The sequence below is a fragment of the Pelodiscus sinensis genome, chromosome 31 (assembly GCF_049634645.1).
Source record: "Pelodiscus sinensis isolate JC-2024 chromosome 31, ASM4963464v1, whole genome shotgun sequence".
Lineage (NCBI taxonomy): Eukaryota > Metazoa > Chordata > Testudines > Trionychidae > Pelodiscus > Pelodiscus sinensis.
The window spans coordinates 446,816-1,006,997 of NC_134741.1; the positions used below are offsets into that span (position 1 = coordinate 446,816).

Consider the following 560,182-nt stretch of genomic DNA (forward strand, 5'->3'; position numbering starts at 1 on the left):
ATTAAATTTTGAAGAAGAGGCTTCCCGGATGAATCTATACACTTTTTATATATATATAAACACTCATTCAATCATTCATCCATTCATTCTAGTTCTGTGTATTTGTTATAGTTACCAGCTTGGAAGTTGCTTGTGACAGAATACTGACCAGGTATTCGGTACACAAGTGATGGTAATGAGGAGCGAAGTCCTGATCAGATGCTCATCTGAAGCTCCTGGTAGGCTGGCAGCAGAACCTTGGACTCTGACTCCATAGTCTTTTAGTCCAGTTCTTATAGGAATTTCTTCCTATACCAGTCTATGGGAATTGGTGCATAATGCTGATGTCTTCAGGGTGGATGCCAGGTGCTCGTCAGTGACCTCATAGGGTGGACCTCCAGTACTTGGTTTCCTCCACTTGACACCTTTTGGTTGCACTGGCACCTGACACCTTCTTCAGCCCTTTGTTGCTGCATTCTCAGGCTGGCACCTCTCAAAACCATTCTTTCATCGTCCAAGCACTCTCTCTCTCTTACATACATTCCCTAATTAATGTTTCCCATACAGTATTTTGTATAACAACAACTTTACATATACAAGAGTTGTAGTTACAAAAAAAATTCAGGATTAATTGCTTCACAATGCTTTGAAGAAAACGGGCAAATGCCCTTAGTCAATTACAGGGCTTGGCTCCCAGAGCAGAGTTAGTGGCTTGACAATGCATTGTTACAGTGTATCGCTGCAATGTCAATTTCAAGCAGCCCCTTGCAAAAGCTTGAGCATGCCCAGGGACACAGAGAGGGGAGCTGTTTCTGGCTACATAGGATTATATTCTTAACAGTTCTAAGTTACATGACGTAATATTACATTCCTAATAAATTATATTCTAAAGAGGCGATAATAATAAATCCAAACATTTAACAATCTTAACAAATAATAATAATAATAATAATTCTAAATACTTTAAGTTGTGGGGAACAAATTATGGGGAGTCACTTCCACTTGGGGGAAACATTTTTAATACATTAATATGTTATCCCTACAAGGCCTGAAAAGCACACAGACAGTAGCTACCATGATCCTGGTTCCCCTAGCAACCACATCCCAAAGAGGCCTCACTTTGATAAGATCTGGCTGGTACTAGCCAGGCTGTGCAGGTTCTCTCACTGTCTCCTGTAATTTCAGATAAATAAGCTTGGATCCCAAGGACTATGCCAATGCAAAGAAATAATCATCTTGCAATACACACATCACAAACAAGTTACCATCAACATGTCCATTTTGTTTATGTTGGCTTCTTTAGCTTGTTAGGAATAACTTTGTGTTATTGATAACACGTCTAATTGGCAACGGACGGAGATCCTGTGTAATCTTTGTAGTTCATTGGCTTATGTGCTCATTATGCCTTGCTGCTAGAACCTATGAAATTGCTTCCCCTCCGTCCATCTGTTGCCTATATAATCTAATGTTTGTTTTGGTTAAGTTAGTGCTCACCAGGTTAACTCCCTGGTGGGTACTCCACGAGCTGTGTGAACCAATAAATCCTCTGGTTGTTTTCACCTGCACCCAGTGTGTCCGTGGATTATTCCCTACAGTTTGGGGGCTCGTCCAGGATCCGGGGTTGTGAGCTGATTGGGGATCGGAGGCGAATACCCAAAGAGAGGTGAGTACATTTATTTGCCACCTCATTAGGCCAGGGTTTGAAGTCTCTCATTCTCTTCAGACACATCCTGGATCTGTTCCCGTTTGAGGCATGAGACACCTGGACGTGTGTGAACCAAGCATAAGAGGCAGGCCTGAAAGGGGAGGGAGGAAACTGTGTGGAGATCAGCATGAGAGGGCAGTATACTGTTTGAGCTAGAGGGGCTGTTACAAATGGACTGGATAAACCCCCAGAGAGTTATTGAGCCATATGTTAAGCTCAGAATTGACTGGGTACACAAAGCGGCAGGCAGTACGAACCGGTGGTCCACTCCCTCATTGCATGTAACATTGCATGACCTGATGGAAGCCTCACAGCAGGTGCATGACGTATACACCCTCGAATAGTACAGATCCCCAACCTAGCCAGCCATGGGAGGGTGCCTGAAGGCACAAGTATCATGCGGTATAAGCTGCATATGGAATTGAAGGAGGGAAAGGCTGACCCATGGTCGTGCCTTTCAGCACACAACACCCAAGGGGCATCATTCATCCCCTGGTGGGAATGGCAAAGCTGTGTGCAGAGAAAAGGGAGGGAGAGATTCCCAAGATTCCTAGGTGTGGGGGGTGTCAATGGCTGTGACATCCAAGGGAGGACAGCTGTGTGCAACCTTCATAAAAACTCAAAACCCCAATGCTTGATCGGGGGCTCATGCCCACGAATCAAGATTGGAAAAGAGAGAAGAAAAGAAAAAAAGAGAAACTAAACAAATATAAGAAAAGAAGGAAGGAGTGAGGGCTAAGCGAAACAGAAGCCATGACATTGCAGGGGGGGGGCGCTAGCCCACAGAAACATCTAGACTACAAACAAGCACCAGAGAAGGATTTGATCAAGTGGGGAACTGAAAAGGAAAGTGAAAACACCAACAAGGTAGTAATAGCATTGGTAAAAACCCTCACATTAAAAAAAGAAGAAATTAAAGTCCTGAGGGATGAGACTGAAGCTCATAAGAGCAAAAATCCGCCCTGCAGTGAGGAACGTAACTTACAAGCAGCTGCAGCGCCTCTGTGCCAAAGGAACGCACTAGGAGAGGAAAGGATTTCTCAGCTGGCGCAACCATACCAGCTGCACCGCCTTTCCCAAACTTAGAGGGGAATTCGGCAAACATCACCCCCTTCACCCCTCTCTATGTTCAGCCCCATACGAGCCATTGCCATACATCACTGAAGATAGAGAGGAGACATGGAAAATAACTGAAAGGGATCAGCTCTTCCCTTTGGAAAAACAGGCTCTAGTAACAAATCTGCCAGATCCAAAGTGAAACACCGAGTCTTGGAATAAGCTTACCAGCTTAGGGGAAGTGTTCCTCCAAATTCTGAAGGAAGGGGTGTGAGCAGACCTCAAGCTGTATTGCCCCTAGGCAAATGTTTGGAAATGCATACACAGACATAATGAAGTGGGCTACCGATTTACAGAACAGGAAGGGAAAGAAAGTGTCAATCAACACTATAGAGGCAGAGGCCACAATCCATCCAGTTCAGGCTACTCTCTCCTATACCTACGGGAAGCCGGGGCAAATAACACGGGACTGTGGGCACAAAAGGAAGCCCAAACTTTGTACCAACTGCAAAAAGACTGGCCGCACTAGAAAAGAATGCTTCCACCCCGGCGGGGGTAAGGCAGGACAATGGCTGAGCAAGAATATCCCTAGCACACAGGGGACACAGAACCACATGCAGGAGCAGGAGAAAGTTGCCAAGCAACTCTAGGAGATTCTTGAGCTCCGTGCTAGCAAATCATGTTCCGTAACACATGAACCGGGGGATAGGGGCTAGCCAGGCAAATGATTAATAATCAGTCAAACCTTCCCCTCATACACCATTATATTTGGCTCAATGGAGTGAGAGGAGGTAACCTAAAAGCCACCCTAACTAAGCCAGCGAGTGGGAATTGAATTTGAAGATGCAGTCATCATTGGCCCCTGACAAGGAGACACAGTTGGCGACTTAGATCTCCTTATCGAGTTTGAGGAAGTAGTTAACCCCAGAGCCAGCATAGAATGAACTATTTCAGAAAACCCTGCAAACTTTGAAGTAAATTGACAACATTTATAATCCCTTAATTTCACTGCAAAAACAAAAACACCCCAGACTCTGCTGCAGCATGGATGTTATGAAAACCCTGTAGTAAGACGTTTAAATTATTAATAGCTGACTGCAATAACAAATATTTGGATTTACTTAATAAAGGGAACCACAAGCTGTGAGGGCAAATTGAAAGAAAAAAAACCAAACATGGTCATAACATAATGTGTTCTGTGTTCTGTCCAACTTTGTCTTGTGTGTCTTAATTGTGATACATATTGCAAATGTTGTTGTGTGTAGAATATTGTTGTTTTAATGAAAGGATATTTTAAGTAAAGCAGAAGCATGAATTTAAACAAAACAAAATTAATAATTGGGCCCAATCAATTGGCAACTCTAAATTTTAGTGAATGGATAATAGTATAGTAATTTTTTAAGCTAGGAGAATGTTAACAATATCTCCACAGGTGACCACAAGGAACTGGAAGGAAGCAAGCAGTGCACCACCTGAAAAGAAGGACTGGGCATGGGGTACCAGCCCCCTCCCCGCCAGATTGGCTTTGCTTTAACAGCCACATGAATGAAATATTTAGCTTTTGTAAAACTTGCACACCAACCGTAAAAGTGGTTTGGCCAGAGATAATAAGAAATCTGTAAGTGAAACAACACGGGCAAGTGGGACATCAACATATTTAAGTAAAGATTTCCATCACATTGATGCCCACAACAATGAGGAAACTAGTAACCTCACCATTGCAATAACAGCCATTTGCCCTGCTACCTATTGGTGCCAGATGCCTGACGCCTGAAAAGGCCTCACAAATACCTGGTAAGAATTATGGAATTGCATGGGTTCCCATTAACAATCAAACATCTGTGAACCATGCTGTGGTCCCGTAAGAGAAACAGGGACTCCAGTCAATGTAAACTGCCTTCAAGTCACATACAGAGAAATAAACAAACACCAAGCTGGTCCAAATGAATGGTACCTACCCAGACAGACCACTCCATTGAACTAAATGGAAGGCCCTCCCCCTCTACATATGCATCCGTGTGCATAACAGTCCCTCGCTGGGCAACCCTGACCATTCACAAGACTTGGCTCTACCGTACTTCGGCAATGACGGGTAACCTAACATGGGATCTTCGGTGGCATGGAGGAAGTAAGTACCTAGAGGAGGGTTTACTGGCCCTGCAGGCAGAGATTGAGGAGTTGGTGGCCGGTGCCCAAAGGCAATTTGGTATTGGCCGTCTGAGGTACACACTCACAGGGAAAACGATGGACCATGCCAAAACACCTTACTCTGAGGCACTCAACCAGGAAGTAGAGGTCAAATCTATAATCACGGGCAGTGCCTTTACTGGTGACAAAATACCTTGGGGATGGATTTGAGTAGTGTTTTGCCAACTTATATGTCAAGTTTCAATTATAACGTATAATAGTGCTGGTGCTGTAACAGTGCTTCCAAAGTAAATTAAAACCCCTGAAATTGTTGTATTTAACCTGGTGGGTTAAAGAACCCTAAGGTCGAGAGGAGGGAACTGTAGGGGCAAACTGAGACAGTCCATGATATCTTGCTGAGAAATTAGAACTCAAATCCTAAATTATTAGGCCAGGCCTGGGAAGCACACAGACAGTAGCTACCGTGACCGTGGTTCCCCTAGCAACCACATTCCAAGAGGGCCTCACTTTGATAAGGCTGGTACCAAACAACTCTGCAGGATTGTTTTTCACTGTCTTCTTTATTCCTAGAAAATAAGCCTGGGTCCCAAAGACTGTGCTAACCCAAGGCAATATCACTCCCGCAGTAAACACATTATATTTCCGTCTGAAAGAGTTACCACCAACCTGTCTCTGTTTATGTTGGCTCATTTTGCTTGTTAGGAATAATTACCTGTATTATTGATAAGATGTTTAATTGGTGATGGGCGGTGATCCTGTGTAACCTTGTAGTCCATTGGCTTATGTGCTCATATTTCCACCGCTAGACCTATCAAATCACTTCCCCTCTGCCGCCTATATAATCTAATGTTTGGTTTGGTTAAGTTAGTGCTCACCAGGTTAACCCCTTGTGCGTACTCCACCAGCTGTGTAAACCAATAAATCCTCTGCTTGTTTTCACCTGAACCCAGTGTGCCTGGAATTATTCCCTACACCCCCAACACAGGACAAGCTGTGGGAGGAGAGAGAACTCCAAAGGCTGCTCTAAAGCAGCCCCCTTATATCCTCTGCCTCAGAGAAAGCAGCAGCGGCAGGAACGGTGGAGCTCAGGCCTCCTGAAGTGGAGAAAGGGGGGGCAATAGACCCCCCAAAGAGATGAGAGGGGGGCTCCCCTCACCTAGAAGAAGGGCAGGAAAGACCCCCCACACCTTCAATAGCTAGAAACGCAGGTGGAACAGGGGGCCTGGCCTAGAATGTAAGGGTAGCCAGGGCCTGCGGGACACAAAAAGGCATGCCCCTCCCAAAAAGGAGAGAGGAGGGGTGTAGGAGAATGTGCAGCACCTCTAGAGCAGGGGGCTACCACGGCCTCATGGAAGGTCTACAAAATCCTATAGATCCACAAAATCCACTAACTCTGGAACCCCAGGAAAGTAAATCTGGCCTATGGGAAGCCCTGAACCTCAGTCCTCCCTGTCTCTTCCGCTTACCCTATGAATGCTAGAAGAGTGAGGTATCTCAGTTGGGGGACATATCTTTGAGGGCTGGGGGTTTCGAGAGGAGTTTTTTGCTTCTCACTTGTGAGTTCTCCAACTGATTTTTCTGTGGGTTAGTGGCCTCCAATGCAAAAAGGGTTTCCCACCCTGCAATAAATAAAAACATTGATTTTTTTTGTATCTATTGGTGTGGCGTAGTGGGGGTGCTGTTTGCTCTGTGACCCGGGCTCCCCCTGAACTGTGATGTGAGATTCTCACTGACTCTCCCAAATGTGTATTAACCCAGACACCCAGGCTCAGCCTCCCAGGGAGGGAGACAAAGGAAGGAGGGCAGAGACCAACCCCTGTCTGGGAGGCAGGGTGGAAGAGAGTTTTAATCTCTGTCTGGAATTATGGAGGAGGCAGCCTAGGGAAGAGGCTGGAATTTAGTGGCCCAGTCTCCCCCAATCAAGGGGGGCTGAGGCGTCCTAGGCCTGCCCTGTACCCAGATTACATCTATGCCGTGCTGTATCCTGGACAAGCAATAAACTCCCTCTATTCTACTGGCTGGCAGAGTCTGTTCATGGCAGGAGTTGGGGAAACCTCAACACGCCGCCACAATTGGACATAAATATTTTACTTAATGTAAAATAAAGTTTGATCAACTAACATAAGAAAATTAAAAGGTTTAATCTCTTTAATAATTTAAATACAAATGTCCAGATGCAGCCCTAGCAAAATGGCTTGACTAATTATGTAATTATCAGTGAGTTTCCATTAGCAACAGTAGTCTACAGAAGGTTAGGAGAGGGCAGGGCTATGATGGGCCAGGCCAGGTCTGGGCACCACTAAGGGAATCCACTCAGGGCAAATTGCTCAAAATCAGGACTGGTTACAGCCCTTGACTGGAGACCTTTCCGAAATAGGCCACAAACCAGTCACACCGAGCACTTCAGCTACCAGTCCAGCCCGCAGGAAGCCTCATGAGCAAAACCCCTCAGATACCCCAGCTCTTCCAGTGCCACAATCAGCCCTGGGCTTACACACAAGTGAAGGGTTACAGAGCCCAATCTTTCCAACCCCGAACAGATCCACCCAGTTCCAAGGAACCAGCCATGACTCCCTGGTCAATTAGATTCTAAAAGTATAAAAGGTTTATTAATAAAAGAAAGAAAAGGTTGAGAGTAAGGTTGTTAAGGAGAATACATTATATACATCAGTCAGCAAGTTCTTGATGCAGGATCTTAGTGGAGATGTTACAAACTGCTAGCATAAAATTCTTTGGCGTACATTCTATGTCAGGATAGGTCAGCAATCCTTCCCGTTTCTCTGTCCTTAGCAAGGCTGCATCTGGGATAAATAGCAAGACTATAGACAAAATGGAGTCCCCCTCATGGCATTTGATATTCATTTCTGGTATCTCCCAAGCTGGAACTATTCACATGGTCAAGTGACCTGACTCTTTCATATACCAGCAGCCATTGTGCCCTGGCTTCTTTGCAGCTTTCCACACGCATTCCTCAGGTGTGTATTGGCCAACCTGAGAGCCATTGTCCTTGGAGCCGTACTGATAAGAATAGTCACTCATTGGACGTTTCTTCCTCATGACAAGCAGTCCATACACAGTATCAGCAGAGCCCACATTCATAACTCCCCATACAAACTCCAAACAAGTACATGAATACCATACACAGACTCAGCACAATATTAGCTTTCATTTGACACCTCGCATGGCCCACTTTCTACCAAATTAGGGGCAAACTGTTCCCTGTGATCACAGCAGTGATCTGCATGCTCACCTTAAAATCCAATAATGTGACAGGGGCCTCAAGAAAGGGTTGGGGTCTTGAGGAAGGATCTAGGATACAGAAGCAGGCAGGTGTCTAGCCAGGGGAAAGGTGCAGAGTGTGGCCAGGAGAGAGGGTGCAAGAAAAAAGGAGGGTGTCAAAGCAAGCTGGGGGTGTTAGCTGCTGGGGGAAAGGGAATTGAGGAGATTGGGAGAGGGTGTCTGGGGATGACAGCAAATATTACCTGGCTTTGGGTCCCCTTGCAGCAACTTCTTCAGCCAAAGCGTCCTGGTCACCCCAGAGGAAGGTTGCAGCAGCCACACAGACCAGGACCGGCCATGGACACCGGAGGTACCACTGCTGCACCCATTCAGTCCAGGCCCAGAGGTGCTGCTGATGTTGCAGCCATACAGCCCAGGACAAGCCCCAGAGGCACCCCTGACATGGCCATGTGGCCTGGGAGGCCAGCAGTGCAGTGGCAGCAGTGCCTCTACTGCCAGCCTTAGGTTGTGTGGCAAAGACTCAGCCTAGCACTGCCTCCTCTCTAGCGGCTACACAGCACGAAGAGGGGGTGGGGCTAAGCTCCTTCCTTCTCAGCACATGCTCATTTGGAGGTGGGGCCTCACATTGCCTTGTGGACAGGATCAAAGCCTTAGGTAGGCTGGATTCTGCCAACAGAGAAAATTTTGCTCACCACCACTATAGGGTTTCTCACCTGTGTGGGTTCAACTATATGCAACAAAGCTTGAACTCTCGCTATAGCAGTTCCCAAAGTCAGAGCAGTTGAAGGATTTCTCTCTTGTGAGAGTTCTCTTATGGATAACAAGGTGTGACCTCTGACGGCAGCATTTCCTAAAGTCAGAACAACTGAAGGGTTTCTCCCATGTGGATTTTCCTATGTCTAACAAGGTTTGAGCTCTGACTGAAGCTTTTTCCACAGTCAGAGCAGCTGAAGGGTTTCTCTCCTGTGTGGACTCTCCTATGGCTAACAAGCTGTGACCTCCAACTGAAGCTTTTCCCACACTCAAAGCAGCTGAAGGGTCTCTCTCCTGTGTGGGCTCTCCTATGGCTAACAAGATGTGACCTCCAACTGAAGCTTTTCCCACACTCAGAGCAGCTGAAGGGTCTCTCTCCTGTGTGGTCTCTCTTATGGCTAACAAGCTGTGACCTCCAACTGAAGCTTTTCCCACACTCAGAGCAGCTGAAGGGTTTCTCTCCCGTGTGGGCTCTTCCATGGCTAACAAGGTTTGACCTCTGACTGAAGCTTTTCCCACAGTCAGAGCAGCTGAAGGGTTTTTCTCCTGTGTGTGCTCTCTTATGGGTAACAAGGAGTGACCTTCGACTGAAGCTTTTCCCACAGTCAGAGCAGCTGAAGGGTTTCTTTCCTGTTTGAGCCCTTTCATGTTTAATAAGAGTTGCGCAGTCACTGGAAGCACAAGGATGTTGATGGGGGATTTTCTTTTGAACAGTTTTGTTGTTTGTTTTCAACCTTCTGCTCCTGTGTCTGGATTTATCCTGTTCTGCTCTTGGATGGTTTTCTTGATGCCTCTGTAGGCTATGCTGACTCTCACAAGTCTCTCCTTGCTCAGGACTCTGAGAAACATGCCCTTCAGATATTCCCACTAACACCCCACATGCAGCCATTCGCTTAGGTCCTTCCTCCTGAAGACTCCTCTCATTGTTGTCATTCAGCATCCCATCACCTGCTGGGATAGAGAGAGAAACCACACAGGAGACATTCCCTGGGCTGAGCTAAAAGACAAATTCTGAATGGTGAACAGAAAATGGGGGACACACTCAAAGAAAAGCTGGAAAGATTCAATAATCATGAGCTGAGTTCACCCTGCTCCCCGTAAGTCTTTCCCCATCCAGCACTCTCAGACTGGAGTTGAAAACAGGCTGAAGAGCCAGTCAGACTTGATGAAAACACACAACCAACATCTGCTATGAGATCACAGAAATTGGTTTGAGTCAGTTTAGCTGATTTCTCACCTGTGCAGGTGTCACTAATGATCTCCCCTTCCTCACAGCCTTGGAGATCTGGGATCTGCAGCTCTTCCCTTTGCTCCACCCAGGAGAGCAGATGAGCGTTGGAGACTGGAGATCCTATTCCGGGAACAATTAACCAAGTGCTGATCTTGTTCATTAAGGTCTGTGCCATTCCTGCTTCCAAAGCCAGGATCTAAGTCGCCTACCCAGAGAGGCTCCTTCCTCACCTTCCACAGACTGGTCTCTGGCTAGTACAAGATCCCAGGACACACTAATTTCCCCCTGCCCCACTACCACGTTGGGAATAGCCCAGCTGACTCCCATTGGGAACTGAGTGCTCTGCTGCACTCTCCAGGATACAACTCAGTCTCCCTTAGGGCCTGTTCCATACTTGGGCAGGACAGGAACACACTGCTCATAAGGGGAGAGCTCCAGGACTTTTAGGACTGACAGACACCCCTAGCCAGGACTCATATTTGAGCTGTCACGTGAGGTCACTAGGGCTGGGAGGGAAAGCATCCAGCAGAGCTCTAGAGCCCTATGGCAGTGGTTTCCAACCTTTTTATACCCAAGATCACTTTTTAAATCTCAGAACAGGCGAAGATCTACCACCCCGCCCCTTCCTTGAAGCCCCGCCCTCTCTATTCTCTTTCTGTCCATCTCTTGCTACTCCCAGCCCTTACTTACACACTCTGATAAACAGGTTTTTAAATTACGCGATATATAAAATAAAATTAAAATCATGTGTTTATAATTATGAAATAAATGGTCTGTTTTTTATTCCTGCTATTTAAATCTAAAATGAAACATTTATAATTATACATTTTGTGGGGACAGAGTTCTGCGGCTGGTGGCAGGGGAGAGGGAACAGGGTGCTGGGAGGGCAGAGGATAGGGTTCTGCAAGGGGACAGAGTGCCAGTGGGGACAGGTTTCTACAGCTGGGGACAGAGTTAAGGGAGTGGGGACAGGAATAGGGACAGAGTTCTGTAGCTGGGGACAGGAGAATGGGGACAGAGTTCTGTGGCTAGGGACAGGGGAGTGGGGACAGTGTTCTGTAGCTGGGGAGTGGGGGCTGGGGAGTGGGGTGTCAGTGGAGGCAGAAAGTCCCCTGCATCTGCCTCCTCCCGGGATTCCCCCCCCAGAGGGAAACCAGCACGTGCCTGCCCCAGGGCCGATCCTCCCCCCACCGCACAGGGAAGCCCCACGCATGCGCACCTGCCCCAGGAACGACCCTCCCCACCGCGTAGGGAAGCCCCTCAAGTGCTTGCCTTGGTGCCAAGCCCCCCACCCCGGTGCAGGGAAACCCCACGTGTGCCTGCCCCGGGGCCAACACCCTCTCCCCCGCACGCGCGCTGAGAAACCCTGCGCACGCCTCCCATGGGGCTGACTCACCCCTCCTGTGCGGTGCAGGGAGCCGATGCTCCCTCCCGCAGTACACCCGACAGAGCTAGCGCACTTCCGGAATCGCTGAAAGTGACACTAAGCTGCGGGACTTTTGTCCATCCCCTGGAAACCGACACTACCTCCATTTTCACTTGAGGTAGGTAGTGGGGCTTCTCAGGGGTGGGTGGGAAATGGGAGTGGGGCAGACAGGACGCCTCGCGATCAACCAGTCGATCGCAATCGACCTGTTGGTGACCACGGCCCTATGGGCTCTGCCCACAGAGCTCTTCGCTTGGGGCTGGATTTGCCCTGCTCTTGGACTCAGATGCTCTATTTGAGCCAGAAGGAGGCAGGGGAATTTTCTGATTAGGAAAATGTATCCTTGGCTGGCCACTTCAGGCCCTGCCTATGCTCCATATCCTGATCCTGACTGACTGTGCGTTGGTGAGCCCTGTCAGCTGCCCACAACAGCTGTCAGTCCTACAGACAGCCAGGGCAGTGCCGGGCTGTTCCTGTGACCAGCCAATGTGCAGACAGGCTAGGCTGCTTCTCGTTGATGCTCCCACAGCTCAGCTCCCTTTCTGCAGCCTTGCTTCTACTCTGCCAGCAGCAGCCGCTCTCCTCGTGGCCAGTCAGGCCTGCCCTTTGGTGACCCTCTAGCTTACACAGAATCTACCAGAGGCAGGGAAGGATTACTGGGGCAGATACTGCTGATACTGAGGGTTTGGGCAATGAGGGACCCTGAACCAAACCCAACCCAGCTGCTCCAGAGCCCACCCAGCTTCTGTTACACAAACGGACAGGAATCCTCACCCAGCCAGCTCACAGCCTCATAATTCTCCTGCATCACATCCCTGTAGAGGGCTCTCTGGCCCGGGTCCAGCAGAGCCCATTCCTCCTCAGAGAAATACACAGCCACCTCCTCGAAGCTCACCGGCTCCGCCAGAGCCATTTCCTGTCCCTGGCTCTGCAGGCCAGAAGCTGAGCTGGAGTCAGACATGGGTGTTCTGCAGCCTGGCAGGGGGAGAAGGGGAATTGGAGACATTTCAAAAAGGGCTTTAATCCTTTCCACACCCAATTCTGCCCAGACTCTTACCCATCAAATATTTGTGCCTCCTCTTTAGCCTGAAATTCTGTGGCTGCAGCTTTCAGTTATTGACTCTCACTGAACTATATCCCTAGAGCGGGGTGGGCAATTCATTTTGATGGGGGGGGGGCACTCCAAGATTTTGGAAAGTGGTTGAGAGCTGCACTCTTCCAAGACATTAAGCAGGAAATACAGGGTATGGGATGAACACTGGGAGAAGAAGGGAGCGTTGGGGGAGGGTTTGGGATGCAGGAGGAAAAGAGGGGTCTGGGAAGGAGTTTGGTTAAGGAGGCAGATGTGATCTGGGGCACTAGATTAGCCAACTACTTATGAGATATTTAAAGTAAAGTTAATTTAGAGAAGCGGCTGAATGGACAAATAAGGGGCTGAGGGTTTCTGACCATGAAGAGCTTCCTGCATACTTGGATGTATGGGAGAAAAATCAAATAACTCCAATTGTGTCTAAAGGGGGGACTGTTCAGGAAATAAAAACTCTCTAAAAGAAAACTGCTGTAAGGGTTAAAAGTTTTCCAGGCCTCTCTCCCTGTAACAGAGAGAAATCAAATTAACTCTAATCAAGACCCTTACAATGCCTATCTCAAGTTCATGAAGACTCCTAGTCTGTCATAATTTGTCATGTAAACTCTCTCATATGCCTTTGTTCTGTAAAACTTACTTCTAGTACTCCCGGTGTGAACAGAAACATCTCAGAGTACTTCTGCTGAGACTTTAATATGTTAAAGAAAAACAATCAACAACTACTGTCTGAACATACTGTATAAAAAATCCCTGAAACTGTCTCTCAGGGCTGGCTGCTAACTCTGGTACCGGTCAGCCTGCATGCATGAATAATAAAGTTTTCCTTCTAGGTTTCTCTCCTGCCTCACTGCTTTGACCTCCAGCCTCGGACCCTTCTGGGGGCTCTGTACCCCAGGGGAGCGAGATTTCCCCCACAATTTGGTGTCAGAAGTGGGATGGCTTGGAACTCCAGTTGGAAAGGCTGATGACGGGGAATGGGAACGGACTACAGCGTGCATCTGGAGGGTAAGGGATCCATTTAAAATCCCCCAGTCCGCCTTCCTGTTCTCGTGACCAGCTGGACCGGCTGGTGTAAGAGTCATCTTTTGCTCCAAAATTTTTGTTAAGAGGCTTGAGGGAGATTTAAAATGAAAACACTGGGTATAGCCAAATAGGGGTTGAATTTTGTTGTTGTGTTGCTGACTGATTGGTAGCGAGTCCAAGCGCTTGGTTTTGAGTGAGTGAAGTCCGAAATGGGACCGTAGCCGCACCGGTGCTGGCAGTGTCACTAAACAGCTGCTAAAAGCAAGGGTGGTTTCCCCCAGCACATAAGGAGTGTGAGTGAAGCTGACAGTTTGTGTGGACTCCCGCACTATCCTTGGAGAGGGTCGTGTTGCTGGACACCTGTGCTATCCTTGGAGAGGGTAGTACTGTTGGGCTCCTGCGCTGTCCTTGGACAGGACAGTGCTAACATGGATGAGATTGCTCCCTCAAGTTTGTCTCCGACTGAGGGGAAAGGTTTCTCACAGCCTGGGACTCCCTTGTCTCGGATCATCAGTCAGCTAGGTATTGCCTGCAGGTTTGAAACTAAGGAGACTTAAGAAATTATTAAGCATTTGGAATGGCTATACTCAGGGGAATTCCCAGAATAAATGGCAACTAGAGCTTTGACTTACAAAAGCTTGCTTATCTTAGAGTTTTCCTCGAGGAAAAACATCCTAACCAGATGAAATATTGGTGCCTCTGGGAGGATGTAGCAGTAAGAAAAAAAAATCTGAGCATTATGGCTATCCAAAAAAATTCTATTGAAAAGCTGCAGCAAAAATTGGCTACTCTAAAAAAACAGCTTGATTCCCCAGATGTGCCATCTGCACCCCCACCCCGCTTTGGACCCTTGTCAGCTGAACATTCTTTCCTGTTACCTCCCTGTTCTCCTGTAAACCTTGTTGTATAAATTGGGTGCAAACCTTCTCTGTAAAGAAGAAGGGATATTTGTTAACCTTTCCCCCTATCAGGCTCCAAATTTGATGGCATTACTACTCTCAGAGGAATCTGATAAAACCTCAGGACATACACCCCTCCTGAACATCTCAGATGTCCCAAAGACATTGTGGGCAGCCCATGTGAATGAAGTGGGGTTGCTAGCCTCTGCAACACCAGTGCAAATAACATACAGACACAACAAGCCTTTCCCAATAGGTACCCCTGTATCTATTGTCTAGGAAGGCACAAGACGGCATTAAGCCTGGAATCTCTTCCCTCCTTGAACAAGGGATACTTGTTTATACAACTTCACCATGTAATACACCTATACTACCTGTAAAAAAGCAAATCTATGGATTTGTAGAAGACCTAAGAGCCATTAATAAGTTTGTAACCCCTAGATTTCCAGTAGTACCTAACCCTGTTACTATTCTATCCTCTATTCCTCCCACTTCTAAATGATTTTCTGTAATAGATTTATGTTCTGCCTTCTTTTCTATTCCAGTGCATAAGAATTCCCAATTTCTCTTTGCCTTTTCCTTTCAGGGTCATCAATTAACCTGGACATGTTTTCCCCAAAGTTATTGTAAAAGCCCTACTCTGATTTCTCAGTTTTTAAAAAGCTGACCTTAATTCTATCTCTCTTCCCTGCAGTTCTGTGTTGGTTCCGTATGTTAATAATGTGCTAATTGCTAGTAAAACTGAGAAAGAATGTAAGACTAATACTCTGCATGTGTTAAAGTGTCTTGCTAAAAAGGGTCACAAGGCTTCCAAAGCCAAATTGCAGTTTGTAAAACAAAGAGTTCAGTACTTGGGACATTTACTTTCAGGAGATGGCCGCCAGTTAACACCTAAGTGAATCTCACAAGTTCTTTCCATTCCTCACCCTTTCACCAAAGTCAGGTACACAAATTTCTGGGTACTGCAAAATATTGCAGACAATGGATTCCTAATTTTTCTGAACTCACCAGACCCCTTACTATTCTACTCTTAGACTCAGCTCCTGAGTCCCCAAAATGTGGTCCCCAAAATGTGAATCTGCTTTCCTTTCCCTTAAAACTCTTCTCTCACAGCCCCCCACTCTGGGCTTATCTAATTATAGCATAGTATAGTAAAACCTTTACTCTGTTTTGTCATGAACAGGATGGAATTGCAGCTGGAGTTCTCTGTCAACCCTTTGAACCCACACCTCGTCCAGTAGCTTATTTTTCTGCAACACTGGACTCAGTAGCCCGTGGGTTCCCACCTTGCCTGAAGGCAGTTGCAGCTACTGTTAAATTACTTGAAAAAGCCCAACCTGTCACATTAGGTCACAGCATTATCTTACAGGTCCCTCATGCTGTGTCTGCTCTCTTACAGCGACACCGCACCCAGCACCTGTCTGTTCAGAGGCAAAACCGGTATAAGAATGTTATCCTCTCTTCCCCAAATGTGGTAATTCAAAGATGTAATGTACTTAACCCAGCTACTCTTTCTCCTTTACCCTCTGATTGTGAAGCACATACCCATAACTGTGAAAAATTGCTTAAGCACTGTGTGAAGCCTCGCCAAAATTTGTCTAATCAACTGCTGAAAAATGCAGATCTTGTACTGTATACTGATGGCTCATGTAAAAAAAATTCAGTTGGTAAACTAGAGGCTGGATATGCAGTGGTCTCAGATAATAATGTTTTAGAGGCCTTTTCTCTTCCAAAAATCAAATCAGCTCAGGCTGCTGAGCTCATCGCTTTAATTTGTGCTTGCCTTTTAGCTTCCAGACAGTCTGCTGCCATTTATACTGACTCAAAGTATGCTTTCTCTGTCTGTCATGCCACAAGACAAATTTGGAAACAACGAGGTTTCCTTACCTCTTCTGGCTCCCCTATCTCTCATGGTCCCCTTATCCCCCAACTCCTTGATGCCACTCAGCTACCCACATCCCTCTCTATTACCCATTGCCTGGCCCACACAGGTGCCACTGATCCTGTTTCTCTGGGTAATGGAGTGCTAATGCAGTGGCACATGAACCTCTGGCTCCCTTTCAAATTCTGGTCTCTCTTTCTCTCCCTGTTTCTTTGCAGGACCTAATAAAACTACAGCAAGCTGCTCAACCTGCAAAGAAAAACCTTTGGGAAAAAGCAGGCTGCTCCTTATCCCCAGCTGGAACAATGGTTGCACCTGATGGCTGCCCAGTCGCCCCAAGATCTCTCACACAGCAGCTTGCTCAGGTGTCTCATCAAATAACACACATGAGCAAAAGGGGGGTGGCCTCACAGATCCCAAAACAATGGTACGGCCCAGGCATGCACCTAGAAGCTGCAAGGGTATCTAATTCATGTGTAATTTGTAAGCAGTTTAATGTTGCAGAAGGCCCACAGGCTAGCAGCCACACACAAAAAAAAACAACATAAAATAACAGTTAGAAAAGCTTGCACCTGCAGGTGAAGGAAGCCCTCTCAGTACCTACTGATGTACCATGCCACAACATCCAACCAGGCGACTACGTGTTCGTAAAGGAACATCGCAGAAAGAATTGCCTGGCAGCCTGGTGGGAAGAACAGTTCCAATTGCTGCTCGTCACCCACACAGCAGTAAAGGTAAAGAAGTGCCCCTCGTGGATCCACACAAGTCATGTATGCCGAACTGCAGATACAACAAAGCTAATTAACCCAGGACCCCTCCCCGGAGAAATCACCTGAGGACGAGGTTCAGCGGACCAAGGCGGCAAACTCTCAAACCAGACTGTTACCAAACCAGCCTCCACCAAAAGCTTTGAGGTACAACCTGAGAGGTAGGACTGTGCCAAAAAAGACCTACAGGTGAGCCTGGCGCCCTGTAGCTCTCACAAAGGGAAATCCTTTCCAGTATTAAGTAAACTAAGAAACTACGAAATCTCGAAAAGTGCCTGCAAAGGCAAGCCAAACAATACTAACTAATTAAGCTTAGTTAAAAAAACTGCTTTGCTAGGTGCTAGCTAATTACTATATTATTATTATTATCCTTTCTACTTTAAAAATTTAAAATACTATAATAGAGTAAGAATTGTTTTCCCTCTTTAGTAGTCAAAGTACCCATAGTATATAACTTTCCCCACCCTTATTGGGAAGCCTTGCAGAAGGTTGGGTCCCTCACCAATACAAGTAACTGTTGAATATGTAAACAGCTTATCAAAGGTTTTAAAAGCCTTTTACACTGTGCCAGGAGTACATAGTCATGGGGGAAACAGGCAAATTTGGCATAAAAATCTAATTGCCTCAGGGATTCCCCTTACTCAAGCATTACATCCATCAAGGATTATGTTTCCATTGTGTTTTAAAAGCAAAATTGGCACTGGTAAAAAATCTGGGGTAAATCCCAAAAAACACCTGCTATCGTAAAGTATGGTTAAATCCAGGAAATAAGCAGTGGGTCATTTACCCAACTAATAAAAAAAAACCTCCCTCTTAAATAAAAATTCATCCTAGCCAAAAAAAAAAAAAAAAAAAAAAAAAAAAAACCTAAAAATGTCCAAAATAAACTTTTAAGTAATACTCCAATAGGAGTATTAAAGGGGGGAATTGTGGGAGAAAAATCAAATAACTCCAATTGTGTCTAAAGGGGGGACTGTGCAGGAAATAAAAACTCTCTAAAAGAAAACTGCTGTAAGGGTTAAAAGTTTTCCAGGCCTCTCTCCCTGTAACAGAGAGAAATCAAATTAACTCGAATCAAAACCCTTACAATGCCTATCTCAAGTTCATAAAGATTCCTAGTCTGTCACAATTTGTCATGTAAACTCTCTCATGTGCCTTTGTTCTGTAAAACTAGAGCGGGGTGGGCAATTCATTTTGATGGGGAGGAGGGGCACTCCAAGATTTTGGAAAGTGGTTGAGAGCTGCACTCTTCCAAGACATTAAGTAGGAAATACAGGGTATGGGATGAACACTGGGAGAAGAAGGGAGCGTTGGGGGAGGGTTTGGGATGCAGGAGGAAAAGAGGGGTCTGGGAAGGAGTTTGGTTAAGGAGGCAGATGTGATCTGGGGCACTAGATTAGCCAACTACTTATAAGATATTTAAAGTAAAGTTAATTTAGAGAAGCGGCTGAATGGACAAATAAGGGGCTGAGGGTTTCTGACCATGAAGAGCTTCTTGCATACTTGGATGTGTGGGAGAAAAATCAAATAACTCCAATTGTGTCTAAAGGGGGGACTGTTCAGGAAATAAAAACTCTCTAAAACAAAACTGCTGTAAGGGTTAAAAGTTTTCCAGGCCCCTCTCCCTGTAACAGAGAGAAATCAAATTAACTCTAATCAAGACCCTTACAATGCCTATCTCAAGTTCATGAAGACTCCTAGTCTGTCACAATTTGTCATGTAAACTCTCTCATGTGCCTTTGTTCTGTAAAACTTACTTCTAGCACTCCTGGTGTGAACAGAAACGTCTCAGAGTACTTCTGCTGAGACTTTAATATGTTAAAGAAAAACAATCAACAACTACTGTCTGAACATACTGTATAAAAAATCCCTGAAACTGTCTCTCAGGGCTGGCTGCTAACTCTGCATGCATGCATAATAAAGTTTTCCTTCTAGGTTTCTCTCCTGCCTCACTGCTTTGACCTCCAGCCTCAGACCCTTCTGGGGGCTCTGTACCCCAGGGGAGCGAGATTTCCCCCACAGATGCAGGAAGAGAACAAAGAGTTTGGGTATGTGGAGTGGGGGGCAGGAGTGGGGGGCAGAGGATTAGGTTGGGGTGCCAGAGGCAAGCTGTGGCCAGGAGACTTACCTGAGTGACTCCCGGCCATCAGCCAAGCACCTCCTGAGGCAGGGTAGGTGCCTGCCCAACCCTCACACAGGCTGCAGAGTCATGTGGGTGTGTGAATAACTATGAGCCGAAGGGGAGGGGGCACGGTGCTTCCTTTCTGGCCAGAAACCAGCCAATGAGATTGTCCTGGGGGTGGAAGCAGTGCCTGTAGCCTTCCCCCTTCACCTCCGGGATCACCTTTGCTTTCTGAGTGGCTTGGAGGTGGGAAGTAGCCCATTGCTAGCCAAACATCAGTGGGCCGGATCAAATGGCCTGGCGACCTGGATGCGGCCCATGGGCTGTATTTTGCTCAGGCCTGCACTAGAACGAAGAGCCCTTGCGTATCCAGCAGTTTCTCACCATGAACAAACTGATACCGTGGAAGCCAGTCAGCTCTCAGCCTTTCAGCCTATTTGTTTGAAACCAACCCCGTATTGAAACTGAGCAGTGAAATCTGAGCCTGAAGGTGCCGCCCCTTGTGTGCTTTAACTTCATCCCTTTAGCATCACACCTTGTAGATCAGTGTTTCTCAAGTGTCTGCAGGTCCCCATGAAGTGCCCTGTGGGGGTCCTCACTGATCAGTGGCTGAGATTTAGGGCTGTGTGCACCATGGTCGCTGGGTTTGGTTGGTAACTTTAATGACAAGCCCATGAAGATGTTTTCACTGGAATTTTCTGATTTAAAGAATCTCCTGAAAACTCACAGGGATTTTCCTCTTGGTCTCTCCAGTGCAGAGGGGAGAGTGTCTGGAAGGGAAAGGGATAAGAGAGGTGAGATTCCAGGCTCTCCTATTTATAATAATGTCCCCATTCTGAACTCTGCTTTTCACTTGTATCAGAAACTAGACAGATACACACACAAGTGTTTAGTATGAAAAGGTCTGAAACCTTCCGTGTCCTCTCTCGCTTGGGCACCTCCCAGCAATGGAGCCAACATCTCTGCAGCCTCATCCCCACCCCAGGAGACACAAACTGAAAGTGAGATTTACTTTTCCCTCCTCATCCCCTCTCACATGGTTTCTCTCAGTCACTTACCACCTCTTGTCATAACCTAAAGCTGCACTGGGGGAAGACGTTGCCATGACATTAACTTTACCTATTTTGATCCCCTGACAACAATGGGAGGCTCAGAGTTTGCAAACCCCTGGCTCTATTTGCAAGCAGTTGGGTCTATCCGCCCAGTGCCTCTAAGGAGAGCAGCATGATGGGGCCGTCATTCTCCACATGGGAATGGAGGCAAGGGAAGGTTGGCTTCAGAGGCGAGATTCAATAGTTTCTAATAGTTAAACAACTTTCCCCTACTCCATCCCTTCTAGGTACCTTTGAATCCCCTCAGAGTCTCTGACAGCACAATTGTTTTCTGGGAGAAAGCATTGACTTGTTCTTCCAGTTCTGGGGAACTCACCTCTGGCGGCTGGAACTGCCCCGTCTCACACCTGCACAGAAACAATTCCATGTGATTCTATTTCATTTACAGATGATAAGTTCTGGCTAGTGAGTCTCGCTCTAACAGGCCTGGAGTTAGAATTCCTTCAATTCTCCCAGCCTGAGAGTAGGAGCAACACAGTCCATGGCTGTGCAACCTTCCCCCAAAAGGTCCCATTGCTGTTCTTCACCTCTGGCCCGGAAAGACCAGTTGGGGACAAAAGTGGAATTGAGTCTCAATGGCCAATTCACTCTTTGGCCTACAGGTGATGAGGGACAGGAGGTTCCCCAGGTGAAGGGCTGCAGGAATCTGCCCACTAGGAACCAGACTGAGACACCAGCTTTTCCCTTCCCTGCTGCTTCCACACAGATCTCCAAACAGCCCTCGGGTGGGACAGACTCTGGGTCCCTGTTGCCCTGGGCTGAATGTGCCCAGTAGTGACAGACCCATATTCCAGCTCCACAGTCCTGAGGCAGCCAGTCCCCAGGGAGGTGACTGTGACCCTGAATGGGGAATTCCAGAGTCTGCTGTGCAAGGGTGAGCGCCTCAGAATTAAGTGAGTCAGACACATTTCTATCCAACATCTGGCTGTAGAGCCCTGGGGAGATATGGTGCTTACATCAGTTCCAAGCTCTTTCCCGGCGCTGTGCAGTATGACAGGAGTGTGAGCCACCTACCTGCTCAAGCTGTTTCTGACATCCTAGAGAAAAGAGACAGAAAAGAATCTCAGCTGCACTGGACACACACAGGGAAGGCATTTTGCAAATATGAGGAAGAGACGCCCTGACTGGGCCCCAGGGCCATAGATTCCGTGAGCTAATGGGGCTTTGCCATCTCTAATAGGTCTGTGTCTGTGACTCTGCAAAGCACAACAGTGACTCGCATGGCAGCAATGCACACGCCGAGTTACACCCAGATCTGATGGCTGGACCCCAGCGCTTGTTATTCAGGAGCCTCTCTTCCCTGTGTGGGGAGCGAGGATGTTTCTCCCTCAGTCTCACCTGCAGGAATTCACTCGCTGGCTTCTGACATGTCCCCTCCAGCTCACTGATCCGCTTGCTGAGACAAGAAATCTGTGTGGAGAGTTTCCCAACAGTGTCAGTCTGGAGCCTCCTAATCTCCTCGTCCAGCTTCTCCAGCTGGGCCAGCAGGAGTCGCTCTTGTTCCTCCAGGAACTGCCGCAGCTGCTGAAACTCGGCCACAATCTTCAATCTCTTGGTTTGTGCCTCTTTCTGTATGAAAACAGGGAAAGGGCTGGTCAGGGGCATGGATGGAGCCCGGGGCCCTTTCATGGGGAGATAAGTGCGCACCAAGGACAAATTCTTGGAAAACCCTAAAATTTATGACATTTGACTCTATTCTGTGGATATTAGGCAGAGGCGTCTCTCTCAGCATCTCCTTTGGCCCATATCCCTCTGAAAGGGATGTCCCCATGTCTGCCATGGGCAGCATCTTCTGTTTTTTATGGGCACTAGCAATTCAGACCCAGAGCAGGAGGAGGCACGACTCAGCAGCAACCTGACAGAGAAACCCAGGGAGAAAAAGGAACAAAGTGAGTAGACTCAGCAGACAGCTCTTCACAGGGACGTTCAATTCCCTTGGGGAGGATTTCTGGGAAAATGTCCAGTTCTTGTGACTAACTCATCCTCTTACATTGAAGCTCAGGGCCTGTCTTCACATTGATCTAACCCAGCAATCCATGATCCAGGAGAAACATAAGCAAGCCCAAACTCACAAAGGAAAAGTCAGTGGACGTAATATACCTTGATTTTAACAAAGCTTTTGATACAGTCTTCCATAATATTCTTTCCAGGAAGTTAAGGGAGTATGGACAGAATAAATGGACTGCAAGGCAGATAGAAAGCTGGCTAGACTATCAGGCCAAATGGGTAGTGATCAACGGCTCGATGTCAGGTTGGCGGCCACTTTCTAGCAGAGTGCTCCAAGGATCAGTTCTAGGGCCAGTTTTGTTCAACATCTTTATTAATGACCTGAATGGGGGGATGGACTGACCCTCAGCAAGTCTGCAGATGACATTAAGCTAGGGAGAAGGTAGATATGCTGGAGGATGGGGATAGGATACAGAGTGACCTAGACAGATTAGGAGATTGGGACAAAAGAAATCAGACGAGGTTCAATAAGACAAGTGTAGAGTCCTTCACTTGGGATGGAAGAATCCCAAGCATTGTTACAGGCTGGGCACCAAATGGCTAAGTAGCAGTTCTACAGTGGTTAAGAAGCTGGATATGAGTCAACAGTGTGCTCGTGCAGCCAAGAAAGCTAATGGCATATTAGATTATATTAGGAGCATTGCCATCAGATCTAGACAAGTAACTATTCCCATTTATTCGGCTCTGGTGAGGCCACATCTGGAGTATTGTGTCCAGTTCTGGGACCTCCACTATAGAAAGAATGTGGATGCATTGGAGAGGGTCCAGGGAGGGCAACCAAAATAATGAGGGGGCTGGAGCACATGACCTATGAGGAAAGACTGAGAGATTTGAGTTTGTTTAGTCTGCAGAAGACTGAGGGGGGACTTGATAGCAGCCTGCAACTTCCTGAAGGGAGGTTGCAAAGAGGATGGAGAGAGGCTGTTCTCAGTAGTGACGGATGGCAGAACCAGGAGCAATGGTCTCAAGTTGTAGTGGGAGAGTCTAGGTTGGATATTAGGGAAAACTATTTCACAAGGAGGGTGGTGAAGCACTGGAATGAGTTCCCTAGGGAGGTGGTGGAATCTCCATCCCTAGAGGATTTTAAGTCTCGGCTTGACAAAGCCCTGGCTTAGTTGATTTACTTGTGATTGGTCCTGCCTTGGGCAGGAGGCTGGACTTGATGATCTCCTGAGGTCTCTTCCACCTCTCTGATTCTAAGACCATACAGGACTTGACTTCATAACACAGCCTTGCCACTGCCAGTCCCTACCGGTCCATAACCACAGGCACTTACCAGACACTCCTGGCTTTTCCCCTCTGCTGTCTCTTTCCATCCCAGCAGCTTTTCTCTCTCTTTCCTCAGACTCTTCAAGTGGGCCTCCAATTTTTCCTGAAAACAGAAATAAGCACCAGGGCAAACCCCATGAGATTTTGGGAGCCCATTTGTCTGCCTTTAAGCAGCACAGACCCATTTTTGTGGAGCTCTGTTCCTGTCTGGTAGGCACAAAGCCTTGGACGTGGCTTTGTCCCTAGAGAAAGAGACAGCAGATGCAGCAGGATGCCTGTGAGGGTGGGGGACAGATTGGTGGTGGCACCTTTGTAAAGAATGATGCCAGTGGGCATTAGGAAGGCAAAAAGGGTTAAAAATACCGATCATGTAACCGACTACAATTTAATCAGTTAAAATCTTTTTAACCTGCTGAAGTCAGGGCCGGTAGCAGACGTGGGCTCTCCTGAGGTTGGGGCTCTCTCGTGAGGTCTGCCAGGGATGGCCACAAGGGCTGCCAGCCAACGGGGACTCTCAGCAGCTGCAGACTAATGTTAGCTGCCAGGAGCAAGTGAGCACTGCCAGGTACGGTGGAGAGTTTATCTGGTAACTGGCACCGATAAGCATTATCTCATCAGTTAATCAGATTGACCTCTTGCTACAACCCAGTCAAACTCCAGTGGTGACTGGCATGGCCCTGCACTGCCTGGAGCCCTGCTGTACAGCCCAGTGACCTCCTTTAGCACTGGCTGCAGCATCTGAGTTTAAACCCTCATGGAGCAACTCAGGAGTTCAGCATCCTCTCCCTGCTGGGCATGCGGCCTCTAGCGAGCCATCTTTCCCTTCTAAGGGACACACTTCATCATTATTCACTGATGCTCAGAGGCGGAGGAAGTGTCGCCTGGTGGTTAGTGTAGCTGTGGACTGAGCCTGGAGAGACCACTGTTTGGGCTAAACTCTATCACTGATGGGCTTGGTGATCAGAGCAACTTGCTGCTCCGTTTCCCTTCCTATTGTTTGTCTAACGAGACTGCGACCTGCTCAGGGCAGGGATTGTCACTTGATGGGTGTTGTGCAGGGCCCAGATGCCATTGCAGGTCTACAAAGCAAATGACAAATGTTTACTGCTTCTCATCCAATCAGTAACTGCTTGTAAACTCTTCTTCTCCAGTCCCAAGGCAGCTCACTCCCATAGACTGGCCTGCAGCTCCTGTGATCTAAACTTCTCTGATTGTTAACATCTTCCCTCGTCACATTACCGAATTGGAGGGAAGCAGCCAGATCGCTGCTGCACCCCTAGGTGGGGGTGTTGGCCCCAGAAATTGGTATAAAAGGGAGCCATGTGGGGTATTGAATGGGAGCTTATTGTTTGTTGATCTTATGTACGCTATTTATGTGAGTATATAATGTCCATGTGTGTAGGTAGGAATCTGTAATCTGTGTGGAAGCTGAATATTTCTCTGAATGTGGTTAAGCATTGCTATGGACAGGCTGAGTAGCGAAGCCCTGTGGAACAATGGCTCTCAATGGGCTATGGACACACCCAAAGAATGGGGGCTGTCATCTGAGAGCAGCCAGCAGGGAACATAGAGATTGGCCTCTGACCAGGTGACTTGCTGCATACAAGAAGAGGCCAGGAAGGAGGTATAAAGAGGCCATGTGGTCGATGCCATTTTTGTTCTCAGCTCAGCACTTCATCCCGGAGGCAGCATTGCAGGGATCGAAGAGCCCGGAAGACCTGTGAACCCATCCTGATCTTAGGATGTGCAATAAGAACTTTTAAACCAGCAGCTGCAACATCTTTGCTAGAGACTGCATCGAGAACTGGGAGATTCGGTGCATGTAACGTACTGTACTTTAATAACCTTACTCTCATGCTTTTCTTTCTTATGTTAATAAACCTTTAGTTGTTAGATGCTAAAGGATTGGCCCAGCGTGATTTGTGGGTAAGGTCCAGAGGGTAAATTGACCAGGGATCTGTGGCTGGTTTCTTGGAACCGGACAGAACTTGTTCGGGGTAGGTGGGATTGGGTGCTAGGACCCCCCCCCCCCCCACCTGTGTATAGGCCTGGGGTCATCTGGGGCATGGATATTGCTGGGGTGTCGGAGGGGTTTTGCTCGGGAGGCTTCAGGCAGGTTGCTGAAGCGCTCTGTGGGACTGGTTAGTGGCCTGTTTGGAGAGGTCACCAGTCTGGGGGCTGTAAGGAGCCCCAGATTTGAGCAATTCACTCTGAGCGGACGCCCTCAGCTGTGCCCAGACACGGCCCGGTCCATCACACTCGTACAAAAACCCTTCCTGTCACCAGAGAAGGCTGGGTCTCACAATTCAGAGTCTCAAAGAAATGTTTCCCACATTGGGTCTCTGTAAAGACTTGATATAAGTTGCCACACAGCCAGAACATTTCATTTTTCTTGTACCATGAAGGCTTTACAGAGCCATGTCACACCTGTGTCAGGGAACAGTCGGTGAAATTAGTCTGTAATTAAAATCCAACGTTATTTCCCATTACACTGGACAGAAACTCTGTATCTTGTACTCCTGGGCAGCTTCCTTTATTTGCAGCACCGTGGGAGCCTGGGATCTGTCACACATCACACAGATGGGAGTTTGAGCCTCTTCAGTGAACAGCTTCAGAGACTCCTGGGCTGTGTCTAGACTGGCCAGTTTTTCTGGAAAATCTGCCGCTTTTCCAGAAAAACTTGCCAGCTGTCTACACTGGCCACTTGAATTTCTGCAAAAGCACTGACTTCCTACTGTAAGAAATCAGTGCTTTTTGCAGAAATACTATGCGGCTCCCGTTTGGGCAAAAGTCCCTTTCGCGCAAACCTTTTGTGCAAAAGGGCCAGTGTAGACAGCTGAGATTTGTTTTCCGCAAAAAAGCCCCGATCGCGAAAATGGCGATTGGGGCTTTTTTGCGGAAAAGCGCATCTAGATTGGTCACGGACGCTTTTCCACAAAAAGTGCTTTTGCAGAAAAGCGTCTGTGCCAATCTAGATGCGCTTTTCCGAAAATGCTTTTAATGGAAAACTTTTCCATTAAAAGCATTTCCGGAAAATCATGCCAGTCTAGACGTAGCCCTGGTGCTCCCCACATACCCCGTCCGATCTTGCTCTCTTTGCTGCCTGGAAACTCAGCCGCTTGGTTAGTTCTACCACGTTTACCAGCTCTCTGTTAGACTGGAGGGGTCCCTGCTGCGGAGTGTCTCTGCATGGAGGGCTGAGGCAATCCTGGTGGACATTGTGCCCACACTCCAGAGTGACAGGGGCTGTGAAATCCTCCAGACAGACAGGACGCGTTACTTCTTCCCAGGGACTTTCCACAGGGCTCTCTGCAGCCATGACTGACCCTGGACTGGAGATCAGGGGGAGTTCAGTTTCCTGAGCTTATCAATGTAGGGGCAGGTCCGGAGAGTGTGTCCGTGAGGGACCAGCACTGATGATAAAAAAAAGTCAAAATTAAAAATCAACCCCCCCCAAAAAACTTTGCTCACCCCCTGCCCCCGCCAGGGCCTCCATTTGGTGCCTCAGCCACCTGCCCCAGCCAGAATCGCATCTCTGAGCCATTCACGCCAGGGCCCCTCCTCATCCTGTGTTGAAATCCCTCCCCCGCACTCTGCAGCCCCCTCTCACAACACTTTTGCCCACCGCCGGCCCGCACAAGCTCTCAGCGCCCCCCCCCCCCCCCCAGTGTGAGCGTCTGGAAGCACCAACAGCCAGACACAGACGGGCCGACGGGCCCTGCGCAGAACGTGCAACATTCAGCCACCGAGGGGGCAGCAGCGAGCGGCCTGAGGCCCCTCCCCCAACTCCCACAGGCCCCCCCGCCTGAGCCTGTGTGACCCCTCCCACAGACACACACACCCACTGAGGCTCTGCCCTACAACCCCTCCGCCGGGACCCAGCAGCGGCCGCTCCACAGACTACGCAGGGTGGGAGGAGGAGGCGGGTCAGGAGCGAGGGGTGGGGCCCCCAGCAGCCGTCAGGCCCGCCCGCGAAACTCGCGCATGCGCAGCGCGGGGTTCTCCCAGCCGCCAGGAGCAGCGGCAGCCAATGAGGTGCCGCGAAGGGAAACAAACAAACCAACAGCCCCGCTCCCAGGGCCCCCCCCAGCATTAACCTCCCGGCCCCGCCCACCTAGCTCCGCTCCCCGCTCCCCCGAAGCAGCGCGGCGAGTAACGGCATCAAGAACTGCCTGAGGGCGCATGCGCAGTGACCGCAGCAAAGTTCGGTGCCTCCTTCTACTCACAGAGTCAGACGCTGCTGCAGGCCGCCGCGGGGTGGGCAGGGCCTGAGTAGAGGCGGGGAGTGATGGGCGGGGAAGCACGAAAACCTGTCCCCCACCGTACGGAATGGAGGGGCCCAATGAGATAGCGCATGCGCAGATCAGTGACTCTGCTAGGAGTCCAGCGCCAGGGCTTAGGTCAGACCGGGAACTTCCTGGCCACGCCCCAGTCATGCTCACCCAGCCCCGCCACTTCACACCCCCCGCCGGCCCCTCTTCCCGGCAAGTCCCTGGCTGCTCCGCCTGGCGCCCCCGGCTCCTCGTGCTGCATCTCCCGGGCTGCCCCCCCCCGGGGCCATGGAGCTGCGGGGCGATGGGTCCAGCTCCTCTGGGTTCTTGTGGAGTCGGATTGACCCACCCCTGGGTTGTAGGAACTGCCCCCCCACCGCAAACCCCCACCCCATAATTCTGTCGGACTTTTGCTGCTGGGGGCTGTTATCACACCTGCTCCCGCCCCCCCTCCGCTTGCTGCTTCTCCTGTTCCCGACAGCGTGCTGGGAGCCGGGACATTGCCACCCCAGTGCGGCCCCTCTCCCCACTGACTGGCCCAGGGACACAGGCTGGGATGGGGGGGTGGGGATCTGTCAGTTTCCCCTCTTGCCTCTCTCCAGGTTTTCCTGCAGGGCTGGGTGGTCCTGGTGGCTGGAACATTCCCATTCCCAGCCCCATGTGCTGCTGCCCTTCCCCCCCATCTGTCACCAGCCCCTAGGGCAGGGGGTGCAGTGTTCCCATGGATACGGGATACGCCTCTCACAATCAGCGACCTCTGCCTTTGCCCATCCCCCTTGGGGGCCCCAGAACAGGAGGCCAATGCCCCCCCCCCCCACTGTTGAATGTGGACAGGTCTGGCCTGGCCTCTTTCTCCCCAGACTCCCCTGCCCCTCCCCGTTCCCCCTGGACTCTGCCCCACACCCTGGCCAGAAGCTGGAGCCCTGCCCAGAGAGGAGAAGCCCTGGGGTGCCAATGCAGCTGGGGCCATCACAGGACCATCCCCCTAGAGGGGGGGCCTCAAAAGCTGCCCCTGACTAATGGGCCAGCCGTAGCAGCCTCTGCCCACGGCACATGGAGGGCCCATGGATCCCACCACTGCCCAGACAGCTCTTACTGTGACGTGAATGGGGCAGTTAGGGGGAGCCTCAGACTTTCCACCTGCCTTAGGTGGGGGTGGGGGTGGGGGTGGGGACATGGGCTGGGGCTGCTCATGGGTCCCCCACCAGTGTTCCCTGTAAGCTGAGCACTTGGGCAGCCACTCAGGAGAGATTCGGGTGCTGCCCAGCTGATTAGCAAAGCCCCCACAGCCAGCAGCCTGTGTTTCTATGGGTGGTGCACATCTGCGCCTGCCTTGGTGCACATAACAGCATTTATTCCACACAGATATGGAAACAAATTTGAGAGAACCCTCCCCCACCTACCCTGTCAGTACAGCCTGAGTGACAGACAGCCTACTCCCTCCCCAAGCCCTATAACATTCTGGTTTCTGCCCGTCACAAAGGAGCGTTTGCCCCAAGTCATTGGCACCACCCAGCTGAAAGCAAATCCAGCACCTGCAGCCAGTTCTATGACATGAATGACTTACTGGCCAAGAGAAGAGAACGAGAGAAACTCACAGGGCGAACGCAGCAGCCAGTCACGCACCCACACACACAGTGCACTCCTGCCTGGCCCAGGGAACAGAGGTGCCTCTGGTGAGCCAGCTCGGTGTGTCCTGTACCATCAGCCCACCAGCTGCAGATCAGGGGCGGATATAGGGCAGGGCGAACGGGGCGGCCGCCCCGGGCCCCGTGCTTCAGAAAGCCCCGCGCATGCGCCGTGGCAAAGGGGGGGCCCCGCAGAATTATGCTTCCCAGGGCCCCGCAAAACGGTCATCTGCCCTTGCTGCAGATTCTTCAGTTTGTGCCTAACCCGCCCCCCACCACCATCCCCCTCCCTCTCTGCCCCACCCCCAGCATCTAAGCCTGGGAGAGAGAAAGTTCTTTCTGCCCTGGCTTGTCCTTTCCTTCCCCAGAGCTCACACTGATAAGAGGGTTTGGGGCTCGGCTCCTCTTCAAGGGCACAAGGAGGAGGGGAGCAGCCAACAGATTCTTTTTCCCACAGTGTTCCACGGTGGCTTGTCTGGTGTCTCAAGCTTCCTGTGCCAGGCAGGAGATACCCTTCTCTTCTCCCCCCCCCACCGCCCCGAACACACCAGGGTCTCACACTTGGCTCTGCTCCTTTCCTGGCCTTGGGCTGCTCCCAGTGTCACAACAAACCCTCGACCAGCCCCTGAGCAACACTGAACCATCACCCAGTGCCACAGGCACAGCGAGTCCCAGGGGGTCAGCACCTGCAGCAACCCCCAGCATTTCCCAGAGTCCAGCCTCTGCCCCGGTCTCTGCCAGTCCAATGCCTGTTTTAATCACATACACATCCCGGGGAGCCAGCTGGCTGCTGGCCTGACAAATGCCAGTGCCCAGGAGGTCTGGGGCCTGGGCACAAGCTGGCACCAGGATGGGCAGGGTCACCCAGGCCTACATGTCTATGGTGAGCAGTTGTGCAATGCATACTGCACACTGACCGTCATGGGGAGCCATATCACATTGCTGGATGGGCTCTTGAATACCTGGGGTGTGAGATCCTTGTCCACTCCTGTGCCTGTATGGTGGGGGACTGAGCCAGGGTCTCCCTAGCTGAGGGGCAGAAGTTAGAAGGGGTGAAAGAGGGGAGCTCTGAGGGGATGGGGGCAGGGCAAGGGGGGGAGGGATGAGGGAGGCATGTGTCCAGTTTGGGACTGGAAGCCCCTGGCCCAGGCTCCTGGAGATGCCAGGCAGCACCACTGGCCCAGGTTGTCGAACATCCGGTTTGCAGCTCCACAGGCTCCCTGCTAGCCCCTGCGCAGCCCGTGGGGAAGCCCCTGAGTCGGCATATCCGGCTATTAGCATTGGAGCAACTGGAGGGGCGGGCATCAGCTGGGCCAGGGCAGGACAAGAACTGCTCTTGGGCAGCACAGTGAGCAGGGCTGGCCACTGACCAGGCTCCCTAACCCTAACCCGAGCCCCTTCCCTTCTGCCCCCCCTCACACCCAGTTCCTCCAGAGCCTGGCTGGAACAGCTGCCCCACTGGCAGCCCTGCTGCTTGGCATGGTGCAGTCATGGGGTCAAGGGCAGGGGAGTCCTCAGGTGTGGAGAGCAGATAGGGGCTGGATGAGGGGCCTCGGGTGCAGGGGGCAGGAGAGAGGGATGGGCCAGAGGGGCTGTGTCTACATTGGCATGATCTTGCGCAAATACTCTTTAACGCAAGAGTTCTTGCGTTAAAGTATTTGTGCAAGAGAGCGTATACACTAGCATGGGCCTTTGCACAAGAGATGTGCTTTTGCACAAGAGCATCCGTGCCACTGTAGACACTCTCTTGCGCAAGAAAGCTCCGAAGGCCATTTTAGCCATGGATAAGAGGGTTGCCTGCAAGCAAGAAATTCATGTTGCCTGTCTACACTGGCCTCTTGTGCAAGAACAGTTGCACAAGAGGGCTTATTCCTGAGCGGGAGCATCATAGTTCCTGCGCAAGAAGCACTGATTTCACACATTAGAACGTCAGTGTTCTTGCACAAGAACTCCCCACCAGTGTAGACAGGCAGCATGTTTTTGCGCAAAAGCGGCTGCTTTGGCGCAAGATCATGCCAATGTAGACACAGCCAGGATGTCTGGCTCAGGGAAGGGGAGGTGTCACAGCTTCTCCCAGGCTTCCCTCAATTTATTGTTCCCAGCGTGGTATATCATTTGGGAGACACATTAATGTGGCTTGGGGTTTTTTTTGGTGGGGGGGAGGGAGGGAAGAAGTGTCTCTCAACTATGTTTTCAACAACAGGGTTTCATGTTGATAAGCTGAATTTCACAAAACTGAAGACATCCCAGACAGAGATAACAGCCGTGAATACATTGTAGCAAAACACCAACATTGAGTCTGCCACTTGCAGAACCTAGTTTCATTTATAGATGTGGTACAGGAAGAATTAAATGACCCCTAACAAAAGATGGCCAAGTCCACTTTTGCCAGATGCTAAGCACTATGAAATAAAACGGAACACTCAGCAATTGAAGCAAAAATGGTGGAAGCAGAATGCAAGCCACAATTCATTTGGCCAAGCAAGAAAAGATGGAACTCTGTGTTCATGGCTGTGGAGAGAATTTGGTGCATACTGAATGAACAAGGAGAAGGGACCATGAGAAATGTGTTCCCAGAACTCCAAATTAGCATGTAAGAAGCAGTTCTTTGCTTTATACTTTTCTTTTTGTTAAAAAAACAATCCCTGATCATTCTGTATTTTTATCAACATTATGTATTGACTGTTAGACAGACTGAATCCAGCAGGGCTGGTTTTATTGACAGAATATGCCATGGTTGTGGGCCCAGTGCTAAAGGCACTAAATGTTCTCCAAGCACAGATAAGCACAGTAATAGAATGGATGCTGCGTAAATTATACCAGCTTCAGGGGATAGCTGAGTTAGTCTGTACAGGATAAACTTTAAAAAAAACCAATAGTCTGGTAGCACATTATATATTAACAAAACATATATGTGGTATCACGAGCTATTGTGGGCACAGTCCACTTCTTCAGATGACCGGAGTTTTGAGTATAGGATGTGCAGAGACAAAATAAATAGGTCTGTACATCCTACACTCAAACCTCCGGTCATCTGAAGAAGTGGGGTGTGCCCATGAAAGCTCATGATACCATCTATATGTTTTGTTGTCTATAAAGTGCTACCAGACCATTTGTTGTTTTTTAAGTTTAAATTATACTTGATGGCTGTGTCTAGACTGGCAAGTTTTTCTGCAAAAGCAGCCGCTTTTGTTGAAAAACTTGCCAGCTGTCTACACTGGCCACTTGAATTTGCGCAAGAACACTGACGATCTAATGTATGATTGTCAGTGTTCTTGCGCAAATACTATGCTGCTCCCATTCGGGCAAAAGCCCTCTTGCGCAAATGTATTTGCGCAAGAGGGCCAGTGTAGACAGCTCAGGACTGCTTTGTGCAAAAAAGCCCCGATGGCTAAAATGGCAATCGGGGCTTTCTTGCGCAAAACTGCGTCTGGATTGACACGGACGCTTTTTAGCAAAAAGTGCTTTTGCGCAAAAGCGTCCGTGCCAATCTAGACGCTCTTTTCCGCAAATGCTTTTAACAGAAAAACTTTTCCGTTAAAAGCATTTGCAGAAAATCATGCCAGCCTAGACATAGTCAATGGTTTCAAACTGCAAAGGAACAAGATGCCCTCTTGAGGACACTGGTAGATGGACTCCAGTGTGCCATTCAGAAATGTTTTGGTGAAATAATTGAGGACCTGGAGCTAATAAGAGCTGACATCTTGATGCCAAATGTTAGGACCACTTGGAACAAGCATGAAACTGGGATTAGAAAAGGTAAGAGACTACAGGCAGTCCCCGGGTTACGTACAAGATAGGGACTGTAGGTTTGTTCTTAAGTTGAATCTGTATGTAAGTCAGAACTGGCGTCAGCCGCTGCTGAAACTGATCAGTTTCAACAGCGGCTGAATCTGGATGCCAGTTCTGACTTACATACAGATTCAACTTAAGAAACCCAGGCGTCCCCACGTCAGCTGCTGCTGAAACTGATCAGCGGCTGATTCCAGGAAGCCTGGGGCAGAGCAACTCTGCCTCCAGCTTCCAGTAGTCAGCCGCTGGTCAGTTTCAGCAGCGGCTGACTTGGGGACGCCTGGGGCAGAGCAGCTGGGGTGCTGCTGGGTTGCTCCAGTAGCGCGGCTTCTCGGCACTATTGGAGCAACCCAGCAGCACCCCAGCTGCTCTGCCCCAGGTGTCCTGATTCAGCCGCTGCTGAAACTGACCAGCAGCGGCAGAATCAGGACGCCTGGGGCAGAGCAGCTGGGGTGCTGCCGGGTTGGTCCGGAGCGGCGCTGCGGGACCAACCTGGCAGCCCCCAGCTGCTCTACCACAGGGGTAGGCAAGAAAAGCCTGGTCTGCGGGGGGGGGGGGGGGGGGGGGCACTAGCTGCACCCCCCCCCAGCAGACCAGGGAGACGGGGGTGGCGGGACCGCCCAAGTCCTCCACGGCTTTGCTCCATCTCCCTGGTGTGCTGACCTGGGAGACGCGGAGCAAAGCCGCAGAGCATGCGGGCAGCGGGACAGTCCAGGCACGCCGCGGCTGTCCCACTGCTGGCGTGCTCCGAGGCTTTGCTCCCCATCTCCCTGGTCTGCTGGTCGGGAGACGGGGAGCAAAGCCTTGGAGCACGCCCGCAGGGGGACAGCTCAAGCGCGCCCGGGCTGTCCTGCTGGGGGCGTGCTCCAAGGCTTTGCTCCCCGTCTCCCTGCAGACCAGGGAGACGGGGAGCAGCTTTTCTCGCCCCGGAGGACGGGAGCGGCGGACCGCGGCGCATCTGGGCATCCCGCCGCTCCTGTTCTCCGGGGCGAGAAAAGCCCCGTTTGTAACTGCGGATCCAATGTAAGTTGGATCCACATAACTCGGGGACTGCCTGTATGTCATTTTAGACAAATGAAACTGCAAAGAAGCTTGATGGGTCTTTGGCCTCATTAGGAGAGACCATGGATCTGCTGCACTCTTTTTGTAGAATTAGGGAGCTGTGCACCAGGGCCAATAGACCTCTGTCTCCATCAGCTGCCTGTGAGAGATTCTTCCGTATGATGGACACATATTTTTTCATAGAAGAGCAAGGATTGGTACATTTGGAAAAAAATGCTCCTATAGTTGAACAAACATTTTGGAAATTAATCATTACAATGGAAAAATGCACACCGTGAATGTGGACAAAATAAATACATTTCTGTAATCTGACTTGTATTTAATTTGGTCCCTCTTCTTCTTTATAAATGAAGGCAATGAGTATCGTTAAATTCCAGCATTGAAAAATGTATAGTATAGGTGTGCATATAATATAGAATTATATTATAAGTGTTTATATAGAGTGTGTGTGTGTTAATACCACCTGCAAGAACTCGGACGGTTAAGCATAGGGTTCCATAGGACAACCAATTTTTACCTGTGCATACTTAAGTACAAGTAAGATATGATACCTACACCCCACCATCAACTTCAGCCTGGACCTTTCTACACGAGAGATCCATTTACAACCATAGTACAAATCAACAATGGAATACTAGACACCACTCTCTACAGAAAACCCACTGACTCATACAGTTACCTACATGCTTCCAGCTCCCATCCAGAACATACAATACGATCTATCATGTATAGCCAAGCCCTTCGATACAACCGCATCTGGTCTAATCCCACTGACAGAGACCAGAAACTTCAGGATCTCTACCAAGCATTTATAAACCTCAACTACCCACCCGGAGAAATAAAAAAGCAAATTGAAAGAGCCGGACGAATACCTAGAAACCATCTACTTCAAGACAGACCCAAGAAAACCAACAATAGAACACCACTTGTCATCACCTACAACCCCCAACTTATACCTGTCCAACACATTATCAATAAACTACAGCCTATACTGGAACAGGACACTAAACTCCAAGGCTGTGTCTACACTGGCCAGTTATTCCGGAAAATCAGCCGCTTTTCCGGAATAACTTGCCAGCTGTCTACACTGGCCCCTTGAATTTCCGGAAAAGCACTGACAATCTATTGTAAAATCATCAGTGCTTTTCCGGAAAAACTATGCTGCTCCCGTTCGGGCAAAAGTCCTTTTCCGGAAAACTGTTCCGGAAAAGGGCCAGTGTAGACAGCACAGATTTCTTTTCCGCAAAAAAGCCCCGATCGCGAAAATGACGATCGGGGCTTTTTTGCGGAAAAGCACGTCTACATTGGCACGGATGCTTTTCCGGAAAAGCATCCTGCCAATGTAGACGCGCTTTTTCCGGAAATACTTATAACAGAAAACTGTTCCGTTTTAAGCATTTCCGGAAAAGGATGCCAGTGTAGACGTAGCCCAAGAGGCTCTGGGAGACAGACCCATAGTCTCCTATAGAAAACCACCTAACCTCAAGATGATTCTTACCAACAACCACAGGACATACCACACTAATACCAACCCTGGTACCTTCCCTTGCAACAAACCCTGTTGCCAGCTTTGTCCACATATTCACTCCGCTGATACCATTATTGGACCTAACCAAGTGAGTTATAAGATCAAGACCACATATTCCTGCGCATCCAGAAATATAATTATGCTATCATGTGCCAAAAGTGTCCGTCTGCTATGTACGTTGGACAAACGTCTCAGACACTTCGCCAAAGGATCAATGCCCACAAAACAGATATTAGACAGGATCACAAAGAAAAAACAGTTTCTTGCCATTTCAACCAGAAAGGACACTGTCTCAACGACTTAATTACCTGCATCCTGCTTCAAAAGCCTTTTAAAACTGCACTTGAAAGGGAATCCTCTGAACTGTCATTCATGCTAAAATTCAACACTTTGCATGGGGGTCTTAACAAAGACTCTAGTTATCTTACTCTAGTTATCTTCTTCACACAGCGTGTAGTCAACCTGTGGAACTCCTTGCCAGAGGAAGCTGTGAAGGCTAGGACTATAATAGAGTTTAAAGAGAAGCTAGATAATTTCATGGAGGTTATGTCCATAAAAGGCAATTAGCCAGGGGATAAAATGGTGTCCTTGGCCTCTGTTTGTTAGAGGCTGGAGAGGGATGGCAGGAGACAAATCGCTTGATCATTGTCTTCGGTCCACCCTCTCTGGGGCACCTGGTGCTGGCCACTGTCAGTAGACAGGCTACTGAGCTAGATGGACCTTTGGTCTAACGCAGTACGGCCATTCTTATGTTCTTATGTACCCATTACAAAGATAGCTTCCCCAATTATCACCTCTAATATCATTAGCTCACAGACATTTACCTCCCCCCCCCCCCCCCCGCATCCCCCTTCTGTTCTGCAATGTGATTTGTCCTTTTCATGTTTGTTCTTTTTTTTTTAATTGTGTCCTTTGGTATATATGGTTGTGACTATTTTCTTCCACTTTTTGATCTGAGGAAGTGGGTCTGGCCCACGAAAGCTCATCATCTAATAAACCATCTTGTTAGTCTTTAAAGTGCTACATTGTCCTGTTTTTTGCCCCTTGGGAAAGGCTTTTAACGCGCACTTTGCAAAACTCACAGCGGTGGGCACAGACCGGCAAGGGCGGCACGAGAACCGCTGCGCACGCGCAGTGCCCAGATACGCGCTCACAGCGGTACAATCTCTCAGGTGACCAACCAGAAGCGCTGGGCGAAGCGAGACTGGCCCACGTGGGCGTCTCCCGGTCCCGCCCCCGCAACAAAGGGCCGGTCCCAGGGCCCCGCGCGCGCACCCGCCTCAGCCTCCCCCGGCCCCTGCGAAGCCACGAGGGGCCCAGAGCGAACCCTGCAACCCCAGCGGCGCGCGCCGGCCCCGCCCACCTCGGGACACTCCAACCCACGTGCGGCCCAGCTCGGGACACCCCCCTCCCTTCAGGTCGGAGTCCGGCAGTGAGATTCCCCCCCCCCCCCGTGTTGTTACATGCGCTGCAAATCGGGCGGGCGGCCCGGGCTCCGAGAGGCGGAAGTAGCCCGGTGATTCCCCCCCCCTCCTCCGAGGGGGGCGTGTCCAGGCGGCTCCGAGTCTGAGCTAAGACTTACCGCAAGGGTCGGCCCGGTTTCACTGACCTGCTGCGCATGCGCAGTGTGACGGCGCCACCCCCATTCTGCTTCGCCGCTGTCACTCCCGGCCCTGCTCGTGCCCCGCCCATCCCGCTGCGGCCCGCTACTAGGGGAAGGTAGCGGAGCTCGTTGTGGTTGCTGCGCATGCGCCGCGCTCCCTGGGCCACGCGCCGTTGGGGCCCGTTATTCGCTGGGGGAGGGGAAGTCGCGGTGGCCGCATCCCGGCGTCAGGGAGCTGTGGGGGGGAGGGGCCGTGACCCGCCGTCTTGAGCTGGTGAGTCCTGCTCTGGGTATCGGGGCCGGCCCGGCACTGCCCCCCCCCCCTTCGCCTCTGCGGTCGCGTCACAAACATTCAGCCCCGCGCGCTTTAAGCGCCTCCTGATGCGAGGGGGGGGGGTCTGGCATGAGGGGCGCAGAGACGGGGGGGGTCTGGCTGGGGCAAGGTCCTCGGGGGTCCAGGGGAGGCCCTGGCGGGGGCAGTGTGTGAGCGAAGCTTTGGGGGATTTTTTTTAGTTTTAAATTTTGATTTTTTGTATCTTCAGTGCTGGTGCCTCAGACGGCCGCCCCCGGACCCGCCCCCCCATTGCTGAGCTCCAGGAAGTGACACGTCCCCTGTCCCCCAGCCCAGAGGCAGCCATGGCTGCAGAGAGCCCCGTGGAAAGTGTCTGGGAGGAAGCGGCGCGTCCCATCTGTCTGGAGGATTTCACAGCCCCTGTCACTCTGGAGCGTGGGCACAATTTCTGCCAGGCCCCCCTCAGCCCGCAGGGCAGAGACACTGAGCAGCAGGGACCCCTCCGGTCCAACCAGCAGCTGGCAAACTTGGTGGAACTAGCCAAGCCGCTGAGTTTCCAGGCAGCAAAGAGAGCAACATGGGGCAGGGTGTGTGGGGAGCACCAGGAGGCTCCGAAGCTGTTCTGCAAAGAGGATCAAACTCCCATCTGTGTGGTGCGTGACAGATCCCAAGCTCGCATGGTGGTGCCCTTTCAGGAAGCTGCTCAGGTGTACAAGGTACAGAGTTGCTGTCCAGTGTGATGGGAAATAACATTGGCTTTTAATTACAGGCTAATTTCACTGACTGTTACTGGGCACAGGTGTGACACGGCTCCTTAAAGCCTTCATGGTACAAGAGATGCTGTAAAAAGTAAATGCTCTGGCTTTGTGGCAACTTACGTCAAGTCTTTACAAATACCTGATGTGGGAAATGTTTCTTTGAGGCTCTAAGTCCTGAAACCCAACCCTCACTGGTGACAGGAGGGGTGCTTGTACAAGTTAAAGTGTTAACAATCAGAGCAGTTTAGACTGCAGGAGGTACAGGCCACTCTGTCAGTGACCTGTCTTGGGATTGAAGAAGAGGAGGTTACAAGCTGTTTCTGATTGGATGAACAGGAACAATAATCTGTCATTTGCCTTATAGATCCATAATGGAATCTGGGACCTGCACAACACCTAGCAAGGGAAAGTCCCTGCTCTGAGCAGGTCACAGTCCAGTTAGACAAACTGTGGGAAAGGAAGGTGGGGCAGCAAGTTGTTCATAGTCACCAAACACATCAGGGATAGCATTTAGTCCTGAACCCTGGTTCAACTATTAGACTACACTGCTCCCTGCCCCTCAGCATCACTGAACAGTGATGAAGTGTGGCCCTTTAAGAGAGAAAGATGCCTTGATAAAACCCTAGGCCCAGCAGGGAGAAGAGGTTTCCCACTGGGATGCTGAACTTATGGGGGTTAAACTCCGATGCATGAATTGGCAGTAGAGGAGGTTGCTGGGCTGGATGCTGTGTGGGGCCCATAGCAGGGCTTCAGGAAGTGCAGGTACATGCCAAATACAACTAGGATTCAGTTGGATTGTAGCAAGAGTTCAAACTGGTTAACTGCTAATGTTTATCAGTGCCAGTTACTGGTTAAACTCTCCACTGCCCCAGCAGTACCTGCTTGCCTCTGGCAACTAACATCAATCTGCAGCTGCTTGGAGTTCCCATTGGCCAGCAGTTCTTGTGGTCACCCCTGGCAGACTTCACGAGAGATCCCTGGCCCCAGGAGAGCCCATTTCTACTACCAGCTCTGCCTGGCAACAGGTTAAAAAATATTGTCACTTTTAAATTGTAATCAGTTACATAAGGGGTTCTCAAACCTTGTGATACCGCGACCCACTAAAAAAAAGGTGGGGGGTGGGAGCCAAGTTGTTAAGCAAAAATTGCACCAGTTTGTGACTGCACCCACTCCTCCCTTGAGCCAAGCCCCCCCCCCCCAGCACCCTTCCATCCCGGTGCACTCCTTCCTGCCCCTGAGGCAGGTATCCTCAGTGTCTGGAGCTGCGCTCCAATCAAATCTCCCCCCTCCCCTCGCAGAGCTAGGCATGGAGAAAGAATCTTACTTTTAAAAGTGTCTGCTTCTGCCACTGGCCCACTGCCTCAGCTAGCAGCTTGCAGGAGAAGCATCATGTAGCAAGCTGCTGGTCTCTGCTGGTCAGGTGCCACCCAGCCTGGCACCAGGCAACTGCCCCCTTCTTCCCCTCCCCCTCTTCACTAGATTCTGTGGTGCTTCTCGCTCCCCCGCCAGACGCAGCAGGGGAAAATTGGGCAGTGTCTGGAGATGCCGGGAAGAGACAAATGGAAAAAAAATCCCAACCAAACCAAAAAAAACCCAAAACAATAGATCCAGCTGAGACTCCCCCCGCCGTAAGTTGGTCGCGACCTACAGTTTGAGAAACGCTGGGTTACATGATGAGTGTTGTTAACCACCTGCATCATTCTTTACGAAGGTGCCACCACCCTTACAGGTGTCCTGCTTCATCCGCAGTCTCCTCCATTGTCTTTTTCTATGGACAAAGCCACATTCAGGGCTGAGTCCCTGCTGGTCAGGGGCAGAACTCCACAAAATTGGGACTCTCTTAAAGGCAGACAAAGGGGCTTCCAACATCTGATGGGGTTTGCCCTCATGCTGATTTCTATTTCTTCAGGAAAAATTGGAGGCCCATTTGAAGACTCTGAGGTAGGAGAGAGAAAAGCTACTGAGAAGGAAAACAGCAGCAGAAGGGAAAAGCCAGTGCCCTGAGCATCCATGTCACTGCATGAGTTAATGTCCAGCCTTTGTGGCTTTCCCAGACAGTCATTAACATGTTTGCTTCTTTTTCCTCCATGGGTATCTCCGTCAGGCTGGTGCTGAGTCCTGCCTCCTGCTGCTCTGGTTCTGAATTCCCAGAGCCCATGACTAACAACAGATGCTGCCCATGACAGACATGGGAACATCCGTTTCAGAGGGACACAGGCCAAAGGAGATGCTGGGAGAGACGCCTCTGCCTAGTAACCACAAAGTAGAGTCAAATGTTACAAATTGTAGGGTTTTCCAATAAATTCTTCCTGCTGCGCACTCAGCTCCCCATGAAAGGGCTCTGGGCTCACTCTATGCCCCTGACCAGCTCTTTCCCTGTTTTCACACAGAAATGGACCCAAGCAGAGAGGCAGATGATTGTGGCCGAGTTTCAGCAGCTGCGGCAGTTCCTGGAAGAACAAGAACGACTCCTGCTGGCCCAGTTGGAGAAGCTGGACGAGGAGATTTGGAGGTTCCAGACTGACATTTTCAGGAAACTCTCCGTGCAGATTTCCTGTCTCAGCGAGTTGATTGGTGAGCTGGAGGGGACATGTCAGAAGCCAGCAAGTGAATTCCTGCAGGTGAGACTGAGGGAGAAACATCCCAGCTCCCAGCATAGGGAAGGGAGGCTCCTGAGTCACAAGTGCTGGAGCCCAGCTGCCACATCTCACTGTAACACCTTGTGCATTGCTGCCACGTGAATGATTCTTGTGCTTGATAGAGTTACAGGCACAGAGGATATGTCTACACTGCCACCCTAGTTTGAACTAGGGTGGCTAATGTAGGCATTAGAAGTTGCAAATGAAGCCCGGATTTAAATATCCCGGGCTGCATTTGAATTTTGCCAGGCGCCGCCATTTTTAAATCCCCCTTAGTGCGGACTCCGTGCCCGCGGCTACACGCAGCATGGAGTAAGTAGTTCGAATTAGAGAGCCTAATTTGAACTACCTACTCTGTGCCGTGTGTAGCCGTGGGCACGGAGTCCGCACTAAGGGGGATTTAAAAATGGCGGCGCCCCGCAAGATGCAAATGAAGCCCAGGATATTTAAATCCGGGCTTCATTTGCAACTTCGAATGCCTACATTAGCCACCCTAGTTCGAACTAGGATGGCAATGTAGACATACCCAGACCTATTAGAGATGGCAAAGCCCCATTTGCTTAGGGGATCCATGTTCCTGGGGCCAGGACAGGGCTTCTCTTCCCAGGTTTGCAAAATCCCTTCCCTAAGATCCCCTGTGTGTCCAATGGGGCTGAGATTCTTTTCTGTGTCTTCTTTTCTAGGACATCAGAAGCACCCTTAGCAGGTAAGTGGCTCTCACTCCCCTCACACTGCACAGAGCAGGGAAAGGGCTTTGAGCAGATGTTAGCACCACATCTCCTCAGGGCTGTACAGCCAGGTGTTAGATATGAATATCTCTGACTCATTTAATTCTGAGAGTCTCATCCTCGCACTTTAGATTCTGGAATTCCTCAGTCAGGGCAGAGTCTGACCAAGTGTTTCCTAGAACTGTCACCTCCTTGGGGACTGGCTGCCTTAGGACTGTGGGGTGGGATATGGGCCTGTCACTGCTGAGTATTGGGCACATTCAGCCCAGGGCAGTAGGGACTAAGTCTGTCCCTCCCGAGGGCTGTTTGGAGACCTGTGTGGAAGGAGCTGGGTTGAGGGGAGCTGGTGTCTCAGTCTAATCCCTAGTGGACAGATTCCTTCAGCCCATCACATGGGAATCTCCTGTCCCTCAGCATCTGGAGGCCAAGGAGTGAGTTGACCTTGGAGAATCAATTCCTCTTTAGTCCCCCAGCCAGTCTCCCCCAGGCCGGAAGTGAAGAACAGAAATGGGACCTTTGAGGGGAAGGTTGCATGGCTATGGGATGTGTTGTCCCTGTTCTCAGGCTGGGAGAATTGGAGGAATTCTAATACCAAACCTGTTAGAGCTGAGACTTACTAGCCAGAACTTACTAGCAGTAAACGAAATACAATCACATGGAATTGTTTCTGTCCAGGTGTGAGATGGGGCAGTTCCAGCTGCCAGAGGAGATTTCCCCTGAACTGGAAGAAAAAGTCAGCTGTTTCTCCAAGAAAACGATTGCGCTATCAATGACTCTGAGGGAGTTCAAAGGTACCTACAAGGGATGGATGAGGGGAAAGTGGTTCAAGTATCTGAAACTATTGAATCTGGGCTCTGAAACCAACCTTCCCCTGCCTCAATTCCCACATAGAGAATGATGGTGCCATCACTCTGCTGTCCTTAGAGGCACTGAGCGAACAGACCTAACTGCTTGCAGATAGAGCCAGCGGTTTGCAAACTCTGAACCTCCCATTCTGAGATCAAAATATTTAAAGTTACTGTGATGGCAACATGTCCCACCACCACAGCTCCAGGTTATGATAAGAAGCAATAAGTGTGTAGGGAATAATTCCGGACACACTGGGTGCAGGTGAAAACAAGCAGAGGCTTTATTGTACACCAGCGCTGGTAGAGTACCACCCAGGGGTTAACTTGGTTAGCACTAACTTAATCAAAACATGCATTAAATTATATAGGCAGCAGATGGACGGAGGGGAAGTGATTTGATACGTCTAGTGGCAGAAACATAATGAGCACGTAAGGTAATAAATTACAAGGTTATACAGTATCTCCGCCCATTGCCAATTAAACATGTTATCAATAATACAAGTAGTTATTCCTAACAAACTAAATGAGCCAATATAAACAAAGGCCTGTTGGGTGGCAACTCTGTCGGCTGGAAATATAATACGTCTACTGCGGGGGTGATATTTGGGATCTAAGCTTATTTTTAAGGAATAAAGAAGACAGTGAAAATAATTCCCGCGCAGTTTGTTTAGGCATCAGTCTGGGCCTTATCAGAGTGAGGCCTTCTTGTAATGTGGTTGCCAGGGCGACCATGGTCAAGTTAACTGCTTATGCAGTAAATTCTCAGGCCTTGAATTTAGGATTTGAATGGCAATTCTCAGCAAGATACCATGGACTGCCTCAGTTTGCCCCTACAAAGGGAATGAGAAGCCAAGAGGGAGGGGGTGAGGAGGGAAGAGTAAATCTCATTTACAGCTTCTCTCTCCTGGGACAGGGGTGATGCTGCAGGGATATTGGCTCCATAGCTGGGAGGTGCCCGAGTTAGAAAGGAAATGACAGTTTCAGACTCTTTCATACTAAATACCTGAGTGTGTCTGTCTGTCTGGTCTCTGATACAATTCAAACGCAGAGTTCAGAGTGGGGACATTGTTATAAACAGGAGAGCCTGGAATCTCACCTCTCTTATCCCTTCCCCCACTAGACACTCTGCCCTCTGCACTGGAGAGAGCAAGAGGAAAATCCCTGGGAGCTTTCAGACAAGGTGAGTTTGCAGGTGGAAGTTCTTTAAATGATGAGAAATTCCTGTGAAAACATCTTCATGAGATTGACATTAAAGTTACCAACCAAACCCAGCAACCATGGTGCTCACAGCCTTAAATCTCAGCCAGTGATCAGTGAGGAGACCCAGAGGCACTGCATGGAGACCTGTGGACACTTGGAGAAAAACTGGTCTATGGGTTTGTGATGCTAAAAGGGTAAATTTAAAGCACACAAAAGACAGCACCTTCAGGCTCAGATTTCACTACTCAGTTTCAATATGGTGTTGCTTTCAAACAATAATTAGGCCGAAAGGCTGAGAGCTGACTGGCTTCCATGGTATCAGTTTGTTCAAGGCAAGAAACTGCTAAATCCCCAAGGGCTGTTAAGTCTAGTGTAGGCCTGAGCAAAATACAGTTCATGGGTCGGATCCACCCCACCAAACCATTGGGTCCAACCCACAAATACCGCTCCCCATCTGAAAGCCACTCAGAAAGTGACTCTGAGCCCGGAGGGAAGAAAGGAAGGCTTTAGGAGCTGCTGCCACCCCCAGGACAATCTCATTGGCCAGTTTTTGACCAGAAACAAAGCACCACGCCAGCTCCCCTCTGGATCATAATTATTCACACACCCACATGGCCCTGCAGCCTGTGAGAGTGTTGGGCATGCTTCTTGCCTGCCTGAGGTGCATGGCCTCTGCCCAGGAGTCACTCAGATAAGTCTCCTGTCGAGAGTTTGCCTCTGACACCCCAACCTCTGCCTTCCCTTTATCTCTGCTCCCCACTCCTGCCCCCCGCTTTGCATATCCGAACTCTGTCCTCCTCCTGCAACTATATTTTCAAGACCCCTCAGTGGTCAGAAACCCACAGCCCCTTATTTGTCCACTAAATGACTTCTCTAAATTAAAATTACTTTAAATATCTAATGAGTAGTTGGCTAATCCAGTGTCCTAGATCACAGCCTGCCTCCTTCACCCAAACTGCCTCCTAGACCTCTGCCCCCCGGCCCATCTGTCCTGCATCCCAAACCCTTACCCCAAGGGTCCTCCTCCCTACACGCTTTCCAGATCCTGCATTAATGTCTTGTAAGAGTGCAGCTCTCAGCCACATTCCATTTGGCCCCCCATCAAAAGGAATTGCTCATCCCATCGAGTGGATTCGTTCCCACTGAGCCATGTAAGTGAAAGCTGAAGCTAGACTATTTCAGACAAGAAAAGAGGCACAAATGTCTGATAGGGAAGCGGATTTGCTGTTGAAACAAATGAGCAAAGAACTGGTGGATTCTCCATCTTTTGACTGGGGGACTTTCTAGAAAATACACTGTGGGGAAACAGAGCTTTGTGCCTAGGTAACTGGACTGAGTGTAATGGCTTGTGACACTGAGGGGGTCAGACTGCATGACTAAAGATATCTTCTGATCCCATGAATCTTAAGATCTCATCCTGCTAACACTCAGCATGTGTTTAATAATAAGCATCTGAATGGTGGTGTTAACTTCACTGACTCTGTTTTGGAAAGGGTTTATAATGTCTCTGTCAGATGAGAGAGCAAAGTTTGTGCTGCAAATCCATGAATGAAGACTAAGGGTTTTAAATACAGCAGCCTGCATTTAATCTATGTCCATGTCCAGGTAGATGAATACGTGGCTTATCAGAAACACTGGGTGCCGATAACTATATCCCGTTATTGCAGACACAGTAATGTTGTAACTCAAGCCAGATACGGAGAGAAATGAATATGGATTTGGGATCTAACTCCTATGCGCTGTTTATGGAATATCTAGACTAAAGCTTTTGCTCACAATGGCAAAGTCTAGCACATGTCACCAGGAACAGTGTGGGGAGAATGGGGGTGTGGAAAGGATTAAAGCCCCTTCTGAATTGTCTCCAATTCCCTTTCTCCCCATACCAGGTTGCAGAACACCCATGTTTGACTCCAACTCAGCCTCTAGCCTGCAGAGCCAGGGACAGGAAATGGCCGAGGCGGAGCTGGTGAGCTTCGAGGAGGTGGCTGTGTATTTCTCTGAGGAGGAATGGGCTCTGCTGGACCCGGGCCAGAGAGCCCTCTACAGGGATGTGATGCAGGAGAATTATGAGGCTGTGACCTGGTTAGGTAAGGATTCCTGTCCCCTTGGGTAACAGAAGCTGGGTGGGCTCTGGAGCAGCTGGGTTGGGTTTGGTTCAGGTTAATTCATTGCCTCTGCCCCCAATGTCAGGAGTATCTGCCCCAATAATCCTGACAGTGAAAGACTGTCCGTTCCATGTCCCCTCCCAGGGAAAGCAAGTTCAGGGAGATAAGAATGATGCTGCTCTTCCCACAGCTGAGGTCTCAGTGCACTTCCTTCCTATCTTGCCCACTTTATGCCTTGACTGGAGGTGTAAGTACCAGAATTCTGGGTCTGGCTGCTCTTAGTGCCTGCAGGTTCCCCTTGTGGTAGTGTGCTGAGCCAATGGAAGCAGGGTGCAGGTCCCAGAGTACTTCCCTACCTGTAGCTAATCTCTGACATGCTGGTTCTTGCCAATGGGAGGGGCTGGATGCTGGAGCTGAGGAAGGTTGGATGAGGCAGTTCATGCTCTGCAAGTGTTTTGTGGGAAGTGGCTCGATAGTAGATAAATGTGAGCAGAGCTCTGCTTGCATTTCAGGTACAGGCTGGGTTTCCTTACAAAAGTTCAGTTTCATTGTCTCTGGGGCTCACTTGCCTCTGCGTGCAATGGAAATAAATCACATCATCTGTTTTGTCTTTTTAGAGTGAAATATCTTCTGGTAGGGACTTTTTCTTCCTGTGTGAATGTCTGGCTTTGTGCTCAGGTGACCTGCGTTTAGTTCTCTGCCTGTCTCGGACTTCCTGTGTGACCTTAGAATCATAGAACCATAGAGCTGGAAGAGATCTCAGAAGGTCATCAAGTCCAGCCCCCTGCCCTGGGCAGGACCAGTCCCAGCTAAATCAACCCAGCCAGGGCTTTGTCAGGCCGAGTCTTAAAAACCTCTAGGGATGGAGACTCCATTACTTCCCTAGGTAACCCATTCCAGTGCTTCACTACTCTCTTAGACTAACTGAAGAGTAGGAGCATAAGCTTTCGTGGGCAAAGACCCACTTCATCAGATGCATGTCAACCCATGCATCTGATGAAGTGGGTCTTTGCCCACGAAAGCTTATGCTCCTACACTTCAGTTAGTCTATAAGGTGCCACAGGACTCCTTGCCGCTTTTGCGGATTCAGACTAACACGGCTATCCCTCTGATACTACTCTCTGAAAGAAATAGTTTTTCCTTATATTCAACCTGGACCTCTCCCACCTCAACTTGAGACCGTTGTTCCTTGTTCTGCCATCCATCACTACTGAGAACATCCTTTCTCCAGCCTCTTTTGAACCTCCCTTCAGGAAGTTGAAGGCTGCTGTTAAATCCCCCCTCACTCTTTGCTTCTGCAGACTAAACAGACCCAACTCCCTCAGCCTCTCCTCGTGGGGCATATGCTGCAGCTCCCTAAATCATTTTGGTTACCCTCCGCTGGACCCTCTCCAATGCGTCCACATCCTTTGTGTAGTAGGGAGCCTAGAACTGGACAATACTCCGGATGTGGCCTCACCAGTGCCAAATAAAGGGGAATAATGACATCTCAGGGTCTGCTGGCAATGCTCCTCTTAATGTAACCTAATACGCCATTCATTATCTTTCTTGGCTACAAGGGTACATTGTTGACTCTCATCCAGCTTTTCATCCACTGTAATCCGCAGGTCCTTTTCTGAAGAATTACTACTTAGCCAGTAGGTCCCCAGGCTGTAATAATGCTTCAGATTCTTCTGTCCCTAGTGCAGGTCTCTGCGCTTGTCTTTGTTGAACGTCATCCATACCTCCAATTTGTCTGTCACTCGGGACCCTATCTGTGCCCTCAAGCATGTCTACCTCTCCTCTGCAAACTTGCTAAGGGTGCAATCCATCCCCTCATCCAGGTCATTAATAAAGATGTTAACCAAACCCGTCCTAAAACCAAATGTTGGTGCACTCTGCTAGTAACTGACCGCCATCCTGACATCGAGCCATTGATCACTACACCTTGGGCCCGACCTTCTAGCCAGCTTTCTATCCATCTTGCCGTCCATTTATCCAATTCACATTCCCTTAAATTGCTGGCAAGAATATTGGGGGAGACCATATCAAAAGCCTTGCTAAAGTCAAGGTATATCACATCCACTGACTTTCCCATGTCTGCAGAGCCATTTACCTCATCATAGAAGCTTATCAGGTTGGTCAGGCACAACATGCCCTTTGTGAATCCATGCTGACTATTCCTGATCACTTCCCCTCTTCCAAGTGCCTAAAAATGGATTCCTTAAGGATCCCTTCCATGATTTTTCCAGGGACCGAGGTAAGACTTGCCTATATTTCCCTGGATCGTCCTTCTTCCCTCTTTTGAAGAGGGCACTACATTTGCCTTTTTCCAATAATCCGGGATCTCTCCTGACCGCCACCACTTTTCAAAGATAATGGCCAAAGCCTCCTCAATGCCATTTGCCAACTCCCTCAATACCCTCGGATGCATTAAGTCCAGACCCATGGATAGGTGTATGTCTAGTTTTTCTACATAGTTCCTAACTTGTTCTTTACCCACCAAGGTCTGTCCATCTTCATCCCATCTTGTGTCACTTAGTGCATTAGTCTGGGAGCTGACCTTGTCCGTGAATACAGAAGCAGAGAAAGCATTGAGTACTTCAGCTTTCCTCACATCATCTGTCACTAGGTTACCTCCTTCATCCAGTAGAGGCCCCACACCTTGTCTGATCACCTTCTTCTTGCTAACATGCCTGTAGAAACCTTTCTTGTTATCCTTCACATCCTTTGCCAGTCGCAATTCCAATTGTGTTTTCGCCTTCCTGATACGCCCCTGGCATTCTCGAGCTATACATTTATACCCCTACCTGGTCACTTGTCCAAGTTTCCACTTTTTGTAAGCTCTCTTTTTGTGCTTAAGTTCACCAAGGATTTCCCCTGTAAGCCAATCCGGTCTCCTACCATGTTTCCTTCTCTTGCTACGCATTGGGATGGTTTCTTTCTGTGCCTTCAATAAGGCTTCTTTAAAAGATTGCCAGCTCTCCTGGACTCCTTTCCACTTCATGTTAGCATCCCAGGGAATTTCTGCCCATCAGGTCTCTGAGGGAATCAGTCTGATTTTCTGAAGTCCAAGGTGTGTATTTTACTACTCTCTTTTCTTCCTTTGGTCAGGATCCTGAAATCTACCATCTCATGATCACTGCTTCCCAGGCTGTCACCTGCCTCCACTTCCCCTATTACTTCCTCCCTGTTTGTGAGCAGAAGGTCAAGTTGTGCATGGCCCCTGGTTGGATTCTTCAGCACTTGTACCAAGAAGTTATCCCCAACATTCTCCAAAAACTTCCTGTATACTGCTGTATTGGTCTCCCAGCAGATGTCAGGATGATTCAAGTCCCCTATGAGAATCAGGGCCTGCGATCTGGAAGCTTCTCTCAGTTGTTCAAAGAAAGCCTCATCTACCTCGTCCACTTGATTCGGTGGCCTGTAGTAGACACCAACCACAACATCACTGCTATTGTTTGCACCTTTAAACTTAACCCATAGACTCTCAACAGGCTTTTTTCCCCTCTACATACTGGAGTTCTGAGCAATCATAGTGCTCTTACATATAATGCAATTCCTCCTCCTCTTCTCCCCTGCCTGTTCTTCCTGAACAGTTTATATCCTTCCATGACAGTGCTTCAGTCATGCGAGTCATCCCACTAAGTCTGTTATCCCAATTAAATCATATTTCTTGGACTGGGCCAGGACCTCGAGTTCTTCCTGTTTGTTGCCCAGGCTTCTTCATTGGTGTACAGACACCTCAGATAACCAGTTGATCACCCTACCTTCTCCATTCGAATCAGGGGTCCTTCTTTGCTGCTCATTCCTCTTTGCATTCCTTCCTAGTATCCGACTTTCCCACTCCCCTCAGGGTTTTGGTCACCATCCCCCAAAGAACCTAGTTTAAAGCCCTTCTCATTAGGTTTGCAAGCCTGCCCACAAAGATGCTTCTTCCTCTCTTTGTTAGGTGGATCCCATCTCTTCCTAACAATCCTTGTGCTCGGAACAGAGTCCCTTGGTCGAAGAAACCAAAGCCTTCTCCCAGACACCAGCTGCGCAACCACGCATTTACTTTCTCAATTCGAGGCTCCCTGCCCAGTCCTTTCCCTTCAACAGGGAGGATGGACGAGAACACCACTTGCGCTCCAAATTCTCTGATCCTTCTTCCCAGTGCTACATAATCCGCAGTAACCCGCTCAAGGTCATTCTGGGCCATATCATTAGTTCCCACATAGAGAAGCAGGAAGGGGTATGATCTGAAGGTTTGATCAGTTTTGTAAGACACTCAGTCACATCCTGAATTCAAGCTCCCAGTAAGCAGCATACCTCAGTCCCTCTTAGAAGGGACTCCCCAACCACCACCACCCGTCGTCTTCTTATGGGGGTGGTGGTTGTGGAACCCCCATCCCTAGGACTATGCATCCCATGCCTTGCAGTAGATGGTGTTCCCTTCCTGTTTCTTCCTTGTGAGGTCCCTTCCAAAGCACTCACCACCGCAGAGCCTGTGGAGAGAGCCTGAAAGTGATTACTTACCTTTATAGCATTGGGGGATTCCTGTGCTGGCCTTTTTTCCCCTTCTAGACATTACCTGCTGCCAGTTCTCTTTCTAGTCCTGTACTGCCCTCTTGACTCTTCCGCCTGCCGTGCTTCCAGGATTAAATGCTGCCTTCTGTCAAGGAAATCTTCATCCTCTCTGATCTAGCGTAGGGTCGACACTTGGGCCTCCAGTCTTCAAGTCCCATGGAGTACGTCTATACTTGCTCCCTATCTTAAGATAGGGCTGCAAATGTAGGTGACCGAAATCGCTAATGAAGCTGGGATTTAAATATTCCGTGCTCCATTAGCATGATTACGCCCACGTGCTAGTTCGAATCACAGCTGATTGAAACCAGGAAATGCGCGCTGGGATGTGGTAGTTCAAACCAAAGCCCTTGGTTCGGACTAACATTACTCCCTGTGTGCGATCACCTCTCTCTTTAATAGCTATTATAGTGTGTCCTTGTTTCTCAGGGCTGGGAAGGATACCTACACTAAAGAGGGGTGATGCTTAGTTCCATATGAGCATCCCGATAGCACAGTGGAGTCCTGATTTACACCAGAGTTCCCAGGTGCTGCTGTGATTGATAATTTTGCTTCCTGCAGCAACTGCAGTGCCGTATGAATTGCTGCTAGTGCCACAGTGCTGTTATGGCTGTTCAGGGCAGCTTTTTCTGGAGCTCTGATGCCAGTGGCACTGTCAGAGCATGCGGCTTGCCCATGCAGCACAGCCCAGGGTTGCCGCTAGGAAAAACCCAGACTCCATTCGGAGGCTCAAGATGCTCAGCCAAGTTTGTGAAAAGGAGCAGGGTGCTAGTGTCCCAGCTCCTCAGGCACAGATATAGTGAGACTTGTCCCAACCCAATAACAGTACCAGCACAGTCAGCAGTCAGAATGTTGCCCCTCAGCCAGCATCAACTTGCCCCTCCTGTGACTTCTCTCATATAGTGTGAGAGACAGTCCCTTGGTAGCTCCCTGGGGTTCTATGCTTCTTGGCAGATACTTGGGCACCTCAGAGACTCACAGGGCCCCCTTTGTTGCCCTGGGATTTCCCTGGAGGCAAGGGTCTCCACTTACTAAGTTATTCTCATCACAGGCTAGTCATTGGGGTTCACCATTTCCTTGCTTTGCTTTGCTCCTTGTGTGCTCCCGCCCCACCCTGCCAAAACAAAAACAAAAAAAAACCCTTCCCTCCTGCTGCCTGAGATGAATCATTTTATGGGAACCTGGAGGCCTTAATTGGCAGCAGGTGCTTAATTAACTCCAGCTGCAAGCTGCCTCCCAATTAAGCCTCTATTTATTATCCTGGCTGCTGGGCTATGTTCATGTGAGGCTAATTTAGACACCAGAAGGCATTAACTCACCTCCCAACATGGCTGCCTTCTATAGGCTTTTGTAAACCTTCCATGAGGCCTCGGTAGCTCCCTGCTTTTGGGGTGCTGTATTTTCTCCTGCACTCCTCTGCTCTTCCTTTTGGAGAGGGGATGTCTGTAGGCGGGGTGGGTGGGGGGGCTGCTGTTTTTGTGGCAGGCCTGACTACTCTTACATTTTGGGCCAGGCCCCTTTTTCCACCTGCCTTTTGCAAGCAGCTTTCCCCCTGTCGCCTCAGCTAGTTGCTGAGGGTGCAGGGGGGTTGAGGAGAGTCTCTGTTGCCCTGCCTTTGGGTGGGGAGAAGCCCCCCTCACATCTCCCATCTTCTTGGGAGTCTATTTATGTTCCTTTTGGGGTTTTTTCACGTCTGCAAGCCTGAATTCCACCATTCCTGCAGCTGCCGCTTTCCCTGAGGCCGAGGAGGCATCTCTTCACTACTTGCCTTCCTTCTCCTCTGCTTGTCCCATCTACCCTCTTGTGTGCCCATACCCCATCCCCATTCTTCTGTTAGGCGCTTAAGCTTCCCCCTCCTTTTAATTACCACACACACAGCTTCACTTGTCCCCATGTTCTTTAAATAATAATTTACCCCGCATCTCCCCAGTGCAGCCAGAGGAGCCGCTCTTTCCATTCAGTGCTGGGAGCTGTACTCCTTACTTTTTTTCCCTTCTCTTTTCTGAATCATCGCCCTCCCACCCCACTTCTAGCCTAGTTGGGAGGGGGGGAGCAGTGAACCGCCTTTCTTCCCCTTCCTGTTCCCTCCCCTGGCATATTCGGTCCTCTCCTAATTGGTTGTTTGTCCTTCCCTCCTGACCCATGACCATGATGGAGCGGTTGTCTGGTGACACCCCTGCCAAACCTTTCCCACTCTCCCTAAAAACAACAGTCCCTCCGAGGCTGCCAGGCCCTCCGTCACTACGGTGGAAGGGGCGGACATGGACGAGGACCCCGGGGCTTCGACTATCCCTGCCACGGTACCTCTAGAACTCATTGAAGAAGCTCCCCTGAAGGGTAGGAAGGGCCAGCAGACCAAGAAGGGCAAGAGCTCTGCCCGGAAGGCAAAACCTGAGTTGAGGGCTCATTCCCTGGTCATTGCCCCCATGCAGGCCACAGCCCCCTGTTCCTTCCACCAGCTCTGGGGGCGATGGTATCCCGGCCCCGAGGGAGTATGCCCAGGTAGCTTCCATCCCCCCGCCTCCAAGAATTCCATCTCCGGTGGGTGCGGCCCCTTTCCCACCCTGACCAGGAGGCACGGGGTCCATTGTCTCCTTGTGGAGACCTATGTACTGGTGTTGGCAAGTGTGGTGGGGCCTGTGGCTGTGGTGGCAGCCTCTAAGATGTTCAGGAAGGTGGTATTCTTTCTGACATCCAAGGCTGCCACCCAGTGGCGGTAGGGGGAGTCCATGTTCCCCTCAAGCCTTTGGAGGACCTGGGCATATGAGTGGTTTTGTCCTCTGTTCTTCCCTTCCTCCCCGATGCAGCCCTATTGCCTTTCCTCTCCACCCTCGGGAGGCCTCTGTCAATCCTGAGTCCCCTTCCTCTAGGCTGCAAAGACCCTACACTCGGCTGTGTCCTTTCCTGTTGCCGGCAGGTTTCTATCCAACTACTGTCAGCGGGACGTGGCGGAGAAGCCCTAGAAGGGTCACTTCTGGTGCCCCATCAATGGGCCCGGTACCAGGTGTACTACACCATGGGGGATGCCCGGTGTTTTCTCTGTTGGGCAGCAGGGCACATCTGAAGGGGCTGCCCCCTGGCCCGGTTTGGAGAGGCACCCGGAACCCCCAACACCTGGGAGGGCACTGGCCCCACAATTGCCAGTGGCCCTGAGTGTCTGGACCCTGGGGTTGCCCCTCCTCCAGTTGTGACTGTGGTCAATCCAGCTCAGGCTCTGAAGGGCCCAGACGAGCGTGCAAGTGCTGCAGCCACTGCCAAAAGTGGCAAGGCTAGGCCCACGGAGGAGAGAGTGACGGGACTTGGGCAGGACCTTGGGACAGGAACCCACAAGGGGAGAGGCAATTCTTAGTTCTGAGTGGAGCGCAGGATCAGGTCCAGGAGATAACCATTACAGGACCGCTTGGGAATAGTGACCATAATATAACAACATTTAACATTCCTGTGGTAGGAAGAACACCTCAGCAGTCCAGAACTCTGGCATTTAATTTCAAAAAGGGGAATTACACAAAAATGAGGAGGTTACTTCAGCTGAAATTAAAAGGCACGGTGACTAGAGACAAATCCCTGCAAGCTGCATGGAAACTTTTTAAAGACACCATAATAGAGGCCCAACTTAAATGTATACCCCAAATTAAAAAACATAGCAAGAGACCTAAAAAAGAGTCACCGTGGCTTAACCACCATGTAAAAGAAGCAGTGAGGGACAAAAAGGCATCTTTTAAGAAGTGGAAGTCCAGTCCCAGTGAGATAAATGGAAAGGAACATAAATGCTGTCAAATCAAGTGTAAAAATGTAATAAGAAAAGCAAAAAAAGATTTTGAGGAACAGCTAGCCAAAAACTCAAAAAGAAATAACAGTATTTTTTAAGTACATTAAAAGCAGGAAGCCTGCTAAAAAACCTGTGGGTCCCCTAGACAATCAAGATATAAAAGGAGCAATCAAGGACGATAAAGCCATTGCGGAGAAACTAAATGATTTCTTTGCTTCAGTCTTCACGGCTGAGGATGTTAGAGAGATTCCCAAATCTGCACTCTCCTTTCTGGGTGACGAATCTGAGGAACTGTCCTGGATTGAAGTGTCATTAGAGGAAGTTTTGGAACGAATAGAAAAACTTAATGTTAACAAATCACCGGGACCGGATGGCATTCAGCCAAGGGTTTGAAAAGAACTCAAATGGGAAATTGCTGAACTATTATCTGTGGTTTGTAACATATCTTTTAAATTGGCTTCCGTACCTAATGACTGGAAGGTAGCCAACGTGACACCAATATTTAAAAAGGGCTCTAGAGGCTATCCTGGCAATTACAGACCGGTAAGTCTAACTTCAGTACCAGGCAAATTAGTTGAAATAATAGTAAAGAATACAATTATCAGACACGTAGAAGAACATAATTTGTTGGACAAAAGTCAGCATGGTTGTTGTAAAGGGAAATCATGCTTTACTAATCTATCAGAGTTCTTTGAAGAGGTTAACAAACATGCAGACAAGGGGGATCCAGTAGATACAGTATACTTAGATTTTCAGAAGGCCTTTGACAAGGTCCCTCACCAAAGGCTCTTTTGTAAATTACATTGTCATGGGATAAGAGGGAAGGTCCTTTAATGGATTGAGAACTGGTTAAAGACAGGAAACAGGGTAGGAATAAATGGTAAATTTTCAGAATGGAGAGGGGTAACTAGTGGTGTCCCCCAAGAGTCAGTCCTGGGACCAATCCTTTTCAACTTATTCATGAATGATCTGGAGAAAGGGGTAAGCAGTGAGGTGGTAAAGTTTGCGGATGATACCAAAATGTTTTAGATCGTCCAGACAGAAGCAGACTGTGAGGAACTCCAAAAAGATCTCACCAAACTGAGTGATTGGGTAACAAAATGACAAATGAAGTTTAATATGGATAAGTGTAAAATGCATATTGGGAAAAATAACCCCAACTATACATACAGTATGATGGGGGCTAATTTGGCTATGACAGATCAGGAAAGAGATCTTGGAGTTATCATGGATAACATACACACAGTATGCAGGGGCGGTCAAAAAGGCAAATAGGATGTTAGGAATTGTTAAGAAAGGGATAGAAAACAAGACACAGAATATCTTACTGCCCCTGTATAAAACTATGGTACGCCCACATCTTGAATACTGTGTACAGATGTGGTCTCCTCACCTCAAAGATATTTTGGCCTTGGAAAGGGTTCAGAAGAGGTCAGTTAAAATGATTAGGGGTTTGGAACGGGTCCCCTATGAAAAGAGGTTAACGCGACTGGGACTTTTCAGTTTAGAAAAGAGGAGACTGAGTGGGGATATGATAGAGGTATATAAAATCATGAGTAGTGTGGAGAGGGCAAATAAAGAAAAGTTATTTATTAGTTCCCATAATAAAAAAACTAGAGGACACCACGTGAAGTTAATGGGTTAGCAGGTTTAAAACTAATAAAAGAAATTTGTTTTTCACACAGCGTGTAGTCAACCTGTGGAACTCCTTGCCAGAGGAGTCTGTGAAGGCTAGGACTATAACAGAGTTTAAAGAGAAGCTAGATAATTTCATGGAGGTTATGTCCATAAAAGGCAATTAGCCAGGGGATAGAATTGGTGTCCCTGGCCTCTGTTTGTCAGAGGCTGGAGAGGGATGGCAGGAGAAAATCACTTGATCATTGTCTTTGGTCCACCCACTCTGGAGCACCTGGTGCTGGCAACTGTTGGCAGACAGGCTACTGGGCTAGATGGACCTTTGGTCCGACCCAGTATGGCTGTTCTTATGACCTACCTCAGGGGGAGGTGTCCTTTTCCCCTGCTCCCTATTGCCTGCCCTCTCTTACCCTCCCACTGCTGCACTTGTTTCCTGTCTCTTCCACCATTCTGGCCCAGCCCTTTTACTCCAAGGGTTGGGAACTTGCTATGAGAAGGCACTGTAAGTATGCCTGGTGTTCTACCCCACCTACTGAGGGGGAGGACAACCTCTCTGAACCTATGGGAGTGGACTCTGGAGCCATCCCTCCCTATGAGCCTCTGGACACTTCACAGCACTGTGGGGCAGTTGAGGTGACCGCAGAGGTTGCAGGAGAGGTGAACTCCTCCCTCCTAGGGTTCCTACAAGAGGGGGAAGGCATGGAGGTGGCTCTCACTGTCCCCCGCCTCCACTGAGAGGGCAGCAGCTGACCTTGACACTGAGAAAGATCACCCCCTGGTGGCGGGCAGTGGGCTCACCTTCCTCTGTTAGCAGGTGGAGACTTTGGGGTTGACCCTGGTTGCCTCATAGGGGGATTACCATGCCCTCGAAGGACAACAACAACTGTCCTCTACTTCCCCCTCTGACCCGCTGCTATCCTTTCTCCCTGCCTCTGAGTTACCCAAGGGTGAGACCATTTGCTTGGCCATCAGCCACACTTTGGCTGTGACCATCAAAACCCTGGAGGTTCTCAGTGGGCAGGAGCTACCGTTATTGTCCATCACCCCTAACACTGAGGTCTCTAGTGCTGCACCTTCTGGTACTGGAGCCCAGCGCTGGGGAGATGTTACCTATCCCTACTGTTGCCACTGATTCACTGCCCTGCGAGGAGGCACCACATCCTGGCACCTCCTCTGCTGAGGCTTCTTGCCGTGCTCCCTCTCCTAGCCCCTGCTGCACTCTTGCTCCCTGTTCAGTCCCCCTTCCAGTTGAGCTTCCAAGCCCTCTTCCTGCTCCCCTCGTCCTTGTCTTTTCCCTAATACTCCACCACTTCCTCCCACTACTCCCCTTCCTCCCTTTCCTGATCTTTTGCTTGACCTCTTTTCCTCCCCTTATTTTGTTGCTACTGCCCCCAGGGTTGCCATGTTCAATCCAGATATTGGCCCACGAGAGGCGGTTTTCGTTGCTCCTGCTCCCAGCCCATCTGGGGCTGTTCTTCCTCTGCCACTGTCTTCCCAGCAGGAACTCCAGAGGCCCTGTGTCGATGGGTCATGGGGCTCATGGAGGGCTCTGGCCCCAAGGTGTTTGAGGGCCCGAAGCCAGACATGCTGAAGGGTGAGATGCATGTTTTCTTGGAAGACATTAGTGGCTCCAAGAACAAGGTTGCTCTCGCCCTTCAGCACTGGGGCGATTTCTATCTTGCCTTACAAATGGTAAGGGCCCTCTTGGGGGACGGTAAAGGGACTGGGCAGCAGGAGGCTACGCACTACCAGCGGGTCCTCAGCTTCCATGACGCCCTACTCACTTTCGGATACGGTCCAATCGGGGCCGCTGACACTCCTGACGGCGAGGATCTTCCCCAGCCCTCTTGATGCTGGCGCTCATCTATACCACTTTAAAAACCTGGGTCTGCGGGTTGGGTCTCCACAGATGTCAGGTACTCTCTTCCTTCGGAGGGGGGTACTCTGTCATGTTCTGCAGGAGACGCATACGATTCCAGCCGCCGAGGCTAGCTGGCGGCTGGAGTGGGGGGACAGGATTTATTTCAGCCACCTGTCAGCCAGTCAAGCTGGGATGGCTACCCTGTTCCCGAATCTGCAGCCCTAGATACTAGAGACTGCTGAGGTCATGCTGGGTCACCTGCTGCATCTCCAGGTTTGGACAGAGGGGCTGACATTTAAATCTTGTTAACGTCTATGCCTCGATGTCCAGCCCAAAGAGGCTATGCTTTTACCAGCGGGCATCTGTCTTCCTTGAATCCTTGTGAGTGCCTGGTCCTGAGTGGAAATTTCAACTGCACCTCAAGGAGTGGGACCATATGGGGACCGAGCAGTGCCCAGCCACCACAGATGTTCTCAGGGAGATAATAGGCTATTACCCCCTGGTGGACATCTGGCGAGACCTCCACCTGGGCGGGGACACGGTGTTTACCTATGTCTGGGTGGTGGGTCATCGGTCTTTCCACTCCTAGTTGAACCACATTTATCTTTGTCATCTCTTCTGGGCCCACTCCTGGAGCATTAGGCCGGCCCCATTCTCGGACCACCAATTTGTGGCCATAATGGGCTCTCTTTCCTTGGAGGGGCCAGGGCTAGCCTACTGGCATTTCAATAACAGCTTGCTGGAGGATGCAGGCTTTGTAGCATCCTTCCGGGAGTTCTGGCTGGTCTGGCACTGGTGGCAGTGCATCTGTCCCTTGGCACGGCAGTGGTGGGATGTGGGTACAGTGTGCACATGGCTCTTCTGCCATGGACCAGGAGAAGGTGTTCGACTGCATGAACCATGGGCCCCATTTTGTGGGGTTTCTCCAAGTGCTGTACACCTCTACAGAGTGCTTGGTCAAGCTCAACTGGACCCTAACCACACTGGTCAGCTTCGAGGAGTACATCACAGCTGTCTGCTGTCATGCCAGTTGTACGGTCTGGCCATGGAGCCCTTCCTCCGTCTCTTTCGCAAGAGGTTGATGGGGTTGGTGCTTCATGAGCCAGAGATGAGGCTGATCCTGTCGGTGTATGCCATTGACATGCTCCTTTTGGTCCAGGATCCAGGCGACCTGGCAAGGGTGGAGGCTTGCCAAGCCATCTCCTTGATGGCCTCCTCTGCCCGGGTCAGCTTGGTCAAGAGTTCTGGCCTAGTGGTAGAGGCTGGGTGGCAGGCGGGCTCCTTCCTAACCATACTTCAGGCCATCAAGTGGAGCGCGGGTCCGCTGCTCTATCTAGGTGTTTTTCTCTCTGCCATGCATCCCTCTCTGCTGGAGAACAGGCAAGGTTTACAGTTCAGCATGGTTGAGTGGTAGCAGAGATAGACAGGACTCCTTTGGTTCCTCTCCGTCCGTGGGAGAGCACTGGTGCTTAACCAATTGGGCAGTCCATACTCTGGCACTGTCTCAACACCCTGGTCCCATCCCCAGGTTTCCTGGCTCATATCCAGCAGCTAATGCTGCATTTTTTTCTGGCCAGGACTGCACTGGATCTCTGCAGGGGTTTTCCATCTCCCCCTGGAGGAAGGAGGGCAGGGCCTGATGTGTTTGCATACGTGGGTTCATGTCCTCCACCTCCGGACCCTGCAGAGACTCCTATTTGATGCAGATAGTCTAGCGTGGAACACACTTGTGCATGCTTTTCTTTGCCGCTTCTGAGGGCTCCAATATGACAGGCAGCTCTTTTATTTGAGAAGTCTTCTGTGAGACCTATCCAGGCTGCTGGCCTTCTACCAGGACCTCCTTCGAACCTGGAAGCTGCTTGTGGCGACCAGGTCTTTGGGAGCCACCATAGGGGGCAGACCTCCTCATGGAGCCCTTGCTACACAATTCCCATCTACATGTGCAGGCTGCGGAGTTCCCCTCGGTGCACCAGAGATTGGTCCTGGCAGAAGGCACCAGAGTCAGAGACCTCCTGGACTACGACTGGGGAGACTGGGTGGATCCTCGGGCGCTCACTCAGTGCATGGGGCTCTCCACCTTACGTATGCCTCCTTGCATACTTCAGGGAGTGAAGGACACTTTGCTGCACACTGCTCGGGTGTACTTAAGCAGGGTCCTGTGAGAGGGTGCACCCTGCCCACCTCTCACCCCCGGCCCTCCTGATCTCTCCATCAGCCCCCATCCACATGTACCTTCCAGACCACCTCCCCCTTATCACCCAAGCTGGCTGTGCATGTTGCATCCGAGCCCCTTCTGAACCATGCCAAAGAATCACCTGTACACACTTGTGCTTCATGCTTCACTTCCCCACCCTCATGTCCCACCCAGACACCAAGTGGCGGGAGCTCCTACCACCAGTGGTAGGAGTGGGTGGGGAGCCCCGGTGGACCAGCCTCTATTCGACCTTGGTTCCATGGCTCCCCGAGGACATCAGCTGGATAATCCTGTATGGTGTGGAGAGCACAGGCATGTACTTGGTGCAGTTCACCCCTGTTGCCAAGACTTGCCTCTTCTGTGGCATGAGTGAGACCCTGGCACGCATCTACCTCTAGTGCGCTAGGTTACAGCCCCTCTTTTGTTTCCTCTAGAACCTCCTGTTGAGGTTTTGGCTACACTTTTCACCCCACTGGTTAATTTATACACACCCTATTCATGGCCCCACAAAGCGGTGGGACCTCCTGTACAACCTCCTCATGGCTATCGCCAAATTGGCAATCTACAAAACCAGGGAGAGGAGGTTGGCTGGTGGAGGGGTCTGTCACTGTGGGGCCTATTTCTATTCCTGTATCTGATGACGTATCCGGGCAGAGTTCCAATGGGCAGTGTTCACTGGGTGACTTGAGACCTTCCGAGGGCAAAGGGTGCTGTCCGGGGTTCTCTGCTAGGTATCCCCATATGGTTCCCTCTATTTTAGCCCTTTGACCCTCACACCCATCCCTGTTTTCTCAGTATTTGTCCTGTGTAAGCAGTTGGTTTTCTGGGCTCTATAGACCCTGCCTGTAGGCTGGGCGGAGGTCCTTTAGATGTGGGCATACTAACACCAGGCCATCTCCCAGTCACCAAATAGTATCAGAGTCACATAGTTTGCAGGCTGTATTCTGCCACATTTGACTCAAGATGAATGTTGCATTCCAGATGTTGCTACCCCCTTAGCCTTCTGCCTGTTTTTTTGAACAAAACATCCATATCCATTATTCCCTCATGCTGCTCATGTGCGCAAGAGTCAGTGACTTTGAGCCATCTCTTAGGACTGTGTGTTTGAAATTGCTGTGGAGATCTGTGTATTGATTGACCTCCTCCTGCTCAGGTATGTGCTTGCCTGGTTAGTTGATACCCTTTGCCCCATCATTCTGCCAATGCCTGCCTGTTCTAGTTCAAAAATAGGAACATAAACAAGATAATCATAGTCATCCCATTAGAACATTCCCATTGACATGGCACACTTCAACAAAAGTTTCTTGCAGTTGTGTAACAGCAGGAGCACAATGATCTCCATGGTCACATCACAGGTGGATCATCTGAACACTAAATGAAGGTCCAAGAACGGGTGGGGCTGAAGCTATGAGGAACACGCTCAGAAGGTGTAAAGGTGATAGATTCTGTACAGCCCTGGAGGGGCACCAGATCAAAGGTCAGGCTGGCCACAAAAGCCCGACTGGGAAACCACACAACGGCTGCTGCTAGCAGAGTAGAATCAAGGCTGCAGAGGGGGAGCTGAGCAACAGCCGCAAGCACCAGAGAAGCAGCATGGCCCAGTTCTGCCCGGGCTTGCCCGGTGAGAAGCCTAGCACCACCCTGGGCAACCAGGGAATGGCAGTTGTGGGCGCTGGCAGGGCGCAACCAGACGCAGGCAATTGGGGTCAGTAGTATGGTGCATAGGCAGGACCTGAAGCAATCAGCCAAGTTTTCACTTAAATGCTCAGGCAACTTCCTCTGCCACCTCCTACCCCAAGTAGAGCATCTGAGCTAAAGATCAGGACAAGCCCAGCCCACCAGCCAGGAGTCTTGTGGACAGAGCTTTGGGGAGCTAGAGCTCTGCTGGGTCCTTCCTCTCCAAGTCCTAGTAACCTGCCATGTGGCTGCTGCTGTCTGAACCCTGCCTGGGGACCTTGGTGTCAGACCTGCAAGCCCTCAGTAGAGCTCCCCTTCTGAGCAGTGTGTTCCTGTCTAGTCCTGGGATGCCAGGGGGATGAAACGGGCTGTGAGGGGGACTGAGTTGTAGCCTAGAGAGTGCAGCAGAGTGCTCAGCTTCCCATGGGAATGAGCTGGGCCATTCCCAAGGCAGGAGGTGGGAGTGATTCACCTTTACTGCAGGTGAGTGTGTCCTGGGCTCTTGTACCAGCCAGAGCCCAGTCTCTGCAAAGTGGGGAAGGAGCCGCTCTGGGTGGGTGACTCAGATCCTGGCTTTGGAAGCAGTAATGGCACAGACCTTAATGAACAAGATCAGCACTTGGTTCATTGCTCTCCATACAGGATTTCCAGTCTCTGAAACTGATGTGGTTGCCTGGGTGAAGCGAGAGGAGGAGTTGTGGGTCTCAGATCCTCAGAGCTGTCAGGAAGGAGAGAGCATCAGCAACACCCACACAGGTGAGCAATCAGTTAAACTGACTCAAACCAATTTCTGTCTCTGAGATGTAACTTGTGTGTTTTCATTAAGTCTGTCTGTTCAGCTTGTCTTCAACTCCAGTCAGTCTGTGGTGGGTGGGGAAAGGCTGGTTTCTCTCCCCTGTGGAAGGGTTGTGAAGGAGGAGGATGAACTCAGCTCATGATAATTCAACCATTATTTGAGAGTATGCCCCTTTTTTTATTCCTCTTTTTTTCCTTTGAGATTATCATGGAGAATAACTCCTGTCTGGATTATTTCTCTATCCCAACAGGTGAGGGGATGCTGACTGAGAACTATAAGAGTCTTCAGCAGGAAGGACTGGAGCAAGTGGCTTTATGTGGGATGTTATTGGGAAGATCTGAAGAACATGTTTTACAGATATGTGAGCAAGGAGAGAGCTGTAAGATTCAGCATCGCCCAGAAAGACAGCAGGGAAACCATCCAGAAGAGGGACAGGGTAAATCCAGTCCTAGGAGTAGAGGGGAGAAAAGAAACACAGAAACTGTTCAACAGAAAATCCCCCATCAACAGTCACCCTGCTCTTATAGTGACTGTGAAACTCTTATTGAACATCAAAGTGCCCACACAGGAGAGAAGCCCTTCAAGTGCTCTGACTCTGAGAAAAGCTTCAGTGAGCACTCACACTTTACGAACCATCGGAAAATACATACAAGAGAGAGACCCCATTTCTGCTCTGAGTGTGGGAAAAGCTTCCATAGAAACTCTTACCTTGTTATCCATAGGAGGACTCACACAGGAGAGAAACCTTTCAATTGCTCTGACTGCGGGAAAAGCTTCAATAGAAGCTCAAACCTTGTTACCCATAGGATGACCCACACAGGAGAGAAACCTTTCAATTGCTCTGACTGTGGGAAAAACTTCATTAGCAGCTCAAAGCTTGTTACCCATAGGAGGACCCACACAGGAGAGAAACCTTTCAATTGCTCTGACTGTGGGAAAAACTTCATTAGCAGCTCATACCTTGTTACCCATAGGAGGACCCACACAGGAGAGAAACCTTACAATTGCTCTGACTGCGGGAAGAGCTACAATAGAAGCTCAGACCTTGTTACCCATAGGAGGACCCACACAGGAGAGAAACCTTTCAATTGCTCTGACTGTGGGAAAAGCTTCCATAGAAGCTCAAATCTTGTTACCCATAGGATGACCCACACAGGAAAGAAACCTTTCAATTGCTCTGACTGTGGGAAAAACTTCATTAGCAGCTCAAAGCTTGTTACCCATAGGAGGACCCACACAGGAGAAAAACCTTTCAATTGCTCTGACTGTGGGAAAAACTTCATTAGCAGCTCAAAGCTTGTTACCCATAGGAGGACCCACATAAGAGAGAAACCTTTGCTCTGACTGTGGGAAAAGCTACAATAAAACTTCAGACCTTGTTACCCATAGGAGGACCCACACTGAAGAGAAACCTTTCAATTCCTCTGATGGCGGGAAAAGCTTCAGTCAGAAGTCAAACCTTTTTAGACATAGGAGGACCCACACAGGAGAGAAACTCTTGACCTGCTCTGACTGTAGGAAAAGCTGCAGTAGAAGTTCATACTTTGTTAAATACAGGATGATCCACACAGGAGATAAACCTTTCAGTTGCTCTGATTGTGGGGAAAAGCTTCAGTAAAAGCTCAGACCTTGGTACCCGTAGGAGAATCCACACAGGAAATTCAGTTGCTCTGACTGCAGGAAAAGGTTAAGTCAGTACTCCTGCGTTACTAGCCATCCGATAATATGTACAAGAGTCACCTCATAACATCTCTGATTGCAGAAAAGGCTTCAAACACAGGTTAGACTTTGTTAAACATAAGACAACCCACAGAGGAGAGAAAACCAGTTAGCTGCTCTGACTGGGGGGGGGGGGGGGGGAAGCTTCAGTCAGAGCTCAAATCTTATTAGCCTTCGGAGGACTCATAGAGGGCATAAATCTATAACCCGAGTTCCCTTTAGCCTGTGTGGCCAGTTGGCTGTGACATACCCTATTAAATACCATGCCCTTATAGGGCTTTGGTGGGGAGAGAGACGTCTATCTACTGGTCTCAACCTTGACCCAGACATGCTGCGGCTGGAGGACAGTAGGCTATCCCATGGCCCCAGCCCCAGATCTACCATGGCAGGGAGAAGTGTATCTTTCTCCTCCCTCTTCACAGTAGCACTTAAGCTGGGGGAGCGAGAGCTTGTGGGAGTCTTCTCTCCTCATTATCGGCAAGGAGTCCAGTGGCACCTTATAGACTAACAGAAGTGTTGGAGCATAAGCTTTTGTGGGCAGACCCAGTAAGTCAGATGCATGTGATGAAATGGGTCTTTGTGACACTTTATAGACTAACAGAAGTGTTAGACTGAGCATAAGCTTTCGTGGGCAAAGACCCATTTCATCACATGCATCTGACTTACTGGGTCTGCCCACAAAAGCTTATGCTCCAACACTTCTGTTAGTCTATAAGGTGCCACTGGACTCCTCGCCGCTTTTGCAGATTCAGACTAACACGGCTACCCCTCTGATACTTCTCTCCTCATTGTAGCCTTTCAGTGGCCTTCATGAGAATTCCCTCCATCTTTGAGATCACACCCCCACCTGAAGCCCTCAACTAGTATTCCTTGTAAAATTTTCCATCCAGGAGTAGAGCAAGTTTTTTCTTGTGCACACAAAGTGACATTCTGTGTACTTGTTCGGGTGTGTGTCACTGTGGCACACACGAGTTACTGAGAAGTTTTGCACATGCATGTATTTTATACACGCGCACACACACACACTTCAAATTGTTATGGAAGAAAAATACTGAAACAAAAGGTAATTACCAATGTGCATGACCCTGCACACATGCACCCTGAAAACTTTCCGGCTTGGCACCCGGTTTCATTCCCACCCAGCCTTGATCCACTGTTCCTGCATCCATGAGTTCCCCATCTGCTGCACCTGCACTCTTTACTACTAATCCTCCATTGTGCCCTCTTTGCCTGTAACTTCTGCAGTGTGCCCTTCATCCCAGCCACTCCACTTTCCTCCCAGTCTAATCCAGTGAAAGTGTAGTGATTTGTAAAGCATAAAAATGAATGCATCATCCCTCACCATTGACTCTAAAGCTCATTCTGCAGTTGCAAGTTAATGACAGTCAGAAAGTGAATTTAGGAATATCACCAGAAAATTTCATCCAGCTCTTTTTCTTCAGTCTACATTACTACACTGTATATAGGATGTATAATCAATAATTAGATTTCTTATAGTATCTGCATGCTTTAGCCTCCTGTGAAACATAGAAAAGTTCCTTTAATAAGTCATCAATAGAAAATAATCAACATCCATTAAGAAAGTTTTAATTGCTTGTACACAATGTGTGTGTGAGAGAGGGAGATTGAAAGAAATAAGTTCCACAAGGAGAAAAATAGTCATTGGCACAATCAATACTATTGATGTGACTGATGCCTTCACAAGTGACAAGACTATAGGGAATCATAGTGAATTGTTCTCCTTGAGATGGTTTAGGCTCTTAAATATGAACAGGACTCAGAACACTTCTCTAATCATTTGCCGCCTATTTTATCCCTCAGATAACCTGCAGATTTACATTTTGAGATCCCGAGATGGAGCTCTTTAGAGAAGTGGAAATTGGAACCAGACCTCCTCACCACTCTGCCCCGGTTGCTAGAGCAGACCCGTCCCTCACCACCATGTGGCCCTGGCTTTGGCCTTGGCTGCTGGAGCAGCTACTGGAGTGACCCCCACCACCATGTGGCTCTGGGCTGGGGCCACTGAAGCACTCCCTGCCTGTGATGCCACTATGGCTCAAGCCCTGGCCAAGTCTGCCAAAGCATACGCTGCCCACAACACAGCTATGGCTCTGGCTCCAGCCAGGCTGCTGGAGCAGGCCCTGACTGTGGTTCTTACCCTTCCCTTTTCTGGGGCCACTAAAACAAGCGCTGTCTCCCACAGAGCCCACACTGGAGCAGTTCAATAGTCACTGAATGGCTCTGCTTTAGAGGTGGGTGGATCTCAACCTTAGAGGGAATCCTGCCCTTCCCTCCACACACAAAACCTCTATTTCATCCCTGAGGCTCTCAACCTCAGGCCCACCCCAGAGCCAGCCCTCACTCTTCTATTCTCCAACTCTTTGCCCCAACCCTAGATCCCTTCCCACAATCCAAATTCCCTGAACCTCACTCCTGCCCCATGAACTTACTTTTTTTGTACCAATACAGAGACTGTCTCTCACACATTCCCTGCATGTGCATACCCTATCATGTGGTCAGGCTGTTTCCAGTTGTCCAGCAGAGGCACTTTTATTAACTAAACACAGCTCCTTAATTAACAGAAGCATCACCACCTGAGCAAAAGTCTGAGCGTAGGGTCCTTGATTAACACAAGTCCCACCTTCTTCCAGCCAGGGCTCCCCAGTGAGGGGCTCAAATCAACAAACACATCCTGCCGGGCTAAGGTCCCCTGAGAAATGTCCTTAGCAAGTGCACAGCCTTCTTGGCTCAAGTCCAATAACAGGGTACTCTTAGCCTGGGCTAGCGAAGGGGTAAGCCCCTGGGTTGGAAGGAGGGGGACATGGGCCCTTCCTTTCTAGCAGGGCCCGAAGAGCAGGGAAATGGTCTGCTGACAGTGGCCAGCACCAGATACCCCAGAAAGGGTGGACCAAAGACAATGATCAAGCGATTTGTCTCCTGCCATCCTTCTCCAGCCTTTGACAAACAGAGGCCAGGGACACCATTTCTATCCCCTGGCTAATATCCTTTTATGGACCTAATCTCCATGAAATGATCTAGCTTCTCTTTAAACTCTGTTATAGTCCTAGCCTTCACAGCCTCCTCTGGAAAGGAATTCCATAGGTTGACTACACACTGTGTGAAGAAGAACTTTCTTTTATTAGTTTTGTGGAAGAAGGAGCTTGTGCAAAAGCCCGGGCTGCAAAAATGGTGGTTCATTAGGTATGCAAATGAGACATGGCAATATTTATCCCTGCACCTCATTGCATATCTGATTGCACAACAATATGCAGTGTAGATGTAGCCCAACTGATTTCATGCAGGATCAGTCTGACCTTCCTGGTCTTATGTAGACCAAGCCCAAAAGTGGGGGGTTTCAAGGCCTGTGCAGCACAAGAAACATGATTGGCAGTGAGTACCCACAATCTTCTTGTCAATTACAGTGCAGGGCTTATGGACCTAAGGCAACCACCTTCATCACTTGGGCTGGAGGGAAAAAGAGCTGGAATCAAACCAGCAATCTACGGATACTTGCCAAGCACACACTACAGTCCTCTGCTCTGCCAGCTGAACTATCAAAGGGGGCATGGGTGTTATTGGTTTGTCCAGGTTGGTCCTTCTACAAGTGCCAGGGCAAGTGCTCTCCCAAATGGACAGCATCACAGATGAGGGGCTGAAGAACCCAGCAGTACAGGGGTTGTCACAGGTACTTCACGTGCAGATGGACCCCCTAAGTGAAACCTGAGCTAGATCCATCCCTTTCACAGCAAAAGGAAGAAAGTTGGGTTCTTCTCATGTGACTGTTTTGTCCCAGAGTCTCTAGGGAAACAGGAGGGACAGACCACAAAAAACAAATCACTTGAGTGAACCTTGGTCCAACCTCTCACTTGTGCTGCTCGCTCTCCCAGACAGTTCCTACGTCCAAGGCAATAGCTCCACAACCGACGTATGTTGAGGCGATTTACCTCAGCCTAGAGTCAGCACAGGGGCTATGTTTACACTGGCACGTTCTCACACAAAAACTCTTTTGTGGAAGAGTTCTTCTGCAAAAACTCTTCCACAAGAGGGTGTCTACATTGGCATGTGCTTTTGCACAAGAGCACCCATGCCAGTGTAGATGCTCTCTTGCACAAGAAAGCTCTGATGGCCATTTTAACCATAGGGCTTTCTTGCGCAAGAAATTCATGTTGGCTGTCTACACTGGCCTCTTCTGGAAGAGCTCTTGTGCAAGAGGGCTTATTCCTGAGCGGGAGCGTCAGAGTTCTTGCGCAAGAAGCCCTGATTTTATACATTAAAACCGTGGTCCCCAACACGGTGCCCGCGGGCGCCATGCCGCCCGCGGGGGCATTTCAATGTGCCCGCCAGGTGCTCGGGGCTGGCCTGGCCCCGGGCACATGGCGCACGGGCGTTGCAGGGGGAGCACGCTTGGCGGGGGGAGCGCCGGGCGTGTGGCACTCGGCAGGGGGGAGCGCCGGCCCAGGGCATGCGGCGGGGGGGAGCGCCGGCCCCGGGCGCGCGGCCCTCGGGGGGGGAGGAGGAGCGCCGGCCCTAGGCGCGCGGCCCTCGGGGGGGGGAGGAGGAGCGCCGGCCCCGGGCACACGGCACTCGACGGGGGGGGGGAGCGCCGGCCCCAGGCGCGCGGCACTCGGCGGGGGGGGGGAGCGCTGGCCCCGGGCACGCGGCACTTGGAGGGGGCCTCGCCCCCAGGGACACGCGGCTGGGGGGCCCCACCCCCGGGCGTGCAGCTGGGGGGGGCTGCCCCCGGGTGCGCGGCAAGGGGGGACCCCGCCCCTGGGTGCCCGGCGGGCAAACGGCCATGCCCCCTGGCGCCCGACAACCTAAAAAGGTTGGGGACCACTGCATTAGAATGTCAGTTTACTTGTGCAAGAACACAGGGCTAGTATAGACAGGCAGTAAGTTTTTGCGCAAGAGCGGCCACTTTTGCGCCAGAACATGCCAGTGTAGACACAGCCTGGGAGTAGAACAGGTTTCTTTACCTTTCTCAGAAGCCAGGAACACACATTCTCTGAGGCCTGGTCCTGAGACTCCCTCCCTTTAGTGCCAGACCCAGGCAGCTGCTGGGACCAGACGTGAGGGCATCAGGGGAAGCTGCAAGAAACACAAACTCAGCCCTCTGCATCTCTAGCCAGCCTGGCAGGTTCCACAGACCCAGCCTCAAGACCAAGCACCAGGGGGCATTAGACACCCAGCAGGGAACTCAAAATTTTATTTTTTCACCAGCCCGGAGAAAAAGAAGCCAAAGCACATGAATTAGGAGAGTTTTGTAGCAACCAGCCCAGGAAGGTCCCACTGAGAGTTGAACTCAGATTATAGGGTTCAGAGCCCTGAGTGCTGCCTATTACACCATGGGATCAGCAGATGCTGTTTTTGATGGAAACCTATGACTCTCAGCTCTCAGGCTGCCTCTGCTCTCCTGGCTTCCTTCCAGCTGCCCCATCCCAGCTGCTTATTTTTTGTTTTTATTTCAATACCAGCTCTAGTAGAAGCCATGTGACACTCTTCCCTCCCCCATCATGGCATGCAAAGGTCGCTGCCCCCAACCAGACTCTGAAATGGCTCCCTGCTTCCACCTGGCCCCATGGGGCTGACTGGAAAGAGGCCAGGGCCAGGCTGGAGCCAGGGGAAGCAGGAAGAGCCCCAGTCTACATAGCTCCTTCTTGCACAAAAGGCTTGTGTAAAAACAGACCCCCAATAATTATGCAAATGAGCATGGCAATATGTTAATCTGTGCTTCATTTGCATAAGCTTTTGCAGAAGAGAGATGCAGTATGGAGATAGCCTAGGTGGTAGATAGCCGTGAAGTAACATAGACTCAGGAAAAATCCCTGGGCTGCAATCCTTAGTTACACAAAATAAGAATAATTCACCAGCTCAGATGTGATTTCTAACCCCCCAAACAAGGAAAATAATAAAACCTTTTGCACTTGCATTTACCTGGCTTTGTCTGTGCTTGCAGGATTGGAAAGGTCCTCTGGAACAAGATGGCTTTTCTATAGCTCTATTGGAAGGCCTGTAGCTATTCAGTAGGTCTAAACTAAAGCCTTCTTCTGCCCCCAGACTGAAGAGCAGCTAAATCAAAGCCAGAGGGTTCTTGCTGTTTGCTACCAGCCTACTTCCACTGTGAGGGCACCACCAAGCTCAAATGACCTTAAAACCAACTCCAGATACAGGTGGGGGGGGGGGGAGAGATGGTGGAAAGAAGAGACACATTGGCCTGGCAACAAGGCACCACTAGGAATTGAACCCAAGATCTTTTACTTATTAGGCAGATGCTTTAGCCAACTAAGCCATGGTGCCCTCTTTGAGAACAACCCAAAAAGCTGTTCTACTTAATGCTCCCAGACACCTCCTTCCCATTCCAAAGTGCAGCCATCACAGCCGGACTGAGGGGTGGGCGAGCTGGGCAGCTGTCTGGGGCACCAACTGATGAGGGGCTCCTGATGGCAGCTGTAAGGGGCACACCATATCCCTTATAGCTGCCATCAGGTGCTGCACACCCGGCTCCCACAGTGCTGGCCCCCTCCCCCATCCGCGCAGCACCGACCAGCAGTGCCCTTCCCCTCAAGGCCGCAGGGCCCTGCATGGCCTGGCGCAAAAGCCAACAGCAATGGCCAGGCCAGACTAGGCAGTGCATGTGCCCTGCACCCCAGGGGAAGGCCTGCACCTGGGGGCGGTGCCATGCACCCAGGCCTGTGGCACCAAAATGGCTCAGGCCAGCCCTGGCAGCTGTTCCCCATTCCCTTCCAGCTCTTGCCATGACTCAAGGCCTGTGCAGCCCAAGCCATTTGATTGGCAGCTGGTACCCAAAAGCTTTTTGTCAATTGTAGCACCAGGCCCCAAAGGGACAGACCCAAGGCAGCCGCCTGGTCCTAAGGCCAGGCCTGCAGCCAGGGGAGGGGAAAGAATCTCTCCTTTCAGCTGGAGTCAAATCAGCAACCTAAGGACACTTGTCAAGCACCCGCTACAGGCCTCCGCTCTGCCAGCTGAAATGTACCTGGGGCAGGCTGCTTCACCCAACTTGGCCCTTCCCTGAGTGCCAGGGCAAGAGCCCCCCAATGGGATGGCCTCCCAGGGGAGGGGCAGAGGAACCCAGCAGCACAGGGGTGTCACAGGTGTTTCACGCACAGAAGGACCCTTGAGTGAAACCAGGCAGAAACGCCGCATCTCGCTCTCTGCAGCTCCCCTTACTGCCCTGGCAGGGCTGAGCCTTCTCGCACTAGCCTGGGCCTGGCATCCCTTCCCCACCTGGCACCACAGAAAGCCCCTTGGCGTGAGCCTGGGCAAGCTCTGAGAGGCTTGTGCCTTGGCCTCTTCTGCCCTTGGTGCCGGCTCTCCCGGCTGCCCCCTGTGTGCTGCTGGCCAAAGGAGGCAGCAGGGCAGGAGTGGGGGAAGGAGCAAGTCCCACTGAGGCCAACAGCTCGGGCTTAAGCCTCCAGCCCCAGCACAAAACCTTCAGCTGGACCCGTGTTGTTCCTTCCTGACCCCGCATAAGCTCACAGGGAGAATGTGCCCCATGTTCCATCCCTGCACCAGGTCTGGGCAGCTGGGCTCAGCCTCTCAAGCAGCCCACAGGGCCTTTGAGGGACAGACTGAGAGCAGGGCCCCACTTACACACCCTCATCCTGCCCCACTGGCCTGCGTGTGGCGCTGGCATGGGACAGGCAGGAACAGCAGCCGGGACAGAAAGCAGCTTGGACTGACGGGCGAGTCTCACTTGCTGACCAGACTCCCAGGCCCTGAGCTCTGGGGCCGGCCCGAGGCGGAGGGTGTGAAGAAATTCTGGGGGGGGGGGGGGGCGGAGGAGGTGACCCAGCCCTCCCCCCATTAAACTTTTTTCTTTTTTGCTCAACAAGTTTTGCTGCTATTTTGGAGGGGGGCATGAGGGTTTTTCAAAAATCAAAAAACAGGTGCGTGATGTTGAAAAGTCTGGGAACCACTGCAAGGGGACAACCCAGCAGGGACTAAAAGTGAGTGCTCTAGGTGAGGTTTGAATTCACAACCTCAGTATGTCTCCTACAAGTACTGTTATATAAATACTGTGCGCTGACCCATTGCGCCACTGGAAGAGATATTTAAAATGTTTCTTAAAAGTCCTTAGATTGAAAAAGTCAAGAAGCACAAAGTGGACTAAAGTTTTTGCTGTGCCCTCGCTCCTCCTTTTCACAGGCAGAGCCAGGGGGCTCCGCGCATCCAGAGACTCCTCCCTCTTCCTTCCTGGTCTCTGAAAAAACCTACCCTAGTGGGGCACGGGGCTGGTGGAGGCCAGAGCACTAGAGATGAGTTGCAAGTGTATTAGTGCTCCCTTTGCACATGAGAGGTAGCAGGATTCACTCCCATCTTCTCCCACCTGTTCATTGCTGCTATGGGGCCGGCCCCTTTCCTGCTGCCCCAATTCTTATTCCCACAATATACATTGTGCAGGGGCCATTGGTCTTTGCTCCAAGGCATGTGGCTGGGAGCCAGTACCCAGGACCCTTCCCAAAATATACAAATCTTCCCTCCCCTCCTCTGTTCTGCTCACACTCTCTGCCTGCCTCCAGCATGGGCTGAGCTCAGGAGTCAGATGGGCGACCTGCCCTGCAGCTGTGATGGCATCAGGCACCTGAGCACAAGCCTGCTCAGTCTGGTGACGAAGCTCTATTGGGCCTCAGACAAGCAAAACTGCCCTTAGTGAACCTCAGGACAAGGAAGCCAAAAGGCCTGGAGCACAATGACCTCTCAACAACCACCCCAACTGCTGCAGGTCCCACTGAGATTTGAACTCAGCTTGTAGGATTCAGAGTCCCAAGTATGGCCCCTTACACCATGTGACCTAGGCTGTAATAGACATCTGGGACACTCAGGTCTCAGACTGACCTCTGCACTCCTGGCTTCCCCCAAGTGTCTTCATCTCTCAGGACTCTCTGGCTACATCTACATGGCACATTTATTTTGGAATAAGCTATTCTGGAACAGCTTATTTCAAAATAGCATGTGTACACTGCAGGGAACCTTCAAAATGAGTCCGAGGAGGGTTTCCTTAATGTAGACATGCTACCCTGATTTAGAGCCCCAGGTAGAATAACTTAGAATGGCCCTGGGGATTTCGAAATATCAGAAGTGGAGCATCTACACAGGTCTCATTTTGAACTAGCTATTTTAGAATAGGCCTTATTCTTCGTACAATGAGGTTTAGAGAAGTCGGAATATGCTGTTCGTTATTTCAAAATAACAGAATTGCTGTGTAGATGCTCACATTTTTATTTGGAATAATGGCCATTGTTCCAAAAGAACTTTTCTGTGTGGACATAACCTCTGTCCTGCCCCAGCTCTGCTGCTTTCATAACAAACTGCTTGTTAGGACCAGTCACAATCTGGGGTCAGTGAGGGTCCATCCCACCCGAGACGTATGTTCTACAAAAGCCTCTTGTTTTCTACACACTTCTCAATACTGGCTGCAGATACCACTCTCACATGGGGGTGTAGCTCAGTAGTAAAGTGTTTGACTGCAGATCAAGTGCCCCCTGTGAGAGTGCCTACTTAATGAGGACATTCACCTTTCCAGGATTTCCATTGTATGTGAACTCTTTAAATGAATACAAATCCTTAGGCTACATCTACACTGCAGGCTTTTTGCACAAGAACAACTGTTATTGCACAAAAATGTGCAGAGCACTGCACGAGGGTTCTTGCACAAGTAAATTTACAATACAGCGTTGGAAAACAGGGCTTCTTCCAGAAGAGTTATTCCTTTCCCCACAAAGAATAAACCCTCTTGCACACGAGCTCTTCCACCAGAGGACAGTGTAGACAGGCAACATGAATTTCTTGTGCAAGAAACCCATATAGCTAAAATGCCCATCAGAGTTTTCTTGCACAAGAGAGCATCCACACTGCCATGAATGCTCTTGCACAAAAGCACATCTCTTGCACAAAAAGCACATGGCAGTGCTCTTGTGGAAGACCTTTTGCAGAAGAATGCTTGTGCAAAACAGTTATTACACAAGAAGGCTGCAGTGTAGACGTAGCCGTTGTGTTATGATGGTGTTTAGGGTCAATAACTGGGGCCACTAAATGGTGCCTGTGACCTAGGGATCCATGTTGGATCCCCTCAGGCACTGGCCACTCAGAGAATGGTCTGAACTGGATTGTCCTGCCAAGTGGTACGCAGGTTCCTGAAAATAAGTGGCAGAACAGGTCTGCACAAAAGGGCTACGTCTACACTGGCCCCTTTTCCGGAAGGGGCATGTAAATTTCACCAGTCGTCGTAGGGAAATCCGCGGGGGATTTAAATATCCCGCGCGGCATTTAAATAAAAATGTCCGCCGCTTTTTTCCGGCTTTTAAAAAAGCCGGAAAAGAGCGTCTACACTGGCCCCGATCCTCCGGAAAAAGTGCCCTTTTCCGGAGGGTCTTAGTCCTACTTCAAAGTAGGAATAAGACCCTCCGGAAAAGGGCACTTTTTCCGGAGGATCGGGGCCAGTGTAGATGCTCTTTTCCGGCTTTTTTAAAAGCCGGAAAAAAGCGGCAGACATTTTTATTTAAATGCCGCGCGGGATATTTAAATCCCCCGCGGATTTCCCTACGACGACTGGTGAAATTTACATGCCCCTTCCGGAAAAGGGGCCAGTGTAGACGTAGCCCAGGGGTTTTTTGTGCAAGAAGGAGCAGTGCAGACAGCTCCTTCTTGCACAAAAGCCTGTGCTGCAAAAATGATGGCTCATTAGGTATGCAAATGAGGTGTGGCAATATTTATTCCCACACCTCATTTGCACATCTTATCGCACAACAATGTGCAGTGTAGATACAGCCAAGGAAGCCAAACACTGGCATTACCTGTCTGTCTCTGTCTGTGGGATCAGAGCAAATCCAGTTGTATCATAGGGCTTGGCCAAAGCTCCGTAAGTAAAGCACTTAGGTAACTCAGGAAACAACTAATAGTCTCGTAGCACCTTAGAGACTAACCAAACATGCAGATGGGATCATGAGCTTTTGTAGGCACAGCCCACTTCTCATGAAAGCACATGATCCCATCTACATGTTTGGTTAGTCTCTAAGGGGCTGCAAGACTATTTGTTGTTTTTTAAGTTTTTCCTGTTACAGACTAACTCGGCTCCCCCTCTGAAGCCTGTGGGTTATAATGGCCAGGTGAGGCTGACCATCTCCAAAGAAGCACTGCAAGTAGGGCCAGCCAGCTGGGCATTAGAGGGGTTGTAGCAGTTCCCCCAGCTCACAGACTACACTGTAGGAGTGACAATCCATTGCAGATGCCTTTCAGATCATCCCTATGAGAACAGGTCTGAGATCTGGTCAGCAGAAAGGCTCTGCCATGGGAGTCACTGTCAGGGACAGAGAATCCCTTCAGCCTCACCTAGGACTGGGGAGATTGTCAGGGGAGCTGCGTTTCTACCCTGAGCATTATGACCAGGATAGAAATAAGGGCGGAGCGTCCCGGAGAAGCTGTCGGTGAAGGTGAAGAGATAGGACTTGTCAGTCGCATTGTAAAACAAGACCTCGCCCGCCTCGTAGTCCAGGAAAATCCCCACCCGGCTGGGCCTGGCGCTCACGGGGAGGGGGGTGAATGGGCAGGTGAGGGCCTCATATTCCCCGTTCCTCAGCCACACAGCCCAGTGTCCATCTTCAGGTGATAGTGTGACCGACTCCTTCCTGTTCACAGATTCCCTGCAAACCCCCAGAGTCCATCTAGGCTTGTCTCCCACCTCCACCTCCCAGTAATGCCTCCCGCCCGCGTACCCCTCGGCACCCAGGACACAAGCACAAGGATCAAATCTCCCAGGAGTGTCAGGCACAACGTGGCGCGTGTCTCCACATCTCACACGTTTCTGATCCTCAGACAGGATGAGTTTGGGATGGGCCGTGTCTGGATCCAGAGTCACATCCACTAAGGAAAGAGTCACAGAGTCAGGGCTGAGGGCAGGAGCTGGTCCCTCAGACCAAAGGGAAATTAACCTGCCTCCCCATTAATTGTGTCAGGAGTTGATACAACATAAAGAGAGGCAGGGGCAGCTGCCATAAGGAGGGGAAAGATAGATGGGGGGCAGGTGAGGAGGAGACCCAGAGGAACAATGGAAGGGGAGTGGAGACAGGAAGGGGAAGAGGGGGCAGGACAAAGAGTAGAGAATGGGCAGGTGCCAGGAACATGGGAGAAGGGCGAGCACTAGAGGGAGCAGAAGGAAAGAGGAAGAACACATTAGGGGACAAATGGACAAGCAGGCACCAGGAAGGAGAGGGGGCTAAAGAGAGGAGCAGGAACCAGGAGGGCAGAGGGGTAGTGAGGACAAGAGTGGGAACCAAAGGGCAGAGGTGATAGAACACAGGACGTTCCAAAGGACAGAGGGGACAGGTTCAGGGAGGACAGGGACTCACATCCCCAGGGCAAGGCTGGGATCATGATGCCACTCCCACCCCCTGTCTGTGGGGTCCCTGAACAGGGTGGGCCCAAGGGTCTGGTGTTATTGCTCCCCCTCCCCCAGGGGCCGGGCCATCTCCCAGGCCTGGGGCACTGGCAGAGCACTGGGGGAGGGGCGGAGTGCAGGGAGTCAGTCTCACCCCAGGGCAGGAGCTGAAGTCACTGACACCAGAGTGAGGCCAGTTACCTGCAAATACTCGGGCTCGCCTGAGTCCTGGAACAAGCAGAGAGAGAGGTGAGAATTCCCACCGCAGAGCCCTCAGAGCAGGAACGTCATAGCCCCTCCCTCTATCCCAGTTCCCCACAGAGCAGGGTCCCACCGCCTCCGACTCCTCTTGGCTGCTCTGTCCCACGCTCCCCAGCTGGGCTCCCCCCTGCACTGATCCCCTCGCACCTGCTCAGCCCAGGGGCCGCTCTGGGCGGAGGAACAGGCTCCCACCTGCTGTGGTGCCCGGACCTAGGGCAGCGCCCCAGGATCCTCACCTCTCTCCGCAGTCAGCGCCCCTGAAAGGGAAGAGAAAAACCCGTCACTGGCGGGGGCAGTGCCCAGGGATCACGGCCCAGCTCTGCCCCACACTGCCAGAGGGCCCTGGGGAGTAAGGCCCGGGAGCCAGCTTCTCTCAGGCATTTCCCCCCTCCCAGCCATGCAAAGAGGCCCCTGGGATTTCACGTGCACCCACACAGGGGAGGTACCCAACTCCTATGGGCACCAGTGGGAGTTAGGGGCCCAAGCTGTTCTGGGCTTCTGAAACTCCCGCCAGGCACCTGTCTAGCTCTGAGCGTCTGGCCCAAGGGGTTCAGACACCAGGCCCAGGCGTGTGGCTGGTGTCAGTCAGGGAGGCTCCACGAACATCCAGGGAGCTGGGACTCGGGCCCTGAGTCTGTGACAAAGTCTCTCACGGCAACCAGCTCTCAGGGTTCCCTGGAAAGCTCCCCTTGCCCCTCGGCCCGTGCAGGCTGGGCTGGGGGACCCTCTGCTTGGCAGCAGGAGGGGGTGGCCACAGGGACCAGGGCAGCAGGGGAGGCACCTTCACTCCCTGCGCCTGTTCTCCACCATCCACGTCCTGCTGGGATCCTGCCATTCTGCTCAGAGCAGCCTCTGGACTCAGGAACCCGTCAGCCCCTCAGGAGCAGTCCCTGGGGTCCCAGCTGGGCCTTTCTACACACCCATACAGTGAAAGAGGAACCCCCAACAGCACCGCCCCGTACCCAGGAATCCCATCACAGCCCTCTGGAGACTGTTCTCTCCTGGGAAGTCCCAGATTCTCTGCTCCAGCTCCGGGCACTTGAGCGCCAGATGCAGCGATGTCGCCTCCTTGCCCCTGCAGAGACACGAGGGTGGTATTGGTCTCCCACCTCAGCCCCCCCCCCCCAAGCCAGACAGGGGAACAGGTGAGGGCTGGGCCACAGGCAGAGCTCACAGGACCCTGACCTTGGCTTCCCAGGGAGTTTTTCCTGCCGTGCCTGGCCTGGGGCCTCTCTCCAGCCAGAGGGAAAATAGCCCATGCAGCACCAGGCCCAGCTCCCGCACACCTGGCCCAGCCCATGTGCCCCAAAGATGCCTGGCTGGGCCGCTCCCAGGCTGAGAGAGGGGCCCGTTCTCCAGACCCAGCTGCTCCTCAGCTTCTCCGCTCAGCCCCTGGGGGCTCTGGGATGGGGACACTCTCCGCAAGGCCTGGCCTGGGACATTCAGCTCTTTCCCCACAGCTCCCCCCATGAGCTATGCCAAAGCTGGGGGCAGGTCCCAGCTGGGCCCTTGGGGTGACCGGCCTCTGTCCTATTAATATTCCCCTGAGTCAGCCCAGCCCCCAGGGAGGGTTCCCCAGCCCAGAGCTGTGGGGCAGTCCCCTCCCAGGGTGCCTCACACCCCCACAATGGCAGTGGCACCCCGGGCGGTGGGTACAGAGGGGGCAGGGTTCAGAGGGTGAGACAGGCCCATGGTGGGGGGCTGTGGCTGGATTCACAGACCGTGCTCTGAGCCTGCTCCCAGCATGACGGGGGTGGAGGGCAGATTGAGCCTGGACGTACCTGCTCTCAGCGCTTCTCACGCCCTAGAGAGGAAGACAGAGCAGAGAGTCACTGGCCCAGCCCAGTCCCTGCCCCAGAGGGGTCACACTGCTCCCCTGCCCCACAGGCTGCTCCCCCAGGTGGGAGACCCACTGAAGGGCTGTGCTTGGGGGAGCCAAGCCCTTTTCACCAGCTGCTTTGCAGGGGGCCAGGCCCACTTTTTTACCAGCCTTCCCAATGGGCCAAACTCCTGCCTCTCTGCAGTCCTGGGGCTGTGGCCCTGCAGCTGCCCCTGGGCCCTGCTCCCTGCCCTGAGTTACCCTGTGAGCCCCCAGTGACTCAGGGGCATCTCCTCCCCACACTGGTCTCCAGGCATGTCTGACCCCATCTCACCTGCAGCAATTCCAGCGCCGGCTGCCAACACCTCTCCTCCAGCTCCGAGATCAGGGCGCTGAGCTGGGAAATCTCCTCGCCCAGGTGGGCGGCATGTTCCTCCCTCCTCCTCCCAATCTCCTCATCCAGCTCTCCCAGCCAGGCCAGCAGGAGGTGCTCTCGCTCTGCCAGGAACTGCTGCAGCCGCTCGCACTCCCAGTGCACAAACTGTCGCTCCACGTCTGTCTGCCTCTTGGGGCGCAGAGTGGGTGGGGCCGGGACGCGGGTGAGCGGGGCCATGGGAAGTGGCAGGGCCTTGTCCGAGTTTTGCAGAGCGTTTCACTCCGTGTCTTTGCCAGGCCAGCTGGGTCTGTCCCAGGGCTAGTCCCAGGGCAAAAGTATCACCAAAAATCACCCCAACCCCTGTCACTTTACCAAAAAAATGAGGTGCAGCCCAGGCCTTGGGAAATGGTGCCGAAACCAGCCGCTGGCATCCCTGGGGTGTTGGATACTCACACCTGGGGGTCAGCTCAAATCTCTCCTCAGTCTGATCCGGCCACATCTGGGCACATAGCAGTTTGACAGGCCTCGTTCCTGCCCTCTGCAGTAGAGAGGCAGAGCCAGAGGCTGCTCCCAGACAGGCAGGGATGAACCCACAGACACCAGTGGAAACTAATGCCATGACCCCCAGGAGCCTGACCCCCTCCTCCTGTGCAAAGTGGCTGGGCAGGGCTGGGCACCAACCAGGAGCCTCTCGCTCTCCTTGGCCCAGTTGGATTCCAGGCCCCGGAGCGCGTCTCTCTCCTCCCGAAGATGCTGCAGGCGGCTCAGGATTTGCTCCTGCAAACACAGACAGCGGCTCTGGGGGCTGCTTGGGGCCACTGGCTCCTGCCCAGGGAGAACAGCACCACGAAGCAGTGAGGCTGGGGAAGCAGGTCCCCCCTCTCCAGCCCACGGTAACTCCCCAGCAGCGCTGCTGGGCCTGGCCCAGCACCCATGTGGCTGGGACCTGCTCTCAGGCAGGCCCCTGGCTCTATACAGGGCAGGGCAGACATATGCAGGGGGCTCTGCACTGCAGAGAAACTGCCCCTGTAACTCCCCACCCTACAGAGCCTGGTCCCTACCTTGTACTCCTGGGCAGCCTCCTCGATGGGCACCACCGTGTGTGCACGGTGCTCCCGGGACCTGTCACACACCACACAGATGGGGGCCTGATCCTCCTGGCAGAAGAGTTTCAGGGCCTCCTGGTGCTTCTCACACCCTGGCTGCCCCTCGGGCACTGGCCCTACTGGGAGCCGCAGGCGTTTCACCAGGTCCACCAGGTTCCCCAGCTGGTAGCTGGGCCGCAGGTGTCTCTGCAGGACGGTCTCTCTGCACTGGGGGCAGGAGAAGTTGGGCTCCTACTCCCCCCAGCACCGGCTGAGGCAGGCCTGACAGAAGTTGTGTCCACACTTGATGGTCACGAGGTCTGTGAAATACTCCAGGTAGATAGGACACGTTGCCTCGTCCTGGAAGCTCCCAGCCTTGCCTGTTTAAAAGTCTCAGAGGGAGCCATGTTAGTCTGTAACTAAAAGAAACTTAAACATCAAGTTTTCATGGGCACCACCCACTGCTCCATGTTTGTCATCTGAGGCAGTGGGTTGTGCCAAGAAAGCTCATGACACTCTCCAGACTTTTTGCTAGTCTCTCAGATGCTACAGGGCCAAGGGTTTCTTAAGGCACCCAGAAGCCAGCGTTGCTCCCGTTTATAGGTGTAGGCAGGAGCTGAAGGACTGTGTCCCTTACAGTGAGCGGGGACTGGGGAGGAGCCCTGTGGTGTCTATGCAGATAGTTTGCTTCTGCTTTGCTTGGGTGTGTTAACTGTCTGGCGGATACACTGGGGTTTTGCTCAGTGTCATCAACAGGCTGGTCCCACGGCCATTGTCATTTACTGAGCAAAAATCCTCTCAGGTTTGGGGGTTTCCTCACAGCTTTTAATTGCAGCATCATCCCCTTTCTGGAAGGGAGCTGTTGCCCTGAATCATGCTCTTTGTTGGGGGGGGGGGGAGGAGGAAGAGCTAAAGGGTAGATGGATTAAACCCCTCCCCCCATTTATCCTTCATGTTTCACCATCAAATTCTGTTCCCTTTTGTACCCAAAAAAAGCAGGGTGTTGCTGAGGCATGTGACTCACCCCATCATCAATGATCATCAGAGCCAGGACCCATTTGGGGACCAGTGTCTCCCAGCTGCTAAGGCAGGACTGCCCCCCCCCCCCCAACAAGCTGTTTTACTTCCCCAGGTAGGTTGGAGAATGGGCATGATAAGGGCACCACCACTCCAGGGGGCTGCTCTCTGCTTTGTTGCCTTGTTTCCCTAGGCAGGACCCGGAGTGGCCACAGATGCCTGCTCCAGCCCCTCCCGTTCCCCTCCCCTCGGGCCCCTCAAGCTCAGGACAGTGGGCCACAGGGAGTCGCTGCCCCCAGCGCTCAGACACGGCAAGTGGCCGCTCTGTGTCAGTGACCAGGTGTGGCTGGGCCACAGGAGGGGAAGGGCAGAGTCAATTTCCCCACCAAGACTCAGCTCCAATTTGCCCTTCCCAGCTGCTTTCCCCCGTCTAACCCCACCGCTGTTCCCCTCCAACTGCCCTGAAACCTTCTGACTCCACCCCCCACCCCTGTGATTATGGGGCACCCCAGGGCTCCCTGCTGCCTAGGTCGGGGGGGGGGACACTTCCCAGTGATGTACCCCATTGTGATCTGACCCCCCCTCAGTTTGCCCTTTTCCCGTCCCTCCAGCCTTGCCCCCCTCAGTTATCAGAGTCACTCTGCCCCCCCGCCTCCTCCTGACACGGGCTGTGACCCCGCTTTGGGTGCCCCCCCACATCAGACCAAAGGGGGGGCTATTCCCTCGGCCCCAGAGCTCGCACTTTGCCTTCCTGCATCTCCCCATTACTAGCTATGGATAGAGCCCCCTGGGATGGTGCCACGGGGCTGGGCTGGGCGGGACCGGGGAGGGCGTCCCTGCCCCGGCCATGCTAAGCCCAGTGGCTACCCCATGGGGCAGACTGTAGTCCCATGGTGCGCGGCTGCTCTGATTGGTTCCTGGACCCCGACCCCGGCCCTGGCCCCGTCCTGAATTCTTCCCCCCGCTCTCAGCGTTTCTGGGGCCGCCCGGTCACTCCCGGCGGCAGGGGAATCCCTGCGTCACCAGGGCGTGAGAGCAAGGGGCGGGGCAAGTAACGTCACGGATGACGTTCCAACAGGGGCTGGGCCCAGGTGAGGGAGACTCACGTGCAGGCTCTGCTGCCAGGTCGCTGTGGGGGGCAGGGTGGGAGCTGAGGGATGAGGGGGCAGACCGCAGTTGACTGAGGAGGCGGGGCTTGCACTGAGGCGCTGCCGGGGCTCAGGCTGGGGGGGGTCATGTGGCTGAGAGGGCGGGGCCGGAGCGGGGGAAGTTGGGGGGGGTACAAGTTCCCTTTGCAGACGCAGCACGTTCCTTTGCCCCCGCGTGATCCTCTCTGCCCGGGTGGGTCCGTGAGGGACCCGCAGCCAGTTCGCAGCGCGGCGGGGAGCGGGCGGATCCACACGTGGCTCATCATATCTCTTTTGGCTTAACAAAAAATCCTCATTTTAAAAAAATGAAAAAGTGTAAGGAGCCCTGAGCTAGAAGGTCCAAAGGCAGTTGGGGAACAGCAGGGGGGGGGGCTGGGTTGGTGGAGGGGGGCAGCAGTTGGGACGGGCAAACCCAGCCACGTTTTGTTGCTGGCACAGAGCGGCCACATGCCCACGCAGTCCCTGGGGCTACTGGCCCTGAGCTTGTGGGGCCAGACAGGAAGGGAACATGAGGGGCTGGAATAGGCATGTGGCCACTCTGGGTCCTGCCCAGGGGAAGAGGGAAGTGAAGCTAAGAGTAGCCCCCTGGAGTGGCTCCCCTCACCCCCATTCTCCACCCCACCTGTGGCAGTAAAACAGCCTGTTGGGCTGGGCAGCCTGGCCTTAGCAGCTGGGAGACATCGGTCCCCAAATGGGCTCCTGGCTCTGATGGTCATTAATGACAGGACGAATCACATTCCTCTGCAGTACACTGCTTTTGTTGGGTGCAAAGGGGAATAGAATTTGTTTCACAATCATTGGGGACTATGGGGGGGGGGGTTAAGCCTTCTCTCTTCTACCCCCAAGAAGGAGAATGAATCAATGCAACAAAGTGCATGTTAATGGAGGCATGAACCAGGCCTGGATGTTTGTGATGAAGCCGACAATCCAGCAGGGTCTGTAAAGGAAGCCCGAGAAGGGGAGGCGCCTTCTCTGCAGCCCTGTTGCAAAACTGGGCCCAGATTGCCAGGCCTGCCTGCCTGGTCACAGGATTTGGACTCCCTAGAGGAACTTGCTTCACCCTTCCAAACAGGCTGTTTCTACAGAGGCAGCGAAGCAGCAGCTGCACCATGAGGTGGAGTGACACCAGCCCATGGTGCAATTGGAAATCGTGGTCATGAGAACAGGTCTGCACATTGCAGGAGAGGCCATGGAGGGAGACGCCGGACTCATCAGCAGCCTGTGCCAATCAAGGCTCAGACACACCAGGGCCATCAGGATGAGCTGCATCTGGTCCAGCTGGATCTTCAGCTGGACCATGATGATGAGAGGGATCAAGAGGAACACATACACCAGACCCCGCCCAAGAGAGGAAGCCGGCAATGGAGAGGAAGTCTTTGCTCAGACCCACAGCAAGCACCTGTCCCAGCTCACAACCCTTCTTCACCCAAACTCCTGCCCAGACCCCACCCTCCCTCCTGCACCCTAGTCTTCTGCCCTGAGCTCCCTTCTGCACCCAACCTCCATCCCATCCTCCAGCCCTCTTCATAAAAAAGTGCAGCCCCTGACCAAAATCTTGGAGTGGATGCCCCCATCAAAAATTATTGCCCACCCCAGGTTTGTTGCAGGGTGTAACCATGCATCACCGTACTGAGGACCCACCACTCTGATGTTAAGGACTCCCAGGCTGGGAGGAAGGGCAGCGTGTGGCAGGCAAATGCAGGGAGGAAGGATCCGGGAGCAGAGTGACACGTCATCCTCAGGGAGACCCTCAAAAAGGGCATTTGCCCAAAGGTTTGGGATGAGTTGAGCTTGACTGGACGGGAGCCTGGGGCTGTTTGCTCAGTCGCCTCTTAGCATGAGGCAGCTCCTGACAGGTGCAGCCTTCCTTAGCTTAAGCCGCTAACAGGAAGATCCAGGGATGTGTACCAGCCCAGCATCCTGAGGGTTGTGTGGAAGTCTGTAAGGCCGTGGAGCTTTATATGGGTTGGCTCCGCAAACAGGGAGACCAGAGAGTAGCAGCCAAGATGATCGCCATGGCCATGGTACAAGCAGCAAAGCCCACTGCTTCCAATGTGCCTGGAGCACCCCCCTTGCTGCTGGGCCCCCTCCTCAGAGAAGGCCCAGAATTCCTCCCTACAGGCCGCAGGGAGGGTGGGCTCACCCTGGGACATGGCCAGCCATGGATTAACCTTGTTGTGGATTAACCAAGGGGCCTGGTGGTTTGCAACCCAAACCTGTTGATGAATAAACTATTCAGCCCACCATGAGTCACCAGTCCTGGGAGTGCTGGAGTTCCAGTCCCCCATATGGCACTCCTGCTGGGGCGAGTGTCTCATTGAGGTACACTATGTCACTGGCGAACCTCTGTGCCCTGCTGCCCCACCTGGGGCCCTCCCCAGCTATGGGTCTTCTGCCTGCCAGGAGCATGTTGGCTGCGAGGAGGGCGTTCTGCCCATGATACTGCATGTGAAATTATTCAGGGGATGTTTGATTTGGGGATGGTGGGAGGCACAGGCAGAACGCTGGGTGCTCGGTGGGAATGTGGCCTCACTCCTGACTATGCAGAATCCAGTGTTTTTCCAGAGTAAAATCAGACACCTGTCTGCCACTCTGGGGCTGTCACTTCCTCACTGTGTTCCCTCTTCAGAGCCTCTGTCTCATCCTTCCTGAGCAAACCCAGGGCTTCCTGGAATGTCACCTGCAGGAGACAATGTCAGCAACATGTGCCTGAAAATTACAGGGGTCAACCAAATATCCCAAATTGCACACCAGGGACATCTCCACCAGGGCAGAGATGGCAAAAGAGACCTGCAGGGTTCAATGACCCTTAATGAATATGGAGGGAACCCAGATTTCCATCTTGTACCCCTGGGCAGCCTCCTTCATAGGGACTGAGCCCCAAGACCTGCCCCAGACTGCAGCCCACAGGGATAGGAGCCGATCCACGTCACAGCTGTCTTAAACTCCCATGGAATTTCTCACACAACTGTCCCCTCCGGGGGTGACAGCCGGAGACAAGCCCTAGAACTGCTCCACCAGCTCCTAGTGGGGTCAGCCAGGAATAGTTAGCACAAGGCCAGCAGAGTGACAAGAACCCTTGTGCAAGATGTTCTTGCGCAAGAAGTCGCCAGTGTAGATATAGCCTTGGGGGGACAATGCAAGTTCTTCCCTTTCTGCCATATTTTCATATGCAAATATTCTTATCCAGGTATGGGCCTTGCATGCTGAATACAGTTTTATGGGAAGAGTCCCTATAAGAGGTTGTGGAATCTCCATCTCTGGAGATATTTCAGAGTAGGTTAGATAAATGTCTATCAGGGATGATCTAGACAGTATTTGGTCCTGCCATGAGGGCACGGAACTGGACTCGCTGACCTCTTGAGGTCCCTTCCAGTCCTAGTATTCTATGATTCAGCTTAATCTTCCCCTTTACGAAACAAGGGGAACAACAGGCAGCATTGGAACTTTGTGTCACCTAGAAACCAGTTCACTGGATGAACCAAACATGGCTCTATCTGCCGGTGATTGTAGGGGATTTATTTTCAAATAATCCAGGTCATTTTTGGGCATCATGTCAGAAACTGCCTATCATGAATGAAACTCCTAAATTAAATTATGACTCTGAAAAATTCACATGGCATCAGATGGAAAACAGAACCAAAGCCGATCTTCAATGCCGTGTGATATGTCTCCCCCCAGCCTTTGCTTGTTCGGTAGCCAATATCTCACTCAAAAAATCGGCCCAATCAGTCATTTTTATCACAGAGCATTGCAGGGGGGTGGGACCTGGAGCATTCTAAATGAATTTGTTTTAGACGCTTTTATTTTCTTTATCAGAGGGATAGCCGTGTTAGTCTGAATCTGCAAAAGTGACGAGGAGTCCTGTGGCACCTTATAGACTAACTGAAGTGTAGGAGCATAAGCTTTCGTGGGCAAAGACCCACTTCGTCAGATGCATGTAGTGGAAATATCCAGAGGCAGGTATAAATATGCAGGCCAGGATCAGGCTGGAGATGAGGAGGTGGATCCAATCAAGGAGGATGAGGCCCACTTCTAGCAGCTGATCTGGAGGTGTGAATTCCAAGAGAACAGAAGCTGCTTTTGTAGTTAGCAAGCCATTCACAGTCTTTGTTTAATCCAGAGTTGATTGTGTCAAACTTAAAGATGAACTGTAGCTCAGCAGTTTCTCTTTGAAGTCTGGTTCTGAAGTTTTTTTGCTGCAGGATGGCTACTTTTAGATCTGCAGTTGTGTGTCCAGGAAGATTGAAGTGTTCCCCTACAGGTTTTTGTATGTTGCCATTCCTAATATCAGATTTGTGTCCATTGATTCTTTTACGTAGGGACTGTCCAGTTTGGCCGATGTATATAGCAGTGGGGCATTGTTGGCACATGATGGCATATATTACGTTGGTAGATGTGCAGGAGAATGTACCAGTGACAGTATGGCTGATCTGGTTAGGTCCTGTGATGGTGTTGCTGGTGTATATATGTGGGCAGAGTTGGCACCGAAGTTTGTTGCAGGGATTGGTTCCTGAGTTCGAGTTATTATGGTGCGGTGTGTAGTTGCTGGTGAGAATATGCTTCAGGTTGGCAGGTTGTCTGTGGGCAAGGACCGGCCTACCTCCCAAGGCCTGTGAAAGCGAGGGATCATTGTCCAGGATGGGTTGTAGATCACTAATGATACGTTGGAGAGGTTTTAGCTGGGGACTGTAGGTGCTGGCCAGAGGTGTTCTGTTGGTTTCTTTCTTGGGCTTGTCCCGTAGCAGGAGGCTTCTGGGTACACGTCTGGCTCTGTCAATCTGTCTCCTCACTTCCTCATGTGGGTATCGCAGTTTACAGAATGCTTGTTGAAGATCTTGTAGGTGTAGGTCTCTGTCTAATTATTTTCTTTGTGTACTAAATAGCCATCTTGTTACCTTGTGACAACGATATCTTGTAACCGGGACTGTTGGTATTTCTGTCTATGTTACACGGGGATCCCACAATAGTAGAAAATTCTGACAGAAGGGTCCCAGCTGGTCACCATTTGTTGCCCTGAGCCGGGGGTGGGGAAGGGAAACAGGCAGAAAACTTGGACAGGGCAGAACAAAACAGCTCGTAAAAGAGGGGGAGAAAATCTGCCAGGCTCTGTCCAATGAGTGGGAGCTCCAGTGACCCAGCCTGGGCCCATCCCTCACCCAGCCCTTCACCAGCTCATCCCTCCTCTCCCTCCATCGTGTTGGGACCAGCTCCCTCGACACAGGTGAGTTCACAGCACAGAGTAGCCCCTACAGCAGCAGTTCCCAACCTTTTCCAGATGGAGACCCATTTTGTCAATTTAGGAAGATTATGGTGACACTGCTCCGCTCTGTCATTTCTGCTGGGGCTCTTCCTCCTTGGGGGAGAGTTCACCTTCTCCCCATTGCTGGCCACAGCAGTTACCCCGACATTGTGTCCGCACAGCTTTTGTCCCTGCGCCCACCACCCCTGCCCCACAGTCTGCACCCCTCTGCCCCTGACCCCACAGCCCCCGCACCCACACAGCCAGCTGCCTTCTCCTTCACTACCACTGCTGCTGATTCTCCCATCCCCTTCTCTGCCCCTCTCTCCTCCTCCAGGTCACTGGCCTGGGGCTGGAAACTGAGAGAGGGAAGTGGTGGTGGAGGGGGGGAAGTGATGTCTCTGGTCCCATCTCCATGGGAACAGGCTTGGAGTCGGTGCTGGGAGGGGCTGGTCTGTGCTGGGGCGGCAGGTCACTGGTTCCATCTACACAATAGCCTAGGGTCACACTCTGAGATTAACCCCCGGCAGTGGATTTAGGGAGTGCGGTGAAGACCCCACCCAAATAGAGTGCAGGCTGCTCTGCAGTCACCCCAGTGCTCTATCCAGATGGGAAGAGCAAAGGGAGCTGATGGGAGAATGTCTCCCATTGACTCCGCATGGTGCATACTTCCACCCAGGGCAGCAGGAGGTGACTCTCAGTTGGCCGCAATGCCATTCCCTCGGGCCTGGGCCAGAATCGGCCAGATGGTCAGGGGAGCTGCGTTTGCACCATTATCACTGTAACCAGTGTGGAAATACGGGTGGAGCGTCCCGGAGAAGGTGTTGGTGAAGGTGAAGAGATGGGACCTGTCAGTCACATTGTAAAACGAGACCTCACCTGCCTCATAGTCCAGGAAAACCCCCACCCGGCTGGGCCTGGCACTGACGGGGAGGGGGGTTAAATGGGAGGTGCCGGCCTCATATTCCCCATCCCTCAGCAACACGACCCAGTATCCATTCCCAGGTCAATTTTCGCTTTCCCCCTTCCTGCTCACAGAGTCCCTGCAGACCCCCAGCTCCCACTCAGTCTTGTCTGCCCAGCACTTCAGGGTAAGTAACAAATCTCTCGGTGGTGTTGGGCAGAGCCTGGCGCCTGTTTGTGTCTCACACATTTCCGATCCTCAGACAGGACAAGGTAGTGATTTGCTGTGTCTGGATCCAGCGTCACGTCCACTGGGGAGAGAGTCACAGAGTCAGTGCTGGGGCAGGGGCTGGTCCCTGGGCTCAGAGGGAAATTAACCTGCCTCCCCGTTAATTTCTGGGGGGGGGGTGTTGTCTGAGGGGAGTCAGGGCCCCTCTGCCTGTGAGGAGACAATGAGGAGGGGAAGGGCAGGAAAGGTGGGGGCAGGGTGGGAAGGAGACAGTGGGATGGGGAGGGGACAGGCTGATGCTGGGAGAGCAGGGGGCAGAGGGAAAGGGAAGGCACAAGTACAATGGGGGGCAAGAGGAGTTGGCTCCATGAGGACAGAGGCGGGAGAAGGGAGGAGGCTGCAGGGGGCAAGGGAAGGGGCAGGCACAGGGGAGAAGACGGGGACAGACCGCACAGGTACAGGGAAGCCAGGGGAGGGTCAGACACTGGGGGGCTAATGGGTGAGAGGCAATGGGGGAACTCCAGTGGGGCAAAGGGAACCAAGGGGAGGGATGGGGTAGGTTATAAGGGGCAGAGTGGGCGATAGATGGGGGAGAGGGACAGGCTGATGCTGGGGATGAAAGGGGAGGGGCAGGTGACAAGAACAGAAGGGGGCCATGGGGCACAAGAGGAGCAGCACCATGGGTGCTGTGATGGGTGAAGGGATGGTGGGTTCCTAAACTCACCCCCCTGGAGGGTGTAACCGCCCCTGAATTTCCTCAGAAACCCCCTCCCCCCATTACAGGCAGTGTTGCCTATTTAGAACAGACACAGCCTGTGGGAAAACGCCTGTGGCTGAGTGCGCAGGGCAGGTGGGAAAGCCAGGCCCGGATGAGCACTCCTGGCTGCTGTCTGTGCCGGTGGGGCTGGTCCGGATGCCCTGGCCGATCGGCTCGTTTCCTGCTGGTTTAGGAGCAGGGTCTGCTTGAGACCTCCTGACAGCTGGGTAGGGGAGGCGCCAGGCCCAGCCTGTATTGCCAGGGACATGCCTGCCCTGCCTGGGGGCCTGGCCCACAGAGCTGGGCTGCCCAAGGATCCGTTCTGCCTGGGGCTGGGCACAAACCACTGAGGTGCTATGTGGGGTCAGGAAATGCCCGGACCCTTTTAGTGAATGAGTGACAGGCAGCAGCAGAGCTGGTCTGGGCCTGCCTGGGGGGAGGGGACCGACCCACCCCCCCAGCATCTCATTTTTGCAACGGTTTGCCAGGGCTGAGCCCTGCTCCAGTGTTCTTGCTGCATCAGTTTGGAAAATAACAAACGTGCTGGTGCCAGGCTCCTCTCCCCTGACACGTTAAGCCCTGGCCACCCCCGGCCACCCTGCGCTGGGGGTCCGGGGTGCGGAGAGATGTTCAGCCCCACCATCTACCCAGCCGTGTTTAATGCTGAAGGACAAACCTCACCCGCTGGTGTCCATCATGCCGGCTCTGTGGCTCGCCAAGGAGGCCGACAGCAGCACGGCCCAGACACCCTCCAGCCCGTGGGACATTCGCTCTCCCAAGCGGGTGTCTGGCCAGGTACCCAGCACACTGCACGGAGGAGGGTCAGAGGGAGAGGCCAGCCAGGGATTTCAGACGCCCCACGGCTTATCTGCGATACCTGAGCCCACCCCAGACTCACAGCTTGGCCGTCTGGGGCGCTGGAGCGGCCTGAAAGGACTCCACTGAGAAATGATGCAGCCAGCAGCACTAGGGCACAGCCGGCTTTCTGGGCCAGTGCTCTGGGGCAGAAGGTAAATGGGATTCAGCATTTCTGAAGGTCCCAGAAGCGGGGTATGACAGGAGCTCGGACTGGGCTAGTGAACAGCTCTGCCATGTGCAGGCCCAGGTGCCGGGTTCTTACTGGACCTGCCCAAGCAAGCGGAGCAGCCCAGTGACAGGCCACTGGCAGAGCAGGACTGAAGCCCCCAGCTCGTGGAATTGAAACAGCTTGATGTCCCAGGGGCTCCACTCACCTGCGAATCTGTTCAGAGCTTCCCTCATATCAAGACAAATTTTATACCCATTCTGCAGGTCGGTAGAAATGGGTTCGGGTCCCTGGAGCTTCATGTTTTCGCTCCTAGGAAGCAAACGTCCCAGCATCATCAGCTGCTCTGCACCAGCATCGCCGCAGGGCCCCCACCAGGAATACGAGGGCAGCGAAAATGGGACACGCACCTGATTGAAGTGCTTTTCATGTCCTGAAAGGAGAAAGAATCGATATTCTGTATTAGCACTGGGGGCATGAAATGGAGCATTTTCTATTCTGGGCACCAACTTTTCATGTAGAAAATAGATTAACACTTTTGGGCTTCATTGGTTTGATGGGAAAATCTCCTCCACTGTTTTCCATTAGCACTTGTTTCACTTTTATAAGTGAGGCAGGAATTTAGCTCAGTAGCTTTCCTTCCTAGGGACCCAGGCCATCTGTATCTGTGTTTAGCGACTGTGTTGAGCCCAATGCTCTGGACTCACAGCACGGAGGTTGGGTGCATAAGGGAGCTTTGGGTAAGGGACTGGGGTGCAGTCCGAGTGGAGTCTGGGTGGGAATTGGGATGAGGCAGGTGTTTGTGACCTAGGGCAGGGGACTGGAGTGTAGGGGTATGACAGACCAGGATGGGTCTGGGCACAACTGAGGGCATCCACTCATGTCAAATTGCTCAAACTTGGGGCTCCTTACAACCCCTGACTGGAGGCCTTTCCCAAATAGGCCACAAACCAGTCACACTAAGCGCTTCAGCTGCCAATCTGGCCAGCCAGAAGCCTCACGAGCAAAAACCCCTCCGACACCCCAGCTCTTCCTATGCTCCAATCAGCCCCAGGCCTAACAGGTGAGGGTTTATAGACCCCAATCTCACCTACCCCAAGGGGTTCTTTTGGTCCCAAGAAACTAGCCACAGTTCCCAGGTCAATTTACACTCTGAATTTTACCCACAGGATCACGCTTAGCCAATCCTTTAGCATTTAAATCTAAAGGTTTATTAAAAGAAAGAAAACCATGAGGCTAAGTCTACATTGGCAAGATTTTGCGCAAATACTTTTAACAAAAGAGTTTTTGCATTAAAGTATTTGCGCAAGAAAGCATCTACACTGGTGTGCTTTTGTACAAAAGCATCTGTGCCAGTGTAGGAGCTGTGTTGTGCAAGAAAGCTCTGATGACCATTTTAGCCATCAGGCTTTCTTGCGCAAAAAAGCCATGTTGCCTGTCTACACTGGCCTCTTGTGCAAGAACAGTTGCACAAGAGGGCTTTTTCCTGAGTGGGAGCATCATAGTTCTTGCGCAAGAAGCACTGATTTCACACATTAGAACATCAGTGTTCTTGTGCAAGAACTCCCTGCCAGTGTATACAGGGCAGCATGTTTTTGTGCAAAAGTGGGTGCTTTTGCACAAAATCATGCAATGTAGACAAAGCCTGAGAGTAAGGTTGTTAAAGGATAATACATTACATGCATTGAGTCACCCAATTTTTGATACAGGCTTTTAGCAGAGGTGTTATAACTGCTATCTTAAAAGTCTCTGGTGTACATCTGTGGCGTAGTGAGGAGGCTGTCTGCTCTGTAACCTGGGGTCCCCCTGAGCTGTGAGGTGAGATTCTCACTGACTCTCCCAAATGTGTATTAACCCAGACACCTAGGCTCAGCCTCCCAGGGGGGGAGAGAAAGGGAGGAAGGTGGAAACCCAACACCTGGCTGGGGGGCAGAATTGGGAGGAAGGGCAGTTTTGGTCGGGGAAGCATGGGAGAAGGGGCTAGGGAGGGGCTGGGATTGTAGGACCCAGCCACCCCCCATCTCAAGGGGGGGCCTGTGGCCTCCTGGCCCCAGTTCCTATAACCAGATTATATCTGTGCTGCACTGTATCTTGGAGAAGCAATAAACTCCCTCAATCCTATTGGCGGTGGAGTCTGTTCATGCCACTACAGGGGTGCAGGAGATGGAAAACCCCAATGCACTGTCACAGCATCCTATGTCAGGATGAGTCCATGGTTCTTTCTGGCTCATTGTTCCCTGCAAGGCTACATCTGGGATTCGGAGCAAAACTGAAGATTAAGATGGACTCTGCCACATGGCATTTTATATCCATCCCCTGGTCTCTTCCAAGCTGGAGTGGGTCACATGGTCAGTGGCTAGGCATTCTTTCAAGTGTGTCTCTGGCACTGAGAGATCTATTGTCCCAGGACCCTTGCTAATTAGCATAGCCATTGGCTGAGCATTCCTTGCCCAATGCTCAGCCACAGACAATTTTCGAGCATCCCTACAGAGTACATGTTTATAACTCCACATACAGATATAATACAATTACATGAAGAGCATATACAGAATCAGTAGAACAGAAGCTTTCATATGACACTTCATATGGTCCCCTTTGGACAGATTTTTGGGGCAAACACCCCCCCCCCCATAAGTACAGCAGTGATCTGGCTGCTCCCCTTAAAATCCAGTAATGTGACAAGGAGTTTGGGATGTGACCTAGGATAGGAGGCAATTGTGATTGAGGCAGGAAATTGAGGTGCCAGATCTGGAAGGAGGTGTGGATGTAAGAGGGGACAGACGGTTTGGGTATATTGACTTGGGGGGGGCAGAGAATTGGGCAGGAAAGGGCAGGGGTACCAGATGCAGGCTGTGGCCAAGAGACTTACTTGCTAGCTGCCAAACTAGCCTGCCTCCCTGCAGAGATTAAAATGTTTCCCAGGAGCTTGCCTGGCCATGTGCTTCCTGAAAACCTGAACTTTGGAATAGTGATAGAAATGTAGCCGTGTTAGTCTGGGGTAGTTGAAGCAAAATGCAGGACAATGTAGCACTTTAAAGACTAACAAGATGGTTTATTAGATGATGAGCTTTCGTGGGCCAGACCCACTTCCTCAGATCAAATAGTGGAAGAAAGTAGTCACAACCATATATACCAAAGGATACAATTAAAAAAAATGAACAAATATGAAAAAGACAAATCACATTGCAGAACAGAACTTTGGAGAGAGGGCGTGATTCTTCTTGGTTGTCTGTTACTTCAACAAGCTGCTCTCATTGGCTGGTTTCTGCCAGAATCTGTCCAATGGGAATGTGTTCAGGGTGAGGCGACTCCTAAAACTTCCCCCCTCCTCTCCAGTGTCAAAACAGGAATGGAGCCCTGCAGCTGCTTTTGGGGATGTCCCACGAGGCTGTGGGGGAAGCTAGGGAGCCTGCCTCAAACTCCCCGCTGTCTCTGCCAGCCAGATTTGGTGACTTGGAGGGCCAGATCCAGCCCATAGGCAGTATTTTGCCCAAGCCTGGCTTTAGAATGCCTGTTCGGTTTCTGTGCCTGCTTAAAGCTGACTGGCTCACACTGTAAAACAGGAGCAGGGAACCTTTGGTCTGGAGGGCTGGACATGGCCCTGGTTTACCTGGATCTGGCCCCTGAAGCTCAGGGAACCCCCAATATTGGGGAGCCTGCTCTGGTCCCCAACCCAAAAAAGATTCCTTTTTTAATCCCTTTTCAAATGAAGCCAGAAAAAGTTTACACTTAGCAATGTCTAGACTGCATCAAAGCTATGCATCCAAGGAACACGTCCAAAAAAGCGGATATGTTCTTTAACCATTGTTTAAACCTCATTTCAGGAGGAAGAAGGGATGGCTCAAAAGAGAAGGTTTTTCCGAAATTTTGTGCTGTGGGGTAACAGAGCTCTGTGCCTGGATACCTGGGCCAAGTGGTGCAGGATTCAGACTCACTTGCCTAGGAAGGTGCTAGAATTTCCCTGCTTCACACAATTTTTTAAGCTTAGACAGAAAGCAGAGGGGCCATGTTTAAACTGACAGGTTCTTGAGCAAGCAATATGCAAATGAGGCAAGTGTGGATTATCACACTGCTCTTTCATGCACAAGAAACCCCCTTGACAATAAGCAGTCGAACGGCTCTGCACATGAAGGCTCTGTCTACACTGGGGCTTCTTGCGCAAGAACATGGCCACACTGGGCCACTGATGCAGGTGACTAGGTGGTTGGCAGCAGCTCTGTGTGCTGGGCACATGCTCCAGGCCTCCTGGATATATGGAACCTCCCTCTGTGGCTTGGGCTGGAGGAACCTGCCCCCTGCAGGGAGCCATGGGCCAGCCACTGCAGCAGCAGGAATTTGGGCATCAGGTCACTCCACTGGGGACAATGGAGGGAAGAGAAGAGTTTTCCCTGCCATTAGGGAAAGGAGGCCAGGCCAAGGCCCTTTTAGCCACTGGGGCTGTGCAGGCTGGAGCTCCCTCCTACCAGCTCTCTGCCCTGCTTCCTGCAAAGGTCTCAGCCTCTTGCCTGTCTCTGCTTCCCTGTCCATAGCAGGCAGCTAAAGGGTGGGTAGGAGCAGTCACCACAGCAAACATTTCTATGGTCAGCATGGGGCTTGAACCCATGACCTTTGCATTATTAGCACCACACTCTAACCAACTGAGTTAGCCAGCCTATCAGAACTGAGATCACAAATGACCCTTTCAGAAAGGTGCCTCCGGCAGCTGCTCCGACACTTTTATTAAGAGCTGCGGGAAGTTTCAAAAGGAAGACTTCCAAAATCAAATGTCCGTGGAAACCTTATATAAATTCATGGTTGCACACAAAATAGAATAGACATCACATAAGCTACTGACAGCATTATGATTGGCTTAATGCTTTAAGCTACTTTTATCTCAATATGCATAGATAAACTTAGTTGCATACTTTTTTCAGTCAGAGCAGCGGAAGGATTTCTCTCCTGCCTGGGCTCTTCCATGTTTAATAAGAGTTGCTTTCTCCCTGGCTGCCGTTCCTGCCTGACCCATGCCAGCGGAGCCGGATGGGGGCGTGTCAGTGGGGCCCTGCTCTCAGTCTGTCCCTCACAGGCCCTGTAGGCTGCTCAAGGGCTGAACCCATTGCCCAGGCCTGGAGTGGGGATGGAACATGGGGCACGTTTCCCCCTGTGAGTGTGTGCAGGGGCAGGAGGGAGCCACACAGGCCCAGCTGAAGGTTTTGTGCTGGGGATGGAGGCTTGAGCCCAAGCCGTCGGCCTCCAAGGGACTTGTTCCTCCTCCCTCTCCTGCCTTGCTGCCTCCTTTGGCCAGCAGCGCTCAGGGGGCAGCCAGGAGAGCCAGCACCAAGGGTAGAGGAAGCCGAGGCACAAGCCCCTGTGGCATGCCCCTCCCACCTGTCCTCATAAGTCCAAGGCCCTCCAGCCTGAGTCCACAATGTAGTTCAAGGTTGTAGCAGGGGCACACCCCAGGTAGGGGGACCCAGGCCCACCCTACTCCACTGGGTCCCAGACCAGGGCCCTGCAAGCAGCCTGGTAACAGGTCACTCCCTCAGCAGGGCAATCTGGCCAAAACCCACCAAGGTTCTCTGGGAGGGTAAGGCAGCTCCCACTCCTGCCCTGGGCCACTTCCTACCCAGTTCCCTGGGGTTCCTTGTCCTGTACTTGCCCAGCTTGCTGCGAGCTCCGTGCTGGCATCCCCTCAGCAGGCAGTCCCTGGGTTACACCAACTCGCCTCCACGTCCCTTCCAGCCTCTTCTGGAATCCCCAGCAACAGCTGAGTAGGGGCTCCCTACACCAGTCCTTCTCCTCCAGCAGTCTTCCCCAACTGAGTCCTTCCCCAGGCTTTTATAGCACCGCTGCAGCCCAGGCATGCTCGGTAGGGCTGTGGGGGAGGGGCCTCTGCAGCCAGGTAACCCTGGCTGGGCCCTGCAGGTTCAGTGTGGGGCTACCTCGCTCCGTCACAGCCCCTCAGAGGTGACCAGCCTGAGGCTTCTGGCTTGCCCAGGCTTATGCCAAGGGGCGTTCTGTGGTGCCGGCCGGGGGAGGGATGCCAGGCCCAGGCCAGTGGGAGAAGGGGCAGCACCTGCCGGGGCAGCAAGGGGAGCCACAGATGCAGCTTTTCTGCCTGGTTTCACTCAAGGGTCCTTCTGCAGGTGAAGCACCCATTAGAGCCCCTGTGCTGCTGGGTTCTCCTGGCCCTCCCTGGGAGGCCATCCCCTTAGGGGTGCTCTTGCCCTGGCACTCAGGGAAGGGCCAACCTGGGCAAAGCAGCCTGCCCCAGGCACCCTTCTATAGCTCTGCTGGCAGAGCAGAGGCCTGTAGCTGGTGCTCGGCATGTGTCCGTAGGTTGCTGATTCAACTCCAGCTGAAAGGAGAGATTCTTTTCCCTCCCCCTGGCTGCAGGCCTGGCCTTAGGACTAGGCGGCTGCTTTGGGTCTGTCTCCTCAGAGCCCAATGTTACAATTGACAAAACGGTTTTGGGTACCAGCTGCAAATCAAATGTCTTTGGCTGCGTAGACCTTAAGACATGGCAAAGGCTGGAGGGGAACGGTGAACGGCTGCCCTTTGGAATGGGAACATGTTCTCTGGAACCATAAAGTAGAACACTTTTAGGCCCAGTTTCAAGGAGGGCACTGTGGTTCAGTTGGTTAAAGCACCTGCCTTGTAAATAGAAGATCCTGGGTTCAACTCCCAGTAGTCCCTTGTGGTGAGGCTAATGTGTCTCTTCTTTCCCACATATCTGGCATTGGTTTTACTTTCTGTTGAGTTTGCTGTTTCCCTCACAGTGGAAGTAGGATGGCAGCAAAGAGCAGGAGCAGTGTTTACTGGTGCAGGTGTCCTCTGGGTTTGATTTAGAGAGTCTTAGCTAGAGTTGCTAAATCAAACTCTGGGAGATGGATTGCAGCAGAAATCTCCACCTGAGTGAAGACATGGCCTAATGGTGCAATTAGTTAGATGCTGACCAGGGCCAGCCTAAGCCGTTCTAGTGCCCCGGGCATGTGGCGCTGCCCCCGGGCTCACGGTGCATGTACGGCTCCACCCTGGGTGCACAGTGCATATACAGCCCCACCCCCTCGGTGTGCAGAGCTTGTGGTGGCAGGATACCCTTGTGCTGCCCAGCCTGGCCCAGCCACCGCAGCTGGCACACAACCCAGGGTTGCCTAGGGCGGGCCATGCAGGGCCCCACAGCTGCGGGGGAAGGGGCGCTGCTGATCAGCACTGTGGAGGTTAATGCAGCCCCAGCCCCAGGGAGCTGCTGCAGCCTGCCAGGAGCTGGGTGCGCAGCGCCTGATGGCAGCTAAAAGGGGCCCTGCACACCCTTACAGCTGCCATCAGGCACCCCAGGCAGTTGCTCCCACTAGCCCACCCCTTAATCCAGTCCTGATGGCAACAGTAACAGCCCCACTGCTGGTAACTCACAGAGGCCCTTGTTGCCTGAGGCAGGGGTGTGCTCTTACTTTCTCCACAGGGACGTCTGTCTTCTAGGTCACTTAGTGGAGGGAAAGGAGAAGGCTCCAACAAGGCTCTTACTCACACTCGTGCTTGTGACCCTCATTCTCTCTCTGGCCTCAAGGGCAGATCTCCAGAAGGAGACTCCCTTCAGCAAAGCCATGGGGGGGCTCTGAGACTCCTTGCAGCAAAGTCTCTGAGGTTTCCTCTGCCCTGCAGCCTGTCCCACCTGGCCATTGTCATGGACGCTCTGTGAGGTCACCGCCTCCCAACCTCCTTTAGCCAATAAGCTGAGGTGCTGCAAAAGGCCCTTGTGATGTCACTGCCACACCCACCCTTGCCCTCCAGGGCTAATGTCCTGCCCCAGGCAACTCCTTTGCATGGCAGAGCTGCTCCCAGGGGTGAAAGTGACACATTTCTTACAGGGACTGCTCTATTGGGCACCACCCCTTGGGCCAGGGGGGAGGTTCAAGGCAGGAAGTTGGGGGAGGTGTTGTGATAGGACAGTACCTGTAAGAAAATGTGGAGTGGAGTGTGGGAGGCTCAGGGAAGAGATTTGGGGAGTGTGTGAATGTGGTTGGGTGTTAGTATCATTACTCCCCAGTGCTTCCTGGGGCCCCAAATCGACATAGCATGTCTACATTAGATCTCTGGCAGAGGGGCCACTGAAAGTCAAAAAAGTGGGGGGGGGGGGGGTCTTCTGATGGCGCTAAACATCTTTCTACAAGGAAGCCTTTTTCCAAAAAAGCGTTTTCAGGGAAAGGCGAGTGCGGACTCAGAAGAGGAAGTTCTTTCAAAAGAAGAGGCTTCCGCCACTCTGTGTATAGTAATCGCAACTGAAATGCGAGATAGAATCCATCAATGTGGATGCTATCTTTCAAAAAAGCAGATGGCTTTCTGGATGTGCTTTCACTCTGTGGATGCTCTCTTTCAAAATGAGCTTTTTCTGAAGATCTCTTCCAGAAAAGCTTCTTCCAAAAGAAGCCTGTTGTATAGACGTAGCCTCAGAGGGGATCGGTCCCTGGAGACAGAGGGGTACCTGTTATTCTCAGGGCATGTCTAAATTGTCTGCAGCTTTTGAAAGAAGATATGCAAATTTGGAACCATATGATGGCACATTAGCACCCTACAAGGCCTTTCAATCTCAGATTTTACAAGCTCATAGGTGGGAAAAGTCTCTTCCTGTCTCTGAGCTTTGGTAGAGCACAAGAGAGATCACATTGATATTTCCATCCTCCCAGAAGAGCAGAAGTAAATAATATTCCATTCCCAAAAGAGAAGGAAAAAATAACTCTTCACCATCTGATTGTCCCCCTTCGGTGCTTGTAGCTTTCTGTCCTTCTGCAGCAGCTCCAGTTCTGTGCTGTCTCTACATTGGCAAGAGCAAGATATAGGTGAGAGGATTATTCTAGGAGGGGGTGGGTGGGATTCTGTGGCCTGCACTGAGCAGGGGGTCAGACTAGATGATCATAATGGTCCCTTCTGACCTTGAAGTCTATGAGTCTATGAGTCTATCTTGCACCAAAGCGGCCGCTCTTGCACAAAAACTTGCTGCCTGTCTTTATTGGCTGCATGTTCTTGCTCATGTAAACTGACTTTCTAATGTAGAAAATCAGGGCTTCTTGCACGAGAACTCTGATGTTCCTGCTCAGGAATAAGCCCTCTTGCGCAAGAGCTCTTCCAGAAGAGGCCAGTGTAGATAGGCACTATGAATTTCTTGTGCAAGAAAGTACTATGGTTAAAATGGCCATCAGAGCTTTCTTGTGCAAGAGAATGTCTACACTGGCAAGGATGCTCTTGCGCAAAAGCACATGCCAGTGTAGACGCTCTCTTCTGGAAGAGTTTTTGCACAAGAAATCTTTCACAAAAGATTTCTTGCACAAGAAGCTGCCAGTGTAAACGTAGCCTGTGTGAGGACAATAAAGGTACAACTACACAGCAGTGTTATTTTGAAATAACGTGCCGGTCTACAAAGCAAGCCATTATTTCAAATTAATTTGGGAATCCTTCAACTTTGGTAACCTCCATTTCACAAGGAGTAAGAGAAGTCAAAGGGAGAGTTTTCTTCCTTCCACTGCCGGCTGTGCAGACAGCGCCAACAGCTGAATTCTGTTGTTTCAAATTCAGTTACACAATTGATGTAGCTGAGGCTGTGGATCTTAGTTTGATTTTTGCCCGGCAGTGCAGACGTGCCATGAATGAGCTGCTAAAGAAGGTGGCAAAGGCCCGTATGAGGGTCTGTTCCTTCTCTCCCCAGGCAGAGTGATCCCCTCCCATCGTGCGACAGAGCCAGGGAAGGATACACACCGAGGCAAGAAGCAGAGCAGCTGGGGCTGTGTGCAAGACAGGAGTGGGATTGAGGGGGTAGAGAAGGAATTGACTAGAGAAGGGAGGCAGGGGCTCTTTCTGCCTGGGTTTGACACAGACCTTTTGTGTGTCAGGCAAATGGGGTAACACCACAGGACAGAAACAAGAGACGATCTCCTCACCATGGCCCAGTCACTCAGTGGAGCCCAAGGAGCCAAGTTGAGTGGCATGCTCTTCCAGCTTTGTGAGGAAGAGCATGGAGGAGGGGGCAAAGGGCCAGGACACTTACTGAAGGATCCAGCCTTTGGCATCTGGCCCAGCATCTGGCAGGCAGAGCCTTAGGGACTCTGCAGCAGGGGGTGGTGTCCCTGCTCCATTGGCTAAGAGCACTGACGGGCCCTTGCTCCAGGAATGTCTTTGGTTTCTGTTTGGGCCAGTTACACTTTTGCCTCCAGATCTCACTCCCCTGGGCAGGGAGTTCCAGGGACTGCTGTGTGACAAAAGGCCTCCTCATCACCCCGTTTTACGCAAGATCCTTATGCCTGTCCCAGAGTGGCCATACTGCTTCTTTCTGCACAAAAGCCCATTGCACAAAAAGAAATGGCAGAAAATATGCTAATGCTGTTACGATTAATGCTAACGAGTCTCTCATTAGCATATTTTCTGCCTGAAAAACTCACAGTGAAGACGTAACCTGGGGCTGTGTCTACACTAGCATGATCTCGCACCAAAGCGGCCGCTCTTGTGCAAAAACTTGCTGCCTGTCTAGACTGGCCGCGTGTTCTTGCTCAAGTAAAATGAAGTTCTAATGTATAAAATCAGGGCTTCTTGCACAAGAACTTTGATGCTCCCGCTCAGGAATAAGCCCTGGTGTGCAAGAACTCTTCCAGAAGAGGCCAGTGTAGACAGGTAACATGAATTTCTTGCCCAAGAAAGCCCTATGCCTAAATGGCCATCAGAGCTTTCTTGCGTGAGAGAGCATCTACACTGGCATGGATGCTCTTGCGCAAAAGCACATGCCAGCATAGACGCTCTCTTCTGGAAGAGTTTTTGCACAAGAACTCTTCCGCAAAAGAGTTTTTGTGTGAGAATGTGACAGTGTAGACATAGCCTGGGTATGTCTGCACTGAGATAACAGCCCTGTGGCAAGGCTGGAGCTGGCCCAGCACAGCTGTGTTTGGCCAGCAGGGCTTGGGCTGGGAGATTAGAAAACTGCAGCCAGGGCCATCCCTGGGGGGGGGTTTACCCACACAAAATACTCACTTCCTAGGGGCACCCAGCCTTACCCATTCCTAGGGTTCAGGTGTGACCCCCAATATTGATATCCACTCTGAGCTGTTTCTAGAGCCCAGGAGTGAGCCTTCCAATATAGGCACCCACCCTAACCCTTCTGCAGGCTCAGGCATGACCTCACACTTTGCAGGTCTCTGGGGTCTTTTACCAGTGAAAGAGCCTTGCACAGTAATATCCTGCTTCCTCTCTATTTAGTAACACTCATCGCAAAGAGATGAATACACCGGGGATACTGTGCTCACCACGCCCAATGAGAGAGATAAGCATGCCTTGATGGGCAGTAGGATCAGGTCCATCTGGGGACTCCAGTACAGGGTTGAGGTCTGGCAGCTCTGCTCTTAGAGCTGTGTCCTGGACCCTGTTCCCAAAGTATTTTCTTTTGGGCTTCGGTTTATTTAGTGAAATCTGAGTCCTGCTAAGCTTTACCGTAACCAATTGTTTCAGGTTAATTTTACTGACGAATCATTGTCATGGCTCCTTCTCCACTCTGGCATGATAAATGCAGAAGTGGGGGCCAGCAACTTTACCCCAAAGCCTTATCTACCAGGCTTTGGTATAAAACTTCCCCCAAAATCTTCAAAACCTAGATCTTGGGAATAAAACTTCCGCTGCCACCACCCAAATATTGATAAAGGAATCAGGGGAAAGATCATTTGGGAAATCTCACCCCTAAAAATAAAAATCAGGGCACACAATTAACCAATGCCAGGTTAATAAAAAGAAAAGAAAGAACTTTTATTATTACAACAATATTCCTGTTGCAAGCATAATGACTAGATGGGAAGGTAACAAAATATACTCATGGAGAAACTCCATGGGCCTAGAACTTAGTTACAAAGAAAAGCCAAAACATCTTTTAAACAGTGCCAGATATCAGATCCCATACCCAACCCTTAAAACAATAAAGCCTAACGAAACTATCTTAACGTTACCCTACTTACAGAAAGTGAAGAATTGTTTCTTGGAGAGAGAGAGACATGCTTGTCCCTCTCTGTAGCTGCAGAGGACTCTCTCAGGGTATGTCTACACTACCCTCCTACTTCGAACTAGGAGGGTAATGTAGGCATACCGCACTTGCAAATGAAGCCCAGGATTTGAATTTCCCGGGCTTCATTTGCATAAGCGGGGCGCCGCCATTTTTAAAACCCCGCTGGTTTGAACCTCGTGCAGCGCGGTTACACGGGGCACGAACTAGGTGGTTCGAACTAGGCTTCCTAGTTCGAACTACCGTTACTCCTCGTGGAATGGGAGTAACGAGGAGTAACGGTAGTTCGAACTAGGAAGCCTAGTTCGAACTACCTAGTTCGTGCCCCGTGTAGCCGCGCTGCACGGGGTTCGAACCAGCGGGGTTTTAAAAATGGCGGCGCCCCGCTTATGCAAATGAAGCCCGGGAAATTCAAATCCTGGGCTTCATTTGCAAGTGCGGTATGCCTACATTACCCCGCTAGTTCGAACTAGCGGGGTAGTGCAGACATACCCTCAGAGAGAGAAAAGGAGAAAAGGAAAAAACCCAAATTCCTTTGTCCCAGTTTGACAGTCCTACCTACATTCCTACTGATCACTCCACCTGGCTAGGTGTAGTTAACCCCTTAATCCCCAGGCTGCTGGCTAACCTTCATAATCCTGACAATCATAACATACTGTAACAGAATTACCTTGCCAATCAGACCTCACCACCTCAGTTGACTTACACCTTGCAAAATCAATTATCCAGCGAACAGAAACTCTCACAAACCTGACAGCGATCACACAGACAAACAATAGGCAAGTGAGGACAATAATCATAGAATGAGGATTTCACAACCTCAGCTATTGATACGCAGTTTCTTGCCATGACATGGTGTTAGCTAAGTTTTCTCTACCCATCTTCAGCTCTGTTTCTTTATCTGGTGACAGCGGGTGCCTTTAGGACAGGATCCTTCTCAGCCTGGTGGGACACTATTTTAAGGCAAATTAGCTGGAATGTGAGTGTGTGACTCCAGGCTTTACAGCGAACGGCTGCTGCTCTTCAGTCTGGCTGCTCTATATGGCTGCAGAAAACCATACTGTTTGGGCAGAGCCTGCAACCCTGCACGTATCTCCAGAGAGCCACAGAGACGTTCTGCGGCTGTGGACTCACTTTTCTGTATCTGTGCTGAGCTCTAGCCCCAGTTTGCTCCACAATCCTCCTCCTGGCCCCGCAGTGTTGGGTCTCGCAGACCCCAGTGTCCCTGTGGGATTTGGGGAGGGGAGGATTTAGCAGCATTTCTGCACGCGCCCCTTCCAGGGGACGGCTCTAGGGCAGTGGGGTAGCCGAGCCAAGGGGAGATGGAAGATGAGGGGTGGGGATGGGTGTCTAGAAGGAAAGAGGGGCCTGGCCCAAATGTCCTTCTCATAATGCCCCTGGCAGGGGGATCCCAGCAGGATGGGAAGGGAGGGGGAACTTGAGGCAGGCATGGGGAGCATCTGGAGGAGTTTGTCTCTTCCTTCTGCCCCCTGTGGCTCATCAGCCAGGACTGCAGCTGGCACAAAGGGTGATTGGGGTCCCCCCTCCTCACCTAGGGTTTGCTCAGACCAGGCAGAAGAGAGTCACTGACCAGTTGATGGTTGGGTGCCACTGTCTCCTCCCCACAGAGCTGCACAGCTGGATCCCTGGCAGCCCAATGCCACTCATATATTTGTGGGAATTGGAGAGCATTGAGGGTACATCTACACTATACAATTAGCTTGAAATAACTCCCAAAATCACTGCTTTGTAAGAAGCATAACCCCCCAGGAAGGCAGGAGAACAGATTTGGAAATAAACAACCTGGGGGTTTTGGAAATAACAGGCTTGGTAGTGGGAATGCTCCACATATTATTTCTAAATAAGGGAAATAACTCCCCAGTCTAGATATGCCCTGAGAGAATTTCCCTCGGGTGTGGAGTGGTCTCTGGTGCTCAGGCTCTAAGAGAAGTGTTTTACACAACAGCTACTGAAATCTGAGAGGTTGCTTTCCTGGGGGATTGGCAGATGCAGGATCTTTGTGGATTCTCTCATGTCTAGTAAGGTGTGAGAATTGTCTAAAGTTCTTCCCACACTTATGGCCTGAGCCCCCCTACCTTCCCCTGCTGACTAGCCAAAAGCCAGAGAGGAGGCGGAGGATTTTGGGACGACAGGTCATTGGACTGTCGATGGGGAGCACAAAGAGGGAACTTGGCCCGGTGGGGCACCAGGTAGGGGGAGTGGACTGACGTGCCCCCAGCGGGGTAGCCCCCCCACCCGCTGACACTCCCCCATGTGGGTTTTCTCATGTCTAATGAGAGCTGATCGTGCAGTGTAACCTTTTCCACACTCATGGCATTTATATGGTCTCTCTCCTGTGTGGGTTCTCTCATGGACAGTAAGAGCTGACCTCCGAGAGAAATCTTTCCCACAGTCAGAACATTTATATGGTCTCTCTCCCATGTAGGTTTTCTCATGGATAGTAAGAGCTGATCTCTGAGTGAAACCTTTCCCACATTTATGGCATTTATATGGTCTCTCCCCTGTGTGGGTTCTCTCGTGGATAGTAAGAGCTGATCTCTGAGTGAAACCTTTCCCACATTTATGGCATTGATATGGCCTCTCTCCCATGTGGGTTCTCTCATGGACAGTAAGAGCTGATTGCTGAGTGAAGCCTTTCCCACACTCATGGCATTTATATGGTCTCTCTCCTGTGTGCTGTCTCTCATGGACAGTAAGGGCTGACTGTTTAATGAAACCTTTGCCACACTCATGACATCTGCATGGTCTCTCTCCCGTGTGAGTTCTCTCATGTATAGTGAGGATTGGCCGACTAGTGAAAACTTTCCCACACTCATGGCATTTATATGGTCTCTCTCCTGTGTGGGTTCTCTCATGGACAGTAAGGGCTGACTGTTTAATGAAACCTTTCCCACACTCATGACATCTGTATGGTCTCTCTCCCGTGTGAGTTCTCTCATGTATAATGAGGATTGGTCGACTAGTGAAAACTTTCCCACACTCATGGCATTTATATGGTCTCTCTCCTGTGTGGGTTCTCTCATGGACAATAAGGGCTGATGGCTTTCTGAAACCTTTCCCACGCTCATGACATCTGTATGGTCTCTCTCCTCTGTGGGTTCTCTCATGTCCAATGAGGACTGGTTGAGTACTGAAAACGTTACTGCACTGATGGCATTTACATGGCCTCTCTCCTATGCAGATTCTCTCATATCCACTAAGGTATGAACTCAAAGTGAAGCTTTTCCCACACACAAAGCATTTATGGGTTTTTTCTCCCACAGAGATAATCTCATGTTCAATGCAGGATGACAGTTCAGTCAAACTTTTTCCACACTCCAGGCATTTGCAGAGTCTCTCTCCAGTGTGCCCTCTCTGGGGCAGAACGCAGTCTGACTTCTCACTGAAACTTTTCCCAAACTCTGAGCATTCACAGGGTTGCTTTCCATTGGGACTGGTCTGCTGGGCTGTAGTTTCCTTGGGATCCTTGGATCCTCCTCCACATTCACTGGATTCCTCCGCTTTCCTTGTTGGATTGTTCTCCAGTTGGCTTTCTGCCCTGTGTCGATTTCCCCAGGTTTTTTCCTGTTTCACACACTGGGAAAAATCCCCTTCAGCTCCTTCCACAAAAGCTCCCTGTGATTTTACGGTGCCAGGCCCTTCCTGCTGTCGATTCTTCTCCTTGTTCTCCCTCACTGTCCTAGCACCTGCTGGGAGAGAGAGAATCCAGGCAGGACTCACTGTCTGTACTGGAGACAAAGGACTGACAGGGGAACGGTAAAGGCAGAAAGCACAACACAATAATAATTTGGGAGACTGAGACATTGGGTTTTGCCTCCACATCCCACCCAAACATTCCCAAGAAAAGAAACGAATGGGGGAAACTCCTGACAGCTAAGAGGATGGCTGGGGAGCTGTGACAGGTACTTGCCAGGACGACACCTGCAGCCCTATCTCGGGGACATGGGGTGGAAGTTAGGGCTCTCACCCAATGTTCATTTTTGGGAATCCCAGATTTTTCCTGCACTTCTAGAATGTTTCTGTGTCAGTTTCCGACTTCTCACCTGTGTGGGTGTCTCTCTGGATCTCCAAATCTTTGGAAGGCTGGAGATCTGGGACCCACGGCTCTTCTCCTCGTTCCAGCTGGGCGATCAGGTCAGGTTTGCGAAGTGGGAATCCTGCACAGGGGTGAGATCAGGCAAGGTGAAGGCACATGGGCTGTGTCTAGACTGGCAAGTTTTTCCGCAAAATCAAATGATTTTGTGGAAAAACTTACCAGCTGTCTATACTGGCCACTTGAATTTCCGGAAAAGCACTGACAATCTCATGTAAAATTATCAGTGCTTTTCCAGAAATACTATGCTGCTCCCGTTCGGGCAAAAGTCTTTTTCTGGAAAACTGTTCCAGAAAAGGACCAGTGTAGACAGCACAGTACTGTTTTCGGCAAAAAAGCCCCAATCGCGAAAATGGTGATCGGGGCTTTTTTGCGGAAAACCAGGTTGCGGAAAACTAGGTTGGCCACGGACGCTTTTCCGCAAAAAGTGCTTTTGCGGAAAAGCATCATGCCAATCTAGACGTGCTTTTCCGAAAATGCTTTTAATGGAAAACTTTTCCGTTAAAAGCATTTCCGGAAAATCATGCCAGTATAGACATAGCCATGGAGTCTGGGAAGAGCATGTGTCACAAGGAACATTGACTGAGCTCAATCTCATCCTAGAGCTGACCCTGGTGGTCTCCTCTGAGCCCTGTCTGGCAAGGACACATGCCCCTCTCCTGGGACCTAGAATCACATCTCCCTGGGGCAGCACATGGGTACGGTCGTGCCTCACCAGGGTATAGGGAGGAGGACACTATGGGGCATGAAGGGGCAGAGCGAGGAGAGGACAGCAAGAGGGGGAGGATGCAAGAGGCCAATGGGGGGAAGTAGAGGGAACAAGTCACCATCTGCCGCCTTGCACAGACCGTCCATTGCTGCTGCCAGTGCGGTCAGTGCTGGGTGGGAATGGGATGGGGGGGCCCTGCTGGCTGGCGCTGACACGCAGCAGAGGCTGCACAGATGGACCAACTGGGGGAGCAGCCACTGGCCACCCACTCCCTGCTGGTAGGCAGGCAGCTGGGGAGCAGGAATCTGGGGGCAACAGGACCCACCAGTGTGGAGGGGGAGAGAGACAGAAAATACAAGACAATTTACCCACTTTTAAGAGCCCTGCAGCAGGCCTTTAGCCCGGGACGTCTGCTCACGAACTAGAGTGCTGGGCAGGAGGCAAAACAGCAGCTCTCCCAGGCAGCCCCTAGCCATTGAATCACACCCTCCTGGGCAGCGCCCACCTCTCAGGAAGGGAAGAGGCACCTTCTCCAGGCACTGGGCACCCGCACAGCCCTGGGAAGTGGACGCTGGGCAGAGGGTTTTCTCTCTTTCTCCTCTTCCATATTTTTACAAACACTGCAAATGTCCATCCCGTGCCTCTCCCCCCCCCCCCCCCCGCCCCCAAGTATTTTTTTTCTGGCAGGGCCCAGGTCCTGGTTTTAACCCTGCTGCCTGTGCCAATTTTACCCTTTGGCCCCTCTCTTGGCCCCACAGCCAATTCTGGGATCTCCCCACCCACACGGTCAGTTTGGCCCCTCACAGACTTTGTCTCTCCTCTGCAATTTCACGCATCATCATCCCTGCACAAACAAACTTGGGGGGGGGGCTTTTTTGGGTCAGGGGCCACACACACACAACCAAGTGAGAAGCAAGAAAAACCCCTCACTGACGTGGCCCACACACCAGCTGGAGTGGTGGTGGTGGAGGGGTAGAAACCCAGTGCAGGCTCCCCAATATCGGGGGTTCCCAGAGCTTCAGGGGCTGCACCCGGGTGGTCTGTTTGGCCCCGAGCAGCCCTGCCCCACATGCACCGGGCTGCAGTGGCATCAGCAGCTGGTCTCAGGGTTTGCGTCTGGCTCCATGTGCAGGCCAAGAAAAGCTGCCGCCACCGCGGTCACTACATATGCACCGCGCACACTCTGGGGCGAATTCTGAGGGAGCCCGTGGGGGCCGTTACTCTCTGCGCTGCTGCTTCGGCTTCCTGTCAGTGCTGGGAAAGTGTGGGAGGGGGGAGAGAGTGGAGGAGCAGAGTGAGGTGAGGCAGGGAGGTGGGACTAGGGAGGGAGCAGGGCTTGGTGAGGAGCCTGGTGGTTAAATCACTGAGGGGAATGTGTGTGTGTGGGGGGGTGTCCCTGGGACCCAAATCTCTGGTTGGGTCACTCTGGTGTGTGCATCTAGAACCTATCCCTGCTGTATTCGGCATTTAAAATGTGTTAGGAGCAAGGTGGGCCGATTGCCTGGCTCACTTATGGCTCCTGCCAGGTCCAGGAGCTTAGACCCCTTTCCCTTTGCTTAAACAGCAGCAGCTGCCAACCCATATTGATGCCTGTTTATCACAGGCAGCAGCACTGGGCAAGAGGCAGCCGGTCTGCAAAGGCTCCCCTCTTGGACCAGTTCCCGTCTAGCACCCTGCAGTGCTGCCTCTGATGCACTGGCTGCTGGCCCCGCCCTTGGGGACTATAGAATAGTCAACTAAGCAATACAAATTCACAAGGTTACTCAACTATTATATTAACTGACATTTAACATCCCTACTCTGAACCTGCTTCCCCTGGGAGGGGGCATGCAGGGGACAGTCTCTCACACAGGAGCCAGGGTTATTGGGCAGATCCTTACATTGGGGGTTCAGGCAGTGAGGGACCCTGAACCAAACCCAACCCAGCTGCTCCAGAGCCCACCCAGCTTCTGATACCCGAGGGGACAGGAATCCTTACCCAGCCAGCTCACAGCCTCATAATTCTCCTGCATCACATCCCCGTAGAGGGTTCTCTGGCCCAGGTCCAGCAGAGCCCATTCCTCCTCAGAGAAACACACAGCCACCTCCTCGAAGCTCACCGGCTCCGCCAGAGCCATTTCCTGTCCCTGGTTCTGCAGGCCAGGGGCTGAGCTGGGGACAGACATGGGTGTTGCAGCCTGGCAGGGGAGAAGGGCCATTGGAGACATGTCAGTAGGGGCTTTCACCCTTTCTAGGGAGGTTAAATTTCTAGTGAATAGAGTGGCAGATGCAGGGCTGCTCAACCCAGTTTTTTAAGGCTAGACCGTTTATGAAGTTCTGTTGAGAGAAGGACAAGTTCTGGAGCAATGGGAGCTCTTCTGCAGGCCTTGCCCAGTTGGTCACATTCTGTCTCCAGGCTACAGCTCCGATGTTGTCCCTGGAGTGGACCCAAAGGGGCCCATGCAAAGGGCTAGGGCTGCAGATGATCATTAGGAGGCCCCCCGCGGGCTGCCCCTCCCTCAGCTCGGTGAGTCTGTCCAGGTGCAACAGGCAACAGACTCTACCGCCCCCCTCCCCCGCCAGTCACCTGCAGATGCGGGATTGATGGGGGGGGCTCACTCCCCGCCCCGCACAGGATCGGCCCGAGGCGCATGTTCCCGCGGGAGGGGGCAGGGGGCGCTAGCGCCAGCGGGGACAGGAGCAGCCCCACGGATGCGGGGTCCCCCCGTGAAACACACAAGAGCCGCGAGGGAGGGGGAGGGGGAGGGGGAGGCAGGAACACGCAACAGCCGCCCCCGCGCAGCCGCGTGGGACCCGCACGGGCCCGCCCCTCGGACCGACAGACAGAGCCGGGGCTGATCACGTGTCAGCACCATCACGCGCGGAGTGGAAGGGGATGAACAGGAGCACGCGCCGGCCCCGCCCCCCGGCACGTGGCGCTGAGGAAACCCCGCCCCTCCCCTTGTTAGACGCGCGGGGGAGCAGAGATGGGGTCGGGGCGGGGTTTCGTCGTGTCCGGCGGGAAGCGCTCCGCCCCCCGCCCTCACCGGCAGCCGCCGGACCGGACCCTCGCGGGGGGAGGTGCAGGGGCCGCACCCAGCGGAGCGGGGCGAGGTCACACAGCTGGGGGCGGGGCCAGGACATCGGGATACAGGGGGGCGGGGCTGGGCTCTGGGTGCTCTGTGGGAGGGGCCGGGGTGCAGAGTGTGGGGCAGGCTCGGGGGGAGGGGAGACAAGGGGGAGCGGTGCGGTACTTTTCTGCCCCCCCCCCGTCCCTGTCGGGAACAGAGGGTGGGGGGGGGAGGTTTCCAAAGGGGACTGGGTCCGTTTCACACCCCGGCTCCCCCCCTGCAGACAGACGCTCCGGGCTCGTTGCTCAGTCTGCGACCCCCCCCCATTTCCCCGCGCCTTCCAGCGCCCCATAGACCCTCCCCACGGCACCCACAGCCCCGCCCCCTTCACACGCATCCCGCCGGCTCCCCTTCTCGGGGGAGAGCGCGGGGTCTGCGAGGAGCGAGGGCACCTGCACGTCCCCGCCTGTGGCCAGGCTGCAGGAGCGGGGCTGCTCCGCCCGACGCCCCCTGGGTCCTAGCGTCCTGCCAGCTAGGGGCTCGTGTCCCTGGCTGCGCGGGCTGCTCCCCCCACGGGCCATGCAGCTGCCAGAGCGATAGCTCCAGCTCTCCTGAGTTCTTGCAGAGTCGGATTAACCCGCTCCCAGGCTGTAGGAACCGCACCCCCCTCAGTTCCTCACCCCCCCACACCCACTGCTGCAGCAGTTGCTGCTGGGGGCTGGTATTACATCTGCCTCCCCCCCTCCCCCCGACCTTGGCTGATTCTGCTGGTCACTACACCCTTCAGTCCCTGGCAGTGTGCTGGGAGCAGGGACATTCCCACCCCAGTGGGGCCCCTCTCCCCAATGACTGGCCCAGGGGTACAGGCTGGGGGGGGGGTGCATCTGTCAGTTCCCCTCCGGCCTATCTCTGGCCTTTGCTCCAGGATTGGGAGGTGCTGGTGTCTGGGACATTTCCAGCCCCATGTGCTGCTGCCCATCCCTGCACCCCCACCCCCCCACCTGTCACGAGCCCCTAGAGCAGGGGTGCAACATTGCCATGCATATACAGGATACACCTGTCACAATGAGTAACCTCTACCTTTGCCCATCCCCCTCGGGGGGCACCAGAACAGGAGGCCAAGGGCTCCTCCCACTGTTGAAGGTGGGCAGGTCTGACCTGGCTTCTTTTCTCACCAGCTGCCCCCTGCTCCTCCCCATACCCCCTTGGCTCTGCCCCCCACCCTGGCCAAAAGCTGGACCTTGCCCAAGGAGGCGAAGCCCTGGGGTGCCAATGCAGCTGGGGCCATCACAGACCCATCCACCTGGGGATCGGGGACTCGAAAGATGCCGCTGGCTGATGGGCCAGCCCTAGTACCCCTGCCCAGGGCAGATGGAGGGTCCATGGATCCCCCGCTGCCCAGACAGATCTTACTGTGACATGAATGGGGTAAGAACCACAAGGGCAGTTGTGGGGAGCCTCAGACTCTCCACCTGCCCTGGATGGGGGTGGGGACATGGGCTGGGGCTGCTCATGGGTCCCCCCCACTAGTGTTCCCTGTAAGCTGAGCACTTGGGTAGCCACCCAGGAGAGATTCATAGATTGCTCAGGTGATTAACAGAACCCCCCAGCCGGCAGGCTGTGTTTCTATGGGTGGTGCACATCTGCACCTGCTTCGGTGCACCGAATGACATTTATTCCACACATTGATGGGACCAATTTGAAGGAACCCTCCCCCCCCCCCCCGCAGGACAGCCAGAGTGACAGACTCCTGCTCCCTCCCCAAACCACTCTGTTTTCTGCCCATCCCAAAGGAGCATTTTCCCAAAGCCACTGGCACCTCCCAGCTGAAAGCAAACCCAGCGCCTGCAGCCAGTCCTATGGCACCGTCACAAACAATTTACTGGCCCAGAGAAAGGAAGGAGAGTTACTCACAGTGAACGCAGCAGCTGGACACACACACAGTGCGCTCCTGCCTGGCCCAAGGGAATAGAGGCACCTCTAGTGAGCCAGCTCCCTGTGTCCTGTAGCACCAGCCCACCAGCTGAAGATTCTTCAGTTTGTGCCTAACCCTCCCCTCCGCCATCCCCCTCCCTCCCTGTCTCACCCCCAGCATCTAAGCCTGGGAGAGAGAAAGTTCTTTCTGCCCTGGCTTGTCCTTCCCTCCCCCAGAGCTCACACAGATAAGAGGGTTTGGGGCCGGCTCCTCTTCAAGGGCAGGTGGAGGAGGGGAGCAACCAACAGTCTTATGCTCCAGGGTAGCTTGTCTGGTGTCTGGAGCTTCCTCTGCCAGGCAGGAGATGCCCCCTTCCCCATCCCCTGGACATATCGGGGTCTCACACTTGGCTCTGCCCCTCTCCTGGCCTTGGGCTGCTCCCAGTGTCACAATAAACCCTCGTCCAGACCCTGAAAAACACCGAACCCTCCCCCAGCGCCACAGGCACAGCCAGTCCCAGGGGGTCAGCACGGACAGCCACCCCCCAGCATTTCCCAGAGTCCAGCCCCAGCCCCGTCTCTGCCAGTCCAATGCCTCTTTTAATCACACACACACCCCGGTGAGCCAGTATGTGCCAGTGCCCAGGAGGTCTGGGGACTGAATATGAGCTGGCACCAGGTTGGGCAGGGTCACCCAGGCTTACATGTCTATGGTGAGCAGTTGTGCAATGCACACTGACCGTCATGGGGAGCCATGTCACAGTGCTGGATGAGCTCATGAATCCCTGGGGTGTGAGAGCCTCATCCACTCCTGTGCCTGCCTGGTGGGGGACTCAGACAGGGTCTCCCTAGCTGAGCGACAGAAGTTAGGAGGGGTGGGAGTGGGGAGCTGTGAGGGGATGGGGGCAGGGCAAGGGGGGAGGAATGAGGGTGGCAGGTGTCCAGTTTGGGACTGGAAGCCCCTGGCCCAATAGGCTCCTGGAGATGCCAGGCAGCGTCACTGGCCCAGGCTGTTGAACATCCAGTTTGCGGCTCCACAGGCTCCCTGCCAGTCCCTGTGAAGCCCGTGGGGAAGCCCCTGAGTCGGCATGCCTGGCTCTTAGCATTTGAGCAACTTGAGGGAGGGGGGCATCAGCTGAGCCAAAGCAGAGCAAGAACCACTCTTGGGCAGCACGGTGAGCAGGGATGGCCACTGACCAGGCTCCCTAACCCGAGCCCCTCCCCTTCTGCCTCCCCCTCACACCCAGTTCCTCCAGAACCTGGCTGGAACGGCTGCCCTACTGCCAGCCCTGCTGCTTGGCATAGTGCAGTCATGGGGCCAAGGGCAGGGGAGTCCTCAGGTGCGGAGAATTAGTATGCAAGAAGCAGTTCTTCACTTTATGCTTTTCTTTTTGTTAAAAACACAAACCCTGATCATTCTGTATTTTTATTAACATTACGTATTGACTGTATGACAGGCTGAATGCAGCAGAGCTGGTTTTATTGACAGAATATTCCATGGTTATGGGCCCAGTGGTGAAGGCACTAAATACTATCCAAGCAGAGACAAGCACACTAATGGAATGCATGCTGCGTAAGTTATACCAGCTTCAGGGTGTAGCCGAGTTTGTTGTTTTTTAAGTTTATCCTGTACAGACTAATGGTCTGGCAGCACTTTATAGATACCATCTATGGCTGTGTCTACACTGGCCTCCCTTTCGGAAAAGGTATGCTAATGTAGCACTTTGGAATAGGCAAATCCACGGGGGATTTAAATATCCCCCGCGATATTTGCATTAACATGGCTGCCACTTTTTTCCGGCTTGGAGATAAGCCGGAGAATAGCGCCAGTCTAGACGTGATTCTCCGGAAAATAAAGCCTTTTCCGGAGGATCTCTTATTCCTACTTGAAAGTAGGAATAACAGATCCTCCGGAAAAGGCTTTATTTTCCGGAGAATCACGTCTAGACTGGCGCTTTTCTCCGATCCTCCGGAAAAGGCTTTATTTTCCGGAGAATCACGTCTAGAATGGCTCTTTTCTCCGGCTTATCTCCAAGCCGGAAAAAAGCGGCAGCCATGTTAATGCAAATACTGCAGGGGATATTTAAATCCCCCGCGGATTTGCCTATTCCAAAGTGCTACATTAGCATCCCTTTTCCGAAAGGGAGGCCAGTGTAGACACAGCCTATGGCTACGTCTAGACTGGCCCCTTCTCCGGAAGAGGCATGCAAAGCAGGCAAGTCAGAATAGGGAAATCCGCGGGGGATTTAAATATCCCCCACGGGATTTAAATAAACATGGCCGCCGCTTTTTTTCCGGCTTGGGGAAAACTGGCGCGATAGACTGGCGCGATCCTCCGGAATAAAGCCATTTTCTGGAGGATCTCTTATTCCTACTTTTTCCGGCTTTTCCCCAAGCCAGAAAAAAAGCAGCGGCCATGTTTATTTAAATCCCACAGGGGATATTTAAATCCCCCGTCGATTTCCCTATTCTGACTTGCCTGCTTTGCATGCCTCTTCCCGAGAAGGGGCCAGTCTAGACGTAGCCAACATGTTTTGTTATCACGAGCTTTCGTGGGCACAGCCCACTTCTTCAGATGACCAGAGTTTTGAGTTTAAGATGTGCAGAGCCAAAATAAATAGGTCTGCACATCCTAAACTCAAAACTCCAGTCATCTGAAGAAGTGGGCTGTGCCCACAAAAGCTCATGATACCATCTATATGTTTTATTGTCTATAAAGTGCTACCAGACAATTTGTTGTTTTTTACATTTAAATTATACTTGATGGTTTCAAAACTGCAAAGAAACATGATGCCCTCTTGAGGCCATTGGTAGATAGATTCCAGTGCAGCATTCAGAAATGTTTTGGTGAAATAATTGAGGATCTGGAGCTAACAGCAGCAGACATCTTGATGCCAAATGTTAGGACCACTTGGAACAAGCATGAAACTGGGATTAGAAAATGTAAGAGACTATGTCATTTTAGACAAATGAAACTGCAAAGAAGCTTGAAGGGTATTTGGCCTCTTCAGGAGAGACCATGGATCTGCTGCACTCTTTTCCTAGAATTAGGGAGCTGTGCACGAGGGCCAACAGACCTCTGTCTCCATCAGCTGCCTGTGAGAGATTCTTCTGTGTGATGGACTCATTTTTTCATAGGAGAGCAAGGATTGGTAATTTTGAAAAAAATGCTCCTACGGCTGAACAAACATTTTGGAAATTAATCATTACAATGGAAAAAAGCACACCGTGAAGGTAGACAAAACAAATACATTTCTGTAATCTGGCTTGTATTTAATTTGTCCCTCTTCATCTTTATAAATGAAGGCAGTGACTATTGTTAAATTCCATAATTGAAAAATGTATAGTATAGGTGTGCATATAATATAGAATTCTAAGTGTTTAGAGAGAGAGAGAGAATGGTGACCTGGAAGAACTCGGATGGTTAAGCAAAGGGTTCCATAGGACAATTAATTTTTTTTTTTAATACTTAAGTACAATTAAGATAGTGAAAGTACGAAAGTATCCTGAAGTAGTTTTACAGAAGAGTACTTTGATTTTTACTTACATTTGTTTCAAAGCAGCAGGACTTTGAGTTGCATTGCACAGAGCAAAACAATGAATATGGGTTGCAGAGATGGGAGAGCAATTCTGTGAGTCCCAGGAATAAGACAAGAAAAATGTTATGAGACTTTGTCCTGTCTTTAGCACTCTTGTTACATTTTAAACACCTTGGCTACGTCTACACTGGCCCCTTTTCCGAAAGGGGTATGTTAATTTCACAGGTTGTAATAGGGAAATCCGCGGGGGATTTAAATATCCCCCGCGGCATTTAAATAAAAATATCCGCCGCTTTTTTCCGGCTTTTAGAAAAGCCGGAAAAGAGCGTCTACACTGGCCCTGATCCTCCGGAAAAAAGCCCTTTTCCGGAGGATCTCTTATTCCTACTTCAAAGAGATTCCTACTTTGAAGTAGGAATAAGAGATCCTCCGGAAAAGGGCTTTTTTCCAGAGGATCAGGGCCAGTGTAGACGCTCTTTTCCAGCTTTTCTAAAAGCCGGAAAAAAACGGCGGATATTTAAATCCCCCGCGGATTTCCCTATTACGACCTGTGAAATTAACATGCCCCTTTCGGAAAAGGGGCCAGTGTAGACGAGCTCCTTTAAAATGCAGTGAGCACAAACATACAGCTCCAGTGGGCATGACAAAGTGGAGGGGCATCTGCAGCCCTCCTGAGCCTGCTCAGTGCATCCCAGGTGAATAAGGGATTAAAATAAATGTTGAAGCAAATAAAAAGGCCCCTTGCCAGGGCCACTCTGATTCGCGCCTAATCCCCACTGGGGAAGCTGCTTTAACCCCCCCCCCCCCGCCCCCCGCGCTGGGGCTTTGCTCTCGGTGTTGCAGAATTTACCTGGCGCCCCTCCCCCCACCAGACCTGAATCTACCCAGACCCCACCCTAGCCCCGCCCGCTGCATCTCCCAGCGCGTGCGGGCAGAGACACAGGCTGCAGGAGAACTGCTGCGCACGCGCAGTGCTCAGACACGGGCACAATCTCTCAGGTGAGCATCCTCCTTCCGCGCGCCGCCCCGGGACCAACCAGACGCGCTGGGCAGAAGCCGGACTGGCCCACGTGAGCGCAACAAAGGTCCGGTCCCGGCGCAGCCACGTGAGGCCCCAGCAGCGCGTGCAGGCCCCGCCCCCGCTCCCAGGCCGGCAATGAAGGACCCCCCCGTGTTGTTACACGCCCCGCCCCTGCGGCCCGGCTCCGAAGCAGTCTCTGGGCTGGGGAGCCCCTTGGGCTGGGTCGTACCCAGGCAGCTCCCGGTCTGAGCTAAGCCCACGCGCTGGACTCTAATAGGCGTCACGGGCCTGCTACGCATGCACGGTGGGATGGTGCCACTCCCCCCCCCCCTTGTGCTCCGCCGCGGTCGGGTTTTCGCCGCCCGTCACTCCCCGGCCCTGCTCAGGCCCCGCCCATCCCGCAGCAGCGTCCGACTGCGCGCGCGGGTAGGGAAAGGGAGCGGACTTCGCCGCGGTTACTGCGCAAGCGCCGCGCTTCCTGAGCTGTAGTGAGGGGCCGTTACTCGCTGCGGGGCTGCCGCAGCTTGCCGTGAGGGGCTGTGACCCGCCGTCCTGTGCTGCTGGTGGGTCCGGCGCTGGGTAGGGAGGGCGGCGGCTCCGGCTGGGTAATGGCCTCGTCTCGGGCCGGCCCGGAATTGTCCCCTCCCCTCCCCCGCCGCTGCGGTTGCCCCGCCCCTCGGGCTGTTGGCGCTTCCTGCTACTCACGCTGGCCTGGCGGGGAGGTGGCGAGCAGAGGGGCTGTGAGGGGGATGCGGAGTGTGCGCGGTGGGATTTGAACACAGGATGAGGAGGGGCATGAGCATGAGGGGCGCAGAGACGGGGGATGTCTGGCTGGGGCAGAGAGCTGAGGGGCCCAGGGGAGGCCCTGGTGAGGGTAGGGGGTGAGCAAAGCTTTGGGGGCTTTTTCGGTTTTTAATTTTGATTTTATGCATCCTCAGTGCTGGTACCTCACACACCCGCCCCCTGGACCTGCCCCATTGCTGAGCTCAGGAATGTGACACGGCCCCTGTTCCCCAGCCCAGAGGCAGCCATGGCTGCAGAGAGCCCCGTGGAAAGTGTCTGGGAGGAAGCGCCGCGTCCTGTCTGTCTGGAGGATTTCACTGCCCCTGTCACTCTGGAGTGTGGGCACAATTTCTGCCAGGCCCCCCTCAGCCCTCAAGGCAGAGACACTGAGCAGCAGGGACCCCTCCAGCCCAACCGGCAGCTGGCAAACGTGGTGGAACTAGCCAAGCCGCTGAGATTCCAGTCAACAAAGAGAGCAAGATGGGACGGGGAGCACCAAGAGGCTCTGAAGCTGTTCTGTGAAGAGAATCAAACTCCCATCTCTGTGGTGTATGACAGATCCCAGGCTCACATGGTGGTGCCCTTACAGGAAGCTGCCCAGGAGTACAAGGTACAGAGTTGCTGTCCAGTGTGATGGGAAATAACATTGGCTTTTAATTACAGGCTAATTTCACTGACTGTTACCGGCCACAGATGTGAACCAACCAGTGTAAAGTAGTGGTCTCCAGCCTTTTAAAGTATCACTTTTTGAATTTAAGTGCAATCCAGGATCTACCTCAAACCCAAATACCATTGCCCCACCTCCTTTGTGACCCTTTCCGAGGCCCCTCCTCTGCTCACTACATCCCTTCTCCCTCCTCCATCTTTTCTCCCTTTCATCAGGCAGGGGCAGAGGGTTGGGGTGCAGGAGGAGGTTCACGCTCTGTAAGGGAGTTTGAGCTCAGGGGACTCAGGATTAGAGAAGGGGCTTGGGGTGCAGGAGAGGTACATGACTAGGACAGGGATTCAGGATACAGGCTCCAGCTGCACACTGCTTACCACAGGTGACTCCTCTGTGGTGGTGCAGTGGGGCTCAGGAAGGCTCACCCCAGCACCACTCTCAAAAGCAGCCTACAGACTCCCTCTGTTTGTAGAGATAGAATGCAGGGTGGGAGAAGGAAACAGCTCCCAGGCAAAGAGCAGGAGATGTGCAGCAGCAGGGAGAGGGGGCAGCTGAAGTGCTGCACTTGATAGCCTCTTAGCCAAATCAGTCAAGATCACCTGTCAGAGGCTCCAAGATCTACTGGTTGGTGACCGCTTCTGTAAAGCCTTCATGATACAAGAGATGCTGTAAAAAGTAAATGTTCTGCCTTTGTGGCAACTTATGTCAAGTCTTTACAGATACCTGATGTGGGAAATGTTTCTCTGAGGCTCTAAATCCTGAAACCCAGTCCTCACTGGTGGCAGGAGGGGTGTTTGCACAAGGGAGGGTGTTAATAATCAGAGAGGTTCAGATTACAGGAGCAATAGGCCACTCTGTCAGTGAGCTGCCTTGGGACTGGAGAAGAGGAGGTTACAAGCTGTTACTGATTGGATGAACAGGAATAATAATCTGTCATTTGCCTTATAGATCCGCAATGACATCTGGGCCCTCCACAGTCACCAGCACGGGAAAGTCCCTGCTCTGAGCAGGTCACAGTCCAGTTAGACAAACTGTGGGAAGGGAAGCTGGGGCAGCAAGTTGCTTATAGTCGCCAAACACATCAGGGATAGAGTTCGGTCCTGAACCCTGGTCCAGTTGTTAGACTACACTGCTCCCTGTCCCTCAGCATCACTGAACAGTGATGAAGTGTGGCTGTTAAGAGAGAAAGATGCCCTAGGCTCATCAGGGAGAAGAGGTTTCCCACTGGGATGCTGAACTTCTGGGCTGCTCCGTGAGGGGTTAAACTCTGATGCAGCAGCTGGCACTAGATGAGGTTGCTGGGCTGGATGCTGTGTGGGGCTCCGAGTGCCTTCACTCCACCCATTGCAGGGTTTCAGGAAGCACAGGTCTATGTGCAGAACTGGGATTCAACTGGATTGTAGCAAGAGTTCAAACTGGTTTAACTGATGAGTTAATGTTTTTCGGTGCTAATTACCGGTTAAACTCCCCACTACCCCTGAAGTGCCCACTTGCCTCTGGCAGCTAAAGTCAGTCTGCAGCTGCTAGGCGTTCCTATTGGCCAGCAGTTCTTGTGGCCACCCTGGCAGACCTCGCAAGAGATCCCTGGCCCCAGGAGAGCCCATTTCCACTACCAACCCTGCCTGTCAGCAGGTTAAAAAATACTGTCACTGATAAAATTGTAATCGGTTACATGATTAGTATTATTAACCACCTGCATCATTCTTTATGAAGGTGCCACCACTGATCTGTCCCCCACGCTCGTAGGTGTTCTGCTACATCTGCAGTCTCCTCTTGTGTATTTTTCTATGAACAAAGACATGTACAGAGCTGAGTCCCTATTGGACAGGGGCAGAGCTCCACAAAACTGGGATTCTCTTAAAGGCAGACATATAGGCTCCCAACATCTAAAGTGGTTTGCCCTCGTACTTATTTCTGTTTCTTCAGGAAAAATTGGAGACTCATTTGAAGACTCTGAGGGAGAAGAGAGAAAAGCTGCTGAAAAGGAAAAAAACAGCAGAAGGGAAAAGCCAGGAGTATCTGGTAAGTGCTTGTGGCTAGGGACCAGCAGGGTCTGGCAGTGAGAGGGCTCTGTTAGGAGGCAGACTCCTGTGTGGCCTTGGTGAGGTTGGGCTTGTCTATGTTTCTCTTGCTGGCTGAGATCCATGTGTAGAAAGGCCTTGAGCATCCATGTCAACGCATGAGTTAATGTCCATCCTTTGTGGCTTTCCCAGACATCCTCCCCAAGTGAGCTGAATGCGCCCCTGAAAGACTGTCTGCTCACGTGGTGCATTTATATGTTTGCTTCTTTTTCCTCCCTGGGTATCTCTGTCAGGCTGGTGCTGAGTCCTGCCTCCTGCTGCTGTGGATATGAATTCCCAGAGCCCATGAATAACAAAAGATGCTGCCGACGACAGACATGGGAACATCCCTTTCAGAGGGACATGGGGCAAAAGAGATGCTGGAAGAGACGCATCTGCCTAGTAATCACAAAGAGTCAAATGTTGCAAATTTTAGGGTTTTCCATGGAATTCTCCCTACTGCGCACTCAGCTCCCCGTGAAAGGGCTGTGGGCTCCATCTATGCCCCTGACCAGCCCTTTCCCTGTTTTCACACACAAATGGACCCAAGCCAAGAGGCAGATGATTGTGGCTGAGTTTCAGCAGCTGCTGCAGTTTCTGGAGGAACAAAAGCAGCAACTCCTAGCTCAGCTGGAGAAATTAGATGTGATTGTGAGGTTTCAGATTGACACTGTCAGGAACCTCTCCGTGCAGATTTCCCATATCAGCGAGGGGATCGGTGAGCTGGAGGGGACATGTCAGAAGCCAGCAAATGAATTCCTTAGGTGAGACTGAAGGACAAACATCCCTGCTCCTCACACAGTGAAGAGGGGTTCCTGAATCACAAGTGCTGGGTCCCAGTTGTCATATTTCAGTGCAACACCTTGTGCATTGCTGCCATGTGAATGACACTTGTGCTTTGTAGAGTTACAGGCACAGATCTATTAGAGATAACAAAGCCCCATTCACTCGGGGATCCATATCCCTGGGGCCAGGGTAGGGCCTCTCTTCCCAGGTTTGCAAAATCCCTTCTCAGAGGTCCCCTGTGTGTGTCCAATGGGGCTGAGATTCTTTTCTGTGTCTTTTTTCTAGGACGTCAGAAGCACCCTGAGTAGGTACGTGGCTCTCACTCCCCTCACACTGCACAGAGCAGGGAAAAGGCTTGGAGTGGATGTTAGCACCACATCTCCCCAGAGCTCTACAGCCAGATTTTAGATGTGAATATCTCTAATGCATTTAATTCTGAGGGTCTCATCCTCGCACTTTAGACTCTGGAATTCCCCATTCAGGGCACAGTCTGACCAAGCGTTTCTTAGAGCTGTCACCTCCTTGGGGATTCGTTGCCACAGGACTGTGGGGTAGAACATGGGCCTGTCACTGCTGGGCACTGAGCACATTCAGCCCAGGACAGCAGGGATCAAGAGTCTGTCCCACTCGAGGGCTGCTTGGAGACCTGAGCTGGGGAGAGGGGAGCTGGTGTCTCAGTCTAATCCCTAGTGGACAGATTCCTTCTGCCCTTCACATGGGAACCTCCTCTCCCTCAGCATCTAGAGGCCAAGGAGTGAGTTGGCCATGGAGACTCTATTCCCCTTTACTCCCCCAGCCAGTCTCCCCAGGCCAGAAGTGAAGAACAGAAATGGGATCTTTGAGGGGAAGGTTGTATGGCCATGAGATGTGTTGTCCCTGTTCTCAGGCTGGGAGAATTGGAGGAATTCTAACTCCAGGCCTGTTAGAGCTGAGACTTACTAGCCAGAACTTATCAGCAGTAAACGACATAAAATCACATTGAATTGTTTCTGTCCAGGAGTGATATGGGGCAATTCCAGCTGCCAGAAGAGATTTCCCCTGAACTAGAAGAACAAGGCAGAGGTTTCTCCCAGAAAACGATTGCTCTGTCGGAGACTCTGAGGGAGTTCAAAGGTACCTGGAAGGGATGGATGAGGGGAAAGCAGTTCAAGTATCTGAGACTGTTGAATCTGGCCTCTGAAGCCAACCTTCCCCTGCCTCAGTTCCCACATGGAGAAGGACGGCCTCATCACACTGCTCTCGTTAGAGACACTGAGCGAACAGACCCAAGTGCTTGCAGATAGAGCCAGGGGTTTGCAAACTCTGAACCTCCCATTCCGAGATCAAAATGGCTAAAGTTACTGTGATGGCCACGTGTTCCGCTACCACAGCTCCAGGTTATGATAAGAGGCAGTAAGTGAATGAGAAACCAGGAGGAAGGGGATGAGGAGGGAAGAGTAAATCTCATTTACAGATTCTCTCTCCTGGGACAGGTGTGAGGCTGCAGGGATATTGGTTCCATTGTTGGGAGGTGCCCGAGTGAGAGAGGAAATGAAAGTTTCAGACTCTTTCATACTAAATACCTGGGTGTGTCTCTGATAGAATTGAAATGCAGAGTTCCGAGTGGGACATTGTTATAAATAGGAGAGGCTGGAATCTCACCTCTCTTATCCCTTCCCCCACTAGACACTCTGCCCTCTGCACTGGAGAGAGCAAGAGGAAAATCCCTTGGAGCTTTCAGACGAGGTGAGTTTGCTGGTGGAAATTCTTTAAGAGATGTGAGAATTCCTGTGAAAACATCTTCATGGGATTGTCATTGGATTTACCAACCAAACCCAGGGACCACAGTGCACAAAGCACTAAATCACCCAGTGATCAATGAGGAGCCCCAGGGTTGCTGCATGGGGACTTGTGGACATTTGGAGAAACAGTAGTCTATAGGTTTGTGATGCTAAAGGGGTGAAGTTAAAGCACAAAACGGACGGCACCATCAGGCTCAGATTTCACTGCTCATTCAGTTTCAATATGGGCTTGGTTTCAAACAATAAATAGGCTGAAAGGCTCCTTCACCCAAACTCCCTCCTAGACCCCTTTATCTGTCCTGTATCCCAAACCGTTACCCCAAGCATCCTCCTCCTCTCAATGCCCATCCCGGATCCTCTATTTCCTGCATTTATGTCATGGAAGAGTGCAGCTCTCAGCCACTTTTCATTTGGCTACCCCATCAAAATGAATTACCCACCCTGTCGAGTGGATACAGCTCAGTGAGAGCCAGTAATTGAAAGCTGAAACGAGACTATTTCAGACAAGAGAAGAGGCATGAATGTTTGATAGGGAAGAAGATTCGCTGTTGAAACAAATTAACAAAGAGCTGGTGGATTCTCCCATCTCTTGATGTCTTCAAATCACTGCGGGACTTTCTAGAAAATACACTGTGGGGAAACAGAGCTTAGTGCCTGGGTAACCGGACTAAGTGTAATCGCTTGTGCCACTGAGGGGGTCAGACTGCATAACTGAGGATATCTTCTAATCCCATGAATCTTTAGATCTCATCCTGCAAACACTCAGCACAAGTGTTTAATAATAAGCACACGTATTTAATAACAACACCACCATTCAGATGCTTAACTTCACTGATTCTCTATGGGTATGTCTACACTACAGCAGTAATTTGAACTAACTTAATTTGAATTAGTTAATTCGAACTAAGCTAATTCGAACTAGTGCATCTAGACCTAAAAACTAGTTCAAATTAGTGTTTTGCTAATTCGAACTAGCATGTCCACATTGAGTGGACCCTGAACCGAGGTTAAGGATGGCCGGAAGCAGTGCCGGCAGGGCATCAGGTTAGGACTTAGAGCGTGGAGCTGCTATCTCAGGCTAGCTGAGGGCTGTGGTTAAAGGGACCCAATCCTCACCCCGGACAGACAGTTCTCAGGGGTTCCCCGCTCGCTTGTCTAACTCGATGAGGGACAGCAAAGCAGTCCTGGCTTGGAGTGCCCTGAATGCCTGCACTCGGCACATCACAGCACTCGGCCATTAGACCGGCTGCACTTGCCGCAGGCTGCCATCCGGGGGAGGGTGTGTCAATCGGGGAGCTGCAGGAGAGCATTCACCCTGAGGAGCCCACAGAGCCACCCCAGTCCTTCCCATCGGGGGCTCGTACCCCATTCCTCCCTCACCTCCTTCCACTTACCCCTCCCTAGCCCCCCTTCCTGATGTACAAAATAAAGGACACGTGTGTTCAAAAATAGAAACTCTCTTTATTGAACAAAATAGGGGGAGACTGGAAAAAGGAGGTGGGAGAGGGGAAGAGAGAGGGTGGGAGAGGGGAGGGCAACTAAAATGATCAGGGGTTTGGAACAGGTCCCATATGAAGAGAGGCTAAAGAGACTGGGACTTTTCAGCTTAGAAAAGAGGAGACTGAGGGGGTGATATGATAGAGGTTTATATGCACCCTCTCCACATCACTCATGCTTTTAAAGAAAAGTTCTTCATTAGTTCCCATAATAGAAGGACTCTCTAGAGGACACCAAATTAAATTAATGGGTAGCAGGCTTCAAACTAATAACAGAAATTTCTTCTTCACAAAGCAAATAGTCAACCTATGGAACTCCTTGCTGCAGGAGGCTAGAACTATAACAGAGTTTAAAGAGAAGTTAGATAAATTCATGGAGGTTGGGTCCATGGAGTGCTATTAGCCAGGGGGTAGAAATGATGTCCCTGGCCTCTGTTTATGGAAGGCTGGAGATGGATGGCATGAGACAAATGGCTTGGTCATTGTCTTTGGTCCATTACCTCCAGGGTACCTAGTGTTGGCCGCTGTCTGCAGACAGGCTACTGGGCTAGATGGATCTTTGGTCTGACCCAGTACGGCCATTCTTATGTTTTTATGTTCTAAGATCCGGGCTCACGGTCGGGGTCTCACTTCACCACCTTGATTTTCATGCAAACCTGCTCCTGGGTGGCCAGGCTGGCAGCTCTCCTGCCCTAGACGGCCACTTTCCTGTGCCTAGTGTGGAGGTGATGGATGTTGGAGGTTTCCCCCTAAACCTCAATGAGGTTCACGATGTCCGCACTAGACAAGGCGGGTGCCCGCCTCTTGCGGCCCCGGGCAGGCTCCTGGGAGCCGCCAGCCTGGTCCCAGGAAGAGGCGGACGGCTGGGTGGCAGTGGGTGGCTGGCTCGTGCCGTGCCAGGTGAAGGGTCTGCTGTCTGGGTGCTGGCAGGCTTGCACCTTGCACGGGCACCGTAGCCAGACCGTGCCCCTTTAAGGGCTCCAGGGCCGGGAGGGGGGCAGACGAGTTTCCCTGGTGGTACCCAGAGTGGCCACCAGGGCAAGCTGGGGAGGGTTAGCCTCCCACTAGTTCGAATTAAGTGGCTACACAGCCCTTAATTCGAACTACTTAATTCGAACTAGGCGTTAGTCCTCGTAGAATGAGGTTTACCTGGTTCGAATTAAGCGCTCTGCTAGTTCGAATTAAGTTCTGTTAGTTCGAGTTAACTTTGTAGTGTAGACATACCCTATTTTGGAAAGGTATTATAACGTCTCTGTGAGATGAGAGCAAAGTTTGTCCTGCAAATCTGTAAATGAAGACTAAGGGTTTTAAATACAGCAGCCTGCATTTAACCTATGTCCATGTTCAGGCAGATGAATACATGGCTTGTTATCAGAAACACTGGGTGCTGAGAACTATATCCCATTGTTGCAGACACAGTAATCTTGTAACTCAAGCCAGGTACCGGGAGAAATGAATATGAATTTGGGATCTAACTCTCGTATGCTATTAATGGAATATCTAGACTAAAACTTTTGTTCACAGTGGCAGAGTCTAACATGTGTCACATCACTAGGGACAGAGTCTGGGGAGAATGGGGGTGTGGAAAAGATTAAAGCCCCTTCAGAAATGTCTCCAATTCGCCTTCTCCCCCTGCCAGGCTGCAGAACACCCATGTCTGTCTCTAGCTCAGCCCCCAGCCTTCAGAGCCAGGGACAGGAGATGGCTATGGCGGAGCTGGTTAGCGTCCAGGAGGTGGCTGTGTATTTCTCTGAGGAGGAATGGGCTTTGCTGGACCCAGGCCAGAGAGCCCTCTACAGGGATGTGATGCAAGAGAATTATGAGGCTGTGAACTGGCTGAGTAAGGATTCTTGTCCCCTTGGGTAACAAAAGCTGGGTGGGCTCTGGAGCAGCTGGGTTGGGTTTGGTTCAGGATCATACATTGTCTTTGCCCATAATGTTATGAGTACAGGCAGTTCCCGGGTTACATCAATCCGACTTATGTCGGATCCCTAGTTACGAATGGGGTGGGTGCAGGCATTGTCCGCACAGTGCGTGCGGGCTCTGGGCAGCTTCCGGCACACAGAAGCATCCCCGGGGCTCACTCACTTGGATCCTGGGATCCACCTCCTCCTCCTCGGGGAAATCCCCCTCCTCGGGCCAGCTCCTCCAGCCCGCAGACTCCATGGGGCCGGGCTCGGACCAGCCTCCGCCTGTAGCAGCAGCTGGCTGCGGGGAAAGGGGCCCCTCAGAGGTGCCGGGCGGAGGAAAAGTGCTTCCCCACGCCCACTGCCCGCCGCGGCCTAGCAGCCTGCCCGCCCTGCCCGCCGGCCCGCCCTGCCCGCCGGCCGGCCTCAGCCCACCCCCCCAGCGCCAGGCTGCCGAATCAGTGGTCAAAAGCAGCCTCCCCACCCCCATTCCCGCCTTCCCCCTCCTCCCCTCTATACATGCCGGGCCCCGTGGCTGCTTGACAGCCCAGAGCAGCCGCCTGCTGTGTCTCAACCTGCAGCTCTCACGCTAACAAGGGGTAGCCTGCGCCTGAGGCAGCCTAGGAAATGTAGTCCCCCTGGTGCCCAAGGGGTCCGTCCCCCACCGCCCAGGTTGAAGAGCAAAGCAAAGAGCATGTGTTCCCTAGACTGTTGCTCTGCAGCTGTCAAAATGCAAAATGGTTGCATTCAGTCTGACTTCAGCACCAATTTAGCAATTGCTTGGAAATGGACAAATATTTGAATATTTTGAGAAATGTTGTGTGAATATTTTCTCATCTGGACTGCCTTTCTGGGCTCTATCCCAAGAATATCATCATAGTATCTAAACTCCTTGGAATGGGGGTCTCTTTTTTTCTAGAACACTGAGACTGTTGAATGAATAAAGTATACCTTCATGAAATCTAGAAATTCTTCCCTTTCCAACGCTGTCATGGTCCAACTCAGTAGATGCTAGCATGGAAAAATATTAATGAACATCTTTTTATGTGCTTTATTTTAAAATAGTGAGGTACACAAGCCAAAAACAAAGTGTTATTGCTTAATATAAAACTTTCCCCTACAATATGTACCAGTTCCGACTTACATATAAATTCAACTTAAGAACAAACCTACAGTCCCTATCTTGTACGTAACCCGGAGACTGCCTGTATCTGCCCCAATAATCCTGGCTCTTCTGTGAAAGACTGTCCCCTCCGTGGCCCCTCCCAGGGAAAGCAGGTTGAGGGACTTAACAGTGGAGCTGCTCTTCCCACAGCTAAGGTCTCAGTGTGCTTCCTCCCTATCTTGACTAGAGGTGTGAGTAGAAGGGCTCAGGAAGGAACAGCAGGTACTAGAGGTCTGGCTCTGCATCTGGGTCTATCTGCTGTTAGTGGCTGCAGGTTCCCCTTGTGGCAGTGGGCTGAACCACTGGAAGGTGGGTGCAGTTCCCAAAGTCCTTCCTGCCTGTACCTGATCTCTGTGACATGCTGTTCTTGCCAGTGGGAGGGGCTGGGGCTGAGGGAGGGTGGATGAGGCAGTTCATGCTCTGTGAGTATTTTGTCCGAGATAGCTTTGTAGTAGAGAAACGTGAGCAGAGCTCTCCTTGCATTTCAGGCTCAGGCTGGGTTTCCTTTCAAAAGTTCAGCTTCATTCTCTCTGGTGCTCACTTGCCTCTATGTGCAGTGGAGATAAATCACGTCATCTGTCTTGTGTTTTTAGAGTGAAATATTTTTGAGTAGGGACTTTTTCTTCCTGTGTGAATGTCTGGCTTCGTGCTCAGGAGACCTGTGTTCAGTTCTCTGCCCGTCACAATCTTCCTGTGTTACCTTGATCAAGTCCCTTAGACTCTCTGTGTGCAGTCACCTCTCTCTTTAATAGCTATTATAGAGTGTCCCTATTTCTCAGGGCTTGGAAGGATACCAACACTAAGGGGTGATGCTTAGCTCCATATGTGCACCCCGATAGCACAGTTGTGTCCTGATTTACACCAGAGTTCCCAGGTGCTGCTGTGATTGATAATTTTGCTTCCTGCAGCGACTGCAGTGCCATTAGAATTGCTGCTAGCGCCACAGAGCGTTATTATGGCTGTTCAGGGTGGCTCTTTCTGGAGTTCTGATGCCAGCAACACTGGCAGAGCCTGCGGCTTATCCATGCAGCACAGCTCAGGGTTGCTGCTAAGAAAGATCCAGGCTCCATTTGGAGGCAAAGGCACTCGGCCAAGTTTATTGTGAAAAGGAGTACGGTGCAGGTATCCTAGCTCCTCAGACATAGGTATAGTGAGACTTGTCCCAACCCAATAACAGTACCAGTCAGTCAGCAGTGAGAATGCTGCCTCTTAGCCAGCATCAACATGCCCCTCCTGTGACTTCTCAAAAATTGACACAAACAAAATGCATGTTGTTCCATGTGTTCTACCCCCTTAGCCTCCTGCCTGTTTCTTTGAACAAAACGTCCGTATCCATTATCCCTTCATCCCGCTCTTTTGCACAAGGGTCGGTGTCTTTCTGAGCCATCTCTTAGGACTGTGTTTGCAGCTACTGTGGAGATCTGTGTGTTGATTGGCCTCTTCCTGCTCAGGAATGTGCTTTCCTAATTAGTTGGTACCCAGTGTTCCACCATTCTGCCAAAGCCCAGCCTGTTCTAGTTCAAAAAGAATGGACATACACAGCTGCAATAAACCTTTTGTGAAGTGTGCTGAGTGCCATGTCAATGGGAATGTTCTGATGTGATGACTATGATTATTTTATTTAACAGCAGTAGCACAATGATCTCCATGGTCTTGTCACAGGTGGATCTTCTGAACAGAAAATGAAGTTCCAAGAAGGGGTGGGGCCAAAGCTGAGGGAAACGTACTCACAAGGTGTGAAGGTGATAGATTCTGTGCAATCCTGGAGGGGCACCAAATCAAAGGCCAGGCTGGCCAGAAGAGCCAGACTGGGAAACTACACAAAGGCTGCTGCTGGCAGAGTAGAACGGAGGCTGCATAAGGGGAGCTGAGCAACAGCTACAAGCACCAGAGAAGCAGCACGGCCCAGCTCCGCCCTGGCTTGCCCCAACAGAAGCCCAGCGTCATCCTGGGCAGCCAGGGGAATGGCAACTGTTGTGGACAGCTGGCAGGGCCCACCCAGACACAGGCAGTTGGGATCAGGAGTGTGGCGCACAGGCAGGGCGTGAAGCAACCAGCCAAGGATTCACTTAGATGCTCAGGCAACTTCCTCTGCCTCCTCCTGGCCCGAGTAGAACATCTGAGCCAAAGATCAGGGCAAGCCCAGCCCATCAGCCAGGGGTTTTGTGGACAGACTTGGGGAGCTAGACATCTGCTGGGTCCTTCATCTCCAAGTCCTAGTGATCTGCCATGTGGCAGCTGCAGTCTGAGCCCTATCTGGGGACCTTGGTGTCACACCTTCATGCACTCACTAGAGCTCCCCTTCTGAGCAGTGTGTTCCTGTCCAGCTGTGGGATTCCAGGAGGATGGAACGGGCTGTGAGGGGGGCTGAGCTGTACTCTAGAGAGTGCAGCAGAGTGCTTAGCTGTCCTGGGGAATGAGCTGGGCCATTCCCAAGGTGGGGGAGTGCTGCATCTTTACTGCAGGTGAGTGTGTCCTGGGATCTTGTACCAGCCAGAGCCCAGTCTCTGCAAGGTGGGGAAAGGAGCCTCTCTGGGTGGGTGACTCGGATCCTGGCTCTGGAAGCAGTAATGGCAAAGACCTTAATGAACAAGATCAGCACTTGGTTCATTGCTCTCCAAACAGGATTTCCAGTCTCCGAAACTGATGTGATCTCCTGGGTGGAGCGAGAGGAGGAGTTGCAGGTCCCAGATCCTCCGAGCTGTGAGGAAGGGGAGATCATCAGCAACACCTGGATAGGTGAGCAATCAGTTAAACTGACTCAGAAACCAATTTCTGTCTCCTTATAGCAGATGTAACTTGTGTGTTTTCATGAAGTCTGACTGACTGTTCAGCTTGTATTCAACTCCAGTCAGAGTGTGGTGGGCGAGGAAAGGCTGGGTTCTCTTCTCTGTGGAAGGGTTGTGAAGGAGGACGACGAACTCAGCTCATGATAATTTGACCATTATTTGAGCGTGTGTCCCCTTTTCTATTCCTCTTTTAGTGTTTCCTTGCAGTTCATCGTGGAGAATAACTTCTGTCTGGATCATTTCTCTTCTAACAGGTGACGGGACACTGACTGAGAACCATGAAAAGAGTCTTCAGCAGGAAGGACTGGAGCAAGTGTCTCCATGTGGACTATTACTGAGACGATCTGAAGGGCATGTTTTCCAATTACGTGAGCAAGGAGAGAGCTGTGAGAGTCAGCATAGCCCAAAAAAGCAGCAGGGAAACCATCTAGGAGAGGGACAGGGTAACTCCAGTAGTAGGAGCACAGGGGAGAAAAGAAACACAGAAACCGTTCAACAGGAAATCCCCCATCAACAGTCATCCTGCACGTGTAGTGACTGTGAAACTCTTCCTGAACATCAAAGGGTCCATACGGGAGAGAAGCCCTTCAAGTGCTCTGACTCTGGGAAAAGCTTCAGTGAGCACTCACACTTTACAAACCATCAGAAAATATATACAAGAGACGCATCCCATAATTGCTCTGACTGTGGGAAAAACTTCAGTACAAACTCACACTTTGTTATCCATAGGATGGCTCACACAGGAGAAAAGCCTTTCAATTGCTCTGCCTGTGGGAAAAGCTTCAGTCAGAAGTCAAACCTTGTTACCCATAGGAAGAGCCACACAGGAGAGAAACCCTTCAATTGCTCTGACTGCGGGAAAAACTTCAGTAGCAGCTCACACCTTGTTACCCATAGGAGGAGCCACACAGGGGAGAAACCTTTCAATTGCTCTGACTGCGAGAAAAGCTTCAGTCAGATTTCACACCTTGTTAGACATAGGAGGACCCACACAGGGGAAAAACCCTTCTACTGCTCTGACTGCGGAAAAAGCTTCAGTAGTAACGCAGAACTGATTACCCATTGGAGGAGCCACACAGGAGAGAAACCTTTCAATTGCACTGACTGTGGGAAAAGCTTCAGTCAGAAGTCAAACCTTGTTACCCATAGGAAGAGCCACACAGGAGAGAAACCTTATAATTGCTCTGACTGTGGACAAAGCTTCAGTATCAGCACAAGTCTTGTTAGTCATAGGATGACCCACACAGGAGAGAAACCCTTCTACTGCTCTGACTGTGGGAAAAGCTTCAGTCAGAAGTCAAACCTTGTTACCCATAGGAGGAGCCACACAGGAGAGAAACCTTTCAATTGCTCTGACTGCGGGAAAAGCTTCAGTCACAGCTCAAGCCTTTTTGACCATAGGAGGACCCACACAGGAGAGAAACCTTTCAATTGCTCTGACTGCGGGAAAAGCTTCAGTCGCCGCGCAAGCCTTTTTGACCATAGGAGGATCCACACAGGAGAGAAATCTTTAAATTGTTCTGACTGCGGGAAAAGCTTCAGTCACCGTGCAAGCCTTTTATACCATAAGAGGACCCACACAGGAAAGAACCTTTTCAATTGCTCTGACTGCGGGAAAAGCTTCAGTCAGTGCTCCTGCATTACTAGCCATCAGAATACATACAAGAGAGTTGCCTTATAAAAGCTCTGATTGCAGAAAAGGCTTCAAACACAGGTCAGACTTTGTTAAAGATTAGACAGTCCACAGAGGGGAGAAAACCATTCAGTTATTTTGACGGGGGAAAGCTTCAGTCAGAGCTCAAATCTTCTTAGCCTTTGGAGGACCCACAGAGGGGAGAAATGTGTAACCTGAGTTCCCTTTAAGCTGCCTGGCCAGGTGGCTGTTGTCCCAGAAGATCCCTTGGGGAGGGCCTCCTGGGGTACTGACCTGGCCTCTTCCACTCACCTTTCTGCTTTCTGGGGCTTCTCACCACCTGGTCCTCCTGGGGTAGCTCCTTAGTCTCACCTGGCCAAGGCCCCAAGCTGAGATTCCTGCCCCCACCCCCGCCTCTGTGCAGTTGTACAGACGCTGAACATCTTCAGGTCTGAGGAGAGTGCAGTTTAGGGCCCAGTTTCCTGGGATTGCACTTCCCAAATGGGATCAAACCCCAAAGAATGGGGTAAGCCCCTGTGACAGACCGGGCCGTGTCTGGGCACAGCTGAGGGCATCCGCTCAGGGCAAATTGCTCAAATCCGGGGCTTCTTACAGCCCCCTTGACTGGTGACCTCTCCAAACAGGCCACAAACCAGTCTCACAGAGCGCTTCAGCTGCCTGCCTGAAGCCTCACGAGCAAAAGCCCTCCGACGCCCCAGCAATATCCATGCCCCAGATGGCCCCGGGCCTATACACAGGTGGGGGGGTCCTAGCACCCAATCCCACCTACCCCGAACAAGTTCTGTCCGGTCCAAGAAACCAGCCACAGATCCCTGGTCAATTTACCCTCTGGATCTTACCCACAAATCACGCTGGGCCAATCCTTTAGAATCTATAACTAAAGGTTTATTATCACAAGAAAGAAAAGCATGAGAGTAAGGTTATTAAAGTACAGTACGTTACATGCACCAAATCTCCCAGTTCTCGATGCAGGCTCTAGCAGAGATGTTGCAGCTGCTGGTTTAAAAGTTCTTATTGCACATCCTACGATCAGGATGGGTTCACAGGTCTTCCGGGCTCTTCAATCCCTGCAGTGCTGCCTCTGGGATGAAGTGCTGAGCTGAGAACCAAAATGGCATTGACTGCATGGCCTCTTTATACCTCCTTCCTGGCCTCTTCTTGTATGCAGCAAGTCACCTGGTCAGAGGCCAATCTCTATGTTCCCTGCTGGCTGCCCTCAGGTGACAAACCCCATTCTTTGGCTGTGTCCATAGCCTATTGAGAGCCATTGTTCCACAGGGCTTTGCTACTCAGCCTGTCCATAGCCATGCTTAACCCTATTCAGAGAAATATTCAGCTTCCACACAGATTACAGATTCCTACCTACACACACAGACATTATATGCTCACATAGCGTACATAAGATTAACAAACAATAATTTCCCATTCAATACCCCACATGGCTCCCTTTCATACCAGTTTCTGGGGCCAACACCCCCACCTACGGGTGCAGCAGCGATCTGGCTGCTTCCCTCCAATTCAGTAATGTGACAGCCCCATTTAGCAATGAAAGGGGAATGTGCACACTGATTGCTCCCATAGGTAGTAATTGTTTACACTAGGCTTGATAGTAAGTAAAAGTGATTTTATTAAGTACAAGCTGTACGATTTAAGTGGTGATAAGTGAGAACAGGCAGAGCAAAGCAGATTACAAACTCAAAGGTAACAAAAAATGCTTTGTTAATGCTCCACTGAAACTTCAGTACAAACTTTTACAAACTCCCCCTAAAACCTCTTTTCCAGCTGCCCCTCCAAACCAGGGCTCTCCCCCACCCTGGGGTCTTTGGCTTCTTCCTTCACATGCAGCCCAACCAAAAGACCAAGTTCTCCAGGTGGATGTTATTTCCAAATAACGGCTTGCTGTGTAGACATGCACTGTAATTCCAAAATAAGGCTGCTGTGTAGATGCACCCCAAGGGTCACTGACAAGTGGCCTGGGCTCCCCATACACAGGAATCCCAGTGTGGTTTCTGTGGTCCTAAGTCCGGCTTCTGAGGGCTGCAGGAGAAAGACCTGGTGTGGACAGGGAAATCCCAATGAACCTCCCAGCAGAGCATGACTGGTCCCATCTCAGAGCCCTGGTTCCATCTCTGGGTTTAGTTCCTGCTGGGCTTTTCTGGACTATTCCAGATCATTTGTTCAGGTGAACTTGTGTTTTTGTTTTAGTACAATGACATATAGAACTTTTTAACTAACACAGACATGTAATGAGGCAAGAAATAAAGCAGGTTTAGCCACTGAAGAAGAAAATGAGTAAGTTTGTTTATTTCCTAGATTCTGAGGCTTAAAAGATTTCCTTATGTTTCACTCTTATAAATGTGAGCATGTTGAATAACCTACCCTGTGTTGTGGGTTTTCTGTCTCTGTGAAGGCCATTGGGTCATGCACTTTGATCTCTGGTTAGTTAGATGTGCAGACAGCACAACACAAATGAGAACTTACCAGAATAAAAGCAGCGAGGAGTCCTGTGGCACCTTATAGGCTAACCGAAGTGTTGGAGCATAAGCTTTTGTGGGCAAAGGCCCACTTTGTCAGATGCATCTGACGAAGTGGGTCTTTGCCCACGAAAGCTTATGCTCCAACACTTCAGTTAGTCTATAAGGTGCCACATGACTCCTCGCTGCTTTTACAGATTCAGACTAACACAGCTACCCCTCTGATAACTTACCAGAATGTTCATTGTATTTTAACCATATGCTAGCCTTTGCCACAAGCTCTGTGTGCAGTTTAAGCAATGACAATGGTCAGTATCTCTCAGCAGTGGGGCTGGAACAAAAGAAGGTGGGGGGGACATGACAGTTGCCCTGACACTGTGACATCCTCCCTCTGCCCCCCAGAGATGCCCCTGTCTGCAGGTTTCTAATCTCCCAACCAAAGCCCTTCAGGCCAGGGACAGCTGAGCTGGGCCAGCTACAGCCTGGCCACCGGGCTGCTATCTCAGTGCAGACATACCCAGAGCAATTCCTATTGAGTTGGTGTCTCAGGGAGTCTCTCCATTTTCCAACCCCCCATTTGTGAGTGCTGCTCTCTGGGGGTGCCTGGGAGAGTTGGGCTGGGGGCAGGGCCAACCCGAGCCATTCTTGCACCCTGGGCAGTGGGCGGATACTGCATGCACGCCTCTGCCCCAGGGCGGCAACCTATGGGGGGCACCTAATGCAGCATCCCTTACCACTTCAATCAGGTGCCTCCATAGGTTGGTGCCCATGTCTTAATCCGGCCCAGGCTGGGGGTGAAAAGTGCCAGGCTACGCGGGGTGGGGATGGGGACAAGTGTTTGTCTTTGTTTCTCCTTTGCAAATAAAGCAGATGGTTAGTTTCTCCCACTCCTGAACTATGTCTACACTCATGGCTTCTTGCGCAAGAACATCTTGCATAAGGGTTCTTGTTCAAGAAGTCTTGTGCAAGAAAACGTCCACACTGCCATCTGCAAGCTGTGCTTTTGTGCAAGAGCGCCCATGGCAGTGTAGGCGCTCTCTTGCGCAAGAAAGCTCTGATGGCCATTTTAGCCATAGGGCTTTCTTGCGCAAGAAATCGCTGCCGAGAACCCACACTGCCCTCTTGCGCAAGAGCTCCTGCACAAGAGGGCTTACACCTGTTAAAAAAGAGCGTAGCTCTTGCACAAGAAGCTCTCTCTTACCACACCATACTGTAAATTTCCTTGAGCAAGAGCAGGTAGGCAGTGTGGACACTCTGCGGATTCTTGCCCAAGAACGGCTGTACTTGCGCAAGAAGCCGTGAGTGTAGACATAGCTCTGGCGTCCTTTGTTCTGCAGTAGCTGGCTCCTACCGTCCCATGGCTGCTGCCAGAGATCCCCAGCTGGGAACCCCTCTCATGGAGGCTGGGGCTTGGGCCGTTCTATGCAAGAAACCCAGGGCCGGATTAAAGCATGGGCTAGCCGGGCAGGTGCCCAGGGCGCCTGATATAAGGGGCGCTGTGTGCCCCTTATAGCTGATAACTGCCATCAGGCACCACGCGCCCATATCGCAAGCTGCAGCAGCTGCCTGAGGCAGGGGCCTCGTTAACCCCTGCAGCGCTGGCCAGCCACACTCTTCCCCCGGCGGCTGCGGGGCCCTGCACAGCCAGGCTCGGCCTGCATCAGGCTGAACAGCAGCTGCAGTGGCCGGGCAAGGCACATGCCTCCTGCCACCGCCAGATCTACACCCTCTCACACATTCTGGGCGGGGGCTGGACCACGCATGCGCCCTTCACCAACCCAGGGCGCAATTAACCTGTCTGCCCAGGGAGCCGGAATGGCTCGGTCTGGCCCTGAGGAAACCCCCTCCGAGGGGGAAGCAGGGATGTTGCTGTGGTGTCCCTGAGGACAGTCAACCCACTTATCTGTTGACCCAGAGGGTAGCAGCCTGTGGCTCATTTCCCCTTCCTCACTTTGGGGGGGACACGGCTGTGAGTGAGGGTGTTCTGTTTCTCAGGGAGTTCTGACCAGTGGGCTGGGACTGGGTTTGGCAGAAATCTTTCCCAGAGACATGCAGGCTGAAGAGATGTTTGTGGGGAAGCATTTTGTAAATGTTGATGGATGTAAACTGTTCCTGCAAGTGGGGTGTTTGAAGCTTTCATTTAAAAATTTCCTCTGTCCTGTTGTTTCTGCTCTGTGGTGTTATCCCATTTGTCTGCCATGCAAAAGGTCTGTGTCAAACCCAGGCAGAAAGAGACCCCCTCTTTCTCCAGTCAATTCTTTCTCTGCTCCCTCAGGCCCACTCCTGTCTCTCACACAGCCCCAGCTACTTTGCTTTCTGCCCTGGTGTGTACCCTTCCCTGGTGCTGTAACACTATGGGAAGGGATCCTTTGCCAGTTTCTTAACTAGTAGCTCATTTAGGGCATGTTTACACAACAGGGCAAAAGTCAAACTAAGATACACAACTTCAGCTACTTGTTTGTGTAGCTGAAGTCGAAATAGCTTAACTCTGCTTTTGGCACCGTCCACAGCAGGTAGTGGAAGGAAGAGAACTCTCCCTTTGACTTCCCTTACTCTTCATGAAATGGGGGATACTGGAGTCAGAGTAGGTAGTCTGCCAACTTGTACTTAATTTGAAATAACAGCTTGCTGTGTAGACAGGCACTTTATTTCCAAATAACGCTCCAATGTAGACATGCTCTTATTGTCCCATCACAGAGTTGATGCTGAAGGACAGGAAGCTACAGAGTGCTGAAGGGGAGCAATCAGATACTGAGGGGGTTCCCACCCCCCTTCTTTCTTGGTTGGGAGAATTTGCTTCTGTTCTCCTATGAGGCTGGAAATGTCAGTTAGTGTCCTCCTTCCTGGGTTCTACTAGAGAGCTCAGAGACTTTTCCTGCCTGACAGCTGGAGAAAACTAAGACTGAATTGCCTTGTATGCAGAGACTGTAACTGAAGGGAGGGCATTGCCTTGTATGCAGGGACTATAACTGAAGGGAGGGTATTGTCTAGTATGGGGCTTGAACCTATGATTCTGAAATTAAGAGTTGCATACTCTACCAACTGAGCTAGCCACTCTGTATGAAGTGTCCCTCTCAGTACCCTGTCACAGGATAGAGGATCAGAGTGTTCTCAAATGCTTGATTCAAGGCTCTGTCCTGTCCCCAATGGGGTGCTCTGGTCTGTGTGGGGAGGCCCAGGCACACTGGCCTCTTTTACCACAAGAATGGCCCCATTTCAGTCTCTCAAGTAACAGGAGAAGAGTCTGTAGCAGTAAGGAAAGGTCCCCTGAGTGAAACCAGGCAGAAACGCCATGTCTCATGTTCTGCAGCAACCCTTTTTGCCCTGGCAGGTACTGCCCCTTCTCGCACTGGCCTGGGCCTGGCATCCCTCCTCTCCCAGCACCACAGAAAGCCCCTTGGCATGAGCCTGGGAAAGCTAGAGGCCTCAGGCCTGTTGCCCCCGAGAGGCTTGTGCCTTGGCCTTCTCTGCCCATGGCGGCCGGCTCTCCTGGCTGCCCCCTGTGCGCTGCTGGCCAAAGGAGGCAGCATGGCAGGAGTGGGGAGAAGAAGCAAGTCCCTCTGAGGCTGACAGCTCAGGCTTAAGCCTCCAGCCCCAGCACAAAACCTTCAGCCTGGCCTCTGTTGCTCCCTCCTCAGAGGGGAGGAGGAAGCCCTGTTGCCTCAGGCTGGGGGAGGTGACAGGAGGCCTCCTCTCACAGCCTTACACTTTGCTTCCATGCCGGCTAGGGTTGCCAGGTATCCAGTTCTGAACCGGATTGTCCAGTATTTGAGCTTTCTGTTCAGGAAACAAACTGAGAAAGTGTAAATGAGGAAATAGAAATGTCAGGTATTTTCTAAATATGTAATGTAGATTGTGAGGTAGTGTCAAGTGAGTCCAATATTTCTGTTGAACCCATCTGGCAACCCTAAGGTCGGCAATTGCAGGGGCCAGGGAGCTCCCTGGCTGGCTGCAGCCTCAGCCACTTCCTGTTTCATGGCCCAGGCCCAGGCAGTCCAGGTGGTTCTCTGTGTGACCCCGAAACATTTCGTTTGCTGTTGTCCAGGCACAGGAAGCCCAGATTCTGCAACACTCACAGGCCCCACAGGAGGGGGCTGGTTTGTTGCTTCACCCCACAGCCCAACAACAAGCCCCCAAACTTCCCCTGTGTTCTGAGAGCCCCGTTTGCTGTGTGACTTCTGTGTGGCAGGTTATGTCAGGCCTGGGCACCAACAGGGTTCATAACCAACCCACAAATAAGTCCCTGCTCAAGAGGATTGAACAGTGTCCTTTGCCAGCAATGTAAGTCCAGCCATATAAGTGTTCCACTCAAGTGCCTAAACTTTCTCCGTACCCCACTCACAGTTGCTGCCCTTGCTCAGGGCAGATAAGAGCTCAGGGGTGGTTTTCAGTTTTCAGTCCCAGGGACTCCAACCCAAACCCTGAGACCCAGGGGTTTATAATCGAGATGATCAATGTTTGTTTCACTTTTCCCTCCCACCAGCAACACTAAATCTCAAGGTAAATTCTACAGTCCCAGTAGCTGGGGGAGATGTACATGTTAGAGTCCCTGCCCAGTGAGCTGTAGCTTTCTGTGCCCAGGGAGCCAGACACCTCCAGTCGGCTGCATTTTGGGAGTCAAAGGTGTTGTCTGGTACCATAGAATAGAACAGTTTCACCAGACTTCCTGACAATGGCACCATGGCTTAGCTGGCTAAAGCACCTGTCTAGTAAACAGGAGATCCTGGGTTCAACTCCCAGTGGTGCCTTGCTGTGGCCTTTATTTGTATTTTCTTATGTCTTCCTGGGACACAGAAGAGGCCTCCCCTGGCCACCCATGGAACTGCTGGTTCAGGAAAAGGCTGATTGGGGAGGAGCATTGTGAAGGAAACCACAAGCCTGGAGTGGGTACAGAGGCTGCTGTGTCTGATACTGGCAAGGCAGGGCTCTTGCTGCAATTGCTGGGACAGAAAAGCGAGCAACACATGCCCTTGTGATTCCCTGGGGTGGGTGGGGGTCAGTACCCAGAGATCCTGCAAGTGCAAAGCTCCTGCAGCCTTGGAGCATGACTCTCTTCTCCACTCCCATGGGATGGGCAATGGCAAGATGTGGAGCAGCTGGGAGAAAAAAATCCATGGCTAAGCTGATCAAGGCACCTGAGGTAGCCCCCAGTGGTTTCTGGCCAATGTGTCCTACCATCCCTCAATATGTAACTGGAGTCGGCTTCCTTCAGTTGAGCTTGGCCATGTCCCCACAGCGGGAAGCCAAAGTGAGCAAAGAGCAGGAGTACTGGAAGCTGGTGGGGGTCCCTCTGGGTTTGATTTAGTGAGTCTTAGTTTGACTCGCTGAATCAAGTTTCAGAAGATTGATCACAGCAATTTCTCTCCAGCCGGACGTGGTTCTTGTTCTTCTGTACAGAACAGTCGATGGGCGTTCAGATCTCACCCCTTCTCAACTGACAGGAATAGAAACCAGACACACAGCAGGTATGAACTGGTTTCAGTTAAGGGACCCATCTGCCTGGTTTATGTGCATTGGCACAAGAACACACAAGGGCTGCATCTAGACTGGCATGATTTTCCACAAATGCTTTTAACGGAAAAGTTTTCCGTTAAAAGCATTTGCAGAAAAGAGCATCTAGATTGGCACGGATGCTTTTCCGCAAAAGCACTTTTTGCGGAAAAGCGTCCGTGCCAATCTAGATGCATTTTTGTGCAAAAAAAGCCCTGATAGCTATTTTAGCCATCAGGGCTTTTTTGCACAAACCAGTACTGTGCTGTCTACACTGGCCCTCTTGCACAAATGATTTGCGCAAGATGGCTTTTGCCCAAACGGGAGCAGCATAGTATTTTCGCAAGAAGCACTGATTTCTTACAGTAGGAAGTCAGTGTTCTTGCGGAAATTCAAGTGGCCAGTGTAGACAGCTGGCAAGTTTTTCTGCAAAAGCAGCTGATTTTGCAGAGAAACTTGCCAGTCTAGACACAGCCCAGGGGTTTGCTGACATTTTAAGAATTCCTGTTTAATCATAAGCCAAGACATGACACACCTGGAGGTACAAATGTTTCATTTAGGATAATCAACTTTTTAAGGAGGCACATGACATTGAACCAATGTCAATTGAACCAATAATCTGCACTCACACACTCTTATCACCAAGCTACACTCAACAGTGGTTGCATATCAGCCTAGTTTTGGGATCTTAGCCCTTTGCAGCACTGTCTGCAGGAGCAGGCGGTACCTCGCATATATGGCAGCGGGAGGACGGGGAACTGGCTCCACAATCAGGGTTACGACACTCCTAGAATCCTCCTCCTCATCCTGGAGCTACAGGTCATCAGCGTTGTTGTCCTGAAGTTGCAGCTGCTGCCGCCCAGGTATCTCCCTCACAAACTCCACAACGATTCTTGGACACAGCGGTTCCCCAGCCCCCAGGATTTGGTCCAGTTCCTCATGGGCCCTGAGATAATCCTGCCGCCGTTCCTTAGCCTTCGCTCTGACTTGGTCTGTGGTGCACCTTTCTTTGCAAGGCCACCAGCCACTGGGCCATAAATGTCCACGTTCTTCTGCCTAGACTGCAGGGCCTCCAGAGACTCCTTCTTTGACTATAGCTCCAAGAGGGACTTTATCTGTGGCCCAGACCATGACAGTGCCCAGCATTTGCTGCTCTTTGCTTGGTCCTGGGATGTGTCCCTAGAAGGCCAGAGGGGTCTTGTGCCTGTGACATGGCTCTCTGAGAGGCAGGAAATACTCAGTCTTAGCCAAATGGCTGAGAAGCAACGCTTCTTGGGCTGGATCGCCAGGCGATGCAGAGCAGCCAGTAGTCACTTCCACACCTCCCTAATTTTCCCATGAGCTACAGCTGCTCATGTTGGTGGTATAGTGGTGACCATAGCTGCCTTCTAATCAGTTAATCTGGGTTTAATTCCCAGCCCATGCAATATGGGGAGGAAACAGCAATCGGATCCTTCAGCCAAGGTCTCCCTCTCACTGCTCTTCATCCTCTCTGAGAGGCAGGAAGCACTCAATCTTAGCCAAAGAGCAACGTTATACAGCAAAAAAGACAGGGACAGCTCTTGGTCCAGATCCCCGGGCCTTGCAGAGCATCTTGCAGCTACTTTCCTGCCTCTCCCTTTGCTGCTTTTGAACTTAGCCCAAAAGTCAAGAAACACAACAAGGTTGAAGGGTTTTCTCCCAAAATAACCGCATCTGAACTGCATTTTTTATTTCTAAATAAAGTATTTTGAAATAGCACCCATTGGCGAATATGTAAATGAAGTGCGGGATATTTAAATCCCGGCTTCATTTGCAATTTTGGATGTCTACATTACATCCCTCTTTCGAAAGAGGATGCAAGTGTAGACATAACCACACAGGGCAGGGGAGGCAGGAGCACAGGGGGTGATGCGCTATTGTGACATGTCATGCTGGTCACAGTCTGGGGAGGGCACTATACATGCCCAACCCCAGGGAGAGCCGTCTTCCCCCTGCCATGTGTGCGAAACACCACCTGCTCCTGCAGCCAGTGCAGTCAGGTGCTAATTTCCCACCACTGGACACAAAGGCATGATTGCTATGGGGGTGTAGCTCAGTGGTAGCGTATTTCATTGCACCTCAAGTGGTCCTTGCTTCAACTCCAAGTGCCCCCTTAAAAAAATGATTATCTTAAATGAAACAGTTGCCTCTCTAAGGGTGGCACAGTTTGGATTTCTGTTGTACAGGGATTCTTAAAATGACAACAGATGCATAATGCTTTCCTGTGCCAATGAATGTAAACCAGACAAACCTGTCCCTCAGCTGAAAGTAGTTCGAACCTGTATGTCTGGTTTCTATTCCCATCAGTTCAACGAGGGTGTGATCTGGATGCCCATTGGAAAATCCTTGGTCTCCATGGTCTGTGCTGTGCAGAAGAACAAGAACCACATCCAGCTGGGTAGGAATGGCCATGCAGAGCATCCAGTAGCCACTTCCCTGTTTGCGGCTCTCAAACTTAGCCCAAGAGGCAAGAAGCTGCACTTTCCCACCCAAAAACCTCTGGCATCATCTCTCCCCAGCTTCTTCTTTGACCCCTCAGTCGAGGATGGGGGGAGCTTTTAGGAACCAGCTTTCCTGGCTGCAGGGTGGGTCTGGGTCCCCACAACCTTCGGATCAATGTGAGACATGATCCCAGGAGAGCCATCTCCTGGAGCTTCTCCCTCTTCCATGGGGCTCAGGGCAGGGGGATACAGGGCTGATGTCTGTGCAGTGCCAACGTGTGAAACACATGGCAACGTTTCTCCTTCCTCTGCCAAAGAGGGAGCCAGATCGTTCCCATGAGGCCACCTGCAGATGAGGCAAGGTCTGGAGAGGTGAAGCAGTTGATTGAAACAAGCAAGGAGAATGGCATATCAATGAGCTGAGAGCCTCCCACACAAGCAGAACTTTGATTCCTGCAAGCTGAGTTCAAATCTCAGTGAGACCTTCTGGGGAGGTGTTGGTTTATGCAAATCCTTCAGAACTGATCTTCTTGCCCCACTTGTTCAATTCCACTTTGTGCTTCTTGACTTTTTCAATCTAAGGACTTTGAAGAAATGTTTTAAGAGCTGCTCCAGTGGTGTAATGGGTTAGTACACAATACTTCTAAGGCAGTACTTGTAGGAGATGTGCTGTGGTTGTGAGTTTGAACCTCACCTGGAGCAGTGGCTTTTAGACCCTGCTGGGCTGGATCCTTCCAGTCAATGCTGTGGGAGCTGGGATTCCAGCTCAGAGGAGAAGGAATCAGTGAAAATTCCCACTTCACATATTATGGCCTCTTCAGAGTGAAAGCTGGGTGGCCAGGATCTAAGGCCAAGTGGCACAGAGAGGGTTGGACCCTTGACCCTCTTTCTGCCAGGGACGTTCTTGACCATTTTCTTGCGCCCTCCCCCATCAGCAGCCACCATCCCTTTCAGCCACTGGAGAAGCTCATGGAGTGAGGTGGGAAATGGGACAAAGTAGCGAGACAGGCTGCTTTGTCCCATTTCCTGCTTATTTTCCTGGGCTGACCCAGTGGCTGAAAGGGGCTGCGGCTGCTGACGGGGGTGGGGAAGATGTGCAACAAGACCCTGGCAGAAAGAGGATCAAAGGTCCAACCCTCTCCAGTTGGCCTCGGATACTGGCCCCCCAGTATTCACTCTGGTGAGGCCATAATATATGAAGTGGGAATTTTCAGTGATCCCATCCTCTGGGGTAGAATCCCAGCTCCCCCAGTGTTCACTGCAGGGCATAGGTTCCCAAACTGGGGTGTGTGCCCCCCAGAGGGGGCGTGAAGAAATTCCAGGGAGGAGCATGAGGTGACCCAGCCCTTCACCCATCAAGTTGGTTTTTTTTTTTTTTGCTCAACAAGTTTGCTGCTATTTTGGAAGTGGATATGAGGGTTTTTCAAAAATGAAAAAGGGGGGGCGTGATGCTGAAAAGTTTGGGAACCTCTGCAAGGGGACAACCCAGCAGGGACTAAAAACCACTGTGCTAGATGAGGTTTGAATTCATAACCTTAGCATATCTTCTACGAATACTGTCACATAAGTACTGTGCACTGACCCATTGTGCCACTGGAACAAGTGTTTGAAGCATTTCTTCAAAGTCCTTAGATTGAAAAAGTCAAGAAGCACAAAGTGGAATTGAAGTTTCTGCTGAGCCCTTGGTCTTGCTTTTCACAGGCAGAGCCGGGGACTCTGTGCATCCAGAGTCCCCTCCCTCTTTCTCCCTGCTCTATGAAAAACCCACCTATTGGGGCACAAAGCTGCTGGGGCTGGTGGAGGCCAGAGCTCGAGAGATGAGTTGCAAGTGGGTTAGTGCTCCCTTTGCACATGAGAGGTAGCAGGATTCACTCCCATCTTCTCCCACCTGCTCACTGGTGCTGAGGGGCAAGCCCCTTTTCTGCTGCCCCAACTCTTATTCCCACAAGGCACTTTGTGTGGGGCTGTTGGTCTTTGTCCCAAGGTGTGTGGCACTATTTGAAGCACGGGAGAGTGGGCGGGTGAAGCCTGCCCACTTTCTAAAAGCCCCTCCCCCAGCCTTGCGGGAGGGATGACTGGACCCATGTCCAATTTATTACTGGGGACAAATAATAACGAAAGGGGCAAGGAGTGCGGACTAAAGGTTTATAACTAGGGAACCAGATGGGGACACCGAGCAGAGAACCCAGGACAGCGCCCACTGCGCCTCAATGCTGTCGAGGTCTCGCGACTTTGTGGGGCCACGGATAGGGTGTGTGTACAGGAAAAGGTGAGGGGAAAAGTGCAGCCAGAACCTCAATAAGAGGTTCTGGAGGAGCCAGAATAGGGGCTGCAACCTGACGCATTCAAGATAAGCGTGCACCAGGTTCTCCCTCACGCCGCAAAAGGGGCAGGTGTCCGGGATAGGGATGCACTGCGCCAAGTACACACCCGTGCTCACTGCTCCATGAAGCATCCGCCAACTGATGTCCCTGATGGGCCATGGAATTAGATCGGAATAGATGCTGGCTCATCGGGGTTCCCCACCCTCTATGGGTCTTAGATCGTCCCGCCACTTAGTATCGGGGCGGGACATGAGGGTGGGGAAATGCAAGGTGTGGAGCATGAGCGTGTACAGATGTTGTCTCGGCGCGGTTTGAAAGCAGACCGGCTGCAGATTTTGCAGCCAGCTGGGGGTCCAAGGATGGAGAGGCTGGGGGGGCCCACAGAACATGGGTCCGATAATAAGGGACGGAGAGTTTGCAGGAAGGGAGGGGCGGGGCATACCCTCTTGCATGGACCGCTGCAGGAAGTCGAGAGCGGGCCACGGCAAAGCCGCCTTCACCTCCTGGAGTAGGCACAGGGAGGTTCGGGGGATGGAGAGCCCCATAAGCTGAGCGAGTGCTCGGGGATCCACCCAGTCCCCCCTGTTGTAGTCCAGGAGGTCTCCAACCATGGTGGTTTCTGCCAGGATCAGCCTCCGGCGCACCGAGGGAGACTCCGCCACCCCAAGGTATGCGGCTGGGAGCCAGGACCCTTCCCAAAACATACAAATCCTCCCTCCCCTCCTCTGTTCTGCTCACATTCTCTGGCTGCCTCCAGCATGGGCTGAGCTCAGGGGTCAGATGGGCAACCTGCCCTGTAACTGTGATGGCATCAGGCATCTGAGCACAAGTCTGCTCAGTCAGGTCCAATGGCCTGAGATGAGGAAAATTGCTGTTGGTGAACCTCAGGACAAGGAAGCAGGAAAGCTTGAGGACCTCACAGCAGCCACCCCAGCCCCTGCAGGTCCCACTGAGATTTGAACTCAAATTGCAAGATTCAGAGTTCTGAGTGCTGCCCCTTACATCACAGTACCTAGACATTGGAGGTGCTGTAGACTCCTGGGACACGCAGGTCTCAGACTGGCCTCTGCACTTCTAGCTTCCCTCCAGCTGCTTCATTTCTCAGGACTCTTTGGCTACATCTACACTGCACATTTATTTTGGAATAAGCTATTCTGGAATAGTTATTTCAAAATAACACGTCTATACTGCAGGGAAACCTCAAAATGAGTCCAAGGAGGCGTTCCCTAATGTAGACAAGTTTTCTCCATTATAGAGCCCCAAGAAGAATAACTTAGAATGGCCCTGGGGAGGGGCTATTTTGAAATAGCAGAAGTGGAGCATTTACACACACCTCATTTTGAAATAGCTATTTTTCTTGTACAATGAGGTTGACAGAAGTTGGAATTAGAGGTCCGTTATTTCAGAGTTATTTCAAAATAAGGGAATTGCTGTGTAGACTCTTGCATTGTTATTTTGGAATAACAGCCATTGTTCCAAAAGAACTTTTCTGTGTGGACATAACCTCTGTCCTGCCCCAACTCTTCTGCTTTCAGGACAAACTCCTTCTTAGGACCAGTCACAACCTGGGGTCAGTGAGGGTCCGATCCACCTGAGATGTGTTGTCTACAAAAGCCTCTTGTTCCCTGCCCAGTTCTCAATACTGGCTGCAGACATGTGTTTCGCATGAGGGTGTAGCACAGAGGTAGAATGTTTGACTGTAGATCAGGTAGTCCTTGGTTCAAACCTAAGTGCCACCTGTAAGAGTGTCTATTTAATGGAGACATTCACCTTTCCTGGACTTCCATTGTAAATGAACTCTTTAAATGAATATAAACCCTTAGGCTACATCTACAGTGCAGGTTTCTTGAGAAAAACTGATCTTGCACAAAAATGTGCACATCATCTACACTGCACAAGTAAATGTACAGTACAGCATTGGAAAACAGGGTTTCTTCCAGAAGAGTTATTCCTCTCTCCATGAGCAATAAGCTCTTCCACAAGAGGGCAGTGTAGACAGGCAACATGAATTTCTTGTGCAAGAAACCCATATGACTAAAATGTCCATCAGAGTTTTCTTGCACAAGAGAGTGTCCACACTGCCATGGAGGCTCTGGCACAAAAGCACAGCTCTTGTGCAAAAGCACATACCAGTGTGGATGTGCTCTTGTGAAAGACCTTTTGCATAAGCACTTTTGAACAAAACAGTTCTTACACAAGAAGGCTGCAGTGTAGCCGTAGCTGTCGTGTTATGACGGTGTTTAGGTCAATAACTGGGGCCACTAAATGGAGCCTGTGACCTGTGACCTAGGGATCCATGTTGGATCCCCTCAGGCACTGGCCACTCAGAGACTGGTCAGAACTGGATTTTCCTGCCAAGTAGCATGAGGATTCCTGAAAATAAGTAGAGGAATGGCTCTGCACAAGAGGGTATTTGTGAGCAAGAAGGAACAGTGTAGACAGCTCCTTCTTGCACAAAAGCCTGTGCTGCAAAAAGGAGGGCTCATTAGGTATGCAAATGAGGTGTGACAATATTCATCCCCATGCCTTATTTGCATATCTTATTGCACAACAATACACAGTGTAGACACAGCCAAGGAAGTCAAACGCTGGCATTACCGAGGATTTGCAGCAAACCAACATTTCACCTGCAGGTCCCACTAAGGTTGTGGTGACTCACTTGCCTAGGAAGGCGCTAGAATCTCCCTGCTTCACAGAAAAATGTTTAAGCTTAGACAGAAAGCACAGGGGCCATATTTACACTAGCGGGCTCTTGTGCAAGCAATATGCAAATGACGCTAAGCGTGGACTATCACACTGCTCCTTCACGCACAAGAAAACCCCTCTTGACAATAAGTAGCAGAACGGCTCTGCACACGAAGGCTGTGTCTACACTAGTGGCTTCTTGCGCAAGAACACAGCCACACTCACGCAGGTGGCCAGATGGTTGGCAGCAGCGCTGTGGGCCAGGCACATGGTCCAGGCCTCCTGGACATAAGGAGCCTCCCTCTGTGGCTTGGGCTGGAGGAGCCTGCCCCCTGCAGCAGCAGAAATTTGGGCATCAGGTCACCCCATTGGGGACAATGGAGAGAAGAAAAGAGTTTTGCAATTAGGGAAAGCCAGCCAGGACAAGGCCCTTTCTGTTACGTTGAAGCCTCCTTCTACCAGCTCTCTGGCCTACTTCCTACAGAGGTCCCAGCCTTTCACCTTGCTGTCCATAGCAGGCTGCTAACTGGTGGCCAGCATAGGACTTGAACCCATAACCTTGGTGTTATTAGCACCACACTCTAACCAACTGAGCTAGCTGGCCTATGAAAAGCCAGTTCACAAATGGCCCTTTCAGAAAGGTGCCTCCAGCACCTGCAGGGATGTCTCTGCAGCTGCCAATGGCTCTTCTCTGATGGGGCCACTAGTGACTCACTGTGATGTGGGCTGGCTAGTCCAGCTGATTTGAGGTTTGGTCAAGTGGGCTGGCAGTTGACATGGTGCACTGAGACCCAGGGCAAAGAGGTAGCCGGAATCTCCTGCTGCCAGCACCTTGCCTCCCAGCTTCTTCCCTTTCAGCAGCAGCTGCAGCCCCTTTCGGCCACTGGGTCAGCTGCACTTTTCCAGTTAAGCTAATTCTGCTCCATCTGCAATCTTTCTCCAGTCAGTGCTCCTGCCACGGCCTGGCCCAGTAGGTTTGCACCCCGGCTTTGTGGGAAGCAATGTAGGAAGGGGCCACTGGAGGTGCATAGCCCTCTGGCCTGCTGTGTCTGTGGAAAGGGGGGGAAGAGGACACACACTTGTCAGTGGGGAACAGGGCGCTGGATGCCACTCGTTCCTGCAGAAAATGAAACAGGCTGAGCACTTTGCAGAGAACAGGCCACAATCTTGCTGGGAGAGGTTCCATCATGCACAGACTCTGTGCAGGGCCAGACTGCTGGGAGGAGACTCTGGCCCTGGACATTCCTTCCCTCTCTGTTATCTCCTTCACCTGGGGCTGAAAGGGACGTGGGCTACAGGCTGGTCCTGCCCAGCTGCCTTCCCCAGTGGGAGGAGAAAATGCTCATGGAAGGGCTCACACATTGTCCCCAATGCACTCGCCTGAGGGCCTGAATTCTTGCTGCCCTTGGGTGCACGCAAACACCTCTTCTGGGGGGGAAGTGCCCCAGCTCACATCCCTCCTGTCACACTTGGTGCCAGGAGAACAAAGCTGCCAAGGGGTTTGAATTTTCTCCATCTTCCCTTGCTGCTGCGCTAAAAGAAATCCTGAACCCAGCCCCTTCTCCTGCCACTGGAGAGATGGAAATGGGGCTGTTCCTTGCGGGGAAAGAAGTGGGTGTGTTGAGAGTGGGATTTGAGCTCAAACCTCCCCAAAGAGTAAAAAAACCCCATTAGGGGCAAGAAAGAGCCTTGAGTCAAGCAGTGGAGAATACTTGTCTCCTGCTACCTGGTGATTGGGTTTAAGGAAGCTTGCTGCACACAACCTGGCTAGCTCTCTTGGTAGGGCATGAGACTTTTAATCTCAGGGTCATGGGTTCAAGCCCCCTGCTGGGTGATGCCCATTTTTAATTCACACTCTCCATGTACAGGCAATTCACTCTCAGCTTTCATCAGGGTTTTAGAAAGAAAAAGTCTAGTCCTGGGGGTCCAGCTTTAGTAGAACCAAAGAGAGAACAAACTGCAATTTCCATCTTCTGAGGAGAAGGGAAAAGGATTTTCTTCTCAGTTCTAATCACATCAGCCCAGGGAGGAGAAAAAATAACCCTCCACCAGCTCATTGTCCCCCGTCAGCTTCTGTAGCTTCACCGCATTCCACAGCAACTCCAGATTTGAGCTACAAAGCTGATGAGGAAATGAGGAGCTGGCAGCTCGGGTTAGTCGCTTCCATGAGAACAAGAGGCAGAGCAGGGTTTTAGAAAGAGCTAGGAACAGAACAGTCAGCCAAGTTCCAGCAACGCTGAGATATGTTTCTTTGGTACAGTGGTTATCGCATTTGTCTAACACGCAAAAGGTCCTTGGTTCAGAAACACAGCATTTTCTCTTATTGCTGCTCCCCTGGGTGCCCAGGTACGTGCAGCTGCTGCTGCCTGGCCTGTACCTGGGATGAGCCCAACTCCCCACGTGACAAAGGGTGGTGACATCAGCTGATAATGCCTCTTGGTGCCAGCCTGGGGAAGCAAGATGAATCAGGCCAAGCAGCTGCTGGAGGCTTGTGGCTTGGCCTCCCCTGCCCTGGGAGGCTGGTGTTTTGGGCCACCTCTGCCTGCTGCCTACCTTGTGTGACTTGCCCAGTGTACACAGGCCAAATGTCGGAAAAGACTCTTCCAAAAAAAGCAGAAGAAAAAGCTACACAAATTGAGTTTCAAAATTTGCATAGGTTTTTCCAGAAGAACAGTGTAGTGTAGACATAGCCTGAGTGTTGCTCAGCACTAGTAGGAGACAGGGAGGGACAAAATGATCTAACGGCACCTGCAGCCTTTCAGAACAACACCCAGCCTCTACCCCAAAAACCAGCCCCTCCTGCAACCCTCACTGGGGTCAGCTGGGAACTGTCTGGACTCAAGACCACCCCAGCCTAAGGATTACCTGCGACAGTGACATCACAAGGGGCTTCTGCAACACCGCATTTTATTGGCTAATGGAGGTAGGGAGGCGGTGACCTCACTGAGAGTCCATGACAATGGCCAGGTGGGACAGGCTTCAGTACAGAGGCCATCTCAGAGCCCCCCCCCCCCCCCCCCATGGCTTTGCTGCACGGAGTCTCCTTCCTGAGAGTTGCCCTTGTGGGCTTTTTGGAGAGTTCTCATTTCCCAGGACTAACTGACCCTAGAAGGCAGATGTCCCTGTAGAGACAGTAAGAAGCCTCCAAGAAGGCTATATTAAATACAGGAGGGGAATTAGCTCAAATGGTAGAGCACTTGCTTTGCATGTGAAAGGCAGTAGGAGCGATATCCACATTTTCCAGTGTTGGGGGAAATCCCCATTTTTCTTTTTACTGGCAGAGCCAGCCAGGGGGCTAAGTGGCTCCAGTAGTCCCCCCTCTCCCCAATTCCTACTTGCTCTTGCTTAAAGTCAGCCACGGTGAGGCAGAGAGCTGCTGGACACCAGCCCTCCTGGGCTAAGCAGTGGCAGGAATATTGGAGGCAGGTTGCAGGTGGAGCAAAAGTAGCTCCATTGGAAAATTGCTGCCTTTGTGCCCAAGAGATAGCTTTCCCAATGTCCATTGGTATTTCCTGGGGCTCTGTGTAGAGGTATTGGCCTTGGCATCTTCTCCACTGGAAATGCTTCTTCTTTGGAAAGCAGTTACCAGGAGTTAATGGAACTTCTTCTTCTCAACTTGGAAAAGGGTCAAGAAAGGGGCGATGGGACAGGGGTGATGATGATGGGTGCAGAAAGCAAATCAGAAATTATTTTTTCTCCCACTCAAGAAACAGGCCAACAGAATGAAACTGATATGTAACCAAGTTAAAAATAAACTAAAAGGAAGCATTTTTGTGCTCAGTGGGACTCCTTGCCAGAGGATGTTGTGAAGGTGAAATCTACAAGAAGGTCCAAAAAAGAACTGGATAATTTAATGCAGGAAAGGTCAATCAATGGCATTTAACCTGGATGCACAGGGCAGGTGTCCCTAGCTGGTGTATTCCAGAAGCTGGGAATGGGTGACAGGAGGGATCTCTTAATAACTGTCTGTCCTGAGAATTCCCTTGGGACAATGAAATTGGCTGCTGTTGTGAGACAGGATCCTCGGCTAGTTGGGCAACTGGCATGGCCCAGTCTGGCTGTTCTGATGTTCTGTTTAGTTTCTGTTCTTGTCCCTTCTGGGCAATGGAAAATGGACCCTGGGCACACTGGAGAGGCAAAGATTCCCCATTGGCCAGGGCAGAGTCTCCCTCTTACACAGTTATGGAGACTTCTCCCCTGGTCCTGCCTCCCCCCATCACTCAGCTCTCACTGCTTGGTGCTGCCAGGGAGGGGCCTCACTGCTAGAGCCCCCTGGGCAGGTTCCTGCCACAAAGACATGTTCCAGAGCAGGACAGATGCTCAGACTGACACTGAGTGTTGCTCAGCACTGGGGTGAGACAGGGAAGGACAAAAGGGTCTAACAGCACCTGCAGCCTTTCAGAGCAGCCCCCGGCCCCACCCCCAAGTACCAGCCCTTCCCTCTGCCCTCACTGGGCTCCACTGGGCACTGCCTGGACTCAGGCCTCCTCAGTGCCAGCCTAAGGGCTCTGGAGAAGACAGGGCAGCTCCGTGGGCAGAGTCCTGAGCCCCTGGCTGGGCAGGGCTCAATAAGCAGCTGTGGGGCTGGGCTGCTGCACAGCTTAGAGCAGGGGTGGGCAATGACTTTTGATGGGGAACCACTCCCAGGGCTGCACTTTTCCATGCTATTAACAGAGGAGGTGGGGCTCTGGGATTCAGGTTGGTGCAGACAGGAGCTTGGGGCAGAGGACTGGGGTACACGAATGGTTGTAGGGGTTGGCTTGTGACCTGGGGCAGGGTATGGGGGGCAGGATCTGGAAGGGGTGTGGGTTCAGGAGGGAGACAGAGGGTTTGGTTTATGTGGGGTACCAGTGGGTTGAGGGAAGGGAGGGGCTGGGGCGCCAGAGGAGACTTACCTGGCTCACTCCTGGCCAGCAGCCCAGCACATTTCTCAGGCATCCTTCCTGCCCTTCCCTGTACAGGCTACAGAGGCCATCTGGGTCAATGAATAAGACCCTGAGTGTGTGGGGGGCGGATGGTGCTTCACATGGCCAGAAACCAGTGAATGGGATTGTGCTGGGAGCAGGGACACTAATGGTTCAGCAGTACCTGTTCTCAGTGGCATGCAGGGATGGGGAAAGCCGTGACTTGATGGGCTGGATCCAGCCCGCTGGCCTATATTGCCCAGGCCTGGCTTAGAGGGAACCTTGGTTCTGGGCTGGGAGAGACGGGCACTGTGGAAAGGCCAGTCTTGCTTTTCTGGGCAGGGCATGACAACATCCATTTTGTGCAGCACCGCTGCCAAACATGTGGACAGAGAATTACATGCTAAAGAAATTTAATTGAAGCAGCCAAAGTAGCTCAGTTGGGTGAGTGTTAGCCTGAAGCTCTAAAGGTCCCTGGTTCAATCCCAGGCTTTGGCATTTACCAACATGTGGCAGGGATATCTTCCCCTCACCTGGAATTACTCCAGTCTTTGAGCATCATGTCATGCTTTTCAGCTGCTGCTTGGCACTAACCAATCATGGTAATCTGATTAGCAACTGTTCCAACTAGCTCTTCCTTGGAGTTGCTGCTTCCTTAGCTAACACCCACCCAATGCTGGCTCTAGAAATGAGCACAAGAGCTGTGGCTCAGGGTGATGGCTGATGGGGGCATATTTGGGTAGTCTCATGTGACCTACCTAGGATCAGTCAGCTAGACAAGAGAGAAACTCAGCAGCCAACTTCTGCAGGGCTGGAGGACAAAGAAACTCACTTGATTGTCTCAGCTGGAGACCACAGGCAGCAAGAATGGGTCATTAATTAGATCAGTGGACAATGAGGGCAAGAGGTCAAGACATGAGCCTCTTCTCCTGACACTGGTGAAGGCAGCTGAGCCTAGGGCCCAAGTCTCTTCCAGCCCCCAGGAGAGGGAGGGATCTGAGGGGGACAGAGCCCCCTCCCAGCAGGCTGGGACTGCACAGGGTCTGTTTCTGCTGTTCCCTCCTCCCACCAGGACTCCTGCCTGCCTGCTCCTTGCAAACTGCTCAGCCTGGTTCTTCTTCTTCTGGCCTCCCTGCCCCAGAGCAGGGAGATAAAAGAGAACAGGCCAGCCTGCAGTGCCCAGCACAGTTTTTCTCAACCTTTTTCTATGAAGTACCTCTTTAAGAAAATCCTTAAAAAATGAGGCTTATAGGATCTTTCAAAAAAGTCTTTTATTTTCAAAAGATCTACGGCAAAACTGCCGCTTTTTTCCAAAAAAGACCCATTTAAAAAAAACCAGTGGCTGCCGTTATACAAATGAAGCACTGGAAATACAAATCCCCACTTCATGTGCAATATCCATATATCTCATTTACATCCCTTTATTGAAAAAGGGCTGCAGTCTAGACATATCCTAAGTGCTTGGTGAGGAGCATGTCATACCAGGATCAGGAGTCAAACAGTAAAGAGGTGACTGGGCCCTCCACTCATCTTCTTCCCAGCCTCAGTCCATTTTGGTCACTGGGTCAGCCTGGGAAGGAAGGCAGGAAATGGGGCAGAGATTCCGGCTGATGGGAGCAGGCAAAGCTCATCTTGTCCTGCAGGGCCACTGGCAGCAGCTAACCAGGGCAACAAGCTACACAACCTCTGAGACACACTCCCTGTCAATCCCCTTCTGTTCCTGTCAGAGAGATGCCTGGGATGGTGCCTCATGCTGGGTCCCTGAGGTCTGAGGCAAACTCTCAGCTCCCACAACCCCTGCCTCTGGCCCAGTACCCCAAGGCTCAGCTCTACTCCTGTGGGCTGCTCCACCCTAGAATATGAGAGGAGCTGGGTGAGAGGGTGGGGAATCTATGCCTGTCCCAAAGGATCATCCCTGCAGGGGGGAAATGCTGGGGTTGTGACATGGGTGACCCCTCCCCAGGCACATGGGCCCCTGTCACCTTCCCAGTGTTGGGAGTGAAGGTCTAGAGAAGGGTGGGAGGGGGGGAAGGTGTCTTGCTCTTCCTCTTCCCCCAAGCCCTCCAAAGAGTTAGTAACATATTATTTGTCCACTTTTAAGTACAGCAGAAGGCATTAAGGGTGTTTCTGTGGTGTAGTGCTTATCACATTTACCGAACATGCAAAAAGTCCCTGGCTCAAAGCTAAGTGGAAACAGTGTCTTCTCTCATTGTGACTCTGTCTCCCCTTGATGGCCAGATAAATGCAATTCCTGCTGCCTTGGATAAACCCAAAGGTTGTGACATCAGCTGAGAATGCACCTTGGGGCCAGCCTGGGGAAATACGATGAGTCAGAACACTTTCCTGTTTGTGGCTCGGCTTCCCCTGTTTGGGGGTGGGCTCTTCCTGCTGCCTCACTTATTTTAGTTGCCCAAGGAAGTCAAGAGGCAGGAATGAGGCAGAGGAGGAAAGCCAAGCTGGAGACAGGGCTGAAGCACATTATGTTTAAACAGCTGCTGTACGAAGTTACCTGAAAGTCACAAGGATCAATGATCTGTGACAAAGGAAGGTGGCCATTAATTCAAGCCCCGATGTATGTTGTGTTCACAAAGGAAGGTAGGAATGTGCACCAGGCAGATTTGTAACAGGCTCCTGGCCATCTCCACCTCTACCTCTGGGTGGGACACATCCGCACAAACAGTGGAATTAGCTCAAGTGGCCCTTTGCCCCTCCTCATGAAGCTGATTGGCTGGCAGAGAGTGCCACTCAAAGGCACAATCACTTGGCTCCCTGGCATGTACTGAGTGACTGAGCGGACCAGTGGGAGGGATCTGATGGCATCATAGCTGTGCAGCAGGTCATCTGCATGGTCCCTGAGCTTAGCTCAGGCTGGATGCAATCAGAGCCCAGCAGGACCAGGGGACAGGAAAGGTGCAAAGACTTTCTTTTTCTCACCTCAGTTTTCACTTGCCTGTGTGAGGTGGAGGTTGCACACCCATTTTCCTGTGGGGTACAGACTTGTAGCTCCTGGTGGCCAGCCCTGTGCTTCTTCCATAGTTCTAGACCTTTTTGTCCACACACAAGGCCAGCTTCTTTTGTAAAAGCAGCTCAGGTAGCTGAAATGGGTCTGTGGGGAGGGATTTGAACCCACAACTTTTGACAGGCCACACAGCTTAGCAGTCCAACACACTTTCCATCACACCACAGAACCTTTCATGTTAGGCAGCCTGACCTCTCCTATCTCTTCTTTGTAGCACAACAGTTGCTGGGGGAAAGGAAAGGGAATGCAGGTTTTTGCTATGTCTACACTCTAAAGAAGGCTTTCAAGAAAACAGACAAGACTGTTTTCCCCCAAATGGGACTTGAACCAAGGCCACATCAGTAAAAGTCCTGCCTCACATCCTCCTTGGGCCAATCACACAAGGGAGGCAGCAGAAGGAGTCAGCCCCATACACAAGCCTCTGAGGGCAGGGAAGGCCAAGCCACAAGCCTCCAACAGGTGCCTGGCCTGATTCATCTCCCTTCCCCAGGCTGGCACCAAGGGGCATTCTAAGCTGATGTCACCACTCTCTGTTATGTGGGAGTTGGGATCATCCCACACACAGGTCAGGCAGCAGGAGCTGGGCTTACCTGGGCAGGAGCAATAAGAGAAGACATTGTTTTTCTGCCTGGTTTTGAACCAAGGACCTTTCCTATGTTAGGCAAACATGAGAACCACTACACCACAGAAACACATTTTAGTGCTTCTCTTGCTGTACTTAAACTTGGATAAATATTGTATTACTCTTTGGCCAAGGCATTTAGGGAAGAGGAAGAGCAGGGAATGAGACCCATTACCCACCGCTACTTCTCTAGACCTTTACTCCCAACACTGGGAAAGTGGCAGGGGGCCAGCATATTTGTCCAAGTTTAAGTACAGCAGGAGAAGGCATTAAGGGTGGTTCTGTGATGGAGTGGTTATCAGAGGGAATCCCAGCACAGACACAAGAGCAGCAGCCTTGGCCAATGATCCCAGGTTTGCAGGGACTGTCCCTGGCTCTCCGCTCAGACTGGCCAGTGGGGCACATTGGTGCTAACAGCATACTCAAGTGGCTCCATGTTCCAGCCAGGCCGACAAGGAACATTTCTTGTGGCACTACCTGATGCCCACGAGTGTGGCCCTTGCACCCACCTCCTGCTTTTCCCCTGGTCCCCATGGGGATGGCAGAAAAGAGGCCAAGGGCCAGGCTGGAGTCAGGGGGAAGCAGAAAGAGCACTAGGCTGGAGCCCAGCTCCCTTTCTTCCCCTAGGCACCTTGAGCAGGGAGGGCTGGTACTGACAGCTCCAAGGGAAGGCTCAGAAGCCACACAGCAACTGAGGCAAGGGAAGAGGGGGGCAGGGCCAGGTCTATACATGGCTGCAGAGCCACAGACACACCCGACCAGGCTGCTCCCCGCCCTGGCTGCCAAACACTGAGTGAAGGCCTCACCCACCAGCACATGGGCAGCTGCGGACGCCTTGTGACCAGCATGAGAAGGTGGCAGGAAAGTAGGGCCAGGCCCCTGTCAAATCCCCTCACCACTCCCACCTCAGAGGCTCAGTGGAGCAGATGTTGCCCCAAAATTTCATTTAGAATATGATCCAGAAGGGAAATTCCCAACATAACTTGTGCTCTTCTCTCTTCGTCAGTGCCCACGTTCTTGTGGGGGTTTTTTTTTGTACCTGGTGTTTGCCGTGTACAGTTTGTTCATTTCTGCCATCGCTACCAGTCTTTCTCCTCTTTCATTCTTTTTGCCACAGCTGTATCTCCCTATGAACTTTTCACCAGCTTTCCCTCACCCGACCTTGGCGTTAAAATCTCCCATCATGACAGTGTAAGTAGACTTTTGCATGAGAGCTCTTTCGAGCTCTTGGTAGAATTCTTCCACTTCTTTGTCCTCACTTGCACTTGTGGAAGCATAAACCTGGATGACCTTGAGGGTAGCTTTTGACTCCATCTGAAGATGCAGCACACCGACACATGATGATATTAACTGGCATGATATGACTTTCGAAGACCAATCCTTATGGATGATAAATCCGACTCCTCCAATGTTTCTATCACTACCTCCCTTTCTGAGCCTCACAGCACTTCCATCCTTCCAGTTGACTTCCAACTCCTTCTTTCGTCGAGTTTCATAGACACCGAAGATGTCGCATCTTATCCTTTTCTTCTCTTCTATCAGATGATTTAACGTTTCCTCCCTTGCCAGTGACCTACAATTGTAAGTACACACAGCAAGGGTTGTCCTTTTCCATGTTGGCCTAGCACCTAACATTTTTGTCAGCCTCTCATCAGTCAATTTCTGCTCCACCACCATAGAATGGTTCGATGACACTCAGGGAACTAAGACCCATTTACTCATGTTGTTTTAGCTGTTGACTTCAGGCCATCCCAGTGGCTAGGTGGGTAGGCATGTGTACCTCCTCAAGCTTAGCTAGCCTTCAACCTGTAAGGAGAAGGAAAAGTGCTCTTTCCTCTGAGAGAGCAATCCCTCTCCCTGGATTGGATGGTCCAACACCTTTGTAGCATGGTTAAACCTATCAGGGCATATGCCCCACTACCATAGCTGTCAGATAGCCAGGGTCACCGCTGCGCCATGTTTAGGCATTGAGGTAGGATTTTGCAGTGGAATTCCTCATAGAAAGAGGAATAAGTCTTATGAAAAAAGGCCTCTCATGCAAATATGTGCATGTAGTATGGATGGTTTTTGCACAGGAGAGAAGGGTTACAATCAACGGACAGAGGGAGGGACAAAGGCTGAGAAAGGTAAAGGGCCTTATCTGACATCACACAGCCAGTCTGGGACAATGCTGGGAACAGGACCCAGGAGCCCTGATTCTGAAACTAACCTTCAGTCAGGAGTTTCACACCAAGACTGATCAGAATAAAGTTACCTCCAATGAGCTATAGACAACAGCCCTGCCTAGGGATTGCTCAGCCAGTTGTTTAGAAGAACTAGAACAGGGGTCAGCAACCATTCCTAAGGGGTGTGCAAAGATTTAACTCTCCTTCCCTGAGCTGTGCCACTCTCCTGGGAGAGGGGAGGAGCTCTCTCCACTGTATGCCCTGTGTACAACATGGGTCCTTTCCATGGACTGCCAGTTGCTAATGGACACTTACCATTAATTATATAATTACACCTAAGCCATGCTGCTAATGCTGCAGCTGTGCAGGACAGTTTAATTATAAAACAGATTAAGCATTTTGATTCTCTCATTACTTTGTCAAACTTCATTTTAAATAAAGTAAAAAATTATGCCCAACACAAAAGATTCCATTATTTTCTTTATTTAAGGCAGCAGTGGAGAACCATTTTTGGATCAGGGGTCACTGACCCACAAAAAAATTCATTGGGGACCACACAAGTGAGAAGTATAGAAACTCCTCCAACCTCCCTCCATTCTCTGCTGCCCCAGCCTCATCGGGTGAGGGGAAGCAAAGGGGGGAAAACTGAGGTTAAAAACTTCTGATGGATCAGATTTCCTTTTCTGTAATTCTAGAGTTAGTGAACCTTATGGACCTCCTTAGGCTCTGGGGTAGGGACAAAAATGAAGGTTACAGTGTGAGGCAGGGCTGCCAACAGGATAGGAATGGGATGCAGAATCTGGAAGGGAGCTGTGGTGAAGAAGCAGGCTGGGAGTACGGTATCTGGCCAGGTGGAGGGAGCAGGAACAAGGGAACGGGCAGTGTGTGCCAAGCAGAGAGGGTGCAAGAACAAGGGAGAGTGTCAGAGCAAGCTGGAGGTTCTGGGGAGGAGGGAAGTGAGGGGATGGAGGGTCTCGAGCAGAGGGTGATTACCTGGCTTCGTGCCCCTTTGCAACAACATCTGCAGCCACACTGTCCCAGACAGTCTGGAGGCAGGTTCTGCTGCTGCAACAGCCAAGCAGTCCAGGACTGGCCCCAGAGGCACCACTGCTGCAGCCATGCAGCTGTGCGTCAGCCTCAGATGCACTGCTGCTGCAGCCATATGGACCGGGGCTGGAGACACCACTGCCATAGGCACACAGCCCACAACTGGCCCCAGAGGCATCCCTGGCATGGCCACGTGGCCCTAGTGGCACAAGATTCTATGGATGTGGCCATGAGCCAGCCTGGGAAGCCAGAGGTGCAGTGACAGCAGTGTCTCTAGCCAGTCCATGTGGTACAGCCTCAGGGCTGCCTCCTCTCCAGTGGCTGCAGGATGAGAAGAGTAGTGGGGCTGAGTTCCTTCCCTTACAGCACATGCCAGTGAAGGGACAGGGTATAGCACTCCCTCACAGTCAAAATCAAAGCCCTACGCAAGCTGGATTCTACCCATTAAGAGGCTTTTGCCCACCTTTATTATAGGGGTTCTCCTATGTGCAACAAGGCTTCAACTCTCACTGAAGCTTTTCCCACAGTCAGAGGAGTTAAAGGGTTTCTCTCCTGTGTGGGCTCTCCTATGGCTTACAAGGTGTGACCTCTGACTGAAGCATTTTCCACAGTCAGAGCAACTGAAGGGTTTCTCTCCTGTGTGGGTTCTCCTATGACTAAGAAGATCTGAGCTCCTTCTGAAGCTTTTACAACAGTCAGAGCAGCTGAAGGGTTTCTCTCCTGTGTGGGTTCTCCTATGTGTAAGAAGACTTGAACTTTCACTGAAGCTTTTCCCACAGTCCGAGCAGTTAAAGGGTTTCTCCCCTGTGTGGGTTCTCCTGTGGATAAGAAGATGTGAGCTCCTACTGAAGCTTTTCCCACAGTCAGAACAGCTGAAGGATTTCTCTCCTGTGTGGGCTCTCCAATGTCTAACAAGGTTTGAGCTGCAACTGAAGCATTTTCCACACACAGAGCAACTGAAAGGTTTCTCTCCTGTGTGGGCTCTCATATGTTTAATAATGGCTGACCTCTGAATGAAGCATTTTCCACAGTCAGAGCAACTGAAAGGTTTCTCCCCTGTGTGGGTTCTCCTATGTGCAACAAGGCTTGAACTCTCACTGAAGCTTTTCCCACAGTCAGAGCAATTAAAGGGTTTCTCTCCTGTGTGGGCTCTCCTATGGATAACAAGGTGTGACCTCTGACTGAAGCATTTTCCACAGTCAGCGCAACTGAAGGGTTTCTCTCCTGTGTGGGTTCTCCTATGACTAAGAACATCTGAGCTCCTTCTGAAACTTTTCCCACACTCAGAGCAACTGAAAGGTTTCTCCCATGTGTGGGTTCTCCTATGTACAACAAGGCTTGAACTCTCACTGAAGCTCTTCCCACAGTCAGAGCAGTTAAAGGGTTTCTCTCCTGTGTGGGCTCTCCTATGTCTAACAAGGTGTGACCTCTGACTGAAGCATTTTCCACAGTCAGCGCAACTGAAGGGTTTCTCTCCTGTATGGGTTCTCCTATGACTAAGAAGATCTGAGTTCCTTCTGAAGCTTTTCCCACAATCAGAGCAACTGAAAGGTTTCTCCCCTGTGTGCGCTCTCCTATGTATAGCAAGGTTTGAGCTGCGACTGAAGCATTTTCCACAGTCAGAGCAACTGAAAGGTTTCTCCCCTGTGTGGCTTCTCCTATGTACAACAAGGCGTGAACTCTCACTGAAGCTTTTCCCACAGTCAGAGCAGCTGAAGGGTTTCTCCCCTGTGTGGGTTCTCCTATGTGCAACAAGGCTTGAACTCTCACTGAAGCTTTTCCCACAGTCAGAGCAGCTGAAGGGTTTCTCTCCTGTGTGGGTTCTCCTATGTCTAACAAGATATGCCCTATGACTGAAGCATTTTCCACACTCAGAGCAGCTGAAGGGTGTGTCTCCTGTGTGGGCTCTTCCACGTTTACTAAGAGTTGCACAGTTACTGGAAGCACAGGGTGACTGTTGATGGAGGATTTTCTGATTAATAGTTTCTGTGTTTGTTTTCACCCCTCTGCTTCTGTGGCTGGATTTACCCTGTCCCTCTCCTGGATGGTTTCCCTGCTGCTTTTGTTGGCTACGCTGGCTCTCACAGGTCAATCCCTGCTCAGGACTCTGAGAAACATACCCTTCAGATTTTCCCAATAACATCCTGCATGGAGCCATTTGCTCCCGTCTTTCTTGCTGAAGACTCTTTTCATGGTTCTCACTCGGGGCCTCATCACCTGCTGGGACAGAGAATCCAGACAGGAGTCATTCCTTGTGCTGAGGTGAAAGGAAACTCTAAAACAGAAATAGAAAAGGAGAAGCATGCCCAAGGAATGTCTGGAAAGATTTAATAATCATGAGCTGAGTTCCCCCCCTTCACCATAATCCTTCCCCCACCCAGAACCTCAGACTGGTGTTCAAGACAGGCAGAAGGGTCAGTCAGAATTGATGAAAATGCACAAATGATATCTGCTACGAGGACACTGAAATTAGTTTGAGTCAGTTTAGCTGACTGCTCACCTGTGTGGGTGTCACTGATGATCTCTCCTTTCTCACAGCCCTGGAGATCTGGGATCTGCATTTCCTCCCAGGAGATCATATGAGCGTCGGAGACTGGAAATCCAGTTTGGAGAGCAATTAAAAGAGTTGTTCTTGTTCATTTAGGTCTGTGCCATTACTGCTTCCAGAGTCAGGCTCTGCATCACCCACCCAGAGAGGCTCCTTCCCCATCTTGCAGGGACTGGGCTCTGGCTGGTACAAGATCCCAGGACACACTCACCTGCAGTAAAGGTGCATCCCCTCTCCCTCAGAAATGGCCTGGCTGATTTCCCAAGGGAGCTGAACACTCAGCTACACTCTCTAGAAGTTAGTCTCCTTCCCAGCCCATTCTACACACCCCACCACAGGGCAGAACCGGAATACACTACTCAGAAGGGGAGCTGTAGGGAGAACTGGCATGTTTAACACCAAGGTCCCCAGGCAGGGTTCAGATTGCAGCTGCCATGTGGCAAGTCACTAGGACTTGGAGAAAAAGGACCCAGCAGAGCTCTAGCTCCCTAAGGGCTCTGTCCACAAAGCTTCTGGCTGGGGGATTGGGCTTCCCCTGCTCTTTGTCTCAAATGCTCTAAAAGCTCTCTTTGTCTAAAACAGGGGGAGGGATAGCTCAGTGGTTTGAGCATTGGCCTGCTAAACCCAGTGTTGTGAGTTCAATCCTTGTGGAGGCCATTTGGGGCAAAAATTCATCAGGGATAGTATTTGGTTCTGCTGTGAAGGCAGGGGACTGGACTTTGATGACCTTTCAAGGTCCCTTCCAGTTCTAGGAGATAGGCAATCTCCATTAATTTATGCTCTACTTGGGCCAGAAGGAGGCAGAGGAAGTTGTCTGAGCAGGAAAATGAACCCATGGCTGGATGCTTCATGCTTCTATCCTTCACACTTCTGATCCCAACTGCCTGTGCCTGGATGGGCCCTAACAGCTGTCATTCCCACAGCTGGCCAGGGCAGTGCAGGCTGATCCTGTGCTGCATCTCCGGTGCTTGTGAGTGTTGCTACAGCTCAACTCCACCTCTGCAGCCTTTGTGTGGTTTCCCAACCTCCCTCTTGTGGCCAGTCAGGCCTTCCATTTGGAGTCCTTTCAACCTGCACAGAATCTACTGGAGGCAGGAATGGACTCTGAGACTGCACCCTCCTTCCAGGAACTCAGCACATTGGCAAAAGGGTCTCTGCAGGCACTAACAACAGCTGCACCCAGGCCCAGATGTCTGGTACCTGCCATTCCTGCCTGTGAATTTCCATTGACTAGAGATGTAATAGTCTAGTCCTGTGTTTCCCCGTTTTATTTGGCCATGAAACCCATTTAAAAAAAAAACTGCAAGGGGGGGGGGGGGGGGAAGAGACTGTCAAAGAACAAAAAACCAAAAAATCCAGACCCGCCCCTAAGACCACATTTAATGGGTTCCTCCACTTTCCTGCCTGAATTGTTCCTCAAGTGCCTCTCTTCCTTGTGTTGATTTTCCCAGGCTTTCCCCTGTTGTACATACTGGGAATAATCCCATTCAGCTCCTTCCAAAAGTGTTCCCTGTGATTCTACTGTGCCATGCCCTTCCTGCTGTTGACTCTCCTCCTTGTTCTTCCTCACTGTCCTAGCACTTGCTGGGGGAGAGAGAATACAGGCAGGAGTCACTGACCGTGCTGGGGAGAAGGGGCCAACAAGGGAATGACAAAGATATAATAAGGATGTTAAATATCGACTAACTGACTAATCGAATAGTCACTGCATTTTGCATCAACCATTCAATTAGTCAACAAGGCACCTCCACCTTTGAAATGTAGGGCTATCGCTACACTTCAAAGGTGAAAGCCCAGTGTGGAGCCTGAGGCCAGCTGGGCACTCCCCCACTGACCTGAGGCTCTGTGCTGTGCTACCACTTTGAAACGCTGTGAGGAGCGTGAGGCCGGGCGCCCTGCAGTGTTTCAAAGCAGCAGCGCTGCTCCGAGCCCGGGATCTGAAGGGGAAAACCCAGCTGATCCCAGGCTCTACAGCAGGGCTACTTAACTGCAGAAGCCCCACGGGCCACAACGATACTCACAGCACATGCTGAGGGCTGCAACTTAAGTGTGGTTGCATATATGTACAAATATGTATTCAAATACATGTAAATAGCGTCTTTCACATTGACAGGTATGAATGCAAAGATTAAGGTAAGACTACATAACACTCAGGCTCCATTTAAGTCAGTTCTGCTGATAGTAATAAAATGCAATAGTGTCCCGATTTCCACTATATGACAGCACTTTTAATGAGGATGACAGTCCAGGAATTTAACTACTAAAATGCATAAAAACAGAAAACCATTATATTGACTTGCTGCTGTGGAGTGTTCCCAGTGGAAGCAAAGGATCCCACCCATGGGCCATGTGTTAAGCCCCACGAAAAGCCGAACTGCTCTCTGGGCCACAAACAAATGGTCCATGGGCTGCATGTTGAATAGCCCTGCTCCACCCAGTACTGCTGCTTTGAAACATCACCTACAGCCTGAAGAAATCCCAGCTGGCTCCGGGCTGCAGGCGGCACTTCAAAGTGGCAGTGCCACACGGAGCCTGGTGCCTGGCCTCTCACTTTAAGTGGCACTGCCGCTTTGAAGTACCCCTTCTCTTCCCTCCTTGTTGCCTCTTTGTGATAGAGGTGGAAAGGGGTGAGGGAAGTGACTAGTCTGTCGATGATCCAATAAGCATTTGCTTATCAGCTACTCAACTAGCCCTTCACATTCCTAAACCAGAAAGCACTGCGCAATAATAGTTTGGGAGACTGACACATTGTGGGTGGGTCCACATCCTACCCAAACACTCCCAGGGAAGTAAGCATAAGGAGAAAACTCCTGACACATAACGGGATGTCTGGAGAGCTGTGACAGGTATTTGGCAGGATGATACCTGCAGCCCTACCTGGGAGACATGGGGTGGAAGTGAGGGCTTTTACCCAATGCTCATTTTTGGACGCACTAGATTTTTCCTGCACTTCTGGAATGTTTGTGTGTCAATTTCCCTGACTTCTCACCTGTGTGAATATCTCTCAAGATCCTCATTTCTTTGGAGGGCTGAAGATCTGGGACCCACAGCTTTTCCCCTCGTTCCAGCTGGGTGAGCAGGTCAGGTTTGGAAATGGGGAATCCTGCACAGGGGTGAAATCAGGCAAGGTGAAGGCACATGGAGTCTGGGCAGTGTGTGTGTCACAAGGAACATTCCATGAGCCTAATCTGATCCTGCATGGGACCGGGACTTGAGAGCAGCAGACTTCTAGGAAGGAAAGGACTAGGGGATGTGATGAAGTTGTAATTGTATTCACTCTGTTTGCTTTGTTATGTTGCATGTGATTTCTATTGTCCTGTAGTAACTCCATGCTTGTGCCTCAGTTTCCCTTGGCACTGCACCACTATCTAGATGGGGATGGGAATTTGGGGGTGACTCACTGAAGGAGGACGCCCAGGCAAGCACATTCACAATAGCCCAGGCTCACAATAATCTGAGCCTGAGAGGGGTATTTGACCAGGGGACACCTTTTCCCTGGGAAGCTGAATAAAGGTTTGAGAAGGGGCTGGCTGTAGCCAGGGACAAGCTGTGCAGGGTGAAAGTGAGTCTTGCTGGCTTAGGGGCAGAAGTGGGGGGCAGGGCCCTTAGCTCTGTGCCCTCTCCTCCCCAAGGTGGATTGTGCTGACTGCTCCTAGTTTCTGTACTAACAAGTCTGCTCTATGCTGTATCTCTGAACTAATAAACCACCTGGCTGTGGAGGGGGTGGAGTTCAGGTCCCAATGACTCCTCACCATTCGGTGACAGTGAGTGTTGTTATGCCCTCACTAGGAGTTTTAATGATCTGTGGATTTCTAGGGTACTCGCTGACACACACACAGCTTGGGGGTTAAACTCCTGCCTATTTCCAAGCCTGTGGAACCCAGACCCCTCCACAGATGGAGCCAGTCCCAAGGTGGCAGGAGAACAGTGCGTGTAGGAGAAATAACGTAGGCAGAACCGTTCCCTGCTTCTGGTCCCTGAAAGCTGGGGCGATGCGAATGAATTAGCATGTCCCTTAGGTGTCTGACAATTTCCCCAGAAGGAGGCATCGGGATGAAAGTGTCCCTCACACAAGGGTTTTGGGCCCCACTCTGCTCTCAAACTGACCAGGGAAGAACCTGACCTGATGTAGAAATGCTGGCCCCAAGGCTTTGCTAGTTGAGGGTGCAGGAATCCTTACCCAGTGAGGCCACTGTCTCATAGTTCTCCTGCATGACGTCCTTGTAGAGGGCTCTCTGCGCAGGGCTCAGCAGCGCCCCCTGCCCTGTGGTAAAATACACAGCCACCTCCTCAAAGGTCACTGGCACCTGAAATAACAGGGGACCGCCACTCAGCACCTTCCACTCCAGCCAGGGCCCCACTTGTCACAATGGAGAGGGCCCGATGAGCAGAATCCCATCCCACCCTGCCCAGAGAGGCCAGGAGGCTCCAGGAGAGAGAGAGGGGAGAGCTTGGGCCTCCCAGCAGATGGAGCAGAGCAGGGTCTTCTCAGTCACCCCCCTACCAACCACAGGCTGAGGTGGGAGCAGAGCTCTGCAGAGGCGACAGGAATCCCAGCCCCTTCCTAGTTCATGGCTCCCTCCCCCCCCACTCTCTCACTTACACTCACAAACACACACTCACACGCACTCCCCTACCTGAGCCAGCTCCATCATAGCCATTTCCCTGCCCTGTATACTGCAAGATGGGATGATCTGGAACAAAAGGTAGACATGGCTCTTGGTCCTGTCAGGTGCAGAGGGGTGTCGCGGGGGGCGGGGAGACTTGTTCTTGGCCTCTGATGATAGCATAAGAAGCCATGGCCTTAAACTGCAGTAAGGGAGGTTTAGATTGGACATTAAGAAAAATGTCCTTTCCGGATGCTGAAACACTGGAATAAATTGCCTAGGGAGGTTGTGGAATCTTCATCTCTGGAGATATTCAAGAGCAAGTTAGACAGACACCTGTCAGGGATGGTCTACATGGTGCTTTGTCCTGTCATGAGGGCAGGGGACTGGGCTTGAGGATCTCTCAGAGTCCTTTCAGTTCTAGCATTGTATGGTTCTGTGATCGAGGTAGTTTCTCAAGGGTCTTGGTCCATTTCACACCCCCATTTCCTCCAGGCTCTGGCCATGCCTGGAAACCCTTAGTTGTGTGGTTACAGCACAGGCCTGGCCCCTCCCACCATGGGGCACCCTCCAGGCACTTTCACACCCTCTCTGAGACGGACACTAGAAAAGATCAGAAGTTCCAAAGCTGCCACTCTGGGGGGCTCCCCGGCATTGTCCCTGAGGGCAGTGTCCCCCTCCCCCCGCAATCATACTGGGACTGGTAAGGGCAGGAAGGGCTTTGACTGTCCTGGGATCAAGGGTCAGGGAAAGAAATCTGCCCAAGGCAAGGCAGTGAATGGGTCTGGGCAGGGTGGGGGCTGGGAACCTCTCTCCAGACCTCCTGTATCTGCTGCCCCTTCTTCTCTCCCCAAGTTCCCCTCCTGCCCTCTCCCCTCTGTTGGGAGCACTGGTGCCTGCCCAGTGTCCATGGGCGTTTGCTCTCTGGTGGGAGCCTGGCTGTGTCACTGAGGCAGCAGCTCTGGGATCCACAGGGCTTTTTCTGCTGAACTTAAACTTGGACAAATATTCCATTACCAACTCTTTGGCCAAGGCCTGGGGGAAGAAGCAGAGCAAGAGCAGGGAACAAAGACACCCCCTCATCCCCCGCCACTACTTCTGTAGACCTTTGCTCCCCAAACTGGGAAGTGGCAGGGGGCCTGTGTGCCTGGGGAGAGGTGACCCATGTCACATCCCCAGCATTTCCTCCTTGCAGGGATGGACCTTCGGGGCAGGCCTACACTCCCTGACCCTCACCCAGCTTCTGGGGTGGCAAAACCCCCAGGGTATGGCTGAGCCATGGGGTGAGGGGCACAATCTGAGAGTTACCTGAGACCTCAGGAACGCAGCATGAAATACCATACTAAGCATCTCTCTGACAGGAGCAGACGGGGATTGACTGGGGATAGGGAGCGTGGGGAGAGCGTGTCAGGGCTTGGGTAGCTTGTTGCCCTTGTTGGGGGGAAGCCAAAACACAGGCCTCACGGTGAAGAGGGTTTGAACCTGCACAGTGAAAGCCTAGTAGATTTCTAGTCCAACACCTTAACCACTCAGTCATCCCACCTGTGAGTCTGTCAACCCAGGGAAACTAGTAAACAATCCCAGTGCCCAGATCTGATGTCATCTGCCACACAGAACTCAAACAGCAAACCATTTGAATGGTCGTGCAGAGGATTCCTGGCTGCTTTGGCTTTAGAGTATGTCTACACTTCATTCCTCTCTTGAGGGAGGAAGGCAAATGTAGACACCTAAAATTACAAATGAAGCAGGGATTTAAATATCCAATGCTTCATTTCCATAATCGCATTATAGCACTATTTTGGAAAAAAAAAAAAGTTATTTTGAGAGAAAACCCTTCCCTTGAAATAACCCTTACTCCTCAAAAGATGAGGTTTAAGGGTTATTTTGAGGGAAGGTTTTTCTCAAAATAACTTTTTTCCCGCAAAATAGCACTGTTGCAAAATAGCGCCATTACGTGATTATGCAAATGAAGCACAGGATATTTAAATCCCTGCTTCATTTGTAATTTTAGGTGTCTACATTTGCATTCCTCCCTTGAGGGAGGACTGAAGTGTAGACATACCCTTAGGCTGTGTCTTGGAGGTGAGTTCTTCTTCCAGGTCTTCCCTCCTCCTTCTTGGTTCTTCTTCCCTCCTTTCCCTTTTCCTTCTTCTTCCTTTCCCTTCTTGTTCCTGTTCTCGTTTCCCCTTTTCCTTCTTGGACCCCAGTGTGTATAGTGAAAATTGAGTTCTCCTTAGTTATACCTTTACCAATTATTTTAGTATAATTTTACTAACCAGTCATAACATACTATTATGATTTACTTAACCAATCATATCCCACCACCTTAGCTGATTTACAGCTAGCAAAATTAATTATACAGCAGACAGAAACAGATACAAACCAAACAGAGATCACACAAATAGGAAAGTGAGGTCAATAATCATAGAATGAGGATCGCATAACCACAATTATTGGTAAACAGTTTCTTGCCAGAAAAAATGCTGTTAACTAAGTTTTCTCTAGCCATCTTGAGATCTGTTTCTTACCTGGTGACAGTGGGTGCCACTAGGATAAGATCCCTTTCTCACACCTAGTGTGACACAATTTAAATGTCATTTAGATGGAATGTGAGCATGTGACTTCAGGCTTTACAGCTAATTGCTGCTGCTCTTCAGTCTGGCTACAGAAAAAGGCTGTAGTTTAGGTCTACCAGATAGCCAAACACGCCCACTTATTTGGAAACTGATCTGAAAAAGTGGACCCGTTCCCTGGATGTGGCAGTTTTTCCAGGATGAGATGTATCCAGGAAAAACACTAATGTGTACCTAACCAAGGAGGGCACCATGGCTCTGCTGGCTAAAGTGCCTGCTCTATAAACAGGAGATCCTGGGTTCAAATTGCAGTGATGCCTTGTTGTAGCCTTTGCTCACTATTTCCTGTGCCCTTCTGGGACACAGAGGAGACCTCCCTTGGCCACCCATAGAACTGCTGGTTCAGGAAAAGGCTGATTGGAGAGGAGCCTTGGAAAGGAAAATCCTGGTGCATGTGACTGGTGCTGGCAAGGCAGGACTGCAATTACTGGGACAGATCACATGCTGTTGTGATTCCCTGGGGGGTGTCAGCGGCCAAAGATCCTGAGAGTGCAGCTTCTGCAGCTGTGGAGTTACCCTCTTCTTCCTTCCCTTGGAATGGGCAATGACAACATGTGGAGCAGCTAGGAAGAAAGGCCCAGAAAGTGGCCCCGTGGCTAAGCTGGCACCTGCCGGATATGTGTGAGGTGAGGGAGGCAGCCCCCAGTGGTGCCTGGCCAATGTGTCTGCTCTTCCCACCATATGTAGCTGGAGTTGGCCTCTTTTAGCTGAGCTTTGTGGTGTACCCACAGCGGGAAGCCAAAGGCAGCAAAGAGCGGAGTGGGTGGGGGGTTCTGGTTCCAGCTGAGGGATGGGTTTGCCTGGTTTATGTGCATTGGTGGTGGAAAATGTTAAGGGTTTGTACTAATTTCAAGAGTCCACATACAATAGAAATCTAGGATGTGATTTAACATCTTACCAGGAGTAAGAATAGTGTCCCTGGCCTCTGTTTGTCAAAGGCTGGAGATGGATGGCACAAGACAAATTGCTGATCATTGTCTTCAGTTCACCCCTCCCCCCCCCCGGGGGCACAGGGTACTGGGCTAGATGGACCTTTTGTCTTTGGTCTGGCCATTCTTATGTTCTCACTGCAGAGGTAAATGTTTTAATTAAAGGAAGGTTCTTCAAGGGGGCACTTGGATTTAAGCCAAGGACCACTTGATCTGCAGTCAAACATGCTACCACTGAGCTACACCTTCATGTTAAGCAGGTGTCTGCAGCCAGTATTGAGAACAGGGCAGGGAACAAGAGGCTTCTGTACAACACACATCTCAGGCACGATGGACCCCCCCACTCACCCCAGGTTGTGACTGGTCCTAACAAGGAATTTGTCCTGAAAACAGCAGAGCTGGGGAAGAACAAAGGTTATGTCTACACGGAAAAATTATTTTGGAATAATGGCTGTTTAGAATAACAATGCAAGAGTATACACAACAATTCAGAATTATTTGAAAATAATGGAAATAACAGAGCTTTTTCTGACTTCTGTAAACCTCATTCTATGAAGAATAATGCCTATTTCAAATAGCTATTTCAAAATAAGGCATCTGTAGACGCTCCACTTCAGCTATTTTGAAATAGCCCCTCTCCAAGGCCATTCTAAGTTATTCCTAAATCAAGATAGCTCAACTATCTCAAGGAGCTCATAGAAGAAGTATCTGAGCCTCTAGCTATCATCCTTGGAAAATCATAGGAGACAGGAGAGATTCCAAAAGACTGGAAAAGGGCAAATAAAGTGCCCGTTTATAAAAAGGGAAATAAGAACAACCCAGGAAACTATGGACCAGTTTAACTTCTGTGCAGGGAAGATAATGGAGCAAGTAATTAAGGAAATCATCTATAAACACTTGGAAGGTGGCAAGGTGATAGGGAATAGCCAGCATGCATTTGTAAAGAACAAATCATGTCAAACCAATTTGATAGCTTTCTTTGATAGGATATCGAGTCTTGCGGATAAGGGAGCAGTGGTGAATGTGGTAAACCTAGACTTTAGTAAGGCGTTTGATACGGTCTCGCATGATATTCTCATCAATAAACTAGGCAAATACAACTTAGATGGGGCTAATAGAAGGTGGGTGCATAACTGGCTGGATAACCATACTCAGAGAGTAGTTATTAAGGGTTCAAAATCCTGCTGGAAAGGTATAACAAGTGGGGTTCCACAAGGGTCTGTTTTGGGACTGGCTCGGTTCAACATGTTCATCAACGATTTAGATATTGGCATAGAAAGTACGCTTATTAAGTTTGCAGAGGATACCAAGCTGGGAGGGGTTGTCACTGCTCTGGAGGATAGAGTCATAATTCAAAATGATCTGGACAACTTGGAGAAATGGTCAGAGGTAAACAGGATGAAGCTTAATAAAGACAAATGCAAAGTGTTCCACTTAGGAAGGAACAATCAGTTTCACACATACACAATGGGAAGCGACTGTCTAGGAAGGAGTATGGCACAAAGGGATCTAAGGGTTATAGCAGACCACAAGCTGAATACGAGTCAGCAGTGTGATGCTGCTACAAAAAAAGCAAACATGATTCTGGGATGCATGAACAGGTGTGTTGTGAGCAAGACACGAGAAGTCATTCTTCTGCTCTACTCTGTGCTAGTTAGGCCTCAGTTGGAGTACTGTGTCCAGTTCTGGGCACCACATTTCAAGAAAGATATGGAGAAATTGGAGAGGGTCCAGAGGAGAGCAGCAAGAATGATTAAAGGTTTAGAGAACATGACCTATGAAGGAAGGCTGAAGGAATTGGGTTTGTTTAGTTTAGAAAAGAGAAGATTGAGGGGGGACATGATAGCAGATATCTAAAAGGGTGTCATAAGGAGGAGGGAGAAAACTTGTTCATCTTGGCCTCAGAGGATAGAACAAGAAACAATGGACTTAAACTGCAGCAAGGGAGGTTTAGGTTGGACATTAGGAAAAAATTCCTAACTGTCAGGGTAGTCAAACACTGGAATAAATTGCCCAGGGAGGTTGTGGAATCTCCATCTCTGGAGATATTTAAGAGTAGATTAGATAAATGTCTATCAGGGATGGTCTAGGCGGTGTTTGGTCCTGCCGTGAGGGCAGGGGACTGGACTTGGTCCCTTCCAGTTATAGTATTCTATAATTCTATCTACAGTAGGGAAGCCTGCCTTGGACTCATTCTGAGGTTTCCCTGCAGTGTAGATGTGCTATTTCGAAATAAGCTAGCTTGGAATAACTATTCCAGAATAGCTTATTCCAAAATAAAAGTGCAGTGTAGACGTATCCAGAGAGTCCTGAGAGATGAAGCTGTTGGAGGGTAGCTAGGAGTGCAGAGGTCAGTCTGAGACATGAGTATCCCAGGTGCCCACCACAGGCCCATGGTGTAAGAAACCGCACTCAGGACTTTGAATCCTGCAATCTGAGTTCAAATCTCAGTGGAACCAGCTGGGGTGGTTGCTTTGAGGGTCTCCCACTCCATGGCTTTGTCTACACTGGTGGGTTCTTGCACAAGAACATGTCCACGCTGCCATTTGCTTCTGCGCAAGAGCATCCATGGCAGTGTGGACGTTCTCTTGCACAAGAAATCTCTGATGGCCATTTTATACATAGGGTTTTCTTGCGCAAGAAATCCCTGCTACGTGTCCACACTGCCCTCTTGTGCAAGAGTTCTTGCACAAGAGAGCTTGCACTTGTTAGAAAAGAGCGTAGCTCTTGCACAAGAAACCCTCTCCTACCACGCTTTCATGTAAATCTTCTTGCAGTGTGGACGCTCTATAGAAGAACGGCTGTTCTTGCACAAGAACCCGCCAGTGTAGACATAGCCCATGGGTTTTGGCTTCCTTGTCCTGAGGTTCACCATGGACAATTTTGCTTGTCTGAGGACCAATGGAGCTTGGTCTCCAGACTGATCAGATTTGTTGTCAGGTGCCTGATGCTATCACAGCTGTAGGACAGATCACCCACTCTGAAGCTCAGCCCATGCTGGAGGCAGGCAGACAGTGTGAGCAGAACAGAGTGTTGGGGGAAGGGATTTGTATATTTGGTGAAAGGTCCTGAGTTCTAGCTCTCTGCCAAGCACCTTTCCACAAAGACCAACGGCCTCTGCACAAGTGCACTGTGGGAATAAGAGTTGGGGCAGCAGGAAAGGGGCTGGGCCAGTCAGCACCAGCGAGCAGGTGGGAGAAGATGGGAGAGAATCCTGCTCTCTCATGTGCAAAGGCAGCACTTCCCTTATTTGCCACACTTCTCTAGTGCTCTTGCCACAATCAGGCCCAGCAGCTTTGTGCCCCACTAGGGTGGGTTTTTTCTGAGACTAAGAAGGAAGAGGGAGGGGTCTCTGGATGCACATAGCTCCCTGGCTCTGCCTGTGAAAGGAAGGAACAAGAACACCTCTGTAGGCCAGGGGCTTAGCTAGAGACAGACATGGGTGTTCCATAGCCTGTCAGGGGGAGAAGGGCAACTGGAGACATTTCAGAGGGGCCTTTAATCCTTGCCATGCCCTATTCTGGCAGCAAGACGGGAAGGAAGTGACTAATTTTGTAGTGACTCAACGACCGGATAATCATATGCTGCACAGGTAGGTGACTGCCTGACTAGTTGCTTACATCTCTACTCTGATCTTTGCAAAAAAGAGAGAATTTATTTTAAAAATCTGGATTTTGGCATCATAGAATAGTAAGACTGTCAGTGTGATGAGCCCCATTGGAACGTATTGTAACAATAGGTGTAGCACACAGAGAAACTGTGACACTGAAATATGTGCTTAGAAGTACAAATATACAAGTAAAATGCCAAATATTTGTATATATTATAAAGTAATAGAAAAGTAAGGTGGGTACTTCAGTGGTTGCAGGATTGGGAATTACTTACAGAAATACAGATTTTGGTAATAAGTGTGCAAGCATAAAATTATTTTCCAAAGTATCTCAGTGCTTTCACATTTAATAACCTGGCCTGTAGTGAACATTCAGGAAGCAAAATCTACCCAAGTGGCTGGCGATGTGAAAAAGCACCAGGCTCAGGGTGACCATATTTCCTTATATTGGACACTGGACACCTGTTAAAATGACTCTTATTCAAGTGAGCTCAGCAACAATCCATCAGAACTGAGCAGCACAAAGGATCAAATTAATATAAAATCCGTGTTAAGCATAATGAGCTGGAGCCTTCTTACCTTTAGGGTTCCAAAGGGTGAGGGGGACACCTCTCACATGATTAGGTGTCTGGCAAAGCTGACAAGAGATATTAAATATCGGTGAATTGAATAGCTGAGTAACCTTAAGGATTTTTATCGGTCACTCGACTATTCTATAATCCCTAGAGGGAAGCAGACATTGTGCTCCAGCCTCACTCCTGCGGAGCCACTCAGTATCAAAGGCAGCAGTGTTGGGTGTCAGGCGGGACATGGTCTGCAAGGGGAGCCAGTTTAAAAAGCAGCTCCTCTCGTAGACCAACTGCCTGTCACCCTGTGCTGCTACCTCTGATAAAGAGGCAGTAGCATGAGGTGGTAGGGAGGTCTGTAGTCCCAGACCTGGTACGAGCCAGAATTGAGCTGGGCTACCTGCCTCCTAATACACTTTAAATGCAGAGCTGTAACAGGGGTAGGTCCCAGACCTGTTTCAAGCCAGGACTGGGCCAGACTGCTAAAAAATTTACTGGCAAGTGTGTGTGTGGGCGGGAAAGGGGAATCTGTGTAGACTATAGCATTAAGCTATCAGCCTTTGCTTATTGGTTAATTGGCAAACTGACTAGACTATTACATCCCTAGAGCTGACCCTGGTGCTCTCCTCTGAGCCCTGTCTGGCAAGGAGGGTGGACATACGCCCTTCTCCTGGGACATGGAATCATATCTCCCTGGGGCAGCACCCCACAGGGGATGGCGGGGATAGCAAGAGGGGGAGGATGCAAACGGCCAATGGCCAGGCAGCAGAAGGAAAGTCACGAGCTGCTGACTGGGCAGCTCTGAGGAAGCTCAGGCTCAGGGCCAACCCCAGGGCGCTTGGACAGCCAGCTTTTCAGTAAGCAGCAGAACACATAGGCCCATTGCCCCCCAGCTGCTCTCCCCCAGGGCTGTGGCTGACCAGACTGCACTGCTGCTAGCCCATGCTGCTGCCAGCCCATGTTCAGCTCTGCCAGCGACTTGCTCAGCTGCCTTCTTGCCTTGGGCTGCAGACCTGTCTGCCCAGCCAATGGCAGGGTGGGAGGCCTTTGGGAGAGAGAATTTCTATCCCTCTTGCTCCCTTCTTGTCTAGCCCCAATGGACATGGCACTTGCCTCCTAAATCAGAGATTGTGGGTTGAAGCCCCACCTGGGGTACAGGACTGTAACCGCCTGAGAAGGAACTGGGAGATATGTGAACACTTGGCAAAGGACCCAAGAAATGGCAGGCTCCATGAGATGGCAGCTGTCTAGACCCATCAGCACCAAATGCTCTGTTAGGCCCAGTTGGGAACATCTGCTGCAGAAGGCCCAGGAGTGACTCAGACTGCCAGCATGAGGCAACTGTGACAGAACTGGGTACATCTGCAGACAAAGCAGATCCTGAGGAGGGGTAGCACAATGAGAGTCAGACTCCATAGGAACGAGGGGGGCTACTTTGGCTTGGCACATTTATAGAGTAGGAAGGCGCTATTCCCTGTCCCTGCTCTCACTCCTCGGACAACATGGCTCCTTGACCTAGGCCTAAGCAGATTGGCTACGTCTACACTAGCATGACTTTCCAGAAATGCTTAAAACGGAACAGTTTTCCGTTATAAGTATTTCCAGAAAAAGCGGGTCTACATTGGCAGGATGCTTTTTGCGATCGGGGCTTTTTTGCAGAAAACACTACTGTGCTGTCTACACTGGCCCTTTTCCGGAACAGTTTTCCGGAAAAAGGACTATTGCCCGAACGGGAGCAGCATAGTATTTCCGGAAAAGCGGCTGATTTCTTACAGTAGATCGTCAGTGCTTTTCCAGAAATTCAAGGGGCCAGTGTAGACAGCTGGCAAGTTATTCCAGAAAAGCAGCTGATTTTCTGGAATAAGTGGCCAGTGTAGACACAGCCATTGGCTGGTACTGCAAGAAGAGATTTGAGCTGGGGGATGGCTAGTGGGTTTCTGTTATTTTCCTTGCTGTACCGGTCTTGGGACAGGTGAATTCTGGGTGTTCATCTGGCTCTGCCAGGCTGTTTCCTCCCATCCCCCAGGAGGAGGTGGGGGGTGTCAGTGTTAAGAGTGGTTGATAAAGATCTGGTGTCTATTTGGGGGATGGGAGCACAGTCAATCAGTTCTTAGGGCCAGACTGCAAATAATGGATCATGTGATGTGTCCTGGATGGAAGTGGGAGGCATATAGGTAAGAAGAGAGGTCAGTAGGTGTCCGGCATAGGCTAGTGTTCATGTGGCCATCAGTGAGTGGTATTGTCATGTCCAGAAGGTGGATTTCTTGTGTGGACAGGCCCAGACACATGTGTATTGCCTCAGACACCTAGGCCCAGCCTGGGCAGATAACGAGGCTCTTTCCAGGGGGAGAGACAAAGGAAGGGAGGCAGAGATGAATACCTGGCTAGGGGGCAGGGTCTGGGAGCGAGGCAGTTTCTGGCTGGGAAACATGAAGGGAACAGACTAAGCTGTGGGGGCAATGGACACCCTAACTCAAGGGATCTGAGGCATCCTGGCCTGGACCCCATATAACCACATCACATCTATGCTGTGTTGCATCCTGGAGAAGCAATAAACCCTCTCTATTCTACTGGCTGGTGGAGTTTGTTCTTGCTGCTATGGGGGCACAGGATCAAAGGGAACCCCAACACACCATCACACTCACCAATGCAGTGTAAGCAGAGGGGAGGTGCGAGGGGGCATGAGAGGAGGAAACATTCTAAGTCAGTATACCCAGCAGACGCTGCAGGGATGGATCAGCTGGGGGAGCAGCCACTGGCCCCCCCACTCCCTGCTGGAAGGCAAGCGGCTGGGGATCAGGGATCTGGCAGCAGCAGGACCCACCAGCACCAATGGGGAGGGAGACAGAAACTACAGGACAATTTACCCATTTTTAAGAACAAGAAGGAACCCTGCAGCTGGGCTTAAATCCAGCCCTGTCCCTTTAGCCCAGTACGTCTGCTCCCTAACTAGAGTGTTGGGCAGGAGGCAAAACAACAGCTCTCCCAAGCAGCCCCCAACAACTGAATCGCACCCCCTTGGGCAGCACCTACCTCTTAGGTAGGGAAGAGGTGCCTCCTCCAGGCACTGGCCACCCACACAGCCCTGGAAAGTGGGTCCTGCCATTCCCCAACCTGGCAGGGGGAAATCTTCTGTCCCCTCTTCCGTATTTTTGCAAACACTGCAAATGTCTCCCCTGCCCCACCCGACTGGAGTATTTTTTATTTCCTGGCAAGGCCTGTTCTTAACCCTGCTGCCTGTCCCAATTTTGCCCTTTGGCCCTACAGCCAGTTTTGGGATCTCCCCACTCCTACGGTTAGTTTAGTCCCTGCACAAATTTTGCCTCCCCTGCAATTTCATGCATCATCTTCCTTCCACAAGTAAAGTTGGGGAGCAAGGGCTGCACACACAAATACAAGTGAGAAGGGAAAAGATTTTAAACCCTCCCAGTGACATGGCCCCTACCTCCCCACATTCACCAGGGAGTCTCAGGGGTGTCTAGAAAGCCAGAGCAGGATCCCCAGTATTGGAGAGTTCCCAGAGCTGCAGGATCCAGATCCAAGCCGGGCCACAGCGGGTTTCCAGGGGCTGCAGCTAAAACATTTCCCCATGTCATGTTGCATCTTGCCCCATGCCCCAGGCAGTTCCCCTGGGCAACACCCACCCCATGGGCCGGTTTGCAAACACTGCAGATGGGTCCCCCACGCATGGTCAGTTCAGCCCTGGCCTGTTCTTAACCCTTCTGCCTGTTTCAATTTTGCCCTTTGGCCGTGCAGCCAGTTGTGGAATCTCCCCACCTCTACGGGTCAGTTTGGCCCTTGCACAAGTTTTGTCTCCCCTGCAATTTCATGCATCATCTTCCCTCTGCAAATGAAGTGGGGGAGGGGGGAGAGGAGTTGGGACAAGGGCTGCACACTCGAATCCACGTGAGAAGGGAACAATATTTTAAACCCCTTCAGTGACGTGGCCCCTACCTCCCCACATTCACCAGGGACTGGCAAGGGTGTTTAGAAAGCCAGGGCAGGCTCCCCAGTATTGGAGAGTTTCCCTGAGCTTCAGGGCCCAGGTCCAGGCAGGCCACGGGCCGTAGGTTCCCAGCCCCTGCCTGCCAGTGCGAGCCAGGCCGCTCGGAGCAGACGCCGAACAGGTATTATCCGGCCCTAGAGCCAGGCCAGGCCGCGGCGGGTTTGCATGGCCAATCCTCCCGGGAAACACCTGCCCCACGGACCGGTTTGCAAACACCGCGGCTGAGCCCCCGCACGCACCTGAGTTGCAGCGGCCCCAGCTGCTGGTCTCACGGTTCGCTCCTTATAGCGCGCGGCGAAGACGCTTACGAGCGGAGCATGCGCAGTAGCCGCGACTGAGGCTGCTACCCTCACTCTACGGATCACTTGCCCGCGCGAGGTTCCAAGGGCAGGGGGATGGAACGCCGGGTGCGCGGCTCGGCTCGGCTCGGCTCATTTCGCCTCACCCTTTTCCTTCCTGCCCCTCCTCAGGTAGGAGCCGTTATTTCCGCTTCCGGGCAGTGCGGGGTGAGCGGAGGACAGAACGTGGTGAAGCGGGCCGGGCTGTTAAATCGCTGTGAGGGGCTCCTGACTCCAGCGGCGCGTGCCGGCGCTTTGAGGACAACGGCTCCAACTGCCGCGCGGGGTGAACGGTCGGGCGGTGCGCGGGAACAACGGTGGGGGCGGGGCGGTCGCTCCCTGATGCTCCCGGGGGCGCTCAGAGGGGCTCTGAGGGGGCTGCAGAGTGTGCGGGAGCGGGGGGTTGAACGCAGGGTGAGGAGCGGCCCTGCCATGAGGGGCGCAGAGACCGTGGGCGGTTCTGGCTGGGGCAGGTGGCTGAGGGGCCCATGGGAGGCCCTGGCGGGGGCAGTGGGTAACTACAGATTTTGGGGCTTTTTCGGTTTTTAATTTTGATTTTTTTTTGTATCCTCAGTGCTGGTACATCACGCCCCCACCCCCTGGACCTGCCCCTTCATTGCTGAGCTCAAGAAAGAGACACGGCCCCTGTCCCCCAGCCCAGAGGCAGCCATGGCTGCAGGGAGCCCAGTGGAAAGTCTCTGGTAGGAAGCGCCACATCCCGTCTGCCTGGAGGATTTTGCAGCCCCTGTCACTCTGGAGCGTGGATACAATATCTGCCAGGCCCCCCACAGCTCAGAGTGCAGAGACACTGAGCAGCAGGGACACCTCTGGTCAAATCGGCAGCTGGCAAATGTGGTGGAACTAGCCAAACCACTGAGTTTCCAGGCAGCAAAGAGAGCAAGATGGGACAGGGTTTGTGGGTAGCACCAGGAGGCTCTGAAGCTGTTCTGTGATGAGGATCAAACTCCCATCTCTGTGTGACAGATCCCAGGCTCATACAGTGGTGCCCAAACAGAAGGCTGCCCAGGAGTACAAGGTACAGAGTTGTTGTCCAGTGTAATGGGAAATAACATTGTTTTTTAATTACAGGATAATTTCACTGACTGTTACCTGTGGCACAGGTGTGACACAGCTCCTTAAAGCCTTCATGGTACAAGAGATACTTTAGAAAGTAAATGCTCTGGCTGTGTGGCAACTTACATCAAGTCTTTACAGATACTTGATGTGGGAAATGTTTCTCTGAGGCTCTGAATCCTGAAACCCAGCCCTCACTGGTGACAGGAGGGGTTTTAACATAAGCGAAAATGTTAATCAGAGAGGTTTAGATCAGTGTTTCTCAACCAGTGGTATGCGTACCCTTAGGAGTACATGAGAGAAGTCTGGGGGTACATCAACACAACTGAAATTTGGGGAACACTGAACTTTTTTTTAAGTTATACAGCTCTTTATTATTTTTCTACTTCTTACACCCAAAAATTTAATCGCCTACCCTGCTACAATTAAGTGATTTAAACAAACGTGTTGCAATGGTAGGAAAAAAAATTGTGTGTCTGAAAACTGTAGATACTAGGGGTACTTATAATTTTTTGTGGGGGAGGGGAAGGGATACTTTCTGAACTTTTTTTAAAATAAACACTGGTTTAGATCACAGGAGCTACAGGCCAGTCTATGGAAGTCAGCTGCCTTGGGACTGGAAAAAGAGGAGGTTACAAGCTGTGACTGGCTGAAAAGCTTATAGACCCACAGTGGAATCAGGGCCCTGCACAACAACCAGCAAGGGACAATCCCTGGCCTGAGAAGGTCACAGTCTAGTTAGACAAATGGTGGGAAGGTAAAATGGGGCAGCAAGTTTCCTTATGGTCACCAAGCACATCAGTGATAGAGTGTAGCCCCTAACCCTGTGCTCGCCAAGTCTACGCTAACTACTAAGCTGCATTTCCCCCCACCTCTCTGTGAAGTGTGGCCCTTAGGTGGGAAGGATGCCTTGCTACAGGCCCCAGGCCCAGCAGGGAAAGGAGGTTTCTTACTAAGATACTGAATGCCTGGGCTGCTGTATGAGGGGCTACAGTCAGATGCAGCAGCCAGCACTAGAAGATGTCGCTGGACTGGATGCTGTGAGGCCCCAAGTGCCTTGAGACCACCCATAGCAGGGCTTCAGGCAGCACAGGGCCATGCTAGGCACCACTGGGATTTGACTGGGTTGTAGCCAAAGTTCAAACTGGTTTACTGATGAGCTAATGTTTATTGGTTCCAGTTACTGGTTAAACTCCCCACTGTTCCGGGCAGTGCCCTCTTGCCCCAGCAGCCACTGTCAGTCTGGAGCTGCTGGGACTCCTCTCCTGCCAGCAGTCTTGGTGGCCACCCCTGGCAGACCTCACAAGAAAGCCCTGCACTCAGGAGAGCCCACGTCTGCTACTGACTTTGTCTGTCAGCGGGTTAAAAAATACTGTAACTGATTAACTTGTAATTGGTTACATGATTAATATTTTTAACCCTTTTTACTTCCCTCATCCCCACTTACATCATTCTTTATGAAGGTGCCACTACCGATCTGTCCCCCACCCTCATAGGCATCCTGCTGCATCTGCAGTCTCCTCCTGTCCCTTTTTCAATGGACCAAGCAACATCCAGGACTGAGTCCCTGCTGGACAGGGACAGAGCTCCAGAAAACTGGGACTATCTTAGAGGTAGACAAATGGGCTCCAAATGTCTCATGGGGTTTACCCTGTTGCTTATTTCTGTTTCTTCAGGAAAAATTGGAGGCCCATTTGAAGACTCTGAGGGAAGAGAGAGAAAAGCTGCTGGGAAGAAAAATTACAGCAGAGGGGAAAAGCCGGAAGTATCTGGTAGGTACCTGTGGCTATGAATCTGCAGAGACCGGCAGTGGGAGGGCTATGTTAGGAGGCAGACTCCAGTGTGGCCTTGGTGAGGTTGCGCTTGTTTGTGTTTCTTCTGGATTGCTGGCTTAGATCTGTGTGTAGACAGGCTCTGAGCTTCCATGTCAGTGGATGAGTTAATGTCCAGTCCCTGTGACTTTCCCAGAAATCCTCCCCAAGGAAGTTGATTGTCCCTGTGAAGGGCTGTCTGCTCACTTGGTGCATTAACATGTTTGCTTCTTTTTCCTGCCTGGGTATCTGTCAGGCTGGTGCTGGGTCCTGCCTCCTGCTGCTCTGAGTCTGAAATTCACAGTGCCCATGAATAACAGAACATGCTGCCCATGACAGACATGGAATCATCCCTTTCAGAGGGATCCGGGTCAAAGGAGATGCTGGGAGAAACATTTCTGCCTAATACCCAAAGAGTAGAGCTAAATATCACAAATTTTAGGGATTTTCAATAAGTTCTCCCTTCTGCACACTCAGCTCTCCATGAAGGGGCCCCGGGCTCCATCCCTGGCCCTGACCAGCCCTTTCCCTGTTTTCACACAGAAATGGACCCAAGCAGAGAGGCAGATGATTGTGGCTGAGTTTCAGCAGCTGCGGCAGTTCCTGGAGGAACAAGAAGGGCTCCTGCTGGCCCAGCTGGATGAGGAAATTGTCAGGAGACTCTCCATGCAGATTTCCCATCTCAGTGAGCAGATTGGTGAGCTAGAGGGGAAGTGTCAGAAGCCAGTGAGTGAATTATTGAAGGTGAGACTGAGGGAGAAACATCCCAGCGCCGCACACACAGGGAAGGGAGGCTCTTGTATCACAAGTGCTGGGGTCCAGCTATCAGATCTCAGTTTAACTCCATGTGCATTGCTGACATGTGAGTGACTTGTGCTTTGTAGAGGCACAGAGCTATTAGAGATGGCAAAGCCCCATTCACCCAGGGGATCCATGTTCCTGGGGACAGGGCAGGGCCTCTCTTCCCATATTTGCAAAATCCCTTCCCTGAGGTCCCCTGTGTGCGTCCAAGGGGGCTGAGATTCTTTTCTGTGTCTCTGTTCTAGGATGACCGAAGCACCCTGAGTACGTACAGGGCTCTCACTCCCCTCACGCTGCACAGCGCAGGGAAAGGGTTTGGAGCTGATGTTAGCACCACATCTCCCCAGAGCCCTACAGCCAGATGTTAGATAGTCAGAGATATTTGTGATTTAGTTCTGAGGGTCTCATCCTCGCACAGCAGACTCTGGAATTCCCCATAAAGGCCACAGTCTGACCTCAAATGTTTCCTGGAGCTGTCACCTCCCTGGCGGGGACTGGCTGCCTCAGGTCTATGGTGTGGAACATGGGCCTATTGGCCACTGGGCACCATTTAGCCCAGGGCAGCAGGGACCAAGAGTCTGTCCCATCTGAGGGCTGTGTGGAAGGAGCTTGGGAGGGGGGAGCTGGTGTTTCAGTCTAGTCCCTAGTGGACAGATTTCTTCAGCCCTTCACCTGGGAACATCCTGTCTCTCAGCACCTGGAGGCTAAGGAGTGAGTTGGCCATGGAGACTCGATTCCCCTTTAGTCCCCCAGCCAATCTCTCCAGGCCAGAGGTGAAGAACAGCAATGGGACCTTTCAGGGGAAAGTTGCATGGCCATCAGATGTGTTGCCCCTGCTCTCAAGCTGTGAGAATTGGAGGAATTATAACTCCAGGCCTGTTAGAGCTAAGACTCACTAGCCAGAACTTATCAGCAGTAAATGAAATACAATCACATGGAATTGTTTCTGTCCAGGTGTGAGATGGGGCAGTTCCAGCTGCCAGAGGAGATTTCCCCTTAACTGGAAGAACAAGTCAGAGGTTTTTCCCAGAAAATGATTGCACTGTCGGAGACTCTGAAGGAGTTCAAAGGTACCTAGAAGGAATGGAGGAGGGGAAAGTGGTTCAAGTATCTGAGACTGTTGAATCTGGCCTCTGAAGCCAACCTTCTCCTGCCTCAATTCCCACGTGGAGACTGACAGCCCCATCACTCTGCTGTCCTTAGAGACACTGAGCAAACAGACCCAAGTGCTTGCAGATAGAGCCAGGGGTTTGCAAACTCTGAACCTCCCATTCCGAGATCAAAATTGCTAAAGTTACTGTGATGGCAACGTGTTCTGCCACCACAGCTCCAGGTTATGATAAGAGGCAGTAAGTGAATGAGAAACCAAGTGGGAGGGAGTGAGGAAGGAACAGTAAATCTCATTTACAGCTTGTCTCTCATGGAATGGGTGTGAAGCTGCAGGGATGTTGGCTCCATAGCTGGGAGGGGCCCGAGAGAGAGGAAATGAAAGTTTCAGACTCTTCCATACTAAATACCTGAGTGTCCCTCTGTCTGGTCTCTGATACAATTGAAATGCAGAGTTCATAGTGGGGACATTGTTATAAAGAGGAGAGCCTAGAATCTCACCTCTCTTATCCCTTCCCTCACCATATACTCTGCCCTCTGCAGTGGAGAGGTCCAGAAGAAAATCCCTGGGAGCTTTCAGACAGGGTGAGTTTGCAGGTGAAGAGTCTTTAAATGATGAGAAAATTCCCGTGAAAACATCTTCATGGGATTGTCATTGAAGTTACCAACCAGACCCAGCGACCACAGTGCACACAGCCCTAAATCTCACCCAGTGATCAGTGAGGAGTCCCAGGGGATATGTGAACACTTGGAGAAACACTAGTCTGAGTTTGGGATGCTAAAGAGATGAAGCACACAACGGACGGCACCTTCTGGCTCAGATTTCACTGCTCAGTCAATTTCAATATGGGGTTGGTTTCAAACAATAAATAGGCTGAGAGCTGACTGGCTTCCATGGTATCAGTTTGTTCAAGGCAAGAAACTGCTGGATACCCAAGGGCTGTTAAGTCTAGTGCAGGCCTGGGCAAAATACAGGCCATGGGCCGGCTCCATGGCACCAAGCCATCGGATTCAGCACACGAATGCCACTCCCCATCAGCAAGTCACTCAGAAAGTGACTGTGAGCTCAGAGGAGAGGGGGGAAGGCTTTAGGCGCTACTTCCATCCCCAGGACAATCTCATTGGCTGATTTCTGGCCAGAAGCAAAGCACTGCTCTCCCTCCCCTCTGGATCATAATTATTCACATACCCTCATGGCCCTGGCAGCTTGTACTCACAATCTTTCTGTTAATTGCAGTGCAGGGCTCTGAAGACATGGACCCTAGACAACCAGCTGGGTTGCCTTCTGCTGAGGCCGGGCGGAAAACAATTGCTCCTTTGAGCCAGAGTTGAACCAGCAACCTAAGGATAATTTGCCAAACACACACTACAGTTCTCCGCTCTGCCAACTGAGCTATCAAAGGGTGCCTGATTATTACTGCTTTGTCCATGTTGTCCCTTCTACAAGTCTTGGGGCGCATGCTTCCCCCAAGTATATGTCATTGCTTATGAGTGGCAGAGCAGTACAGGTGCTGTCACAGGTACTTCACATGCAGACGGACCCCTTGAGTGAAACCTGAGCTAGATCCATCCATTTCACAGCAAAAGGAAGAAAGTTGGGTTCTTCTCATGTGTCTTCTTTGTTTCAGAGTCTCTAGGGGTGCGGTAGGGGCAGGTCCACAAAAATACAAGCCACTTGAATGATCCTCGGTCTAGAAACACACAGAAACACCCCTGAGGGTTTCCTTCCCTCTACTTAAATGTTGACAAAAATTTTGTTACTAACTCCTTGGCCAACTCCGATCGCTGCCGGGGGGGGGGGGTGGGAGGGGCGTTATGAAATTCTCTCTCCTTAATTCTGTGCCCTCAGGAAGGGAACAAATTGGAGAAGAGCAGGTCCCTTCCTGGGGACTCCAACCCACATCCTAGGACCAAGGGATTTACAAGCCAAATGATCAACATTCACTGCACTTCTCCCTCCCCACAACTGTGCCAAACCTCAAAGGCAACTCTACAGTCCCAGTGGCTGGGGGGAGATGTGCATGTTAGAGTCTCTGCCCACTGAGCTATAGCTTTCTGTGCCCAGGGAGCCAGACACTGCCAGGGCTAGAGGGAAATGGGGATTGGCTGCATTGTGGGAGTCAAAGGTATTGTTTGTGACCATAGAGTAGAACAGTTTCACCACACACCCTAAGGAGGGCCCCATGGCTCAATTTGCTAAAGCAGCTGCTTATAAACAGGAGATCCTGGGTTCAACTCCCAGTGGTGCCTTTTGGTACCCTTTGATCACATTTTTCTGTGTGTTTCTGGGACACAGAAGAGGACTCCTCTGGCCCCCCCTCCCCCATAAAACTGCTGGCTCAGAAAAAGGCTGGTTGGAGAGGACTGTTGGAAAGAAGGAAACCACAAGGCTGGAGTGGTTGCAGAGGCCACTGTGACTGGCAAGGCAGTGGGAGAGTTTGAACTCCCTGGATTTCATACTGGAGCTCTGCTTAAAGCTGCAGGATCTGACTCCAGAGGCTGCTCTTAAATGCAACAGAGTTTGAGCTGCTTACAGCTCTGCCTTTGGGACAGGGATTTTGTACTAGAAAGAGGCAGGCTGGGTGACTAAGAACAAGAGGCTGGGCATTCCCATCATTGAAGGGTTGTTAGATCATCATGAGAACATTGCCCAGTACTCCACTTAAAAGATGGGGCAGCAGGGAAGAGTAGGAATGAGACTGGCAGGGGGCTGAAGCAGCAGGGTTGGAGTGACCAGGCCAGCTGTGCCGGGGGCAGGAATGTCTCCGCCTTGTTCTCACAACTATTCTGGAGGACACTTGGGTGGCATTTGACTCACTAAGGTCCAGCCAGGGGAGCAGGCAGCAGAATCTCTCTTTAAGGGGCCTGAAGGTGCCTCCACACCAATGCGGGCCCTGCTAAGCCTGCCTGGGAAATGTTTCTGGCTTCAGGCTGTCCTGTATAGGGCTTCATCAGTCCAGGGAGCAGAGGGCAGGAGGCATCCCCCACAATACACAGGGGCAGGTCCACATCTCCGGCCCTGAGAGTGCAGTCAGGGGGAAAGTGCTGGGCAGCATCTTCTGGTAGTGTCTGGAGCTACGAAATATGCCGGCATCACGCCCCTTCTCCAGGAATGGTCCCACGTCCTGAAGGAGACAGAAAGTGGCCTGAGAAGGGCTAGTGTAGCTGAGCAAACACCTATAGTCCTTGTCTCTGATGGTCTAGTGGCTATGCTTCAGCACTCTCACTGCTGTGGCCTGGATTTGATTCCCACTCAGGGAAATCTCTGTTCATGAAATCTGCTAAGTCTTCACCCTTTTCCATTGTGGGGAGTGCCAGTGGGCTGAGGGAAGGGAGGGACTGGGGTGCCAGAGGTAGGCTCTGACTGGGAGACACTCCCAGGCAGCTCCCATTGGCCATAAACAAGCTTGGAGCAGGGGCCAGGCATGAAGCCTTTTCCTCTACAGCTGTGAAACACAAAGGGCCCAGCAGCCCCTTCTCTCAGCTGTGCGTGGGGGCAGGGCAAGCAGGGAATCTGCCTGAGGCTTCTTGCTGCCATATTGGGTGGCTTCGTAGGCTGGATCCAGCCCCTTGGCCTATATTGCCCAGGCCTGGCTTAGAGGGAACCTTGGCTCTGGGTTGTGGGGGAGGGATGCTGTGGAAGGGCCAGTCTTGCCTTCCTGGGCAGGGCATGACGACGTCCGTTTTGTGCAGTGGCTGCCAAACATCCCAGACAGAGAATTACATGCCAAAAAGATCTATATTTAGCAGTCAAAGTAGCTCAGTGGAGTGGAGTGAGGAGAGCATTGGTCTGAAGGTCTAATGGTCCCTGGTTCAATCCCTGGCTTTGGCATGTATCAAAGGGGGAAGGAACCTTTCTACTAACTTGTTGTTACTCCTGTATTTGATCATGGCCACATCTGAGTAGCCCTGCTCCTGACTTCTTCTTGTGAGTTACTGCCTCCTTAACCAGCATGTAACAGGAGTCAAGCAGTGAAAAAGTGGCTGGACACTCCAGCCATTGGTAGCTGCAGCCTTGTAAGAGAGGCAGGAATGGGGCAAAGTATCAGGACAGGCAAAACTCATCTTGCTCTGCAGGGCCACTAACAGCAGCAGCTTCTCTCCTGTTTGCTGCCGCTGCGAAAAGCACCCTGAGAGAGAAGTGGCTGCCTCAGAAGCAAGAAGGCAAAAAAGTAAGTGCTTAGTTGGGAGAGGAGTAGACTCAAAGTTTAAAAGTCCCAAGTTCCATCCCCAGTTGTAGCAAAAAATTTAGTCTCCTAAGGCTGGCCTACATGGCAGGGCTGAAGCTAAATCCAGCTTCCTCAAATGCCCAGTGCTTAGGTTAAGTAAAAACAGCATAATGGGCCAAAGCTAACAGGAAAAACTCTTCTTCAACTTCCCTCACTCTTTGTGAAATGAGATGGGGGTGGGTAAGGTAGAGTAAGAGCTCTTTCAGCTCAACCTTATCTTGAAATCAAGGCTTGAAATAATTCTTTGTTATTTCAAAATATCGCTGCTGTGCAGACACACCCTAAGGCTGAGCCCTTGTTTGGCTCCTGTGTGGATGGCCCAGCTGTGCTTCCCAGAGGGATAGTGTCTGCCCTGCTGCTCCACCAAGGAGCCAGCACTTGCTCTGCCTCAGCAATGCAGCTCCCCCTTACCCAACCCCCAGCTTCTTTGTAACCATCTCAGCTGAGTCCTTTCTAGGTGAGAGCTTCTAGAAACCGGCATTCGTGGCTGCAGGGTGAGTCTGGCTCTCTCCAGCCTTTGGATACATGTGAGACATGATCCCAGGGGAACCATCTCCTGGAGCTTCTCCCTGTCCCATGGAACTCAGGGCAGGGGGACCCAGGACCGGGGTCTGTACAGTGCCAACGTGTGTAACACATGGCAACATTTCTCCTTCCTCTGCCAGAGAGGGAGCCAGCTCATTCCTGTGAGGCCATATACAGGTGAGGCTGGATCTGGAGAGGTGAAGCAGTTGAATGGAAAAAGCAAGGAAAGCAGTATATCAGCTACCAGCTGAGAACCTCTAGTAGTAATGATGGTCCAATAGTGTAAGGGGCAGGGTTCAGGAATTTGAATCTTACAAGCTGAGTTCAAATCTCAGTGAGAAATGTTGGCTTTTGTGAATCCTTGAGAACTGATCTTCTTGTCCCTCTCACTCAATTCTACTTTGTGCTTCTTGACTTTTGCAATTTAAGGACTTTGGAGAAAACTCGCAAACATCTGTTCCAGTGGTGCAATGGGTCAGTGCACAGAACTTATAAGGCAGTGCGTATAGGAGACATGCTGAGGTTGTGAATTCAAACCTCACCTAGAGCAGTGGTTTTCAGCCCCTACGGGGCTGTCCCCTTCCAGTGAACCCTGTGGGAGCTGGGATTCCAGCTCAGAGGAGACTATCAGTCAAAATTCCCCCTTCACATATTATGGCCTCATCAGGGTGAATGCTGGGTGTCCAGGATCTAAGGCCAAGTGGCACAAAGAGAGTTGGACCTTGGTCCTTCTTGCTTCCAGGGTCTTCTTGCCCATCTTCTCCTCCTACCAATCAGCAGCTGCTGTCCCTTTTAGCCATTGGGTCAGTTCAGGCAGGGAGGCAGGAAATGGGGCAAAGTAGCCAGAGAAGCTGAGGGAGGCAGGAAAATTCTGATCTCTGCATCTCCCCTATGTGAGGGTATGTCTACATTCTTCTTTCGAGAGAGAAATGCAAATTCAGCCTAGTGAAATGAAGCGGGGCAAATGACGCGTAATCTGTCTCTCTGCAAATCTGTCAATTTGCATAATAGTCTGGCTGCTATTTCGAAATACCCTATTTTGAAAAAACAGGCGCTGTCTAGACACAGTTATTTGGAAAGAAAACCCTTCTTTCAAAATAACCCTTACTGCTTATAAAATGAGATTTAAGGGTTATTTCTGAAGAAGTGTTTTCTCCCAAAATAAGCGTATCTAAACAGCATTTTTAATTTCAAAATAAAGTATTTTGAAATAGTACTGGTCTGCAAATATGCAAATGAAGTGCAGGATATTTGAATCCCAGCTTCATTTACAATTTTGAGTGTCTACATTTGCATCCCTCGCAAGTTCTCTGGGCCCTGACACCCTTAGGAAATCACAAGGGCACGCAGTGTTGTGCTGGCTCTCCTGTACCAGCAATTGTAGTCAGAGCCGTGCCTTGCCAGTTGCCTCTGCACCTGCTCCAGGCTTGTGGTTTCCTTCTTCCCAATGCTCCTCCCCAGTCAGCTTTCTCCTGAACCAGTAGTTCCATGGGTGGCCAGGGGAGGCCTCTTCTGTGTCCCAGAAAGGCACAGGAAAACATAAGCAAATGCTACAGTAAGACACCACTGGGATTTGAACCCAGGATTACCTGCTTATCAGGAAGGTGCTTTAGCCAACCAAACCACAACACCCCTACTGGTTATATACCCATTCCTGAGTTTTTCCAGGATACCTTTTGTATCTGAAAAGCTCTGCCTCGTCCATGGAATGGGTCAGCTTTTTTAGATCAGTTTCCAAAATAGCAGGTGTGTTCTTTCAGAAGGTATAATTTTATTAGAAATAAGGAATCTTCCCAAAGAGAAGGTTTTCCTCACATTTGGGTCCATGTACATGGGCCAAATGTCAGAAAAACCTCTTCTGAAAAAAAAAATGTCTCTAAAACTGTTTGAATTTACGGTTCCATACAACACCTTTGAATTCCTAAGTGCAGCCATTACCCATTTCCCACCAGCCTTGGAGGGGTCTCAAGGCCTGTGCAGCCCAAGAAATGTGTTTGGCAGCTCATACCCACAATTATTTTGTCAATTGTAGTTCAAACTAAGGATTACTTGCCAAGCACACACTACAGTCCTCCATTCTACAGCTATGTCTACACTTGCAGCTTCTTGCACGAGTAATATGCAAATGAGGCTAAGCATGGAATATCGCCAAGCCTCATTTGCATACCTAATGAGCCACCATTTTTTTCAGAAGAGGCTCTTGTGCAAGAAGGAGCGTCTACACTGCCCCTTCTTGTGCAAGAAAAACCCTCTTGCACAATGCCATTCTTCCTGAAAAATAATAGGTGTAATGGCATTGCGCAAGAGGGCAGTGTAGACAGGCAACATGAATTTCTTGTGTAATAAGCCCCTACCGTTAAAATGGCCATCAGCGCTTTCTTGTGCAAGAGAACGTCCACACTCCATTGATGCTTTTGTGCAAAAACACATCTCTTGCATAAAAGCACATGGCAGTGTGGACTTGCTTTTGTGCAAGACCTTTTGCACGAAAACTCTTCCCCAAAAGAGTTGTTGCACAAGAAGCCGCCAGTGGATGCTCTACCTCGACTTAGAGCCCCAGGAGGCACTGGGGAGTAATGACTTTGAATGGCCCTGGGGAGGAGCTATTTTGAAATTGCAGCAGTGGAGCATTGACTCTACCATTATTTCAAAATAGCTATTTCAGAAGAAGCGTTATCCCTCGTGCAATGGGGTTTACAGTGTGGAAACCATTTCATATTTAGCTAGAAGCCATCTTGTATAACAGAAACCATTTCAGCTTTTCTCTTTAGCACGTAGACCAGAGTGAACTTTCTGTCACCCCGTGAGAGAGGCCTACAGGATGGGCTATTGGAATGTGTTCATTGGGCTGGTTGAGACAGGAGATGTACTCCCTCGTACCTGTCCACAATCTTCACGATAAGGCTTTGTTTTTCCAAGTTTAATTGATGATTTCCGTAATTTGATGCTCTGACATCAGACTGTTTGGCTAAGGGTATAAAGATACTAGGATTGATTGTATTAGCCAGCCTTACTGGCTCTGCTGGGACCATGTTTGGCTCACTTTGCTTTATCGATCAATAAAGCTGTCTGTTTAGCCGCCTAAACTGAGTGAGGCCTTTGCTTCAACAAAAGATTTGGAACTAAGCCATGACTGTCTTTTGGGTGAGTGAATAGGAAGAGGGAAAGGCCACAGGAGGCTCTTGGCCTTCTGGCTCACTCTGCTTGTGAAAAAAAAAAAAAAGAAACCACACATTAGGGGAGAATGATACCACTGGTTCTCATACACTAAACAAGTACTCTACTACTTGAGTTAATTCCAGTGCTGGCTAAATGCCAACAGACGCTTATCATCTCCACAGGGATGTCTGTCTTCTAGGTCAGTTAGTCGAGCAAAAGGAGAAGGCTCCAACGAGGTTCCTCCTCACACTCGTGCTTTTGACCCTCATTCTCTCTCTGACCTCAAGGGCAGATCTCAAGAAGGAGACTCCCTGCAGCAAAGTCAGGGGGCATTTCTGAGATGGCCCCTGCCCTGCAGCCTGTCCTACCTGGCCATTGTCATGGACTCTGTGTGAGGTCATCACCTCCCAGACTCCTTTATGCCCATAAGTTGAGGGGCTGCAAAAGGCCCTTGTGATATCCTGAAAATAATCGGCGTAACGGCATTCCGCAAGAGGGTTTTCGTTGCACTAGAAGGGGCAGTGTAGACAGCTCCTTCTGGCGCAAGAGCTTCTTCCGCAAATATGACGGCTCATTAGCTATGCAAATGAGGCTCAACAATATTCCATGTTTAGCCTCATTTGCATATTACTAGTGCAAGAAGAAGCGAGTGTAGACATAGCTTTCTTGTCAGCTCACTGCAAAACACCTCACAACGGTGAGTGAGGGTGAGTGTGGATAAACCCAGCTCTGCTTTAGAGCAGCTGTTAGCTGGGGAAAGAGAGGTGCCCCCTTGGCCTCACTGAGCAACTCACACATATAAGAAAACTTCAATTGAAGAAGCTAGTGCATTTGTCAGGATGACTGAGTGATCTAAAGCCCAGCAATGAGCCCCCAAACTCCCTCTGTGCTCTGAGAGACCCTCCCCCTGCCTGAGACTCTCTTCTGCTTGAGACCCTAGAGCCCTCCTTTGGGCTGCCTGGTATATGGGGAATTACGTCTAGTGGTGGATTTGTAGAGTCCCACAACAGCTGCTGCCAGCGTGCGGATGTGCACATCTGTCTGGGGTTACTGGACACCCAGCCTGATTTGGTGAGTCCCGGATTCTGTTCCTGCCATGATGGACAAAGCAGCAGTGAGAGAGGAGCTTCAACAGCTCAGCTGGCAGAGCAGGTATTCTTAGGGGGATGGTTTGATGCTGCTCTAAGGAGAGCTCCTTTTTCTTTCCCTGGCAGAGGAAGGGAGAAGAGGCAGGACTTGCTGGCTCCTAAGTGGAGCAGCCGGGCAGACAAGACCCTTCCAGGAGGCACAGCTGGGCTCTTCACAGAGGAGTCAAAGAAGGGATAAGCCTCAGGAACAAAGACTTTTGCCAAAGCCTGGGATTAAACCAGGGACCTTTAAATCTTCAGTCTAATGCTCTCCCCACTGAGCTACTTTGGCACCTGATAGGCCCCCCTCCTCCCTCTTCTGAGCCTGCTACTTCTCTCTCAGTACATCTCCACTGCATGTTGTGCTTGCACAAAAACCTCCCCCTGTGTGTGTGGCTGGCAGTGGTTGCTAGATGGATCCATTTACATGTAGCTTTACTGAAACCCCTCTTGTTTCTGCCTTGAGCCTCCCCCTGCCCAAGGGGTGGTGCCCAATAGAAAAGTCCCTGTATGAAATGTGTCATTTTCACCCCTGGGAGCAGCTCAGCCATGCAAAGGGGCTGCCTGGGGCAGGACATAAGCCCTGGAGGGCAAGGGTGGGTGTGGCAGTGACATGACAAGGGCCTTTTGCAGACCATCAGGCTGCCTGAGAAATGTGCTGGGCTGCTGTCCGGGAGTGAGCCAGGTAAGTCTCCCAGCCAGAGCCTGGGGCAGTTTGAGTGACTCAGTTCTGCCCATTCTGAAGGGCTTGTGAAAATGGCAGGTGCTCTCTAGGCAGTGAGGGAGAGTGGGAAAGGGGCCCTGAGTTAACCTCCAGGATCACAGCTGCTGTAACAATGAGGTAAGATGAAGGAGTAGGCAGTTGTCATGTGAAAAAGTGATGCAGGTTTCCCTGACTGGGAATCAAACCCAGGCCAAAGCAGCAAAAGTGCTGAATCCTAGCCACTAGACCATCAGGGACCTGTGAATAGATGTTTTTCCTTACCTATGCTAGCCTTTCACAGGCCACTTTCTGTCCCCTTCAGGATGGGGGTCCATTTTCCATTGTTCAGAGGGGACAAGAACAGAAACCAAACAGAACAGCCAGACTGGGCCATGCCAGTGGCCCAACTAGCCCAGGATGCTGTCTCACAACAGCAGCTGATTTTTCATTCTCCCAAGGGAATCCTCATGAGAGCCCATTATTAAGTGATCATTCCCAGCCCATTCCCAGCTTCTGGAATACACCAGCTAGGGACACCTTCCATGTCCATCCTGGTTAAATGCCATTCATTGACCTTTCCTGAATTAAATTATCCAGTTCTTTTTTGGTCCTTGTAGATTTCACATTGACAACATCCTCTGGCAAGGAGTTCCACTGGGCACAAAAATGCTTCCTTTTGATTTATTTTTAATTTGGTTACTTACCAGTTTCATTTTGTCACCCAGGATGTTGAGCAAATTCTTATTTGCTTTCTGCACCGCTGTCATCATTACATAAAACTCTGTCCCATCGCCCCTGAGTGCAGAGACTGTGGGGTCTTCCACTGCCAGCACAGTGGAAGAGGGGCAGCGCCCTGAGGAGGCTGGTCCTGAGGCAGAGGAGATCTTTGAAGGGAACGGAGACAAGGGAGATGTGAGGGGAGAAGAAGGGATGGACAATGGCAACACGTGGAGCAGCTGAGAGAAAAGTCCCAGAGAGCGGCCCCATGACTAAGCTGGCCAAACACCTGCTGGATATGGGGGAGATGTGTCTGTTCTTCCCACCATCCCTCCGTATGTAACTGGAGTTGGCCATGTCCCCACAGCAGGAAGCCAAAGGGGGCAAAGAACAGAAGTGCTGGAAGTTGGTGGGGGTGGCCTCTAGTGAATCTTACTTGCTAAATCGAACTCCATAAGATTGATTGTAGCCATTCATCCCCAGCTGGACATGGTCCTGTCTCTGGAGAGATGGAAATGGGGCCATTCCTTGTGGGGAAAGAAGTGGCAATCTCAGCTTTCACCAGGGTTTTAGAAAGAAAAAGTCTAGTCCTGGGGTCCAGCTTCAGTAGAACCAAAGAGAGAACAAACTGCAATTTCCGTCTTCTGAGGAGAAGGGAAGAGGATTGTCTTCACCTCAGTTCTAGCCACATCAACCCAGGGAGGAGAAGAAATAACCTTCCGCCCGCTGATTGTCCCCTGTCAGCTTCTGTAGCTTCACCTCCTTCCACAGCAGCTCCAGCTTTGAGCTACAAATATCCAGGAGCTGGTGAGGAAATGAGGAGCTGGCAGCTCGGGTTAGTCGCTTCCATGAGAACAAGAGGTGGAGTGTTCACAAGGTGCATTCCCCTCCCCTGCAGAGCAGGGTTTTAGAAAGAGCTAGGAACAGAACAGTTATCCAAGTTTCATCCCTGAAATGTGTTTCTGTGGTGTATTGGTTATCACATTTGCCTAACATGCAAGAGGTCCCTGGTTCAGAAACACAGGGTCTTCTCTTATTGCTGCTCCCCTGGGTGACTGGGTAAGTGCAGCTCCTGCTGCCTGGGATGAGCCCTACCCCATGTGACAGAGGGGGGCGACATCAGCTGAGAATGCCCCTTCATGCCAGCCTGGGGAAGCCAGATGGGTGAGGCCAGGCACCTGATGGACACTTGTGTCTTAGTCTCCCCTGCCCTCGGAAGCTGGCGTATGGGGTCGGCTCCTCCTGCTGCTTCCCTTGTGTGAGTTGCCCAAGGAGGAAGTGAGGCAGGAATGGGGCAGAGGAGGGAAGCCAAGCTGAGGGGGACAGGACAAAAGCTCAACATCTCAGTGGGACTCAGTAGGGTGAGCAGAGCCCCCCCCCCCTTGTTCTGCCAAATCCTGTGGGGCTGGTTGCGGGGAGGCAGAGTCCTGTGCCTGTCTCAGGGGACCCCAGGGAGGCTCCTTGCAGCCCAGGAGAAGAAGGGGGCTCTAGGTGGAAGGAAAACAAGCAAAGCTGGTCCCAGTGGGCCTGGGCCAGGACTCCAGTTTGGCCCAGCTGAGTCACAGGTGCCTTGTGTAGGTCCCATGGTGTAAGAGGCAGCAGTCAGGACTCTGAGTTCAAATCTCAGTAGGACCTGCTGCAACTGGGCTGGTTGTTACAAGCCTCTCAAAATCCACTTTCTTTGGCTTCATTTCCTGCAGGCTCCCTAGAGAGGGATTTGTGCCCCCTGCTGCAAGTCTGAAAACACCTGCCCCCCTGGCAGCTCTGTCTCTTATCTGGCAGCCTGTCAGGGGTTGGGGCCCTGGTGATGCAGAGTCAGGCCTTGGTGTGGCTGCAGACAGCAACAAAGACTCCCAAGAGCAGAAGGCTGAAAATTCAGCATCAAACCTGCCCCCTGCTGTGGTCCTGTAAGGTGACCTTGACAATGCAGTGCTATTTTGGGGTACTAAGGCATCTGTAATATCTACCCTGCATGTTAACAGTGCCCCATTATTTTGAAATATAATGAGCTCGCTAGTCCAATGTCCCTGTAAACCTCATTCCATGAGGCGGAAGGGACATTTCGGAATAGCAGGTTATTTCGAAATTTGATGCTGTGTAAACACCAACGCGTTTTTTGAAATAAGGTCAAAATGACAACTTCTGTAGCTCAAATTGTGTATCATATGTAACTCTCTGTCTATGCTGCACCCTAAACTTGAAATAAGATGTTACATCAGGGCTCTGTCTACACTACAGAGAAAATGCTTTAGTCCAGAGAACACATCTGCTCTTCTGAATTTTTTTCAGAAGGGCAGATATGCATTTTTGGTGTCTGTGAACCTAATTTTATGAAGAAGAAGGGATGTTACAAAAAAAAAGTTTTTTCCCCCCCCCACGTTTGGCCCAGTGTAAACAGGCCAAATGTTGGCAAAGCCTCTTCCAAAAAAAGCAGAAAAAGCTATGCCAATTGGGGTTCACAATTTGCCTAGTTTTTTCAGAAAAACAGTGTAGTGTACACGTAGCTTGAGAGATGCACAGCACTGGTAGGAGACATGGAGAGACAAAAGGGTCTGTGGTAACCTGCAGCCTTTCAGAACAGCCCTTGCCTCCACCATCGTTGGGGTCTGCTGGGAACTGTCTGGACTAAAGCCCATCCTGGTTTTAGCCTAAGGATTGCCTATTCTGTAAAAGCTGCCCTGGAAATGAGGAAGCAGCTAAAGTGACTCTTGTGGGATTTGAGCCCACAACATGTGAATAAGTGACCTGGTTCACACAGAACAACACACTTTCCACTGCACCACAGATTGCTAGCTTTGCTGTCTCTGGTATCTGCTTTGCAGCATGGCCATTGCTGGGGGAAAAGAAAGGAGAGCCAAGTCTGTCTCTTTTGGGAGAGCAAGTAGGAAGAGGGAGGGCCCACTGAGCCCCAAGAGAGTTTTTCTTGCGCAAGAAGGGGCTGTGTAGATGCTCCTTCTGGTGCAAGAGCCTCTTCCATAAAAATCGTAGCTCATTAGATATGCAAATGATGCTCACCCACTCCATTAGCCACTTGCCACTGCTCCTACCGGCCACCCGCCAGCCACTTCCTCCAGCAACCCCATGCTGCTGTGGGTGCCAGTGTCTCACCACACTGTGAAATCAGACCAGAGACGGACACTGTCAGTAAACACTCATATCGGAAACGCTCCTCTGATGCTGGGCCCACCAGAGCCATGTGCCACTGCCATCTGCCTGCTCTGTGGTCATCTTCCCATTGCAGAGAGTGCGCCAAGCCAGACTGTGACTAGACATTCCCTCTCTGGGCACCCAGGGGCTGCGTCTACACTGTAGGCTTCTTGTTCAAGAATGGCTGTTCTTGCACAAAAACTTGAGGAGCATCTACATTGCAAGTAAATTTACGGCAAAATGTAAGAAAAGAGGGCTTCTTGCACAAGAGTTATTCCTCTCTCCATGAGGAATAAACCCTCTTGTGCAAGAGCTCTTGCACAAGAAGGTAGTATGAATGGGCAACAGGGTTATTTTGTGCAAGAAACCCCTATGGCTAAAATGGCCATCAGAGCTTTCTTGCACAAGAGAGCGTGCACACTGCCATGGATATTCTTGCACAAAAGCACATGGCAGTGTGGACGTGCTCTTGCACAAGACGTTTTGTGCAAGAATTCTTGCACAAAACAGTTCTTGTGTAATAGTCTGCAGGGTAGATGTAGGCAAGGGGTGTTTGGGTTTGTTACCAGCACTGAGCTTTGTACAACAGCCCAGGGAACATTGTGAAAAGCCAAAACCTTCCAGCCGTGGGTGTCCCTGGCCAGCCAGCGAGTGGCACAAAGGTTCCTGGCAGTGCTGGCTTTGGGTAATTTGTAACAAACCCCTACAGCTCAGATGAGGTGGTCGAGTGGTTAAGGTGGTGGACTGCTAATCTACTGTGTTCTGCACACATGGGTCAAATCCCATTCTCATTGGGTGTCTGCAACCTTGCTTCTCCCAGATCTCTCTTCAGTTCAGTGCCAGCTCCTCCTGTAACCCTGCCTGCCCCAGCCCCCTCCCACTGCAGCCTAGGGAAAGGGGAAAACTCCACAGAGACACTCCCAAATGGGACCCTCAATCCCTTCTGCCCTCAAAGGGAAACCTCACAAAGGAGATTCCAGGGAGCCAGGCCATGGGGGGGGGGGAGGATTACTCTGAGATTACTGCAGCCTGTCCCACCTGACCATTGCCATGGACCCTCTGTGAGGTCACTGCTTCCCAACTAACGAGCTGAGTTGCTGCACAAGGCCCTTGTGATGTCTCTGCTGCATCCCAGGGCTCATGTCCTGCCCCAGGCCAGCCCCTTGGCATGTGTGAGCTGCTCCCTCTCTGCCCCTGTTACTCAGGGCTGGTTCTGGGGCTCATGCAGGGAGCATCAGAGTCTGTTCAGGGTGCCACATGCCCCCAAGGTCACTTTTTAAATGTCAGGGCAAGCCAGAATCTATCCCGTCCCTTCCCCAAGACCCCACTCCTTTGTTGAGCCCCTGCCCTCACCGAACCTTTCCATGGACTATCCATTGTTAATGGATACTCGCCACTAATGACATAATTACAGCTGGGGAGAACAGTTTAATTTAAATTATTACATAGATTAAGCGTTCGAACTGTCTCATGTTAGTTGATCAAACTTCATTTTAAATAAAGGAAAACATTACGGCCAGCACAAAAGGTTTCAGTGTTGCTTTATGTATGGTAGGGAGGGGGAACCTTTTTTGGGTTGGAGCCACTGACCCACCGAAAAATCAGGGGCCACAAAAGTCAGAAACAAAAAAACTCCAAAGGCCCCCAGCCCTCTCTGATGTGGCCCCCAACTAAGACACCTCACTCCTCTGGTGTTCCAGCCCCCATGGCATGAGGGGAAGGGACAGAGAGGACTGAGGTTCAGATTTACTTTTCTGGGGTTCCAGAGCCAGTGGATTTTGTGGACCCACTTAGGCTCTGCGGTGAGAACAACTCTGAGGGGTTCAGTGTGTGGGACAGGGCTGCCAGTGAGTGGGATGCTGGACAGAGTTAGGAAGGCAGGGCCTGGAAGGGAGTTTGGCAGCAGGAGAGGGTGTTGGACTTCTAAGTTGTAGTAATCAGTGTGAACCAGGCCAGTCATTCAAATCCTACCAGAGTCACTTTAGCTGCTCTCTGATTTCCAGGGCAGCTTTTACAGAACAGGCTGGACCTGCCTCTGTTGCATGATGGGAGTGACAGGGAGTTTGTGATCCCAGGACCTCTGTGTGAGACTCCCCAGAGGGGCAGGGTCACAGCACACAGGAGAGAGCCCCTGGGTACCACATGCTGGCCACTGAGTCCTACTGCAGGGTCGTCCCAGTGCTCTGGGTGCAAGAGACGTGCCTGTAACTCCTGCTTGGAGCATGGGCCCTGCCCTTCCTGGTGGGGGAGGGGACAAACACAGGGCCAGTTGACAGGGGCTCTGACACTCCAGCAGTGGGGCCGTCCAGCCCTTCAGCTGGACTCAGACCAGGCTGGTTGGAGCCTCTCGGCACTAGCCGAGGGGGATTCTGCACTTGCTGCCTTGGGAGCCAGGGGCACGTTGCAGGCACCCCATCACTTGGGTCACTCTCAAGAGTCTCTTGGGAGCTGCCCTGGGATTGTGGGGCCCGCCCAGGAGGCGGCTTTCTAGCCAGTCACTGGCTCTGGGACCCAGGGCACAAGCCCGCCCAAGGGTGGGGAGGGGTCACTCCCTGGTGGGACCGAGTAGAGCCAGTGGGGCATGAACGGCCACATGGCTCCAGGCCTAGGCTGAAGCTGTAACCCCGCAGCAAGCCCGGCTCACACCCGCAGGGCCAGGAACTTGAGGGGGAAGCTGCGGGCTGAGGACCCGAGATCCAGCGGGTGAGAAAAACGATTCCCCTGGATCCAGCCTGGGGCGGGGTTGTCACCATGGGGTTTGGGGGGGGGGGCTTTTCCACTGCCCGCTGCAGCCACCGCCACTGCCTGGCCCTGCTTGTGGCTCCCACGTGGGTCACTTACTCGGCCAGGGGCTGCGGCTCCTACTGCTGGGAAGTCGGATCCGGGTCCGCAGTTTGGGCCTGCTCCCTTCACGCTAGGGGGCTGGAGAACGCGCTCCGAGGGCCGGGGAAAGGGGAGGCGGAGCTGGGGACAAACTCCCGGGGCCAGGCTGCGGCACGAGGCCGAGGGGCAGCTGCAGGGATCTGGCTGCAGGCTCTCGGGGTGCCCGGGAGCAGTGATGGTTTCTCACTCCCGGCCGGAGCAGGGCTGGCTCCCTGCTGCCTGGTGGACTAACCCGGTGCCATGGGGGTTGGTCGGTATGTGGGGTTGTGCCTGGTGGGGAGGGGGCTGTAACTCACCGTCCTGGGGGTGGCGGATCGAGACCAAACACCATCAGGCAGCCATCCCAGATACACTGCGGGTGCAAGGACCCAAGGGGCAGTGGGTGGGAAAGTGTAGGTGCTGCAGGGACTCAGGTAGGGGTGCCCCTCCCCCCTTGTACCTCTCCCCCCAAGAGGTTACCCTGCCCCCAGAGCGCTGCTCCCAGCAGCGCCCGGGAAAGAGGAAAGCGGTTCCAACCTCAAGACGTTCGGGGTGTGGGGCAGCCACGTGTGGGGCGTGGTGCGGGGCTGTGGGGGGCATTCTGGGGCTGGGGGACATTCTGAGTTAGGGGGTGAAGGGAAGCAAAGGATGTGGGGGAGGGGCTATGGGAGGTGGGAGGGGGAACATGGGAGCAAGCGCAGCCTGGGTGGGGAGGGGAAGGGCTCATGAGACAGACACTGGCAGCTCCCCCAGCCTCTGGGGTAGGAGAGGGGGAGGGGCTGCCCCACCCAGCAGCCAGGAGTGGAATGTGGAATCTGCTTCCCTACAGCTGGTTGCCCCAGTGTGGGGCAGAGAATTTCCCTCCGCAGTTACAAGGCAAATATTCCTGGGCAGCCCCTCCCTTCCCGCCCCCCAGCACATGCCTCCCAATTGAATATCCCTGTTAGAACCGGTCTCAGCATTTGAGGGGGCTGAGTGGACAGGGCTGGACAGCTGCTATGTCAGTTCTGCCAGGATTTGGTCTCAAAGCAGAGTCCCTGCCAAGCATAGTCTGGAACTGGGATTCCCAAGAGCAGGTCAGATTCTCTGAGTGAAGGGGAAATGAATGTTTCAAGTCTGGTGCCAGGTCGGTTAAAAATCCTGGTTCTCTGGGCCTGGTTCAGTTCTGCCAACTCCAGCAGGGCCAATGGAGTTTGCATCTGCTGAGCTGTCCCTGGGGAGTGTGGGGGCAGCCCGGTGGAGCTCAGGCATATGGGGAAGGCCTCTGGTTACTGCACAGGCAGAGGAGGCCAGGTACAGAGCCCTCGAGCTGGCTGAGTTTTGTGGATCAGATGCTGCTGCCTCCAACAGGATCTGGGAGCCCAGGCTGAGCAGTGGGTCTGTAGTTGGGAGACGTTCCCTGCAGCCCCTCTGAGCCCACCCCGGGTGGGGATGTTCTATGGTGCCTGTTACTCACCCCTTGGGGCAGCCCCAGGCTCTGTTGGCATCAGCTCCAGGGGATGGGGAGAGAACTGGGGGACAAAGCTCAGGAGGGGCAGGAAAGTGACTCAGCCAAACCAGCCTGTTCCAGCCTGAGTTTGTGCTGGAGGTGAGGGTGTCCCTGTGTGCCTGCAGCTCCCAGAGCTGCTGCCTCAGTGACACAGCCAGGCTCCCACTGAAGAGCAAATACCCATGGGCACTGAGCAGGCACCAGCACTCCCAACAGTGTGGGGAGGGCAGGAGGGAGACCGGGGAGACCAGAAGAGGCAGCAGTTGCAGGAAGTAGGGAGAGAGGTTCCCAGCCCCCAAACTGCTCAGACCCATTCACTGCATCATCCTGAGTAGACTGACTGTCCTGGGAGCAGGGTGCAGGGAAAGAAAAGGCAGTTCCTGTCCTTCCCTGTCCCCATGTGATGGAAATGATGGGGGGAGGAGGGGCCTGCTGTTCTCAGGGACAATGCCTGGTGGGCTCAGCCCTGGGGGAGGTGCCAGGCCTGTGTGGTAACCACACAACTGAGGAGTTCCCAGCATGGCGGAGTCTGGAGGAGCTGGGACCAAATACAACCATAGAATCATGCAACGCTAGAACTGAAAAGGACCCTGAGAGATCTTCAAATCCAGTTCCCTGTCCTAATGACAGGACAAAGCACTGTCTAGAGTAGACCATCCCTGAGAGATGTCTGTCCAACCTGCTCTCAAATATCTCCAGTGAGGGAGATTCCATAACCTCCCCAGGCAATTTATTCCAATGTTTCATCACCCTGACAGGCAGGAAGTTTTTCCTAATGTCCAACCTCAACCTCCCTTGCTGAAATTTAAGCCCATTGCTTCTTGTCCTGTCCTCAGAGGCCAAGGAGAACAATCTTCCCCCCTCCTCTCTGTGACGCCCCTGTCTCCCTGACAGGCTGAAAACTCACATCCCCACTTTGCTCCAGATCGTCCCATCTTTCAGGGGGCAGGGAAATGGCTGTGGTGGAGCTGGATCCCGTAGGGCATTGTGTGTGGAGCTGCAGGGTGGGGGAGGTGTTGTTGCAGAGTGGGATGGGCAGGAAACACACAGGATGGGGCAGCGTGGGATAAACCTGCTGTGACTTGCTCAGCCTAGGGCCTGATGGTCTGGACAGGCCCACTGGGAGGGCGGGGGTGAACATTCCCCCATTTCTGAAAGAGGAAACAGCCCACGGACAGGGCTGGGAAACATGACCAGAGTCTCCTTTTGTCCATTAGTGGCTACGATCCAGAATGGGCAGGGAGGGTGTCCCGATCCTCTGTTTTCCAGAAGCTGGGAATGGGCGACAGGGTGGATTGCTTCAAGATTCCCTGTTCTGTTCATTCCCTTGGGGGCATCTGTATTGGCCACTGTGGGCAGACAGGACACTGGGCTGGAGGGGCCTTTGTTCTGACCCAGCCTGGCTGTTCCTGTTGCTTTTTCTCATGCTGGAGACAGAGCTCATTAGCCAGAGTCTGCCATGAGTTAGGAAGGGGCTGAGATTCCTGTCCCTGTGGCCTGTGCAGAGCTCTGCTTCTACCTCAGCCTGTGGCTGGCAGAGGGGTGACTGAGAAGACCCTGCCCTGCTCCATCTGTTGGGAGGCACAAGGAGCTCTCCTTTCTCTCTCCCTGGAGCATCCTGGCCTCTCTGGGCAGGGTGGAGCGGGATTTTCCTCGCCTTCCATTGTGACTAGTGGGGCTGTGGCTGGGGCTGAGTGGGGGACCCTGTTATTTCAGATACCTGTGACCTTTGAGGAGGTGGCTGTGTATTTCACTGCGGGGCAGGGGGAGCTGCTGAGCCCTGCTCAAAGAGCCCTCTACAGGGATGTCATGGAGGAGAACTATGATACGGTGACCTCGCTGGGTAAGGATTCCTGTGCCCACAGCCAGCAAAGCCCCGAGGCCAGCATTTCTGCATCGGGTCAGGTTCTTCCCTGGTCAGTTTGATGAGAGGGGAGTGGGACCCACAGCCCCTGTGTGAGAGACACCTGCCTCCATTGGACCATCTGTGGGGGGGGGGGGAGTCTAGGCTCCACAGGCTATTTCTGAGAAATAGCCCACAATTTAATCCCAGAGCTGTGTATGTGTCAGCAAGTCCCCCAGAGCCCACAGACCATTTAGAATCCTAGGGTGTATCTACACAGCAAAGTTATTTTGGAATATTAGACAGCTTGGATATTAGGAAAAAACTATTTCACTAGGAGGGTGGTGAAGCAGTGGAATGAGTTACCTAGGGAAGTAGTGGAGTCTCCATCCCTAGAGGTGTTTAAGTCTCGGCTTGACAAAGCCCTGTTCGGGTTGATTTAGTTGGAATTGGTCCTGCCTAGAGCAGGGGGCTGGATTTGATGAGCTTCTGAGGTCTCTTCCAGTTCTATGGCTTCTTCCAACTTCTGTAACCCTCATTCTACAAAGAATAACACCTCCTCCGAAATAGCTATTTCATAATAAGGCATGTGTAGACACTTCACTTGTTCTATTTTGGAATAGCCCATCCCCAAGGTCATTCTAAGTTATTCCTCCTGGGGCTCTAAATCGAGGTAGCACATCTATGATAGAGAAACTACCACTGACTCATTTTGAAGCTTCCCTGAAGTATAGACGTACTATTTCGAAATAAGTTATTTTGGAATAACTATTCTGGAATAGAAGATTCAGGGGTAGCCAAGTTAGTGTGTTACAGAAAAAAACAACAAATGGTCTGGTAGCACTTTATAGACTAACAAAACATGTAGATGGTATCGTGTGCCTTGTAGATGTAGCCCTAGTGAGGGCATGACAACACCCTCTGTCACTGAGGGGTGGGGAGTAGCTGGATTCTGAACTCCCATCTGCAGCCAGACGTGACTCTCAGCCATCAGGTAAAACAAAATATTTATTAGTCCACAGGGATACAGCGTAGAACAGACTTGTTCTACCAGGAGTAGTCAGTACAAGCCATCTTGGGGAGAAGGGGACCCAGAGTCAAGGGCCCTGCCCCCACTCTCTGCCCCCAAGCCAGCACGACACTTCCACCCTCCACAGCTCATTCCTGGCTGCAGCCAACCCCAACTCAAACCTTTCTCCAGTTTCCCAGGCAAAAGGTATCACTTGGTCCCATTCCCCTCCCAGGCTCAGATTGCCATGAGCCTGGGTCATTGTGATCATGCTGTGCCATGCATCCTCCCTCTGCAAGTCACCCCCAAATTCCCATCCAGATAGTGGTGCGGTGCTCAGGGAAACTGAGGCACACATGCACAACGTTACTACAGGACAGTACAAATCACATACAACACAAGAAAGCAAACACAGAGAATACAATCCCAATATTGTCACATCCCCACCCCATTCTGCCCCAAAAGTCTGCTGCTCTCAAGATGTCTGAGTTATCTAGTCCCATGTAGCCCTTCCTGAGAGGCACCCACACAGGTGAGGAGTCAGGGAAACTGACACAGAAACCATCCTGCAAGTACAGGAAAAATCTGGGACTCTTAAAAAGTGAGCAGTGAGTGAGAGCCCTTACTTCCATCCCATGTAGGGCTGCAGGAATCATCCTGGCAAATAGTTGTCAGTGGTCCCCAGCCATCCTGCTAGCTGTCAGCATTTTTCCTCCCTTTGTTTCCTTCCCTGAGGGTATGTCTACACTACCCTCCTAATTCGAACTAGGAGGGTAATGTAGGCATACCGCACTTGCAAATGAAGCCCGGGATTTGAATTTCCCGGGATTCATTTGCATAAGCCGGGCACCGCCATTTTTAAATCCCGGCTAGTTCGAACCCCGTACCATGCGGCTACACGCGGCACGGAGTAGCTAGTTTGGATTAGGCTTCTAATCCGAACAAGCTGTACTCCTCGTGGAATGAGGAGTACAGCTAGTTCGGATTAGGAAGCCTAATCCGAACTAGCTACTCCATGCCGCGTGTAGCCGCGCGGCACGGGGTTCAAACTAGCCGGGATTTAAAAATGGCGGCATCCGGCTTATGCAAATGAAGCCCGGGAAATTCAAATCCTGGGCTTCATTTGCAAGTGCGGTATGCCTACATTACCCCGCTAGTTCGAACTAGTGGGGTAGTGTAGACATACTCTGAGAGTGTTTGGGTGGGGTGTGGAGACTTGAAGTCTGAGGCCAGACCCCGGGCTCCACACGGCGCTGCTGCTTTGAAAAGCTGTCTGCAGCCCAGGACCAGCTGGGGTGTCCCCAGGTTGTATGTGGCGTTTCAAAGAAGCAGTATCATGTGGAGCCTGGGATCAGCTGGGGACTTCCCCTCTGACCCCATGCTCCGTGCAGTGCTGCTGCTTTCAAACGCTACAGGGAGCCCGGAATGAGGCTTCTCGTAACGTTTCAAAGGGGCAGCACCACATGGAGCCCGAGGTCAGTGGGGGAGTACCACTTTTAAACTCCAAGACTCCACTTTTAAACCCCAAGACTAGGTCTGATCATTTCAGTGTTTGGAAGGGACTGGACCTACAGTATTTCACTGCATCGAGTCCCACTTAGCAGGTGAATCCATCTTATCTCAAGCAGCAAAGAGCTGCCTTGTCCAGTTCCTGGGCAACATTGTGCCATTCTGATCACAGTCCTGGGAAGAAGCCTTGAAATTTCCCATCCTAGGGGTTAGATCAGTGGTCTCCAACCTTTTTAAACAAAAGATCAGTTTTTCAATGTAAGTGCAATGTTAAAGTACTTCCGTTAAAAGTGTTTCCGCAAAAGAACATCTAGATTGGCATGGATGCTTTTGCTCAAAAGCATCCGTGGCCAGTCTAGACGTGATTTTGCGTAAGAAAGCCCCGATCACCATTTTAGCCATCGGGGCTTTTTTGCACAAAACAGGGTTGCTGTGTCTACACTGGGCCACGTATTCCAGAAAATCAGCCACTTTTCCGGAATAAGCTGCAAGCTGTCTACACTGGCCCTTGAATTTCCGGAAAAGCAACGATGCTCTACTGTACAAAATCAGCCGCTATTCCAGGAAAACTATTCTGCTCCCGCTCAGGCATAAGTCCTTATTCTGGAACACTGTTCCAGAAAGGGCCAGTGTAGACAGCCCAGTAGTCTTTTCCAGAAAAAAGCCCGATCGCGAAAATGGTGATCGGGGCTCTTTTCCGGAAAAGCGCGTCTACATTGGCCACAGATGCTTTTCCGGAAAAAGGGCTTTTCCGGAAAAGCAGCCTGCCAATGTAGACGCTCCTTTACCGGAAAAACTGAAAACGGAATAGTATTCCGTTTTAAGCATTTCCGGAAATTCATGCCAGTGTAGACACAGCTGGTATGTCTACACTACAAAGTTAATTTGAACTAACAGCCGTTAGTTCGAATTAACTTTGATAGGCGCTACACATACAAACTGCTAGTTCAAACTTAATTCAAACTAGCGGAGCGCTTAATTCGAACTAGGTAAACCTCATTCTACGAGGACTAACGCCTAGTTCGAATTAAGCAGTTCGAATTAAGAGCTGTGTAGCCACTTAATTCGAACTAGTGGGAGGCTAGCCTGCCCCAGCTTTCCCTGGTTGCCACTCTGGCCAACACCAGGGAAACTCGTCTGCCCCCCTCCTGGCCCCGGAGCCCTTAAAGGGGCATGGGCTGGCTACGGTGCCCATGCCAGGTGCAAGCCTGCCAACACCCAGCCAGCAGACCCTGCACCTGGCACGGCACGAACCAGCTACTCGCTGCCACCCAGCCCTCCTCCTTTTCCTGGGACCTGGCTGGTGGCTCCCGGGAGCCTGCACGGGACCACAAGAGGTGGGCGCCCACCCGCCTGGTCTAGTGCAGACATCGTAGACCTCATCCATGACCTCCACACTAGGCACAGGAAAGTGGCCGTCTAGGGCAGGATAGCTGCCAGCCTGGCCACCCGGGAGCAGGTTTGTATGAAAATCAAGGTGGTCCACTGAGACCCCCGACCCTGAGCCCTGAGTTTAGAATGTCCATACTGGGTCAGACCAAAGGTCCATCTAGCCCAGTAGCCTGTCTGCCGACAGTGGCCAACACTAGGGACCCTGGAGGGGATGGACCAAAACAATGACCAAGCCATTTGTCTCGTGCCATCCATCTCCAGCCTTCCACAAACAGAGGCCAGGGACACTATTTCTACCCCCTGGCTAATACCACTCCATGAACCCAATCTCCAAGACTTTATCTAACTTCTCTTTAAACTCTGTTCTAGTTCTAGCCTTCACAGCCTCCTGCAGCAAGGAGTTCCACAGGTTGACTATTTGCTTTGTGAAGAAGAACTTTCTGTTATTAGTTTGAAGCCTGCTACCCATTCATTTCATTTGGTGTCCTCTAGTCCTTCTATTATGGGAACTAATGAAGAACTTTTCTTTATGCACCCTCTCCACACCACTCATGCTTTTATAGACCTCTATCATATCCCCCCTCAGTCTCCTCTTTTCTAAGCTGAGAAGTCAGTCTCTTTAGCCTCTCTTCATATGGGACCTGTTCCAAACCCCTGATCATTTTAGTTGCCCTCCTCTCTCCCACCCTCTCTCTTCCCCTCTCCCACCTCCTTTTCCCAGTCTCCCCCAGTTTTGTTCAATAAAGAGAGATTCTATTTTTGAACACAATTGTCCTTTATTTTGTACATCAGGAAGGGGGTCTAGGGAAGGGTACGTGGAAGGATGTGAGGGAGGAATGGGGTACGAGCCCCCGATGGGGAGGACTGGGGTGGCTCTGTGGGCTTCTCGGGGTGGAAGCTCTCCTGAAGCCCCTTGATTGACCCCCCCTCCAGATGGCAGCCTGCGGCAAGTGCAGCCGGGCTGATGGCCGAGTGCTGTGATGTGCCTAGCGTGGGCACTCAGGACACTCCAAGCCAGGACTGCTTTGCAAGCGGGGAACCCCTGAGAACTGTCTGTCCGAGGTGGGGGTCAGGTCCCTTTAAGCACAGCCCTCGGCTAGCCTGAGACAGCAGCTCCACGCTCTAAGTCCTAACGTGATGCCCTGCCAGCACTGCTTCCAGCCATCCTTAACCTCGGTTCAGGGTTCACTCAATGTGGACATGCTAGTTCGAATTAGCAAAATGCTAATTCGAACTAGTTTTTAAGTCTAGATGCACTAATTCGAATTAGCTTAGTTCAAATTAACTAATTAGAATTAAGTTAGTTCGAATTAGTGCTGTAGTGTAGACATACCCACAGTTCTTCCCTGTCTACACTGGCCCTCTTGCACAAGTATTCTTGCGCAAGAGGGCTTTTTCCTGAGAGGGAGCGTGAAAGTATTTGTATGAGAAGCACTGATTTTGTACATTACAAAGTCAGTGCTCTTGCTCAAATTCAAGCGGCCAGTGTAGACAGCTGGCAAGTTTTTGCACAAAAGCAGTCATTTTTGCGCAAAATCTTGCCAGTCTAGACTAACCCTAAAGGTTTATTATTAAAAGAAAGAAAAGCATTAGAGTGAGGTTGTTAAAGGATAATACATTACATGCATTGAATCACCCAGTTCTTAATACAGGCTCTTAGCAGAGATGTTATAAACTGCTATCTTAAAAGTCTCTGGTGTATATCCTATGTCAGGCTGGGTCCACGGTTCTTTCTGGCTCATTGTTCCCTGCAAGGCTGCAACTGGGATTCAGAGCAAAACTGAAGACTAAGATGGAGCCTGCCACATGGCATTTTATAGCCATCCACTGGTCTCTTCCAAACTGGAGTGGGTCACATGGTCAGAGGCCAGGCATTCCTTCAGGTGTGTCTCTGGCACTTAGAGATCTATTGTCCCTGGAGCCTTGCTAATTAGCATAGCCATTGGCTGAGCATTCCTTGCCCTATGCTCAGCCACAGAGAATTTTCCAACATCCCTACAGAGTACATGTTTATAACTCCACATACAGATATTATACAATTACATGAAGAGCATATACAGAATCAATAGAACAGAAGCTTCATGTGACACCTCACATGGCCCCCTTGGTACAGACTTTTGGGGCAGTGATCTGCCTGCTCCCCCTAAAATCCAGTAACATGACAAGGGGTTTGGGTTGTGACCTAGGGTAAGAGGGGATTGTGATTGGGGCAGGAGATTGGGGTGCCAAATCTTGCAGGGGCTGTCGATATAAGAGGGGGACAGGGTTTGGGTATGTTGACTGGGGAGGTGGGGCAGAGAGTTGGGTCAGGAAAGCTCTGGGGTGCCAGATGCAGGCTGTGGCCAAGAGGCTTACTTGCCAGCTGCCAAACTAGCCTGCCTGCCTGCAGAGCTTTCAATGTTTCCCAGCAGCTTGCCTGGCCATGTGCTTCCTGAAAACCTGAGCTTTGGAAACAGGATGTGATTCTTCTTGGCTGTCTATTACTTCAACAAGCCGCTCGCATTAGTTTCTGCCAGAATTTGGGCAATGAGAATGTGCTCAGGGTGAGGCAGCTCCTAAAACTTCCCCCCTCCTCTTCAGTTTCAAAACAGAAATGGAGCCCTGCAGCTGCTTTTGGGCACGTCCCACGGGGCTGTGAGGGAAGCTGGGGGGCCTGCCTCGGACTTCCCGCTGTCTCTGCCAGCCAGATTTGGTGGCTTGGTGGGCCAGATCCAGCCCGTGGACCATATTTTGCCAAGGCCTTCCGTTAGGGTCTATAGAATGCCTTTTCAGTTTCTGTGCCTGTTTAAAGCTGATTGGCTCACGCTGTAAAACAGGAGCAGGGACCCTTTGGCCTGGAGGGCTGGACATGGCCCTAGCTTACCTGGATCTGGTCCCTGAAGCTCAGGGAACCCCTGATATTGGGGAGGCTGCTCTGGTCCCCAACCCAAAAAAGGTTCCCTTTTAACCCCTTTTCAAATGAAGCCAGCAAAAGCTTACAGGTAGCAATGTCTAGACAGCAGCAAAGCTAAGCATCTAAGAAACACAACTGAAAAATCGGACATGTTCTTTCACTATCCTTTAAACCTCATTTCAGGAGGAAGGAAGGGTTGGCTCAAAAGAGAAGGTTTTTCCAAAATTTGGTGCTGTGGGAAAGCAGAGCTCTGTGCCTGGGTAGCTGGGCTAAGTGTAATGGCTTGTGTCAGAGAGGGCGTCAGATTCCAGGGCTAACATCCCTCTTGGATACTGTGAATCTATAAATGTTAGGGTTTCATAAGAACGGCCGTACTGGGTCAGACCAAAGGTCCATCTAGCCTAGTATCCTGTCTGCCGACAGTGGCCAGCATCAGGTGCCCCAGAGAGGGTGGACCGAAGACAATGATCAAGTGATTTGTCTCCTGCCATCCTTCTCCAGCCTCTGACAAACAGGCCAGGGATACCATTTCAGTCCCCTGGCTAATAGCCTTTTATGGACCTAACCTCCATGAAATTATGTAGCTTCTCTTTAAACTCTGTTATAGTCCTAGCCTTCACAGCCTCCTCTGGCAAGGAGTTCCACAGGTTGGCTACATGCTGTGTGAAGAAGAACTTTCTTTTATTAGTTTTAAACCTGCTACGCATTAACTTCATTTGGTGTCCTTTAATTCTTCTATTATGGGAACTAATAAATAACTTTTCTTTATTCTCCCTCTCCACACCACTCATGATTTTATAGACCTCTGTCATATCCCCCCTCAGTCTCCTCTTTTCTAAACTGAAAAGTCCCAGTTAACCTCTTTTTATATGGGACCCGTTCCAAACCCCTAATCATTTTAGTTGCCCTTTTCTGAGCCCTTTCTAAGGCAAAAATATCTTTTTTGAGGTGAGGAGACCACATCTGTACACAGTATTCAAGATGTGGGCGTACCATAGTTTTATACAGGGGCAGTAAGATATTCTGTGTCTTATTTTCTATCCCTTTCTTAATAATTCCTAGCATCCTATTTGCCTTTTTGACTGCTGCTGCACACTGTGTGGAAGTTTTCAGGGAACTATCCACAATAACTCCAAGATCTCTTTCCTGATTTATCTTAGCCAAATTAGCCCCCATCATACTGTACGTATACTTGGGATTATTTTTCCCGATGTGCATTACCTTACACTTATCCACATTAAATTTAATTTGCCATTTTGTTGCCCGACCACTCAGTTTAGTGAGATATTTTTGGAGTCCCTCACAGTCTGCTTCTGTCTTGACTATCCTAAACAGTTTGGTATCATCTGCAAACTTTACCACCTCACTGCTTACCCCTTTCTCCAGATCATTTATGAATAAGTTGATCAAGATTGGTCCCAGAACTGAACCTTGGGGGACACCACTAGTTTCCCCTCTCCAGTCTGAAAATTTACCATTTATTCCTACCCTTTGTTTCTTGTCTTTTTTTAACCAGTTCTCAATCCATGAAAGGACTTTCACTCTTATGCCATGGCAATGTAATTTATACAAGAGCCTTTGGTGAGGGACCTTGTCAAAGGCTTTCTGAAAATCTAAGTATACTATATCTACTGGATCCCCCTTGTCGGCATGTTTGTTTACCCCTTCAAAGAACGCTAATAGATTAGTAAGACATGATTTCCCTTTACAGAAACCACGTTGACTTTTGTCCAACAAATTATGTTCTTCTATGTGCCTCACAATTTTATTCTTTACTATTGTTTCGACTAATTTGCCAGGTACTGAAGTTATATTGTAATTGCCAGGATCTGTTATTGCCAGGATCACCTCTAGAGCCCTTTTTTAAATATTGGTGTCATGTTAGCTACCTTCCAGTCATTGTGGAAGCCGATTTAAAGGATAGGTTACAAACCACAGATAATAGTTCAGCAGTTTCCCATTTGAGTTCTTTTAGAACTCTGAAAACACTCACCACATGTGCTTAATAATAAACTTCACTTCATCTATGTTGTGGGGAGGGGTTATAAAGTTTCTGTTGGTTTAAATCCTTATGAAAGCGCCTGAGTCTGTGCTACAAATATATGGAGGAAAACGAGGTATTTTAGCTGCAGGAACCTAAATTTAGACACCTTCACAGGCAGCAAAAATAGTGGCTTGTTTCTCAAAAACACTGGGTGCTCAGAATTGAATCTCATTGTTGCAGGCGCAGTAATGTTGAAAGTCAAGCCAGGTATTGAGAGAAATGAATGTGGATTTGGGATATAACTCATGTGTGGTCTTTATGAAATATCTAGACTCACCATTTGTACACAAGGGCAGAGTCTAGCATATGTGGCACCAGGGACAGAGTATGGGCGGAATGGGGTTGTGGAAAGGAATAAAGCCCTTTCTGAAGTGTCTCCAATTGTCCTTCTCCTTCCAACAGGATGCAGAACACCCATGTCCGTCTCCAGCTCAGCCCCTGGCCTGCAGAGCCAAGGACAGGAAATGGCTCTGGTGGAGCTGGTGAGCTTCGAGGAGGTGGCTGTGTATTTCTCTGAGGAGGAATGGGCTCTGCTTGACCCATGTCAGAGAGCCCTCTACAGGGATGTGATGCAGGAGAATTATGAGTCTGTGAGCTGGCTGGGTAAGGATTCCTGCCCCCTTGGGCATCAGAAGCTGGGTGGGCTCTAGAGCAGTGGTTTGGGTTTGGTTCAGGGTCCCTCATTGCCTCCACCCCAATGTCAGGAGTATCCACCCCAGTAATCCTGGCTCCTGTGTGAGAGACTGTCCCCTTAATGCTCCCTCCCAGGAGAAGCAGATTAAGGAAGATAAAAATAGTGCTGCTCTTCCCACAACCAAGATTTCCATGGGCTTCCCACCATCTTGCTCATGTTGTTTCTTGGCCAGAGATGTCAGTGGAAGGGCCCAGGCAGGAACAGCAGGTATCAGAGTTGTGGGTCTGAGTGCGGCTGCTCTTAGTTTCTGCAGGGTCTCCTTGTGTCAGTGAGCTGAACTCCTGGAAGGAAGGCATGGACTCAGAGTCCTTCCCTGCCTCTGGTAGAGTCTGTGCAGCCCAGAAGGGCACCAAATGGCAGGCCTGACTGGCCACAAGAAAGAGGCTGGGAAACCACACAAACGCTGCTGCTGGGGAGTGGAGCTGCAGGAACACCCTGACAAGCCACAGGAACAGCCCAGCACTGCCCTACCCAGCCACAGAAGTGGCAGCTGTTGTGTGCAACTGGCAGGGCCCACCCACGCACAGGCAGTCAGCATCAGTAGTGTGGAGCATAGGTAGTGCCTGAATCTACCAGTAAGGGTTCATTTTGATGCTCAGACAACTTCACCTGCCTCCTTCTGGCCCAACTAGAGCATCTGAGCCCAGCCTCTCCCCCCCCCCCCCAGCCAGGAGCTTTGTAGACAGAGACCTTGGGCACCTAGAGCTCTGCTGGGTCCTTTCTCTCCAAGTCCTAGTGTCCTGCCATGTGGCAGCTGCAGTCTGAGTTCTGTCTGGGGGCATCAGTGTCAGACCTTCCAGTCCTTACTAGAGCTCCCCTTCTGAGCAGTGTCTTCCTGTCCAGTCCTGGTGGGGGGGAGAGGATGGAACAGGCCTTGAGGGAGACTTACTGCTGGTTGTACTTTAGAGAGTGCAGCAGAGCACTCAGCTCCCATGGGGAATCAGCTGGGCATTCCAGAGGCAGAGAGATGCACCTTTTCTGCAGAAGAGTGTTTCCTGGGATCTTGTACCAGCCAGAGCCCAGTCTCTGCAAGGTGGGGAAGGTGCCTCTGTGGGAGGGCAACTCAGATCCTGACTCTGAAAGTAGTAATGGCACAGACCTTAATGAACAAGATCAACTCTTTTAATTGCTCCTCAAACAGGATTTCCTGTCTCCAAAGCTCATGTGATCTCCTGGGTGGAGCAGGGGGAGGAACTGTGGATCCCAGATCTCCAGGACTGTGAGAGAGGAGAGATCATCAGTGACACTCACACAGGTGAGCAATCAGCTAAACTGACTTAGAATCTAATTTCTGTGTCCTCATAGCAGATTTCAGTTGTGCATTTTCATCAAATCTGACTGATCCATCAGCCTTTCTTGAACACCAGTCAGAGGTGTGCTGTGTGTGCAAAAGGGTTTTGGGGTAGGAGGGTAAGCTCAGCTCATGATTCTTCAATCTTTAAAGCCATTCTTGGAGCATGGTCCCCCTCTTCTATTTCTCTTTTATAGTTTTATTTCAGCTCAGCAAAGTGAATGATTTCTGTCTGGATTCTCTTTCCCACAGGTGATGGGAGGCTGAGTGAGAACCATGACAAAAGTCTTCATAATGAAGGACCAGAGCGAATGGCTCCATGTGGGATGATGTTGGGAATATCTGAAGCGCATGTTTCTCAAAGTCCTAAGCAAGGAGAGACCTGTAAGAGACAGTGTAGCCCACAAATGCAGCAGCGAAGCCATCCAGGACGGGGACAGGGTAAATCCAGTCACAGAAGCAGGAGGTTGAAAATGTTCGGCAGAAAATCCCCCATCAAGAGTCACCCTGTGCTTGCAGTGACTGTGCAACTCTTAGTAAACATGAAAAAGCCCACATAGGAGAGAAAACTTTCAGTTGCTCTGACTGTGGAAAAATCTTCACGAAGAGCTCAAAGTTTGTGAAATGCAGGAGAACGCACACAGGAGAGAAACCCTTCAGCTGCTCTGACTGCAGGAAAAGCTTCAGTGAGAGTTCAAGCCTTGTTATCCACAGGAGAAGCCACACAGGAGAGAAACCCTTCAGCTGCTCTGACTGTGGGAAATGCTTCAGCCACAGCTCACTTCTTGTTATCCATAGGAGAACCCACACAGGGGAGAAACCTTTCGGCTGCTCTGACTGTGGGAAATGCTTCAGTAAGAGTTCAATCCTTGTTGCACATAGGAGAAGGCACACAGGAGAGAAACCATTCAGCTGCTCTGACTGTGAGAAATGCTTCAGCCACAGCTCACTTCTTGTTATCCATAGGAGAACCCACACAGGAGAGAAACCTTTTGGCGGCTCTGACTGTGGGAAATGCTTCAGTAAGAGTTCAATCCTTGTTGCACTTAAGAGAAGCCACACAGGAGAGAAACCCTTCAGCTGCTCTGACTGTGGGAAATGCTTCAGTCAGAGTTCAAGCCTTGTTGCACATAGGAGAGCCCACACAGGGGAGAAACCCTATACTAGAAGTGGGGAAAAGCATCTTAATGTGCAGAATCCAGCCCACTTAGGGTTTTGATCCTTCCCCCAATGGGCATGTGCTGCTAGGGAACAAACTCAGCCCTATAACTCTTCCTGCTGTGCAGCCACTGGAGAGGAGGCAGCAATGGGGCTGAGGTTCCTCCACACAACCTGGGGCCAGCCGTGGAGACCGCAGGCACCATTGCCACTGCACCTCTGCCCTCCAAGGCCAACTCATAGTCACAGCCCTGGAATCTTGTGTCTCCAGGGCTATGTGGCTATGGCAGAGTGCTTCTGGGGCCGGCTCTGTACTTTGTGGCTGTGGTAATGGCATCTCTGGCCCTGGCCCATGTGACTGCAGCAGCGATGCCTCTGGCCTCCAGGGCTGACCCACAGCTGCATGGCTATGGCAGTTTTGTCTCCAGCTTGTAGTGTCCTCCATTGCAGCCAGGACAGCATTGCTTCAGATGTTGCTGTAAGGGGGCATGAAGCCAGGTAATGTTCCTCGTCATCCCCTGACCCCCCCACCCAGCATCCTCAGCTTGTTCTCACACTCTCCTTTGTTCTTGTACCCTCCACCTGGCCACACACTGCACCCTCCCTTGTTCCTGCTCCCTCCATCTGGCCAGACACCATACTCCGAGACTTCTTCTGAACCCCAGCTTCCCCCAGATCCTGCACCCCATCCCTATTCTCCTTGCTGGCAGTCCTGCCTCATACTGTATCCCTCATTTTTGTCCCTATCCCAGAGCCTAAGGGTGTCCACAAAATCCAGCAACTCCAGAACCCAAGAAACGTAAGTCTGGTCTATGGTGAGCTCTGACCCTCAGTGCCCCCATTCCCTTCCCCTCACCCTATGAGGCTGGGGCACCAGAGGAGTTAGGTGCCACAGTTGGGGCCACATCAGTGAGTTTGGGGGAGATGGTTGCTTCTCACTTGTGTAGTCTCCAACTGATTTTTCTGTGGGTCAATGACTCCTGACCCCAAAGTGGTTCTTCACTCTTGCCTTAAAGAAAACATTGAAGTCTTTTGTGTTAGTTGTAATGCTCTTCTTTATTTGAAATGAAGTTTGACATAGTAACACAAACAACTCAAAATGCTTAATCTGTTTTATAATGTAAATTAAACTGATCTCCCTAGCTGCAGCACTAGCAAAATAACTCAGATGTAATTATATAATTGAGCACGAGTGTCCATTAGCAACTGATAATCCATGGAAAGGTTTGCATCAACCCATATGGCCGACAGGGTGTGTGGTGGAGAGAGCCCCTCCCCTTCTCCCAGGAGAGTGACACAACCCCAGGCAGGAGGGTTTAATATTTGCACACCCCTTTGGAACAGTTGCTGACTCCTGCTCTTGTTCTAAACTACTGGCTGAGCAATCCCTAAGCAGGGCTGTGGGTCTGTAGCTCATTGGAGGTCACCTTATTCTGATCAGTCAGGGTGTGAAACTCCAGACTGAGGGTGAGTTTCAAAATCAGGGCTTCTGGGTCCTATTCCTAGTGTTGTCCCAGACTGACTGTGTGAAATCAGACAAGGCCCTTTGCCTTTCTCAGGCTTTGTGCTTCCCTCTGTCAGTTGGATGTAACGATCCTCTCCTGCCTGTCCTATGGTGGGGGCAGCTGGGGAGCTGTAAGGAGACATGTAAGCATCTTGCTAGCAGCAGTTAATAATAGGAGGTGTCCTATCACCTGGAATCATTCCAGACACTGGGGGGGGGGGGGGGTTGCAGTAGAGCCCTGGTCTTTTCCCCTTCCATTGTACAGCATTCCATGTGAACCCCCCAACCAGCGCACACTGGGCCAGAAGCAGGCAAGTCTTCTTGTGGCCACTAGATGGCTCTACAACCTCCCAATCTCCTGATTATCTGGATATTTGATTATATGATCCGGGCCCATCCTAATTTGACATTGCCAATGGGGTCTATCCTGTAACAGCTGCTACAGCCAATGCTGTTGCTATTGTATTGTGTGTCAGGGGACTACTGGCCCCTCACTAAAACTGATGGAGAGAGGGGTGGGTTAAGTAGTCCCCAGCACCAAAAGGTAGGGGAGGGGTTGATGGGAATCAGGGCCTTTAAACTGATGACTGTCCTGGGGTCAGTGAGAGGAGGCCAAGGCTACAGGGCAGCATGATGGACAAGCGGGGCAGCTAATAAAGGGGCCAGGATGCAGGAAGAGGTTCATGTCATCAATATGAGCTGCAATTGCTCAGACAAAGTGGGTTCAGACAGAGTGGGTCCGAGGTAGGGAGAGAGTAGAGACTGAGTTGAGCTGGAGAGCACAGTCAGGTGAGCCAGAGAAAGGCAGAAAGCAGCCAGGCAGTATGACAGTGCTGGGCGCAGAAGCAACCCAGGCAGCTCACTTGTGTGGGGAGCAGGCTGCAGGCACCAGAGCAGGGAGAGAAGCAGCCCAGAGGCCAGGAGACAGAGCAACATCATTGCAGCAGCAGAGTGAGGCTGGGGTTGGAGCAATTCAGAGCTGGGTGCTGTGAGCACCTGGGCAGAACAAGGGAGGATCCTGGGCTGAGGTCCTGGCACTGGGAGATCCCACCAGTCCAGAGGCCTGTCAGGCCACTCTTGGAGGGATCATTACCCTGATGCAGAGAGGGGGAGGGCTGACACAGTTAAGGAGGACTCTGTCACCTAGCCCCTGAAGGCCTATGTCCACCACCAGAGCAATTGTCTGACCCATAGCAGAGCTGGGCACTGGAAGGGAAGCCTGGGGCAGTCTCTGAACTTCCCATAGGTATCTCAGATAGGTTAAAAGAAAACACACAGTACTGCTGTACAGCCTGAGGACATCACACATACCTTTCTCATTTTCCCTTTTCTTAATTGTTTTATAAATTTGTTGCTTGCTCTTTGGACAACTCAGATTGCTACAGGGCAAAGGAATTCTCTCTTAATTCTGTGCCTTCAGGAAGGGACCAACCCGAAGGAGGCCAGGCCCCCACCTGGGGTTTCCAACCCAAACCCTGACACCCAGGGGTTTACAATCCAGATGATCAATGTTTGGTGTACTTCTCCCTCCCCCCAGCAACACTAAATCTCAAGGCCAGCTCTACAGTCCCAGCAGCTGGGGGAGATGTGCATGTTAGAGCATCTGCGCACTGAGCTGAAGCTTTCTGTGCCCAGGGAGCCAGACACCACCAGGGCAGGAAGGAAATGGCCGCACTTTGGGAGTCAAAGATGTTGTCTGGGACCATAGAATAGAACAGTTTTACCAACTTGCCTGCAGAGGGCACCATGGCTTAGCTGGCTAGAGCATCTGCCTTGTAAACAGGGGATGCTGGGTTTAACTCTCAGTGGTGCCTTGCTGTGGCCTTTGCTCACATTTTCCTATGTCTTTCTGGGATACAGGAGAGGCCTCCCCTGGCCACCCATGGAGCTGCTATTTCAGGAAAGGGCTGATTGGAGAGGCTTGTTAGGGAGAAGGAAACCAGAAGCCTGGAGCGGGTGCAGAGGTGACTGGCACTGGCCAGGCAGGCCTCTGACTCCCACTGTAAGTCCCTGGGTACTACACAGGGGCTACTGAGTCCTGCTCCATGGTCATCCCAGTGGTCTGACTGTGAGAGACGTACTTGTAACTCCCTTCTGGGAGCGTGGGCCCTGCCCTGCCTGGTGTGGGAGGGGACAAACACAGGGCTGGTTGACAGGGGCTCTGACACTCCAGCATCGGGGTCGTCCAGCCCATCATATGGATTCAGACCAGGCCGGTCGGAGCCTCTCAGGCTGGCGGAGGGGGATTCTGCACTTGCTGTCTTGGGAGCTGGGGTCAGGTTACAGAGCTCCCCCAGGGATGTCCCACGGCACTGTCAGGCCAGACCCAGCCGCTCTCCCTGCCCTCAGAAATGTGGCTGCATTTTATCCTTCCCCTTCAGTGACAACTGCCCTTTCCCCGCCAGCCCCAGATCCTGTGGGACCCGCTCCCTTCCCCATGAGCAGTGAGCACCAGTGCGGCTCCCTGCTGAGGCTGCAGCTGTGGGAACAAGCCCCTGGATTTGCGAGGGAGACAAGATGTCAAGGTGTGGAGTTTCACCCATAGCTAGTGTGGGGTCACCCACACTGAGGGCAGCTGGAGGTGCCTCCTTCTGGCTCCTTCCAAGGGCTTGAATCTAGCACCGAAAATTGAGGAATATGCATTTGGAAGAGGGAATTTCTGTCTCTTTACTGTCCTTGGTGTGCCCTGGGGGCCTAAGGGATAAGGCTTTGGCTTCTTAAGCCAGGGATTGTGGGTTCAAGCCCTATAGTGGGTGACAGTTGTGATATTTCCAAGTATATGCAGAGTCTCTTTGGCTTCCTCATTGCTATGGCAGCTGTGAGATATTTGAACACTGAGCAAATGTCTCTTTAAAATTGCCATCTTCTCCCAGACAGGACCCCTCAGTAGTAGACAGTGGTGTTGGTTGCAGACTGGAGGAGAGTGTTTGTTAAAAGCTGAGGTATGCAAAGTGAGGTCACTTGCAGAGATTCTGGTGCTAGCTTCTCTATATGCACCTTGCACCTGTTACCCCTTGGTACCTCTCAGCCTAGCACCCACACAGAAGGTCAGTGCACATAGAGCCAGAAAAGGAGATGGCTGCAGCACAATTCCAGGCCTGGGGCACAGTGAATAATTGTTTGAAATATTTTTAAAACAAAAAACTATGAAAAACTTTGGGCTCCATCTACACTGCGGCCTTCTCGGCCAAGAACTGTTCTTGCTCAAGAGCACATCCACCCTGCCATGTGCTTTAGTCTAAGAGTAAGGGCGAGCTCAGTGGTTTGAACATTGGCCTTCTTAAACCGAGGGTTGTGAGTTTAATCCTTGAGTGGGTCATTTAGGGATCTGGAGCAAACTTGTCAGGGTTGGTTTTTGCTCCTGCCATGAGGGCAGGGGACTGGACTAGACGAATTCTCAAGGTCCCTTCCAGCTCTATGAGATGGTATATCTCTTTATAAAGAGCATCCATGGTAGTGCGGATGCTTGCTTGTGCAAGAAAGCTCTACTTGCCATTTTAGCCGTAGGGATTTCTGGCACAATAAATCCCTTTTGCCTGTGCACACTGCCTTCTTGTGCAAGAGGGCTTATTCTTTATGGGGAGAGGAATTATTCTTATGCAAGAAGCCCTCTTTTCCAATGGTTTATGGTAAATTTTCTTGTGCAAGAATGCACAAGTAGGGTAGACGCTTTGCAAGTTTTTGCACAAGAATAGTTGTTCTTGTGCAAAAAGCCTGCAGCCTGGACATGCAGTATGAAAAGCCTCACAACAACAAGCTCCACACCAGCTGGTCCCACTAAGATTTGAACTCAGATTACAGGATTCAAAGTCCTGTGTACTGCCCCTTACACAATGCAACCCACAGAGTGGTCTTTGTGTTGAGCTACTCAGTTGTCAGGCTGGCCTCTGCACTCCTGGCTTCCCTCCTGCTGCTTCATCTCTCTGGCTATGTCTCCATGGCACATTTATTTTGGAATAAGCTGTTCTTGAATAGTGATTCCAAAATAGCTTATTTCGAACTAGCACGTTTACACTGCAGGGAAACCTCAGAATTATCTGAGGCAGGATCCCCAGTGTAGACGAGCTACCTTGATTTAGAGCCCCAGGAAGAATAACTTAGAATGGCCCTGGGGAGGGGCTAGTTCAAACTAGCAGCAGTGGCACATCTACAGATGCCTTATTTTGAAATAGCTAATTTGAAATAGGTGTTATTCTTCACAGAATGAGGTTTACAGAAGTCGAAATAAGCTGTTTGTTACTTCAGAATTATTTCAAAATAACGTAAGTGCTTTGTAGACTCTTGCATCGTTATTTTGGAATAACGGCCATTGTTCCAAAGAACTTTTGTGTGTGGACATAACCTGTGCAGCTCAAGAAATACAATTGGCAGCTTGTACCCACAATCTTTCTGTCAATTGCAGTGCTGAAGTTAACTGAAGACATGGACCCAGGCAACTATCTTGGTTGCTTTCTGCTAAGACCAGACTAGAGGGAAAAGAATCACTCCTTTGAGCTGGAGTTGAACCAGCAACCTAAAGATCACTTGTCATGCACATGCTACAGTCCTCCACTCTACCAGCTGAGCTATCAAAGGGTGCCTGAGTGATGTTGGTTTGTCCAGGTTGTCCCTTCTACAAGTCTCAGTGCACGCATTCCCCCAAGTAGATAGCATTGCTGATGAGGGGCAGAGGAGCACAGGGGTTGTCATAGGTGCTTCACATGCAGACAGACCCCTCGAGTGACACCTGAGCTAGATTCATCCATGTCACAGCAAAAGGAAGAAAGTTGGGTTCTTCTCATGTGTCTTCTTTGTTCCAGAATCTCTAGGGGTGCGGTCGGGACAGGTGCACAAAAAAACAAACCACTTGAATGAACCTTGGTCTAGAAACTCACAGAAACACCCCTGAGGGTTTCCTTGCCTGTACTTAAGTGTTGACAAAAACTTTACTAATTCCCTGGCCAACTCCAATTGCTGTGGGGGTTAAGAAATTTTATCTTGTTAATTCTGTGCCCTCAGGAAGGGAGCAAATTGAATAAGGCTGGACCCCCACCTGAGAATTCCAACCCAAACCCTGAGACTAAGGGGTTTACAATCCCTAGGGTCAAGGTTTACTGCACTTCTGCTTTCCTTCAACCCTGACCAATCTCAAGGCCAACACTACAGTCCCAGCAGCTGGGGGAGATATGCAGGTTAGAGCCTCTGCCCACTGAGCTGTAGCTTTCTGTGCCCAGGGACCCAGACATGGCCAGGGTGGGAAAGCTGGAGGGAAATGGGGACTGGTCGCTCTTTGAAGGTCAAAGGTGTTGTCTGGGGCCATAAATTAGAACAGTTTTAAAGAGGCTTTAGAGGTGGTCACTGTGGCTTATCTGGAACCATAGAGTACAGCTGTTTTATAAGCTTGGCTGAGAAGGGCACCATGGCTTAGCTGACTGAAGCGCCTGTGTAGTAAACAAAACATCCTGGCTGTGTCTACACTGGACCCCTCTTCTGGAAAAGGGATGCAGATGAGACAAGTCAGAATTGCAAATGAAGCAGGGATTTAAATTTTCCTCGCTTCATTTGTATAAACATGGCTGCCGTTTTTTTCCGGCTCGGGGCTTTGCCGGCAAAAAGCACCAGTCTAGACGGGGATCTTTCAGAAAATAAAGCCTTTTCCGAAAGGTCCCTTATTCCTCTTAAAATCAGGAATAAGGGACCTTTCAGAAAATGCTTTATTTTCCAAAAGATCCCTGTCTAGACTGGCGCTTTTTTCCGGCAAAGCCCCGAGCCGGAAAAAAGCGGCAGCCATGTTCATGCAAATGGAGCAGGGAAAATTTAAATCCCCGCTGCATTTGCAATTCCGACTTGTCTCATCTGCATCCCTTTTCCGGAAAAGGGGTGCTTTGCTGTAGCTTTCATTTCCCATTTTCCTCTCCCCTTCTGCGACACTGAAGAGGCTTCCCCTGGCCATCCATGGAACTTCTAGTTCAGAAAAAGGCTGATTGGAGAGGGGTATTGGGAAGAAGGAAACCACAAGCCTGGAGCGGGTGCAGAGGCTGCTGTGACTGACACTGTCAAAGCAGGGCTCTGATTGCAATTGCTGGGACAGGAGAGCCAGAACCACAGGCCCTCGTGACTCTCTGGGGGTGTCAATGCTCAGACTTCGTGGGAGTGCAGCTCCTGCAGCCAATGGAGAGTGATTCTCCCCCACCTCCTGTGGAATGGCCATTGGCAATATAGAGATAGCCTAGGTGTTAGATAGCCAGCTCAGACATGATTTCAAAACCTAGCTAGACTGCTCATAGACTTTTCCTTGCTTACACATTTCAAGAAATCCATTGCTAAAAAAGCTAATAGTATGTGGCCTAAAGGATAAAGTGTCTGACTTCAGATTAGAAGACTGAGGGGGCGATTCCCTTTTCAGTTGTGTTTACTTTGCTTGTGTATCCTGATATCTTTGGCCTGGAAACGTCTTCTGTAACAATATGGTTTTTCTGTAACCCTATTGGAAGGCTTGTAGCTATTCAGTAGGTCTAAACTAAAGCCTTCTTCGGCAGCCAGACTGAAGAGCAGCAGCAATTAGCTATAAAGCCTAGAGTCACATGCTCCCATTCCAGCTAAATGACATTGAAATAGTGTCACACTAGGCTGAGAGAAGGGGATCCTATCTTAATGTCATCCACTGTTACCAGATAAAAAAAAACAGATCTCAAGATGGGTAAAGAAAACTTAGTTAAACACTGTTTTGTCTAGCAAGAAACTGCTTACCAATAGTTGTGGTTGTGCAATGGGCATTCTATGATTTTTGTCCTCCCTTTCCTATTGTTTGTCTGTGTGCTTGCTGTCTGGTTTCTATCTGTTTCTGTCTGCTGTATAATTAATTTTGCTAGATGTAAATCAACTAAGATGGTGGAGTATGAGTGGTTAGGTAAATCATAATAGTATCTTATGACTGGTTAGTGAAATTATACTAAAATAATTGGTTAAGATATTGCAAAGCAGGACTCAATTTTTGCTATATTAACTGGGGTCCAAGAAGGAGACCAGCAAGAAGAAGGAAAATGGGAAATGAGAAGTGGAAGAAGGAGGAAAAGGGAAAGTAATACCTGGAAGAAGAACTCACCTCCAAAACCACCCAGGACCAGAGCTTCCAGGACCTATCTGCACACCTAGGTGCCCCAGAGAGGGTGGACCGAAGACAATGATCAAGCGATTTGTCTCCTGTCATCCTTCTCCAGCCTCTGACAAACAGAGGCCAGGGAAACCATTTCTATCCCCTGGCTAGTAGCCTTTTATGGACCTAACCTCCATGAAATTATCCAGCTTCTCTTGAAAATCAATGACCACTACACCACAGAGACTTTTCTTGCCAGTGCTTCAACTTGGGCAAATATTCTGTTACTAATCTTTTGGCCAACTCAGATTGCTGCAGGGGAAAGGAATTCTCTCTTGTTAATTCTGTGTTCTCAGGAAGAAACCAAACCGAAGGAGGCCAGGCCCCCACCTGGGGATTCCAACCCAAACCCCGAGAGCCAGGAGTTTATAAGCCAGATTATCAATATTTGCTGCATTTCTCCCACCCCTCAACTGTGCCAAACCTCAAGACCAACTCTACAGTCCCAGTGGCTGGGAGAGATGTGCATGTTAGAACCTCTGCCCACTGAGTTGTAGCTTTCTGTGCCCAGGGAGCCAGACACTGCCAGGGCTTGAGGGAAATGGGGAATGGCTGCACTTTGGGAGTCAAAGGTGTTGTCTGGGACCATAGACTAGAACAGTTTCACCAAACTGCCTGGGGAGGGCATCATGGATTAGCTAGCTAAAGTGCCTCCCTTATAAACAGGAGATCCTGCGTTAAACTCCCAGTGGTGTCTTCTTATACATTTTGCTCACAATTTCCTATGCCCTTCTGGGACTCAGAAGAGACCTCCCCTGGCCACCTATGGAACTGCTGGTTTAGGAAAAGGCTGATTGGAGAGGACAGTTGGAAAGAAGGAAACCACAAGTGAGAAGCACTTGATGCCCACATACCCTAACTCTCCATGTGTGACGGACCAGGCCCGGTCTGGGCACAGCTGAGGGCGTCCGCTCAGGGCGAACTGCTCAAACTAGGGGCTCCTTACAGCTCCCAGACTGACCTCTCCAACCAGGCCATAAACCAGTCCCACAGAGTGCTTCAGCAGCCTGCCTGAAGCCTCACGAGCAAAACCCCTCCGACACCCCAGCAATATCCGTACCCCAGATGGCCCTGGGCCTCATACACAGGTGGGGGGGTCTTAGCACCCAATTCCACCTACCCCGAACAAGTTCTGTCCGGTTCCAAGAAACCAGCCACAGATCCCTGGTCAATTTACCCTCTGGACCTTACCCACAAATCACGCTGAGCCTATCCTTTAGAATCTCTCCTCTAAGGTTTATTACCACAAGAAAGAAAATCACGAGTGTAAGGTTGCTAAAGAATCATACATTACATGCATCGAATCTCCCAGTTCTTGATGCAGGCTCTAGCAGAGATGTTACAGCTGCTGGCTTAAAAGTCCTTATTGCACATCCTAGGATCACGACGGGTCCACAGTTCTTCCTGGCTCTTCGATCCCTGCACTGCTGTCTCTGGGATGAAGGGCTGAGCTGAGTACCAAGATGGCGTCGACCACATGGCCTCTTTATACATCCTTCCTGGTCTCTTCTTGGCTACAGCAGGTCACCTGGCCAACGGCCAATCTCTGTGTTCCCTGCTGGCAGCCCTCAGGTGTCAGCCCTCATTCTTTAGGTGTGTCCTTGGCCCATTGAGTGCCATTGTCCCACAGGGCCTCGCTAATTAGCATGTCCATAGGCTGGGCTCTGCCCAATGCTCAACCACATGCAGAGAAATATTCAGTATCCACACAGATTACAGATTCCTAACTACACACACAGACATTATACAAGCACATGACTAGCGTACATAGGATTAGTAGACAGTAAGCTTCTATTCAACGCCTCACATGGCCCCCTTTTATACCATTTTTAGGGCCAACACCCCCACCTATGGGTGCAGCAACTGCTTCCCTCAAATTCAGTAACGTGACACCATGGCTGCAGGAGCTGCAGAGGTTGCACCCTCAGGCTCTCTAGGTGCTGACACACCCAGGGAGTCACAAGGGTATGTGGTGCTGGCTCTCCTGTCCCAGCAATTGCACTCAGAGCCCTGCCTTACCTGTGCCAGTCACAGCAGCCTCTGCTCCGGCTCCAGGCTTGTTGTTTCCTTCTTCCCAACACTCCTCCCCAATCAGCCTTTTCCTGAACCAGCAGGTCCATCGGTGGACAGGGAAGGCCTCTCCTGTGTCCCAGAAGGATCTAGGAAAATGTGAGCAAGGGCTGTGAAAAGGTAACACTGGGAGTTAAACCCAGGATTTCCTGTTTATGAGGCAGGTGCTTTAGCCAGACAACCCATGGTGCCTTCCTCAACTGCCCCTTTCATACAATGAGGTTTACCAGTTATTTCTCTCGAAATAACCACATCTTAACAGAGTCTGTTATTTCAAAATAGCGCTATTTTGAAATAGCGCCATAATGCGAATATGTAAATAAAGCACAGGATAAACAATTAACAAAATCATCCAAAGTGCAGCTGGTTTCACACACACACAGCCTCACCCACAGCTGGGAGGCAGTTTGCAGGGAGCTGAAAAGAAATGGAAGAGGGGAAACTGCTGCCTGGCAGAACCAAGTCTTGGGATTCTTCTGTGTCCAGATGTGCTAAGCAGCTGGCATCCAGGTTCCCAACAGCTGGTCTGTTCCTGCCCTCCACAGGTGAATACTCCTCTGGGTATTACAGGCTGGACTTTGCCTGCCTGCCTTTTAGCCCAGGAACTGTTCTGTGTGAGGTAAGCGTGACACCCCCTGCCCTGCAGAAACCAGCCCATTGCTTTTTGGAAGAGGGAAGGATTCCCTAGAAGCACTTAGCCCCTGGCTGGCTCTGCCTGTGAAAAAGAGGAAGAAGTAAATTTTTAAACACTGGAGAATGTAGGTATTGATCCCACTGCCTTTTACATGCAAAGCAAGCACTCTACCACTTGAGCTAATTCCCTGATCCGTGAGCAGTTTTCCTGCCCCACCCACCTTGTTCCAGAGTCCACAACATCCCTTCTGCTAAACCCTCATATAAAATTCAGCAAATATCCAGAGAAGTTGCTGTTCCCCTTTACAAGACTCTGCACAGCTCAGTTCCAATCAGCCGGTCTTCCCTTGAGCCCGGAACATCAACTGTGGCAGCGTCGCTCTTATGCCTCGTGAAGACACGGCCTTAGTGTGTCAAAAACCAGCCCTGGGACACATTCCTGGCTAGGACCAGTCAGTCTGGGCTCAGTGAGGGTCCATCCTACCTGAGATGTGAGTGACACAAAAGCCTCCTGTTCCCTGCCCAGTTCTGAACCCTGGCTGTAGACACAGTGATATTTGGTGCCTTGGCTGCTGTCCCTGCTGGCAGGGAGCTGTCCTGTACCTGCAGTTCATGCACCTCCCAAAGAGGCGGCAGCTCTGTGAGGGGAAGAAGCATGGCGGGGGCAGGCTGTTCAATTCGTGGCATTTCCCTGTGTGTGTAAAAACCATCACTGCTGGCCCAGGCTGGGCCAGTGAGCTGGCACCCTCATGTCTGGAGCATCCCGCCAGGGAAAACTGAAATTGTGTCAGCAATCCCCCCCAGCAGAAGCTATAGGGCCCTGGGTTCCTCCACACCTCCCCAGCAGGAGCTATGGGGCCAGGGGACCCTTCGTCCCCCCCCCCCCAGCACGAGTGAATAGGTGTCATGAAGGTTCACACAAAAACAGGAGCACATGCCCTCAATACTGGTTCTCAGGACAAAACTTGCTCCACTCCTGGAACAGGAACAGTGACTAGCAGTGAGGCCCCTCACTGGCAGCACCATGTCAGATGGTTTCTTCTCAGCCTGGTACCTCCTGAATGCTGGGAGCAGCTGCCTGGTCTGAGGGGCTGCAGTTCCCTGGAGAGAGGGGCTGGGGCTGGTGGCTGCAGGAAAACCCTTCTGCTGTGTCTGCGGCTGAACTGCACAAAGGAAGATACAAGATCCCTGGTGGGGGTCTTTGCCAGATGAACATGCCTGAAGAAAGAAGCTGGAAGTGCGACAGACACATAAAAGGGGCACAAGGGACAGTTTGAGTCACACACACGGCAGGTGAAGCAGCACAGACAGGGACCTTATCCACTCACAGAGCTTTGTCTCCAGACAAACCCTGCTCTGCTACAGCCACCTCCCTCTGTCTGTCACTCCTGGGCCTTCTAGAGCAAAATTTGCCCCTGCACTCTAACTTTGGGTCCCTAGGCTTTTAGCACTCAGATCTCCACCTAACACCAGTGTTGGCTAGAGAGGGAGACTGCTGCTGTGGAGCATCCTTGCCAACTGTCTCAGAGAGCAAAGGAAGGTAAGGTAAGTTCTTTGTCAGTGAGATAAAACTGTCACTCCACTAGAGACTTGAACCTACAATCTCTAGCTTAGAAGGCTAATGCTTCATCCATTAGGTCACTGGAGAACACAGAAGCCAATTCCAGAGGCAGAAATTCACCCTTCTAAACGTCCCTTCTTTAACTTTTAGCTCCCAATTCAGCCCCTTAAGCCCCTTTGAGGAAGCCAGATATGCAGGAAGGGCTGATCACACCTCTCTGTAATCAGCTTTCCAGAAGTATCTGTAGCTGGCTCCAAGTCATGGGGCTTGATATCTTGTCTCCCTCCCCAAACTAGAGAAGTGTCTCCCACCGCTGCAGCCCCCTGAGGCTCTATGGCCATGTCTGTACAGCAGGGACAGCAACACTCACAGGCCCCACAGGAAGGCCCCTGGCTTAGCAATGTGGCAGCCTGAGCAGCCTCTGATGTTCCCTGCTTGGGTCCCAGAACCAGCCCTGAGTGAGTGGGGGCAGGGAGAGCAGCTCACACATGCCGAGGGACTGGCCAGGGGCAGGACATGAGCCCTGGGAGGCAGCAGTGACATCACAAGGAACTTGTGCAGCACCTCAGCTCATTGGGTGGGAGTCAGTGACCTCACAGAGGGACCATGGCAACAGCCAGGTGGAATAGGCTGCAGGTCTGCAGTAATCTCCAAGACACCCCCCCATGGCCTGGAGTATCCTTTGTGACGTTTCACCTTGAGGGCAGAAGGGATTGAGGGTCTCATCTGGGAGCGTCTCTGTGGAGATTTCCCCTTTCCCCAGGCTGCAGTGGGAGGGGGCTGGAACAGGCAGGGTTGGCACTGAACTTCTGTGAGAAATGAGAGGGCTGTAAACACTCACTGAAAAGGGGATTTGAACCCATGCGTGCAAAGCACAATACATTAGCAAGACATCACCTTAACCACTCAGCCACCTCATCTGAGCTGTAGGGGGTTTGTTTCAAGCCACCTGAAGTCAGCACTTCAGGGAACCTTTCTGCCACTTGCTGGCTGATCAGAAACACCCAGGTTGTGTCTAAACTGGGCCACTTATTCCGGAAAATCAGCTGCTTTTCCGGAATAAGCTGCGAGCTGTCTACACTGGTCCCTTGAATTTCTGGAAAAGCACTGATGATCTACTGTAAGAAATCAGCTGCTTTTCCGGAAAAACTATGCTGCTCCCGCTCGGGCAAAAGTCCTTTTTCCGGAAAACTGTTCCGGAAAAGGGCCAGTGTAGACAGCACATTAGTCTTTTCCGCAAAAAAGCCCCAATCGCGAAAATGATGATCTGGGCTTTTTTCCGGAAAAGCGCGTCTACATTGGCCACGGACGCTTTTCCGGAAAAAGGGCTTTTCTGGAAAAGCATCCTGCCAATGTAGACGCTCTTTTTCCGGAAATACTTATAACGGAAAACTGTTCCGTTTTAAGCATTTCCGGAAAAAGGTGCCAGTGTAGACATAGCCCCAGGATAGGAAGGTTTCCTGGGCTGTTGTACAAAGCTCAATGCTGGTAACAAACCCAAACACCCCGTGGCTACATCTACCCTACAGACAGAACAGTTTTGTGCAAGAAGCCCTGTTTCTTATGCTGTACTGTAACTTTACTTGCACAAGAATGTGCCTGCAGTGTAGATGCTCTGCAAGTTTTTGTGGAAGAACAGCTTCTCTTGCACAAAAAGTCTGCAGTGTGGACGTATCCTTCCAGTGTAGACACAGCCTGAAAGAGAAAAGGAAAGGAAGTGGACAGTTTCCCCTCAACAAGCTGCCCAGAGCCCAGTGGAAGGTCTGTGGGGAGTTTCCAAAGCAACAACAACAACAACATTTCATAATCTACACTCGTGAGTTATTCCTCCACTAACAAGTGTCTCTGAAGGGATAAGATATGCAGGGCCCAGGTGCAGGGAACCGGGTCACATTCTCCTGCCTGAGTCTCAGTTCTGGCTAAAGCCTGGCTACAGAGAGAGGAGGCCAATGCAAACAGCCCCATGGCAGCTTGGGAGTCAGTACATGGGTGGGTGGAGCAGGGAGCTGGGCTCTAACTTACTAGGGGTGCATCCCATAGCTCCAAATCAGCAATGCAAATTGTGTAGCTTATTTCATGTCTATTTTGAAATAGCTTATTTTGTAATTTGGCACTGGCTACACAGCACCAGCCTCCCAAGGCAGGGGATGCCAAGCCACAAGCTTACAGTAGCTTCCTTGCCTGATTCATCTCGCGTCCCCAGGCTGGCAGCAAGGGGCATTATCAGCTGATTTCACCCCCCTCTGTCAGGTGGGAATTGGGCTCATCCCAGGCACAGGCTGGTCAGCAGCAGCTGCGCTTACCTGGGCACCCAGGGAAGCAGCAGTAAGAGAAGACACTGTGCTGCTGCTTGGCTTCAAACCAGGGACCTCTTACATATTAAACAAATGTGATAACCACTACACCAGAGATGCACATCTTGTTGATAGAATTTGGCTGACTGTTCTGTTACTAGCTCTTTCTAACACCCTGCTCTGCAGGGGAAGGGAATGCACCTTGTGAACACTCCATCTCTTGTTCTCATAGAAGCAACTAACCCAAGCTGCAAGTTCCTCATTTCCTCACCACCCTCTTGAGATTTGTAGCTCAAAGCTGGAGCTGCTGTGAAGGAGGTGAAGCTACAGAAGCTGACGGGGAATGATAAGCAGGCAGAGGGTTATTTTTTCTCCTCCCTGGGCTGATGTGGCTAGAACTGGGGAGAAGAAAATCCTCTTCCCTTCTCCTCAGAAGTTTGTTCTCTTTCTGGTTCTACTAAAGCTGGACCCCAGGAATAGGCTTTTTCTTTCTAAAACCCTGGTGAAAGTTGAGAGTGAATTGCTTGTAGGCTGAGAATGTGAGATAAGAAGGGCATTGCCCAGTGTAGGGCTTGAAACCACGACCCTAAAATTGAATGTCTCATGCTTTACCAACTGAGTTAGCCAGGCTGTACGTTTTGAGTTTTTTCATATCCCATCACAGGCCCAACTCTCCAGTGACAGGCAACAGTGTTGGTTTTAGGATTTCTTTTAGCGCAGCAGCAAGGGTAAATGGAGGAAATTCAAACCCCTTTGCAAGCCTTGTTCTCATGGCACCAAGTATGAGAGGAGGGATGTGAGTTGGGGAGCCTGCCCGCCCCTTAGAAGGGGCATTTGGGTGCACTCAGGGGCAGCAAGAAATCAGGCCCTCAGGTGAGTGCATTGCAGACAATGTGTGAGCAGTCCCATAAGAATTTTCTGCTCCCACTGGGGAAGGCAGTTGGGCAGGACTGTCCAGCAGGCAACAGCCCTTTCAGCCCCAGGTGCAGGAGGTAACAGAGAGGGGAGGAAAGTCCATGGCCAGAGCCTCCTCCCAGCAGGCTGGCCCTGCACAGAATCTGTGCATGATGGAGCCTGTCTCAGCAGGACTATGGCCTGTTCTCTGCAAAGTGCTCAGCTGTTTCAGTTTTTTGCGGGAATGAGTAGAATCCATGCCCCCTGTTCCTCACTGACAGGAGTGCTCTCTTCCCTTCTTTTCACACAGGGTATGTCCACACTGCTCTCCTCCTTCGAGGGAGGAATGCAAATCCAGACGAGCGAAATGGCAAATGAAGCATGGTTTAGAATTTCCTGGGCTTCATTTGCATAATTGCATTGTGGCACTATTTCAAAATAGCGTTATTTCAAAAAAAGAAATGCTGTCTATACATGGCTATTTGCAAAGAAAACCCTTCTTAAACAATGAGGTTTAATGGTTATTTCAAAAGAAGTCCTTGGTCTCCCTGGGCTGTGCTGGGCAGAAGAACAAGAACTACGTCCAGCTGGGCAGAAACAGCCACAATCGATCTTACAGATCGATTTAGCAAACCCAACTAAGACTCACTAAATCAAACCCAGAGGCCACCCCCACTAGCTTCCAGCACTTCTGTGCTTTGCTCGCTTTGGCTTCTTGCTGTGGGGACAGAGCCAAGCTCGACTGAAGGAAGCTGACTACAGCTACGTAAGGAGGGATGGTGGAAAGAGCAGACACATTGGCCAGGCACTATTAGGAGCTGCATCCCTCACCTCCCCCACACCTGGCAAATGCCTGGGCAGCTTAGCCATGGGGCCACTCTCTGGGACTTTTCTCCCACCTGCTCCATGTGTTGCCATTGCCCATTCCAATGCAGGAAGGGCTGCTCAGCAGGGATGGGGTTCACCTGTCGAGGAAGGGAAGAGTATTTGGGTGCAGATTAGCTAACCTAGTGAGGAGGCTTTAAACTAGGTTTGACGGGCGCAGGTTCCCAAAGCCCACAGGTAAGTGAACAACATGGACACCTGGGAGATGGGACAGAAATGGGAGAGAACACAGGCTGTAATTGCAGGGCTCTCTGGGGGCTTGTGCCTGTGACATGGCTCTCCAAGAGGCAGGAAGCACTCGATCTTAGCTAAACAGCCGAGAAACAAGGCTTTATGGCAAAAAATATGAAGACAGCTCTTGGTCCTTATCCCTGGCCACTTCCCTGCCTCTCCCTTTGCTGCTCTTGAACTCAGCCCAAGAGCCGAGAATGTGTACGCACCCATCCAGAAACCTCTGGGACTCCTCTGCCACCCAATTCCTCACACCACAGAGAGTACAGGGCTGCTACTACCCCAACATCACCACTCCTGATCTTTGCCAATCGGGCAAGAAGATATGCTTTACCCAAACCACACGGGCACCCTCTTGCCTCCAGCATGGGTCATGGCAGACATGGACTTCCCTCACTAATTTTCACAGCTATGCTAAGCACAGGGATTGGTGGTATGGGGTGAGCATAGTTGCCTTCCAAGCAGTTGATTTGGGTTTGATTACCAGCCAATGTAATGTGGGGAGGTACAAGCTGTCTCTCATCACTTTTCATCCTTTCCGAGACACAGGAAGCGCTTGATCTTAGCCAAATGGCTGAGAAGCAACACTTTAAAGCAAGCAACACAAGGACAGTTCTTGGTCCAGTTCCTGGGACCATGCAGAGTGTCTGCCAGCCACTTCCCCTCCTCTCCCTGTGCTGCTCCTGAACTTATCTCAACAGCCAAGAAGCTGCTCTCTCCCACCCAAAAACCTCTGCAACTCCTCTCCCCCCAGCTTCTTTGTGAACCCTCACTCAAGGGTTTCTAGGTGGGAGCTTCTAGGAATGGGCATTCCCGTCTGTAGGGTGGATGTGGGAGCCCACAGCCTTTGGTTCCATGTGAGATGTGATCCCAGGGGAACTTCTCCCTGTCCCATGGAGCTCAGGGCAGGGGGATACAGGGTCGGTGTCTGTACGGTGCCAACGTGTGTAACACATGGCAACATTTCTCCTTCCTCTGCTGGAGAGGGAGCCAGATAGTTCCCATGAGGCCACATACAGATGGGGCAGGGTCTGGAGAGGTGAAGCAGCTGAATGGGAAAAAAAGGGAGATCAGAGGATCAGATGCCTGCTGAGAAACTCATGTATGCAGAGTGATGGTCCTATGGTGTAAGGGGGCAGCACTCAGGACTTTGAATCCTACAAGCTGAGTTCAAATCTCTGTGGGAGATGTTGGTTTGTTGTAAATCCTTGAAAACTGATCTTCTTGCCCCCTTTGCTTCAATTCCACTTTGTGCTTCTTGACTTTCACAGTCTGAGAACTTCGGAGAAAGTGCTCAAGCAGTTGCTCCGGTGGTGCAATGGGTCAGTGCCCAGTACCTATAAAGTAATAGTCATAGAAGACAGGCTGAGCTTGTGAGTTCAAACTTCACCTAGAGCAGTGGTTTTCAGGCCTATACCCTTCTAGTGAACCCTGTGGGAGTTGGGATTGCAGTTCAGAGACGGGGACTAGTCAAAACCCCCTCTTGCATATTATGGCCTCATCAGAGTGAATGCTGGGGTGGCCAGGATTCCAGGCAGACTGGCACAGAGAGGTTTGGACCCTTAACCCCTCTTGCTTCCAGAGTCTTGTGGACCATCTTCTTCCCTGCCAGCAGCAGCTGCAGTCCCTTTCAGACCCTGGGTCAGCTCAGCTGGGGAAGAGAGGCAAGAAAGGGGCCAAGAAGCCAGACAAGTTGAGGGAGGCAGGAAACTTCTGCTCTCTGCATCTCCCCTGGGTGAGAGTGTTCAGTTTAATTGTTCTACCTCATTAAAAAGCAATATTATAACCGTGTTTAGGTTTCGTTATGACAGAGCCACTAAATGGAGTCAGGGTCATCAGCACTTCATATCTACATCAGGTTATTGCCCCATTTCTCCCTCTGCTTGAGGGATCCTGGCACAGCAGCAGATGCATAAGAAAGGAGGGTGGATTTTTGAGGAGATAAGACATAAAGGGGCATTTTAACTGCTCCCTTCCTCACTGGCCTCTGGGCTGGGACTTCAGCTTTATAAGCTAATTGTAAAGGTAAAGCAAGTGTAAGTCACTGTTTTAGAGCAGGATTGAACACATAACCCCAGTACTTCACTGAAGTGTATTGCCCTTAAATACTGTCTGCCAAACAACTAGGTTACTAGTAATAGCTCAAGATGCTTCTGGGGGAGGGCGGGGGTGTTCATAGAGGCTGGATCCAGGCTATTCTCTGTGGCCTGCCAATGGGCATCCAGATCTCTCCCTTGTGGAATGGATGGAAACAGAAACCAAACATACAGCGGGTTTGAACTGGTTCCAGCTGAGGATTGGGTTTGCCTGGTTTATATGCATTGGCGCAGGAACACGTTAGGGGTTTGTGGTCATTTTAAGAATCCCTGTTCAACAGAAATCCACAATGTGACACAACTGGAGATGCAAATGTTTAATTAAAAATAATCCACTATTTAAGGGGGCACTTGCTACACCCCCATAGCAACCATGTGTTTGCATCTAGTGTTGGGAACTGGGCCATGAACAAGAAATTTTTGTGTAACACACATTTCATGCAGGATGGACCCGCACGGACCCCAGAGTGTGACTGGTTCTAACAAGGGAATTGTCCTGAAGGCAGCAGAGCTGGGGCAGGACAGAGAGTCCTGAGAGACGAAGCAGTTGGCGGGAAGCCGGGAAAACAGAGGCCAGCCTGAGAACCAAGAGTACTAGCTGCTCAGATTCAATGTGAAATGGGCAGCACTCAGGGCTCTGAATCCTGTAACCTGAGTTCAGATCTGAGTGGGACTTGCTGGGGCTGGGCTGATTGCTGTGAAATCTTGGTGCTTTGTCTTCCATGCACTGAGGTTTTAAAAACATGGTTTTGTTCCTCTTGCTGGGTGTCTGAGGCCCACTGGAGCACTGTTGCCAGACAAAGCGGGTGGGTGGGAGGAGTCTGATGCTATTACAGTTGCAAGGCAGGTCACCTCCCTGGCCCCTGAGCTCAGCCCGTGCTGGAGCCAGTCAGACAGTGTGAGCAGGTCGGAGGGAGGGATTTGTGTATTTGGGGAAGGGCCCTGAGTCCTGGCTCCCAGCCATGTACCTTGGCACAAAGACTAATGGCCCCCGCACAAAGTGCATTGTGGGAATAAGAGTTGGGGCAGCAGGAAAGGGGCTAGTCCCTCAGCACCAAGGCGCAGGCAGGAGAAGATGGGATTGAATCCTGCTACCTCTGGCCTGTAAAGGCAGCACTTCTCCAGTTAAGCTTATTGTGCTCCACCTGCAACCTTCCTTCAGTCAGTACTCCTGCCAGCAGCTTTTCACTCCAGCTTTGTGGGAGGTCAAGTAGGAAGGAGCCACTGGAGGATCATATCCCCCTGGCCTACTGTGTCTGTGGAAAGGGGAGAGAGGACACACACTTGTCACTGGGGAACAGGGCGCATGGATCCCAGTCATTCCTGCAGAAAATGAAACAGGCTGGACATTTTGCAGAGAACAAGCCAGAGCCTTGCTGGGAGACTCTGGGGCCCTTCTCTCACTGAAGAGATGAAAATAGGGCTGTTCCTTGTGGGGAAAGTTCATGAGTCAGGAGTGGGGTTTGAGCTCAAACATCCCCACAGACCAGAGCCCCACATTATGAGCAAGAAAGAGCCTTGAGTCAGGCAGTTGAGAACATTTGGCTCCTGCTATGGTGTGATTGGCTGTGAGAAGGCTGCTTGTACACTTTTTGGCTAGCTCAGTTGGTAGAGCATGAGGCTTTTAATCTCAGGGTCATGGGTTCAAGCCCCATGCTGGGTGATGCCCTTCCTTAACTCACATTCTCAGTCTAAAAGCAATTCACTCTCAGCTTTCACTAGGGTTTTAGAAAGAAACAGTCTAGCCCTGGGGTCCAACTTCAGTAGAACCAAAGAGAGAACCAACTGAAATTTCCATCTTCTGAGGAGAAGGGAAGAGGATTTTCTTCTCCTCAGTTCTAGCCACATGAGCCCCAGCGAGGGGAAAAAATAACCCTCTGCCAGCTGATTGTCTCGTCAGCTTCTGTAGTTTCACCTCCTTCCACAGCAGCTCCAGCTTTGAGCTATAAATCTCAAGGGGCTAGTGAGGAAAGGAGGAGCTGGCGGCTTGGGTTAGTCGCTTCCATGAGAACAAGAGGTGGAGTGTTCACAAGGTGCATTCCCCTCCCCTGCAGAGCAGGGTATTGGAAAGAGCTATTAACAGAATAGTCAGCCAAGTTCCACCAGCAAGATGTGCTTCTCTGGTGTAGTGGTTATCACTTTTGCCTAACATGCAAAAGATCCCTGATTCAAAGCCAGGCAGAAACACAGGCTCTGCTCTTACTGCAGCTCCCCCTGGTGCCCAGGTAAGTGCAGATTCTGCTACCTGGCCCTTTCCCTGGGATAAGCCCAACTCTCATGTGATCGGGGGGGGGGGGGGGGGTTAGATCAGGTGAGAATGCACTTTGGTGCCAGCCTAGGTAAGTAAGATGGTTAGGCCAGGAACCTGCTAGAGGCTTGTAGCTTTGCCTCCCCTGCCCTGGAAGGTTGGTGCATGGGGCTGGCTCCTCTTGCTGCCTCCCTTGTATGATTTGCCTAAGGAGGAAGCAAGGCAAAAATGGGGAGGAGGAGGGAAGCCAAGCTGAGGGGGGCAGGACAAAAGCTCAGCATTTCAGTGTGACTCAGTAGGGTGGGCAGAGCCCCCTCCCCTTTGTTCTGCCAAGTCCTGTGGGGTGGGGCTGGCTGTGGGGAGGCAGAGTCCTGTGTTTGTCTCTGGGCATCCCAGGGAGGCTCCTTGAAGCCCAGGAGGAGAAGAAGGGGGTCCTGGGTGGAAGGAAAACAAGCAAAGCTGGTCCCAGGAGGCACGGTCCTGGGCTCCAGTCTGGCCCAGCTGAGTCACAGGTGTCTTGTGTAGGTCCTGTGGTATAAGGGGCAGTACTCAGGACTCTGAATCCTGCAATCTGAGGTCAAATCTCAGGGGGACCTGCTGAGGCTAGACTGGTTGCTACAAACCCCTCAAAATCCATCTTCTTTGGCTTCCTTTCCTGCAGGCTCCCTAAAGAGAAATTTGTGCCCCCTGCTGTAAGTCTGAAAACACCTGTCCCCCTGGCAGCTCTGTCTCTTGTCTGGCAATCTGTGAGGGGTGGGGGCACTAGAGATGCCCATGGCTGCTGACAGCAACAGAGAGCAGAAGGCTGAAAATTCAGCATCAAACCTGCCCCGTTATAGGCCTGTAAGGAGACCACAACACTGTAGTGCTATTTTGGGGTACGGAGACCCTCATAATAACTATCCTGTGGGTTAACAGTGCCCCCCAATTTTGAAATGCAATGGGCTCACTATTCCAATGTCCCTGTGAACCTCATTCCATGAGGTGTAAGGGACATTTCAGAATAGCAGGTTATTTTGATATTTAGTGCTGTGTAGACACTAAAGCATTTTTTAAAATAAGATCAAATGGACAACTTCTGTAGCTTGAGTCTCTGAGGCACACAAGAAACTGTCAAAAAGCACAGAACCCAGGGGGAGCTAACAAGGGACTTTGTCACAAAGTGGAAGGCATAAACACAGTTTGCCACATGTACCCGTTTCTTGCATATATTCAAAATTGTAAAATGCATAGTCCTCCCCCTATTCTGGAGACAGGATGTTACACATGTAAGACTCATGGCCCTCTATGTTGTCTGTCTTTTGGTAACACTGGTGGTAGAAGGGAGTGGGGTTAGGAGCAAGGCCTAAGGGAGGAGTGTGGCATCTGTCAAAACAATACAGTGATTAAACTTATCAAGGCATTTACTACGGATGCAGCACTTCCTGCAGGCTGCCTTCCAAGCTCTGCAGGAACCCAACCCCCAGGGCTTCTTGGAGACCTTCCTCAGGTATGTTAGAGAGTGATTGCAGGACCTGGATGTTGCCCACAGCACTGCAGGAAGCTACATGGCACACACAGCACTAGCCTAGTGCAGATTCAGGTTGGCATATTTTTGTTTCCACCCTAGAGCCTAAGGAGATCCACAAAATCCAGTAACTCTGGAACCCCAGGAAAGTAAATCTGGACTATGAGAAGCCCTGAACCTCAGCACTCCCTGTCTCTTTCCCTCACCCTGTGAATGCCAGAAGAGTGAGGTGCCTCAGTTGGGGGCCACATCTTTGAGGGCTGGGGCTTTGGGGAGGAGCTTTTTGCTTCTCACTTATGTGTTCTCCAACTGATTTTTCTGTGGGTTAGTGGCCCCCAATGCAAAAAAGGTTCTCCACCCCTGCAATAAATAAAAACATTGATTTTTTTCGTATGTATTGGACAAATATTTTACTTAACTTACAATAAAGTTTGATCAAGTAACATGAGAAATTTAAAAGGTTTAATCTCTTGAATAATTTACATGAAACTCTCCAGATGCAGCCCTAGCAAAATGGCTCAACTAATTATGTAATTAACAGTGAGTTTCCATTAGCAACAATAGCCTACAGAAGGTTTGGAGAGGGCAGGGTGATGATAGGCTGGGCAGGGCTGGGGCTGGGCCTGGGCACCGCTGAGGGAATCCACTCAGGGCAAATTGCTCAAAACCAGGACTGCTGACAGCCCTTGACTAGAGACCTTTCCGAAATAGGCCACAAACCAGTCATACTGAGCACTTCATCTGCCAGTCCAGCCCACAGGAAGCCTCATAAGCAAAACCCCTCAGATACCCCAGCTCTTCCTGTGCCACAATCAGCCCTGGGCTTACACTCAGGTGAGGGGTTATAGAAGCCAATCTCTCCAAACCAGAACAGATCCACCCAGTTCCAAAGAACCAGCCATGAATCCCTGGTCAATTTACACTTTAGATCTTACCCACAAGATCACAGTGGACCAATCCTTTAGAATCTAAAGGTTTATTAATAAAAGAAAGAAAAGGTTGAGAGTAAGGTTGATACTCTCAACCTTACATTATATACATCATATACATCAATCAGCAAGTTCTTGATGATCTTAGTGGAGATGTTACAGACTGCTAGCATAAAAGTCTTTGGCGTACATCATATGTCAGGATGAGTCAGCAATCCTTCCCCTGTCTCTGTCCTTAGCAAGACTGCATCTGGGATAAGAAGCAAGACTGAAGACAAGATGGAGCCCCCCCTCATGGCATTTGATATTCATTTCTGGTGTCTCCCAAGCTGGAGATAATCACATGGTCAAGTGACCTTTCTGTTTCATATGCCAGCAGCCACTGGGGCATGGCTGCTTTGCAACTTTTCACACGCATTCCTCAGGTGTGTATTGGCCACCTGGAGAGCCATTGTCCTTGGAGCCATACTGAATAGCATAGTCACTCATTGGACATTCCTTCCTCATGACAGGCAGTCCATACTAGCACCAGCAGAGCCCATATTCATAACTCCCCATACAAACTCCAAACAAGTACATGAATACCATACATAGAATAAGCAAAATATCAACTTTTGTTTGACACCTCACATGGCCTACTTTGTACCAAATGTGGGGCAAACAGTTCCCCGTGATCACAGCAGTGAATTGTATGCTCACCTTAAAATCCAATAATGTGACAGGGGCCTCAAGAAAGGGTTGGAATCTTGAGGAAGGATCTTGGATACAGAAAGAGGCAGGTGTCTGGCCAGGAGTAAGGTACAGTATGTGGCCAGGAGAGAGCCTCCTTTTTTTTGTACCCTGTCAAAGAAAGCTGGGGGTGCTGGCTGCTGGGGGAAAGGGAATTGAGGAGATTGGGAGGGGGTGTCTACGGGATGACAGCAAATATTACCTGGCTTTGAGCCCCCTTACAGCAACATATCTAGCCACACTGTCCTGGTCACTCCAGAGGAAGGCTCTTCTCCTGCAGCAACCACAGAGACCAGGACCAGCCCCGGACACTGTAGGCACCATTGCTGCACCCATTCAGTCCAGGGCTGGAGGTACTGCTGCTGCAGCCATGCAGCCCAAGACCAGGACCAGCCCCAGAAGCACCCCTGACATGGCCATGTGGCCCTGGCGGCCAGCAGTGCAGTGACAGCAGTGCCTCTACTGCTAGCCTCAGGTTGCGTGGCAAAGACTCAGCCTAGCGCTGCCTCCTCTCTAGTGGCTACACAGCATGAAGAGGGGGTGGGGCTAAGCTCCTTCTCCCTCAGCACATGCTCATTTGGAGGTGGGACCTGGCACTGCCTTGTGGACAGGATCAAAGCCTTAGGTAGGCTGGATTGTGCCAACAGAAAACAATTTGTTCACCACTACTATAGGGTTTCTCACCTGTGTGGGTTCAACTATAAGCCACAAGACTTGAACTCTTTCTATAGCATTTCCCAAAGTCAGAGCAGTTGAAGGATTTATCTCCTGTAAGAGTTCTCTTATGGATAACAAGGTGTGACCTCTGACTGTAGCATTTCCTACAGTCAGAACAGCTGAATGGTTTCTCGCATGTGGGTTTTCCTATGTCTAACAAGGTGTGAGCTCTGACTGAAGCTTTTCCCACAGTCAGAGCAGCTGAAGGGTTTCTCTCCTGTGTGGGTTCTCCTATGTGAAACAAGGCTTGAACTCACACTGAAGCTTTTCCCACAGTCAGAGCAGCTGAAGGGTTTCTCTCCTGTGTGGGCTCGCCTATGGCTAACAAGATGTGACCTGTCACTGAAGCTTTTCCCACAGTCAGAGCAGCTGAAGGGTTTCTCTCCTGTGTGGGCTCTCCTATGGCTAACAAGGTGTGAGCTCTGACTGAAGCTTTTCCCACAGTCAGAGCAGCTGAAGGGTTTCTCTCCTGTGTGGGCTCTCAAATGGCTAACAAGGTGTGACCTCCGACTGAAGCTTTTCCCACAGTCAGAGCAGTTGAAGGGTTTCTCCCCTGTGTGCGCTCTCCTATGGCTAATAAGCTGTGAACTCTGACTGAAACTTTTCCCACAGTCAGAGCAGTTGAAGGGTTTCTCTCCTGTGTGGGCTCTCCTATGGCTAACAAGCTGTGACCTGTCATTGAAGCTTTTCCCACAGTCAGAGCAGCTGAAGGGTTTATCCCCTGTGTGGCTTCTCCCATGGATAATAAAGTGTGACCTCCGACTGAAGCTTTTCCCACAGTCAGAACAGTTGAAGGGTTTCTCTCCTGTATGGGCTCTCCTATGGCTAACAAGGTTTGACCGGTCACTGAAGCTTTTCCCACAGTCAGAGCAGCTGAAAGGTTTCTCTCCTGTGTGGGCTCTCATATGGGTAACAAGGTGTGACCTCCGACTGAAGCTTTTCCCACAGGCAGAGCAGCTGAAGGGTCTCTCTCCTGTGTGGGCTCTCCTATGACTAACAAGGTGTGACCTCCGACTGAAGCTTTTCCCACAGTCAGAGCAGCTGAAGGGTCTCTCTCCTGTTTGGGCTCTGCCATGTTTGATAAGAGTTGCACAGTCACTGCAAGCACAAGGTGAATGTTGATGGGGGATTTTCTTGTGAACCATTTTTGTGTTTGTTTTCAACCTTCTGCTCCTGTGACTGGATTTACCCTGTCCTGCTCCTGGATAGTTTCCCTGCTGCCTTTGTAGGCTATGCTGACTCATACAGGTCTCCCCTTTCTCAGGACTCTGAGAAACATGCCCTTCACATCTTCGTACTAACACCCCACAAGGAGCCATTCGCTCAGGTCCTTCCTCCTGAAGACTCCTCTCACTGATCTCATTCAGCATCTCATCACCTGCTGGGATAGAGAGAGAAACCACAGAGGAGTCATTCCCTGTGCTGAACTGAAAGACAAATTCTGAATGGAGAACAGAAAATGGGGGACACACCCAAAGAATGGCTGGAAAGACTTAATCATGAGCTGAGTTCACCCTGCTCCCCCATAACTCTTTCCCCACCCAGCACGCTCAGACTGGAGTTGAAGACAGGTTGAAGGGCCAGTCACACTTGATGAAAACACATAACCAACATCTGCTATGAGAACACAGAAATTGGTTTGAGTCAGTTTAGCTGATTTCTCACCTGTGTGGGTGTCACTGATGATCTCCCCTTCCTCACAGCCTTGGAGATCCGGGATCTGCAGCTCATTCCTTCTCTCTACCCAGGAGAGCACATGAGCTTTGGAGCCTGGAAATCCTATTTGGGGAGCAATTGACCAAGTGCTGATCTTGTTCATTAAGGTCTGTGCCATTACTACTTCCAAAGCCAGGATCTGAGTCTCCTACCCAGAAAGGCTCCTTCCCCACCTTCCACAGACTGGTCTCTGGCTGGTACAACATCCCAGAAAACACTAATTCCATTCTCTCACTACCATGTTGGGAATAGCCCAGCTGACTCCCATGGGGAACTGAGCGCTCTGCTCCACTCTCCAGGATACAACTCAGTCTCCCTTAGGGCCTGTTCCACACTTGGGCAGGACATGAACACACTGCTCACAAGTGGAGAGCTCTAGGACTTTCAGGACTGACAGACACCCCTAGCCAGGACTCAGATTTGAGCTGCCAGGTCACTAGGGCTGGGAGGGAAAGGATGCAGCAGAGCTCTAGAGGGCTCTGCCCACAGAACTCTTGGCTGGGGGAGGACTTGCCCTGTTCTTGGGCTCAGATGCTCTTCTTGAGCCAGGAGGCAGCAGGGGAAGTTATCTCACCAGGAAAATAAATCCTTGGCTGGCCACTTCTGGCCCTGCCTATGCTCCATATACCTGATCCTGACTGACAGTGCATGGGTGCGCCCTGTCAGCGGCCCAGAACAGCTGTCAGTCCTGCAGACAGCCAGGGCATTGCCAGGCTGTTCCTGCGGCCAGCCAAGGTGGAGACAAGCTGGGCTGCTTCTCTGCTGCTCCTCCAGCTCAGCTCCCCTTCTACAGCCTTGGTTCTACTCTGCCAGCAGCAGCAGCCCTGCTCTTGTGGCCAGTTGGGCCTGCCATTTGGTGCCCCTCTGGCTTGCACAGAATCTACCAGAGGCAGGGAAGGACTCTGAGTTGGCGCCTTTCTTCCAGCGGCTCAGCAGAATAGCACAAGGGGATCCTGCAGACGCTAAGGGCAGCTGCACCCAGCCCCACAACTCTGGTACCTGCCATTCCTGCCTGGGCCCTTCCACTGACACCTTTGGCCAAGGCACAACATGGGCAAGATTGGGGGTTCCAAAGTGAGACCTTGGCTGTGGGAAGAGCAGTACTGCTATTGTGTCACTAAACCTCCTCTCACACGGGATCCAGGATTACTTGGGCAGATACTGTTGATATTGGGGGTTCGGGCAATGAGGGACCCTGAACCAAACCCAACCCAGCTGCTCCAGAGCCCACCCAGCTTCTGTAACACAAGGGGATAGGAATCCTCACCCAGCCATCTCACAGCCCCATAATTCTCCTGCATCACATCCCTGTAGAGTTCTCTCTGGCCCGGATCCAGCAGAGCCCATTCCTCCTCAGAGAAATACACAGCCACCTCCTCAAAGCTCACGGGCTCCATCATGGCCATTTCCTGTCCCTGGCTCTGCAGGCCTGGGGCTGAGCTACAGTCAGACATGGGTGCTCTGCAGCCTGTCAGGGGAATTGGAGACATTTCAAAAAGGGCTTTAATACTTTCCACACCCCAATTCTGCCCAGACTCTGTCCCTGGTGAAAAACATGCTGGACTCTGCAGTTTTGGGCAAACGTTGAGTCTAGATATATTCCATAAACACCACACACAAGTTAGGTCCGAAAGCCGTATTTAGTTCTCTCAATATCTGGCTTGAGTTACATTACTTAGCCTGCAACAATGGGATTCAGTTCTCAGCACCCAGTGTTTCTGCTAACAAGCCACATATTCATCTGCCTGAACACGGACACAGGTATAATTTACTTTGGGCTGCTGTATTCATAATCCTTAGTCTTCCTACATTGATTTGCAGCCCCAACTTTGGTTCTCTTATCTGACACAGACTTTATAAACCCTCTCCACAACAGAGAGGAAGTGAAGTTAATATGAGTATTCAGATACATATTATTAAACATGTATGCTGAGTGTTTGCAGGATTAAGATTGTAAAATTCATGGATTCATGGCATCAGAAGATATCCTTAGTCATGCAGTCTGTCCCCTCTGTGGCATAAGCCATTACACTTAGCCCAGCTACCCAGGCACAAAGCTCTGTTTCGCCACAGCATGTTTTCTAGAAAGTCACCCAGTGCTGATTTGAAGACATCAAGAGATGGAGAACCCATCAGTTCTTTGCTCATTTGTTTCAGCAGCTAATCCACTTACCCATCAAATATTTGTGCCTCCTCTCTAGCCTGAAATTCTCCTGCTGCAGCTTTCAGTTATTGGCTCTCACTGAGCTGTATCCACTAGACCAGGGATGGGCAATTCATTTTGATGGGAGGGAGGGGGGGAATCCTAGATTTTGGAAAGTGGTTGAGAGCTGCACTCTTCCAAGACATTAAGCAGGAAATAACAGCGTATGGGATGGATATTGGGAGAAGAAGGGAGCTTTGGGTGAGGGCTTGGGATGCAGGAGGGAAAGAGGGGTCTGGGAAGGATCTTGGGTAAAGGAGGCAGGTGTGATCTGGGGTACTGGATTAACCAACTACTCTTGAGATATTTAAAGTAAAGTTAATTTAGAGAAGTGGCTGATTGGACAAATAAGGGGCTGAGGGTTTCTGACCATGAAGAGCTTCTTGCATACTTGGATGCAGGAAGAAAAAGAGTTTGGGTATGTGGAGTGGGGGGGCAGAGAAGTTGGGGTGCCAGAGGCAAACTCTGGCCAGGAGATTTACCTGAGTGACTCCCGGCCAGCAGCCAAGGACCTCTCTGAGGCAGGCAAGGAGCCTGCCCAACCCTCGCACAGGCTGCAGGGCCATGTGGGTGTGTGAATAACTATAAGCCGGAGGGGAGGGGGCACATTGCTTCTTTGCTGGCCAGAAACCAGCCAATGAGATTGTTCTGGGGGTGGAAGTAGTGCCTCAAGTCTTCCCCCTTCACCTCCAGTCTCACCTTCACTTTCTGAGTGGCTTGCAGGTGGGAAGTGGCAAGTATGGAAGTAGCCCATTGCTCACCTAGCATCAGTGGGCCGGATCAGATGGCCTGGTGACCTGGATCCAGCCCATAGGCTGTATTTTGCTCAAGCCTGCACTAGACCGAAGAGCCCTTGCTTATTCAGCAGTTTCTCACCATGAACAAACTGATACCATGGAAGCCAGTCAGCTCTCAGCCTTTCAACCTATTTATTGTTTGAAACCAACCCCATATTGAAACCGACTGAGCGATGAAATCTGAGCCTGAAGGTGCTGTCTGTTGTGTGCTTTAACTTCATCCCTTTAGTATCACAAACCCATAGACCAGCGTTTCTCAAAGTGTTCACAGGTCCCCATGCAGTGCCCCTGGGACTCCTCACTGATCACTGGATTAGATTTAGGGTTGTGTGTGCCGTGATTGCTGGGTTTCATTCGTAACTTCAATGACAATCCCATGAAGATGTTTTCACAGGAATTTTCTCACACCCGAAAAACTCACCTTGTCTGAAAGCTCCCAAGGATTTTCCTCTTGCTCTCTCCAGTGCCGAGGGCAGAGTGTCTGGTGGGGGAAGGGATAAGAGAGGTGAGATTCCAGGCTCTCCTCTTTATAACAATGTCCCCACTATGAACTCTGCATTTCACTTGTATCAGAGACCAGACAGAGATACACTCAAGTGTTTAGTATGAAAATGTCTGAAACTTTCCATGTCCTCTCTCGCTTGGGCACCTCCCAACAATGGAGCCAACATCTCTGCAGCCACATCCCCGCCCCAGGAGACAAACTGAAAGTGAGATTTACTTTTCCCTCCTCATCCCCTCCCACTTGGTTTCTCTGTCACTACCACCTCTTGTCATAACCTAGAGCTGTTCTGGGGGAAGTCGTTGCTATGACATTAACTTTACCTATCTCGACACCAACGGGAGGCTCAGAGTTTGCAAACACCTGGCTCTATTTGCAAGCAGTTGACTCTGTTTGCTCAGTGCCTCTAAGGACAGCAGCATGATGGGGCCGTCATTCTCCATGTGGGAATTGAGGGAGGGGAAGGTTGGCTTCAGAGGCCAGATTCGATAGTTTCTAATACTTAAACAACTTTCCCCTACTCCATCCCTTCCAGGTACCTTTGAATTCCCTCAGAGATTCCGACAGCGCAATTGTTTTCTGGGAGAAAGCATTGACTTGTTCTTCCAGTTGAGGGGAAATCTCCTCTGGCAGCTGGAACTGCCCCATCTCACACCTGGACAGAAACAATTCCATGTGATTCTATTTCATTTACAGATGATAAGATATGGCTAGTGATAGAAATGTAGCCATGTTAGTCTGGTGTAGCTGAAACAAAAAACAGGACTAGATTTGGCTAGTGAGTCTCAGCTCTAACAGGCCTGGAGTTAGAATTCCTTGAATTCCCCTAGCCTGAGAGCAGGGGCAACACAGTCCATGGCTGTGCAACCTCCCCCTGAAAGGTCCCACTGCTGTTCTTCACCTATGGCCCAGAGAGACCAGCTGGGGAGAAAAGTGGAACAGAGTCTCAATGGCCAATTCACTCTTAGGCCTCCGGGCGATAAGGGACAGGAGGTTCCCAGGTGAAGGGCTGCAGGAATCTGCCCACTAGGAAATAGACCGAGACACCAGCTCCTTCCTCCCAAGCTCCTTCCACACACGCCTCCAAACAGCTCTCAGGTAGGACAGACTCTGGGTCCCTGCTGCCCTGGGCTGAACGTGCCCAGTAGTGACAGAACCATATTCCAGTCCCACAGTCCTGAGGCAGCCAGTCCCCAGGTAGGTGACAGCTCTAGGAAATATCTGAAGTCAGACTGTGCCCCTGAATGGAGAATTCCAGAGTCTGCTGTGCAAGGATGAGACCCTCAGAATTAAGTGAGTCAGAGACATTTCTATCCAACATCTGGCTGTAGAGCCCTGGGGAGATGTGGTGCTAACATCAGCCTCAAGCTCTTTCTCTGCGCTGTGCAGTATGACAGGAGTGCGAGCCACCTACCTGTTCAAGGTGTTTCTGACATCCTAGAGAAAAGAGACAGAAAAGAATCTCAGCTGCACTGGGCATACTCTGGACACACACAGGGAAGGCATTTTACAAATATGGGGAAGAGACGCCCTGACCTGGCCCCAGGGCCATAGATTCTGTGAGCTAATGGGGCTTTGCCGTCTCTCTGCAAAGCACAACAGTGACTCGCATGGCAGCAATGCACACGCCGAGTTAAGCCCAGATCTGATGGCTGGACCCGAGTGCTTGTTATTCAGGAGCATCTCTTCCCTATGTGGGGAGCTGAGATGTTTCTCCCTCGGTCTCACCTGCAGGAAATCACTCACTGGCTTCTGACACGTCCCCTCCAGCTCAACGATCTGCTCGCTGAGACGGGAAATCTGTGCGGAGAGTTTCCTGTTAGCGTCAGTCTGGAGCCTCCTAATCTCCTCATACAACTTCTCCAGCTGGGCCAGCAGGAGTCGCTCTTGTTCCTCCAAGAACTGCCGCAGCTGCTGAAACTTGGCCACAATCTTCGGCCTCTCGGCTTGTGTCTGTTTCTGTATGAAAACAGGGAAAGGTCTGGTCAGGGGCATGGATGGAGCCCGGGGCCCTTTCATGGGGAGATAAGTGCGCAGCAAGGACAACTTCTTGGAAAACCCTAAAATTTATGACATTTGATTATATTCTGTGGGTATTAGGCAAAGGAGTCTCTCTCAGCATTTCCTTTGGCCCGAATCCCTCTGAAAGGGATGTTCCCATGTCTGCCATGGGCAGCATCTTCTGTTATTCATGGGCACTAGCAATTCAGACTCAGAGTAGGAGGAGGCAGGACTCAGCAGTAACCTGACAGAGAAACCCAGGGAGGAAAAAGAAACTAAGTGAGTAGACTCAGCAGATAGTCCTTAACAGGGACATTCAATTCCCTTGGAGAGGATTTCTGGGAACGTCACAAGAACTGCACATTAACTCATTCTCTGACATGGAAGCTCAGGGCCTGTCTATGCATTGATCTAACCTAGTAATTCATGATCCATAAGAAACAAAAACAAGCCGAAACTCACAAAGGAAAAGTTAGTGGACATGATATGCCTTGACTTTAACAACGCTTTTGATATAGTCTTCCACAATATTCTTGCCAACAAGTTAAGGGAGTATGGACAGAATAAATGGACTGCAAGGCAGATAGAAATCTGGCTAAACTATCAGGCCAAACGGGTAGTCATCAACGGCTCGATGTCAGGTTGGCGGTCAGTTTCTAGCAGAGTACTCCAAGGACTTGTTCTAGGGCCGGTTTTGTTCAACATCTTTATTAATGACCTGAATGGGGGGATGGATTGCACCCTCAGCAAGTCTGCAGATGACACTAAGGGTGTGTCTAGACTACAGGGTTTTGTCGACAAAAGTGGACTTTTGTCGACAAAACTATACCTGCGTCTACACTACCGCTGAGTTCTGTCGACATAACGTCGACAGAACTCAGCAGTTTTGTCGACGCTGGTAAACCTCATTTTACGAGGCATAACGCCTTCTGTCGACAGAGTTTCTGTAGACAGAAGGTGTTATTGCATGTAAACTGTCCTTTGCGTCTACACTACCATGTCGACAAAGCAGCTTGCTTTCTCGACAGAACTGAATGTAGTGTAGATGCTCTTTTTCGACAGAAGTTTTGTCGACAGTATCTGTTGACAAAACTTCTGTCGACAAAAGCCTGTAGTCTAGACGTACCCTAAGATAGGGAGAAGGTAGATATGCTGAAGGGCAGGGATAAGGTACAGAGTGACCTAGACAGATTAGGAGATTGGGACAAAAGAAATCTGATGAAGTTCAACAAGAACAAGTATAGAGTCCTACACTTGGGATGGAAGAATCCCAAGCATTGTTACAGGCTGGGGACCAAATGGCTAAGTAGCAGTTCTGTAGAAAAGGACCTGGGGATTACAGTGGTTAAGAAGCTAGATATGAGTCAACAGTGTGCTCGTGCAGCCAAGAAAGCTAATGGCATATTAGATTTTATTAGGAGGAGCATTGCCAGCAGATCTAGACAAGTAATTATTCCTATTTATTTGGCTCTGGAGAGGCCACATCTGGAGTATTGTGTTCAGATCTGGGCCCTCCACTATAGAAAGAATGTGGACGCATTGGAGAGGGCAACCAAAATGATGAGGGGGCTGGAGCACATGACCTATGAGGAAAGACTGAAGAATTTGGGTTTGTTTAGTCTGCAGAAGAGTGAGGGGGGATTTGATAGCAGCCTTCAACTTCCTGAAGGGAGGTTGCAAAAAGGATGGAGAAAGGCTGTTCTCAGTAGTGACGTATGGCAGAACCAGGAGCAATGGTCTTAAGTTATAGTGGGGGAGGTCTAGGTTGGATATTAGGAAACACTATTTCACTAGGAGGGTGCTGAAGCACTGGAATGAGTTCCCTAGGGAGGTGGTGGAATCTCCATCCCTAGAGATTTTTAAGTCTCGGCTTGACAAAGCCCTGGCTTAGTTGATTTACTTGGGATTGGTCCTGCCTTGGGCGGAAGGCTGAACTTGATGATCTCCTGAGGTCTCTTCCACCTCTCTGATTCTAAGACCACACAGGAGTTGGCTTCGTTACACAGCCCTCCTACTGCCAATCCATAGCCACAGGCACTTACCAGATACTCCTTGGTTTTCCTCTCTGCTGTCACTTTCCATTCCAGCAGATTTTCTCTCTCTTTCCTCAATCTCTTCAAATGGGTCTCCAATTTTTCCTGAAAACAGAAATAAGCAGCAGGACAAAACCCATGAAATGTTGGGAGCCCATTTGTCTGCCCTTAAGCAGCACAGACCCAGTTTTGTGGAGCTCTGTTCCTGTCTGGTAGGCACCAAGTCTTGGACTTGGCTTTTGTCCATTTAAAAAGAGACAGCAGATGCAGCAGGATGCTGGTGAGGGTGGGGGATGGATTGGTGGTGGCACGTTTGTAAAGAATGATGCAAGTGGGCATTAGGAAGGCAAAAAGGGTTAAAAATACCAATCATGTAACCGTCCACAATTTAATAGGTTAAGGTCTTTTTAATCTGCTGACAGTCAAGGCTGGTAGCAGACATGGGCTCTCCTGGGGTCGGAGATCTCTCGTGAGGTCTGCCAGAGGTGGCCACAAGGACTGCCAGCTGACAGGGACTCTCAGCAGCTGCAGACTAACGTTAGCTGCCAGGGACGGTTATCTGGTAACTGGCACCGATAAGCATTATCTCATCAGTTAATCAGATTGACCTCTTGCTACAACCCAGTCAAATTCCAGTGGTGACTGGCATGGACCTGCACTGCCTGGAGCCCTGCTGTCCAGCCCAGTGACCTCCTTTAGCACTGGCTGCAGCATCTGAGTTTAAACCCTCATGGAGCAGCTCAGGAGTTCAGCATCGCAGTGAGAAACCTCCTCTCCCTGCTGGGCATACAGCCTCTAGCAAGGCATCTTTCCCTTCTAAGGGTCACACTTCATCACTTTTCACTGATGCTCAGAGGCAGAGGAAGTGTAGCCTGGTGGTTAATGTAGCCATGGACTAAGCCTGGAGAGACCAGTGTTCGGGCTAAACTCTGTCACTGATGGGCTTGGTGATCATGAGCAACTTGCTGCTCCGCTTTCCCTTCCTATTGTTTGTCTAACGAGACTGTGACCTGCTCAGGGCAGGGATTGTCACTTGATGGGTGTTATGCAGGGCCTAGATGCCACTGCAGGTCTACAAGGCAAATTACAAATGTTTACTGCTCCCAAGAATGTGGGTCAAAGCTCCGCCCCCCAGCCCAGCTGTGCCCCTCCCCCAACTCCCACAAGCCCCAAGTTACAATCAGTAACTGCTTGTAAACTCTTCTCCAGTCCCAAGGCAGCTCACTCCCATAGACTGGACTATAGCTCCTGTGATCTAAACCTCTGATTATTAACACCTTCCCTCGTACAAAAACCTCCCTGTCACCAGAGGAGGCTGAGTCTCAGAGAAATGTTTCCCACATCGGGTCTCTGTAAAGACTTGATATAAGTTGACACACAACCAGAAGATTGTAAAGCCTTCAGGGTACAAGAAAAATAAAAAGTCGTGTCACACCTGTGCCAGGGAACAGTCGGTGAAATTAGTCTGTAATTAAAACCCAACCTTATTTCCCATTACACTGGACAGCAGCTCTGTACCTTGTACTCCTGGGTAGCTTCCTTTATGGGCAGCACCATGGGAGCCTGGAAACTCAGCCGCTTGGCTAGTTCTGCCATGTTTGCCAGCTCCCTGTTAGACTGGAGGGTTCCCTGCTGCGCAGTGTCTCTGCACTGAGGGCTGAGGCAGTCCTGGTAGACATTGTGCCCACACTCCAGAGTGACAGGGGCTGTGAAATCCTCCAGACAGACAGGAGGCATCGCTTCCTCCCAGAGATTTTCCACAGGGCTCTGTGCAGCCATGGCTGACTCTGGGCTGGAGATCAGGGAGAGTTCAATTTCCCAAGCTTATCAATGTAGGGGCAGGTCCGGAGCATGTGTCTGTGGGGCATCAACACTGATGATAAAAAAAGTCAAAATTAAAAACCGACCCTCCCCCCCGCAAAGCTTTGCTCACTCACTGCCCCCACTAGGGCCTCCATTGGGCCCCTCAGCCACCTGCCCCAGCCAGAATCTTGTCTCTGAGCCATTCACACCAGGCCCCCTCCTCATCCTGTGTTGAAATCCCTCCCCCGCACTCTGCATTCCCCTCTCATGACCCCTGTGTGCGCGACCCCAATAGCTAAAGCCAGACCCACAAGCAGCACAAGAATGTGGATCACAGCCCCGCCCCCCAAACCAGCTGTGCCCCTCCCCTAACTTCCACAAGCCCCAAGGGAGGGGAGAAGACGGGTCCGAGCCAGAACCCCCCAGGGCCTGAAGCCCCCTGCAGCCAGAGAACGCCCCACCCCGCCCAGCCTCACCTCACTCTGCTCCACAGCGCAGCGAGCAATGGCACCAACAACTTCCTGCTGCGGGCCTCAGTGGGTGGACAGGGCCTGAGCAGGGGCGGGGAGTGACGGGCGGGAAAGCACGAAAACCCGGTCGCAAGGAATAGAGGGGGCCCCATAAGAACGCGCATGCACAGAAGGACAGTGACTCTGCTGAGAGTCCAGCGCCGGGGTTTAGCTCAGACCGGGAGCTTTCTGGCCACGCCCCAGTCCCGGCGGGTGGGGCTCCCCCGGCCAGAGGTTGATTCCGCCGCTGGAAGCCGGGTCGCAGACTGGCGGCGGCGGCGGCGGGGGACATTTGCCGGACGTGCAGCAACGTGCTGTCCCACGCGTGTCCCTGGCTGCGCAGGCCGCCCCACCCCCACCCAGCGGGCCATGGAGCTGCGGGGCGATGGCTCCAGCTCCCCTGGGTTCTTGTAGAGTCCCCCCGGCTGTAGGAACTGCCCCCCCCCCATGATTCTCTGTTGGCCTGTCGCTGCTGGGGGCTGGTATCACTCCTGCCCCCCCCCTTTGCTGCTTCTCCTGTTCCCGGCCCTCAGCCCCTGGGCAGTGCGCTGGGACATTCCCACCCCAGTGCGGCCCCTCTCCCGTCTGACTGGCCATGGGGTACAGGCTGGGATGGGGGGAGGGGTCTGTCAGTTTCCCCTCCTACCTCTCTCCTGCTTTTCCTCCAGGGCTGGGTGGTCCTGGCGGCTGAGACTTTCCTATTCCCAGCACCATGTGCTGCTGACCCGCTCTGCCCCTCCCCCACACCTGTCACCAGCCCCTAGGGCAGCAGTGCAATGTTCCCATGGATACAGGATATGCCTGTCACAATGAGTGACCTCTGCCTTTGCCCATCCCCCTTGGGGGCCCCAAAACACGAGGCCAAGGGCCCCTCTGGTGGACAGGTCTGGCCTCATCTCTTTCTCCCCCATTCCTCTGGGCTCTTCCCCCACCCTGCCCAGAGAGGAGAATCCTTGGGGTGCCAACACAGCTGGGGCCAATGCAGGACCATCCCCCTGGGAGGAGGGGATCCAAAGCTGCCCTTGGCTGATGGGCTGGCCATAGCAGCCTCTGCCCAGGGCAGATGGAGGGTGCATAGATCCTCCAGACAGTTCTTACTGTGACGTAAATGGGTAAGAACTTCAGAGGCAGTTGTAGGGATACTCAGATTCTCCACCTGCATAGGGTGGGGGTGCTCATGGGCTCCCCACCACTGTTCCCTGTAAGCTGAGCACTTGGACAGCCACTCAGGAGAGATTCAGGTGCTGCCCAGCTGATTAGCAGAGCCTGTGTTTCTATGGGTGGTGCACATCTGCACCTGCCTTGGTGCACAGAATGACATTTATTCTACACAGATGGAACCAATTCAAGGGAACCCTCCCCCCACCCCGCCCCAGGAGAACAGCCTGAGTGACAGACAGCCTGCTCCCTCCCCAAGCCCCATAACACTCTGGTTTCTGCCTGTCCCAAAGAAGTGTTTGCCCCAAGTCACTGGCACCTCCTGGCTGAAAGCAAACCCAGCGCCTGCAGCCAGTCCTATGGCACCATCACGAATGGTGCCATCATTACTGGCCCAGAGAAGGGAATGAGAGTTACTCGCAGGGCAAACACAGCAGCCGGACACACGGTGCGCTCCTGCCTGGCCCAAGGGAACAGAGGCGCCTCTGGTGACCCAGCTCTGTGTGTCCTGTAGCACCAGCCCATCAGCTGCAGATCCCTCAGTTTGTGCCTAACCCCCCCCCCCCCACAGCCATCCCCCTTCTTCCCTCCTCCCTGCCTCACCCCCAGCATCTATGCCTGGGAGAGAGAAAGTTCTTTCTGCCCTGGCTTCTCCTTCCTTCCCCCAGAGCTCACACTGCTAAGAGGAATGTTTGGGGCCTGGCTCCTCTTCAAGGGCACAAGGAGGAGGGGAGCAGCCAACAGAGTCTTTTGCCCACAATGCTCCCCGGTTGCTTGTCTGGTGTCTCAAGCTCCCTGTGCTAAGCAGGAGATGCCCCTGCCTCCCCCCCAACACACACACCAGGGTCTCACACTTGTCTCTGCTCCTTTCTTGGCCTTGGGCTGCTCCTGGTGTCACAATAAACCCTCGATCAGCCCCTATGCAACACTGAACCATCACCCAGCGCCACAGGCACAGCCAGTTCCAGGGCATCAGCACCTGCAGCAACCCCCCAGCATTTCCCAGAGTCCAGGTTCTACCCCCATCTCTCCCAGTCCAATGCTTGTTTTAATCACACACATACTCTGGGGAGCCAGCTGGCTGTTGGTCTGACATGTGCCAGTGCCCAGGAGGTCTGGGGACTAGGCATGAGCTGCCACCAAGTTGGGCAGGGTCACCCAGGCCTACATGTCTATGGTGAGCAGTTGTGCAATGCATACTGCACACTGACCGTCATGGGGAGCCATGTCACAGTGCTAGATGGGCTCATGAATCCCTGGGGTGTGAGATCCTCGTCCACTCATGTGCCTGCATGGTGGGGGAGTGAGCCAGGGTCTCCCTAGCTGAGGGGGAGAAGTTATGAGGGGTGGGAGAGGGGAGCTATGAGGGGATGGGGGCAGGGCGAGAGGGGGAGGGATGAGGGAGGCAGGTGTCGACTTTGGGACTGGAAGCCCCTGGTCCAACAGGCTCCTGGAGGCGCCAGGCAGCGCCACTGGCCCAGGCTGTTGAACATCCAGTTTGCGGCTCCACAGGCTCCCTGCCAGCTTCTGCGCAGCCCGTGGGGAAGCCCCTGAGTCAGCTCTTAGCATTGATGGGGGGCCTGGAGTGCAGGCTCTACATTGACATGACAGGGATGGACCAGAGGGGCTGTGTCTACATTGACACAATCTTGCGCAAATACTCTTTAACGTAAGAGTTCTTGCGCTGAAGTATTTGCGCAAGAGAGCGTCTACACTGGCATGTGCCTTTGCGCAAGAGATGTGTTGCAGAGTTTACCTGGCGCCCCTCCCCCCACCAGACCTGAGTCTGCCCAGACCCCACCCTAGCCCCGCCTCCCACATCTGCCCCGCCCCCACCAAGTCCACGCGAAGCCGCCTCCGCTGCTAAGCCGCGACCCCCTTGGCAAAGGCTTTTAACGCGCGAGGGCTGAGAGACTGGCAAGGGCTGCACGAGAACCGCTGCGCATGCGCAGTGCCGAGGCACTAGCAGACAGGGGCACAATCTCTCTCAAGGTGAGCCCCCCCCCCCGGACCAACCAGAGGAGCTGGGCAGAAGCCAGGATTGACCCACGTGGGCGTCTCGCGGCCCTGCCCGCTCAACAAAGGGCCGGTCCCAGCACCTCGCGCGCGCGCACCCACCGCAGCCTCCCCCGCGCAGCCACGTGGGACCCAGAGCGGACCCTGCAGCGTCAGCAGCGCGCGCCGGTCCCGCTCGGAACCTCCCACTTCGGGACACCCCCCCCGCCCGCCAACCCCCAGTGTTATTACACGCGCTGCAAATACCCCGCCCCACCTGCGGCCGGCTCCGGCTCCGAGAAGCGGAAGTAGCCTCTGGCCGGGGAAGCTCCGCCGGAGGGGGCGTGGCCAAGCAGCTTCCGATCTGAGCTAAGCCCTGGGACTGGAATGTCTTCGGAGTCGCGGACTTGCTGTGCATGCGCCTTCTGACGGTTCCCCCTCCCCCCAGCCCCCATTCTACTCCGCCGCCCGCCCGTCACTCTCCGGGCTGCAGACTTCCCCGCGCTTCCTGAGCCGCGGGGCGCCGGAGCGGGGGAGGCCGCAGTCCGGCGTGAGGGGCTGTGACCCGCCGTCCTGTGCTGCTCATGGGTCCGGCGCGGGTTATCGGGGCGCGCCCGCTGAGGGCAGGGAGCGGGGAGGCTCCGGTCGGGCAATGGCCTCGCCTCGGGCCGGCCTCCCTCTGCAGTCGCCCCCTCCCTTCTTTGAGTTGTTGGCGCTTCATTATACACACGCTGGCCTGGCGCGGGGGGAGCTGGGTGCCGCGGTGCACAGAGGGGCTGTGAGGGGGCTACAGATTGTGCGGGCGGGGATTTGAACACAGGGTGGGGAGGGGCGCACAGACGGGGGCGAGGTCTGGCTGGGGCAGGTGGTTGAGGGGCCCTGAGGAGGCCCTGGCGGAGGCGGAGAGAAAACAAACCTTTTGAGCCTTTTTTGGTTTTTAATTTTGATTTTTTGTATCCTCAGTGCTGGTACCTACACCCCCCCCCCCCTCCCGGACCTGCCCCTCCATTGCTGAGCTCAGGGAAGTGATACGTCCCCTGTCCCCCAGCCCAGAGGCAGCCATGGCAGCAGAGAGCCCCGTGGAAAGTCTCTGGAAGGAAGTGATGCGTCCCGTCTGTCTGGAGGATTTCAAAGCCCCTGTCATTCTGGAGCATGGGAACAATTTTTGCCAGGCCCCCCTCAGCCCTCAAGGCAGAGACACTGAGCAGCAGGGACCCCTCTGGCCCAATCGGCAGCTGGCAAACATGGTGGAACTAGCCAAGCCGCTGAGTTTTGAGGCAGCAAAGAGAACAAGATGGGACAGGGTGTGTGGGGAGCACCAGGAGGCTCTGAAGCTGTTCTGTGGAGAGGCTCAAACTCCCATCTGCATTGTGTATGACAGATCCCAAACTCACATGTTGATGCCCTTACAGGAAGCTGCCCAGGAGTACAAGGTACAGAGTTGCTGTCCAGTGTGATGGGAAATAACATTGGGTTTTCATTACAGGCTAATTTCACTGACTGTTACCGGGCACAGATGTAAAACAACTCTGTAAAGCAGTGGTCTCCAGCCTTTTAAAGTATGAGATCACTTTTTGGATCTAAGTGCCATCTAGGATCTACCTCAAACCCAAATACTCCTGCCGACCTCCTTTGTGACCCTTCTCCAAGACCCCGCCTCTGCTCACTGCATCCCTTCTCCCTCCCCAATCCTTCCTTCCTTCCTTCCTTCCTTTCTTTTCATCAGGGAGGGGCAGAGGGTTGGAGTGGAGGAGGGGGTTCAGGCTCTGTAAGGGAGTTGGGGCTCGGGGTTAGAAAAGGGGTTTGGGGTGCAGGAGAGGTACATGACTAGGAGAGGGATTCAGGATACAGGCTCCAGCTGAACACTGCTTACCACAGGTGGCTCCTCTGTGGTGGTGCACTGGGGCTAAGGAAGGCTCACCCCAGCCCCACTCTCAAAAGCAGCCTACAGACTCCCTCTGTTTGTGGAGCTAGAATGCAGGGTGGGAGAAGGAAACAGCTTCAAGGCAAAGGGCAGGAGATGTGCAGCAGGCGGGAAAGGGGGCAGCTGAAGTGCTGCACTTGATAGCCTCTTAGCCAAACCAGTCAAGATCACCTGTCAGAGGCTCCAAGATCTACTGGTAGATCCTGATCTACTGGTTGGTGACCACTGCTGCAAAGCCTTCATGGTACAAGAGATGCTGTAAAAAGTAAATGTTCTGGCTTTGTGGCAACTTACATCATAAGAACGGCTGTACTGGGTCAGACCAAAGGTCCATCTAGCCCAGTAGCCTGCCTGCCGACAGTGGCCAGCATCAGGTGCTCCAGAGAGGGTAGACTGAAGACAATGATCAAGCAATTTGTCTCCTGCCATCCTTCTCCAGCCTCTGACAAACAGAGGCAAGGGACACCATTTCTGTCCCCTGGCTAATAGCCTTTTATGGACCCAACCTCCATGAAATTATCTAGCTTCTCTTTAAACTCTCTTATAGTCCTAGCCTTCACAGTCTCCTCTGGCAAGGAGCTTCACAGGTTGACTACACGCTATGTGAAGAAGAACTTTATTTTATTAGTTTTAAACCTGGTAGTCTTTACAGATACGTGATGTGGGAAATGTTTCTCTGAGGCTTGGAATCCTGAAACCCAGCCCTCACTGGTGATAAGAGGGGTGTTTGCACAAGGGAAGGTGTTAATAATCAGAGCGGTTTAGATCACAGGAGCTAGAGGCCACTCTGTCAGTGAGCTGCCTTGGGACTGGAGAAGAAGAGGTTACAAGCTGTTACTGATTGGATGAACAGGAATAATAATCTGTCATTTGCCTTATAGATCCGCAATGATGTCTGGGCCTTGCACAATACCCACCAAGGGAAAGTCCCTGCTTTGAGCAGGTCACAGTCCAGTTAGACAAACTGTGGGAATGGAAGGTGGGGCAGCAAGTTGCTCATAGTTGCCAAACACATCAGGGATAGAGTTTGGTCCCGAACTCTGGTCCAATTGTTAGGGTACGTCTAGACTACATGCCTCTGTCGCCAGAGGCATGTAGATGAGGCTACCAGACATAGTAAAATGAAGCGGCAATTTAAATAATCGCCGCTTCATTTAAAGTTACATGGCTGCCGCGCTGAGCCGACAAACAGCTGATCAGCTGTTTGTCGGCTCAGCGCGATAGTCTGGACACGCGGGTGGCGACATCAAAGGTATTTGTCGACCACCCAGGTATACCTCATCCCAGGAGGCATACCTGGGTGGTCGACAAATACCTTTGATGTCGACACCCGCACGTCCAGACTATCGCGCTGAGCCGACAAACAGCTGATCAGCTGTTTGTCGGCTCAGCGCGGCAGCCATGTAACTTTAAATGAAGCGGCGATTATTTAAATTGCCGCTTCATTTTACTATGTCTGGTAGCCTCATCTACATGCCTCTGGCGACAGAGGCATGTAGTCTAGACGTACCCTTAGACTATACTGCTCCCTGTCCCTCAGCATCACTGAACAGTGATGAAGTGTGGCTGTTAGGAGAGAAAGGTGCCTGATAAAGCCCTAGGTTCAGCAGGGAGAAGAGGTTTCCTACTGGGATGCTGAACTTCTGGGCTGCTCTGTGAGGAGTTAAACTCTGATGCAGCAGCTGGCACTAGATGAGGTTGCTGGGCTGGATGCTGTGTGGGTCCCGGAGTGCTTTCACTCCACCCATAGCAAGGTTTCAGGAAGCACAGGTCTATGCCAGGCAGAACTGGGATTCAACTGAATTGTAGCAAGAGTTCAAACTAGTTAACTGATGAGTTAATGTTTTTCGGTGCCAATTACTGGTTAAACTCCCCACTACCCCTGAAGTGCCCACTTGCCTCTGGCAGCTAAAGTCAGTCTGCAGCTTCTGGGCATTCCCATTGACCAGCAGTTCTTGTGGCCACCCTGGCAGACCTCGCAAGAGATCCCCAGGAGAGCCCGTTTCCACTATCAACCCTGCCTGTCAGCAGCTTAAAAAATACTGTCACTGATAAAATTGTAATTGGTTACAATGATTATATTGTTAATCACCTGCATCATTCTTTATGAAGGTGCCACCACCAATCTGTCCCCCACGCTCGTAGGTGTCCCGCTGCATCCGCAGTCTCCTCCTGTGTATTTTTCTATGGACAAAGCCATGTTCAGGGCTGAGTCACTGCTAGACAGGGACAGAGCTCCACAGAACTGGGACTCTCTTAAAGACAGACAGATGGGCTCCAAACATCTAATGTGGTTTGCCCTTGTGCTTATCTCTGTTTTTTCAGGAAAAATTGGAGACTTGTTTGAAGACTCTGAGGGAGGAGAGAGAAAAGCTGCTGAGAAGGAAAAAAACAGCAGACGGGAAAAGCCAGGAGTATCTGGTAAGTGCTTGTGGCTAGGGACCAGCAGGGACTGGCAGTGGGAGGGCTCTGTTAGGAGGCAGACTCCTGTGTGGCCTTGGTGAGGTTGGGCTTGTTTGTGTTTCTCCTGGATCATGAATTGCTGGCTGAGATCCATGTGTAGAAAGGCCTTGAGCATCCGTGTCAGTACATGAGTTAATGTCCATCCTTTGTGGCTTTCCCAAACATCCTCCCCAAGTGAGCTGAATGTGCCCCTGTAGGACTGTCTGCTAACTTGGTGCATTTATATGTTTGCTTCTTTCTCTTCCCTGGATATCTCTGTCAGGCGGGTGCTGAGTCCTGCCTCCTCGTGCTCTGGATCTGAATTCCTAGAGCCCATGAATAACAAAAGATGCTGCCCATGACAGACATGGGAACATCCCTTTCAGAGGGACACAGGGCAAAGGAGATGCTGGAAGAGACGCATCTCCCTAGTAATCACAAAGAGTCAAATGTCACAAATTTTAGGGTTTTCCAAGAAATTCTCCCTACTGTGCACTCAGCTCCCTGTGAAAGGGCTGTGGGCTCCATCTATGCCCCTGACCAGCCCTTTCCCTGTTTTCACACAGAAATGGACCCAAGCCAAGAGGCAGATGATTGTGGCTGAGTTTCAGCAGTTGCTGCAGTTTCTGAAGGAATAGAAGCAGTGACTCCTAGCCCAGCTGGAGCAATTAGATGAGGCGATTAGGAGTTTCCAGATTGACACAGGAAATCTGCATGGAGAGGTTCCTGACAGTGTCAGCGAGGGAATCGGGGAGATGGAGGGGACATGTCAGAAGCCAACAAGTGAATTCCTGCAGGTGAGACTGAGGGACAAACATCTCAGCTCCTCACACAGCAAAGGGGGGCTCCTGAATCACAAGTTCTGGGTCCCAGTTGTCAGAACTCAGTGTAACACCCTGTGCGTTGCTGCCATGTGAATGACTCTTGTGCTTTGTAGAGTTACAGGCACAGATCTGTTAGAGATAACAAAGCCCCATTCACTCAGGGGATCCATGGCCCTGGGGCCAGGGCAGGGCCTCTCTTCCCAGGTTTGCAAAATCCCTTCTCAGAGGTCCTCTGTGTGTGTCCAATGGGGCTGAGATTCTTTTCTGTGTCTTTTTTTCTAGGACGTCAGAAACACCCTGAGTAGGTATGTGGCTCTCACTCCCCTCACACTGCACAGAGCAGGGAAAAGGCTTGGAGCGGATGTTAGCACCACATCTCCCCAGAGCTCTACAGCCAGATGTTAGATATGAATATCTCTGATGCATTTAATTCTGAGGGTCTCATCCTCGCACTTGAGACTCTGGAATTCCCCATTCAGGGTCTGACCAAGTCTTTCCTAGAGCTGTCACCTCCTTGGGGATTGGTTGTCGCAGGACTGTGGGGTGGAACATGGGCCTGTCACTGCTGGGCACTGACCACATTCAGCCCAGGGCAGCAGGATCAAGAATCTGTCCCACTCGAGGGCTGTTTGGAGATCTGAGCTGAGGAGAGGGGAGCTGGTGTCTCAGTCTAATCCCTAGTGGACAGATTCCTTCAGCCCTTCACATGGGAACCTCCTGTCCCTCAGCGTCTGGAGGCCAAGGAGTGAGTTGGCCATGGAGACTCTATTCCCCTTTACTCCCCCAGCCAGTCTCCCCAGGCCAGAAGTGAAGAACTGAAATGGGATCTTTGAGGGGAAGGTCGCATGGCCATGGGATATGTTGTCCCTGCTCTCATGCTGGGAGAATTGGAGGAATTCGAACTCCAGGCCTGTTAGAGCTGAGACTTACAAAATACATTTAATTGTTTCTGTCCAGGAGTGATATGGGGCAATTCCAGCTGCCGGAAGAGATTTCCCCTGAACTAGAAGAACAAGTCAGAGGTTTCTACCAGAAAACGATTGCTCTGTCGGAGACTCTGAGGGAGTTCAAAGGTACCTAAAAGGGATGGATGTGGGGAAAGTGGTTCAAGTATCTGAGACCATTGAATCTGGCCTCTGAAGCCAACCTTCCCCGCCTCAATTCCCATGTAGAGAATGACGGACCCATCACTCTGCTCTCCTTAGAGACACTGAGTGAACAGACCCAACTGCTTGCAGATAGAGCCAGGGGTTTGCAAACTCTGAAACTCCAGAGATCAAAATGTCTAAAGTTACTGTGATGGCCACGTGTTCTGCCACCATATCTCCAGGTTATGATAAGAGTCTGTAAGTGAATGAGAAAGCAAGTGGGAGGGGGTGAGGAGGGAAGAGTAAATCTCATGTACAGCTTGTCTCTCCTAGGACAGGTGTGAGGCTGCAGGGATATTGGCTCCATTGCTGGGAGGTGCCCGAGTGAGAGGAAATGAAAGGTTCAGACTCTTTCATACTAACTACCTGAGTATGATTCTGTCTGGTCTCTGATACAAGTGAAATGCAGAGTTCAGAGTGGGACATTGTTATAAAGAGGAGAGCCTGGAATCTCACCTCTCTTATCCCTTCCCCCACTAGACACTCTGCCCTCTGCACTGGAGAGACCAAGAGGAAAATCCCTTGGAGCTTTCACACAAGGTGAGTTTGCTGGTGGAAATTCTTTAAGTGATGTGAGAATTCCTCTGAAAACATCTTCATGGGATTATCATTGAAGTTACCAACCAAACCCAGGGACCACAGAGCACACAGCCCTAAATCACCCCGTGATCAGTGAGGAGCCCCAGGGGGCACTGCATGGGGACCTGTGGACATTTGGAGAAACACAGGTCTATAGGTTTGTGATGCTAAAGGGGTGAAATTAAAGCACAAAACGGACGGCACCTTCAGGTTCAGATTTCACTGCTCAGTCAGTTTCAATGTGGGGTTGGTTTCAAACAGTAAATAGGCTGAAAAGCTTCTTCACCCAAACTCCCTCCTAGACCCCTCTACCTGTCCTGCATCCCAAACCATTACCCCGAGCATCCTCCTTCTCCCAATGCCCATCCCAGATCCTCCATTTCCTGCATTTATGTCATGGAAGAGTGCAGCTCTCAGCCACTTTCCATTCCACCCCCAATGAAAATTTGTCCCACTTTTTCAAATGGATACGGCTCAGTGAGAGCCAGTAATTGAAAGCTGAAGCCAGACTATTTCAGACCAGAAAAGAGGCACAAATGTTTGATAGGGAAGAAGATTAGCTGCTGAAACAAATGAACAAAGAATTGGTGGATTCTCCCATCTCTTGATGTCTTCAAATCACTGGGGGACTGTGTAGAAAATACACTGTAGGGAAACACCTTTGTGCCTGGGTAACCGGACTAAGTGTAATGGCTTGTGCCACTGAGGGCGTCAGACTGCATAACTGAGGGTATCTTCTGATCCCATAAATCTTAAGTTCTCATCCTGCTAACACTCAGCACAAGTGTTTAATAATAAGCACACCTATTTAATAATACCACCACCATTCAAATGCTTAACTTCATTAATTCTCTGTTTTGAAAAGGGTTTATAACGTCTCTGTGAGATGAGGGCAAAGTTTGTGCTGCAAATCTGTGAATGAAGACTAAGAGTTTTAAATACAGCAGCCTGCATTTAACCTATGTCTATGTTCAGGCATGTGAATATGTGCCTTATCAGAAACACTGGGTGCTTAAAACTATATCCCATTGTTGCAGATGCAGTAATCTTGTAACTCAAGCCGGGTGCAGAGAGAAATGAATATAGATTTGGGATCTAACTCCCGTGTGCTATTAATGGAATATTTAGACTAAAACTTTTGTCCACAGTGGCAGAGTCTAACACATGTGTCACGTCACTAGGGACAAAGCCTGCGGAGAATGGGGGTGTGGAAAGGATTAAAGCCCCTTCTGAAATGTCTCCAATTCGCCTTCTCCACCTGCCAGGCTGCAGAACACCCATGTCTGTCTCTAGCTCAGCCCCCAGCCTTGAGAGCCAGGGACAGGAAATGGCCGTGGTGGAGCCGGTGAGCTTGGAGGAGGTGGCTGTGTATTTCTCTGAGGAGGAATGGGCTCTGCTGGACCCGGGCCAGAGAGCCCTCTACAGGGATGTGATGCAGGAGAATTATGAGGCTGTGAATTGGCTGAGTAAGGATTCTTGTCCCCTTGGGTAACAAAAGCTGGGTGGGCTCTGGAGCAGCTCTGTTGGGTTCGGTTCATTATCATTCATTGTCTTTGCCCACAATGTCACAAGTATCTGCCCCAATAATCCTGGCTCTTCTGTGAAAGACTGTCCCCTCCGTGTCCCTTCCCAGGAAAAGCAGGTTGAGGGACATAACAGTGGAGCTGCTTTTCCCACAGCTAAGGTCTCAGTGCGCTTCCCCCCTATCTTGCCCATCTTGTGCCTTGACTGGAGGTGTGCGTAGAAGGGCTCAGACAGGAACAGCAGGTACTAGAGGTGTGGATCTAGGTCTGGCTGATCTTCGTGCCTGCAAGTTCCCCTTGTGGCAGTGGGCTGAGCCACTGGAAGGTGGGTGCAGTTCCCAAAGTCCTTCCTGGCTGTAGCTAATCTCTGTGACATGCTGTTCTTGCCAGTGGGAAGGGCTGGATGCTGGGGCTGAGGGAGGGTGGATGAGGCAGTTCACGCTCTGTGAGTATTTTGTCCAAGGTAGCTCTGTAGTAGAGAAACGTGAGCAGAGCTCTCCTTGCATTTCAGGCACAGGCTGGGTTTCTTTTCAGAAGTTCAGTTTCATTCTCTCTGGGGCTCACTTGCCTCTGTGTGCAGGGGAGATAAATTACGTCATCTGTCTTGTCTTTTTAGAGTGGAATATCTTCGGGTAAGGACTTTTTCTTCCTGTGTGAATGTCTGGCTTTGTGCTCAGGAGACCTGTGTTCAGTTATCTGCCCGTCACAATCTTCTTGTGTGACCTTGATCAAGTCCCTTAGACTCTCTGTGTGCAGTCACCTCTCTCTTTAATAGCTATTATAGAGTGTCCCTATTTCTCAGGGCTGGGAAAGATACCTACATTAAAGAGGGATAATGCTTAGCTCCATATGTGCACCCCAATAGCACAGTAGAGTCCTGATTTACACCAGAGTTCCCAGGTGCTGCTGTGATTGATAATTTTGCTTCCCACAGCGACTGCAGTGCCATTAGAATTTCTGCTAGCGCCGCAGATCGTTGTTATGGCTGTTCAGGGCGGCTCTTTCTGGAGCTCTGATGCCAGCAGCACTGACAGAGCCTGCGGCTTATCCATGCAGCACAGCTCAGGGTTGCCACTAAGAATGATCCAGGCTCCATTTGGAGGCTAAGGCACTCGGCCAAGTTTATTGTGAAAAGGAGCACGGTGCTAGTGTCCCAGCTCCTCAGGCACAGGTATAGAGAGACTTGTTCCAACCCAATAACAGTACCAGCTCAGTCAGCAGTGAGAATGCTGCCCCTCAGCCAGCATCAACATGCCCCTCCTGTGACTTCTCATACATTGACACAAACGAGATGCATGTTGTTCCGTGTGTTCTACCCTCTTAGCCTCCTACCTGTTTCTTTGAACAAAATGTCCGTATCCATTATCCCCTCATCCCACTCTTGTGCACAAGGGTTAGTGTCTTTCTGAGCCATTTCTTAGGACATGTTTGCAGCTACTGCGGATATTTGTGTGTTGATTGGCCTCTTCCTGCTCAGGAATGTGCTTTCCTGGTTAATTGGTACCCAGTGTTTGACCATTTTGCCAGACCTCAGCCTGTTCTAGTTCAAAAAGAATGGACATACACAGCTGCAATAAACCTTTTGTGAAGTGTGCTGAGTGCTACGTCAATGGGAATGTTCTGATGTGATGACTGTTTATCTTATTTAACAGCAGTAGCACAATGATCTCCGTGGTCATGTCACAGGTGGATCTTCTGAACAGAAAATGAAGTTCCAAGAAGGGGTGCGGCCAAACCTGAGGGAAACACGCTCACAAGGTGTAAAAGTGATAGATTCTGTGCAACCCTGGAGGGGCACCAAATCAAAGGCCAGGCTGGCCACAAGAGCCAGACTGGAAACCACACAAAGGCTGCTACTGGCAGCTGTAGCCAGACAGACTGCCCCCACCCCCATCTCATCCATCTTATTTGCCTCTCTGAAGCATACAGGGCAGAGAAGGAGCAGTAAAATCAGCATAGTCTATGCTGGCTCATCTGATCCTGAGAAGCTGAAAACACAGATATGTGGAGAGAGAGTGATTAAGTCAATAAGCTGGCCTCGAGGCTGCGAGAACTGCCCCCGGCTGGCACCCATGTTGATTCGAACACACACACAGTCCCTGGGAGAGGAATTTCCCACTGAGAAAAGAATCCCCAGTAATTCCAATTTAGTTATCTCTCTTACAAGTGTAAATTAAGTTCACAAGTCCCTTGTAAGAACTGGTCTCACAAAAGACAGACCAGCCCCATTTGGCATGACAGACAAGAAAAAGAAATACGGGACCCCATGAGTATAAAGGTGGTACAGCAGCACACTCTCTTTTGAGTGTCATTCTACCCTCTACCTGCTGGTCGGGTTAGGTGTTTGACCTCCCGAGGTTCTATGGGGACGCCCACCTCGTATTTTCGTCTTTCCTAGGAATTGAGGGACCGGCCCTGGCCTGACATGCTGGAGTTGAGAGGCACAGAAGGGGGTAAAAATTGTACCTGGATGTGGTCCTCTGTCTTAAGTGTACACATAGAAAGAGTAAGCTGTTACTTGGTACCATTATTTCTATCTTTATCTTTGTAACCATTTTTAAGATCTATATTTTGCTAGTAGTTAAGAAATAGAGCAATAGCCATTGTGACCATATGATTTATAAGCTTCCTCAATAAACCTGTAACTGTTTAAGTTTTAACCTGACTCCTTCAGTTGCTGTAACAGAACCAGGCACAATTTAAAAGAACTTCAGCCGGTCTTAAGGGACAGATATAGGGAGCCCTGACCGTCGGCTGACAGAATCGTAGAACAGAGGCTGCATAGGGGGAGCTGAGCAACAGCCACAAGCACCAGAGAAGCAGCATGTCCCAGCTCTGCTCTGGCATGCCCCAACAGAAGCCCAGCGCCATCCTGGGCAGGCATGGGAATGGCAACTGTTGTGGCAGCTGGCAGGGCCCAACCAGACACAGGCAATTGCGATCAGGAGTGTGGCACATAGGCAGGACATGAAGCAACCAACCAAGGATTCCCTTAGATGCTCAGGCAACTTCCTCTGCCTCTTCCTGGCCCGAGTAGAACATCTGAGCCAAAGATCAGGGCAAGCCCAGCCTACCAGCCAGGGGTTTTGTGGACAGTGGCTTGGGGAGCTAGACATCTGCTGGATGCTTCATCTCCAACTCCTAGTGACCTGCCATGTGGCAGCTGCAGTCTGAGCCCTACCTGGGGACCTTGGTGTCACACCTTCATGCCCTCACTAGAGCTTCCCATCTGAGCAGTGTGTTCCTGTCCAGCCAAGCGGATGGAACGGGCTGTGCGGGGGACTGAGTTGTACCCTAGAGCCGTGGTCACCAACAGGTCGAGCGCGATCTACTAGTCGCTCGGGAGGCCTCGACCAGTTGCTCGTGAGACATCCTGTCTGCCCCACCCCCATTTCCCTCCCACCCCCAAGAAGCCCCACTACCTACCTCCAAGTGAAAATGGAGGTAGTGTCAGCTTCCCGGGGATGGACAGAAGTCCCGCAGCTTAGCGCCACTTCTGGCGATTCCAGAAGTGCACTAGCTGCTCTGCCGGTGTACTGCAGGAGGGAGCATCAGCTCCCAGCACCGCACAGGAGGAGTGAGTCAGCCCCATGGTAGGCGCGCAGGGGGTTTCCCGGCACGCGTGGGGGGGGTTGGTGCCGGGACAAGCGCGCGCGGGACTTCCTTGTGCGGGGAGGGGTTGGCCCCCTGGGCAGGCGCGTGCGCAGGGCTTCCCTGTGCGGGGGGGGGGGTTAGTGCTGGGGCAAGCGTGCGTGGGGTTTTCCTGCGCCGGGGGGGTCGGCCCTCTGAGAAGGCGTGCTCACGGGGCTTCCCTGCATGGCGGGGGGGGGGGTCGGCCCGGGGACAGGTGCGCGCGCGAGGTTTCCATGCACGGGTGGGGGGATTGGCCTCCTGGGCAGGCGCACGTGCGCAGGGCTTCTCTGTGCGGGGGGGGTCGGCCCCAGGGAAGGCACGCACGGGGCTTCCCTGCGCCGCGTGGGGTTGGCCCCAGGGCAGGTACATGCTGGTTTCCCTGGGGGGGGGGGGAGAATCCTGGGAGGAGGGAGATGCAGGGGATTCTCTGCCTCCACTGGCACCCCACTCCCTAGCCACAGAATGCTGTCCCCTCTCCCCTGTCCCCAGCCACAGAATGCTGTCCCCACTCCTGTCCCCACTTCCCTGTCCCTAGTCACAGAACTCTGGCCCCACTCCCCTGGCCCCAGCCACAGAACTCTGTCCCTATTCCCAACTGTCAGGTTGGAGGAAGGTTACTAGCGGAGTTCCTCAGGGATCAGTTTTGGGGCCAATTTTATTTAATCTTTTTATTGCTGATGTTGGCACCAAAAGTGGAAGTGTCCTAATAAAATTTGCGGATGACACAAAGTTGGGAGCTATTGCCAATTCAGAAAAGGATCGGGATATCATACAGGAAGATCTTGTAAATTGGAGAGATAGCAATAGGATGAAATTTAATAGTGAGAAGTGTAAGGTTATGCATTTAGGGATTAATAACAAGAATTTTAGTTATAAGCTGGAGACACATCAGTTGGAAGTAACGGAGGAGGAGAAGGACCTCTGAGTCCTGGTTGATTATAGAATGACTGAGCCGCCATTGTGACATGGCCGTGAAAAAGGCTAATACGATCTTGGGATGTATTAGACGAGGTATTTCTAGTAGGGGTAAGGAGGTTTTAGTGCCATTATACAAGGCATTGGTGAGACCCCATTTGGAATACTGTGTGCAGTTCTGGTCTCCCATGCTTAAGAAGGATGAATTCAAACTGGAACAGGTACAAAGAAGAGCCATTAGGATGATCCGAGGAATGGAAAACCTGTCTTATGAAGGGAGACTCAAGGAGCTTGGCTTGTTTACTTTAACCAAAAGAAGGCTGAGGGGGGACATGATTGCACTTTTTAAATATATTAGAGGGATAAATACCAGGGAGGGAGAGGAATTATTTAAGTTTAATACCAGTGTGGATACAAGAACAAATGGTTATAAGCTGGCTAGTAGGAAGTTTAGACTTGAGATTAGATGAAGGTTTCTAACCATTAGAGGAGTGAAGTTCTGGAACGGCCTTCCAAGGGAAGTAGTGGAGGCAAAAGATCTATCTGGCTTCAAGATTAAACTAGATGGGTTTATGAAAGGGATGGTTTGATGAGAACATGATCTTGGTAACTAATTGACCATTCATTATCAGTGGGAAATAGGTCAATGGAGGGATGATAGGAGTTACTATAGAGAACTTTCTGGGTGTCTGGCTGATGAGTCTTGCCCACATGCTCAGGGTTTAGCTGATCGCCATATTTGGGGTCGGGAAGGAATTTTCCTCCAGGGTACATTGGCAGAGGCCCTGGAGGTTTTTTGCCTTCCTCTGTAGCATGGGGTACAGATCACAGCTAGAGGATTCTCTGCATCTTGGGGTCTTCAAAGTATTTGAAGGCTTCAATATCTGAGATATAGGTGAGAGGATTATTCTAGGAGGGGTGGGTGAGATTTTGTGGCCTGCACTGTGCAGGGGGTCAGACTAGATGATCATAATGGTCCCTTCTGACCTTAAAGTCTATGAATCTATTCCTGTCCCCACTCCCCAAACTCTGTCCCCACTTGCTCCCTGTCCCCAGCTGCAGAAACCTGTCCCCACTGGCACTCTGTCCCCTGCTGCAGAACCCTGTCTTCTGCCCTCTCAGCACCCTGTTCCCTCTCCCCTGCCACCAGCCGCAGAACTCTGTCCCCACAAAATGTATAATTATAAATGCTTAATTTTAGATTTAAATAGCAAATAAAAACAGACCATTTATTTCATAACTATAAACACATGATTTTAATTTTATGTATCGCATAATTTAAAAATAAACGTTATCAGAGTGTAAGTAAGAGCTGGGAATAGCAAGTGATGGACAGGAGGAGAATAGAGGGTGGGGCTTCAAGGAAGGGGTGTGGCAGTAGATCTTTGCCTGTTCTGAGATTTAAAAAGTGATCTTGGGTGTAAAATGTTGGAGATCACTGCACTAGAGAGTGCAGCAGAGCACTTAGCTGCCCTGGGGAATGAGCTGGGCTATTCCCAAGGCTGAGGGGTGATGCATCTTTACTGCAGGAGAGTGTGTCCTGGGATCTTGTACCAGCCAGAGCCCAGTCTCTGCAAGGTTGGGAAAGGAGCCTCTCTGGGTGGGTGACTCAGATCCTGGCTCTGGCAGCAGTAATGGCACAAACCTTAATGAACAATATCAGTACTTGGTTCATTGCTCTCCAAACAGGATTTCCAGTCTCCGATGTGATCTCCTGGGTGGAGCGAGAGGAGGAGTTGTGGTTCCCAGATCCTCCGAGCTGTGAGGAAGAGGAGATCATCAGCAACACCCAGACAGGTGAGCAATCAGTTAGACATTGGTTTCTGAATCAGTTTGTTTCCTTATAGAAGATGTAACCTGTGTGTTTTCATGAAGTCTGACTGACTGTTCAGCTTGTCTTCAACTCCAGTCACAGTGTGGTGGGCGAGAAAGACTGGGTTTTCTTCGCCCTCCTCCTTCATAACTCTTCCACAGAGAACTCAGCTCATGATAATTTGACCATTATTTGAGTGTGTCCCCTTTTCTATTCCTCTTTTAGAGTTTCTTTGCAGCTCATTGTGGAGAATAACTCCTGTCTGGATCATTTCTCTATTCCAACAGGTGATGGGACACTGACTGAGAACCATGAAAAGAGTCTTCAGCAGGAAGGACTGGAGCAAGTGTCCCCATGTGGACTATTATTGAGACGATCTGAAGGACGTGTTTTCCAGATATGTGAGCAAGGGGAGAGCTGTGAGAGTCAGCATAGCCCAGAAAAGCAGCAGGGAAACCATCTAGGAGAGGGACAGTGTAACTCCAGTAACTGGAGCACAGGGGAGAAAAGAAACACAAACTGTTCAACAGGAAATCCCCCATCAACAGTCACCCTGCACGTGTAGTGACTGTGAAACTCTTCTTGAACATCAAAGGGTCCATACGGGAAGAAGCCCTTCAAGTGCTCTGACTCTGGGAAAAGCTTCAGTGAGCACTCACACTTTACAAACCATCAGAAAATACATACAAGAGACACACCCCATAATTGCTCTGACTGTGGGAAAAACTTCAGTACAAACTCACACTTTGTTATGCATAGGATGGCTCACACAGGAGAGAAGCCTTTCAATTGCTCTGTGTGTGGGAAAACCTTCAGTCAGAAGTCAAACCTTGTTACCCATAGGAGGACCCACACAAGAGAGAAACCCTTCAATTGCTCTGACTGCGGGAAAAACTTCAGTAGTAGCTCAAACCTTGTTACCCATACGAGGAGCCACACAGAGGAGAAGCCTTTCAATTGCTCTGACTGCGGGAAAAGCTTCAGTCAGATTTCACACCTTGTTAGACATAGGAGGACCCAAACAGGGAAAAAACCCTTCTACTGCTCTGACTGCGGAAAAAGCTTCAGTAGTAACGCAGACCTTATAACCCATTGGTGGAGCCACACAGGAGAGAAACCTTTCAATTGCTCTGACTGTGGACAAAGCTTCAGTTTCAGCACTGACCTTGTTAGACATAGGATGACCCACACAGGAGAGAAACCCTTCAGCTGCTCTGACGGTGGGAAAAGCTTAAGAAGCTCAGACCTTTTTAGCCATAGCAGGATCCACACAGGAGAGAAACCTTTCAATTGCTCTGACTGCGGGAAAATCTTCAGTCACCGCTCAAGCCTTTTAAACCATAAGAAGACCCACACAGGAAAGAAACTTTTCAATTGCTCTGACTGTTGGAGTCAGTGCCTCTGTGTTACTAGCCATCAGAATACATACAAGGGAGTCGCCTTATAAAAGCTCTGATTGAAGCCTTTTCTGCAAACACAAGTCAGACTTTGTTAAAGATTAGACAGTCCACAGAGGGGAGAAGCCTATAACCTGAGTTCCCTTTAAGCTGTCTGGCCAGGTGGCTGTGGTCCCAGAAGACCCCTTGGGGAGGGCCTCCTGGGGTACTGACCTGGCCACTGCCACTCACCTTTCTGCTCTCTGGGGCTTCTCACCACCCGGTCCTGCTGGGGCAGCTCCTTAGTCTCCCCTGGCCAAGACCCCGAGCTGAGATTCCCACCCCCGACTCTGAGCAGCAGTACAGATGCTGAACCTCTTCAGGTCTGAGGAGAGTGCAGTTTAGGGCCCAATTTCCTGGGATTGCGTTCCCCAAATGGGATCAAACCCCAAAGAATGGGATAAGCCCCATTTAGCAATGAAAGGGGAATGTGCATACTGATTGCTCCCATAGGTAGTAATTGTTTACACTAGGCTTGATAGTAAGTAAAAGTGGTTTTATTAAGTACAAGCTGTAGGATTTAAGTGGTGATAAGTGAGAAAAGGCAGAGCAAAGCAGATTACAAACTCAAAGGTAACAAAAAATGCTTTGTTAATGCTCCACTGAAACTTCAGTACAAACTTTTATAAACTCCCCCTAAAACCTCTTTTCCAGCTGCCCCTCCAAACCAGGGCTCTCCCCCACCCTGGGGTCTTCGGCTCCTTCCTTCAGATGCAGCCCAGCCAAAAGACCAAGTCCTCCAGGTGGATGTTATTTCCAAATAACGGCTTGCTGTGTAGGCATGCCCTGTAATTCCAAAATAAGGCTGCTGTGTAGATGCACCCGAAGGGTCACTGACCAGTGGCCTTGGCTTCCCATACTCAGGAATCCCAGTGTGGTTTCTGTGGTCCTAAGTCCGGCTTCTGAGGGCTGCAGGAGAAAGACCTGGTGTGGACAGGGAAATCCCAATGAACCTCCCAGCAGAGCATGACTGGTCCCATCTCAGAGCCCTGGTTCCGTCTCTGGGTATAGTTTCTGGTGGGCTTTTCTGGACTACTCCAGATCATTTGTTCATGTGAACTTGTGTTTGTTTTAGTACAATGACACACAGAACTTTTTAACTAACACAGTCACGTAATGAGGCAAGAAATAAAGCAGGTTTAGCCACTGCAGAAGAAAATGAGTAAGTTTATTTCCTAGATTCTGAGGCTTAAAAGATGTCCGTATGTTTCACTCTTAGAAATGCCCTGCCCTGTGTTGTGGGTTTTCTCTCTCTGTGAAGGCCATCGGGTCATGCACTTTGATCTCTAGTTAGTTAGATGTGCAGACAGCACAACACTAATGAGAACTCACCAGAATGTTCATTGTATTTTAACCATATGCTAGCCTTTGTCACAAGCTCTGCATGCAGTTTAAGCAATGACAGTGGTCAGTATCTCTCAGCAGAGGGGCTGGAGGAAAGGAAGATGGGGGGCATGACAGTTGCCCTGACACTGTGACATTCTCTACCCCGCCCCCCCTCCCAGAGATGCCCCTGTCTGCAGGTTTCTAATCTCCCAACCAAAGCTGTTCAGGCCAAGTACAGCTGAGCTGGGCCAGCTACAGCCTGGCCACAGGGCTGTTATCTCAGTGCAGACATAGAATCATAGAATAGGACTGGAAGGGACCTCAAGAGGTCATAGAGTCCAACCCCCCGCCCTCAAGGCAGGACCAAGCTCCACCTACACCATCCCTGACAGATGTCTATCTAACCTGTTCTTAAATATCTCCAGAGAGGGAGATTCCACCACCTCCCTTGGCAATTTATTCCAATATTTGACCACCCTGACAGTTAGCAATTTTTTCCTAATGTCCAATCTAAACCTCCCCTGCTGCACTTTAAGCCCATTACTCCTTGTCCTGTCCTCAGAAACCAAGAGGAACAAATTTTCTCCTTCCTCCTTGTGACACCCTTTTAGATATTTGAAAACTGCTATCATGTCCCCCCTTAATCTTCTTTTTTCCAAACTAAACAAGCCCAGTTCATGAAGCCTGGCTTCATAGGTCATGTTCTCTAGACCTTTAATCATTCTTGTCGCTCTTCTCTGTACCCTTTCCAATTTCTCCACATCTTTCTTGAAATGTGGCGCCCAGAACTGGACACAGTACTCCAGCTGAGGCCTAACTAGTGCAGAGTAGAGCAGCAGAATGACTTCACGAGTTTTGCTTACAACACACCTGGGCTACGTCTACACTGGCCCCTTTTCCGGAAGGGGCATGTAAATTTCACCTGTCGTCGTAGGGAAATCCGGGGGGGATTTAAATATCCCCCGCGGCATTTAAATAAAAATGTCCGCCGCTTTTTTCCGGCTTTTAAAAAAGCCGGAAAAGAGCGTCTACACTGGCCCCGATCCTCCGGAAAAAGTGCCCTTTTCCGGAGGGTCTTATTCCTACTTTGAGGTAAAAAGCGGCCGACATTTTTATTTAAATGCCGCGGGGGATATTTAAATCCCCCGCGGATTTCCCTACGACGACAGGTGAAATTTACATGCCCCTTCCGGAAAAGGGGCCAGTGTAGACGTAGCCCTGTTGATACAACCTAGAATCATATTTGCTTTTTTTGCAACAGCATCACACTGTTGACTCATATTCAACTTGTGGTCCACTATGACCCCTAGATCCCTTTCTGCCATGCTCCTTCCTAGACAGTCGCTTCCCATCTTATATGTATGGAACTGATTGTTCCTTCCTAAGTGGAGCACTTTGCATTTCTCTTTATTAAACCTCATCCTGTTTACCTCTGACCATTTCTCTAACTTGCTAAGGTCATTTTGAATTATGTCCCTATCCTCCAAAGAAGTCGCAACCCCACCCAGTTTGGTATCATCTGCAAACTTAATAAGCGTACTCTGTATCCCAATATCTACATCATTGATGAAGATATTGAACAGTACGGGTCGCAAAACAGACCCTTGAGTAACTCCACTTGTTATCCTTTTCCAGCAGGATTTAGAACCATTAACAACAACTCTCTGACTACGGTTATCCAGCCAATTATACACCCACCTTATCGTGGCCCTATCTAAGTTATATTTGCCTAGTTTATCAATAAGAATATCATGCGAGACCATATCAAATGCCTTACTAAAGTCTAGGTATATGACATCCACCGCTTCTCCCTTATCCACAAGGCTCATTATCTTATCAAAGAAAGCTATCAGATTAGTTTGGCATGACTTGTTCTTCACAAACCCATGCTGGCTATTCCCTATCACTTTATTACCTTCCAAGTGTTTGCATATGATTTCCTTAATTACCTGCTCCATTATCTTCCCTGGGACAGAGGTTAAACTGACCAGTCTGTAGTTTTCTGGGTTGTTCTTATTCCCCTTTTTATAGATGGGCACAATATTTGCCCTTTTCCAGTCTTCTGGAATCTCCCCTGTCTGCCATGATTTTTCAAAGATCATAGCTAAAGGCTCAGATACCTCCTCTATCAGCTCCTTGAGTATCCTGGGATGCATTTCATCAGGACCTGGTGACTTGCTGACATCTAACTTTCCTAAGTGATTTTTAACTTGTTCTTTGTGTATCCTATCTTCTAAAGTTACCCTCTCTCTGCTTGTATTCACTACGTTAGGCACACCTCCAGACTTCTCGGTGAAGACCGAAACAAAGAAGTCATTGAGCATCTCCGCCATTTCCAAATTTCCTGTTACTGCTTCTCCCTCCTCACTAAGCAGTGGGCCTACCCTGTCCTTGGTCTTCCTCTTGCTTTTAATGTATTTATAAAAGGTCTTCTTGTTTCCCTTTATGCCTGTAGCTAGTTTGATCTCATTTTGTGCCTTTGCCTTTCTAATCTTGCCCCTGCATTCCCGTGTTGCTTGCCTATATTCTTCCTTTGTTAGTTGTCCTAGTTTCCATTTTTTATATGACTCCTTTTTTATTTTGAGATCGTGCAAGATCTCCTTGTTAAGCCAAGCTGGTCTTTTGCCATATTTTCTATCTTTCCTACACAGCGGAATTGTTTGCTTTTGGGCCCTTAACAACGTCCCTTTGAAATACTTCCAACTCTCCTCAGTTGTTTTTCCCTTCAGTCTTGCTTCCCATGGGACCTTACCTACAAGTTCTCTGAGCTTATCAAAATCTGCCTTCCTGAAATCCATTACCTCAATTTTGCTGGTCTCCCTTCTACCTTTCCTTAAGATCATGAACTCTGTTATTTCATGATCACTGTCCCCTATACCGTCTTCCACTTTCAAGTTCTCAACTAGTTCCTCCCTATTTGTTAAAACCAAATCCAGAACAGCTTCTCCTCTGGTAGCTTTTTCAACCTTCTGAAACAGAAAGTTGTCTCCAATGCAGTCCAGAAACTTATTGGATAGCCTGTGTCTCGCTGTGTTAGTTTCCCAACATATGTCTGGATAGTTGAAGTCCCCCATCACCACCAAATCTTGGGCTTTGGATAGTTTTGTTAATTGTTTAAAAAAGGCCTCATCCACCTCTTCCACCTGGCTAGGTGGCCTGTAGTAGACTCCTAGCATGATATCACCCTCGTTTTTTACCCCTTTTAGCTTAACCCAGAGACTCTCTACACGTAGCTATCTCCTACGTTCATCTTCACTTCAGTCCAAGTGTGTACATTTTTAATATACAAGGCAACCCCTCCTCCCTTTTTTCCCTGTCTGTCCTTCCTCAGCAAGCCGTACCCTTCCATACCAACATTCCAATCATGCGTCCCATCCCACCAATTACAGGTTTCTGTAATACCAATGATATCATAGTTGTATTTATTGGTTAGCAATTCCAGTTCTTCCTGCTTATTACCCATACTTCTCGCATTTGTATATAGGCATCTAAGATACTGATTTGATCTTGCCTCCCTGTTGTGCCCTGACCCTCCTTTCTCCTTGCCATTATAGGCCGTAGTCCCCCCCATTTCCAATCCATCTCCCAGTCCCGCACATGCAGCACTTACCTGTGGGCTTTGCTCACCTGCCCCCAACAAACCGGCTACGTCTACACTGGCCCCTCTTCCGGAAGGGGCATGTAAATTTCACGAGTCGTCGTAGGGAAATCCGCGGGGGATTTAAATATCCCCCGCGGCATTTAAATAAAAATGTCCGCCGCTTTTTTCCGGCTTTTAAAAAAGCCGGAAAAGAGCGTCTAGACTGGCCCCGATCCTCCGGAAAAAGTGCCCTTTTCCGGAGGATCTTATTCTTACTTTGAAGTAAGAATAAGAGCCTCCGGAAAAGGGCACTTTTTCCGGAGGATCGGGGCCAGTCTAGACGCTCTTTTCCGGCTTTTTTAAAAGCCGGAAAAAAGCGGCGGACATTTTTATTTAAATGCCGCGGGGGATATTTAAATCCCCCGCGGATTTCCCTACGACGACTAGTGAAATTTACATGCCCCTTCCGGAAAAGAGGCCAGTGTAGACGTAGCCACCTAGTTTAAAGCCCTCCTCCCAAGGTTAGCCAGTCTGTGTCCAAACAAGGCCTTCCCGCTCCTGGAAAGGTGAACTCCATCTCTGCCAAGCAGTCCTTTCTGGAAGAGCACCCCGTGATCAAGGAAGCCGAATCCCTCCTGGCGACACCATCGTCGCAGCCAGGCATTCACCTCCAGGATGCACCTCTCTCTGCCCGGGCCCCTACCTTTGACAGGAAGGATAGAAGAGAATACCACCTGCGCTCCAAACTCCTTCACCAGTACTCCCAAAGCCCTGTAGTCACACTTGATCCGCTCAGTGTCACACCTGGCAGTATCATTTGTGCCCACATGGATGAGTAGCATGGGGTAGTAGTCAGAGGGTCGGATAATCCTCGACAATGCCTCCGTAACATCTCGGATACGGGCCCCTGGCAGACAGCATACCTCTCGAGATGAGCTGTCAGGGCGACAGATGGGTGCCTCCGTTCCCCTCAGAAGAGAGTCTCCAACCACCACTACTCTACGTTTCCTCCTCGCAGTGGTGGCAGGAGACTGCTCAACCTTGGTGGTGCAAGGCCTGGTCTCCTCCACTGTGGGGGGTGACTCCTTGTCTCCTGCTGAAAGTAAAGTGTAATGGTTATGTAACAACACAGTGGGAGGGTTAGGAGCAGGGGTGGAACACTGCCTGCTGCCGGAAGTAACCAGCTGCCAGTTCTCACCCTGCACCACTGCCTCCTCCATAAGTGGCTGGTCAACAGTCCCACATCCTAGGACAGTGACCTCCGTGGACTCCACAGGAATACTGTCCAGGAATTCCTCATGGCTTCGAATGCTCCTCAGCCTGGCCACCTCCTCCTGTAGCTCTCCCACCTGCTGCCTGAGAGATTCCACCAGCAGGCACCTTTCACAACGGTTGTCTCCCCCAGCCTGGAGATCACTCAGTGGGAATTGCAAGCCACAAATACTGCAACACCACACCAGGACCTGGGTAGAGGCATCCATGCTCAGGTTCTCTGTCTGGATACAGGCACAGGTGGAGGAGACAGGAGAAGTACTGGCACAAGCGCTTCGGGTCTTCATCACCATCAGTCACTCCCTCTGCTCAACTCCCTCTTCAACTCCCCTTCAACTCCACACTTCAATACTGTAAAATTCAAACAGTCAGGCACAGGCACACACTCACACCACAGCTTGTACTCTTACCGGGTAGCCTCTTCGGCGGTGGGGTCGCTTTGCTCTCCCTCTTCAACTCCCCTGTCTGCAGTCCCCTGGTCGCACTGCTCTGGCTTTTTAAAGCCTGCTTGCCTAGGTCAGGCCTGCCCCCTTCTGAGTCACACAGGGGAAGGCTGAGCCTGAGGCTAATCAGAGGCAATCAAGGGAACAATGGCAGGCTCTCAGTCCCAACTCTCCACAGAAGCTGAAACTGAAACTGCTAGCACTCACCTGGAATCAGACTCTCAATTCACACTTCAATACTGTAAAATTCAAACAGTCAGGCACAGGCACACACTCACACCACAGCTTGTACTCTCACCGGGTAGCCTCTTCGGCGGTGGGGTCGCTTTGCTCTCCCTCTTCAACTCCCCTGTCTGCAGTCTCCTGTCCGCTTCGCTCATACCCAGAGCAATTCTTTTTGAGTTGGTGTCTCAGGGAGTCTCTCCACTTTCCAGCCCCCCATGTGTGAATGCTGCTCTCTGGGGGTGCCTGGGAGAGTTGAGCTGGGGGCAGGGCCAGCCCGAGTCATTCTTGCACCATGGGCAGCAGGTACGTGCTGCATGCATGCCTCTGCCCCAGGGCGGCAACCTCTGGGGAGCACCTGCTACAGCGTCCCTTACCACTTCAATCCGGTGCCTCCATAGGTTGGCGCCCCGGCTAGCCCATGCCTTAATCCGGCCCTGGCTGGGGGTGAAAAGTGCCAGGCTGAGTGGGGTGGGGATGGGGACAAGAGTTTGTCTTTGTTTCTCCTTTGCAAATAAAGCAGATGGTTAGTTTCTCCCCCTCCTGGGTTATGTCTACACTCGTGGCTTCTTGCAAGAAGTCATGCACAAGAAAACGTCCACACTGCCATTTGTGAGCTGTGCTTTTGTGCAAGAGCACCCATGGCAGTGTGGACGCTTTCTTGCGCAAGAAAGCTCTGATGGTCATTTTAGCCATAGGGCTTTCTTGCACAAGAAATCCCTGCCGTGTCCGCACTGCCCTGTTGTGCAAGAGCTGCTGTGCAAGAGGGCTTACACCTGTTAAAAAAGAGCATAGCTCTTGCACAAGAAGCCCTCTCTTACCACACCGTACTGTAAATTTCTTTGTGCAAGAGGAAGCAGGCAGTGTGGAGGCTTTGCGGATTCTTGCCGAAGAACGGCTGTACTTGTGCAAGAAGCCGCGAGTTTAGACAGCCCTGGTGTCCTTTGTTCTGTAGTAACTGGCTCCCACCATCCCATGGCTGCTTCTGGAGATCCCTAGCTGGGAACCCCTCTCCTGGAGGCTGGGGCTTGGGCAGTTCTATGCAGGAAACCCAGGGCCGGATTAAAGCATGGGTTAGCCGGACAGCTGCCCGGGGTGCCTGATATCAGCTGTAAGGGGCGCACAGCGCCCCTTATAGCTGCCATCAGGCACCACGAGTCTGTATCGTGAGCTGCAGCAGCTCCCACCAGCCATCCTGCAGTGGCTGCCCGAGGCAGGGGCCACGTTAACCCCCGCCACGCCAGCCATCAGCACCCTTCCCCCCGCGGCTGTGGGGACCTGCACAACCAGGCTCGGCACCAGTGGGGGTGGCCAGGCAAGGCACATGCCTCCTGCCACCACCAGCTCCGTGTGTCCTCCCCCACATGCCGGGTGGGGGCTGGGCCGCACATGTGCCCTTCCCCAACCCGGGGCACAATTAACCTGTCTGCCCAGGGTGCTGGAATGGCTCAGTCCGGCCCTGAGGAAACCCCCTCCAAGAGGGAAGCAGGGATGTTGCTGTGGTGTCCCTGAGAACAGTCAACCCACTCATTTGTTGACCCAGGGGCAGCGGCCTGTGGCTCATTTCCCCTTCCTCACCTGGGCAGGGACACGGCTGGGAGTGAGGGTGTCCTGTTTCTTAGGGAGCTCTGACCAGTGGGCTGGGACCGGGCTTGGCAGAAATCTTTCCCAGAGACACATAAGCTGGAGAGATGTTTGTGGGGAAACATTTTGTAAATGTCGATGGATTTAAATAGTTCCTGCAAGTGGGGTGTTTGAAGCTTTCATTTAAAAATTTCCTCTGTCCTGTTGTTTCTGCTCTGTAGTGTTATCCCATTTGTCTGCCATGCAAAAGGTCTGTGTCAAACCCAGACCGAAAGAGACCCCCTCTTTCTCCATTCAGTTCCTTCTCTGCTCCCTCAGGCCCACTCCTGTCTTTCACACAGCCCCAGCTGCTTTGCCTTCTGCCCCAGTGTGTATCCTTCCCTGGTGCTGTAACACTATGGGAAGGGATCCTTTGCCAGCTTCTCAACTAGTAGCTCATTTAGGGCATGTTTACACAGCAGGGCAAAAGTCAAACTAAGATACACAACTTCAGCTACTTGTTTGTGTAGCTGAAGTCGAAATAGCTTAACTCTGCTTTTGGCACCGTCCACAGCAGGTAGTGGAAGGAAGAGAACTCTCCCTTTGACTTCCCTTACTCTTCATGAAATGGGGGTTACTGGAGTCAGAGTAGGAAGTCAGCCAACTTGTACTTAATTTGAAATAACAGCTTGCTGTGCAGACAGGCACTTTATTTCAAAATAACATTCTAATGTAGACATGCTTTTATTGTCCCATCACAGAGCTGATGCCAAACAACAGGAAGCTACATAGTGCTGAAGGGGGACAATCAGATACTGAAGGGTTTTTTCCCCCCTCCTCTCTTGGTTGGGGGAATAGACTCATTTGCTTCTGCTTTCCTATGGGGATGGAAATTTCAGTCAGTGTCCCCCTCCTGGGTTCTACTAGAGGTCAGTGACTTTTCCCACCTAAGAGCTAGAGAAAGCTAACATCATTCTGAAGCTGCAGCTGCTGCTACAAGGTGTCTCCCTCTCAAACTCCACAATGATCCTTTGACACAACAGTTTCCCAGCCCCCAGGATTTGGTTCAGTTCCTCATGGGCCCTGATATAACCCTGCCGCAGTTCCTTAGCCTTCGCTCTGACTTGGTCTGTGGTGCACCGGAGATAACCTTTCTTTGCAAGGCCATCAACCACTCAGCCATAAATATCGACGTTCCTCCGCCTGGACTGCAGGGCCTGCAGAGACGCCTCCTTCAACCACAGCTCCAAGAGGGACTTTATCTGTGGCCCAAACCATGACAGTGCCTGGCATTTGCTGCTCTTTGCTTGGTCCTGGGATGTGTCCCTGGAACACCAGAGGGGTCTTGTGCCTGTGACATGGCTCTCTGAGAGGAAGGAAATGCTCAGTCTTAGCCAAACGGCCGAGAAGCAATGCTTTACGGCAAAAAAAAACGAGGACAGCTCTTGGGCCGGATCCCCGGGCGATGCAGAGCAGCCAGCAGCCACTTCCCCACCTCCCTAATTTTCCCACACGCTACAGCTGCCTGCTTTGGTGGTATAGTGGTGGTCCTCCCCCCACCATGTGTGCGAAACACCACCTGCTCTTGCAGACAGTGCAGCCAGATGCTAATTTCCCACCACTGGACGCAAAGGCATGATTGGTATGGGGTGGTTTTCACTGCAGCTCAAGTGGTCCTTGCTTCAATTCCAGGTACCCCCTTTAAAAGCTGATCATCTTAAATGGAACAATTGCATCTCCAATGGTATCACAGTTTAGATTTCTGTTGTACAGGGATTCTTAAAATGACAACAGACTCATAATGCTTTCCAGTGCCAATGCACATAAACCAGACAAACTCGTCCCTCAGCTGAAACCAGTTCAAACCTGTGTGTCTGGTTTCTATTCCCATCAGTTCAATGAGGGTGTGCTCTGGATGCCCATTGGCAAGTTGTTGGTCTCCATGGTCTCCATGCAGAAGAACAAGAACCATGTCCAGCTGGGGAGGAATGGCCATGCAGAGCGTCCAGTAGCCACTTCCTTGTTTGCCACTCTTGAATTTAGCCCAAGAGCCGAGAAGCTGCACTCTTCCACCCAAAAACCTCTGACACTCATCTCTCCCCAGCTTCTTCCTGACCCCTCAGTTGAGTCCTTTCTCAGGGGGAGCTTCTAGGAACCTGCATTCCTGGCTGCAGGGTGGGTCTGGGTTCCCACAACCTTTGAATCAATGTGAGACATGATCCCAGGCAGGGGTGGCCCGTGAGCCTAGGCAAGCTAGGCAGCTGCCTAGGGCGCTGCTGGCCAAGGCACCCGTGATGATGTCACGGCCACTGATGGCCGTGCAGGCAGGGGCATCGCAGACAGCTCCCTGCCTATGGCGCTAGCTGCTGCAGCCGGCCTCAGGCCGCTCCTGATCCAGGAAACCATCTTCTGGAGCTTTTTCCTGTCCCATGGAGCTCAGGGCAGGGGGACACAAGGCTGGTGTCTGTGTGGTGCCAACACGTGTAACACATGGCAACATTTCAACTTCCTCTGCCGGTGAGGGAGCCAGATTGTTCCCATGAGGCCACATGCAGATGGGGCAGGGTCTGGAGAGGTGAAGCAGTCAATTGGAGCAAGCAAGGAGAATAGGGTATCAACTAGCTGAGAGCCTCAGGCACACAGCAGCACTTTGACTCCTGCAAGTTGAGTTCAAATCTCAGTGAGACCTACTGGTGAGGTGTTCGTTTGTGCAAATCCTTCATAATTGATCTTCTTGCCCCACTTGTTCAATTCCACTTTGTGCTTCTTGACTTTTTCAATCTAAGGACCTTGAAGAAGTATTTAGCAAAGCTGCTCCAGTGGCGCAATGGGTCAGTGCACAGTACTTGTAGGAGACATGCTGAGGTTATGAGTTCAAACCTCACCTGGAGCAGTGATTCTTTTTAGTCCCTGCTGGGCTGTCCCCTTCCAGTGAACGCGGTGGGAGCTGGGATTCCACCTCACATATTATGGCCTCTTCAGAGTGAATGCTGGGTGGCCAGAATCCGAGGTCCTTAGTGAACCTCAGGACAGGGAAGCCAAAAAGCATGGAGCACAAGGACCTCCTAGCAACCACCCCAGGCCCCGCAGGGTCTACTAAGACTTGAACTCAGATGGCAAGACTCAGAGTCATGAATACTGTTCCTTACACAATGGGACCTAGACAGAATGGCTGGGGTAGACACCTGGGACCCTCAGTTCTCAGGCTGGCCTCTGCACTCCTGGCTTCCCTCCAGCTGCTTCATCTCTCAGGACTCTCTGGCTACATCTACACTGCACATTTATTATGGAATAAGCTTTGCTTATTTCAAAATCGCATGTCTACACTGCAGGGAAACCTCAAAATGAGTCCGAGGAGGCTTCCCTAATGTAGATGTGCTACCTTGATTTAGAGCCCAAGTTGAATAACTTAGAATGGCCCTGGGGAGGGGCTATTTCGAAATAGAAGAAGTGGAGCATCTACACACACGCATCATTTTGAAAATAGCTATTTTAGAATAGGCATTAATCTTTGTACACTGAGGATTACAGAAGTCAGAAATAGCCGTCCATTATTTCAGAGTTATTTCAAAATAACGGAATTGCTGTGTAGACGCTCACATTGTTATTTTGGAATAATGGCCATTGTTCCAAAAGAACTTTTCTGTGTGGACAATAACCTCTGTCCTGCCCCAGTTCGGCTGCTTTCAGGACAAACTCCTTGTTACTACCAGTCATAACCTGGAGTCAGTGAGGGTCCGTCCCACCTGAGATGTGTGTTCTACAAAAGCCTCTCGTTCTCTACGCACATCTCAATATTGGCTGCAGACACTTATTTTGAATGGGGCTGTAGCTCAGTGGCATGGTGTTTGACTGCTGAGTACATAATCCTTGGTTCAAATCTGAGCGCTCCCTGCGAGAGTGTCTATTTAATGGAGACATTCACATTTCCATTGTATGTGAACTCTTTCAATCAATACAAACCCTTAGGCTACAGGCAGGAGTTTTGCACAAAAACGAGCAGAGCACTGCACGAGTGTTCTTGCATAAGTAAATTTGCACTACAGCCTTAGAAAACAGGGCTTCTTCCAGAAGAGTTATTCCTCTCCCCACAAGGAATAAGCCCTCTTCCACAAGAGAGCAGTGTAGACAGGCAACATGAATTTCTTGTGCAATAAACCCGTATGGCTAAAATGCCCATCAGAGATTTCTTGCGCAAGAGAGCAACCACACTGCCATGGACCTCTTGCACAAAAGCACATCTCTTGTGCAAAGCACTTGACAGTGTGGATGTGCTTTTGTGGAAGACCTTTTGCAAAAGAACTCTTGCGCAAAACAGTTCTTACACAAGAAGGCTACAGTGTAGCCATAGCCATAGTATTATGACAGTGTTTAGGTCAGTAACTGGGGCCACTAAATGGTGCCTCTGATCTGTGACCTGGGGATCCATGTTGGATCCCCTCAGGCACTGGCCACTCGGAGAGTGGTCAGAACTGGATTTTCATGCAAGTGGCAGGAGGGTTCCTGAAAATAATGGTGCTGCACAAGAAGATTTTTTTGTGCAAGAAGGAGCAGTGCAGACAGCTCCTTGTGCAAAAGCTCATTAGGTATGCAAATGAGGTGCGGCAATATTCATCCCCATGCCTCATTTGCATATCTTATTGCGCAACAACGTGCAGTGTAGATACAGCCAAGGAAGCCAAACACTGGCATTACCAAGGATTTGCAGCAAACCAACACCTCACTAGCAGGTCCCACTGAAGTCGTGGTGCAGGATTCAGACTCACTTGCCTAGGAAGGCGCTAGAATCTCCCTGCTTCACAGAAAAATTTTTAAGCTTAGACAGAAAGCAGAGGGGCTATGTTTACACTGACAGGTTCTTGCACAAGCAATATGCAAATGAGGCTAAGCATTGAATATCACACTGCTCCTTCATGCACAAGAAAATGCCTCTTGAAATTAAGCAGCGAAACAGCTTTGCACAAAAAGGCTGTGTCTACACTGGCGGCTTTTTGCACAAGAACATCTTGTGCAACAACATGTCCACACTGCCATGTGCAAGCTGTGCTTTTGTGCAAGAGCATCCATGGCAATGTGGATGCTCTCTTGTGCAAGAAAGCTCTAATGGCCGTTTCAGCCATAGGGCTTTCTTGGGCAAGAAATCCCTGCCGAGCGTCCACACTGCCCTCTTGTGCAAGAGCTCCTGCGCAAGAGGGCTTACACCTGTTAAAAAAGAGCATACTCTTGTGCAAAAAGCCCTCTCTTACCACTCCATACTGTAAATCTTCTCACACAAGAGCAGGTGGGCAGTGTGGGTGCTTTCCAGAAGAACAGTCATTATTGCGCAATAATCCGCCAGCGTAGACATAGCTGTACAAGGGGGGACCCCACCGACCCCCGCTTCGGGGTCCTCTGACCCCGTACCGTGGGGGCTTGATTCCCACTCAATGTCTAGTCTTCCCGCTTTCAAGACGGGGAATGCGGGTTGTCGGTCGTGCCTTGTGCAGCCGCACGGCCGGTCACCAGCTCACACGTTTCTCCCCTCCTTATGGAGGGGGGAGGGAAAGGGGGGCCCGGGCCCACCCTCACTCACGGGCCCCAGCCCAGGGCCCTAAGGACACGGAGGTATTTAGCTCCGGTCCGGCTGACGGGGCTCCATGCCGAAACGCGTCAGCCCGCCAGCTCCACTGAGCTCTGCCCTGGGCTGCTTCCTTTCCCTCCTCTGGCGCCCTTCCTCCCTCGCCTCGGGGCGGTCACCTTGGGCTCGTCCGTCAGGCTGGCGTTCGAGCGTCCGTATGTCCGCACCTTGCTCTGGGCGGGCTTCCCAGCCCAGAGGACTGTCGTGGCCGGGCTCAAAGGGAGGTGGTTTCGCTCCGACCTCCGCCTCTTTGGCGACAAGCCCCATCATGGCTGCCGCCTGACTCCTCTCTCCCCCCCCCCCGAGCGGACGGGGGTCCATCTTAAATCTCCCGCCGGGCATCCGCCTTTGCTCACGTCACCGGGCGGGCGCCTCCCCTATCGCCCGTCCTGTCTCTTCATTGGCCGGCTCCCCTGTCACTCCAGGCAGGGAAGTGCCGCCCCTGCTACCACCGCGTCGGCCGCCACGGCGCTACCGCTTCGGGGGGGGGGGCGGCCGGCTTTCCCTGCCCCGGCGCGGCCCGCGTGCATGCCGCGCAACCCCGGCAGGGCCCCCCCCTTACCCCCAGGAATGCCTGCTCGGCGGCGCCCCAGGGACGGCCGGGGACGCCCCGTCACAATAGCCAAAGGGTTTCCATGCACATGAAGGGGCAGTGTAGACAGCTCCTTCTTGCACAAACCCCCATGCCACGAAAATGGCAGCTCATTAGGTATGCATTTGAGGCACAGTGATAGTCCATGCTTAGCCTCAAATGCATATTGCTTGCACAGGAACCCACCAGTGTAGAAATAGTCAGGGAAGCCAGCCTCTCAGGCTATATCTACACTGGCAGCTTCTTGCACAAGAACAACTCTTCTTGCAGAAAAACTTGCCTGCTGTCTACACTGCACAAGCGTTCTTGCACAAGTACATTTGCAGTATAGAGTTGTAAAACAGGGCTTCTTCCAGAAGAGTTACTCCTTTCTCTATGAGGAATAAGCCCTCTTGCATGAGAGCTCTTTCACAAGAGGGCAGTATAGACAGGCAACATGAATTTCTTGCACAAGAAGCCCCTATGGTTAAAATGGCCATCAGAGCTTTCTTGCGCAAGAGAGTGTCCACACTGCCGTGGATGGTCTTGTGCAAACGTACATCTCTTGTGCAACAGGACATGGCAGTGTGGACGCTCTCTTGTAGAAGAGTTTTTGCACAAGGGCTACATCTATACTGGCAGGTTCTCGCACAAAAACTCTTTTGCAGAAGAGTTCTTCTGTAAAAACTTTTCCAGAAGAGAGCATCTACACTGACATGTGCTTTTCTGCAAGAGCTGTGCTTTTGCGCAAGAGCATCCATGCCAATGTAGACACGCAAGAAAGCCCCAATGGCCACTTTAGCCATCGGGCTTTCTTGTGCAAGAAATTCATGTTGCCTATCTACACTGGCCTCTTGCACAAGAACAGTTGCGCAAAAGGGCTTATTCCTGAGTGGAAGCATCAGAGTTCTGGCTCAAGAAGCCCTGATTTCATACATGAGAACTTCAGTTTACTTGCGCAAGAACACGTGGCCAGTGTAGACAGGCAGCAAGTTTTTGTGCAAGAGTGGCCACTTTTGCACAAGATCACGCCAGTGTAGACACAGCCAAAGTTTGTTCCACAAAAGAGTTCTTGCACCAGAAGCCAACAGTGTAGATGCAGCCTCACAGTTTCCAGACAAGTAGGAGCAGAGAGCTCCTGCCCACATAAATTGACAGAAAAAAATGCTGTAAAACAGCAGTAACAAAAACCTAGACAGAGAACAGCTGTTTCTTTCTTTCACAGCAAATACCAGGGGTATGTCTAGACAAGCAAGCCGCTTTTGCGCAAAAACTTGCCAGCTGTCTACACTGGCCGCTTGAATTTGCGCAAAAGCACTGACTTTGTAATGTACAAAATCAGTGCTTCTTGCGCAAATACTTTCACACTTCCACTCCGGAAAAAGCCCTCTTGCGCAAGAATACTTGTGCAAGAGGGCCAGTGTAGACAGGGAAGAACAGTTTTGCGCAAAAAAGCCCCGATGGCTAAAATGGTGATTGGGGCTTTCTTGCACAAAATCACGTCTAGACTGGCCACGGATGCTTTTGCACAAAAGCACTTTTTGTGCGAAAGCATCCATGCCAATCTAGAAGCACTTTTGCGGAAATACTTTTAACGGAAAAACTTTTCCGTTAAAAGTATTTCTGCAAAATCATGCCTGTCTAGACGTAGCCCAGGGGAAAGCACAAATGCAATCCCCCACTACCATAAATTGTGCAGTCAAGTCTCCCCTTTTTGGGGGAAATTGCAGGTGTCAGCACACTACATGTGTGTCTAGACGGGCAAGACTTGCCACTTGTCTACACTGGCTGCTTGAATTTGCTCAAGAGCACTGACGATCTAATGTAAGACTGTCAGTGTTCTTATGCAAATACTTTGATGTTCCCACTCGGGAAAAAGCCCTCTTGCTCAAGATGTCTTTTGCGCAAATGCATCCGTGCCAGTCTAGACACTCTTTTGCTGAAATGCTTTTAACAGAAAAACTTTTCTGTTAAAAGTATTTCCGCAAAATCATGCCAGTCTAGACGCAGCCTGAGTGTCCTTGGCCAGCTAGCGAGTGGCACAAAGGTTCCCAGCAGCGATGACTTTGGATAGTTTGAAAAAAGCTTTCATAGCCTAAGTGAGATGGCTGAGTGGTTAAGATGATGAACTACTAATCCATTGTACTCTGCGTGTGTAGGTTCAAATCCCATCTGCTTCAGACATTTGCAACCCTCTCTCCCAGAGCTCTCTTCAGTTCAGTGCTAGCCTCTCCTATAACACTGCCTGCAGCAGCCTGGGGAAATCTTCACAGAGACCCTCCCAGATGTGACCTTCTGCCTTCAAAGGGTAACCTCACAAAGGAGATGTCAGGCAGTGGGAGTCACTGAGATTGGCACAGCCCTGCAGCCTGTCCCACCTGGCTGTTGCTATTGTCCCTCTATGAGGTCACTCCCTCCCAACCAATGAGCTAAATTGCAGCAAAAGGCTCTTGTGATGTCAGTGCTGCCTTGCAAGGCTCATGGCCAGCCCCTTGGCATGTTTGAGCTGCTCCTACCTGTGTCACCCCCACTCACTCAGGGTATGTTGACACTACAAGGTTATTTCAAAATAATAGCTCCCAAAATAAGTATTTCAAAATAGCTTGTCCACACAACAGGGAAGGCTTGAAATTAGTCCAAGGCAGGCTTCCCTAAAGTGCATGTGCTATATCAGTTTAGAGCCCCAGGAAGCACTGGGCATTAATTACATGACTCTGAGGAGTAATTATTTTGAAATAGCAGCAGCTGACTGTCCACACTGTTGCTATTTCAAAATGGCAATTTTGAAAGAAGTGTTTTTCCTCCTGAAATGAGGGCTTATTATTTCTAAATAATTCTGAAATAACAAACTTGCAGTGTATAGATGTGCACTTACCAACTCTTCTTCCTTCTCATCATTAACACATCTCCTTCCTTGCTCCTCTCACTCCCAAAACAGGCAGTGCCTCACAGAAACATTGACCCTCCTGCTAAATCCCCATTTCTCGTTTATTTCACCTTATTGCTTTCATCATCATCAGTTACTGAGGGTACGTCTGCACTGCACGCTATTCTGGAACATTTATTCTGAAATAGCGAGTCTACATTGCACAGAATCCTCAACTTCTGTCCGAGGCAGGATTCCCTAATGTAGATGTGCTATCTCGACTTAGAGCCCCAGAAGGCACCGAGGAGGAATAAGTTAGAATGGTCCTGGTGCGGGGCTATTTCAAAATGGAAGCAGTGGAGCGTAGACACATGCCTCATTCCAACATAGCTATTTCAGAATAGGCGTTATACCTCATAGAATGAGGTCTACAGAAGTCAAACTAAGTCATCTGTTATTCTGAAATTCCTTCAAAACAATGGAAAGGCTGTGTGGATGCTTCCAGAGTTATCTCAAAATATCTCCGCTGCTCTTCACTGTCCCCTCTCACTCAAGGAAATCATCTCTGCCCTGTGTAAGGGAGCAAGGCTGAAGCCCCAGAGGGCTCTCCTAGGACTTGCCAAGGCAGAGACACTCCAGAGCATCATGTCCTGGTGACATTCATCTTCCTTGCTGAACCCGGCATGTCTGTGAGGCTCCGTGTTTGTTTCTCTTTTTGTGAAAAGAAAATGACCTGGCCATGCAAACCCTGCCAGTGCACTCCTGGTTTCTCTTCCGCTTAGGGGTAGGGAACCTTTTGGGGGTTGGAGGGCTGCTGACCCACAGATAAATCAGTTGGAGGTCGCACATAGAAGAGAAGCAGAAAACCAAAAGCCCCCAAACCTTCGCTGACTTGGCCCAGACAATGCAGGCTTCGGCTATACTACTACCCCAGCAATTGCTGTGCTGCTAAGTACAGAGAAGAAATAATAGGAAGGTTAACATGTTGGCTCTGTGGTACACTGGAAAGTGTGTTGGATTTCTTAGTTGCACCACTCAGTATGAGTCAGGCTAATCAGTCAGAAGTTGTTGGTTCAAATCCTCCTTGAGTCACTTTAGCTGCTCCCTCATTTCCAGGGAAGCTTTTACAGAATAGGCCACCCCCTGAATGTGGACAAATGGGCCCAGGACAAGGGAAGAAACACAGGGCTGGACCCCAGGAGCTACAAGTCTCTGTGCAAGGAGGTGTCTTTTCTTCCCACAGACACAAGGGAGTGAAGAAACTTAGTGATCTTACATAGTCCATCTTTTGTTTCTAATGGTCTTTTGTGCTCATCTCTAATGTGCTGCAGGACCCTTCATTGGTTTTTAACCTTTCACAGCTACAGACGACCAGCACCCCCCTCTGAAGGGAACGACTAGTGAGGATGAGAAATAGGAAATCCAGCTGCTTTCTCAGGCTGTTCCGTGTCTTCTGGGGGCATCGTCCCATTTCCCAATAATTCTTTTCCCATCATCCTTGTGACATTCGACCTCATGTCAGTCTCTCCAGGGACAGGAGCAGAGTCCAGGTTTTGGGTTTCTCCTAGAGCAGCAGCAAGAGCCCTGTTCTATCAATCCCCTCCCACCAGTCTCATTTTCTAGCCCAGAGACACTGGCAGTTGGATGGTTTTCCCCTGGCAGAGGCTCTGGGCAGGCAGAAGGAGAGGGAAACGGGAGTGAGGGGGCGTAAGCAAAGCAGGGCCTAGTTGCTCCTCTTGGGATTTCTTTGTGTTTCTCTTGGGGTGCTAGGGGAGGAACTGGAAACACCACGTGACTGTTTTTCACTGCCTGTGATTGGGCCCAACCTGGCAGCAACATGCACAAAGAGGCCAATGCAAGAGCTCTGGAAACACTGTAGCCTTCTTCCAGAAAAGCTTATGCAAATGAAGCATGGGGTAGAATATTGCCGTGCTTCATTTGCATAATTGATTAGCAGCCGCTTTTGCACAAGAGGTTTTTGCACAAAAAGGAGCTCTCTGGAAGCCATTGCTTCTTGTCCTATGCTCAAAGGCCAAGGAGAACAATTTTTCTCCTTCCTCCTTGTGAGACCTTTTGCAATACTTGAAAACTATCAATGGTCAACTCAACGTGGGCAAGAGGAGAGTCAGAAGGTGCAGAGGGAAGAGAAAATTAGCAGCCCTGAGACACATTATCTAGGTGCATCCAGAAAAGCCTGGTGTGACTATGGGGCCAAGACTGCAAACAGCTGTGTGTGAGCAGCCAGCTGGCACCGGGCAGAGCCCATCACATCTGATGGTGTTTGCTGGATTGGGGGCTACATTAGGAAGAAAGAAGTGGGGCTCTCAACACAGTCATCTGCCCCTCCTAGCTCACATGTGCCCCTGCACACTGGTAACCGGCGCTGTCACTCCCATCTCCCTCAGCAAAGAAACCCAAAGACGCTCACTCCAGTGCAAACAGACAATTGTTGGTGCTACCTGCCTCATCCCCTGCAATACACGTGTTGTCGTCACAGGCACTTGCAGCTTCTTGCTGCCTTAGGCCTGGATTTAGCCCCTTGTTTGCTTTCCCGGGTACCTGAGCTCTTCCTGAGCAGGGAGATGGGTTACTTGGGGTTTCCAAAACAGCTAAGGGACTTGAGAGCACAAATCTCACCAGAAGCCCAGGGAGCTGCTTATGCCCCTAAGACACTTGGGTGTAGATACATGACAGTTGCAAGGAAGCCAGATGGCATCAGTGCCGCTGGAGCCAGGGAATGGTGTGGTCATTGCAGCCTAGGCTCTCAAGCCCTCCAGAGCCCCAGGGTTGGCATTGACTAGCTGGGGTCTCTGCCACAATGCTCAGCGCTAAATTTTAACAAGGAGCCTCTTTCTTCCAAGAGTTCATTTGGCACCAGAGTTTAATGTCCAGCCTACTCTGCAGTACTGCACGAGGAACACTGCTACAACCCAGGGCCTGCAGCAGTGGGAGAATTTGCTGGAGGCAAAGGGCTGCCTACACCAGTGGGTTTCAAACAACAGGTCACAACCTAGTACAGGGTTGCAGAATGTCAGGCATTGGGACTTGTTGCTTCAGGGTGATCAGTGGGGGAATAAGGCAGCTCTCCTGGCACTACAGCAGCACTGTGCCCCAGATGTGCCTAGCAGCAGGCCCATCTCCTAGGTGAGTGCAGAGGGCAGCTGCAGGGACTTTGCCTGGCTCTTAGTTCTGTTCCTACCCAGCCCCACCTCTGCCTGTCCCCAGCCTGAGGTGGGGAGGAGCTTTCAGGCATCATAGAGATGAGGAGCCAGGGGCTGGGTACAGGAGAGGTCTCCAGGGTCACTGAGACTGGGGTGGGTGAGGCTAGAGAGGCTGATTTCAGAGATACAGGTAGAGCTGAGTTTTTGTGCCCCCTACCCAGAACCAGGGTCGGATTCTCTCCCCAGGGAGGGAGCCTGGTGGGAAAGTGAAGATCGGGACATTGGCACCAGCATCGATAAATGTCACCTGCCCCCGGTCACAGTCCAGACAAATCCGGATCCTGCTGAGGGGGTTCAAGGATAGGGGGGTCTCAGGGGAGGTGAGAGCTTGGAACTGATGCCCCCACTGCTTCACAGCCCAGATCCCCACCTCAGGGCTAGAGCTCATCCATCCCTTCCTGCTCACAGACTCTCTGGCCACCCCCACAGCCCAGTATCGCCCATCCCCTACCTCCACCTCCCAGCAATGTCTCCCCGAGGTGAATCCCTCACGGCCCAGCACATAGGGCACAGAGTCAAATCTCTCCGGGGTGCTGGGCAGTCGCTGCCGTGGTTCTGCCCATCTCACACGTTTCCGATCCTCAGACAGGACGAGCTGGGGATGAGCTGTGTCTGGATCCAGAGTCACAGTCGCTGGGGAGAGAGAATCAGGGCGTGAGGGGCAGAGCTCAGCCCTGGGGGCGGCTGGGGCCATTTATCACCCTCCCCAGCAGCCCTGTTGTGGCTGGGACAGGCCTGGGCCCCAGGGAGCTGCCTCTGCCCTGGGCCCTGAGACTGAGCCGAGCTGTCACTGCAGCACCTCAGCCTGGGCAATGGGACCCGCTTTATCAGCTTCTCATCTGTGTGCAGAGGCTGCAGCCTCCTGCCCCCAGCTCGGGCTGCTCCATCCCCAGGGCCAGGCCCAGAGCAGGAGGGTTCAGTGGGGGGGGAGGGGGCAGAGGAGGCAGGTAGCAGCCTTAAACCTCAGAGGGAAACTCCCTCTCCTGCTGCAGCCTCCACCCCCCGCCCAGGGCTCAGAGGGGAGGGGGCAGCGTGGGGAAAGAGCCACCTCACCCCAGAGAGCAGGGCCTGGGCATTAGTCACCCCCAGGGCAGTGAGGCTCAATGGGGGGAGCCCAGCTCTGGCTTCTGATCTGGCCAGGGGCAGGGCCTCTGGGGAAGGGGATCTGGGGTGGGGTCACTGAGAGGGGCCAGCACAGGGCAGAGGCTGGTGCCCAAGGAGGGGCTGTGCTGATCAGCTGCCCCGACACAAAGCACAGCCCCTGCCTGCAAAGCCCCCTGCCTACAAACTGTGCCCATAGTAAGAAGAGGAGGGTCCAACCATCCCATTGCTTAAACGAGGGGCAGGACATGGCCCCTCGTCCTTCTGATCCAGTGCCCCTGGGGCTCCTCACCACTCAGTGGGCAGGTTTGCGGGCTCTGTGGATCATAATTGCTGGGGGTTTGGTTGGTGATTTGAGCTACAAGTTCAGGAAGGTGTTTTCAGTCTCCACTTGAAACCTCACCCTGTCTGAAAGCTCCCTGGGTCTTTCCTCTTGCTCTCTCCAGTGCAGCGGGCAGTGTGTCTGGTGGGGGAAGAGAGCAGAGAGGTGAGATTTCACAAGTCCATATTGCCCATGACATCCCCAATCCTAACACACAGACCTGGGTTTTCATTATAGTAGACACACACTTGGGTGTATCTACACTAGAGAGAAGATGGAGGCTGCCGTTGTCAATCTCCCAGTGTTCAAATTAGTGGTCGAGATAAGACAGCTAATCGCACTGAGGGGCACTTCTATTGGTGCCCGTAGCCCTCACTGAACAAGGAGTAAGGTAAGTCTGAGGCAGAGTGCTCTTCTCTCCACTGCCTGCTGTGTGGACAGTGCCAACAGCCAAGTTAAGCTACTTTCAGTGCAGCTAGGCAATTAACGCAGGGTAAAGTTGTGTAGCTTAATTCGACTTTGTCCCACAGTGTAGACGTACACTCAGGTATTTAATGTAAAAAGGTCTGAAGCCTTCTACTTCCTCTCTCACTCAGGCCTCTCCCAGCAAAGGAACCAACCTCCCTGCAGCCTCCCAGCTACCCCAGGACAATGTGTGAAGAGATTCGCTTTCTCCTCAACATCCCCCCCACCCTGCAGACTTCACTGGGTTTGGCTCATTCACTTCCTGACATTTGTCACAGCCTAGGCCCAGATCGTGCCAAGACTTTGGCTTCAGAGTAACTTCACCCACTTTGGTCCCTTTGACACAAGTGGGAGGTTCAGAATTTGTGAACTCCTGGCTCTACCTGTGAGCCATGGGGTCTGTGTACTCAGCGTCTCCGCAGAGAGCAGCACGGAGCTGGCCATGTTTCTGGCTGTGTGTCGGGCATTTTGTGCTCTAAGGTCACTGTAATTACAAAGCGGCTTTTGGAACAAATAAGGTTCAGTGAATCCACCTGAGTGTCTGGGACGGCAAGTGGGCGACATTCTCACCTCACAATTCAACCAAAGCTTCATCTAACGAGGAACCAAATGACCAGCATCGGTCTCTTCCATGGCCTCAGACACTTCGCTCACTCTCCCCTCCCTCATCCCTTCTTGGTACCTGTGAACTGCCTCAGCATCTCCGACAGCGCAGTCGTTTGCCAGGAGAAACCCCTGACTCGCTTGTCCAGCTCAGGAGAAATCTCCTCTGGCAGCTGGAACGGCCCCATCTCACACCTGGAGAGAGACAACGTCACATGGGGACACTGCACCAAGTGACTCAGTTCTCCAGCTCTGGCCAGTGAGTCGCTGCTCTGCTGGGCCTGGAGTTCGAATCCTCCAGTTCTCCCAGCCCAAGAGCAGGGGCAGCGCAGCACTTGGCCCTGCAACGTCCCCTCAAAGGTCCCATGAACAGTCTGCAGCTCTGGCCTGGGGAGACCAGCTCGGGGGCAAAAGGGGAATTGAGTCTCCACGGCCAACTCATTCCTTGGCCTCCAGGCGCTGAGGGACAGGAGGTTCCTGGGGAAGGGCTGAAGGAATCTGCCACTAGGGACTAGACTGAGACACCAGCTCCCCCCTCGCCAGCCCATTCCACACAGGTCTCCTATCAGCCCTTGGGTGGGACAGACTCTTGGTCCCTGCTGCCCTGGGCTGAATGTGCCCAGTGCCCAGCAGTGACAGGCCCATGTCCCACCCCGCAGCCCTGAGCAGCCAGTCCCCAGGGAGGTGACAGCTCCAGGAAACACTTGAGGTCAGACTGTGCCCTGAATGGGGAATTCCAGAGTCTGCTGGGCCAAGGGAGTGCCACAGGCTGAAGTTGATCAGAGATTTGTGCCCAGCCTGTGACCTTCCCCTCCCATCTGGCTGCAGAGCCCTGGGGAGATGTGGTGACAATATCAGCTCCAAGCTCTTTCCCTGCGCTGTGCAGTGTGAGGGGAGTGAGAGACACCTACCTGCTCAAGGTGCTTCTGACATCCTAGAGGGGAGAGAGAGAAAAGAAACTCAGTCCCATCGGACACATATACTTGTGATTCAGGAGTCTCCCTTCCCTGTGTGGGGAGCTGGGACATTTCTCCCTCAGTCTCACCTGCAGGAATTCACTCGCTGGCTTCTGACACTTCCCCTCCAGCTCACTGATCAGCTCACTGAGACAGGAAATCTGCACGGAGAGTTTCCTGACAGTGTCAGTCTGGAGCCTCCCAATTTCCTCATCCAGTTTCTCCAGCTGGGCCAGCAGGAGTCGCTCTTGTTCCTCCAGGAACTGCCGCAGCTGCTGAAACTCGGCCAGAACCTTCTGCCTCTTGGCTTGTGTCTTTTTCTGTATGAGAACAGGGAAAGGGCTGGTCAGGGGACCTTTCCTTGGGAGCTGAGTGTGCAGGAGGGAGAACTTGCTGGAAAACCCTCAGATTTCTGCCATTTCTGCCACTCAGCAAACAGTCGATCTGTGGAACTCCTTGCCAGGGGATGTGGTGCAGGCTAGGACTTTAACAGGTTTAAAAACAGAGCTAGATAAATTCATGGAGGTTTGGTCCATCAATGGCTATTAGCCAGGATGGGTAGGAATGGTGTTCCTAGCCTCTGTTCCTCTGGAGGTTGGTGACAGGGGAGGGATGACGTGAGAATTCCCTGTTGTGTCCCCTCCCTCTGGGGTATCTGGTATTGGCCAATGTTGGCTGACAAGATACTGGGCTGGATAGACGATTGGTCTGACACAGTATGGTATTTGACACTGTATTATTTGACTCTGCCCTTTGGGTACTAGGCAGAGGAATCTCTCCCAGCTTCTACTTTGGTCCCTGCGTCTCTCTGAAAGGTACGGTTCCCTGATTGCCATGGGCAACGTGTTCTGTTATTCATGGGCTCTGGGAATTCAGATCCAGAGCAGCAGGGGGCAGGATTCAGCACCAGCCTGACAGAGATGCCAGGGGAGAAAACAGAAGCAAACCTGTTAGTGCAGCAAAAGAGCAGACCCAGCAGACAGCCCTTCCCAGGGACATGCAGGTCACTGGGGGAGGATTTCTGGGAAACCCACAAGGACTGGACATTAACTCATCCCCTGACATGGCAGCTCAGGGCCTGTCTGCACATGGATCTAACCCAGCAATCCATGGTCATGGAGAAACTAACCATCTCTTCCTCACCAAGGCCACACAGGAGCCTGCCTCCAAACAGCCCCTCCCCCCGCCAGTCCCTGCTGGTCCACAGCCACAGGCACCTACCAGATACTCCTGGCTTCTCCCCTCCCCCATCGCTTTCCATCTCAGCAGCTTTTCTCTCTCTTCCCTCAGAGTCTTCAAATGAGCCTCAAATTTTCCCTGAGGAAACAGAAATGAGCTGGGAGGTTTCATTGGGAGGCTGGGAGGGGTGCGAAATGGGGCGGTTTCCCACTCACAGCCCCAGTGACTGTTGGTCCCAATCTCTGGGTACATCTAGACTGCAGACTTTTTCCTGGAAAAGCTCTGCCTCATCCAAGGCCTGCACCTGCTTTTCTGAAAAAAGTTTCAGAAAAGGAGACGCGTTTTCTCAGCATCCCTGTACCCCTCGTTCTGCAAGGAAGAAGGGATGTTCCAAAAGAGGCTTTTTTTCTGACATTTGGCCCCGTGTAGAGGGGCCAATTGTTGGAAAAGCCTCTTTCAGAAGAAAAGTGGAAAAAGATTTTCCAACAGAACTTGGCCATCTAGACACAGCCTCTGTGTGACATCAGGGCCTCCGGGGAGAGATCTCAGTTATCACCCGGTGGTACTGGGATTTGTGCGCTGACTAGTGGCACCATGTGTAACAGGCCGGGACTCACACTGAGGGTGAATCAACACAGCTCTGTGAGAGAGGATTTAAACAACAGAGTGACACCAATCCCAGGAGCCACCAGGGTTTGAACAGGGGCTGGGAGCTCAGCCCTGAGGCCTGGGGACTGCCCTGGTAGGACAGAGCTGGGCTAAGCACCAGGGCAAGCCCCATGAGATAGAGGGAGGCTCAGGGGGCCAACAGCATAACTGGGAGCCTGGACAAAGTGGCAGGGGAAGGGTGGCAAGACTCTGCTCTCTGGGAAGGGCCAGGCCCTAGGGCAGAAGGGGCAAGGTTGGAGACAGTGAGCCCTCAGTGCAGCCTGGAGCGTGATGCATCAGAGCCCTCACAGCCACCCAGCGCGCTGCAGCAGTGAGTTAAAGGGCCGGGAGCGCTGGCTGCCTTGGCTGCCTCAGTAGCAGCTGTAGCCAGAGCCCTGGGCCCTTATGAATCACCAAGACCCGGGGCAGTTGCCCCCTTAGTCTCCCCTCATCCGAGGGCCTGGGGAGACCATTTGTCTGGCTTTAAGCTTCGCAGTCCCAGTTCTGTGGGGCTCTGTCCCAGCCCGATGGGGACTCAGCCCTGGCCATGGCTTTGTCCAGTGAGAAAGGAACAGGAGGAGACTGAGGATGCAGCAGGACCCCTGTGAGGGTGGGGGCAGGAGGGGGTGGCACCTCCACGCATAATGACGTAGATGGGGTGGTTTGACAGAGGCAGGGACAGGCCCATAGAGGGCACCCAAGAGTGAGGGAGGGCCCGGCAGGCAGGCGTGGGCATGTCCTGTGCTCTGGGGATGGGTCAGTGACTCCCTTAATTAAAAGGCTGATTTCTGTTCAGGAGGGTTGGGGTTTGCCCCAGCGCTGCTCTGCAGTGGTAACGCCCTCCGGGCAGGTACCCACTGCCCCAGTCCCTGGTACAGCTCCTGGTAGCAGTGCATTCTGGGAGATTGCCAGAGGCTGCCTGGTGGGACTAACAAAACCACGCTGGCTGGTCTGTGCCCAGGTACCCACTGGCACAGGTCAGACCAGCACCGGGCAGCTTCAGCCTGGGGGTAGTTTTGCTCCAACCCAGTCTGATCCCAGTGGTGCCTGGCATGGCCCTGCGCTGCCTGGAGTCCTGTGGTGGGTGGGCTCAAGGTGCTCGGGGTCCCACACAGTATCCAGCCCAGTGACCTCCTCTAGTGCTGGCCGTAGCATCTGAGTTTAACCCCTCATGAAGCAGCCCAGGAGTTCAGCATCCCAGTGGGAAACCTGCCCTCCCTGCTGGGCCTGGGCCTATAGCAAGGCATCTTTCCCTCCTGACACATTTCATCACTGGGGCTGAGGTGGCAGCATGGCCTAATGGTTAAGCTCATAGACTGGGTCTGGAGAAACTGGGCTTCTATGCTGAACTCAGCCACTGAACTACTGGCTGACTCACTATCCTTTGTGCCTCAGTTTCCCTCTCCACCTTCTGTCTACCTAGACTGTAAACCATGGTCTCCAACCTTTTTAAGCACAAGACCACTTTCTGAATGTAAGTGCATCCAGGATCTACCTCAAACCCAAATACACTTACCCTGCTTCCTTCATGCCCTTCCTCTGATGTCCTACCCCTGCTCACTCCATCCTCCCTCTCTCCCCCATCCTCTCTCCCTTTCACTAGGCAGGGGCAGTGGGTTGGGACAGAGGCTCTGGTCTTGGGCTAAGGGATTTGGGGTGTGAGAGGGGCTCTGAGCTGAGCCTGGGGCAGAGGCTTGGGGTGTAGGAGGGGGTTCAGGGTAGAGGCTCTATAAGGGAGTTTGGATCCAAGGAGCTCAGGGCTAGGAGAGGGGCTTGGAGTGCAGGAGGGGGTTGATGACTGGGGCAGAGGTTTGAGATTCTGGCTCCAGCTGGACACTGCTTATTTTGGTGGCTCCAGGGTGTGGTGCAATGGGGCTAATCTCACCCCTGCCCTGGCCTGCAACACTCTCAACAGCAGCCAGCAAACTCCCTCCACCCCAAGCCCTGTGCCTCCTCCATCTGTTCTTTGGAAATAGAACACGGGGGGGGGGGGCACCCGGACATCAACGTCCCTCCTCTTCCTTCCCTGCTCTGTGCAGCAAGCAGGAGGCTCCTGGGCAGGGGGAGGGGAGCAGCTCCAAGGCAAAGGGCAGGAGGTGCGCAGCAGTGGGGGGATGGGCAGCTGAAGGGCTGGCAGTTGACTGCCTCTTGGCCAAACTAGTCAGGATCATCTGTCACAGGCTCCAAGATCTACTGGTTGGTGATCACTGCTGTAAACTGTTCAGGACAGGGATTGTCCCTGGCTGTGTTTTGTGCAGAGCCCGGATCTCATGTGGGGTCTGTCAGGGTGACCGTGATGCAAATACAAGTAATAACCATAAATACTAGTCCTCAAATCTGTAACAACAGCAGCCACTTGTAGCCCCCCTTCTTTAGTCTTAGGGCAGCATATTCCCATAGGCCAGCCTGCCGCTGATTGCATGCACCTCCCATTGGGTAACGGGCCCTCATTTCCCCAGCGGGTGCTGGCTTTCAAAAGCATCCAGCATCTCAGAGAAAACTTTCCTACAGACTGTGGCTGTGTCTAGACTGGCCAGTTTTTCCAGAAAATCAGCCACTTTTCCGGAAAAACTTGCCAGCTGTCTACACTGGCCGCTTGAATTCCCGCAAAAGCACTGACGATCTCATGTAAGATTGTCAGTGTTCTTGCGGAAATACTATGCTGCTCCCGTTCAGGCAAAAGTCCTTTTGTGCAAAAGGGTCAGTGTAGACAGCTCAGATTTGTTTTCCGCAAAAAAGCCCCAATTGCGAAAATGGCGATCGGGGCTTTTTTGCGCAAAAGCACGTCTAGATTGGCATGGACGCTTTTCTGCAAAAAGTGCTTTTGCGGAAAAGCGTCCGTGCCAATCTAGATGCTCTTTTCCGCAAATGCTTTTAATGGAAAACTTTTCCGTTAAAAGCATTTGCGGAAAATCATGCCAGTCTAGACGTAGCCAGTATGTTTAAAGACTTGGTATTTTGCCTCTGTTGCCCCCTGACTGGAGCATTTATTTTGTTACAGCCTCTCCTGGGCCAGGCAGGCTTCAGCTGGCTGGTGAGTCGCACCGGGCCAGGGAAGAGTCAGGGAAATTAGCCAGTGACTAAAACCCAGAGTAATTCCCTAGCAGACAGGGCAGCAGCTCCCTACCTTGTACTCCTGGGCAGCCTCTGCTATGGGCAGCACGGTGTGCATGCAGTGCGCCCGGGACTCTCTGCAGACCACACAGATGGGGGCTTGATCCTCCTCACAGAACAGCTTCAACACCTCCTGGTGCGCCCTGCACATCCCGTCCCCGCCTGCTCCCTGCACTGCCTGTAGACTCAGCTGTTGGGCTAGTTGCCTGTTGGGCTGGGGGGGTCCCTGCTGCACAAGGTCCCTGCACTGAGGGCAGGAGGCAGCTGGGCCGGGTCCCTCCCAGCACCTGCTGAGGCATGAGTGGCAGAAATTGTGCCCACAGGCTGTGATCACCGAGTCCGTTAAATACTCCAGGCAGAGGGGACATGTTGCTTCCTCCTGCAGGCTTTTTACAGGGCTCACTGCAGCCATGGCTCCCTCCGGGCTGGGGAACAAGATCAGTTTCAATTCCCTGAGCTCAGGCTCTGCCCCACCTCCAGCAACAACCAGCTGTTCCCCTCTCTGGAGCTGACTCAGGCTGTTTGCTGGATTGGAAAGAGCAAGCCAGAGACATCCCAGCCCTGGAGGCTTTGGTGAGAAACGTCCCTCACTCTGGCTCTAGCCCTGGCACCCACCCTTGGGCTGGTGTGGAGGGTCCCTGAAGCCTCACATGTTCCCCAGAATCCACCAGATCAGCTCCCAGAATTGTGCGTGTAAGGAGTGAGAGTGAGGCTTGTGCAGAACTCATTTGTGCTTAATGTCTGACGTAGACGGATAAAGTAATAGTTGAGTATTTATATGTATTTAGTTATAAGCTCCCAGTTGCACGGTTTTACCATGTTCAATTTTCACAGCAGTGGGAAATGCTAGGGGGAGGGGAAGGCAATATTTGGCTCAGACAGTAACTATTCAGAGACAGATACTTAGATTCAAACAGTAAAAACTTTATTATTAAACTACAAATTGTCAACGTGACTCTCAAAACAGACTAAGAAAGTCCTTCAATGCTAAGTTCTCAAGCAGCCTCAGTTCTTTCTGTGCCTGTGTGTAGCTTTCAGTTATTATGAATAGGAAGATTTTTTCATCAGTTTGTGAGCAGACAGTGAAATCGAGGTTCGCTGGCATCTGCTCCCTCCAAGCCCAGTGAAAATCAATTCACAGGCCAAACACTTATTCCAGTTGGAATCCATGTTTCAAGGGCCTGATTCTGACATGCACTAAGGATGTTCTGCCTCTTTCTAAAGGAGCCTCATTGTCAAAAGTGCTGCCGATATTAATGACTTTATGGGTCTCATGAACAAAAGAGCCGCCAGGCTGGGTCAGACCAAAGGCCCCTCTAGCTCAGTGTCCTGTCTGCCCACATAGGCCACTGCGGGTGCCCCAGAGAGAATGAACAGAACAGGGACTCCCCAAGTGACCCACCCCCTATGGCTCATTCCCAGGGTCCTGCAAACAGAGGCCAGGGACACTTCAGTGCTGGGCTTTCCAGCATACTGGGGTGTCTGCCAAAGCACCCTGGGATGAAGTGGTAGGTTCAGAGGTGGTGGGGCAGGCTCGCAGGGAAGGGTGTAAGAGGGGATTTGCAGGGGGTTGTCATGGTCGCAGGTGGGACTGTGGGAGGTCCGAGGGGAACTGTGGGGGGGGGGTGGCTGGTGGGGTTGTGAGGGGCAGTGGGGGGCTCCCAGGAGCTGCCTGCCCAGGGCGAGGACCAGGCGCCGCCCCCGCAGACGTGCCGCGTGTCTCGGCCCAGCCGAGGTGAAACGTTCTAGGGCCCGGGTGCGGCTGCCGGGTCTGGGCGCGGGGCGGGTCCGTGGCTCGCGCTGGAGGCGGGGCCCGGTGACGTCGCTGTGGGAGCCGCGCGCGGGGCCCGGGTCAGGCACTGGCCGCAGCCGGACCCCAACAGGCCGCGCCCCCGGAGGCAGCAGGGCGCAGGCGCGTCACTGGACTCCGCGCTTTGATTGGTTCGTGGAGCCCGAGCCTCGGCTCCACCCCCTTCCGAATCTTTCTCTCCCACCTTAGCGTCTGTGGGGCAGCCCGTCACTTGGGGGGGAGTCATAGGGCTGAGGGGAGCGGGGGAAAGTTGGGGTGGAGGGGCGGGGTACAAGTTCCCTTTGCAGACGGGGCACTTTCCTTTGCTCCCGCTTCCCCTCCAGCAGCACCGCGCGATCCTCTCTGCCCGGGTCGGTCCGTGGGGGGGACCCGCAGCCCGTTCGCAGCGCGGCATGGAGCGGGCGGGTCCGCGCGTGGCTCATCATCTGCAGCGGCCTTTGGCCCTAGCGCAGGGCTCTGGGCTCCCCCCCTCCGGGGCCCCAGCGCAACAGCTGGTTTAAGGCCGGAGCATGTTTCCGCTCCGATGTCAGGTAGAAAGCTCCCACGTGAGAGACCGTCACCGCCCGACAGGAAGCCGCTCTCTGCACAGACACGTGGGGAACGGCTGCGTGGCCGCTTTTCCTGCGGGAGCGCTCCCTCCCCACCGTACCCGTGGGAAAGTGCGGCCCCCGGCACATTCCCGCAATAGGAGCGATCAACATTCCACCTATAAAATCCCGGCCCGGCTCCCACAGGCGGAAGCAGCCTCTGACGCGGGGAGCCCCGCCTCGCGGGGCTGGGGGGCGTGGCCAGGCAGCTCCAGTTCTGAGCTAAGCCCTGGCGTTGGACTCTGATCTGAGTCCGTGATCCGTTGCGCATGCGCAGTCTGAGTGCGCCCGCCACGCTCTGGATACCAAGGCCGGGTTTTCAGAACGTCCCCTCCCGTCACTCCCCGCCTCTGTTCAGCCCTCGGCTCCTCCCCCCCTCGACTGCGTTAGCTTCCGCGCGCCCTGAGGTGGGAGCCGTCCTGAGGGGCAGTTGGCGTCGTTACTCGCTGCTGTCTGCCGCCGCCTCTGCGGTCGCGTCACAAACACTCACTCCGCGCGAGTCGCCCCCCCCCCGCCCCGGCTCTTGGCGCCTCCTGATGCTCCCGCCGGGCGGGGGGGGTCGCTCTGAGCGCTGGGTGCGGGCCGGCGCGCACAAAGGGGCTAGGATGGGGCAGAGGGGGCGGGGTGAACGCAGCGTGAGGCGGGGCCCTGGCATGAGGGGCGCAGAGACGGGGAGGGGGTCTGGCTGGGTCAGGTGGCTGAGGGGTTCTGGGGAGGCCCTGGTGGGGGTGAGTGAAGCTTTGGGGGATTTTTGGTTTCTAATTTTGATTTTTTGTATCCTCGGTACTGGTGCCTCACACAGCCGCCCTCAGACCTGCCCCCCCATTGCTGAGCTCAGGAAAGTGACACAGCCCCTGTTGCCCAGCCCAGAGGCAGCCATGGCTGCAAGAGAGCCCTGTGGAAACCCTCTGGGAGGAAGTGACACGTCCTGTCTGTCTGGAGGATTTCACAGCCCCTGTCACTCTGGAGTGTGAGCACGTTTTCTGCCAGCCCCCCCTCAGCCCTTGGTGTGGAGACACTGAGCAGCAGGGACCCCTCCGGCCCAGCCAGAAGCTGGCAAACGTGGTGGAACTAGCCAAGCCGCTGAGTTTCCAGGCAGCGGAGAGAGCAAGATGGGACGGGGTGTGTGGGGAGCACCAGGAGGCTCTGCACTTGTTCAGTGAAGAGGATCAAACTCCCATCTGTGTGGTGTGTGACAGATCCGAGGCTCACACGATGGTCTCCATACAGAAAGCTGCCCAGGAGTACAAGGTACAGAGTTGCTGTCCAGTGTAATGGGAAATAACATTGGCTTTTGATTACAGGCTTATTTTATTGGTGTTACCTGGCACAGGTGTGCCATGGCTCTTTAAAGCCTTCATGGTACAAGAGATGCTGTAAAAAGTAAATGCTCTGGCTTTGTGGCATCTTGCATCAAGTCTTTATAGATACCTGATGTGGGAAAAGTTTCTCTGAGGCTCTGTATCCTGAAACCGAGCCTTCGTTGGTGAGAGGAGGAGTTTTAACATAAGGCAGGGATTCTCAAACTTTGTGATACCATGACCTCCCTCTAAGTTGCTCACGACCCCCCGGGGGGTAGGGACCCGCAGTTTGAGAATCCCTGACATAAGGGAAGGTGTTAACAATCAGAGAGGTTCAGATAAGTGGTTCTCAACTAGTGCTATGAGTACCCTTAGGAGTACTTGAGAGAAGTCTGGGGGTACAGCAATGCCACTGAAATTTGGAGAAAACTGATTTTTTCTTAAGTTTTACAGCACTTTATTATTTTTGTACTTCTTACACCCAACAATTTCATCCCTGCCCTGCTACGATTATGTTATTTAAATAAATGTGTTGCAATGGTAGGGAAAAAATTGTGTGTATGAAAACTGTAGGTACTGCGGATACTTATAATTTTTTTTAAAAAGGGTACTTTATTAAAAAAGGTTCAGAAACACTGATTTAGGTCACAGGAGCTGCAGGCCAGGCAGCGAGCTGCCTTGGGACTGGAGAAGAGGAGGTTACAAGCTGTTACTGATTGGCTGAGAAGCAGTACTAATTTGCCTTATAGACCCACAATGGCATCTGTGCCCTGCACAACACCCAGAGAGGGTCAGTCCTGGCCTGAGCAGGTCACAGTCTAGTTAGACAAATGGTGGGAAGAGAGAGTGAGGCAGCAAGTTCCCTCATAATCACCAAGCACGTCAGTGATAAAGGATAGCCCCAAACTCTGCTCTCTCCAGGCTCAGTCCAAAGCTACACTAACCAATAGGCTGCATTTCCCTGTGTCTCTCCACATCACTGAACAATGATGAAGTGGAGTCCTTAGGAGGGAAAGACACATTGCTACAGGCCCCAGGCCCAGCAGGGACAGGAGGTTTCCCACTAAGATGCTGAACACCTGTGCTGCTGTATGTGGGGTTAAACTCAGATGCAGCAGCCAGCACTAGAGGAGGTCACTGGGTTGGATGCTGTGGGGCCCCAAGTGCCTTGAATCCACCCATAGCTGGGCTCCAGGCAGTTCAGGGCTATGCCAGGCACCATTGGGATTTGACTGGGTTGTAGCCAGAGTTCAAACTGGTTAACTGATGAGTTAATACGTATTGGTGCCAGTTACTGGTTAAACTCCCCCCTGTACCCGGCAGTGCCTTCTTTCCCCAGTAGCGAACGTCAGTCTGGAGCTGCTAGGAGTCCCCACTTGCCGGCAGTCTTGGTGGCCAGCCGGCAGATCTTACAAGAAAGCCCTGCCCCCAGGAAAGCCTACATCTGCTACTGGCCTTATCTGTCAGCAGGTTAAAAATACTGTAACTGATTACATTGCATTCGATTACATGATTAGTATTTTTAATCCTTTTTACCTCCTTAATCTCCACCTGTGTAATTTTTTACGAAGGTGCCACCACCGATCCATCCCTCACCATTGCAGGCATCCTGCTGCATCCGCAGTCTCCTCCTGTCTCTTTTTCTATGAACAAAGCCATGTCCAGGGCTGAGTGCCTGCCACACAGGGACAGAGGTCCACAAAACTGGGACTGTACAGTTTAAAGGCAGATAAATGGGCTCCCAACATCTCATGGGGTTTATCCTCATGTTTATTTCTGTTCTTTCAGGAAATATTGGAGGCCCATTTGAAGACTCTGAGGGAAGAGAGAGAAATGCTGCTGGGAAGGAAAATGACAGCAGAGAGGAAAAGCCATGAGTATCTGGTAGGTGCCTGTGGTTATGAACCGGCAGGGACTGGCAGAGGGAGGCTGTGTTAGGAGACAGGGCTCCTTTGTGGCCTTGGTGAGGTTGGGCTTGTTTGTGTTTCTCCTAGATCATGGATTACTGGGTTAGATCCATGTGTAGACCAGCCCTGAGCTTCTATGTGAGTGGATGAGTTAATATCCAGTCTCTGTGACTTTCCCAGAAATCCTCCCCAAGGGAAATGCATGTCCCCATGAAGGGTTATCTGCTGTGTCTGCTTACTTGGTGCATTAACATCTTCGTTTCTTTTTCCTACCTGGGTATCTGTCAGGTTGGTGCTGAGTCCTGCCTCCTGCTGCTCTGGGTCTGAACATGCTGCCCATGGCAGACATGGGAACAGCGCTTTCAGAGGGACACGGGGGCCAAAGGAGATGCTGGGAGAGACGCCTCTGCCTAGTACCTGCAGAGTAGAGTCAAATGTCAGAAATCTGAGGGTTTTCCAAGATGTTCTCCCTGCTGCACACTCAGCTCCACATGTAAGGGCCCCAGGTTCCATCTGTGTCCATGACCAGCCCTTTCCCTGTTTTCATACAGAAACAGACACAAGGCGAGAGGCAGATGATTGTGGTTGAGTTTCAGCAGCTGCGTCAGTTCCTGAAGGAGCAAGAGCGACTCCTGCTGGCCCAGCTGCAGAAGCTGGACGAGGAGATTGTGAGGCTCCAGACTGACACTGTCAGGAAACTCTCTGCGCAGATTTCCCGTCTCAGCCAGGTGATCGGTGAGCTGGAGGGGAAGTGTCAGAAGCCAGGGAGTGAATTCTTGCAGGTGAGACCGAGGGAGAAACATCCCAGCTCCCCACACAGGGAAGGGAGGCTCCTGAATCACAAGCGATCTGGCTGTAACTTGGCATGTGCATTGCTGACATGTGAGTGACTATTGTGCTTTGTAGAGTTACAGGCACAGAGCTATTAGAGATGGCAAACCCCCATTTGCTCAGGAGATCCATGACTCCGGGGCCAGGGTTTTTCTTCCGCATGTTTGCAAAATCCCTTCCGTGGGGTCCCCTGTGTGTGTCCAATGGCACTGAGATGTTTTTCCTTCTGTTTTCTCTAGGGCGTCAGATGCACCTTGCGTGGGTACGTGGCTTTCGCTCCCCCTCACAGCACAGCGCAGGGCAAAAGCTTGGAGCTGATGTTGGCACCACATCTCCCCAGGGCTCTGCAGCCAGATGTTGGATACAAATGTCTCTGACTCATATAATTCTGAGGGTCTCACCCTGGCACAGCAGACTCTGGAATTCTTTATTCAGGGGCACAATCTGTCATCAAGTGTTTCCTAAAGCTGTCACCTTCCTGGGGACTGGCTGTCTCAGGACTGTGGGGCTGGAACACGGGTCTGTCACTGCTGGGCACTGGGCACGTTCAGCCCAGGGCAGCAGGGATCAAGAGTCTGTCCCACCCGAGGGCTGTTTGGAGATCTGTGTGAAAGCTGCTGGAAAGGGGGCAGCTGGTGTCTCTGCCTAGTTCCCAGTGAGCAGATTTCTACAGCCCTTAAGGTGCTGAGAAACAGGAGGTTCCCAGGTGGAGGCCAAGGAGTGAGTTGACCATGGAGACTCAATTCCACTTTTGTTCCCCAGCTGGTCTCTCCAGGCCAGAGATGAAGAACAGCAATGGGACCTTTCAGGGGAAGGTTGCATGGATATGAGCTGTTTTGCCCCTACTCTCAGGCTGGGAGAATTGGAGGAATTCTAACTCCAGACCTGTTAGATCTGAGACTCACTCTCCAGAACTTATCAGTAAATTAAATAAAATCACATTAAATTGTTTCTGTCCAGATGTGAGATGGGGCAGTTCCAGCTGCCAGAGGAGATTTGTCCTGAAGTAGAAGAACAAGTCAGCAGTTTCTCCCAGAAAACCATTGCGCTGTCGGAAACTCTGAGGCAGTTCAAAGGTACCTAGAAGGGATGGAGGAGGGGAAAGTGACTCAAGTATCTGAGACAATTGAATCTGGTTTCTAAAGCCAGCCTTCCCCTGCCTCTATTCCCGCATGGAGATTGACGGCCCCATCATGCTGCTCTCCTTGGAGACACTGAGCAAACAGACCCAACTGCTTGCAGATAGAGCCAGGGGTTTGTAAACTCTGAACTTCCTGTTCATGTCAAAGGTATCAAAATGGCTAAAGTTACTGTGATGACAACGCCTTCCACCACCACAGCTTTAGATTATGACAAGAAGCAGTAAGTGACTGAGAGAAACGAAGTGGGAAGGGACGAGGAGAGAAAAGTAAATCTCACTTACAGCTTGTCTCTCCTGAGATGGATGTGAGGCTGCAGGGATGTTGGCTCCATTGCTGGGAGGTGCCTGAGTGAGAGGGGAAACAGAAGATTTCAGACCTTTTCATATTAAACACCTGAGTGTGTCCCAGTCTGGTCTCGGATACAATTGGAATGCAGAGTTCATAGCGGGGACATTGTTATAAAGAGGAGAGCCTGGAATCTCACCTCTCTTATCCCTTCCCCCTCCAGACACTCTGCCCTCGGCACTGGAGAGAACAAGAGGAAAATCCTTGGGAGCTTTCAGACAAGGTGAGTTTGCAGTTGCTGATTCTTTAAATGATGAGATAATTCCAGTGAAAATATCTTCGTGGGATTGTCTTTAAGATTACCAACCAGATGCAGGGACCATGGCATGCCCATCCCTAAATCTCACCCACTTATCAGTGAGGAGCCCCAGGGGCACTGGATTTGGGGTCCTGCAGACACTTTGAGAAACACTGGTCTGTGGGGTGTGATGCTAAAAGGGTGAAGTTAAAGCACACAACGGACGGCACCTTCAGGCTCAGATTTCACTGCTCAGTCCATTTCAATCTGGGGTTGGTTTCAAACAATAAATAGGCTGAGCTGACTGGCTTCCACTCTCATCAGTTTTTTCATGGCAAGAAACTGCTGGATTCCCAAGGGCTCTTCAGTTTAGTGCAGGCCTGGGCCGAATCCAGCCTGCCAAGCCATTGGATTCGGCCCATGAATGCTGGGGGAGCCAATGGGCTAGTTCTTTGCTTGACATGCCCCATCTGCAAGCCACTCACAAAGCAACTGTGAGCCCGGAGGGGAGGGGGGAGACTTCAGGCGCTGCTTCCACCCCCAGGGCCGTCCCATTGGCTGATTTCTGGCCAGAAACAAAGCACCACACTCCCTCCCCTCTGGCTCTTAATTATTCACACGTGCACATGGCCCTGCAGCATGTGCAAGGGTCGGGCAGGCTCCCTGCCTGCCTGAGAGAAGTGCTTGGCTGCTGGCTAGGAGTCACTCAGGTAAGTCTCCTAGCAGAGCTTGTCTCTGGTACCCCAACCTTTTCTTCCCCTTCTAATCTCTGCCCCCCAGTCCACATACCCAAACATTCTGTCCTCTTCTTGCAAATATAAATACAGGAGGTTCTCAGTGGTCAGAAACCCCCAGCCTCTTATTTGTCCATTCAGCCACTTCTCTATATTAAAATTACTTTAAATATCTAATGAGTCCAGGCTAATCCAGTGCCCAAGGTCACACCTGCCTCCTTCACCCAAACTCCCACTCCCCTCTCTCCCTCTTGCATCCCAAACCCTTACCCCAAGCTTCCTTCTGGATTTGGGATCTAATGTGTGATGTTTATGGAATAGCTAGTGTAGAAGCTGTAGAAACCATTTTATATTTAGCTAGAAGCCATCTTGTATAACAGAGACCATTTCAGCTTTTTGCTTTTGCACGTAGACCAGAGTGAACTTTCTATCACCCGATGTGCCAGGCCAAGACAGATGTGCTATTGGAATGTGTTAATTGGACTGGTTTAGACAGGAGAGGTACTCCCTCGTACCTGTCCGCCATCTTGTTGATAAGGCTTTATTTTCCTAGCTTAATTGATGATTTCTGTAATTGGATGCCCTGACGTCAGGCTGTTTGGTCAAGGGTATAAAGATACTAGGATCGATTGTATTAAGCAGCCTTACTGGGCCCGACTGCTGGGACCACGTTTGTCTCACTTTGCTTTACTGATCAATAAAGCTATCAGTTGTTGGCCGCCTAAACAGAGAGGAGCGTGTTTTTGCTTTGACACTAGACTCAAACTTTTGCCCACAATGGCAGAGTCTAGCATATGTGTCACCAGGGACAGAGTCTGGGCAGAATGGGGATGTAGAAAGGAATAAAGCCCCTTCTGAAATGTCTCTAATCGCCCTTCTCCCCCTTCTAGGCTGCAGAACAGCCATGTCTGTCTCCAGTACAGCCAATGGCCTGCAAAGCCAGGGACAGGAAATGGCTGTGGAGGAGCCAGTGAGCTTTGAGGAGGTGGCACTGTGTTTCTCTGAGGAGGAATGGGCTCTGCTGGACCCGGGCCAGAGAGCCCTCTACAGGGATGTGATGCAGGAGAATTGTGAAGCTGTGAGCTGGCTGGGTAAGGATTCCTGTCTCCTCGGGTATCAGAAGCTGGGTGGGCTGTGGAGTAGCTGGGTTGAGTTGGGTTCAGGCCTTCAGTGTCCTCTGCCCTCCAGTGTCAGGAGTAACTGCTCCAGTAATCCTGGCTCCTGTGTGAGTGACTGTCCCCTCCACGCCCCCTCCCAGGGGAAGCAGGTTCAGGGACATATCATTGGTGCTGCTCTTCCCACAGCCAAGGTCTCACTGTTCTTCCCGTGTTGTGCCTTGGCTGGAGGTGTGAATGGAAGGGGCCAGACAAGATCAGTAGGTGGTTCTGGGTCTGGCTGCTGTTAGTTCCTGTGGTGTACTCTTGTGCCGCACTGGCAGAGCGTGCGGCTTGTCCATGCCCCTCGGTTCAGGGTTGCTGTTGAAAGACACTGGCTCCGTTGAGGGCTAAGGCTCTGAGCCGGGTTTATTTTTGGAGGAGCAGGGTGCTAGTGTCCCAGCTTCCTGGGCACAGGTACAATGAGACTTGTTGCACCTCGACAAGGGTACCAGCTCAGTCAGCAACCAGAATGCTGCACCTCAATATGAGGCAGCTGAAAGGGGAGGCTCAGAGCTATGGGTGGGAGCTGATGCGGCAGGGGCCTGACATCAAGTTCCAGCGAGCCGGATGATCTAGGCAGAGAGGCAGGCTATAGGGCAGCCTTGACCTCCCGGGGGACATGTTGTGTCAGCAGTGCTGTATATCCTGGGCAAGCACCCTGAGGTCCACCCAGTCCAGCCAGCCATTGTCCAGGAGATCTTGGCTTTGGTGACACCAGCCAAGACCAGCCTTGGGGGACCCAAGGAACCTCCACCCCCTGTGCCACACGCTTGGGGTGAGCATGGAGAGTTGAGGCTGGAGAGCTCCACCCTTGGTCCATGGGGCAGTTCTGGTGGCAGAGCCCTGCTTTCAGGAGTTAAGGAGATCTCTGTGGCTCTCAGAGATTTCAGAGGAGACATCTCGGAGGGAGCACAGCCAGCTGCTGGTGGTATCAGAAAACTGGGCAGAAGGGGAGGCAGATGAATCCCCGGGTCCACTTTCATAGTCTTGTGGTCTGACCTTGACTTGCCCCTTTTCATTCTGCCACTGCCTGTTAGTTCTTCGTCTGTCTTTCCCTTTCCTTAGCAACCCCTCTGGCTGCCAGCGGAATGGGCCTTCTGCTGTGTTGGGCACTAGAAGGGTTTGGGGAATGCAGGGAGCCCAGGGCCCGCTGGCAAGTTCCCAGCAAGCTGCTGCTGAGATCCCTGCTGCTCTGTGGGGCACAGAGAGATGCCCATAGGATTGTTGGGTTTGCTGCTGCTGAAGCGCCTGCTGATGGGAGCAGCCAATGCCGAGGGCAGCTCTGGAACCGTGGTGGGCTGCTGCTGCAGTTGCTGCTTTTCCGGGTGGCCCCATCTTTGCTGGGCTGCTCTGCTGCTGCTGTTCTTTCAGCACCTTCTTCCTTCCAGCCAGTGTTCCCGCTAAGGCAACGGTTCCCAACCTCTCACACCGGGAACCACCAAACCCAGTCACAAACCGCTAACATTGTATTTGCATGTCCGTAATGCAAGTAATGAATATGCAAATAGTTACCAGTCCTGAACAGATCTGAGTTTGCAGATATCAACATTAAAAGAAATTACAAAAAAAAATTAACTTTTGGCTGCTGAGTGGGGCAGCCCCTCCCTCAGGGGCAACTGGTGCCTGAAGATGGAGGGCGCGAAGAGGGGCACCCACAGCGGCAGGAGGCATGGGGGGCCCTCCGTTTTGAAACTTTAGACATTTTGTTGAGGCATAGGAGCTGGTGTCCCCAAGTGCTACCAGCATTCAGCTATGCCCTTCCCCCTCCTGCCCCATGTTGAGGGAGCTGCCATAGTATCTTCCCCCATCTCCTTCTGTACAAGCCCTGCCTTGTATCTCTCCCTTCCCCAGCCAGGCTGCTCTTGCTCCCCCAGATCCCCCCAGCCTCCCCTCCCTGCATTCCCCTTTCCTTTCTTGTGACTCCCTCCCCGAGTTTCCCTGCATTGCACCTCTGCTTCCATCTGTCCCATGTCCCTCCCTGAATTCCCCAACCTCCCTTCAGTGCCTCCTGCATCTCACACATCCCTGTTCCCCTTCAGCCCACTTATCTGCACCTGTCCCTCTTCAGCCCTTCCTGCCCTCCCTCCCATGGCTAGCTCCCCTCTCCCCCGCCTTCACACCCTGGCATTGTAACCCCCACTGCTGGGAGCAGCCTGGGAACAAACTCTTCCCCTGCAACACTGGGACCCTGTTCCCGGAGGGACAGGTGAGGGGTCTGTGACCTGTCTGCAAGTGCTGCCTGACCTGGGGCAGGGGCTGGCAGGGCTGGGGGTGCTGCCCTGGGAGTGACTCCAGGGCACAGCTTTCTGAATACTACTAGCCCTGTGGGAGATTCCCCCTCCTGGCTGCAGCCTGAGCTGTGGGGTCCAGCAGCGCCATCACCCCTTCTTCCGCCCTCCCCTTCCCCACAGACCTCAGGGATCTGGCATTTGTCTGGCCCCGGAGTCTCAGCAAGGAGAGGCCATGCGTCACTTCCTGCTGCCTGGCCAGAACCAGGGATCGCTTCCTCTTGCTCCTGCTGCTGGGTCCGATTGAGCAACGGGCTCCTAGACTCCTGCCGAGTCCTAACACAACACCCAGCCATGTGCCTGGGCAGTGTGTTGTGGCCCAGCAGCCAGCAGTTCATGGCCCAATGGTCCGCAGAGTGGCAGTTGGGAACCGCTGCTCTAAGGTGCCTGCCTGCGCGGCTGCACATGAAGTGAATGGCCACAGACCCAATGAGTGGAGCCATGCCAGGGGGTGTTTCCACTAATGAGGTGTCTCCTGGACCCTGCAGAGGATGTGGAAGATGGTCATGTGATGGGGAAATAGGGAGTGAGTGGGGTAGCTTGGGAGAATAGGGGTGGGGTGGCAGGGTCAGTGGGATGAGGGGGCTGTTGGGAGTATCCCAGCACCAGCTGGGCTGCAGCTGCTGGTGTTTGCTAGAGCCTGGATACTCTCTTCTCTGCTCAGACTAGGCAGGGGGGAGCAGGCTACATCGGGTGGGGTGCCAAGAGCAAGGTCAGTCCAAGCTCAGCTTCCCTTTTCTTGTTGAGGCAACTGTGAGGCTGGGGTGAGGAGCTCATGTTAATTTCCTCCTAATTGTCGATGTTATTCCTGGCATAGCTCACACCTTGTCATTATGTGATGGGGAAGAGGAATGCGGTGCCCCACTATTTTCCACTGCTAGAATTATAGAGCAAGCCCCAAGCTCTGATTTCTCTGCCATTCTAGGCCAATGGGCGTGTCACCTCCTATTAGCAGGGACAGAGGAAGCGCTTGCATCTGACCAAGGTGAGTTTCAGTTGGCAGCTGGTGGACATGTGGCTTGTTTGATGGGAGGGAGACCGATCTGGTGCAGAGAGCTAAGGGATTCTACCTGAACAGATCTTGATGCAGGATCTGACTTGGATTGGTGGGTTTGTTAATTGTAAAGCCTTTAGGCTGACTTGGCGGAGCCGTGTCTTCCTAGTGTCTAGGGGAGGGTGAATACTTTTAAAAGTGCAGAGGAGGCTGCAATGAAGCCATAACAAGCTGAGGATCAGGATTTAAACTGCTGGCAAGTCCACCCAGTGAACAAATTGAATAAACATCCTCTGGGCACAGAGAACCCACTTCAGCAGCAGGGTGCGCACAGCCCGCCTCTGTGACAGAAGTTGCATGCTGCCCACAGGCTCTGCCAGCTCATTGGAATGCCCAGGGCAAGGACATCCCAGAACATGCAGTAGAGCTGCCTGAATCAGCCATTGGACCCTGCATATGGGCTCAGTACAATATACAAGAGTGAGAGGAAGCTCTAGCCAGTGTCAGGCCCCATGCTGATCACCAGGCCTGCCTCCCGCAGGGCCACTCAGAGATTGGTCAGTTTGGAGAGAAATGGCTGGTGGAGAAAACTCTTGCCCTTTGTCTCATCTTCCCTGGAGCCATAAGTGCAGCGCTCCCCCTTTCTGGGAGACACATGACTTTTTTCTCTTCCTCTTCTCCAAAGCACACAAGCAGCAGCAGCAAAAACACATTCCTTCAAGTGCTTTGATTCATCACTAGACCAAAGCTCATGAGCTCAGTGTTCATCCAGGACCCAGAATTCTTCCCATTTCCCCCAGCACTCACTACGAAGGTAGACCCAATCAAGTCATGGAGTTTGAAAGATATGTGGCTCCCAATCCTGATCAGGCAATGAGACAGCCAGGCCTTGGCCACGTACACTCAGCCACTATTGCTGATAGGCTTAAAAAGTGGCCTTCTAGCTTCCTCAGACAGGCAGGGCAGGTCACAGGAAGCCTGGCCCACTCCTTAGGTGGCAGAAATGCTGGGCAGGTGCAGCTGCAGGGCCATGCTCTGTGGAGTTGGGGCACAGATTCTGGGGACACCCTGAGATCAGCACTGACCTCCCCCCACTCTATGCAATTAGCAGCAGGGTCCCTCCTGGGAGCAGCTGCAGGACAGTGCATGGTGGGGGACGGGTGCCTGAGCACATGCTGCTAGCTGTGCACGCTCTGCTGATCTGTTGGGCAGCACGTGTACATAGCTCACGGGTCGCACAGGTGGAGGGGACTCGTGGTTCCAAGCAAAGCCCCCAGCACAGTGAGTAGCAACGCACAGAGGCCAGAGGGAGTTTAGTATCACATGCGCTGGTCACGTGCCCTTGCTTGCTCTGATGAGCCATGGTGGCATTGCCCACCGCCTGCTTGAAAAGTCCATGGGAAAGTCTGTCCGGTGGGGATGAGTTTTCCAGGGCCTGCGTGTTTTGTGGATGGACCATCCCTCTGAATGCTCCTCTCACAGTGCGTTGGCTGGACTGTGTGGAAACTACATTTTAGGGATTTCCACAGCAGTGACTATATTTGAAATATGGGTGCATGATCAATATTCATAACTTGAGGTACAACAATGATGTCCACATGCAGACAGGATAATCACAATCATCCCATCAGAACGTTCCCATCAACACTGCACATGAGACACAATTACACTCCTAAGCACCACTCCTCTCTCCCCGTTGCTCCCAGTGGCCAGAGTTCTGGCAAATGGGAGCAGCAGGGGAACCCTACAGGTGAGTGTTTTCCAGCTGGGGGGGGGGGGGGAGGAGTGGCAGGGGGAGAGGAAGTAATGGAGCCAGTTGCTTCTGTAAGTCATATTCTGCCTACAGGGCTGGCTTTCCCTCTCCCCCATAGTGGGAAGCTGGTGCTGGTGTGTCAACCTTGGAGGGGGGCGCTCAGAGCCATAGCGCTAGTACTGAATTCACCTGAAGGCTCAGAGGCAAGTTGTAATCCTGCAGGCCACCTGCAAGATGGTCATAGACCACGAGTGGTCCATGGACCACACTTTGAGAATCACTGCCCTCAAGGGTGCAGCAGAACGGTCATCTCCCCCAGGGAATCAGCTGGGCCATTCCTCAGGCAGGGGAGGATGCACCTTTACTGCAGGTGAGATCTTGTACTTCCGGGATCTTGTACCACCCAGAGCCCAGTCTGAAAGGTGGGGAAGGAGCCTCTCTGGGTGATGACTCAGATCCTGGGGCTGGAAGCAGTAATAGCAAAGATCTTAATGAACAAGATCAACTCTTGTGTAATTGCACCTCAAGCAGGATTTCCAGTCTCCGAAGCTCATATGATTTCTTGGGAGGAGCGAGGAGAGGAGCTGCAGATCCCTGATCTCCAGGGCTGTGAAGAAGGGGAGATCATCAGTGACACCCACACAGGTGAGAAATCAGCTAAACTGACTCAGAAACCAATTTCTGTGTCCTCATAGCAGGTGTCCGTTGTGTATTTTCATCAGGTCTCTTTGACCCTTCAGCCTGTCTTCCACTCTAGTCAGGGGGAAGGGAAAGGTTGGGCTCTCTCCTTTGGGAAAGGGTTATGGCAAAGGAGGATGGGCTCAGCTCATGCTTATTGACCATTCTAGGATGATTTGGGCGTGTTCCCCCTTTTCTATTCCCTGTTCCGAGTTTTGTTTTCAGCTCAGCACAGGGAATGACTCCTGTCTGGATTCTCTCTCTGTCCCAGCAGATGATGGGATGCTGAATGAGAACAATGAGGAGAGTCTTCAGCAGCAAGCACTAGAGGAAATGACTCCACATGTAATGTTATTGGCAAGATCTGAAGGGCGTGTTTCCCAGAAACCTGAGCAGGGAGAGATCTGTAAGAGTCAGCATAGCCTAGACAGGCAGCAGGGAAACCATCCAGAGAAGGGACAGGGTAAATCTCGTCACAGGAGCAGAGGAGTGATAAAGATAGAAACCATTCAACAGAAAATCTCCCATGAACAAGCCCCCTCCACATACAATGACTATGCCACTCTTGTTGAACATCAGAGAATCCACAGAGAGAAACCCTTCATCTGCTCTGACTGCGGGAAAAGCTTCCTTTGGAAATCACATCTTAATCAACATGGAAGAATCCACACAGGAGAGAAACCTTTCAGCTGCTCTGACTGTGGGAAGACCTTCAGTAGGAACTCAACTCTTATTACACATAAGAGTGTCCACACCGAGGAAAAACCCTTTTATTGCTCTGAATGTGGGAAAAGCTTTAGTAGGAGATCAAATCTTTCTAGACATCGGAGAACCCACACAACAGAGCCATGTTTCAGCTCCTCTGGCTGTGGGGAAAGCTTCAGGGAGAGATCAGACCTTGTTAGGCACAGAGGAATCCGCACAGGGGAGAAACCCTTCAGCTGCTCTGACTGTGGGAAAAGCTTCACTTGGAAATTACATCTTAATCTACATAGGAGAATGCACACAGGGGAGAAATCCTTCATTTGCTCTGACTGTGGGAAAAGCTTCATTTGGAAATCACATCTTACAGCACATAGGAGAATGCACACAGGAGAAAAACCCTTCAGCTGCTCTGACTGTGGGAAAAGCTTCAGTGGGCATTCACATCTTATTAATCATGTGAGAATCCACACAGGAGAGAAACCTTTCAGTTGCTCTGACTGTGGGAGAAGCTTCAGGAGGAACTCACATCTTGTTACACATAGAAGAATCCACACAGGAGAGAAACCCTTCAGGTACCCTGACTTTGGGATGTTTCAGTAGGCGCTCATATCTTCTTACACATAGGAGAATCCACTGTGGAAAGAAACCATTTGATTTCTCTGAGGGTATGTCTACACTACAAAGTTAGTTCAAAATAACGGACGTTAGTTTGAACTAACTTTCATAGGCGCTACACTAGCTCTCCGTTAGTTCGAACTTAATTCGAACTAACGGAGCGCTTAGTTCGAACTAGGTAAACCTCATTTTACGAGGATTAAGCCTAGTTCAAACTAGCTAGTTCAAATTAAGGGCTGTGTAGACCCTTAATTCGAACTAGTGGGAGGCTAATGCTTCCCAGATTTCCCTGGTGGCCACTCTGGCCAACACCAGGGAAACTCTATTGCCCCCCTCCCAGCCCCGGAGCCCTTAAAGGACCATGGGCTGGCTACACAGTTTGTGCCAGTTGCAAGGCTGCCGGCACCCGTGCCAGCACACCCTGCACCTGCCACACCATGAGCCAGCCACCTGAGGACACCCAGCCCTCCAGTGCTCCCCAGGACCAGCCTGGCGGCTCCCAGGAGCCTGCCCGGGGGCGTAAAAGCCGGGCGCCCTCTTGGTCAAGTGCGGAGATCGTGGACCTCATCGAGGTTTGGGGGGAAGCCTCCAATGTCCACAATCTCCGCACTAGCCACAGAAACACGGCCGTCTACAGCCGCATGGCTGCCAGCCTGGCCGCCAGGGGCCACAAGCACAGCTGGGAGCAGGTGCGCTGCAAGATCAAAGATCTGCGGCAGTCCTACTCCCGGGCCTGCCAGCCAGGGGCCGATCCGGAGGCCTGCCCCCACTTCCATGCCCTGGACCGCCTCCTTGGGGCTCATGCCGTCCCTGCCCCCCGGGACGTGATAGACCCCAGGGCAGAGGGCCCACTCCAGGAGACTGAGGAGGAGGGCTCTGAGAGCCAGGAGCCTGCCGCCAGCCTGCCCAGGACCTGGGACCCCCGAGGCACCCCACAGAGATGCTCGCCTGTGTCGTCCGAGGCCGGGGAGGCGTCCACCTGTGAGTACCATCATGCTCCCCTTATGTGTACGGGGGGCTGGGGCGAGAGGGAGCCCCGGGACCGTGCGCTTGGTCCTTTCCCACCACGCAGCAGCAGCTGGGGATCCTGCAGGGGCCCTGGCCTTGCAGAGGGGAGCTGGGTTTCACACACCTGGGCCCCTGGGGTAATTGACCGCTGGTCTTGTTGCACCACAGCTGCAGCACCTGGGCCTGCAGGGTGCACCACACCGCCTGCAGCAGCTGCCTGTGCCTGGGCAAGCAGGAGAGCCAGGAATGAGGAGGAGTACCAGAGGCGGCACCTCCGGTTCCTGGATCACCAGCTCTGCACCCAGGACCACTGGGTCCAGGAGGACCTGAGGCTGTGCCGGAGGAATTTGGAGGCCCTGGAGGAGCAGGGCCGTGCCCTGCGAGGCCACCTCCAGAGCCTGCTCGACTGCTTCCCATTTCCTCCTGCTCCTGCTCCTGCTCCCCCTGCTCCTCCTGCTCTCCCTGCTCCCCCTCCTGTTCCCGCTCCTGCTTCCTCCACACCCCCCGTCCCTCCTGCCCCCCCTCCACAACCATTTCCCACCGACGCCCCCGGACCCGCAGTGTGGCGAGACGGGAGAGGCAGCCGGACTCCCACCCCTGAGCTTTCCTTTTCCTTCCTCCCTTCCCTCCCCTTCCAGCTCCCTTGTCCCAGGTTTCCCCCTCCTCTCTCCCTCCCTCATTCCTCCCTTCCCCCACCCCAGTTCTGTAAAATAAACATACGTTTTTGGTTGAAAAACAGGTGTCTTTATTTTACAGTAGGTAGGGAGGGGAAAGGGGAAGGGGGTTAGGGTGGAAGAAGGCCCCAGTGGGGCATGCAAGGGAGAGGTCAGTCCTCCTCCTCCACCAGGAAGCTCTCCCACAGTGCTCCCCGGATCCGGACGGCTCCCCGCTGGGCTTCCTGGATGGCGGCAGTGCGGGGCTGACCATAGTGTCCAGCCATGCGATCAGCCTCAGCCATCCAGGCTGGCAGGAAAGCCTCCCCCTTTCGCTCACACAAATTGTGGAGCACACAACATGCTGCCACCACGGGAGGGATGTTGTGCTCAGCCAGGTCCAGACGGGTGAGGAGGTATTGAAAGTGGGCTTTCAGTCGCCTGAAGGCCCCCTCCACCACGATGTGGGCCCTGGTCAGCCTGGCATTGAAGGCTTGGCGGGAGGGATTGAGGTGCCCCGTGTACGGCTTCATCAGCCACAGCTGCAGTGGGTAGGTGGCATCCCCCTCCAGGCACACGGGCATGTCCACGTCCCTGACCCTGATGTGGCGGTCAGGGAAGAAGGTCCCGTCCTGCAGCCGCTGGCACACGGAGGAGTTGCGGTACACCCGGGCGTCGTGTGCTTTGCCGGACCAGCCCACATTAATGTCTGTGAACTGTCCCCAGTGGTCACACACGGCCTGCAGGATCACAGAAAAGTACCCCTTGCGGTTGACATACCAGGACGCGTGGTGTTCCGGGGCACGGATGGGGATGTGCGTCCCATCGATGGCCCCCCCGCGGTTGGGGAAGCCGAGGGCGCCGAAGCCCCAGATGACGGCATCTGGGTCGGTGAGGCGGACCACCCTGCGGAGCAGCACCCGGTTGATGGCCTTGACCACCTGCGGAGAGAGACACAGCAAAGCGTGAATCAGTGGGGCGCCCGGGTGGCTGGGAGCGTTTGTGCCCTGGCAGTGCCCTGCACCCCACGCCCGGTAGCAACCCCCCTGGCGGTGTGTAGTATGGCCAGGACAGCCCGACCCCTCTGGTGTGGGGCGCTTTCGCCTCCTCCCGCCCCCCCTTTGTCTCTGGGGCGGCCCATCCCCTCCTCGCAGCCCCTCTCCCCCCCGGCTCGGTGGCCGACGAGTGCCATACCTGCATGAGCACCGCTCCGACGGTGGATCTCCCCACGCCGAACTGGTTCCCGACGGATTGGTAGCTGTCCGGTGTGGAGAGCTTCCAGAGGGCGATGGCCACCCGCTTCTGGAGGGGGATGGCAGGCCTCATACGAGTGTCCCTTCTTTGCAGGGCAGGGGTGAGCCACTCGCAGAGCTCCAGGAAGGTGTCCCTCTTCATCCTGAAGTTCTGGGTCCACTGTCGGTCCTCCCAGCGCTCCAGGATGATGCGGTCCCACCAGTCGGTGCTAGTGTCCAGACGCCAGACGCGGCGGGGCACGCCGGTGCCGAGGCGCCACCGCGGCTCCTCCACGGCCCCCAGGGCGGCCAGGCTGAGAGGCAGGGGGCTTACGTGCACCAGGTGGTGCCAGGCAGCCTCGAGCCATTGGTGGCAGGCTTGCAGCAGCAAGTCCAGAAAGTGCACCAGAAGGTGCAGGGCGAGCTGTGGCTCCATGTTGCCACCTGCAGCGGCCCCCCCGAAGGGAAGCACCAACACAGACGGGCACAGAGATCGACGCTTTGCTGTCCCTCAGCGAGGTTGGCAAGCAAGCAGGAACTGCTGAGAACCGGCTGTCCAGGGGGGTCCCTTTAAGCTCGAGCCTCAGATAGCCTCAGACAGCAGCCACACAAAGCAACTACAGACTTGATGCCCTGCCAGAACCGGTTTCAGCTGCCCTTTAATGCGCCCCCTGCGTCCAATCAGTGTGGACGCGCTAGTTCGAATTAGCAAAACGCTAAGTCGAACTAGTTTTTAGTTTTATATGTGTTAGTTCGAATTAGCTTAGTTCGAATTAACTAATTCGAACTAAGTTAGTTCGAATTAGCGCCGTAGTGTAGACGTACCCTAAGAGTATGTAGCTGGAGTTGGCTTTCTTCAGTTTGTCCATGTCCCCACAGCAGGAAGCCAAAGGGCTCAAATAGCAGAAGTACTGGAAGCTGGTGGGGGTGCCCTCAGGGTTTGATTTAGTGAGTCTTAGTTTGACTCATCAAGTTCTGGTTTACCTCAAACCACACAGGCATCCTCTCGGCTCCAGCTTGCCTCACTAAATTTTGCACAAACTGCAGGTGCAGGTATTGGTGGTATAATGGTGAGCATAGTTGATTTCCTAGCACTTGACCTGGGGTCAATTCTTAACCAATACAATGTGGGCTGGGAGCAGCAACACTTCCTAGGGAGATTTTACTTTAACCCTCCAAAATGGGCACAATTGTGTCCAGTAACCGAGGGTTGCCTTGCACTGCTCTTCGTCCTCTCCGAAAGAAAAGAAGTACTTGATCTTAGCCAAACGGCCAAGAAGCAACGCTTTACAGCAAAAAACATGGGGACAGCTCTTGGGCTGGATCCCCAGGCCATGCAGAGCATCTTGCAGCCACTTCCCCGCCTCTTCCTTTGCCGCTCTTGAACTTAGCCCAAGAGCTGAGAAGTTGTACTCTCCAACCCAAAAACCTCTGGTACTCATCTCTCCCCAGCTTCTTCCTGACCTGTTTTCTAGGTGGGAGCTTCTAGGAAGCAGCATTCCTGATTGCAGGGTGGGTCTGGGTACCTACAGCCTTTGAATCCATATGAGATATGATCCCAGGGGAACCATCTCCTGGAGCGTCTCCCTGTCCCATAAAGCTCAGGGCAGGGGAACAGGGCAAGTGTCTGCATAGTGCCAATGTGTGTAACACATGGCAATGTTTCTCCTTTGCCAGAGAGGAAGCTGGATCATTTCCGTGAGGCCAATACCAGTAAGGCAGGGTCTGGAGAGGTGAAGCAGTTGATTGGAACAATCAAGGAGAGTAGAGCATCAACTAGCCAAGAGCCTCAGGCACAAAGCAGAACTTTGACTCCTGCAAGCTGAGTTCATACCTTCTGGTGAGGTGTTGGTTTGTGCAAATCTTTCAGAATTGGTCGTCTTGCCCCACTTGCTCAATTCCACTTTGTGCTTCTTGACTTTTTCAATCTAAGGACTTTGAACAAGTATTTTGAAGCGCTGCACCAGTGGCACAATGGGTCAGCATGCAGCACTTATAAATCAGTACGTGTATGAGACATACTGAGGTTGTGAGTTCAAACCTCTCCTGAAGCAGTAGTTTTTAGTCCCTGCTGGGCTGTCCCCTTGCAGTGAACACTGGTTGAGCTGGGATTCCACTTCAGAGGTTGGGATCAGTGAAATTTCCTGGTTCACGTATTATGGCCTCATCAAAGCAATTGCTGGATGGCTAGGATCCAAGGCCAACTAGCACAGATCCAGAGATGTCCTTATTCCTCTTTATTCGACTCTGGTGAGGCCACATCTGGAGTATTGTGTCCAGTTCTGGGCCCCCCACTACAAAAAGGATGTGGGCGCATTGGAGAGGGTCCAGTGGAGGGCAACCAAAATGATTAGGGGGGTGGAGCATATGACTTATGAGGAGAAGCTGAAGGAGTTGGGTCTGTTTAGTCTGCAGAAGCGAAGAGTGAGGGGGGATTTGATAGCAGCCTTCAACTTCCTGAAGGGAGGTTCCAAAGAGGATGGAGAAAGGCTGTTCTCAGTAGTGACAGATGGCAGAACAAGGAGCAATGGTCTCAAGTTGAGGTGAGAGGTCCAGGTTGGATATTAGGAAAAACTATCTCACTAGGATAGTGAAGCACTGGAATGGGTTACCTAGGGAAGTAATGGAGTCTCCACTCTTAGAGGTGTTTAAGTCTCGGCTTGACAAAGCCCTGATCGGGTTTATTTAGTTGGGATTGGTCCTGCCTAGAGCAAGGGGCTGGAATTGATGACCTACTGAGGTCTCTTCCAGCTCTATGGTTCTATGATTCTATGAGAGTGGGTTGGACCCTTGATCCTCTTTCTGTCAGGGTCTTGTTACCCATCTTCCCTCCCCCATCAGCAACAGCAGCTCCTTTCAGCCACTGGGTCAGCTCAGGAAAAGAGGTGGGAAATGGGACAAAGCATCAAGACAAGCTGAGCGAGGCAGGAAAATTCTGATCTCTGCATGTCCTCTGTGTGAAGGAGTTTGGTTTGTGTTTGGTTTAATTGTTCTATTTCATTAACATGTAATGTTATGAGGGTGTGTAGGTCAGTAATTGGGGCCAGTAAATGGAGTCAGTGACCTGTGACCTAGAGATCCATGTTGGATTCCCTCAGGCACTGGCTGCTCAGAGACTGGTCGGAACCAGATTTTCCCTCCAAACGGCATGAGGATTCCATTCGGCTTTATAAGGGCCGAGTTACCTCATCCTCAGGGCTGCCTGCCCCCTAGTGGCAGCAGGTCCCTCTGCTCTGCCCTCTGACAAGGAGGGACAATTTCAGCAGCACCTGAGGGGGAGGGGAAGGGGATTTTACCATCCTCACCTACCCCCAAATCTTGCCTGTGCCACCAACAGCCTGCGACTCCCCTTCACCCACCTGTCTGGGACAGGACATTGTGGGACACCCCAGGGCTCCTCCCCAAAGGCCCCAAATCAGCCCAAGGGGAGAAAGTCCTGAGCACCCCCCTCTCCGAAGTGCCACTGCCAAGTCCTCAGGAGAGAGGGCCCAGCACTCGGGTTATTCTTACCATTTTAACACACTGAGACACAGGGTTTGATTTGGTGGGTCTGGGCTTCAAGCCCCTGTTTGCACTGCCAGTGTCACCAGCACCTTATATCTCCATCAGGTTATCTCCCCATGTCTCCCTCTGCTTGATGGAGCCTGGCAGAGAGGCAGGATCTGTGGATTTTGACCAACACTCTGGTGAGGAGCTAAGAAACAGGCATTTTAACTGCTCCCTTCCTCAATGTCCTCTGAGCTAGAATTCCAGCTTCATAAGCTAATTGTAAGGGTAAGTTTAGTGTCAATCATTGCTTTAGGTCAGCCTTGAACTCAAATCCACAACGCTTCTTTTCAGAGCATTGCCTTACAAGTATTGTTTGCCAAACAGCTGAGCTATTGATGCTAGCTCAAAGCATTTGCAAGTATTTGAGTAAGAACAGCCATTCTTGCACAAGACGCCTGCAGTGTAGACTTAGAACGTTTTTCAAGAGGCATTTACGTCTACACTGCAGGCTTCTTGCACAAGAACGTCCATTCTTGTGCAAATACTTGCATGGTATGTGAGTTCTTGCACAACTAAATTTACAGTACAGCATCGGAAAAGAGGTCTACTTACGCAAGACCTTCGACGCTCCATACAAGGAAGAAGCCCTCTTGTGCAAGTGCCCTTAAGTCCCAATAAATGAGCCAGAACCAATCCTGTGTATGGGGAATTGTTCTGCTATGTCTACACTGCCCTGTCTTGTACAAGAACATATGCAAATGAGGTGTGATGAATATTGCCATGCCTCACTGGCATACTTAATGAGCTGCCATTTTTGAACAAGGGGCTTTTGCATATGAAGGAGCTGTCCAATGCAGTCCTAGGTGTGGGCACACTCTTTCAGTTGTTTAGCCCTGCAAGATAATCAACTACTGATATGTAAAAACAACTCATGTTAGGCTGCAAAAGTAATCTGGGGTGTGGTTATGTAAATCCAGCTCAACCAGCACTATAGGCCTGATGGAGGGTCAGTTGTAGGACTGGAATGTTGTGTATTGGAACTAATTTGCGGAGTCACAAATCTTTTTATCCCTAAACGTAGGAATTGTAAAATATGACACCAGTGCTTGCAGGAGAAAAACTGTCATTGAAAAAAATCTGGAATGGACGAGCCTTCCCCTTCCAGACTCAAGTGGAGTGGACTTGGAGGGGAAAGGAGCTTGAACTAGCATGCCATATGTCTTTCAGGCATGAGCTGTAAGACTGTTCAACCTGTCTCCCCCTTCTCCTGTTCTAAGTATAGATGTAAAACAGATTCTGTAATGAGTCTTTGTTATTTCAAAATATTATTCCAGTGGGGGCTGGAATCTTTTGGCCAGCCTAGGTGGGGGCCAAAGAGCTGAAATCACTGAGGAAACTGACAAAGAGCTGAAATCACTGGGTTTGGCCCAGAGCCAGACCCATTGTAGAAGCAGCAGCTGGCAAGAGCAAACGACCAGCAGTGTGGCTGGCAAGAGTAGGTGACTGGCAGGGTGGCTGGTGGGAGTGGACAGTGGGCGGCTGGTAGGGGCAACAGCAAGTAGCTGGTAGGAGCACCCAGTAGGAACAGCGGCAGGCGGCCAGCAGGGTGGCTGGTGGGAGTGGCCAATAGGAACAGTGGCAAGAGGCCAATGGAGTGGGTGAGATGCCTCCTATGTCCACCGTCCCTAAGAGTGGGAGGTGAGCTCTGAAAATCACCTCTGAATTCTTTTTTGCCCTCAGCCAAGGGCAGCAACTGCGGCCAACCAGACTGTGCTCCTGCCAACCTGGGCTCAGTTCTGTCAGCAACCTGCCCAGCCGCCACCATGCCAGGGGCTGCAGATATGTCTGACCAGCCAATGGGGGGGAAATGTGTCTTTGGGGGAGAGAACACCTGTCCCTCCTGCCAGCTTTACATGTGGCCCCAATGTCCTAATGGACAAGGGCCTCTAGAGCCTGGCATTGTAGGTTCAAGTTCCCTCTGGGGTGTAGATCTGTAAAACTGTGCCTTTTTTTCACCATGGCTACGTCTAGACTGGCATGATTTTCCGCAAATGCTTTTAACAGAAAAGTTTTTCCGTTAAAAGCATTTGCAGAAAAGAGCATCTATATTGGCACGGACGCTTTTCTGCAAAAGCACTTTTTGCGGAAAAGCATCCATGCCAATCTAGACGCCGTTTTGCGCAAGAAAGCCCCAATCGCCATTTTCGCGATCGGGGCTTTTTTGCGCAAAACAATACCGCATTGTCTACACTGGCCCTCTTGCACAAAAGCAAGAGGGCTTTTGCACGAATGGGAGCAGCATAGTATTTCCGCAAGAACACTGACAATCTTACATGAGATCGTCAGTGTTCTTGCAGAAATTCAAGCGGCCAGTGTAGACAGCTGGCAAGTTTTTCCGCAATGCTTTTGCGGAAAAACTTGCCAGTCTAGACGCAGCCTACGTGAACCCAGAAGTGCCACGTCCCATAGGACAGCAAGGCTATGTCTACACTAGCAGGTTCTTACACAAGAACATCTTGTGCAAAGATTCTTGTGCAAGAACGCATACACACTGCCATATGCTTTAGCGCTAGAACATCCATGGCAATGTGGACACTTTCTTGCACAATAAACCCCTGCAGCACGTACACACTGCCCTCTTGTGCAAGAAGGCCTCTCTTACCATGCCATACTGTAAATCTTCTTGCACAAGAGTCAGTGGGAAGTGTGGATGCTCTGCAGATTCTTACACAAGTACAGCTGTTCTTGCACAAGAACCCACCAGTGTAGACATAGCACAGGTGTTCCTTCTGATGGACCAGCAGCATTCTACTCTGGGCCAGGTACTTTGTTGCCCTAGGAAGGGGTGTGGCCAAAATCCAGGCCTCACTGTGAGCAGAAACCCTATTGGATTTCAAGTCCAACACCTTAACCACTCAGCCATCACAGCTGTGAGCACCACTGAGTCAAGGAAACTGGTAAATAATCCCAGTGTGCAGGCCTAACATCACCAGCCACAGAATTCACACAGCAAACCATTTGAACAGTCATGCAGAGGAGTCCTGGCTGTTCTGGTCTTGGTCTGTCTTGGAGGTGATCTCTTCTTTAAGGTCTTCCCTCCTCCTTCTTAGTCTTCTTTCCCTTTTCCTTCTTCTTCCTCTTCTCTTTTCCCTTTTCCTTCTTCTTTCTGGTCTCCTTCTTGGATCCCAGTTTATATAGAGAAACTCATGTACTGCTTAGTTCTACCTTAACCAATTATTTTAGTATAATTTCACTAACCAATCATAACATACTGTAACAGAATTAGCTAACCAATCATACCCCACCACCTTAGTTGATTTACACCTAGCAAAATTATTTATCCAGCAGACAGAAACAGATCCAAACTAGACTATTACATAGACAAACAATAGGAAAGGGAGGACAATAATCACAGAATGCTGATTGCACAACCACAACTATTGGTAAATAGTTTCTTGCCAGACAAAATGGTGTTTAGCTAAGTTTTCTCTACCCACCTTGAGATCTGTTTCTTACCTGGTGACAGTGGGTGCCACTAGGATAAGATGCCTTCTCACAGCCTAGTGTGACACTATTTAAATATCCTTTTGCTGGAATGCAAACATGTGACTCCAGGCTTTACAGCTAATTGCTACTGCTCTTCAGTCTGGCTGCAGAAGAAGGCTTTAGTTTAGGCCTACCAAATAGTTACAGGCTTTCCAATAGAGCTACCAAAAAACACCTTGTTACAGAGGACCTTTCCAGGCCAAAGATAGCAGGACTCACAAGCACATACGAAGCTGGTGTCATTTAGATGGAATGTGACTATGCTTTACAGCTAATTGCTGCCACTCTTCAGTGTGGCTGCAGAAGAAGGCTTTAGTTTAGGCCTACCAAATAGCTACAGGCCTTCCAATAGGGCTACAGAAATACTATATTGTTAGAGAACCTTTCTGTGCATAAGATAGCAGGACCCACAAGTACAGTCAACACAACTGCGAAGGGACTACACCCAAGGCAATAGCTCCATAACCAATATATGTGGAGGCAAAGAACCTTAGCCTAGAGCCAGTGCAGGGAGTAGAACAGGTTTACTTTTCTCAGAAGCAGGGAACCCACATTCTCTGAGGCCTGGTCCTGAGACTCCCTCCCTTTAGCACCAGGGGGCAATAGGCAGAGCCTGGTAACTGCTGGGACCAAATATGAGGGCATCAGGGGAAGCAGCAAGATTCAGCTCCCTGCATCTCTAGCCAGGCTGGTAGGGTCCATGGCCCCAGCACATCCCAGACTCCTGCTGAGCCAGCCAGACAAGCTGGCTAGTGGGCATTAGACATGCAGCAGGAGGCACATAATTCTCTTTCCACCAGCCTGAGGAAAAGGAAGCCAAAGCACATGAAGTAGGAGGGTTTTGCAGTAACCAGCCCAGGCAGATCCTGCTGAGACTCAGGAAAAATCCCTGGCCTGCAATCGTTAGTGACACAAAATAAAAATAATTCACCAGCTCAGACCTGATTTCTAAACCCCCAAACAAGGGAAATAATAAAACCTGATGGACTAGGTAGACTTTTCCCTACTTACACATTTCTAGAAGTCCAATCCTGAGCAAGCCAAGACTGCGTGGCCTAAAGGGTAAGGTGTCTGACTTTGGATCAGAAGACAGGGTTCGAGTCCCTTCGCAGTTGCATTTACCTGACTTTATCTGTGTTTGTGGGTCTTGCTGCCTTTGGCCTCCAAAGGTCCTAAGTGTGACGTAGTGGGGGAACCTGGCTGGTATCTATGCTGCTGGCTCTGGGGTAACCCCCACTGGCTGCCGTGGGTACCACGACCCAGCAAAACAGGATGAGTCACTATGCAAACCAGTATGGCCAGACACCCCCCATGGAGAGGAACAAAGGAAGGTGGAATGCTGCCCTGGCTGGGGGGAGGGCTGGAAGAAGGTTAGTTAGTTGCTGTCTGAGAGCATGGAGGAGACAGCCTAGGGAAAGGGGCTGGAGTTTAGGGGCCCAGTCTCCCCCATCTCAAGGGGGCCTGAGGCATCCTAGCCCAGCTCTGTGACCAGATTCCATCTGTGCTGTGCTGTATCCTGGAGAGGCAATAAACTTCCTCTATTCCACCGGCTGGTGCAGTCTGTTTGTGCCATTTCGGAGTGCAGAAGACGGGGGACCCCCAACGCGCCGTCACACTAAGTAACAAGATGGTTTTTCTGTAACCCTATTGGAAGTCCTATAGCAGGGGTGGCCAATCTGTCAGAGATGAAGAGCCATGTAGCTGGGCAAGAGAGTTGTTGAGCAAAAAAAAAAAACCCCACAAGGCTGCATTAGTGGAAAATAGGTGCCATACACTAACCTGGGGTATCGTATCATCACAAAAAAAGCCCTGGGAAGGGGTGAGAGGTGCAAGCTCTGAGAGGGTGTTTGGATACAAGAGAGAAGTCGAGAAGAGGATGCTGGCTCAGGGAGGAGCCTCCTGGTTGCAGAGAGTTGGGGTCAGGTGGAGGGTTAGGGCTGTGGCTGTGAGGGTGCAGGAGTTTGGGCTAGGGTGAATGAGGGACTTGGAGCAGGGAGTATGATGAGCTCAGGACACAGATTTGCAGTGTGTGGATGGTGCAGGAATGTTGTGGCAGAAGACTGCGGATATGGGGGTGCAGGAGCTTGGGGATGTGAGAGTCTCAGGGGGGTTCAATGTATGAAGGGCTCAGGTTTGCAGTGAGGGGGGCTGCAGGGGGGCTGCAGCAGTGTTATGATATGATGCTGCAGCTAGATGGAGGCTTGGCCCCAATTGGAGCCTTTTTGGATTCATTTTTAAATAAAATATTATGTCAAACACAAAGGCTACATCTACATTGGAATGATCTTGCGCAAATACTCTTTAAGGCAAGAGTTCTTACGTTAAAAAAAATTTGCACAAGAGAACGTCTACACTGGCATGTGCCTTTGCACAAGAGATGTGCTTTTGCGCAAGAGAAACCGTGCCAGTGTAGACGCTCTCTTGCGCAAGAAAGCGCCGATGGCCATTTTAACCATCGGGCTTTCTTGTGCAAGAAATTCATGTTGCCTGTCTCCATTGGCCTCTTGCACAAGTAGAGTTGTGCAAGAGGGCTTATTTCTGAGTGGGAGCATCATAGTTCTTGTGCAAGAAGCACTGATTTCACACATTAGAACGTCGGTGTTCTTGCGCAAGAACTTGTGGCCAGTGGAGACAGGCAGCAAGTTTTTGTGCAAAAGGAGCTGTTTTTGTGCAAAATCATGCTAGTGTAGATGTAGCCAAAATGTTTCAGCATTGTCTTTATGAGAGGGATGGGAAACGTCTTTTGAGTCAGGGGTCAGTGTCCCACAGAAAAGTCAATCAAGGTGACACAAGTGAGATGCCAAAGAACAACTCCTCCCCCAAGCCTCACTAACGTGGCCTCAACTGTGCTGGTGGGGGCAGGGTACATGTGTGTGGGGGGGAGGCTGGCCAGGGGGAGGGGATAGATACAGCTGGGGCCAGTACCTGGGGATCCTGGGTTTTGAGAAGAGTGCTGGCTGCACTCTTCCCTTCCCCCAGGCACCCCCCTCTAACCCAATACCTCTCTGTGGTGCACACAGCACTAGCCCAGCGCACAGTCAGGTCAGCCCAAGATCCGTTTGCTGAGTTTTGTTGTTGAAGGAGACAACACAAAACTGGCTCCAGCCCCCACTCAGTAACCTGGGAAAATGACCCACCAGGCCTTGGCCCCTCAGAGAGGCAACAATTCTCCACTGCCCAGGGCAGAGCCTCCCTCTTACACAGTCATGGAGCCTGCTCCCCCTGGTTCTGCCTCCCCCCTTCACTCAGCTCTCACTGCCAGGGAGGGGCCTCACTGCTAGTCAGTGTTCCCGTTCCAGGAGCAGGGTGAGTTTAGTCTCATGCATCAATATTGAGGTTGTGTGAGTCTGTTCGGGGGTGAGCCCCTGAGGCACCTGCCAGTTACTAACAATATCTTAGCTACACATTATAGGAGAAAGACACTAACCCAAGGGATAATTAACACTGGGCTGTGGCTAGTCTCTGCCTCCCCAAGGGCCAATAGGGAACAGATGGGGGACAAGGCATAGGGCAGATCCAAGGGGCTGGCTAAGTCCAGTGTGAGAAGCACATGGAAAAAGACCCAGAAACACAAGAAAACATCATGAAGACATCAGAAACAGGACCGGAGGGCTACTCCATTCCCATTTCTAGAAGCACTGGGTTCCTCACAGCTTGCATCATTCCACTTTGCTAAAGCACAGCTGCATGAGCCAGCACCCAGTCATCCAAAAAATAGCCAATCAGCATGTGCACTTGGACAGCCAGCTCTTCAGTGAGCAGCAGAACACATGGGCCCATTGCTCTACAGCCGAGCTCCCCAGCTGATCTCCCTGGGCTGTGGCTGACCAGCCTGCACTTCTGCTAGTGACCGGCCCAGCCACCTCCCTGTCGGGGGCTGCAAACATGTCTGCTGGGGTAGAGAGAAGGGATGTGTCTGCTGAGCCAATGTGAGGGGTGTGCCTTTGGGACAGAGAATTTCTGTCCCTCCTCCTCTATTCTTGTCCGGCCCCAGTGGCCTGATGGACAAGGCATTGGTTTCTGGAGCCAGGGATTGTGGGGTCAAGTCCCACCTGGGCTGTAGAACTGTGGTCTTCTGAGCTTTTGCTAGGATGGTCTGGCTTGCTTTTCACCACGGGAACTGAGTAAAGAAGTGCCATGTCCCATGGGGCAGCAGTTGTCTAGTCCCACCAGCACCAGGGCTATGTCTACACTCTCAGCTTCTTGAGTAATATGCAAATGAGGCTAAGTGTGGAATATTGCTGAGCCTCATTTGCATTGCTAATAAGCTGCTGTTTTTGCAGAAGGTGCTCTTGCACCAGAAGGAGCTGTCTTCACTGCCCCTTCTTGTGCAACAAAAGCCCTCTTGCGCAATGCTGTTCTTCCTGAAAATAATTGGTGTAACGGCATTGTGCGAGAGGGGGTTTTGTTGCGCATGAAGGGGCAGTGTAGATAGCTCCTTCTGGCGCAAGAGCCTCTTCTGCAAATATGGTGGTTCAGTAGCTATGCAAATGAGGCTCGGTGATATTCCATGTTTAGCCTCATTTGCTTATTACTCGTGCAAGAAGCCACGAGTGTAGACATAGCCCAGGAGTGACTCAGACAAAGCAAGGTGGCTATAGCAGAGCAGGATCTATCTGGTGACAAAGCAGAGGCTGAGGAGGGGCAGCTCTGGCAGAGGCTTAGTAGGAGCAAGGGGAGAGCTACTTTGAGCTGGCCCTTTTACAGAATGCACCAGGCCCTGAGCATGGGGATAACATGGAGAAAGTTCCCTCAGCAATGGGATGGGGGGGGGCAGGCTGGGCTAGGAAGGTGCCATTCTCCCTGCTCTTGCCCCCAGACAACATGACTGCTAGGCCTGGGTGCAGTCAGCAGGACAGACTGGCAGTTGTGGCAGGAGACCCCACTGACTGCGGGGGGGGGGGAGACAGCCCCACCGCAGGCACAAGGCTGGGCCAGCACGTGTGGGGAGGCATTCGACCGTGTTTCCCTGCTGACATGGAGCTGGGTTGCCAGGTGTCTGGTTTTGAACCAGACAGTCCGGTATTTGAGCTTTGTGTTCAGGAAACAAACTGAGAAAATAGAAATGTCTGGTATTTTCTAAATAATAATAATACTAATAATGTAGATTGTGATGTAATGTCAAGTGTGTCCGGTATCTTTGTTGAAACCATCTGGCAACCCTACATGGAGCCCAGGTGATAGGACACCTCCTAGTACTCACCCTCACATGACTTCTCACAGCCCCCAGCCGCCCCCTCCATAGAGCAGGCAGGAGAGGATGGTTACCCCCAACTGACAGAGGGAGGGACAAAGCCTGAGAAAGGCAAAGGACCATGTCTGACATCACACAGCCAGTCTGGGCAATGCTGGGAACAGGACCCAGATGCCCTGATGCTGAAATTCACCCTCAGTCTGGAGTTTCACACCCTGACTGATCAGAATAAAGTGTCTCAAAGGAGCTACAGCCCCACAGCCCAGCCTAGGGATGGCTCAGCCAGTCATTTAGAAGCACTGGGACACAGAGAGACTCAGGAGCTGCTCAGAGACAACCACTGGCGAGAAGCAGAACAATTCCCCAAGCAGTTAATTGGTTCTGGCTCATTTACTGGGACTTAAGGAGAACAACAAAGTCCTGAGTCTCCTCCCTGGGACTTGCTTCCAGTTCAGCCAATCTGACTCTAATCACAGAGCACTAGAACTGGCAGGGACCTTCAGAGCTGGGCTATGTCTACACTGGCAGCTTCTTGTGCAAGTTTGGCCGTTCTTGCGCAAGAATCCACAGAGCGTCCACACTGCCTGCCTGCTCTTGGGCAAGGAAATTTACAGTACGGCGTAGTAAGAGAGGGTTTCTTGCGCAAGAGCTATGCTCTTTTTTAACAGGTGTAAACCCTCTTGTGCAAGAGCTCCTGTGCAAGAGGGCAGTGTGGACGCTTGGCAGGGATTTCTTGTGCAAGAGTGGCCATCAGAGCTTTCTTGCGCAAGAGTGTCCACACTGCCATGGATGCTCTTGCGCAAAAGCACAGCTCACACATGGCAGTGTGGACATTTTCTTGCACAAGAAACTGCCAGTGTAGACATAGCCATGAAGTCCAGTCCCCTGCCCTCAAAGCAGGACAAAGCGCCATGCAGCTAGATGTCTCTCCAAAACAGGAAAGTACCAGGAGTGTGGTTTGAACCCACACAGACAACCATCTATTGGAATTTAAGTCCAACTCTTTAACCACTCAGCTATCCTGGTGACATTGAAAAAAAAAGGAAACACGTGAAAGTTTTCTCCCCAAACAGCCCAGGGACTTGTTCTCAGAGCATCTGCCCATCCCATCTCTGTGCCAGGGTTTCCCACCACAAGGGCGAAAGATCTGCCCTCTCCCCAACAGCGAGAAAGGAAGCAGGGGAAAGGGAAACCAAACAAGACAAAACCCAGCATCCCCAGGGATTCTGAGGAACAAAGACCTGGTGGGAAAAATACCATCCCCCCTTCACCCCAGCCTTTTTTTATACCATGGATGACTAAACCCATTTGCAAACTTTTGCAAACCTTCCCATCCTGCCCCCACCTCACACATCCCTGTTCTCCTGCCCTTCTTCAGTTCCCTCCCTACCTTGTCCGGGATGGTTCCCTTGCACACGCTGGGAGCAGCTTCCCTCGTGCAGGGATGGAACATGGGGCACATTTCCCCCTTTGGCCAGCAGCACATAGGAGGCAGCCAGGAGAGTCGGTTGCCAAGGGCAGAGGAGGCCAAGGCACAAGAGATGACAGGCCTAAGGCCTCTGACTTGCCCAGACTCATATCAAGGGGCTTTCTATGGTGCCAGGTGGGGGCAGAGGGAGGTGATGCCAAGCCCAGGCCGGTCAGAGAAGGGGCAGTGCCTGCCAGGGCAGAAAGGGGAGCTGCAGAAAGTGAGATGCGGCATTTCTGTCTGGTTTCACTCAAGGGTCCTTCTGTGCGTGAAGCACCTGTGACACCCCTGTGTTGCTGGGTTCTCCTGCCCCTCCCCTGGGAGGCCGTCCCCTTGAGGGGCATGTGCCCTGGCACTCATGGAAGGGCCAAGCTGAGTAAAGCAGCCTGCCCCAGGCACCCTTCCATAGCTCAGCTGGCAGAGCAGAGGACGGTAGCAGGTGCTTAGCAGGTGTCCTTTGGTTGCTGATTTGACTCCAGCTTAAAGGAGAGATTCTTCTCCCTCCCCCTGGCTGCAGGCCTGGCCTTAGGACTAGGTGTATCAGGTAGCTGCCTTGGGTCTGTCCCTTCAGAGCCTGGTGCTACAATTGACAAAAAGATTTTTGGGTACCTGCTGCCAATCAAATGTCTTGGGCTGTGCAGGCCTTGAGACAAGGCAAAAGCTGGAGGGAAATGGCTGCACTTTGGAACAGGAACATGTTCTCTGGTACTATAAAGTAAGACAGTTTTAAAGGCACTTTCAAGGAGGGCACCATGGCTCACTTGGCTAACGTGCCTGCTTAATAAGCAAGCAATCCTGGGTTCAACTCCCAGTGGTGACTTGTTACCAGGCCAGTGTGTCTTTTCTTTCCACCATCCCCCAACATGTATCTGGAGTTGGTTTTACCTTCAGTTGAGCTTGGTGGTGCCCTCACAGTGGGAGTACGATAGTAGCAAAGAGCAGAAGTAGTACCCATGGGTGCAGGTACTCTCTGGGTTTGACTTAGTGAGTCTTGCTAAATCAGACTCTGGAAGATGGACTGCAGCAGCAATTTTCTCAAGTGAAGACATGGCCTAACGATGCAATTAGTTAGATGCCGACATGAACAGTCTCAGAGAGGCTACCTCTACACTAGGGCTATGACGACATTGGCAAGATTTTGCAAAATCTTACCACCTGTCTACACTGGCCACGAGTATTTGCGCAAGAACACTGACGTTCTCATGTATAAAATCAGTGCTTCTTGCACAAATACGCTGACGCTCCCACTCAGGGATAAGCCCTCTTGCGCAACTGTTCTTGCACAAAAGGCCAGTGTAGACAGGCAACGTTAATTTCTTGCACAAGAAAGCCCGATGGCTAAAATGGCCATCGGAGCTTTCTTGCACAAGAGAGCGTCTACACTGGCACAGATGCTTTTGCAAAAAGCACATCTCTTGCGCAAAAGCACACGCCAGTGTAGACGCTCTCTTGTGCAAATGCTTTAACGCAAAAACTCTTGCGTTAAAAGTATTTGCACAAAATCATGCCAGTGTAGACATAGCCCAGAAGTTTTCTCTGCAAAAAATATGTTAATGAGAGACTCAATTCCATGAGTCATAATTTCATCTGCATACTTTCTACCAATGGGATTTTTGTGCAAAAACAAGTGCTGTGGACACTTTCTTTTTGCACAAAACTCCCTTTTCCCACAAGATCCTTATCCCCCCAAAAAAGGGTATACAGATTTTATGGGAAAAAGGTAAGTGTGTGTGTGTGCGCGCGCAAAAAGAAAACTTCCACACTGCTTGTTTTTGCATAAAAATCCAAGTGCAAAACCAGATTGGCAGAAAATATGCAAATGAGATCATGACTCATGCAAATGAGTCCCTCATTAGTATATTTTTTGCCAAGAAAACTCATAGTGTAGACATAGCCAGAGACTCTAGTGCTGATCATGCAATAGAAGCACATTATGTTTAAACAGCTGCCATATGAATGTTCCTCAAAGTCATAAGGATCGATGATCTATGTCAAACGCAGGTGGGCAATAATTAGAGCTCCATGTATGTTGTGTGCACAAAGGAAGGTAGGAATGTGCAGCAGGCAGTCTGATATCAGTGTTTACTGTATGTTTGTAACAGGCTCCTACCTATCTCCAGTAGATTTGGATAACTCCTCCACCAATTGTAATACACACTAGGACATTCCTCCCCAGCTGGGTGTGGTTCTTGTTCTTCTGCACAGCACAGCCCATGGAGACCAAGGACCTGCCAATGGGCATCCAAATCACACCGCTGTTGAATGGATGGAAACAGAAACCAGCAACACAGTGGGTTTGAACTGGTTCCAGCTGAGGGATGGGTTTGCCTGGTTTATGTGCATTGGCACAGGAAGGCAGTGGGGGTTTCATATTCATTTAAAGAATCCAAACAATAGACCTCCAGAATAAAATGGGATTGGAGAGATAAATGCTCACATTTAAAGGCCATTCACCCCAAAGAGCACTTGGATTTGAACCAAGGACCACTTGAGATGTAGTCAAAGACTCTACCTCTAAGCTACACCCCCCCACTGGCAAGCTTGCGTTTACATCCACTGCTGGGCACGGGGCAGGGAACAAGAGGGTTTTCTATAATACACATCTCAGGTGGGATGGACTCTCACAGACCCCAGCTAGTGACTGGTCCTAACAAGGGATTTGCTCCAAAAGCAGCAGAGCAGGGGCAGGACAGAGAGGCCTGAGAGATGAAGTGGCTGGAGGGAAGCCAGGAGAGCAGAGGCCAGCCTGATAGCTGAGTCCCAGGTGACCAAGACACCAACTGTAGGTGCCTTAGGGGGAAAAATGCTGCTGCCACTTCTGTCTCTCACTGACATTCATGGATGTTCTTTTCTGCTGCCTGGTCTCTGTTCCCCTGGGCCAGTCTCCATCTCTTCTGCCTCTGTCAGACAGTGGGAGGCTGCTGGAGCCCAGCAACTTTCTGCCCACCCAGGACTAGCATTTGGGGAGTCCAAGTAGAGAGAGGGAAGGGCCAGATGAGGCACTTAGCCCGCTATGTCCAGGGGGAGGTGGCTCAGCTGCTGAAAGCATTTATGGTTTTCCTATCAGTTGGGCAGGGCCCTGTGATCTATGTTTACATCTGCGTTTGTAGCCTACATTGCCTTCTCCAGGACTATGTTTACACTGCACTGGTGTTGCCCAAGAAATATGCAAATGAGGCTAAGCATGGACTACTGACCCACCTCCTTTGCATACCTAAGGAGCTGCTATCTTTGTGCATGAGCTTTTGCACAAGAAGGAACTGTCTACGCAACCCCTTCTTGTGCAAAAAAAAACCCTCTTGTGCAAAGCCGATCCGCCACATTTTCAGGGAGAACGGTCTTGGACAAGAGGGGTTTTTTTGTGCAAGAAGGGGCAATGTGGACAGCTCCATCTTGCGCAAAAGCCCATGCGGCAAAAATGGCACCTCATTAGGTATGCAAATGAGGCATGGGAATATTCCATGGAGAGGTATCACTAGCAGTGTTCCCCCAGGGTCAGTCCTAGGACCAATCCTATTCAACTTTATTAATAAACGATTTAGAAAAAGGGGTGAGCAGTGAGGTAGTAAAGTTTGTGAACGATACTAAACTGTTCAAGATAGTCAAGACCAAAGCAGGCTGTGAAGAACTTCAAAAAGATCTCACCAAACTGAGTGACTCGGCAACAAAATGGCAAATGAAATGTAATGTGGAGAAGTGTAAAGTTGTGCATATTGGAAAAAATAACCCCAACTATACATACAAATATGATGGGGGCTAATTTAGCTGCAACTAATCAGGAAAGAGATCTTGAAGTTATCATGGATAGTTCTCTGAAAACATCCACACAGTGTGCAGTAGCAGTCAAAAAAGCAAATAGGATGCTAGTAATTATTAAAAAAGGGACAGAAAATAAGATGAAGAATATCTTACTGCCCCTATATAAAACTATACTACGTTCACATCTTAAATATTGAGTACAGATGTGGCCTCCTCACCTCAAAAAAGATATTTTGGCATTAAAAAAGGTTCAGAAAAGAGCAACTAAAATGATTAGGGGTTTGGAATGTGTCCCATATTAGGAGAGGCTAAAGAGATTGGGACTTCTCAGTTTAGAAAAGAGGAGACTGAGGGGGGATATGATAGAGGTATATAAAATCATTAGTTGTGTGGAGAGGATGAATAAAGAAAAGCTATTTACCTGTTCCCATAATATAAGAACTAGAGGACATCAAAACTAATAAAAGAAAGCTCTTCTTCACACACTGCACAGTCAACCTGTGGAACTCCTTGCAAGAGGATGCTGTGAAGGCTACGACTATAACAGTTTAAAAAAGAGCTAGATAAATTCATGGAGATTAGGTCCATAAAAGGATATTAGCCAGGGGGTAAGGAGTGGTGCCACTGACCTCTATTTGTCAAAGGCTGGAGAAGGATGACAGGAGACAAATTGCTTGATCATTGGCTTCGGTCCACCCCCTCTGGGGCACATGGTACTGTCCACTGTCAAAAGACAGGATACTAGGATAGATGGACCTTTGGTCTGACCCAGTACGGCCATTCTTATGTCCTTATGTTAAAGTTTGACCTGTGTTTGAAGACTTTTCTGCAATCAGAGTTGTTATAAGGCGACTCTCTTGTATGTTTTATCTGATGGTTAGTAAGGTAGGAGCATGGACTGTAGCTTTCCCTGCAGTCAGAGCAGGTGAAGGATATCTCTCATGTGGGTTTTCCTATGTCTAATAAGGTGCGAGCTGCGATTGAATCTTTTCCCACAGTCAGAGCAATTGAAAGGTTTCTCCCCTGTGTGGGTCCTCCGATGGGTAACAAGCTCTGAACTTGTACTGAAACTTTTCTCGCAGTCAGAGCAATGGAAAGGTTTCTCTCCTGTGTGAGTTCTCCTATGTCTAACAAGGGGTGACTTCCCACTGAAGCTTTTCCCACAGTCAAAGCAACTGAAAGGTTTCTCTCCTGTGTGGGACCTCCTATGGGTAACAAGGTGTGACCTGCGACTGAAGCTTTTCCCACAGTTAGAGCAACTGAACGGTTTGTCTCCTGTGTGGGTCCTCCTATGGGTAACAAGGTGTGAGCTGCGACTGAAGCTTTTCTCACAATCAGAGAAATTGAAAGGTTTCTCTCCTGTGTGGGTCCTCCTATGTCTAACAAGGTGTGTGCTTCTACTGAAGCTTTTCCCACAGTCAGAGCAATTGAAAGGTTTCTCTCCTGTGTGGGTCCTTCTATGGGTAACAAGGTGTTCACTTTTACTGAAGCTTTTCCCAGAGTCAGAGCACGTGAAGAGCTTCTCTCCTGTGTGGGCTCTTTGATGTTCAATAGGAGCTTCACAGTCACTACAAGTGCAGGGTGACTGTTGATGGGGGATTTTCTGTTGAACGGTTTCTGTGTTTCTTTTCTCCCCTCTACTACTGTGACTGAAGTTACCCTGTCCCTCTCCTGGATGGTTTTCATGCTGCCTTTCTAAGCTATGCTGCCTCTCACAAGTCTCTCCCTGCTCACGTATCTGGGAAACATGCCCTTCAGGTCTTCCCAGTAACATCCCATATAGAGACACTTGCTCCCGTCCGTCCTGCTGAACAAGATCACAGTTCTCAGTCAGCGTCCCATCACCTGTTGGGATAGAGAAATAATCCAGACAGAAGTTATTGTCTCTGATGAGCTAAATGAAAACTCTGAAAGAGGAATAGAAAAGGAAATACGCACTCAAATAATGATTAAAATATCATGAACTGAGTTCATCCTCCTTCACAACTCTTCCACAGAGGAGAGAACCTGGTCTTTCCCCACCCACCACACTCTGGCTTGAGTTGAAGACAGGCTGAAGAGTGAGACAGACTTCATGAAAACACCTGCTGTAAACTGGTTTCTGAGTCAGTTTAACTGATTGCTTACCTGTGTGGGTGTTGCTGATGATCTCTCCTTTCTCATAGCTCTGGGGATCTGGGACCTGCAACTCCTCCTCTCACTCCACCCAGGAGATCACGTGAGCTTCAGAGACTAGAAATCCTGTTTGGAGAGTAATTAATCAAGTGCTGATCTTGTTCATTAAGGTCTGTGTCATTACTGCTTCCAGAGCCAGGATCTGAGTCACCCACCCAGAGAGGCTCCTTTCCCCATCTTGCAGAGTCTGGGATCTGGCTGGTACAAGAGCCCAGGACACACTCACCTGCAGTAAAGGTGCATCCCCCACCCCACCACCTTGGTTTCCCAGTCTGCCTCTTGTGGCGAGCCTGGCCTTTGATTTGGGGCCTCTTCAGGGAGGCACAGAATCTACCACATTTCCACCTTGTGAATGTGTTCCCCTCAGCTTTATCTCCACCCCTTCTTGGACCTGCATTTAGTGTTTGGAAGATCCACCTGTGACGTGACCATGGAGATCATTGTGCTATCACTGTTACACAATCTCAAGAAACCTTGTGCGAAGCATGCTGTGTGCCGAGTCAATGGGAAAATTCTGATCTGATGTCTATGATTATCTTGTTTATGTCCATTATTTTTTAACTAAGACAGGCCAGGCTTTGGCAGAATGGTGGAGCACTGGGTACCAACTAATCAGGTAATCACATTCCTGGGCAGGAGGAGGGCAGTCAACACAACACTCTCTGCAGCAACTGCAAACACACAATCCTAACAGATAGCTCACTGACCCTTGTGCACAAGAGCGGGATGAGGGGATAATGGATACGGACGTTTTATTCAAACAAACAGGCAGGAGGCTAAGAGGGTAGAACACATGGAATGCAACATGCATCTTGTTTGTGTCAATGTGAGAGGAGAAGTCACAGGAGGGGCATGTTGATGCTGGCTGAGGGGCAGTGTTCTGGCTGCTGACTGAGCTGGTACCATTATTGGGTTGGGACAAGTCTCACTATACCTGTGCCTGAGGAGCTGGGACACTAGCACCCTGCTCCTTTCACAATAAACCTGGCCGAGTGCCTTTGCCTCTGAATGGTGCCTGGGTCTTTCTTAGCGGCAACCCTGTGATGTGCTGCATGGATAAGCTGCATGCTCTGCCAGTGCCGCTAGCATCAGAGTTCCAGAAAGAGCTGCCCTGAACAGCCGTAACAACACTCTGTGGAACTAGCAGCAATTCATATGACACTGCAGTCACTATAGAAAGCAAAATTACCAATCACAGCAGCATCTGGGAACTCTGGTGTAAATCAGAACCCCACTGTGCTATTGGGGTGCTCATATGGAGTTAAGCATCACCCCTCTTTAGTTTAGGTATCCTTCCCAGCCCTGAGAAACAGGGACACACTATAATAGGTATTAAGAAGAGAGGTGACTACACAGAGAGTCTAAGGGACTTGATCAAGGTCACATAGGAAGTCTGAGACGGGCAGAGAACTGAGCACAGGTCTCCTGAGCTTGAAGCCAGACGTTCACGCCAGAAGAAAAAGTTCCTACCTGAAGATATTTCACTCTAAAAAGACAAGACTGATGACGTGATTTATCTCCATTGCACACAGAGGCAAGTGAGCCCCAGAGAGAATGAAGCTGAACTTATGAAAGGAGACCCAGCCTTTGCCTAAAATGCAAGGAGAGCTCTGCTCACGTTCTCTTCTACAGAGCTACCTTGGACAAAATACTCACAGAGCGTGAACTGTCCCATCCACCCTCCCTCAGCGCCAGCATCCAGCTCCTCCCATTGGCAAGAACAGCATGTCACAGAGATTAGCTACAGGCAGGGAAGAACTCTGGGAACCGCGCACATCTTCCAGTGGCTGCGCACACTGCCACAAGGGAACCATGCAGCCACTAATAGCAGCCAGACCCAGACCTCTGGTACCTCCTGTTCCTGCCTGAGTCCTTCCACTCACATCTCTGGACAAGGCACAAGATGGGCAAGATAGGGAAGAAGTGCAGTGAGACCTTAGCTGTGGGAAGAGCAGCACCATTGTTATCTCCCTGAACATGCTTTCCCTGAGAGGGGACACGGAGGAGACAGTCTTTCACACAAGAGCCAGGATTATTATGGCAGATATTCCTGACATTGGGGGCAGAGGCAATGAATAACGCTGAACCAAACCCAGTCCAGCTACTCCAGCGCCCGCCCAGCTTCTGTTACCCAAGGGAACAAGAGTCCTTACTCAGCCGGTTCACAGCCTCATAATTCTCCTGCATCACATCCCTGTAGAGAGCTCTCTGGCCCGGGTCCAGCAGAGCCCATTCCTCCTCAGAGAAATACACAGCCACCTCCTCGAAGCTCACTGGCTCTGCCAGGGCCATTTCCTGTCCCTGGCTCTGCAGGCCAGGGGCTGAGCTGGAGACAGACATGGGTTTTCTGCAGCCTGGCAGGGAGAGAAGGGGAATTGGAGACAATTCAGAAAGGGCTTTAATCCTTTCCACATCCCCATTCTTCCCACACTCTGTCCCTTGTGACACATGCTAGACTCTGTCATTGTGGGCAAAAGTTTTAGTCTAGAAATTCCATAAACAGCGCACAGGAGTTAGATCCCAAATCCATATTCATTTCTGTCTGTACCTGGCTTGAGTTACAACATTACTGCGTCCGCAATAGTGGGATTTAGTTCTCAGCACGCAGTGTTTCTGATAACAAGCCACATATTCACCTGCCTGACCATGGCCATAGGTTAAATGTAGGCTGCTGTATTTAAACCCCTTAGTCTTCGTTCATTGATTTGCAGGACAAACTTTGCTCTCTCATCTGACAAGAGACATTAAAAAGCCTTTCCACAACAGACTCAGTGAAGTTACCACCATCATCCAGTTACCTAGGCACAAAGCTCTGTTTTCCCACAGTATATTTTCTAGAAAGTCCCCCAGTGATTTGAAGACATCAAGAGATGGAGAATCCATCAGTTCTTTGTTCGTTTGTTTCAGCAGCTAATCCACTTCCCTATCAAACATTTGCGCCTCTTTTCTAGTCTCAAATAGTCTGGCTTCAAGCTTTCACATATTGGCTCTCACTGAGCCGTATCCTCTCGACAGAGTGGGCAATACATTTTGAGGGGTAGCCAAATGGAATGTGGCTGAGAGCTGCACTCTTCCATGACATTAATGCAGGAAATGCAGGGTCAGGTATGGACGTTGGGAGAAGGAAGCTTGGGGTAAGGTTTTGGGATGCAGGAAGGATAGAGGGGTCTAGGAGGGAGTTTGGGTGAAGGAGGCAGGCCGTGATCTAGGACACTGAATTAGCCAACTATTCGTTAGATATTTAAAGTAACAGAGTGGTAGCCATGTTAGTTTGAATCTGCAAAAGCAAGAAGAATTCCTGTAGCACTTTATAGACTAACAGATGTATTGGAGCATAAGCTTTCGTGGGCAAAGACCCACTTCATCAAATGCATGACCTGACACTGGAGGCAGAGGCAAGGATACCTTAAATATCTAAAGTAACTTTAATTTAGAGAAGTGACTTAGTGGACAAATAAGGGGCTGTGTGTTCCTGAGCACTGAGTGCTCTTGTGTGGATAAATCCCTATAATATTAACACTCTCATATAACTTTGTATTAAGAAAAAATGTCTTTTGAGCTCTCCCCTTTCCTTGATTGTCCTGTTGAAATGAATGAGGTGTGAATGGAGAATGAAAGCTGAGCACCTCCAGCAGCAGTCACAAGGGTGGAGAAGGTCTGGGAGCCAGATCCAAGACAACACCTGTAAAGTGAGCTCATTAAGAAGACTGGACATACAGAGGCCTTGGGAGTCAAGCAGCAAGTGCCTGCCCTTGGAAGCTCTCTGAAGCAGCATTAAGAAAGGTGAGGTGATGACTAATGATGGCTGCATGACAGGGATAAATATGAGGCATCTTGCAGAGGGATCCTGGGTTTTAAAGTCTTGTCAACGCAGGAGCATCGATCTGGATCGGCAGAAGCCTGGCTCCACTCCTCCCCCATCTAACTCACCTGGCCAGTGCAGTTAGGGGAAGCAACTTTTGGTAACAACAAGACAGCGTGTGCGTGCGTGCGAGAGAGAGAGTGCATGAGTGTAACGTATCATATGCATATGATAAATATTGGTTGATCTATGTATGTTCAATAAATGTGGCATGTTGCCTTTTCCCCCTGAAAAAGATCCCGGGTCCTTCTTAAGCACAACACTTGTATATATAGCTGCAGGAGGAGGACAGAGTTTGAGTATGCAGAGCCTCTCACAGGCTGCAGGGCCACGTGGGTGTGTGAATAATTATGATCCAGAGGGGAAGGGGAGCGGTGCTTTGTTTCTGGCCAGAAATCAGCCAATGAGATTGTCCTGGGGGCAGAAACAGCTCCTAAAGCCTTCCCCCCTCCCCTCCAGGTCCATAGTCACTTTCTGAGTGACTTGCAGATGGGGAGTGGCATCCATGGGCTGGATCCAATGGCTTGGTGGGGTGGATCCGGCCAATGAGCTGTATTTGGCCCAGGCCTGCACTAGACTTAACAGCCCTTGGGGATCCAGCAGTTTCTTGCCTTGAACAAACTGATACCGTGGAAGCCAGTCAGCTCTCAGCCTTTCAGCCTATTTATTGTTTGAAACCAACTCCATATTGAAACTGACTGAGCAGTGAAAGTGAAATCTCAGGCTGAAGGTGCCGTCCGTTGTGTGCTTTATCTTCACCCCTTTAGCATCACAAACCCATAGGCAATCTCCATTATATTGGTCTATCTCCTAGAACTGGAAGGGACCTTTGAAAGGTCATTGAGTCCAGTTCCATGCCTTCACAGCAGGACCAAGTACCGTCCCTGACAGATTTTTGCCCCAAAATCCTAAACAGCCTCCTCAAAGATTGAACTCACAGCCCTGGGTTTAGCAAGCCAACGATCAAACCACTGAGCTATCACTCCCTCGGTATTGCTCCAGGTGTTCATATGTCCCCCTGCAGTGCCCCTGGGTCTCCTCACTGATCAGTGGGTGAGATTTAGGGCTGTGTGCACCGTGGTCGCTCGGTTTGGTTAGCAACTTCAATAACAATCCCATGAAGATGTTTTCAACAGGAATTTTCTCAGCATTTAAAGACTTTCCACCTACAAACTCACCCTGTCTGAAAGCTCCCAGGGATTTTCTTGTGGCTCTCTCCAGTGCAGAGGGCAGAGTGTCTGGATGGGGAAGGGATAAGAGAGGTGAGATTCCAGGCTCTCTTATTTATTACACTGTCCCACTCTGTACTCTGCATTTCAATTGTATCAGAGACCAGACAGAGGGACAGTCACAAACTGAGTATGAAAGAGTCTGAAACTTTCATTTCTTCTCTCACTCGGGCACCTCCCAGCAATGGAGCCAACATCCCCGCAACCTTACACCCATCCCAGGAGAGACAAGCTGTAAATGAGATTTACTCTTCCCTCCCCAACCCCTCCCACTTGGTTTCTCATTCACTTACTGCCTCTTATCATAACCTGGACCTGTGGTGGTGGGACACATGGCCATCACAGTAACTGTAACCATTTTGATCTCTGAATGGGAGGTTCAGAGTTTGCAAACCCCTGGCTTTATCTGCAAGCAGTTGGGTCTGTTCGCTCAGTGTCTCTAAGGAGAGCAGAGTGATGGGGCCATCATTCTCTATCTGTGAATTGAGGCAAGGGAAGGTTGGCTTCAGAGGCCAGATTCAATAGTCTCAGATACTTGAATCACTTTCCCTTCCTACATCCCTTCTAGGTACCTTTGAATTCCATCAATGTCTCCGACAGCGCAATCGTTTTCTGGGAGAAACCTCTGACTTGTTCTTCCAGTGCAGGGGAAATCTCCTCTGGCAGCTGGAATTGCCCCATCTCACATCTGGACAGAAACAATTCCATGTGATTGTATTTGATTTACTGCTGATAAGTTCTGGCTAGTGAGTCTCAGCTCTAACAGGCCTGGAGGTGGAATTCCTCCAATTCTCACAGCCTGAGGGCAACACATCCCATGGCCATACAACACTTCCCATTGCTGTTCTTCACCTCTGGCCTGGGGACACTGGCTGGGGGTCTAAAGGGGAATTGAGTCTCCATGGCCAACTCACTCCTTGGCCTCCAGGCACTGAGAGACAGGAGGTTCCCAGGTGAAGGGCTGAAGGAATCTGTCCACTAGGGACTAGACTGAGACACCAGGTCCCCCCTCCCCAGCTCCTTCCACACAGGTCTCCAAACAGCCCTCGGATGAGACAGACTCTTGGTCCCTGCTGTTCTGGGCTAAATAGCTCCCAGTGACCAACAGACCCATGTTCCACCCAGACACCTGAGGCAGCCAATTCCCCCAGGGAGGTGACAGCACGAGGAAATACTTGAGGTCAAACTGTGCCCTGAATGGAGAATTCCAGAGTCTGCTGTGCGAGGATCAGACCCTCAGAATTAAATGAGTCATAGATATTCATATCTAACATCTGGCTGTAGAGCCCTGGGGAGATGTGGTGCTAACATCAGCTCCAAGCCCTTTCCCCACTCTGTGTAGTGTAAGGGGAAAAAGAGCCACCTACCTACTCAGGGTGCTTCTGACGTCCTAGAAAAAAGAGATAGAAAAGAATCTCAGCCCCATTGGACACACACAGAGGATGTCAGGGAAGGGATTTTGCAAACCTGGGACCTCAGGGAAGGGATTTTGCAAACATGGGAAGAGAGGCCCTGCCCTGGCCCCAGGGTCATGGACCCCAAGCGAATGGGGCTTTGCCATCTCTAATAGCTCTGTGCCTGTGATTCTACAAAGCACAACAGTCACTCACATGGCAGCAATGCACACGGAATTACACTGAGATCTGATGGCTGGACCCCAGCGCTTGTGATCAGTAGCCTCCCTTCCCTCTGGGGGGAGCTGGGATGTTTCTCCCTCAGTCTCACCTGCAGGAATTCACTCCCTAGCTTCTGCAACGTCCTCTCCAGCTCACTGATCCACTTGCTGAGATGGGAAATCTGCATGGAGAATCTCCTGACAATCTCCTCATCCAGCTTCTGCAGCTGAGCCAGCAGGAACCGCTCTTGTTCCTCCAGGAACTGCGGCAGCTGCTGAAACTCAGCCACAATCATTTGCCTCTCTGTTTTGGTCCATTTCTGTATGAAAACAGGGAAAGTGCTGGTCAGGGACATGGATGGAGCCTGGGGCCCTTTCATGGACAGCTGAGTGTGCAGCAGGGAGAACTTATTGAAAATCCCTAAACTTTGTGATATTTGATTCTACTCTTTGGGTATTAGGCAGAGACGTCTCTTCCAGCATCTCCTTTGGCCCCTGTGTCCCTCTGAAAGGGATGACTCCATGTCTGTCATGGGCAGCATGTTCTGTTTTTCATGGGCACTGGGAATTTCAGACTCAGAGCAGCAGGAGGCAGGACCCAGCACCAGCTTGACAGAGATACCCAGGGAGGAAAAAGAAGCAAACATGTTAATGCACCAAGTGAGCAGACAGACCTTCACAGGGACAACCGACATCTTTGAGGAGGATTTCTGGGAAAGTCACAAGGACTGGACATTAACCATCAATTGACACGGAAGCTCAGGGCCTGTCTACACATGGATCCAACCCAGCAATCTATGATCCAGGAGAAACACAAACAAGCCCAACCTCAACAAGGCCACACAGGAGTCTGCCTGCTAACAGTCTCCCACTGCCAGTCTCTTCTGGTTCCTAGCCACAGGCACCTACCTGATACTTCTGGCTTTTCCCCTCTGCTGTCATTTTCCTTCCAGCAGCTTTTCTCTCTCTTCCCTCAGAGTCTTCAAATGGGCCTCCAATTTTTCCTGAAGAAACAGAAATAAGCACAATGAGAAACCCATGAGATGTCTGGAGCCCATTTGTCTACCTCTTAGGGTATGTCTACACTACCCCGCTAGTGAGAACTAGCAGGGTAATGTATGCATACCGAACGTGCAAATGAAGCCCGGGATTTGAATTTCCCGGGCTTTATTTGCTTAAGCCGGCCGGCACCATTTTTAAATGCCGGCTTGTTCGAACCCCGTGCCGCGCGGCTACACGCGGCACGGGCTAGATAGTTCGGACTAGCAAGCCATTCCGAACTATCTGTACGCATCGAGGCACGGGGTTCGAACAAGCCGGCATTTAAAAATGGCGCCGGCCGGCTTAAGCAAATAAAGCCCGGGAAATTCAAATCCCGGGCTTCATTTGCACGTTCGGTATGCATACATTATCCTGCTAGTTCGCACTAGCGGGGTAGTGTAGACATATCCTAAGATAGTCCCAGTTTTCTGGAGCTCTGTCTCTGTCCAGCAGGGACTCAGTCCTGGACGTTGCTTTGTCCATTGAAAAAGGGACAGGAGGAGACTGTGGATGCAGCAGGATGCCTGTGAGGGTGGGGGATGGATCGGTGGTAGCACCTTCATAAAGAATGATGTAAGTGGGGATGAGGGAGGTTAAAAGGGTTAAAAATATTTATCATGTAACCAATTACAAGTTAATCAGTTACAGTATTTTTTAACCCACTGACAGATAAGGTCAGTAATAGGCATGGGCTCTCCTAGGGGCAGGGCTTTTTTGTGGGGTCTGGCCACCAAGACTGCCGGCAGGTGAGGAGTCCCAGCAGCTGCAGATTGACATTCGCTGCTGGGGCAAGCGGGCACTACCAGGGACAGTGAGAAGTTTAACCGATAACTGGCACCAATAAGTATTAGCTCATCAGTTAACCAGTTTGAACTCTTGCTACTACCCAGTCAAATACCAGTGGTGCCTGTCATGGCCTTCGCTGCCTGGAACCCTGCTATGGGTGGAGTCAAGGCACTTGGGGCCTTACACAGCATCCAGTCCAGTGATCTCCTATAGTGCTGGCTGCCATATCTGACTGTAACCCCTCATACAGCAGCCCAGGCGTTCAGTATCTCAGTAGGAAACCTCCTCTCCCTGCTGGGCCTGGGGCCTGTAGCAAGGCATCTTTCCTGCCTAAGGGTGACACTTCACAGATAGGTGGGGGGAATGCAGCCTAGTGGTTAGTGCAGACTTGGAGAAAGCAGTGGTTGTGGCTATACTCTGTCAGGGTATGTCTACACTACAAAGTTAATTCAAACTAACGGACGTTAATTCGAATTAACTTTGTTAGGCGCTACACAAGCGCTCCGCTAGTTCGAACTTAATTCGAACTAGTGGAGCACTTAGTTCGAACTAGGTAAACCTCATTCTACGAGGACTAAGCCTAGATCGAACTTACTAGTTCGAATTAAGGGGTGTGTAGCCCCTTAATTCGAACTAGTGGGAGGCTAGCCCTCCCCAGCTTTCCCTGGTGGCCACTTTGGCCAACACCAGTGAAACTCTACTGCCCCCTCCCGGCCCCGGACTCCTTAAAGGGGCACAGCCTGGCTACGATGCCCGTGCCAGGTGCAAGCCTGCCAGCACCCAGCCAGCAGACCCTGCACCTGGCACGGCTCGAGCCAGCCACCCGATGCTCCCCAGCCCTCCCCCTCTTCCCAGGACCAGGCTGGCGGCTCCCGGGAGCTTGCCTGGGACCGCAAGAGGCAGGCACCCGCCTAGTCTAGTGCAGACATCGTGGACCTCGTCCATGACCTCCGCACTAGGCACAGGAAAGTGGCCATCTAGGGCAGAAGAGCTGCCAGCCTGGCCACCCGGGAGCAGGTTTGTATGAAAATCAAGGGGGTCCACTGAGACCCCCCGACCCTGAGCTCTGAGCTTACAATGGCCGTACTGGGTCAGACCAAAGGTTCATCTAGCCCAGTAGCCTGTCTGCCAACAGTGGCCAACCCTAGGGACCCTGGAGGGGATGGACCGAAGACAGTGACCAAGCCATTTGTCTCGTGCCATCCCTCTCCAGCCTTCCACAAACTTTGGGCAGGGACACCACTCCTACCCCTTGGCTAATACCACTCCATGGACCCAACCTCCATGACTTTATCTCACTTCTCTTTAAACTCTGTTCTAGTTCTAGCCTTCACAGCCTCCTGCAGCAAGGAGTTCCACAGGTTGACTCTTTGCTTTGTGAAGAACAACTGTCTGTTACTAGTTTGAAGCCTGCTACCCATTCATTTCCTTTGCTGTCCTCTAGTCCTTCTATTATGGGAACTAATGAAGAACTTTTCTTGATGCACCCTCTCCACCCAACTCATGCTTTTATAGACCTCTATCATATGCCCCCTCCATCTCCTCTTTACTAAGCTGAAAAGTCCCAGTCTGTTTAGCCTCTCTTCATATGGGACCTGTTCCAAACCCTTCATCATTGTAGTTTCCCTCCCCTCTCCCACCCTCTCTCTTCCCCTCTCCCACCTCCTTTTCCCAGTCTCCCCCAGTTTTGTTCAATAAAGAGAGATTCTATTTTTGAACACAATTGTCCTTTATTTTGTACATCAGGAACGGGGGCTAGGGAGGGGTAAGTGGAAGGAGGTGAGGGAGGAATGGGGTACGACCCCCGATGGGGAGGATTGGGCTGGCTCTGCGGGCTTCTGGGGGTGGAAGCTCTCCTGCAGCCCCCCAATTGCCTCCTCTCCCCAGATGGCAGCCTGAGGCAAGTGCAGCCGGTTTGATGGCCGAGTGCTATGATGTGCCCAGTGTGGGTACTCCGGCAATCCAAGCCAAGACTGCTTTGCAAGTGGGGCACCCCTGAGAATTGTCTGTCCGGGGTGAGGGTCGGGTCCCTTTAAGCACAGCCCTCGGCTAGCCTGAGATAGCAGCTCCACGCTCTAAGTCCTCATCTGATGCCCTGCCAGAACTGCTTCCGGCCATCCTTAACCCCAGTTCAGGGTCCACTCTGTGTGGACATGCTAGTTTGAATTAGCAAAATGCTAATTCAAACTAGTTTTTTAGTCTGGATGCGTTAGTTCAAATTAGCGTAGTTCGAATTAACTAATTCGAACTAAGTTAGTTCGAATTAGCGCTGTAGTGTAGACATACCCTCACTGATGTGCGTGGTGACCATGAGGGAACTTGTTGTCCCACTTTCTCTTCCCACCATTTGTCTAACTAAACTGTAACCTGCTCAGGCCAGGGATTGTCCCTTGCTGGGTGTTGTGCAGGGCCCTGATTCCATTGTGGGTCTATAAGGCAAATGGAAGATTACTACTGTTTCTCTGCCAGTCAGCAACAGCTTGTAACCTCCTGCTCTCCAGTCCCAAGGCAGCTCACTCCCATAGACTGGTTTGCAGCTCCTGTGATCTAAACCAGTGTTTCTGAACCTCTTTTTTTAAATAAAGTATCCCTTCCCCCAAAAAATACCTAGTTTTCAGACACACCATTTTTTTCTACGATGTTTGTTTACATAACTTACTTGTAGCAAAGATAAGCGATAAAATTTTGGGATGTAAGAAGTACAAAAATAATAAAGTGCTATAAAACTTAAAAACAAAAAAGTTTAGTTTTTTCCAAATTTCAGATGTGTTGATGTACCCCCAGACTTCTCTCAAGTACTCCTAAGGGTACTCATACCACAGTTTGAGGAACAATGATCTAAACCGCTCTGATGGTGAACAGTTTCCCTTATGTTAAAACCCCTCCTGTCACCAGTGAGGGCTGGGTTTCAGGATTCAGAGCCTCAGAGAGGGTATGTCTACACTACAAAGTTAGTTCGAACTAACTTTGATAGGCGCTACACTAGCGCTCCGTTAGTTCGAACTTAATTCGAACTAACGGAGCGCTTAGTTTGAACTAGGTAAACCTCATTTTACGAGGATTAATTCTAAATTCGAACTAGCTAGTTCGAATTAAGGGCTGTGTAGACCCTTAATTCGAACTAGTGGGAGGCTAATGCTTCCCAGGTTTCCCTGGTGGCCACTCTGGCCAACACCAGGGAAACTCTATTGCCCCCCTCCCGGCTCCGGAGCCCTTAAAGGGCCACGGGCTGGCTACACAGTTTGTGCCAGTTGCAAGGCTGCCAGCACCCGTGCCAGCAGACCCTGCACCTGCCACACCATGAGCCAACCACCCGAGGACACCCAGCCCTCCACTGCTCCCCAGGACCAGCCTGGCGGCTCCCAGGAGCCTGCTCGGGGGCGCAAAAGGCGGGTGCCCGCTTGGTCAAGTGCGGAGATCGTGGACCTCATCGAGGTTTGGGGGGAAGCCTCCAATGTCCACGATCTCCGCACTAGCCACAGGAACGCGGCCGTCTACAGCCGCATGTTTGTATAATGTCTGTGTGTGCAATTATTAGCATGTAATTGTATGGATACTGAAGATTTCCCTGCATGTGGTTGAACATTGGGCAGGGCTGGGCCTGTGGACATGCTAATTAGCGAGGCCCTGTGGGACAATGGCTCTCAATGGGCCAAGGACACACCTAAAGAATGGAGGCTGTCACCTGAGAGCCGCCAGCAGGGAATACAGAGATTGGCCTCTGGCCAGGTTACCTGCTACAGCCAAGAAGGGACCAGGAAGGGGGGATAAATAGGCCATGTGGTTGACGCCATCTTGTTCTCAGCTCAGCACTTCATCCCAGAGGAAGCAGTGCAGGGATCGAAGAGCCGGAAAGACCTGTGGACCCATCCTGATTCTAGGATGTGCAACAAGGACTTTTAAACCAGCAGCTGTAACATCTCTGCTAGAGCCTGCATCAAGAACTGGGAGATTCGGTGCATGTAATGTACTATTCTTTAACAACCTTACTCTCATGCTTTTCTTTATTGTAGTAATAAACCTTTAGATGTTAGATGCTAAAGGACTGGCCCAGCATGATTTGTGGGTAAGGTCCAAAGGGTAAATTGACCAGGGATCTATGGCTGGTTTCTTGGGACCGGACAGAACTTGTTCAGGGTAGGTGGGATTGGGTGCTAGGACCCCCCACCTGTGTATGAGGCCCGGGGCCACCTGGGGCATGGATATTGCTGGAGTGTCAGAGGGGTTTTGCTCGTGAGGCTTCAGGCAGGCAGATGAAGCGCTCTGTGGACTGGTTTGTGGCCTGTTTGGAGAGGTCACCAGTCTAGGGGCTGTAAGGAGCCCCAGATTCGAGCAATTCGCCCTGAGCGGACGCCCTCAGCTGTGCCCAGACATGGCCCGGTCCGTCACAAGGTCACACAGGAAGACTGTGACAGACAGAGAAATGAACACAGGTCTCCTGAGCATGAAGCCAGACATTCACACAGGAAGAAAAAGTCCCTACCCAAAGATATTTCACTCTAAAAACACAACACAGATGACGTGATTTATCTCCACTGCACACAGAGGCAAGTGAGCCCCAGAGAGAATGAAGCTGAACTTTTGAAAGGAAACCCAGCCTATGCCTGAAATGCAAGAAGAGCTCTGCTCACGTTTCTCTACTACAGAGCTACCTCAGAGAATATACTCACAGAGCGTGAACTGCCTCATCCATCCATCCACCCTCCCTCAGCTCCAGCATCCAGCCCCTTTCACTGGCAAGTACCAGCATGTCAGAGACTACCCACAGGCAGGGAAGAGCTCTGGGAACCGCACCTTCCTTCCAGTGGCCCAGCCCACTGCCACAAGGAGACCCTGCAGGCACTAACAGCAGCCAGACCCAGACCCACAACTCTGGTACCTTCCGTTACTTCCTGAGCCCTTCCACTTACACCTCTGGCCAAGGCACAACAAGGGCAAGATGGTGGGAAACATATGGAGACCTTGGCTGTGGGAAGAGCAGCACCATTGTTATGTGCCTGAATCTTCTCCTGGGGGAAGGAGCCAGGATTATTGGGGCTCATACTTCTGACAGTGGGGGGCAGAGGCAATGAGGAACATTGAACCAAACCCAACCCAGATGCTCCAGAGCCCAAACAGGGTCTCATACCCAAGGAGACAGGAATCCTTACCCAGCCAGCTCACAGCCTCATAATTCTCCTGCATCACATCCCTGTAGAGGGCTCTCTGGCCCGGGTCCAGCAGAGCCCATTCCTCCTCAGAGAAATACACAGCCACCTCCTCGAAGCTCACCGGCTCCTCCACGGCCATTTCCTGTCCCTGGCTCTGCAGGCCGGGGGCTGAGCTGCAGGAAGATATGGGTGTTCTGCAGCCTGGCAGGAGAAGAGCCTCATTGGAATGTATTGTAACAACAGATGTAGCACACAGGGAAACTGGCACCAAAAAATGTGAGTAGAAGTGCAAATATATAAGTAAAATGCAAAATATTTGTATATACAGGCAGTCCCCGAGTTACACAGATCCGACTTACATCGGATCCGCAGTTATGAACAGGGTTTGCGCCACGTCTCCCTGGTCTGCTGGAGACCAGCAGACCAGGGAGACAGGGAGCAAAGCCTCTGAGGACGCCGGCAGTGGGACAGCCGCGGCACGTCTGGGCTGCCCGCGTGCTCCACGGCTTTGCTCCCCGTCTCCCTGGTCTGCTGGTCTCCAACAGACCAGGGAGATGCGGAGGAAAGCCATGGAGGACCCGGGCAGCGGGACCGCGGTGCGTCTCGGTCCGCCGCCCGCATCTCCCTGGTCTGCTGAGGGGGGGGGGGAGCGTGCAGCTAGTACGCCCGCCTCCCCCCCCCCCCCAGCAGACCAGGCTTTTCTCTGGACGCCTGTGGTAGAGCATCTGGGGCACTGCCAGTTGGTCCCGTAGTGCCGCTCTGGGCGCTACTGGACCAACCTGGCAGCACCCCAGCTGCTCTGCCCCAGGCGTCCTGATTCAGCCGCTGCTGGTCAGTTTCAGCAGTGGCTGAATCAGGACACCTGGGGCAGAGCAGCTGGGGTGCTGCTGGGTTGGTCCAGTAGCGCCGAGGAGCGGCGCTACTGGAGCAACCCAGCAGCAACCCAGCTGCTCTGCCCCAGGCGTCCCCAAGTCAGCCTCTGCTGAAACTGACCAGCGCTGACTACAGGAAGCCCGAGGCAGAGTTGCTCTGCCCCGGGTTTCCTGGAATCAGCTGCTGATCAGTTTCAGCAGCAGCTGACTTGGGGATGCCTGGGGTTCTTAAGTTGAATCTGTATGTAAGTCGGAACTGGCGTCCAGATTCAGCCTGTTGAAACTGATCAGAGGCTGATTCCAGGAAGCCCGGGGCAGAGCAACTCTGCCTCGGGCTTCCTGTAGTCAGCTGCTGGTCAGTTCCAGCAGCGGCTGAATCTGGACGCCAGTTCTGACTTACATACAGATTCAACTTAAGAACAAACCTATAGTCCCTATCTTGTACGTAACCCGGGGACTGCCTGTACAATTAAGTAAGAGAAAAGTAAGGTGGGTACTGTAGTGGCTGCAGGATGAGGAATTACTTTCAGAAATACATATCTTGGTAATAAGTTTGCAAGTACAAAATTATTTTCAAAAGTATCTCAGTGCTTTTACATTTAATAACCTGGCCTGTAGTGAGCACGCAGGAAACAAAATCTACCCAAGTGGCTGGCAATGTGAGAAAACACCAGGCTGAGGGTGACCGTATTTCCCTATGTTGGATACTGGACACCTGGTAAAATGACTCATATTCAAGTAAGCTCAGTGGCAATCCATCAGAACTAAGCAGCACAGAGGTTCAAATTAACATCCAATCCCTGTTAAGCATAATGTCTGTGTAGCTGGAGCCTTCTTATCTTTAAGGCTTTAGGATTCAAAAGGGAAGGGGGACACTCTCCCCCACACACACACCTCTCTCACATGCTTGGGTGACAGATAGAGCTGACATGGGATGTTAAATATCGGTTAATTGAATAGTCAAGTAACCTCAAAAATTCTCTCACTCGACTATTCTATAGTACCTGGGGGCAGGGCCAGCAGCCAGTGTGTTCCAACCTTACTCCTGAGAAGCCCCCTATGACTCCACGCTGCTGCCACTCTTGTATATCAGAAGCAGTAGTACAGAGTGGCAGGCGGGACCTGATCTGAGAGGGGAGCCAGTTTAAAAAGCAGCTCTTCTCGTGGCCCATCTGCCTGTCACCCTCAGCTGGTACCTCTGATAAAGTAGTACGGGGTGACAGCAGCCCTGACTCCTAACACACTTTAAATGCAGACACAGCAGGGGTAGATCTCAGATCCATTTCAAGCCAGGACTCTCCAGTCTGCTAAAAAATTTACTGGAAAGAGTGTGTTGGGAGGGGGGGGGGGGGAGTATGTTGTCTATAGCATTAACCTATTCATTTTTGCTTAATTGGTTAACTGACAAGACTATTACAACTCTAGAACTGAATCTGGTGCTCTCCTCTGATCCAGTCTGGCAAAGAGGGGGGACACTCTCTGGGGCAGCCACTGGACCTCCACTCCCTAATTGTGGGCAGGCAGCTGGGGAGCAGGGATCTGGCAGCAGTAGGACTCACCAGCTCTGATAGGGAGGGAGACAGAAACTACAGGACAATTTACCCATTTTTAAGAACAAGCCAGGACCCTGCAGCCAGACTTGAATTTAGCCCTGTCCCTTTAGCCTGGGATGTCTGCTCACTAGCTAGAGTGCTGGGCAGGAGGCAAAACAACTCTCCCAGACAACCCCCAGCTGCTGAATCTCACCCCCTTGGGCAGCATCCACCTCTCAAGTAGGAAAGGGGCATCTTCTCCGGGCACTGGCCACCAACACAGCACTGGGAAGTGGGTGCTGTCCACTTGCCTGTATTTTAACAAATACTGCAAATGCCCCTTACCCTCAGGTATTTTTTCCTGGCAGGACCCAGATCTTATTCTTAATCCTGTCACCTGTCCCAATTTTACCTTTTGGCTCCTCTCCTAGTTGTGCAGCCAGTTATAGGATCTCTCCCTCCCCACACAGTCAGTTTGGCCCCTCCAGACTTTGCCTCCCCTGTAAAAAAAAAACCAAACGTGTGAGGAACCTTTTGTGGGCAGGGGCATTCAAGTGAGAAGCAAAACCAAACAAAACCCAAAAAACCTCACAGACGTGGCCCCGGAATACTCACACACCAGGGCGGTCCAACCTAGTAGATTTTGTGGTGCAAACAGTGGCGGGGTCTGGAAAGCCAGGGCAGGCTCCCCAATACTGGACGGTTCCCTGAGCTGAGTTCCAGGCAGTGTGAGGCCATGTCCGGCCCGTGGGCCGTAGGCTCCCGGACCCTGCCTGACAACGCAACCAGGGCGCTTGGAGTAGACTCCGAACAACGATTCTCCGGCTCTAGAGCCAGGCTGGGCCACAGAGGGTTTCCAGGGGCTGCAGCTAAAACCTTTCTCCGTGTCCCTCCCCCCCGAGCAGGTGAGCGCCCCGCAGCGGGCAGGGAAGCGCTACCCCGGCCAGTCCCTGGGAAGGGCCCCGAGATGCTCCCCCGCCCCCACGGGCCCGTTTGCAAACACCGCGGATGTGTCCCTCCCCCCAAACCCGAGCGGTCAGTTCGGCCCCGAGCAGCCCCCGCCCCGCACGCACCGGGCTGCAGCGGCCCCAGCAGCTGGTCTCAAAGTTCGCACCTTAGGACGCCCCCTTCTTGGCGCATGCGCAATAGCCGCAGTTGAGACCCCTGCCCTCACTCTAGGCGCAGGCGCAGACCGGAACTAGAACGCGCGGGGTTGTGGGGGTGGGAGGAGTGGAACGCTGGCGTGCGCGGCTCAGAGCTAAGCCCTGACGCTGGAGCGGGACTGGAGCCACTGACCAGCTGTGCACGCGCAGTTTGATCCCCCCCATTTTGCCCCCTTCCGCCGGTTTTTCATTGCCCGCCCCCCACGTTCCTCCCTGCCCCTACCCAGGCCCCGCTCACCCCGCCGCGAGCCCGGCTGCATCCTGAGGCGAATGCTGAGGGAGCCGTTACTCACACGCTGCTACTTCCGCCTCTGGGCAGCACCGGGAAGGGGGGGAGCGGAGGAGCAGAGCGAGGTAGGGCCGAGGCCCGGCGGTTGAATCGGTGGGGGAGGGGGAGCAGAGCGAGGCGAGGCGGGGGTGGGACTGGGCAGTTAAATCGCTGCGGGGCCTCCTGTCACCAGCTTGGCTGCGCGCGGTGCGTGTTGGCGCTTTGGGGACAACGGCTCCAACTGCCGCGCGGGGGAGGGAAACGGTCGGGTGGGGCGGTCGCTCCCTGATGCTCGCGCTGGGATTTGGACAGAGGGTGAGGAGGGGCCCTAGCATGAGGGGCGCAGAGATGGGGGGGGATCTGGCTGGGGCAGGTGGCTGAGGGGGCCCACTGGCGACCCTGGTGGGGGCAGAGGGTGAACAAAGCTTTGGGGCTTTTGTTTTTGTTTTTAATTCTGATTTTTAATCTTCAGTGCTGGTACCTCAGTGCTGGACCTGCCCCCTCCATTGCTGAGCTCAGGAAAATGACAGGGCCCCTGATCCCCAGCCGAGGCCGCCATGGTTGCAGAGAGCCCTGTGGAAACTTTCCGGGAGGAAGTGTCAAATCCCGTCTGGAGGATTTCACAGCCCCTGTCACTCTGGAGCCTCGACACATAATTTCTGGTAGGCCCCCTCAGTGCAGAGACACTGAGCAGCAAGGACCCCTCTGGCTCATTCGGCGGCTGGCAAACGTGGTGGAACTAGCCAAGCCATTGAGTTTCCAGGCAGCAAAGTGAACAAGATGAGATGGGGTGTGTGGGGAGTACCAGGAGGCTCTGAAGCTGTTTTGTGAAGAGGATCAAACTCCTATCTGTGTGGTGAGTGATAGATCCCAGGCTCACATGGTGGTTCCCATACAAGAAGCTGTCCAGGAGTACAAGGTACAGAGTTGCTGTCCAGTGTAATGGGAAATTCTGTGGCCTGTACTGTGCAGGGGGTCAGACTAGATGATCATAGTGGTCCCTTCTGACCTTAAAGTCTATGAGTCTATGAAATAACATTGGAAGTACTTAAGAGAAGTCTGGAGGGGTGGGGGGTACATCAACACAACTGAAATTTGGAGAAAACTGATTTTTGGTTTTAAGTTTTACAGCACTATTATTTTTGTATTTCTTACATCCAAAAATTTCATCACCTGCCCTGCTATGATTCAGTTATTTAAACAAATGTGTTGCAATGGTAAAAAAAAAATGTGTCTGAAAACTATAGGTACTGGGAGTACTTTTTTTTTTAAGGGGTACATTATTTAAAAAAAAGTTGAGACACACTGGTTTAGATCGCAGGAGCTGCAGGCCAGTCTATGGGAGTGAGCTGCCTTAGGACTGGAGAAGAGGAGGTTACAAGCTGTTACTGATTGGCTGAAACACAGTAGTAGTCTGTCATTTGTCTTATAGACGCACAATAGAATCAGGGCCCTGCACAACACCCTGTAAGGGACAGTCCTGGGCCTGAGCAGGAGACAGTCTAGTTAGACAAATGGTGGGAAGGGACAGAGTTGCATAAAACTGGGACTGTGTGGCTTAAAGACAGACAAATGGGCTCCCAACATCTCATGGGGCTTACCCTCATATATATTTCTGTTTCTTCAGGAAAAATTGGAGGCCTCTTTTTGAAGACTCTGAGGGAAGAGAGAGAAAAGGTTCTGGGAAGGAAAGCGACAGGGAAAGAGAAAAGCCAGGTGTATCTGGTAAGTGCCTGTGGTTATGAACTGCCAGGAATTGGCAGTGGGAGGGCTGTGTTAGGAGGCAGACTCCTTTGTGGACTTGGTGAGTTTGGGCTTGTCTGTGTTTCTCCTGGATCATGGATTGCTTGGTTAGATCCATGTATAGACAGGCCCTGAGCCTCTATGTCAATGGATAAGTTAATGTCCAGTCCCTGTGACTTTCCCGGAAATCCTCCTTAGGGAAAATGAATGTCAATTACATTCATTCAGCCTTGTGAGAGGCTGCCTGCTCTGTCTGCTCACTTGGTGCATTAACATCTTTGTTTCTTTTCCTTCCCTGGGTATCTCTGTCAGTTTGGCGCTGAGTCCTGCCTCCTGCTGCTCTGGGTCTAAATTCCCAGAGGCCATGAATAACAGAACATGCTGCCCATAGCAGACATGGGGATATCCCTTTAAGAGGGACACAGGGGCCAAAGGAGATGCTGGGAGAGACGCCCTCTCCCTTGTTCCTGCAGAGTAGAGTCAAATGTCACAAATTTTAGGGTTTTTTAAGAAGTTTTCCCTGCTGCGCACACATCTCCCCATGTAAGGGCTCTGGGCTCCATCCATGTCCTTGACCATCCCTTTCCCTGTGTCTGCCTCCCTGTATTCCTCATTATATAAGGAAAAAGGGACTTTTCAAAAGAGAAGCTTTTTCCAAAATTTGGCCCCATCTACATGTATCTTTTTCCAAATTTTTTTTTCCAGTCTAGACATAGCCTTAAGTTAAGCAATGGATGTAGCTGCAGTTTTGGCTTTATCCCTGCTGGGTACACATGTGCACAGTGAAGAACAAAAGGGTCAAATGGTGCCTGCAGCCTTTCAGAACAAGCCCGAGCCAGCACTACCAAGTACCAATGTTCAGTAGATTTCCAATAATCCTGCACCTTTGGGACAAAGGTGGTGCTGGATTATCAGATATGCTGGACTATCGGGAGGTACTCCGGCGGGGAGGCTGTGGCGGGTCTGCCGGGACCCGCACTGCCTCCGTGAGGGGCGGGAGGGCGGGGGATCGGCAGGTAATGGCACGGCGAGGGCTGAACCCTCCGCCATTTTGCAGGGAGGCAAAGCCTGCAAGTGGTGGGGGCAGAGAGGGGGCGAGAGTCAGGTAGCTACTTCAAGAAGTTGTTAGTCAATTACACTACCACCAGCTGGCCATAGTCAGGCAGTAGTGTAATTGACAGGCTTGCAATTTATCTTTCCTCTACTGCCCCTGGCAGGGGCACGTGGGAGGGGCTGTGGGGGGCAGCGGGGAATGGCACAGCGAGGGCCGAACCCTCCGCCATTTTGCAGGGAGGCAAAGCCTACAAGTGGTGGGGGCAGAGAGGGGGCGAGAGGCAGGCAGCTGCTTCAAGAAGTTGTTAGTCAATTATACTGTAGTAATAACTTCTTGAAGCAGCGGCCTGCCTCTCGCCCCCTCCCTGACACCTTGGCTTGCAGGTTTTGCCTCCCTGCAAAACAGCGGAGGGTTCAGCCCTCGCCGCGCCGTTCCCCGTGGCCCCCCATCCACCTTCAGCCCCGCCAGAGGCAGTAGAGGAAAGATAAATTGCGAGCCTGTCAATTACACTACTGCCTGACTATGGCCAGCTGGTGGTAGTGTAATTGACTAACAACTTATTGAAGCAGCTGCCGGAGCACTTCCGGGTTCCAGTTGGTGCCGGACTATTGGGAGTGCCGGACCACTGTATGCCGGACAATTGGAGTTTTACTGTAATTGCTTATTATAGATCTTCTCACACAACTGTACCCAATGGAATCTTCTTGTGAGAGACACTGGAGGAAAAAGGGGGGCCCACACTCAGGTCCCATTGACAGTGTATTCACCATTCAGTCTGGCCTCAGTAGGAGGCATGTTTGAGCCAAGGAGAGTAAAAAAAACCCTCACGAATGCAGCTCAGCTGATTCTCAGCCTTGTAGAAACAGGTTTTTTTCTAATCAGCATTTTTCTGTTCTGTTGAAACAAATAAACAACAATTTCCGTCCAGCTCTACCTCAAAGAGCATTTGAAGAGGTGACCTAAGGCCATATAAATATCTTGCAAAACAAGCCAAGCTCAAGCAAGAAGACCACGATACACCAGGTGCAATCTCCATTGCTGCCCAACACAGTGGACCTATCAGGATTTCCCTGTGATAGTATGGCTGTGCCCTCCAGCTACAGGAGTCCAGTGGTGACATGCCATACTTTAGCCTTTGGGAAGTGTCTCTTGTATAGTACAACATTAACAGCATGTTGCCACTGTGGGAGAAACATCAAATAACTCCAATTGTGTCTAAGGGGGGACTGTGCAGGAAATAAAAACTCTCTAAAAGAAAACTGCTGTAAGGGTTAAAAGTTTTCCAGGCCTCTCTCCCTGTAACAGAGAGAAATCATCTAACTCTAATCAAGACCCTTACAATGCCTATCTCAACTTCATGAAGACTCCTAGTCTGTCACAATTTATCATGTAAACCCTTATCTTTGTCACAGTTTGCCTTGTAAGCTCCTCACTCAGGTTCTCATGTGCCTTGGTACTGTAAACTTACTTCTAGCATACTTGGTGTAAACAGAAACCTCTCAGAGTACTTCTGCTGAGACTTTGATATGTTAAAGAGAATAATCAACAACTAAACTGTCTGAGCATACTGTATAAAGGATCCCTAAACCTGTCTCTCAGGGCTGCTGCCGCTCTCACTCTGGTAGCGGTCAGCCTGCATGGATGCATAATAAAGTTTTCCTTCTAGATTTCTCTCCTGCCTCACTGCTTTGACCTCCAGCCTCGGACCCTTCTGGGGACTCTGTACCCCAGGGGAGTGAGATTTCCCCAACACCACTGCTCTTACATTGTATCAGAGGAGTTTTTGGATCACCATGGGAGGTGCTGTTATGTTTGCATTATAGATCAGTATTATGTAAAATGAAAAGCAGTTTTAAAGACAAATGTCTGGACCACATTATAGATTTCCTGTAAACATTTACGGTGTGTCTACACAGCATCCTTAACTTGAAATAAGCTATGCAATATGTGCTAAGCAAATTGTGTAGCTTATTTTGATGCTACAGGCAGTCCCCAGGTTACATACAAGATAGGGACTGTAGGTTTGTTCTTAAGTTGAATTTGTATGTAAGTCGGAACTGGTACATATTGTAGGGGAAACTCTAGCCAAACATTTCTCCAGAGCTCAATTTTATTCTCCCACACCTCACTTCCCTCAGTCCTTTATTCTCAAGCTGAGGTGTCTGCTGAGAAAAGCTGCTCTGCGTCTCCCTGGTCTGCTGGGGAGGGGGATGCTAGCTTCGCGTCTCCCTGGTCTGCTGGGGAGGGGGGTGCTAGCTTCGCGTCTCCCTGGTCTGCTGGGGGGAAGCAGCTAGTGCGGGGTTACCTCACCCCGTTTGTAAGTAGGGATCTGATGTAAGTCGGATCCATGTAACCCGGGGACTGCCTGTATTTCAAAATAGCTTATTTCATAATTTGGCGCTGTCTACACAGTATCAAATTTTGAAATAATTCATTATTCCAAAATGCCCCTTAAGCCTCGTGGAATGAGGGTTACCAGGACGTTGGAATAAGCTGCCCATTATTTTGAAATAACAGGCTGCTTCAATAGATGCAGAGTAGCTATTTTGAAATACTTCCAGGATCCCGAAATAGCTCTGCAGTGTAGACGTTCCCTTGGATAGCGGCCAGAATTAATGTAAGCCCTCAACAGGGGCAGAGGAAACTGAGATTTCCATTGTGTGGTGCATGTGGGGCTTAGACAAAAGTGATATGTTTTGTTTTGTTTTGGAACATGTCCCAGTTTAGGAAATCAAATACCAGTGTTTAAAGGAACTTTAATGAACCGTCCATATTAAGGGACAGACATGCACCTGACGAAGTGGGTCTTTGCCCACGAAAGCTTATGCTCCAATACTTCTGTTATTCTATAAGGTGCCACAGGACTCCTCGTTGCATATTAAGGGAAATATCCATATGGACTCAGGGAGACAGGCTGAAAGTTGTTTCATATCCAATAGAAATGAATAACATTTATTCAAAAGTTATTTGTACAGAAGTAATAAGACTCATGGTTAAATATGAAACTTCATGGTACACGTCCCGACAAGTGCCTATGACCTTAGTATTGATGCACAAGGCCAAAATCACTCTGCTCAGGGACAGAAAATCTTAGAGGGACACTGGTGACAAGAGTTGCTGGCTACCCCACAGTCACAGGGGAAGGAGACTTTGGCTCCTGTGGCAGGAGCTCTGGCTGGAGACCCCAATGAGATCTTAGAACACAGACTGGTACAAATCGTTCCCTGCTGCTGCGCAGCTTCCAGCTTCTCCCCAACCCTCCAAATCCTGATTGGTTAATTCTGTGTCCTCCCACCCCAACCTCTGCCTGTCCCCAGCCCAGCTGTTAGTTCTTCCCCTGCCCCTCTGTCACCTCTGCCTCCCCCCCCCCCACACACGCACAGCCCCAGGGATTTTTTTCCTTCACCCTCCCATTCCTGGGGCTGCAGGGAGGGAGGTGGAGGAGCTTTCAGGCATCATGGAGATGAGAAGCCAGGGGCTGGGTACAGGAGAGTCCTCCAGAGTCACAGAGACTGGGTGTGTGAGGTCAGAGAGGCTGATTTGAGGGGCACAGGCTGAGCGGGGAGTCTGTCCACACCCCCAGCCAGGGTCGGATTCTCTCCCCAGGAAGGGAGCCTGGTGGGAAAGTGAAGATTGGGGCTTCGGCACCAGCATCGATAAATGTCACCTGTCCCCAGTCACAATCCAGACAAACCCGGATCCTACAGGGGGCGCTTAGGGGCAGGGGAGTCTCAGGGGAGGTGAGAGCCTGGAACTGATCCCAGCCCCAATGCACAGCCCAGATCCCCCCCTCAGGGCTAAGGCTGATCCCTCCCTTCCTCCCCACAGATTCCCTGGCCACCCCCACAGCCCAGCATTGTCCACCCCCCACCTCCATGTCCACCTCCCAGCAATGTCTCCCAGAGGTGAATCCCTCATGTCCCAGCACACAATACACAGAGTCAAATCTCTCAGGGTTGTTGGGCAGTGGCTTCCGGGTATGTTCCCGTCTCACATGTTTCTGATCCTCAGACAGGACTAGGTTGGGATGAGCCGTGTCTGGATCCAGAGTCACAGTTGCTGGGGAGCGAGAATCAGAGCGTGAGGGGCAGAGCTCAGCCCTGGGGGTGGCTGGGGCCATTTCTCACCCTACCCAGCAGTCCTGTTCTGGCTGGGACAGGCCTGGGCCCCAGGGATCTGCCTCTGTCCTGGGCCCTGAGAGGGAGACAAGCTGTCACTGCAGCACCTCAGCCTGGACAATGGGACCTGCTTCATTAGCTTCTCATTTGTGTGCAGCCTCCTGCCCCCCAACTCGGGCTGCTCTGTCCCAAGGGTCAGGCCCAGAGCAGGAGGGTTCAGTGTGTGGAGGGGGGGGGGGGACAGAGGAGGCAGGTTGAAACCCCAGAGGAGCTTGAAACCCCAGAGGGAAACTCCCTCCCCTGCTGCAGCCTCCACTCCCAGTCCAGGGCACAGAGGGGAGGGTGCAACGTGGGGGAAGAGCCGCCTCACCCCAGAGAGCAGGGCCTAGGTGTTAGTCACCCCCAGGGCAGGTGGAGGGTCCAGGGCTCTACAGGGCAGCCAGGCTCAAAGGGGGGGGCCCAGCTCTGGCTTCTGGCCTGACTGGGACAGGGCTTTTGGGGAAGAGGATCTCGGGTGGGGTGCCCAAGAAGGGGCTGTGCTGATCAGCTGCCCCTACACAAAGCGCAGCCCCCACCTGCAAAGCGTCCTGCCCGCAACCTGTGCCCATAGTAAAAAGTGTGGGGAGGGTCCGACCACCCCATTTCTTAAAGGGGGCAGGACATGGCCCTTCATCCTTCTGATCCAGTGCCCCTGGGGCTCCTCACCACTCAGTGGGCAGGTTTGGGGCTCTGCCTGTCGTGGTCACTGGGGGTTTGGTTGGTGCCTTGAGCTACAAGCTCAGGAAGATGTTTTCAGTCTCCACTTGAAACCTCACCCTGTCTAAAAGGTCCTCTTCCTCTGTCCAGTGCAGAGGGCAGCGTGTCTGGTGGGGGAAGGGAGAAGAGAGGGGAGATTCAGGAGTCCATATTGCCCACAACATCCCCAATCCTAACGCACAGACCTGGGTTTTCATTACAGCAGAGACACACTTGAGTAGCCTACACTGCAAAGAAGATCAAGGCTGCTGCTGTTGATCTCCCTGGGTTCATATTAGCGGTCAAGTTAAGATAGCTAATCGCATTGAGAGGTGCTTCTCTTGGTGCTGGTAGCCCTCATTTCGCAAGGAGTAAGGGAAGATGGAGGGACAGTGCTCTTCTCTTCACGCCAAAAACCAATTTAAGCTACTACGACTGCAGCTAGGCAGATAACACAGTGGAAGTTGTGTAGCTTAATTAGGCTACGTCCAGCAGTATTGACGTACCCTCAGGTATTTAATGTAAAAAGGTCTGAAGCCTCCTATTTCCTCTCTCACTCAGGCCTCTCCCAGCAAAGGAACCAACGTCCCTGCAGCCTCACAGCTGCCCCAGGACAATCTGTGAAGAGATTCGCTTTCTCCTCAACTTCCCCCCCAGTTCCCCGCCCTGCAGACTTCACTGCGTTTGGGTCATTCACTTCCTGACATTTGTCACAGCCTAGGCCCAGATCCTGCCAAGGGTCCCTTTGACACGAGCAGGAGGTTCAGATTTTGCAAACTCCTGGCTCTACCTGTGAGCCGTGGGGTCTGTGTACTCAGCGTCTCTGCAGAGACCAGCACGGAGCTGGGCATCTTTCTGTCTGTGTGTCAGCCATTTTGAGCTCTAATGTCACTGTAATTACAAAGTGGCTTTTGGAACAAATAAGCAGGGCTCAACAATTAATGTAATCTACTCGCTCATGGTGGGTAGATTTTGGCCTGGCGCGGCCGTGCAGCGCAGTCAGCACATGCACAGCGCGCACTTCTGCATGGCTGGCGAGTGGGGCTCTCCACTGCTTGGCGAGCCCTGCAAATAAGGTTCAGTTAATCACCCTGAATGTCTGGGATGGCAAGTGGGCACCATTCTCACCCCACAATTAAACAGAAGCATCGTCTAACTAGGAGCCAAATGACCAGCATCTGTCTTCCTCCATGGCCTCAGACGTTTCGCTGACTCTTCCCCTCTCCCATCCCTTTTTGGTACCTGTGAACTCCCTCAGCGTCTCCGACAGCGCAGTCGTTTGCTGGGAGAAACCCCTGACTCGCTCGTCCAGTTCAAGAGAAATCTCCTCTGGCGGCTGAAACGGCCCCGTCTCACACCTGGAGAGAGACAACGTCACATGGTGACACTGCACCGAGTGACTCAGTTCTCCAGCTCTGGCCAGTGAGTTGCTGATCTGTGGAGCCTGGAGTTAGAATCCTCCAGTTCTCCCAGCCCGAGAGCAGGGGCAGCGCAGCCCTTGGCCCTGCAACGTCACCTCAAAGGTCCCATGAACAGTCTGCAGCTCTGGCCCCATCTGGGGGACAAAAGGGAAATTGAGTCTCCATGGCCAGCTCACTCCTTGGCCTCCAGGCGCTGAGGGACAGGAGGTTCCCAGGGGAAGGGCTGTAGGAATCTGCCCACTAGGGACTAGACAGACACACCAGCTCCCCCTTCCCCAGCTCCTTCCAAGCACGCCTCCAAACAGACCTCAGGTGGGACAGACTCTGGATCCCTGCTGCCCTGGGCTGAATGTGCCCAGTGCCCAGCAGTGACAGGCCCATGTCCCTCCCCACAGCCCTGAGCAGCCAGTCCCCAGGGAGGTGAAAGCTCCAGGAAACACTCAGGCTGTGTCTACACTGGCACGATCTTGCACAAAAGCAGCCGCTTTTGCGCAAAAACTTGTTGCCTGTCTACACTGGCCGCGTGTTCTTGTGCAAGTAAACTGATGTTCTAATGTATGAAATCAGGGCTTCTTCAACTAGAACTCTGACACTCCTGCTCAGGAATAAGCCCTTTTGCACAACTGTTCTTGCGCAAGAGGCCAGTGTAGCCAAGCAACATGAATTTCTTGTGCTAGAAAGCCCTATGGTTAATATGGCCATCAGAGCTTTCTTGCACAAGAGAGTGTCTACACTGGCATGGATGCTCTTATGCAAAAGCACATGCCAGTGTAGACTCTCTCTTCTGGAAGAGTTTTTGCAGAAGAACTCTTCCGCAAAAGCGTTTTTGCATGAGAATGCGCCAGTGTAGACGTAGCCTCAAGGTCAGACTGTGCCCTAAATGGGGAATTCCAGAGTCTGCTGTGCCAGGGGGAGAGCCGCAGGCTGAAGCTGATCAGAGATTTGTGCCCAGCCTGGTACCTTCCCCTCACATTTGGCTGCAGAGCCCTGGGGAGTTATGGTGCCAACATCAGCTCCAAGCTCTTTCCCTGTGCTGTGCAGTGTGAAGGGAGTGAGAACCACATACCTGCTCAAGGTGCTTCTGACATCCTAGAGGGGAGAGACAGAAGAAAGTCTCAGTTCCATTGGACGCACATGGGACCCAAGGGAAGGAATTTTACAAACATGGAAACAAGGGTCCCTGCCCTGGCCCAGGGCCATGGATCACCTGAGCGAATGGTGATTTGCCATCTCTAATGCCTCTGTGCCTGTAACTCTGCAAAGCACAACAGTCACTCACATGGCAGCAATGCACACTCCGAGTAACACCTGGATCTAATGTCTGGACCCCAGCATTTGTGATTCTGGAGCCTCCCTTCTCTGTGTGGGGTCTGGGACGTTTCTCCCTCAGTCTCACCTGGAGGAATTCACTCGCTGGCTTCTGACACTTTCCCTCCAGCTCACTGATCCACTCGCTGACACAGGAGATCTGCCCAGAGAGTTTCCTGAGAGTTTCAGTCTGGAGCCTCCCAATCTCCTCATCCAGCTTCTCCAGCTGGGCCAGCAGGAGTTGCTCTTGTTCATCCAGGAACTGCCGCAGCTGCTGAAATTCAGCCACAACTTTCTGCCTCTCAGCTTGTGTCTGTATCTATATGAAAACAGGGAAATGGCTGATCAAGGGCATAGATGGAGGCCAGGGCCCTTTCAAGGGGAGCTGAGTGCGCAGCAGGGAGAACTTGGAAAATCCTCAGATTTCTGGCATTTGACTCCACCCTGTGGACCCTAGGCAGAGGCATCTCTCCTAGCTTCCCCTTTGGCCCCTCTGTCCCTCTGAAAGAGACGGTTCCCTGCCTTTTATGGGCACCATGGGTGTGTCTAGACTACATGCCTCTGTCGCCAGAGGCATGTAGATTAGGCTACCCGGCATAGGGAAATGAAGCGGTGATTTAAATATTCACCGCTTCATTTAAATTTAAATGGCTGCCATGCTGTGCCAATCATCTGTTTGTCGGCTCAGCACGCTAGTCTGGACACTCCGCGGTCGATATCAAAGGCATTTGTCGACCGCCCCAGTATGCCTCATGGGATGAGGTTTACCGGGGAGGTCGACAAATGCCTTTGATGTTGACCGCAGAGCATCCAGACTAGCATGCTGAGCCGACAAACAGCTGATCAGCACAGCGCGGCAGCCATTTAAATTTAAATGAAGTGACGATTATTTAAATCGCTGCTTCATTTCCCTATGCTGGGTAGCCTAATCTACATGCCTCTGGCGACAGAGGCATGTAGTGTAGACATACCCTCAGTTCTGTTATTCACTGGCTCTGGGAATTCAGACCCCAAGCCGCAGGAGGCAGGACTTAGTCCCACCCTGACAGAGACACTATGGGATTAAAAAGGAACAAAGATGTTAGTGCAGGAAATGAGCAGGCACTGATGTTTCCCCTTAATCTTCTCCACCCAAGTATGGAATAAATTTGCCTGGGCACCAAAGTATGTGCATATGTGCACCACCAATAGAAACAAAATCTAAACCTGGGCATTCTGCTAATCAGCTGGGCAGCATCCAAATCTCTCCCGAGCTGCCTCCCAGGCACTCAGTTTACTGGAAACAATGCTCAGCACCACCCTGACAGAGATACCAGTAGAGAAAAAAGAAACAAACAATGTAATGCAAAAAATGATCAAATACAGCAGCCAGGTCACTGGGGGAGGATTTCTGGGAAAGCCACAAGGGCTGGACATTAACGCATCCCCTGACATGGAATCTCAGGACCTGTCTGCACATGGATCTAACCCACCAATCCATGGTCATGGAGAAACTCACCATCCCCCCCTCATCAAGGCCACACAGAAGCCTGCCTCCAAACAGCCCTCCCACTGCCTGTCCCTGCCGGTCCATAGCCACAGGCACCTACCAGATACTCCTGGCTTCTCCCCTGTCCCGTCACTTTCCTTCCCAGCAGCTTTTCTCTCTCTTCTCTCAGAGTCTTCAAATGGGCCTGGATTTTTTCCTGAAGAAACAGAAATGAGCTGGGAGGTTTCATTGTGAGGTTGAGAGGGGTGGGGAATGGGGAGTTTTCCCACTCACAGCCCCAGGGACTGTTGGTCCCAATCACTATGTGACATCAGGGCCCCCAAGGAGAGATTGGGGCAGAGTGGCTGGCCCGGGGAGAAAGGGAGGGGACAGAGCTAGCGCGGCTGGCCGGAGGAGATCGGGAGGAGGAGAACCGGCTGGCAGGAACCAGGGGTGGCCGGGAGGAGGTCGGGGTCAACAGAGCTGGTCGGGAAGTGGGGGAGGAGGGAGCAAATCAGCCGGCGGGGAGCAGGACTGACCCGAGCACATGCAGATCCCAGGGTGCTGTCAGTCCTGTGCACAGTCTTGGTGAAGTGCGAGTGAGTCCTGCTGCGGCTCCACAATGCACTCAGGAGCAGGGACAGGGTTTCTCCTCCTCCCGAAGGTGTCACTCTCAACCAGAGGATCCCAGTGCCGATTGCGCCCCGCCTCCCAGCCACTCCTCCAGCCCCCGCCAGGCTTCTGTTGGGCGCCCAGCCAGAAAACCAGAAAATTCCGGACATTGCATATGTCTGGTATTTTCTGGATTTTTTTTTACCAGACAGAGGGCCCAAAAACTGGACTGTCTGGTAGAATACCGGATACCTGGCAACCCTAACTGGTGGCACAGTGTGTAACAGGCCAGGACTCCCACTGGTGGTGAATCAACACATCTCTGTGTGAGAGGATTTAAATAAATCCCAGGAGCCACCTGGGTTTAAACAGGGGCTGGGAGTTCAGCCCTGAGGCCTGGGGACTGCCCTGGTAGGACAGAGTTGGACTAAGCACCAGGGCAAGCTCCATGAGATAGAGGGAGGCTCAGGGGTCCAACAGCATAACTGGGAGCCTGGGCAAAGTGGCGGGGAAGGGCCAGGGCCCAGGGCAGAAGGGACAGGGTGGGGGACAGTCGACCCTCAGCGCTGCCTGAAGTGCACTGAGCCATGTGTCCCTTCCTCCTCATCCCCCTCAGCCACCCAAAGCGCTGCAGCAGTGAGTTAAAGAGCCTAGGGCTCTGGTTGCCATGGCTGCTTCAGTGCCCTTATGAATCACCAGGCCCCAGGGCAGTTGCCCCTTTGTCTCCCCCTCCTCATCTGAGGGCCTGCGGGGCCCTGAACAGTCCAGTTCTGTGGGGCTCTGTCCCTGCCTGGTGGGGACTCAGCTCTGGCCGAGGCTTTGTCTGGCGAGAAAGGGACAGGAGGAGACTGAGGCTGCAGCAGGACACCTGTGAGGGTGGGGGCAAGAGCAGGCGGCACCTCCACACAGAATGATGTAGGTGGGGATGGTCTGACAGAGGCAGGGACAGGCCCATAGAGGCCGCCCAAGAGTTGAAGGAGGGCCCGACAGGCAGGCGTGGGCATGTCCTGTGCTCTGGGGATGCATCAGTGACTCCCTAATTAAACAGGCTGATGTCTGTTCAGGATGGTTGGGGTTTGCCCCAGCGCTGCCCTGCAGTGGCAACACCCTCTGGACAGGTACCTGCTGCCCCAGTTCCTGGTACAGCTCCCGGCAGCAGTGCATTCTGGGAGATTCCCACAGGCTGCATGGTGGGACTAACAGAACCACACTGGCTGGTCTGTGCCCAGGTACCCACTGGCACAGGTCAGACCGGCACCGGGCAGCTCCAGCCTGGAGGTAGTTTTGCTCCAATCTAGTCTGATCCCAGTGGTACCTGGCATGGCCCTGCACTGCCTGGAGCCCTGTTGTGCATGGATTCAAGGCACTTGGAACCCCACACAGCATCCAGCTCAGAGACCTCCTCTAGTGCCGGCCGCAGCATCTGGAGCAGCCCAGGAGTTCGGCATCCCAGTGGGAAACCTGCTGGGCCTTTATCAACACGTCTTTCCCTCCTAAGGGCCATAATTCATCACTGTGGGGCTGTTGCTGAGGTAGCACCATGGCCTATCGGGTAGGGACCTGGACTGACTCTAGGAAAAATCTCAGTTTTAATCCCATTTGTACCACTGACCTGTTGACTGACCCTGGGCATCATTCAGTGCCTGTTTCCCTACTTGCCTTTGTTTGTCTTATTTAGGCTGTAACCTGCTCAGGGCAGGACATGTCCCCCGCTGTGTTTTGTGCAGGGCCCAGATCTCCTCTGGGGTTTCTAAGGGCGACTGTGATGCAAATCAAGGCAACAACAACACATTCGGTTAGACAAATCCATAATGGCAACAAGAGCCTGGAACTTCCCCTTTTCCAAGCTGAGGGCAATTGGCTGAGATAAGTCAGTACCAGCTCATCTGAGCCAAGCATCCCTGAGAACGACACAGCCTCCACTGGGAAAAAAGAGCTTTTAAACCAAGCGGGGTTCCAGAAGGACTCAGCATCTCTAGGGAAAGTTTCCCACATCCCGCATCTTTAAAGAGCTGAGATTTTGCCTCTGTAGCTAGAGCGCTGATTTTATTACTAGAGCATTGTTCAGGTTCTGACTCATTTTTTATACTTTGGAGAATAATGTGAGAATGTCCAGGCTTCATTTCAGTCATTGCTCTGGGGTGGGGCTGGGCAGGAGGGGGTCAGGGTATAGGTTGGGGAGAGCACTACCCCAGCCCTCTTGTCACCGCAGCAGGTTGGGACCAGGTGAGGTGTCTCTCCACGGCCGCTCTGGCTCTCACTGTTTAGGAGGAGTGCTTGAACAAACAGGCCAACACACAGATGCAGGCAGACAAACTCTCAAATAGACAGTAGTTTCAACGTGGCAGCAGTTCCCTACCTGGTACTCCTGGGCTGCTTCCCTTATGGGCACCACCCTGTGAGCACGGTGAGCCTGGGACAGATGGCAAATCACACAGATCGAAGTCTGATCCTCTTCACAGAACAGCTTGAGAGCCTCCTGGTGCTCCCCGCACACCCCATCCACTCCTGCTCCTTTTGGTGCCTGCAAGCTCAGCCGCTTGACTAGTTCTACCATGTTGGCCAGCTGCCTGTTGGGCCGGAGGGGGCCTTGCTGCACAGTTTCTCTGCACTGCGGGCAGGAGGCAGCTGAGCCTGGTCCCTCCCAGCACCTGCTGATGCAGGCCTGGCAGAAATTGTGCCCACACTCCAGAGTGACAGGGGCTGTGAAATACTCCAGGCAGAGAGGACAAGTTGCTTCTTCCCAGAGATTTTCCACAGGGCTCCCTGCAGCCATGGCTGCCTCTGGGCTGGGGAACAAGGTTAATTTCAGTTTCCTGAGCTCACACTGCACCTGGCCTACGGCAGCAATGGGGCGTTTCCTTCCTGGAACTGACTCAGGCTGTTTACTGAGTTGGAAAGGTCCCAATGGAAACAATTCAGCCCTGGAGGCTTTGGTGAAAAATGTCCCACTAGGGTTCTGGTCCTATAATTGTCACTGAGGAGAGGTTGCTGATGTGCTGGAGAAGTTCTAGCTGGCGGCTGTAGGTATTAGCTAGGGGCCTTCTCTTGCTTTCCTGGTTGGGTCTGTCCTGCAGCAGGTGGCTTCTGAGGTGCACAGACCCATTGCAAGCCCAGTAGGGCAGGAGGATGCTGATGTCCCTGTAAAACCCCAATGACCCCCCCCTCCTCCCAGCACAGGGGCTGAAATGTGCCCGGAGCTGGGTGGTGGCCCAAACAGCAAATGAGCAGAGCCCCCTTGAACTGGGAGTGAGCTAAACAGAGACATGAAAATGTGCGTTTGTCCAGCTCTGTCCATGGAGCCGTTTGCTGGAGCAGCCAGGCCGAAAAGCACAAACTGATCCGCACCAGCAACACCCTGTAATCAGAGACCTTGAGGCTGGCTGCAGGAGAGACGAGGGGCTTTTTTTCTACACGTGACAGTCTGAGGGGTTTGCTTCTTTCCAGGTGCACAGGAGTCACTCTGGTCACATTCCCAACCTGTCCGGTGCAGTCAGGAGAGCCAGAAAGTGGCTGGGGGTTAAGGTGGGTGCTGAGATTGTCATAGAACCCCAGGAGCCAGGCACTAGGGTGTTAGGAGAAACACCAGCTGGTGACAGAGCCCGTGTAAAACTTGCCAAGTCTGGGATAGCCCCAGGAGGATGCTTTGGGGATAGGAAACAGCTTCACTGTTAGGGACTGCTGGTCCTTATCTGGCCCCATCCCTGCCTGAGCCTCTCCTACCTACCAGTGAGCTCAGCCTCCCCATGCATCAGGGGAAACAGGCTCAGGTGGAATAAGCAACTAGTGTGAGTTCAGCCAGAGCAGAAACCTGAACCTGGCTCTGCTCAGGGTGACTTAGCACCTTTCCCCGGCAGCCCACTTCCTCGTCAGAGATCCAACCGTCTTGCCCTCCCCCACAATCTCTGCTGGCCCCTGCTCCCTGCCTGGTGGGGAACTAAGGTATAAACCAGCCCATGGGGCTGTGAGCAGGTAAATCTCCCCCTCCCCCAGAGCAATGATCCAATGCCCCGCCCCCACCCCCCACACAGAACCTGACAGTCCATCTGGGGGCACCTCAGGGCCTTGTGTGGAATGTGCCGGGGTCTCAGCCAGGGCCCAAGGGGCAAAGGTAACCTCACCTCACCCAGCCAGGGTTCCTTGGTGCACGAAACAAGCTCCTGTCCCCAGGGGAGAGCTGGACCCAAAGGCAGCAGGTGGGAAGGGAGCTGGCACTCGGGGCCTGCAGGTACCTGGTGTGGGACAAACACAGAGCTCTGAGACCACTGGCAGAGGGTCTCACTGCTCGGGGGCGGGAGGGGGACAGTTGCTGGGGAACATGTTGCCTGAGAATTGCAATCACACTAGTTAGACATGCATGGCAGGCAGTGATCTGTGGCCAGAGGAAGTGGCCTCTGGGAACTGTGAGCGGGAGGCTGGAGAGATGGATCCCTCAGTCCATGTCACCTGCAGCTGCCCTGCACTCACCCCCATTGAGACTATATCTGCAGGGCCTTCCCAGCCCTGTAACTATCCCTGACTTCACAATCCCAGCCCTAGAGACAATCCAGTATTGAGCCCCTTTGCAGTTGTTTTATTAGTAAATGAAGGGACATTGCACAAGGGCACAGTAGGGCCTGGACCCAGGGTCTCCAGCACAGCCACCCCGGCTGTGTCCACACTGGCCAGTTTTTCCGGAAAATCAGCCGCTTTTTTGGAAAAACTTGCCAGCTGCCTACACTGGCCACTTGAATTTCCACAAAAGCACTTTATAAACTAACTGAAGTGTAGGAGCATAAGCTTTCGTGGGCAAAGACCCACTTCGTCAGATGCATGCATCTGACGAAGTGGGTCTTTGCCCACGAAAGCTTATGCTCCTACACTTCAGTTAGTCTATAAGGTGCCACAGGACTCCTCGCCGCTTTTGCAGATTCAGACTAACACGGCTACCCCTCTGATACGCAAAAGCACTGACTTTCTTTCTACTGTAAGAAATCAGTGCTTCTTGCGGAAATACTATTCTGCTCCCATTTGGGCAAAAGGGCCAGCGTAGACAGCTGAGATTTGTTTTGCACAAAAAAGCCCCGATTGCAAAAATGGCGATCGGGGCTTTTTTGCGCAAAAGCAAGTCTAGATTGGCCACGGATGCTTTTCCTCAAAAAGTGCTTTTGCGGAAAAGCGTCCGCACCAATCTAGACGCTCTTTTCTGCAAATGCTTAATGGAAAACTTTTCCATTAAAAGCATTTCCGGAAAATCATGCTAGTCTAGACGTAGCCCCCAGGGCTTAGCTGCTCAGCCCACCACCTGGAGGAGGGAGGGAGGAAGCACCAAACCCCTGCTCATTGGTGCTTCTGACCCTAACAGTCCCACCCAAGCAGAGCAGCCGTGGAAGCCCAGGGCACAGCTGTTCTGCTGGTGCCTGGCAAAGCGGGGTGGAGTGCCCTGGAGTGGGAGGGCTGAAGAGACGGATTCAAACCCTGCAGCAGGGCCAGGCAGTCCGTGTGTTTTGTTTGTATTTCAGGTTGGTGATTGGCCTCCTCGAAACCTCCGCCAGTCGGTGGGGAGGGGGGGCACAGGCTGGGGGCTGCTGGGGGCTCCCTGGTCCCCCTGCCCAGGGCGGGGTGGGGGCAAGAGGCAGCGACTCCCCGCGCCGGGCGCTGCTGGGGGCGGGGCTGGAGGCTCGGTCTCTCTGCCCGCATCCCGGGGCGGGGCTGCGCTCACAAGCTGCTGCCGCCTCCGTGGGGCGCCGGGCCCCACCCAGCCGCAGCCGGACAGAGCCTGGGGCAGCAACGCGCGGAGCCTTGTGTGCGGTGCCAGTTGCCCGCAGCGTTCCAGCCCCTGAGCGCCTGCGCGCAGAGTGAGGGCAGCAGCCTCAGCAGCGGCTACTGCGCATGCTCCGCTCGGGGGCGCCTGAGCAAGACTCCCTAAGGAGTGAATTTTGAGATCAGCTGCTTGTGCTGCTGCAGCCCGGTGCGTGCGAGGCCGGGGGCTTAGAGCTAGAGGTTGTTGGGGGGCACAGGGATGGGGTGGGGGAGAAGAAGACAGGGAAGGGGCAGGGATTACAATGCGAGGAGGGGGCATGGGGCTGAGGGGAGCGAGGCTGGAGCCGGGGGAAAGTTGCGGGGGAGGGGTGGCTACAAGTTCCCTTTGCAGATGCGGCACTTTCCTTTGCCCCGCTTCCTCCCCCTCCCAGCGCCGCACGATCCTCTCTGCCCGGGTCGGTCCGTGGGGGGGATCCGCAGCCCCTTCTTAGTAGGGCAGGGAGCGGGCGGGTCCGTGAATTACTCATAATTCTCAGCGACCCTTGGCCCTAACGCAGAGCGCTGGGCTCCCCTCCGAGCCCCCAGCGGAGCAGCTGCTGTTAATGCCAGAGCGTGTTTCCGCTGGCAGCGCAGACCCTCGTTCGATATTTCTCCTACAGCTCCGAACTGTGTCTGTTTGGGGCTCGTCGCTTTTCCAGGTGTCAGTCTCCTGCAGCCCCTGTTCTTTCTGCCCCTCAGTTACTGATAACAACTCCTTGGGATTGCCAGAAAACAAACCATGTGTGTGTAATACCAGGAAATCATGTTTGTTGCTGACAGTTTCAGCAGTCCCCTGGGCCAGTGCTTCCTGTCTGTGCTGCAGCTTCAGATCTTTGCTCATTGGGTCCATGTGAAGTCCAGGCTGACAGCTTTCCTGGGTCAGTGTCAAAACTCCTTCAGGTGCCTTTCATCCTCCAATGGGGGTGGCTTTTGCCTGCTGCTTTTGCTTCTCCACCCAGCACCTTAGGGCTGTCACAGGTCACCACTTGGGTAGATCTTGGATCCCAAATACTCACTACTGGCCAGATTTGTAAATGTGAAAGTGCCCAGATACTTTGCAAAATCCTTTTGTAACTGACAACGTATTAAAAACCCTTCTTTTGGTAAAAACCAGTGGTGCTGTAGAGATTGAGAAAAAAATAGGTAGTAGCATGAGCTTTCATGGGCACAACCCACTTCCTCAGAGGAACAGAATGGTCCTGCGGCAGTGGGTTGTGCCCACGAAAGCTCAGGATACTATCTATAGATTTGTGAGAGTCTCTGAGGTACTACAGGACCATTATTCCTTTTTAAAGTTCTACACTCATACTGTTCCCCCGTGAGACATCTTTCTGTAAGCAATTCCCCATCCTGCAAACAAAGAAGTGTGTGTTTTACTTTCCTCTTACTTTAAGTGTTGCAAGTATAAATGTTGAGGGTGGGGGCAGGTGTCCACGTTTATACTTCTGATAGCACGTTTTAATGTCACAGATTTTCATACAGGTTACATCTATAGTTATGATACATTTGGTTGGTGTTCTTCCTTCCGACCATCCTACACTGATGTGTTGCCAAAATCCAGGATTTTGAAACCAATAACACTGCTTTGCATTGGCTGGGTGTCTGGCCTAGTGCAGATCTGGCCCTATCTCTCTTTTCCCCCTTTGTTTCAATGGGAGACTAGTTGGTGCTCGCTCATCACTGGTAAAACAGACATTTTCTTAGCACTGTGGATACAGACTATAACGCTGACTCTGATGTGAAGTTAAACATTTTTATGACCCCTCTGATACTGATCGTGGGGCTAAGAGTGCGACTTTGTCTAAATGGCTGCAGCTGCTCATATATGAAGTTGTTATGAAAAAGCAGTTAAAGCATTTCAAACTGAAGGAAGTGAATGATTTTCTAGGAAACATGCTTTGGGGAAATACAGTTTTGTTACCGGGGTAACTGCATTAAATGCAATGTCTGTGACCTAGATGAGACCAGACTACAGGATCTAATGATCCCTTCTGATCCTGTGAATCTATTAATCTTAGGATCTCATCCTGTAAACATTCAGCAGGCGCGTTGAATTTTAAGGATCTGAATGGTCCCCTTGATTTCACTTAATCTCTGCTGGTTTAGTCTTGATGAGAGGGACTAGGTCTGGGCTGCAATTGAATGAATGAAAGAAAACTAGTGGCTTGAAATACAGCAGCCTGAATATAGACACTTACATCCGTGTTCAGGCAGATGAATTTGTGCTTGGTTAATGGAAACTCTGGGCACTCAGAACCAAATCCCATTGTTACGGGTGCAGTTATGTTCAAACTCAAGCCAGGTACTGAGAGAAATGAATGTGGCTTTGGGATCTAACTTATGTGTGGTGTTTATGGAATATCTAGACTCAGCGTTTGCCCACAATGGCAGAGTCCAGCATGTGTGTAATCTAGGACAGAGTCTGAGGAGAATGGGGCTGTGGAAATGTCTCCAATTGCCCTTCTGAAATGTCTCCAATTGCCCTTCTCCACCTGCCAGGCTGCAGAACACCAATGTCTGTCTCCAGTACAGCCCCTGGCCTGCAGAGCCAGGGACAAGAAATGGCCGTGGCAGAGCTGGTGACCTTCAAGGATGTGGCTGTGTATTTCTCTGAGGAGGAATGGGCTCTGCTGGACCCAGGCCAGAGAGCCCTCTACAGCGTGTGATGCAGGAGAATTATGAGGCTGTGAGCTGGCTGGGTGAGGATTCCTGTTCCCTCGGGTATCAGAAGCTGGGTGGGCTCTGGAGCAGCTGGGTTGGGTTTGGTTCGGTTCAGGGTCCTTCATTACCCCTACTCCTAGTGTCAGGAGTATCAATCCCAATAATCTTGTCTCCAGTGTGAAAGACTGTGCCCTCCATACCCCCTCCAGGGGAAGCAAGTTCAGGAAGGTAACAGTGGTGCTGCTCTTCCCATACCCTAGGTCTCCATGTGCTTCCCACCATCTTGCTCATGTTGTGCCTTGGCTGAAGGTGTGAGTAAAAGTGCCCAGGCAGGAACAGCTGGTACTAGAGTTGGGGGGCTGGGTGCAGCTGCTGTTAATGCCTGCAGGGTCTCCTTGTGCCAATATGCTGAGTCCCTGGAAGGGAGGTGCAGTCTCAGAGACCTTTCCTGACTCTGGTACATTCTGTGTAATCGGTGGGGGTGTCACCAAATGGCAGGCCAGACTGGCCACGAGAGGGAGGCTGGGAAACCACACAAAGGCTGCTGCTGGCAGAGTAGAACCGAGGCTGGAAAGGGGGAGCTGAGCTGCAGCAACAGTCACAAGCAGCAGAGAAGCAGCACAGCCCATCTCTATCCTGGCTGGCCTCAGGAACAGCCTGGCACTGCCCTGGCTGGCTGTGGGCAGCTGGCAGGGCCCAACCAGTCACAGGTAGTCGGGATGAGGAGTGTGGAGCATAGGCAGGGCCTGGAGGGTTCACTTTGTCCTCAGATATCTTTCCCTGTTTCCTTCTGGTCCAAGTAGCATCTAAGCCAAAGAGCAGGGTGAGCTCAGCCCCCCAGCCAGGAGTTTTGTGGACAGAGCCCTCGGGGAGCTAGAGCTCTGCTGGGTCCTTTCTCTCCAAATCCTAGTGACCTGCCATGTGGCAGCTGCAGTCTGAGCCCTGCCTGGGGACCTCGATGTCAGACCTGCAAATCCTCACAAGAGCTCCCCTTCTGAGCACTGTGTACCTGTCCTGCCCTGGGATGGGGGGAGGGAGGGGCCATGGGGGAGACTGAGTTGTACCCTAGAGAGTGCAGCAGAGTGCTCCGCTTCCCCCCACCTTGGGAATGGCCCAGCTGATTCTCCAGGGAATTCACCTTTTCTGCAGGTGTGTGTGTCCTGGGATCTTGTATCAGCTAGAGCCCAGTCTCTGCAAGGTGAGAAAGGAGCGTCTCTGGGTGGGTGATTCAGATCCTGGCCCTGGAAGCAGTAATGGCACAGACTTTAATGAACAAGATCAGCACTTTGGAAATCTTGCTCAGGGAGCAATTAACCGTCTCCAAAGCCCATGTGATCTTCTGGGTGGAGCTGTGGATCCCAGATCTCTAGGGCTGTGAGTAAGGGGAGATTATCAGAGATACCCACACAGGTGAGCAATCAGCTAAACTGACTCAGAAACCAATTTTGGGGTCCTTCTAGCAGGTGTCACTTGTGCATTTACATCAAGTCTAACTGACCTTTCAGCCTGTCTTCAACTCCAGCCAGAGGGTGTTGGGCAGGGAGAAGGGATATGGAGAAGGAGGTTGAACTCTCTGTGTGATTATTCAGTCTTTCCAGCCATTTCTTGGGCATGTTCCCCCTTTTGTGTTTCCTCTTCAGAATTTTTCTTTCAGCTCAGCACAGGGAATGACTCCTGTCTGGATTCTCTCTGTGTCCCAGCAGGTGATGGGACGCTGAGTGAGAACAGTGAGAAGAGTCTGCAGCAGCAAGCACTGGAGCGAATGGCTGCACATGGGATGTTATTGGGAAGATCTGAAGGGCATGTTTCCCAGAAACCTGAGCAGGGAGAGACCTGTGAGTCAGCATAACCCAGAAAAGCAGCAGGGAAACCACACAGAAGAGGGACAGGGAAAATCCAGTTACTGGACCAGAGGGGTGAAAACAAACACAGAAACGGTTAAACTGAAAATCCCATGTGAAAGATCGTACATGGGAGAGAAGCCCTTCAAATGCTCTGATTGTGGGAAAAGCTTCAATCGGAGGTCACGCTTTGTTATCCATAGGAGAGCCTACAGAGGGGAGAAACCCTTTTACTGCTCTGACTGTGGGGAAAGCTTCAGTCAGAATTCAAACCTTGTTACGCATAGGAGAACCCACACAGGAGAGAGACCATTCAACTGCTCTGACTGTGGGAAATGCTTCAGTCAGAGCTCAAATCTTGTTAGACATAAGAGAATCCATACAGGGGAGAACCCCTTCAACTGCTCTGACAGCAGAAAAAGCTGCAAGGAGAGGTCAGACCTGCTTAAACATAGAAGAGCCCATACAGGAGAGAGAGCCTTCAGCTGCTCTGAGTGTGGGGAAAAACTTCAGTCAAAGGTCAAATCTTGTGAGACATGGAAGAACCCACACATGGGAGAAACCCTTCAACTGCTCTGACTGTGGGAAAAGCTTCAAGGAGAGCTCAGACCTTGTTAAACATGAAAGAAACCTAACAGGAGAGAGACCCTTTAGCTGTTTCTGACTGTGGGAAAAGCTTCAGTTGCAGCTCACACCTTAATACACATTAATAAGCCACACAGGGGAGAAACCATCCTCCTGCTCTGTGAGTAAAGTGTCAGACAGAGCTCAAATCTTGTTAGACATGGGAGAATCCATAGTGGAGAAGCCCTATAACACAGGGCTACTCAACAGGTGACCCGCACTACAGCCCCTTTGTTTGCAACCCACAGTGCAATTTGGGTTTACATGGGTCTCAACATGCAGCCTGCAGGTGGGAGCTAAAACAAAAAAGTATTCAATATAATGGCCTCCTGTTGAGATGCGTTTTAGTACAGCCGCTCTCCGAGTTGCGAACGGTTAAGTTACAACTATTCACACTTACGACCAAAGCTCCCATGGAGCGGTCGTAAAGGCGGTCTCCAAGTTACGAACACGACCCACGCTTACGAACAGCGCGGTCATGTGTAACTCAATGGGGTCTGAGTTATGAACAGTTCGTAACTCGAAGAGTGGCTGTAGTTAAATTCCTGGACTGTCACTGCTCATTAAAAGTGCTGTCATATGGGTGGAAATCGGGTAACTATTGAATTAATAGCAGCAGAACTGACTTAAATGGGGTCTGCATGTTGTGTAGTCTTGCCTTAATATTTTTCTTCATGCCTGTCAGTGTGAAAGAAGCCATTAGCACATATTTGAACATATATCGCCTCCTTAGCTATGCTTCGGCCACGTGGGCCCCAGAGATTGGAGGCACCATGGCCATAGCACCTGTGACCTCTGGGGCCAAATCATGGCCGTGGCAGCAGAATCTCCTGCCTTTGGGGGCACATGGCTATGGCAGTGATGCCTCTGGACTTCAGGGCTGACCCTCAGCTATGTGGCTACAGCAGTGGTGCCCCTGGGGCCAACTGCATGGCTGCCACTGCAGCAGGTTCTCCCTCCGGGACAGTGTGGCTGGAGATGTTGCTGCAAGGGGGTAAAAATCCAGGTCATATTCCCCCTTATCCCCACCTCCCCATCCCATCCCCTCTTCTTCCTGCCCACCAACACCCCCAGCTTGCTCTGACATCCTCCCTTGTTCTTGCACACACTCTCCTGGCCACACGCTGCCCCTTCCCTTGTTCCTTCTCCCTCCACCTGGCCAGACACTGTACTCCCAGCCTGCTTCTGCACCCCATCTCCCTCCCATATCCTGCACCCCATCCCTATCCTGCTTCTTGGCAGCCCTGCCTCACACACTGTGCCCATTTTTGTCCCCATCCCAGAGCCTAGGGAGGTCCATGAAATCCACTACAGAACCCCAGAAAAGTAAATCTGGTCTGTGGGAAGCCCTGAGCCTCAGTCCCCACCTTCCCTTCCCCCACGTGAGGCTGGGGCACCAGAGGAGTGAGGTGTTTCAGTTGGGGCTACATCTGTAAGCGTTGGTGGGATTTTGGAGGAATTTTTTTTGCTTCTCACTTGTGTGGTCCCCAGCTGATTTTTTGTGGGTCAGCGACCCTTGACCCAAAAAGGGTTCCCCTCCCCCACCATAAATAAAGAAAACATTGAAACCTTTTGTGTTCGACATAATATTTTACTTTATTTAAAATGAAGGTTGAAAAACTAACATGAGAAAGTTAAAATGCTTAATCTGCTTCATAGTTTAAATTAAACCACTTTTCCTAGCTGCACCTGGTTCAGAAAATAATGTTACTGTACCCAGCATGGAATTCTCAATCCCACTCCCTTCCACCTGAGGCCCCACCCCTTCTGATCAAGATCCCGCCCCCTTCAGGGTCTGCTCGCAGCCATTTCTGAAATTTGTGAAGTGGGCCCCCTTCCAAACTTATTGCCCACCCCTGCCCTATAACCTGAGTTCCCTTTAAGCCAGGCCTGGGCAAAATACGGCCTTTGGGCCTGATCTAACCTGCTAAGCTACCAGATCTGGCCTGCAGAAGCAGTGGGGTTCCCCAGGCAGGCTCCCCTGCTTTCCTCTCAGCCCTGTAAGCCACTTAGAAATAGGAATGTTAAATTTAGTTTAGTCAACTAATCAACTAGTTAATGAAATTTCCATGGACTAGTTGATAAGCAGGGGAGCCACAGTAGGATTAGCTCCCAGCCCTAGAAGCTAACCTCACTGCAGCTTTGCCTTTTAAATGCATTAAGAGCTGGGGTAGGTGTTTGGCTCCTGGTGCTCGGGGAAGTAGTCTGGTTGGGCTGTTTTCCCACCTCAACACAACGTTCTTCCCTCGCCTTTTCTCTTCTGCACTCAGGGCTTGTGGGTGGGGACAATGTCGCTCTCAGAGGCCCCTGTTGCAGGGTTCATGCTCCCGGTTGCCAGGCAGGGGGCAAACAGAGCTTGCGTCGTGTTGTTGGAGGGATAATCCCAGGTCCCCACAGGAACTCGACAGCTCCGAGTGCTGGCTCCCAGACAGAGGTGCTGCTGAAGGAGCCAGCCATGGGACCTGACAGCACTGGCCCTTCCCCCATAGGGGGCAGCCCTGGTGTCCTTCTGTGCTGCCTAATAGGCAGCCTCTTGGGGAAACAACTCCTGCCCCTCCCCCTGCAAAGGAGCCCTTATGGGGTTATGGCCCTGATTATCTGGCACCTTGTGATGCTGCTCTGGGAGTGGCCTGAAAGGATGTTGTACTTAAAAGAAGTACTCGGGATCTTTTTCTAAAGAAAGCCTGCTAAAAAACTAAATGATTTCTTTGCTTCAGTCTTCACGGCTGAGGACGTTGGGGAGATTCCTGAATCTGCACCGTCCTTTGTGGGTGAGGAATTTGAGGAACTATCCCAGATTGAAGTGTCATTAAAGGAGGTTTTGGAACAAATAGAAAAACTTAATGTTAACAAATCTCCGGGACCGGATGGCATTCATCCAAGGGTTCTAAAAGAACTAAAATGGGAAATTGCTGAGCTATTATCTGTGGTTTGTAACCTATCCTTTAAATCGGCTTCCGTACCTAATGACTGGAAGGTAGCCAACGTGACACCAATATTTAAAAAGGGCTGTAGAGGCGATCCTGGCAATTGCAGACCGGTAAGTCTAACTTCAGTTCCGGGCAAATTAGTTGAAACAATAGTAAAGAATAAAATAGTGAAGCATGTTGAAGAACATAATTTGTTGGACAAAAGTCAACATGGTTTCTGTAAAGGGAAATCCTGTCTTACTAATTGTGACGGCGCGTTGGGGTTCCCCAGTCTCCTGCACCCCAAAATGGCACAAACAGACTGCACCAGCCGGTGGAATAGAGGAAGTTTATTGCCTCTCCAGGATACAGCACAGCACAGATGTAATCTGGTCACAGAGCTGGGCTAGGATGCCTCAGGCCCCCTTGAGATGGGGGAGACTGGGCCCCTAAACTCCAGCCCCTTCCCCTAGGCTCTCCTCCATGCTCTCAGACAGCCAGCAACCAACTAACTAACTTCCAGCCCTGCCCCCCAGCCAGGGCAGCATTCCACCTTCCTTTGTTCCTCTCCATGGGGGGTGTCTGGACACTGGTTTACATAGTGACTCATCCTGTTTTGCTGGGTCGTGGTACCCACAGCAGCCAGTGGGGGTTACCCCAGAGCCAGCAGCATAGAAACCAGCCAGGTACCCCCACTACGTCACAGTTCTCCCCCCTCCGAGAGCGAACTGAGCAGGGTCACTCCACTCGTGACCTAGGGAAGTTCGGGTCCTCTGCGTGGGAACCCGCCCTGGGGACATGGGTGCTCCCCTTGCCTTGGGCCTGGTGAGGCCCCACATGAGCTGGCTTCCCTCTGTCCACTCGCCGCCCCGCTCCAGGGCGACTGGCACAGGCCTGTCCTCGGGGTCACACACACCCTTCCGCTGGCCTTGATCTCTGGCCGGGGTCTCTCGGGCCGGGGCCATGAGCCCAGCGAGCCTTCTCTGGACAGCCAGGGCGGCTTCCATTCCCGATGCTCCATCCAGGGAGGACTTCCCTCCCATTACTCTCTCAGCAAGCCCAGAGGGTCCTCTATCTGGGGTAGAGACCCCCCAAGCCGCTTTCCTACTGTCTTGGGCTTTCCTGCCCCTCTGGCAGGAGTCACAGGACCGGCAGTACCGCTGCACGGCTGTAAAGATTCCCGGCCAATAGAAGTGCTGGAGCAGCCTCAGCCGGGTGCTCCGGATCCCCCGGTGGCCCCCAACGGGGACGTCGTGGGCCAAATACAGCAGCTTGAGGTGATACTTTCGGGGGACGACCAGCTGCCGCTGGACCCCCCATGCCCTCACCTTCCTGGGGGGAAGCCATTCACGGAACAGGAGTCCACGCTCCCGCAGGAATCTCTCCTGGCCACCTCTCCCCCGGGGCTGAGCTGCACGGAGGCCAGCCTGGTCCCTCAGCCTCTGCAAGGAGGGGTCTGCCTGCACCTCAGCCTGGAATTCAGCTGCTGAGGCAGGGATCGGGACCTGTTCCCCACCTCTGCCTAGGTCCGGAGTCCCAGCCTGGCTGGACCCCGTGTCCACTGGGATGGGACCCTGAGGCTGCTGCCAGGAGTCCTTCCCTGGACCCACGTTGTCAGCCCCCCGCTGGCTCTGGCTCTGAGTAGTAAATAGAGCCCGCTGGGATTCATGGGGCCACTCCTCTAGGTCATTCCCCATCAGCACCTCGGTGGGCAAGTGCGGGTGCACCCCCACTTTCTTGAGGCCTTTCTTCGCCCCCCATTTCAGATGCACCCTGGCTACAGGCACCTTAAACGGGGACCCGTCTATGCCCTTCAGGGTCAGCTGGGTGTGGGGTAGTATCCGCTCTGGGGCCACTATGTCGGATCGGGCCAGAGTCACCTCCGCCCTCGTGTCCCAGAAGCCCGTCACCTTCCTACCATCCACCTCCAGGGGTATGAGGCACTCGCTCCGCAGGGGCCGTCCTGTCCCCACCCGGTACACGGAGAAATCCGCCTCCCGAGGGTCAGGCCTCCCAGGGGAGGTGCACTGAGCATCCTTCCCCTCTCTCTGAGCTGAGGTTTGCCTGCCAGCCCCTGCCTCTGGGGCAGCCTGCCCTTCCTCCCGCCCCAGCCAGTTAACCCTGGAAAGTCCCCGGTCCCGGGACCTGGTGCACTGAGCCCTCTTGTGGCCTTTTTGCCCACAGCGCTGGCAAGTTAGGCTTTGGGCTGTCTCTGTCCAGGGCCTGGCTGGTTCTCTGGGGTATCGATGACTGGTCCTGGTCCCTGGGGCTCGCCTTGGAGGTGTCTCTCTCCGTTGCTCAGCCAAGATCCGGTCTCTGCGCGGTTCCCTCTCTCTCCGGGACTCCGGTTCACACCCGGACTGGCTCTCCATGAACTCATCCGCCAGCCTCCCGGCCTCCTGGGGGTTCTCTGGTCTCCGGTCCTTGAGCCACAGCCTCAGTTTGGGTGTGCACGCTTCATAGAACTGCTCCATCATGACCAGCTTGAGCAGCTCCTCTGCAGTCTGGGCTCCGACTCCAGACACCCACTTGCGGCAGTATTGCGCCAGGCGGGAGGCCAGGTCCACATAGGTCTCCCGTGGCCCTTTCTGTACCCCCCGGAACTTCTTCCTGTACATCTCGGGGGTCAGCCCGAACTTGTGCAGCAGGGCCTCCTTGACTCGGTTGTAATCCCCTAGCTGTAGGTCCTCCAGCTGACTGAGCACTCCGGCCGCCTCCTGGCTCAGTGCGGGGATGAGCTCCTGCAGCCAGTCAGCTGGGGGAACCCGTTGTAGTCCACAGGCCCTCTCAAAGGCACTGAGGAACCCATCTATGTCACCCATGTCCTCCAATTGGGCCACCACGAGCCTCTCCAAGCGTCTGGTAGTCCTGGGACCCTGGGGCCCATCGGCACTTGGTGCAGCCGGTGCCCCGCCGGTTCTCCGCTCTGCCATAGCCAGCTCATGCTGTCGCTGCCTCTCTCAATCTTGGCGCTCCTTCTCTCGGTCCTGGCGGTCCCTCTCTCGGTCCTGTACTTCCAATTCCCTGATCCGCAGCTGGATCTCCAGCTGCCGCAGCTCTGCTTGGCTGGCCTCTGCCCTAGATGGGCCGCAGCTTGCAGGCCTCCTGGGGGAGCTGTCTCATCTCTCCGGTGAGTTCCAGCACTCCTCCCCCTCTCTGAGCCTGACACACTCTCAGGGGGGGTCTGGCTGCTTCCCCTGGGGACAAGATCCTGGCCCTGTGGCTGGTCATTCTCTTCTAGCTGGGCAATCAGCTGGGCCTTGGTTGCTTTCTGCACAGGCAAGCCCCTCTCTCTACACAGCTCCACCAGCTCTGCCTTCAAGAGTCGGGCGTAGGCCATCTGCCCGCTGGTCCCCTCGGTGCAGACTCACCAGTCTAGTGCTGCAGCGCCCCACGATCCCCAGGAACCGCTTTGCTCTGTCTCCAGCACGCCTGGCTCCAGGGCTCTTGCTTCTACTGCGCCTTGTTGCTCGCCGCTGGGAGCTTCATCCACGGGGTGCAGTGGATCCCACCCCTGACACCAGTGTGACAGCACGTTGGGGTTCCCCAGTCTCCTGCACCCCGAAATGGCACAAACAGACTGCACCAGCCGGTGGAATAGAGGAAGTTTATTGCCTCTCCAGGATACAGCACAGCACAGATGTAATCTGGTCACAGAGCTGGGCTAGGATGCCTCAGGCCCCCTTGAGATGGGGGAGACTGGGCCCCTAAACTCCAGCCCCTTCCCCTAGGCTCTCCTCCATGCTCTCAGACAGCCAGCAACCAACTAACTAACTTCCAGCCCTGCCCCCCAGGCAGGGCAGCATTCTACCTTCCTTTGTTCCTCTCCATGGGGGGTGTCTGGTCACTGGTTTACATAGTGACTCATCCTGTTTTGCTGGGTCGTGGTACCCACAGCAGCCAGTGGGGGTTACCCCAGAGCCAGCAGCATAGAAACCAGCCAGGTACCCCCACTACGTCACACTAATCTGTTAGGGTATGCCTACACTACAGCGCTAATTCGAACGAACTTAGTTCGAATTAGTTAATTCAAACAAACTAATTCGAACTAACGCATCTAGAAGAAAAAACTAGTTCGAATTAGCGTTTTGCTAATTCGAACTAGCGCATCCACACTTACTGGATGCAGGGGCGCATTTAAGGGCAGCTGAAACGGGTTCCGGCAGGGCATCAGGTCAGTAGTTGCGTTGTGTGGCTGCTGTCTGAGGCTATCTGAGGCTCGTGCTTAAAGGGACCCCCCCCCGGACAGCCGGTTCTCAGCTTTTCTTGCTTGCTTGCCAAGCTCGCCGAGGGACAGCAAAGCGTTGGTCTCTGTGCCCGTGTGTCGGTGCTTCCCTTCGGGGACGCCGCCGCAGGTGACAACATGGAGCCAGAGCTTGCCCTGCATCTTCTGGTGCACTTTCTGGACTTGCTGCTGCAAGCCTGCCAGCAATGGCTCGAAGCTGCCTGGCACCTGCCTGCCCCCTGCCTCTCCGCCTGGCCACCCTGGGGGCCATGGAGGAGCCGCGGAGGCGCCCCAGCACCGGCGCCCCAGCACCGGCGTGCCCCGCTGCAACTGGCGTCTGGATACCAGCAGCAACTAGTGAGACCGCATTGTCCTGGAGCGCTGGGAAGACTGACAGTGGACCCAGAACTTCAGGATGAGGAGGGACACCTTCCTGGAGCTCTGGAAGTGGCTCGCCCCTGCTCTGCGCAGAAGGGACACTCGCATGAGGCCTGCCATCCCCCTCCAGAAGCGTGTGGCCATCGCCCTCTGGAAGCTCTCCACGCCGGACAGCTACCGATCCGTCGGGAACCAGTTCCACGTGGGGAGATCCACCATCGGAGTGGTGCTCATGGAGGTATGGCACTTGTCGGCCACTGCGCTGGGAGGGAAGGGGACTGCAAGGAGGGGATGAGCCACCCCAGGGACAAAGGGAGGGCGGGAGGAGGCGAAAGCGCCCCACACCGGAGGGGTCGGTCTATCCCGGCCTTACTACATGCCGCTGGGGGGTTGCTTCCGGGAGTGGGGTGCGGGGCACTGCCAGGGCACGAACGCTCCCGGCCACTCGGGTGCCCCGCTGATTGGCGCTTTGCTGTGTCTCTCCGCAGGTGGTCAAGGCCATCAACCGGGTGCTGCTCCGCAGGGTGGTCTGCCTCGCCGACCCGGACGCTGTCATCCGGGGATTCGGCACCCTGGGCTTCTCCAACTGCGGGGGGGCCATTGACGGGACACACATCCCCATCCGTGCCCCGGAACACCAGGCGTCCCGTTACGTGAACTGCAAGGGGTACTTCTCCATCCTCCTGCAGGCCGTGTGTGACCACCGGGGACAGTTCACGGACATTAATGTGGGCTGGTCCGGCAAGGCACACAATGCCAGGGTGTACTGCAACTCCTCCGTGTGCCAGCGGCTGCAGGACGGGACCTTCTTCCCTGACCGCCACATCAAGGTCGGGGACATGGACATGCCCGTCTGCCTGGTGGGGGATGCCACCTACCCACTGCAGCCATGGCTGATGAAGCCCTACACGGGGCACCTCAATCCCTCCCACCAGGCCTTCAATGCCAGGCTCACCAGGGCCCGCATCGTGCTGGAGGGGGCCTTCGGGCGACTGAAAGCCCGCTTTTGATGCCTCCTCACCTGTCTGGACCTGGCCGAGCACAACATCCCTCCTGTGGTGGCAGCATGTTGTGTGCTCCACAATTTATGTGAGAGAAGGGGGGAGGCTTTCCTGCCAGCCTGGATGGCTGAGGCTGACCGCATGGCTGGACACTACGGTCAGCCCTGCACCGCCGCCATCCGGGAAGCCCAGCGGGGGCCGTCCGGATCCGGGAAGCCCTGCGGGAGAGCTTCCTGGTGGAGGAGGAGGACTGACCTCTTGCTTGTATGCCCCACTGGGGCCTTCTTCCACCCTACCCCCCCTCTCCTTTCCCCTCCCTACCTACTGTCAAATAAAGACACCTGTTTTTCAAACAAAAACGTCTTTTTATTTCACATAACTGGGGTGGGAGGAGGGAGGAATGAGGGTGGGAGAGGAGAGGGGAGGGGGAAACCTGGGACGAGGGAGCTGGAAGGGGAGGGAAGGGAGGAAGGGAAAGGAAAGCTCAGGGGTGGGGGTCCGGCTGCCTATCCCGTCTCGCAACACTGCGGGTGCGGGGGCGTCGGTGGGGAATGGTTGTGGAGGGTGGGGCAGGAGGGACAGGGGGTGTGGAGGAAGCAGGAGCAAGAGCAGGGGGAGCAGGAGCGGGAGCAGGGGGAGCAGGAACAGGAGCCGGAGCAGGAGGAATTGGGAAGTGGTTGAGCAGGCTCTGGAGGTGGCCTCACAGGGCACTGCCCTGCTCCTCCAGTGCCTCCAAGCTCCTCCGGCGCAGCCTGAGGTCCTCCTGGACCCAGTGGTCCTGGATGCGGAGCTGGTGCTCCAGGAACCGGAGGTGCCGCCGCTGGTACTCCTCCTGGTTCCTGGCTCTCCTGCTGGCCCGGGCGCAGGCGGCTGCTGCAGGCAGGGTGGTGCGCCCTGCAGTCCCAGGTGCTGCGGCTGTGGTGAAACAAGAACAGCGGTCAATTACCCCAGGGGCTCAGGTGTGTGAATCCCAGCCCCCCTCTGCAAGGCCAGAGCCCCTGCAGGATCCCCAGATGCTGCTCTGTGGAGGGCAAGGCCCAGGCGCACAGTCTCTGGACTCCCTCTTGCCCCAGTCTCCCGTACACATAAGGGGAGCATGATGGTACTCACATGTGGAGGCCTCCCCGGCCTTGGACGACACAGGCGAACGGCTCTGTGGGGTGCCTCGGGGGTCCTGGGCAGGCTGCTGGCAGGCTCCTGGCTCTTGGAGCCCCCCTCCTCCTCCTCTTCCTCGGTGTCTGGGAGCGGTCCCTCTGCCCCGGGGGTCTATCACCTCCTGGGGGGCAGGAACGGCATGAGCCCCCAGAATGCGGTCCAGAGCCTGGAAGTGGGGGCACACCTCCGGGTCAGCCCCTGGCAGGCAGGCCTGGGAGTAGGACTGCCGCAAGTCCTTAATTTTACAGCGCACCTGCTCCCAGCTGCGCTGGTGGCCCCTGGCGGCCAGGCTGGCAGCCATGCGGCCATACACTGCTGCGTTCCTGTGGCTAGTGCGGAGATCGTGGACATTGGAGGCTTCCCCCCAAACCTCGATGAGGTTCACGATCTCCGCACTAGACCACGTTGGCGCCCACCTCTTGTGGCCCCGGGCAGGCTCCTGGGAGCTGCCAGGCTGGTCCTGGGAAGAGGGGGAGGGCTGGGGGGCATCGGGTGGCTGGCTCATGGGGTTTCAGCTGTTGGGTGTGCTAGCACGAGTGCTGGCAGCCTTGCAACTGGCACAAACCCCCGTAGCCAGCCCGTGCCCCTTTAAGGACTCCGGGGCCGGGAGGGGGGCAGTAGAGTTTCCCTGGTGTTGGCCAGAGTGGCCACCAGGGAAAGCTGGGAAGGGCTAGCCTCCCACTAGTTCGAATTAAGGGGCTACACACCCCTTAATTCAAACTAGTAAGTTCGAACTAGGCTTAATCCTCATGGAATGAGGTTTACCTAGTTCGAACTAAGCGCTCCATTAGTTCGAATTAAATTCGAACTAACGGAGCTCTAGTGTAGCACCTATGAAAGTTAGTTCGAACTAACATCCGTTAGTTCGAACTAACTTTGTAGTGTAGACATACCCTGGGAGAGCGGAAGAGAGAGGGTGGGAGAGGGGAGGGCAACTAAAATGATCAGAGGTTTGGAACAGGTCCCATATGAAGAGAGGCTAAAGAGACTGGGACTTTTCAGCTTAGAAAAGAAGAGACTGAGGGGGGGATATGATAGAGGTCTATATGCACCCTCTCCACATCACTCATGCTTTTAAAGAAAAGTTCTTCATTAGTTCCCATAATAGAAGTACTAGAGGACACCAAAGGAAAGGAATGGGTAGCAGGCTTCAAACTAGTAACAGAAAGTTGTTCTTCACAAAGCAAAGAGTCAACCTGTGGAACTCCTTGCTGCAGGAGGCTGTGAAGGCTAGAACTAGAACAGAGTTTAAAGAGAAGTGAGATCAAGTCATGGAGGTTGGGTCCATGGAGTGGTATTAGCCAGGGGGTAGGAGTGGAGTCCCTGCCCAAAGTTTGTAGAAGGCTGGAAAGGGATGGCACGAGACAAATGGCTTGGTCACTGTCTTCGGTCCATCCCCTCCAGGGTCCCTAGGGTTGGCCGCTGTCGGCAGACAGGCTACTGGGCTAGATGGACCTTTGGTCTGACCCAGTATGGCCATTGTAAGCTCAGGGCTCAGGGTCGGGGGTCTCAGTGGACCCCCTTGATTTTCATGCACACCTGATCCTGGGTGGCCAGGCTGGTAGCTCTCCTGCCCAAGCCGGCCACTTTCCTGTGCCTAGTGCGGAGGTCGTGGACAAGGTCCACGATGTCCGCACTAGACCAGACGGGTGCCCGCCTCTTGTGATCCTGGGCAAGCTCCTGGGAGCCGCCAGCCTGGTCCTGGGAAGAGGGGGAGGGCTGGGGGGCATCGGGTGGCTGGCTCAAGCCGTGCCAGGTGCTGGGTCTGCTAGCTGGGTGCTGGCAGGCTTGCATCTGTCACGGTCACCGTAGCCAGCCCGTGCCCCTTTAAGGGCTCCAGGGCCGGGAGGGGGGCATACGAGTTTCCCTGGTGTTGGCCAGAGTGGCCACCAGGGAAAGCTGGGGAGGGCTAGCCTCCCACTAGTTCGAATTAAGGGGCTGCACACCCCTTAATTCGAACTAGTAAGTTCGAACTAGGCTTAGTCCTTGTACAATGAGGTTTACCTAGTTCGAACTAAGCGCTCCGCTAGTTCGAATTAAGTTCGAACTAGCGGAGCGCTAGTGTAGCGCCTATCAAAGTTAATTCGTTAATACGTCCGTTAGTTCGAATTAACTTTGTAGTGTAGACATACCCTTAGACTTCTTTGAAGGGGTTAACAAACATGCAGACAAGGGGGATCCAGTAGATATAGTATACTTAGATTTTCAGAAAGCCTTTGACAAGGTCCCTCACCAAAGGCTATTGTGTAAATTACATGGCCATGGGATAAGAGGGAAAGTCCTTTCTTGGATTGAGAACTAGTTAAAAGACAGGAATCAAAGGGTAGGAATAAATGGTAAATGTTCAGAGTGGAGCGGGGTAACTAGTGGTGTACCCCAAGGGTCAGTCCTGGGACCAATCCTTTTCAACTTATTCATAAATGATCTGGAGAAAGGGGTAAGCAGTGAGGTAGTAAAGTTTGCAGATGATACAAAACTGTTTAGGATAGTCAAGACAGAAGCAGACTGTGAGGGACTCCAAAAAGATCTCACCAAACTGAGTGATTGGGCAACAAAATGGCAAATTAAATTGAATGTGGATAAGTGTAAAGTAATGCACATCGGGAAAAATAACCCCAAGTATACGTACAGTATGATGGGGGCTAATTTGGCTATGACAAATCAGGAAAGAGATCTTGGAGTTATCGTGGACCGTTCTCTGAAAACTTCCACACAGTATGCAGCGGTGGTCAAAAAGGCAAATAGGATGCTAGGAATTATTAGGAAAGGGATAGAAAATAAGACCCAGAATATCTTACTGCCCCTTTATAAAACTATGGTACGCCCACATCTTGAATACTGTGTACAGATGTGGTCTCCGCACCTCAAAAAAGATATTTTGGCCTTGGAAAGGGTTCAGAAAAGGGCAACTAAAATGATTAGGGGTTTGGAACGGGTCCCATATGAGGAGAGGTTAAAGCGACTGGGACTTTTCAGTTTAGAAAGGAGGAGACTGAGGGGGGATATGATAGAGGTATATAAAATCATGAGTGGTGTGGAGAGGGCCGATAAAGAAAAGTTATTTATTAGTTCCCTAAATAGAAGAACTAGAGGACACCAAATGACATTAATGGGGAGGAGGTTTAAAACTAATAAAAGAAAGTTCTTCTTCACACAGCGTGTAGTCAACCTGTGGAACTCCTTGCCAGAGGTGGCCTTGAAGGCTAGGACTATAATAGAGTTTAAAGAGAAGCTAGATAATTTCATGGAGGTTAGGACCATAAAAGGCTATTAGCCAGGGGATAAAATGGTGTCCTTGGCCTCTGTCTGTCAGAGGCTGGAGAGGGATGGCAGGAGACAAATCGCTTGATCGTTGTCTTCAGTTCACCCTCTCTGGGGCATCTGGTGCTGGCCACTGTCAGTAGACAGGATACTGGGATAGATGGACCTTTGGTCTGACCCAGTACAGCCGTTCTTATGTTCTTATGTTCTTATAGTTAACTTCTCTGTGTTTTTTTTTTTCTTAAAACACTTTCTTGTCTCTTAAAATGAAAACTGGCCTTTTTCAGATATTACTCTTGTAAGTATTGTTTTAAGGATTTAGATTTCCAGTACCTGTACTTACTGCTTTTTCTCAGTTCTACCACAAGGCCTTCAATCTATCTTTTACCTGCCTGCTTGTCTGGGCCTGATCCTGTTTTTCTTGCTAAATGGAAAGTGGCTTCTTTCCACAGACTCAGGCTTTGTCCCATTACAAGTTTAGCAAGGAGGGAGGCCTTGTTCACTAAGCCCCACACCTCCTGGTCCTTTTTCTTAAGCATATTCCTGAAAAATCTGTGAGTTGCTTTAACTCTCAGTACCTTTCCTTAAGGGAATCTAGCTGTGTCTGGGTACTGAGGGACATGCATTTCTACTTCTCCACCTCTGCAGCAGAGGCTTTTAAATTTTGCAGTTTCATATTTGCATTCTTGTATTCAGTCAATTTGAGAAACACCTCCTTACAGGTTTTCCATAGAAGCCAAACTGCAGCTGCTTCCTTTTTCATTGGAGTTGAGGGTTTATATATCTATAAGTAGTTAGCCAATTTGTCTTCTAGCTCTGAAATTGTATGGACATCAGCTAACACTTGATCAGACCAAGGGCTATGTCCGAATTTTTGCAAGATTTGTTCAAAAGGTTCAAAAGATTTGTTCATCTTTTACAAATGCCAATTTCTCAGTCTCCTCTCTGGGAGCCTGCTTAAAAGACTGCTTATGTTTAAACATTTTCTAGTATTCCCACCCTTCTATTGGGACTAGAATAGCAATGCTTATGCTTTTTACTCTTATCTACCAATACCTCTTAGTATACCCAACCTCCTATTGAGACTAAAATAGCAATACCAATACCTCTTTTTCCTGGAGTGAGAAATTTAATTCTCCTCCCTTCTTTCGAATGCCGGCATTCTACAACCGGGGAGGAGCGAGAAAACTACTTCTCCTCCTCTCTTTACCCGGCCTTCTACCACTGGGGGTGGGCACACCTTACTGATCGATCACTTTAATACTTTTCAAGGTTTATGATCACTTTTCCATACTTCTCAACACCTTTACATTACTCAATAAATGCTCATGGTACCTTCCCCCTTTTGCAATTCTCCACCAAAATGTTGTACTTAAAAGAAGTACTTGGGATCTTTTTCAGAGGGATAAGGCAACATGCCACATTTATTGATCACACATAGAATAATCAATACTTATCATATGTATATGACATATCACACTCATGCACTCTCACATACACACAAGCACACTCCGTCTTGTTGTTACCAAAAGTTGCTCCCCCTAACTGCACTGGCCAGGTGAGTTAGATGGGGGAGGGGTGGAGCCGGGCTTCTGCCGATCCGGATGGATGCTCTCATGTTGACAAGATGAAAATCCCTCTGCAAGATGCCTCCTATTTATCCCTCTTATGCAGCCAATTAGCCATCACCTTGCCTTTCTTAATGCTGCTTCAAAGAGAGTTCTTCCAAGGGCAGGCACTTGTTACTTGACTCCCAAGGCATCTGTATGTCCAGTCTTCTTAATGAGTTCACTTCACAGGTATTGTCTTGGATCTGGCTCCCAGACCCTCTCCACCCTTGCAACTGCTGCTGGAGGTGCTCCCCTTTCAGTCTCCATTCACACTTCATTCATTTCAACAGGGCAATCAAGGAAAGGGGAGAGCTCAAAAGAAATTTTTTTCTTACAAGATCTATATATCTTAATACAAAGTTATAGGAGAAATGTTACAGAGATTCTATAAGAACACTTAAAGATATATCTAAAAAGACAAGATCTTAATACAAAATATAATATTACAGGGATTTATCCACAGGGACATTTGGGGACAGGGAGCAGACTGGCTGGGACCTGTGAGGGGTCCTCAGGACACATGTAGGCAGGGTCTCCCCTTGCTTTACCACTGAGCTGCCAGTCCCAGCTGTCATTGCTCCATGTGCCCAGAGGAGGGAAGGTGGGTTGGGGGACAGGCTGCAACTCTGCCTTGACTATTGAGCAGGGCCCTGCTGCATCTTCCTCAAAATGCCCTGAGGGCAAGAGGAACAGCCTGGCAGCTGCTGATACAAGGACCAAATGTGTGGGCATCAGGTGAAGCAGTGTGAGACACAACCTCAGCTGCCCCTTGATCTCTAGCCAGGCTGTTACGTTCTAAGGCCCCAACCTGCAGCAGCCACCCCACTTACCCAGCTGGGCCAAACACCCAACTCTAGTGGGCACCAGTCACCCAGCAGAGGGGCAAAGGGCATTTAAGGACACAGAAGCCAAACACTGGTATTACCAAGAATTTGCAGCAAACGAACATCTCATCAGCAGGTCCCACTGAGATCTGAGCTCAGGCTGCAGGATTCAGATTCAATTGCCTAGGAAGGTACTTGAATCTCCCTCCATCACAGAACATTTGTCAAGAGCCTCTCAGAGAAAAAGCTTCTAGACCAGCTAGAAGCACAAGGGAGCAGACTATGCAGCCTCCAGGCAAACCAGAGAAAGGCCGTAGGGTCAGAACACTGCTGCAAAACAAGAATAGCGACATTAAAAAAAAAAGGCAGAAAATGGAAGTGCAGCAAAGCATCTTGAGAAACAACAGTAGGAAGGACAAGCAATGAACAGCTCTGTTTCTCTTTCTTTTACCATGAGCACCAGGGGAAAGCACAAACGCAGTCCCCCACTCACAAATTGTGCAGTCAATTTTCCCCCATTTGAGGAAATTGCAGCAGTTAGCACAGCCACAGTGCAATGGATGAGCCTCACTTTAGGAAAACCACTTTCAGGATTGAGATTATTTCCCCTGGTAGGTAAGTATGTGATTCCCAGGCACAATCACAGCCTGCCCCCAAGCACCCAAACACTCTCACCTCATGGTAGGCATGGCTTCACAGCCCCACGTGACCATGCCAGCGCCATATCCCTCCTGCCTGCACTCATCCTGACATGCCCCAGACTGACCCCACTCACAAAATTTGGGCCCTGCTCACCAGCCCACTCCCGTTCCCGCTCCCACAGAGTTCTGCTCATGACATCTGCATACGGACTCACATGGCTCCATCCTTCTGCATGGGACACGTCCCCCCACCTGCCTGGACCCAGTGATGTCCCCTCTACAGCCAGAGCTGCCTCCTCCCCAACTTAGAGCCCAGCCACAGTACTGCACCATGACCCCTGACTGCTAACCCTTTCAGCACTCAATTTGCCCAGCTGTAGCCCACACCAAGGAGGGGCTGGCTTTGTCAGGGGCTGCCATTCAGGAGATACCAAGTGATGTGGCTGCCAATCTCATCCCTGCCACTCTCAGCCCAGCCGGGCACATCACCCTCCTAACCCAGGCCCAGCGGCCCCTCAACAGCCAGAGCAGAGAAGAAGCAAGAAGGAATGGAGAGAGGCAGGAGCCCTCTGCAAGCCAGCCAGAATCACAGGGAAGAGCAGGAGTATTCCCCCTCCTTCCAAGGAAAATCGTCTGTCCCTTCTACCTCTCCCATCTCCTACCAGAGAACTTCTCCCGAGCACATCACGCTGCCTCTTCTGGGCCTCCCTTCTTCCATCGGCAAAATGGGGTTGATGAGGCTTCCCACCCTGTCATGAGCGTTGGGTGGAGAACCATGCTGAAGATCAGAAAGAGGCTCAGGCAAATGCTCCCAGGCTGAGGTGCTATTAGCAGAGGCTTGGGAAACAAGTGAGAAACACCAGTAAGTCACCAGGTATCACCAACGGGTGGGGAGTCACCGGGACCTGTGCCCCCATCCGCAGCTGGACGTGACTCTCAGCCGGCAGGTAGAACAGAAGGTTTGTTACATCACAGGGGGACAGTATAGAACAGATGTGTTAGCACAGGGACCAGAGACACACAATTCATGGCTGGATTCAGCTTACCTGGCAGGTCGGCATTTTGCATCCCTTAAGCCGACCTGCCCGGCCTAGTACAGAGTCATGCTCAAAATTCCCAACCCCATCAGATGGTGGTGCAGTGCCGCTGGAAACTGAGGCACACACAGAGTTGCCACAGAACAGCACAAGACAGCAGGGATCACACGCGACATAGCAGAGTGAACAGAGCCGTGTGCCGCTGCTGTGTAACTGCTCCACGGGCATCTTCCCACTGCAGAGAGCGCTCTGAGCCAGCCCATCTTTGGGCACCCAAGGGGTATTTGGGTTTGTTACCAGCACTGAGCTTTGTACAGTGGCCCAGGGAACACTGTGAAAAACCAAAACCTTCTTGCCCTGGGTGTCCTTGGCTGGTCAGTGAGTGGCACAAGGTTTCCCAGCACCGCTGACTTTGGGTAGTTTGGGTAAAGTGGCTGAGTGTTAAGGCAATAGACTACTAATCCATTGTGCTCTGCATGCATAGGTTCAAATCCCATCCTCATGGGGGTTTGCAGCCCTCTCTCTTGTTTCTCCCAGAAATTCAGTGTCAATGCATCTTGTAACCCTGCCTGCCCCAGCCCCTCCCACTGCAGCCTGGGGAAAGGGGAAATCTCCAGACACTCTCCCACATGTGACCCTCAAGTCCTTCTGCCCTCAAGGGGAAACCTCACAAAGGAGATTCCAGGCAGCCAGGCCATGGGGGTCTCTGAGATGGCCCCAGCCCTGTAACCTGTCCCATCTGGCTGTTGCTATGGCCCCTCTGTGAGGTCACTGCCTCCCAACCAATGAACCAAGGTGCTGCAAAAGGCCCTTGTGATGTCACTGCTGCCTGGCAGGGCTCATGTCCTGCCCCTGGCCAGCCCCTTGGCATGTCTGAGCTGCTCCCCCTGTCACCCCCACTCACTCGGTATGTTGACACTACGAGGTTATTTCAGAATAAAGGCTCCCAAAATAGCTATTTTGAAATAGAATGTCCACAGTACTAGGAAGCCTCAAAATTAGTCAGAGGCCAGCTCCCCTAATGTGGATGCGCAACCTCACTTCAGAGCCCCAGGAAGCACTGGGCACTAATTACTTTCAGTGAGTTGGGGGAGTAATTATTTCAAAATAGCAGCAGTGGAGTGTCCACACTCCTGCTATTTCAAAATAGTGCAACCTCTGCAGCTCCTGCAGCCAAGGAGAGTGACCCACCTCTCCCCTCCCTTGGGATGGGCAATGACACCACAAGGAGCAGCTTCTCTCCAAACCCTAGTGAATGGTTCTGTGTCCCTGCCCCCCACATCTGCTTGTCTCCAGCCCAGCTGGGGCTTCTTCCCTTCCCCCACTCACATGATTTCTGCCCCAGCCCCTCCTGCAGTTCTCACCCAGCAGCCCCCATCTCTGCCCCTCAGTCTCCCTCAGGGTTCTTCCCCCACATCTCTGGGGCTGCAGGGAAGGGGAGGGCCTTGGGGCAATCACAGATCAGCAACTGGGGAGACAGGAGCCCTTTGGGGTGCAGAGCTGGGCCAGACATCGGGGAGAGGCAGGGCTGTGTCTGGAGCAGCCCATTTCTTCATTCCTGGGGTTGTTCCCCACTCCCCCGGTCTCAGTGACACTGTCTGGCCCCTGGATCTAGCAGTGCACTCTGTGGTTTGCAGGGCAGATACTGCATACATCCAGGGCCATTCCTCGACTGGCATGGGGCCCAGGACTACCTCCCCCACTCCACCCCTACCCCAAGCTCTGTCCCATCACAGCTCCACCCCTTCCTACCCCCACTACCCCTTCTCCAAAGGCTCTCCCTGTGCAATGTGATCCAGGGGATTACCTGGGGCCTGGTGCAGAGCAGCAGGTGCCCTCCTCCTCATTTCAGGGGCACAGTCTGAGGCAGGCATCTGTATCCCAGAGCTGAATCCAGGGTCAGATTTTCTCCCCAGGGAGGGAGCCCAGCGGGAAAGTGAAGATCGGGGCTTCAGTACCAGCACTGATCAATGTCACCTGCCCCCGGTCATAGTCCAGACAAACCCAGATCCCGCTGGTGCGTAGGTACAGGGGCAGGTGGGTGAGAGGGATTGTGAGAGAGTAAAGATGACCTGACAACCGCTCTACAGCCCAGATCCCCTGCTCAGGCCTAACACTGATCTGTCCCTTCCAGCCCACAGACTCTCTGGCTATCCCTACGGCCCAGTGCTCACTGTACCCCACTTCCACCTCCCAGCAATGTCTCACTGAGGAGAAGCCCTCACAGCCCAGCACACAGGGCTCAGAGTCAAATCTCTGAGAGGCGTCAGTCACTCGCTGTGGAGTATTTGTCCAGCTTACACGTTTCCGATCCTCAGACAGGACGAGCTGGAGATGGGCCATGTCTGGATCCAGAGTCACAGTCACTGGGGAGAGAGAATCAGAGTGAGAGGGACAGAGCTCAGCTCTGAGGGTGGCTGGGGCCATTTTTCACCCTTCCCAGCAGCCCTGTTCTGGCTGGGACAGGCCTGGGCCCCAGGGAGCTGAGACCCACCCCTACTGCAGCCTCCACTCCCAGGCCAGGGCACAGAGGGGTGGGGGCAGCGCTGGAGAAGAGCTGGCTCACCCCAGAGAGCAGGGGGTGGCTTTGGGTGGGGCAGCCCCAAGAGAAGGGAGGAGCTGCCAGCATCACAGGCAGAGCATTACCCCAAGGCAGTGAGCAGCTCCAATGGGAAAGCCCAGCCCTGCCCAGAGGAAAGGCTGGATGGGGAAGAAGATCAATGGGGGGTACAGCAGAGGGAGGTGGCCACTCAGGGCAGAGAGCTCCATGCGGGAGCTGCTCAGGGAGGGGGTTTCTCTGCAGCAGCCCGCACAGGAACTCAGCCCCAGGGCTGGTATCAGGCGTGTTCGTGTGATGTCAGCTGGGGATTCCTCCCCAGTTTCAGAACCTTGGTAGAAGGCAGAGGGAGGGGGGAGAGATGAGGTCCCAGAGCCTGTGGCCCTACCCCTCCATGGCCCTGCTCCCTTTTCCTCTTGTGAGTGAGGAAGTGTCTGGGAGAGCGAGCAGCACAAGTGAAAGGCTAGACCAAGATTCACTCAATCAGTTTGGTTCTTTTGGATCTGTCCCTCCTGTACCCCTAGAGACACTGAAACAAAAAAAAGACACACAAGAAGAACCCAGCTATTTTTCTTTTGCATGTGAAGCACCCTTGTGCTGCTGGGTTCTTCTTCCCCTCACCTGCAATGCCATCCACCTGGGGGATCACTTGCCCTGACACTTGTAGATGGGCCAACATAGACAAACCAGCCCCACTCAGGCACCCTTCAGTAGCTCAGCTGGTAGAGTGGTGGACTGTTGCGTGTGCTTGGCAAGTAATCCTTAGGTTGCACTGCACTTGACAAAAAGTTTGTGGGTACGAGCCGCTAATCACATTTCTTGGGCTGTACAGGCCTTGAGAACCCTCCAACGCTGGAGGGAAAGTGGCTGCACTTTGGAATTCAAAGGTGTTGTCTGGGACCATAAATTAGAACCATTTTAGAAACACTTCTTTTTCAGAAGAGGCGTTCCTGACATTTTCCCATCTACACGGGCCCAAATGTGGGGAAAACCTCCTCTTTCAGAAGAGCACTTATTCCTAATAAAATGAGGAATACAGGGCTTCTGAAAGAACACACCCACTTTTTTGGAAAAGGATCTAAAAAAAGTCGACCCATTCCATGGACGCAGCAGAGTTTTTCCTGGGTACAAGAGGTAGCTCAGAAAAGCTCTATATCGAGGATGCAGCCAAAAAGGGCACCATGGCTTAGCTGGTTAAAGTGCTTACCTTGTAAGCAGGAGATCCTAGGTTCAACTCCCAGTGGTGCCTTGCTGTAGCCTTTGTTCATGCTTTTCTCTGCCTTTCTGGGACACAGAAGAGGTCTCCCCTGGCCACCAATGGAACTGCTGGTTCAGGAAAAGGCTGACTGGCAAGGCAGGGCTCTGACTGCAATTGCTGGGACAGGAGAGTCAGTGCCACATGCCCTTGTGATTCCCTTGGGGTGTCAGTGGCCGGAGAGCCTGATGTGAACTGCGCATACAGGACAGCAAACAATGGACTAAATGTTGCTGTGTCTGCAGCAAGTATTGGGGTGTGAGCAGAGAACAAGAGGCTTTAGTACAACACACATCTCAGGAAGGATGCATCCTCACTGAGTCTAGATTGTGACTGGTTCTAACAAGGAATTTGTCCTGAAAACAACAGAGCTGGGGTAGGACAGAGAGTCCTGAGAGATTAAGCAGGTGGAGGGACACCAGGAAAGCAGAGGCCAGCCTGAGAGCTGAGAGTCACATGTGCCCACTGCAGACACCAGCTGTAGGTCCCATGGTGTAAGTAGCAGCACTTAGCCCTCTGAATCCTACAATCTGAGTTCAAATCTCAGTGGCACCTGCTGGGCCTGGATTGGTTGTTGCAAGAGCCTTTTCCTTTGGCTTCCATATACTGAGGTTTACCATAGAAAATGTTGTTCTTCCTGCTTGGTGTCTGATAGTCTGGAAACAGAGCTCCAGTGGGTGAGCAGATGGGTGGGAGGGGCCTGATACCATCACATCTGCAGGGCAGGATACCCATCCAGCCCCTGAGTGGGAGGCATCCAGACAGAGTGAGTGGAACAGAAGGGGTGTGGTGGGGGAGAGGAAATTTTTATAATTAGGGAAGGGTCCAGAGTCCTGGCTCCCAGCCATGAGCCTTGGCACAAATACCAATGGCGCATTATGGGACTAAGAGTTGGGGCAGCAGGAAAGGGGCTGGCTCCTCAGCACCGAAGAAGAGGTGGGAGAGAATCCTTCTACCTCTCCTCTGCAAGGGCAGCACTTTTCCAATGGAGCTAACTCTCCTCCACCTGCAACCAGGCTCCAGTGCTCCTGCCACTGCCTGGCCATGGGGTCCAGCAGCTTTCAGTGCTGGCTTTGTGGGAGGCCAAGTAGGAAGGGACCACTGGAGGCCATTAGCCCTCTGACCTGCTCTGTCTATGGAAAGGAGGGAAGAGGACACTCCTGCAACTTAAGAAAAGGGGGAGTTGATCCCACTCTTTCCTGACTGTGAAGCTATATTTGAGCTAATGCCCATCTTGGTAGTCAACCCTCCTGCCCCACCCATCTTATTCCAGCCCTGCTGCTGCCCAGGGCTCCATTCCAAAGGGATTGCTTCTGAACTATTTTCCATGTTGGCTAGCTCAGTAGCTTAGCATGTTCTGCTTTTAATGCCATAGTGCTGGGTTTCAGCCTCAAGCTAGCTGCTCCTTGAACTGACTGTCCAGGACAGATGTTCAGAAGCAAAAAATGAAACAGGCTAAGCATTTTGCAAAGAACAGGCCAAAGTCCTTCTGGGAGAGGCTCCATCATGCACAGATTCTGAACAGTGGAATTCCCTCCACATACGCAAGGGTATAAAGAGATCACTGAGAATTCCTCCATCTTCATTCCAGCTCATCACTTCAGGAACATCTTTTCTATGAATTGAGCCCAGGACGGGGGACCCACCCTAACAAAGGGATATGCTCCAGCCAGGTTTATTTCATTGCTGCTACAAGCCTGCACCAGGAACAGTGCAATTAGTGTATTCAATTTGTTTCCTTTAACAATTTTACTCAGCGTTTTCTTTTTTTTCCTTCATTTTCTTTTATAATAAATCGTTTGGTTTTAGATTCTCGAGGACTGTCTCAGAATGCTTTTTTAAGTAGGATCTAAAGTATAAATTGACCTGGAAATGTGGCAGATCCTTTGGGATCATAAGAACTTGCTTGGAGTTGATGTGATTGGTTTTTATAGCTTTCTTCTGTGTAAGGTGTGGTACTGGTTCTGGCATAAGTGAAGCTGAAGAGTTGCTCTTCGGTGTGGATTCTCCTATGTCTAACAAGTTTTGAACTCTCACAGAAAGAATGGTTACTTACCTTGTAACTGTGATTCTTTGAGATGTGTTGCTCGTGTCCATTCCAATGTAGGTGTGTGCGTGCAGTGTGTATGCATCGTTGGAAGTTCTTCCCTCAACAGTACCCTTAGGGCCAGCAGGGAGCCCCCTGCAGTGGCACCAGTATATCAATGCATATGTAACCCCTGCTGCCCCCCCTACCCACTCAGTTCCTTCTTACCGGAATATTCCCGGAAGAGGCCGGCAGGTGGGGATTTGGAATGGACATGAGCAACACATCTCAAAGAATCACAGTTATGAGGTAAGTAACCGTTCTTTCTTCTTTGAGTGATTGCTCATGTGCATTCCAATGTAGGTGACTCCAAAGCAGAACCTACAAGGAGGTAAAGGGCCGGAGGAAGAGATTACACCTGAGGCAAGGACTACTCGACCCAGAGCAGCATCCCCCTTGGCTTGTTGAAGACAGGGCATAGTGGTTGGTGAACATGTGGATTGAGGACTATGTAATGGCTTTGCAGATGTCTGCAATAGGAACCTGTGCCGCGAAAGCAGTGGAAGTCGCCATTGCCCTTGTGGAGTGTGCCCTCAAGGGCGGGGCCGGGGAGCCTGCCAAGGAATAGCACTCCCTGATGCAGGTGGTTATCCATGAAGCAATTCTCTGGGTGGATACGAGTTGACCTTTCATCCATTCCACTCTGGCTACAAAAAGCTGTGGCGATTTATGGAATGGTTTAGTCCTGTCTAAATAAAAGGCTAACACCTTTTGTACATCCAATGTGTGTAAAGCCTGTTCTTGTCCCAATGTGTGTAGTTTCGGGTAGAAAACTGGTAGAAAAATGTCTTGGGAGGCATGGAAAGATGAGACTTTTGGCAAAAAAGCTGGGTGTGAACGAAGCCTGACTTTGTCCTTGAAAAATACTGTATAGGGCGGGTCTGCTGTGAGCACCCTAAGCTCAGATACCTGCCTTGGAGAGGTAATCGCTACCAGCAGGGAAACCTTATATGATAGGTACAGAAGGAAGCACATGGCCAGTGGCTGAAATGAGGCCCCCATGAGTTTGGAGAGGACCAGGTTCAGGTCCCACTGGGGAAAGGGGTTGTCGGACATGCGGGTAGAGCCTGTCCAAACCCTTTAAGAATCTATTTACCACAGGTTTAGCAAATAAGGTCTTACCCCCTTCTCCAAGGTGAAAGGCCGAGATGGCTGCTAAGTGGACCCTAATTGAAGAGGAGGATAAGATGCTGGAGTCTGAGGTCCAGCAGGTAATCTAAGAGCAGAGGAACAGGGACCCCCCCCCCCTCGGGTGCATCCCTTGTTGGGAGGCCCAGGAGCAAAAACGCTTCCACTTAGCAAGGTAAGTGGCCCTAGTGGAGGGTTTCCTACCACCCAGTAGAACTTCCTGTACCCGTTCAGAACACTGGAGCTGCTTGGCGGTTAACCATGGAGCTTCCATGCTGTCAAATGAAGGGACTGCAGGTCTGGATGATGAAGTCTGCCTGAGTCCTGAGATATGAGGTCTGGGACTAGGGGGAGGGCTACGGACCTGTTACATGAGAGGCTCAGGAGTGTCAAATACCTGTGTTGACGGGGCCATGCTGGGGCGATTAGGATTATTAGAGACCTGAATTCTCTCACTTTCAGGAGGACCCTGTGGACCAGTGGAAATGGAGGGAAGGCATCAAGCAGTCCCTGTGGCCATTGGATGAGGAGAGCATCCCCTAGGGACCCTGAGCCCTGCCCAATGAGGGAGCAGTAATTGGGGCACTTGGCATTCTGTTCGGTAGTGAACAGGTCAAGGTGGGGAGCCCTCCACGTGTGGAAAATGGATTGGGTTATGTCCCAATGCAGTGACCACTCGTGACTCACGAATGACCTGCTCAGTCTATCTGCCAGAGTATTCTGGGAGCCTGGTAGATACATGGCCATCGGGTGGATGTCCACTCTGATACAGAGCTCCCAGAGTAGAATCGCCTCCACACACAGGCGGGAGGACCTGGCCCCACCCTGTCTGTTTATATATGTTACAGCCGTCATATTGTCTGACAGGATGAGGACCCGTCTGCCCCTCAACTGGGGAAGGAAAACTGCACAAGCCAGTTGGACTGCTCTGAGTTCCCTAACACTGGTATGTAGGGAGGTCTTGCTGGGGGACCATGTACCTTGCGTGTGTAGGTCTCCAAGGTGGGCTCCCCAACCTGTGTCTGATGCATCTGTTACAAGCCGGATCAACAGGGCTGGCCTGAAGAACATGACTCCTGAACAGACCTCTGCTTGATGAGTCCACCATTCCAATATTAGGAGGACATGAGTGAGGACAGTCAGTACTCTGTCCCATGAATGCACAGTTGATTTGTGAGCTTACATCAGGTGCATGTGCAGTCAGGCATGTGTCACTACATAAATACAGGCAGCCATGAGGCCGAGTCATATGCAGGTCTGGACAGTGGTCACTGGGAAGCTCTGAAGTGACAGAATCACTGAGCATAGCATGAGGAATCGTGAGGTGGGCAGACAGGATTTTTGGGACCTTGAGTTCTATTGTCTGAGCGGGGGTTAACGTGGATTTGTCCAGGTTCAGGAGAAGGCCGAGGCTGTGGAAAAGTCCACGAATTACAGTGATGTAGTAACTCACTTGGGATTCAGATACCCCTCTGAGAAGCCAATCGTCCAGCTAGAGGAACACTTGGATGCCCTTTTTCCTTAGTCTGGTGGTCACTACTACCATTCATTTGGTGAACATCTGAGGGGCTGTGGAAATGCCAAATGAGAGGGCCACAAATTGGCAGTGTTCCTGTCCCATGGTAAAACGCAGAAACCTGCAATGATGGTGGGCAATCGAGATATGGAAATAGGCATCCTTTAGATCGAGGGCCGCATACCAGTCTCCAGGTGCTAGGGATGAGATGATAGACTCCAGAGTCACCATTTTGAATTTCATTTTGGTGATGAACAGATTGAGTATGCTGAGCAGAGGCCCCCATTTGCTTTTGGGACCAGGAAATAATGGGAGTAAAACCCTCTGTTCAGGTGTTCTGGGGGAATGCCCTCCACTGCCCCTAATTCAAGGAGGTGATTTACTTCCTCCTACTTGTGAGAGTGGTCCCTAAAGAGGGACGGGGGGGTGAAAGGAACTGAATAGTGTATCCTGATTCCACTATTTCCAGGACCCAGCGGTCCGATGTAATAGCCCGCCAAGCCTGGAGGAAGTGGGATAGGCAGTCCCGGAAAGGGAAGGGTGAGACTGGTCCAGGGTCCTTGGGGGTCCTGTCAAAACCTCTGATGGTGTTCCAGGGGTTTGTTATGGGGCCCTTGATTGGAATCGGAGGACAGGCGGGAGTGGTGGTGCGTATTTCTGCAGTATTTCCCCTGCCCCTCCATTGAGTAAAATCCGTGTGGGCCCTGTTGGGGCATTCTGGGGGCATTCCTGTTGCCATACGAACACCATTGGTTGGCAGGAGTGTGCAGGTCCAGGGACTTCAATGTGGCCCTGTGATGGGGTGCGGGGCTCCACGGATGCGGAGACCCCGCCTCCCCGCACTCCGCCCACTCATGAGGGCGGCGGGGATCCATCCCCACTGCAGTGGCAGACAGGCAGGGGGACGCCGAGGTGCCTGATCGTCCTAAGGGGCAGAGGGGAGGCAGAGCGAGGCGGCAATGGGAGCGGGCTGACCAGGACGAGACGCGGGGTGACGTCATCATCCCGTGACAGGAAGTGAACCGGTGGGGGATTCAAAAGGGCCGGAGGGCCAGCTCACAGGGAGGATGGTGGGGGAGCGCAGGAAGCAAGGGCAGAACGGGTGAGTGGCGAGGGGGAAGCCCCGCAGCTGGAGGCACCCCTGGAAGGACTCTCGGTGTTCGGCAGTGGGGCGCTGGCCCCAAGCAAGCGGTCGGAACCCTGACGGGCGACCACAGGTCCATCCGGGCCTTGACTAATGATGGTGGGAGCACACAGTCCTAGGAGCACAGGTGTTATCGGGTTGGCTAGGGGAAAGCAACCCCAATGATGATAGGGCTGTAAGCCTGAGCGGGAGCCAACCCATGACAGGTCCTTGTATCCTTCAGGCCATGGAGTCTTTGGTCAGTCTGCTCAGAAAAGAGCGAAGCTCCCTCAAAGGGAAGGTCCTGGAGCATATTCTGGGACCTCTATAGGCACTCCTGAGTCTTGAAGCCAGGAACTGCAGTGTAACACCTCCCCTGTGGTCATAACCCACAACGTCGCATTGGCTACGTTGAGTGCTGCCCGCAGCGCTGACCGCGAGATGGCCCTTCCCTCCTCCTGAAGGGCCTTATACTCCACTCTAATGTCTCGAGGGAGCAAGTCTGTAAACTTTGCCATCGATTCCCAGGTGTTATATCCATACCTGGAGAGGAGCATCTGTTGATTTGCGATTTGATATTGGATGCCCCCAGAGGCATAGACCTTCCTGCCCAATAGGTCTAATTTCTTAGCATCCCTGTTTTTAGGGATAGCTGCCAGTTGACCCTGCCTCTTTCTCTGGTTGATGGCCTGGACAACCGCAGAGCCAGGAGGGGTGTATGAGAAAAGGTGTTCATTCTCCTCTGGGGGGACAAAGTATCACCTCTCCGCACGTTTGTCCATGGGAGGTATGGAGGCGGATGTCTGCCAGAGGACTGCTGAGATTTTGGAGACCATTTTGTTGATGGGCAATGCCACCCTGGAGGGGGTGTCAGCGTTGAGAATGCCCATATGGCAGAGGAGGTCCTGATGGGCTCTGGCGTCCATTGATGGCATCTGGGGCACGGCATCCACCAAAGCTTCATCCAGAGACGAAGACAAGGATCCTTTAATAATGTCCCCAAGGGGGGCGTCTGTATGGCCCGGGGCTTTGGAAATAGCCACTGAGGGAGGGAGCGGAGGCTGACTCAGAGGGGCCATGGCTTCTGCTTGTCCTGGCGATGGCTGGCCTGGAGGCAGGGAGCAAGTTGATGTAGGGGATTGGGCCAGCGGGGTAGCCGAAGGAGGAACCCTCAGTCCTGATACAGAAGAAGCCGGTCGAGGAGGGATAGAGCCCTGGTTCTGGTGGTAGGCCCAGGGAGTCCAGAAGGGCCACTGTCCTGGTGGCTGGGGAGGCCACATTTGCTGCATCATCGAAGCTGGGAAAGATTGACCCCATTGTTGATGAGAACGGTGAGAGGAGGAACAGTGCTGAGAACAGTGCTGTGAGTGGGATCTGGATCCTCTGGATGACCACGTCGATTCAGTGTCGGAGTCAGAGAAGTATTCTGATGCTGACCATTGTGGTGCTGATGGCAATGGAGCTGTAGTGTATTTCAACATGGCTTCTGGTTTGCCACGGTGTCAAGGTGGGGGAGGAGGCATGGTCAGGGCATGGTCCCCGAGAGCAGTGGGTTTCAAGGAACTGGGTGCCTGCAGGGGATCGTTGGTGTGAACTCCTTCCTGTGCTGGCATTGGTACCGAAGTCAGGACAGAAGTAGCTATTAAAGTAGGTGGTGCCGGTACTGGTGCCTCAATCTCTGGGGTCAGTACCAACTCCCGGTATAGTCAAGAGGGGGATTGGTGCTGTGCATTCCCGTGCCATCTAGGAGGTGGTGAGACAGGCGGAGGTGAGGGGGACGATTCAATAAACACCTTCACTGCCTCCGGACTGGTATCTTGCCACCGGGAAAGGTGTTTGCCTGACCTCGAGGGTCTGGGCCATGGACTAGCTGGCACCACATGCCCCAATTTAGGATGCATGGAGGGTGCATGCCTGCTCAGGGATCGACCCCTATCAGGCCTCTTTATTCTGGGCGGCACCGGTAAATGGGAGTGGTACCTGGCCCTGTGCAGTGCTGGGGAGGTTTGGTGTGCTGAAGTGTGCACTGTCTGGGCCCGGTGCTGGCTGGAGAGCTGCTTCCATTAGGAGAGCTTTGAGATGTGCCTTGCATTCCCATTTGGTTCTGGGCTTGAACACTTTGCAAATTTTGCACACGGACGTTATATTCGATTCCCCCAGGCACTTTAGACAAGAAAAGTGGGGATCTCTACTGGGCATAGGTTTGCCACACTTCTTACAGGGCTTGAACCTGTGCATGCCAGGCATGCCCTGCTGCGGGCACACAGTGTGCTGCAGCGTGAAGGAAAGCAACACAAAGAAGAGTCTTTAACAGATTCAAAGGTACTTAGCCAGAGAATGAAGATGACGAGGTAACAATTAGCAGTAGAGACAACTCACAAAGGATTGTACCAATGACTGTCGCAGTGGTAAGAAGGAACTGAGTGGCAGGGCAAGCTCTATGCACCAGCAAAACAAGCAGCACATTGCCAGCACACTGGGCGGCACATTGCCAGGGGCAGCATTCCGGCCCGCAGGAGGAGCAGGGCAGCAGGAAGCCCCATGTAGGCCACCCAGAGTTGGGAGCCCAGCACCCGGCTGCTCAGAGCCTGCACCTGGCCTCAGGGTGCTGGGAAGGCAGAGCAGGGTGGGTCGCTGGGAGGGCACAGCAGGGCACAGCAGAGTGGGGCGAAGTGTTGGGAGGGGCGGGGAGGGAAGAGCAGGGCGCCTGGCCCCAGCACAAGGCAGCTGCAGCTGGTGATGCTGAACCCAGCGGGGCAGGCCGCAGCCCTGGTGGCTGCTCCCAGCAGCTGGCTCACTGTAGAGTTCAGGGCTCAGCAGGTGCTGGGGCTCAGTGCCCTCACACCCGGCTGCTTGGAGCCTACACCTGGCCCTAGGAGCTCTGCGTGGGCAGCCCCAAGGCACAGTCCCTGCTGGGGTACTTCCTGAGGGGCTGCCGTAGTTGGTGAGGCTGAATCCAGTGGCCTCTTCTTCACCTTCATGAGTGCAGCCCCCCCCCCGTGTCCCACCAGCCAGTCACTCCCCATCCCGTGTGCCCCCCCCACCTGAGTTCTCTCCTGCACAACTCCCCTGCCTGTGAACCCCGCTTGACCAGCTGTCCCCTCCCCCTGGCCTGTGTGGCTCTGCCCACTGTCCCACACCTCCCTCTCTTCTCTTCCCCTCCCCCAGCTCTGCCTCTGCCCAGCAACCCCACCTCCTGACCCACTACAACTGTGCTGGGACCCTTTCTCCTCTTCTCCCTCCCCGTCACCTCCCACCTGGATCTCCATCTCCTGTCTAGCTTTCTAAACAATCCCCCTCCCCCTATTCTCTGGGCCCCTCCCACCCCACACACACACCTGCCCAGGAACCCAGCCTCCTTGTGCTGTGTCCTGACAACCTCACCCCTGCCTGGAACCCAGGTGATTCTCCCTCTCCCTTTGTCTGAGGAAGGAGAACTCTCGTGTTCCCAATCCCCATGTCCCCAAGTCTCTTCCTGTCTAGGGCAGGAGAGCTTTATTAAAATTGGAATTGTGATCCTATTTAAATAGGCTTTGTTTTTAATAAAATACCTTTAAAATTAAATTAAAAATGGTTATGGCCTAAATTTATCATAACCTATTTAAATAACTTATTAATTAAATTTAAAAATGAAATAGAACATGTCTCCTGTCAACTTTTAAAGAAATTCTACCAGTTCACTAGTGTAAGTACCCAGAACCAGTGTTTACATCAGCAGTAGCTTCTTCTGCAGGTCAAGAGAGAATGTTTTTAGCACTTTGGTTTATTCAGCTAGTTCAATTCAATGATTAGTTCATTCATGGATGCAAAACCGAGAGTTGACAAAGTAGAAAAAATTGTTTTCCTCTTCTCTCAGTAAAAAACTGGTTATGAGAGCGTTCTAACATCTTGAAGAACATGATGAATAGATTTGATCTGTTAAATTAACTATGGATATTTCCTTTGTTTAAAAAATGAATTTTAGATGCAAAATATGTTTGGATACTTTTTTTGTTAGGTGTCCTTCACATTTAAGGTAGTTTTATTTCATGCAAAAATTAAATGCTGGTTTTGTTTATTTTAAATCGAATTTCTGTCCAGACAGAAGTAGATGCAAATCATATGTTTTTAAAAAAGTAGCCCCCACTTAGCAAATAATAAATGGGGTAAAACCTTGTCTCTTAAGTGTTCCTATTGCACACCATTTTGTAATAGAATAAAAATGTAAAAGTTAAGAATCTGATTACATGTAAGTTACACAATTATCTGGGCATTTATTTAGTTGGTAGCTGTACTGAGTGTATTCTCCTGGTTAGTAAATAGAAGCACCAAATTTGGCATAAAGGTTATATTTATATATAAATCAACATGTTTTAAAGGTTGCTAATCAATAAGACTTGACCATCCTTTAGGAAAATATTTTAAAAGTATAAATTAAATGATTAATTACTCATTTAAACATAGGTTTTCTGCTTGCCAGTTTAAATTATGACTAAAAGTAGAGATTTAAATCAAAGCTATTTAAATCAATCCACCCTGCTTCAGAGGCTGTTTGGTCCATCCCTGAAGGAGAAAGCACAGGGCTGTGCTCATGGAATAGATCCTAAGCTAGTGGGGTTTTGTTGTCTGGTGCCTGTCTTGTTCTGGACAGTTGAGCTGGGGAGTTGAAACAAGTTCTCTTAATCCCTTTGAACTGTCTCATTGTATAGTGAGGCAGATACTTGTCCATGGACAGCAAGAGTTGGACATCTTATGTATTGGGGTTGGTGTCTGAGTGATTATAAGGCTTCTAATAATAAAATCCCTTTGCAGAGTGAGGAGTGGGACCGAGACTCCAGCACTAGGTGATGTGAACAGCTGCATGCTTTGGAAGTCTTTAACTCGCTTGCTGTGGATGAACCTGCCCTCCCATTCTCCTCACATGGGGAGTCCCTGCCTCTCTCCTAGGAGATTCTGGGGAGTGGCTTGGGCTCAGCCCGACCATGATAGGGTACCTAGAGGCAGGGAATATGAGACACACAATCTCTGTATTGGTACAGAAAAATAAATTCATGTGGCAGGAGTGAGGCTCAGGGAATTTGGATTGTGGGAAGGGATTTAGGGTTGGGGCAAAGAGTTGGAGAACAGAGGAGTAAGAGCTGTCTCTGGGGTGGGCCTGGGGTTGAGAGCCTCAGGGATGAAATAGAGGTTTGGAGTCTGAAGGGTTGAGATCAGGATTCCCTCTAAGGTTGAGATCCACCCACCTCCAAAGCAGAGTCATGCAGTGACTATTCAACTGCTCCAGGGTGGGCTGTGTGGGAGACAGTGCTTGTTTTAGCAGCCCTGGACAAGGGCAGGGCAAGAGCCACAGTCAGGGCCTGCTCCAGCAGCCTGGCTGAAGCCAGAGCCATAGCTGTGTTGTGGGCAGTGTATGCTTTGGCAGACTTGGCCAGGGCTTGAGCTGTAGCGGCATAACAGGCAGGGAATGCTTCAGTGGCCCCAGCCCAGAGCCACATGGTGGTGGGGTCACTCCAGTAGCTGCTCCAGCAGCCAAGGCCAAAGCCAGGACCATGTGGAGGTGAGGGACTGGGCTGCTCTAGCAACCGGGGCAGTGTGGTGAGGAGGTCTGGTTCCAATTCCACTTCACTAAAGAGCTCCATCTCGGGATCTCAAAATGTAAATCTGTAGGCTGAGGGATAAAATAGGTGGTAAATGACTAGAGAAATGTTCTGTGTCCTGTTCATATTTAAGAGCCTAAACCATCTCAAGAACAATTCTCTCTGATCCCCTATAGTCTTGTCACTTGTAAGGCATCAGTTACGTCAATAGTGTTGATTGCACCAATGACTATTTTTCTCATTGTGGAACTTATTTCTTTCAATCTCACTCTCTCTCACACATATTGTGTACAAGCAACTAAAACTTTCTTAATGGATGTTGATTATTTTCTATTGATGACATATTAAAGGGACTTTTCTATGATTCACAGGGGGCTAAAGCATGCGGATACTATAAAAAATAATCTAATTATTGATTATGCATCCTATATACAGTGCAGTAATGTGGACTAAAGAAAAAGAGCTGGATGAAATTTTCTGGTGATATCCCTAAATTCAATTTCTGAATGTCATTAACTTGCAACTGCAGAATGAGCTTTAGCATCAATGGCGAGGGACAATGCATTCATTTTTTATGCTTTACAAATCACTAAACTTTCACTAGATTAGACAGGGAGGAAATTGGAGGGGTTGAGATGACGGGGACACTGTAGAAGTTAGGGGCAAAGAAGGCACAAAGCAGGGTTAGTGGTAAAGGGTGCATAGGATACGGGTGCAGCAGAGGAGGAACTCATGGATGCAGGAACAAAGGATCAAGGCTGGGTGGGAATGAAACCGGGTGCCAAGCGGGAAAGTTTTCAGGGTGCATGTGTGCAGGGTCATGCACCTTTTGTTTCAGTATTTTTCTTCCATAACAATTTAAATTGTGTGTGTGTGTGTGTATATATATATATATAAATACGTGCGTGTGTGCAAAAATTCTCAGTAACTCTTGTGTGCCACAGTGGCACACACCCAAACAAGTGCACAGAATGTCACTTTGTGTGCACAAGAAAAAACTCGCTCTACTCCTGGATGGAAAATTTTAGAGGGAATACTGGTTGAGGGCTTCAGGTAGGAGTGTGATCTCAAAGATGAAGGGAATTGACATGCAAGCCACTGAAAGGCTACAATGAGGAGACAAGTATTAGAGGGGTAGCCATGTAAGTGTGAATCTGCAAAAGTGGCGAGGAGTCCTGTGGCACCTTATACATGCATCTGATGAAGTGGGTCTTTGCTGACGAAAGCTTATGCTCCAACACTTCTATTAGTCAATAAAGTGCCATTGGACTCCTTGCCGATAACGAAAAGACTCCCACAAGCTCTTGCTCCCCCAGCTTAGGTGCTACTGTGAAGGGGAAGGAGGAAGATACTCTTCTCCCTGCCATGGTAGATCTGGGGCTGTGGGATAACCAACTGTCCTCTGGCCACGGCAGGCCAAGGCCAGGGTTGAGACCAGTAGATAAGAGGTATTTCTTCCCACCAAAGCCCTATAAGCTTGCATGGCATTTAATAGGCTGTATCACAGCCAACTGGCCACACAGGCTAAAGGGAACTCAGGTTATAGATTTATCCCCTCTGAGTCCTCCGAAGGCTAATAAGATTTGAGTTCTGACTTCCCCCGCAGTCAGAACAGCTGAATGGTTTTCTCCTCTGTGGGTTGTCTTATGTTTAACAAAGTCTGACTTGTGTTTGAAGCCTTTTCTGCAATCAGAGATGTTATGAGGTGACTCTTGTACGTATTATCTGATGGCTAGTAATGCAGGAGCCCTGACAACCTTTTCCTGCAGTCAGAGCAGCTGAAGGGTTTCTTTCCTGTGTGGGTTCTCCTACAGGTAACAAGGTCTGAGCTTCTACTGAAGCTTTTCCCCACACTCAGAGCAACTGAAAGGTTTCTCTCCTGTGTGGATCATCCTGAGTTTAACAAAGTATGAGCTTATACCGAAGCTTTTCCCACAGTCAGAGCAGCAGAAGAGTTTCTTCTCTGTGTGGCTTCTTCAATGGATAACAAGGGTTGACTTCTGACTGAACTTTTCCCGCCGTCAGAGCAATTGAAAGGTTTCTCTCCTGTGTGGGTCCTTCTATGGGAAACAAGGGTTGACTTGTAATTGTAGCGTTTCCCACAGTCAGGGCAATTGAAAGGTTTCTCTCCTGTGTGGGTCCTCTTATGGGTAACAAAGTCTGAGCTTCTATTGTAGCTTTTCCCACAATCAGAGCAATTGAAAGGTTTCACTCCTGTGTGGGTCCTCCTATGGGAAACAAGGTATGAGCAGCTAATGAAGTTTTTCCCACAGTCAGAGCAATTGAAAGGTTTCTCTCCTGTGTGGGTCCTCCTATGGATAACAAGGTCTGAGCTTCTATTGTAGCTTTTCCCGCAGTCAGAGCAATTGAAAGGTTTTTCTCCTGTGTGGGTCCTCCTATGATTAACAAGGTATGAGCTGCTAATGAAGTTTTTCCCACAGTCAGAGCAATTGAAAGGTTTCTCTCCTGTGTGGGTCCTCCTATGGATAACAAGGTATGAGCTGCTCCGGAAGCTTTTCCCACAGTCTGAGCAGTGATGGGGTCTCTCTCTTGTATGTATTTTCCGATGCTTCGTAAAGTGTGAGTGCTCACTGAAGCTTTGCCCAGAGTCAGAGCACTTGAAAGGCTTCTCTCCTGTGGGGGCTCTTTGATGTTCAATAAGAGTTCCACAATTACTATAAGAGCAGGGTGACGGTTGATGGGGGATTTTCTGTTGAACGGTTTCTGTGTTTCTTTTCTCCTCTCTGCTCCTGTGACTGGATTTACCCTGTCCCTCTTCTTGATGGTTTCCCTGCTGCCTTTCTGGGCTATGCTGAATCTCACAGCTCTCTCCTTGCTCATGTATCTGGAAAACATGCCCTTCAGATCTTCCCAATAACATCCCCCATAGAGCCACTTCCTGCAGTCCTTCCTTCTGAAGACTCTTATGGTTCTCAGTCAGTATCCCCTCACCTGTTGGGATAGAGAAATAATCCAGATGGGAGTTATTCTCCATGATAACCTTAAAGGAAACAAAGAGAAATAGAAAAAGGGGGGATACTCAAATAATGGTTGAATTATCATGAGCTGAGTTCATCCTCCTCCTTCACAAACCTTCCACAGAGGAGACAAACCAGCCTTTCCCTACCCACCACAGACTGACTGGAGTTGAAGACAGGCTGAACAGTCAGACTTCATGAAAACACACAAGTTACATCTCAGAGACAGAAATTGGTTTGAGTCAGCTTAACTGATTGCTTACCTGTGTGGATGTTGCTGATGATCTCTCCTTCCTGACGGCTCTGGGGATCTAGGACCCGCAACTCCTCCTCTCGTTCCACCCAGGAGATCACATCAGTTTCAGAGACTGGAAATCCTGTTTGGAGAGCAACGAACCAAGTGCTGATCTTATTCATTAAGGTCTGTGCCATTACTGTTTCCACAGCCAGTATCCGAGTCACCCAGCCAGAAAGGCTCCTTTTCCCACCTTGCAGAGACTGGGCTCTGGCTTGTACAAGAGCCCAGGACACACTTGCCTGCAGTAAAGGTGCATCACCCCCATCGCCTGCCTAGGGAATTGCCCAGCTCATTCCCATGGGGAGCTGAGCACTCTGCTGCACTCTCTAGGGTACAACTCAGTCCCCCTCGCAGCCCGTTCCATCCCCCTGGCATCCCAGGGCTGGACAGGAACACACTGCTCAGAAGCGGAGCTCTAGTGGGCTTGCAGGTCTGACACCAAGGTCTCTAGGTACGGCTCAGACTGCCGTGGCCACATGGCAGGTCACTAGGACTTGGAGAGGAAGGACCTGGGTAACTATAGGCCTGTTAGTTTGACATCTGTAGTATGCAAGATTTTGGAAAAAATTTTGAAGGAGAAAGTAGTTAGAGACATTGAGGCTAATGGCAATTGGGACAAATTACAACATGGTTTTACAAAAGGTAGATCGTGCCAAACCAACCCGATCTCCTTTTCTGAGAAAATAACAGATTTTTTAGATAAAGGAAATGCAGTGGATCTAATCTACCTCGACTTTACTAAGGCATTTGATACAGTACCACATGGGGAATTATTGGTTAAATTGGAAAAGATAGGGATTAATATGAAAGTTGAGAGGTGGATAAGCAACTGGTTAAAGAGGAGACTAAAGCAGGTCATACTGAAAGGTGGAGGAAGGTTACTAGCAGAGTTCCTCAGGGATCAGTTTTGGGGCCAATTTTATTTAATCTTTTTATCGTTGACCTTCGCACCAAAAGTGGAAGTGTCCTGATAAAATCTGCGGATGACACAAAGTTGGGAGGTATTGCCAATTCAGAAAAGGATCGGGATATCATACAGGAAGATTTGGATGACCTTGTAAATTGGAGAGATAGCAATAGGATGAAATTTAATAGTGAGAAGTATAAGGTTATGCATTTAGGGATTAATAACAAGAATCTTAGTTATAAGCTGGGGACACATCAGTTGGAAGTAACGGAGGAGAAGGACCTTGGAGTCCTGGTTGATTATAGGATGACTATGAGCCGCCATTGTGACATGGCCATGAAAAGGCGAATACGGTCTTGGGATGTATTAGGCGAGGTATTTCCAGTAGGGTTAAGGAGGTGTTAGTGCCATTATACAAGGCATTGGTGAGACCCCATTTGGACTACTGTGTGCAGTTCTGGTCTCCCATGTTTAAGAAGGATGAATTCAAACTGGAACAGGTAAAACAAAGGCCCACTAGGATGATCCGAGGAATGGAAAACCTGTCTTATGAAAGGAGACTCAAGGAGCTTGGCTTGTTTACCTTAACCAAAAGAAGGCTGAGGGGGGACATGATTGCACTCTTTAAATATATTAGAGGGATAAATACCAGGGAGGGAGAGGAATTATTTAAGCTTAATACCAATGCGGACACAAGAACAAATGGATATAAGCTGGCTAGTAGGAAGTTTAGACTTGAGATTAGACGAAGGTTTCTAACCATTAGAGGAGTGAGGTTCTGGAACAGCCTTCCAAGGGAAGTAGTGGGGGCAAAAGATCTATCTGGCTTCAAGATTAAACTAGATGGATTTATAAAGGGGATGGTTTGATGAGATAACATGATCTTGGTAACTAATTGACCATTCATTATCAGTGGTAAATAGGTCAATGGAGGGATGATAGGAGTTACTATAGAGAACTTTTTTCTGGGTGTCTGGCTGGTGAGTTTTGCTCACATGCTGAGGGTTTAACTGATCGCCATATTTGGGGTCGGGAAGGAATTTTCCTCCAGGGTAGATTGGCAGAGACCCTGGAAGTTTTTCGCCTTTCTCTGTAGCATGGGGTACAGATCACAGCTGGAGGGTTCTCTGCATCTTGGGGTCTTCAAAGTATTTGAAAGCTTCGATATCTGAGATATATGAGAGGACTATTCTAGGAAGGGGTGGGTGAGATTCTGTGGCCTGCACTGTGCAGGGGGTGAGACTAGATGATCATAATGGTCCCTTCTGACCTTAAAGTCTATGAGACCCAGCAGAGCTCTAGCTCCCCAAGGCTCTGTCCACAAAACTTCTGGCTACTGGGCTGGGCTTGCCCTGATCTTTGGCTCAGATGCTCTACATGGGGCAGAAGGAGGCAGAGGAAGTTGCCTGAGTATTTAAGTGAAACCTTGGCTGGCTGCTTCACGTCCTGCCTATGCTCTACACTCCTGACCCCAATTTCCTTCTCTGGTTGGGCCCTGCCAGGACCAACCTCTGATGCACCGAGGGGAACTCTGCCGCCTGCACATATATTATGTAGCAGGGTCTCGCGAGATCTGCCCCCATAGTGGCTCCCAAAGACCTGGCCCCCACAAGCAGCTTCCAGGCTCAAAGGAGGTCCTGGTAGAAGGCCGGCATCCTGGAGAGGTCTCGCAGAAGACCTCTCAAATAAAGGAACTGCCGGTCATATTGGAGCCCTCAGAAGCAGCAAAGGAAAGCATGCACAAGTGTGTTCCACACCGGACTACCTGCATCAAATAGGAGTCTCTGCAGGGCCCGGAGGTAGAGGACATGAACCCACATATGCAAACATGTCAGGCCCTGCCCTCCCTCCATCTCCCTCTAGAGGAGAACCCCTGCAGAGATCCAGTGCAGTCCTAGCCAGAAAAAATGCAGCATTAGCTGCTGGATATAAGCCAGGAAACCCGGGGACGGGACCAGGGTGTTGAGACAGAGCCAAAGCATGGACAGTCCAATTGGTTAAGTACCAGTGCTCTCCCACAGAGAGGAACCAAAGGAGTCCTGTCCATCTCCACTACCACTCAACCACCCTGAACTCTAAACCTTGCCAGTTCTCCAGCAGAGGGGGATGTGTGGCAGAGAGAAAAACACCTGGATAGAGCAGCGGACCTGCACTCCACTTGATGGCCTGAAGTATGGGTGGGAGGGAGCCCGCCTGCTACCCAGCCCCTACCACAAAGCCAGAGATCTTGACCCAGTTAACCTGAGCAGAGGAGGCCATCAAGTAGATGGCTTGGCAAGCCTCCACCCTTGCCAGGTCTCCTGGATCCTGGACCTCAAGGAGCATGTCAATGGCATACGCCGACAGGATCAGCCTCATCTCCGGCTCACAAAGCACCAACCTCATCAACCTCTTGCAAAGGAGATGGAGGAAGGGCTCCATTGTCAGAGCGTACAGCTGGCCTGACAGCAGACAGCTATGACGTACTCCCAACCCAAAGCTGACCAGTGCGGTTAGGGTCCAGTTGAGCTGACCAAGCACTCTGCGGAGGCGTACACCACCTGGAGAAACTCCACAAAATGGGGCCCATGGTTCATCCAGTCAAACGCCTTCTCCTGATCCAAGGACAAAAGGGCGAATGACAGACCTTCCCAACTCCCTAGCTCTAGAAGATCCTGGACCAGGAAGAGGTTGTCACAGATGGTACAGCCTGGGATGGTGTAGGTCTTGTCAAGAAGGACCACGTCCACCAGCACAGACTTTAGTGATAGGGAGATGGCTTTGGCAAAGATTTTATAGTCCATGCTGAGGAGCAAGATGGGACGCCAATTCCTCAGATCACGGAGGTTCCCCCTCTTAGGCAGCATGGCGAGCACAGCTCACCTACACAATGAAAGGAGGACCCCGCTCTCCAAGGACTGTGCCCAAAAGCAAGCAAGGTCCAGGCCGAGGATGTCCCAGAACACACAGTAGAACTTCACGGTCAGCCCATCCATGACCAGGGATTTGCTGGTAGGCATGACATGGAGGGCTTCCAAGAACTCAGCCAGAAGAGAGGCAGCTCTAGCTGGTCCTGATTGCCCACACTGACCATCAGAAGTTTGTTCCAGAGAACCCTGTGGGCACTGGCTGGATCAGGGGGGAAAACAGAGAGGGGTAGAAGTCACAAGCCCTCTCGTGCATCTCAGTGAGGGGGGGCGCCATCTTAGGCCAGAAGGCAGACAATGAGTCAAGGGTGTAGAAAAAGAGAGAGCTGCAATCCATCTCCTGAAGGAGATGGATGCAAGAATGAACAAAGGCACCCCGGGCCCGAAGGTCCTCGAGGGCCTGCAGTTCCTCCCATTTCTCCCGGTATGCTCCACAAAGGGCTGGATCTCCGGGCTGGCGGCCAGCCACCCACCTCTCTGGCTCAAAGACCTCCCATTCCAACTGCTCTACTGCTGCATCCCTCTGCCAGCTGACCACCCGGGTGAAGTCATAGCAGAAGAGCCATGTGCGCACCTTCCCCACATCCCACCACTGCCGCACCAAAGGAAAGGCGCACTGCCACCCGTGGCAGGCCAGCCAGAACTCCGGGAAGGATGCTATGAAGCCCACATCCTCCAGCAGGCTAAATACCAGTAGGCCAGCCCCAGCCTCTCTGAAGAAAGAGAGCCTGTCATGGCCACAAAGTGGTGATCTGAGAACGGGGCTGGCCTAATGCTGGAGAAGTGAACCTGGAAGAGATAATGACAAGAAAGATAAATGTGGTGTAACTGGGAGTGGAAAGACCGATGACCCACTACCTGGACGTACGTAAATAGTGTCCTTGCCCAGGTGGAGTGATGGTCTATTATCTCCGGGTATGTCTACACTACAGTGCTAATTCGAACTAACTTAGTTCGAATTAGTTAATTCGAACTCAGCTAATTCAAACTAACGTGTCTAGAACTAAAAACTAGTTCGAATTAGCGTTTTGCTAATTCGAACTAGCATGTCCACACAGAGTGGACCCTGAACAGGGCTTAAGGATGGCCGGAAGCAGTGCCGGCAGGGCATCAGAGGAGGACTTAGAGCGTGGAGATGCTGTCTCAGGCTAGCCGAGGGCTGTGCTTAAAGGGACCCGACCCCCACCCCGGACAGACAGTTCTCAGGGGTGCCCCGCTTGAAAACCAGTCCTGGCTTGGAGTGCCCACACTGGACACATCACACCACTCGGCCATCAGCCCGGCTGCACTTGCCGCAGGCTGCCATCTGAGGAGAGGGGGCAATTGGAGGGCTGCAGGAGAGCTTCCACCCCCAGAAGCCGGAAAAGCCAGCCCAGTCCTCCCCACCGAGGGCTCGTGCCCCATTCCTCCCTCACCTCCTTCCACTTACCCTTCCCTAGCCCCTCTTCTTGATGTACAAAATAAAGGACAATTGTGTTCAAAAATGGAATCTGTCTTTATTGAACAAAACTGGGGGAGACTGGGAAAAGGAGGTGGGAGAGGGGAAGAGAGAGGCTGGGAAAGGGGAGGGCAACTAAAATGATCAGGGGTTGGGAACAGGTCCCATATGAGGAGAGGCTAAAGAGACTGAGACTTCTCAGCTTAGAAAAGAGGAGACGGAGGGGGACAGGATAGAGGTCTCTAAAAGCAGGAGTTGGGTGGAGAGGGTGCATACAGAAAAGTTCTTCATTAGTTCCCATAAAGAAGGACTAGAGGACACCAAAGGAAAGGAATGGGTAGCAGGCTTCAAACTAGTAACAGAAAGTTGTTCTTCACAAAGCAAAGAGTCAACCTGTGGAACTCCTTGCTGCAGGAGGCTGTGAAGGCTAGAACTAGAACAGAGTTAAAAGGGAAGTGAGATCAAGTCATGGAGGTTGGGTCCATGGAGTGCTATTAGCCAGGGGGTAGGAGTGGTGTCCCTGCCCAAAGTTTGTGGAAGGCTGAAGAGGGATGGCACGAGACAAATGGCTTGGTCACTGTCTTCGGTCCATCCCCTCCAGGGTCCCTAGGGTTGGCCGCTGTCGGCAGACAGGCTACTGGGCTAGATGGACCTTTGGTCTGACCCAGGACGGCCATTGTAAGCTTAGGGCTCAGGGTCGGGGGTCTCAGTGGACCCCCTTGATTCTCTTGCACACCTGCTCCTGGGTGGCCAGGCTGGCAGCTCTCCTGCCCAAGCCGGCCACTTTCCTGTGCCTAGTGCAGAGATCGTGGACAAGGTCCACAATGTCCGCACTAGCCCAGGTGGGTGCCCGCCTCTTGCGGTCCCGGGCAAGCTCCCGGGAGCCACCAGCCTGGTCCCGGGAAGAGGGGGAGGGCTGGGGGACATCAGGTGGCTGGCTCGATCCGTGCCAGGTGCAGGGTCTGCTGGCTGGGTGCTGGCAGGCTTGCACCTGGCACGGGCACTGTAGCCAGCCCGTGCCCCTTTAAGGAGACCGGGGCCGGGAGGGGGGCATAGAGTTTCCCTGGTGTTGGCCAGAGTGGCCACCAGGGAAACCTGGGAAGCCTTAGCCTCCCACTAGTTCGAATTAAGGGTCTACACAGCCCTTAATTCGAGCTAGCTAGTTCGAACTAGGCTTAATCCTCGTAAAATGAGGTTTACCTAGTTCGAACTAAGCGCTCCGCTAATTCGAATTAAATTCGAACTAGCGGAGCGCTAGTGTAGCGCCTATTAAAGTTAGTTCGAACTAACGTCCGTTAGTTCGAACTAACTTTGCAGTGTAGACATACCCTCCCTGAGGACGTCTGCGGTGGCCGGGCACTGCTCAATCCCTGTACAGTCCCGCTCCTCGAGGGTGCGGTTGAAGTCCCCACCCAGGACCAGGCACTTACGAGGATCCAAGGAAGATAGACGCCCACTGATAGAAGCATAGCCTCTTTGGGCTGGATGTCGGGGTGTAGACGTTAACGAGATTTAATGTCAGCCCCTCTGTCCAAACCTGGAGATGCAGCAGGCAACCCAGCATGACCTCAGCAGTCTCTAGTACCTAGGGCTGCAGGCTCAGGAAGAACAGGGTAGCCATCCCAGCTTGACGGGCCAACAGGTGGCTGAAATAAACCGTCCCCCCGCTCCAGCTGCCAGCTGCCAGCTAGCCTCAGCAGCCTGAGTCGTAAGGGTCTCCTGCAGGAACGTGACAGAGTATCCCCACTCCTGAAGGAAGGAGAGTATCTAACACCTGCGGAGACCCGACCCGCAGTCCCAGGTGTATAAAGTGGTAAGGATGAGCACCAACATCAAGAGGGCTGGGGAAGATCCTCACCAGCAGGAGTGCCAGCAGCCCCGATTGGGCCCCACAGCAAACCATGACCGTATCCAAAAGTGAGTAAGGCATCACAGAAGCTGCAGACCCGCTGGTAGTGCATAGCCTCCCGCTGCCCGGTCCCTTTACCCTCCCTCAAGAGGGCCCTTACCATTTGTAAGACAAGATGGAAATCTCTCCAGAGCTGAAGGGTGAGAGCAACCTTGTTCTTAGAGCCACAAATGTCTTCCAAGAAAACATGCATCTTGCCCTTCAGCGCATCTGGCCCTCAAACGCCTTGGGGCCAGACCCCTCCAGGAGCCTCATGACCCATCGACACAGGGCCTTGGGAGTTCCTGCTGGGAAGACAGTGGCAGAGGGAAAACAGCCCCAGATGTGCTGGGAGCAGGAGCAACGAAAACCACCTCCCGGGGGCCAACATCTGCACTGAACTTGGCAACCCTGGGGGCAGCAGCAACAAAATAAGGGGAGGAAAAGAGGTCAAGGAAAGGAGCAGGAAAGGGAGGAAGGGGAGTAGTGGGAGGAAGTGGTAGGATATTAGGGAAAAGACAAGGATGGGGGGAGCAGGAAGAGGGGTTGGAAGCTCAATTGGGTGGGGGACTGAACAAGGAGCAAGGGTATATCTACTCCAGTGCTGAAACTCCTTGCGGTGGCCCCTCCGGTGCACCTGGATCAGGACCCTGTGGTCCCGGCTCACTGCCTCCTGGGCTGGTGCGGACTGCCCCGCCCCCCAAGAATTGGTCGGGGGCGGCAAAGTAGGGACAGGTGGCAGCCCCTGCTGCGGCGCTGCCCCTGGTGTATGCCTGCTGCAGCTGTTTAATTTTCAGGCGCACTTGCTCTTGCTCATTTTATTTGCCCTTTTCTGAACCCTTTCCAAGGCCAAAATATCTTTTTTTGAAGTGAGGAGACCACATCTGTACACAGTATCAGAGGGGTAGCCCTGTTAGTCTGAATCTGCAAAAGCAGCGAGGAGTCCTGTGACTAACTGAAGTGTTGGAGCATAAGCTTTTGTGGGCAAAGACCCATTTCAGCTACCCCTCTGATACTTGACACCATGCAAGGCACTGCATTTAGCTGTATGGAGTGGAAATCTATCAAATTCACATGCATCTGACGAAGTGGGTCTTTGCCCACGAAATCTTATGCTCCAACACTTCGGTTAGTCTATATGGTGCCACAGGACTCCTTGCCACATCTGTACAGTATTCAAGATGTGGGCGTACCATAGGTTTATACAGCAGCAGTAAGATATTCTGTCTTGTTTTCTATCCCTTTCTACAAATTCCTAACATCCTATTTGCCTTTTTGACCACCACTGCACAGTGTGTGGAAGTTTTCAGAGAACTATCTACGATAACTCCAAGATCTCTTTCCTGATTTGTCATAGCCAAATTAGCTCTCATCATACTGTACGTATATAGTTGGGGTTATTTTTTCGAATGTACATTACTTTACACTTATCCACATTAAATTTCATTTGCCATTTTGTTGCCCGATCACTCAGTCTGGTGAGATCTTTTTGGAGTTCCTCACAGTCTGCTTCTGTCTTGACTATCAAACAGTTTGGTATCATCCGCAAACTTTACCACCTCACTGCTTACCCCTTTCTCCAGATCATTTATGAATAAGTTGAAAAGGATTGGTCCCAGGACTGACCCTTGGGGGACACCACTAGTTCCCCCTCTCCATTCTGAAAATATACCATATATTCCTACCCTTTGTTTCCTGTCTTTTAACCAGTTCTCAATCCATGAAAGGACCTCCCCTCTTATCCCATGACTATGTAATTTACATAAGAGCCTTTGATGAGGGACCTTGTCAAAGGCCTTCTGAAAATCTAAGTATACTTTATCTACTGGATCCCCCTTGTCTGTCTGTTAACCTCTTCAAAGAACTCTAATAGATTAGTAAGACATGATTTCCCTTTACAGAAACCATGTTGACTTTTGTCCAACAAATTATGTTCTTCTACATGCGTCACAATTTTATTCTTTACTATTGTTTTGATTAGTTTGCCCAGTACTGAAGTTAGACCTCTGTAATTGCCAGGATCGCCTCTAGAACCCTTTTAAAATATTGGTGTCACATTGGGTACCTTCCAGTCATTAGGTACAGAAGCTGATTTAAAGGATAGGTTACAAACCACAGATAATAGTTCAGCAATTTCCCTTTTGAGTTTTTAGAACCCTTGGATGAATGCCATCTGGTCCCGGTGATTTGTTAACATTAACTTTTTCTATTTGTTCCAAAACCTCCTCTAATGACACTTCAATCCGGGACAGTTCCTCAGATTCGTCACCCAGAAAGGAGAGTGCAGATTTGGGAATCTCAACATCCTCAGCCGTGAAGACTGAAGCAAAGAAATCATTTAGATTCTCCGCAATGGCTTTATCGTCCTTGATTGCTTCTTTTATATCTCGATCGTCTAGGGAACCACAGGTTTTTTAGCAGGCTTCCTGCTTCTAATGTACTTAAAAAGCATTTTGTTATTTTTTTTGAGTTTTTGGCTAGCTGTTCCTCAAAATCTTTTTTTGCTTTTCTTATTATGTTTTTACACTTGATTTGACAGTGTTTATGTTCCTTTCTATTTATCTCACTAGGACTGGACTTCCACTTCTTAAAAAATGCCTTTTTGTCCCTCACCGCTTCTTTTACACGGTGGTTAAGCCACGGTGACTCTTTTTTAGGTCCCTTACTATGTTTTTTAATTTGGGGTATACATTTAAGTTGGACCTCTATTATGGTGTATTTAAAAAATCCCATTCAGCTTGCAGGGATTTGGCTCTAGTCTCTGTGCCTTTTAATGTCTGTTTAACTAACCTCATCATTTGTGTGTAATTCCCTTTTTTGAAATTAAATGCCAGAGTGCTGGACTGCTGAGGTGTTCTTCCCACCACAGAAATGTTAATTGTTATTATATTATGGCCACTATTCCCAAGTAGTCCTGTAATGGTTCTCTCCTGGACCTGATCCTGTGCTCCACTCAGGACTAAGTTGAGAATTGCCTCTCCCCTTGTGGGTTCCTGTACCCAAGGTCCTGCTCTCAGGATGGTCACTGACCCCGCCGCCCTCTCTTCCGCGGGCCCGGCCTTGCCACTTTTGGTGGTGGCAGCAGCAGGTGCTCATCTGGGGCCTGCAGAGCCCAAGTGGGATTGACCATGGTCACAACTGGAGGAGGGGCGACACCAAGGTCTGGACCATCAGGGCCACCAGCGGTGGTGGGGCCAGTGCCCTCCCAAACCGATCCAGGGGGCAGTCCCTTCAGATGTGCCCCATTGCCCGACAGAGAAAACACCGGGCCTCCGCCATGGTGTAGTACACCCGGTACTGGGCCCATTGATGGGGCACCGGAAATGACCCTTCTCCGCCATATCCCGCTGGTAGTAATTGGATAGAAACCTGCCGGCGAAAGGAAAGGACGTGGCAGAGGTTAGGGTCTTTGCAGCCCAGAGGATGGGGACTTAGGACTGATAGAGGCCTCCCCAGGGTGGAGAGGAAAGGCAGTAGGGTGGCATTGGGAGGAAGGGAAGCACAGAGGACAAAACCACTCATATGCCCAGGTCCTCCAAAGGCTTAAGGGGAACGTGGACTCTCCCACCGCCAAACCCCTTTCCGCCACCTCCTGGGCGGTGACCTTGGATGCCAGAAAGAATACCACCTTCCCAAACATCTTAGAGGCTGCCACCATGGCTGCAGGCTCCACCACGCATGCCAATGCCCGTACGTAGGTCTCCACGTGGGGCGAGGCCACCACCAGGAGACAACGGATCCCATGCCGCCTGGTTAGGGTGGGAAAGGGGCCACAGGCCGCCGGCAATGGAATTCTGGGAGGCAACTTGGGGGGCTGCAGGCAGAGGATGGCGGCTACCTGAGCGTACTCCCTGGGGGCCGGGATAACATCACCCCCAGAGCTGGTGGAAGGAACAGGGGGAGCGGGAAGGAAGGGAGGCCGTGGCCGGCATGGGGGCAATGGCCAGGTTATGAGCCATCGCCTCAGTTTTTGCCTTACGGGTGGGGTTCTTGCCCTTGGTCGACTGGCCCTTCCTACCCTTCAGGGGAACTTCTTCAATGGGTACTAGAGGTGCCATGGCAGGGGCAGTCAAGGCACTCGAGTCCTCATCCACGTCCGCCCCCTTCCACCATAGCGATGGAGGGCCCAGTAGCCTCAGAGGGACTGCTGTTTTTAGGGAGGGGTGGGAAAGGTTTGGCAGGGGTGTCACCAGACAACCCCTCCATCGTGGTCATGGGTCGGGAGGGAAGGACAAACAACCAATTAGGAGAGGAGCGAATATGCCAGAGAAGGGAGCAGGAAGGGGAAGAAAGGAGGTTTGCTGCTCCTCCCTACGAGGCTAGAAGTGGGGTGGGAGGGCGACGATTCAGAAAAGAGAAGGGAAAAAGAGGAAGGAGTACAGCTCCCAGCACAGAATGGAAAGAGCAGCTCCTCTGGCTGCACTGGGGAGATGAGGGGTAAATTATTATTTAAAGAACATGGGGACAAGTGAAGCTGTGTGTGGTAATTAAAGGATGGGGAATCTTAAGCGCCTAACAAAAGAATGGGGGGAGGGTATGGACACACAACAGGGTAGATGGGACAAGCAGCAGAGAGGGAAGGCAAGTAGTGAAGAGATGCCTCCTCAAGAGTGAGGGGATGGGGAAAGGGAGGAGACATGGCTGGGAAAGGGAACCAGTGTGCCCACAGGTGCTTGTGTAGCAGGCCCACAGTTCCTGCTGCAGGGCCCAGAAGAGTAAAGAAGTGTAAGGAGGCAAGCAGTAGGGCCCAGAATGGAAAAAAAACCCACAGCAACTGTGGTTGGGAAGGAGCAGCAACAGAAAACAGGGGCAGGAGAACCAGGAGGAGGAGAACCACCCCCTATCCCCAGCACCTCACAAGACCCCCACCAACCTCCACCCAGCGGTCCTGATGGAAGGTCCCTTAGTCCCTCCCCCACACAGGCAATCTGTGGGGAGAGAGAACCCCAGGGGCTGCCATAAAGCAGCTCACTTTCCTCCTCTGCCTCAGGGAAAGCAGCAGCTGCAGGAATGGTGGAATTCAGGCTTGCAGAGGTGAAAAAAACCCAAAAGGGACAAAAATAGATTCCCAAGAAGATGGGAGAGGGGCCTCCCTCCACCCAAAGGCAGGGCAACTAGCTGAGGTGAGTGGGGGGGGGGAAGCTGCTTGCAAAAGACAGGTGGAAAAAGGGGTCTGGCCCAAAATGTAAGGGTAGCCAGGGCCCACCTGCCACAAAAGCAGCAACCCCCCCCTACACAGACACCCCCCTCCAAAAGGAAGAAGAGCAGAGGAATGCAGGAAAAATACAGCACCCCAAAAGCAGGGAGCTACTGAGGCCTCATGGAAGGTTTACAAAAGCCTATAGAAGGCAGCCATATTGGAAGGTGAGTTAATGCCTTCTTGTTTCTAAATGAGCCTCACCTGAACACAGCCCAGCAGCCAGGATAGAAAAGAGAGGCCTAACTGGGAGGCACCTTGCAGCTGGAGTTAAGCACCTGCTGCCAATTAAGCCCTCCAGGTTCCCATAAAAGGAATCCTCTCAGGCAGCACGAGGCATGGCAAGGAAAGGGTGAACTCCAATGACTAGCCTGTGATGAGAATAACTTGGTAAGTGGGGACCATTGCCTCTAGGGAAATCCCAGGGCAACAAAGGGGGCTCTGTGAGTCTGAGGTGCTCAAGTAACTGCCAAGAAGTGTAGAACCCCAGGGAGCTACCAAGGGACTTTGTCACACAATATAGGAGAGAAGTCACAGGAGGGGCATGTTGATTCTGGCTGAGGGGCAGCATTCTGGTTGCTGACTGAGCTGGTACTGTTATTGGGTTGGGACAAGTCTCACTATACCTGTGCCTTAGGAGCTGGGACACTAGCACCCTGCTCCTTTTCGCAATAAACTTGGCTGAGCGCCTTAGCCTCCGAATGGAGTCTGAGTTTTTCCTCAGCAGCAACCCTGGGCTGTGCTGCATGGGCAAGCCGCACACTCTGCCAGCACCGCTGGCATCAGAGCTCCAGAAAGAGCTGCCCTGAACAGCTGTAACAACACTCTGTAGTGCTAGCAGCAATTCATATGGCACTGCAGTTGCTGCAGGAAGCAAAATTATCAATCACAGCAGCACCTGGGAACTCTGGTGTAAATCAGGACTCCACTGTGCTATCGGGATGCTCATATGGAGCTAAGCATGGTCCTTGTTTAGTGTAGGTATCCTTCCCAGCCCTGAGAAACAGGGACAGGCTATAATAGCTATTAAAGAGAGAAGCGATCACACACAAGGAGTAATGTTAGTTCGAACCAAGGGCTTTGGTGCGAACTACCACGTCCCGGTGCACATTTCCTAGTTCCAGCCACCTGTGATTCGAACTAGCACATGGGCGAGATCATACTAATGAAGTACAAAATATTTAAATCCCTGCTTCATTAGCAATTTCGGCCGCCTACATTTGCCTCCCTATCTTAAGATAGGGAGCAAGTGTAGACATACCCCATAGGACTGGAGGCCCAAGTGTTGACCCTATGCTCGATCAGAGAGGATGAAGACTTCCTCGATAGAAGGCAGTGTTTAATCCTGGAAAAACAGCAGAAGGAAGAGTCAAGAGGGCAGTACAGGACTAGAAAGAGAACTGGCAGCAGGCAACATCTAGAAGGGGAAAAAAGCCAGCACAGGAATCCCCCAATGCAATAAAGGTAAGTAATCACTTTCAGGCTCCCTCCACAGACTCTGTGGTGGCGAATGCTTTGGAAGGGACCTCACAAGGAAGAAACCGGAAGGGAACACCATCTACTGGAAGGCATGGGATGCATAGTCCTAGGGATGGGGGTTCCACAACCACCACCCCCCAAAAAAGATGATGGGTGGTGGTGGTTGTGGAGTCTCTCCTAAGAGGGACTGAGGAGTGCTGGTTACTGGGAGCTCGAATTCAGGATGTGACTGAGAGTCTTACAAAACTGATCAAATCTTCGGATCGCTACCCCTTCCTGCTTCTCCACGTGGGAGCTAACGATACGGCCAAGAATGACCATGAGCAGGTTATTGTGGATTATGTAGCACTGCGAAGAAGGATCAAAGAATTCAGAGCACAAGTGGTGTTCTCGTCCATCTTCCCCGTTGAAGGGAAAGGACTGGGCAGGGATCAACGAATTGGGGAAGTAAATGCGTGGTTGCGCAGGTGATGTCGGAGAGAGGGTTTTGGTTTCTTCGACCATGGGACACTGTTCCGGGCACAAGGATTGTTAGGAAGAGATGGGATCCACCTAATAAAGAGAGGAAGAAGCATCTTTACGGGCAGGCTTGCAAACCTAGTAAGAAGGGCTTTAAACTAGGTTTGTTGGGGGATGGTGATCAAAACCCTGAGGAGTGGGAAAGTCGGATACTGGGAAGAAATGCAAAGAGGAACGTGCAACAAAGGAGGACCCCTGATTCGAATGGAGAAGGTAGGGCGATCAATTGGTTATCTGAGGTGTTTGTACACCAATATGAGAAGCCTGGGCAATAAACAGGAAGAATTGGAGGCCCTGGCCCAGACAAAAAATGATTTAATTGGGATAACAGATTTGGTGGGATGACTCGCATGACTGGAGCACTGCCATGGAAGGATATAAACTGTTCAGGAAGAACAGACAGGGGAGAAAAGGAGGAGTTGCATTATATGTAAGAGCACTATGATTGCTCAGAACTCCAGTATATAGAGGGGGAAAAAAGCCTGTTGAGAGTCTATGGGTTTAGAGGTGCAAACAACAGCCGTGATGTTGTGGTTGGGGTCAACTACAGGCCACAGAATCAGGTGGATGAGGTAGATGAGGCTTTCTTCGGACAACTGAGAGAACCTTCCAGATCGCAGGCCCTGGTTCTTGTGGGGGACTTTAATCACCCTGACATCTGCTGGGAGACCAATACAGCAGTATATAGGCAATCCAGGAAGTTTTTGGACAATGTTGGGGATAACTTTTTGGTACAAGTGCTGAAGAATCCAACCAGGGACCATGCACAGCTTGACCTGTTCACAAACAGGGAGGAAGTAATAGGGGAAGTAGAGGTGAGTGACAACCTGGGAAGCAGTGATCATGAGATGGTAGATTTCAGGATCCTGACCAAAGGAAGAAAAGAGTGTAGTAAAACACACCTTGGATTTCAGAAAATCAGACTTTGACTCCCTCAGAGATCTGATGGCCAGAATCCCCGGGGATGCTAACATGAAGGGGAAAGAAGTCCAGGAGTGCTGGCAGTATTTTAAAAAAGCCTGACTGAAGGCACAGAAAGAAACCATCCTGATGCATAACAAGAGAAGCAAACATGGTAGGAGATCGGATTGGCTTACAGGGGAAATCCTTGGTGAACGTAAGCACAAAAAGGGAGCTTACAAAAAGTGGAAACTTGGATAAGTGACCAGGCAAGGGTATAAATGTATAGCTCGAGAATGCCAGGGGCTTATCAGGAAGGCAAACACACAATTGAAATTGCGACTGGCAAAAGATGTGAAGGATAACAAGAAAAGTTTCTACAGGCATGTTAGCAAGAAGAAGGTGATCAGACAGGGCGTGGGGTCCCTGGGTGTGAAACAGATAATGTGAAGAAAGCTGAAGTATTCAATGCTTTCTTTGCTTCTGTCTTCACGGACAAAGTCAGCTCCCAGACTAATGCACCAAGTGATGCAAGATGGGATGAAGATGGACAGCCCTTGGGGGGGTAAAGAACAGGTTAGGAACTATTTAGGAAAAACAAATCCATGGGTCCGGACTTAATGCATCTGAGGGTACTGAAGGAGTTGACAAATGTCATTGAGGAGCCTTTGGCCATTATCTTTGAAAAGTGGTGGAGGTAGGGAGAGATCCCGGATGGACTGGAAAAAGGCAAATGTAGTGCCCAGCTTCAAAAGAGGGAAGAAGGACGATCCAGGGAAATATAGGCCAGTCAGTCGTACCTCAGTCCCTGGAAAAATCATGGAAGGGATTCTTAAGGAATCCATTTTTAGGCACTTGGAAGAGGGGAAAGTGATCAGCAGGGCTCAACGAACTGCAGCGAGCTCTGCTCGCCAGCTGCGCTGTCCAGCGGTCTGCGCATGCACAGATCGCCCGAACCCGGCTCTTCCAGGTTGCAATCTACTCACATGGCGAGTAGATAGCATTATTTGTTGAGCCCTGTGATCAGGAATAGTCAGCATGGATTCACAAAGGACAGGTTGTGCCTGACCAACCTGATAAGCTTCTATGATGAGGTAACTGACTCTGTAGACATGGGAAAGTCAGTGGATGTGATATACCTTGACTTTAGCAAGGCTTTTGATACCGTCTCCTACAACATTTTTGCCAGCAAATTAAGGGAATGTGAATTGGATAAATGGACGGCAAGATGGATAGAAAGCTGGCTAGAAGGTTGGGCCCGGGGGTAGTGATCAATGGCTCGATGTCAGGATGGCAGTCAGTTACTAGCAGAGTGCATCAAGGTTCAGTTCTAGGAACTATCTTGTTCATCTTTATTAATGATCTGGATGAGGGGATGGATTGCACCCTCAACAAGTTTGCAGATGACACTAAGCTAGGAGGAGAGGTAGATACACTTGAGGGCAGAGATAGGGTCCAGAGTGTCCTAGACAAATTGGAGGATTGGGCCACAAGAAATCTGATGAGATTCAACAAGGACAAGCGCAGAGTCCTGCACTTGGGATGGAAGAATCCCAAGCATAGTTACAAGCTGGGGACCAACCAGTTAAGTAGTAGTTCTACAGAAAAGGCCCTGGGGGTTACAGTGGATGAGAAGCTGGATATGAGTCAGCAGTGTGCCCTTGTACCAAAGAAGGCTAATAGCATATTAGGTTGCATTAAGAGGAGCATTGCCAGCAGATCCAGAGATGTGATTATTCCCCTTTATTCAGCTCTGGTGAGGCCACATCTGGAGTATTGTCCAGTTATGGGCCCCCCACACAAAAAGGAAGTGGACGCATTGGAGAGGGTCCAGCGGAGGGTAACCAAAATGATTAGGGGGCTGGACCATATGACCTACAAGGAGAGGCTGACTGAGTTGGGTCTGTTTAGTCTGCAGAAGTGAAGAATGAGGGGGGATTTGATAGCAGCCTTCAACTTCCTGAAGGGAGGTTCGAAAGAGGCTGGAGAAAGGATGTTCTCGGTAGTGATGGATGGCAAAACAAGGAACAATGGTCTCAAGTTGAGGTGGGAGAGGTCCAGGTTGAATATAAGGAAAAACTATTTCACTAAGAGTGGTGCAGCACTGGAAAGGGTTACCTAGAGAAGTAGTGGAGTCTCCATCCCTAGAAGTTTTTTAAGACTTGGCTTGACAAAGCCCTGGCTGGGATGATTTAGTTGGGACTGGTTCTGCCCAGAGCAGGGGCCTGGATTTGATGACCTTCTGCAGTCTCTTCCAGCTCTATGGTTCTAAGGTCACACAGGAAGTCTGAGACGGGCAAAGAACTGAACACCGGTCTCCTGAGCATGAAGTCAGACATTCACACAGGAAGAAAAAGTCCCTATCTGAAGATATTTCACTCTAAAAAGACAACACAGATGACATGACTTACCTCCATTGCACGCAGAGGCAAGTGAGCCCCAGAGGCAATGAAACTGAACTTTTGTAAGGAAACCCAGCCTGTGCCTGAAATGCAAGGAGAGCTCTACTCACATTCATTTACTACCGAGCCACTTCCCACAAAATACTTGCAGAGCATGAACTGCCTCGTCCACCCGTCCTCAGCCCCAGCATCCAGCCCCTCCCACTGGCAAGAACCAGCATGTCAGAGATTAGCTACAGGTAGGGAAGGACACTGGTACCTGCACCCTCCTTCCATTGGCTCACCGCACTGCCACAAGGGGAACCTGTAGGCACTAAGAGCAGCCAGACCCAGAACTCTGGTACTTGCTGTTACTGCCTGAGCTTCTCTACTCAAACATCCACTCAAGGCACAAAATGGGCAAGATAGGAAGGAAGCACATTGAGACTTTAGCTGTGGGAAGAGCAGCACCATTATCTCCCGGAACCTGCTTTCTCTGGGAGGGGATACGGAGGGGACAGTCTTTCACACAAGAGCCAGGATTATCGGGGCAGATACTCCTGACCTTGGGGGCAGAGGCAATGAATGACGCTGAACCAAACCCAATCCAACTGCACCCAGCTGGTGTTACCAAAGGGGACAGGAATCCTTACCCAGCCAGCTCACAGCCTCATAATTCTCCTGCATCACATCCCTGTAGAGGGCTCTCTGGCCCGGGTCCAGCAGAGCCCATTCTTCCTCAGAGAAATACACAGCTACCTCTTCGAAGCTCACCGGCTCCACCACAGTCATTTCCTGTCCCTGGCTTTGCAGGCCAGGGGCTGAGCTGGAGACAGACATGGGTGTTCTGCAACCTGGCATGGGGAGAAGGGGAATTGGAGACATGTCAGAAGGGGCTTTAATCCTTTTACCCCCATTCTGCCCAGACTCTAGCACATGTCACCAGGAACAGACTCTTCCATTGTGGGCAAAAGCTTTAGTCTAGATATTCTATAAACAGCGCACAGGAGTTAGATCCCAAATCCATATTCATTTCTCTCCGTACCTGGCTTGAGTTACAACATTACTGTGTCTGCAACAATGGGATTTAGTTCTCAGCACCCAGTGTTTCTGATAACAAGCCACGTATTCATCTGCCTGGACATGGACATAGGCTAAATATAGGCTGCTGTATTTAAAACCCTTAGTCTTCATTCATGGATTTGCAGCACAAACTTTGCTCTCTCATCTGACAGACGTTATAAACCCTTTCCACAACACAGAATCAATTAAATTAATACCACCATTCAGATAATTATTATTATGTGTGCTGTTTCCAGGGTGAGATCTTAAAATTAATGGATTCATGGGATCAGAAGATATCCTTAGTCATGCAGTCTGACCCTCTCTGTGGCACAAGCCATTACACTCAGTTCAGTTACCCAGGCAGAAAGCTCTGTTTCTCGGTGTATTTTCTAGAAAGTCCCCCAGTGATCTGAAGACATCAAGAGATGGAGAATCCACCAGTTCTTTGCTCATTTTTTTCAACAGAAAATCCTCTTCACTATCAAATATTTGTGCCTCTTTTCTAGTCTAAAATAGTCTGGCTTCAGCTTTCACTTATACAGCTCAGTGGGTGCTAATCCACTCGATGGGGTGAGCAATTCATTTTGATGGGGGACCAAATGGAAAGTGGCTGAGAGCTGCACTCTTACATGACATTAATGCAGGACCTGGGATGCGTGTTAGGAGGACGACCCTTGGAGTAAGCGTTTGGGATGCAGGACGGATGGGGGGGGGGGGTCTAGGAGAAAGTTTGGGTGAAGGAGGCAGGCTGTGATATAGGACACTGGATTAGCCAACTACTCATTAGATATTTAAAGTAACTTTAATTTAGAGAAGTGACTTAGTGGACAAATAAAGGGCTGTGGGTTTCTGACCATTGAGAGTTCTTGCATACATAGCTGCAGGAGGAGGAGCAGAGATTAGGAGGGGAAGGGAGAGGTTGGGGTGTCAGAGGCAAACTCTGAACAGGAGACTTATCTGAGTGACTCCTGGCCAGAGGCCAAGCACCTCAGACAGGCAGGAAGCCTGCTCAACCTTCTCACAGGCTGCAGTGCCATGTGGGTGTGAGAATAATTATGATCCAGAGGGGAGCTGGCACAGTGTTTTTTTTTTTTTCTGGTCAGAATCCAGCCAGTGAGATTGTCCTGGGGGTGGAAGAAGCGCCTGAAGCCTTCCCCCCTTCAAGTTCACAGTCACTTTCTGAGTGACTTGCAGATGGGGAATGACATCCGTGGGCTGGATCCAATGGCTTGGTGGGGTGGATCTGGCCCATGGGCTGTATTTTTCCCAGGCCTGCACTAGACTTAACAGCCCTTGGGGATCCAGCAGTTTCTTCCCTTGAACAAACTGATACAGTGGAAGCCAGTCAGCTCTCAGCCTTTCAACCTATTTATTGTTTGAAACCAACCCCATATTGAAACTGAGTAGTGAAATCTGAGCCTGAAGGTGTCGTTCTTTGTGTGCTTTAACTTCACCCCTTTAGCATCACAAATCCACAGACCAGAGTTTCTCCAAGTGTCCACAGGGCGCCATGCAGCACCCCTGGGACTCCTCACTGATCAGTTGGTGAGATTTAGGGTTGAGAGCACCATGGTAGCTGGCTTTGGTTGGTAACTTAATGACAATCCCATGAGGATGTTTTCACAGGAATTTTCTCATCATTTAAAGAATTTCCACCTGCAAACTCACCTTGTCTGAAAGCTCCCAGGGATTTTCTTCTTGCTCTCTCCAGTGCAGAGGGCAGAGTATCTGGTGGGAGTAGGAATAAGAGGTGAGATTCCAGGCTCTCTTATTTATAACAATGTCCACACTCAGAACTCTGTTTCAATTGTACCAGAGACCAGATAGAGACACACTCGGGAATTTAGTATGTAAGAGTCTGAAACTTTCATTTCCTTTCTAATTCGGGCACTTCCTAGCTATGGAACCAATATCCCTGCAGCCTCACACCAGTTCCAGGAGAGAAGCTGTAAATGAAATTTACTCTTTCCTCCTCACCCCCTTCCTCTTGGATTCTCATTCACTTTGTAGGGGCAAACTGAGGCAGTCCATGGTATCTTGCTGAGAATTGCCATTCAAATCCTAAATTCAAGGCTTGAGAATTTACAGCATAAGCAGTTAACTTGACCTTGGTTGCCATGGCAACCACATTACAAGAGGGCCTCACTCTGATAAGAGCCAGACTTATGCATAAACAAACCGTGCAGGAATTAGTTTCACTGTCTGCTATATTCCTAAAAAAAGTTTGGATCCCAAAGGCTGCGCCAATCCAAGGAAATATCACCCCCTCAGTAGACGTATTATATTTCCGGGAGACAGAGTTGCCATCCAACGGGCCTTTGTTTATATTGGCTCATTTAGCGTGTTAGGAATAACTACTTGTATTATTGATAACCTCTTTAATTGGCAATGGGCGGAGATACTGTATAACCTTGTAGTTTATTGGCTCACGTGCTCATTATGTTTCTGCCACTAGACCTATCAAATGACTTCCCCTCCATCCATTTGCTGCCTATATAATCTAATGCATGTTTTGATTAAGTTAGTGCTAACCAGGTTAACCCCTGGGTGGTACTCTACCAGCGCTGGTGTACAATAAATCCTCTGCTTGTTTTCACCTGCACCCAGTGTGTCCAGAATTATTCCCTACACACTTATTGCTTCTTATCATAACCTGGAGCTGTGGTGGCGGAACACGTGGCCAACAAGTAACTTTAGATATTTTGATCTCAGACTGGGAGGCTCAGAGTTTGCAAACTCCTGGCTCTATCTGCAAGCAGTTGGGTCTGTTCGCTCAGTGTCTCTAAGGAGAGCAGAGTGATGGGGCCGTCATTCTCCATGTGGGAATTGAGGCAGAGGAAGGTTGGCTTCAATAGTCTGATTCAATAGTCTCAGATACTTGAACCACTTTCCCCTCATCCATCCCTTCTAGGTACCTTTGAACTCCCTCAAAATATCCGACAGAGCAACCGTTTTCTGGGAGAAACTGCTGACTTGTTCTTCTAGTTCAGGGGAAATCTCCTCGGGCAGCTGGAATTGCCCCATCTCACACCTGGACAGAAACAATTCCATGTGATTGTATTTCATTTACTGCTGGTAAGTTCTGGCTAATGAGTCTCAGCTCTAACAGGCTTGGTGTTAGAACTCCTCCAATTCTCCCAGCCTGACAGCAGGGGCAACGCATCCCACAGCCATGCAACCTTCCCCTCAAAGGTCCCATTTCTGTTCTTCACTTCCAGCCTGGGGAGACTGGCTGGGGGACTGAAGAGGAATTGATTCTCCATGGTCAACTCACTCCTTTGCCTCCAGACACTCAGGGATAGGAGACACTCAGGTGAAGGGGTGAAGGAATTTGTCTACTAGGGACTAGTCCGAGACACCACCTCCCCCCTCCCCAGCTCCTTTCACACAGGTCTCCAAACAGCCCTCGGGAGGGACAGACTCTTGGTCCCTGATGCCCTGGGCTGAATGTGCCCAGCTGTGACAGGCCCATGTTTCACCCACAGTCCTGAGGCAGCCAGTCCCCAGGGAAGTGACAGTTCTAGAAAACACTTGGTCAGACTCTGCCCTGACTGGGGAATTCCAGAATCTAAAATGCGAGGATGAGACCCTCAGAACGAAATGAATCAGAGATATTCATGTTTAACATGCATCTGATGAAGTGGGTCTTTGCCCATGAAAGCTTATGCTCCAACACTTCAGTTAGTCTATAAGGTGCCACAGGACTCCTCGCCGCTTTTGCATGTTTAACATGTGACTGTAGAGCCCTGGGGAGATGTGGTGCTAACATCAGCTCCAAGCCCTTTCCCTGCTCTGTGCAGTGTGAGGGGAGTGAGAGCCACATACCTACTCAGGGTGCTTCTGACGTCCTAGAAAAAAAAGACACAGAAAAGAATCTCAGCCCTATTGGACACACAGGGGATCTTAGGGAAGGGATTTTGCAAACCTGGGAAGAGAGGCCCTGCTCTGGCCCCAGGAACATGGATCCTCTGAGCAAATAGGGCTTTGCCATCTCTAATAGCTCTGTGCCTGTAACTCTACAAAGCACAAGAGACATTCACAGGGCAGCAATGCACAAGGTGTTACGCTGAGATCTGACAGCTGGGCTCCAGCAGTTGTGATTCAGGAGCCTCCCTTCCCTACATGGGGAGCTGGGATGTTTCTCCCTCAGTCTCACCTGCAGGAATTCACTTGCTGGCTGCTGACACGTCCCCTCCAGCTCACCGATCCGCTCGCTGAGACGGGAAATCTGCACGGAGAGTTTCCTGAAAGTGTCAGTCTCGAACCTCCCCATCTCCTCATCGAACTTCTCCAGCTGGGCCAGCAGGAGTTGCTCTTGTTCCTCCAGGAACTGCCGCAGCTGCTGAAACTCAGCCACAATCTTCTGCCTCTTGGCTTGGGTCCATTTCTGTGTGAAAACAGGGAAAGGGCTGGTCAGAGGCATGGATGGAGGCCCGGGCCCTTTCATGGGGAGCTGAGTGCGCAGCAGAAGAATTTCTTGGAAAACCCTAACATTTGTGACATTTGACTCTACGTTGTGATTACTAGGCAGAGGCGTCTCTCTCAGCATCTCCTTTGGCCCGTGTCCCTCTGAAAGCGATGTTTTGTTATTCATGGGCTCTGGGAATTCAGATCCAGAGCAGCAGGAGGCAGGACTCAGCATCAGCCTGACAGATACCCACGGAGGAAAAAGAAGCAAACATGTTAATGCACCACGTGAGCGGACAGCCCTTCTGGGGCACATTCAGCTCCCTTGGAGAAGAAGTCTGGGAAAGCCACAAAGGCTGGACATTAACTTGTGCGCTGACTTGGATGCTCAGGGACTGTCTACAAATGGATCTCAGATAGCAATCCATGATCCAGGAGAAACACAAACAAACCCAACCTCACCAAGGCCACACAGGAGTCTGCCTCCTAACACAGCCTTCCCACTGCCAGTCCCTGCTGGTCCATAGCCACAAGCACCTACCAGATACTCCTGTCTTTTCCCTTCTGCTGTTGTTTTCCTTCTCAGCACCTTTTCTCTCTCCTCCCTCAGAGTCTTCAAGTGGGCCTCCAATTTTTCCTGAAGAAATAGAAATCAGCATGAGGGCAAACCCTATCAGATGTTGGGAGCCCCTTTGTCTGCCTTTAAGAGAGTCCCAGTTTTGTGGAGTTCTGCCTCTGTCCAGCACAGACTCAGCCTGAACGTGGCTTTGTCCATAGAAAAAGACAAAGGAGGAGACTGCGGATGCAGCAGGACACCTGCAAGGGTGGTGGCACCTTCGTAAAGAACGATGCAGGTGGTTAACAACACTAATCATGTAACCCAGCATTTCTCAAATTGTGGGTTGCGACCAACTTACGGGGGGTCACAGCTGGATCCGTTGTTTTTTTTTTTTATTTTGGTTGGTTGTGTTTTTTTTCCATTTGTGTCTTCCCGGCATCTCCGGACACTGCCCGGTCAATTTTCCCCTACCACGTCTGGCGGGGGAGTGAGAAGCGCCGCAGAATCAAGTGAAGAAGGCAAGGAGGAGAAGGGGGCAGTTACCGGGTGCCGGGCTGGGTGGCACCTGACCAGCAGAGACCAGCAGCTTGCCACGTGATGCTTCTCCTGCAGCTGCCAGCTGAGGCAGCGGGCCAGCGGCAGAAGCAGATGCTTTAAAAAGTAAGATTCTTCTTCCATGCCTGGCTCTGCGAGGGGAGGGAGGAGATTTGATTGGTGCACTGCTCTACATGCTGAGGATGCCTGCCTCAAGGGGAGAGGGGAGTGCACTGGGATGGGACGGTGCTGGGGGGGGCTTGGATCAGGGGAGGGGTGGGTGCAGTCACAAACTGGACAAAGTGGTGCAACTTTTGCTTAACAACTTTGGCTCCCACCCCCCACCTTTTTTTTTTTTTTAAACAACTTTGGTGGTGGTGGTGAGGTCACAAATTCAATTAGCATTTTAGGGGGTCGCAGTATCACAAAGTTTGAGAACCCCGATGTAACTGATTACAATTTTACAAGTGACAGTATTTTTTAACCTGCTGCCAAGCAGAGCCGGTAGTAGGAATGGGCTCTCCTGGGGCCAGGGATCTCTCGTGAGGTCTGCCGGGAGTGGCCACAAGAACTGTTGGCCAATGGGAACTCCCAGCAGCCGCAGACTGATGTTAGTTGCCAGAGGCAAGCAGGCACTGCTGGGGCAGTGGGGAGTTTAACCAGTAACTGGCACTGACAAACATTAGCAGTTAACCAATTTGAACTCTTGCTACAATCCAACTGAATTCTAGTTGTATCTAGCATGGACCTGCACTTCCTGAAGCCCTGCTATGGGCCCCACACAGCATCCAGCCCAGCAACCTCATCTACTGCCAGTTCATGCATCGATGTTTAACCCCCAGAAGTTCAGCTTCCCAGTGGAAAACCTCTTCTCCCTGCTGGGCCTAGGGTTTTATCAAGGCATCTTTCTCTAACAGCCACTCTTCATCACTGTTCAGTGATGCTGAGGGGCAGGGAGCAGTGTAGTCTAACAGTTGAACCAGGGTTCAGGACTAAATGCTATCCCTGATGTGTTTGGTGACTATGAGCAACTTGCTGCCCCACAGTTCGTCTAACTGGACTGTGACCTGCTCAGAGCAGGGACTTTTCCTGGCTGGGTGTTGTGCAGGGCCCAGATGCCATTATGGATCTATAAGGCAAATGACAGATTATTGTTCCTGTTCATCCAATCAGTAACAGCTTGTAACCTCCTCTTCTTCAGTCCCAAGGCAGCTCACTGCCAGAGTGGCCTGTAGCTTCTGCAATCTAAACTTCTCTGATTGTTAACATTTTCCCTTGTGCAAACACTCCTCCTGTCACCAGTGAGGGCTAGGTTTCAGGATTCAGAGTGTCAGAGAAACATTTCCCACATCAGGTATCTGTAAAGACTTGATGTAAGTTGCCCCACAGCCAGAGCACTTACTTTTTACAGCAACTCTTGTACCATCAGGGATTTACAGAGTTGTTTCACACCTGTGCCCAGTAACAGTCCGTGAAATTAGACTATAATTAAAACCCAATGTTATTTCCCATCACAGTGGACAGCAACTCTGTACCTTGTACTCCTGAGCAGCTTCCTGTAAGAGCACCACCATGTGAGCTTGGGATCTGTCACACACCATAGAGATGGGAGTTTTATCCTCTTCGCAGAACAGCTTCAGAGCTTCCTGGTGCTCCCCACACACCCTGCCCCATGTTGCTCTCTTTGCTGCATGGAAACTCAGTGGCTTGGCTAGTTCCACCACGTTTGCCAGCTGCCGGTTGGACCGGAGGGGTTCCTGCTGCTTAGTGTCTCTGCCCTGAAGGCTGAGGAGGGCCTGGCAGAAATTGTGCCCACACTCCAGAGTGACAGGGGCTGTGAAATCCTCCAGAAAGACGGGACGCACCGCTTCTTCCCAGACACTTTGCCCGGGACCCTCTGCAGCCATGGCTGCCTCTGGGCTGGGGGACAGGGGACGTGTCACTTCCCTGAGCTCAGCAATGGAGGGGCAGGTCCAGGGGGCGGCTGTCTGAGGCACCAGCACTGAGGATACAAAAAAAATCAAAAAATAAAAACCAAAAAATCCCCCAAAGCTTTGCTCACCCCCTCCCCCCGCCAGGGCCTCCCCATGCCCTTCAGCCCCCTGCCCCAGCCAGACCCCCGTCTCTGCGCCCCTCAGGCCAGGGCCCCCCCCCCCCCATCAGGAGGCGCCACCAGCCCGAAGGAGGAACGACTCGCAGGGCTGAATGTTTGTGACGCGACCAGAGAGGTGGGAAGGGGGGGGGCAGACAGCGCCGGCCCGGCCCGAGGCGAAGCCCCGATGCCCAACGCCGGACCCACCAGCAGCTCAGGACGGCGGGTCACAGCCCCTCCCGCAGTTCCCTGACGCCGGGCTGCGGCCCCCCCCCCTCGCTCTGGCGCCCCCTCCCTCAGCCCCGTAGCGAATAACGGCCCCAACGGCTCCTGGCCCAGGGAGCGCGGCTTATGCGCAGCAACCGCAATGAGGTCCGCGACCTCCCGCTACCAGCGGGATGGGCGGGGCATGAGCAGGGCACGAGCAGCGGCGAAGCAGAATGGGGATGGCGCCGTCACACCGCGCATGCGCAGCAGGTCCATGACTCCGACGCGAGTCCTGCCGCAGGTCTTAGCTCCGACTGGGAGTTGCCTGGCCACGCCCTCTAGGGGGGCGGGAATCGCCGGGCCACAGGCTGCTTCCGCCTCTCGGAGGCCGGGCAGGGGCGGATTTTTTGCAGCGCTTGTAACAACAGGGGGGGTCCCTCACTGACGGGCTCGGATCTGAGGGGGGTGGCTCGAGGTGGGAGGTTCCGGGCACGTGGGTTGGGGGAGTGTCCCGCGGTGCCGGCGCGCGCTGTTGGGGCTGCAGGGTGCGCTCTGGGACCCATGTGGCTGTGCCGAGGGGCGGAGGCTACAGAGCGCCCGCGCGGGGCGCTGGGACCGTCCCTTTCTTGCGGGGGCGGGGCCGAGAGACGCCCACTGGGCCAGTCCCGCTTCACCCAACGCGTCTGATTGGTCCCGGGGCGGCGCGCGGAGGGACGGGCGGGGGCACTGCGCATGGGTTCTCGTGCAGCTCTTGCCAGTCTTTCTGCCCGTGTGTGCTGTGAGTTCTGCCGAGTGCCCGTTAAAAGCCTTTCCCAAGGGGGACGGGGCTCAGCAGCAGATGCGGCTACGCGTGGACTTGGCGGGGGCGGGGCAGATGCGGGGGGGGGGCGGGGCTAGGATGGGTTCTGGGGTAAACTCAGGTCTGGTGGGAGGAGGGGGCACCAGGTAAATGCTGCATCTAGACTGGCAAGATTTTGCGCAAATACTTGTAAGGGAAAAGTTTTTCCATTAAAAGTATTTACGCAAGAGAGTGTCTACACTGGCACGGATGCTTTGTGCAAAGAAAGCTCGGATGGCCATGGGCTTTCTTGCGCAATAAACTAACTTGGCTGTCTACACTGGCCCTCTTGCGCAACAGGGCTTATCCCTGAGCGGTAGCATCAGAGTATTTGCGCAAGAAGCACTGATTTTGTACAGTACAAAGTCTCTGTTCTTGCACAAATACTGTGGCCAGTGTAGACAGGCGGCAAAATCATGCCAGTCTAGACACAGCCCGAGAGCAAAGCCCCAGCGCGGGCAGGGCAGGGGGGTTAAAGCAGCGTCCCCAGTGGGAATGAGGCACAAATCAAAGAATGGCCCTGGGGGCTTTTTTATTTGCTTAAACCAGTGGTCTCCAACCTTTTTACACCCAAAATCACTTTTTAAGTCTCAGAACAGGCGAAGATCTACTGCCCTGCCCCTTCCTTGAAGCCCTACCCTCTCTATTCTCCTGTCCATCACTTGCTATCTGCAGCCCTTATACACTGTTAAACAGTTTATTTTTAAATTATGCAATATATAAAATTTAAATCACATGTTTATAGTTATGAAATAAATGGTCTGTTTTTAATTCATGCTATTTAAATGTCAAATGAAGCATTTACAATTATACATTTTGTTCTTTGCTATTTTGTAAATCTAAAATCAAGTATTGAGAATTATATTTTTTCTTCCAATAACAAAGTCTCAGTGTGACACCTGTGACTGAACAGTATCTGCCAGTGTCTTGAAGTCTGGGTTGTAGTCTGAGATTGCTAGTCGTATACAGTCCATCAGATGGGCATCTGTGATCCTGTGCTCAGCTTGGGAAGCTTGCTCCAGCACAGCTGGAGCTAGACGCAGCCTCCCTGGGCTGAGTGCAGGGCAGCCGGGCTGGAAGGAAGAGAAGTGGCTGCCCGGCCAGCTGGCCGTGGCGCTCAGCCAGGGTGCACCAAGCTCCACATGGGCAGGCGCAGAGGAGAAGCCGCCGATCAGCTGGAGCGCGAGGCAGCTGCTTTCAGCTGAAAGCCACAGTCATCTGGCTGGGGTGTTTCAGCCCTCCCGGCCTCCCAGCTTCCACCATTCCTCAACCTCCCAGCTCCCACCATTCCTCGCAGCTACTCACCTGTGTTGTTGCTCGGTGAGTAGCTGCTCCTCAAATGAGGAAATCTAATGTAAATGTACTGCGCAGGCGCGCAGTTCAGAGAGGGCTCAAGAGTTACTCTTAGAGCCCCTGAGATCTAACAGTAGATCGCGATCTACTGGTTGGTGACCACGGGCTTAAACATTTATTTTAATCCCTTATTCACCTCGGAGGCGCTGAGCGTGCTCAGGAGGGCTGCAGACAGCCCTGCACTTTGCCCTGCCCACTCTAGTTATATGTTTTTGCTTACTGCATTTTAAAGGTGTTTAAAATGTAAAAAGGGAACTAAAGACAGGACAGAGTCTCATAACATTTCTCTTGTCTTATTCCTAAAACAGAATTGCTTTCTTGTCTCTGCAACTCATATTCATTGTTTTGCTCTGTGCAAATGTAATGTCTTGTACGGTAATTACTATGTGCAATGCAACTCAAAGTCCTGCTACTTTGAAACAAATGTAAGTAAAAATCAAAAATCAAAGTAATCTTCACTGTAATCAAAACTACTTCAGTGAAAGTACAAAAGTATCATATCTTAATTGTACTTAAGTATTCAAAAGTAAAAATTAGTTGTCCTATGGAACCCTATGCTTAACCCGAGTTCTTGCAGGTCACCATTAACACACAAACACGTGCTATATAAACACTTATAATATAATTCTATATTATATGCACACCTATACCATACATTTTTCAATGATGGAATTTAACGATAGCCGTTGCCTTCATTTATAAAGATGAAGAGGGACCAAATTAAATACAAGTCAGATTACAGAAATGTATTTATTTTGTCCACATTCACATTGTGCATTTTTCCATTATAATTATTAATTTCCAAAATGTTTGTTCAACCATAGGAGCATTTTTTTTCAAATTTATCAATCCTTGCTCTTCTATGAAAAAATAGGAGTCCATCACATGGAAGAATCTCTCACAGGCAGCTGATGGAGACAGGTCTGTTGGCGCTGGTGCACAGCTCCCTAATTCTAGAAAAAGAGTGCAGCAGATCCATGGTCTCTCCTGAAGAGGTCAAGCTTCTTTGCAGTTTCATTTGTCTAAAATGACATAGTCTCTTACCTTTTTTAATCCAATGCTTGTTCCAAGTGGTCCTAACATTTGGCATCAAGATGTCAGCTGCTATTAGCTCCTGGTCCTCAATTATTTCACCAAAACATTTCTGAATGGTGCACTGGAGTCTATCTACCAGTGGCCTCAAGAGGGCATCTTGTTCCTTTGCAGTTTTGAAACCATCAAGTATAATTTAAACTTAAAAAACAACAAATGGTCTGGTAGCACTTTATAGACAACAAAACACATAGATGGGATCATGAGCTTTCGTGGGCACAGCCCACTTCTTCAGATGACTGGAGTTTTGAGTTTAGGCTGTACGGGCCTATTTATTTTGGCTCCACATGGCCTAAACTCAAAACTCCAATCATCTGAAGAAGTGGGCTGTGCCTACGAAAGCTTATGAAACCACATATATGTTTTGTTAATCTATAAAGTGCTACCAGACTGTCTGTTGTTTTTTTTAAGTTTATCCTGTACAGACTAACTCGGCTACCCCCTGAAGCTGGTATAATTTATGCAGCATCCATTCTATTAGTGTGCTTATCCGTGCTTGAAGAATATTTAGTGCCTTCAGCACTGGGCCCACAACCATGGCATATTCTGTCAATAAAACCAGCTCTGCTGGATTCAGTCTAACAGTCAATACGTAGTGTTAATAAAAATACAGAATGATCAGGGTTTGTTTTTTTAACAAAAAGAAAAGCATAAAGTGAAGAACTGCTTTTTACATACTAATTTGAAGTTCTGGGAACACATTTCTCATGGACCCTTCTCCTTGTCCATTCAGTATTCACCGAATTCTCTCAACAGCCATCAACACACAGTTCCATCTTTTCTGGCTTGGCCAAATGAACTGTGGCTTGTGTCATGGCTCCTTCCCCACTCTGGCATGATAAATGCAGAAGTGGGGGCCAGCAAGTGTACCCCAAAGCCTTATCTACCAGGCTTTGGTATAAAACTTCCCCCCCAAGATCTTAAACACCTAGATCTTGGGAATAAAACTTCCGCTGCCACCACCCAAATGTTGATAAAGAAATCAGGGGAAAGATAATTTGGGAAATCTTACCCCTAAAACAAAAATCAGGGCACACCATTAACCACTGCCAGGTTAATAAAAAGAAAAGAAAGAACTTTTATTATTACAACAATATTCCTGTTGCAAGCATAATGACTAGATAGCAGGGTAACAAAATATACTCATGGAGAAACTCCATGGGCCTAGAACTTAGTTACAAAGAAAAGCCAAAACATCTTTAAGCAGTGCCAGACCTCAGATCCCATACCCAATCCTTAAAACAATAAAACCTAACGAAACTACCTAAACTTTACCCTACTTACAGAAAATGAAGAATGGTGTCTTGGAGAGAGAGAGACATGCTTGTCCCTATCTGTAGCTGCAGAGAACTCTCTCAGAGACAAAAGGGAGAAAGGAAAAAAAACCCAAATTCCTTTGTCCCAGTTTGAAAAGTCCCACCTACATTCCTATTGGTCACTCCACCTGGCTAGGTGTAGTTAACCCCTTAATCCCCAGGTTGCTGGCTAACCCTCATAATCATGACAGCTTGCGTTCTGCTTCCACCATTTTTGCTCCAATTGCTGAGTGTTCAGTTTTATTTCATAGTGTTTAGTATCTGGCAAAAGTGGACCTGGCCATCTTTTGTTAGGGGTCATTTGATTCTTCCTGTACCACATCTATAAATGAAACTAGGTTCTGCAAGTGGCAGGCTGAATGTGGATGTTTTGGTACAATTTATTCACAGCTGTTATCTCTGTCCGGGACGTCTTCAGTTTTGTGAAATTCAGCTTATCAACATGAACCCTGTTGTTGAAAACACAGTTGAGAGACACTTCTTCCTCCCACCCCAAAAAAAAAACCCCAAGCCATATTAATGTGTCCCCCCAACTGATATATCACGCTGGGAACAATAAATTCAGGGGAGCCTGGGGGAAGCTGTTGTTGCATAAATTGCTGGTTTCGTCCCCTTGGAGGCTAGTCTGATTTACCCCAAGAAGAGAGTCACACTTTCAGGCTGGGTCCAACTCAAGTTTATTGGTTGCAACCAAGGTACGGCTAAAGAACTCAATGTTCAAAGCAGAGCCGACCTCGGGCGTAGGCTAAGCATCCTTTTTTATACTTTCTTTAACTTTCTTATCTAACTTGGCATGTCTTGATTTGTTACCTTAGCTTCGTGTTGCAGCGTTATTGGTTAGCATACTTCAACTTTATTCCACTCAGTAACAACCACCAGTATAGTTTACTTAAGCAATAGCAATTAGCAAATTTCCCTAACTCAAGTAATACGTGTAATCCAGTCCTTGAGAAATGGGTCTAAACGGCTAGTTCCCCTTTTTACTACAGCTTCTAAAACATGCGCAATTAGCTAAATGATATGTGCTGTTTCAAGCTTAAGTAATGGAAGGGGGAAGAAGCACACATAGTCTTTACTATATTTTACTACAATTCCCTCCTCAAGATGCTTTCTTCGAATTATACTTAATCTGTTTCAGCCATTGCTAGTTTCTGGTAATGTACATTTCACGTTTTACAACTGACTGCACAGTCCGTTGTACAAGAGCTATAAGACATGGTGCTAGACAAGGCAATAAGCATAACATTATCATAACAAAACAGAACTAAACAGGAATGTGTACCAACATAGCACAATAAGATTTGTGTTCATGTTCTTCTTACTAATTTTCAGTTTTAGCCTTTTTGTAGTCAGAAATCTTTGGGCTTTGGCGGTGTCCTAGAAGCTGAGTTTTCCTCTTTTTCTTTGCATGCAGGGGAGAGGTTACTAGCACATCACCCTGTAATATTTTATTTTGGTTCTTCTGGTATCCAACAAGTGGAAAAGCAGGACCAGAAGAGAGAGGCTTATCAGCAGTCGGGGTAGGATCATTTTGAGATGGAAGGATCTTTTTGCAGTGAGAAGCCTTGGCCAACAGTCAGTTCTTGGTACTTCACAGCAGTGTTGGTGGTTAGCAAAACTTGGTAAAGGTCTTTCTAGAGTGGTCTTTCTCTGATGGACATAAGAGTATTCTCTGAGCCAAAAGCCAGCTAGCTCTTTTAGAACCAAGGTTATTTCCTAGGAATGAAGCAAACCGTAAAAACAATCCCGCGAGGTTGTTTGATACCGGCCTTATCAAAATAAGGCCTTTTTGGCATGTAGTTGCCAGGGGAACCAGGGTCACAGTAACTGCTGTAGCATATGCTTCTCAGGCTGACTTAATGATTTGAGTTTGTCAGTCCTCAGAAAGATACCATGGACTGCCTCAGTTTACTCCTATAGTTCTTTTCTCTTGACTTTGGGGTTCTTCTTAATCTACTAGGTCAAATACAACAGTTTAAGGGGTTTTAATTTACTCTGGAAGTGCCGGTACAGCACCAACATTATTATAAATGTTAAAATCAAAACTCCTCACATAATTTGGCAAACACTATTCAAATCCATCCCCAAGATATTTCGTTGCCTTACTGGCGCTGCCCGTGATTATAGGTTTGACCTCTACTGCCTGGTTGAGTGCTGCAGAGATAGGTGTTTGGCATGGTCCACGGTGTTTCCCCATCTGTGCGTACCTCAGACGGCCAGCCCCGATATATCTTTGGGCATTGGCCACCAACTTCTTGATCTTTGCCTGCAGGGCCAGTAAACCCTCCTCTTGGTACTTACTTCCGCCGTGCCACTCAGCATCTCATGTGAGGTTATCTCCACTACCAAAGTGCGATAGAGCCACATTCTATTGATGGTCAGGCCGCTTGATGAGGGACTGTTATGCACACAGACGGATATATAGAGGGGCAGGATGGAGTGATCTGTCTGGGTAGTCAAACACCAGTAGGTACCGTTCATTTGGACCAGCTCGATGTTCATTTGTTTCTCTGAGACAACCACATCAAACCTAGGCAGATTCGTCATGATGTTAAATGGGCAGATACATAAAATTTCCTTATCAAAGTGGGTGCAACAATCCCTGGGTATAGGGAGGCTTCCACACCTTCAGAATAAACAATGCTTCTTATTTTATCTATATGCCCCTGCTTTGGTACAGGCAGAGAGGTTACTATTCTGATCTGATCTGAGTGAGGAATCCCCAGAGAGGCCAAAAACAAATGATTGTACTATGCCCTGTCCAGGTGGGCCTTTGGGTCCTCATGGATTCTTTCTTTCCCCACTCCCATGGGTAGGCACAGGGGAGATAATCTCTAGTCCAAACATCAGGTTAGGTCTAGTGAAGTAGACACAGAGCTGGACAGATCCTTCAAACTATTTAGGATCAATTGATTAGCTTGGCTGGTGAGTAGGCCTTCATGGGCACTGGATATTACTGCATTTACAAGCCTGGATTCTCATACAATTTCTGGGCTATGACATAAGTGTTGCTGACAGAGTTTCCAGGCTCAAACCAATCTGCGATGGTATCTGCTAAGCTTTGTCATTGCCTACTCAGGCATTTGCCAATTTGATTAGCCAGTCTAGCACACAGCTGGTCTGTACCAGTGTGGAACATCATCAAGGTAAAGATCAGTGACAGTTGTCCTGGTTCTGGGACAGGGGCCTGTTCAGGGCATGATGCACAATTGGGAGACTCTATTTTGTCCTTAAAGTCCTGGTTGATGATATCCAAATGAGGGCAAGTTAGCAATGGCCATTCATTAAAGCAAAACCAAACCAGTCTGGTGGGAAGGGGCTAGTACCCGTCTCCCATCCTTCTGTTCACATGATGCAGTCTTTGCTTCCTTCCAGTTCTTGTTGTTCACCTGTGGAGACATTGTTAACATTCTCCTAGCCTAAACAATTTTCTATACACATCATTTGCAATACGTATTACAATTAAGACATACAAGACAAACTTGGACAGAACACAAACTTATGTCATGACACAGAACCATGGTTTTTTTGTTGTTGTTGTTGTTTTTCTTCAACTGGCACCAGTGCTTTCTGATGATCTGAAAGACAAGAAAACATTTCTCCCCCATCGGGATGGCCTATTATAACTTAAAATACTGCCTAAGATCTGTTAGGGGAACCGGTTACAGCTAGTTCCTTACCACTTTCATGTGCGAGTGAGCTGCAACTTTCTGAGAACAAGAGCGCTTCATCGGTACTCGTGACCTTCCACTCCCTTGAATTACCTTAGAGTTGCTAGCCCTCCCCAACAGTGGCATGGCTCAGTTTCCCTCTTGTATTGCAGACCGGGCTTTTTTTATCTTATGATCTGTCTTGATCCTGCTAAATGACTTTTCTTAATTACACAGATTTGTCTAGCATTAATTTGGTAAGGAGAGTGGGCTTTCCAATTAGCCCCCACACCTCCTAATTCTTTTCAGTATAAGGTTTTTATAACGTCCAGGCTGCAGCAGTTGATCTGTGCTGCTGACTCTGGGGTGGATCACTTGCTCATGCTCTGTAAGGAGATTTATGTTGCAGAATGTGTCTCCTTGTTAGGGCAGATTTAGTTTTTAGTGATTACATCTTCACATTCAATTTCTACTGGTTGACATTTGGGTGGCTTTTAAGTTACCTTCCCCCACGCCCTCGAACTAATTATAACGGCGTGTGAGGGAAAGGTTTTAACTTTTTTTTTTTTTCTGGACGGCCCCTACTCATGTGTTGTGAAACATCCTTGGGTTGCCTGCGATTCCAGCCGGAGAGGCTGTCGTTATCTATTTGCTAAGAAGGGCTTGAGAATTTCCTGAAGTTGCTTGGATTCGATCCTTGCTCAAAGCTCGCACTCTCTTTTTAATCGCATAGCCTAAGAAGGTGACCTTTGGCTGGGGCTTTTTCTTGTGAGACTTTATATCTCCTTTTTTTTCCTAGGGCATCCAACAGGGACTCCATTGCCCTTTTCTAGTTTTCTAAGTCTTTCTGCAATGCGATCTCAAAGACATGGGGGAGCTGATACAAAACCCTGGGGCAACACAGTCCACAACAACTGAGTTTTGTCATGGGTATGTGGGTCCTCCCACTCAAAGGCAAATAACTGTCTTTATGCAAAAGGATAGAGAAGAAAGCATCTTTTAAATCTAACACTGAGAACACCTTTGCATCTTCCAGAACTTGTGTTACAATGGTGTGTGGATTTGGGACCATAGGGTGATCCACAAGAACCTTCTTATTTACAGCCTTCAGGTCCCGCACTAATCTATGCGAGGTGCCATCTGCTTTGCGTACTCCTAAAACCGGGGTGTTAAAGGGGGAAGAGCCCTGTTTCACCGGCAGCTGCACTACAATCCGATCACCACGGAAGAAAATTTCAGCCTGCAGCTTAGTTAGCATATCTCGCCCTAGTTAGGCAACTGGGCATGCAGATGAAACAACAAAGGCATGCTCCAGCATATTATCTCTAATCTTCACGAGGAGGGGTTTACATACAGGTAGCTTGCTTCGCCTTCTTCCTTCCCCTCCTCATGTTGCTCCACCATGGGAGTTTTTCTATGCCTGCCTTGAGTCAGATCAACTTCACTACTAGAATCATTTAAAACCTTGGGGCACGCTCTCTTGCCTCCCGTGGCCTTAGTTTTTGCTATCATAACTCTACAAGCTCCTATACTACACTTCAGCAGCCACGCAGGTCGCCTCTGCATGTGATTCAACCAACAATTAATATATGGGAACTAATCTCAGTGCCTATCTCGAGTAACAATACTATGCACAGAGGCAACTAGATTTACATTAAAAGACTCTGTATCTAGCCAGCCTATCCCAAAGGTTGGCCACTCTAGCTGACAGAACTTGATTAAATAATCCTTTGTCATTTTAATCCCAAAATCACCCTTAAATTTACTGAAATTGCGCAACATGCATCCCAATGGGGTTACGGAGTTTTCTACCTGGGAGCGACCTGGACTCATGTCTATATATTTATTACACACACACACACACACACACAGTCAACACGCTTTTACCACGGCTCCGTATGTCGATAGAATGACACCACACCAGCTTTTAGCGTCCGAACTCAGAGAGGGTCCAGCTCTTGGCTGCCTCACTAGAGACACCGGTGTGCCCTTGTGGAACCGTGACACTTAAGATAGGTCTATTAGACAGCAACAAATATAGACAAACAGGGGGCTTGGAGACTCGCTGGGTCACGAGGTTCGGCTGACCCCCCTTGCAATCAAGAAATCCTGGTCATCGGGTTTCCCCTTGCAGGATTCTTGGGGCGGCTGGAGTCAGCTTAAGTTTCAGACCTGGTCAGCGACAGTCATTCTTACACACAAACTTTTAGTTTCACAACTTAGGTTTCTAACAAATCATTAATATCAAGAACAGAAGTACTCCTACTAAAAACAAAAGCAATCCCCTGGGGTTTTTCTAACTCCTCATAATTTCCCCACGCAACCCACAGGTTCGTGGTGTTCCTTCTGGGGCTTACAGAGGTTTTTACCATTCGGGTGCGACCCGCCTACCCTATACCGTGTTTTCCTACCGGATATACCGTGTTTCTTCAAAGTTCCCACCGTCCCTGAAGGACAGTCCTTGAATTACCAACACTACCCAAAACACAAGGAATCATCGGTATACTCACTCCGTCTCCGCCCCGGCGCCTTCTCTTTGGACCTCACAGCCTAGTTGACTCGTTCAATAGAGACTCCTTTAACTTTCCGGATGTCCCGACTCACACTTTCAGTGCCGTGACGGACTCAAACAATCCGGTGCGCACTTCACGGTCACCTACGGCGAATCTTGTCGTCCGACTCCGGAGTAGTCCAAGGGAAGTCCCATCTGGGGTGCCAATTTGTTGCATAAATTGCTGGTTTCGTCCCCTGGAGGCTAGTCTGATTTACCCCAAGAAGAGAGTCACACTTTCAGGCTGGGTCCAACTCAAGTTTATTGGTTGCAACCAAGGTACGGCTAAGGAACTCAATGTTCAAAGCAGAGCTGACCTCGGGCGTAGGCTAAGCATCCTTTTTTATACTTTCTTTAACTTTCTTATCTAACTTGGCATGTCTTGATTTGTTACCTTAGCTTCGTGTTGCAGCGTTATTGGTTAGCATACTTCAACTTTATTCCACTCAGTAACAACCACCAGTATAGCTTACTTAAGCAATAGCAATTAGCAAATTTCCCTAACTCAAGTAATACGTGTAATCCAGTCCTTGAGAAATGGGTCTAAACGGCTAGTTCCCCTTTTTACTACAGCTTCTAAAACATGCGCAATTAGCTAAATGATATGTGCTGTTTCAAGTAATGGAAGGGGGAAGAAGCACACATAGTCTTTACTATATTTTACTACACTGTGACACCCCCCCAACACACACTGAGCCAGACATCCTCTGGCCCATCCCTCTCTCCTGCCCCCTGCACTCCAGGCCCCCCATCCAGCCCCCATCTGCTCTCCACACCTGAGGACTCCCCTGCCCTTCACCCCATGACTGCACCATGCCAAGCAGCAGGGCTGGCAGTGGGGCAGCCGTACCAGCCAGGCTCTGGAGGAACTGGGTGTGAGGGGGGGGGGGCAGAAGAGAAGGGGCTAGGGTTAGGGAGCCTAGTCAGTGGCCAGCCCTGCTCACCATGCTGCCCAAGAACGGTTCTTGCCCTGCCCTGGCCCAGCTGATGCTCCCTCCCCACTCCGTTGCTCCAATGCTAAGAGCCAGGCATGCTGACTCAGGGGCTTCCCCATGGGCTGCACAGGGGCTGGCAGGGAGCCTGTGGAGCCACAAACCGGATGTTCGACAGCCTGGGCCAGTGGCGCTGCTTGGCATCTCCAGGAGCCTGTTGGGCCAGGGGCTTCCACTCCCAAACTGGACACCTGCCTCCTTCATCCCTCCCACTCTTGCCCTGCCCCCATCCTCTCACAGCTCCCGTCTCCCACCCCTCATAACTTCTGCCCCTCAACTAGGGAGACGCTGGCTCACTCCCCCACCATGCAGGCACAGGAGTGGACGAGGATTTCACACCCCAGGGATTCATGAGCCCATCCAGCACTGTGACATGGCTCCCAGTGACGGTCAGTGTACAGTGTGCATTGCACAACTGTTCACCATAGACATGTAGGCCTGGGTGACCCTGCCGAACTTGGTGCCAGCTCATGCCCAGTCCCCAGACCTCCTGGACACTGGCTCATGCTGGGCCAGCAGCCAGCTGGCTCCCTGAGATGAGTGTGTGATTAAAACAGGCATTGGACTGGCAGAGACGGGGGCAGAGGCTGGACTCTGGGAAATGCTGGGGGGTTGCTGCAGGTGCTGACCCCCTGGGACTGGCTGTGCCTGTGGCACTGGGTGATGGTTCAGTGTTGCTCAGGAGCTGGTCGAGGGGTTATTGTGACACCAGGAGCAGCCCAAGGCCAGGAAAGGAGCAGAGCCAAGTGTGAGACCCTGGTGTGTCCGGGGGCGGGGCAGAGGTATCTTCTGCCTGGCACAGAGAGCTTGAGACACCAGACAAGCCACTGTGGAGCATTGTGGGCAAAAGACTCTGTTGGCTGCTCCCCTCCTCCTTGTGCCCTTGAAGAGGAGCCAGGCCCCAAACATTTCTCTTATCAGTGTGAGCTCTGGGGGAGGGAAGGACTAGCCAGGGCAGAAAGAACTTTCTCTCTCCCAGGCTTAGATGCTGGGGGTGGGGCAGGGAGGGAGGGGGATGGTGGTGGATGGAGGGTTAGATGCAAACTGAAGAATCTGCAGCTGGTGCTACAAGACACAGCGAGCTGGCTCACCAGAGGCGCCTCTATTCACTAGGGCCAGGCAGGAGCGCACCGTGTGGGTGTGTGTCCAGCTGCTGTGTTCACCCTCTGAGTAACTCTCATTCCCTTCTCTGGGCCAGTAAATCGTTCATGACGGTTCCATAGGACTGGCTGCAGGTGCTGGATTTGCTTTCAGCTGGGAGGTGCCAGTGACTTGGGGCAAACGCTCCTTTGGGACAGGCAGAAACCAGAGTGTTGTGGGGCTTAGGGAGGGAGCAGGTGTCTGACACTCAGGCTGTCCTACCAGTGCAGAGGGGGCAGGGTTCCCTCAAATTTGTTTCCATATAGGTGTGGAATAAATGCTGTTGTGTGCACCAAGGCAGGTGCAGATGTGTACCACCCATAGAAACACAGGCTGCCTGCTGTGGGGGCTCTGCTAATCTGCTGGGCAGCACCTGAATCTCTCCTGAGTGGCTGCCCAAGTGCTTAGCTTACAGGGAACACTGGTGGGGGGCCCATGAGCATCCCCAGCCCATGTCCCTACCCCCACCCAGGGCAGGTGGAGAGTCGGAGGCTCCCTGCATCTGCCCCTGTGGTTCTTACCCCATTCACATCATAGTAAGAGCTGTCTGGGCAGTGGTGGGATCCATGGACCCTTCATGTGCCCTGGGCAGAGGCTGCTACGGCTGGCCCATCAGCTAGGGGCAGCTTTTGAGCCCCCCCACCCCCAGGCATGGTCCTGTGATGGCCTCAGCTGCATTGGCACCCCAAGGCTTCTCCTCTCTGGGCAGGGCTCCAGATTCTGGCCAGGGTGGGATGCAGAGCCCATGGGGAATGGGGAGGGGTAGGGGAGTCTAGGGAGAAAGAGGCCCTCTGGCCTCCTGTCCACATTCAACAGTGGGAGAGGCCCTTTGGCCTCCTGTTCTGGGGCACCTGAGGGGGATGGGCAAAGGCAGAGCTCGCTCATGTGCATGCACCGTGGCAAAGGGGGGCCCCACGAAATTGGGCTGCCCTGGTCCCCGCAAAATGGTCATCTGCCCCAAGTGCACCCCTACCCTGGGGGCTGGTGACAGATGGGGAGGAGGTACAGAAGCCCATGGGGCTGAGAATGGGAATGACCCAGCCTCCAGGACCACCCAGCCCTAGAGAAATAGCTGGAGAGAAGCAGGAGGGGGAAATGACAGACCCCTTCCCCCCCATCCCAGCCTGTGTCCCTAGGCCAGTCAGTGGGGAGAGGGGCTGCACTGGGGTGGGAATGTCCCAGCTCCCAGCCCACTGCCCAGGGGCTGCAGGGCCAGGAACAGTAGAAGCAGCAAGGTGGGGTTCAGGTGTGATACCAGCCCCCAGCAGCAACAGCCGCGGCAGAGAATCATAGGGGAAGTATTGCAGGGGGGGCGGTTCCTACAGCCCGGGGGCGGGTTAATCCGACTCCACAAGAACTCAGGGGAGCTGGACCCATCGCCCCGCAGCTCCATGGCCCGTGGGGGGGAAGGGTGGCGCAGCCAGGGACACGCGTGGGGCAAAGAGCCCAGGAGATGCAGCGCGAGGAGCCAGAGGCGCCGGGCGGAGCAGCCAGGGACTTGCCAGGAAGAGGGGCGGGGAGGGGGTAAAGATGTGTGGGAAGGGGCGGGGCTGTGAGAGCCGGAGGGGGGGGGGGACTGGGATGGGGGTGCGGTGTGTGGGGGCGGGGCTGTGGCCTTTGGGGCGCTGGAGCGGACGGGGGAATATTTCTGAGTTGGGGGAGCAGCAAAGCCCCCGGCTCCTCTGCGCGGGTAACAAGGGGGGGGGGTTCGGGGGCGGAGCCTCCCCCGCCCACCCCGTGCATGATGGTGCTGACACGTGACCAGCCCCCGCTTCTTCCCTGGGGGTGGGGCTTTAGTGCCGCAGCCCGTCGGGGCGGGGGCTGCAGGGACCTGCGTGGGCCCCACGGGGCTGCGCGGCGGGGGAAGACTGTTGCGGGTTGGTGCGAGCCGGGCGCTGGTAAAGTGAAACAGCCCCCCCCCCCCTCCCCGCCACTTTTCAAATCCCGCAGGGTTAAGACGGGGCATTGTGCTCCGGCCCCACCCCAGCAGGAAACGCCCCCACCACCGTGTTGCCGCACATTCGGCAAATGCCCCGCCCCTCGCTCCTAACCCGCCTCCTCCTCCTCCTCCTCCCTCGCCTGGTCTGTGGAGCGGCCGCTGCTTGGAGCATGGCTGCGCCTGGGTCCCGCCGGGGGTTGGCCAGGCTGCAGCTCGGCTTGTGGGAGTTGGAGGCTGGGCACAGTTTGGCTGTGACCTACGTTCCTGTGCTGCTTGCGAGGGGGGCTGCTCGGGCCGGGCAGGGGCCTCAGGCCGGCTCGCTGCTGCCCCCTCTGTGGTTGAATGACGCACATTCAGCTCAGTGCACGTTGGCCCGTCTGTCTCTGGCTGTTGGTGCTTCCAGACGCTCGCGACATAAGCCGAGAGGCAGAAGATTGTGGCTGAGTTTCAGCAGCTGCTGCAATTCCTGGAGGAACTAGGAAGAACCATGTATAATCATTGATGCGTACCCCTACTCATAGGATGATTGGACTATTGGCAGTTTGACGGCCTTCAGTCAGATCTTCAATGCGGTCTTCTCCCTCCACCCCTTACCCATCATCAGTAGCTGCTGTCCCTTTCAGACATTGGGTCAGCTCAGGCAGGGATGGAGGAAATGGGGCAAAGTAGCCAGACAAGCTGAGGGAGGTGGGACAATTCTGATCTCTGCATCTCCCCTATCTGAGGGTATGTCTACACTTCATTCCTATTTCAAGAGAGAAATGCAAATTCAGCTGAGTGAAATTGCAAATGAAGTGGGAATTTGCATATTCACATCTGGCTGCTATTACGAAATACCCTATTTTGAAATAACAGGTGCTCTCTAGACAGTTATTTCAAAAGAAAACCCTTCATTTGAAATAACCCTTACCCCTATAAAATGAGGTTTAAGGGTTAGTTCTGAAGAAGGGTTTTCTCCCAAAATAAGTGTATCTAAACAGCGTTTTTTATTTCAAAATAAAGAATTTTGAAATAGCACCGGTCTGTGAATATGCAAATGAAGTGCAAGATATTTAAAACCCAGCTTCATTTACAATTTTGAGTGTCTACCTTTGCATCTCTCACAGGTTCTCTGGGCGCTGACACCCCCAGGGAATCACAAAGGCATGTGGTGCTGGCTCTCCTGTCCCATCAATTACAGTCAGAGCCTTGCCTTGCCTGTGCCAGTCACAGCAGCCTCTGCACCTGCTCTAAGCTTGTGGTTTCCTTCTTCCCAACACTCCTCCCCAATCAGCCTTTTCCTGAACCAGCAGCTACATGGGTGACCATGGGAGGCCTCTCCTGTGTCCCAGAAGGACACAGGAAAACATGAGAAAAGGCTACACCAAAACACAACTAGGATGTGAACCCAGGCTTGCCAACTTTCAAGACCACCAATTTAACCCGCTAAGCCACAGTGCCCTTTATGGCTAAGCTCCCAATACACAGCTTTTCCAGGATACCTTTTGTATCCGGGAAAAACTCTGCTACATCCATGGAATGGTTCAACTTTTTGAGATCAGTTTCCAAAAAAGTGGGCGTGTTCTTTTGGAAGCCCTGTATTTTTTATTAGGAATAAGGACTCTTCTGAAAGCGGAGGTTTTCCCCACATTTGGGCCCGTGTAGATGAGCCAAATGTCAGAAAAGCCTCTTCTGAAAAAAGAAAAGTGTCTCTAAAACAGTTCTAATTTATGGTCCCAGACAACACCTTTGAATTCCAAAGTGCAGCCATTCTCCATTTTACTCCAGCCTTGGAGGGGTCTCAAGGCCTGTGCAGCCAAAGAAATGTGATCAGCAGCTGGTACCCACAATCTTTTTCTCAATTGCAGTGTAACCTAAGGATTACTTGCCAAGCACACACTACAGTCTGCCACTCTACCAGCTGAGCTATCCAAGAGCAATGCTGGTTTGTCCAGGTTGGCCCATCTACAAGCGTCAGGGCAAGTGCTCCCCAAGGTGGATGGCATCGCAGGTGAGAAGAGAAGAACCTAGGAGCACAGGGGTGCTTCACATGCAGAAGGACCCCTGAGCTAGATCCATTTATGTCACAGCAAAAGTAAAATAGTTGGGTTCTTCTCATGTGTCTTTTTTTGTTTCAAAGTCTCTAGGGGTGCACGAGGGGCAGATTAAAAAGAGCCAGATTGATTGAGTGCATCTTGGTCTAGCCTCTCACTTGTGCTGCTCACTCTCCCAGACAATTCCTAAGCCCAAGGCAATAGCTTCACACTCTGGCTGTGTCTAGACTGGCAAGTTTTTCCACAAAATCATCTGCTTTTGCAGAAAAACTTGCCAGCTGTCTACACTGGCTGCTTGAATTTCCGCAAAAGCACTGACGATCTCATGTAAGATTGTCAGTGCTTTTGCGGAAATACTGTGCTGCTCCCATTCAGGCAAATGTCTTTTTCTGAAAAACTTTTGCGCAAAAGGGCCAGTGTAGATAGCAGAGATTTGTTTTCTGCAAAAAAGCCCCGATCGCGAAAATGGCGATCGGGGCTTTTTTGCAGAAAAGCGCGTCTAGATTGGCCACGGATGCTTTTCCGCAAAAAGTGCTTTTGCGGAAAAGCGTCCTGCCAATCTTGACACGCTTTTCCGAAAATGCTTTTAACAGAAAACTTTTCCATTAAAAGCATTTCCGGAAAATCATGCCAGTGTAGATGTAGCCCTTATGTGTGGGTTAGCAGAGGCCAGGGGGCAATAGGAAGAGCCTGGCACCAGACCTGAGGGCATCAGGGGAAGCAGCGAGAAACACAACCTCAGCCCCCTGCATCTCTAGCCAGCCTGGTAGGTTTCATGGCCCCAGCTCATCTGAGCCAGCCAGATGAGAGACCCAGCATTAGATACCCAGCAGAAGGCACAAAAATCTCTTCTCACCAGCCAGAGGACAAGAAACCTAAAGAAGGAGGGTTTTTCAACAACCAGCCTAGGAAAATCCCACTGACAGTAGAACTCAGGTTGCAAAGTTCAGAGCCCTGAGTGCTGCCCCTTGCAGCATGGGACAAACAGCTGGATGATTTTGGTGGGCACCTGTGACTCTCAGCTCTCAGGCTGCCTCTGCTCTCCTGGCTCCCTTCAGCTGCCCCATCCCAGCTGCTTGTTTATTTTGTATTTTTGTTTAAATACCAGCTCTAGTAGAAGCCGTTTGACACTCTCCCCTCCCCCATCACGGCATGGACAGGTTGCCGCCCCCAGCCAGACTCTGAAATGGTCCCCTGCATTTTCCCTGGCCCCATGGAGATGACAGGAAAGAGGCACAGGGCCAGGCTAGAGCTAGGAGAAGCAGGAGGCAGGAAGAGCCCCAGTCTACACAGTTCCTCTTTGCGCAAAAGCCTCTTGTGCAAAAACGGACCCTAATTAATTATGCAAATGACATGGCAATATGCTAATCTGTGCTTCATTTGCATAAGCTTTTGCAGAAGAGAGATGCCGTATGGAGATAGCCTAGGTGGTAGATAGCTGTGAAGTAACATAGACTCAGGAAAAATCCCTGGGTTGCAATCCTTAGTTACACAAAATAAGAATAATTCACCAGCTCGGACGTGATTTCTAAGCCACCAAAGAAGGAAAAAAATAAAACCTGTTGGACTAGGTTAACTTTTTCCTACACACACATTTCAAGAACTCTGAGACTGTGTGGCATAAAGGATAAGGGATCTGACTTCAGATCAGAAGATTAAGGGGTCAAGTTCCTTCACATTTACCTTTGCTTTGTCCATGCTTGTGGGTCCTGCTGTCTTTGGCCTGGAAAGGTCCTCTGTAACAACATGTCTTTTCTGTAGCCCTATGGGGAGGCCTGTAGCTATTCAGTAGGTCTAAACGAAAGCCTTCGTCCGTAGCCAGACTGAAGAGCATCAGCAATTAGTTGTAAAGCCTGGAGTCACATGCTCACATTGCATCTAAATGACATTTAAATAGTGTCCCACTAGGCTGTGAGAAGGAATCTTATCCTAGTGGTACCCACTGTCACCAGGCAGGAAACGGATCTGAAGGAGGGTAGAGAAAACTCATTTAACAGCATTTTGTCTGGCAAAAAATCTGCTCGCCAAGAGTTGTAGTTATGTAACTGGCATTCTATGATTCTTGTCCTCACGTTCCTATTGTTTGTCTGTGTGATAGTCTGGTTTGGATCTGTTTCTGTCTGCTGTATAATTGATTTTGCTAGATGTAAATCAACTAAGGCAGTGGGGTATGATTGGTTACTGAAATTGTCCTAAAATAATTGGTTAAGGTAGAACTAAGCAGTATTGAGTTTCTCTATATAAACTGTGGTCCAAGAACGAGACCAGCAAGAAGAAGGAAAAGGGGAGAAGAGAAGAGGAAGGGAAAGGAAGACCAAGAAGGAGGAGAAAAGACCTTGAAGCAGAACTCACCTCCAAGGCTGCCTAAGACCAGAACATCCAGGACTCCTCTGCACAGCTGTTGAAATGGTTCGCTGTGTGAATTCTGTGGCAGGTGAGGTTAGGGCTGTGCACTGGGATTAGTTACCAGTTTCCCTGGCTCAAAAGAGCCTGCAGCTGTGATGGCTGAGTGGTTAAGGCTTTGGACTCAAAATCCAATAGGGTTTCCCTGTGCAGGTTCAAATCCTGCACATGATGAGGCCTGTGTTTTGGCCACATGCCTAATAAGGGAATCTGTGAGTTACCAGCAGTGGGGCTGTTAGTGTAGGCATCTAACTAATTGCACCATTAGGCCATGTATTTTATAAGGTGGAGATTTCTGCTGCAATCCATCTCGGGGGCTATGTCTACACTTCACGCACATTCTTGTGCAAAAACGTGCAGAGCGTCTACACCGCACACACGTTCTTGCGCAAGTAAATTTACAGTACAGCATCAGAAAAAAGGGCTTTTTCCGGAAGAGTTATTCCTCTGCCCACGAGGAATATACCCTCTTGTGCAAGAGCTCTTCCACAAGAGAGCAGTGTAGACAGGCAACATGAATTTCTTGCGCAAGAAGCCCATATGGTAAAAATGGCCATTGGAGCTTTCTTTTGCAAGAGAGCATCCAAACTGCCATGGATGCTCTTGCGCAAAAGCACATTTCTAGCACAAAAGCACATGGCAGTGTGGATGCACTCTTGTGCAAGACCTTTTGCACAAGAACTCTTCTGCAAAAGAGTTGTTGCTCAAGAAGCTGCCAGTGGATACTCTACCTCGACTTAGAGCCCCAGGAGGCACTGGAAAGTAATTACTTTGAATAGCCCTGGGCAGGAGCTATTTTGAAATAGCAGCAGTGGAACATCCACAATATGGCTATTGCAAAATAGCTATTTCGGAAGAGGCGTTATCCCTCATGCAATGAGGTTTACAGATTTGGAAATAAGCCATGACTGGCTTTTGAGGTGAGTGAGTAGGAAGAGAGAGAGGCCAATAGAGGCACTTGGCCCTCTGGCTGGCTCTGCTTGTGAAAAAGATAGGGATTCCCTCCCATCAGTGGAGAATGTGGGTATCAATTCCACTGCTTTTTGCATGCTAAGCAAGGATTTTGCCACTTGAGCTAATTCCCCTGCTGTGGCAATACTAAATCTCTTGGTGACTCATCCCTTTGCTATAGTGACATCTGTCTTCTAGGTCAGTTAGTCATGGGAAAGGAGAAGGCTCCAACGAGGCTTCTCCTTACACTGGTACTTGTGACCCTCATTCTCTCTCTGGCCTCAAGGGCAGATCTCAAGAAGAAGACTCCCTGCAGCAAAGTCACAGGGGTTTCTGAGATAGCCCCTGCCCTACAACCTGTCCCACCTGGCTATTGTCATGGACTCTCTGTGAGGTCACTGCCTCCCAAACTCTGCCAATAAGCTGAGGGGCTGCAAAAGGCCCTTGTGATGTCACTGCCACACCCACCCCTGCCCTCCAGGGCTTATGTCCTGCCCCAGGCAGCCCCTTTGCATGGCTGAGCTGCTCCCAGGGGTGAAAGTGTAAGCAGGGGCTGAACTGCTGCTTGCTGTCAGCCAGCTGAAAGGAGGGGTGGGTGTGCCCACTACAGTTGTTTAGCTCTACAAGGTAATTAACTGTTAACTGTTGACATGTAAATACTGCTCAGGAGAGAATCCAAGGTGTGGCTATGTAAATCCCATTCAGCCAGGGCTGATGGAGGGTCAGTGTTGGAATGGAATGTGGAGAATTGTATATAATTTGGGACTGTTGTGGGGGTCACTAATTATGCTACCCCTAAATGTGGGAACTGTTAAACATGCCACCAGTGCTTGCAGGAGAGACACCACCATCATGGTAAGAGGTCTCGGAAGAACAAGCCTCCCCCCTTTCAGAGTTAAGTGAACAGAGCTGGGGGAAAGGGTTAAAGGACTTGAGTCAGCCTGCTTCACACCTGCCAGGTGTGAGCTATAAGACTGGCCCAGCCTGCACCTTTCCCCCTTTGTTTTAAGGACAGACCTAAAGCAGACTCCCTGAGGAGTCTTTTTGTTTGCTAGTCCAGTGAAAGCTGGATTCATTTGAGAGCTGAAATCACTGGTTTGGCTGAGAGTTAAAATCACTAAGCTGAAATCACTGGTTTGGCTGAGAGCCAGACCTACTGCAGCCAGTAGAGTGGCAGCAGGCGACTAGCGGCGCGGCGGCAGGCGAAGAGCGGCCAGCAGCAGCGTGGAGTGGCGCGGCGGCAGGCGAGGAGCGGCCATTGGCGGCGTGGCGTGGTGCGGCGGCAGGCAAGGAGCGGTGACCAGTGGCATTGCGTGGAGTGGCAGCAGGCGAGAAGCGGCAACAGGTGCCCAGCGGAGCGTCCAAAGGTGTGGGACGAGACAGCTGGTAAAGCGTAGTGGAGTTTCGTATAAGGTGCCCCCTATCTATCTCCCCACCCCCATTTCTACCCAGGTTGGGAGGTAAAACCTTGTGGGTGAACTTTGGGACTCTGGGTGGCACAGAGACTTGTGGGGACAGAGACTTTTGGGGAGTCGGTGGACTTCGGGCGAATCTTGGCCGGGGTGGGGGCTCATGTTTGGGTTATGAACTCTGTTTGTGGTGTTTTCCCCAAGCTAATGCCGTATGAATTCTTCCTCTGTTTCATTAAATGTTCTTTTCCTACACTCAAACTCAGTGCTTGCAAGTGGGGAAGCATTGCCTCTCAGAGGTGCTCAGGGGTGCGTGAATTTCCCAGATCACTGGGTGGGGGCTCGAGCCGGTTCTTTGTAAGATTGACCCCAAGATATTAAACCCAGCCCTGATTCCTGCCAGGCCTACCCGGCAAAAGGGCTACAAAAGCAACACATTTCTTATAGGGCCTGTTCTATTGGGCACCACTCTCAGGGTATGTCTACACTACAAAGTTAATTCGAACTAACAGACGTAAGTTCGAATTAACTTTGATAGGCGCTACACTAGCAAACCGCTAGTTTGAAGTTAATTTGAACTAGCGGAGCGCTTAATTCGAACTAGGTAAACCTCATTCCACGAGGACTAACGCCTAGTTCGAATTAAGTAGTTCGAATTAAGGGCTGTGTAGCCACTTAATTCGAACTAGTGGGAGGCTAGCCCTCCCCAGCTTTCCCTGGTGGCCCCTCTGGGCACCACCAGGGAAACTCTTCTGCCCCCCTCCCGGCCCCGGAGCCCTTAAAGGGGCACGGGCTGGCTACGGTGCCCATGCCAGGTGCAAGCCTGCCAGCACCCAGCCAGCAGACCCTCCACCTGGCACGGCTCGAGCCAACCACCCACTGCCACCCAGCCCTCCGCCTCTTCCCGGGACCAGGCTGGCGGCTCCCAGGAGCCTGCCCAGGTCCGCAAGAGGCGGGCACCCGCCTGGTCTAGTGCAGACATCGTGGACCTCATCCACGACCTCCGCGCTAGGCACAGGAAAGTGGCCGTCTAGGGCAGGATAGCTGCCAGCCTGGCAACCCAGGAGCAGGTTTGCATGAAAATCAAGGTGGTCCAGTGAGACCCATGACCCTGAGCCCTGAGCTTAGAATGGCCGTACTGGATCAGACCAAAGGTCCATCTACCCCAGTAGCCTGTCTGCCGACAGCAGCAAACACCAGCTACCCTGGAGGGGATGGACCGAAGACAATGACCAAGCCATTTGTCTCATGCCATCCATCTCAAGCCTTCCAAAACAGAGGCAAGGAACACCATTTCTACCCCCTGGCTAATAGTACTCCATGGACCCAACCTCCATGACTTTATCTCACTTCTCTTTAAACTCTGTTCTATTTCTAGCCTTCACAGCCTCCTGCAGCAAGAAGTTCCACAGGTTGACTATTTGCTTTGTGAAGAAGAACGTTCTGTTATTAGTTTGAAGCCTGCTACCCATTCATTTCATTGGTGTCCGCTAGTCCTTCTATTATGGGAACTAATGAAGAACTTTTCTTTATGCACCCTCTCCACACCACTCATGCTTTTAGAGACCTCTATCATATCTCCCTCAGTCTCCTCTTTTCTAAGCTGAGAAGTCCTAGTCTCTTTAGCCTCTCTTCATATGGGACCTGTTCCAAACCCCTGATCATTTTAGTTGCCCTCCCCTCTCCCACCCTCTCTCTTCCCCTCTCCCACCTCCTTTTCCCAGTCTCCCCAAGTTTTGTTCAATAAAGAGAGTTTCTATTTTTGAACACACGTGTCCTTTATTTTGTACATCAGGAAGGGGGGCTAGGGAGGGGTACGTGGAAGGAGGTGAGGGAGGAATGGGGTACGAGCCCCCGATGGGGAGGACTGGGGTGGCTCTGCGGGCTCCTTGGGGTGGAAGCTCTCCTGCAGCCCCACGATTGACCCCCCCTCCCTGGATGGCAGCCTGCAGCAAGTGCAGCTGGGCTGATGGCTGAGTGCTGTGATGTGCTGAGTGTGAGCACTCAGGGCACTCCAAGGCAGGACTGCTTTGCTGTCCCTCATCGAGTTAGACAAGCGAGCAGGGAACCCCTGAGAACTGTCTGTCTGGGGTGGGGGTCGGGTCCCTTTAAGCACAGCCCTCTGCTAGCCTGAGACAGCAGCTCCACGCTCTAAGTCCTAATCTGATGCCCTGCCGGCACTGCTTCCGCCCTCCTTAGCCTCGGTTCAGGGTCCACTCAATGTGGACATGCTAGTTCGAATTAGCTTAGTTCGAATTAACTAATTCAAATTAAGTTAGTTCGAATTAGTGCTGTAGTGTAGACATACCCTCAGGGCTTAGGGGGCTCAAGGCAGAAAGTTGAAGGGCAGGGGTAGAAGTTGTGATAGGACAGTACCTGTAAGAAATTAAAGTGTGGGAGGCTCAAAGCAGGGATTTGGGGAGGGAGCTCAGAGCAGGGGTGAGGATGTGTGAGGATACAGAAATCAGGGTACAGGATTAGGGATGTAGCAGGTTGTGTGTTGAGGGGACCAATGGGACTGGAATCCCAGCTCCCTCTGCTCTGGGCTCCCTGAGGCCCGTTAACACACAAGGGCTTTCTCTGCGTCGTACTGAGGAGAGAATCCCCTGAGCCAGTGACATGGACTGACCTGGGTGGAGGCAAATGAGGGGGGTTTCAGTAAAGCTGAATCCAGGACTCAGCAAAGCAGGCCGGGTGCGCAGTAACCCCAGGCAGACATGCACATCTGCGCGCTGGCAGCAGCTGCTGTGGCACTCTAGAAATCTACCACTAGATCTAATTCCCCTCCCGCAATTCCCCATGTGTCAGGCACCAGCCAGTCAAAGCCAGGGCTCCATGGTCTCAAGCAGAACAGAGTGCTGAGGGTGAGGGGATTGTTTGGGGAAAGTTCCTCAGTCCCTCATTCCAGGCACGTGCCGTGTTACTAAGACCAATGGTCCCTGCACAAAGTGTGTCACAGGGATAAGCGTTAGCCCCGGGAACAAGCACCGCCCTGCAGAAGAGACACCCCTGGTATGGAGACCAGCAAACCCAGGCACCACTCAGCTCAGGATCCTCAACCCCACTGACACAGACTCCCTGGCACAGGAGAATCCCAACTCTTGGTTCTGCTGGCCAGCGGTTTCTGCTCTTCCACTTCTTCCCAGCTCACTGCAAAACACCTCACAACTGTGAGTGAGGGTGAATGTGGATAAACCCAGCTGTAATCTAGAGCGGCTGTTAGGTGAGGAAAGAAAGGTGCCCCCTTGGCCTCCCTGAGCAACTCAGACATGTAAGGAAACTGTGGTTGGGAAAACCAGCATAAGTGTCAGGATGGCTGAGTGGGCTCAGGTCCCTGACTTAAGAGTATTGTTTTTTCCTCACTGGGGTGTTCTGGTCTCCAAATGGAGATGTGGGTTCAAATCCCACTCCTGACATGTCCTCTGTTTTATATCTAGAGAAGTGACCTCATTTCCCTGTCTCCCCTGACACTGTAGGAGCACTTGCTCAGCATTTCTCTTAGGCTGCATCTACACAGCAGCATTATTTGGGAATAACGGCCATTATACTGCAATAACAATGGAGCGTCTACACAGCAATTCCATTATTCCGACTTCTGTAATGCTCCATCCAGACCAGTGGTCTGAGGAGCCAGGAGGTTTCCAGGCTGTAGACAGCCAAGCCCTCAGGCAAAGACAAAGCGAAGTCCCAACCATTTCCTGCTCATCCCATCGGGGTCTCTGTGTGGCCCCCAGACCTTTTGTTTGCCATTGCCCAGGGGCAGGGGCCCAGATTCAGCAACACTCACAGCCCCACAGGAGGGAGCCGGTTTCCTGTTTCACCCCACAGCCCAGCAATGAGCCCCCAAACTCCTCCCGTGTGCTGAGAGCCAGGTTTGCTGTGTGAATTCTGTGTGGAAGGTGAGATCAAGCCTGGTCACTGGGATTATTTACCAGCTTCCCTGGCCTTGGGGCACTACTGAGATTACAGCTGTGATGGTCGAGTGGTTAAGGTGTTGGACTTGAAACCCAATAGGGTTGTACTGTGTGTGTGCAAATCCTGCTCATAGCAAGAGCTGTATTTTGGCCACACCCCTAACCAGCGCCACAAGCTACACAACCCCTGAGACACTCTCCCTGCACTCCCTATCCCCTTCTACTGCTGTCAGAGAGATGCCTGGGATGGTGCCTCACACTGGCTCCCTGAGGTCTCAGGCAAACTCTCAGCTCCTGCCCATGGCTCAGCCTTAGGCTACGTCTAGACTACATGCCTGTACAGACTACATACACTGGCTCCCTGAGGTCTCAGGCAAACTCTCAGCTCCTGCCCATGGCTCAGCCTTAGGCTACATCTAGACTACATACAGAGGCATGTAGATGAGGCTACCAGGCATAGGAAAATGAAGGTTTACCTGGGATGAGGTTTACCTGGCTGGTCGACAAATGCCTTTGATGTCGACACCTGTGCGTCCAGACTACCGCACTGAGCCGACAAACAGCTGATCGGCTCAGCGCGGCAGCCATGTAAATTTAAATGAAGCGGCGATTATTTAAATCGCTGCTTCATTTTCCTGTGCCTGGTAGCCTTATCTACATGCCTCTGTCGCCAGAGGCATGTAGTCTAGACGTAGCCTTAGAGTGTGACAGGAGCGGGGCAAGAGGCTGGGGTCCCAGAGCTCAGTTATTTCTATTTCCCGGTGAGGCACCATGCAGCACAGAATGGCCATGGACCAGTGGCAAAGGGCCTTGCTATGCTGCTCTGATGGACAACTGGGTTGGGTCACCCGGGCCATTACCAGACCCTGAGCTGAGGCCTTGTCCACACCGGCGGCAGCTAGGATGGGACTCTGAGACACACTGGCAGGAGCCACCACTAGGGTTGCCAGATGGTTGAAACAAAAATACCGAACACTCCCCCCTCCAAAAAAAAAAAAAAAAAACAGAGAGAAAAAATTCTGTTGAAGGGGAAAAAAAGGGGGGGGGGGACCAAAGTTGTTGAGAAAAAAAAAGACTCCAAGAACCTGGAGGGGTTGGGGGGAGGCAAGTTGCTTCTCAGTTTAAATCTCTGTGGTAATTACAGGGATAGGATCACTGCTAGGAGTTACCAGGTAGTCATTAAAAAAAAACAAAAAAAAAAAACAGACACACTTCATGGGGGGAGAAGGACCAGCCAGGAGGGGAGTGGTGCTGGCTGTGAAGGGGGGGGGGGGCCTGGAAACAGCTAGCGGAGGGGGCAACGGGGCTGGATGGAGGAGATGGGAGGGCCAACAGGAAGCAGGGCTGGTCGTGGGGGGGTTGTTGAGCGGAATGGGGCTGGCTGCGGGATATCGGGGGAGGGGGACCAGCCGGGAGGGGGTGGGGCTGGCCGGAAGGAAGGCGGGCGGGAAGCACAGCTGTGGGGGGAGTGCAGCGGCGCTGGACAGGGGAGATCAGGAAGAGGAATGGGCAGGCGGGAAGTAGAGCTGAGGGAAGTGCAGGGGGGCTGCCGGGGGAAGCTCAGGAGAGGAAGTGGGGTAGAACCAGCTGGCCGGGAAGGGGGGGGGGTGAGCAAATTGGCCAGCGGGGAGTGGGACTGACCTGGGCACTTGCTGCTTGTCCCACGCAGGCTGCCAGAGACGCACGAGCAAGGAGGAAGCTTCCCCTCCTCCTCACACTCAATCAACTGAGGGCTCCCAGCAGCAATTGTGGCCCTGCCTCCCAGCTGGGACTCCCAGCCGCTCCCCCTGCCCATGCCAGGCTTCTGTCCACTGCGCAACTGGAAAAATCAGAAAATACCGGACATTGCACGTGTTGGGTATTTTCTGATTTTTTTTTACTGGACAGAGCGTGCAAATACCAGATTTTCTGGTACAATACTGGACACCTGGCAACCCTAGCCACCACTGGTACCCACCTGCAACCCGGACCCTCAGATGGTCTTCAGGACCCAGCCGAGTGGGCCAGACCACCTGAGCAGGTAACAGATCCAGACCCTGAGCCCATGGACACTGACACAGCTGTTGTCTTTGCCTAAGGCCAGCGAGTGGCCTCCAGACCAGGTAGGCCCCCAGGGGGATTTGGAAAGTGGCCCAGGAACAGCCGACCTTGAGGCAGCTAAGGAAATGAAGGTTGGTTGGGCAGCATGTTATGGCCAGGAATCCCACTGACCAGGACGGCGCATTATGGCCAGGATCCCCGCCGATCCAGTGGTGGCTACGCACCACTACTAGGGCTCTGGGCTGGGACGTAATGGAGTAGGCAGGGCCAGCCCCTCCCCCCCGCCACTCCTTTCCTTGAGTGGCAGATACCCCCTGTGGGGCAAACCCCCTGTGCTTGTTGGCTCTCCACTTGGAAGGAGATCTGGCCCCTGGTGCTGCCTGTGATCAGGCCTGCACCATTGAACCATCCTAGGCTACATCTACACTGACGTGTTCTCACGCAAAAACTCTTTTGAGGAAGGGTTCTTGTGCAAAAACTCTTCCTGAAGAGAGAGTCTACACTGGCATGTGCTTTTGTGCAAGAGATGTGCTTTTGCACAAGAGCATCCTGCCAGTGTGGATGCTCTCTTGAGCAAGAAAGCTCTGATGGCCATTCTAACCATAGGGCTGTCTTGCGCAAGAAATTCATGTTGCCTGTCTACATTGGCCTCTTCTGGAAGAGCTCTTGTGCAAGAGGGCTTATTCCTGAGCGGGAGCATCAGAGTTCTCGCACAAGAAGCCCTGATTTCATACATTAGAATGTCAGTTTACTTGTGCAAGAACACGCGGCCAGTGTAGACAGGCAGCAAGTATTTGTGCAAGAGCGGGTGCTTTTGCGTGAGATCACGCCAGTGTAGACACAGCCTGCGTATTTGACTTCTTGTATCTTGCTTTGCCCAGGGCCAAAGCTCGCCAAATATTCTGCAGCTCACTGGCTCACTATTTACTGCTAATTATCGCCCAGACCTGGACCCAGGTGGGTCACGAGACTTCTTAATTGGTCGGCCGTTAGGCTCCCAAGACTCCAGACTTGGAAAGTCCTGGGAGTTAGCAGTGTTCCCACTGACTCGAACTACTACAGGCCCCTTGGTGCCCAGGCTCCAGGCAATACCCTGGCCAAAGACTGGCTCCAGCAAAATTCAGGGCCAGGTCTCTCCGTCCTGCCTCACCCTCTCACCCACCCCCACAACTTCACCTGACATCCCCAGGTGATTTAAAATGGCCCAGGGACTTCCTCCACCAGTAGTAGCCCAGCAGAGTGAGAGCAGTCTCTTGCCTGTTCACTCCATGTGCAGCTGCTGGCACATCCCTGCAGCCCCATGGCAAGAGAGGGGGGAGAGAGTCTTCTTGCATGGCCCCCACCCTGAGTGCTCTGTGGCCAATGGGGGCAGCAGGAGCTGTGCCTGCAGGTAGCTGCACATGGAGACCCCTGGGCTGTTTGGATCAGTGAAGGGATTGGATCTGGTGCCTGTCCCTGGGCAGCGGCTACAGAGTCACAGTCTGGCCAGCTCCCAACTTCTATAGCGCCTGAGTCAGGAGCCCTGAAAGCATGAGATTGTCCTAATCATGAGCCTTAACGTAAAATAATAAATGTTGGGTTCTTTCTAGTCACCCTCTGCCTTCTCAGACTATCAGCTTGCACTCAGATCACACACATACATACGTATTATACAATAGGGAAACTTCCTTTGTCTAAGAGACAGAACCCAAGAGTCTCACTTCATCACAGGCTTCTGGGAGCTGGGGTTTTAACAAACACCAATTATCATAAGACCCATTATAGAATCATTAGTGTTGGTGATATTGTGGCTCCTGTACAGAGAGCCAGAGCAGCCTTAGTGCACATAAGAATTGTGCCTTTGAAACACTGAAACCATCTTAACCAAGGCTTTAGCCTTTGAATTTTATATATTTAGACATGGAGGTATCTGTCTGTATCAGTAGGTACCTCTAAATATTGATTTCACTCCACACACACCAACCATGAAAATACTCCCATTGTCAATCATTAAAATGTACCAAGGGGCACAGTTATGAGCAATGTTTGTAAGAACTTAATAGACTTTGATTTGCAAATATTCACTTTGCTTATCTAGACATGTGCTGTGGACAGTCTGCATGTTAATGGTTATAAAGCTTTGGCTTTTGCAATCTCTCCCTCTTCTCATGAAATCATTATTGTCTGATCAAAATAGCTTCTGATCCCCCCCCTCCCATGATCTCCCACCAAAAAAAATGTAAATGGATAAACATGTATTGAATGCTTCAAACTCATATTTTCATGCAGCTGTAAAAATGTGAATGACTAATAAGTACAAAATTGCTTAAAATAAACATGCCAACATTTTGTATTCATAAAAGAAAATTCTGCCAGTCTGACTGTCACTCCTTGTCCACAGCCCCTCCTCCTGCATGCTCATGGGGAGGAGGGTGCTGCTATCGATGTGACGCCCCAGGGACCCTCCCCACCAACCCTAGGGCGGAGGGTAGAGCCAGAGCCCTGGCGGGACATTGCTCACTAAACGTTCCCAGGCTGCAATTTCCAGAGCAGCCAGAGCCAGCTCCAGGCCGGGAGAAGCCAGTTGTTGATGGAGGCAGGATGGAACATTGAAGCTGCCCCTGGGAGCACCTGGCCCGGAGGGGCCATGGCCACAGCGAGCCCCGTGGAAAGTCTCCGGGAGGAAGCCACGTGCCCCCTCTGCCTGGAGTATTTCACGGACCCGGTGGTCACAGCCTGTGGGCACAATTTCTGCCGTGCCTGCATCAGCCAGTGCTGGGAGGGACCCGGCCCAGCCACCTCCTGCCCTCAGTGCAGGGACCAGGTGCAGCAGGGACCCCTCCGGCCCAACAGGCAGCTGGCGAACATGGTAGAATTAGTCAAACAGCTGAGCCTGCCGGCAGCAAGCGGAGTGGGTGAAGGAGGTGTGTGCAGGGCACACCAGGAGGCGCTGAAGCTGTTCTGCAAGAAGGATCAAGCCCCCATTTGCATGGTGTGCAGAGAGTCCCGGGCGCACCGTGCTCACATGGTGGTTCCTTTGAAGGAGGCTGCCCAGGAGTACAAGGTAGGGAACTGCTGCCCTGTCCGCTGGGGAATTACTCTGGGTTTTAGTCACTGGCTAATTTCCCTGTTCCATGGCCCAGTGCGACTCACCAGCCAGCTGAAGCCTGCCTGGCCCAGGAGAGGCTGTAACAAAATAAATGCTCTGGCCCAGGGGCAACAGAGGCAAAATACCAAGTCTTTAAAGACACCAGCTGTGGGAAAGTTTTCTTTGAGATGCTGAACCCATTTCCAACACAGCCCCTGCTGGGGAAGTGTGGGAACTTTGCATACAAGGGCAGGGGCTAACAGTGAGGTGTGAATGAGAAGAGCTGCCAGCTGGGCTGTGTGACTGCGGATGGGGAAGTTACAGTGTCTGTTTTTTAACAGAAGGGTGTTTAAGGGAATTGGTTACTTTTATTTGTATCACAGGAGCCCTTAGGGACTCTGCACAAAATGCAGTGAGGGGACAATCCCTGCCCCAAGCAGGTCACTGCTGCCCAGAGCTGGACCAGGCACTGGGGCAGCGGGTACCGCCCAGAGGGCATTGCCACAGCAGGTATTTAGGACAGTGCTGGGCAAACCCCCATCATTCCTTATGCAAACCTGCATGTCTGGTTAGGGGGGTCACTGAGGTATCCCCAGAGCACAGGACATACCCACGCCTGCCTGCCCAGGACCACCCCCACCTGTATTCGTTGGCCTCTGTGGGCCTATCCCTGCCTCTGTCAGCCCATCCCCACCTCCGTCATGCTGTGTGGAGGTGCCACCCCCTCCTGCCCCCACCCTCACAGGTGTCCTGCTGCAGCCTCAGTCTCCTCCTGTCCCTTTCTCACCAGACAAAGCCACGGCCAGGGCTGAGTCCCCATCGGGCAGGGACAGAGCCCCACAGAACTGGGACTGTGCAGCGTAAAGCCGGATAAAAGGCCTCCTGACATCTCATGGGGTTTGCCCTGGTGCTTAGCCCAGCTCTGTCCAACCAGGGCAGCCCCCAGCCCTTAGGGCTGAGTTCCTAGACCATTGTTAAATCCAGGTGGCAAATTGATATAGAATTTGGATTTGTTAGTTAAACCTTCTTTACAACAGGTTTATTGATTCACACCCATGTGACTCCAGTGCCCTGTTACATGCTGTGCCACTAGTCCACCCGTACACACCAATCAAATCTAGTGATAATTGAGATTTCTGTCTAATTAATAAAAAAGACTCAACCTGAACAGGTAACAGTGAGAATCTGACACAAACTAAGTCTGCATTGATAGGATTTCACCTTCTTCAGGCCCTGATGCCACACAGCCATTGGGAGGAGCAGTCATCGTGGGCGGCGAGTGGGAAACATCCCATTCCACACCCCTCTCAGACCTCACAATGAAACCTCCCAGCTCATTTGTGTCTCCTCAGGAAAAAATCCAGGCCCATTTGAAGACTCTGAGGGACGAGAGAGAAAAGCTGCTGGGATGGAAAGCGACGGGAGAGGGGAGAAGCCAGGAGTATCTGGTAGGTGCCTGTAGTAATGGACTGGCAGGGGGAGGGTCTGTTTGGAGGCAGACTCGTGTGCAGCCTTGGGAATGTGAGACAGGATGTTGCTCCATGACCATAGATTGCTGGGTTAGATCCATGTGTAGACAGGCCCTGAGCTTCCATGTCAGGGGATGAGTGAATGCCCAGCCTTTGTGATTTTCCCAGAAATCCTCCCCCAGTGACCTGAATGTCCCTGTGAAGGGCTGTCTTGTGGCTCTGCTCTTTTCTTGTATTAACGTGTTTGCTTCTGTTTTCTCCCTGGGTATCTTTGTCAGGGTGGGGCTGAGCAGTGTTCCCAGTACACTGAGTGTTTGGGTGGCAACTCAGGAGAGATGCAGGAGCTGCCCAGCTGATTAGCAGAATGTCTACAACTACATGTTGTTTCAGCTGGTGGTGCGCATTTGAATATGCCTCAGTGCACATAGATGGAGAAGATTAAATAAAAACATTGGTGCTGAGTCCTGCCCCCTGTTGCTCTGGGTCTGAATTCCCAGAGCCCATGAGTAACAGAACATGCTGCCCATTCCAAGCAGGGAATCATCCCTTTCACAGGGACAGAGGGGCCAAAGACGAAACTGAGGGATGCCTCAGCCTAGTACCCACAGATGGTATTAAAGGTTCTTAGTCTCTGCCCGTGATCCCGACCAGCCCTTTCCCTGTTTTCATACAGAAACAGACACAAGCCGAGAGGCAGAAGATTGTGGCCGAGTTTCAGCAGCTGCGGCAGTTCCTGGAGGAACAAGAGCGACTCCTGCTGGCCCAGCTGGAGAAGCTGGAGGAGGAGATAGGTAGGCTCCAGACTCACACTGTCAGGAGACTCTCCACACAGATTTCCTGTCTCAGTGAGCTGATCCATGAGCTAGAGGGGACGTGTCAGAAGCCAGCGAGTGAATTCCTGCAGGTGAGACTGAGGGAGAAACATCCCAGCTCCCCACACAGGGAAGTGAGGCTCCTGAATCACAAGTGTGTGTGTTCAATGGGACTGAGATTTTTTTCTCTCTTTCCCTTATAGGACGTCAGAAGCACCTTGAGCAGGTAGGTGGTTCTTGCTCCCCTCACACTGCACAGCACAAGGAAAGATCTTGGAGCTGATGTAAGCACCACATCTCCCCAGGGCTCTGCAATCAGAAGTGAGGGGAAGGTCACAGACTGGACACAAATCTCTGATCAGCTTCAGCCTTAGGGTCTCACAGCAGACTCTGGAATTCCCCATTCAGGGCACAGTCTAGTCTATTTCCTAGAGCTGTCACCTCCCTGGGGACTGGCTGTCTCAGGGCTGTGGGGTGAGACATGGGCCTGTCACTACTGGACACTGGGCACATTCAGCCCAGAGCAGCAGGAACCAAGAGTCTGTCCCACCCGAGGGCAGTTTGGAGACCTGTGTTAAATTGTTATACTTAAAAGAAGCACCTGGGATCTTTTTCAGGAGGAGAAGGCAACACGCCACATTTCTTGAACATACATAGATCAATCAGTATTTATCATATGCATAGGATACATTACACTCATGCACTCTCACACACACACATACACACTCCATCTTGTTGTTACCAATAGTTGCTCCCTGTAAATGCAATGGCCAGGTGAGTTAGGTGGGGCAGGGGTGGAGCCAGGCTTCTGCCGATCCAGATTGATGCTCCCATGTTGACAAGACAAAAACTTGGAGTCCCTCTGCAAGATGCTTTAGATGTATTGTGTCTTCACTCTCCTGGAGATCTCCATCAGTTAGTCATCACATTCATATGCATCATCTGTGAGAGTCATATTGTGCATATGCAGTTAGACATCTGTGGCCCCTTTTTCTGGGGGGGTGTCTCAATGTTGCCCCATTTACCTTCAGAGAGGGGGCTTCCAAAACAAGACATTTGCTGCTGAGTCCCAAGGCCTCCATAGGTCCAGTATTCTTTCAATAAGCTCACTTCACGGGTCCTGTTGTTCTTCTCATTGTTCTTGGATCTGGCTTCCACCCCTCTTCAACCATTGCAAGTGCCCCAAGGTGCTTGTCTTTCATGCCTTATCCATTCACACCCCATTCACTCAACAGTGAATCAATTAACCAATGGGGGTACAAAATCTACAAGATACAAGGTTTCTATGTAAAAAGATTTAATGCAACAAAGCTAAAGACTTATTACCATGCTAAAAGGACTTGATAGAAAGTTAAAATAAAAATGTCAATAAGAAAATGATTAATACAGAGATCAATGAGACATATCTACAGAATGAACTGGAGGGAGATGGTGTCACCTCCCTGGGGACTGGCTGCCTCAGGGCTGTGAGGTGGGACATGGGCTTGTCACTGCTGGGCACTGGGCACCATTCAGCCCAGGGCAGCAGGGATCAAGAGTCTCTCCCACCCAAGGGCTGTTTGGAGACCTGTGGGAATGGGTTGGGGAGGGGGTAGCTTGTGTCTCAGTCTAGTCCCTAGTGGGCAGATTCCTACAGCCCTTCCCCTGGGAACCTCCTGTCCCTCAGTGCCTGGAGGCCAAGTAGTGAGTTGGCCATGGAGACTCAATTCTCATTTTGTCCCCCAGCTGGTCTCCCCAGGCCAGAGCTGCAGATTGTTAATGGGACCTTTGAGGGGATGTTGCAGGGCCAAGGGCTGCGCTGCCCCTGCTCTCAGGCTGGGAGAACTGGAGGATTTGAACTCCAGGCCCAGCAGATCAGTGACTCACTGGCCAGAGCTGGAGAACTGAGTCACTCGGTGCAGTGTCACCATGTGAGGTTGTCTCTCTCCAGATGTGAGAGAGGAATGTTCCAGCTGCCAGAGGAGATTTCTCCTGAACTGGACGAGCGAGTCAGGGGTTTCTCCTGGCAAACGACTGCGCTGTCGGAGACTCTGAGAGAGTTCACAGGTACGGAAAAGGGATGGGGGAGGGGAGAGTGAGCGAAGTGTCTGAGGCCATGGAAAGAGACCAATGCTGGTCATTAGGTTCCTAATTAGATGAAGCTCCTGTTGAATTGTGAGGTGAGAATGACGCCCACTTGTCATCCCAGACATTCAGGTTGATTAATTGAACCGTATCTGTTCCAAAAGCCGCTTTGTAATGACAGTGACATTAGAGCACATAATGGCAGACACACAGAGAGAAACACGCCCAGCTCCGTGCTGCTCTCTGTAGAGACGCTGAGTACACAGACCCCACGACTCACAGGTAGAGCCAGGAGTTCACAAATTCTGAACCTCTCACTCGTGTCAAAGAGAGGGGGAAGTTACTTTGAGGCCAAAGTCTTTGCAGGATCTGGGCCTAGGCTGTGACAAACATCAGGAAGTGAATGAGCCAAACCCAGTGGAGTCTGCAGTGAGGGAGGGGATGTTGTGGAGAAAGCAAATCTCTTCACAGATTGTCCTGGGCTGGCTGTGAGGCTGCAGGGACATTGGTTCCTTTGCTGGGAGAGCCTGAGCGAGAGAGAAAGTAGGAGGATTCAGACCCTTTTATATTAAATACCTCAGGGTACATCTACACTGTGGGACAAAGACGAATTAAGCTACACAACTTCAGTTGCATTAAATGCAGAGCTGAAGTCGAAGTAGCTTAACTCGTCTGTTGGCGCTGTCTACGCAGCAGGCAGTGGAGGGAAGAGACTCTCCCTCCCACTTCCCTTACTCCTCGTGCAATGAGGGCTACCAGCACCGACACATGCCACCCCTCAGTTCGATTAGCTGTCTTAACTCATCCGCTAATTCGAACCCTGGGAGATTGACAGCAGTAGCCTCAATCTTCTCTGCAGTGTAGATGCACCCAAGTGTGTCTCTGCTGTAATGAAAACCAGGTCTGTGTGGGTATGTCTACACTACCCTGCTAGTTCGAACTAGCGGGGTAGTGTAGACATACCCTTCGTTAGGATTGGGAATGTAATGGGCAATATGAACTCCTGAAGTCTCAGCTCTCTTCTCCCTTCCCTCACCAGACACGTTGCCCGCTGCACTGGAGACAGCAAGAGGAAAGTCCCCAGGAGCTTTCAGACAGGGTGAGGTTTCAAGTGGAGATTGAAAACACCTTCCTGAGCTTGAAGCTCAAGTCACCAACCAAATCCCCAGTGACCACGATAGGTAGAGCCCAAAACCTGCCCACTGAGTGGTGAGGAGCCCCAGGGCACTGGATCAGAAGGACGAGGGGCCATGTCCTGCCCCCACTTCTTACTATGAGCTCAGTTTTCAGGCAGGGGCTGCGCTTCATGTCAGGGCAGCTGATCAGCACAGCCCCCCTCCCATGTGGGGCACCAAACTCTTCCCTGTGCTGGCCCCTCCCAGTGGCCCCACCCCAGATCCTATTCCCCAGAGGCCCTGCCCCCGGCCAGGCCAGAAGCCAGAGCTGGGCTCTCCCCATTGAGCCCGGCTGCCCTGAAGAGCCCTGGACCCTCCACCTGCCCTGGGGGTGACTAATGCCCAGGCCCTGCTCTCTGAGGTGAGGCGGCTCTTCCCCCATGCTGCCCCCTCCCCTCTGTGCCCTGGGCGGGGGGTAGAGGCTGCAGCAGGGGAGGGAGTTTCCCTCTGGGGTTCAAGCTGATACCTGCCTCCTCTGCCCCCCCCCCCCCAACTGAACCCTTCTGCTCTGGGCCTCGCCCTGGGGATGGAGCAGCCAGAGCTGGGGGGCAGGAGGCTGCAGCCTCTGCACACAAATGAGATGCTGATTAAGCGGGTCCCATTGCCCAGGCTGAGGCGCTGCAGTGACAGCTCAGCTCAGTCTCAGGGCCCAGGGCAGGGGCAGCTCCCTGGGTCCCAGGCCTGTCCCAGCCACAACAGGGCTGCTGGGGAGGGTGAGAACAGGGCTGAGCTGTGCCCCTCACGCTGATTCTCTCTCCCCAGTGACGGTGACTCTGGATCCAGACACGGCAAATCCCCAGCTAGTCCTGTCTGGGGATCAGAAATGTGTGAGATGGGAACGTGCATGGCAGCGACTGCCCGGCAACCCGGGGAGATTTGACTCTGTGCCCTGTGTGCTAGGCCGTGAGGGATTCACCTCAGGGAGACATTGCTGGGAGGTGGAGGTGGGGGGTGGGCAATACTGGGCTGTAGGGGTGGCCAGAGAGTCTGTGAACAGGAAGGGACGAATCAGCCTTAGCCCTGAGGGGGGGATCTGGGCTGTGCAGAAAAGGGGGGCTCAGTTCTGGGCTCTCACCCCCCCGGTAAGCCCTCTAAACCTGAGCCCCCCCCGCAGGATCCGGATTTGTCTGGACTGTGACCGGGGGCAGGTGACATTTATTGATGCTGGTATCGAAGCCCCGATCTTCACTTTCCCACCGGGGTCCCTCCCTGGGGAGAGAATCCGACCCTGGCTCTGGGTGTGGTGGCTGGAATCCCAGCTCCAACTCTGCCCCTGAAATTATCCTCTCTAACATCACACACCCCAGTCTCTGTGACCCTGGACTCCGCTCTGCCCAGCCCCTGCCTCCTCATTTCTATGATGTCTGAAAGCTCCTCCTCCTTCCTCCCTCCAGTCCCAAGGATGGGAGGGGTAAGGAAAACACCCCTTGGGGCTGCAGGAGGGGCAGAGGTGGGGGCTGGGCAGGGGCAGAACTAAGAGCCGGGCTGGGGACAGGCAGAGGTGGGGGTGGCAGGACACAGAATTAACTAATCAGCGTTTGGGGGGTTGGGGAGATGCTGGAAGCTGCACAGCAGCAGGGACTGATTTGTACCCATCTGTGTTCTAATATCTCAGGGTATGTCTACACTACAGAGTTAGTTCGAACTAATGGACGTTAGTTCGAACTAACTTTAATAGGCGCTACACTAGCGCTCCGCTAGTTCGAACTTAATTCGAACTAGCGGAGCGCTTAGTTCGAACTAGGTAAACCTCATTGTACGAGGACTAAGCCTAGTTCGAACTAGCTAGTTCGAATTAAGGGCTGTGTAGACCCTTAATTCGAACTAGTGGGAGGCTAAGGCTTCTCAGGTTTCCCTGGTGGCCACTCTGGCCAACAACAGGGAAACTCTATGCCCCCCTCCCGGCCCTGGACCCCTTAAAGGGGCATGGGCTGGCTACGGTGCCCATGCCAGGTGCAAGCCTGCCAGCACCCAGCCAGCAGACCCTGCACCTGGCACGGATCGAGCCAGCCACCCGATGCCCCCCAGCCCTCCCCCTCCTCCCGGGACCAGGCTGGCGGCTCCCGGGAGCTTGCCCGGGACCGCAAGAGGCGGGCACCCGCCTGGGCTAGTGCGGACATCGTGGACCTCGTCCACGATCTCTGCACTAGGCACAGGAAGGTGGCCGTCTAGGGCAGGAGAGCTGCCAGCCTGGACACCCAGGAGCAGGAGTGCATGAAAATCAAGGTGGTCCACTGAGACCCCCGACCCTGAGCCCTGAGCTTACAATGGCCGTACTGGGTCAGACCAAAGGTCCATCTAGCCCAGTAGCCTGTCTGCTGACAGCGGCCAACCCTAGGGACCCTGGAGGGGATGGACCGAAGACAGTGACCAAGCCATTTGTCTCGTGCCATCCCTCTCCAGCCTTCCACAAACTTTGGGCAGGGACACCACTCCTACCCCCTGGCTAATAGCACTCCATGGACCCAATCTCCATGACTTGATCTCACTTCCCTTTCAACTCTGTTCTAGTTCTAGCCTTCACAGCCTCCTGCAGCAAGGAGTTCCACAGGTTGACTCTTTGCTTTGTGAAGAACAACTTTCTGTTACTAGTTTGAAGCCTGCTACCCATTCCTTTCCTTTGGTGTCCTCTAGTCCTTCTTTATGGGAACTAATGAAGAACTTTTCTGTATGCACCCTCTCCACCCAACTCCTGCTTTTAGAGACCTCTATCCTGTCCCCCTCCGTCTCCTCTTTTCTAAGCTGAAAAGTCCCAGTCTCTTTAGCCTCTCTTCATATGGGACCTGTTCCCAACCCCTGATCATTGTAGTTGCCCTCCCCTCTCCCACCCTCTCTCTTCCCCTCTCCCACCTCCTATTCCCAGTCTCCCCCAGTTTTGTTCAATAAAGACAGATTCCATTTTTGAACACACGTGTCCTTTATTTTGTACATCAAGAAAAGGGGCTAGGGAAGGGTAAGTGGAAGGAGGTGAGGGAGGAATGGGGCACAAGCCCCCGATGGGGAGGACTGGGGTGGCTCTGCGGGCTTCTGGGGTCGGGACCCTTTAAGCACAGCCCTCGGCTAGCCTGAGACAGCATCTCCACGCTCTAAGTCCTCCTCTGATGCCCTGCCGGTACTGCTTCTGGCCATCCTCAAGCCTGGTTCAGGGTCCACTTAATGTGGACGCGCTAGTTCGAATTAGCAAAACGCTAATTCAAACTAGTTTTTAGTTCTAGACGCGTTAGTTCGAATTAGCTTAGTTCGAATTAACTAATTCGAACTAAGTTAGTTCGAATTAGCGCTGTAGGGTAGACATACCCTCATTGGGGTCTCCAGCTGGAGTTCCTGCTGCAGGAGCCACAGTCTCCTTCCCCTCTGACTGTGTGGCAGTGGGCAACACTTGTCATCAGTGTCTCTCTAATATTTTCCTTCCCTGAGTGGAGTGTGTTTGGTCTTGTGCACCAATACTGAGGTCATGGGCACTTGTTGGGACGTGTGCCATGAAAATTCATATTTAAACAGGAGTCTTGTTACTTCTGTACAAATAATTTTTTAATAAATGTTATTCGTCTCCATTCAGTATGAAGCATGACTTTCAGCCTAGCTCCCTGAGTCCTTGTGCGTATTTCCCTTAATATGGGTGTTTTCCTTAAAGTTTCTTTGAAGAATATTGCTGTTAGATTTCCTAAGATGTGACATGTTCCAAAACAAAACAAATCGCTTTTGTCCAAGCCCCACATGTATCACAAAATGCAAATCTTAGTTTCTTTTTCCCTGCTGAGGGCTTACTTTAATTCTTGCCGCTATCTAAGGGTTTGTCTATACAGTGGAGCTATTTCAGGATACCAGAAGAATCCTGAAATAGCTATTCTGCATCTATTGAAGCAGCCCGTTATTTCAAAATAGTTTTAGAAATAACGAGCAGCTTATCTGTGATATTGTTCCACAAGGGTTAAAGGACATTTTGGAATAGCAAGTTATTTCAAAATTTGGCATTGTGTGCCAAATTATGAAATAAGCTATTTTGAGATAGCGTTGAAATAAGCTATGCATTTGCTTAGTGCACATTGTGTAGCTTATTTCGAGCTAAGGGTGCTATGTAGATGCACCTTAAATGTTTATAGGAGATCTATAATGTGGGTCCAGAAACTTGTCTTTAAAATAGTGCTTTTAATTTTACATAAGACAGATCTATAACACAAATATAACAGCACCCCCATGGTGATCCACAGACTCCTCTGACATGTAAGTACGGGGCAACATGCTGTTAATGTTGTACTGTACAAGAGACACTTGCCAAAGGCTAAAGTGAAGCATGTCACCACTGGACTCCTGTAGCAGAAGGGCACCACAATGCTCCACCACAGGGAAATCCTGACGGGCCCACTGTGCTCGGCAGCATTGTAGCTTGCACCTGCTGTAGCCTGATCGCCTTGCTTGAGCTTGGCTTGGTTTGCAAGGTATTTATGGGGCCTTAGGTCACCTCTTCAAAATACTCTTTGCGGTAGAGCTGGAGGGAAACTGTTGTTTGTTTATTTGTTTCAATAGTTTAGAAAAATGCTGAGTTAGAAAAACAGCCTGTTCCTAGACTGCTGAGAATCAGCTGAGCCATGTCCTCCATCCCTGAGGGGGTTTTTACTCTCCTGGGCTCAAACACGTCTCCTACTGGGGCCAGACTGAAGGGTGAATACACCGTCAATGGGCCCCGAGTGTGGACTGCCCCTTTTCCTCCAGTGTCTCTCGTGAGAACAGTCCATTGGCTACGGTTGTGTGAGAAGATCTTTTATAATAGGCAGTGACATTGGTACTTGGTGATGGTGGCCGGGGGTTGTTCTGAAAGGCCGCTGGCACCATTTGACCCTTTTCTTCACTCTGCATACGTCTACACGCAGGGCTAAAGCCAAAAGCCGACTGGCCCAGCCGAGCGGTGGGTGTCACAGAGGGACTCTCAAGCCTGCACTGCTGGGAATTGGATGGGTCTGACATCTCTGTGTGTCTGTGACTGGCCATTGAATGTCGCCCTGCTTGGGCCTTTCTCCCCTTGATAACAAACGTTTAGGATCAGACATTGACGGGCGGGGGCAGCGCAACATTTTGTGTGTGATACAAACCCAGCCACGTGCTGCCAGGAGAACAGTCTGGGGCCAGGAGAACAGTCTGTGCCTGGGAGCAGGGTTTGAATGTGCATCTCCCTGTCCCAGGCCCAGGCCCAGCACTGATGGGGAGCCAAGATGCTGGGATGCAGCCAAGCCCTGGGACCAGCAGCCTCTGTGGCAAGGGAGAGAAATGGCATTTGCAGGGAGGCTGCCCCAGGCCTTCCCCTCCCCCCCACGCCTGCTCATACAAACATCAGGGCTCCAGGGCACAGCCCCTGCACCTGCCCCTCAGGCCAGCTGACCTGAGCCCTGGATCTAGGGCCTGAGTCACCTGCTCTTGTTTGGGCCCAGGATGGGGTGGGGGGGAGTAGCCCAGCCAGAGCTTTAGGGCTTTGCCGGAGGCCAAGGCAGCCCCAGGAGGGCCCAGGGAGGTCTGAGCTCAGAGGCAGGAGGAGGAGCCCTGAATGCTGACATGACACTGGTGGCCTGGCTGGCCCTGCTCCCTCTGGGCACCTTTCCCCTCAGGCAGCTGCCAGGCACTCGGCACTTATTGCTTCTCCACGGCCGCTGGGCTTCCCAGAACTCCTCCCTCCCCTTCCCTGGCTTCCTCAGTCCCAGGCGCCATGGCCCTTCCTGCCAGCTGGAGACTGCAGATTCTGGGCCCCTTCCTGTGGGTCTGAGCCTCCATGGTGCTCCTAAAGGGCTCCCCAAGGGACTGGGGAGTGTGTGGCCTAAAGGAAAAGGTGTTTGGTCTAGGATCAGAAGACTGAGGGTTTGAATGCCTTTGCTGTGTCTGTTCCTGTGGTCCTGATGTTTTCAGCCTGGAAACCTCCTCTTGGCTCCAGCTGGGCTTTGGGAATGTCGAAGCAAACGCCTCACTCAGTTTACGTGGCTAAACAGACAGTTTTATTGGCCAATAAAAGCAAAGTGAGCCAAACATGGTCTCAGCAAAGCCGGGTCCAGTAAGGCTGCCTAATACAATCAATTCTAGTATCTTTATACCCTTAACCAAACAGTCTGACGTCAGGGCATCCAATTACAGAAATAATCAATTAAACTAAGAAAAACAAAGCCTTATCAACAAGATGGCGGACAGGTACGAGGGAGTACCTCTCCTCTCTGAACCAGCCCAATTAACACATTCCAATAGCACATCTGTCTTGGCCTGGTGCATGGGGTGATAGAAAGTTCACTCTGGCCTACGTGCAAAGACAAAAATCTGAAATGGTTTCTGTTATACAAGATGGCTTCTAGCTAAACATAAAATAGCTTCTACAATCTCCCCCCTTTTAGCCTTTTAAAGGCTAACCATGAAACCGTTTTACATCTCCATTTTCATCAAAGCCTTTATATACATTTCTTGTTCCTCTCTCTGCTCATCATATTTTAACATCATTACTTCCACATTCCCTTTAGTGAGGGTCTGTCCCTTGTTTTCTAGAATACAAGAAATACAGCATTTGATTAGCAAGAAACAAAAATAAGCACAAAAGAATATAGCCAATACTAAAACTACACCTTGCAAAATCCAAGTTCCTACATATCCAAACCAGCCTCCTAGCCAATCCCAGAGGGTCCAGTCTTCCCCCTGCCTTAAGCGTTCCACAGTTTTTTCAATCTCTGAGGCATCTTCTTCCACTTCTTTGCTGGTGTCGGTGATATACACACAGCATTCCTTTCCTACTAAGGCACAAACCCCGCCCTTACTAGCTAGGACATAGTCTAGGGCCATCCGGTTCTGGAGAACCATTTGTCTCACTTCTCTTAGTTCCATATTAATGGCACGGAGAGCTTTGGTTGTGGCATTCGCTACTTTCTCGAAAGCTACTTCCAGTCTCCGAATTTCTCTTACTGCATAGGCCACACCCAATCCTGGGAACGCAATTCCCTAAAACTGCTGTGTTTCTGTTATCTCTCGGTAGTTTCGGATTCTACTCCCAGAGAGATGGTTAGTGATTCGAAAGGCTGGGAAGGCTTCTCCAATGTAGCAGGTTCCACTCCAACCCTTGGGCAGTGTTTTGTATGCTCGGCGACCACATATAAAGTAATGGCCAACCTTTGCTGTTAAGGTCCTTTGGCATTGGGGCTTCATCATCCATTGCAAATTGTACCCATCGATTCTAAAGTCATAAGGGCCTTTGTTATTTTCCCAGGTGTTATTTCTGTTCCATACTCCATTCAGGACAATGTTTACCTCACACCTGCTTTTCCTCACTCGGGCTCCTGTACCATTACATGTCCAGCAGTATTTTCTAGCTGGTGTCAGAGCTAGGCGGATGTACCCTGGGCTAGTAAACCTTTTATCCTGCCAGGTATCATTTGGCTTTAGCTCATTAAACAATGGGCCATTCATTTGAGTGTTGTTCAGTGGAACTGGAATCATTGGGATGCCTCCTTCTGAATGTACAGGACTGTGAGCACATATCTAGCAATCTGTGGAATTAAATTCTTGGGAAACTTGGTTCATTAAAAGCATAAACACATTTGAACCATATAGGTTATAACTACTAGGTATTAAAAACAAGATTAAGCATAAGCTCAACATGAATTGTTTGTCCAGCCTCATGCTGGCTGTTCTTCAGGACTTCGTAGATTGCTTCACCTATCGCTGGCAGGTCCTTCTGGGCCACAGCTGGTACTTTGGCCTCGGTCTTTCAGGATCGTCTGCTTCAGGGCTTGGATTGCCGGTACCAAGCCTGCGCTGATCCTCGTCTACTTCTGGACCTGGATTTCTGGTACCAGGTCTGCGGTGATCTCCGTCTGCTTCTGGACCTGGGTCTCCGGTACCAGGTCTGTGGTGCTCCTTGTTGGGGCCAACTTCTGTAGGGGCCAGGACGGGTTTGCAGTGGGATGCGTGAATCCAGGTGGGCAATCCTTCACACTTTACAGCAGTATGGGTGGTCAGAAGAACTTGGTAGGGACCCTTCCACCTGGGTTCCAGGGCAGTCTTTCGCTGGTGAACTTTCACGCAAACCCAGTCTCCTGGTTGTAGTTTATGGCACGGCTCAGTTGGGGCCTCTTGGAAGGCGGCCTTAACCTGTGAATGATAGGACTGTACACACCTCATAAGTTCCTGACAATACTTGACTATGCTTCCTTTAATGAGTATGGCATCAGCCAGGTTAATGTCTGGGCTGCTTAACAGTCTCATAGGTCGGCCACATGCAATCTTATGTGGACTGAGTCCAGTTTTCCGATTAGGAGTGGCTCTCATGCTCATTAGGGCAATCGGGAGTGCTTCTACCCATGTTAAACCAGAGTCCTCACATATCTTAGCAAGTTTGTTCTTTAAAATCCCGTTACGTCTCTCTACTGCTCCTGCACTCTCCGGGTGTCGCAGGCAGTGCAGTGCTTGTCTAATACAGTAGTACTTTGTCAGTTTTTGAACAATTTGTCCAGTAAAGTGGGTACCTCTATCACTGGAGATCACCAGGGGTATTCCCCATGATGGTATGTAATGATTTAGAAGTTTCTTAGCTACTGTGATGGCATCTGCTTTCCTGCAGGGATAAGCTTCTACCCATCCCGAAAACAAACAAACAATAACCAGCACATATTCAAAGGATTGATATTTAGGCAATTGAATAAAGTCCATTTGTAAATTCAGAAATGGTCCTAAAGGCGGAGGTCTGGTTGCTGGAACTGTCTTTACAGGTTTACCCACGTTGTGGGCTTGGCAGACAGGGCGAGCCAGACAGTAATCTTTTGCTGCTTGGGAGAATTTGGGAGCAAACCAATTTTGCTTTAGGATTGCCACCATCCCCCCCTTTGCCAACGTGCGACAGTCTATGGAGCACGGAGGCAAGGTGAGGTAGCAAGACCACTGGGGCAACAATGCGGCCGTCAGAGCTGCGCCACAAATGATCTGGGTGCAAGGTGCACCTTGCCAGTCTCCACTCCTGCTTTTCTGATTCTGGGGCTCGGTCTTGCAGGAGGGCCAGTTCTGACAGAGATGGCAAAGGAGCTGGCAGTGGTGGGAAAGAAGGGTATAATGCTTCAGCCTGAGGAGGACATAGGGCGGCTGCCTTAGCAGCCCGATCGGCCATGTCATTTCCTAATGCAACTTCATTAGAGGAAGAAGAATGAGCTACACACTTAACAATAGCAAGAGCCGAAGGTAAAAGTACTGCATCAAGTAAAGCGGCTACATAAGGCCTATTCTTTATAGAGTGGCCAGAGGAAGTAAGGAAATCTTGCTGCTTTCAGAGCGTACCAAAATCATGAACCACGCCAAAAGCATACCGGTAGTCAGTGTAGATAGTAGCAGATGCTCCTGCGGCAATGTGACAAGCCCTTGTTAGAGCTATTAATTCCGCCACCCGTGCGGAAGAAACAGCAGGTAGAGGAGCAGATTCTATGACATCCCAGACAGTACAAACTGCATAGCCTGCTACTAAAACTCTACTAGAATTATAAAAGCAAGAACTGTCTGTATACAGTATAAAATCAGGGTTATCTAAAGGCATTTCAGACAGGTCTGGTCTTGGAGAGGTGACGGCTTGCACAACTTGCAAACAGTCATGAGGCTCCTCCTCATGGGGTGCAGGGAGCAGTGTAGTGAGATTTAAAGAATCACAGCGAATTACAGAGACATTGGGAGAAGCAAAGAGAAGCCGTTCATATTTAACAAGACGGGCATTTGAAAGGTGCTGGGTTTTCTTTTTTAAAAGTAATGCTGACACCGAATGAGGAACAGCCAGTGTTAATGGAGATTGTAAAACTAAAGGTTCTGCTTGCTCTAAAATCCGTGCTGCTGCCGCAATTGCACGGAGGCCCGGTGGAAATGAGGCCGCAACAAGGTCAAGATAGGTGCTGTAATAAGCAAGAGGGCGGTATTTATCACTATGTTTCTGCACTAGTACACCTAAAGCACATTCTTCTTTTTCATGACAGAACAAAGTGAAATGACGGGAGTAATCGGGCAAGCCCAGAGCTGGAGCAGAAGTTAGTATTTGTTTCAGAGACGAGAAAGCAGTGTCTTGCTGAGATCGCTACGGTATAGGGGAAGGGGTTGCATTACGGGTGAGCTCCTGGAGCGGTTTGGCTAGCTGAGAAAAGTTAGGAATCCATTGTCTGCAGTAGCCAGCCATACTGAGGAAAGAGCGGACTTGGGAGGGGGTAGTGGGTTTTAGGGGCAGAAAGGATTGCCTGGATTCTATCAGCAGAGAGGTGACGGCTCCCTGCCGAGAGGTCATGGCCTAAATACCGAACCGTGGGCTTGCAGAGCTGAAGTTTTTGTTTAGACACTTTATGACCCTTATTAGCTAAAGCAGTGAGAAGTACAACAGAATCTAATCTGCAGGCCTCAAGGGAAGCGCTACAAAGAAGCAAATCATCTACATATTGACTAAGAGTAGAGCCAGAAGGGAATGTAATGTCAGAGAGATCCTGCCGTATAATTTGTGAAAAGTAGGTGGGAGAATCTCTAAACCCTTGTGGCAGAACGGTCCAACAGTATTGCTGTCCTTTATAAGTAAAAGCAGTAAGATATTGGCAATCAGGGTGGAGGGGAACACTGAAAAAGGCAGAGGAGAGATCAATGACAGTAAAATGGGTGGAATCAGGTGGGATAGAGGAGAGAATAGTGGTCGGGTTAGGCACAACAAGAAATTGAGAAATGACAATAGCGTTGATAGCTTGAAGGTCCTGGACGAAATGATAGGTGTCCCTTCCTGGTTTCTTTATAGGCAGTATAGGAGTATTACACTCACTTGTACAGCGAACAAGAACACCTTGTGCCAAGAGATCAGAAATAACAGGCTGAATTCCTGCCTCAGCTGCTTAGTTTTGTCAACAGAAATGTAAACGGGATCCACTGATATCCTGCCTACTTCATTTGGGGTGGTGGCCCACAAACAGTTGGGGACCTGGGACAAAAGATCAGCATCCGAATCAGGAATTAAGGGAAATAGTTCAGTGTCAGGACCTTGCAGCAGGTCCTCCATCTCCTGTCGGGTCTGTGCAGGCACTTCAAGATAAACCCCATCAGGAGTACAGAAAATAGTGCAACGTAATCTGCACAATAAATCTCTTCCTAATAGATTCACAGGGGAAATAGGACTTAGGAGAAAGGAATGATGCTCAGAAATAGGTCCTAGTACAAGAGGCACGGGTTTAGAAACAGGGTGAGGCACGACTTGATTAGAAATACTAACTGCATTAACAACCTGGTTAGAAATAGAAATAGAGAAAGAAGACGCTTGGAGAGTGGGCCTGCTAGCACCTGTGTCTACTAAAACCTGGGTGTTTTGTCCAGCAACTTGGCAAGTGAGGGTGCCATCAGAATTTAGGGGAATAAGCAGAGATAAAAGGGAGAAGTTGCAATCCTCCTCTGGACACCCCTATTGACTCTCAGCCGTTGCTAAAGTAAACTGACCCTGCGGGGGTCTGAAAACTACAGGCTCTGGCTGCATGGGGCGGTTTGGGCACTGACTTTTCCAGTGTCCTGGCTGTTTGCAATAGTGACAAATGTTTGCATTTATCCTGGGGTTGCCACGGCCGGCAAAATTTCCAGACCAGGGTGAGCCCCGTGACTGTCGTTCTATGGGACGCTCCCGACCCCTGCCTGTTTTAGTAGGCAGTGATTGCAGAACTATAAGCTTAGGTTCTTTGTCTTGCTTAGCCTTTATACATTGTCTGCAGTGGTTTGCCACTGTCAGAAGATCCTCTAAGGGTTTAGTTTCCCAGCCAATGGTTATCTGTTTTAACAGGGTCTGAATAGCAGGATCCAGTCCAGTAACAAAAGCGGCACCCAGCGCCTGCTTGGCAGTGTTAGTTGGGTTTTCAGTGCCAGAGTGCCTCTCAAACACTTTAGTAAGCCTTTCTAAATAGGCACCTGGTGATTCATTTTCTTCCTGTTTGCAGGTGCTAATTTTAGCCCAATTCGGAAGTTTGGGAAAGACTTGAAGGATACTATCAAGCAGTCTATTTCTAGCTCGGGTGAGAGCTTCTTTATTAGCTGCTAAATCTGGGTCTCCTGAAATAGGTCCAGGTGGCCAGCCTGCCTTCTTTAAAATCTTTTTACGCTTATCATCAGGCAGAATCACCCTCAAAAGCAGATCGAGGTCTTGCCAGTTAGGATCATAAGACCGTATTACTAGTGCCAGTTCTGCTTTAAATTTTACCGGGTCCTCTTCTACTGAGGGAAAATCTTTGGCCATGGCGTGTAATTCGGTTTTGGTCCAGGGTTGGTAAACCCGCATACGCCCTCCTTGTGGGTTTGGGACTTCCCGTAAAGGATAAGCGGCGACGGGGCTATTATTCCCCACCTCAATACGTGTTACTGATCGTTGTCCCTTAGGAGTTGCTGGCTGGAGGAGAGTAGTGCTTCCCCCAGAAATCTTATATGTAGTTGGGAACACCCCTGTTCCTTGTTTTTCCTTCTCAGTCACAGCCTGGCTTCCTGAAGCTACTTGGGGCTCGGGAGCTGGAGGTGGGGCTGGGAATGGCAGGGGATTCCATGCGGGGCACAGGACATCATTCATGTCATCCTGTGAATCGGGGTTTGGGAGACAAGGATACAATTGCCCAATAGGTGGTGCACTAGGCTTAGTTATCACTGCTTGGGCTCGTCTACACTGGCCCCTTTTCCGGAAGGGGCATGTAAATTTCATGAGTCGTAGTAGGGAAATGCGCGGGGGATTTAAATATCCCCCGCGGCATTTAAATAAAAATGTCCGCCGCTTTTTTCCGGCTTTTAAAAAAGCCGGAAAAGAGCGTCTACACTGGCCCCGATCCTCCGGAAAAAGTGCCCTTTTCCGGAGGATCTTATTCCTACTTCAAAGGAATAAGATCCTCCGGAAAAGGGCACTTTTTCCGGAGGATCGGGGCCAGTGTAGACGCTCTTTTCCGGCTTTTTTAAAAGCCGGAAAAAAGCGGCGGACATTTTTATTTAAATGCCGCGGGGGATATTTAAATCCCCCGCGCATTTCCCTACTACGACTCATGAAATTTACATGCCCCTTCCGGAAAAGGGGCCAGTGTAGACGTAGCCTTTTGATTGAGTGCCAGCCTCTTTCAGCAGTTTAATCTGTGTTTGCAGTTTTTCCTGAGTATCTTTAAAGCTTCTTAATTGAGATTCTTTCTGCCTTTTAAAAGTTTCTTCATACCATGGTAGATAGGCAGACCATTGCAGATCGGGAGTTTTCGCTCCACGACCCTCAAGCGCCTCCCTTAAATGTAAAATTTTAGTTACATCAAAAGTCCCTTTCAATGGGAATTGCAATTTTGGATCATTTTGAGTATACAAATTCCACTTATCTAGAAACTTGCAAGTATTTTTTCCCATAGTGGGTATACATAAAGAAAGCTGGACTGTCCTTAGAAGGCACTGGAATTCCTGTAGACTGACCTATCCCCATTTTCTGCGCGCGCTTAATTCTGAAAGACACCGAACCAAAGTCCGCCTGCTTACACTACATTCTGCAAGTCACCGAATCAGAATCCGCCTGCTCGCTCTGCGAGTCACCGAATCAGAATCCGCCTGCTCGCTCTGCGAGTCACCAAATCAGGATTCGCCTGCTCACTCTGCGAGTCACCGAATCAAGAATTCACCTGCTCGCACTGGTCCCCCCCCCCCTTTTTGTTGCGAGGCACTGGACTCGAGGTCCACCTGGCTCGCAGGGGTTTCCGGCACCTGCCCCAGCCCGGCAGAACACCACGTCCTGGCGCCTGGAGACAGCCTGGCGGAATGGGGTACTATGGCCTGGGGTTAGCCTCAGAGGTCAGTACTATGCCCACAAATAACAGAGAGAGACAACAAAGCTTCCCCACAGTTCCGTGTGCCGAGAGAGAGTAATGGCACCACACCAGCATTTAGCGTCTGAACACAGAAGGTCCAGTGCATGGCTGCCTCACTAGAGACACCGGTGTGCCCTTTTGGAACTGTGACACATAAGACAGGTCTAATAGACAAAGACAGACACAGACAGACAAAAATGTTAGCCGCTCCACAAAATTGAATTCCGTAGCTCCCCTTACCCCGATGGCCGGCCGTCACTCCAAATCCCAAGCCCTCAACAGGAGATTTCGTAACAGGTATCTCCTTACCTTTTATTGAGCGCTCTGAGAGGTTTGGAAGTGGAGTGCCGGTCCGTCCATATGGGCAAGTGGCGCGTTAGGAATCTCGGTGGAACCTCCAAATTGTCGAAGCAAACGCCTCACTCAGTTTACGCGGCTAAACAGACATTTTCATTGGCCAATAAAAGCAAAGTGAGCCAAACGTGGTCTCAGCAAAGCTGGGTCCAGTAAGGCTACCTAATACAATCAATTCTAGTATCTTTATACCCTTAACCAAACAGTCTGACGTCAGGGTATCCAATTACAGAAATAATCAATTAAACTAAGAAAAACAAAGCCTTATCAACAAGATGGCGGACAGGTATGACGGAGTACCTCTCCTCTCTGAACCAGCCCAATTAACACATTCCAATAGCACATCTGTCTTGGCCTGGCGCATGGGGTGATAGAAAGTTCACTCTGGCCTTGCAAAGACAAAAAGCTGAAAGCAGAAGAACACCCAGGGCCTACATGTGCCTTCAAAGTAGGAATAAGATCCTCCGGAAAAGGGCACTTTTTCCGGAGGATCGGGGCCAGTGTAGACGCTCTTTTCCGGCTTTTCTAAAAGCCGGAAAAAAGCGGCGGACATTTTTATTTAAATGCCGCGGGGGATATTTAAATCCCCCGCGGATTTCCCTATTACGATAGCTGAAATTAACATGCCCCTTCCGGAAAAGGGGCCAGTGTAGACGTAGCCTTCGAAGGTGGCTGGGGCCTGTGTGATCTGCATCACATCCTCAGAATTCCCCCCTGTAGGGATGGACCTTTGGGGGCAGGCCCAGACTCCCCGGCCTCTCACTCAGCTTCTATCACACTCTAGGGTGGCTTGCATGTAGAATAGTGATAGAAATGTAGCCGTGTTAGTCTGGGGTGTAGCAGCCCCCAGGGGTAGGGCTGAGTCTTGGGGTACTGCACAAATGGCAGGGGTTGCAGGAGATAAGGCTATGTCTACATTGGCATGACCTTGCGCAAATACTCTTTAACGCAAGACTTCTTGCATTAAAGTATTTACGCAAGAGAGCGTCTACACTGGCATGTGCCTTTGCGCAAGAGATGTGCTTTTGCGCAAGAGCATCTGTGCCGGTGTAGATGCTCTCTTGGCCATTTTAGCCATTCGGCTTTCTTGCGCAAGAAATTCATGTTGCCTGTTTACACTGGCCTCTTGCACAAGAACAGTTGCGCAAAAGGGCTTATTCCTGAGCAGGAGCATCATAGTCCTTGCACAAGAAGCCTTGATTTCACACATTAGAACATCAGTGTTCTTGCGCAAGAACTCCCCGCCAGTGTAGACAGGCAGCATGTTTTTGCTCAAAAGTGGCCGCTTTGGCGCAAGATCGCAACAATGTAGACACAGCCTAAGAGTTTGTCGGAGACCTCAGGGACCCAGCGTGAGGCATCATCCCAGGCATTTCTCTGAGAGGAGCAAAACGGGATTGACTGAGTATGGGGAGAGTGTCTCAGTGGTTGTGCAGCTTGTGACCCTGGTTAGGGATGTGGTCAAAACACAAGACTCGCTGTGAGCAGGTCTTAAACCCTGCCCAGGTTTAAACCCTGCTCACAGCCAGGCCTGTGTTTTGGCCACAGCTCGTGGGTACTTGGCTCTGTGGCCCAAATTGCAGGAGTTTGAGGTTCCCCATTGTTTGCTCATGGCCAAGGCACCTGTCAGGCCCAGAGGTGGTGAGTGATGCAGCTGGGCTGAATGTGGCTGCTCCTCCCTCATTCTGGTCAGTCTCTTGAGGAAGCAAAGAAGCTGCCTGGACCTGGACCTGGACCTGGAAATGCCTGCAAATGACACTGGCTGTTTCTTCTGACAGATGCCATGTGGAGGAACGTGAGAAATCTGGAGACGAAGTAAAGGAGATGTAATTGCAGCTACAATGCAGAGCACTGAGCTCTGTGCCCCACAGCTGGACACAGAGACCCCCCATGGCTTTGCTGCAGGGAGTTTCCTTCTTGAGAGTTGCCCTTGTGGCCTTTTTGCAGAGTTCTCCTTTCCCACGACTAACTGACCTTGAAGACGGACTTCTCTGTGGAGAAGGTAAGAGTCTTCAAGAAGGCTAATATGACTACAGTGGGGGAATTAGCTCAAGTGGTAGAGCACTTCCTTTACATGCAAGAGGTAGTGGGATTAATGCCCATGTTCTCCAGTGATGGGGAAAATCCCCTTTTTTCTTTTTACTGGCAGAGCCAGCCAGAGGACTAAGTGGCTCCAGTAGCCACCCTCCCCCCCCACTCCCGCTTCCTACTTGTTCTCCCCAAAAGCCAGCCATGCTGGGGCAGAGAGCTGCTGGACACCAGCCCTCATGGGCCAAGCAGTGGCAGGAATCCTGGAGACAAGTTGCTGGTGGGGCAGAATTAGCTCCACTGGAAAAATGCTGCCTTTGCGCATGAGACGTAGCAGGATTCACTCTCATCTTCTCCCTCCTGCTCTGTGGTGCTGAGGGGCCAGTCACTTTCCTGCTGCCCCAACTCTTATTCCCACAATGCACTTTGTGCAGGGGCTGTTGGTCTTTGTGCCAAGGCACGTGGCTAGAAGCCAGGACTCAGGACCCTTCCCAAAATATACAAATCCTGCCCCCCGCCACCAACACTCTGTTCCACTCACACTGTCTGGCTGCCGCCCACATGGGCTGAGCTCAGGGGCCAGGTGAGTGATCTGCCTTGCACATGAAACAGCATCAGACCCCTCCCACCTGTCTGCTCAGTGTGGAGACCAAGCTTCAGTGGGCCTCAGACACCCAGCAGGAGGAACAAAATTGCCTGGATTTATACTGCTTGAGGTTCTTTACATTAATAAGAACCCTTAATGCAGAGCTACTCAACTTTGGAAGTGCCAGGGGCCACAATGATACCCACAGCACATGCCGAGGGCCGCAACTTAAGTGTGGTTGCATGTATCTGCAAATATATGCAAACAGCTTTTTCGCACTGACAGGCATGAATACAAAGATTAAGGCAACACTACACAACTTCCAGGCCCTATGTAAGTCAGTTTTGCTGATGTTAATAAAATGCAATATTTTCCTGATTTCCACCCATATGACAGCACTTTTAATGAGCAATGGCAGTCCAGGAATTTAACTACTAAAACACATCTTAGCAGAAGACCATTATATTGACTATTTTTGTTTTGGCTTGTGGCGAGGTAGCCCCGCCCCTCTTGGAGACTGCCGGAACGCCGCGAGCACGGGGGGGGAAGCTCACCCCCCGCCGCGGCTCGGAGAGACGCCCGCTTAACCCGAGCAGCAGGGCTGGCGCGCCGGCCGGGGGACGAGCCGGGACTGGCAGGCCCCACAGCCAATGAGCAGCAGGAGGAGGCAGGAGGAGGGACGTCACGGGGAGGTCGGCCGGGGGAGGGGCCCGAGGCCGATGAGGGCGCTGACGTCATCTGCCTGCGCCCGGCGGGCAGTTCAAAGGAGCGCAGGAGGCCGGCAAGCGGGGGGGAGACCGAGGAGGCGTACTTCCCCCAAGAGCCGGTGGACGGTCGCAGATACTGGAGACCCTGGGCAGGACCAGGGAGTGAACCCAGGTGAGGCAAGCGAACCTCGGGGGAAGAAGTGGCCCAGAGCGGGGACGTGGACCCTGAGAGCAGGGGAGTTTAGGGGTCTCGACCCCCCCCTGCTAGGTGGGGAATCTTTCCCTAACCTTAGGGCCCTGGGCTGGGGTCCGGAGCGAGGGCGGGCCCGGACCCCCTTCCCCCAACTGCCGAGAGGCACGAGCGAAGTGAGTTGCGTGGAGTTGCAAACGACTTTGGTAACTGAGGGGGCGGACTTAAGCCCCTCCCTGGGGGTAGATCCCCTACACGGCTTCACAATTTTAACAAATAAAACAAAACCTGCCAATACAATATTTATGGAAATATAAGGACAATCAGGGCAAGGATCATGTCCTGCCCCTTGGCATGTTTGAGCTGCTCCTACCTGTGTCACCCCCACTCACTCAGGGTATGTCGACACTACAAGATTATTTCAAAATAATGGCTCCCAAAATAAGTATTTCAAAATACTCGTCCACACAACAGGGAAGGCTAGAAATTAGTCCAAGGCAGGCTTCCCTAAAGTGCATGTGCTACAACAGTTTAGAGCCCCATGAAGCACTGGGCATTAATTACAGGACTCTAGGGAGTAATTATTTTGAAATAGCAGCAGTTGAGTGTCTACACTGCTGCTATTTCAAAATGGTAATTTTGAAAGAAGTGCTTTTCCTCATGAAATGAGGGCTTATTATTTCTAAATAATTCTGAAATAATAAACCTGCTGTGTGTAGATGTGCCCTTACCAACTGTAGGTCAACTCTTCTCCTTCCTTTTCATCATTAACACATCTTCTTCCCTGCTTCTCTCCCCAAAACAGGCAGCGCCTCAGAGAAACATTGTCCCTCCTGCTAAATCCTGATTGATTATAGAATGACTATGAGCCGCTATTGTGACATGGCCGTGAAAAAGGCTAATATGATCTTTTTAAATATATCAGAGGGATAAATACCAGGGAGGGAGAGGAATTATTTAAGTTTAATACCAATGTGGACACAAGAACAAATGGATATAAGCTGGCTAGTAGGAAGTTTAGACTTGAGATTAGACAAAGGTTTCTAACCATTAGAGGAGTGAAGTTCTGGAACGGCCTTCCAAGGGAAGTAGTGGGGGCAAAAAAATCTATCTGGTTTCAAGATTAAACTAGATGGATTTATGAAGGGGATGGTTTGATGAGATAACATGATTTTGGTAACTAATTGACCATTCATTATCAGTGGGAAATAGGTCAATGGAGGGATGATAGGAGTTACTATAGAGAACTTTCTGGGTGTCTGGCTGATGAGTCTTGCCCACATGCTCAGGGTTTAGCTGATCGCCATATTTGGGGTCGGGAAGGAATTTTCCTCCAGGGTACATTGGCAGAGGCCCTGGAGGTTTTTTGCCTTCCTCTGTAGCATGGGGTACAGATCACAGCTAGAGGATTCTCTGCATCTTGGGGTCTTCAAAGTATTTGAAGGCTTCAATATCTGAGATATAGGTGAGAGGATTATTCTAGGAGGGGTGGGTGAGATTTTGTGGCCTGCACTGTGCAGGGGGTCAGACTAGATGATCATAATGGTCCCTTCTGACCTTAAAGTCTATGAGTCTATGAGTCTAAATCCCCATTTCTCATTTATTTCATCTTATTGTTCTCATCATCATCAGTCACTAAGGGTACGTCTGCACTGCATGGCTACTTCAAAAGTAGCTATTCTGGAAAAGTTATTCTGAAATAGTGAGTCTACATTGCATGGAATCCTCAACAATTGTCCGAGGCAGGTTTCCCTAATGTAGACGTGCTATCTCAACATAGAGCCCCTGAAGGCACTGAGGAGGAATAACTTAGAATGGCCCTGGGGAGGGGCTATTTCAAAATGGAAGCAGTGGAGCATTGACACATGCCTCATTTCAACATAGCTATTTCAGAATAGGCATTATACCTCGTAGAATGAGGTTTACAGAAGGCAAAATAAGCCAGCTGTTATTCTGAAATACCTTCAAAACAACAGAAAGGCTGTGTGGACGCTTCCAGAGTTATCACAAAATGTCTCTGCTGCTCTTCACTTTCCCCTCTCACTCAAGGAAATCATCTCTGCCCTGTGTGAGGGGAGCAAGCCTGAAGCCCCAGACAGCGCTCCTAGGACTTTCCAAGGCAGAGACACTCCAGAGCAGCATGTCCTGGTGACATTCATCTTCCTTGCTGAACCCAGCATGTCTGTAAGGCTCCATGTTTGTATCTCTTCTTGTGAAAAGAAAATGTCCTGGCTGTGCAAACCCTGCCAGTGCTTGTGGAAGGCAAAGGGAGCCCCGCCTTGAGGTTATGTCTCCTTATTCATCATAAGGAGCAGATGGGAGGGTTCCTATGGCTCAGAGTTGAGCTGAGTTAGCTGCAGGTGACACGCTGAAAACTAGCTACTCTACAGTCTCACTGTTTGGGGGAGATGTGAATTTTAGAGCCTCTGCCCACTGAGCTGTAGCTTTCTGTGCCCAGGGAGCCAGACACCACCAGGGCTGGAAAGCTGGAGGGAAATGGGGAATGGCTGCACTTTGGGAGTCAAAGGTATTGTGTGAAACCTTAAAGTAGATCACTTTTAAAACAATGCTGCAGGTGGGTACCATGGCTTAGCTGGCTAAAGCACCTGTCTCATAAACAGGAAATCATGGGTTTGATGCCTTGTTGCAGCTGTTGCTCACATTTTCCTAAGCCCTCCTGAGACACAGAAGAGGCCTCCTCTGGCCACCCATGGAACCGCTGGTTCAGGAAAAGGCTGATTGGAGAGGGGTATTGGGAAGAAGGAAACCACAAGCCTGGAGCAGGTGCAGAGGCTGCTGTGACTGGCATTGGCAAGGCAGGGCTCTGACTTCAATTGCTGGGACAGGAGAGCCAGAGCCACACGCTCTTGTGATTCCTTAGATGTGTCAGCACCCAGAAATCCTGTGAGTGCAACCTCTGCAGCTCCTGCAGCCATGGAGAGTGACTCTCTTCTCCCCTCCCTTGGGATGGGCAACAGCAACACATAGAGCACCTGGGAGAAAAGTCCCAGAGAGCGGCCCTATGGCTAAGCTGGGAAAGGCACCTGCCAGGAACGGCAGAGGTGAAGGAGGCAGCACCCAGTGGTGCCTGGCCAATGTGTCTGCTCTTCTCCCCCATACCTTTCTATATAGATGGAGTCGACTTACTTCAGTCAAGGTTGGTGGTGTCCCCACAGCAGGAGGACAACAGTAGCAAACAGCAGGAGAACTGCACACCAGGGCTATATCTACATTGACGGGATCTTGCACAAGAACATCTTGTGCAAGAGTTCCTGTGCAAGAATTCTTGCTCAAAACGCATCGACATGGCCATGTGCTTTTGTGCAAGAGATGAGCTTTTGCGCAAGAGCATCCATGGCAGTGTAGACACTCTCTTGTGCTAGAAAGCTCTGATGGCCATTTTAGCTATAGGGCTTTCTTGTGCAAGAAACCCCTACCATGTGTCCACACTGCCTTCTTGCGTAAGAGCTCATGCACAAGAGGGCTTACACTTGTTAGAAAAGAGCATAGCTCTTGTGCAAGAAGCCCTCTCTTTCCACCCTTCACTGTAAATCTTCTTGCACAAATGCAGGAGGGCTGTGTGAATGCTCCGCAGGTTCTTGTGCAAAAACATCCATTCTTGCACAAGAACCCGCCAGTGTAGACATAGTTGAGTTGATGTGCCCTCTGAGTTTGATTTAGTGAGTCTTAGTTAGACTTGTTAAATCAAACTTCAGAAGATTAAACTCAGTAGTGGCATCTCCCCAGGTGTGTAACAGTGCAATTAGTTAGATGCCGACATTAACAGCCCTACTAGTGGTATCTCACAGAGACTCTGCTATTGATCATAAAATAGAAGCACATTGTGTTTAAACAGCTATCGTAGAAATCCATCTGAAAGTCACAAGGATCAGTGATCTGTGTGAAAGGCAGGTGGCCCTTAATTAGAGTCCCAATATATGTTGTGAGCACACAGAAAGGTAGGAATATGTACCAGACAGGCTGATAAAGGTGTCTCTTGTATGTTTGTAACAGGCTCCTGCCCATCTTCAGTCACATTTTCAGTCCCATGTCAGAGCAACTTCTCCCATAAATGCAATATAAACTAGGCCATTCCTCCTCCACTGGATGTGGTTTTTGTTCTTCTGCACAGCACAGCCCAAGGAGTCCAAAGACCTGCCAATGGGCATTCATATCCAACCCTTGTTGAAATGACGGGAATAGAAACCAGACACATGGCGGATTTGAACTGGTTCCAGCTGAGGGACAGGTTTGGCTGGTTTATGTGCTTTGGCACAGGACAGCATTAAGAGTATGTATTCATTTAAATGGTTCACATACAACAGAAATCCAGAATGTGATGGAAATGGAAAGGCAAATGTTTCTATTAGAGAGAAAAGTTTTTTTAAAGGGGGCACTTGGAATGGAACCCAGCATTACTCTGCCAAACACTCTCACTGAGCTTCTTCCCCATATAGAACAACAACTTTTTGCAGCTATTGTTAGGAACTGGGTAGAGAACAAGAGGCTTCTATGTAACAGACATCTCAGGTAGGAGGGACCTTCACTGACCCCAGACTGTGACTGGTCCTAACAAGGAATTTGTCCCGAGAGCTGCGAAGCTGGGGCAGGAGAGAGAGCCCTGAGAGATGAAGTGGCTGGGGGGAAGCCTGGAGGGCAGAGGTCAGACTGAGAGCTGAGAGTCACAGGTGCCCATCAACAGCACCAGTTGTAGGTGCCATGGTGTAAGGGGCAGCACTTAGGCCTCTGAATCCTACAAGCTGAACTCAAGTCTCAGTGGGACTGGATGAGGCCGGGCTGATTTGTTAGGAAGTTTTTCATGTGCTTTGGCCTTCTTGTCCGTAGTTTCACTGGAGGCAATTTTGCTCCTTTGAGCTCTGTCTCCGGACTCTCCAGACCAGTGAGAGGGGGTTGATGCCATCACAGCTGCAGGGCAGATCGCTCAGCTGGCCCCTGAACTCAGCTTATGCCTCTCTGCAAACAGCACCCCCTTTCTCCTGGGGAAGAAACTGGGACTGGCCCAATTTGGTGCCATGAGGGCAAAGCTCCTGAAGGGGTTTGAATTCCTTCCCCCTCCCCTTGCTGCTACGCTAAGAGGAATCCTGATCATGGACCCTTCTCCTGTCACTTGAGAGACTGAAATGGGGCATTTTCTTGTGGGAAAAGAAGTGGGTGTATCAGGAGTGGGATTTGATGCTCCCACTGAGGAATAAGCCCTTTTGCCCATGGAGACTAGAACCCCACACTGGGGGCAAGACAGAGCCTTGGGTCAGGCACTTGAAAACACTCAGCTCCTGCTACCCTGTGACTGGGCATTAGTAAGGTACCTACAACCTGCCTGGCTAGCTTAGTTAATGGCACGTGAGACTCTTAATCTGAGGGTTATGGGTTCAAGCTCCACACTGGGTGATACATTCTTCCAATTATGTTCCCAGCTGACAAGCAATTCACTTTAGGCTTTCATGAAGGAAAAGTCTTGTACTGGGGCCCAGCTTTAGGAGAGCCAATTTCTATCATCTGAGAAGAAGGAAAGAGACTTGTGAGAACAAGGGAAAGACCTTCTTGCCGGGGTGGGGGCCAGAGGCTGAGCAGCTTGCAAGGGTCTTTCAGCAGCAGAGTAAGGATGCCATCCTACAGCCCTATTAGGGGGTTTGAGGCTCTGAGGGAGAGTTTCAGACAAAGACACCCTGTGTGACTCTACCCTGGGTGCCTCCTCAAGGGGCCTCTGCATTGCAGGTCTGTGCCTTACTTCCCCCCCAAGCACACGTGCCCTTCCTGCTCTCCTCTTCCCCTGCTGGTAAAACAAACAGGACTTTCCCTGTTGAAAAAACAAACTCTCTGGCTACGTCTACACTAGCACGATCTCACAAAAAAGCGGCCGTTGTTGTGCAAAAACTTGCTGCCTGTCTACACTGGCCTCGTGTTCTTGCACAAGTAAACTGACATTCTAATGTATGAAATCAGGGCTTCTTGCGCCAGAACTCTGATGCTCCCGCTGAGGAATAAGCCCTTTTGCGCAACTGTTCTTGTGCAAGACGCCAATGTAGACAGGCAACATGAATTTCTTGTGCAAGAAAGCCATATGGTTAAAATGGCCATCAGAGCTTTCTTGCACAAGAGAGCATCTACACTGGCATGGATGCTCTTGTGCAAAAGCACATGCCAGTGTAGACACTCTCTTCTGGAAAAGTTTTTGCATGAGAACACGCCAGTGTAGACATAGCCTCTGATTTTTATTTAGGAAATGTAGAACTGGGGAGGGATTGGGGGAAGCATCTGGGAAGGGGAGGAACAGCTTAGGGATGGGGCTAGTGCCTTCTTCCTGTGGTCCCACTGCTTCATGTACAGGGGCCTTGGCAGCCATGGGCGGCTCTAGGAGGAGAAGCCAGAGGAGCTGGAGCACAGGCAGGTTCAGTATCAGAGGCGTAGCCGTGTTAGTCTGAATCTGCAAAAGCGACGAGGAGTCCTGTGGCACCTTATAGACTAACTGAAGTGTAGGAGCATAAGCTTTCGTGGGCAAAGACCCACTTCGTCAGATGCATGTAGTGGAAATTTCCAGAGGCAGGAATAAATATGCAGGCCAGGATCAGGCTGGGGATGACGAGGTGGATCCAATCAAGGAGGATGTGGCCCACTTCTAGCAGCTGATCTGGAGGTGTGAATTCCAAGAGAGCAGAAGCTGCTTTTGTAGTTAGCAAGCCATTCACAGTCTTTGTTTAATCCAGAGTTGATTGTGTCAAACTTAAAGATGAACTGTAGCTCAGCAGTTTCTCTTTGAAGTCTGGTCCTGAAGGTTTTTTGCTGCAGGATGGCTACTTTTAGATCTGCAATTGTGTGTCCAGGAAGATTGAAGTGTTCCCCTACAGGTTTTTTGTATGTTGCCATTCCTAATCTCAGACCTAATCTCCATTGATTCTTTTACGTAGGGACTGTCCTGTTTGGCCGATGTATATAGCAGTGGGGCATTGTTGGCACATGATGGCATATATTACGTTGGTGGATGTGCAGGAGAATGTACCAGTGACAGTATGGCTGATCTGGTTAGGTCCTGTGATGGTGTTGCTGGTGTATATATGTGGGCAGAGTTGGCACCGAGGTTTGTTGCAAGGATTGGTTCCTGAAGCATATTCTCACCAGCAACTACACACCGCACCATAATAACTCGAACTCAGGAACCAATCCTTGCAACAAACCTCGGTGCCAACTCTGCCCACATATATACACCAGCAACACCATCACAGGACCTAACCAGATCAGCCATACTGTCACTGGTACATTCTCCTGCACATCCACCAACGTAATATATGCCATCATGTGCCAACAATGCCCCACTGCTATATACATCGGCCAAACAGGACAGTCCCTACGTAAAAGAATCAATGGAGATTAGGTCTGAGATTAGGAATGGCAACATACAAAAACCTGTAGGGGAACACTTCAATCTTCCTGGACACACAATTGCAGATCTAAAAGTAGCCATCCTGCAGCAAAAAACCTTCAGGACCAGACTTCAAAGAGAAACTGCTGAGCTACAGTTCATCTTTAAGTTTGACACAATCAACTCTGGATTAAACAAAGACTGTGAATGGCTTGCTAACTACAAAAGCAGCTTCTGCTCTCTTGGAATTCACACCTCCAGATCAGCTGCTAGAAGTGGGCCTCATCCTCTTTGATTGGATCCACCTCGTCATCCCCAGCCTGATCCTGGCCTGCATATTTATTCCTGCCTCTGGAAATTTCCACTACATGCATCTGACGAAGTGGGTCTTTGCCCAGGAAAGCTTATGCTCCTACACGTCAGTTAGTCTATAAGGTGCCACAGGACTCCTCGTCGCGTAAGCAGGTTCAGGGGGGACTTGAGCAGGAGTGGGTTCAGGGGCACCACTGAAGCAGGCGACCAGGTGGTTGGCAGCAGTGCTGTGTGCAGTGCACATGCTCCAGGCCTCCCTCTATAGCTTGGACTGAAGAGCCTCCCTTACTGCCCGCCCACAGGATGCTTTGGGATAGCCACTGCTGCATCATGAATTTGGATATCAGGTCACCCCCATTGCAGACAATGGAGGGAGAAGAGTTTTCCCTGCTATTGGGGAAAGCAGACCAGGACAAAGGTTTTTCAACCACTGGGTCTGTGCAGGATGGAGCCTCCTCCTACCAGCTCTCTGGCCTGCTTCCTGCAAAGCCTCAGCCTTTTGCTTCCCTGTCCATAGTAGGCAGCAAAAACAACCTTGTAGCTGACATGGGACTTGAACCCATGACCTTGGCATTATTAGCACCACTCACTAACCAACTGAGCTAGCCAGACTGTAGGAGCCACACTCACAAGTGGCCCTTTCAGAAAGGTGCCTCAGGCAGCTGCAGGGACATCACCACAGCTGCCAAATGCTCTTGTCTGATCAGGCTAGTACTGACTCACTGTGATGTGGGCTGGCTAGTCCAGATGGTTTGAGGTTTGGTCAAGGTGGCTGACGGCCGGCATGGCACACTGAGAACCAGGGCAAAGAGGCAGCTAGAATCTTGCCTCCCAGCTTCTTCCCTGTCATCAGCAGCTGCAGCCCCTTTTGGCCACTGGGTCAGCCTAGGAATGGAGGCAGGAATGGGGCCAAGTAGCAAGTCAGATTGAGGGGGGTAGGCAAAGCTCATCTTGCCTTGCAGGGCCACTGGCAACAGCTTTTCTCGTGTGCACTGCTGAAGAGAAAAACGCCCTGAGAGAGAAGTGGAAGCCTCAGAGCTGAGGGTGCATCTGCCAAAGTAGATCAGTGGAGAGAGCATTAGACTGAACATCTAAAGGACCCTGGTAGAGCTGAGGCTGCGTCATTGAACAGCTGGAGCCTACAGTGCACAGATGGTACCTACCTGAGAACAGCCCCATTACACTCGTCATAGCAGAGTGCTCCTAGTGACAAGTGAGGGCAGGGGACATGCTGGATCTCTGCCTTCCACAGTCTCTCCCCTGTCACATTTGCATTCCCTATTGTGCACAATGGGTCACAAACCAGTTTTGTTCTCCCAGGTGGGTAATTCTGCAAGGGCAGACCCTGGGAGCCCTCCCCTTCATTTTCTCTTTGCACGGGGAGCATTGGGACTCGCACTTAGAGCCACATTCCCCAGGGGCAGGGGTGTCTCCTTCCTGCTGCTCACAGGCAGAGCCAACCAGGGGCTAAGCCCCTCCAGTGGCCCTTTCCTCTTCCTACTGGACCTCTCAAAAAGTCAGACCTGGAAGGGCAGGAAGCTGTTGGGCTCCAAGCCTCCTCGGCCTTCAAGTGTCTGTTCAAAAAGCAAAGGTGAGTCTTCATCACTGTGTCCTTGAGGGGCAAGCCGGCTGAATCCCTATGTCCCTGCTGGGCTGAAGGAGGGTCTCTGGGCAGATCATGCAGCAGAGTCAGCTTCTAAGTTTGGCTTTGGGTTTGTGCATCTGTATGAGGCACAAATTCGATGCCACCTTTGCAGGACCATGAATGTAAATGAATTGGAACATTAAGAAGCTGGCTGGGCTGAGTAACCCACTGTGAGGAGAACCTGTTGGGCTGGGCGCCACCGTGGCTTTCAGGCCAAAGGGGACTGTATTAATGCCACAGTGAAATTAAAGGCAGGAAAAAGGCTGATCCTCCTGGCCATGTAGTGTCTCTTTTCTGGAGCAGCTGGGCAGTGACAACAAGCCCTTTGCCTCAAATCAAAGCACCAAGCACTGTCCTTATGAATCTTGCCGTATTGAGCATTGAATTTGTAACAAAGAGCCTCTTTCTCCCAAGTGTTCATTTGGCATCAGAGTTTAACGTACCAACTATTCTGTGCTGCTGCACAAGTGACACGACTTCTAACCAGTACCGTGCAGTACCTGGAGGATTTGCTGTAGGCAGCAAGACAGAGTCTCAGTCACTGCTACATCATTCCAAAAGAATTCTCTATGTGGCCCACCAGACTGTTTCTCACTGTACACAGCAAGAGTAACCAGATTCCAGCACAATTACACATCCCATAGGTGGGGGCTGGTTTGATTGTGAACCTCATGGTTCAACTATGAGACCCTCACATTCTCCCTGAGCTCTGGGAGTCAGGAGTCACCAGCAAGCCAAAGGGATGTTGTAAGCCTTCTCTTGCCTTTTCTTTTTATATCATCTGTAATATCTAATAAATCTTGCATTTATTTGCATTAAGCAATTTGTTTCTTCTTGGTTACCCTCCAAACCTGAGTGCAGAGTCTGGCTGGCCCAGCCTCTGAAGTAAGACGGTTTGGTAATGTGCTTGCTCATGGTTACAAAAGTTGCTGGGCAGCTACGGACTGTGGAGAAGTGGATGTGCCCTTGGCAAGACCTCTGCACAGCTTCAAGCCCTGTTTACCCCTCATGTAAAACTACAGTCCTAAGCAAAGATAAATCGGAAAAAGAAACACAAATGTTTGGGGTAGGAACAGAGAGGGTTTCATACCAGCCAGATCAACATTTCCACCTTGTTGTGTTCCTCAGTAAAATACTCTCAGAGAGGGAAAGCCACTGGTCTGTCTCTGAGGAGGAATGCTACACCATTATATACTCTCTAGAGAAGCTATGACCACGTATTTAGAGATAGCACTTCCATCTGCAGACTGACCATTCTGCTCTGAAGTGTTTCACACAGTTAAAGAGACTAACAGGATACTCCTTCGGTGCAGTTTGGCTCCCCAAGACTTTGTCTTTGACATACAACACATCTCAGGAGCTTCTAACAAAGTGGCTAATGCACGCTCCCATGAAAGTTTTCTGGACTAAGCCAGTTAAAAATCTCCATGTATCTAAGTCATTGTATTCCAGGCATGCAGGGGTGCTTGTTTAGTTCTTTGTGCATTCAGCAGTGAATTTAGTGTGAGCAGGTATATTATGTTTTCGTCTAAAATACCAGAAAAAAAATCACAGCCAGTGTGGACCACGCATCTGGCCCAGTCTGTGATTTGAGAGGTGTGTGATGGATAGGAGGTGTTCTGGTCTTTCCTAAACATCTCCATATTCACTAACTAAAGGGTTCAACTGAGGTAGCTATAAAATGTGGAAAGGAAGCCAGAAAAACCAATAAGAAATTATTGACATTTGAATTGGAAGAGATACCTGCCTGCTATGTTTCTTTGTGTGTGTTTTAAGTCAGAAGCTAAAGGAACAAGATGAATTGAACCAGGCAGAATTACCTTACCTACAAAGAATACAGGGCATGGAAATAGACTGGACCTTGAAGCATAGGTATGAGTAGACCGGAAATATCTATTTAGAGGTAATCAGGTTATTTTCTTTATTTTGTTGTTTGGTTAAACGTCTCTGTGCTAAGTCAATGGTCCCCCTCCCCCAATACTGTAACCTTAAGATGAATCCCAAGGATGAATTTCTCTTTGCTATTAATTTGTTCTTTTCTCAGTTGCATTAAAACACCTAGCAACCAAGTATGCTTTATCAAGTATAGCTTTTTCTTTTGTTAATAAAATGACCTTTTTTCAAGGTGAAGATTTGATTCTTGTGTCCTAGAAGGAAATATGTGTTCTGTGTAAGCTGACCTCTCAGTCTAAAGCATGTAATCAGAGATTCCAGGTATGGTTGTTTTTCAAGATCTCCTGTGGTAGAAGAGTTTGGCGTACCCCTCTAGAAGAAATTCTAAATGCTTCGTCCTGGGTTCAAGAGGAAAAGCAGTTTTCACTTGGTGGTAGCAGCCTGTCTCCAAAGGCCAGAGGATTTGTGATCTTGGGGAACTTTTAAGCAGAAGCCTACAGAGGCAAAGTATGTTTAAGGTCTCTTGCAGGCTCCCACCTTCTGTACTCACAGTGCCAGAGTGGGGATCAGACCTGATACTATCACTAGAGATTTTTAAGAGGAGATTAGACAAACACCCATCAGGGATGGTCTTGGTGGTTCTTTGTCCAGTCATGAGTGCAGGGGACTGAACTCAATGGTCCAGTTCCCTTCAAGTTCTATGATTCTATGGCTATGTGACAGGGAGAGGCAGCCTCGCACTGAACCTGCAGGGCCCAGCCAGGGTTGCCTAGCTGCAGAGGCCCCTCCCCCATAGCCCTACCGAGCATGCCTGTGCTGTAGCTCCACTATACAAGCCTGGGGAAGGACTCAGTCTGGGGAGACAGCCAGAGAAGGACCTGTGAAGGGAGCACCTGCACTGCTGTTGCTGGAGACTCCAGGAGGGGACGTGGAGGCGAGCTGGTGTGACCCAGGGACTGCCTGCCAAGAAGATGCCGGCCCAGAGGTCGCAGCAAGCGGGACAAGTACAGGGGAAGGAACCCCAGGGAACCAGGTAAGAAGTGGCCTAGGGCAGGAGTGGGAGCCCCCTCTCCCACCCAGAGAACCTTGGTGTGTTTTGGCTGGATTGCCCCACTGAGGATGTGACCCGCTATCCAGTTGCTCACAGGGCCCTGGGCTGGGATCTGGTGGAGTAGGGTGGGCCCGGGTCCCCCTACCTGGGGTGCATCCCTGCTACAACCCTGAACTGTGTTATGGACTCAGGCCAGAGGGCCTTGGCCTTGTCTTAAAGGGCTGGATGTGGATGGTGCTTCAGACTCAAGCCAGAGGGCCTTGGACTTAAGAGGGTAGGCGGGAGGGGCCCGCCACAGGCTACATACAGCTTGGAGCAAGGACCATTTATAAAACAACAATTAAGAAAAGGGAAAATGAGAAAGGTTAAAAGAAAACACACAGTACTGCTGTGTGGCCTAAGGACATCACACACACCTACCTGAGATACCTATGGGAAGTTCAGAGACTGCCCCAGGCTTCCCTTCAAGTGCTCAGCTCTGCTGTGGGTCAGACAATTGCTCTGGTGGTGGCCATAGGCCTTCAGATGCTAGGTGGCAGAACCCTTCTTAACAGTGTCAGCCCTCCCCCTCTCTGCATCAGGGTAATGATCCCTCCACGAGTGGCCTGCCAGGCCTCTGGACTGGTGGGATCTCCCAGTGCCAGGCCCTCAGCCCAGGATCCCCCCTTGCTCTGCCCAGCTGCTCCCAGCTCCCAGCTTTAAATTGCTCCAACCTCAGCCTCACTCCGCTGCTGCAATGATGCTGCTCTGCCTTCTGGGCTGCTTCTCTCCCTGCTCTGGTGACTGCAGACTGCTCCCCACACAGGTGAGCTCTCTGGGCTGTTTCTGCACCCAGCACTGTCATGCTGCCTGGCTGCTTTCTACCTCTCTCTGGCTCACCTGACTCTGCTCCCCAGCTCAATTCGGTCTCTGCTCTCTCCCTAGCTCGACCCCAATCTGTCTGAACCCACTCTGTCTGAGAAATTTGTGACATAGTGTTGGTACCTTGCTGGTTGCTAGGCTTGGGCTGTGGGTGACCTCCGCTGGCAGTTATTTGTAGCATGGCCCAGCAGGACAGGGGATGAGTCATTATGCAAGGGGCTCCCAACCTGTCTGACCAGTTGCCTCCCGGGGGGTGGGGGAGACAAAGGAAGGAGGGTGAGGTCAGCCCCTGGCTGGGGGGCAGGGCTGGAAGGAGTTTTTAGTTTTCTGCCTGGTATCATGGAGGAAGCAGCCTAAGCAATGGGCTGGGATTTAGGGGCCCAGTCTCCCCCCATCTCAAGGGGGGCTGAGGCATCCTAGGCCTGCCCTGTAACCAGATTACATGTGTGCTGTATCCTTGGAGAAGCAATAAACTCCCTACATTCTCCTGGCCGGCAGAGTCTGTTCGTGCTACTACGGGACTGCAGGAGATGGGAGAACCCCAATGCGCCACTACAGTGGTGTCAGAAATGGGATGCACTGCACAGCGTGGATGCAGCTTCCAGCAGCGAGTAACAAGGCGCAGTAGAAGCAAGAGCCATGGAGGCATGCGTGCTGGAGACAGAGCGAAGTGGTTCCTGGGAATCGTGGGTGCTACAGCACTAGGCTGGTGAGACCACACCAAGGGGACCAGCAGGGAGATGGCCTATGCCTGACTCCTGAAGGTAGAGCTGGGGGGACTGTGCAGAGAGATGGGCCTGCCTATGGGATTGCCCAGCTGGAGGAGAATGACCAACCATGGGGCTGGGATCCTGTCCCAGTGGGGAGCAGCCAGACCCGCCCCCCCACCCCCAGGATCGTCTCAGGCTCTGAGAGGTGGTGGAGCGCTGGAGCCTGCCAGAGAGACCGAACTACCTCCCAGGAAGCCCTGCAAGCCATCGTCTGTCTAGGGCAGGGGCCAGCCCAGAAGAGCTGCAGCAGCTGGAGACCCAGCTGCAGATGAAGGAATTGGAAGTCCAGGACCGTAGAGAGCAGCAACAGCATGAGCTAGCCATGGCAGAGTAGAGAAACAGTAGGGCCCCAGCTGCGCCAAGTGCGGACAGGCCCAGGACAGCCAGATGCTTGGAGAAGCTCGTGGTGGCCCAACTGAAGGATGTGGGTCACATAGACAGGTTCCTCAGCTCCTTTGAGAGGGCCTGTGAACTGCAACAGGTCTCCCCAGCTGACTGGCTGCAGGAGCTTATCCCTGCACTGAAGCAGGAGGCTGCCAGGGTGCTCAGTCAGTCAGAAGACCTACAGCCAGGCGATTACCAATGGGTCAAGGAGGCCCTGCTGCACAAGTTCGGGCTGACCCCCGAGACATACAGAAAGAAGTGCCAGAGGGTGCAGAAGGAGCCACGGGAGATCTATGTGGATCTGGCCTCCCGCCAAACTCAATACTGCCACAAGTGAGTGTCTGGAGTCGGAGCCCAGACCACAGAGGAGCTGATCATGATGGATCAGTTCTGTGAAGCATACACGCCCAGCCTGAGGCTGTGGCTCAAAGACCAAAATCCGGAGAACCCCCAGGAAGCTGGGAGGCTGGTGGACAAATTCACAGAGAGCCGGTCTGGGTGTGAACGGGAGTCCTGGAGAGAAAGGGAATTGCCCAGAAACTGGTTCTCGGCTGAGCGACGGAGAGAGGCACCTCTGAGGCAAGCCCCAGGGACTAGGACCAGTCATCGGTGCCCCAGAAAACTGGCCCGGACAGAGCCAGCCCAAAGGGGCCCACAGAACCTAACTTGCCATCGCTGTGGGCAACAAGGCCACAAGAGGGCTCGGTGCCACAGCGACAAGAACAGGTCCCATGACCTGGGACTTTCCAGGGTTAACTAGCTGGAGGAAGGGCAGGCTGCCCCAGAGGCAGGGGCTGGCAGGCAAACCTCAGCTCAGAGTGGGGGGAAAGTATGCTCAGTGCACCTCCCATGGGAGATCTGACCCTCGGGAGGTGAATTTCTGTGTGTACCAGGTGGGGGCAGGGCAGCCACTGCAGAGCGACAAGGCAATGGGTTTCTAGGACACAGGGGTGGAGGTGACGCTGGCCCGACCTGACATAATGGCCCCGTGGAGAAATCTCTTTGATATTATACTTTGTATTAAGATCTTGTCCTTTAAGATATATCTTTGTGTTCTTACAGAATCTCTGTAACATTTCTCCTATAACTTTGTATTAAAAAAATGTCTTTTGAGCTCTCCCCTTTCCTTGATTGCCCTGTTGAAATGAATGAGGTGTGAATGGAGAATGAAAGGGGAGCACCTCCAACAGCAGTTGCAAGGGTGGAGAAGGTCTGGGAGCCAGATCTAAGACAATACCTGTGTGACATAGTGGGGGTACCTGGCTGGTTTCTATGCTGCTGGCTCTGGGGTAACCCCCACTGGCTGCCGTGGGTACCACGACCCAGCAAAACAGGATGAGTCACTATGCAAACCAGTATGGCCAGACACCCCCCAAGGAGAGGAACAAAGGAAGGTGGAATGCTGCCCTGGCTGGGGGGCAGGGCTGGAAGAGAGTTAGTGAGTTGCAGGCTGGGAGCATGGAGGAGACAGCCTAGGGAAAGGGGCTGGAGTTTAGGGGCCCAGTCTCCCCCATCTCAAGGGGGCCTGAGGCATCCTAGCCCAGCTCTGTGACCAGATTCCATCTGTGCTGTGCTGTATCCTGGAGAGGCAATAAACTTCCTCTATTCCACCGGCTGGTGCAGTCTGTTTGTGCCATTTCAGGGTGCAGGAGACGGGGGACCCCCAACGCGCCGTCACAATCTGCAAAGTGAGCTCATTAAGAAGACTGCACATACAGACACCTTGGGAGTCAAGCAGCAAGTGCCCACCCTTGGAACAACTCTCTTTGAAGCAATATTAAGAAAGGCCAGTTGATGACTAATTGGCTGCATGAGAGGGATAAAAAGGAGGCATCTTGCAGAGGGACCCCGGGTTTTCCTCTTGTCAACATGGGAGCATCGATCCAGATCGGCAGAAGCCTGGCTCCACCCCCTCCCCCATCTAACGCACCTGGCCAGTGCAGTTAGGGGGAGCTACTTTTGGTAACAACAAGATGGAGTGTGCTTTTGTGTGTGTGATGTGATGTATCATATGCATATGATCCAAGTATTGATTATTCTATGTGTGATCAATAAATGTGGCATGTTGCCTTATCCCTCTGAAAAAGATCCCAAGTACTTCTTTTAAGTACAACAGCCCCAGATCGTATGCTACCCAACACTCAGCTGACCCTGAGGGGCATAGACGGGACCCCATTTAAGGTACCCGTAGCCAGGGTGCATCTGAAGTGGGAGGCGGAAGGTCTCAAGGAAGTGGGGGTGCACCCGCACTTGCCCACGGCGGTGCTGATGGAGAATGACCTAAAGGAGTGGCCCATGAATCTCAGCGGGCTCTAGTCACTGCCTGTAGCCAAAGTCAACGAGGGGCTGGCGACCCTGACCCAGGGGAGGGCTCCCTGCCAGAGACTCAGGGCCCCATCCCAGGGGACACGGGGTCCAGCCAAGCTGGGACCCCGGACCTAGGCAAAGGTGGGGAACAGACCCTGATCCCTGCCCCAGCGGCTGAATTCCAGGCTGAGGTGCAGGCAGACCCCTCCTTGCAGAGGCTGAGGTTCCAGGCAGGCCTCCGTGCAGCTCAGTTCCCTGGGGGGAGGTGGCCAGGAGAGATTCCTGGGGGAGCAGGGATTCCTGTTCCAGGAATGTCTTCCCCCTGAGAAGGTAAGGGCATGGGGGGGGGGGGTCCAGCGGCAGCTGGTAGTCCCCCAAAACTATTGCCGCAAGCTGCTGTATTTGGCCCACGACATCCCCTTTGCAGGCTGCAGGGGGATCCAGCACACACAGCTGAGGCTGCTCCAACACTTCTACTGGCCGGGGCTATTTACGGCCATGCAGAGATATTGCCAGTCCTGCAACTCCTGCCAGAGGGGTGGGAAGGCCCAAGATGGGAAGAAAACTGCTGGGGGGGGGGGGCCCTTCCCCATATAGAGGAGCCCCTGGGCTTCCTGTGAGTTATGGGAAGGGAAGACCTCCCTGGATGGAGCGTTGGGGGTGGAAGATGCCCTGGCTTTCCAGGAAAGGCTCGCTGAGCTCATGGCCCCATCCTGAGACACCCTGGCCAGAAATCCAGGCCAGTGGAAAGGTGGATGCGACCAAAGAGGACAGGCCTGTGCATCCCCCTGGAACAGTGCAGCAAGCTGGCCCAAGTCAAGGGGGGCACCCATGTCCCCAGGGCGGGTTCCCACGCAGAGGACCCGAACTTTCCTAGGTCACAAGCAGAGTGACTCTTCTTGGCTCACTCTGAGAGGGGAGAACTATGACATAGTGTTGGTATTTTGCTGGTTGCTAGGCTTGGGCTGAGGGTGACCTTCGCTGGCGGCTGTTTGTAGCACAGCCCAGTAGGACAGGGGATGAGTCATTATGCAAGGGGCTCCCAACCTGTCCAACCAGTTGCCTCCCAGGGGGGAGAGACAAAGGAAGGAGGGCGAGGTCAGCCCCTGGCTGGGGCGAAGGACTGGAAGGAATTTTTAGCTTTCTGTCTGGTATAATGGAGAAAGAAGCCTAAGCAATGGGCTGGGATTTAGGGGCCCAGTCTCCCCCCATCTCAAGGGGGGCTGAGGCATCCTAGGCCTGCCCTATAACCAGATTACATATGTGCTGTATCCTTGGAGAAGCAATAAACTCCTTATATTCTACTGGCTGGCGGAGTCTGTGCCACTACAGGGGTGCAGGAGGCGGGGGAACCCCAACGTGCCACCACAGCAGCTCAAACTGATGACATGACCCTCCTCCTGACTCCTTTATTAGCTGACCCACTTGTCCATCAAGCGCCCCTGTAGCCTTGGCCTCCTCTCATTTGCCACTGGGACTGTCATCAGTTTAAAGGATCTGATTCCCATCAAACTCTCCCATACCTATTGGTGCTAAGGGCTATTTAACCCATCCCTCTCATGAGTAATTTTAATGATGGCCAGCAGTTCCTTGACACACAATACAATAGCAACACCACTGGCTGTGGCAGCTGTTACAGAGTAGAGCCCCATTGGCCATGTTGAATTAGGATGGGCCCCAATCAGATGATCAAATATCCAGATCGTGGGTTCCCAAACTAGGGGTGTACCCCCATGGGGGGGACATGAAGAAATTCCATGAGGGGCACGAGGCATCCCAGGCCCCCCTCCGCCATTAAATTTTGCTGCCCCGTCAGTTCTTTTTTTTTCTAACTCAGCAAGTTTTGCTCCCATTTTTTGGGGGTGGGGGGATGAGAGGGTTTTTCAAAAATCAAAAAGGAGGACATGATGCTGAAAAGTTTGGGAACCACTGATCCAGATAATCAGGAGACTGGGAGGTTTCAGAGCCATCTAGTGGCCACAAGAAGAGTTGCCTGCTTCTGGCCCTGCGTGCGCTGGTTGGGGGGTTCACATGGGATGCTGCACAATGGAAGGGGGAAACAACAGAGCTCTACTACACACACACACACACACACACACACACACAGTATCTGTACTGACTCCACACGATAGGACACCTCCTATTATTCACTGCTGCTAGCAACACTCTTACATGTCTCCTCACAGCTCCCTCCATAATGGGGCAGGCAGGAAAAGATCATTACATCCAACTGACAAAGGGAGACACAAAGGCTGAGAAAGGCAAAGGGCCTTGTCTGACGTCACACAGCCTGTCAGGTACAACACTAGGAATAGGACCCAGAAACTCTGATTTTGAAACTCACCATCACTCTTGACTTTTGCACCCTGACTGATAAGAATAAGGTGACCTCCAATGAGATTCAGACCCACATCCCTGCCTAGGGATTGCTCAGTCAGTAGGTTAGAAGAACTACAACAAGGGGGTCAGCAACTGTTCCAAAGGGGTGTACAAAGATTTAACCCTCCTGTCCAGGGCCGTGCCACTCTCTGGGAAAGGGGGAGGGGCTCTCTCCACCACACAAGCTGTGGGCCACATGGGTCAATACACACCTTTCCATGGACTACCAGTTGCTCATGGACACTCATGGTTAATTATATAATTACACCTGAGACATTTTGCTATTGCTGCAGCTGGGGAGTTCAGTTTAATTTACATTATAAAACAGATTAAGCATTTTGAGTTTCTCATGTTACTTTGTCAAACTTCATTTCAAATAAAAAAGAATATTACAACTAACACAAAAAACTTCAATGTTTTCTTTAAGGAAAGAGTGAAGAACCACTTATGGGCTGGGGGTCACTGACCCACAGAAAAATCAGTTGGAGACCACACAAGTGAGAAGCAAAAAAACTCCTCAACCCCCCCCAAAAAAACCTCACTGATATGGCCCCAACTGAGGCGCCTCACTCCTCTGGTGCCCCAGCCTCATAGGGTGAGGGAAAAGGAAGGGGAGACTGAGCTTCAGGGCTTACTATAGACCAGATTTACTTTTCTGGGATTATGGGGTTAGTGGATTTTACAGACATCCTTAGGCTCTGGGATAAGGACAAAAATGAGGGATACAGTGTGAGACGAGACTGCCAGCAAATACAATAGGGAAGGGGTGCATGATCTGGGAGGGAGCTGTGGTGTAGAAGCAGGCTAAGAATAGAGCATCTTCAAGGTGGAGGAAGCAGGAACAAGGGAGGGTGTCAGAGCAAGCTGGGGCTCCTGAGTGTTGGGGAGGAGGGAAGTAAGAGGAAAGGGGTGGGGGGTCTGGGGATGAGGGGAAATATTACCTGGCTTTATATCCCCTTACAGCAACTTCTGATGCAACACTGTCCCGTCTGCTGTGGAGGACACCACAGGCTGGAAACAACACTACCACAGCCATTCAGCTGTGGGTCAGCCCTGGAGACCAGAGGCATCGCTGCAGCAGCCACATGGCCCGGGGCCAGAGGTGCCATTGCCACAGCAATGCACCCAGAGCCAGCCCCAGAAGCACACTGCTATGGCCACATGGCCCCAGAGACAGAAGATTCCATGGTTGTGGCCCTGAGTTGGCCTTGAAAGTCAGAGGTGCAGGGGCAGTGGTGCCTCCAGCCTCCAAGGCTGGCCCCAGGTTGTGCAGTGGAGCCTCAGCCCCATTGCTGCCTTCTCTCCAGAGGCTGCACAGCAGGAAGAGAGACGGGGCTGAGCTCATTCCCTAGCAGCACATGCCCATTGCGGGCAGGGTCAAAGCCCTAAGTGGGCTGGATTCTGCCCACTGAGAGGCTTTTGCTCACCTCCAATATAGGGTTTCTCCCCTATGTGGGTTTTCCTATGTGCAACAAGGCTTGAACTCACACTGAAGTTTTTCCCGCAATCAGAGCAGCTGAAGGGTTTCTCTCCTGTGTCGGTTCTCCTATGTCTAACAAGGTGTGACTTGTGACTGAAGCTTTTCCCACAATCAGAGCAGCTGAAGGGTTTATCCCCTGTGTGGGTTCTCCTATGTGCAACAAGCACCGAACTTTTACTGAAGCTTTTCCCGCAGTCAGAGCAGCTGAAGGGTTTCTCTCCTGTGTGGGTTCTCCTATGTGCAACAAGGCTTGAACTGTCACTGAATCTTTTCCTGCAATCAGAGCAGCTAAAGGGTTTCTCTCCTGTGTGGGTTCTCCTATGCCTAACAAGCTGTGACCTCCGAATGAAGCTTTTTCCACAGTCAGAGCAGCTAAAGGGTTTTTCCCCTGTGTGGGTTCTCCCATGTGCAACAAGTTTGGAACTCTCACTGAAGCTTTTCCCACATTCCGAGCAGCTGAAGGGTTTTTCCCCTGTGTGGGTTCTCCTATGTGCAACAAGGCTTGAACTCTCACAGAAGCTTTTCCCGCAGTCAGAGCAGCTGAAGGGTTTCTCTCCTGTGTGCATTCTCCTATGGCTAACAAGGTACGACCTCCGACTAAACCTTTTCCCACAATCAGAGCAGCTGAAGGGTTTCTCTCCTGTGTGGGTTCTCCTATGTCTAACAAGCTGTGACCTGTGACTGAAGCATTTCCCACAGTCAGAACAGCTGAAGGGTTTCTCTCCTGTGTGGGTTCTCCCATGTGCAACAAGTTTGGAACTATCACTGAAGCTTTTCCCGCAGTCAGAGCAGCTGAAGGGTTTCTCTCCTGTGTGGATTCTCCTATGTGCAACAAGGCTTGAACTTTCACTGAAGCTTTTCTCGCAGTCAGAGCAGCTGAAGGGTTTCTCTCCTGTATGCGTTCTCCTATGCCTAACAAGCTGTGACCTCCGACTGAAGCTTTTCCCACAGTCAAAGCAGCTGAAGGGTTTCTCTCCTGTGTGGGTTCTCCTATGGTAAACAAGGTGTGACCTCTCACTGAAGCATTTCCCACAGTCAGAGCAGCTGAAAGGTTTCTCTCCTGTGTGGGTTCTCCTATGGCTAACAAGGTATGAGCTCCGACTGAAGCTTTTCCCACAGTCAGAGCAGCTGAAGGGTTTCTCTCCTGTGTGGGCTCTTCTGTGTTTAATAAGAGTTGCACAGTCATTGCAAGCGCAGGGTGACTGTTGATGGGGGATTTTCTGTTGAACAGTTTCTGTGTTTGTTTTCAACCTCCTGCTTCTGTGACTGAATTTACCCTTTCCCCCTCCTGGAGGGTGTCCCTGATGCCTTTGTGGGCTACACTGTCTCTTACAGGTCTCTCCTTGCTTAGGACTCTGAGAAACATGTTCTTGAGATATTCCCAACATCATCCCACATGGAGCCATTTGCTCTGGTCCTTCATTCTGAAGACTTTTGGCATGGTTCTCACTCAGCCTCCCATCACCTGTTGAAAAAGAGACTGAAATCATTCATTTTGCTAAACTGAAAGAAAACTATAAAGAGAAATAGAAAAGGGGGACCATGCCCCAAGAATGGCTGGAAAGACTGAATAATCATTAGCTGAGTTCATCCTCCTTCCCCAAAACCCTTTTGCCCACCCAGTGCCCTCTGACTGGTGTTCAAGATAGGCTGAAGAGTCAGTCACACTTGATGAAAATGCACAACTGAAATCTGCTATGACGACACTCAAATTAGTTTGAGTCAGTTTAGCTGATTGCTCACCTGTCTGGGTGTGTCTGATGATCTCTCCTCTCAAAAAGCCCTGGAGATCTGGGGTCTGCTGCTCCTCCCCCTGCTCCACCCAGGAGACCACACGAGCTTTGGAGACAGGAAATCCTGTTTGGGGAGCAATTAAAAGAGTTGATCCTGTTCATTAACGTCTGTTGCATTACTGCTTCCGAGTCAGGATCTGAGTCGCCCTCCCAGAGAGGCACCTTCCCCACCTTGCAGAGATTGGGCTGTGGCTGGTACAAGATCTCAGGACACACTCACTTCCAGTAAAGGTGCATCCTCTCTGCCTCTGGAATGGCCCAACTGATTCCCCAAGGGAGCTGAGTGCTCTGCTGCACTCTCTAAAGTACAATTTAGTCTCCCTCATGGCCCATTTCCATCCCCACCTCCCGCCCCAGGACAGGACAGGAACACACTGCTCAGAAGGGGAGCTCTAGTGAAGGCTTGAAGGTCTGACACCGAGGCCCTCAGGCAGGGCTCAGACTGGAGCTGCCACATGGCAGGTCACTAGGACTTGGAGAGAAAGGACTCAGCAGAGCTCTAGCTCCCCAAGGTCTCTGTCTACAAAGCTCCTGGCTGGGGGGCTTGGCTCACCCTGCTCTTTGGCTCAGATGCTCTACTTGGGCCAGAAGGAGGCAGGTGAAGTTGTCTGAGTAGCAAAATGAACCCTTTGGCTGGTTGCTTCAGGCACTGCCTAAGCTCCATACTCCTGATGCTGACTATCTGTGCATGCGTGGACTCTGCCAGCTGCCCACAACAGCTGTCGTTTCTGCAGTCAGCTAGGGCAGTGCCGGGCTGTTCCAGTGGCTTGTCACAGTGTCCCTGCAGCTTAGCTCCCCAGCAGCATGTAACCTATGGTGGGGTGAGGGAAGGCAGTGGACTCACCCAGTATGTAGGGACTGAGGCGTGGAAGGCCAGTGAGAAGTTTATGGGGGAGGCAAAGATCAATGGAGTCGAATGTAGGGGCTGGCAAGACACAGGCTCAGAGATCACAATAGTTAAGGGATACCTGGTAAGATTGGAGGACATGGTGCCTGGGAAAAGTGTAACGAAAATGGCTTTGTCTGAGTATTCTATGAGCCTGCCCATGGCTAAAGTCCATCTCGAGTGGGGGGACTTTAGAAAGCACGTGTTGGTGGCTGCCCGGGACTTGATCCCGGCTGAGGTCTTGGTGGGGAATAACATAGTGGATGTGCCTCACCACGCTAATATAGTAACCGGATCACAGAAGGAATATGGGCCTAAGACCGGTAGCTGTGTGCCTGTGAGTAAGAATTCTGAGGGCCTGTCTGATGCCTCAGAGGAGAGGCTGGAATCAGAAGCAGGGCAGGGGGACCCCAGGAGGCAGGGCAATGCTGCTCTGGAGCAGGTTATGGGGGATGGCTCATTGGCTGGGGACGCTTGTGAGTCTGAATCTACACAAGCTGGAAGTGAGTTGTGGGAAGAAGCACCATGTGAGCAGCCAGTGTGTGCAAGCTCGCAATTTGGCTGGTAAAAGTAGCAGTGGGACAGTGAAGGAAGCTGTCTCGGTCACTAGCTGTGTGCCTGAGAATAGCCAGGAGTGTTGGGACAAAAGAGGGAATGTCTCTGATTATCTGTCTGTGGGTGGCAGCAGCATGCCTGTGGGGGAAGAGTTTCCTCCCAGTCCACTGTTTGAGGAAGGTGCTCCTCAGCCTGTGTTGGCAGAAAGCAGGGCTGCGGTCCCAGAGTTAGATCTGGACACAGCCAGGGCCCAGAAAGGCCCTAAGTTTGTGTCTGCTGGGGAGAAGGATGCTGTTACTTGGGTAGATCCAGGCAGTGTTTTGCCAGGGCCCCAGAGATCAGACACTTGTGGCACTGACATTGTGCCTGATTCTGGTGTGTTGCTGGAGGATAGGGGAGTGACTCTGTGGGACCAGGGTGACCCGTTAGCTGGGGCACAAGGAGAGAATGAGGGCATATTAACTTTGGTGCCTAATGACAGTATGAAAGCTTGCAGCCATCTGGGAAGTTGCAAAAGGAACGAATACATCTCCGACCCGATAACTTGTGAATCTGTCTGTGTGCTTGAAGGGAGATTGGTTAGGAATCGGCCAGATGGGCCAGAGATGACTCACAAAGTAAAGGAATTGCAGGAGGAGTTGGTTGTGGCTCAGCAGAGCGATGCTGCTGCAGAGCCAGAGAATGATGAACAGTTGCTTAAGGAAGCTCATAGGGAAGAGATTCCTTGCAGTGCTTTTAGCAAGCAGTTTGCTGTGACTGAGGGAGGCGACAAAGCCTTGCTTGGAAAAGGCAGTCAAGAGAAAGCTCTGCGTGTATGAAGCAGCAGCTTGTTGTGTGAGGCACTTGTTTCAGAGCCTGACAGAATTGTTCTGGTAACCATGACTCCACTGACTTGGATTTAGAGAAGCCCAGTGTGGATGGTTTTGGAGAGATCTCAGAGGGACTGAGAACTGCTTCAAATGAGGCAGGGACAGCCAGGGAATTGAAGCAGTCTGATGTCCAAGTGACTGTATGTAACCAGCTTGCTGGGAAGTCTGCGTGTTTGGAACAGGATTATTCCCAGGTGGATGAGGAGAGTGGAAAGTGTGTGTCTCAGATTCATGGGGAGAAAGACTGGGTAGCCAAGTATGCAGAGCAGAACAGCTGTGTGGTTACTCACTCTAGGATGCAGGAGATGGAAGTTAAGCTCCCATCTCTGGACACTGTGGACACTCGGAATCGATCAGGGAATTTGATATCTAGTTCCATGTGGAAACAGAGGTTGGAGGTGGAAGGAGGAGACTTGTGAGTCTACAGCTTATTGTTGTTACCTCACTGAGTGGGGGGAGAGAGAGAATTCCATGGCCATTGTGGTCCCAGAAGACACACCCAGCCAGCCCTTTGTCTTTATTAGGTCAGAGGCTTCAGGTTTTGAAGCCACCCATGGGGGAAGGGTAGAACTAGCTTTGGCAAAAAAGACTTGCAGTTTAAACCTGAAGGCCCAGAACTGCAATGGTGTGGAGCCAAAGATGTGGCGTAAAAGAATGTACTGTCACTGTACACTGGATATGGATTTGCTCCTATTAATGTCAACTCTTGTAACCAATGTACTATTGCTGCAGAGAATTGTAAAGATGTATGATGTGCATGATCGTATGAAAATACCTTGTAACTTCTCAAGAAATGTACCAGATGACAAAATGTATGTTAAGGACCTTGGGATGTTGATATTTCATGGTTAATGCTTGTAACTGGTCTTGGAACTTCTTGCAGGACAAAGAAGGGTCTGGTCAGAAGCTGCTGTGTGAAAAGGGAAACTGAGGCACACCACCATTTTGTTTCTGTGGCTAAATGCAAAGATACCTACACTATGAGGGGTGAGAATACCTACCTGAACAGAATGTTAATTGGTGTTCAGAGAGTTGCCACAGCTGGCCTGGATAAATTCACCATTTTCTTTAGCTTTAGGCAAGGTCACCTGACACACTTGGGGATTATGCTGCAAAAGCAGATCCAATGGGCTATGTTTTTTACCAAGTTTTACCTTGAGATTATCAGACAGTGCAAGGACATGGTTGTCTCTATAACAGAACTTGCAGTGCTGAAGCCTGTTTTAAGCGAACTTGGTTTTCATACACTTGTCCACCTCTGTACTGTGGTTTCTAACATTGGATTAGAATGGGTAATGGCACAGAGCCAAAACATGGGGAGGCCTGTGATGCCCTCAGTGATGTTACTAGCATCACCTCCTGCATCAATTTTGAGTTGGGGGTGTCATGTTACTGGATTTTAAGGGGAGCAGCTAGATCACTGCTGCACCCACGGGGGGGATGTCGGCCCCAAAAGTGTTACAAGGGGGCCATGTGAGGTGTCAAATAGAACCTTACTTTGTTCTGATTCCATGTATGCTATTAATGTAATTGCATAATGTCTGCGTATAAAGTTATAAGCATGTACTCTGTGTGGATACTGAATGTTTCTCTGTATGTGGTTGAGCAATGGGCAAAGCTCAGCCTATGGATATCCTAATGATCAAGTCGCTATGGAACAATTTCCCTCTATAGGCCAAGGGGACACCTCAAGAATGGTGACTGATACCTAAGGGATACCAGCAGGGAACACAGGGATAGGCCACGGGCCAGGTGACCTGCTGTCATGATTATGAGGGTTAGCCAGCAGCCTGGGGATTAAGGAGTTAACTACACCTAGCCAGGTGGAGTGACCAGTAGGAATGTAGGTGGCACTTTCAAACTGGGACAAAGGAATTTGTTTTTTTTTCCTCTTCTTTTGACTCTCTGGGAGTGTTCTCTGCAGCTACAGAGAGGGACAAGCATGTCTCTCTCTCTCCAAGACACCATTCTTCATTTTCTGTAAGTAGGGTAAAGTTTAGGTAGTTTCGTTAGGCTTTATTGTTTTAAGGGTTGGGTATGGGATCTGAGATCTGGCACTGTTTAAAAGATGTTTTGGCTTTTCTTTGTAACTAAAGGTATGTCTACACTACAAAGTTCCTTTCATAGGCGCTACACACGCAAACCGCTAGTTCAAACTTAATTCGAACTAGCGGAGTGCTTAATTTGAACTAGGTAAACCTCATTCTACGAGGACTAACGCCTAGTTCGAATTAAGTAGTTCGAATTAAGGGCTGTGTAGCCACTTAATTTGAACTAGTGGGAGGCTAGCCCTTCCCAGCTTGCCCTGGTGGCCACTTTGGGCACAACCAGGGAAACTCATCTACCCCCCTCCCAGCCCCGGAGCCCTTAAAGGGGCACTGTCTGGCTACAGTGCCTGTGCCAGGTGCTAGCTTGCCAACACCCAGCCAGCAGACCCTGCACCTGGCATGGCATGAGCCAGCCACCTGCTACCACCCAGCCCTCCGCCTCTTCCAGGGACCAGGCTGGCAGCTCCCAGGAGGCTGCCCGGGGCCGCAAGAGGCGGGCGCCCGCATGGTCTAGTGCGGAGATCGTGGACCTCATCCACGACCTCCACACTAGGCACAGGAAAGTGGCTGTCTGGGGCAGGATAGCTGCCAGCCTGGCCACCAAAAGCCACATGCAAACCCAGGAGCAGGTTTCCAAGAAAATCAAGGTGGTCCAGTGAGACCCCCCCAACCCTGAGCCCTGAGCTTAGAACATAAGAATGGCCGTACTGGGTCAGACCAAAGGTCCATCTAGCCCAGTAGCCTGTCTGCCGATAGCGGCCAACACTAGGTACCCTGGAGGGGATGGACCGAAGACAATGACCATGCCATTTGTCTTGTGCCATCCATCTCCAGACTTCCACAAACAGAGGCCAGGCACACCATTCCTACCCCTTGGCTAATAGCACTCCATGGACCCAACCTCCATGAATTTATCTAACTTCTCTTTAAACTCTGTTATAGTTCTAGCCTTCACAGCCTCCTCCGGCAAGAAGTTTCATGGGTTGACTATTTACTTTGTGAAGAAGTACGTTCTGTTATTAGTTTGAAGCCTGCTACCCATTCATTTCATTTGGTGTCCTCTAGTCCTTCTATTATGGGAACTAATGAAGAACTTTTCTTTATGCACCCTCTCCACGCCACTCATGATCACATCCCCCCTCCGTCTCTTCTTTTCTAAGCTAAAAAGTCCAGTCTTTTTAGCCTCTCTTCGTATGGGACCTGTTCCAAACCCCTAATCATTTTAGTTTCCCTTTTCTGATCCCTTTCCAAGGCTAAAACATCTCTTTTGAGGTCTGGAGACCACATCCGTACACAGTACTGAAGATATGGCGTACCATAGTTTTATACTTCCTCTCCTCCTTCTTCCCCTGGCTTCCCCCTTCCAGCTCCCTCCTCCCAGGTTTCCCCCTCCCCTCTCCCACCTCCTTTTCTCAGTCTTCCCAGAGGTTAATCCCCCCCCCCCCGTTTTGTTAAATAAAGAGAGTTTCTATTTTTGAACACACGTGTCCTTTATTTTTTATATCAGGAAGGGGCGCTAGGGAGGGGTAAGTGGAAGGTGGTGAGGGACGAATGGGGCATGAGCCCCCGATGGGGAGGACTGGGGTGGCTCTGCGGGCTCCTCAGGGTGGAAGCTCTCCTGCAGCCCCCTGATTGACCCCCCCCCCCGGATGGCAGCCTGCGGCAAGTGCAGCCGGGCTGATGGCTGAGTGCTGTGATGTGCTGTGGGCGGGCACTATGGGCACTCCAAGTCAGGACTGCTTTGCTGTCCCTCATCGAGGTAGACAAGCAAGCGGGGAAACCTGAGAACTGTCTATCCGGGATGGGCGTCAGGTCCCTTTAAGCACAGCCCCCAGCTAGCCTGAGACAGCAGCTCCATACTCTAAGTCCTAACCTGATGCCCTGCCGGCACTGCTTCCGGCCATCCTTAACTTCGGTTCAGGGTCCACTCAGTGTGGACATGCTAGTTCGAATTAGCAAAACGCTAATTCGAACTAGTTTTTAGGTCTAGATGCACTAGTTGGAATTAGCTTAGTTCGAATTAACTAATTCGAATTAAGTTAGTTCGAATTAGTGCTGTAGTGTAGACATACCCTAAGTTCTAGGCCCATGGAGTTTCTCCATGAGTATATTTTGTTACCTTCCTATCTAGTCATTATGCTTGCAACAGGAATATTGTTGTAATAATAAAAGTTCTTTCTTTTCTTTTTATTAACCTGGCATTGGTTAATTGTGTGCCCTGATTTTTATTTTAGGGGTGAGATTTTCCAAATGATCTTTCCCCTGATTTCTTTATCAACATTTGGGTGGTGGCAGCGGAAGTTTTATTCTCAAGATCTAGGTTTTTAAGATTTTGGGGGAAGTTTTATACCAAAGCCTGGTAGATATGGCTTTGGGGTACACTTGCTGGCCCCCACTTCTGCATTTATCATGCCAGAGTGGGGAAGGAGCCATGACACCTGCTGCAGCCAAGAAAAGACGAGGAAGGAGGTATATAGAGGCCATGTGGCATCCTCCATTTTGTGCTCAACTCAGCCCTTGATTCCAGAGGCAGCAGTGCAGGGATCAAGGAGCTAGAAAGAACTGTGGACACATCCTGACATAGGATGTTCACCAAGGACTTTTAAGCCAGCAGTTAAAACATCTCTGCTGCAAAGTCTGCATCAAGAACTGGGAGATTCAATGCATGTAATGCATGATACTTTAACAACCTTACTCTCATGCTTTTCTTTTTGTAATAATACACCTTTAGATTGTAGATTTTAAAGAATTGGCTCAGTGTGATTTGTGGGTAAGATCCAGAGAGTAAATTGACCTGGGATCTGTGGCTGCTTTCTTGGAACCAGACAGAACTTGTTCGGAGTAGGTGAAATTGGGGTCTAAAACCCCTCACCTGTGTATTAGGTCTGGGGCCATCTGGGACACAGATATTGCTGGGGTGTCGGAAGGGTTTTGCTTGTGAGGCTTCTGGCTGGCCAGCCAGGCAGCTGAAGCACTCTGTGGGACTGGTTGGTGGCCTATTTGGGAAAGTCTCCAGTCTGGGGGCAGTAAAGAGCCCCAAATTTGAGCAATTTGCCCTAAGCAGACATCCTCAGCAGTGCCCAGGCCCAGTCCAGTCTGTCACACCATTACACTTGGCCCAGCTACCCAGGCACAAAGCTGTTTCCCCACTGCACCAAATTTCGGATAAACCTTCTCTTTTGAGCCATCCCTTCTTCCTCCTGAAATGAGGTTTAAAGGATGGTGAAAGAACATGTCTGCTTTTTTGGTCATGTTCCTTAGATGCTTAGCTTTGCTGCAGTCTAGACATTGCTAAGTGTAAGCTTTTGCTGGCTTCATTTGAAAAGGGGTTAAAAAGGGAACCTTTTTTGGGTTGGGGACCAGAGCAGGCTCCCCAATATCGGGAGTTCCCTTAACTTCAGGGGCCAGATCCAGGTAAGCCGGGGCCATGTCCAGCCCTCCAGGCCAAAGGCTCCCTGCTCCTGTTTTACACTGAGAGCCAGTCAGCTTTAAGCAGGCAGAGAAACCAAACAGGCATTATATAGACCTGAAAGCCAGGCATGGGCAAAATACAGCCCACGGGCTGGATCTGGCCCACCAAGCCACCAAATCTGGCTTGCAGACACAGCAGCAAGTCTGAGGCAGGCTCTCCAGCTTCCCCCACAGCTCTGTGGGATGTGCCCAAAAGCGGCTTCAGAGCTCCATTTCTGTTTTGACACTGGAGAGGAGGGGGGAAGTTTTAGGAGCCGCCACACCCTGAGCACATCACATTGGTCAGATTCTGGCAGAAACCAGCCAATGCAAGCAGCTTGTTGAAGTAACAGACAGCCAAGAAGAATCACACCCTTTCTCCAAAGCTCAGGTTTTCAGGAAGCACATGGCCAGGCAAGCTGCTGGGAAACATTTTAAGTTCTGCAGGGAGGCAGGCTAGTTTGGCAGCTGGCAAGTAAGTTTCTTGGCCACAGCCTGTATCTGGCCCCAGCCCTTTCCTGCCCCAACTCTCTGCCCTCCCCAGTCAACATACCCAAACTCTGTTCCCCTTCTTACATCCACACCCCCTCCCAGATCTGGCCCCCTAATCTCTTGCCCTAATCACAATCCCCTCCTATCCTAGGTCACATCCCAAACCCCTGCACTCCAGTCCCCTGCCCTAGGTCACAACCGCTTGCCTCATCCCAACTCCCTCCCAAACTCTAGTCCCCCTCATGCACCCCAGTCCCTTACCCCAAGCTCCCTTCTGCACCCAACCTCCATCCCAGACTCCACATCTCTATTAATATCATGGAAGAGTGTGGCCCTCGACCACTTTCCAAAATCTTGGGAGTGCCCTCCCCATCAAAAATTATTGTCCACCCCTGCCCTAAAGCCAGGCCCGGCAGCTAAAACATTTCCCTGTGTCCTGCCCTGCTCACAGGTGAGTGCCCCTCACCCAGCAGGGAAGCACCGCCTGGGCCAGCCTCTGAGCATGTTACTTTCAGTGCATACCCCCCTGCCCTGCCAGTCACTCCCTGCCCCTGCTCAGGTCCCACCCATCCTCCACTGCCACTGGCCTCTGGAAGGCAGCAGCCCCCGCAGCGGTCACTGCGCATGTGCCATGTGCTCTGAGGGAGCCATTTGTGCTGTTACTCACTGTGTTCCTGCTCCTGGGAAATGAGGGGTAGAGGGAGGGGCAGGAGGAATTGGAGGAGCTGAGTTGAGGGGCACCTGCGTGTGGGAGGGTCACCACGTGCGGGGGCGGGGCAGGTAGACCTGTGTGGTGGGGCCTCACCCAGATTTTCCATCAGTGAGCCAAGTGAGTTGTGTGTGGGTGTGCGCACCACTATTGTGCACCACTGCAAGGGTGAGCAGTCCTCTCCCCCCCCAGTGCCCAGCATGCACCTGGGGTCGGGATGTTGGTCACATGCCAGGACGCAGGGCCGTGACAAGGGGTGGGGCCAGAAACACTCATTTCCCTTATTTGCTGCGGCAAGAATTGTCCGGGCCCTTCACGTAGCCATGCCCCCACAGCAGCTTGTCTCACTTTTCACTGGAACAAATGTTTCCTGCCCTGCATGTCAGACCAAGCCCTGCTGCCCGTTTCACTCCCGCCTGCTCAGGACATGTCAGGCGAGACGTGCTGCGGGGCGGGCAGGAGCAGAGGCAAGGCAGTATTGTTACCAGCCCGAGAGTGCAGAGACAGACTTTGGAGTACGAAGTGAAGAGTCTCAGACTCACGTTATCCCCATTACACCCGTCTCGGTGCTGGGATATTTTATTACATTTTTGGGTTTTGGTAGCATTTTGGCTGCTTGATAGACCTTTTCAACAGGTTTTTGGACCAGGCTATCAGCAAAAAAAAGTGATTATGCTTCTCTTGGACCTGTTCTACTGTGAGTATTTGCAAAAACAAACACCCTCCCACCCCAACCAATATTAAAAAGAAAATAGTGAGTGAAATTTCTTTGTTGGAAGAGTTGCAGAGAGCGGCTAGATTTTTACCTATTATTATCAGAAATGCAAAGATTTTTTGAGCCCGGTGAGGTGAAGAAATCTTGGAGGAGTGCCAAAATGCCTGAAAATCTGAGTCATCTTGAGTGTTGATTGACACATTTAATGACAGTAAAATAAAACAAAACCCATATTTCTTTAAAAATAAGATGTTTTATAGACTCTTCTCTTCCATCTGCTCTACGGCTTCCCCTTTAAAACTTTGCCTACGGTGTTTAAAGAGGCAGCTGCCATGGAGCTTGGGGAAGTGCTCTCCCCAGCTGATCTCGGGTTCTGGGGAAATGCCCCCTTTGAATTCCTACTTTATAGACACTTCTCTTCCATCTGCTCATACACCAATATGTTAGAGCATGTCCAACTGGATCATTGTGTCTCCTGCATCTCTTGGGAAATTATTTAAAACTAGACAACTTGGAACTGTTACCAAACTATTAATCTGAGTGCATATGGGCTCCACCTAAACCATAGTGGATCCAGACTGCTGGCACTCAACATTAAAAAGGTTGCAGAGCAGTTTTTAAACTAAGAGATGGGGAAAAGCTGATTGGTGCAGAGGAGCACGTGGCTTGAACAGAGATATCTCTTAGAGGAGAGTCTATTGACAGAGATTCTCTAGGTTTTAGTCAGGAGGAGAGGATGGAAGAGGATAAAGTATGGGCCAGATCAGATGAAAAACACTGACATAAAAAAGAATCTGACACATCAGAGAAGGGCAGACAAATAAACAATGACAAGTTTTTAAAGTGCCTGTACACAAATGCTAGAAGTCTAAAAAATAAGATGGGTGAACTAGAATGCCTTGTATTAAAGGAGGATACTGATATAATAGGCATCACAGAAATGTGGTGGAGTGAGAACAATCAATGGGACACAATCATTCCAGAGTACAAAATATATCGGAAGGACAGAACAGGTCGTGCGGGTGGGCGAATGGCACTATATGTGAAAGAAAACTTAGAATAAAACAAAGTAAAAATCTTAAATGAATCAACATATTCCATAGAATTGCTATGGATAGTCATTCCCTGCTCTAATAAGAATGTAACAGTAGGGATCTATTATCGACCACCTGACCAGGACAGTAATAGTGACTATGAAATGCTAAGGGAGATTAGAGAGGCTATCACAATAAAGAACTCAATAATAGTGGGGGATTTGAAGCATCCCCATATTTACTGGGTACATGTCACTTCAGGATGAGATGTAGACACAAAATTTCTTGATATCTTAAACAAGTGCTTCTTGGAGCAGCTGGTTCATGAACCCACAAGGGGAGAGGCAATTCTCAATTTAGTCCTGAGTGGTGCGCAGGATCTGCTCCAAGAGGTAACTATAGCAGGACTGCTTAGAATAGTGATCATAATATAATAACATTTAACATTCCTGTGGTGAGAAGAACACCAAAGCAGCCCAACACTGTGGCATTTAATTTCAAAAAGAAGAACTATGGAAAAATGAGGAGGTTAGTTAAACAGAAATTAAAAGGTACCATGACTAAAGTAAAATCCCTGCAAGCCGCATAGACAATTTTTAAAGACACCATAATAGAGGTCCAAATTAAATGTACAGCCCAGATTAAAAAACATTGAAGAATTTTAAGAGAGCCACAGTGGCTTACCAACCACGTAAAAGAAGCAGTGAGCAATAAAAAGACATCTTTTAAAAAGTGGAAGTCCAATCCTAGTGACGTAAATAGAGAGGAGCAAAAACACTGCCAAATTAAGTGTAAAATGTAATAAGAAAAACCAAAAAGGAGTTTGAAGAACAGCTAGCCAAAAACTCAAAAGATAACAACAGAATGTTTTTTAAGTACAGCAGAAGCAGGAAGCCTGCTAAACAACCAGTGAGGCCCCTGGATGATCGAGATACAAAAGGAGCACTTAAAGAGGACAAAGTCATTGCAGAGAAGCTCAATGAATTCTTTGCTTCAGTCTTCACGGTGAGGATGTTAGGGAGATTCCCAAACCTGGCCCGTCCTTTGTAGGTGATAAATCTGAGGACTTGTCACAGATTGAAGTCTCATTAGAGGAGGTTTTGGAATTAATTGATAAACTTAACAATAACAAGTTACCGGGACCAGATGGCATTCACCCAAGAGTTCTGAAAGAACTCAAATATGAAATTGCGGAACTATTAACTATGGTTTGTAACCTATCCTTTAAATCGGCTTCTGTATCCAATGACTGGAAGATAGCTAACGTGAGGCCAATATTTTAAAATCACTGGAGGTGATCCCAGCAATTACAGACAGGTAAGTCTAATGTCAGTACCGGGCAAATTAGTTGAAACAATAGTAAAGAATAAAATTGTCAGACAGATAGAACAACATAATTTGTTAGGCAAAAGTCAACATGGTTTCTGTAAAGGGAAATCATGTCTTACTAATCTATAAGAGTTCTTTGAAGAGGTCAGCAAATATGTGGACAAGGAGGATCCAGTAGATATAGTGCACTTAGATTTCCAGAAAGCCTTTGACAAGGTCTTTCACCAAAGGCTCTTACGTAAATTAAGTTGTCATGGGATAAGAGGGAAGATCTTTCATGGATTGAGAACTGGTTAAAAGACAGGAAACAAAGGGTAGGAATAAATGGTATATTTTCAGATTGGAGAGGGGTAACTAATGATGTTCCCCAAGGGTCAGTCCTAGGACCAATCCTGTTCAACATGTTCATAAATGATCTGGAGAAAGAGGTAAACAGTGGGGTAGCAAAGTTTGCAGATGATACTAAACTGCTCAAGGTAGTTAAGACCAAAGCAGACTGTGAAGAACTTCTAAAAGATCTCACCAAACTAAGTGACTGGGCAACAAAATGGCAAATGAAATTTAATGTGGATAAATGTAAAGTAATGCACATTGGAAAAAATAAGCGCAAGTATACATATAATATGATGGGGGCTAATTTAGCTACAACTAATCAGGAAAGAGATCTTGGAGTCATTATGAATAGTTCTCTGAAGACGTCCATGCAGTGTGCAGCGGCAATCAAAAAAGCAAACAGGAAGTTAGGAATCATTAAAAAAGGGACAGAGAGTAAGACGGAGACTATCTTATTGTCCTTATATAAATCCATGGTATGCCCACATCTGGAATATTGCATGCAGATGTGGTCTCCTCATCTCAAAAAGATATACTGGCATTAGAAAAGGTTCAAAGAAGGACAACTAAAATGGTTAGGAGTTTGGAACAGGTCCCTTATGAGGAGAGGTTAAAGAGACTGGGACTTTTCAGCTTGGAAAAGAGGGGACTAAGGGGGGGATATGATAGAGGTATATAAAATCATGAGTGGTGTGGAGAAAGAGAACAAGGAAAAGTTATTTACTTGTTCCCATAATATAAAAACTAAGGGCCACCAAATGAAAGAAGAGGTTACTTACCTCGTAACTGTAGTTCTTCGAGATGTGTTGCTCATGTCCATTCTGATTAGGTGTACACGCGCCGCGTGCACGGATTCCGGAGCTTTTTTTCCTTAGCAGTATCCATAGAGCCAGTGCATATATACCCCTGTTGCATATATACCGGTGCGTATATACCCCTGTTGGCCCCTCCACCCCCTCAGTTCCTTCTTGCCGGCTCCTTCCAACACGGGGAGGTGGGTGCGATGCAGAATGGACATGAGCAACACATCTCGAAGAACTACAGTTACGAGGTAAGTAACCTCTTCTTCTTCGAGTGCTTGCTCATGTCCATTCTGATTAGGTGAATCCCTAGCCATGTCCCCCCTCCGGAGGCGGGGTGGAAGGTAACTAACTACACCATTATCCTTCTGCAGATCTCAGAACTGCCCTCCCGATGGCAGCATCCAACTTGGGCAGTTACGTAATCGCATAATGCTCCGCAACAGTGTGCACCGACGACCGGGTCGCTGCCCTGCAGATTTCCAATATCGGCATGTGGGCAAGGAACGCCGCCGACATTGCCTGGTCTCTCGTGGAATGTGCCATTATGCACGGCGATGACCTATCCGGGCCCTCGTAGCATAGTTGAATGCAGGAAGTAATCCACGAGGATATACACTGCGCCGAGACTGGCAACCCACTCATTCTTTCCGCCACTGAAATAAACAATTGAGTTGACTTGCGGAACCCTCGCGTCCTGTCTACGTAAAAAGCCAACGCCCTCCTAACATGCAGGCAGTGCAAAGCCTGTTCCCTGGGTGACGCGTGTGGCTTGGGGTAAAACACTGGTAGGTAAATATCCTGGGAGAGATGGAAATGCAAAACAACCTTGGGAAGGAACCCCGGGTGTGGATGCAACCTCACTTTGTCTTTAAAGAACATCGTGTAGGGTGGTTCTGAAGTCAGCGCCCTGAGCTCTGACACCCTCCTGGCCGAGGTAATGGCCACGAGGAAAGCTACCTTGTAGGACAAGTGCTTCAAAGAGCATGACGCCAGAGGCTCGAATGGCGGTTTCATAAGGGCAGTCAGGACCAGGTTAAGATCCCAAGTTGGGACCGGTGGTCTCTCATATGGCATCATCCTGTCAATTCCCTTCAGAACCCTTTTAACCATGGGATTAGCAAAGATGGACCTCCCCCCCGGTGTGAAAAGCTGCTATAGCCACCAGGTGTACCCTCAAGGAGGCTGTGGCCAGACCCTGTTCCCGCAGGTGGAGGAGGTATTCCAGGACAGTCGGGACCACCCCTTCACCTGGAGCGAGCGTTCTGCCCCCTAGCCACGAGGTAAACCTCTTCCATTTAGCCTCGTAAAGGGCCCTACTGGACGGCTTCTTGCTCTCTAACAGGACCTACGGGACTGCTCTGGAGCAGGCTCGCTCTGTAGCCAAGAGCCACTGAGGAGCCACGCCACTAGGTGCAGAGATGACAGGCTCGGGTGGAGTGCTACCCCGGCCTCGCAGCTCTGTGTGATTAAGTCCAGCACGAGGGGTAGCCTGAGTGGGCCCTCCACGGTCAGATCCAGCAGGGTGGTGAACCAGTGCTGACGAGGCCACACTGGCGCTATCAGGATGGCCTGGACCCTGAACCTCTGCACTCTGATGAGTGTCTCGTGGATCAGGGGGAACGGGGGGATGGCATAGAGTAGGCCTCTGGGCCACCTGATCAGCAGCGCATCGCCCCGAGAACCCAGACCATGCCCCATGTACGAACAGTACTCCCTGCACTTGGCATTGCTCAGTGTCGCAAACAGGTCCAGACGGGGAGTCCCCCACCTCTGGAAGACCCCGTGAAGTATGTCCCGTCTTAGCACCCACTCATGTGCCTGAATCAAATGACTGAGCCTGTCCGCAAGCCCGTTCCTGGTTCCCGGGAGGTGAGAGGCCTCTAGGCAAATGCCGTGGACTACATACAGTTCCCACAGATCTAGGGCTTCCCGGCACAGGGGAGAGGAACGCGCCCCACTCTGCTTGTTGATATAAAACATGGCCGTAGTGTTATCTGTCAGCACTCTGTTCTGTAAGTGGGGAAGGAACGCCCTGCAGGTCAGCCTGACCGCCCGCAGCTCCTTGATATTTATATGGAGGGGAACCTCCGCTGGCGACCACGTACCTTGCGTCCTGAGGCTGTCCAGGTGGGTGCCCCATCCCACGTCCGAAGCATCCGTGACCAGCTGCGCCGACGGGGATGCTCTGGTGAATGGGACTCCCGCACACACCGTGCCCTCGTCCTTCCACCAGTCTAGCGAGCGAAGAATGTCCTGAGGTATGGTCACTACCGCATCTAGCGGCAACCTCAAAGTGTTGTGCACTACTTTAAACCACTCCTGCAATGGGCGCATGCGCAGCCTGGTGTGTTGGACCATGTAAGTGCACGCTGCCATGTGGCCTAGTAGCCTCATACAGATCCTTGCCATTGTAGTTGGAAACTCCTGCAGCTCCGCTACCAACGAGCGGATAGCCAGGAATCTGTCCCTCGGTAGAGACGCCTTCCCCAAGGGCGAGTCTAGATGGGCCCCCACAAAGTCTATCACCTGTGTGGGGTCTAATGACGATTTGGCATCGTTTATGAGGAAGCTGAAGCTCCCGAACAATGCCCTGGCCCGTGTGACGTGATCTATCACCTGTTCTTGAGACATGCCCCTTATCAGCCAATCGTCCAGATATGGAAACACTTGGACCCTGTGCCACCGCAGAAATGCGGCTAACACCGTCATACATTTGGTAAAAACCCTCGGGGCCGTACACAGCCCAAATGGGAGGACTGTAAACTGGAAATGGTCCTGTCCCACCACAAACTGTAGGAACTTTCTGTGACTCAGAAAAATCGAAATGTGGAAGTACGCATCCTTGAGATCGAGAGCAGTGTACCTTCAAAATGAGGGCTTAGTTTGGTGGCCGGGTGACAGCCCTGTGCCTCTCTCGGAGTCCGACTGAGGGCCCCTACGCCTGCCTCATAGAATCATAGAACTGGAAGAGACCTCAGAAGGTCATCAAGTCCAGCCCCCTGCTCTAGGCAGGACCAATTCCAACTAAATCAACCCGGTCAGGGCTTTGTCAAGCCGAGACTTAAACACCTCTAGGGATGGAGACTCCACTACTTCCCTAGGTAACCCATTCCAGTGCTTCACCATCCTCCTAAGGAAAAACTATTTCACAATATCCAACCTGGACCTCTCCCACCACAACTTGAGACCATTGCTCCTTGTTCTGCCATCTGTCACTACTGAGAACAGCCTCTCTCCATCCTCTTTGGAAGCTCCCTTCAGGAAGTTGAAGGCTGCTATCAAATCACCCCTCACTCTTCGCTTCTGCAGACTAAACAGACCCAAGTCCCTCAGCCTCTCCTCATAAGTCATATGCTCCAGGCCCCTAATCATTTTGGTTGCCCTCCGCTGGACCCTCTCCAATGCGTTCACATCCTTTTTGTAGTGGGGGGCCCAGAACTGGACACAATACTCCAGATGCGGCCTCACCAAAGCCGAATCAAGGGGAATGATGACATCTCTGGATCTGCTGGCAATGCTCCTCTTAATGCAACCTAATATGCCATTAGCCTTCTTGGCTACAAGGGCACACTGTTGACTCATATCTAGCTTCTCATCCACTGTAACCCCCAGGTCCTTTTCTGCAGAACGACTACTTAACCGGTTGGTCCCCAGCTTGTAACTATGCTTGGGATTCTTCTGTCCCAAGTGAAGGACTCTACACTTGTCCTTGTTGAACCTCATCAGATTTCTTGTGGCCCAATCCTCCAATTTGTCTAAGTCATTCTGTACCCTCTCTCTGCCCTTAAGGGTATCTACCTCTCCCCCCAGCTTAGTGTCATCCGCAAACTTGCTGAGGGTGCAATCCATCCCCTCATCCAGATCATTAATAAAGATATTGAACAAAACCGGTCCTAGAACCAAACCTTGGGGCATTCCGCTAGAAACCGACCGCCATCCTGACATCGAGCCATTGATCACTACCCGCTGGGCCCGGCCTTCTAGCCATCTTTCTAGCCATCTTACCGTCCATTTATCCAATCCACAATCCCTTAACTTGCTAGCAAGAATATTGTGGGAGACGGTATCAAAAGCCTTGCTAAAGTCAAGGTATATAACATCCACTGACTTCCCCATGTCCACCGAGCCAGTTACTTCATCATAGAAGCTAATCAGATTGGTCAGGCACGACTTGCCCTTTGTGAATCCATGCTGACTATTCCTAATCACTTTCCTCTCATCCAAGTGCCTCAATATGGATTCCTTAAGGATCCCTTCCATGATTTTTCCAGGAACCGTGGTAAGACTGACCGGCCTATAGTTCCCTGGATCATCCTTCTTCCCTTTTTTGAAGATGGGCACTACATTTGCCTTTTTCCAGTCATCCGGGATTTCTCCCGTTCTCCACGACTTTTCAAAGATAATAGCCAAAGGCTCCACAATGACATTTGCCAACTCCCTCAGTACCCTCGGATGCACTAAGTCCGGACCCATGGATTTGTGTATGTTTAGCTTTTCTAAATAGTTCCTAACCTGTTCTTTACCCACCACGGGCTGTCCATCTTTATCCCATCTTGTGTCACTTGGCGCAGAAGTCCAGGAGCCAACCTTGTCCGTGAATACAGAGGCAAAGAAAGCATTGAGTACTTCAGCTTTCCCCACATCATCTGTCACTAGGTTACCTCCTTCATCCATTAGGGGCAGCACACCCTCTCTGATCACCTTCTTCTTGTTAACATGCCTGTAGAAACCTTTCTTGTTATCCTTCACATCCTTAGCCAGTCGCAATTCCATTTGCGCTTTCGCCTTCCTGATAACCCCCCGGCATTCTCGAGCTATACCTTTCAACTCCTCCCTGGTCATTTGTCCAAGTTTCCACTCTTTGTAAGCTTCCTTTTTGTGCTTAAGTTCACCAAGGATTTCCCCTGTAAGCCAGTCCGGTCTCCTACCATGTTTGCCTCTCTTGCTACGCGTCGGGATGGTTTCTTTCTGTGCCTTCAATAAGGCTTCTTTAAAATACTGCCAGCTGTCCTGGACTCCTTTCCCCTTCATGTTAACATCCCAGGGGATTCTGCTCATCAGATCTCGGAGGGAGACAAAATCTGCTTTTTTGAAGTCCAAGGTGTGTATTTTACTACTCTCTTTTCTTCCTTTCGTCAGGATCCTGAAATCTACCATCTCATGATCACTGCTTCCCAGGTTGTCACCCACCTCCACTTCCCCTATTAGTTCCTCCCTGTTTGTGAGCAGAAGGTCAAGCTGCGCACGGCCCCTGGTCGGATCCTTCAGCACCTGTGTCAAGAAGTTATCCCCAACATTCTCCAAAAACTTCCTGGATTGCCTGTGTACTACCATATAGGTTTCCCAGCAGATGTCAGGGTGATTAAAGTCCCCCACGAGAACCAGGGCCTGCGATCTGGAAGCTTCGTTCAGTTGTCCGAAGAAAGCCTCATCTACCTCATCCACCTGATTCGGTGGCCTGTAGCAAACACCAACCACAACATCAAGGCTGTTGTTTGCTCCTTTAAACTTAACCCATAGACTCTCAACAGGTTTTTCTCCCTCTTTATACTGGAGTTCAGAGCAATCGTAGTGCTCTCTTACATATAGTGCAACTCCTCCTCCTTTTCTCCCCTTCCTGTTGTTCCTGAACAGTCTATACACTTCCATGACAGAACTCCAGTCATGCGAGTCATCCCACCAAGTCTCTGTTATCCCAATTAAATCATATTTCTTGGTCTGGGCCAGGGCCTCCAGTTCTTCCTGTTTGTTGCCCAGGCTTCTCGCATTAGTGTACAAACACATCAGGTAACCAGTTGATCGTCCTATCTTCTCCATTCGAAACATGGGTCCTCCTTTCTTGCCACTTCCTCTCTGCATTTCTTCCCGGTATCCAACTTTCCCACTCCCCTCAGGGTTTTGGTCACTGTCCCCCGATGAACCTAGTTTAAAGCCCTCCTCACTAGGTTTGCAAGCCTGCCTGTGAAGATGCTCCTTCCTCTCTTCGTTAGGTGGATCCCATCTCTTCCTAACAATCCTTGCGCCCGGAACAGAGTCCCATGGTCTCTAAAGAGGTCAGGGCGGCTATTGTTGCGGCCCCTCCTGCGGCCCCTATCAATGTTTTGCCCTCATCTGGGATAGGATCTAGCCTGGAGGGAACGCCTTTGGGGGGCCGGGGTGTGTATCCCTAGCGACTTCAATGTCGCTCTTGAGTCCTTCAAGCTATGAAGCTTGGAATCAGTCTGCTCTGAAAACAGGCCCGACCCTTCGAAAGATAGGTCCTGAATAGTGGTCTGCACCTCGGGTGGGATGCCAGACACCTGCAGCCACGCACTACGCCTAATGACCACCCCCGTAGCCATAGTGCGGGCAGCCAAATCGGCCGCGTCCAAGGCCACCTGGAGGGACGTACGCGCCACTGCCTTTCCCTCCTCCGTCATAGCCCCGAACTCCTGGCGGAATTCAGGGGGAAGCTGGCTGCCAAATTTTTGCATTGATGCCCACGTGTTATAGGCATAACGCCCCAGCATTAGTTGCTGGTTCGCTATACGTAGCTGGAGGCCCCCCGTGGCGTAGGTCTTCCGGCTAAGCAGGTCCAATTTCTTGGGCTCTTTCGCCTTTGGGGTAAGACCTGGGGGCCCTTGGCGCTCTCTCTGCCCTGCGGCCTGCACAATCGATCCCGGCGCCGGGTGGTTGAAAAGATGCTTGTGCCCTGCTTGGGGTACGTAGTACCACCTCTCGACCACCTTTTGGGTCAGCGCAATGGAGGCCGGCGTCTGCCACAGGGTTTTCGACAGGCTGTGCCTCTGGTTCCCCTTCTGTCGAAATGTCCATATGGGCCGAGCCCGGCTGGGTCATAGCCTCCTGCCCTTGACCAACTACCGGAGGTCTCGGCATCGTCGCCATGGACAAGCTGTCTCCAGGCAGAGGGGCTCTTAATGGGGTGGCTGATGGGTGCTACTCCTTCGGGACGACCCAGCCACTGACACCGTGGGGGGAGGCCCCTGGGTCTGGTGGTAAGCCCAGGGCATCCAGAATGGCCACTGGGGTTGCCCCTGCCACTGCTCTACTGATTCCTGGTGAGTTGATCTAACCGATGAACGAGACCTATGGTGGGATCGGGACCTGTACGACGACTGGGCTGATGTCACCGATTCAGCCTCGGACTCCGATGAATACTCCGATGCTGACTGGGGGGGGGCGATGATGCCTGCACCCTTCACTGCGCCGCCATGGCTGATAGCTTGCCCCTGTGCTCTACACGCGGTGCCGGTGGGGGCATAAATGGAGGCCCTTGCTGCGGCGGCACCGTGCCCAGCTGCATCTGGTAGGCCGGTAAGTAACCAACTGGTGCCGCCATGTGCTGCGGCACCGCAGTCTGCTGCTGGGTTGGCGCTCCCAGGGCGTGAGCTGGGATTGGTGCCGGGAGAGGCAGCAGCGCCGGTGCCATGCAGGGGACCAGCTGTGGTGCCGTGGTCGGCACGTAATACAGTGCGGGGCCCTGTGTCACCCACGGCCCATCTGCGGTACTGGTCCCTGCACTGGTGCCGGAAGGGCCGACGGGTGCCCAGGTACTGGGGCCGTCGGTGCCGCAAGCGCACTCGCTCCCGGTGCCGCTGTCGGTGCTGCCAGGTAGGGGCCCGGGGTCGAGGCCGGTGTTTGTCCTGGCTCTGGTGCCGGTGCTCTTGCTGGCACCAGGAAATGCTGCTGCTGCTGGGTCGAGACCTGCACCTCGCCCAGAGAGTCCCATGGCCCGACTGCCATAGCCTGCTGGGGGGTGCTCAAGCCCAACGCTGACGCGGTCCACTCCTGCAGCACCGGGCCCTCTCCTTCCTCTGAGGCCATCTGGATGAGGTCCTGGGCTGCCTCGAAAGTTTCTGGGGTGGAGGGACGGCGGACCTCCCCTATCCCCACGGGCTGCCCTGGGCTCTTGCTCTTGTCTGGGCTGCGCCTCTTCTTCAAGGCCTTAGAAGATAGGTGCCCCTCCTTAGGGCGCACCTTCTGGGCACTCCTCTCTGCTGAGCATCCCCTCGAGCCCCTAGGGGCCCTCGGCACCAGGGACTGCGATCTGTGTCTCGGTGCCTTGTCAGCCTCAGACCGGTGCTTGGCCAACACAGGTGCCGCCAACGGCACGCTGCGGACAGAGTGAGGGTGCTCCTCGCCCTGGGGCTGCAGTGCCGACTCCATTAATAGGAGTTTCAACAGGGAGTCCCTCTCCTTCTTGGTCCGGGGCTTAAAGCTCTTACAGATAGAACAGCTTTCAGCTTGATGGGCCTCTCCCAGGCACTTCAGACAGCCGGAGTAGGGATCTCCACGGGGCATAGGTTTAGAGCAGGAAGCACAGGGTTTGAAGCCCTGGGGCCCTGGCATGCCCTCCCCTCATGGGGAGAGTCCCGCTGTGCTCCCCTACCTAACTAATTACACTATTTACAGCACTTAACAACTACCTAACTAGATAAAACTTCAATTAGAACTATAATACAACAGATAAAGGAAATATAACTGCTAAGAGATAGCTAACAGCCTGAAAGCATGCTCCAGCTACCGTCATGGGAGGTAAGAAGGAACCGAGGGGGTGGAGGGGCCAGCAGGGGTATATATGCATTGGTATACCGGTGCCACTCCAGGGGGCTCCCTGCTGGCCCTATGGATACTGCTAAAGAAAAAAGGCTGCGGAATCCATGCACGCGGCGCGCGTACATCTAAACAGAATGGACATGAGCAAGCACTCGAAGAAGAACTGATGGGCAGCAGGTTTAAAACAAACAAAAGGAAGTTCTTCACACAGCGCATAGTCAATCTGTGGAACTCCTTGCCTGAGGAGGTTGTGAACGCTAGGACTTTAACAGGGTTTAAAAGAGAACTAGACAAATTCATGGAGGTTAAGTCCATAAATGGCTATTAGCCAGTACGGGTAAGGAATGGTGTCCCTAGCCTCTGTCAGAGGATGGAGATGGCTGGCAGGAGAGGGATCGTTTGATCATTACCCGTTCGATTCACTCCTTCTGGGACACCTGGCATGGCCACTGTCGGCAGACAGGGTACTGGGCTAGATGGACCTTTGGTCTGACCCAGTATGTCCATTCTTATGTTCTTATGTTCATATGGAAATTAGCAGGGCTCGCCGAACCGCAGCGAGCCCTGCTCACCAGACGCGCTGTCCAGCGATCTGCGCATGAGCAGATTGCAACCCAGAAGAGCCGGGTTCAGGCAATCTACTCGCCACAGGCGAGTAGATTGCATTATGTGTCAAGCCCTGGAAATTAGGTTAAAATAGTGAAAATCAGTTTCTGTGCTTACACCAAAATCTATTATTTGAAAATTTATCATCAGAAATGTATTTTAAACCCTAAATTTTCTGTAGCCAATATATGGTGCTAGACAATATTTCATATGTTTCCAAATTCAATAAGTCTGGGAAAATATTTCTCTTTACTGATATAATGGTTGATAGAGGATTTTAACTGGATATTGTTATGGATTTCTGCTTTGTCAACTTCCAGTTACACAGTTTTGCTGTATGCAAGAAATAAAAGGGAACACTTCAGCTCCCATCCAATGACTTTCCTTGCCTTCTGTAGTTATTTCCTTTTTGATACTTTACATAACTCAAAGTGAAAACAATTGCTATTTTTCTTCATCTTAGAAAGTAATCTAAACATGGAAAATAGACTGTTTACTAAGGTGCTCGTTTCTAGAAGTTGATGCAAAAACAACAGAATGCGAATATGTACATGTGTAAACAGACAAAAAGCAACACTGCTATTAAAAAAGCAGCCTACATCAGATTAAACACAGAGCAGTGTCTTCAGCAAGTTTAATCTAATCCAGTGGTCACCAGCCAGTGGATTGGGGTCTACCGGTAGATCTTGGAGCCTCTGACAGGTGATCCAGACTGGTTCTATCAAGAGCTGGCACTTCAGTTGCCTCTCCACCTGCTGTCATGCTGCTCCTGACTTCTGCTTTGGAGCTGCCCCCCTGGAAGCTTACTGCTCTCTGTTCATTTTGAGAGGGAGGAGAGGGGGCACTGAGGTCAGAGGGTCCTTCCTCTCCCCACTGCTATACCCTGTCTCCACACAGAGAGAAGGGGATGGAGGGAGCTTGGCAATGTAAATCTCTGTCACTCACTGTGACTTAGTGTTGGTACCTTGCTGGTGGCTATGCTGGGCGGTGGGCTGTGGGTGACCTCTGCTGGAGGCTGTTTGTAGCATGGCACAGCAGGACAGGGGGCGAGTCATTATGCAAGGGGCTCCCAACCTGTCCGACCAGTTGCCTCCCAGAGAGACAAAGAAAGGAGGGCGAGGTCAGCCCCTGGCTGGGGGGCAGGGCTGGAAGGAAAGTTTTTAGTTTCTGTCTGGTATCATGGAGGAAGCAGCCTAAGTAACGGGCTGGGATTTAGGGGCCCAGACTCCCCCATCTCAAGGGGGGGCTGAGGCATCCTAGGCCTGCCCTATAACCAGATTACATCTAGGCTGTGCTGTATCCTGGAGAAGCAATAAACTCCCTCTATTCTACTGGACGGTGGAGTCTGTTCATGCCACTACAGGGGTGCAGGAGGCAGGGGAACCCCAACGTGCTGCTACACTCACACACTGTGTGTCTGTCATTCTGTCCTTTTCTCACATCTCCCAACCCAACAGGTACGTGGGGGGTTGTTGTTACTTGTTACTGCTTGCAAAGTGGGTGAGTTTTGGTTTCTGACTGGTCTGTGCATTTCATAACTTTCATTTCTCTATTACGCTTAAATTTAATTAATTGAGCAGTGAGTTCTAAAATGCCTACCCAGTTGTGGCTGGAGTCATTATCCCTATGGCAATTGCTGCTCCTGGAAGAGGCTGTCACGTCCCTGCAGCCCCTGAGAAAGGCAGAACAGAAGGGTCTCCACATGCTGCCCTTGCCTGCAGACACCACTCCTGCAGCTCCCACTGATCAATAACGGGGGACTGTGGCCAGTAGAAGCTGTGGGCTCAGTGCCTGTAGATGAGGGACATCACATGGTGCCATGTAGCCACTGCTGTACATGCCAGCTGCTTTCAGGAGTGGTTCAGGGCCAGGGCAGGAGTAAGTCTGCCTTAACCCCACTGCTTCACCACCCGGAAGCCGTCTCAGTTAAACGGTGCCCAGCCAGAGAATGCTTCCTGAACCCCTGTCCCAGCCCTGAACCTTGCCCTGCACCTAACCTTCTGTGTCAGATTTAAGTCCCCCTGCACCCAAAAGCCTTCTCACAGCTAGCACCTTGAAACTCCTCCTGGACCCCAATCCTCTGCCCTCAGCTAAGCCCAGAGCCTCTCCCATACTCCAAACCCCTTGGCCCAAGACCGAAGCCTGCACCCCAATCCCCTACTGAGCCTGGTGAAAGAGCATGAGGATGGGGAAGGAAGGAGCATGGAGTGAGCAGGGTGAGGCCTCAGAAAAGGGGTGGATCAGCATCAGGGCCTCAAAGAAGTGGCAGGAAGAAAGCAGGGCAGGGCATCTGGGTTTGAGGTAGATCTTACATTGCACTTACATTGAAAAAGTGATTTTGTGTTTAAAAAGGTTGGAGACCACTGATCTAACCCCTAAGATGGGAAATTTCAGGGCTTCTTCCCAGGACTGTGATCAGAATGGCACAATGGTGCCCAGGAACTGGACAAGGCAGCTCTTTGAGGCTTGAGATAAGATGGATTCACCTGATAAGTGGGACTTGATGCAGTGAAATACTGTAGATCCAATCCCTTCCAAACACTGGAATGATCAGACCTTGTCTTCGGGTTTAAAAGTGGAGTCCAGCATCAGCTTGGGACTCCCCCACTGATCCCCCCGGGCTCCGTGTGGTGCTGCCACTTTGAAATGCTATGAGAAGCCTCACGCCGGGCTCCCTGCAGCGTTTGAAAGCAGCAGCACTGCATGGAGCATGGGGTTAGAGGGGAAGTCCTTATCAGATAGTCAACTAGTCCTTTACATCCTTAAGACAGAAAGCACAGATAATAATAGTTCGGGAGACTGAGACATTGGATTCTTCCTCCACACCCAACCCAAACACTCCCAGGGAAGGAAACGAAGGGAGGAAACCGTTGACAGCTAACAGGATGGCTGGGGACTGCTGACAGCTATTTGGCAGGATGATTCCAGCAGCCCTACATGGGAGACATGGGGTGGAAGTGAGGGCTCACACCCACTGCTCAATTTGGGAGTCCCAGATTTTTCCTGTACTCACTGGATGGTTTGTGTGTCAGTTTCCCTGACTCCTCACCTGTGTGGGTAGCTCTCAGGATCCCCATTTCTTTGAAGGGCTGGAGATCTGGGACCCACGGTTCTTCCCCTCGTTCCAGCCGGGCGATCAGTTCAGGTTTGGGAATGGAGAATCCTGAAAGGGGTGAGATCAGGCAAGGTGAAGGCACATGGAGTCTAGGCAGAGTGTGTGTCACAAGGAACATTCCCTGAGCTCAATCTCATCCTACATGGGACTGGGTAACTCAGACATCTTGAGAGCAGCAGACTTCTGGGGCAGAATGAGGTGGGGATGTGACAATGTTGGGATTGTATTCACTGTGTTTGCTTTCTTGTGTTGCATGTGATTTGTACTGTCCTGTAGTAACCCCACGTGGGTGTGCCTCAGTTTCCCTGACCACTGCACCGCTATCTAGATGGGAATGGGAATTGGGGGAGGGGAATGACTTGCTGAGGGAGGATGCTCAGACCAGTATGTTCATAATGGCCCAGGCTAACACCAGCCTGAGTCTGGGAGGGGAGTGGGACCAAGCGACACCTTTTGCATGGGAAACTGGAGAAAGGTTTGAGTCGGGGTTGGCTACAGCCAGGAATGAGCTGTGGAGGGTGGAAGTGTCTTTCTGGCTTGGTAGCAGAGATGGGAGGCAGGGCCCTTGACTCTGGGTCCCCTTCTCCCCAAGATGGCTTGGACTGACTACTCCTGGTTCCTATGCTAACAAGTCTGTTCTACACTGTATCTCTGTGGACTAATAAATACTTTGTTTTACCTGCCAGCTAAGAGCCATGTCTTGCTGCAGGTGAGGGTGCAGGGCCTGTGACTCCCCACCCCTAGGTGACAGAGGATGTTGTCAGGCCCTCACTAGGGCTACATCTACACTGCACAGTTAATTTGGAAGAAGCTATTCCAGAATAGTTATTCCAAAATAGCACATCTACACTGCAAGGAAACCTCAAAATGAGTCCGAGGCAGGCTCCCCTAATGTAGACAAGTTTTCTCCATATAGAGCCCCAGGAAGAATAACTTCTAATGGGCCTGGGGAGGGGCTCTTTCGAAATAGCACAAATGGAGCATCTACACAGCCTTATTTCGAAATAGCTAGTTAAGAAGAGGTGTTATTCTTCACAAATGAGGTTTACAGAAGTTGGAAGAAGCCATCTGATATTCCGAAATAACTTGGCTGGGCTCTGGGGGATTTGCTGACACACACACAGTCTTGGGGGTGAATTCTGGGCTATTTCTAAACCTGTGAAGCCAAGACGCCTCCACAGATGGAGCCAGTTCCACGAAGGCAGATGATCAGTGCATGCAGGAGAAATAACATAGGTAGGACAGTACTGTGGTTCTGGCCCCTGAAAGCTGGGGAGATGAAGATGAATTAGCATGTTCCTTAGGTGTCTGACTGCCCTGTTCCCCAGAAGGAAGTATAGAAAGCGTCTCTCACATGGGGACTGTGGGCCCACCCCCCTCTAATCTAAGGGTATGTCTACCCTGCACAAGCCACCTGTTATTTCAAATTATTTTTCAAAATAATAGGTGCACTATTTCCGTATCCCAGTAATCCTCATTCCAGGAAGGTTAAAACATGACTCAAAATAGCACTTTATTTAGAAACTAAGTGCAGTGCAGACATAGCCTAACTGACAAGGGAAGACCCTGACCAGATGCATAAATGTCGGCCCCAGGGCTTTGCTAGCTGAGGGCACAGGAATCCTTACCCAGCGAGGCCACAGTCTCATAGTTCTCCTGCATGACGTCCTTGTAGAGGGCTCTCTGCGCGGGGCTCAGCAGCGCCCCCTGCCCCGTGGTGAAATACACAGCCACCTCCTCGAAAGTCACCAGCATCTGAAACAACAGAGCTCCCTACTCAGAACCTGCTGCCCCAGCCACAACCCCACTGGTCACAATGGGAGGGGCCCCAAGAAGCAGAATCCCACCCCACCCTGCCCAGAGAGGCCAAGATGCTCCAGGAGAGGCAGCAGCAGCAGATGTCGCTCCCAGCAGATGGAGCAGAGCAGACAGGGTCTTCTCAGTCACCCCTGGCCAGCCACAAGCTGAAGTGGGAGCAGAGCTCTGCACAGGCCACAGGGACAGGAATCCCAGACCCTTCCTAGCTCATGGCAGCCTTTGGCTAGTGAGCTCGGACTCAAGTGTGAGAAACAGCAACAGGAACAGCCAGTCTGGATCAGACCAAAGGCCCCTCCAGCCCAGTGTCCTGTCTGCCCACATGGCCAATGTAGGTGCCCCTAAGAGAATGAACAGAACAGGGAACCGCCAAGTGATCCACCCTGTCGCCCATTCCCAGCTTCTGGCAAACAGAGGTTCCGGACACTCTCCCTGCCCAACCTGGCTAGTAGCCATTGATGGAGCAATGGAGACTGTGGTCAGTTTTCCCAGCCCTGTCTGTGGGGAGTTTCCTCTTTCAGAGATGGGAGAACGTTCACCCCCCTCCCAATGGGCCTCTTCAAACCATCAGGCCCTAGGATGAGCAAGTCCCTGCAAGTTTACCCACCCTGTCCCTTCCCTGGCTCACCCTGTGTATTCCCTGCCCCTCCCTTTCTGCAATAGCCCCCCCCCCCCTGCAGCTCCCACACAATCCCTTACCTGAGCCAGCTTCACCACAGCCATTTCCCTGCACTGCCTCCTGCAACATGGGACAATCCAGAGCAAAGTGGAGATGTGAGTCTTCAGCCTGTTAGGGCGAGAGGGGCGACTGGGGAGGTTTCCAAAGGGGGCTGGATCCATTTCACACCCCAGTTCTCCCAGGCTCCCTCCCTACAGACGCTCTAGGCCCCGCCATGCTGTGACACCCTCAGTTGTGAGGTGACAACACAGACCTGGCCCCTCCCACCAGGGCTGAGCCCACCAGGCACTTTTACACCCTCCCTGGGACAGAGTCTCTGAGACAGACACTAGAAAAGAGCAGAAGTGCCAAACCTGCCCCTCTGGGGGATTCCCCGACCTTGTCCCTAAGGACAGCAAGCCCCCACCCCAACCCGTCACATGGGGGCTGGGAAGGGCAGGAACTGGCTTTTCCTTCCCTGCATCTTGCTGCAAGGACAGTCAATTTGCCCAGGGTGTGGCAGTAAATGGGTCTGGGCAGGTTGGGGGGCTGGGTACCTCTTTCCCTACTTACTGCGCCTGCTGCCCCTTTTGGTCTCCCCAGTCCTCTTCCTGCCTCCTGCCCCCTCCCCTCCGCTGGGAGCTCTGGTGCCTGCCCGGTGCCCATGGGTGTTTGCTCTCCAGTGGGAGCCTGACAGTGGCACTGAGGTAGCAGCTCTGGGACCAGCAGAGACACAGGGACCCCCATCCCCTCTGGCACAAACTCAGGCTGAAAGAGGCTGGTTTGGCTGAATCACTTTCCTGCCCCTCCCGAGCATTGTCCCCTAGTTCTCTCCCTGTCACCTGGAGCTGATGCCAGCAGAGACTGAGGCTGCCCTAAGGGGAAAGTAACAGGCACCTGGGAGCGTCCCCACCCTCGGTGGGCACAGAGGGGTTCAGTGAACGTCTCCCTGTTACAGACCAGCTGCTCAGTGTGGACTCCCAGATCATGATGTCAGAGGCAGCAGCATCTGACCCAGGAAACTCAGCCTGCTCTAGGGCCCTGTAATCTGAGTAGAGACAGACACCAGCCTCCTCTGCCTGCGCAACAAGCAGGGACCCCTCCCCACATGCCTGAGCCCCTTGGGCTGCCCTAAAGCTCCCAGGGACAGCTCAGTAGCTGCAGATTCCATTGGCCCAGCTGGACTGCCCAGAACTGAACCAGACCAGAGAACCAGGGTTTTTAACTGATCTGAAGTTAGAAAAAAATTATGGCTCTTCTCAGTCCATCCTACCTCCACCTGGCAACTGATGCAGGCCCCACACTCCAAATTCAGTGCCCCACTGTAGCCAGTCTCAGAGCCCACTCCCATCGCCTCTCCCTCTCCCCCCACACACCCTGGGGCACTGCTGGGAACTGAACCATTTGGGGTGAGTTGCACTAGAACGGAAACCAAACACCGACTGTCACTGAACTCACATGTACACCGAACTAACCCTCAGTTCCGCTCCTTGTTAGGATTGGGCAGCAGTGACTCTGGTCTGACACCAAATCCTGGGCAGAAATCAGAGCAGCACCAGATCAGCCCTGTTGGCTCAGACCCTGCAAATGAGGAGATTGTATTTAACATACAGGTTAAATTGGGTGCTGTTTGTTGGGGAGGGACGGTGCAGAGAGCAGCTGCCTACGGCTACTTCCCTTTTAAATTCTGAGTCCGAAGAGCCAGGCTGGGCAAGATACAGCCTGGGATAGAGGGGTTAGCTATTGGTTAATGGAATAGTCAAGTAACTGCATACATTCTTTCCGGCTACTTGACTATAGTCCCTTGGAGCAGGCTGGCAGCCAGTATACTCTGGCCCCACTCCCAAGGAGGCCTCTGCCACTTTGCACTGCTGGCAGGGAAGGGAGAAGAGGGGTGCTGATGCCAAGGTGCTCCTTTCTCCTGCTTTGTATCCTGTTTCCACAAAGCAAAGAGGGAGCATGACAAGACTTGGGCAGGGGAGAGCTTGCTGGCTGCTTTTGGGAGTAATACATGGCCAGGCCAAGAGTGAACCTGCCTTAGCCCCACTGCACCAGCACCCAGGAGCTGAGGTAAGCAGAGCCCAGCTGGAGCACCTCTGCATCCGAATGCTCTCCCAGAGTCTGCCCCTAGAATCCCTCCTGCACCCCACCTGTCTGCACCAAACTCAGATCAAGGCCTCTCTTGCACTCCAAATCCCTTAACTCAAGACCAGAGTCTGCACCCCAACCCTCTGCTCCAGGCTGGTAAAAGTGAGTGAGAATGGGGGAAGGAAGATGGAGTATGCAGGGCCAGGGCCTTGGAGAAGGTGTAAGGGTATTTGGTTTTGAGGTAGAGCTTGGATTGCATTTAAATTCAAAAAGTGATCTTGTGCTTAAAAAGGTTGAAAGACCCCTGCCTTATGGTATGGGGAGTCACCTGGCCACTGCCCACCAACTGCTAAGCCTTAAGGAGAAAAGGCTATTTGCATATGATTGTCTGGACTCTGAGGCCCCACTTGATGGCCTTCCATTTATACACTGCAAAAAACATGAAGTATTCCCTACTCCATGTGTTTAATTTCACACACAAAAGTGATACAAACACCAAACAAGATAAACAAAACCAGTGGATCATGACATGAAGATTGATGGGTTACATGAAATACTTTGCTCAAAGAGCACCTTTGAGTTCTATACGCTCATGTCCATAAGTCTATTTCATAAAGCATGGTGGCGTGTACATCACACCTCTGTTCCTGGTCACAGCTCAGATCCCTGCACCACTCCTGCCCCACGTCATGATCCCCTACTTCACCCAAACTCCCTCCCAGATCCCACACCACAATCCCTTACTCCAAGCTCCCTTCCACACCCAACCTCCATCCCAGACTCCTGCATATCCTCCATGAGTAACACGGAACAGTGCAGCCCTCGACCACTTAAATTCTTGGCGTGCCCCCCCCCCCCCAAATTATTGCCCACCCCTGCATTAATGGCTTATGGCCAGAAAGAAAAAGATTCTTTTAACAGAACTTTTTGGAGTGTTGCTGATACCTAAAACTCAGACCTTAATGATTTTTTAAAATCTTATGTTATTAATTAATACGTGGTAAACAGTGTTGCATTAAGGCCAGATCTTTGCTGTGTGGTAGAGTTCTGGCTCTTATGAGTCAGAAGTAGTGTGTACTAGGTGAGATGTTAGCTGTTGTGTCTTGCAAACAGGCAGCTGCTTTTGTTTACTGGTTAATTGACTACACTATCACATCCCAACAGGTCACAACCCCAATCCAGGACACAGGGAAAGTGCACAAAGTCCCCTATGATCCGCCAAACATGAGGAAAGGAATCAGCCCCTCCCCTACGCTGCTGCTGTAGCGACAGAAGCAGCTGCTTGTCAGAATGCACTACTTAGGGTGTACTGAGCATGCTCAGTTAGAGCTGCTGTACACACTTTGATTCAGAGGCTGCTTGTAGCTTCACAAGCATTAAAAAAAGGTTCAGGGGCACGTCACAGCTGTGAGATTGGCAAAGTGTAAGCAGGGGGCAGAAATTATCTGACCAGGATGGGGGTCAAGTAACTTTAGAGTAAGGCAGAAGAGGGGCTGGAGGGGAAAAAAATCAGGTGGGGGAGTCAGGAGCTGGGATTTGGCTAAGCAGGGAGACACTGCCAGGCACTGTGTGGGGTGGGGTGGGGGAGGAGCTGGGGTTTAGTTCAGTTGGAGATGCTGCCAGCTCCTGTATGGGGGTTTTGCTCTTACACTAGGGACAAAAGTGTAACAGTTACCAGGGTGTGAGACACCTGCCAAGTATGCAAAGCAGGGCTGGGGGCAGAGAAAAAGTTTTATTTCCCTTCTTAGGGTGAAATGAACCAGCATGGGAATAGAAGGCAGCTTTCTCACTGTGCTCTTCAAGGTTAGGGATGTAAAATTGCGGCTAATAAGCTAATCAAGTAGTCAATGGAATTACCATTGACTATTCAATTAGTCGATAAGAGGGATAGCTCGTGGGGCTGCATAAGTCAGGACTGAGTAGTCCGGATGCATGCTGGCTTTGGGACTGCTGTGACCATACACATAGGCATGCGCAGCATATTTCATTAGGGTGTGCACCCAACGAATTTTTAAAAAATGTACTCTGACTCCCATTAGCCACTTTCGCTCCTCCCCCCCTTTAAGGATTTTTCCCACCATCCTCTTAACAATAGGGATTAGTTTGGCCCCCAACAAACCCCCCTCATGCAACTATCCTGCAATTGCATTAACCCAATGTATGTGACATTAACTCGGGGGGGTGGAGAGGCTGGGGGAAGTGTTCCCTCTAAGGGTACGTCTAAACTACATGCCTCTGTCGTCAGAGGCATGTAGATTTGTTGTTTTGGCAAAGGCAAATGAAGCCCCTGCCCCCTTTGCTCTCTTTTTCCCTGATGCCCACCCCCTCACTACCCTCTGCCCCCATTCCCGTCATGACCCTCTGTGCCCTCACACATGCCTTGCTCCATCCCTGCCTTCCTCATGCCCTCCCCTTCTTTCAAGCCTTCTCCCAGCACCTCCCCTTCTCTCCTCTAGCCCCCAAAGCCCTTCCCCTCTCCTAGCATCATCTTGTCTCTCCCTCTCACTGACATCTCCCCTCCTGCCCTTTTCTTCATTGTTTCCACTTGGTCCCCTGGCATTTGTTTCTCTCCTCCACCCTGTCCCTTGGTGCCTTCCCCTTTCTTCTCATGACCTGCCCCCCTCCCCTCAGAACAAGCCCCTTCCTCTCTGACCCTTTCCCCCTATTTTTCCTTTCTCCTCCAGCAGCTGCCAGCTGGTCTGTAACAGAGATCTAGGGTTGCCCTGACTGTCACCCTTCTGGTGCTCCCACTACTCTGTCTTTCTTAGGTTTCTCAGCCCCCTTTTGGGCCACAAACTTCCACCCCGCAGTCTGTGGTTCCCAAAGTTCCAGTAGTCCCCATCATTAGGTGCCTGCACCGGGTCCGACTCAGAGGGTTGCCAGGAGTCCCGTTTTCTACCAGACAGTCCGGTTTTTGGGCCCTTTGTCTAGTAAAAAAAAAAAAATCCAGAAAATACTCAACACGTACAATGTCTGGAATTTCCTGGTTTTCTGGTTGGGCGCCAGACTGAAGCCTGGTGGCGGCAGGGGAAAAAAGCCAGGAGGTGGGGCGCGATCGGCACTGGGAGCCTCTAGTTGAGTCTGATGCCTTGGGGAGAAGGAGAAGCCCTGTCCTTGAGCACGTTGTGGAAATGCAGCTGGTAAGGTTACCAATTAGACCCCCCACCCCCCAAAAAAACTGGACACACTTGATCGTGGGGGGGGGGGAGAGACTGGCAGGGGGGTTGGGGCTGGCCAGGAGGAAGGAGTGGCAGGAAGCAGAGCTGGTGGGGGAAGTAGAGGAACTCGGGGCTGGCTGGGAGGAACAGGGGGGCTGGGAGGAAGAGGGGATAGGAAGCAGCTCTGGGGGGATATGGGGGCCAGCCACGCTGCCTCTGACCCGACCCCCCCCGAGCCAGCCACGCTGCCCACAACCCCGGCCCCCCCTCCCTGGGCAAGCCACACTGCCCCCGCCCCCGGGTCAGCCACGCTGCTCCCGACAGGACCCTCCCTCCCCGGGCCTGCCATGCTGTTCCTGATCCCCCCCTCCCCGGGCCAGCTGCACTGCCCCCAACCCCGGGTCCCCACACACACACCAGCCGCACTGCTCCTGTCCCCCCACGGGCCAGCCACGCTGCACCTGATCCCCTGCCCGGGGCACACACCCCTGCCTTCCCGCCCGGGGTTTAAACTCACATCGCTTCATGGGGAAGCGGGGTGATGTTGCTGAGTCCCTGCCACCTCTTTCTGTGGGGTCCTAAGACCCGCCAGTTTTGGCCACGCATGCGAGCAAACCCGGCCCAGTGTCAGTTCCCCAGAGCGTCGAAGTGGCGCTCCTTCTAGTGCGGGGGCTCACACCCCTGCACCACAGGTGGCCCTTTGAAACATTAGGGTGTGCCTGGGTACACCCAGCATGCCCCATGCGCATGCCTATGACCATACAGTGACCATATTTCCTGACACAAAAATAGGAACACATTAGCCACACCTCTGATACTGCTAGCCACGTCCCTGACCCCTTAGGCCCTGCCCATGTGACACAGTAGCTCCCACCCATGGAGGGTAGTACTTCCAGGGTCAAGATAGACACATGGCTGAAAGTACAGGGTGTCATATGACACCCCTCCCTTTAAGAACTCCCACCATTCTCTACCAATAGGGATGGGTTTGGGCACTATAGGAGGCCCCATGCAACTATACTGTAATTGTATTAACCCAGGTCCCAGACATAGCGTGTCAGGCCCGGGGGCTGCTCCAGCCTCACAGAGTGCCTGCTGCAGACAGGGGTTACTCTTATCTGGAGCAGCCCATCTGTGAGGGATCTGGTGCCCCACAAGCAGGGACTGTGCCAGTGTCAAGATCTGCCTCTCTCTGCGGGGAATCCAACTTGCTGTGGAGAGGAGATGGTCGGAGGGGACTGGGAGCCAGTGTGACCTAACTAAGGATGTTAACTGCATTTTAACATTTAACATTTTAACTGAGTACTCAACTAGTCAATCGAACTCCGTGTACAGCCCAGGAAGTCCCGCTGACTCCGGGCTGCACCCGGGTGCCTTCTTTGATATGCACTAGAGTCCCCAGCATTTCAAAGCCACGGCACCCGGGATCAGCAGAGGATTCTCCAGCTGACCCTGGGCTCCCTGCAGCATTTCCCAGGAAGCCTGAGATCAGTTAGGGAGTCTCCAGCTGCCCCTGGGCTCCCCGCTGCTGCCCCTTTCCAATCACAGAGATGAGTGGTTCAAAGGGACAGCCACCACACAGCTAATCCATAGATCAGCTGTTTGGCGTCTGTCCCTTTAAACGACGCATCCATGTGATTCAGAGGGGCAAATGCCTATATCAAACTTCATTTTAAATAAAATAAAATATTAATTTGTGTCCAACACAAAAGGTTTCAATGTTTTCTCTATTGATTGCAAGGGTAGGCAATCTTTTCTGAGCCACAGAAAAATTAGTTAGGGACCACACAAGTGAGAAACAAAAAACTCCTCCCAAAACCCCCAACCTCACTGACGTGGCCCCCAACTCAGACTCCTCACTCCTCTGGTGCTCCCCTGGCTGAGGGAAAGGGACAGGGAGGACTGAGGTTCAGGGCTTCCCATAGGCCAGATTTTCTTTTCTGGTTAATTTTATGGACACCCTTAGGTCCTAAGGTGGGGACAAAAATGAGGGGTTCAGTATGTGTCACAAGGCTGCCAGTGAGTGAGATAGGGATGGATAGGCATAGGACGCAGAAGGGGGAGGAGTTGCAAGGTCTGAATAGGAGGTAGGGTGCAGAAGCAGGCTGGGAGTAGTGTCTGGACAGGGGGAGGGAGCAGTATTGAGGGAGGGTGCAGTGTGTGGCCAGGAGGGAAGATTTTTCAGGACCAGCGGAGGTCATTTTAGGCCCCGTTACTGCCCCCTCACACTGGCACTCCCTCCCTGCACAGCCAAGCTGAGCCCCGAACTGATTCCCTGCATGCACACATATGTCCACAGGCCAGCTGAGCCCTGTGCACAGGTTTCTGTGCCTCCCCTGCAGCCCAGTTGAGCCCCATGCCCGGGTTCCCGGGTACTTTCCCCCAGCCCAGCTGATCCCCTCACAAATCCTTTTTCCCTGCACTCCCAATGGGTATTCCCTCCTGCTGACTACAATTCCCCCAGGGAAGGAGGGGGAGAGGAAACAGCAGCAAGCAGCTGCATTTGGAGTCTCAGGGCTTGTTGGAACATTTTAGTGCTTCTCAATGATAGCGGAGTAGATACATCTTTGTATTAATCATTCTCTCATTGAAGTTTTTAATTTTGTTTCGAGTCCTTTTACAAGTTTTCTACATATCATTGTATTTGTTGGGATATGTAAAATCAGGAGTGGCCTGAGGCCAGCTACGGCAGCTGGCGCACCAGGTGGAAAGCGCAATCGGCGCCCCGTCTGCCTAGTCTGCCTAGGCTCACGGGCTGCCCCTCTGTAAAATGAAGAGGGGTCTGGGATGGTAGGAAGGAGTTCAGCCACAGTAGGTATTACCATTGAACATGCTCTTTCCCTGTTTTTGCAGCCTAGAAAAATAGATAAGCCGGCAGTTGCTCTACTTTGTTGTGTCTTTTGCTTAGCCTCATTGGAGTGGTATAAAATATCTTCTGGGTTACATTTCTTGTAATCTCTGAAACCTGCTGATTCAGAAAGTCTGTTGTGTAGAAAGTGCTGATTCAATTGGAAATTCCATAAATAGTACTTAGGGACAGGTATAATTGTATTCATTATTTGCTTGTTAATATTCATTTTATGGAAGTTAACATTACTAAATAAGGTTTTAGGAAAAGCAATGATAGTAATGTGAATTCACATACTAAAATAAATAAAAGTGTCTGACTAATGCCAATTTGTTGCCACTCGGACGTTGTGTTGAATGACCGAGGTAAATGTGCGTAGGCAATAAAGCAGTTCCATTTACTGCATCCACACCAGGGTCACCTGTTTCTTCTCTAACAGTATTAAGTCTTTTAAAACTTTGTATCTTGTAGAATAGTCCCTAAAAATTAGTAAGGTAAAGAGAATGTCTCTTTCTCCTCCCTTTCTGCTTAATTGATTGCCCTATTGAGTGAATGAAGTGTAAAGGGGTAAGACATGGAAGACAAGCCCCTCCAGGCAGTTGCAATGGTTGGAGAGGGGATGGAAGCCAGATCCAAGAAAAATGAGAAGAACAATGGGCCCTGTGAAATGGGCTCACTGAAAGAAGACTGGACGTACGGACACCTTGTGAGTGAGCAGGAAGTACCTGCTTTTGGAAGCATCCTCTTTGAAGGTGAATGTGGCAGCACAGACTCAGAAGAAGGGGCCACAGATGTCTAATTTCATATGCCTATGATGACTCACAGATGATGCATATGCATGTGAAGAATAACTGGTATAGATCTTCAGGAGAGGGAAGACACTATAAATCAAAGGCATCTTGTAGGGGAACCCTGGATTTCATTTTGTCAACATGGGAGCACCAAGCAGAAGCCCAGCTCCACCCCTCCCCCACCTAACTCACCCAGCCAGTACAGTTATGGGGAGCAACTACTGGTAACAAGATGGAGTGTGCTTGTGTGTGTACGCGAGTTCATGCGTGAGATATATCATAAGCATATGACAACTGTTGATTGATTTATGTGGCATTCCCCCCCCCCAAAAAAAAAAGATCCCATGCAATACTTTAACTACAACACCAGGACAGGAAATTAAAAATCAGGACTGTCACAAATTTTTCAGGCTTGTCAGAGAAAGGGTATGTCTACACTACCACCCTAGTTCGAACTAGGGTGGTTAATGTAGGCAACCGAAGTTGCAAATGAAGCCCGGGATTTAAATATCCCGGGCTTCATTTGCATCTTGCCAGGCGCCACCATTTTTAAAGCCCCGGTAGTTCGGACTCCGTGCCCACGGCTACACGCGGCACGGAGTAGGTAGTTTGGATTAGGCTCTCTAATCCGAACTACCGTTACTCCTCGTGGATTAGAGAGTCTAATCTGAACTACCTACTCCGTGCCGCGTGTAGCCACGGGCACGGAGTCCGAACTACCGGGGCTTTAAAAATGGCGGCACATGGCAAGATGCAAATGAAGCCTGGGATATTTAAATCCTGGGCTTCATTTGCAACTTCGGTTGCCTACATTAACCACCCTAGTTCGAACTAGGGTGGTAGTGTAGACATACCCTAAGTAACAGCTACCAGGCTCTTATCACATTCAAAAGGCAGAGCTGCAGTGGTCTGGGACCAGGCACGATCCAGGGCAGCCAAGTCCTAGCTCACGTGGGGTCCCAGACACTGAGGGCTCTTACTACACTTAAAATACGGAGGTGCAGGTCTCCCACTGCACCTCTGCCTCCCTGTCCCCTGCAGAGATGGTGCTAAGGGAACCAGCTTTTAAACTGGCTACCCCCAGCACAGGCTCCTGGTCCCACCCCTTGCTGCCTCTGATACAGCCCCCTCCCATATATTGAGCCCCTTAATGTTGTTCCCACCCCAGAGCTTAGGGGCCCCACAAAATCTACAATCTCTGGGTTCCCAGAGGAGTTAATCTAGCTCGGGGGGGGGGGGGGGAGAACCTTGCAAAAAATCAAGTTGACACCCATTAAATGCACCACATGTGATAAAACTGGATCACAGAGAGCAAGTCATTATGTCACCAATATAACCTCTAAATCAAACTGAGCTGGTGTGACGGACCGGGCCGTGTCTGGGTACAGCTGAGGGCGACCGCTCAGGGCGAATTGCTCAAATCCGGGGCTCCTTATAGCCCCCAGACTGGTGACCTCTCCAAACAGGCCACAAACCAGTCTCACAGAGCGCTTCAGCAGCCTGCCTGAAGCCTCCCGAGCAAAACCCCTCCAACACCCCAGCAATATCCGTGCCCCAGATGGCCCAGGGCCTCATACACACTGGTGGGGGGTCCTAGCACCCAATCCCACCTACCCCGAACAAGTTCTGTCCGGTTCCAAGAAACCAGCCACAGATCCCTGGTCAATTTACCCTCTGGATCTTACCCACAAATCACGCTGGGCCAATCCTTTAGCATCTAACAACTAAAGGTTTATTAACACAAGAAAGAAAAGCATAAGAGTAAGGTTATTAAAGTACAGTACGTTACATGCACCGAATCTCCCAGTTCTCGATGCAGGCTCTAGCAGAGATGTTGCAGCTGCTGGTTTAAAAGTTCTTATTGCACATCCTAAGATCAGGATGGGTCCACAGGTCTTTCGGCCCTTCAATCCCTGCAATGCTGCCTCTAGGATGAAGTGCTGAGCTGAAGACAACATGGCATCGACCACATGGCCTCTTTATACCTCCTTCCTGGCCTCTTCCTGTATGCAGCAGGTCACCTGGTCAGAGGCCAATCTCTGTGTTTCCTGCTGGCTGCTCTCAGGTGACAGACCCCATTCTTTGGGTGTGTCTTTGGCCCATCAAGTGCCATTGTCCCACAGGGCCTGGCTAATCAGCCTGTCCATAGCAATGCTTAACCACATTCAGAGAAATATTCAGCTTCCACACAGATTACAGATTCCTACCTATACACACAGACATTATACACTCACATAAATAGCGTACATAAGATCAGCAAACAATAAGCTCCCATTCAATACCCCACATGGCTCCCTTTTATACCAATTTCTGGGGCCAACACCCCCACCTAGGGGTGCAGCAGCGATCTGGCTGCTTCCCTCCAATTCGGTAATGTGACAACCCCAATGCAAAATTGATGCAGGAAGTGATGCCAGTAACATCACTGAGGGCATCACAGCCCTCCCCATGCTTTGGCTCTGTGTCATCACATGTTCTACCCACTGGCAGAAACAACAGTACAGAGCTGAATGTCGGTATGAGAACCCAGTGCGCCTAAAATAGGTTTCATTATTGCAAGGTCTGCCCTATTGACAACTATGTCCTTGCACTGTCTCACCAACCCAAGGTAGAACTTGGTAAAAACCACAGCTACTTGGATCTGCTTCTGCGGCATGATCCATAAGTGTGTCAGGTGATTTTGCCCCGAGCTGAAGAAAATAGCGAATTTATCCAGGCCAGCTCTGGCAACTCTCTGAACAACAATTAACATTGTGTGAATGCAGGTATTCTCACCCCAAATCGTGTAGGCATTTTTGCACTTAGCCACGAAAACAAATGGTGGTGTGCCTCAGTTTCCCTTTTCACACAGGACCTTCTGGCTGGAACCCTTTTTGTCCTGTAAAACGTCCCAAGACTAGTTACAAGCATTAACCATGAACTAGCAACATCACAATGTCCCCTTATATACCGTCTGTCACTGGGCACATTTCCTGACAAGTTACAAAGTGTTTCCATAAGATCATGCACATTGTATACCTTTACAATTCTCTGCCACAATAATACATTGGTTACAAGAATTAACATCAGTAACAAGAACAATCCTATCTCAGGTGTATATTGATATTCTCCATCAGGCCCCTTCTCTGGCCCCACACCATTGCAGTTTTGGCCCTTCAGGTTCAAACTGCAAATCTTCTTGGCTAAAGCAAGTCCTGCCCCTCCCCCTTGTCCTCTGGGCTCCATGCCTGAAACCTCTGGCCTGCCCAAGACAAAGGGCTGGCTGGGCGTGACTCCCTGGCTCACAATGGCCCTAGAATTCTCCCCCTTCCCCCACTCATTGGGGTAACAGCAGTAGGCTGTAGACTCCCAAGTCTCTCCTCTGTCCACCTCCAACCTCTGTTTCCACATGGAACTAGATATCAACTTCCCTGATTGATTATGAGTGTCCACAGCGTCCAGAGATGAGAGCTTAACTGCCATCTCCTGCATCCTAGGGAGAGTGACCACACAGCTGTTCTGCTCCGCATACTTAGCTACACAGTCCTTCTCCTGAATCTGAGACACTAACTTCCCACTCTCCTCGTTCACCTGGGAATAATCCTGTTCCACACACATTGACTTCCCAGCCAGCTGGTCACACACAGTCACTGGGTTATCAGCCTGTTCCAATTCTTTGGCTGTTCTTGCCTCATCTGGAAGTCTCCCTTGGAGACTTCACAACCATCCACACTGGCTTTGTCTACATCCAAATCAGTGGAGTCACTGCTAATGGACAAATTCTGTCCCTCAGGCACTGCAACAAGTGCCTCACACAACAAGCTGCTGCCTTTTACAGGCAGAGCTTTCTCCTGAATGCCTTCTCCAAGCCAGGCATCATCACCTCTCTCAGTTACTGCAAACTGCTTGCTACATGCACTGCCAGGACTCTCTTCCCTATGAGCTTCCTTAAGCAACAGTTCACCCTTCTCTGGCTCCACAGCAGCATTACCCTGCTGAGCCACAACCAACTCCTCCTGCAATTCCCTTACTCCCTGAGTTATCTCTGGCCCCTCAGGTGGATTCACAGATAATCCCCTCTCAGGCACATAGACAGACTCACAAGAGACAGGGTCAGCGGCACCTCCACTCCCTGTGCAGCTCTCTAGATGGCTGTAAA

The 560,182-nt window shown here is 51.3% G+C and overlaps 14 protein-coding genes, 2 long non-coding RNA genes, 11 other non-coding genes and 1 pseudogene across 75 annotated transcripts; 12 read left to right on the plus strand and 16 right to left on the minus strand.

The window, feature by feature from the left end:
- Nucleotides 1-7,470: 7,470 nt before the first annotated feature.
- Nucleotides 7,471-37,663, minus strand: LOC102443998 (uncharacterized). Of its 4 annotated transcripts, none has more exons than XM_075912893.1 (10): nucleotides 37,570-37,663; nucleotides 26,849-27,119; nucleotides 23,714-23,809; nucleotides 21,769-21,999; nucleotides 21,445-21,467; nucleotides 20,747-20,777; nucleotides 20,046-20,088; nucleotides 12,313-12,513; nucleotides 10,119-10,232; nucleotides 7,471-9,829 (listed from the first exon to the last, which is right to left on the minus strand). In XM_075912893.1, exons 2-10 carry the CDS (start codon nucleotides 27,023-27,025, stop codon nucleotides 8,985-8,987), a joined length of 1,761 nt encoding a protein of 586 aa, XP_075769008.1. In that variant the 5' UTR covers nucleotides 27,026-27,119; nucleotides 37,570-37,663; the 3' UTR covers nucleotides 7,471-8,984. The 4 variants fall into 4 exon arrangements, with proteins under 4 accessions (XP_075769008.1, XP_075769006.1, XP_075769007.1 ...); XM_075912891.1 differs by having other exon boundaries at nucleotides 7,471-9,832; XM_075912892.1 differs by having other exon boundaries at nucleotides 7,471-9,832; nucleotides 37,597-37,639.
- On the plus strand, nucleotides 37,206-64,916 carry LOC102444919 (uncharacterized). The gene is made up of 9 exons (XM_075912854.1): nucleotides 37,206-37,405; nucleotides 38,133-38,598; nucleotides 41,031-41,261; nucleotides 41,963-41,985; nucleotides 42,683-42,798; nucleotides 43,976-44,035; nucleotides 45,942-46,142; nucleotides 62,484-62,597; nucleotides 62,888-64,916. Exons 2-9 carry the CDS (start codon nucleotides 38,227-38,229, stop codon nucleotides 63,979-63,981), a joined length of 2,211 nt encoding a protein of 736 aa, XP_075768969.1. The 5' UTR covers nucleotides 37,206-37,405; nucleotides 38,133-38,226; the 3' UTR covers nucleotides 63,982-64,916.
- A 10,141-nt stretch (nucleotides 64,917-75,057) lies between these two features.
- LOC102456655 (zinc finger protein RFP-like) lies at nucleotides 75,058-83,755 on the minus strand (annotated as a pseudogene).
- A 3,751-nt stretch (nucleotides 83,756-87,506) lies between these two features.
- Nucleotides 87,507-96,394, minus strand: LOC142821573 (uncharacterized). Its single transcript, XR_012898296.1, has 3 exons — nucleotides 96,250-96,394; nucleotides 90,820-91,044; nucleotides 87,507-88,912 (listed from the first exon to the last, which is right to left on the minus strand). It is a non-coding gene; the product is annotated as an uncharacterized LOC142821573 (long non-coding RNA).
- A 6,634-nt stretch (nucleotides 96,395-103,028) lies between these two features.
- Nucleotides 103,029-112,524, minus strand: LOC142821567 (uncharacterized). Of its 3 annotated transcripts, none has more exons than XM_075912889.1 (4): nucleotides 112,406-112,524; nucleotides 109,420-109,618; nucleotides 106,683-106,796; nucleotides 103,029-106,328 (listed from the first exon to the last, which is right to left on the minus strand). In XM_075912889.1, the coding sequence occupies exons 2-4, from the start codon at nucleotides 109,604-109,606 to the stop codon at nucleotides 104,773-104,775; spliced, it is 1,857 nt and encodes a 618-aa protein (XP_075769004.1). In that variant the 5' UTR covers nucleotides 109,607-109,618; nucleotides 112,406-112,524; the 3' UTR covers nucleotides 103,029-104,772. The 3 variants fall into 3 exon arrangements, with proteins under 3 accessions (XP_075769004.1, XP_075769002.1, XP_075769001.1); XM_075912887.1 differs by lacking the exon at nucleotides 112,406-112,524 and adding an exon at nucleotides 110,008-111,152 and having other exon boundaries at nucleotides 103,029-106,325; XM_075912886.1 differs by lacking the exon at nucleotides 112,406-112,524 and adding an exon at nucleotides 110,008-111,147.
- Nucleotides 112,525-116,962: 4,438 nt separating this feature from the next.
- LOC142821561 (uncharacterized) lies at nucleotides 116,963-134,567 on the plus strand. Its single transcript, XM_075912841.1, has 9 exons — nucleotides 116,963-117,029; nucleotides 117,904-118,358; nucleotides 120,336-120,431; nucleotides 121,541-121,563; nucleotides 122,253-122,368; nucleotides 122,921-122,980; nucleotides 129,267-129,338; nucleotides 130,230-130,343; nucleotides 130,648-134,567. Exons 2-9 carry the CDS (start codon nucleotides 117,996-117,998, stop codon nucleotides 132,072-132,074), a joined length of 2,271 nt encoding a protein of 756 aa, XP_075768956.1. The 5' UTR covers nucleotides 116,963-117,029; nucleotides 117,904-117,995; the 3' UTR covers nucleotides 132,075-134,567.
- A 4,628-nt stretch (nucleotides 134,568-139,195) lies between these two features.
- TRNAT-AGU (transfer RNA threonine (anticodon AGU)) lies at nucleotides 139,196-139,269 on the plus strand. The gene has a single exon. It is a non-coding gene; the product is annotated as a tRNA-Thr (tRNA).
- Nucleotides 139,270-148,012: 8,743 nt separating this feature from the next.
- Nucleotides 148,013-148,086, minus strand: TRNAI-AAU (transfer RNA isoleucine (anticodon AAU)). The gene has a single exon. It is a non-coding gene; the product is annotated as a tRNA-Ile (tRNA).
- A 4,725-nt stretch (nucleotides 148,087-152,811) lies between these two features.
- TRNAF-GAA (transfer RNA phenylalanine (anticodon GAA)) lies at nucleotides 152,812-152,884 on the plus strand. The gene has a single exon. It is a non-coding gene; the product is annotated as a tRNA-Phe (tRNA).
- A 4,575-nt stretch (nucleotides 152,885-157,459) lies between these two features.
- LOC142821562 (uncharacterized) lies at nucleotides 157,460-168,156 on the minus strand. The gene is made up of 5 exons (XM_075912842.1): nucleotides 166,425-168,156; nucleotides 165,968-166,094; nucleotides 164,777-164,890; nucleotides 161,740-161,832; nucleotides 157,460-161,459 (listed from the first exon to the last, which is right to left on the minus strand). The coding sequence occupies exons 1-5, from the start codon at nucleotides 166,623-166,625 to the stop codon at nucleotides 159,739-159,741; spliced, it is 2,256 nt and encodes a 751-aa protein (XP_075768957.1). The 5' UTR covers nucleotides 166,626-168,156; the 3' UTR covers nucleotides 157,460-159,738.
- Nucleotides 168,157-168,389: 233 nt separating this feature from the next.
- On the minus strand, nucleotides 168,390-178,625 carry LOC142821576 (uncharacterized). The gene is made up of 3 exons (XR_012898299.1): nucleotides 178,378-178,625; nucleotides 174,146-174,203; nucleotides 168,390-170,354 (listed from the first exon to the last, which is right to left on the minus strand). It is a non-coding gene; the product is annotated as an uncharacterized LOC142821576 (long non-coding RNA).
- LOC102458540 (tripartite motif-containing protein 26-like) lies at nucleotides 178,481-216,194 on the plus strand. 10 transcript variants are annotated; one of them, XM_075912932.1, is made up of 8 exons: nucleotides 178,481-178,608; nucleotides 179,051-179,512; nucleotides 181,227-181,322; nucleotides 181,905-182,105; nucleotides 183,117-183,232; nucleotides 212,320-212,520; nucleotides 213,753-213,866; nucleotides 214,155-216,194. In XM_075912932.1, the coding sequence occupies exons 5-8, from the start codon at nucleotides 183,196-183,198 to the stop codon at nucleotides 214,460-214,462; spliced, it is 660 nt and encodes a 219-aa protein (XP_075769047.1). In that variant the 5' UTR covers nucleotides 178,481-178,608; nucleotides 179,051-179,512; nucleotides 181,227-181,322; nucleotides 181,905-182,105; nucleotides 183,117-183,195; the 3' UTR covers nucleotides 214,463-216,194. The 10 variants fall into 10 exon arrangements, 8 of the variants coding, with proteins under 8 accessions (XP_075769047.1, XP_075769046.1, XP_075769042.1 ...); XM_075912931.1 differs by lacking the exon at nucleotides 178,481-178,608 and adding an exon at nucleotides 178,621-178,693; XM_075912927.1 differs by lacking the exon at nucleotides 178,481-178,608 and adding an exon at nucleotides 178,623-178,762.
- On the minus strand, nucleotides 192,529-192,601 carry TRNAF-GAA (transfer RNA phenylalanine (anticodon GAA)). The gene has a single exon. It is a non-coding gene; the product is annotated as a tRNA-Phe (tRNA).
- A 4,855-nt stretch (nucleotides 216,195-221,049) lies between the features above and the next one.
- On the minus strand, nucleotides 221,050-221,139 carry TRNAY-GUA (transfer RNA tyrosine (anticodon GUA)). Its single transcript is given in 2 exon segments — nucleotides 221,050-221,085; nucleotides 221,103-221,139. It is a non-coding gene; the product is annotated as a tRNA-Tyr (tRNA).
- Nucleotides 221,140-235,950: 14,811 nt separating this feature from the next.
- Nucleotides 235,951-236,026, plus strand: TRNAK-UUU (transfer RNA lysine (anticodon UUU)). Its single transcript has one exon. It is a non-coding gene; the product is annotated as a tRNA-Lys (tRNA).
- Nucleotides 236,027-239,078: 3,052 nt separating this feature from the next.
- On the minus strand, nucleotides 239,079-255,626 carry LOC102449784 (uncharacterized). Of its 5 annotated transcripts, none has more exons than XM_075912834.1 (10): nucleotides 255,488-255,626; nucleotides 251,264-251,618; nucleotides 249,755-249,850; nucleotides 247,440-247,670; nucleotides 247,126-247,148; nucleotides 246,251-246,366; nucleotides 245,631-245,690; nucleotides 243,477-243,677; nucleotides 242,159-242,272; nucleotides 239,079-241,874 (listed from the first exon to the last, which is right to left on the minus strand). In XM_075912834.1, the coding sequence occupies exons 2-10, from the start codon at nucleotides 251,522-251,524 to the stop codon at nucleotides 240,604-240,606; spliced, it is 2,373 nt and encodes a 790-aa protein (XP_075768949.1). In that variant the 5' UTR covers nucleotides 251,525-251,618; nucleotides 255,488-255,626; the 3' UTR covers nucleotides 239,079-240,603. The 5 variants fall into 5 exon arrangements, with proteins under 5 accessions (XP_075768949.1, XP_075768951.1, XP_075768950.1 ...); XM_075912836.1 differs by lacking the exon at nucleotides 255,488-255,626 and adding an exon at nucleotides 252,025-255,304 and having other exon boundaries at nucleotides 251,264-251,602; XM_075912835.1 differs by lacking the exon at nucleotides 255,488-255,626 and adding an exon at nucleotides 252,025-255,304.
- Nucleotides 255,092-271,384, plus strand: LOC102461022 (uncharacterized). Of its 12 annotated transcripts, none has more exons than XR_012898289.1 (9): nucleotides 255,500-255,622; nucleotides 256,174-256,643; nucleotides 259,460-259,555; nucleotides 260,143-260,373; nucleotides 261,358-261,473; nucleotides 262,029-262,088; nucleotides 265,303-266,156; nucleotides 269,888-269,995; nucleotides 270,299-270,330. XR_012898289.1 is itself a non-coding variant. In XM_075912923.1 (8 exons), exons 4-8 carry the CDS (start codon nucleotides 260,249-260,251, stop codon nucleotides 270,574-270,576), a joined length of 687 nt encoding a protein of 228 aa, XP_075769038.1. In that variant the 5' UTR covers nucleotides 255,092-255,207; nucleotides 256,174-256,643; nucleotides 259,460-259,555; nucleotides 260,143-260,248; the 3' UTR covers nucleotides 270,577-271,384. The 12 variants fall into 12 exon arrangements, 5 of the variants coding, with proteins under 5 accessions (XP_075769038.1, XP_075769039.1, XP_075769041.1 ...); XR_012898291.1 differs by having other exon boundaries at nucleotides 265,306-266,156; XR_012898292.1 differs by having other exon boundaries at nucleotides 266,049-266,156.
- An 8,151-nt stretch (nucleotides 271,385-279,535) lies between these two features.
- On the minus strand, nucleotides 279,536-301,005 carry LOC102461755 (zinc finger protein RFP-like). Of its 3 annotated transcripts, XM_075912912.1 has the most exons (8): nucleotides 300,530-301,005; nucleotides 296,797-296,892; nucleotides 295,665-295,895; nucleotides 295,531-295,553; nucleotides 294,699-294,814; nucleotides 293,633-293,692; nucleotides 292,580-292,761; nucleotides 279,536-281,219 (listed from the first exon to the last, which is right to left on the minus strand). In XM_075912912.1, the coding sequence occupies exons 1-8, from the start codon at nucleotides 300,926-300,928 to the stop codon at nucleotides 281,112-281,114; spliced, it is 1,215 nt and encodes a 404-aa protein (XP_075769027.1). In that variant the 5' UTR covers nucleotides 300,929-301,005; the 3' UTR covers nucleotides 279,536-281,111. The 3 variants fall into 3 exon arrangements, with proteins under 3 accessions (XP_075769027.1, XP_075769025.1, XP_075769026.1); XM_075912910.1 differs by lacking the exon at nucleotides 279,536-281,219 and having other exon boundaries at nucleotides 291,336-292,761; nucleotides 300,530-301,003; XM_075912911.1 differs by lacking the exons at nucleotides 279,536-281,219; nucleotides 296,797-296,892 and having other exon boundaries at nucleotides 291,336-292,761; nucleotides 300,530-301,003.
- Nucleotides 282,667-282,746, plus strand: TRNAT-UGU (transfer RNA threonine (anticodon UGU)). The gene is given in 2 exon segments: nucleotides 282,667-282,704; nucleotides 282,711-282,746. It is a non-coding gene; the product is annotated as a tRNA-Thr (tRNA).
- A 2,186-nt stretch (nucleotides 301,006-303,191) lies between the features above and the next one.
- Nucleotides 303,192-325,277, plus strand: LOC102461503 (uncharacterized). 8 transcript variants are annotated; one of them, XM_075912875.1, is made up of 12 exons: nucleotides 303,192-303,320; nucleotides 303,716-304,164; nucleotides 306,003-306,098; nucleotides 306,673-306,903; nucleotides 307,192-307,214; nucleotides 307,913-308,028; nucleotides 308,603-308,662; nucleotides 310,302-310,502; nucleotides 313,782-313,841; nucleotides 316,132-316,248; nucleotides 316,553-317,558; nucleotides 318,778-319,371. In XM_075912875.1, the coding sequence occupies exons 2-12, from the start codon at nucleotides 304,129-304,131 to the stop codon at nucleotides 318,857-318,859; spliced, it is 2,028 nt and encodes a 675-aa protein (XP_075768990.1). In that variant the 5' UTR covers nucleotides 303,192-303,320; nucleotides 303,716-304,128; the 3' UTR covers nucleotides 318,860-319,371. The 8 variants fall into 8 exon arrangements, 6 of the variants coding, with proteins under 6 accessions (XP_075768990.1, XP_075768991.1, XP_075768995.1 ...); XM_075912876.1 differs by lacking the exon at nucleotides 303,192-303,320 and adding an exon at nucleotides 303,327-303,488; XR_012898278.1 differs by lacking the exon at nucleotides 303,192-303,320 and adding an exon at nucleotides 324,104-325,277 and having other exon boundaries at nucleotides 303,542-304,164; nucleotides 318,778-322,334.
- Nucleotides 325,278-333,666: 8,389 nt separating this feature from the next.
- Nucleotides 333,667-333,749, minus strand: TRNAL-UAA (transfer RNA leucine (anticodon UAA)). The gene has a single exon. It is a non-coding gene; the product is annotated as a tRNA-Leu (tRNA).
- Nucleotides 333,750-337,572: 3,823 nt separating this feature from the next.
- LOC102461979 (E3 ubiquitin-protein ligase TRIM7-like) lies at nucleotides 337,573-357,742 on the minus strand. 7 transcript variants are annotated; one of them, XR_012898287.1, is made up of 11 exons: nucleotides 357,614-357,742; nucleotides 356,625-356,712; nucleotides 353,809-354,009; nucleotides 347,741-347,835; nucleotides 346,942-347,151; nucleotides 346,584-346,606; nucleotides 345,789-345,904; nucleotides 345,166-345,225; nucleotides 342,279-342,479; nucleotides 340,078-340,191; nucleotides 339,662-339,795 (listed from the first exon to the last, which is right to left on the minus strand). XR_012898287.1 is itself a non-coding variant. In XM_075912917.1 (10 exons), the coding sequence occupies exons 3-10, from the start codon at nucleotides 353,945-353,947 to the stop codon at nucleotides 340,148-340,150; spliced, it is 888 nt and encodes a 295-aa protein (XP_075769032.1). In that variant the 5' UTR covers nucleotides 353,948-354,009; nucleotides 356,625-356,712; nucleotides 357,286-357,420; the 3' UTR covers nucleotides 339,723-340,147. The 7 variants fall into 7 exon arrangements, 3 of the variants coding, with proteins under 3 accessions (XP_075769033.1, XP_075769034.1, XP_075769032.1); XR_012898286.1 differs by lacking the exon at nucleotides 357,614-357,742 and adding an exon at nucleotides 357,327-357,420; XR_012898285.1 differs by lacking the exon at nucleotides 357,614-357,742 and adding an exon at nucleotides 357,286-357,420.
- Nucleotides 357,743-363,843: 6,101 nt separating this feature from the next.
- Nucleotides 363,844-372,913, minus strand: LOC102462466 (zinc finger protein RFP-like). Of its 2 annotated transcripts, XM_075912908.1 has the most exons (7): nucleotides 372,462-372,913; nucleotides 369,612-369,707; nucleotides 368,111-368,341; nucleotides 367,781-367,803; nucleotides 366,536-366,651; nucleotides 365,374-365,421; nucleotides 363,844-364,499 (listed from the first exon to the last, which is right to left on the minus strand). In XM_075912908.1, the coding sequence occupies exons 1-7, from the start codon at nucleotides 372,876-372,878 to the stop codon at nucleotides 363,967-363,969; spliced, it is 1,464 nt and encodes a 487-aa protein (XP_075769023.1). In that variant the 5' UTR covers nucleotides 372,879-372,913; the 3' UTR covers nucleotides 363,844-363,966. The 2 variants fall into 2 exon arrangements, with proteins under 2 accessions (XP_075769023.1, XP_075769024.1); XM_075912909.1 differs by lacking the exon at nucleotides 365,374-365,421.
- A 23,919-nt stretch (nucleotides 372,914-396,832) lies between these two features.
- LOC112545456 (U1 spliceosomal RNA) lies at nucleotides 396,833-396,995 on the minus strand. The gene has a single exon (XR_003088920.1). It is a non-coding gene; the product is annotated as a U1 spliceosomal RNA (small nuclear RNA).
- A 4,787-nt stretch (nucleotides 396,996-401,782) lies between these two features.
- TRNAT-UGU (transfer RNA threonine (anticodon UGU)) lies at nucleotides 401,783-401,856 on the plus strand. Its single transcript has one exon. It is a non-coding gene; the product is annotated as a tRNA-Thr (tRNA).
- Nucleotides 401,857-411,091: 9,235 nt separating this feature from the next.
- LOC142821563 (zinc finger protein RFP-like) lies at nucleotides 411,092-443,404 on the minus strand. Of its 4 annotated transcripts, XR_012898277.1 has the most exons (11): nucleotides 443,047-443,222; nucleotides 442,283-442,749; nucleotides 440,196-440,291; nucleotides 439,404-439,634; nucleotides 439,073-439,095; nucleotides 438,163-438,278; nucleotides 436,916-436,975; nucleotides 434,836-435,036; nucleotides 434,213-434,286; nucleotides 416,533-416,646; nucleotides 416,108-416,243 (listed from the first exon to the last, which is right to left on the minus strand). XR_012898277.1 is itself a non-coding variant. In XM_075912845.1 (10 exons), the coding sequence occupies exons 2-10, from the start codon at nucleotides 442,652-442,654 to the stop codon at nucleotides 415,207-415,209; spliced, it is 2,250 nt and encodes a 749-aa protein (XP_075768960.1). In that variant the 5' UTR covers nucleotides 442,655-442,749; nucleotides 443,231-443,404; the 3' UTR covers nucleotides 411,092-415,206. The 4 variants fall into 4 exon arrangements, 3 of the variants coding, with proteins under 3 accessions (XP_075768960.1, XP_075768958.1, XP_075768961.1); XM_075912845.1 differs by lacking the exons at nucleotides 434,213-434,286; nucleotides 443,047-443,222 and adding an exon at nucleotides 443,231-443,404 and having other exon boundaries at nucleotides 411,092-416,243; XM_075912843.1 differs by lacking the exon at nucleotides 434,213-434,286 and having other exon boundaries at nucleotides 411,092-416,243.
- Nucleotides 443,405-462,445: 19,041 nt separating this feature from the next.
- On the plus strand, nucleotides 462,446-462,527 carry TRNAL-CAA (transfer RNA leucine (anticodon CAA)). Its single transcript has one exon. It is a non-coding gene; the product is annotated as a tRNA-Leu (tRNA).
- Nucleotides 462,528-473,130: 10,603 nt separating this feature from the next.
- On the plus strand, nucleotides 473,131-482,160 carry LOC142821569 (zinc finger protein RFP-like). The gene is made up of 7 exons (XM_075912907.1): nucleotides 473,131-473,710; nucleotides 475,087-475,182; nucleotides 475,877-476,107; nucleotides 476,219-476,241; nucleotides 477,946-478,061; nucleotides 479,119-479,178; nucleotides 480,017-482,160. Exons 1-7 carry the CDS (start codon nucleotides 473,237-473,239, stop codon nucleotides 480,529-480,531), a joined length of 1,515 nt encoding a protein of 504 aa, XP_075769022.1. The 5' UTR covers nucleotides 473,131-473,236; the 3' UTR covers nucleotides 480,532-482,160.
- Nucleotides 482,161-560,182: the final 78,022 nt, after the last annotated feature.

Bases quoted from the DNA above. Each gene is read 5' to 3' on its own strand.
- LOC102443998 (XM_075912891.1), bottom strand. From the start codon at position 27,025: ATGGCTGCAGAGAGCCCTGTGGAAAGTCCCTGGGAAGAAGTAACGCGT. The intron at 23,810-26,848 runs GTAAACGTGGTA...TTCTGTTTTCAG, and splicing joins TCCAGTCTAACAGAGAGCTG to GAAAAATTGGAGGCCCACTT. The intron at 21,468-21,768 runs GTGAGACTGAGG...TCTTTTCTCTAG, and splicing joins CAGCGAGTGAATTCCTGCAG to GATGTCAGAAACAGCTTGAG.
- LOC102449784 (XM_075912834.1), bottom strand. From the start codon at position 251,524: ATGGCTGCACAGAGCCCTGTGGAAAATCTCTGGGAGGAAGCGATGCCT. The intron at 249,851-251,263 runs GTACAGAGCTGC...TTCTGTTTTCAG, and splicing joins AAGCTACCCAGGAGTACAAG to GAAAAATTGGAGACCCATTT. The intron at 247,149-247,439 runs GTGAGACCGAGG...TCTTTTCTCTAG, and splicing joins CAGTGAGTGATTTCCTGCAG to GATGTCAGAAACACCTTGAA.
- LOC142821563 (XM_075912845.1), bottom strand. From the start codon at position 442,654: ATGGCTGCAGAGGGTCCCGGGCAAAGTGTCTGGGAAGAAGCGGTGCGT. The intron at 439,635-440,195 runs GTAGGTGCTTGT...GTTTTCACACAG, and splicing joins GGAAAAGACAGGAGTATCTG to AAATGGACCCAAGCCAAGAG. The intron at 439,096-439,403 runs GTGAGACTGAGG...TTTTTTTTCTAG, and splicing joins CAGCAAGTGAATTCCTGCAG to GACGTCAGAAGCACCCTGAG.
- LOC142821562 (XM_075912842.1), bottom strand. From the start codon at position 166,625: ATGTCCAATCTAAACCTCCCTTACTGCAGTTTAAGGCCATGGCTTCTT. The intron at 161,833-164,776 runs GTGAGAAGTCAG...CTGGATTTCCAG, and splicing joins CTTGAGAGATATTCACACAG to TCTCCGACGCTCATATGATC. The intron at 161,460-161,739 runs GTGAGCAGTCAG...TCTCTGTCCCAG, and splicing joins CATCAGTGACACCCACACAG to CAGGTGATGAGGCCCCGAGT.
- LOC102461022 (XM_075912923.1), top strand. From the start codon at position 260,249: ATGAGGCGATTAGGAGTTTCCAGATTGACACAGGAAATCTGCATGGAG. The intron at 260,374-261,357 runs GTGAGACTGAGG...GTTTCTGTCCAG, and splicing joins CAACAAGTGAATTCCTGCAG to GAGTGATATGGGGCAATTCC. The intron at 269,996-270,298 runs GTGAGCAATCAG...CTATTCCAACAG, and splicing joins CATCAGCAACACCCAGACAG to GTGATGGGACACTGACTGAG.
- LOC102461979 (XM_075912917.1), bottom strand. From the start codon at position 353,947: ATGGCCGTGGAGGAGCCGGTGAGCTTCGAGGAGGTGGCTGTGTATTTC. The intron at 347,836-353,808 runs GTAAGGATTCCT...CTGTTTCTTCAG, and splicing joins TGAGGCTGTGAGCTGGCTGG to GAAAAATTGGAGGCCCATTT. The intron at 345,226-345,788 runs GTACCTAGAAGG...TTCCCCATCCAG, and splicing joins GACATTGATGGAATTCAAAG to ACACTCTGCCCTCTGCACTG.
- LOC102444919 (XM_075912854.1), top strand. From the start codon at position 38,227: ATGGCTGCAGAGAGCCCCGTGGAAAGTGTCTGGGAGGAAGCGGCGCGT. The intron at 38,599-41,030 runs GTACAGAGTTGC...GTTTTCACACAG, and splicing joins AAGCTGCTCAGGTGTACAAG to AAATGGACCCAAGCAGAGAG. The intron at 44,036-45,941 runs GTGAGTTTGCAG...TCCCCATACCAG, and splicing joins CCTGGGAGCTTTCAGACAAG to GTTGCAGAACACCCATGTTT.
- LOC142821567 (XM_075912886.1), bottom strand. From the start codon at position 110,073: ATGCGCCTCGGGCCGATCCTGTGCGGGGCGGGGAGTGAGCCCCCCCCA. The intron at 109,619-110,007 runs GTGACTGGCGGG...CTCCCCTGCCAG, and splicing joins CATCAATCCCGCATCTGCAG to GCTGCAACACCCATGTCTGT. The intron at 106,797-109,419 runs GTAAGGATTCCT...ACCCCTGTGCAG, and splicing joins TGAGGCTGTGAGCTGGCTGG to GATTCCCACTTCGCAAACCT.
- LOC102458540 (XM_075912932.1), top strand. From the start codon at position 183,196: ATGATTGCACTGTCGGAGACTCTGAAGGAGTTCAAAG. The intron at 183,233-212,319 runs GTACCTAGAAGG...TCCTTCCAACAG, and splicing joins GACTCTGAAGGAGTTCAAAG to GATGCAGAACACCCATGTCC. The intron at 212,521-213,752 runs GTAAGGATTCCT...CTCCTCAAACAG, and splicing joins TGAGTCTGTGAGCTGGCTGG to GATTTCCTGTCTCCAAAGCT.
- LOC102462466 (XM_075912908.1), bottom strand. From the start codon at position 372,878: ATGGCTGCAGGGAGCCCTGTGGAAAATCTCTGGGAAGAAGCAACTTGT. The intron at 368,342-369,611 runs GTAGGTGCCTGT...GTTTTCATATAG, and splicing joins GGAGAAGCCAGGAGTATCTG to ATACAGACACAAGCTGAGAG. The intron at 367,804-368,110 runs GTGAGACTGAGG...TCTCCCCTCTAG, and splicing joins CAGCGAGTGAATTCCTCCAG to GATGTCAGAAGCACCTTGAG.
- LOC102461755 (XM_075912910.1), bottom strand. From the start codon at position 300,928: ATGGCTGCAGTGAGCCCTGTAAAAAGCCTGCAGGAGGAAGCAACATGT. The intron at 295,896-296,796 runs GTAGGTGCCTGT...GTTCTCATACAG, and splicing joins GGAGAAGCCAGGAGTATCTG to AAAAAGACACAAGCCAAGAG. The intron at 295,554-295,664 runs GTGAGACTGAGG...TCTCCCCTCTAG, and splicing joins CAGCGAGTGAATTCCTGCAG to GATGTCAGAAGCACCTTGAG.
- LOC142821561 (XM_075912841.1), top strand. From the start codon at position 117,996: ATGGCTGCAGAGAGCCCCGTGGAAAGTGTCTGGGAGGAAGCGCCGCGT. The intron at 120,432-121,540 runs GTAAGTGCTTGT...TCTTTTTTCTAG, and splicing joins GGAAAAGCCAGGAGTATCTG to GACGTCAGAAGCACCCTGAG. The intron at 130,344-130,647 runs GTGAGCAATCAG...CTCTTCTAACAG, and splicing joins CATCAGCAACACCTGGATAG to GTGACGGGACACTGACTGAG.
- LOC142821569 (XM_075912907.1), top strand. From the start codon at position 473,237: ATGGAGGCAGGATGGAACATTGAAGCTGCCCCTGGGAGCACCTGGCCC. The intron at 475,183-475,876 runs GTAGGTGCCTGT...GTTTTCATACAG, and splicing joins GGAGAAGCCAGGAGTATCTG to AAACAGACACAAGCCGAGAG. The intron at 479,179-480,016 runs GTGAGGTTTCAA...CTCTCTCCCCAG, and splicing joins CCCAGGAGCTTTCAGACAGG to TGACGGTGACTCTGGATCCA.
- LOC102461503 (XM_075912875.1), top strand. From the start codon at position 304,129: ATGGTCTCCATACAGAAAGCTGCCCAGGAGTACAAG. The intron at 308,029-308,602 runs GTACCTAGAAGG...TTCCCCCTCCAG, and splicing joins AACTCTGAGGCAGTTCAAAG to ACACTCTGCCCTCGGCACTG. The intron at 308,663-310,301 runs GTGAGTTTGCAG...TCCCCCTTCTAG, and splicing joins CTTGGGAGCTTTCAGACAAG to GCTGCAGAACAGCCATGTCT.